Source organism: Felis catus, chromosome B3 (genome assembly GCF_018350175.1).
Source record: "Felis catus isolate Fca126 chromosome B3, F.catus_Fca126_mat1.0, whole genome shotgun sequence".
In the NCBI taxonomy this organism is placed as follows: Eukaryota; Metazoa; Chordata; class Mammalia; order Carnivora; family Felidae; genus Felis; species Felis catus.
The window spans coordinates 65,051,537-65,628,252 of record NC_058373.1 but is presented as its reverse complement, the minus strand read 5'-3'; the positions used below and the strand labels follow the sequence as shown (position 1 = coordinate 65,628,252).

The 576,716-nt window shown below is 36.8% G+C and overlaps 2 protein-coding genes and 3 long non-coding RNA genes across 17 annotated transcripts in view; 1 reads left to right on the top strand and 4 right to left on the bottom strand.

Annotated features, from left to right (window-relative positions):
- Window positions 1-22,487, bottom strand: part of MEIS2 (Meis homeobox 2) — a 209,921-nt gene extending 187,434 nt beyond the window's left edge. For 3 of the 8 annotated variants that reach the window (XM_023255513.2, XM_023255516.2, XM_023255518.2), the window contains exons 1-7: window positions 21,661-21,819; window positions 20,777-21,009; window positions 19,074-19,215; window positions 18,312-18,362; window positions 17,294-17,344; window positions 16,327-16,476; window positions 6,371-6,485 (exon numbers count right to left, since the gene is read on the bottom strand). In XM_023255513.2, coding sequence (XP_023111281.2) covers window positions 6,371-6,485; window positions 16,327-16,476; window positions 17,294-17,344; window positions 18,312-18,362; window positions 19,074-19,215; window positions 20,777-21,009; window positions 21,661-21,669 — 751 coding nt within the window. In that variant the 5' untranslated portion in view covers window positions 21,670-21,819. Of the gene's footprint in view, window positions 1-6,370; window positions 6,486-16,326; window positions 16,477-17,293; window positions 17,345-18,311; window positions 18,363-19,073; window positions 19,216-20,776; window positions 21,010-21,660; window positions 21,820-22,223 lie in introns of those variants that run through there. The other 5 variants (XM_023255512.2, XM_023255514.2, XM_023255515.2 and 2 more) reach the window with 4 other exon arrangements.
- LOC105260630 lies at window positions 21,835-32,467 on the top strand. Of its 2 annotated transcripts, none has more exons than XR_002742975.2 (3): window positions 21,835-22,198; window positions 25,610-25,676; window positions 31,642-32,467. It is a non-coding gene; the product is annotated as an uncharacterized LOC105260630 (long non-coding RNA). The 2 variants fall into 2 exon arrangements; XR_006599345.1 differs by lacking the exon at window positions 21,835-22,198 and adding an exon at window positions 22,555-23,022.
- Window positions 32,468-54,971: 22,504 nt separating this feature from the next.
- On the bottom strand, window positions 54,972-112,133 carry LOC123386240. Its single transcript, XM_045060655.1, has 5 exons — window positions 112,029-112,133; window positions 104,568-105,216; window positions 97,739-97,858; window positions 59,467-59,516; window positions 54,972-58,243 (listed from the first exon to the last, which is right to left on the bottom strand). The coding sequence occupies exons 1-3, from the start codon at window positions 112,131-112,133 to the stop codon at window positions 97,830-97,832; spliced, it is 783 nt and encodes a 260-aa protein (XP_044916590.1). The 3' UTR covers window positions 54,972-58,243; window positions 59,467-59,516; window positions 97,739-97,829.
- A 31,606-nt stretch (window positions 112,134-143,739) lies between these two features.
- On the bottom strand, window positions 143,740-232,504 carry LOC111560836. The gene is made up of 7 exons (XR_006599340.1): window positions 229,544-232,504; window positions 224,775-224,957; window positions 168,067-168,288; window positions 166,934-167,897; window positions 149,285-149,406; window positions 149,008-149,152; window positions 143,740-148,828 (listed from the first exon to the last, which is right to left on the bottom strand). It is a non-coding gene; the product is annotated as an uncharacterized LOC111560836 (long non-coding RNA).
- Window positions 232,505-232,558: 54 nt separating this feature from the next.
- On the bottom strand, window positions 232,559-567,354 carry LOC111560835. 5 transcript variants are annotated; one of them, XR_006599337.1, is made up of 5 exons: window positions 562,215-567,354; window positions 469,723-469,773; window positions 358,993-359,114; window positions 302,559-302,647; window positions 232,559-234,471 (listed from the first exon to the last, which is right to left on the bottom strand). It is a non-coding gene; the product is annotated as an uncharacterized LOC111560835 (long non-coding RNA). The 5 variants fall into 5 exon arrangements; XR_006599336.1 differs by lacking the exon at window positions 562,215-567,354 and adding an exon at window positions 559,427-562,208; XR_006599338.1 differs by lacking the exon at window positions 562,215-567,354 and adding an exon at window positions 526,894-528,185.
- Between the last annotated feature and the right edge of the window lie 9,362 nt (window positions 567,355-576,716).

The window sequence follows — 576,716 nt, the reverse complement described above, 5'->3', positions numbered from 1 at the left end:
CATTTCCACAAGCTCCCCCAAATCCCCCACCCAATCCATTTTGTTTAGTTACAAAGGGTTGTGCACTACTTTCAGAGAATGACAGTTTTTCATGCTGATTTTCTCCAGTTTCAAGAAAAATTAATCAGCTGCACAAGCCAGTTGTCAGATTTCACTTCCCTCATGGCAGAAAGCACACATAGTCATTGTCTGCTATAAGAATAAATTTTAGTAATTTTTTCCCCATGTCAATATGAATATTAGACTGACCCAATTAATATGAAATGCTTCTTTGCTGCTGGAACAGACAGTGCTACAGAAAGAGCCATTTGCACAACCTGTTCATGATTATGGGCCATAAGGACACAAAGATGGCACACACATTTGTGGACCATCTGAATTCTTATACGGAAAGGGGAGGGGGAGGGGGGAGCGGCATGACGTTAGCGTGACTGTCGTGGGTCATGTTTTTTAATCCGTAGTATCGGACATGTAACACAGCAACAAGAGCTGATCATTTTGTTTAATCACCTTCTGGATCTTTGCCAGATGGTCTCTATTGAGAGCGCTGCAAACAGAGAGAGATGAACTGCATCTAACACGCCACCAGAGCTTTCCCGTAAATGTCTGAGAACTGATTCCAACAAGAATTTAGTCTCAGAGCAGAAAGGGATACATTTAAAAACTATGTGCATTAACTATACTTTTCCCCATAGAATCCTCACTTGGCATGAATAATTTACCCACTCTTATGCTAATGGGATCATGAAAGTATCCCTGTGTCTTTAGTGCAGCTATTCTCAGCTTTCAGTAATTACCCCACCCAGTGAAAATAACATGGCTTCTGCATTGAACGGCAGACTAGTACCTGACAATTAGAAAGATCATGGCTGACAGTGGAAGGGTCCAAAACTGGACAGAGAAACCCTTGTGGCCCAAGGAAGAGTGTAGACATAAAGTCTACAAGGCTGGCCATGGGGGAGGCATGCGGGGGGGGGGGGGGGGGGGGAGGGGAGGGGGCGGGGATGGGGAGGAAGGGTGAGAAGAAACATTTTCCATTGTCAAGCTTTGCGTTCTCTGACTTATTATCAAGATTTTACTTAAATAAAAATGTGTTTCTCTTTATATCACTAAGTGTAAAAGGCATTCGTGACAAGTTTTGAAGAAAAAAAGAAACTATCCAAGAAGAAGAGCTAGAGTTATCTTTAAAGCACATCTGCATTAAGTATTTATTTGATCAGAATTGTTTAAAATCTAAATAGTGAAAAATCCTCTGCATTTTGCTTTTCAGAGGGAAAAAGGATTGTCCAAAAAAAAAAAAAAAAAAAGGAGAAGAAGAAGAAGAAGGGGAAGAAGAAGAAGAAAGAAAGAAAGAGAGAAAGAGAGAAAGAAAGAAAGAAAACTCATTTTCGACCTCTGTCCACAAAACTCCATGTTAGGTAGTTCACTGTGTAAAAATTATCAGGCTAAAACATCTGGGAAAGAAAGCTATGAAACAGCAGGGAACGTGGCTGGTTTATTGTTTATCTTTTGTTTATGAGGCAGTATTCAAGTTTAATTACTACTCTAAATTAAACTCTAACTGGCATCAGGAGACATCCCTTTACATGACTAAGTTAAAAAAAAAATCTAGAAATCCCAACTCTGGGTTTTTCAAGTAAGTTGATACATATAGGAAGAAATTACTCAAAATTAACAGCAATTATAGAAAGCTTTTAAGCATTTATGGGCACTATTACATGCTCCTAGAGCATTTATTTATTAGAAGAATTTCATTTCATTTCTATGGGGGGGGGAAACAATAAAAATGCAACATAAATGTTCCATATACAATAGTTTTTTCTGTGGGAATGTTCAATTATCAATTATATTCTCAGAGAATTTTTTGATACAATTAGGAAGACAGGAAGGAAAAGAAATGTCATATATGTAGCATAACAGTGAGTGACCAGTTTTGGATGAACTTAGCTCTAGGAAAAATAAAAGTTAAAAGCAACTAGAAAAAGATTATGCCAGATGGCATCTGTCATATTGTATTTAGGGTTATTTTAAAGAAATTGCCGCCACTATGAAAACATTCCATTGACGGAGTTTTCCTAGACTGAATAAGAAATCCCAGTAGAACATATTCAGGATCCACTGTAGGTTGGTTTGAGGTTTTGCTCCTTCCTTTAAATGTATAACTGGAATATTTGGGTGGGGAAGAAATCTATTTCATAAGTGTAGTACGCATTACAAACTCAAAAGTGTAATTAATACTATTTTAGAAGCTTGCTTACCTATAAACACATCCAATATAAAGGGGGTATTTTTTAGGTTTCGACACCATGATTGGTAAAGAACTGCATAATAAATAAACAAATACCTAGCTATGAAATAATAGTCTTATTGCCTGGATCATAGTTGGAGACATCAATGGGAAGGGTTTGATAGGTGGCAGGCAGAGTCGAGGGGAATTATGCTGGCTTGCACAGCCCTGTGTCCTGAAAGATTAAAGAAATATAGATGCTAGTATGCTAATGTATTTAGGTTAAACTGGGTCTGGCAACAGTATGGTTAACGTGCGTGTGGTGTGCAGTGTGAGCTCAGCAGTTACTGGGCCAACTGCCTCGGTATTTCTGGGAATCCTGCCTATTCACAGTGCAGGGATTGTTCAATTGCTGCAAAATGTACAAAATGAATTTTACAAAAATGAATTGTAAGGAAGGCCCCATTACAACGATTTTACAGCAAAGATGTCAACATCAATTTTTCTTTCATGCATAGCTAATGATTAAAACAGCATATTCCATTTGCCTAAGACAATTTATTTCATATTGGCACATCAAAATATTGAAATACAAAGTTATCTTTACTCTACCCTTTTTATTCATTGCTGCTGAACCCATACCATTGTTCAAACCAGGACAAATAAAACAAACTTGGCACGAAATACTTAAAACAAAGGCTCATCAATATTCTCCAATTTGTCAACATCTCAATTACAGCACTGGAAAAAATGTAAATTTCATGTGCTCTAAACACTGAGGGGTCTATTCTCTTGCCAATTCACATGCGTAACTCCCATCAGCGTTAATGGGAGTTACACAAACCCATCAATAATAATAATACTTTGTACATATATTGTGCCTTTCATCTAAGGCTCTCAAAGTGCTCTATGAACAAGGAGGCTGCTTCCTAGTCTTTACTCTGGCGAAATACACAATGAAATACAAAGCAGCTTTTGACTCAGCAGGTACAGAATTAGGGACCCCAAGCCTTATTATCAAGCCCCATTTTACTGATGGGAAGCCAGACACAAAGAGGGCCAGTTACTTCCGCAGAGTCCCCAGTCTGTACCCTAATTCTACCCCTGAAAAACCAGATTTCTTTCTTCATTCTAATGTGACTAACAAGACAAACTCCCTCCCTTTGGCTGCTTTTAGCAAAAGAAATCAGAGTGAATGAAAATCTGGTTCATATTTATATAGTTTACTGCTAGGCATGTGCTGTTTGAAAGATATAGTAAAGTCGGGTTTTATATTTTACCAAGTTTGTTTCTTACAATATTTTTAAAATTTGATTTTTTTCCCCCATTTGGTTTGTGGCACAAACACTAGAGAGTAAAAGATGACCTGTGTAGCTCTTTCACTATCAAGTCATAAAATGAGGTATTTTTAGGTTCCAAAGCAAAGATGTGTATGAATCATTTTAGTAAAAATATTCACGAAAAATAGAAAGCAACATAAATGCATGTATTGTTTTATAGCATATGGCTATTAAAGTTTAATTTAAAATGTGTATGAAAACATTGTATTTAGTACAATTCATCCCTATTTTTCCTGTTTATCATAATTTGTTTTGAAACTGAGTCGTTTTACAGTTTTCCATATGCCTGTTGTGCTAATAAATTCTGAATAAGCAAGAAAACTCTTTTCTAACCTACAAACTTGGTTTCCAATGGAACATTATAATATATTTAATGCTAAGAACATAAATTTCTCTTCTAGCTTTTCCATTATACATCAACCCTAAGATTTAACCTAGGATAAGCATATGTGATTTCAGTCAATATCTCTGTTGACTTTGCCCTGAAGCAGATAATTAATCTTTCCCACAGAAAGCTACTATGGACAATTCAGTGGGCCAAATTTCACAGCACCTTAAATACATGTTTGAAAGACTCATATGGGCATGAGTATGACAAAATGCATCCGAGCCTGGCCTTCAACATGCGGTCTGCCGTAACAAACAGTGTACCCTTAAACATGTGTTTGGGAACCACTGATGTGGTAAGCCAGGTAGGAAATTCTCCACGTCAAAGCGTTCCCTGTGTCATAGGAATCGTAAGTTGTTTTGTCCCTCACACTTTAATACAGTAAAATGACTGGCTTCCTAGTTCTCGTACACATAAGCTACCATGTCCATTCTTTAATCCCACAGAGATATGATAAAAGGAACAAAATCCTACAGGGATCAAATCCTTCAGCATGGGATAAGTGGGTGCAGCTACCCACAACATAGAGGTTTGTGTGTATCGCTTTTACTCAGTGTGTCAGTCTCAGAACTCTTCCCTTTTCTGACCAAAAACAACAACAAAACAAACTAACCGAAATGATAAAACTCCATGCCTTGCTTGCTGCTGCAACTGTTCCCAGCTCCAAACCCCAGGGTCTTCTCTCTCCCCCTCCCCTTCTCTCTGGTCCTTTCCTGCTATCTCCCTTGCCATAACTCAACCAACCCAACAGAACCAGTCAGTTTTAAATTTCAGTTGGGACCTTCGTGACCTGTTAATGAATCTACAGAGAGGAGAAAAACTCACAGTGTTGAGTTATGCCTGGTGTTGCTAGCTGACTTGGAGTCAGAAATGCTTGAAGCGTTAACGTAATTGCAAGAATGTGAAAAATGAAGCGCTGGGCTCCTGAGCAAAGTGAAAGGTCAAAGCGAGCCTCACACACAACAAGTCTTTGGAAGATAGCCTCATTAGACCATTAAGTCTGCTTCTCTTTCCCCCCTCTTCTGCACAATGTTTAGGGCGTTTTGTTTTTATTAATAGATACATTTCACCCTTTGTGTGATAGCAGTTTGGGGTGGTGGGGAAAGGTGGGAGTCATTCAAAGCTTTCCAGCTTTAACCCTGCCGAGAAGTCCATCACCAGGATATGGAACCACAGTTAAGGCATCGCACTGCAGATCCACAGAATTTATGTTCGTGCCATCTCCAAAATGCCTTCCGGTTTGGTTTTCTTAGGTGCAATCTAACTGGTCTCATAAAGACAGTATATAAGCCTAAATAAATACAATTCGCAAGTTCTTCCGCAATTTACCATCTCGTAGTGTTCATTTCTGTATCAGTTTCAAATTTGTTAAACCTAGATTCTAATTTGGACCTAGTCACAGTTAATGGCATCCTAGGAGAAACGATGTTTCTACACTCTTCTAGAATACTAGTCATCCAAAATCTGTGGCCAGAAACCTGGAGGAGTGAAGGCACTCACCCTACATCAACCACCCTCTTTTAAATGGCATATAAGACTACAGCTCAAGCTGTTAAACTGTCCTCCACCTGGAAGACTGTCTAATGCTTAAATATTGTGGCCATAAACACAGTCATAATAGAGATGAAATAGACCTAGGAGATCAGACACTATCTAACGTAAAATATTAAAAAGTAAAATCTATACACTTTCCTGGCCCACATTCAATAACGCATCTTCCTTTCAATTATCATTTTTGCTACAGAACACTCATCCCTACCAATGTATAATTGCTCTCTGTGCAGTAGGTGAGTTTTCCATGGTAAAATTTATTCTAGAGTACACTAGGCTTCCTTGTCATCTGCAGTTGATGCCCCCCTTGTCCTGCGATTATTCTAATCTTTAGGATTTCTGACAAAAGTCACCATGTCAGCTGAATGAAAATGGGGACAAATAGGCTAAGAATTTCAAAATCCATCTTCCCAAGATAAACTTCCATATAGAAGCCACATCGTTCTCTGAGAGCTCATGAGCACAGATTTGGGCATTTTATGTACTTTAGAGGCATCACTGCTTGATTACAGAGAACTCCTAATGGTGATATGACAAACAAAATAACCTGGTCATTCTATTTACTCAGTAACAAAATAAGCCAGGTCATTCTATTTACTCACACACCGAAGTTAAAGTGTAGATAACCAAATCCGCAAAAGAATTGGCAGAACTACTCAATTGTTTTTGTAATGTCTACTTAAAGATGAGACAGTTCACTTCGATTTTTTTTAAAGTAATGTAAGTTGAGAGGAAATACTAATATAGCAGCTCTCTAACCTGCCACTCTCCTATCTTACAGGGAGGTAGTAGTGATATCATAAAATACTGAAGCTAGTTCAGTTATGTCTACTTTGCACAAGGGAAATGCTTGACCTTTTTTACCTTGCTCACTGCTGTTGTCTCCACTCTGGGAAGCGTGGCCCCCACTGGAGGGCCCCGGGGTGCCTGCTGAGTGGGTGGACGTTGCATCGTCGTGATCTCGCCAAGATGCAGGATTCTGATGTCAGGATGCCAAGAAATGTTCCCACAGTTACCATTTCAGCCATACATGAGGAACCAATAGGAAAGGTGCAGAGAAAGACAAAAATGTGTACATATTAGTATTTGTGGACCTAGGCATACACAGACCCCACACTATAGTATGTTGTCTTTTCAGCGATGGGTACCAAAAAGAAGAAAAGATGCTCTAGCATCTTGATGAGGTGATGGTTACATCTGTGTCTACATGTGTTTAAACTAATGGAAACAGACACATAAAAGGGGTGCGTTTTATGATACGCAAATTATACCTCGATAAAGTTAATTTTTAAAGTTAGGGAAAAAAAGCTTTTTAAAAATTTAGAAGTCATTTTTACTCTTGCTGCCTTAATTGGGACACACTCTTCCAAGAAAGAGGCCCAATACTCTTGGATACTAAATTCCAGAACATCTACAAAACTCACGACTCCCTTAAAAACAAAAACAAAAACAAAAACAAAAACAAAAACAAAAAACCCCCACAGATCCAAGAACATAGGGGGCAGCTCTTTGCATCTTTCAGATGCATTGCCCTACACCAACCTGAATGAACTCTGAACATTATCAACTGATTACACAACCAACAGATACAGTGATACTAACGAACAGAATGAAACAACTATGAACTGCTAGCCGAGTGATAAACTGGACAGAACTTTCACGTGAGCTCCATGGAAGCTTAAAATTCACAGGGCAGTGCTTTTTTCCTGGAAGCATGACTTGTTTCAAAGGACATGCAAGGCACACTGAGAAATTATAGCTCATGCTACTTTGCCGAGTGTATTCTTCTCCTGTTCCTCCTCCCCTTTCCTGATCATTCCCAATCCCCTGCTGTTGCTTAAAGGAAAACAGGAATTCTAATGTACAGGAAGGACTTTATCAGCACCACATGAAGGCAGGCAAGAGATGGAATTTCCTCTGGCAGAAACGGAGAGGAGGAACAGCACATGAAACAGACCAGCCTTAAGGCCAGACTGTACACTTGTCACCTGCATGTGATGACTTCAACTAAGACCAAAGATCTCCTGGCAAGCAAATTCTTATGGGGGTGGGGGGCAGGGAGATTCTTTGGGGGCAAAATAAAACAAAAACATCAATCTCTCAAAGTGCACGGTTTCTTCTTACAAGAATTGGTAAATAAGGATTCAGACAGACCGACATGCCTATAGGCAACAAGCAAACACCTTGACCATCTGAAAACAATCTTGCCATGTTGTCATTATATATAGTTTATCCAGAGGAAAAGAAATTAGTCTATCACTTTCTTCTACATCAACTCTGTAATGTGTATATAGAATATAAAGTTGTACTAAAATAAAATCAAGAAGCCATGGGGAGACAAAATGGGGACTATTCTTATTTGGAACAACAACAAAAAACCATTCTCTTCCCCTCTACAGGTCTGCTATAAACTGAGTGCAAATTAATAGTTGGCATCTGTGAAAGATGACGAAATGACCCAAAGCTCTATAGATCAGTAATATCTGTATCAAAACAAGGCTACTGGCAATGCCATCAGGCAAGCAACTGATTCCAAGTGGAAACCCCAAGCAGAAATTTTGTGATTATAAATACAGCACAGGTTTAGATCTCTGAAGATATGTTTTAGAAAGTAGATTAGGGAACAAAGTTGAGTAGAAAGAACTGAAAATCAAGGTTCTGTGCTGCCTGTACTAAGACAAAGTCATGCCTGTGACTTCTCTTTTTATCAGAGTTAGAAACCACTTCAACAGTTTCCAGCTAAAGGCAAAGAGAATACAGGGGCTCTTCAAGCTTTTCAGCCTCTTCGAGTCAGCTGTTTGCTGGATGGTAATCAGATAAAGAGCTAGAAGAATTGCACAGGGGGTTGGGGGGGGAGGTTAGGAAACAATGGCGTGGCATTGGTTTAGTCCTACAACCACACTGGTGAGAGCCTTCTTTCAGAAATAACTGTAACACATTCACCTAGGCTAAACTTTTCAGTGTATACAGCAAGTGATGTTAATTTTATGCACTGCAGTCTTTTTATTAAGCAGGCTGCTAGAAAAGCTCCTCACCCCTCATGAAAATTGCAATAATTAGCCACTAACATCTCAACTATGTTTTAAGGTAAATGTCATCCGACAACGATTATATCATCATTCAAACGAAGCTGGAGCAAGTTGTTCTGTCTGGGCACTAGAGTGGTTTGAACTAACTGCTCAGAAGGACTTCCAGCAACTGAAAATACTGGTTTGTCCTTATCATTCAAACCTGTGCTGAGTTTTTAAAGACAGACCTCATTAATTTACAATTGAGTATACTTCTTCCAGTGGTTTTCTGAGGAGGAGGAGGTGTTTTCTAAAGTAAAGGAGTGAAAAATAAGCCACATCAGCAAACATTACTTTAGAAGCAGCTGGCTCCTCCAAGGGGGTTGGATCTCCGGTTTTCAGCCCATTCCTAGAATTTGCTCATGTTCACCATTTCACGTGCCATGCTCCTGTCTTTTTCTCTCTTTTCTCCTTCACGTCCTCAAAAATGCTGTCCCCAACAAGTGTCATAAGATGTTGGGTTTCCATATGGAATGTCTCAAGTATTATGACCTCGTTTGGGAGTCTGATCAAAACTAAGGAATACCCACCCTGGCATTCATTTAAGTTGAAAGTAGGAAAAACAGGTGTATCTCTCCAGGGCTTCAGGGCTGAGAAGCTCCACAAAGTTGTTCACATTCAGCTACACCAGGGTGACTCGATCACCCAGGGGGACTTCTCTTGAGAGAAGAGACAGGGAGGGGCAAGGCGTGTGAAATGGCAAACATGACAAATACTGATAATCTGGTCCATAAAAAATTGCTACCTTCCTGGTCATAAAAAATTACAACCTATGTGGACAGATAAAGTGTAATCCTTTACCCATAACACTTTTTTTTTCCTTAGACTGAAATATTTGTTTGTATCACAACTTCTTTCTTCTTCTTTTTTTTTTCCCTCCCTAGATAGTTTCCAAGTTTACATCCTTCAAGAATAAACTGCCTGGCTTTCTGCCAAATTATATGCAGAAGTTTAGTGAATCTTGAAACCGAAGTGGCATACGAAAGCATGTAAAACACATGATGTATGTGGAAAAGAAAGAGAAATGCTCTCTGAGTGCATGTGTGGGGGTGAGCACTCAGGTATATGCATTCCGCTGTGTATGTCCTGTTCTTCAGCCAAAGTATCACGAAGACACCCGAGGGCAAGGAGTGAACATGTTTCTATTCCCAGTGGCTTTAATAATTGGGAGTCAAATACGGTACTTTTCTTGCTCTTACGTAATTGCGTTAAAGAGCAGTGTTAGCAGGAGAAAAGCAGTGAATACTGAGTGGAGCACAATAGAAGGAGATGGAAAATAGATACAAGAAGCTAGGTCTCCAGGGGCAGTATTTTCTATTTGCTGGGCTACAGACTCACAGCTGATAATGCAAGTTGTAATTAATATAAAAGCATGAGACAAGATGGGGAGAGCTTGTAGTAGCGGGGCCACAGGAGATCACTCTGCTGCTCTCCTCTGTTTCTCATTTACACACAGCTTTCCCTAGAAAACACAATTCTGCCAGTGTTTTCTCCCTTGAAATTAAAAAAAAAATGATTTAGCACCATCATTGAATTCTGCTAAATCTGGGAAAGAGCACAGAGAGCACAGGAGTCTCCGGGCATAGGAAGCAAAACATATGCACGCCTTTTTTGTTGAAGTTGCAGATATGGTGGAAATTGTAACATTTTACACCATTATGGCATTTCTGTGGGGACCTGCCCATAGGAAAATACTTAATCAGTCCTGGTGAATTGGTAGGATTGCCCTGTTTAAATGATTCCACAAAGCTCGTGATTCTCACATTGCAAAAAGAATGGAACAAAATGTATGAGCGTTTCTAAATAAATACAAAACTGAATGAGGAAGTAAAATGTATTAGGATTCGAGGGGCGGGGGGGGGGGGGGAAGCCATACTACACACACATTCTTTCTAAAATAATCTGGAACTCATCTTAGACCCCAAACGAGAAGATGAATCAATGGATGTGGTATAGGGGAGAAAGCATTAGATTCGAATTAAGTCACTAGGGTGCCACCCCTAACTGGTCATGTGGCCTTAAGCAAGTGATGCACTTCATTTCCCTGGGACTTGTTTCCTTTATCTCTTTAAAATTAAGAAGTTAGGCGAGATAATCCCTAAGGTCACTCCTACTTCTTATTTCTATTATTAAAAAATACTTACAATAAGCATTTGATTTTCTAGAACCTATACAACTAAAACACGATCTATAATACCAAGCCAAAAATTATACGTGAACTTGGACAATACGGTAAAGTAATTCAGAATATGCGCTTGTAGGTGGAAAGCAAGAGCAAACCTATATAAAGACATTTTCACCAGCAAACGAAGCACGCAAAACTAATTTGGCTCAATATGTTTAAACAACAGAGGCAAGATACGCTTGCATCGGTATACACAATTAATATGTTACATATTTCCTATGACTTTATGACATTGTAGCTCCTAATTAACATTATGCAAAAATTGCTATTTTTTTAAAATCAGATGAAGACTCCTGTCATCAGGTATGCAAACCTACAGAAGTTAAAATGTTAATTGTACGGTTTGAAAAAATGTTGGAATTTCAACTTCATTATTCTAAAGTTGACACAAGAACTCAGGAGAAGCACGCATGCTTTCAGAACATGGACTCAGTCTTTAAAAATGTAAATAGAGCTGGGGTCTTTCCCTCAGCTCCTTGCTTCCACCCTCCACTGAGCTTTGGGAATTAATAGGTGAGTAACTGTCAAAGTAGTAGCAAGTGCTCTTTGCAAATTCCAAAAACAAATTCCAAAAATTAAACAAACAAAAAAAAATGGATTCCTCCATCAAGTGGATCAACTTTTAGAAAAGAGAGAAATTTCTTATTTTGTTGATATGCCATCATATTATAACATGTCTCCTATAATTTTGAATGGCGTTGGAATATTCCATAAAGCATTCAGTGTGAAAAAAATACAAAATCAATTTTTAAAATATCCAAATTTTAATCTGATCGTGAATGTCAGTGGTTGTCAAGGGCACCTTTGTTTGATTTCATCTCATCACAGTTACACTGAAAACATACTTCAGCTGCTCAACCAAAGGGATTTAAATAACATAATTATTTTTGATGGAAATTGACATAGGAACTATCAACCTTCAGAAGCTATACAACAATAACAACAGAAAACCCATGACCCCAGCCATGGTGAGTTGGTGGACAGAACTTGGAGGGAGAACTTTTCCGGAATGGGTCCCTAGAGGCCTCGGGTAACACACAGGAAGGTCTAATCCTATACTAGAACTTAAGAAACTATCTGACAAAATAAATCATTTGTATTATTAATATTATTATCAAATCCCATTATTTCCCCTTTGATATCCTATAGGCCAATCACTTAAACCTATCCCTTTCCTCACCGCCTAATCCCTGCTAGATTTCCAGGTACTAATAGCATTTACGTCTGGACACTTGCCCGCATTCTGTCAGGGACAAGGTTCTGGGGAGACTCCCCTCTAACTTAGCCCATTTAAAAGAACTGTATACACAGAAAAAAATAACTTGACAGATTCAGAGATGCAAAAGAAAAAAAAAACAGCATATCTTCAGTTAAGTTACAGCTTTCAACATAGAAATTAAAATGTTTTTCTTTTATGTATCATATTATCAGAGCCAGTCAATTTTAAGGCGCCTGTCACTAACTGTTATGTTAACAGCTACAGTTGTATTTTCTTCCCTATACTTAATTCACCTAAACAAATAATAATAAATAAGTAAAATGTAGTTCCTCATGAACATTAATTAGGAATAATAATATGCACTTCAGGCAAATGGACCTTGGCCCAGAGAATGTATTTCAAACAGACATGTTTCATTTATCTAATGCTGATCTACAGATACGTAATATCTTTCAACGTAAACTTAAAGAAAGATTTTATTAGCCTGCACTGGATCTAAAGACTTGATCTAAAATTATGTAAAGTAGAAAATGTGGAGATCACCTATTATTTAGAAACACTACAGACCAGGAAAAGCATGAATTTTCCATAACAGTTTGCAAGTTGAAAGTTTTGTCTTTTTTTAAAAGAATTGGTTTCTTGATATGTTTATTTTAAACATAATAAATTTGGATGCCTGGGAAACTTAACATGAATTGCAGCTGAAATATAGAGTTCCATTTCCTTTCACTATCTTATTTCCTTCTTCCCATTATTCCAAAGAATACTGTAACAGTTGTTCCCTACCTATAATAATTACTCTTACGTTTAATAAGAAAATAAGATAAACTATACTAGAATATAAAAACGCAAGCCTTCATTACGAATTTATTAAAAACAACAAAACAGGAGCCAATGTTGCAAATTTTATCCTCTGTTTAATTCCAAATTTCCTTTTATCATTATGCCCATCATGTACGCCTCGATAATAAATGAACGAATTCAGTATCTTTAACGGATGTAATGTACAAAAGGTTAAGACATTATGCTTGTCTTTTTATCAACGTTACATCAGATTATTCACATAAAATTACAGAATGTGAGACCAGCATGACAACAGCCTGATACACTGTGGAATCGTATATAAAACCCATTCCTAAAAGTCTGCCAAAAATACTTGCTTTCAAGGTATTTGTAGCAAGTACTTTCATTCAGTTTTATTTTCAAATTTTTTAATAAGAAAATAGAAGTCTAGGTTGGCACCTAATATTTTGTTCCTGACGCTTGTCCCTCTGCTTTCTACTACACAGAATTACACACTTATTCTTTCTTTTCTCTCTTTCACTCTCTCTCTCCTTGCCCGATCCTTCCTTAAACACACACACACACACACACACACACACACACACACACACACACAATGCAGCTTGATACCGCTTAATAAGTATAGAGGTGTATGTGTTTTGGGGTGTCAAACAGCTGTCACAAACTGTCACCTCCACAAGAGAAACCTTGGCACACAACAAATTAAACTACACTTCTTTTTTAGCTGTCATTATTCATAGCCAATAAGTTGAAATGCTCTCGGCATTTCATGTGCAAATAAAACCATGAGGAAGCGCAGTAGATCAGAATAGTGGGCCAACAGATAAAACAGAGAAAACAACACGCTGTCTCAGTCCTTCTGAAGTGGCTCATCATCACCCCTGCACCAGCATGCACCAAATGAGATCCAGCCTGGGGCAATGTATTAAATATGCATATCAAAGCAAATGAAAAAGTAAACCTGGAGATTCAAATTGGACACATTTACATGCTGAAAATGTTCCCCTCATACCACTTCTCAGGTAGTAGTTCTACGGTATGGTATTTTCCCTTTTCTTGCTGCTGGGGGGTTAAGGGAGAGCGCGCTGGCAGGAGAGGCAGAAACTAAGAGAATTCACTTTGTAGGCGGATGCCTGCTAATGAATACAATCAATATACCTATGGCACAAAAATATCAAAAAATGGTGAAAACTCTCCAAGGTTTTCTCTCACCTCCCGCATAAAATTCCAGTCGGTAGCAAACCTCGCCATTTCCCACTCGGTGTGCTGGTGGAACAAATTATTGCTTCCTTTCAAAACAAATAGCAGGGGGCTAAAGTAAAAATGTTATAGTTCAGATCTCTAGGAAATAGAAGGCTTTAAATTATGATGCCCAATGAGGTGGCAAGCCCTCGTGGGTTCAAAATAAATCAGTTGTCATCTTTATTTGATTGGGGGCCTGAAAGAGGAGCAACAAATGTTACAGTTGACTCTTTTATCCAAAGATGATGATTGTTAAATTATTAAAGCCCTATCCTCTTAGGTACCACCGACTACTTGAGTATAATTTAAATATTACAATAGTTTCATAAACTGGCACTGTCGATCAGCCAATCCTCTAAACAGCCTAGTTTATCTTATCTCTTCTGTGTAAACATCAGCATGTTCTAGTTCCATACAACGAAAACAGTTGCCAAGAAGCTATTCTAGAGAATCAAGTAGTCGAGACCCCCAGAAATGTCACGAGAGAAACGTTTTGGGATGCAGATAACTGTGAACCTCTCATTCTACAAATCAGGTAACTACATCCTTCTCATTCCCCCAATACTGCAGAATGCATATGAATTGAGACAGAGGAAGCTATGAAAATAAACAAATGACGACAACAACAAATATTTCTAAGGTGGTGTCTCACCTTATAGACAACAGCCACACGTCATAATGCCACATATCAGCATGTAAACTTTCCGTAGCTGCTTGCTGCACCCTTTTGATTTTCGTTAATATACTCAAATACAAAAGAGCCCCCCAAAGTTCCCCCATTGTGATGGGAAAAGCCAAGAGTAAAGACAGGCACAGGAACTTTCAATGCCATAGCATTTATTCTGTCTCAGAACTAGACAACCAGGACTGAGGTTTTCTTTTTCTTTCTTCTTTCTTTCTTTCTTTCTTTCTTTCTTTCTTTCTTTCTTTCTTTCTTTCTTTCTTTCTTTCTAACTTTTGTTCTTAGGCTAGATTTCCATACAGTACAAAGGCTAATAATTAAAATGTATGCCTGTATATTTTCAAAACTTTTTGGGGGGAGGTAGGGGAAAGGTAAAGAATCTCACAGAAGGTTTATTCTCCGGGCCTCTCAACCCATTCCTCTTAATAACCAAGAATGGGGTGGGGGTAGGGGGGGTGGACAGTTGTGGTAATGGTACAAACTGCCTTCAAGCCTCAAAGCTGTTTAACTCCACAACATGCTAAATTAGTATTTCAGCCAGCCAGTTATTAGACTATAGCCTATATCACTTAGGTTGTAAGCTCAATTGAATATAATCTATAGACACCCTGTCCCCCACCCCAGGCTTGAGTTCCTATAAATAAACTGCTGTTCACACCCACTCTTTAACCTCGCCACTCTTGCCTTTCCTACCAGCTGCAATCTTTCTTCTCTTTGCTTCTTTTTCAAATTTTCAGTCTCACTACATATGCTTTTTTTTTCCTTTTTTTTTTTTTTTTAAAGCATCAGGCTCCCTAGATTGGTTCCAAAATAGGATTAAAAACAGAGAATAGAAAGAAATCTCCCCTCCTAGACTGACATACACAGTCACTCCTTACTATACTCTGTCTTCATTCACCAACTGTTTAAGTGTTAAAATTCAACCACTAACCTATGGTTACTCAATCGCAATTCCCTTCAGCTTTCTGTAATACATTGTTAATAACTGTTTCATCAAAGTTACTGTCTTTTACTATAAAGATGCTTCAGGCACTTGGCAATAAGTCCATATACTGACAATAAGTTTCTACAGAGCAAAAGCTCAGAGAATTGTAATGTGTTCACTCCTTTCCTTTCTAATGCAATGCAAGATTGTCAATAATTCTCAGGATTGTCATCTCTGTGAGGGACTGGGAAGTTGGCCCTCCCTCCCCAATTGTCTCTTGTCCTTCAGTGCTCTCTCCCCCACCCTGTCCATCTAGCTGACTTGCCTCTGGGTCCCTGCCGCACTGATTACACAGAGTTGGGAAGCAGAAAAGGCAGCAGTCACCATATCAAACAGACAATTTGCTAACACTCAAGTCACCAAATCCAGGAAACTTTACACATTAAGAGCACAAATCACTCTATCAACTCCCTGGTTTCTTTGCTTCTCCACATAAATAAGGAAGGGGGGCAGCAAAGGGCAAAGGAAGATGAAAGGTGTGGCAGAGGTGGTGAGAAAGGGAGAAAAGACCCCCAAAGAGACCCAATCCCTTAACAAGAAAGCCAAGTTTGAGCTTAGCTAAATGTTACAACAACTTTTTTAAAAATGCTATACCCAGTAGTCTCAAAAGAATGCCAAAGGGCTCTCAGACTTACATGGTCAGCGAGATTTGTAGAGGAGCCTGAAAGTTCTTCGTGATCTGACTTGGAGCTGCCGTCCCTTTCATCAATGACAAGGTCGATGGGCATTTTCCCCTTCAAACAGCTAATGTACCGATGGCAGAAGTTATCACACAGTTCGTGGACCTAAAGGGAGGGTCATGGTGGAAGGTTCAGCTCATGTTGTTGTTGTTATTGTTTTGTTTCATTTTTAAAGGGAAAAAAATCGGGATGCAGGGTTACATTTGGAAAGAGCAACAGTGCAACCTCTTCCAAACTAACTCTAATTAATGGGTGTAATACTTGAAGGCGAGGAAACAATAGAGCAATTGTTGCAACAGATATTATTCTCCGGAGACTTCCCTGAGCAACAAGTTACAATAAAGGGAGTAGAAACAAGACTGGAAATAACTGAGTTCAGACTGGGAGGCCGGAGGTGGGGTTGGGGGGTGGGGGGATCCAATCTGATGATAACATCAAAATGTTAGAACGCTGGAACTGGGAACAGCATTGGCATTTGCGATTCAACAAGCTAAGAGTTTCATATGTTTCCAGGGGAAAGTGACTGAGCTGGAGAGCAATGTGAAGACAGCCCATCGAGGATGATTTCCCCCTGCGTGTACCTAATGCGCGCTCTGGTCTGAGGGTGAGCTAAGCTAATAGAGACGCAAGCAGGCTGAATGTCCAGTAACACAAATGGTTTGCTGCATTTCAAAATAATCCTGAATGCCTAGGGAAAAAGACAGGGCGGGGGGGGGGGGGTGGCGCACAGCAGAGCTGTCCTAATTCACCCATCCTCTGAGCCCTTGGGTTGAGGAGCAGTTTGAAGGAAGGACATAGTAACAAGTTGTTCAAAACCTCCAGGTGCTCAGTGCCTCAGCCTGGAGATTGGCAGAAGACATCCAGACTCAACGGAGAGAGGGAAGTGGCTAAATCAAAGTAGGGAGTGTCATTCCCTGCTTACCTTTTCTAACTCCAAGAGATGAAACCTTAGTACTTGTATTGCTTGGATCATCTGAAAGAAAAGTTTGGAGTGTGGAGTTAGGGCTCTGTGACTCAAAGCCCTGAGTGGGGGGTGGTGGGGGAATTGAGCTGGGGAGAAGAAACAGGCAAGTGGCCAGGCAAAACCCACACATCAAGAAATCATCAGAAAAACCAAGTGATTACTGATCATCTCTGCCTCATTGGCCACGGGGTAGGAATCTGACTCAACCTGAGCCGAGGCGTCTAATATCTTTGCCCCCTGTGTTCACTGAGCTATTTGGAAGGACTGCTTTCCTAGGGCCAGGCCTTCCTTCTCCGCCTGAGTCTTTAACCGTCCCCTCTTTCGACCTCAGGCCAAATTAAAAAAAAAAAAAAAAAAGCTTCGGAGAGAGAAAGCTTTTTACAGCACACCCAGCAAAACCCGTCCTTACTAAAGAAGGAAATACTCAAGATGAATGGTGAGGCAGGGCCTTTGAAAGCGGATTTAAGTACTTTTAATATTGAAATTGTGCAAATTAGCAAAAGAATCGCACCTAAAAGTGGCCTGCGCGGGCCTGCCCCAGGACCCCCCCCCCCCCCAACACACACACCTCCCAACTCCCCGCCCGCCCTCCGCTGGGCCAGCGGTTACTTCCTTCGGGTTAGCTGCTGGGGGCTCGGCTGCCTACCCTGGCAAAGAGAGGAAATAACTCACTTCTCGAAGCCTCACTCCCGGGCCGAGACCCGGGACTCATCCACTGCTCACACTCGGGGCGCTGTGTCCCCGCCTGCTGCTCGCTGGCCTCTGCTCTCCCCTACAACCACCCCTCACCCCTTACCTCCCCTCTTCCTTTCAGGGGCTCAAAACTGTTCCCTTCCCCCCCCACCCCCCACCCCCGTAGCTTTGGAGCCTCAAAACAGGGTTCTGCTCCAACTCCCCGGAGCTCCAGGGGAAAGTGGGTGCTTCCAGGCAAGGAAAGGGGCCCAGGCTGGGAAAGGGAAGAAACAGTGAGCCTTACCAAATTGTCCAGCTCTGGGTTTGAGGAAAAAAGTGGCTTTTCCGCACGAACCTGGAAGAAGCAGGGAAAGTCAACATGAATTACCAGCCCAACTTGAAAGAAGGAAATCCCTGTCACGGACTAAATTGCATGAGTGGGGAAGGTGGAGAGTCAGCGGCCGCCAAGAGGAGAGAGGCTTTGGTAAAACACAGGACACCAACTAGTGCCTTAAAATAGTGCGGTTGCTTGAAAAAGTACTGGGCCTCCTGCTCCTAGCCCCATTAAGGGGTACCCGGAAATGCTGAGCTGCAGCTGGAAATTCAGGGCCCTGCTCCAGGCCCGAGTACCCTCTCATTCAGCCCTCTAAGGGACAGTGGCTCTCAGCCTTCCTCACCTTACTGCCCGCGCTGACCGCCCCACCAGGCGCCCGGCTTCCTCCCCTCTCCAGGCACTCTCGGGTTCCTCACCACCCCTATCCCCAATTCTTGTTCTAGTAGCTGCAGGCGGGGAAAAGGCCAAGCCCCAGATTAGGAGCAGGTCAACTTTAATTCGAGGGTCGAGCCCCTGTATTCCTGGCTGGGGGGAAAAACAAACACCCATATTTATCTCCGCTTCCAGTTCGCCTCCAGGCTCAGGGATGGGGAGGAGGCGTAGCGCTCGGACTGGGCCAGAGGAACAGATCGGGTGTCCCTGCCTTTTCCTCCTCTTTCATGTAAAGCTCTGAGGAAAGGGGAGGGGGTGGTGAGGGTCTGCAGGAGGGTGAGTGGGTCAAGAAGGCTGGACCTGCTTGGCGAAGACCGCGATGTCCTCGTTGAAGGAGTCGGAGGAGCAGACGTCTCCGCCGGCCACTCCGGGTTCCCGGGGAGTGCAGGTCGCCAGCTCGCACTTCTCAAAGACCAGAGCTAACAGAGGAAACAACGGGTGCCTAACGGGCAGCGCCACGCAGAGACACACACACGGAGACGGGGTGCAGAGGGGAAGGAGCGAGAACTGTAATCAACAAGTTTGGAGGGTTCGGATTCCTTCTTTCATAAAACAAGCACGCATCACACGTTACAAGCCTTCCTCAGTCAGCCGAGCCTGGGCCAGAAACAGAAAGGAAAAACGGCCTGGCCCTTTCCCTCAGCTCAGGAGTCCCTCAGGTCTGGTGGGAGAAGCCCCTGGCCACTGCAGCCCGCCGAGTAAGAAGAGCCTCAGTGGGAAATAATGAAACATCCGAGCAGCTCAGGCAGTCTGGAGCCCGGAGCTGATCCAGACCCAATCCCCATACTACAGAGGCCGCAGAACCAACCCCATACCCAGCCCTGACCTCTCAAGAATGGAACACTACGGGTTTGTTTTTTTTTTTAATTGCTTTAGCTCTGCACATTAATGGTCATTTCGAAGGAGGCCGAAGGCTTCACCCACATAGACGCCCGAAGTGGCATTTCCTAAATCTAAATCGGAGAGGGTCCTCTTCTAACCTCTCTACCCCCTTGCCTTATAAACTTGTTTGCTCTACTTCTAGTAAAGCCCGGGCGTGGGGGCCAAAATAATAGGAATGTTAAACGCCGAGGAGCTTCCTTCCAAAGACCACATTTCTCCAGCAGGCAAAAACAAATAAATCGAGTGTTAAAACTTGGAAGTGTGCGTGCGCGTCTGCCCTTTGTGTTCCTCCGGGCGGTTTAGCTCCACTTCGGGATGCTTGCGGCCTCTGGCTTCAGGCTCCGTGGCCGTTGACCAGCCGTCTCCTCCCCTCGGCAAACCGCCGCCTTCCCCACCTACTCTCAACTGGGAGAGCCCGAGCGGTACCCTTTTGGACCGGGCACCGCCATCCCTGTCCGAATTCTCTCAGGATATAAAACGCGGAATTTCCAGCCATCTCCCTCACTCCTCCTACGAGCAGCTCTGTGCAAGCAGCAGTCCCTTCCACCCCGCTGCACTTCAAGGTCTACCCCCTTTATTTGCAGAGAATTAAGAAGTGGGTGATTAGGACTTCCTGGCCGACAGAAGCAGCCCTGATCCCAGCTCAAGCTGCATTTAGTGACTCCCAGACTCTCGGTAGGAAACAGAAGTGGGGGGGAAAAAACAACAAAGTTGCTCCTCATCGGCAGGAAACTTTCTCCTTCGTCAAGGCCTCTGTTAGGGGGCCTGGAAGGACCAGCTCTGCGTCCTTTGGCCAGGAATCCCGTCCTTGGGGAGAAGGCCCTGGCAAGATTCTCAGGACTCAGTCACTCTGGGTTGTGGGGTCCTGAGTGACTGGGCTATGGGGGTGGAAGAGGCTTTATCTTTCGGGGATTTACACTTCAGGCGAAGAAGAGCAGGCCCCCTTCTCTGTCCTTTCTGAAGGCAAGCGGTTCCCCCCCCCGCCCCCAAAGCTCCCCCCCCCCCCCGCAGAAACAACTCCCCACTTAGCCGACCATCCCCTCAACCCCCACAGAGACGAACACACACTCGCACTCACAAACAGTATGCTGGGTCGGGAGGGGGGGGGGCGGTTGGTTTACCCATAGATCGCGTCCTTGTCCCGCTTCAAGGCGTCGTTGACAGCGGATCCCATGCTGGCCGGCATGACATTGGGGTGCGGGGCGTGCGCGCCGTAGTGCTGCGTGGCGTGGAGCGGCGGCCCGTGGTTCAGGTGGTGAACCGGAGGGATCGGCCGCGGCGCGTGAGGGTCTCCGTACATGGAAGCAGGCACCCCTACTCCGTCCATCCCGCCGTAATGGGGCAGCTCATCGTACTGTCGGAACCCGGCAAAGGGGAGGGGGGCGCAGGAGGTGAGGGAGAGCCAAGGGGGAATAGAAAAAGAAGATGGGAGAAGAGAGCCGGGAGAGGAGTGGGGAAGGAATAGAGGAAGGGTGGAGGGAGAAAGGCGAAGGGCAGCGGGGGCAGGCAGGAGAGAAAGAAAGAGAGAGAGAGAGAGAAATAAAAACAAAGTCAGAAAGGAGAAAAGTACCGAGCACGAGTTGAACACACAGAAACCAAACCAGCCGAAACAACGAGTTGAAAGTTGCGGGGGGAAATGTTTTTAAATTTTAAAATGAAAAAGTATGAACCAAGAGCAGCGTTTAGAGCAGGGAGAGGGGGCAGTGAGGCCAGGGACCGAGGGGGCGCCGGGAGGTCCCGCTCGGGCCAGAGGCAGCAGAACCATAGCGAGCCAACCGAGGGAGAAGTGGAGTTAGTGTGAGAAGGAAGCCCCGGATCCCACCCCTAACCCCCCTTCGCCTCCTCCCGAGGATCCAATAAATCAAAAGGCGAAATGAAACAAAATAAAGAGAAGAAAAACGCTAATAATCAGGAGGAGAACGCCGAGGACGAGGGAAGACTGGGGCCAGTGCCTCCCCGGGGGCAGGGAGCGGAGGGGAGGGGGGGGGAATAACGTGAAAGTTACCAGAAACATTATTTAGCAGCGGATTCCCTGCGTCCTTGTCAATTTCAGAGACAAAACAAGCAGCCCAGGCTAGTCTAGGCGGCGGCGCAGCGGCTGCGGCAGCGCGGCCCCAGCGGCGGCCCCGGCGGCGGCGGCGGCTCCTACGCAGCCCGTGCCCGCCCCGAGCCGCGGGAGCAGCGGCGGCAGCGGCGCAGCAGCGGCAGCGGCGGCAGCAGGAGAACCGGGGGAATCGCGCTGCTGGGGTAAAAGCTGGAGCGAGGCGAAAGCGTGTAACAATTGCACACGCACACACACCACTCACACGCACTCGCCGCCCGCCCGCTCGCACAGCGCTGGAACACGCGCGCCCAGACACGCACACACGCACGCACACACACTCGCACACACGCAGAGGCACGGGGGGGAAAAGCCGATGAATAATTTTGCTGCTATTTTTTTAAATACTGGCCGCCATCATCAAGCAGCGAGCAGCAGCAGCAGCGTTGAAGGGAGAGGAGGCATCGGGACAGGCCCCTCTTAAGAGAGGATTTATATCTAGGTAAGTGTTGGAGATTTAAACCTACCCTTTGCGCCATCAGTCTGCGCTCCAATAAACTCCTGGATGTGTCGTATATTTAATATCCCAGTCCGGATAAGAAAGTGATCTAGGCTGAAGATTCCTTTTTTTTTTTTTTTTTTTCCAAACCAAAAAGACTTCTCCCAATTCTCCAATATGTTATTTTTAGGGGGGGAAAAAAAAGCCCAGGCAAGACAACGAAGAGTTTTTTTTTTTTTCTGTGATATTTCTTCTTTTTCTCTTTTTTTCCTCTTCTTCCTCCTCCTCCTGATCTTCCTCCTCCTCCTCCTCCTCCACCTCCTCCTCCTCCCCCCTCCCCTCCTCCTCCTCTTCGGTCCTCCTTTCCCCCTCTTTCTCTTCTCTTCCCCTCAGTTGAAAAAAAAAAAAAAAGAAAGAAAAGAAAAAGAAGAAAAAGAAGAAAAAAAAATTGTCAAGCCCCCGAACTGAAGGTTACGAGCGGCCCGTCAGCAGCCCACATGTAACCGAACTGTCGTGTTTCATGGCTTTTTGCCACTCCAGCTGTCAATCAAAGCCCGGAATGTCAAGGTAGTGAATGAATGATGGTTGATGATGATGAAGAGGAGGAATCTTTCAGACCCGTTTTTTTTCTTCCAGTAAAACTCCGCGAGGGGTTTCTGCTTCTTGAATTTTTTCCTCCCCCCTCCCCCCCTCTTTTAGCTTGGCCCCCGCGGTATCTATGATATGATCCTCTCTCTTTAAAGTATCGTTCAAAGAAAGCAGAGGGGAAAAATCAAGAAAAAAATTGAATAGTTTGCAAAAATTGGACTTCCTCCCCCCCTTTCCTGGTAGGTATTTTGTCTCTCCCTCTCTCTCTTTCTCGCTCGCTCGCTCTCACTCGCGCTCGCTCTCTCGCGCTCGCTCTCTCGCGCTCTCTTTCTCTCTCTGGGAGATGAGTGAGTGTCAGTAGGTGTTGGCAGGTTGGCTGCTGCCTGGCTTATAGAAGAGCCTCAGTTTGGCGGCGCGGGTCGGCGGCGGGAGAACGAAATGACGGAACCCGGAAGTCGTGGTGGCCATAGCCCGTCGTACGGCGGAGACACATCCCGGGAGTGGGGAGCGGGAGCGAGGAGGAGCGCGCCGCGCCGAGCCTCTGATATGCAGCGAGTGCGATCGGACGGCCCCGGCTGGGGGGGCGGGGGAGGCGGGGGGTGGGGGGGAGGGGAGGCAGGAGCCTCGCGGACCCGAGCAAATCAGCGAGCCTGGTTCTCCGCGGGGACGGCCGGGAGGGGGGGCGGGGGGGGGGCGAGCCGGAGGAAGAGGACTGTGTGTGTGTGTGTGTGTGTGTGTGTGTGTGTGTGTGCGTGCGAGAGAGAGAGAGAGAGAGAGAGAGAGAGAGAGAGAGAGACAGAGAGAGAGACAGAGAGAGAGACAGAGAGAGAGAGAGGGCGCGCGCATGCGGGCGGGCGCGCGCGAGCGAGGAAAGAGGGAGAGAATGAAGAGGACAGGGAGAGCGCAGAGAGGAAAACTGCAGAAAACCACAGGGAAAGTACGGTACAGCCTCAGATCTTCTAAAATTTTTTTTTTTCAAACTTACTTCTAGTTCGTTTTCCCATCACACCAGGCTCAAGCCTAACGGGGTCGTGTTGGGGACGATTGGAATGGCGATCTTGCTTTTGTTCCTTTTAATTCCGCGGGCCCCTATGCCTCTGCCAGCCGATTACTGCGCCCCTGAGGGCTTTCTGCTAACATCCAGGGGCAGCTGGCTGTGCAAATCGTACCACTGCCGGCCTAGAGGTTTTTTTGTTTGTTTGTTTTTGTTTTTGTTATTTTTAAGTGGTATTTTCTTCCCTGTGCACATCCAGCGCCCTTGTCAACATTTATTTTTTTCAGGACAAGAAGAGATCAGCTTAACTCCGCACTGTCTCCAAGCGGTGCGGACAAGGGCCACCCTGGAGAGTCTCTGGGGGCCGCGATGGAATTGGGAGGGAGGAAGTGGGGAGGAGTCGTTTGGGTGTTTGATGTTGTCTGATGTCGCCAGGAGGGAGTGTGTGTGTGTGTGTGTGTGTGTGTGTATGCGCGCGCGCGCGCGCGCGCGCCACTAGTGTGCGCTTCCGAAGTGGATCTCACTTAGAGCTGGGAAGCACTGGATAGAGAGGGAGGGAGAAAGATGCCATTCAAGGAGAATTGGCCGGTACTCCCTCCCAGCTTTGTTGTGGTCGCCCAGGGCGCAGAGGCCGGAGAGCGGTATCGCCAGCTAAAGGTTGTGTTAATTATACCGTACAATTTCGCGGGATCGGGAAGACCGGCCGACTACGAGCGAACTTTTCCAAAAAGGAAAAGGACGAGAGTTGGGGGCAGGGGGAGGAAGGTAACTATCCTACACTGTTTTGTGTAAAAAGTTAGTTCTGGCGGGTGTCTCACCCAATCCCGGGCAGGAGCTGCACCCACCCTCACCTCGACGCCGCCGGTTTCACGGTGGCGGTGCGTCAATCACTCCGAGCCTCGAGCTGGGGGCGGAGTTATGGTCACCCTGCGCGCTCTGCGCAGCTGCCCCCTCCGCCCCCCCCTGCTCCCGCCAGCCGTGCAGTCCGGCCCTGGTTGCTCCGAGCGCACCCTCTACCCAGCAACTCGCTCTTGTCCGGTTCATGGTCCCTGGCTCAGGGAATCGAAAACAGACTGTTCCTCAACAGCCGACTCCCTCTCCAACTTTGAATTCATTCTGGATAGTAGAAAGTAGCATATTTTCCGCGCGCAATTTTGACCCGACTTCCCGGGGGATGGGAAGCACAGAGAAAAATAAAGCAGTGTGTGTGTGTGTGTGTGTGTGTGTGTGTGAGAGAGAGAGAGAGAGAGACAGAGAGAGAGACAGAGAGAGAGAGAGAGGCGCGCGGATGGGGTTGGGGGGGGGGCTTTACATCTTCTCTGCTTCACTGTAAGCTTTCAGGCAACACTCAACTGAGCTTAGATCGCAGCCTGCAGAGACTCCAAGCTAAGTCGGAGAAATTTGGCCCCGTTTTAATAGGGCTGGGGAATGAGCTCCGGAGGTCAATAAAGCCCTCCAAAAATGATGAATGATTGAGCACCTGTGATGATGATAGTGATTACCAGAGCAATTAAACAGTTTGATTAAATGAGCCATCATAACAATGATGTCTGCGGGAAATCGGCCCTCACATATAAAAATAGTGCGGCGGGGCTGTCAGAGGCGAGGGTAGCGCCTCCTCAGGGAGCGGGGCTGTGGACCTCGGGTTACTTGCCGGGGTGACCACAGCAGGGGCCGGCCCGGCGCTCGGAGCTTCGGAGAAGAGAGTCTAGACCAGATTTTCAGCCACTTTTACGCCGGGCTTCAAGCCTGTGTGATCCAACGGGTATGAGATCTGCAGGTTGTGGGGAGGGTCCGTCCCCCTCCACCTTTTCATTTTTTTTTTTCCCTAGAAGAGCTCCAAGATTAAAAGCATCCTCCTTATTTGTTGCTGAGTTGCTCGTCGACATTTAAGAAAAGGTGAGTAGAAAAGGAAAGAAGACAAAAAGAAAAAAAAAAAGTTGTCTTGCAGAATTTTGTTTCAAGCGGCAGTTATGAGAATTCAGTTTAGCCGGGGCGGGAAGGCTGAGAGAAAAATAACAATCTGGTCTCCGCCTGCGGAGGGTTTTCTACTAGAGATCTTGAAATTGCTGTTTCCGAGTTCCCCGTGCAGCGCCGCTGAGAAGTTCATAGTGATTTTTAGTTATTCTTCCAGTTGTTCGTATTTTCAATATTGTGTCCGTATTGTCGCCAATAGGGTTATTGTTGTTTTAAACAGCCTGTGTAGTAAGGCTTCTCTTTTTAAAAAGGAACTCAATTTCCTTGATAAACGCTCCTTTTATAAAGACCAACTTGGAAACAAATCTCTACATTGCCGAGTTTAAACACTGAAGGTTTCTACCTTATGCTGCCTTTACCACCACTTTTTTTTTTTTCATAATGATACTGTGAAGTGAGTTAACATCCCCCACAGCCTTTATTTTGAAAAACTTCACGAGTATTAAGAAATATATAAAGTTCATACTTGGCAATGCATTCGGGTAAAAAACAATTCAGAGCGATTGATGATTTCTGTATTTTCAAACAGTTGGTAGGCTAATAATGGGTTGATTATTCCGTGATGATCTTGGGTTTTACAAAAGAAAGAAGGCTGAAACTCGATTTTTCTTGTGTTTTAATCCTTTGGGCAAGGCAGAAGTCATTTTAACCCGAACTCCTTTCTTCCTTACTTTCTAATATTCTGTAACTTCTTTTGCATTGTATTGCATACATTAAAGCAAACTACAGGGATAATCTGGTTGATGTAGGAGGGAGATAGAAATAGGACATTTTAAGATAGAGTCAGAGGGAAAAAAACAAAAACAAAAAACCACAATCATCTTTAACTCCGAAGACTTCAGTTTAGAAGTGCGAGTGTTAAAAATGAAGCCCGAATGGAGGAAAGTCTGCATGATTTTAAAATTCACTGATTGCCTAAGGAGAGAATCCCGACTTTCATGCGACTAAAGAGATTTCACTTACCTAGTTGCATTCATTTATGAAACTGTACGTGTAAAATAGCATCGCAGGGCAATAGATTACACACAAGATCAAGTTGGAGGTGATTCAGGGTGTCCGTTCTTGGTCATTCTGATGAATTCAGACTATTACTTTTAATCACCAACTTGCTGATGTTTTATTAACAGAGCTAAAAAGCATTTAAGAACTTCCTGATATCCCCCTACCTCCTTCAGTGTTGCCGGTCCGATAGAAGCGATTCCAAAGCAGTGGGGTACACACACTTTCTGATTTCTAGCCTGATAATTATGCTGCTGATGCTCCAGTCTCACTCAGCCTCTGCACCCCCACCCAGGCGGAGAGGCTCATCTGTTCTTCCACATTTGGGGTGAAGGGAAAGTAGGTGGGGCAGGCCCCGGAGACAGGCGCGAGATGGGGGTCGCAGGAGGCGGCGCACACCTCCGTCAACAGTCAGCTCCCTTTGCCCAGGCTGGAAATGGTTTTAACAGGCGGTAAAATTTCATCTTGCGGTGTCAAATTGGGGTCATTTTGGGGTTAGAGTTCTCAGTGTCCGAGAGGAGCTGTCCAGCTGCGTGGGGACTCATTAACTGCAAAAGATCTGTTTCAGTAAAAACAATTCAAAGACAATCAGAAGGCTAAAGACCCTCTACAAATCGCATTTTACAAGTGCCCCAGAACAAATATGGATGCTGAAACCTATTTCTTCAGAATCCCAAATCTGCTACTTAGCTCTGGAGTGGGGGTGGGGCACTGCATAAAAAAGAGGTGAAAGGGAGGGGACCTGATCTGGTGGTGGTGGGGGGTGAATGGGAGGGGGGATGGGCCTCTCAAATTTAAGAGTCTAGTCTGTTTTTAATCACTTCTTTCTTATTGAAGCATCCCTAAGACTTCTGAGAACTCCTTCTTTTCTATTTTTCCTCTTCTTTTTTGACTCAACATGGAATGCTATTATAGGTAACATTTAAGATTTAAAAAGAATATTTGAATCCCAATACAGTTACTCAATTTAAAGGGCACTAGCTTTATGGAGAGTACTTAATTTGAAATGAGCATTTATGAACCTAGACTCTATTTTAGGTGAATTGGCCCACCTTCCTTAAGAAGTCTGTGCTCCTGTTTGATCTTTTTTTTTTTCTTCCAGAAAGTTATAGGTCCTCAGCACAGATAACTTCAAATTCCTCAGAACTGTGAGGTCCGAAGTGTTAATCTGTGTATTAAAATCACTGGGTTTAAATCCTTTTTGTCTTCCTACAATAGTTAGAATAATTGACGGCTTGCTAGAGGAGCAAATAAATCCAACCTTAATCTTATTTGTAACTTTAGTTAATGTTTTGAATTGGGAGTATTTTGGGTTAAGCAGGTGTGTGTGTGTGTGTGTGTGTGTGTGTGTGTGTGTGTGTGTAGGTTCTGTTTTTCTGTTTGCTGGTATGGAAAAAAGATATCATTCCTTTGATTTTAAAAATGTTTCAGTTAGAAGGAAAGTGCAGTTTTAAAGGAGAAGCTAGATGTGTGCGATGCTAGAGTTTTTAGAATAAAACAAAATCGATACTTTGAAGTATTATTTGAAAGAAGTTTTCTTTCCTTCATTACTGACCTGAGCAAGTAAAGAGGATCATAGTATTTCATTCTTTGTCACTCTCTCTTTGGACTTCACCTCTGTCACTAGGTCTTCTCTCTCCATCTGTTTCACTGTTCTTTGAGGTCTGAACGCGACAGTGAATTTTTGTAGTCTAATTCTTTCTCCAAGCTTACCAAAGTCTTTATAAATTGTTATTCAGGATGTTTGATTGCAGCCCTGCAGAGGCAGCCTTGAGCCCAGCATCACTGGGACAAAGGCAGAGGGACTCTCTTCTGCTCCAGACCTGCTGGCTGACAGTTGGAATTTTTGATACATATTTTATTTGGCGGTTCCAATAATGTGTTTGCTTCTCCCTCCCCCATTCCCTTGCAGCCATCTATTACGTTAAAAATATCTCTTCTCTATAAACCTCAGCTCATCCTTGTGAACTGTTCTTGACCTTCCCAGCCATGTGCCAGCATCTCTGGAAGTTGGACTAGGAAGAATTACACTTCCTTACTTACCTGTTAACTTTGCTCACTCTCTTCCTAGTTGGGATCAAGAGATAGAAGGGGACCTTTTTTGTTTGTTTTTTGGTCTTTTCCTCACTTCGGCTTTCTACCATGTATTCCCCCACCCCCATTAATAACAAGAAAGTACTCCATAATTTATTGTCTTAACTAAGATATTGTAGAATCATTGTGCTTTCTTTCCTTTTACTCTATCTTATGTCTTATTTCTCCCAATTTTAGCTGCTTCACCATCTCGCAGAAGTAAAGTATTTCAATAAATAGCCCTCTAGCGCTATCTGGCGGGGCTCCAAACACGACGTGCGCTCGCTCGCTCTCGCAGTCTCTGGCTCCTTCCCGCGCTCTCTTCCTTCCTCCCTTCTTCTTTCTCTTTCTCTAGTTTCTTTGGCTTGCTATCTTGATCCTTTTCCTCTTCTTTCCTCCTGCTGCCCTTCTTCTAGCTCCAACCCCTACTCCCAGCGCAGATGGCTTGGAAAGATCCGGTCAGAGGCTGATACCCTCAGAACCAGGTGATGCTCCGGCAAAGGAGCTCTTACAGGGCTCCCACCTTCACCCAGTGTGGGTCACCCGCCACCTTTGTCTTTGATTAGCATGCGGGTGTTGCTGAAAATGTTGCTTGTGTCCCAGCGTCTCAGCTGGTAGTGGTTTGGAGGGGATTAAAACTGCATTTGTGAAGTTTGGAGGAAAGAAATCAGACACTGGAATCCTGACTAGTGGAGACCAGCTAAGTTTTAGGTCGGGAGGCCTAGGCTCAGTGTGAGTTTAAAGAAAGGGTCCCAGAACTTCTCAGGGAAGGGGTTGGGGAGCAAGCAGCAGCTCTCGCCTGGACTTCGGAAGAACACTGGGCACTCATTCTTCACCCCCATCCCCAACACTTTCTCCTGCCTTCGGGATGCCTATGTCATATAATGCGCTGCTCAAGTTTGTATCCTGGGCCTGTCCAAGATTTCTTTTTCAAAATGAGCTAGCTTTTCCAGCCCCCACCCCATGACCACACCAAATTTAAAGAGCAGTGGGAAAGAAAAGTGGGATGGAGAGAGAGCTCACTGGCGAGCCCACCGGGCAGAGAAGAGAAAGCCAACACAGAAACTGCAGGAACTCACGCTTGAGGATGCAGTACTCACCAACGTCCTCCCGCCTTTCTCGAAGAGATTTGTCTTATTTCTTATTGTGGTTTTTGTTATTTTTTTTTTAAACAGTAGCCTATAAACCCTCAGCGGGGTGTGGAAAGCAATCAGAGGGGATAGAGGAGAAAGGAGAGATCCAACTTCAGCTGGATGCTTTAGATACTCTCTTTAAAATTCTTATTCTCCACCCCCCACCCCCAGACACACACCACATTCTAAGCCTTAGAAAAATCTTCAGTTCTCCCTTTGAGCAAATCTCCCATGAAACTGAGGAAAGGATATGGGGCCTGGGGAAGATTTAGACTCACTCAACTTTCTTGCATTTTCTGAAATTTAGTTTTGACCTTGCAAAGTAAAAGTGAAAACCATATTCCACCCAGCGGCTGCTTGAAATGAGGGGACCTCAGCCTGCAGTGTATGTGATCACCAAAGACCCCTTCCTAATTCCGAAATTCTGCCCCCTCCCCATAATCTCAAAAAATGGAATAGAAAGTAGGGTGTGTGTGTGACACAATCGTAGGTTTTGTTTCTCAAGATTTGCCTCCCCTCCAAGCCCCCCAACACCACAGGAAGAAACTGGTGTAATTAATTGAGGACTGTTATGAGGTCATCATTAGCTAAGGCGCAAATAATTGCAGCCCATTTTTACTTAAAATTGACCAGCCCCAGAGTGATAGATCGATTTGGAGTATAAAAATGATGTATCAAAACATCAATGTCGATTATTTGAAATATTGTAGTCGAATTTTTGTATTGCTTCATTGGTTAAGTGTCTGAAAGTGCAGTGTTCAAACATATATTTATGTTGTCAATACTGTCAGAACTGTCACTTTCACTATCCTGGATTTGTACTACATTTCGAATTTACTCATTTACATAAAATGCCCACCCTAGGATTCTCCCACCCCCATTCCATCTCTCTCTTTCCTCCCATCTCTGGAAAATCCGTGTCAGTTTCTTCAAAGGACTCAGTAATCTTTGCCTAAGCTAAAGTGTGCACTGCCTCTTTTACTCAATTTTCCACATCGGATTACATGTCTTTTTCACCATTTCTAACTTTCAAAGGGAGCCTTCCTCTTTCTTCCCAATTCTGCCTACTCCAGCTTTTTCTCCGAAATAGTATGTAGCATTTGGAAAGCTTCTGGTTTAAATATCCACATCTCAGCTCCAAATAAACCAGTTAGGTAGAAAAATGGAAAAACCGGACTTCAACGTACCTCCGCAGCGCACTCGTGTAAACCGGGCTGTTGCCGGGCACACGTCCTCCCACGTGTCAGAGTCCATCATCAAATTACCTGGAAGACTGAAACCTTCCAGGGAAAATGAATTTGAAAACATAAATACGTTTTCTTTTACTTAGAAGCTGTGATAGGAGAAAAAGAAATAATACATATAAATGATCGGCACGCTTTACCTTTAAAAGCTTTTGAACTCAATCAAAAGACACAAGTTGGAAGCAGAATTGACAGTTTTAATTCTACCCATTTTCACCTGGCACGTCAGATCAGAGGCAATCATTTATTTTAGGGGGGGCGGGTGTATGGGAAAGCCTGATGGAAAGCTCGAATCCACTGAAGTCTCTATCCTAAAAATCACAGAGAAATTAAGACACTTACTGAAACGCAAACATTCCATTGCTCCACACTTAGTCTAAACTAATTGAAATTTATAAATTCACATTCTGCCTAATTTTATGCTTTTTTATTTTCTAGGAGTCCCTCCAAGTCTGATAGGAAAGACAGGGCCACTTCTGGGTGAGCTGTAAGGATGCGTTTTCATTTCCACAACATTGAAGCACTTTTTATAAACCTTGTACTTAAATAAATCTATCTGGACATTAAGAGACGTGACTCATACAACGATAGCTTGGCTTTGTGCTGTCAATCCTAGCATTAAAAAAAAAAAAATCCAGAATCCTTCTGAGAAGCTTTTCCATAGCCACTCATTTCTCAAAACAAACAAACAAACAAACAACTAAAAACAAGAAAAACTAGAAAAGCAAAAGAAAGTTGACTGTATGCATCTGGGTGTCTTCTCGCGCATTTATAAATGTCTCCCAGCCCCGCTTGCTGTGTTGCCTCCCTCCTGCCACACACTCTAAGGCAGAGGCATCGAGGGATCGCCCCCAGAGAGTTGTGTTTACTTAGGTTTTTTTAATCTCTCCACCATGTATGACAAGTGTTACTTCAAGAAATTCATCAGCCTTCTACAGATACTTCCAGGTTTTGCTGTAATGATCTGCAGAAGAGAACTGCCATCACTTTCTCACATCCCAAGGTGTTGCAGGAACTCAGAGAAAGGGGAGAGTGGCTGAAACGCTTAATTACAGTGGGGGAGGGAGGAGCGCAAGGCGGGGACGGAGGGAGGAGGGAAAGGAGGAAGATCCTTTACCTAGCCTGTACCTGGAGAGAGCTCTGAATCCTCTCAGTGGAAATTTGGGAAAGGTATTGTTGCCTTTTTTTTTTTTTAATGCCTTTGGGGAGAAGTGATACCCTTGTGTAACAATTAGCTCAGACAATAAAAATAATTGGAAAATCAGTTGGAATTTCTGAGTTTTTAATTACGTTTAATTTTGTGCTAAGCCGTAAAATTACGAATGCCCCTCAATTAAACACTCTCCTCTTGTAAAGCGTTTAACAACAATTATTCCTTAATCAGTCTGAATGTGAGTCACAAATGATGCTTTTCCACATCAAAGGGACGTCCTTCGACGTTACCTTTTAGTCATAAGTAAGAGGATTAATTCCTATAATTAGAGGGATAAATATGTGCATAAATACATCTCTCACTCTCCTTAAATACACACACACACACACACACTTTCACTCTGTGTGAGACGTGGCCGGCTCTGGTAGGGTAAGGGTTTTTAATTGTCCTTCTTTGCCTGACATCCCTTTGCTGGCCGGCGAAAGCAACCAAGGAGACCTGGGAGCGAAGGACAGACCTCCACAGAGGTACGCATACACAGGTCAGGCAGGAGGTGCAAAGCGAGGGGGTCCCAAGGCCCCCACCAATTCCAACATGACCCTCCCAAGACAATAATCCACTCCGCACCCGTGCCCCTGCCCAACGCGGCAAGAGTTCTCTTCCTGTCGGTCCACTCGCCCAGAAGACCGGGGTCCCTGCCCTAAGCCGCACACCAGGTTGATTCTTCAGGCTACAAATAAAAATTGAGCATGACCTTTTAAAACTCCTGTGTGAATATCTCATTTACCTAATGACTTTATGTCACCTAGGAAGAAGGTCAATTTCCTCTTAACCTTTCCCCTGCTGCTGCAGTAAGCATTCTTCCCTAATCAATGGTGGCTGGAATAATCAATTCCCATTTTATGATCGCTGACAAACTCAATCTCTGGGCAGGGTGTGAGCACTGGGGCCGGGACAGAGGTCTCTCTGGGTACGCCCAGCTCCGCCCGGCGCCAAGGGAAGCCGCTCTCTCTTCCGTGGAGTTCAGAGACCTTGGCAAACCTCCCTCCCCCAACCGCCTTCGTGACTTCTGAGTTGTCACTAATCCGAACCTGATATTCACCAGAGCTCCTTCGGTCACCGACAACGCTCCCCGCTGCTGCTGGGCCTCCCACCTACCCCTCCTCAGCGTGTTTTCATTTCAAAGTCCGCTGGCTGGGATTGCCCTCGCCCAAACGGGGTGTGTGCGTGTTTCATTTATATTTAAAAAATTATTTTTGCCTTCATCAGCGTCGATCTCTCAGCCTTCACTCTTAGCCCCGTAACTTTGCATAAACAAAGCAACAACAGAAGCTCAGAGTGGGTGGATTCGTGTGGAAATGAAGTCAACTGGCAGAATGCTCTCTCTTTCTTTCTTACCTCCTTTCTTTTTTTTCCCTTCCTTCTCTCCTCTCATTTTTCCTCCTCTCCTCTTACCTCCTTCCTTCTCCACCTCCCCTTCCCCCCACAACACCCATTTATCCTAAAAGATTCGTTTATTAGATGCGGCTTTACCTCTATCCCGATTTCCCCAGTCTGGGGAAACTACCAGGAAATTTACGGTATCAAAGTTAATTTAAAAGAGAATTTAGGGTAAGTTCACAGTTACTTATCTTTAAAAGGCCTACATAGGAGCCTAGTTCACCTCCCAATCTCTAATAAAGTAGAAGCTGACTTTGCCACACACAGGGCTTGTTTGAAAAGAGGGATCTCATAGCACTGGTTCAGCATATGACTCACTGGAATCTTTTCCCCTCATTCTGTCCCAACCAGATTTTCGCTGACTACCAAGTCCTGATGAAGCTGCTGCTGATTATCTGACAGTCTAAACACCTGCATAGCTAGGGTTCAAGTGGCAGAAAAATCACTTTTCTTAGAAAAGATGGCCACCACCAGGTTTTTTTGAGATTTCTTATGACTACTCAGCTAGTTAAAACTGAGATCCAAACTGAACTTTTTCTCCTGAGAGTGTTCTCTCAAGGCCAGGTGATGGCCTCTGAAAAGGTAACTAAAATGCCCCTTCTCTTAACTCATAGCACCTCATGACTTCTGGGCAGTCTGCTAAAATTGGGAAGTTTGTCAAGCGGCCAAAACAAAATGTAACTATTCTACTTTAAAAAGTGGAATAAAGGATAGATCACCTACTCTGGTGTAAAAAAAAAAAAAAAAAAAAAATAGAAAAGAAAAGAAAAAGACATTTGAGTTCAAGGTGAGGCGTATCCAGGCCAAAACACTGTTTACTCAATCAAGAACAGCTTTCTCATGTCTGGTTAGCAGGACTGACCAATCTCGCTCTCCAGCCTGCGTGAAACTGAAACTTCCACTCCTGCCTGGGGCTGAAGGTGCCAGAGTTCTGACCTCTGAGAGACCGTGAGGACCGGCCAGCTACAGGACTTGACCTGGGATGCAGCCAGGCCAGGTTCCCAATAGTTCACTTCCCTTCTTGCTTCATACCAGGAAGTACATTTGCAAAGCTAGTTGAGTTAGATTCCGGGTTTAAATGGGTGTTGAGGACCGGTCAAGCCCTGAGTCACACTTGATAATAGTCTGGCTGTTAGATTTGTTTCATATTCCCAACGACTGAACTACTGACTTTTTGGGAACATAACCTGTTTGTAGGTCAAGAAATGCTTGTACAGGAAGAGTTCCCCATTACTATGAGTCCTAAGTGGGACTTTTATTTCTATTTGACAAGGGAGTAGACAGATTGGGGATGGGTCCCCTGACCTCAGATAATTACTACAGTCTTCCCCCATAAGCAAAAATTTTTTTAAAGTTTATTTATTTTGAGAGAGAGAGAGCAAGCAGGGGAGGGGCAGAGATAGAGTGAAACAGAATCCTAAGCAGGATTCTGCCAAGAGTGCAGATGCAGGGCTTGAACCCAGAAACTATAAGATCATGACCTAAAACAAAATCAAGAGTTGGATGCTTAACTGACTGAACTACCCAGGTGCTGCTCATCTTAAGCAAATTTAATTTTCATGCAAGGATTAACTAACAATCTCTGATCATTCACTGTATGAGAATTTCCCTTCTTTTTCTTTTTTCTTTTTAATGTTTATTTTTCAGGGAGAGACAGAGTGAGAGCAGGGGATGGGGCAGAGAGAGGGGGAGACACAGAATCCGAAACAGGCTCCAGGCTCCGAGCTGTGAGCACAGAGCCGACTCTGGGCTCAAACCCACTGACCATAAGATCATGACCTGAGCCAAAGTCAGACGCTTAAAGGACTGAGCCACCCAGGCGACCCCTCTCTTGTTTCTTATCTTAAGGGCCCTCACAGGGATATTGAAGAATATGCTTAATACTAGTTTTTGGTTTCACTTCATTTAAACATCTTCCATTCTGCTCACTTTTTCTATAGTCTACTGGAACACTTTGCATAGTTTTGGGCTTTGATCTAATTCCAGCATGAGAAATAGGAAAATCCAATCAGCAGTTTACTTCCCACTATACACTCAATTACTCTTGGGAAAAGGACAATCCTTTTTTTTTTTTTTTTTTTTTAATGTTTGTTTATTTATGAAAGAGAGACAGCATGAGCAGGGGAGGGGCAGAGAGGGAGGGAGAGAGAGAGAATCCCAAGCAGGCTCTGGACTGTCAGCATAGAGCCTGATGCAGGGCTGGAATTCACAAAATGTGAGATCATGACCTGAGCAGAAATCAAGGGTTGTGTGCTTAACCAACTGAGCCACCCAGGAACCCCAAAAGGAAAATCCTTTAATTATGCTTAATTTGACAGTATGTCAGAAGAAAGAAATTTTATATATATATATATACATATATATATATATAGGAATGCCATTTTCTTCATCTAACAACTTTATCCTTACCAGTGTCTCACTCAGGGTTCTAAATCAAAATCACATGTCAGAATATAAATGATAAGTATAAGAACAGGAAGAAGGACTACACAGACTACTAGCTTTTCATAGGTGCCTAAGGTCTCTGCAGTGCTCAGATCCTAAATGGAAAGACATCTCTTTCAGGCATCTCTCAGGGAGATGGTTGAATTAGATCATTTCTTTATTGTGTTTTAAATTTTTTTTAACGTTTATTTTTGAGACAGAGAGAGACAGAGCATGAACGGGGGAGGGGCAGAGAGAGGGAGACACAGAATCTGAAGCAGGCTCCAGGCTCTGAGCCATCAGCCCAGAGCCCGACGCGGGGCTCGAACTCACCGACCGTGAGATCGTGACCTGAGCTGAAGTCGGACGCTTAACCGACTGAGCCACCCAGGCGCCCCTGAATTAGATAATTTCTGCAGCTGTTTCTAACCCTGGAGGTATATAAAAGGGACTCCAAGGCTGAGGAGTAGTAAGGAGTCCAGGCTCTGGAGTCTGACAGAAAGGGATTGAATCTTGGTTTTGTACTAAGACAACTCTGTAACTTTATGTAAGTCACTACCCTCATAGACCTTCAGTAATCTCATGCATAAATCAGAATAACTACACTGAATATTACTGGGTATCTTTTGTTTGGTCCCTCCAGATCCATTCTTCACTTTACATCCATTCCATCCTATTCTGTGGTCCTGAAGTGAGGTATGGACAGGGCCACCTTGGCCCTTGATTCCTGTTGGGTTTGCCCAGAATGGGTAGAGTCAGGTCTGAGTGTAGATTCCACAGTCCCTGTGGGCTGGCTGCAACCCAGCCATAGCTCAATCAGCCTTCTCTACAGAGATCTCTCTCTGGGTTCAGGTAGCCACTTTCCTCTCTGTAACTAGCCTTGGGCACTGCACCATCCCTTGTGGTTTCTTAACACCCTGCTCACACCTTTTTAATATAGTTCCTTTATGAAGCACTCCTCAAATTACTCAATTTGATATGTACCATCTGTTTCCTGCTGGACCCTGACTGATACACCTTATAAACTTGTTTGCAGGATTAAAATTAAATGAGATAATGTATATAAAGCACAAAGCATATTTCCTTGTATATGGTAAAAGCTTAATAAAACATTGAGTGATTTTTTTAATAAGTATCATCTGTTGCAACCCCCTCATTTTATACACGAGGAAATGGGGGCCCAAAGCAGTGAAGGTACAAATTCAAAGTCTAATTAACTCAAGATAGCAACAACCCTGGGGCCAAGTCTCTGGACTAGCAGTTCTCAGTTTACTTCTCTTTCTATAGCAGCTTGTTGAGCAAAACAGACGGGGGAGTGAGGAAATCCTCTTGTAGATGTTGGAAAAAGGTCCAGATGAGTGAGAGGCAGAGGTGCAGGAGATAATAAGCATCTTTCCATAAAGCAGTGGATTTGTCTCCGTTAAATTATTGCTGAAATAAAGCGTGCCTTTGTGATTTGGAATCCAGTGATTTCACTAAGAACAAAATAGGTATGATACAAGAAGAGGAATGTATGCTTGACAGGTTAAAAACAAATTTATGAACACATAATTGGAAGTTTTACCAGGAGGCATTCATAATGTTTCTAAGACATACAGGGTATACCTGAATTAATTTTCAAATAAAGGCTGGCTTTTGGATTAGCAGTGCAGATTAAATAAGAACTTTATAATTTTTTAGAATATAATACTGTGCCATGGACTCATGTAGAACCGGAACAACAAATTCTAGCCTATGCAAATTCTGCATTTTGATAATATTAACAACATGATGGAAATCATTCAATCATTAATTCCTATTTTCATCCAATCACTCAAACAAATATTCACTGAGCTTGTAATATTCTGCAGAAATTCTTATGGGTGCTAGCATATAAAAATAATTAAATATTGGGGTCCCTGGCTGGCTCAGTTGGTTAAACAACCAACTTTGGCTCAGGTCATGATGTCATGGTCTGTGAGTTCAAGCCTGTGCTGACAGCTCAGAGCCTGGAGCCTGCTTCGGATTCTGTGTCTCCCTCTCTCTCTGCCCCTCCCCTGCTCATGCTCTGTCTCTCTCAAAAATATATAAACATGTAAAAAATTTTAAAATAGATTAAATATATTGTCTGCTTCAATGGTTTCACAGAATGACATAGAAGTACGTGTATGAAAAGATTTTGGTATGAACAGAGGTAGAAATGTGGCTAGGCTACTATGGCAGTCTATCCATTTTCTGTGGTTACTCCTTCCTTGGACAGTAACTGTCTCCTCTAATCCCCTCTTTTTCTTCCCTTCCTTTTTCTTCCCTTTCCTCCTTTTCTTCTTTCTCTACAAACCACTCAGAAGCCTCTACCTACACTCAATCCTCTCACTTTCAGTTGGCCTCACTTTCTCCTTTACTGACCCAAGGATTTCTGGCATGGGCTTCCTGATGTTCTCTTTTTTTTTCTGTTATTCCCTTCTCTCAGTCATAACATTACTCTATTTTTTTAAAAAAAATTTTAACATTTATTTATTTTTGAGACAGAGAGAGAGCATGAACAGGGAGGGTCAGAGAAGGACGGAGACACAGAATCCGAAACAGGCTCCAGTCTCTGAGCTGTCAGCACAGAGCCTGACGCGGGGCTCGAACCCACGGACCATAAGATCATGACCTGAGCCGAAGTCGGACGCTTAACCGACTGAGCCACCACCCAGGCGCCCCAACATTACTCTATTTTTAAGAATGCCCACTTATTATCTTCTTACTTATGTATAGTAACATGTTTATTACATACAAAGGCATATATGTAATATATTTGGCTGTTGCAAAGTATAATGATAAAAGGAACATTTGTGAACTAGCCATCCAACTTAAGAAAGGGAACACTGCATACACCCATGTGTTCCTTCGTTTTTCATCTTTCTGCTTCTTCTTGCATGGGTAATTGCCATCCTGATTTTTTTAAAATACTTTTTTATATATATGTACTCCTGAACAATGTATATACACAAATTATAAACTATATAAGCCATATATAACAATATAACCTATATTGTTAATATGTATTAATATATATGATCTTCTCTTTACAAACTAAAAATTTGTATTTTATGTGTGTGTGTGTGTTCTTAAACAATACAGTTTCATTTTGCCTTTTTTAAAAATAAAAATGGTATTACACTCAATGTAGCTTTTCTAGATTTTTTTTTTTCCCAACGTTTATTTATTTTTGGGACAGAGAGAGACAGAGCACGAATGGGGGAGGGGCAGAGAGAGAGGGAGACACAGAATCGGAAACAGGCTCCAGGCTCTGAGCCATCAGCCCAGAGCCCCACGCGGGGCTCGAACTCACGGACCGCGAGATCGTGACCTGGTTGAAGTCGGACGCTTAACCGACTGCGCCACCCAGGCGCCCCTCTAGATCCTTTTTTCACTCAACATTGCATTTTTAAGATTAATATTGTTGTGTGTAGCAACAGTTCATTCCTTTTTATTTCTGCTTGATATTCCATTGTAAATATTAACACAATTTATTTATCTTTTCCTTTTTGAGTTGTTACCATATTTATTGTCGTTGCTATTGTAAAGAGTAAAGAGTTCTGCTGTAACTATTCTGGGATGTGTCTCTTGATGTTTATGTGCAAAGAATTTTCTAGATTTAGAGTCTAAACCTAGGAGTGAATTGTCAAATTTTTTTCGTATTCAAATGTTCAGGACTCCAAGATAACATGAATTATTTTCCAGTGATTGTTTTAATTTACCCTCCTGCTGGCTGTATATAAAGTATCCTATTGATCTACAATTTTTCTAACAGTTGGCAATTTTGTTACCATCTTTCTTCTTCTTTCTTCTTCTTCTTCTTCTTCTTTTCTTCTTCTTCTTCTTCTCCTCCTCCTCCTCCTCCTCCTCCTCCTCCTCATTCTTCCTCTTCATCTACCTCCTTCCTCCTCCTCTTCCTTCTCCTTCTTCTTTCCAATCTGATGAATGTAAAAAGGGATCTCACTATAGTCTTTAACATACATTTTCTGAATCACTAATGAGGCTGAGCATCTTATATGCTTATTCTTTACTCATATTTCCTCTTGTGTGAAATACTTGTGAATGTAGTTTCCCCATTTTTCTATGGAGGTTTTTTTTTTTTTGCCTTTTTATTACTGATTTTATGAGTTCTATATTGGAAATGTCTTTTCCAATTTGTGGCTTGTTTTTTTCATTTTATTTGAGATATGTTTTGGTGAACAGAAGTTTTAAACTTTACCGCAGTTTCATCGATCAATATTTTCTTTTATAACTTGTGCTTCTTTTGTCTGGTATAAGAGATTCTTTCATATCCCAAAGATGTAAAATGTTTTTCGGTAGAATGATTTAATAAATTTGATTTTTTTACATACTTAATTCTTTAAACAACAGGGAATGGATTTTTGTGTGTAGAAGTGAGGTAAGAATCCATTTTCATTTTCGCTGTTTGGATAACTTTCATCCCAACTCAATCGCTTCCCTAGTGGTCTTCAGTCCATCTCTCCATCAACTGTCTATAGATTCTTTGGGCCTTCAGTGTGGATAATAATATAGTCTTCAGAAAATGACACTTTTATTTCTTCCTTTCCTGTCCTATAACTTTAATTCTTTCTTTTCTTTCCCTTTTTCTCTTCCTCCCTCCCTTCTTTTTTCCTCCTCCTCCTCTACTGTTTTCTTCTTCTTTTGATCATCCTGCCTTTTCTGGCATTAGATCTTCAGGACAATGTTGAAAAGAAACATTCCTAAATAGTGTTAGGCATTGTTATCTCATTCCTAATTTAAACAAGTGTTTGCAGCATTTCTCCATTAAGAATGCTGTAAACTATAGTGAATTGATACTCTTCATCAGATTAAGAAAGTTTCTCTGCCTCCATGCCTAGTCTTTTAGTTTTTTTTTCTTTAAACAAATGTTACATTTTGTTCAATAAACACAAGTTAAGTGATATTTGTTTTGTTTGTTTGTTTATTTAAGCAATCTGTATACCAAACATTGGGCTCGAACTCACAATCCCAAGATCAAGAGTCACATGGTCTTCTGACTGGGCCAGCCAGGCACCCGAAAATTATGTTTTTACATTTAATAAAATGATCATTTCCCCCCTTTTACTCTGTTATGTGGGAAATTTCATTTATAGTTTTCCTAATATTAAACTACTATTGTGTTTCTGGATTATACTCAAGTTGATTGTGATTCTATACTGTACACAGGTAGGTTTAGAGTAATATTTACTTAGGAATGGCCATTTATTTCCCTTTTTTTTCCTTTTTCCTCTAGGTTTATCATCTTTGCCTCTACTTGGTAACTAAATTATACTGGCCTCATAAAATGAATTAAAATTAGGGAGGGTTTCCTCATTTTTATTTTCTAGATATATTGACATATAATTGAAATTATCTGCTTTAAAAAATTCTGGATCAGTTAACTCTAAAATAATATTGGCTTTCTTTTTAAAAAATAGTCTTAACTACTGATTATATTTCTTTAATAATTATTATGCAATAATTCAGATCTACTCCTTTCTGAGTCAGATTTGGTTAGTTATAATCTCATGTGAATTTACATCATCTTAGTTTTCAAATTTACTGCATAATGATGTGTTTTAGTCTTTTCATATTATATTTTTATTGTGTTTTATAGATGTATACCTGTTCACTTTTTTATTGCTAATATTTTGGGACTATCAGAGTTCTGTTGTACTTTTCCACATTTCTTAAACCGGATGCTTGGATGGTCCTAATGATGATCAGTACAGAGAGATGGTGTCACGCAAAGGTTATCTGGATACAATCTCACCCTGTTGCTTTGTTGCTGATCACTAATCTCAGGCATTTTAGATGTTCCTTCATTTATGATTGATTTATGGCTGGTTTTGAAATATTTCTAAAAAAAAAGAAATCTAATAATTCTCTTTAGGGATTCCATTTCAACTTTGAATTAAACAAAAACTTTTAAACTAGAGACACTTACCAAACTGAAAAAAATCAGAATTTTTTCTTTGAATTGCTTGATTTCTAAATACCATTTAAAATATTATGTGCTGGCTCTCAACAATAGCCAAATTATGGAAAGAGCCTAAATGTCCATCAACTGATGAATGGATAAAGAAATTGTGGTTTATATACACAATGGAATACTATGTGGCAATGAGAAAGAATGAAATATGGCCTTTCGTAGCAACGTGGATGGAACTGGAGAGTGTGATGCTAAGTGAAATAAGCCATACAGAGAAAGACAGATACCATATGGTTTCACTCTTATGTGGATCCTAAGAAACTTAACAGAAACCCATGGGGGAAGGGAAGGAAAAAAAAAAGAGGTTAGAGTGGGAGAGAGCCAAAACATAAGTGACTGTTAAAAATTGAGAACAAACTGAGGGTTGAGGGGGGGTGGGAGGGAGAGGAGGGTGGGTGATGGGTGTTGAGGAGGGCACCTTTTGGGATGAGCACTGGGTGTTGTATGGAAACCAATTTGACAATAAATTACATATATTTAAAAAATAAAATAAAATAAAATAAAATAAAATAAAATAAAATAAAATAAAATAAAATATTATGTGCTGGGGTGCTTGGGTGGCTCAGCCAGTTAAGCATCTGACTTTTGATTTTGGCTCAGGTCATGATCTCATGGTTTGTGAGTTCAAGCCCATGTCAGGCTCTGTGCTGGCAGTACAGAGCCTAGTTGGGATTCTCTCTCCCTCTCTTTGCCCCTCCCCACTCATGCTGTCTCTGTCTCTCTCAAAATAAATAAAAACTTAAAAAAAATAGAAATAAAAAACTACAAGCATGTGTAATTATTTTGTCACAATCATTTATGAAATTCACATATGTATGTAATATCAACAAAAATGAATCTATGAAAGTGTGTGTTTTATGGTCTTGTTAGTTCTTGCATGAATACTTGCAAATATATGACCTATATATATAACTATTCTCATTTCAGAGTTAGGTAAATGGAGACTTTGAAAAATAATTTTTAAGGTACCTCAACAAATTAATGAACTTACTGAATGAATTTACTGAAGTGTTCCTAATCTAGAGTTTTGAAAATCTTCTATAAATCTTCATATGTTTATAACTAGCCAAGATGTCTCCACTGTTGGTTTCTAGGATTGATATTTGTCATATGGACAAAGGAGCTTCTCACTGAGGGTTACTAGTACACTCATGTGACTAGGGGAAAGTGCATAGTCACAATGGCCAATGTCAGTTGATCAAGTCCCAGCCTAGGAGGACCAATAAGAAAATCACATTTAAAAACATGTATCTTTAGTGACTTCCAGGGAAGATGACAGAGTAGAATCATCCTAAACTCACTTTGTCCCACACATGCAAGTAGATAATACCCATATCTGTGTAAATAATTCTAAAAATGACCTGAAGAGTGGCGAAACAGACTCTCCATAACTAACATGGAGATGAGGCCACAACAACAACAGTAGGAAGGGCAAAGATGCAGGCAGGAACCAAGCTAAACTGTGAGACTATCTGAGGGACAGAGGGCCACTGCAAGCATGAAGAAGACCACATATCAGGCACCTCAGGTATAGGGAACCCACACAGGGAAGATGAATCCCTGCAACACTTGGTTTTGAAAACCAGAGGGTCTTAACTTCTTAAGTTCTTAGAATCAGTGGGGCTTAAATACCTGGAACTTTAAAAATCAGTGGCTTTGCTCTTAAAGAACCAGAGGAAATGGAGTACCTGCCCTTAAGGAGACAGCACAACAAATAGTCCTGCTGAGATATAGGGATAGCAACAGTAGTTTGCAAAATGCCTGGTATATGGGAAAGAGATTTGTTTGCTAATCTCAGAACATGTGCTGAAGGGTCAGGGATCTTTGGGATACCTCTCCAAGAACAGAAGAGCTAGTAGATGCCATTTCTCTCCCTTAACTCCCAGCCTAGATATATGGACACCTGCAGGAAACAGCAGCATGGTTGCTCTCTACCTCACTTCTTAACAGTGTGCCACACCCCCACGTTCTCCTATGGACTCACCCCCTCTATCCTTGCCTGAGCAGGAGTACACCCAAGTGATGCCACGAGCATGGCATTATTCAAGAAGCCCCAACAGGGCCAGCACCAATCCAAAGAGACTCTTGCTCCAGGAGAGGGGAAGAATGTTCACCTGCAGCCCTGGCCGTGGGCTGGGGCAGACATACAAGTTCACCTGCAGCCCTGGCCGTGGGCTGAGGCAGACATCTGGTTTGACCACAGTCCCCAACCACCAATGAAAGACTCTCAAGGGATAATACAGGGTGGTTCCCTGCAGTTTGATGCAATGGCAGCTCTGGCAAAAGCCTAGTCTGACACAACTGAAGCCCGAGGTGGCTCCAAACTGGCCCATTGATGACATAGGGACCAAACCTTGCCCACAACAGGCAAAGGGAGCCATTGCAGATGACCGTGCTGAAGGAAAATGCAGCTAAGCCACAATATCAGGGCACATGCAACACACATTGGAGACACCCCTGAGGTGCCATGTTCTGGTGGACAGAGGGCACTACACTATAGGGCACCACAGGACTTCTTCTTTATCAGGCAACTACTTTCAAAAGCAGGAGATGTAGCTGACTTTCCTAACACATAGAAACAGATACAGAGTTAGATAAAATAAGGAGACAGATTAATATGCCCCAAAATGAAAGAAGAGGACAAAATCACAGCAAGAGATCTAAATGAAATGGAGATAATTAATATGTCTGATAGAGAATTTAAAGTAATGGTCATAAAGATACTCACCAGACTTGAGAAAAGAGTGTAAGACCTTAGTGAGACTCTTCAACAAAGAAATGAAAAAGGGCCACTAAGAGATGAGGAACTCAATAACTGAAATTAAAAATATACCAGAGGGAATAATAGTAGATTACAGAAAGCAGAAGAATGGATCAATGACCTGAAGATCAGGGTAATGGAAAAGAGCCAAGCTGGATGAGGAGAGAAAAAAACATAATAATACAAAATGAAAACAGACTTTGGGAACTCAGGAACACCATCAAGTGTAAAAAGATTCACATTATAGGGATCCCAGAAGGAGAAGCAAGAGAAAAGGAAACAGAAAATTTATTTGAATAAATAATGGCTGAAAGCTTCCTTAACCTGGGGAAGGAAAACAGAAATACAAATCGAGAGGTGACAGAGGGCCCCCTAGAAAATCAACCCAAGGAGGTCCACACCAAGACACATAGTAATTAAAATGGCAAAAAGTAGTGATAATGTGAGAATTTTATTTTATAAAGTTTATTCATATATTTTTTTAAGAGAGTGAGCAAGGAGGAAAGGGGCAGAGAGGGAAAAAGAGAATCCCAACGGGGTTCCACACCCAGCATAGAGTCCAATGCAGGGCTCGATCCCATGGCTGCAAGATCACGACCTCAGCCAATATCACGAGTCAGATGCTTAACCTATTGAGCAATTCAGGCACCTCTAAAGTGAGAATTTTAAAAGCAGCAAGAGAAAGGAAAACAATTACATACAAGGAAAACCCCATAAGGCTATCAGCTCATTTTTCAGCAGAAACTTTGCAGGCCAGAAAGGAGTAGCAAGATCTATTCAGACTGCTGACAGAAAAAAACCTACAACCAAGAGTAGTCTATCCAGCAAGGCTATTACTCACAACAGAAGGGTAGCTAAAGAGCTCCCAGAGAAACAAAAGTTAAATAAATTCATGACCACTAAAGTAGCCATATAGTAAATGATAAAGGGGACTCTGTGAGTGGAAAAGAAAGACCGTAAGTAGGAGTAAGGAAAGTAGTAAGCATAAAAGCAGTAAAAATAAGTATATGTATAAAATCAGTCAACAGATTCACAAAATAAAAGAATGCGAAGTATGACATTATATACCTAAAACATGGAAGGGAGGAGTGAAATTTTAGTGTTTTTAGAATGAGTTTATACTTCGGGAACCATCAACTTCATAAAGATTATATGCACAAGATGTTATATATAAACTTAATGGTAACCACAAGTCAATAAACTGGTAATAGACAACCAAAAAATAAAGAGAAAGGAATCTAAGTATGTCACTACAGAAAGACTGCAAGAGACGAAAGCAAGAGAAGAAAGGAATAGAGAAGAACTACAAAAACAAACATAAAACAGGAAACAAAATGGCAATAAGTACATACCTAAAAATGATTACTTTGAATGTAAATGGACTAAATCCTCCAATAAAAAGAGAAAGGGTGACAGAATGAATAAAAAACAAGACCCATCTATATGGTGCTTATAAGAGACTCATTTCAGACCTAAAGACACATGTAGATTGAAAGTGAACTGATGAAAAAACATTTATTATGCAAATAGAAGTGGAAAAGGAAGCTGGTGTTGCAATACTTGTATCAGACAAAACAGACTTCAAAACAAAGACTGTAATAGGACTCAAAGAAGGACACTATATAATCACAAAGGCAACAACCCAACAAGAAGATATAAAAATAGTAAATATTTATGAACCCAATAGGAAAGCACCCAAATATATAAAGCACCTATCAACAAAGGAAGTAACTGATAGTAATGCAATAATAGTAGGGAATTTTAATATTCCACTTACATCAATGGAAAGATCATCCAAACAGACAATCAACAAGGAAACAGTGGCTTTGAATGTCACAATGGGCAAGATGGATCTAACATATATATTCAGAACATTCCATCCTAAAACAGTAGAATACAAATTCTTTTCAAGTGTACATGAAACATTCTCCAGAAGAGATCACATGTTAGGCCACAAAACAAGTCTCAACAAATTCAAAAAGGTGAAAGTCATACCATGCATCTTTTCCAACCACAACACTATGAAACTAGAAATCAACCACAAGACAAAAATCTGGAAAGATCACAAACACATGGAGGTTATGGTACTCCTGAGTGGCTCAGTTGGTTAAGCGACCAACTCTTGATTTTGGCTCAGGTCATGATCTTGCAGTCATGAGATTGGGCCCACATCACGCTCTGCACTGAACATGGAACCTGCTTTAAGATTCTCATTCTCATTCCCTCTCTCTCTCTCTCTCTCCCCATCCCTCCCTCCCCCTTTGTCCCTCTACCCACCCTGCTCATTTTCTCTCTCTCAAAAAAAAATAAAGTAAAATAAAAATAAATAAAAATACCTATGCCCAAGTGCTACCCCAATCAAAACACACACACACACACACACACACACACACACACACACACAGAGGTTACACTTGATCTTAGCCAAAAGGCCAAGAAGCAATACAAACTCATGGATGTTAAATACTATCCTATTAAACAATGAATGGTTCAACCAAGAAATCCAAGAGGAAATCAAAAAATACATGGAAACAAAGGAAAATGAAAACACAATGGTTTAAAATCTTTGGGATGAGGCAAAAACTGTTCTATAGCAATACAGACCTACCCAAGAAGCAAGAAAAATCTCAAATAAACAACCTAACCTTACACCTAAAGGAGCTAGAAAAAGAACAAACAAAACTTAAAACCAGTAGGAGGAAGGAAATAATAAAGATTAGAGCAGAAATAGAACCTAAAAAAATAATAGAAAAGATCAATGAAACCAGGAGATGGTTCTTTGAAAAAAATTAACAAAATTGATAAACCACTAGCCAGACTTAAAAGAAAAAAAAAGGAAAAGAAAAGGAGAGGGGGCTGAAATAAACACAATCAGAAATTAAAGAGGAGAAACAACAACTGACACCTCAGAAACACAAAGGATTATGAAAAAATATTAGGAAAAATCATATGTCCCAAAATTGCTCAACCCAGAAGAAATGAATAAATTCTTAAAATACATAACCTCCTAAAATTAAATCAGGAAGAAATAGAAAATTTGAACAATGAAATTGAGTCAATAATAAAAACTTTGAACAAACAAAAGTCCAGCACCAGATGGTTTCACAGCTGAATTCTACCAAACATTTATTAATTTTAAAGAATGTTTATTTATTTTGAGAGAGAGAACATAAGCAGGGGAGGGGCAGAGAGAGAGAGAGAGAGAGAGAATCCCAAGCAAGGTCCATGCTCAGTGCAGAGCCCATTGTGGGGCTTGATCTCATGGTCATGAGATCATGACCTGAGCTGAGAAGTCAAGAGTCAGATGTTTAACTGACTGAGCCAACCAGGCACCTCTCTACTAAACATTCAAAGAAGAATTAATACCTAAAAAATAGAAAAATAAAGAAGAGTTAATATCTGTTCTTCTCAAACTATTCCAAAAACAGAAGAGGAAGGAAATCTTCAAATTCTATGACACCAGCATTACCCTAATACCAAACCAAGATAAAGACCCTACCAAAAAAAAAAAAAAAAAAAAAAAAAGCAAGAGAGAACTACAGGCTAAGATCTTTTTTTTTTTTAATTTTTTTTCAACGTTTATTTATTTTTTTGGGACAGAGAGAGACAGAGCATGAATGGGGGAGGGGCAGAGAGAGAGGGAGACACAGAATCAGAAACAGGCTCCAGGCTCTGAGCCATCAGCCCAGAGCCCGACGCGGGGCTCGAACTCACGGACCGCGAGATCGTGACCTGGCTGAAGTCGGACGCTTAACCGACTGCGCCACCCAGGCGCCCCCAGGCTAAGATCTCTTATGAACATAGATGCAAAAATACTCAACAAAATATTAGCAAACAAAATCCAACAAAATATTTAAAACATCACTCACCACAATTAAGTGGTAATTTATTCTTGGATGCAAGGATGGTTCAATATTGACCAATCAGTCAATGTGACATATCAATCAACAAGATACAGGATAAAACAATATATGATCATTTCAATACATGCAAAAAATGCATTTGACAACATCCATTCATGATAAAAACCCTCAACAAAGTAGGTTTAGAGGGGACATATCTCAACATAGTAAAGGCCATATATGAAAAACCCACAGGTAACATCCTATTCAATGGTTAAAAATTGAAAACTTTCCCCCTAAAATCAATAACAAGACAAAGAGGTCCTCTCTCATCCACTTTTATTCAACATAGTACTGGAGTACCACAGAAATCAGACAGGAAAAAAGAAAAACAGGCATCCCAATCAGTAAGGAAGTAGTAAAACTTTCACTATTTACAGATGACATGATATATATACATGATATATATATATATGTATATATATATACATGACATAATATATGTACTATTTACAGATGACATGATGATATATAATAGAAACCCTAAAGCCTCCATCAAAAAATCCAAAAACTGATATATGAATTAAGTCATGTCACAGGATACAAAATAAATATACAGAAATCTATTGTATTTCCATAGGCTAATAATGAAGCAGCAGAAAGAGAAATCAAGAAAAAAATCCCATTTACAATTACACCAAAAACAATAAAACACCTAGGAATAAACTTGGCCAAGGAGATGAAAGACCTGTGCTCTGAAAACTATAAAACACTGATGAAAGAAATTGAAGATGACACAAACGGAATGATATTCCATGCTCATGGATTGGGAGAATATTGTTAGAATGTCCATACTACCCAAAGCAATCTACACATTTAATGCAACCCCTACCAAAGTACCAACATTATTTTTCAAAGAACTAGAACAAATAATCCTAAAATTTGTATGGAACCACAAAAGACCCCAAACAGCCAAAGCAATACTGAAAAAGAAGAACAGGGGTACCTGGGGGGCTCAGTCGGTTTAAGCGGCTGACTCTTGATTTCAGCTCAGATCATGACTTCACAGTTCGTGGGATCAAGCCCTGTGTTGGGCTTGTGTAGAGAGTGCAGAGCCTGCTTGGAATTCTCTCTCTCTCTCCCCCCGCTCTCTCTACCCCTCACCCACTCATGCTCTCTCCAAATAAATACATAAACTTTAAAAAAAAAGAAAAAAGGAAAAGAAGAACAAAACTGGAGGTGTCATAATCCCAGATTTCAAGATATACTACAAAGCAGTAATAATCAAAACAGTAGGGTACTGACACTAAAATAGACACATATATCAATGGAACAGAATAGAAAGCCCAAAATAAACCCAAGATTATATGGCCAATTAATCTACAATAAAGGAAGCAAGAATATGCAATAGGAAAGAGATAGTGTCTTCAAAATATGGGGTTGGGAAAACTGGACAGCTACATACAAAAGAACAAAACTGGACCACTGTTGTATACCATACATAAAAATAAACTCAAAATGGATTAAAGACCTATATGTGAGACCTGAAACCATAAAAATCCTAGTAAAGAACACAGGCAGTAATTTCTCTGACACCAGTTGCATCAGCATTTTTCTAAATAGGTCTCCTGAGGCAAGGGAAACAAAAGCAAAAATAAACTACTGGGACTACATCAAAATAAAAAAAAGCTTGTCCACAGCAAAGGAAACAATCAACAAAACTAAAAGACAACCTACTAAATGGGAGATGATATTTGCAAATGATAGATCTCTTAAGGGTTAATATGCAAATTGTATAAAGAATTTACAATTCAGCACCAAAAAACTCCCCAAACAATCCAATTTAAAAATGGGCAGAAGATGTGAACATACATTTCTCCAGTGAAGACATCCAGATGGCCAACAGACAAATGAAAAGATTCTCAACATCACTCATCATCAGGGGCATGAAAATCAAAACCACAATGAGATATCACCTTACACCTGTCAGAATGGCTAAAATCAAAATCACAAGTAAGAACAAGTATTGACGAGGACGTGCACTGTTGGTTGGAATGCAAACTAGTGTTACCACTGTGGAAAACAGTCTGGAGTCTCTCAGAATATTAAAAATAGAATTGCCATAGGAGTCAGTAATTCTAGTACTGAGTATTTACCCAAATAACACGAAAACATCAATTCGAAAAGATACATGTGCCCCTGTATTTATTGCAGCATTATTTACAATAGCCAAACTGTAGAAGCAGCCTAAGTATGATAAATGAGTGGATAAAGAAGAGGTGGTTTATATATATACACACACACACATATACACACACAATGGAATATTATTCAGCCATAAAAAATGACATCTTGCCATTTGCAACAAGATGTATGGATCTTGAGGGCGTAATGCTAAGTGAAACCAGTCAGTCAGAGAAAGACAAATAGCATATGATTTCATTTATATGTGGAATTTAAAAAACAAGACAAATGATCAAAGAAAAAAAAGAGACAAACTAAAAAACAACTCTTGGGGCGCCTGGGTGGCTCAGTCGGTTAAGTGTCCGACTTCAGCTCAGGTCCCGATCTCACGGTCCGTGAGTTCGAGCCCCGCGTCGGACTCTGGGCTGATGATGGCCCAGAGCCTGGAGCCTGCTTCCGATTCTGTGTCTCCCTCTCTCTCTGACCCTCCCCTGTTCATGCTCTGTCTCTGTCTCAAAAATAAAAACGTTAAAAAAAATTTTTTTTAAAAACAACTCTTAACTACAAAGATCAACTTTGTGGTTACCAGAGAGGAAGTGGGTGGCAGGATGGGTGAAAGAGGTGAAGGGGATTCAGAGAACACTTACTGTGATGAGCACTGGGTCATGGATAGAATTGCTGAGTCACTATACTGTACAACTGAAACTAATGTAACACTGCACATTAATCACACTGCAATTAAAAAAATAAATTTTAAAACGTATCTTTACTACTTCTAGTTTTCAGGAATACAAAAAATGACATTTTCTTATATGCTATAAAGAAACCTACAGCAAGATAGGCCAGAGGTTTGAGCTTCTGTATTTTAAAATACCGAAAGTAGTATTTTAAAATAACCATAAAGATATGCTATACTTAGATGTCAGGGAGAGAAATTAAGCAACAAAGGGCTGCTCCACAGATTAAAATTAGTGGTGTATTCACTCATACATCTTTTAAAAGCCACTTTATGTGAGAGGCACAGTGGGGTTGATGGAAATGATGCTGGCCTGAGAGTCAAAAGACCTGCTTCCAGCATCATGACCCTCAGCACGTCTCTGACATGATCGGTGGCTGACCCTTCAGATAATATCTCAAGATGTCTCCAGACCTATGGTTCCATATAATCTAGGGCAACAGAGACTTACCTGACTTCTCTTCTCACTGCCTATTCAAATGGGTACTGGAAGTAGCATCCTGAGAGCTTCTGATAAGATCAAATCATGGGTAGCTTGGGGCAGAGGGGGTAGGGAGGGGTGTGGAGGAAGACTGAAGTGATGTGGTACCACAGATCAGTGCACTGCTTGATTTTAAGTCAGGAATTAATCATTTTGATCATATGACTCATGATCTGGTTTCCCTACAGCTCAAGCAAACTGGAATTACCCTTGTGGTAAAGGTGCAAAAATTAAAGGCATGGGACTTACTTTTAGGTCACATACACCAGGTTAAATTGGTCAGCTTGAAATGGAACATAAACCCATATAACAAATCATAAAATAATTTTCACTTAGGTTTCACGCCATTGGATTAGATGTACGTGGTGCCATTCTACAGGGTTGTGGTGCCATTCTACAGGGTTGTGATTCCTAGCAGGCAAAGAATGGCGAATTCAGGGCACATGTCTGAGCGCTAAAATGGCACCATGTGTGGGTCTGAGATGAGGTCACAGCAGCAAGCCAAAGGTGGCACTCTTACCTTGAATCTTACCCTTATAAGAGCAGAAAGAACACTTTGTGGGTGCTGCGGGTTCTTTAGGAGATTGGAGAGATCTTGGAAGATTCACTCTGAATCTTTTTTTCTGTTTTCAGAGAGACAGACACGTTGTGGAGATGTGGCTGGGATGCTGACTTAGAAAAGGCATGAAGGATTACAACATGTTTATATGCTTGTGTAAACTCAGGCACTGGACTGCTCTGCTCCTGTGAATGAATGTTGTGCTACGAGTTAATATGTAAAAAACATTGTTTTTGGCTGCCTCTCTGAATCAGTTAGAATGTTCTTGGCTGCAAGTAACAGAAAACCCAATTCATACTGGCTTAAGCAATAAGGGAATAAAGCTATGCCATTGGCAAGAGGTGGGGCATCTCTCTTTCCCTTCAATTTTCTTGGCTCTGCCCTCTTATGTGCATCAACTTTATCCTCAGGCTGGTAGCCAGATGTCCTCAGCAGTTCTGAGTCTCCTATCTTCCCACAACAACACAGAGGAAGAGAGCCTGTTTCTCTTTCTTTGGATATTGTTGTGGGAAGACATGTGCAAAAAATAATTTGAGAAGGCTCCAGCAAACTTCCCCTCACATCCCATTTGTATGTCTTTGTGGAAGGCTTAACCAGGAGTCCTGAAATAACCACTGGTTAAAAGAGGACACAGCCCTGGAGTTAGGAGCAAACACTTTGACTGTGTTACTGATACAAAACAGTGGAAGTATGGAATAGATTGAGAACACAACCTCTTCTCAGTTTAAAATACAACTGACTAGAAACTTGGTTCAACTGCTGGCAAATACTGGGCTTTAGAAATAGCTGTTCCATAATAAGCAGTGACAAGGGTGCTAAGCATTGCATTGAATACTCTCATTTTATTCTCATACAACCTAAGGTAGGTGCTATGATTGCCCTCATTCCCCAGATGAAGAGATACAGCATTTCAGAGATTAGGCAACTTGCTCTAATTTACACAGTTAGTAGTATAATAAAAAAAAAAGCATAATGCTAGAACCCTTGTTCTTAACAACTTTCTATATCTCAGAGTTTGCCCAGAGCTAAGACCTCTGCTTCATGGGTCAGAGATCAGAATGTAATAAACCATTTAGTTATACAGACAACAACAGCATTATGTTGAGGGGTTTCCTTCAAAGACAGCTTTGGGTAGCATATTGGGTCCAGGGAATCTGTGATGTTTGGTTTTCAGAATGGAGGGAATAATAGTGATATCAGTATCGTAAATTGATAACGTTGGGAAAACATTATGAACGCTTTTAGATAAAGGACATTTGTTTCAACATGCATAAGCAACAAAATGTCATGGCAGCAAACTCTTTCCCCAGTAATTAAAAAATTGATTTCTAAGTGAAAAAAAAAAGACTACAAAAGAGATTAATTATCAATTTAGTAGCTTTTGGAAGGAGATCATAGTACCTAAGGGAATATGTACAATTGAGGGATAATGAGAAGTTTGTAAAGAGGCAAATGTGTTGTTGGCTGGATGATATGCACTGAGACCTACATCCATTCTTTGTGCGGCATCATTTGGAGAATGTGATTTTGTGATGGAGACTTCCAAAGATTTCTTTATAGCTTAAAAGGTAGTTTAGAAATTGAACATGGTGCAAATTAAGAAAATACACAGCTACTGCATTGTAAATGCTATTAACCATTTTTCTATTTTAGCTCCTGGCATGAAAACATAAATATTCGAATTTTTTTTCCTTTTTTTTTTTTTTTTGGCAAAGTAGGGCATTTAATTATTTGAGTGTTCTTAGAAATCACAGTTGAGTCCAGAAACTAATTACAAAAGAGATATTCTTGACTCCATTTTTTTTTTCATATGACACTCACTGTTTGTCCCTGAACAGGTTTTACAAGCAGAAACTCTGACCATTCCGTAGGCAGGTGGCTCCTTGTGCTATTTTGGACCTTCAATCACTAGTGACACGCCTGCAATCTACAAAGTCTTGTCTCTTTTAGCTATCATCATTTGAAAGACATCTAAAAGGGCTTTTTAGTGCTTGAGAGCATTAGATTTCATTTCTTACATTCCACAATGTAAGTGGAAAAGTTGATCCACACTGACATGAATGGCTCAATTCTGCATGAACTTTTTGTTTTTCTACCAGAAATAAGCCATCCATCCTTCCATCCTGCCATCCTTCCTTCCTTCCTTCTTTCCTTCCTTCCTCCCTCTCTCCCTCCTTCCCTTCCTCCCTCTCTCCCTCCTTTCCTTCCTCCCTCTCTCCCACCTTCCCTCTGTCCCTCCCCTTCCTCCTTCCCTCCTTTTTGGGTAAGGCTCAAGTTCATCTAAAAATTGTTGACTCTTTCCAGGAGACACACAGCCCAGCAAAACTAACCCCGTATCACTGAAAATGGCATCAACCAGCAAAAGCATGGCTATTTTAATACTAGAGACACGTTTGCAGAATGACTAAACTTGCTAAGTAGCAAAATGTACAGTGTACAGAGATCAAGAAGAGTCGATCATCAACCACTCCTATTGTTTTTAAATGGACTTACTATGCTTTTAAAGGAGTATTATTTCAATAAAACAATCCACAAATAAATGCAAAACAAAAGGGCAAATGTAGAGACATATTGCAAGTAAGCTTGCATACCAAAAAGGTAAGTGCAAATTAGATTTGAATATTCATGAGTCACAAATCATTGACAGTTTGAAATAATGCAAAACAGCTTTATAAATGAGGTTAAGGCAAGGGACATCAAAGAAATGCATTGCTAAATCAATAGCAATTTGATTGTGCATATATACTTGTAAATTGTGGTTACAGTTTTTGTGACATGGGAGAAAAAATACTGTGTATCGGATGAAGAAGGAAGATACATAAATATTCCTTTTGTATGTTACATTTTTCTAATTCGTCATATAGTTGGATACCAGCCAGGTAGAAAGTGGTTGGACATTATCTCTTTCCATGACAAAGTTTCCTCTTCAAAGTTTTGGCTCTGTCTGAAGTGTCCTTGCTAAACAGAATTCAATACACAACAATTCCTTTAGAGTTGCTTCATAAAATAAAGGTTATCATCTAGCATACAGGACTGCAGCATGACTCAATTCTTAAATCCCTTCATGACAAAATAACTTCCACTGAGGAACAAATACTTTTAATGAATACTTTTCTATTTAGAAGGAAGCAAATGAATTCAAAGCATAAGAACACTTTGTAAGAAAACTTTGAAATAATTTGAGATGTAAGATATAGACAACCTTGTAATTTAAATAAACAGTTTTCACTTTGTTCAGCAAGTAACCAGTCATTAATTTGTTATTGGTTCTTTTGTACCAGTCGCTTTTGGTGTGTGTGCGTGTGCACGCATGTGCATATGTATGGAGAGGTATTTGAAATTGTAGGACTTACAATTAAAGACTTGTTTAGGGACTGACTTAAAGCAGAAATGGTTCCAATTAATTTTTGTCAGATGTGTCTATTTGGATTACTATCTGGAAGTTATGAAGTATTCCTCCAATATGCTCTCCTCTGCCAGCCTCTTTATTGTGTTCTGTCTGCTTCCTAGAATGATTGATGAAGTTAGTGACATCACGTGAAAGTAGTTGCACACAATAGCACTAATTTTGGAAGAGGCTGGGGGATTGCAGTCTGTTGAGAATATTAATCTATATTTTCTTGAGGGGCCATGCTTTAAGGCAGACATTTAGATTTGGGAGGGGACATCCAGATGTGGAATAATTAGAGAGAATTTTGCATTGTCTCCAATTCCCTGCTCGGTTAGGAAAGAAGTTAAGATGACTTCTGTGCTATTAATAATAAAGAATATCCATAACTTCCCAAAGCAATGGCCTCGGTAATTTTTAAGGTTTTTATATGAAGTCTGCAGTTATAATTTGTCAGTATCGATTCAGCTCAAGTTTAGCATTATATTATTTGTAACCATGTCTTATTTTGGTCCTATAGCTAAAAATTTCTTGACTCTCAAATGTTATTAACTCATTTGATCTTAATAAGCAAGTATTTCTGTTACTCCTTTCAGCAAGTGTTTTGTCATGATATAGTATGAGCCTATTTAAATGATCCAATTTCTTTTAAACTGTTTAGCTCTAATATTTGACCTAATGATTGCCAGCAGCAGTGGTCTACATAGACAAATACCATTTTTTTCTTTATTGTAGTTCCATTTATTGGTTCTTCTGTTTAGTCCCAACATTATTTTGGTTCCATTTGGCAATAGTTACTAAACTTTCTTGACAAGGAGGATAATTTATAATACCTACATATTTGATTATCTTAAGTCCTTCTTTCATATGTGTGTGTATATACAGTTTTAAAAATCGCTTAATCTCTAAATTAAAACATAATATGTTGGACTAGCCAAGGGAATTTAGACATTTTGTTCTCCTTCCTCACAATCTGAGACAAGAGGAAAATCATTTGTTTTTGTTTTTTTATTCTGCCTTTTTAAACTGGGGGGGATAATATGTGAATTTTTATTTCTATAACACGAAAGTGTCTGACTAGCCAATGCCATCACCAAGATGAATTTCTTTAACCATCTCCTTTGTCTAGCATCAAGAAGCTAGAGAGCCTGGTGGCTGTCATTTCTAGTAATTCAATATCAAAATGAAGGAAAGATAGAATAAGAGACTTAGCATCGATTGTGAATTACTTAACACAGACTTACTGAATTCCAATGAAGTCTTGTCTTATCATGAAAAAGAAACAGTCTCTCTGCATCCCAAATGTCAGTGTGGGAGACCCTTGGACCTCATGCTCATTTTGCTATGTAAATAGAATTAATTTTATCTCGAAAAAGTGGCAGTTAAGGCACTTCTGTTTCCTGTTCTGCCATTAACTGCTGCTAGGAACTTACGTAGGGTACTTCAAGTTCTTTGGATCTCTGTTTCCTCAATTATAGAAGAAGAGGTGGGTCTAGAAGCAGCAATTTTCAAACAGTGCTTCTGAATCCTTAGAGCCATGAGAAACCAGCAAGTCTTGATGGGGGAGGAAAGACCACCTGATGGAACTCTGGGCAAAGACTATCACTTGTTTTCTAGTTTACATACTGATCTTAGCAAAATTTAATTTGAGGAAAGGAACTCAAAAAGTTTTTAAACACTGAATTTAAAAGATAATGATTGCTAAGACTTCTTATGGTTTGCTAATTCTTTTTTTTTTATAAGTTTATTTATTTATTTTGAGAGAGCAAGTGTCAGCGGGGGAGGGGCATAGAGGGAGAGAAAGAATCCCAAGCAGGCTCTGTACTGTCAACACAGAGCCCAAAGTGGGGTTCAAACTCATGAACCGTGAGATCATGACCTGAGCCAAAATCAAGAATCAGATCCCAGCCAACTGAGCCACCCAGGCGCCCTGGTTTGCTAATTCTGATCTGCAACTTGTTTTGTTCTAAAACTATTCCAGTGAATATTGTGGTGGCAAGAATTGTCATGCTCTTGGCTTCTCCTCAAAAATAGAGGTTGTAAAAAACAAATTCCTAAAACTTTATGGAAGGGAGACCTAGAAAAGACAAAACAGAAGGTTGAATGTTAGTAAAATTTTAAATAAACTTATACCTTATGTCAAGACAACTACTTAACATGGCATTCACACCTCTCGGCTGGGTCTGCTCCTTCCCTGGGCCACGTTGCTGCACACCGTCAGGGGGCAGCAATAGATTGTAGTTTAACTGAATGATGCCCTTGAAGTTGCGCAATGCAGCACCTACATGGCTATTCTGGGGTTAGCTTCCTCATCTATCCAATAGCTGCTTCTCTCTTAGGGTCTACTTCAAGGTCTTAAGGTGGTCCACACTCTGTTACCACCTCCTGTCTTCAAGAATTAACTGCTCTGTGCTTTCAGGTCACTTTGTTTCTAACCTTTTCTGGGATACTTATAGCACTGTATTCTAGTTAATTGTATTTGGGTATCCATCTTATTTATTAGATCTTGAGCTTTTAGAAGGCAGGGGCTGGATATTAATTGTATTGGAATTCTCAATCCAGCACTACTCTTGGGATTTTGAAATACTCAAAATTGAGTGTATTTTGGAAATGTAAAGAATAGTAAACTTACAACAAATAATTCATATAATTACATTCAAATAATTTTCTTTTATATATATATAAAATATATATATAATATATATTTTTATATATTTATATATATATTTATATATTTATATATATTTATATATATTTGGAGCTATATATATATTTATTTATATATATTTATATATATATATTTGGAGATATATATATATTTGGAATATTTATATATATTTATTTTATATAAATTATATATATAATTTATGTATATATTTTATATATATAATTTATATATATAATTTATGTATATAATTTATATATATAATTTATATATACATAAAATATATATAATATATATTATAATATATAAATTATAATATTATTTATTATAATTATGAGCATTTAATTAATTAATTAATTAATGAGATGGTACATGCTGTATTATGAGCATGACCAAAGTACTTTGGAAGCTCTAAGGATTTGGGATTAATTGAAGGATTGTACACAGAATCAGTACTGGGGTTTGGGAGAGCAGTAGGATTTCAGACAAAAACACAGAATGGGACAAGGGCAAGGAAGAATACTGTAGGTGAAGGGGATTTTATGGTATGTGGCAATGATTACAAATTAGATACCAAAGTTATACAGATTCTGTAGTACTTATGGAGAAGCTGGAAAATCAGGTAGAAGACTTACTGAAATACCATACTAAGGGGTTTCAAGTTATTTCCTTGGAGAAATCGGATCTAAAGAGAACAAAAGCAGAAAAACTCTGGTTTACAAAGCTTAGTTTGGTAGTGCCATGTAAAATGATTTGAAGTGCAAACTTTGAAGACACAGAAAAGAGTTCACGCAAAAGAGAGCCTGGGGACTTTGCAAGGTGGCTTTGGGGGGATGGGGGAGGGAAGGAAGTAAGATAAACTAAAGGATAAGAAAGTTAAAATAATTTTCAAATATATTGAATAGATATGTAAGTGGCATTGTGACAAAGATCATTATACAAGCCTCCAATCTACTAATATTAGTTTTCAACATCTTTCATGCCTTCAAAATTATTGAAAATATTAGAGAAATTAATCATTAGTAATATTCATGTTTATTTTTTACTGAGGTGGCAATGCTATTCCTCAATCTGTTGTCACACTTGTCACACTTGCCATTAAGTAATCAATCCATCAAGGGTCTTACAAATCTAACAACGGATGCCTTCAATGTCTCCTTCTCCTATTTTAGTGTTCAGGCCTCGAAAACTTCTTAACAACTTGAAACACAAGTCAAAAATATCCATGCTGATAACATATACAAATTTAGGATACTCTAACTTTAGCACAAAACTAAAGTCGCCTAAAGTTTTCTTTAATAATAAGCTTGGGGCACCTGGGTGGCTCAGTCGGTTGGGCATCCGACTTTGGCTCAGGTCGTGATCTCACAGTTTGTGGGTTCAAGCCCCGTGTCGGGCTCTGTGCTGACAGCTCAGAGCCTGGAGCCTGCTTCAGATTCTGTGTCTCTTGCTCTCTCTGCCCCTCCCATGCTCATGCTCTGTCTCACTCTGTCTCTCAATAATAAAATAAATGTAAAAAAAAATTTTTTTTTAAATAGTAACAAGCTATACCTCGGTAGAGAATTTTGACTTAGCCTCTCCTTTTTTTTTTTTTTTTTTTAAATTTTTTTTTCAACTTTTATTTATTTTTGGCACAGAGAGAGACAGAGCATGAACGGGGGAGGGGCAAAGAGAGAGGGAGACACAGAATCGGAAACAGGCTCCAGGCTCTGAGCCATCAGCCCAGAGCCTGACGCGGGGCTCGAACTCCCGGACCGCGAGATCGTGACCTGGCTGAAGTCGGTCGCTTAACCGACTGCGCCACCCAGGCGCCCCATTGACTTAGCCTCTCCTAAATGTTAAATGGATGTCTCATCTAAGTTGTAAAGAGATAAGAGTCAGTGGCTTTGACAGGAGATCCTAATATGGGATGTGCCCATGTGCCTGGGGGAGATGGTCTGGAAAGAAAAAAGCAGCAGGAATATACTTGGAATTACTGTGCTACTGAGTAACAACAGAGTTGGGTTCTGCTATATACTGGTGGTAAACTGGGCTTGGAGCCCACTTAGGAAGGCAGGAGAAAAGGAAGATGACAGGGCAGGATGCCTCAGGGATCCTCTGGTCTCATCCTCTCTGTTATTTTCCAGTCCCTCCTCCACTCCCCCTTTAGGACTTGCTCATCTTCAGATCTCCAGACGAGGCTGGTGGGATGGCCAAACAATTTGAGGAATCTTTTCCTTACTACTATACTCAGACACTTAAAAATCAGTCTATCTAGACTCTGATCATATCTTTGGGTTGGGAAACCATACAAACCTTGTGGGTAAAAACAAAATTTTTTAAGCCTCCACAAAAGGATATATATAACACATTTCCTTAGAAATCCTTCCTAGGATCCAAAGTCTTTTACTATACGTTTGAAAGCATCATTTATTTTTATTTATTTGAAAGCATCATTTATTAAAGGTGCAATTTATGCGCAGAGCACTGTATACTATTTTAGTGATTATGCAGGTAAATTATTACACTCCATAAAATTTTGGTATTTTGTAATTGAATGCTAATAATACAGGCCATCTTGGTTGAATAAACATTTTTAACTGATCAAAATTGCTTATATGCATCAACTTTCTCAAACATTTTACTGTTTTTCTAAATAAATAGTCAATAATCAAATCTCTATGAAGCATTTATTTTTAAAAAGAGAGAGAAAAACAAGAGGCTGATTAACACAAAATTCAAGATGTGATTTATAGGGAAAGTGAGGGAAAGGAAGAGGTTGGAGAGAGGCTTAAGATTCCAAAGGTACTGGTACATTTCATTTCCTAAGTTCGGTACAGAACTCACGTGTCCATTCTATTTACTTAGTTATTTGTATATTTTGCATGTATGCTATAGATATTATTTTGAATTCACTTATTATTTGATAAATTATTTAAAGGAGAGAATTATAAGACATGATTCAAACAATGGTAATGAAATCATTATTTTTTAAAATGTTAGGGCTGTGGAATTAAGCAATGGACTATTTCTCTGAGTTCTCTGTTCCAATCTATCAAGTAAATAGGGTATTAAGTACTACAGGGAAAAAGGAAGGATAAAAAGACCTAAGTATGGTGCCAAGGAATTCCAGCTCTTCCAAAGACTTCTTCTAAGTGATACTGGCTGTGCAAACAGCCTATGTGAAGCACTGACTCTGTTTTACACAGGAAAAGACTACTGAAGCCTGGCAGTGAGGGTGTGGGTTTTGCACAGCCCTTCCTGGAGTTCAAATCAAAGCACAGTAATTCGGCCACATGATATCAACCAGTTGTCTTCATTTTCAAGATGGTTAATTACCACAGCATCATTTCCTTTCCAAATTCCAGATTAATATTTATTGATCAATACTAGCAAAAGACTGAGAACAGTGGAAAGCTGATATCATTCTTGACAATACTCAGCAGAGACATCAGCAGGGTCTATTTCCTCGGGAATTCACCTTAGTCGTTACTAGGCGTCTTTTTTTGTATTCTTCCTGTTCAATCTTTACTTTTCTTTTGGCAACCATATTCTCTCTGAATCATTGCAAAAAAATGCCCTAGGCTTTATGATGAAATGGGATCCTAATTCAGGCCGAATTAAAAGTAAACTCCAAGGCCTCGGTACATTCAGGATTTAGATCTCCTCATCCTGAAATGGAGTTGAATCAGTAGCCTAAAGGTGAAAGCCTCTAAAATCCTTTTACTACTCAAAGCCTATAATCACTTTGTTTTAACCAAGTACACAAGAATGGTAGAATTTCCCAGTTAACATGTCAAGAAATCTCTACCTCAGATAAGAATCGAGCTCTTTGGGTTTACTCCCCGCACAAAATACTTAACACCCAAAGGGACTGTTTTGGATGTTGTTTATTTTGATGACCAGATAGATTCCTTTGTTTTGTAAAATCCACATGCCCATTTTGCCTTCTTAGGAAATTTTTGTTCTAGTACCCTATCATTATTTGCTACCAAACTTCATATCTTTTGTTTGAAGCATCTAAAAATAAAAGTAGTTGTTTAACTAATTTTCTCTGGAGCTTAATTTGGCAATTATCAAATCACATTTGTCAATACAACAACGAAATCAGATGTGACCCAGACATCAACATTTTAAAAAGCCTCTGCAGCCTTTCCTATTATTTCAAGTTATAGTAGCTACAAGCAAAATCTTGCTTCGATCAATAAGAAACAAAAATGTACACTCCTCTGTCATTTCAAAGTCATCTATTAAAACAACTCAAATATAAAATTCAACTGTGCTGAAATACAAATAGAACAGCATAATGAGGCTTATGTTTAGAAATGCAAAGAGCATTTTGGAAGTATTTTAGGAAGAATTAATTTAATTCTAACTATTAATATTCTTCCATCATTTGATTTTCATTCTTGTACATGTGGATGCCATAAAAATGCTATTTTTAAGGTTTGTAATTGTTTTTCTCTTTTCCTTTCCTTTCCTTTCCTTTTCTTCCTCTCTCTCTATTGCACTCTCTCTCTCTCTCTCTCTCTCTCTCTCCTTCCAGGGCTGATATCTCTTGCTATATATATACTGAAACACTTTGGAGAACTAAAAATTTTTTTCTAGGACATATGAAGGCCGATGTGAATATCAAAATGATGTAGAGGACACAGGAAGAAAAACTCTTGAAATCATAATAGGTCATGTGAACTCATATTTAATTAGATTCTTGGTAAGTATGTAGCATATTATTAATGACTGCTTATTTACTCAGGAACCATGTTTGTTTTTGGCAAATTAATTTTATGCTGTGATGTGGAATAATGCTTAGCTTTCGTTAACTGTTGAAAATGCACTAACATTACTGCATCATGTGCTATGTATGCTTAATGGCCATCGCTAAGACTAGATGGAAATATGGCAAGACAGTTAATTAATAGCATTCATTTTGCCTTTAGTATTCCTTAAGTTTCCTAACACTAGAAAATACCAATAAAAGACTAAAAAATTGTTACATGTGGCTGGAACCCAAAGTTATTTTTTACATCATTGTAAGGAATACTGTGCATCTTATATATCTTGATATCCTATGTACAGAAAGTGACATCTACTGGAGAAAGCAGAAGTGAATATTTACTTTCCAAACTATTTTCCTGGTAAACTTCCAGGCAAGTTGCACTATCCTCGAGATTATCCCAAACTTCTAGAACAAAGAAAGGTTTTATTTAGCTTAGTATGGCATAAAGGCTGGCTTGTTTTGGTTATCATTTTGTCAAAGATGCCTTTCGGAGAAAAGTGGTTATGAGGGCCACACAAATGATCTCATAAGAAACACCACTGAAGACTTCTGGAAAATACAACTCCAGCACATTCCCTTAAGGGTAAAATTGGGGTTCTAAATAACTATAAACCATCAAGCAGTGGATTTGAAAAGAACTCTGTTGTAACAAATAGTCTGAAAATATGTTTGGAAAATGTGTAACTTCCTTAAATGGTCTGGAACAGGAGTTGTAAAACGAAGTATGGGATTGGAATACATAATTTCTCTCTGATGAAAAGGCATCCCCATGCTACTCTAAAACCTAATCATTTTTATTTATTCATGTTAAAAAATGTGTCTAACCCCCATGATCGAATCAAACCCCTGTTCTCACCGCATTAGGGTATATGACCAAGGTGTTTTTCACTCATGGTCAGAACTAAGAAGTGACTCAGAGTTCTGATAGAACAGACACCAGCTTCTTTCTTGTGACAATAATTCCCCAATATGTAAGTAATAATTCTTTTCTAAGGAAAACAAAAGCCTTTCCTATCTTTTTTTTAGCAACCATATAGAATATATTTATTTATTTTTAATATATGAAATTTATTGTCAAATTGGTTTCCATACAACACCCAGTGCTCATCCCAAAAGATGCCCTCTTCAATGCCCATCACCTACCCTTCCCTCCCTCCCACCCTCCCATCAACCCTCAGTTTGTTCTCAGTTTTTGAGAGTCTCTCATGCTTTGGCTCTCTCCCAATCTAACCTCATTTTTTTTTCTTCCCCTCCCCCATGGGTTTCTGTTAAGTTTCTCAGGATCCACATAAGAGTGAAAACATATGGTATCTGTTCTTTCTCTGTATAAGCCTTTCCCATCTTAATAGAAGCTACTGTAGCAGCCATTTTCAAGACTGAAAGAGTGAGGCACAGCTTTATTCAGGAGCTCACAAATACAAGACTATGACAGTGACTAGCAGCCTGTCTCTTTGGTTCTAGCATGTTACCTATATGATGGTACCAATGCTGCTTCTATATTTAGATTCCGTCATATGATACTCTGTAGTTTAATGTCAGATTTTCTACTTCTAATTATCACTGTCATTATTTTATTTTTTTTTATTTTATTTTGTTTTTGTAACAATGCTCTTGCACTCCCTCTGCTGGCCTTGCTAATTAACAAAACTAGGGCCAAAGTAGTCCTGGTGTGTATCTGTGATACCAGTCGATGGGCTGGTAAAACCGACACTGTTTTTTGTTGGAACCCAAAAAGTCAGTCATGTTGCCTGCCCTTCATCTGAAACAAAGAGGGCAAAAGAACGTTTATTTGTAGATGATGAAAACAAAACAGGGTTATTTTTATACATTTAACAGAGAATCTAATGAAATGGAATAAATGTACAAACCTTAAAAATGTGTCAACCTTTGCTAATTAAAAAAAAAAGTTACCCTTTTTCTATTAAAATGTATATGTACTTGGTAAAGGGTGTATTTTACTACGAGGTGTATCAATTTTGTATCTCTGTGTTTACACACTGGACAATTAAATGAAAGGCTGCCTGGCTCTGTTGGTAAGACTCTGAACCCCGATTAGATATATAGCTGTTCAATGGATCTGCTTCCCACATCCTAGAGTTCCATTATGGAGTTACAAAGAGAATGACAGCACTTGGCAAATCCCAGGCCTAATCATAGCACAGAGAGTGACTTTTGGAAGGTACATTACCAAGCAATTAGGACCCATTTAATAAATTACCCCTTATGGAACACTTTGAACCCTAGTGGTCTGAAGAGGTTAATGCACCTCTCATAACTGAATGTTACTCACTTTCCAGGGGTAACTTCAAGGCCACAGTTAATCCAAACCTTCTTCTCATCAATGGCCTCTTACTCTTGAGCCACTACTGTAGTCTGGCATCAGTAAGCCCATATACTTGCATTGCCCCCTGTGCATTTCACATGCTCCATTTTCTTACAGCTGAATCCAATGGGCAGGGTGTTCACGAGGCCAAATGACTTTGTGCTGCACATTAACTTCCTTTGGCTTTCATGCTCCTTATTTGAAGTCTTTCTGTTTTTCTTATTTATAGAGAGTTTTAACTTCTGGGTTTAGTTTAAATGTGACGTCTGATGTAATTTACTTTCCTCCAAAATTGTTGAGTAGCAACCACATTTTAAATGAATCCAATACACAAAATTAGGTTTCAGGATATTATTAAATTTGGAAAAAACCCACAGTAGATATGTATTTGTAAACTGGAATCTTAACTATGGCTAGACACTAAAAACACTAAAAAACACTTAAAATATAACTGTAAGGGAGAAAAAGCTTTGATGCTAGAATATAATTAGACTTTTAAAGTTTTTATTTCAATTTTTAAAAATACATTCAACTTGGGTTTTTGGAAAGAAAATGCTGATGAAACACTAGGCACATTTATTTAAAAAGATGGTCAAGGAATGGAATTGGAATATAAAAATGTGACTGTGCATTCATAATGGCTGACATTGCTATAACATGTCATTGGTCTTCTGTAACATTCCCGTAAATCATGATCAAAATTATCATGATTTCGAGCACACTTACTGAATGTTTCTTCTATCCAAGGCCCTCCTGAGAGCTACAGATGAATAAGACACAGCCTATGACTTCAAGAAACTTATAACTGTATCATAGAGCTCAGGTATAGGCATGTTGAAAAAGAACCATAATGAATAGAAGATTATGGTAAATACCAAGTTTGTGTCCATACAGAACTTGCTCAGGGAATTTAGAGAAAGAAGAAGTATCTCTGATCAGCAGAAAGGAATGATGAAGAAAATAAAATCTGCTCAAAACTTTTGTTGGAATTTTGGCAGGAAAGCTGAAAATTAGAAAATTAAAGGAAATGCTCCAACATAGAGAATTAAAAGTTGTCTTTAGTTGCGTCTGTGGACATATTTTGTGAGATATGTTTGAGAAGCAGCTTTTCTTTTTTTTTTTTTTAATTTTTTTTCAACGTTTATTTATTTGTGGGACAGAGAGAGACAGAGCATGAACGGGGGAGGGGCAGAGAGAGAGGGAGACACAGAATCGGAAACAGGCTCCAGGCTCCGAGCCATCAGCCCAGAGCCTGACGCGGGGCTCGAACCCACGGACCGCGAGATCGTGACCTGGCTGGTGTCGGACGCTTAACCGACTGCGCCACCCAGGCGCCCCGAGAAGCAGCTTTTCAACATGAAAGTGGATGTAAATTCTTTGCAGTGTTCTACTCTGCTTTACCTTTGTTGTATACAGAAAAAGACATGAGAAAACACATTTTCAGTCAAATAATGTAATATAACATGGAAAGTGCTGATTGCTGTCAACTTAATGATCAGGACATATTTTAAGGATATATTTTAAGTTTTTGTTTGTTGCTCTTCTTTTAGATAATATGACAAAATGCCCTTTTCCAGGATTTTAAGTGACTCTACGAGTCATACATTTTAAAATCTCTGCTCCTTTCGTTGTAACTTGGAATGGCTTTCCATATTATAAACTGTTTTCTTGTATCCCTATAAGAAACAGAGACTATGGTTGGAAATGTAGCTTCTATCTGAATCTATAGTGTTACTGAAATGTGAGTTTATATGGTCTTGAAGTCTTCTGTATTTGTGCTGTATAATTTGATTCTTATCTATTTTTTTTTTTAAATGCCCAGGCCAGAAATGTGACAAATTCTCTACCAGGTCATAGTGTCAAAGGTCTGCGGAAAGAGCTGAGTATCACATAGTACAGTAGATGTGGTATGCCATTGGTTGTTTCTTGAAAGCAGCCTCTACTTCAACAGCAGAGTTGCAAATCAAAAGCGAACTACTATTTTTTGATCATTGGGAAGTAAACATTTAAAAACCTGGAGCCCTACTTTTACGTGTGGTGGTGAGATTATATTGCTCTTCATTCATACCTAGAAGCACTTTAATCTATTTATTCCATAAGAAAAGTATTACCACATGCAATATTCCCTCTTGTTTTTGCCTCTTGCATTATTTACACTAGTGCCAGAGCAGATTTATTAATACCTGTCTTCAAATGGCATTATTCCACACACTCTGAGAATTTACATCCTGGGATAAACAACACAGAGTGATGAAAGTAGTACAAATGGAAAGAAATCGCATTGTCTGTTGCATTTTCCCTTCTAGGATTTCTAAATGCATCCAAACCGTTCAGCGGCAAACCTTTACTCAATGACCACTGTGTTTGGTCACTGCAACCCGGAGATACAGAACTCGAAGGTTCTTCAAAGAGCCTACCAACTAGCTGCGAAAGGACTGATACCTAGGAAACACCAGCAAACATACTGACACTCCGTAATTATATATAAAACAGTATGGTGCAAACTATTCACACTATACACATATGTTATCCAATATGGCAGCTACTAGATAGCTGTGGCTATCAGGTACTTGGAACTGTGGCTACTGTGAACACAAAATGCTATGAACTGAAAATACACACTGGATTTTGAAGACATAATATGAAAAAGAGAATGTAATATCATTAATAATTTTAAAATATTAATTACATGTTGAAGTACTATTTTGGATATGTTGGGTTAGGTAAAAATATTATCAAAATGAATTTCACCTGGTTTTAATAATTTTAGTTTTTTTAGCCTAGCCACATAAAGCTCAAAATTGCAGGTGCCGCCCACCTTATATTTCTATTGGACAGTGCTGCGATAACCTTCAAAGAATAAACTCAACAGCAAGTGCTGAAAAATCTGAAAAACTGGAAAGAACAGGTAACATCTCAGCTGCCTCGGGAAAGATACATAGGCTTTGGATTAGAACGTGAGAGAAAGATAAGCATGTTCTTGGATAGGAGAATAAATAAACAGATGTAGGATGACAGCTGCTGGAAACTTAAGGTTTATTGTAGGCAATAGTGCAGAGGTTATCTTGTAAGGGGTGACAAATTCTGAACATTGAATCTAGTGAAAAGATGTGTTATTGAATTAACATAGCTACCAATTATTGAGTTCTTAGAATATGAAACTTATGTACATAAATTTACATTTAAACATAACAGTCATAGAAGGCAAGTTTTGTCATATCCATTTCCAGGTGAGGACACTGAGGCTTAGATTGGCTCAGGGACTTGGCGAATGTCACACAACCAGAAAGGGACTGAAACCTTGGTGTAAGTCTGACCCCAAATCTTTTTCTTTTCACCATTGTACTGGAGGCAGATTCACCATGAAGTCAATGAAGCTTCCCACTTCCAGCTCCTACACATATGTGGACTCCTTCCATGGAAGGTGCTCAAGTGATGTGTTCCCATGGTCATATGCTTCTGGAAAATTTGCCAAATTAAATGATTTTAATTGTAATCAGTTATGACTGCTCTCTGTTTCCATTCTGACTCCCCCCAAGTCACACCTTCCTTCATGTCAGGTGGTGTTAGATTAGCATTTTGGTGGATCTGGCTAAAAAGAAATTTCAGATTGTTATACACTTGGTTTCGGTTTAGGTGGTTAGTTTTGTATTTCAAAGTTGTTTTCACATATAGTTTTTTTTTCTAGTTATCCTAGGGTAAGAATGGCTACCCTGAGTACTGTAAAGAGCCAGAACTAGTTTGTGGGATATTCTTCCAATTCTCAGATGTGTAAAATAATAAGTGCAGAATTCAATTCTCATTGAAACCTGGTCAAAACAGACTACACTTGATTAAGCAGCTTATACAATTATAAAATAAGGCATATTTGTTTTCTATGATGATATGAATTATGCAAAAGACAATTTATACTCTAGACATAAGCCTGTGATAAGACTCTGAACAATGAGGTTGACCGTGTGAAGTCACCTGTTTCTGCATCCTAATGTATGGGGTTTTGTTTTAGCTTGCTCAACATGCCTTCTCCTGGTGGAGTCTGGTGGTTCAAGATGATGCAACACATCAAAATTTCCACTGACAGAGAAAAATGGACCAAAGCTTTACTAAACTAAGAAAAAAACATTTTTGATAACCATGCTATATGAAAGAATGCATTATCTTTCTCTTCTATTATGAAATTATTGTCATATGGAGAAGTCTGCAGCCAAAAAGTGGCACTGCAGAGGAGATGTCAGACAGTTAATGAGTAGAAACATTATATTATTTTTCTGGACTTTGTGGGGTTTGTGGTACTTGTCATCCTTTAAGCTTTGTAATTTGTCATGATTTCCTTCTTATCCTGCAGATACATTCACTGTTGGACCTAAGTTAGCATTGGCAAGTTTTTCTTACATACAACTTCCTAAACTGTATATACAATAGGTATTATATGATGTGAACTTACCCTTGAGCTGTATTGTATACTTTCATAGGCCTTATTGTGGATTCTGAGGAAGCATATATTTATTTAATATATGAAATATTTAAAGGTCACAAAACCCCAAAGAATATGAAGAGGGAAAAGCCTTACTATCATGCTATTGATTCTTGCAACTTCCCTTTGCAAACAGTGGATCAGACAATGAACAACTAGAGAAAGTGGAGCCCAGATGCTACATGTATCCCAAATTCCACAGCTGAGGCTGATAATGATCACATCCATTGCCATAACCAGGAGATTAGACTGCCTCCTATAATGTAGTGATGCAGAAACAAGATGATGGCTAGCAAGGGAGAGAAAGACTGAATGAAGGAGGGTGGGAACAGATGAAGGAAATAAATGAACATTTTATTGAGGGCCTGACTCTGTGTCAGGTCTTGTGTTATTCACTCTCACATGATCATCTTAGTTAATGAATCTTCAAAAGTCTATAATATATAAAGAAGTATCTCTGATGCATTACATCTTACTGCCTGATTTTATGACTTCCTTGGATCTGTCTAGGCTGTTCATATTACAACAGAGAATGAGGGTAAAGAAAGAAGACTTTGGAGTCACACTGAGAAGGTTCAGATAGATGGATCATGAAAAAAAAAAAAACACCTTGCACTGAATGACACTGTAGAGATACTTTTCTTAAGAGTATAAATACTTTCTACTCCGGGGAAATATAACCCACCAAGCCCAAGACCTGTAGTCAACCACTACATTGCAAGATGCATGATCGAGGTTTGCGCAAAGCAATCCGTTTTCTATTAATTTAAGAAAGTAACTTAACTTAGACTTAGAGATATGTATTTTACTAATCATGATGTTGTGAAGCAATAGTTCTGGTCCATATTTTTAGTATTTTTTCATGTGTTCCTGAATTTAATATTGAACACTGGGAGATACATAACATTTTTATTTTATTTTTTTAATTTTTAATGTTTTATTTACTTTTGAGAGGGAGTGAGAGGCAGAGTACGAGCGGGGGAGGGGCAGAGAGAGGGGGACACACAGAATCCGAAGCAGGCTCCAGGTTCTAAGCTGTCAGCATAGAGCCCGATGTGGGGCTTGAACCCACGAGCTGTGAGATCATGACCTGAGCTGAAGTCAGATGCTTAACTGACTGAGCCACCCAGGTGCCCCAGATACATAACATTTTTAAACTAGATTTCTTAGGATTCAAGAAAACATGTCTTCGAGGGACTGCCCATAGTCATATTTGTACACTGGATCATCACTTTTTTTGTGTGACCTTTACATCCAGTGGCTGACTGGCATATATCAATATGTCTGTTCAGTGTCATCTTGAGTGTGAAGGAGCTCCTAACAAAAGTTTGAGGAGATATACCTAATTCTACAAGTGTGTTTTGCATGTGTTTTTATTTTGTATCTACACAGTATAACAGTATATAACAATTTGCATAACAGGAGATGTGAATTATATTACCCCCTGCCCACACTCCATGCCACTACTTCCTAATGTGGCTTTCTTTGGAACAGATCTTGAAACTGTATTTTTTATATTGTGGGCTACTTTCAAATATAGTTTGATGACCTCATTTTAGCATTCTCTTTCTTTTTGGAAATTAGCTTCAAGTATTATCAAAGGCTCTCATGTCACACTATTCTTTGAAATAGTAGAGGGAACAATGTAAATGACAGGTATGTACACAGAATCATAGGTGAGCCCCACAGTGCAAACTATTTTTAATGACTAAACTTACAAATAGGTGAGAAATGTTTAAAGATGAAGAATCTGCAACCCACAGATGCTTGGCTGTGGTCACTTTTTTTTATTTGGAGGCTTCTGTTTCCTTCAGTGTAAGGAGTCTATTGTACATGGAGTAGAGACACAATATCAGCAGGACAATGATGTGACATTGTCACTGCTTCAACTGGGGGTGCCATCGTCATAGCATTTTCTCAGATAGTGCCTGAAACAGAATTGGCACCTGGAGACTATCACCTCAAGGTATACTAACTGTCCTCAAAAGCAAGCAAACTGCCACACCAAAATATTTATCTTGAAATAAATGGCATATATCTATCTCAACAGCACAGTATATTTCTGACATTACAATGGAATTTAAAGAAGAAAGTAATTTCTGGAAACCTATTGATAAGCACATTTTCTGCAAGGCTCTCTTTTTCTAACTGAGGGGTATCTCCGCAAAATTAGAACTAACTCTCTGGATAGGAACATTTAACCCAGACATTCACACAGTTTGATAGCCAGAAGCATTATCCAGGAATAATTACAATTACAACTGAGATACCAAGAATTTGGGCTGAGCTGGATCAATGAAAATTGTCCAAGAGTCCAGTTTCACTGCAGTAAACAGATGACATCCAAAACAATGTCACTATTGCACCATCTTCAACTTCTTAAAATTAAAGTCATTTTTTGCCCATGAAAATTCTGAGAAATTGGATATTGGTAAATTTTGTTCACTGACATCAGAAAGAGGGCCAGTATTAGAGAGTAATTAAATATTGTTAACAGGGAGCCTGGGTGGCTCAGTCAGTTAAGCATCCGACTCTTGAGTTCAGCTCAGGTCATGGTCTCGTGGTCATGAGATGGAGCGCCACGTCAGGCTCCATGCTGAATGTGGAACCTATTTGGGATTCTTTCTCTCTTCCTCTTTCTGTCTGCCCTTCCCCTACTCATGGTGTCTCTTTCCCCCTCTTTCCCTCTCTGTCTCTCTCTCCCAAAATAAATAAACACTAAAAAATTAAATAACATTATCCAGTTTTTCATGAAAATTTCAAACGATACATTTTAGCCCCAGTACTTTTTGGAGCTCTGAACAATGGAGAAAAATAATTATTTATCATTAACTTACATAAGTGTATTATGTAAAAATGTAAATATTCCCATTTTTTTCATCATCTAAATTTTGTACCAAGAATGAAAACTTTAAATAAGTACAGCTAGGAATTGTTAAACCTTGTTCCATGACAGCTTGTTCTATGGATTATTCACTGATTAAAGCTCTTTGCCCTATAGTGCTGATCCCCCTTCTGTGTGCTTCAAGAATCACTCACTGCAATCTTGGCTTAGAGACATGGCTCTTCTCCATTCTGGGGAGTTTCATACTTAGTCACAGAATTCTATAGCAATTCTATGCATTTCTATTAATGCATAGAAAGAAGAGAAAATCTTAAAAACCTATTTGGTTTACATAGTCATAATTACTATATAATAAAAATAAACTGAAATTTGGCAAGTGGATCATTTTTAAGAATATACTAACTTAATTTATAAGTTTATTGAATTAGCTACTGTTCAATTTTCATGTTTGGACCTCCACCTTGGGCAGAATCCAAGGCCATGCTGGCATAATAACCAGTAAATGGCTCTGTGGGCAAGGAGGAAAGAAATGGGCTTGTTGGCACATGTCTTCATGGCATGGTGCTAAAGTTTAATTTTCATTTTTTTTTCAAAATTGCAAAATAATCAGATCAAATTTTCTTAATTTTAATTTGACTGCGTTACGATTATTGAGCATCTTTTGTGAGCTGTGTGTACTGGATTTTTTTTTTTAAAGCAATACCAACTGCCTCCAAGTTTACAATTGTGCATTTGCCATTTATTTGTGATTGATACTACCAGAGCTGAAACCAGTCTCCTCTCTCTTGGAACCAGTTTACTGCTCTTTGCTTTCTGTTTTGAAGTGGAGGAATTTAAGTGCGATGGGTCTGTTTGGACTTTTGCAAGAGTTGATCTTATCAACCTTTAGGATCATTTGTTCTGAACTCCAGGCATCAAATAAAGGTGGAACTACTGATCAGATGGTTTGAAGTCATGGATGTGAACACCAGTCATTTATTTTAACAAACCAGTGAACACGAAACAACAATAGTTTGGAACTAAAATTTATAGTTCGTTTTAAAATAGTAAAATTCTGGAGAAATGGTTTTAACTCAAAATATTTCCCCAGTGATTTGTTCATTGTTAATGCTCAGAAAATATTAACCACTACACTCAATCCTTTTTCTACTTTACTGGTCTTTTAAGAGAATTTTGCTTGTTATTACTCAAATGGGAATTACTTTCCCATGAGCAACTTATTATAGATTTATCTAAATTAAATCTCATTCCATTTAAAATTTTCCACCTAAGATCTTCCAATGTGCTTGCACTTCTTTCAATTTTGGTATGGTATGCTCACAGCTATTTACTTTTCCCATCAGGGCATTAATTTGGACATTTCATTTAGTACTGGTCCCAAACCTATCCCTACAGAACCCCACTGTCCCCAATCTAATGATGCATTACTAATAGTTGCTTATTATTTATAGTCCATCCGTCAATTTGAGAATAATCCTAATGTGCCAGAATCTTACCAATGTCTCTATTCATTCTTATTTGTTTCCAACAGAAATCCTGGGAACTTGAAGAAGCTGCTTCTAGCAATCTATTAAATAGTCTTCATGGTATGTTTGGAAAGAAGATGGCATATTTGTGCCATTTTGATTTGCTTAATGTAAAATTACACTACTTAGCATGAAGTTTGCAAGACAAAGAATCATCTAGTGCAGAGGAGGGGAGGATTGGGCCATCCTATTTTACAGAACCTGGTGCCATCTTTATTACCTTAAACTTTTTCCTGCTTTAGCCGCCTTCAGGCTGCCTTACCTCCTGTCCAACTTTGTAGAAATTGGGGAAAAACAGTAATCCAACTCTACGACATAGTGAGAATATGAAATAACAGCTATAAATGAGTTTGGAAAATCAAAACCACTTACATGTAATCCTTTCACAGAAATAAGACTTTGCTGATGTGCCCTTTGAGGAATATGCATTATATGGGGCACAGATACCTTTATCCTATTTTGCCTGCTTCTTACAATATTAATGACATATATGTACATGGAGTATGTGGCATGTGCCTGTTTCATTTCTAAGATAAAAATATCTGAAATAAATGTTTTAATATAAAATTCATTGCTATCAATGTTATACGTTAAGGTTCAGAGCACAGAGTTCCAAGAAATCTTAAGAAAGTTACTGGAGCAAAGATAGGCTCTTCAAGAAAGGAGTGCAGGTCTCCTCAGGCTCTGCAGGCACTTGGTCCCTCATTTACCCTCTAGCTGTTTAGTACCATCTATCTTCCCTCTTTCTCTGTCTCAGTTTGTATGATACTCTAACAAATAAAGGCTTTCTCTATGTTGCTAAAGCAGTGACTTGACTCTCCTGTTTGCAATATTTACATTTTTGAATATCTGATCTGGAACTACCTTTACTCATTATTTTTCTGCACCTTTTATCTGTTTTCTAGTTTTTACCATTCTTCTGAAACAGCTCTCATACAAACCCCCTATAACCTGTGTGGATGGAGTATGAGGAGGTAAATATGATGGAGCTGGAATGGTGCGCTCTTTTAGGATTGGGCTGTCAGTACGGAGGGTTCGTTTTCTTAGAAGAAAGGTGCAGCTGCTCAAAAAGACATCAGATGCCACACAATCTCCAGAGCCTGAAATTACCCAAGACCATCCAGTGTATAGATTCATACATTCATATACAGAAGACTGTTAAGACCCTGAGTTGCAATATACATACACTTCCTGATACGAAAGCCAAAAATTTCACCAAGTTCGGTGGATCAGCAGTAAATGGACAGTTTTCCCTCTGAATTCTAAGCGGAAGGTTCCCAACTCCAAGAGAAAGATGGAGGAAACCAAAGAAACCCTTCGGCTATGTGAATTTACATTGCCACTGTCTTTCTATTCCTAGTGTAACAGAGGTTATTCCCTACCCCCCACTTTGTGTGAATGAGAGAAATATCAAATAAAAGCTTTAAATTACTCAAAACATGAAGACAATTCACTTATACAACCTTTGCAGCAAAAAAAGCGGGGTTGTTTTGTTTTTTGGGTTTTTTTTTTTGAGATCTGTGAGAAAGTGAGAAAGGGGTTGAGAAAATGCAAGCGTTTATTAAAAGAAAAGAATGAGGGGCGACTGGGTGGCGCAGTCGGTTAAGCGTCCGACTTCGGCCAAGTCACGATCTCGCGGTCCGTGAGTTCGAGCCCCGCGTGGGGCTCTGGGCTGATGGCTCAGAGCCTGGAGCCTGTATCCGATTCTGTGTCTCCCTCTCTCTCTGCCCCTCCCCCATTCATGCTCTGTCTCTCTCTGTCCCAAAAATAAATAAACGTTGAAAAAAAAATTAAAAAAAAAAAGAATGAAATAAATTTCTAAGTACTATGGATATTTATACTGCATGAACCAGAAAAACCAGAAAAGCCAGAAAAACCCAGAGAAATAGAAAGTAGTTTGATGGAAATCTTTAGCTTCTTGAAGGCTAGAGTGAAATCTGCCAAGTAATAGGCGAATGGGAGGTCACACTGTGAAATTAATAACCAGTAAATTTAGAACAAATAAAGCAGAAATGCTTTTGCACAGCATTTAAGCAGCCTGTGGCACTGACAACTGCAGGAGGTCAGGGAGTTAAATGCTGCCGAACCAGAATTAAAGAAGTGCAGAGTAACATTGTCATTCTTACCATCATCATTTGCCGTTAGTTGGATGATGATTCGGGTGACTTCATCCTTTGCTTTAGAATTTAATTATGATTGCACTTTGTGGAAAGCTAATAAGGATGTAAGACAAACAGCAAGAGTGGAAGTAGATAAGGGCCCCTTTCTGTGAGCCTACAAACATACTGAGCACAAGACAACTATCAGATGATCCAGACAACTGCCGTGTTTCAAAATCCTGCAGATCTGTAGGTAGTCTGAATCTGGAGAAGTTTTCATTCAAACTTCCCATCTTTGGCCATGGCAACATACAGTAATTCTTGGGAAATGTCTTTTCAATTTACAAGATCCCCTTGAAGAAGATTTTTTATTTGCTCACTTCACCAAATTTACTATTCAGTATATCATTGTTTTCTTCTGATCTGTTAATCCCAGCTGGAACCCCACAACGTCTTTTGGTGAATATTGGGTTTGATGATGATGCTACGGTCAACAATACCCTGTTGTTTCCAGTTGCACAGGAGCGGCAGCCTCCCCGGGGGATGAAAGATGCTCTGCCTGAGATCATCAGTACATGAAGTACAGGCAGCAGCCAGGCCTAGTCCCGGTTCTAAAAATGGACTATTTTACAAAATGACTCTTAACTGTATCTTTTACTTTTATTGCAAACTGTAATCAATGCTTAGCCATTGATTATCACCATTCTTTTTATGCCTACAAAGATCTGTGGGTCCCCCTCCTTACTTTTTCACCCTAACATATTATTGTCAGCTTGAGTTAACGTTCAACTAGGAATTACTTGGTGTGATGGGGAGGTAAAAAGATAGGGGCATTTACTTTTTCATTAATCTCTTCCTTGCCATAATTAGCAAAGGTGTAAATAGTAACACCTCTGATCCATATAGGAGTTGAAACTCGGTGCCACAGAGGCCACATTCTTCAAAAACAATGACACCTGATCATTTCACCCAGTGTCTTAATTTGTTCATATTTTGGCTGCTAAGCCTTCTGTTTTTTCTGTGACTGTAATATAAACAACTGAGCTCCATTAGTTTGTATTATTTTTCATTTACTTTAGAATTGCTAGGCTGAAATTGAACAATGTATTTTTCGGTGGTTCTTTCTCTCTCTTTTTTTCTCTTTAAATGCAGTTGGCCTTTTTTCCCTTCCTTAAATAATTTTTTTTATTTCAGTATTTTCATTGTAATCATGGTTATAATTGACAGCTTTATAATACCGGGGGGCACAGTTGAGGTCTCTTTCTCTTTTCAAACACTCTTCTCCATCCACAGCAAGGGCTGTTTTTCTTTGTTTCTTTGCTGTCTGAGAAGAGGCAGAAGATCAGAGAGAGTTTCTGGCGGTCGTAGAATATTACATTCCATTGTAACTAGTAGTTTACATAGACTGTGCAACTAAATATTCTGTGAAAACAACTGAAAATGACTTTTCCCTTTCCTGTGCAAATCCAATGTTTTCATAAATCTGGAGGAAAACCTTGCAGTTTTGAAAACCTGAAATATTTGTATCCACTTTTTAATTGTTGATGTGCTGATGTCAAACCACCACGCTGGATATTTTTAGTGCCTATCCCCATGACTGATAGCGTGTGTAGAAATCAGAAGTAAGGGTATCACTCCTGGCAGAATTGGAGTGAATTAGAAATTCTGTTTTCAAGACATTTTAAAATATTCACTTTTTAACCTCCTTTTAAAGCTACCTCTTGCTGTATTTTGCAAGGGTGGGGATTTAATGCATGATGCCTACACATGTGTACATAATATTCTCTACCTTTTGTCTTTAATATTCCTTGGTTTTTAATTATTAAAGATAAGTATTTGAATTATAAATATTCTAGTTATACAGGAATAGGCAAAGCAGGCATATACCCTCAGGCAAAATTCTTCCATTATCCATAATCCTTCTGCCTCCTGCCTCCATTTCTCTGCTTCCTATCTTTATGTCGCCTCAAAAAACACACAGACGCATTCTTTTAAACCCACCTTCTCCTCCCCACTTAAACCATAGAAATCCCTTCTCAATATGTATAGGGGCCTCTTCCTTGAAGTGGGATGTCATACTTGTCCTAAATATAATAAAGTGCTATCTTCAAGGCATTTCTGCATCCAAAACACTCCCCAGAAACCTGCCGAGCCCTCCCATCTAACCAGTCTGAATGTCACAAATCATAGCCCAGAAACTGCTTTATAGTGAATCATTAACATTGTCAGGAATGACTTGGCAGAGAAAAAAAAAGGCTTTCCATTAGAGAACTGAGGGAGAATATACAAATGACAGCATTGTCATTCCACTCCTATTGTTTTATAAAGCTCTGAACTGATTAGTAAGAGTTTATTACAGAGGAATAGGACTGTGAATTTCATGCGTTGTGCTAGGTATTTTCATATCTTCCTCTTACATTTTAGAGCTTCGTGGTTTATTTTAAATGTTTTGTTTTTAAAATTCTGCTTGCAGTGCTGAATAAAGTTTTACAGGATGAATAAAAGTGTTAAGAAAAAAAATATGCAGATATATGCAAAGTAGCTGACCAGAGTATTTGTTAAGTAAAAAGCCATTTTCCTGCCTATTTGTCTGGGATCCTAGTCCTCCTCACTCACTTGCCCAGCAGGGATGTGACTAAAAACGACCAGGATGCCGCATCAAGGATGGACAAGACCAAGTTTGGGTGAGTGTTCTCTGTCTTTCGTGGTGGGTCTTGTATCACTTTCTGAAGTTGGAGGCCAAGTAGGGTTTAGAATCCTTTGTTGCTCTGTATTTATCTGAGTTTACATTTTGTACATTAGAACAGCTGACCAAGAGTTGATTACCTAATACTCCTCCGCCTCCTTTACCCCGTGTTGACACATGTAGTGGATGTGGTTAACTTACCAGATCCTCACTGAGACAGAAGCACTCATTCGTTCCCCAGGGATCAGAGTGTTCCTTGCCACTGTTTACAGTCAAGCACTTCCTTTGAAATTGCTGCTGGCCCAAGGAGATTATCTTCCCCAAAGTTTCAACCCTCCCCAGGTCCAGCCTGAATCCAATGACAAAACCATGCCTCAACTGGAGAGATTTCTGATGGACCAGCCCAGCTTCAGGGTACCACATGGTTGAAGCTGAGGCCTCCGTTGTGACTGTATCACAGTTCAACATCTCTACCAAGTCTTACACATATCATAACTGAGACCATACCCCAATAAACCACCTGTATACAAACTTCGGGCTTAGAGTTTCTTTTTTTGTAGGAAATCCAACCTATGACAGTTGATACCGGGATGATCCTAGAAGGCAGGCTCTGACATGGGATTTTGGAGTTGAATTATCTCCTGGCTGGCTGGTAATTAGGACTCCATCACTGGTGGTAGATATGGTATCAATAGCTGTGGTATGTAGCAATGGTGCAATTGTTAAAACTTTTCCTGATGTTGAATTGTGATGGGAGATCCACAGAAGAGAAGGCATTGCAAAGTGTAACATCTTAGGTGCTTGAGAGTTTCAGAGTAAATAGTAATTAAGGGACTACAGAATTGGATAGCTTTTACTGCAAGCTATCCATGCACTGGAGAAGACATGAAAGGCTGAGCGTGATTAATCACCAAATTAAGGTGAAGTATAAAAGCCAGAGGGCCCCCTTGGCAGCATATAAAGAGACTCCCGTCTCCTGCAGCTGGAAAGTGAAAAAGCTGAGGATCTGACTCAGGACTTAACAATGTAAGTAGATCATCTCCAGAGAAGGTTGAATTTTTAACTCCAAGTTGTCTCTGCCAAGGTAGGGTCCTCACCGGGAAGGAGAGGGACGTTGGGTCAATACCCTTCAAAATACTGAATTCCCCAACTTCCCTGACTCTCTGAACCTGCAGAAGTGGCCCACTTTTCCCTGTCAAAAGCCAATGCTCTTCCCTTATTTGAAGACATGCAGGGGCCCCTGACCAGTAAGACAGCAGGTGCCCCTTCCCTCAGAACCTATTTTCACCTCCCCTCCTGGTTACCAAAACAATCATGAGGATTAAGGCACAGCACATTCCAGCTAGTGAAGGGTTGGACCAGAGGTTTTGTAAGATCCAGCCTATATGTATATGAGACCCAGGAAAGTAGGTATGGAAACTGGATCCAAAAGATGTTGAATTAAGGGGGCAGAACATAAAGTTGGAAAGAAGAATTTTTTGATAAGGGAACACTGTTTCGTGATAAAGATGTATCCCTCTGTCAAGACTCCAAGAGAAGAAGCTAATATGCTACTATAATGGTACTTTGAAGTTTAAAGGAAGTGAGGGCCCACAGCACGTGAAGTAAAAAGTGCCATGGATGATGGTAGAAGGGATCAAAAGATCCAGTGAAGTGGGAGTCCTATAGCAGATATACGTAAGGCCAAAACCCGCCACCTGAATGTGTTCCAAGGGAAGGCCTAAATAAGGTGTGAGTTGGTGAAGGGGACAAGAGTAACACTAAAACGCTTAATGGCTATCTACTTTAAACCAGGGCTCATGGTAGGAGATTCTGTTATAGACACAGTTTGCTTGATAATAATAGGGATAAGATACAGATATAACAGAGGCCAGATAGTGGCATTTTATCAGCAGCAGCAAGGTATGTGCAATTATCATGCTGAAAGACAAATGTGGTGTAGCAGCCAGAGAACCCTCCCTGGCAGAGAGCTACAGAGATGGTAAGAGAATCCACATCACTAAGGGCAAGATAGGTAGTTAACAAGGGAATTCTCAGTCTATAAAATCAGAGGGATACAGGAGTGGATAACCATAATGATGAGAACAACTCCAATAGTAAGTCATGAGCTCTTGCCGAGTTTCTGGACTGAGCCAGTTTTCAGACCCCAAATTCCTGAGGGAGGACCCTGCAGTACCATAAGAAGTGCATACAGTAATGATTCTCTTATTCCTTTCCCAAAGGGGCTCCAGGCTCATTTACTTGAGTAGCTGTTCACTGGAGAAAGCTAATACCCAGATATTTTGAGGGCTGTTGACCCAGACTCAAAGTATCATTTATGGCCCCCTTACCATGAAGGTATCTAAGGCTAGGAAATACAAAAAGTTCTGGCTCAGATACCAGCTCAAAATTGGTGCACTGTGTCCAATTTTCTCAGTTCAGCATATATACTTGCAATAGATATTTCTTCCTTTTTGGTAGAATCCCCACATCTGTTCCTTGATCTGTGAGATTAGAATCATCATAACAGAGAAGGTCAAGTGGAAGCCTTTCAAATGGCCTTTTCTCCCTGACAAATAAAACCAAATAAATACCAAATAAAACAATTATATACCAGAGTGAATGGCAAAAATCAGTGCCACCATGGAAGACCTAAAGGACAAGGGGTGGTGGGCCCTATCATACCCTTATTTAATTCAGCGTTCTAACCATTACAAATACCAGACTGATCCTGGAGGATGACATCGGACTAATGCAAATTCATCCAACTAGAAGTGATTGCAATGCTGTACCAATTGTGGTATCTTTGCTAGATCAGATTTACCTGGCCTCTAGTACAGGGTATGTACCTATTACTCTGGTGAATGTGTTTTAATTCCTATCTGGAAGATGCAATAGAGCAGTTGCATTCCTATGGGCTGGACAGCAATGTACATTTATAATCTTTCCCCAGAGCCACATTGGTCCCATGTCATAATATAGTCCAAAGGGACCTGCACTGTCAGAGAATGATGCAGAGCAACACATTGGCCCACTACATCAATGACATTATATTAATCTAAACCAGATAAACAAGAAATGGCAAGTATGTTGGAAGACTTGCAAAGACACATGTGCTCCAGAGGATGGAAGATAGACAGTTTGTGAAGATTTTGGGGTCCACCATTTCAGAAAAGATTTTAGGGGTCCAATGGTCTAGAGATGTCAGGACATTTCCTTCAAAGCAAATGGAAAATTATATATTGCATATCTCACAATTCCTAGTAGGTCCTTTTGGGTTCTGGAGGCGACATGCTCCATACATGTGAGTACTGCTCTAACCCACTTACCAGCTTACACTGAAGATGTCCAGGTAGGAATAAGACTCTGAATAGGAATGGGCTCCACAGCAGGTCTAGGCTGCAGTGCAACTAGCCCTTCTTTTTGGGCTTTATGGTATGGCAGACTTTCTGGTATTAGAATTATCAGTGGTGGAAAAAGTTGTGTGGAGTTTAAGGCAAATCACAACAGGAAAATCATAATATCAAACTCATGAGTTCTGAAAGCACTATATGTTCTGCAGCAGAAAATTTCACACCACTTGAAAAATTGCTTTTTGCATTCTACCAGACCTGATACTGACCCTTGGACACCACATGACTAAGTGGCCAGCAATGCCTGCCCATCATGATCTGAGCCTAAAACAATCCAGTGTAGAATGGAAGTACTACATTTTTGGTCAAGAACTGGCAGAGCCAAAGTATGACCAAGGGTCTTGAGCAGATGAATCATTCCCATGAATCCACCCACCACTGTTTTATCAGTGCATCTTCCTTAGCTTACATGGAAGCCTACATAGGAATGACACTTTTCATTAGCTGACCAAGAAGAAAGAGGACCTGTCTGGTTCAGAGCTCAATATGTGAGGGCATGCTAAAAATAGACGGCTGCTGTACTAGAGTCCACTTGGGGGCTGCCCTTAAAGCCTGTAATAAGAGGAAATGTTCCTAATAGAAATTCAAATGATGTATCTAGTCATTCACTTTGTGTAGAAAGAAGTCCTAGTTTGGAATATATATGGATTCATGGACAGTGGCAAAATGCTTGAATGTTTGGTCAAGGTCCTAAAAGGGGAAGGATTAGAATGGCGGGCTCAAGAAGTTTGGGAGAGGAGGCATTTTATGAACTTATGAATACGGCCACACAGAGTGAAGGTCTTTATATCGCATGTTGATTCTTACCAGAGAGCATCCACCATGGAGGATGTACTAACTGGCCAAATGGTTGGCATAACAAAGCCAGTGAACATCCACCAACCTCTTTTATTAGTAACCCAAGTGCTGGCACAATGGTTATGTCAAAAGAATAGCCATGGTGTTGGGAATTCGAACTATGCATGGGCCCAGCAGCATTGTCCGCATTCATCAAGGCTGATATAGGAACTATACTGCCAAATGTCAAATCTGCAAACAACAGAGACCAAAACTAAACCCTCAAAGTAGAACCGTTTCTTGAGATCAACTATCCACTTGTTAGCAAGTTGATTACAATAGATCTCTTCTACCCTAGAAGAGCAACAATTCATCCTGACTAGAATAAACAGTGTTTCAGATTTGGATACGCCGTTTTTTTTGCTTTTTTGGTTTTTTTTTTGTCCACAGGGCCTGTATTAGTTTTCTAAATTGCACTGCAAATTACCACAAATTTCGTGGCTTAAAATAACACACATTTGTTATCTCAGTTTCTATAGGTAAGAAGTCTGGGAATACATTACTGGGGTTTCCAGCTTCAATGTCATACCAGCAATGCAAATAACCAGGGCTCTGGTCTTCTTGGTGGCTTAATGAGGGAAGGATCCATTTACAGTCAGTGCCGCTATCTGAAGCTCTACAGAGTACTTACTGTTCTGACACAGGATTCCACATCACACTGTATCAGATCATAGTTATGTGCGGTGGACACATAACCACGGGATTCAGTGGTCCTATTCCATACCATCCAGAAAATGCTGGCCCATAAAGCAATGCAACAGCTTTTGGAAGATATGTCTAAGGCATCAGCTTGTAGATGGTACCCTGAGAAGAGGAGTCACCATCCTTCATGACACAGTATAAGGCAATTTCCCTAATCAATGGCCATTTTATGATGCAAGGCCAAACAGTAAAACCTGGGATCATGAGTAACTTGTTCTGTGAGTGTTCCACAAGATGAGCAAACATTTCTAATAAATTTTAACTTGATAAATGAGTAATGTCTTGTGATATAAGTAGTATGTGACACTGAAGTCACATGATCACAACTGAGCCAATGGTTCTTCTCTCTCTTTCTTTCTATCTCTTGCTGTGGGATTTGGCAGAAATAAGTGATTTCTCAGAAGGTTGGAAGGTGCCCCAAAGTGGCACTATGTATTTTTTGTCACTTCAAAGCACCTATGGACAGTTCTTTGCTTTTCTATACAAGAGTAAGCTTAGGAATGCTTTGCTTCATTCTAGGTCAGGCTGCCTGTAGATATAGACCCTTTGCTGTGCTGCCTTATTGCCAGTTACATTAAATATAGTGTATGACAAGAGTTTATTAATACTGTACTGTAGTCAACATCCATGAGAGCATATTCAATGGCCTCCACGCAGAAAAAGATTCCATGGAGCCAACAGATAGCAGTGATTCCGTTAGTGACAGTGAAAGTCGTCCTACACAGTAACCTCCTCTCTCTTGTCTCCCTCACACCAGCCACGAAGGTTTTCAAAGGTAAGTGAAGGCTATTTTTCTTTATATTTTATGTTTTCTTTATTATTTTATATAATATTACAGTATTTTAATCATTTTTACATGAATATTTTTGGGTCGTGGAATGAATCATCTGCGTTTCCATTATTTCTTATGGGAAAATTCACTTTGACATACAAGTGCTTTGGTTACAGGCATGTTTCCAGAACGAATTATGCTTGCAAACCAAGGTTTACTGTATACTCAAAAGATAGAATACCATAGGCCTGGAAACCAAGAATAGAAGTTGGAGTAGTCTTTATATTTTTACCATCAGTGCAGTGACCCACTTTCAAATTTGTGCTTCCTGTCCCCCAAACCCTGCAAGTCTTGAGGTCCTGATTCACAAAAGGCAAATGGTAAACGTCCCATTAAACTTTAAATTATGATTCCACCTGGTCATTTCACAATCTTTGTGCCAGGAGAACAGAATCAAAACAAGGAGTCACTATCCTGGCAGGGGTAAGTGACCCTTATTATTAGGAGGAGGTAAGGCTGCCATTATACAATTACAGGAAATTCCTGAAATGCTCTTACAGGAAACATACATTCAGCACTCCCTTTGGTACTCTCCTGTCCAATGTTAATGATAAACCTTGACAAGTGCATCAGCCTGGGAAGGGGATAGTGATCAGTGGCTCAAAGATGGGGATCTGCTGTAGGCAAAGAAAACACGAACTCAAAAAGATACCTGCACCCCCATGTCCACAGCAGCATTATTTACAGTAGGCAAGTCATGGAAGCAACCTAAGTGTCTAGCCACAGATAATGGCTAAAGAAGTTGTGGTATATACCCACAATGCAATACTATTCAGTCATAAAAATGGGGAAATCCTGCCATTTGCAGCAATGAGGAGGGCAACCTTGAGGGCATTATGCTGAGGTAAGTCAGACAGGGAAAGGCAAATACTGCAGAATCTTACTTATATGTGGAATCTAAAAAAGAAAAGAAAACCCCAAACTCATAGAAAAAAGAGATCAGATGTGTGGTTACCAGAGATGGGGGTGAGGAGAGGGAACAGGAGGAAGGTGGTTAAAAGGCACAAACTTCCAGTTATAAGATAAATAAGTACTAGGGATGCAACGCACAACATAATGACTACGGCTAAATCTGTAGGATTTATCCTACGGCTGTAGGATATACAGGAAAGGTGTTAAGAGAGCAAATCCTAAGAGTTCTCATCACAAGGAGAATTCTTTTTTCTTTTTTTCCCCATCTCTTTTTATTGTATCTATATAAGAAGATGGATATTAACTAAACTTATTGTGGTTATCACTTCACAATACAGGTTAAGTCAACCTTTAGGCTATATACCAGAAACTCATATGGTGATGAATGTCTATATCTCAATAAAACTGGAAAAAAATTATACAAGCATTCATATGCTAATAAATATATTCATAATTGACAATCATGAGAAGGAATGAATTTATAGCAATAATTGTAATAAATTCGGGGTGCCTGGGTGGCTCAGTCGCTTAAGTATCTGACCTGGTTTCTGCTCAGGTCATGATCTCACGGTTCGTGAGTTCGAGCCCCACATTGGGCTCTGTGCTGGCAGTGTGGGGCCTGCTTGGGATTCTCTCTCTCTCTCTCTCTCTCTCTCTCTCTCTCTCTGCCCCTCCCCCACTCGCTCTCTGTTTCTCAAAATAAATAAATAACACTTCAAAAAAATTTTTAAAAATGATAATAAATTCAACACGCAATTTTTCCTGCTTTCCACTCCCCTGACAAATGGGGATCTAAGCTGGGTCACTCTCTCCCCCATCCCCACTGGTAAACCAGCCACTGGTAGGGATGATAACTGCGGGTGAGGCAAGTCTAGAATGGGTAACAAAGGAAGGAGATGGTGAATATTAATTGTGACCATGAGACTAGCTGTAGAGTAGGCTGTAGCTCATCTCACAAACTTCCGAAGAACAGTTTCTTTAGGAAAAAAAATGAACCAGAATCCTAGAGGAACTATTGCCAGAGGTGGTAAGCTTAGTGTCCAAAGCAAGTGAATCTGAGTGGTGAAAGAGGTTGACTGTAGTGGATGTTGGTGTGTGCTGCCCAGATTTCTCCTTTAGGACAAAAGACACGCATTCCCTGGCTTCCAGGTGTGGTGCCTGATGACTCACAGCTGATTTCAATCAAGGATTTGTTTTCTTCCAAAGGCAACCATCTTATCCCAGGTACTACTCTTTGTCTGGGGGCAGCTCCCATGCAATGGCAAGTCAGGGCAGGGGTACAAAGGCCTGGACCTTTTGCCTCAAGCTGGGACATCTTTGAAGGGCTATCCCAGATTCGGAGCTCTGGTGGGCCTCTATGATAGTCTAATCAGAATTCACATCTCCCTCTTCTCCCTTCACTCCCTTACAGGTACTGTACAGGAGAGCGATTCCTAATAGACACCTGCCTCTATTTTGGGTCTGCTTCTAAGGAATATGATCTGCAAAATCATGGGACTCTTCCCAGAGTGAACATTTCAATAGAGTGAAATGGACTGTTTAGTAAAACACACTGCTTAGCCATTCACTTCTCTTCACTGGTTAATGTTCTGGGAGGACACCTCTTGGGCATAAACAACTCTATGAGAATACTGTCATAAGTTACCAAAGATATTTTAAGGACCATTCTAAAATGCAGAATATTATTAAATGTTATTCTTTCATTTTGTTTGAGTGAGACAACATGTCAATGCTAAGAAATGTATTCTCTCTGCATGTTAAGGATAATAAAGGAAGCTGGTTTGATCAATATGGTTTTTTGCAAACATGTGTATTACATATATGCTATAAATTAAATTTACCACCTCTATAAAAGGCAATTGAACCAAATTTTGCATAGTTAGCTGTCCGTGAAGATAAAAATATACTGAACCACAAGTGGTTAAACACAATAAAAGAATGCCATCCTGTGTAACATTCAGTAAGAAAGACCAACGCAGACAGAACTAATCTGATTTGACACCACTGAGCCTCACTTCACCATCTTGCTCTTGGCAGAATTCCCACTGAAGTTCCTATGTGCTTTGCTACAGCAAGGACCATAGGATGGAGTTCAAGGATTTCCTCCAGTGGAAACGTGTAAGTGAGCCTTTATTCCTTTAGGTTTCTTCACATTCTAGCATAAGATTTTCATATGAAGCTTTAGTTAAACGTAGGCAGAGGCTGGGAGAAAATGGAAGAGGATGAAAAGTATCACACAGACATCATTCTCTGCTGGTAATCAGTAGGGTTGCATTACCACATTTTTGACATGGTTCTCCAATGTGATAGAGAGAAAGACTATGTAGAAAATTATCACCCGGATTCACTCAACCTAAAAACATTAGAGAACTGGCTCTTTAACATTCTGATTTCTTAGTGGAGAATAAAATGAAGTGATTTACTCCTCCTAATATTTCTAAAAATATTTTAAATTGGTCATCATACTTAGAACCCTAACACCCTTGCAAAACTACAAAAAAGTTAAGTGTTCATCATTATTACATCTAAGAGCAAGGCCAGCTTTTTATTTGAATACAAAGCCACTTGCAGGATATTTCATCTTTTTTTAAAGGTTTTATTTCCAGCTATAAAAATTATATATGCCCATGGTGTAGATAATTAGGAAAATACAATGCAGCCACTAAATGGATTTTATGATCTTTGAGTTATGTTGGGAAATTCCTGTGTTATAATAGTAACTTGGAAAAAAGGACAGAAAATTGTATATGTTATATATACAACATACACTGTAATTTACCTATTTCTCTACTATGACACATATAGGTGCTTTCTAATTATTCATGAATTAAAACACTACTGTGATGAACATTTTTGTGCATAACATTTCCCCACATTTTGGATTACGTTTGAAGGATGTGATGAACAATCAGGTCTAAGGTAAGGGTACTTTAGTGTTTTACCATTTTGATAATTGTTGTTTCACGTATTGTTTCTAGCTGTGTATGAAAGTATTCATTTCATTTTTTACTTGGAACTGAGAGTCTGAGGGGTAAAATATATGTGAGTCTAGCTTTATTGGTACTGATTCAAAAGTTTTTCTGAAATAGCAAACTTATGCTTGACAGAATACATCTCAGGGCACCTGAGTGGTCAGTGCATTAAACATCCAACTCGTGATTTTGGCTCAGGCCATGATCTCATGGTTCATGTGTTTGAGCCCCATGTCGGGTTCTGTGCTGGCAGTGAGGAGCCTGCTTGTGGTTCTCTCTTTCTCTCCCTCTCCATCTGCCCCTCCCCTGCTCTCTCTCTCTCAAAATACAGAAAAACCTTGGTTTGCAAGCATAATTAATTCTGGAAACATGCTTGTAATCCAAAGCACTTGTATACCGAAGGGAATTTCAAGTACCATTGGTTCAGTTGTGATCATGTGACATTCAGTGTCACATACTACTCATATTGCAAGACACCGCTCGTTTATCAAGTTAAAATTAGTAGAAATGTTTGCTTATCTTGTGGAACACTCGCAGAACAAGTTACTTGCAATCCAAGTTTTACTGTAAAAAAGAGAATACATCTCTAAACTTTACCTTTTTAAAAAAATTTTTCTTTTTTTAATATATAATGGACATATATCACTAAGTTAAGATGTACAACAGGTTAATCTGATACATTTATGTATTTCAATATGATTATCACCATAGCCTTAGCTAACATCTCTGTCATGTCGTATAATTATTGTTTCTTTTTTTGGTGAGAACAATTAAGATCTACTCTCTTGGCAACTTTGAAATTTATACTACAGTATTAATGACTATACTCACTGTGCTGTGGATTAGATCTCTAGGACTTATTTATCTACTAGTTGCAAGTTTGTACCCTTAAACAACATCTCCCCAGTTCCTGCCCCAGCTACCAGTACCTGTTAATCCCCATCTATTCTCTGTTTTCACGAGTTCAGCCTTTTTGGATTCCACATGTTAGTCTTTCTCTGACTCATCTCACTTATCATAAAGTTCTCAAGGTCCATTCATGTTATCACAAATAGCAGGATTTCCTTCTTTCTCATGGATGCATAATATTCCATGATATACCAAATTTCTTTATCCGTTCATCTGTTGATGGACATTTAAAATATTTCCATATCTTGACTACTGTAAATAATGATGTAATAAGCATGGGAGTGCAGATGTCTCTTTGATATCCCATTTTTCTTTCCTTTTTGCCTTCCTTTTTATCAGCAGAAATCTGTCTCAATTTCATAGACTATACCATATATATTTTATACCAGTTTGAGAAGATAATGCTTTGTACTACAAATCATGAAATATAATATATTAAAAAGAATACAATGAGGGGTGCCTGTGGAGCTGTCAGTTGAGCGTCTGACTGACCCCTGATTTCAGCTCAGGTTATGATGTCACAGTTCATGGGACCAAGCTCAGCAGTGACTGGTCTCTGCGCTGAAGGCATGGAGTCTGCTTGGGTATATCTCCCTCTCTCCCTCTCTGCCCCTACCCTGATTGCATGCTCTCTCTCAAAATAAATAAATAAATAACTTAAAAAAAGCTAAAAGAGAATAAAATAATAAAAAATAAGGTCTCAAAAAAACACGGTTTGGTTACAAAATCCTCAATTTCTACAAACCACTTACTTCCCTTTAATCAATCAAAATGTACTTTATTTCTAATGAAGGTAATGCAAGGTAGGTGGGGGAATGAAGATAAGAACTGATGATAGAAAGTATGCTTTTAATTTGATGCTTCAATTTCAATTTCATATGCTTCAATATGATGGGGAAAAAATAAAGGGGGGCAGAGGAACAGAAAAATAAAGTTCTTTCAGTACTGATCAAGAAGATGTAATTTGCTGTGCTCTTTTTGGTTTACTGTACACAAGCATTAATTCCTTTCTCCTTTTGTCCCCTTGCAAAATATCCTGCTAATTTCTAGATCTGGACAGTCTTCCTCTTACGGAGTATATATCAAGGGACCAAAGCAATCTAGCAAACAAGGATACATATCTTTCCCTATAGAAAGATATTTACAAGGTCTTCTCTAATTACAAACTCATTTGAACTACCAATCCTCAAGCAAATCAATGCTTTGCTGTACCCTGGCTGTGCTTTCAGCAGATTGTTGGGTTTATGTGTATTTGATTCACACTATATATTGATCCGATAATTCCAACATTTAAATAATAACATGCTGGAATGAAGTGAATACAGAACTTTCAAATTCTACAGGTATGATCTCGGTGCAGCATACATTGTGTCATACTCTGCAGTGATTTTTGATGAGGAATTCTATTAGTGGGGTTCTAGGTAAAACTGAACAATTGGTCAACTCTTTTTGGCCCCCATATACACCTACAAACTTCTACTCACAGCTCATTTTCAGTTTATATTCAGTCATTCACTTTTTTTGATAGTCGATCATATATTTTATTTTATCATCTGAACTAGAAAACATTTCTGGGGTTGAAGGGAAGATGGCATAACATAACTACCACAGATAATTGGCATAACCATGATTATCCAGAGCAAATGGGGACATATTGTTACCCTATTTATAGGTTACAAGGGGAATTACAACCATGGCTGGCTACATGATTTGTGGGGTCCAGTGAAAATGAAAATTCAGGATTCCTTGTTCAACACATATGAAGAATTTCAAAATGGTGACAGCATAGCATTAAACCAAGCCTGTTCTGCATATGGGATCTTTTGTGACTGCCCAGGTGATGTGCATATGAAGCTGGCTATGATCATCACCAAAGCTAAAATACTTAGGTTCCCAAACTTTTTTCTCCTCACCAAGTAAATGTCAAAACATATCTTTGTCTTGTTCCATTTTTTTTAAATTAAAGGAATGTATGATCACTTTGCTAATTTAAAGTGTATGATTAAAAAATTTAAATAAACTTTATGACATATAAAGAAAAATGTAGTAGTCTTGGGCTCTCTGTCTAAAATCCTGTCATTCTAACATGACCGTAAAGAGTGGAGGACTAAAGAAGAATGAAATTCCAGGAAGTTTATATTTAAGGAACTGAAGGGTTTTAGTGTTTGTGTTCCTCGCTAGCAAGTGTTAACGTTACTGATGTAATTTTTTACTCTATATAAGAGAATCCTCTCTATGTAGACAGAAGGTGTCAGTTTAAGAAAGAAACATAAATATCTGAGTTAAATACCAACTAGGAAAACACACAGTAAAGAATGTTGCACAACCATCTGGAAAATGCAAAGAAAATCACAATTAATGTGCAGAGAAAAGGAGAGGGTAAAAGGGATGAAATAAACCTAGTATTTATCAAGAAGCAGCCATAAACATGGAATTCTGATAAAGTATCTGAGTGACAAGTAGCTATCATCAGGTGCTACTTCTTATGAGAAGGTCACAGAAATTAGGAGAAATCCCCCAGCATCTGAAACCCCGCCTATAAGTAGAATGGCTCCAAACAGGGCACCTGAACTAAAGTCAATGAATCCTCCTCTCTCTTAAAAGGAATCTGTATTTACAAACTAGCTCTAAAGCAAACAAACATGAAGCCTAGGGAGCATGGATGAAGGAAGACAGAATCATGGCATCTATGATACATTCTCACTAATGAACATGGCTCATATCTCTCAGATTGATATTGATTTTCACACTAGATTATTTTTCACAATGCTATATGCTGGAAGAGAAGCTTTATTCAGAGGTACACAGATTGCCACCCTCATATAGTATGATTTCTGTGACAATGGGTAGGCTTGTCAACATCCAAAATTTTAATTCCTCCTGTTGGTTAAATCTGGAATTCTGCAATAAAACTAGAGCTAGTCATGTTCTAGACTTGCAGGTGCTGCAGTATTAATATCCAGCTCAAGGAAAGGGAATATCTGTCTTGTTTATCCTTTCTACTAGTCTGATTAAAATCTATTTTTTTATGTTTATTCGCTTAGAGAGCGAGAGAGAGTGATAGAGAATAAGGGAGAGTGACAGAGAGCGCAAGAGAGAGCATAAGAAAGAAAGCAAGGCAGAGAGCAAGAGCAAGAGAGAGAGCAAGAGAGAGAGCGCACACAAGTGGGGGAGTGGCAGAGAGAGAGAGGGAGAGAGAATACCAAGCAGGCTTTGCAACATCAGCTCAAAGCCTGAGGTAGGGCTCAGATTCACGAACTGTGAGATCATGACCTGAGCCAAAGCTGCACGCTTAACTGAGCCACCGAGGCTCCCCAAAATCTAACTTTTTAGTTCAGAACTATAGTTGATTCTTTCTCTAACTTCAGATGTGTGGACACAGAGACACAGGGTATAGATAAAGCTATGCATCCTTAAGGCCTGACAAAAAAGAAAAAGGAGGCTCCTGATCAGAGGTGGATAACCACTTTTTCCACCACTACAGGAAGATTTCGGAGAAAGGGAAGAGGGCTGTCATCCTACAATCCTCAAAAAGATGGATCAGTTTTTGTTAAGTCAGAGAAAGGAGAGCACTGCCTTCAGGAGGGTCAAAGCAGATCATCAGGGACTGCACAGGTTGGGTGTGAGTCCTGTTTCCATGGAGCTTCCCTTATACGGAGCAGCCACATGGGGCAACAGTCAGCAACCCAATCATAACAGCCCACTGGAATATATCAAAGGTTAGTCAGGGATTCAGAAGCAGGGCCAAAATAACTGTCCAAACCTTATAAAATATATTGCTAATAACCAAACACACACTCATATTTCAAATACTGTTTTGGTACCTACATTCAAACTGCTATATTTAATCAAGTTGTACCAACCACCTCTGTATCTATAGCCTGCAGGTTTCAAACACTTTATGAAGCAGTATGATACCAAAACAACTGGGGTGACAAAGTGATATTTGCTTAGACAGTCCTAGATTCCAGAAAAGGAAGCTTCTGTGGATTGAATTTGAGACTTGCCTAGTGAAAATCCTTTAGACTGCTTCATTTCTTCCTCTTTTTTTTTTTTTATAGTTTACTTACTTTGAGAGACAGAGTGCGCATGTGCACACACGCACACAAGTGGGGGAGGGACATAGAGAGAGAGCAGAGAGAGAATCCTAAGCAGGCTCTTCACTGTCAGCACAGAGTCCCCACATGGGGCTTGATCTCATGAATGCTGAGATCATGACCTGAGCCAAAATCAAGAGTCAGAGGCTCAGGGGAGGCCCAGGCGGCAGAGCCTCCGGGACGGCGAACAATAATCCAGTGAAGAAATGGGCAGAAGACATGAATAGATACTTCTCTAAAGAAGACATCCAGATGGCCAACAGGCACATGAAAAGATGCTCAACATCACTCCTCATCAGGGAAATACAAATCAAAACCATACTCAGATATCACCTCATGCCAGTCAGAGTGGCTAAAATGAGTAAATCAGGAGACTATAGATGCTGGAGAGGATGTGGAGAAATGGGAACCCTCTTGCACTGTTGGTGGGAATGCAAACTGGTGCAGCTGCTCTGGAAAACAGTGTGGAGGTTCCTCAAAAAATTAAAAATGACCCAGCAATAGCACTGCTGGGAATTTACCCAAGGGATACAGGAATGCTGATGCATAGGGGCACTTGTACCCTAATGTTTATTGCAGCACTTTCAACAATAGCCAAATTATGGAAAGAGCCTAAATGTCCATCAACTGATGAATGCATAAAGAAGTTGTGGTTTATATATACAATGGAATACTACCTGGCAATGAGAAGGAATGAAGTATGGCCTTTTGTAGCAACGTGGATGGAACTGGAGGGTATTATGCTAAGTGAAATAAGTCATACAAAGAAAGACAGATACCATATGTTTTCACTCTTATGTGGATCCTGAGAAACTTGACAGAAGACCATGGGGGAGGGGAAGGGGAAAAAAGTCAGAGAGGGAGGGAGGCAAACCATAAGAGACTCTTAGACACTGAGAATAAACTGAGGGTTTATGGGGTGTAGGAGGGAGGGGAAATTGGGTGATGGGCATTGAGGAGGGCACCTGTTGGGATGAGCACTGGGTGTTGTATGGAAACCAGTTTGACAATAAATTTCATATTAAAAAAAAAGGGTCAGAGGCTCAACCAACTGAGCCACCCAGGCACCCTTAGACTATTTCACTTCTGACTTGATCATAGGAGCTCCTTGGAGAAGGTGGGACTTCACAGAGCAAAGCAAGGACAGAGATCCATGTATGGATGTGACCAGGAGCCTTGGAGTCCCATGCAGATAAAGTATGTGTAGATTTCTAAGCTGTTGAGGTTGGAAATTGTGCCATAAATTTTAACTTCTATAAAATAGTTTGCACAGTTTTAAATTGCGTTAATCTCAATAATAAAGATCTGATTTTAAAACATATTCCTGTGAAAAGATCCCCACTCTGCCTTCCTGGTAAGAATCTTTTAAGTTAAGATTCTGTCTCTTATAGAAACGTATCGACAAACCTATTGTCAATAAAGATGCAACAATTCACTCATTAAAGGATAAAGTTGTTACCACTGCTTACTCCAATCTTTTGAGCAGTGAGTTACTTCAACTTCAATTCTGGTACTCTTTAACACAAAAATGAAATAAAAACTAAAGGGATGTTAAGTATTTTTTAAAGAGGAATTCACCACAGTAAACCTCATGTGTTACTATTCTAGCATATTATGGCTACTAAATAAATCTTAAATCAACGGAATGCTAAGGATTTGGACATCACTTAGAAACACAGGTTACAGACTTAACACTAAAGCCAAATACAATTTTAAATTGGAATTATTTTTACATATTGAAATGTTCATACAAATAGAGTGTCCTGCTTAAAGATAAGGATTTTTTTCTTTTTTGACAGAAGGTCCTATATAAGAAGTTTAATTTATCATAAATTTTCAAGGAAACTTTATCCAGCTAAGAAACTTATATTTGTTAGCGGGAAGGCATCATTCTTTAGATTTCTACTATAGTCCATACATATTAGGTGGTTTTTTTTTGCTTATTTTGTCAGAGGCATTTTAACTTGTAAAAAAAAAATACATTATCCTATATCTAAAAAGTAAACACACATTCCAAGCATGTTGGGGCAAGCCACTAACCACTGATTTAAAACAAATCTTCCCATTTGATTTTCAGAGCAAAAATGGAAACTGTCTGTTTTGATTTAAATCTGTCCCAGAGCAGTTTCCATGAGTTAACACAGTTGAATTGTAAACCCAGGAACAAATAAACAAATGAATACTCAAGTGGCTTTGAACAACTGCACCAGTGCTTGGTTTCCAGTGGGTGCATCCTTCTCCTCAAGCCTGCATTATAATTAAGAGGTTACAATGGGAAGAAACCTGGGACAATGGCATGGGGAGAGAATGCTAAAATCCTAATGAGAGGAAAAACCCAGGACAATCTGTTTAATAACCTCATAGCCATTGTTCACATCAGAGTGACAAACAGTATAATATGGCAGAGCTCTTGTGTCCTCTGGCTGTTCAGCACTGCCTCCACACTTCTTTACTGTGCCAGAACTACTTAGCTTCTTTTTACAGCCCTCACACACATCAAGTCGACAAGGGACGGAGAAAGCCTGCCATGGCAGCATAGGAAAAAGAGGAGAGTGAGGAGGAATTGGGTCAGACCGGTCAGGGGATGAACATACATCCCGATTGAATGTATAAGGGGTAAGATGCATAAGGGATATAAAGCCAAGATATTTCAGCGTTTAGCAATAATCAATGTCCTGAATTCTCACCAACCACCCCCCTCCCCCCGGCAAAGCCATGCCCTGGCTACAATTATTACTTTTTTAATCTCCTAATTGAATTCAAAGGCTCATTACAATAGTAAGGGCATTTGAATCAATAGGAATATAATGAAAATACATTTTGCTGGAAAGGGACTTTGAGAGATTTTAGGATACATCTTTTGGTGGATGTGAAAGTTTTACTGAGGAATGTTAAAAGGTCCAAAGAGCAGAGTGCTTGGCACTGTCCTATGGAGAGATACATAATGCCAACTCAGCACTCATTCACCACATGGCTCCAAAAGACCAGTGATCAACAATCTAAATGCCTTTAGGGTACAGGGATAATACATAAATGCATATATTTGGCCAGGAATGTGTGAAAGGAATGGCAGGGATTTTTGCTTGTGTCCATGATATTCTAGCTCTTCCACAGAATATAAAAATTAAATTTAAAAAACATAACACAAACAGAGAACAACCCTTCGAAGGCATCAAAGCATCCAGAAAAAAGGGAAACATTAGATAAGCCATGCCATACCCGCTTTTATTCTATTTCTAAAGATTAGTGTTCAAGTTGTTTAGGGTTAGGGAGTCTAATTCCAAGCATAATGCATAAAGGCTGAACTGAAACTTGCATCAGTTTCAGTGGGTTGGGCAGTTGAAAGTTGGGAGTTTAGGGTTACCAGGGTAGCCAGGATTTGGGGCCAAGATCCTGGATAAAAGGAACTGCAAAGAAGGAAGCCAAATGAACTACATGGAATTTCCCTTTGAGACATATGTAACTCCTAAACTGTACTGAGTGAAGCTAAAGATAAGAGATTAGGAAACTAAGTAGAAAGCCACTGCTAAGAGCTAACTCACCAAGCAAAGACTTAGCAGTCTAAGGATTCTGGAGAGACACAATCTGGTTTCAGGCCAACTATGGAGGACGAGCTGGGACATCCTCAGGGCTTCAGTTGAGACCTCCTGAAGGCCTATGCCCTAGGAATGAAAGTAAACAGAAATTATACAGCCTTGAGTGGGTCAGAGTAATCTTTCCATATTCTATCTGCCAGAAGAAAACTAAATTTTTTGTAGAGGATAATAGCATCCAGATTCTTTGTAACTTTTCCCAGATAATGTTTGATATTCAATCAAAATTATCGGGGGGCACCTGGGTGGCTCAGTCAGTTGAGCATCTGACTTTGGCTCAAGTCATGATCTTGCGGTTCGTGGGTTTGAGCTCCACGTCGGGCTCTGTGCTGACAGCTCGGAGCCTGGAGCCTGCTTTGGATTCTGTGTCTACCTCTCTCTCTGCCCCTCCCTGGCTTATACTCTGTCTCTCTCTCTGTCAAAAATAAATAAACATTAAAAAAAATTTTTTTTAAATTATCAGGCATCCTAGGAAATAAGGTCACATGACGAAAAATAAAAAATAAAGACAGACAACAGAACCAGAGCAATAGAATATAAAGAAATTGGAGTTGTCAGATCGAAATTAAAGTAACCATGATTAACGTGTTCATGAAAATAAATGAAAGCTGGTAAATTTACCAGAGAATTTGAATTAAAAACAAAAGAGAGAGACAGAGGTGGGGGGGGGGGGGATCAAGAGGAAATTCTAGTACTGAAAAATACAATAATTAAGATTAGAAACTCAATCCTTGGATTTAACAGATTATAGCGAGGGAAGAGGAAATTTCAAATAGTAGAAAATACCCAGACTGAAGCATGAAATGCAAGAGGGATAAAAAAATAGAAAAAGTAAGAGACATATGAGATATAGTGAAGAAAGCCCTAATGCATATGTAATTGGAGTCTCAAAATGAGATAAAATATGGAGCAAGATATTTGAACACATATATGCTCAAATTTTCCAGAAGTGCTGGATCTATTGAGCTATAAATTTAAGAAGTTCTGCAACCCCCCAATAGGATAATACAAAGAAAGTTATATATAGATGCATGATAGTAAAAATGCTGAAAACTAGAAACAAAAATATAATTTTAAAAGCAGGTCCCTCCTCCCAAAGACTCATAACCTTCAAAGAAGCAACAGCTACCTTTTGAAGAGAAATCAAGAAACCCAGAAAAGAAAGTATCTTCAAGGTGCTGAAAGAAAATAATTACCAATCTCAAATGCTATAGCCAGAGAAAAAAATTTTTTTTAATTTTTTAAATGTTTACTTTTGAGAGAGAGACAGATTATGAGCGGGGAGGGGGAAAGAGAGAAGCAGACACAGAATCTGAAGCAGCCTCCAGGCTCTGAGCTGTCAGTACAGAACCTGATGCAGGGTTCAAACCCACTAATGGTGAGATCATGACATGAGCCGAAGTCGGACACTCAACCGAATGAACCACCCAGGCACCCCCAGAGAAAATATTCTTCAAAAATTAAAGCAAAATAAAGATATTTTCACACAAACAAGAATGGAAATAATTCATAGCCAGGAAGTCTGCACTTAAAAGACATGCTATAGGGGCTTTCTGGGTAAGGAAAAGGATAACAGAAAAATGAATGGAAATGCAAGAAGAAATGAAGATCACCAGAAAAGATAAACAACTGTATGTATATATATATATATATATATATATATATATATATATATATATATATATATTGACTTTTATAAGCAATAAAATGATGTCTTTAAAATAGTCTTTAAAATGTAGGTAGAGTCACAATAAACAATAGCATAAAAAGGACGGAGAGTCAGTAGAGTTACAGTGTTAATGCAGAATAATGAGAATACTTGAATAACTGAAAGACAGTAAGAAAAAAAAGATGAGATAATGGAAAATGGATTTGGTAACTTAGTATCAGTAATTACATTAAAAAAACCCAGACTACATACTTTTAATAGACTACATTAGCTTAAAAAAAGACTATGATTGCCAGGCTAGATTAAACAAATAAAAAACAACTACAACCTGCTCCAGAAGGCATATATTAAACCTAAGACCAGAGAAAGGTTAAAAGTAGAAGGGGGGTACCTGGGTGGCTCAGTCGGTTAAGTGTTCGGCTTCGGATCAGGTCATGATCTCATGGTGGCTCAAGTCATGATCTCATGGTCTGTAATCTCGAGCCCTGCATTGGGCTCTGTGCTGACAGCTCAGAGCTTGGAGCCTGCTTTGGATTCTGTTTCTTCTCTCTCTGCCCTGCCCCTGCCCTCTCTCTCTCTCTCTCTCTCTCTCTCTCAAAAATAAACATTAAAAAAAATTTTTTTAAGTAGAAAATGGGTTTACCAAGTACTAACCAAAACAAAGTTGATATAGTAGTTCTTCCAAGATCAGATAAAGTAGACATAGTTAAATTTGTGTTATTAATTTCTAGATTTATTGCACTCTAGTCAGAACACATAGTACATTATCCCTGTCCTTTGAAATATATTGAGAATTGCTTTATGATCCAGTATGTTTTTTATGTATATGTGTTTGATAATCTTGTTCAATTCTTCTTTCTTTACAGAGAGATCTATTAAAAGTCCAGCTATAATTATGGATCTTCTGTTTCTCCTTTTGGCTCTATCACACATTTTGCTTTATGTATTTTTGAACTACATTTTAAGCTGCATATACATTTAGGACTATTATACCTTCCAGTTGAATTGACCATTCTATATTATAAAATGTTCTTTATTTCTGGTAAATGTGCTTGCCTTCCACAGAGAAAATTATAAATTATTACTGGGAGAAATTTTCTTTGGATGGGGGATAAGTTTTTAAAAAATAAACAAATACATATATTCATAGGTTGGAAAACTACCGAAAAGTTGTCAATCTTTTCCAATGTGTGTGTATGGTTGTGTGTTGTGTGTTTAAAAAAATGCAATCTCAATAAAAATTCTAGGGGTGTGTGAGTTAGCAAATAAAAAGGCCGATGTTAAAATTTTTTTTTAAAATTTTTTTTTTCAACGTTTATTTATTTTTGGGACAGAGAGAGAGACAGAGCATGAACGGGGGAGGGGCGGAGAGAGAGGGAGACACAGAATTGGAAACGGGCTCCAGGCTCCGAGCCATCAGCCCAGAGCCTGACGCGGGGCTCGAACCCACGGACCGCGAGATCGTGACCTGGCTGAAGTCGGACGCTTAACCGACTGCGCCACCCAGGCGCCCCAGCCGATGTTAAAATTTATATAGAAATGCAAAGGGTCAAGGAGAGCAAATAATATTTGAAAAAGAAGATCAAAATTGTTAACTTTACCTACACATATAATCACTTGATAATGACAAGGATATTTCTCTAACACATTAGAAAAAGAGTGTCTTGGGGCACCTGGGTGGCTTGGTCGGTTAAGCGTCCGACTTCGGCTCAGGTTATGATCTCATGGTCCATGAGTTCAAGCCCCACGTTGGGTTCTGTGCTGAAAGCTCAGAGCCTGGAGCCTGTTTGAGATTCTGTGTCTCCCTCTCTCTCTGCTCCTCCCTTGTTCATGCTCTGTCTCTCTCTGTCTCAAAAATAAATAAACGTTAAAAAAAAAAGAGTGTCTTTACAATTAGGGATACAGGTCTACTGAATGAGCATATCTAAAAAATGACTGTTTCCTTATTTCATATCACACACACACACACACACACACACAAAACAATTCCGACAGATTGTGAATGCAACTGTGCAAAGTTAAACAATAAAACTTCTAGAGGATAACACAGAACATGGGTCAGCACATCTAGCCTGCCACCTATTTTTGTAAATAAACTTTTATTTGAATACAGCCATACCCATTCATTTACATATGGTCTCTGACTGCTTTTGTGCTACAACAGAAATATTTACTATTTGGTCCTTTACAGAAATAATGTCAGTCCTGGACATGGAAGAATACAGTCATGTCCTTGTGAGAGATAAAATTTCTTAAATAAAAAAGTACAAATCAAAGAAAATTATTAAATTGTACTTCATTATTACTAAGAATTTTTGTTTACTGGAAGACATTACTAAGGAAGAGTGGGAAGTTTTTGTGATATACTTCCAACTGTGGTACACTGTATTATTTGTTCCCTGTTTCTATCTCTGTTTTCCCTGGTCTCCTTAATCCTCCCTTTTAGGGAGAGGGTACTTCCTTGCCCCAGTGACTTCGGGCTTGATCTTGTGACTTGTTTTGGTCAATGGTGTATAAATGAACATGTTTTTCCTGACTGAATAGTTGCTTTCAGAGGCATTAATAGCTTCTGCCAGCCCCACCTCTTGCTCTAACCTTCAATCATGAGAACAGGATATCTCACATAGTAGGTCCAATCACCACTCATTTTTTAGAATGAAAATACAGATGAAGGCAAGCCAAGCTAAGAAAAGTTGAGCCCAGCCTAACCTAGCACAGTCCAGAAGAACTGAAAAAATCTGCAATCAATAGGTAAAGTAAATATGAAATATATATTTGTTGTTCTAAGCCACTGAGATTTTGAGGATGTTTACTGACATAACCTCATGAAAGCTAATCCATGGACAAAGGATATGTATTCAGAAAAAAAATCCTGCAAATCAGTGAGAAAAATAAACATCCAATTAAAAAGGTGCAAGGAGAGGGGCGCCTGGGTAACTCAACCAGTTGGACATCCAACTTCAACCCCGGTCATGATCTCACGGTTCATGGGTTTGAGCCCCACATTGGGCTCTGTGCTGACAGCTCAGAGCCTGAAGCCTGCTTCAGATTCTCTGTCTCCCTCTCTCTCTGCCCCTCCCCTGCTTGCACTGTCTCTCTCAAAAATAAATAAACATTAAAAAAATAAAAAATGTGCAAGGAGGACGACCAAAATGGCCAATAAGCATATAACAAGTTGCTCAAAATGCAACAAATTCAAATTAAAACTAAGAAGAGATCTCAGTACCTTTCTACTGGAATGGCTAAAATAAAGAACAAAACACCCACAATATTAGGTGTTGACAATGATGTGGAACAAGTCTAACATATGATGCTGGTTGGAGAGTAGTTTGGCATAATCATTTTCAAAAATAACTTAGTAGTATCTACATGAATATATGCACAACCCTACAATCCAACAGATATACTCCTTGATATATACCCAATAGAAATGAGTATAGATGTTTAACAAAAAACATTTATAAGAATATTAATGGTAGCATTATTTGTAATAACCCCAAACTGGAAACAACCCAAATACCCAATCAACAGGAGAATGGATGTTGTGGTATGTTTATTCAAGGAAATAGTACATGGCAAAAAAGAAGAAGAAGAAGAAGAAGAAGAAGAAGAAGAAGAAGAAGAAGAAGAAGAAGAAGAAGAAGAAGAAGAAGAGACCACTGTCAAGCACAGCACATCAACATAGATGGATCTCAGAAATGTAATTCTCAGCAAGACAAGTCAGACGCAAATGAGTATATCCTGTATTTCACATTCTATAATTTGCAACAATAGGCAAATTGAGTTTTGGGGATGGAAGTCAGATTAGTTCTTACCTTTGGAGTCAGTAAGCCCTGGGAGGGAACGTAAAAGAGTTTTCTAGGGTGCTTGTAATATTCTAGATCTTAATCTAGATGATGGTTAGTTACATGGATGTGTTTACCTTGTAAAAATTCCATAAGCTGTACACTTAACATTTGTGCACTTTACTATATGTTATACTTTGATAACATGTTTACTAAAAAGGAACAGTACAGCCTATTAACTGAAAGTTAATGCTCACATTATGCTCACAAAATGTTCACACACACTCTCCCTCTCTCTCTCTCTCTCTCTCTCTCTCTCACACACACACACACACACACACACACACACACACATACACACACACACTTGAAGGAATTCAATGAAGCAAAACAAAACAAACATATTTTGAGGGATAAAGTCAGCTTAGATGTCTTCTGCTTAAGGAAATTTATTTCATTCTGTACCAACTAAAACTTGATGATTTTTTTCTTCATGTAAAAACTGTATTAGGCATAAAAGTAAGATAATATATAAATAATTTATAATGCCTTCTATTTTACTTTCAAATCTTACAGTCTAAGAAAAATATTCCATAGTAATAGGTCCCTGGTGATACAACAATTGAGTGTGAACAATTATTCTTGAACTGTGTTTCTATTAAATGCAGAGTTAGAAGATAAAATCCACTCTTAAATATAGAGGGCTAGAAGATTGTCGAGGGCAGGTATCTAATGGCATACACTGCTCTATACCACATTCCTAGAAAATTTGCCTTGTTTGTGGTAATAGTCAATAAATACTTACTGAATTAACATAAAATTAGATAATTTCTGCATTCAACATTAATAACCTAAATAATATAGTTTCACTGTGTCTTTATATCCCTTGCTCAAGGCTCCGGTTCAAGATGGCTACATAAAAGGATTTTAATCTCATCTCCTCCCACAAATGCACTGAACTACAGGTACATATGGAACAATTTCATCTGAAAAAAAACAAAAAACCCTGAAAACTGGCATCAGGACCAATGAGCGAAGGCACACACTGAAGCAATTAGGCGAGGCTGGGACACAATTTCACCATGAACCCCACCCCCACCCTGTGCAGCGACCCCCAGTTGAGAGGGAACCCAAACCCTCAGCTTCTCTTGGAGGAGCAAGGGAGTTGAACCCCAAGAAGTCGCCACAACTTGAAGACCTGCACCTGAGAGACAAGCCCCCAAAACATGTAGTTTGGAAAACCAACGTGGCTCGCTTCCACGAGACCCACAGGCTCTCAGCGTCTGAAAAAGAGCTCTCAAAGAGCTCTCACTCTCGGACTTACCCGCCTCAGGGCCCAGCACGAAGGGACTCGGGGCTTTGCGTGGGAAAGGCTCACTTGCTTTCTGCTTGTCCTGGGGCCTCGGCCTCAGGGGCAGGCTTCTGAATCCAAACGCCTTTGCGGGCCTGCCAGTTGTCTTCCATGATAGAGACGGGCGGGCGCCGGCTTCACCCTCTCCCTCTGCCTGGCTCCTAGGGGCCAGTAGGCCCTGAAGGGAAGCTTCTGTACGCCCAAGGGATGGCCAGGGGCGCTTGTGTTCCTGGGACCCACGGAACTGTAACATTTGGAGAAACTGTTCTTGGCAGGCTGCCACCTCCAGGGCGCGCACGGACAACCAAGTGACGCGGCCCAGTGTTTCTGTGGAAAAGCCGTATTTGCTTGTCCTGGAGCCTGGGCACCCCTGGGGGCCGGCCAGGGCGCTCTCCTGGAAGGACACTGGCAGGCGCCGTCTTGACACGCTCCCTCTGCCGCGCTTGGGCGGATAGGTGCGGCCATCACGCTCTCCGTCTGCCAGGCTCCTGAGCGCCGGTATGTCCCGAAGGGGAGATTTTATACGCGTCACAAGCCCAGTCTTGGTGCGTGCTGCCAAGCGGATGGCCTCGTCATCTGGCGCTGGTGGCCTGGGGGGCTTGCGTTCCTGGGTTCCACGGGACTAACATTCGTAGGAATAGTTTGTGGCAGGCTGCCACCCCCAGACCACTGCTCAAGCGGCCCACTGACATCCCTCCCTCCCGTCTTCCTGTGAAGAAGGTCTATTTGCTTGCCTTGGAGCTTGAGCCTGAGGGGCGGACTTCAGGCCTTCTGATGGAGGAGCTCTCCTGCTCTTGTGTGCTCAGGCAATGTGGACAGGTGCTTACGGTCTTGGCACCCTCCTCACTAGAGCTCTCTAGTATCTCACACACAGGCACTTACTCATTTGTCTGGAGCCCTGGTATTTGTGACTGCTGCCCAAGGGATACCTGTAAATCACCTGGCGCTGGTGACCATGGGAGTTTTTGCTTGCCCATAGGACTGTATATTTTTACACTCTTTAAAAGCTGCTGTCTGAGGGTCTAGCTTCCAATCAGCCTAAATCTAGGTACTGACTTGAGATTCTCCCCTTTGAGACCCTGACAGCCTTGGCACACTCTCAACTCCTGGGAGTCATTAAAAATAAAATAGGCTACCTGGACAATCGCACAATTTTGAGAGATAACCAAGAACCAAGGCACGATTGAATGAAAAGGTTCATCTTTACAGGAGGCCCCTCCTTCAAGACTAGGAGAGACAGTTGTTTTATCAAACCCATAGAAAGGAACACAGGGTTAAGCAAATGAAGAAATAGAGGAATAAGTTCTAAACAAAAGAATAAACTAAAACCTTAGAAGAAGGCCTTCACGGAACACAGATAAGTAATTTACCTGATAAAGAGTTCAAAGCAATGGCCATAACAATGATCACTGAACTCAGCAGAAGAATGGATGAAGAGTGAGGACGTCAAAGAAGAGATCGAAAATATAAGAAGTACCAAAGAGCTGAAGAATACAATAAATAAATTGAAAAATATCCCATGCTCTTTAAGTTTCCAGTTATAAGAATGACTTACAAGGTCATTTGCTAGTGAAAAATTTTAATGTTTCTAAACATATTGCCATTTTTTTGGATCTCACATTTTCATTATTGTTTGGTGTCTGAAAAACTTAGCTTAAATCAATCCAACAATATTTTTCTAAGTACCAAAAGTAAGAGTAATCCTGAATAGGGACTGTATGAGACAGGTTTTGTTTTTGTTTTTGGTGTGTGTGTGTGTGTGTGTGTGTGTGTGTGTGTGTGTGTGAACACAACTATTTCATGAAACTAGTAGATATGAAACAGAGAGTCTGTAATAATATGGTATATGAGTATGTGCCAGTATGTCTGGTAAAGGCAGTGAGTGCTGAAGTCAGGCCACAGAATAAAGTCAATGTTTTTGAATTCTTCATCACAGAAAAAGTTGACCGAGAGATGGGCCCTGTGGGTACATGCAACCTGATGTTTATAGCAGCATTACCATCAATAGCCAAACTATGGAAAGAGCCCAAATGTCCATTGACTGAAGAATAGATAAAGATGTAGTACATATATACAATGGAATATTCCTCGTTCACCAAAAAGAATGAAATCTTGCCATTTGCAATGATGTGCATGGAGCTAGAGTGTATTATGCTAAGTGAAATAAGTCCGTTAGAGAAAGGCAAATACCATATTATTTCACTCATATGTGGAATTTAAGACAAAAAACAGATGAACTTAGGGGGAAAAAAGAGAGAGAGAGAGAGAGAAACAAACCATAGGAGATTCTTAATGATAGAGAACAAACTGAAGGTTGATGGAGGGAGGTGGGTGGGGAGATGGGCTACAGGAGTGATGGTTATTAAGGAGGGCACTTGTTATGATGAGCACTGGGTATTGTATGTAAGTGATGAACCACTGAATTCTACTCCTGAAATAAATATTGCACTGTATGTTAACTACCTAGAATTTAAACAAATTTTTTTAAAAAAAGAGACGGGTCTTGAGTAACTAGTAAAATCTGGACATTCATAGAAAAGGAGCAAAAATGCTGATTTTATTAAGCAATGTCAGACAGCATGTGGAAAAAGTACAAAATGAGTAAGACTACCGAGATGAGTTTGCTGGTATTAAAAGCATAGTGAAGATTAGAGGGAAAGTGGAACAAGCAAAATGGCGCTAGCAAAATGTGCTCCAGCTCTGTGCTTTTCTAGTACAGAGTGCTCATGCACCATCTCATTAAAATTTGGATTGTGATTTAGCAGGCTTGGTGTGGGCCTGAGATACTGCATTTCCAGCAAGCTCCTAGGTGACATCAGTGCTGCTGGTTTGCAGGTTCACTTTGAGTAGCAAGGGTCTAGAATGCATAAAAAGATTTCAAATTTGATATGATGGACAACAAAGTTTGGAAGACCAGAGAGGGGAAAATGCAGGCAGATCATGAAACTAACGAAAACAACAACAACCATAATCACCACCTATCGAATTTTTACATAAATCATCTCCAATTCATTTACTAGTCAGTTAACAGAAGCAACCACAAAGGAGTCAAGAATATCAATGTAAAAAACAGGGTTGAAGAGAGAGAGACAAGGACTTTATTAAGGCAAGATAAGTCAGAGAGGACCAAGAAAGTAATGAAGACGCAACACACAGTGGCATGCTCTGGGGTTTGCTTTGGAATACCATATCGATATTAAAGTGTGGATGGCACGAGGTTGCCTTGATGGTCTGGAGTGGCTTGCAAGCAATCAAACAGACCTCCACCTGAGTTTGCAATGTCTTCCTTTATATACGTTTTTTTTAAAAACCAAAAACATGTTGGATTCATAAAGAAAAGTGCTGAGGTTATGTTCTTCTCTTTTGGTTGTTTGCCTGCCTTAGCCTCCCTTTCCTAGTGACTCGTTTGCTGCTGGTTTGTAATTACCTGGTATAGCAGTCTGAGTTCACATAGAGACCAGAGACTGTAAAGAATATCGTGGGATGTACATTTGTTACCTGCAGACTGAGCACTGGAATTTCAGGTTCTTGCTTTCAAAGGCAGACTACTTTGGAGTTTGTAGATAGTATAAGAAATGTGTAGAAATTTGAATAGTAAAAATGAGGAAAAACCTCTCCTAGGTCTGGTTTTGATGAGTAACTTAGCAGCTCCTTAGAAGGTTAAGAGGGTGGAGCTGGCCACCCTACTCTTTATGAAGTCAAGGAAAATGCCAGTAGTAGAGCCATCTCAGGACAGATGGATGACCTCGCTGTCAACGCTATTCAGAGGTCAGTATCCTTAGGGAAGAGGACCTAAGGCCAGATGCCTGTAGAATATGCTCTCTGCCTCTGCTTAGCTTTCTATTGCCAAAGTATGAATTTTCAATATGTGTTTATACAGCTGCTCAAATCAAGCTTCTAGAAAATAGACACTCTAGGTAGGAAAACTCGCCTTTCAAAATTAGGAAAATATTCAGAAGTTAGCCACAGCATGTATGTTCTGCTCATCCTTAAACACTGTCCATGTCAGATGCCTAAAACTTTCAGATAAAGAGGTATGTAGGACAATGAGAAATGTATTTATCTTTTTATTTGTGTTTAAACAATTAGAAATAATTTTTACGCATTGTTATCACAAAGTTATATTATCACCTTAGAAACTATAAAATACCAATAAGTAGAAGAGGAAGTTACCACCCATAGTACCACAACTTAGTTGACAGTTTGGTGTGTGTTTTTTTCAATCTCTCTTCTGTGCATATTTTATTTGTTGTTTGACATAGTCCATATTAATTGGAATCCTGCTTTTGAAAGTTAACATTATACCAATTCTTCACGTAACAGAAGAAGCCTTCTCGGGGCTTTTCTGATGTTGAAATTATCAAGCAGTTCATCCTTGGAAGGTTAAGAGGATTAAAATAAATGGATAGTTCTATTAAATAGAATGCACATCTAGAAAACAGCTTTTTCTTTATTGTTAAGAGTGTGTAAATGTAGTCTAAAAACTTTATAGCATTAATCTCTACTATTATAAGACCTTTAAAAAGGGGTTGTATTGTGAGGAGGTAAGATTTTTTTTTCTTACTGAATATCAGAATTTGTTTAGGAACCCATCTACAAAATTCCAGTTAATCATGTTAAGTCCAGGGTTTGGTGCAGATAAAAGGACCCGGGGTGATTTCTTTTTCCTCACTGACTGCCACCATGACCTTAAATTTTCTTTTTAAATTTGAACTATGCCTTATTAAAGTGAACTTTACATAAAATAAAATGCACTCACTTTATACATACAGCTTGATGAATTTTGACAAATTTCTACACTCACATAACCACTACCACAATCAAGATTTAGAACAGTACCATCCCTCCAAAAAGATCTCTTGTGCTGCTTTCCAGCCCTTCTCTTCCCACCCCCAGCCCTAGGCACCCCCCCAGTCTATTTGCTAATCTGTAGATTAGATTTGACTGTTCCAGAATTTTATATCAATGGAATCATATAGTAAATGTTCCATTGCATTTCTTTTGCTCAGTAAAATATTTTCGAGATCCATTTGTGTTGCTGTATGTATCAATGTATTCTATTTCTAAGTAGTGTTCCCTTGTTTATGGGTGTTTCACAGTTTGTTTATCCATTCACGGGTTTGGGGACATTTAGATTGTTTCCAGAAACATTCATATATAGCTTTTTGTAAGAATGCAAGCTTCCGTTTCTCTTGGATTTCTCTTAGGAACAGAACTGCTGTGTCTTATGATAAGTATGTTTAGCTTTGCAGGAAACTGCCAAACTGTTTTCCAAAGCAGCTGTATTATTTTGCATTTCCAGCAACAATGTATCAGAGTTCCAGTTGTTCTGATTTTTCATCACCACTCAGTGCTGTCAGACACCTTAAGGGAGTGAAGTGACATCTCAATGTAGTTTTAACTTGCATTTCCCTAATGACTGGTGATGTTGAGCACCTTCTCATCTTTTGTTTGACCATTTATATATTTTCATTGGGGAAGTGTCTTTTCAAATATTTTGCTCATTTTTTAAAAAATAGGCTGTTTGCTCGCCAGAGCTTCTTAAAAATAGCTTTACTGAGGTGTAATTAGCCTAAATAACTGCCCGTACTTAAGGGTATAGATTGGCAAGTTTTGAAATATGTATACAAATGAAACAATCACTACCGTCAAAATAGTGAAAATACCCATCACTCTATTACTTCATGCTTTCTTGCTTCAACTCCATGACCCCACCTCTGCCCCTTAACCACTGGGATCCCCAACCAACCACTGATATGCTTTCTAAATTTCAAGAACTCTTCCTTTTGTTATTTTCGTGGTTGCTTTTGTTTATAATATGTATCTTTAATCACAGCCTACCTTCAAGTGGCATCCTACTACACAGAGTAGATGAGCTTTTTGATAGTGTACTTCTATTTCTTCTCTCCCTTGACATTATGCTATAGCCACAAGTTTTACCTGTATGATGGGTTACAAACTCCACAATATAACGCTATGATTTTTGTTTAAAAATCAATTATATTTTATTTATACCCCTTTGAATTTTTAGTGGGTTTTTAATATTCATCTTTAATTAGTAACTGTCTACCTTCAAATGTTCTATTACTTCCTGTGTAGTAAAAGAAACTTACAACTGTATACTCCAAATGCTTCTTGCTCCTATCTTCTGTTCTAATTTTTCATCTCTCACATTTTTGATATGATGCATTTTATCATTTTTGGAAAATTCTTGGCCATTGTATGTTCAAATATGTCGTCTAATTTTTTCTTTCTTCTCTAGGATTCAATAATACAAACTTTGGTCATTCTTGGATACTCTTTCTGTTCTGTTTTGATTTCACTCCTTTTTGTTTGTGTGCTTCGATTTATGAAATTTCTCTTGTCCTATTTTATTTTTTTTAATGTTTATTTATTTTGAGAGGGAGAGCGTGTGCATGGGTGGGGGAGGGGCAGAGAGTGAGGGAGAGGGAGAATCCCAAACAGATTCCAGACTGCGAGGCCAGAGCCCAATGCGAGGCCCCATCTCACAAAACGTGAGATTATTGATATAAATAACTGCACACCTTTATGGGTATAATCGGTAAATTTTGAAATATGTATACAAATGAAACTATCACTGCAAAATAGCGAACATATCCATTCCTCTACCACTTCATGATTTTTTTGCCTGAACTCCATGCCCTGAACTAAAATCCAGAGTTAGATGCTTAAATGACTGAGCCACCCAGGCACCTCTCTATTATCCTCTTTTCAAGTTTACTGATTCTTTCCTTAGTTGTGTTGAGTCTACTTATGATCCTGTCAACGGTATTCATCTTGTTACCATGCTTTTTATTTCTAGTATTTCATTATATTTTTCCATCTATTGGCTAAAATTCTCCTAATACATTTTGTCCATCTTTTAAACTAGACCTACTGACATATTAAGAGCACTTTATTTTTTTATTTTTTTTTTTTATTTTTGGGACAGAGAGAGACAGAGCATGAACGGGGGAGGGGCAGAGAGAGAGGGAGACACAGAATTGGAAACAGGCTCCAGGCTCTGAGCCATCAGCCCAGAGCCCGACGCGGGGCTCGAACTCACGGACCGCGAGATCGTGACCTGGCTGAAGTCGGACGCTTAACCGACTGCGCCACCCAGGCGCCCCAAGAGCACTTATTTTTAATTCCTTTTCTGATAGTTTTGATATCTGGTTCATCTTGGGTCTGGTTATGATTATTCCTTTGTCTCTTAACAGGAGATTTTTTTTTCTTATAAATGTTCACATTTATGTACAACAGTAAAGACTGAAGGAAACAGAAGTTATGTCCAGAAATGGGCAAGGTTTTTCTCCTAGGTCATAAATGTTGGAGTGTGTACCCAAGTAGTCAGGAGTAAGCTGTTTTGTATTTGTGTGTTGTCGCTATGATCACCTTCTGTGCACAACCCACTGCAAATCTTTCTAGAATTACCTTATGTATATGGTATGGCTGGGTTGCTGGAGAGTTTTCATAACATCTCTTCTCCATTTTCTGCTCTTGTCCTTCTTTGTGCCTCAGAGGCAGTTTTGTCTCCATTTTCTTGGCTTTCTTACAATGGAAAACTGTGAGTGCTTCCAACTCAGTGTTTCTTGGCCTAGAGGTCGGAGCAAAGGCGATTCTGTGCACCCTAGCCCAGCTTTAGTTTTAGGCATGCCATCTGTGTTTGGATCTCAGTGGGGAGATTTCTCAGTGACCCTGCTTCTTCTCCATGTGGCAGCCAAATTTTGCCATGGTGGGTGTTATGTGTGAGAATTTCCAGCCTCTCCCCAGCAATCGGGGATCACTCGTGGTCTGGGTTTTCTCTCCCTTCTCCAGGAATATAGGAATTTTTCTATGCATCTGTGCCCTAAAAGCAAGAGGTGTTTTTTTTCTTTTGTTCTTTTTTTTTTTTTTAAAGCAGTCTCCATTCCCAGTGCATGGCCCAACATGAATCTTGAACTCACGACCCTGAGATCAAGACCTGAGCTGAGATCAAGAGTCAGACAGATGCTTAACCAAATGAGCCACCCAGGTTCCCCTGGAAGCACCAGGCTTTCTGCCCTTTGCCCATTGGACTAAGAGTTTTATTCCAGAGAGAGAAGGCTCTGGTGGGGCTTTGGGATTTTTCCATAGCAGTGCCTATACTACTGAGGAAGGATTTCTCTGGTCTCTTGTCCTGCCCAGTCATTTTCCTTGGTGAGCTGTGAATGTTGGTAGAAAAGAACCTGCAAGAGGAACCCCCTTGAGTCAGCAGTTCTTAGGGATTTTATGTGCTCTTGCTACTTTACAGTGAGCCCTTAAAATTTGTTAAAAATTTTAGATGAAATCTTACTTACATGGTGCTCAGCATCTCTTCCCCACATATTCTCTTAGAACTGAGCCAGAGATCACTTCCTTTCTCTTTGGAGGGGCCTGTCTCTTCTTATATTTCAGGTTACTTGGTTGCTTTGTGATGTTAGTTCTCTGCTGGATACAAGAAAAGTGATTATTTTTTGGCTTATATGGCTTTGTTATTATTGCTGGGTGTGAACGACACTTTCAAAACCCTCTTAATACACTCCCATAGATATATGACTTTAAAATATTAGTAAAATATTTTGTGTTTGGGATACACTTGATATATTTTTCCTTTTCCTTTAGAAATAAAATATTTGATATGCATAGATAGTCCCCTGGTTTTATCCTCTGAGCTCCTCTGAAGCTTCTTTTTGAAAAAAAAAAAAAAGGCTATGACATTCTAAAATATTTACTGTATGCATGATTTGGAAATGAGGAGACTTTTACTAGCCTGTATTCAACTAGCTATGGCAAGCTGGAAACATCTGGGAAATTACTAGAAGAGTAATTTATAGGCACAGAAACAATAGACTTTTGAGCCTACTAGTATTTTTTGCCTGCAAAAGTCTGAGCATTGAAATCCTGCTTTAAAATATAATACAAATTGTGTCTTTGTGAATGCAGTGGCAATGTTATACACACAAACACACACAAATATATATATATATATATGTATATATATATATACATACACACACACACACACACATATATATATCTTAAGCTACCCTTGCAAACAAAGATGTTTACCAATGACTTTAGTGAGGTAAATCCTATGTAAATAGTTCAAGAAATAAAATTACTATGATGAATGACTTACACTTAAGAAGTAGCCATGGTAGATATGCTATATATTAACTTTTTAGTAAGTGGGATTGCTCTGAACAGTTTAAATTTGTTAGTCCTCTGATGGTGATGTGCTTGGAAAGCGATTTTCTCTAATATTAGCAATTTATTCTGTTACATTATATAAGAAGTATTTTTATTATTTTTAACTACAGTAGGCCAACAGGATATTGTATAAATTATTTAATAAGATTATCTGGCAGATCTTTAGCATAATATGACCAATGTACATTTATCCTCCCTTTGCAGAAAAATAATGGGTTGATTAGTTTTGACAGTTTGACTTCTCATGTGAAGTTTTGAAGATGAAGCATTACATACATTATTTTAATCCTTTTCTAGAAGTTTATCATTGATGTAGAATAATACAAGATGATGCAAATCACAGGGGAAATAAGATATGAGTTAATATAAATACATGTGTGATGGAAATATTAACTTCCAGGAATTGAAAGGGTATTCTTATTGGCATGAGAACACTTCATTTTTCCATTTTGTGGCTTTTAAACCATGAGGAACTCATAGTAAGGGAATTACCAATTTAAAAATTGGTTTGTAAAAAATAAAAAATAAAAATTGGTTTGTAGATTTTATTAATCTTGCTCTTTTTGAGGCTGCAATTAATTATTGTTAAATATTTGAATAAATTGTATTTATCATAAATTAGACTCAAGGCCTAATTATGCATTCCCATGAAGGATGCAATTAAAAATGTGAAAGGAAACAAAAACAACAGCTTAATAAAATCAGCAGAACTAATTTGCATTTCTGAGTGGATAAATAGACATTAGAAAAGGGAAAATTTTCTTTGTGATCAGATCAAAGTGAAAAAAATCAAAATTCCCTTTACAAGTGCAAAAAAGTATAATTTTCACTTAGGGCATTTCTGCAGAATTCAGAGTCTATATATCAGACATGTGTCTATAGCCACAATTCTTATCTGGGAGTGGACTGTGATATGATTCAATGGGCAAAATATTTATAGAATAACAAAAATGAAGTTGTCTCCTGTGTATCAAATGTCAGCAGTATCCCCTAATCATTGTGATAACCAAAAACAAGCAAACAAACAAAAAAAACATTCCACAAATTTGCAACATACCCCTTGGAAGCAATACTGCTCGCTGAGATCCATAGGCTTACCGTCACAAGGCCAAAGAACTGGCAATGGCCAATATCTTCACATTTTTGAACTTGAAAAATAGATATACTAGTAGTGACTGACTTAGCAGAACTTGGAAAGCTGACCTGAAGCTGGCAGGCAGAAAAACTGATAAATCATTACATAAACAATAAATATAAAGACACAAGAATTTGTAACCATATGTCAATGTAGGGCTGAAAGCAAGATGATACACACATCTGTTTTAAGACTGGAGGCGCTGACTGAAAAACATAAGTGAGTATCTCCACCTGAACAAGACATCTCATTTCTAACTCTTGATTCCATTTGGTTTCCAAAATCCTAGCAGCCGGTACTGTACCCTCTGGTCAATGACTTATAGGATTCTTCTCAGGGACTCTCAATAGCCTACAAAGAGCTAAAGCTAATGGGGTTTACCTGGTAAAGCAAATCAGTCAGATGATGATTCAGTAAAACTCTGCTTCAGTCTTACAAGCAAACACTGTTCTGAAGCTCAGATCTTCAAATCAATTTATACAGCCCCATGCTTAGAGATGAGTGTGAAATCAAGCACCACGAGACATTTGAGGAAAGTCTTCCATGCCAAAGCTGGAGACTCAAATAAACAAACTAAAAAAAGCAACCTGGGAGAGGGGGGAAGAGAACTAAACTGGGGTAAGAAGACTCTAAAGAATGATCACTCGTATCCCTTATAAAATAAAATACTGCATTCCTCAAGTACATAACAGGTTGCTATAGAAAGGAAGACCAGAGACAAAAAGAGTTAATGAAAAGTAATAAAGTAAGAAGATAAGTTAAAAAGTTAGAAGAGTTTTTTAGGAAGAGGGAAGATGGCGGCATAGGAGGATGCTAGGCTTACCGCTTCCTGCTGACCACTTAGATTCCACCCACATCTGCCTAAATAACCCAGAAAACCACCACAAGACTAGCAGAATGGACTCTCTGGAGCCAAGCATAGACAAGAGGCCCACGGAAGAGGGTAGGAAGGGTGGAGAGGTGGTGCGAACTACACGGACTGGCGGGAGGGAGCCAGGGTGGTGGAGGGGCAGCCCGCCCAGCAAGGCAGAGCCCCCGAGTCTGGCTTGCAAAAGCGGAGGGGCTGGTTGGAGTGAGTTCTGACAGCCAGCGGGACTTAACATCTGGAATATTATAAGTCAACAGCTCTGCTCGGAGAGCGGGAGGGCTAGAGGACAATGGAAGGGAGAGGTGTTGAGCCCTGGAGGACAGAGCTCAGCTTGACGGGGAACAAAGGCGCTGGGAAGCGCCATCTCCCTCTCCCATCCCCCAGCCAAAATCCCAAAGGGAACCATTTCCCCTCACGGAACTTGCTTGCACCAAAGCTTTGCTTCTGTGGATCCATCCCTCTGACGGGTCTGCCTCCCTCCTGGTGCCAGTGCTGCAGGGCCCCACCCAAAGCAGACCACCAAAGGCAAAGCAAACTGAGTCTGCCCCTCCCGCCCCTGTGCACCTTGCAGATCCACCCGGACTAATATGCCAGATCTCATCGAAGCGGCACCACAAGCCTGGCAGTATGTAAGTAGCCCAGACAGGGGCCACATCACTCCACAGTGAGTCCTGCCCCTGGGAGAGGGGAAGATAAGGCACACACCAGTCTGACTGTGGCCCCAGCGGTGGGCTGGGGGCAGACATCAGGTCTGACTGCGGCCCTGCCCACCAACGCAAGTTACTCCAGACAGCACAAAGGAAGAGTCCTGCAGTTCTGCGCCACTCCAGGGACTATCCAAAATGATGAAACGGAAGAATTCTCCTCAAAAGAAACTCCAAGAAGTAGCGACAGCTAATAAATTGATCAAAAACGATTTAAGCAATATAACAGAAAATGAATTTAAAATAATAGTCATAAAATTAATCGCTGGGCTTGAAAAAAGTATACAGAACAGAGAATCTATTGCTACAGAGATCAAGGGACTAAGAAACAGAGAAGGAGCTAAAAAATGCTGTAAATGAGCTGCAAAATAAAATGGAGGTGACCAAAGCTCAGATTGATGAGGCAGAGGAGAGAATAGGTGAATTAGAAGATAAAATTATGGAAAAAGAGGAAGCTGAGAAAAAGAGAGATAAAAAAATCCAGGAGTATGAGGGGAGAATTAGAGAACTAAGTGACACAATTAAATGTAATAATATATGCATAATTGGGATTCCAGAGGAGGAAGAGAGAGAGAAAGGTGCTGAAGGTGTACTTGAAGAAATCATAGCTGAGAACTTCCCTGATCTGGGGAAGGAAAAAGGCATTGAAATCCAAGAGGCACAGAGAACTTCTTTCAGACGTAACTTGAATCGATCTGCACGACATATCAGGGTGAAGCAAAATACAAGGATAAAGAGAAAATTTGAAAGCAGCTAGGGATAAACATGATATAACATATAAAGGGAGACCGATAAGACTAGTGACAGATCTCTCTACTGAAACTTGGCAGGCCAGAAAGGAATGGCAGGAAATCTTCAATGAGATGAACAGAAAAATTATGCAGCCGAGAATCCTTTATCCAGCAAGTCTGTCATTTAGAATAGAAGGAGAGATAAAGGTCTTCCCGAACAAAAACTGAAGGAATTCATCACCACTAAACCAGCCCTACAAGAGATCCTAAGGGGGATCCTGTGAGACAAAGTACCAGAGACATCACTACAAGCATGAAACCTACAGACATCACAATGACTCTAAACCCATATCTTTCTATAATAACACTGAATGTAAATGAACTAAATGCTCCAATAAAAAGACATAGGGTATCAGAATGGATAAAAAACCAAGACCCATATATTTGCTGTCTACAAGAGACTCATTTTAGACCTGAGGACACCTTCAGATTGAAAGTGAGGGGATGGAGAGCTATTTATCATGCTACTGGAAGTCAAAAGAAAGCTGGAGTAGCCATACCTGTATCAGACAAACTAGACTTTAAAGGCTGTAACAAGAGATGAAGAAGAGCATTATATAATAATTACAGGGTCTATCCATCAGGAAGAGCTAACAATTATAAATGTCTATGCGCCCAATACAGGAGCCCCCAAATATATAAAACAATCACAAACATAAGCAACCTTATTGATAAAAATGTGGCAATTGCAGGGGACTTCAATACTCCACTTACAACATTGGATAGATCATCTAGACACAGGATCAATAAAGAAACAAGGGCACTGAATGATACACTGGATCAGATGGACTTGACGGATATATTTAGAACTCTGCATCCCAAAGCAACAGAATATACTTTCTTCTCGAGAGCACATGGAACCTTCTCCAAGATAGATCACCTACTGGGTCACAAAACAGCCCTTCATAAGTATATAAGAATTGAGATCATACCATGCATACTTTCAGAACACAATGCTATGAAGCTTGAAATCAACCACAGGAAAAAGTCTGGAAAACCTCCAAAAGCATGGAGGTTAAAGAACACCCCATTAAAGAATGAATGGGTCAACCAGGCAATTAGAGAAGAAATTAAGAAATATATGGAAACAAATGAAAATGAAAATACAACAATCCAAATGCTTTGGGATGCAGCGAAGGCAGTCCTGAGAGGAAAATAAATTGCAATCCAGGCCTATCTCAAGAAACAAGAAAACTCCCAAATACAAAATCTAACAGCACCTAAAGGAAACAGAAGCAGAACAGCAAAGACACCCCAAACCCAGCAGAAGAAGAGAAATAATAAAGATCAGAGCAGAAATAAACAATATAGAATCTAAAAAAACTGTAGAGCACATCAATGAAACTAAGAGCTGGTTTTTTGAAAAAATAAACAAAATTGATAAACCTCTAGCCAGGCTTCTCAAAAAGGAAAGGGAGATGACCCAAATAGATAAAATCATGAATGAAAATGGAATTATTACAACCAATCCTTCAGAAATACAAGCAATTATCAGGGAATACTATGAAAAATTATATGCCAACAAACTGGACAACCTGGAAGAAATGGACAAATTCCTAAACACCCACACACTTCCCAAACTCAAACAGGAAGAAATAGAAAGCTTGAAAAGACCCATAACCAGCAAAGAAATTGAATCACTTATCAAAAATCTCCCAACAAATAAGAGTTTCATCCAGGACCAGATGGCTTCCCAGGGGTATTCTACCAGACATTTAAAGCAAAGATAACACCTATCCTTCTCAAGCTATTCCAAAAAATAGAAAGGGAAGGAAAACTACCAGACTCATTCTATGAAGCCAGCATTACTTTGATTCCCAAACCAGACAGAGACCCAGTAAAAAAAAAACTACAGGCCAATGTCCCTGATGAATATGGATGCAAAAATTCTCAAGAAGATACTAGCAAATCGAATTCAACAGCATATAAAAAGAATTATTCACCATGATCAAGTGGGATTCATTCCTGGGCTGCAGGGCTGGCTCAACATTCGCAAATCAATCAATATGATACATCACATTAATAAAAGAAAAGATAAGAACCACATGATCCTGTCAATCGATGCAGAAAAAGAATTTGACAAAATTCAGCATCATTTCTTAATAAAAACCCTCGAGAAAGTCAGGATAGAAGGAACATACTTAAACATCATAAAAGCCATTTATGAAAAGCCCACAGCTAATATCATCCTCAATGGGGAAAAACTGAGAGCTTCTCCCTGAGATCAGGAACATGACAGGGATGTCTACTCTCAACGCTGTTGTTTCACATAGTGTTGGAAGAGCTAGCATCAGCAATCAGACAACAAAAGGAAATCAAAGGCATCAAAATTGGCAAAGATGAAGTTAAGCTTTCACTTTTTGCAGATGACATGATATTATACATGGAAAATCCGATAGACTCCACCAAAAGTCTGCTACAACTGATACATGAATTCAGCAAAGTCGCAGGATACAAAATCAATGTGCATCAATCAGTTGCATTCTTATACACTAACAATGAAGCAACAGAAAGACAAATAAAGAAACTGATCCCATTCACAATTGCACCAAGAGGCATAAAATGCCTTGGAATAAACCTAACCAAAGATGTAAAAGATCTGTATACTGAAAACTATAGAAAGCTTATGAAGGAAATTGAAAAAAGATATAAAGAAATGGAAAAACATTCTGTGCTCATGGATTGGAAAAATAAATATTGTTAAAATGTCAACACTACCCAGAGCTATCTACACATTCAATGCAATCCCAATCAAAATTGCCCCAGCATTCTTCTGGAAGCTAGAACAAGCAATCCTAAAATTTGTATGGAACTACAAAAGGCCCCAAATAGCCAAAGTAATTTTGAAGAAGACCAAAGCAGGAGGCATCACAATCCCAGACTTTAGCCTCTACTACAAAGCTGTCATCATCAAGACAGCATGATATTGGCACAAAAACAGACACATAGACCAATGGAATAGAATAGAAACCCCAGAACTAGACCCAAAAATGTATGGCCAACTAATCTTTGACAAAGCAGAAAAGAATATCCAATGGAAAAAAGACAGTCTCTTTAACAAATGGTGCTGGGAGAACTGGACAGCAATATGCAGAAGGATGAAACTAGACCACTTTCTTACACCATTCACAAAAACAAACTCAAAATGGATAAAGGACCTGAATGTGAGACAGGAAGCCATCAAAACCCTAGAGGGGAAAGCAGGAAAAAACCTCTCTGACCTCAGCTGCAGCAATTTCTTATTTGACACATCCCCAAAGGCAAGGGAATTAAAAGCAAAAATGAACTATTGGGACCTCATGAAGATAAAAACCTTCTGCACAGCAAAGGAAACAACCAACAAAACTAAAAGGCAACCAACAGAATGGGAAAAGATATTTGAAAATGACCTATCAGACAAAGGGCTAGTATCCAAAATCTATAAAGAGCTCACCAAACTCCACACCCGAAAAACAAATAATCCAGTGAAGAAATGGGCAGAAAACATGAATAGACATTTCTCTAAAGAAGACATCCAGATGGCCAATAGGCACATGAAAAGATGCTCAACGTCGGTCCTCATCAAGGAAATACAAATCAAAACCACACTCAGAATTCACCTTACACCAGTCAGAGTGGCTAAAATGAACAAATTAGGAGACTATAGATGCTGGCGAGGATGTGGAGAAACCTCAAAAAATTAAAAATAGACCTACCCTATGACCCAGAAATAGCACTGCTGGGAATTTACCCAAGGGATACAGGAGTGCTGATGCATAGGGGCACTTGTACCCTAATGTTTATAGCAGCACTTTCAACAATAGTCAAATTATGGAAAGAGTCTAAATGTCCATCAACTGATGAATGTTTAAAGAAATTGTGGTTTATATACACAATGGAATACTACGTGGCAATGAGAAAGAATGAAGTATGGCCTTTTGTAGCAAAGTGGATGGAACTGGAGAGTGTTATGCTAAGTGAAATAAGTCATACAGAGAAAGACAGATACCATATGGCTTCACTCTTATGTGGATCCTGAGAAACTTAACAGAAGTTCATGGGGAGGGGAAGAAAAAAAAAAGAGGTTAGAGAGGGAGAGCCAAAGCATAAGAGACTCTTAAAAACTGAGAACAAACTGAGGGTTTATGGGCGGTGGGTGATGGGCATTGAGGAGGGTACCTTTTTGGATGAGCACTGGGTGTTGTATGGAAACCAATTTGACAATAAATTTCATTAAAAAAAGTTAGAAGATAAAGTGAAGAAGTCACCAAAAAAGAGACCTAAAATGCAAAGGGAAAAACAATCTCCCTGAAAAGATGAGAGACTTCCATCTCTTCAGCAGTTTCAGGAAGTAAGAAAGAAATGGAGAAACGAAAACAGTCCGGTAAACCATTCGAGAAGACTAGCCTGGGAGCCCTGGGGTGGCTTAGCCAGTTAAGTGTCCAACTCTTGGGTTTGGCTCAGGTCATGATCTCACGGTTCGTGAGTTCAAACCCTGCATTGGACTCTGCGCTGACAGTGTAGAGCATGCTTGGGATTCTCTCCCTTTCCCTTTCTCTCTACCCCTTTCTCTCTCTCTCTCTCTCTCTCAATCTCTCTCTCAAAATAAATAAATAAACTTAAAAATAAAAAAGGAGACTAGCCTGAAAAGCCTTTCCTGGATTATTCTGTTGCTCTCCAGGGGAGAGCTGGGTCTCCATGGTTCCCTTTGGGCGCCTTTATTCCAGTGATGTTGCCAAGAACAAGTTAGAGGAAGTCAGTGCAACATCCAGTCCCCATTTACTGGAGAGTTTGACAAAGAGAAGATTGTCCCTTTGAAGCCTGAAGGACCAACCCAGAAGGTTTGTGGCCATTCTGATCTGCTCAGAATCAAGCTCGGTGTGGAACAACCTTCAGAAGACAGTTAGTAAATGGCTACTGACTTGAACTATTCCATGTTAATCCTACACTGTGTCTGCCTGAAGTGGGTCTCAAGGGGTTGTTGTCTCTGGATAGTCCTTTCTGAGACTTTATCTTAAACAGAAAGAGATTTAGATTTAACATACATTTTAGGCATGGTGATAGTATTTTTCTAAATAAAAAAAGAAATTCTTCTACTTGTGGATAATTTTGTTTTCTGAATTGTAAATTTACTATATGAAAAGTTTTACAAAGGTATACAAATTAAGTGACATTTAATTTGTTAAAAAGAATAAAATTAGATTGAATTGGATATGCTCCAGAAATTGTAGGGTACCTGCAGTAGCCTTAGGTTACAAGTGCAAATACATTTCATTATAATTTTGTTCTACAATCAGTGCAGCGTACATAAATAAACTGAGTAAAGCTAGATTGTGTGATAAATATCACTTTCAATCAGTGGCACCTGAGGTCCTGTATCCTTTTGGAATCTTTTAGATGGTTGAACTTTTTAGAGATGGCTTAATCGTTTGGCATCTGCCTGTGAAGATTTAGGTCTTAAGTATAAACTTCCATAACATTGGACAAGGACAGGCTACACAGTCTCTTTCAGATACACTGAGAAAGGACCATTTGTAATCATGAATAATGGGGAAAATGATTTCTTTTGGGGGAAATCTAAAAATTGAATACTTGTAAGACTATTGCTTAGAATAAAAGGTTTTCATTTTGTAATCTAATTATAAAAATGTGAATAAATTGGATAACTACAAGGCCACAATCTGTCAATTTAGAGCACTCTGACAGAACTGTATCTCAACTTGGTTTCTGACTTTCCTTTTTCTATTTGAATGTATACATCACAATTTATCAGCCTGGGTCTTTCCCCACCTTTATTTCATGTGGCAGTGTTTATTTGCATTCTTGGATGTGAACTAGACTTGGGAAATTGAATCCAGTTTGGGCTATGGAGCCAAGCAGACCATATCTGCCTTGACTTTTGAGATTGTAACTTTTGCCATTTCAGATGATTCTGTAGCTCAGAACCCTCGGCAATTTTTCATTCCTATGGCATCTTGGAGCTTTGGAAAGGAATCAAATGTTAGTATTTTCCCAATGAAATAGGATTTACTCCATTTTTCCTGTTCTACTTGTAGGTATAACTATAGTTGATTAGGCATGCCAATGCTGTTGTGAATGCAGAATTAGGTACACATTTTTTCAGCAAAAATTTGAGTGTCTGATTGCCATCCAGGTAGCTTTAAGTTTCTTAAAGTGACCCAGACTTCTGGCCTATCATCTCTTCCAAATCTCTCTACTTGCGCTTCCTGGCTTACCCTTTCATTTTAGATTCATTCTCTGTTTCTTTGGTGCTTGGGGAATCCTCCAACAATGGTAGCACCAACTGCTGAAGAGTGAAATGTTGTTTAACCATGGGATTTTATTTTGTTTAATACCAAATTACTTACTGAAGATGGCGTGGTAAGTGAAATGTAGTAAGGGTAGAAGAAACTACTATCTTCGCTAATAAACACAACTCATATTTAGGGGCGCCTGGGTGGCTGAGTCATTAAAGTGTCAGACTTCAGCTCAGGTCATGATCTCGTGGTTCATGAGTTCTAGCCCCGCATCAGGCTCTGTGCTGACAGCTCAGAGCCTGGAGCCTGCTTCGGATTCTGTCTCCCTCTCTCCCTGCCCCTCTTCCACTCGTGCTCTGTCTCTCTGTCTCTGTCAAAAATAAATAAAAACATTAAAAAAATTTTTAAACACAACTCATATTTAATTACTTTTAAAACACATGCTTTTCTGCAATCTTATACTGGCTTGCATTCTCTGAAGAGAATCTAATCATCCAATATGATGTATTTCCCTGATTTCTGTGGTAAATAAATACATTTTATTTAAAATGCTACCTAATGTTTCTTATCCACTTAAAATGCCATTTTTTCCCCTTTATTTCTCCTCCTGAACTATTTTAAGACCTTACTATATGTAAACAACTAACTGGCACAATTTTTATCCTTGAGGAACTTACAAGGGAGTGTGAGAAACAGAGATGAATGAAAATAACTACATGACAATACAAACTGCTAACATTTATGGAGATCTTACTATGTCCTGGACATTATATGAGGATCGCAGGGAATTTCATTTAATTCTCTGAATAACATTGCAGGCTAGCTTAATGTTGCTTTCACTATAACAGATGAGGAAATAGGTCCAGAGACTTTGGATTTTTGGCCTAGGTTGAAGAAACTACGTTTTCTGATTTCAAAGCAGAGGGATTTTTACACGATGACTCACAATCTCTCCAAAGACAGAAATGTGGACCCAAGATAATATATATCCTAAAAGTGATGCAGATCAAATGCACTGGGATGCAGAGAAGGGATATGGCAGGTGGGGAATGTGGGATCAGAATGGATTTGTGGAGTACCTTGGAATTAAACTGAGTCTTGAATGACATCAGGGTGTTGGGATAGGGTGTGTGGGGCGTGTGTGTGTGTGTGTGTGTGTGTGCGCGCGCGTCTGTGTCTGTGTGCATCTTGATTTGTAATTAACCTTCCTTAAAAATGGAAGCACATAATCAATGTGTGACTAACATTTCCAAAGAAAGTATTAACCACCAAATATTTCAGTGTAAAAACAATTCAGTATATTTCACATTTTTTTAAAAAACTTGGAAAAGAGGTCCTTTGAGGTAATAATGAAAGATCTGAAGAGGGAGTCTTTACCTTGGTGAATAAAAGGTTAAGATTTGTTAACGTGTCAAGTTTAAATTGTCATCGTAACGGGAAAAGACAGTCTACCTCTCTACTTTTAGCTCTGTACACGTTCAGTAATAAATTTAAAAATGCATACTGGAGCTCAGAAGTTGATGTTAGCAAAAATCAATTTCATTCACTTTATGCAATTTTTTGAAAAATCAAAAAATTTTGGAAAAAAGATCCAGTTTACTTAAGTCCATAAGGCTTCATAAAGATTGGGTTTACTGTTTTGCTTTTGGAGGAAGAAAAGGGAAAGTATCTGGTTATAAGATACACATATAAAATAAAATATAATATATAAATATATAGTGTTAATTATAATAATTATTAACAGTAAAATAATTTTAATAATAGAAAATTATATAACATAATTATAATATAATGTTAATTATAATAATATAAAATATACCTGAAAATTCATTTAATGATGTACTATAGAAAATAATAAAAAGGTTAATTTACTAACTAGGATATTTGCTTTAAGTAACTCATTAGTGTTGTTTAATGACTTAAAAAGATCAGTACAACACAAAAGTCAAAAAACAGCGAATGATTTATATGTAATTTGGAAGCTTATGAATAATAAGAACTTGAGTAATAACCAGCTGTATCTTTTGCCAGAAGAGTAACCTGTGGTAAATTTTTAGTGTTGTATATTACCAGTATACACGAAATATAATACAATAAAATAGTATAAAGAATTATATGTCCCCATCACCCAGTAATCGTTAACCTCGTTGCCAACCTTGTTTCATTTACCCCACCCCTTTCATTTTTATTTTTGATAGAATCTTTTAAAAGAAATTTCAGACATCATGTTATTTCTAAATACTTAACATCATGTTATTTCTCTCTAAATGATATCAACTGAGATATAACTTTTTTTAATGTTCATTTATTTTTGAGAGAGAGAGAGAGAAAGAGAGAGACACCCCTAGTGGGGGAGGGGCACCGAGAGGGAGACAGAGAATCCAAAGTAGGCTCTGCATTGCATTATCAGTGCAAAGCCTGATGTGGGGCTTGAACTCATGAATCATGAGATCATGACCTAGCTAAAGTCAGATGCTCAACCAACTGAGCCACCCAGTCACCCCTCAAATAACTTCTTTACCTTCTACTTTCCACAAATGGTAGTAATATGTTTAGTTATATTCAGGTAATTCAGTAATACGTTTATATTCAGGATAAGATGACTCATTTTAAAATTTCTTAGAAATGGCTTGCAATTGTCAGTATGTTATAGAATTATTTAGTGTCTCAGGTAAGTGAGTCTATAATTTTTACATACAGTAAAAATGAGGTATGTTTTAATATATAATAAAGTGGACAGATCCCAAGTATTCAAATTGGATGAGTTTTGACAATTCTACACTCTCATTTACCCATTATCCAAAACAAGACGTAGCACATTTTTGCCACCCCAAAAGTTTCCTTTATGCCCTTACCCAGTCATCTTCCCTTCCAGAGGCAACCATTCTCTGATTTTATTCAGCACACATTAGTTTTACCTGTTCTTGGATTTTATATAAATGGCTTCTTTTTCTCAAGAAAACATTTTTAGGACTCATCCATATTTTCGCATGAACCAGTAATTCTTACCTTTTTTTTTTTTCTGAATAGCATTCAGTTCTATAACTGTGCCTCAATTTTTTATCAATTCTGCTGAGGAACACCTGGATTGTGTACAGTTTTTGGCTACTATGAATATAGCTTCTCTAAAAATTCTTTTCTTTCAGCCTCATTGAAGGATAATTAACAAATGAAATTGTAATATATTTAAAGTGTACAAATGTGATAATTTGATATACATTTATTTACATTGTGAAAGAATGCCCACTGTTGCATTAATTAGCACATTCATCACTTTATTCATTCATTCATTCATTCATTCATTCATTCATTCATACATTCATTCATTCATTCAGTGAGAACGCTTAAGTTCTAGTCTCTTAGCTAATTTTAATTATACAATATAGTAAACATTCTTTTTGTGGGTATATACTTTCATCTCTCTTGAGTTAAAACCAACGTATGATCTCTAAGATATCCTTCTGGAACTTGAGAAAATTTTGCCTACTCTAAGATTGCAAAGATATTCTTCTGGAAGGTTTAAAGTTCTAGCTTTTATGTTTAGGTCGATAATCCATTTTGAATTAATTTTGGGATATGATGTGAAGGGTCCAGGGTCTTTTTTCTTCCAGATACTTGTACAGTCTTTCCAGCACCATTTGTTGAAAAAATACTGCTTTCCCCAGAGAATCTTGTGCCTTTGTTGAAAAATCAATTCTTATTTTCATGTAAATCTATTTATATCTCCTTCTAATAATAAACTGTCATGATTAGGTTAGGTTTAGAGCAAGTCTTGAATTCAGAAGGTGGAAATTCTTCAACTTAGTCTTTTCAAGTTTGTTTTAACTAATTTGCATTCCCAAATAAGTTTTAGAATCACTGTGTCAATTCCTTCAAAAAGTGTTGCTGGTACTTTGTTACCCTTGTGGGACTATAGATCAATTTGGGGATAATAAATATTTAATAATATGAAGTCTCCCAATCAAGAATATAGTGTCTCTTTCCACTTATTAAGATCTTTAAATTTATTAGCAATGCTTTACAGTTTTTAAGACAGAAATAATAAATATATTTGGATAAACGTATTCCAAGGAATTTGAATTTTATGCCTTTATAAATGGTGTATATTTTTTAAAATTTTGGTTTTCATTTTTTTTGGCTAGTATAAAGAAATAAAATTGCTTTTTATATTTCAACCTTATGTCTTGCAATGCATTAAATTTACTCATTAGTTCTAATAGGATCCCCCTCCCTGCCATGAATTTCTTAGGGTTTTCTATGTATTTAACCATATCATCTTGGGGGAAAAAGAACTGTTTTCTTTTTATTATCTTTCTAATATCTATGCCTTTTGTTTATTTTTCTTGTTTTATTGCACTGACTAGAACTTTCAGTAAGAACAATATTAAAATAATGAGAATAGACATTGGGGAGAAAGTGGTCAATTTATTGCCATTAAATTTGATGATAATATATGTTTTTAATAGATGTCCTTTATTATATTGAGAAAATTCTCTTATTTTTAGTTTTCTGAGAATTTCATCATAAATAAGCATTAAATTTTGTTAAATGCTTTTTATGCACCTAAATGATTTCCCATCTTATTATGTTAATGTGATAAATTCTATTGGTTTTTGAGTATTAAATCAACTTTGCATTCCTGGTATATATGCCATTAATTATGGAATATATAACCCATTTTATATATCACTGGGTTTGGTTTATTAATGTTTTCGTTGAGGATTTTTATGTACATCCAAAAGTGATTTTTATCTGCAATTTTATTTCCTTAAAAATTTTTTTTGTGATTTCCTGGTCAAGTTTGTAATTTGAGCTATTTTGGCCCCCATAAAATGAGTTGGGAAATGTTTCTTTCCTTCTCCTCTATTTTGTGAATAGTTTTGTGTAAGTTTGGCATTATTTCTTCTGAAATGTTTAGTAGAATTCGCCAGTTAGACCATATAGCCCTCAAATTTGTGTATGTGTGTGTGTGTGTGTGTGTGTGTGTGTGTGGTGTGTATAAAATTTTAATTCCGATTACTTCTCCTGTTTTATATAGGGCTTTTCAGATTTTCTATTTTTGTGTGTGTCAGTTTTCGTAAGTTGTATTTCTCAATGTATTTCCATTTCATCAAAATTCAAAATATTGGCATATAATTGCTTAAGTATCCTCTTCTTTTTCTTTTAATGATATAGACCATGTAGCACTATTGCCTCTTTCATTCTGGACACTAGCAATTTGCGTTTTTACTCTCTCTTTTTTTCTTGGCCCATCTTGCTAGGATTTTATAAAATGTATTAATCTCTTCAAAGAACTGACATTTAAGTTGTTTAGTTGGTATGTTGTTTTATGTGTCCTATTTCATTAATTTCTGCTTTCTATTTTTTTTAAATAGAGGGAAGAAAATAAAAGCAGAGATTAATGAAATAGAAAACATAAAACAACACACCAACTAAACAACTTAAATGTTAGTTCAAATTAATTTGCTGTACTTTGCCCACCTTTCTGAAATAAAAGCTGAGATCATTTATTTTAAAGATTTCTTCTTTTTCTTTTTAACATTTCTTCTTTAATCAGGAGTTCAAATCAATAAATTTCTCCCAAGCACTGACTTAGCTGCATCTTATAAATTTTTATCTATTTTATTTTCATAATTATTCAGTTTGAAATACTTTAATTTTTTTTTCTAGTGGTTTATTCTTTATCTCATGGGTTATTTAGACATGCGTACATTATTTTCCAAATAAGTTAAGATTTCCTACATATGATTTCTAATTTAATAATGTTGTAGTCAGAGAAATATTCTGTGTGATTTCATTTTCTTGACAGTTTTTAGATTTCTTTTATGACCCTGCATATGATATGTTTTGGTTATCTCATGTGCATTTCCAACAAATTAGTTTCTCAGAGTTGTTGGATGGAATGTTCTATAAATGTTAATTTGTTCAGTTTCGTTGGTCGTATTGTTCAGAATTTCTATATTTTTACTTACTTTTCAATGTAGTTGTTTCTATTGGCCTAGCAATTATTGACAGATGGGTGTTAAAATCTCTAATTATCATTGTGGATTTGTGTACTTATCTTTTTGGTACTGTTCAATTTTTGGTCGATGTATTTTGAAGCTTTATCATTAAGTGCATATGTATCTAAAATTCTTATAGCTTTTTAATGAATTGGCCCTTTTATCATTTGAAAATATTTCTAAACTTGTCAATATCTATTTTTTCTGATAGCTACAACAGCTTTTTCCACTATTTCAGTGTATATCTGTGCCTTTATTTATTTCCTCATTATACTTACACTGTGTATCTTAATGATAAGTAGTTGGGCCCTACTTTTTTTTTTTTAATAAAGTTAGTTCTGTTTCATTTGTTTTTGTTTTTTGAGTTTTTAAATTAATTTTGAGGGAGAGAGAAAGAGAGCACACTTGTGTGTGGATGAGAGCAGAGGAAAAACAGAGAGAGAGAGGGAGAAAGACAATACCAAGCAGCAGAATTCTATTTAATCTCCCTCCTATTCTCTGTGATTTTATATGTTTTCTTATGTCTTATCTTAAATACATGGTTATTATTTTTGCTTTAAATTTTCAATAGTCTTAGGTTAAATATAAACACATATGTATATGCACATATCATATTTAAGTATACTGCATATTATAAATATAAGAGAATTTTATATATAAAATATATTTAAATATATACTATATAAAAATATAATATGTATTATATAATGTATTTATATGAAACAATATATAGTAATGGATATAATTAATTATAGATAATAGAGCAATAGATACAAGATTCATTTCCCCTTCTAATATATATTATATATAATAATATATAATATGTATTTACACATATATGTAAAAATCTCTTAGATTTACCCACATAGTTACCCTTTTTGGTGATTTTTATTTTTTTCCTTGTAGGTATAGGCTTCTATTTTGTATCATTTTCTTTAATGCTAAAAGTTTTCCTTTAGCATTTTGCATAGATTGCATTTATCAATATAAAACCTCTTGACCTTGTCTATTTGAAATATCTATTTTGCTTTTATTTCTGAGGAATGTATTTGCTATATACAGCATTCTATTTCGACTTTCAGGACTTCAAAGATGTTATTCCATTGCCTTCTGCCTTTTTTTCCTGATGAGAAGTCAGCCATTATTCTTATTATCTGTTCTCTTGCATATAAGTTGTCTTTTTTTTTTTTCTGGCTATTTTTAAGATTTTCTCCTTTTAGAGTAGTTTGACTATGTTATGCAGAGAATATATGGGTTGATATATTTCATTAATTTCAAAAAACTAGCAGCCATTATCTCTTTGAAATAATTCTTTGCCCCATTCTCTCTCTCTCTCTCTCTCTCTCTCTCTCTCTCTGTTCTGTTTCTGGAACTTAAATGACACATATATTAGATGATTTCAAATCATTCAATAAATCTGTGACTCCCTGTTCAGTTTAGATTTTTTTTTTTATTTTCCTATTTCTGTTTTATTTCTGTTGCTGTTTTCCAATTCAGTGATCTTTTCTTCTGCTGTGTCCGGTATGCTCTTATGTCCAGTAAGTGCATTTTAAACTTCTTATATTGTTATAGCATTTGTAATTAGATTTTAAAGATAGTTTTATATATCTTCTGAAAATTTCAATCTCTTCCTTCATCAACTTTCACTAGATATTATAACACATTTACCAGAATTATTTTAAAGTTCAGGACAGCTAAAGTCAATATCTGGGTTATCTGTCAGCTTGTTTCTGTCTTTTTCTTATTGGTCTCATTTTTCTACTTCTTCACATTTAAAAATTTTTATCCTATTTTAATCTATGCCAGTCTTTCGTGTCAATAACATTAGAAACTACCAGCAAAGGGCTTTCCCCTTCTTCTGTCAGGATGCTACGATCAGTGCTGAGTCAGTCTAATCTGCAGTTGAGCTGAACACAGGCTTTGTGATAGATTTAGTTAGATCCAATTTGCCACTGGCTTCAAATACTTGGAAGTAAGTATCAGCATTTTATTTTCAGTAGGGCTTGCGAGATGAGCACTGGTAATTGTCTAGAGATACTTCTGAGTTTAAAAACTCAATTCCTAACTTTTTGAGTTACTGGGAGTCGTTTTTGGTCACTGATCAGGGACGTGGTTGTTGAGGTTTGGGGTGGCTGTGGCAATTTCTTAAAGTAAAACAACAATGAATTTGCTGCATCAATTGACTCTTCCTTTCGTGAACGATTTTCTGTGATGCTGTTTGATAGCATTTTACACACAGTAGAACTTCTTTCAAAATTAAACTCAATCCTTTCCAAACTTGCCACTCCTTCATAAACAAAGTTTATGTAATATTCTAAGCCTTTTGCTGTCATTTCAATAATCTTCACAGCATCTCCACCAGAAATAGACTTATCTCAAGAAACCACTTTCTTTGCTCATCCATAAGAAGCAACTCCTCATCCATTACAATTTTATCATGAGGTTGCAGCCATTCAGTCACATCTTCAGGTTCTACTTCTGATTTTGGTTCTCTTGCTCTTTCCACCATATCTACACGTATTTCCTCCAGTCTTGAACTCCCCAAAGTCATCCATGACAGTTGGGAATCAACCTCTAAACTCTTGTTCACATTGATATTTTGCCCTCTTCTCGTGAATCACAAATGTTCTTAATGGCATCTAGAATGGTGAATACTTTCCAGGAGGTTTTCAATTTACTTTGCCCAATCCATCAGAGGAATCACTATCTATGGCAGATAGATATATGTATGTAGATAAATATATTTCTTAAATAACAAGACTTGAAGATAAAACTTGCTCCTTGATCCATGGGCTGCAGAATGGATATTGTGTTACCAGGCATGAGAATAACATTAATCTCACTGTGCATCTCCATCAGACCTCTTGAATGATCAGGTGCAGTGTCAACGAACAGTGATATCTTGAAAGCAATTTTTTTTCTTCTGAGCAATTATGCTCAACAGTGAGCTTAAAATATTCAGTAAACCATGTTGTAAACAGATGTGCTGCCATCCAGGCTTTGTTGTTGCATTTCTAGAGCACAGGCGGAATAGATATGACATAATCCTTAAGGATTACGAGTTTTGGAATAGTAAATGAACATTGGCTTCCATTTAAAGTCACCAGCTGCATTAGCCTCTAAAGAGAGTCAGCCTGTCCTTTGAAACTTTGAGGCCAAAATAAGGCTGTTTTGTCTCTATTGAAAAGCTGTTGTTTAGGGTAGCTACTTCCATTAATGACCTTAGCTAGCTGGCTCTTCTGGATAACTTGCTGCAGCTTCTACATCAGCACTTGCTGCTCTACCTTGCACTTTGTGTTACAGAGGTGGCTAACTCAACCTGTGAACCAACCTCTGCTTCCAACTTTTGTTCTGCCACTTCCCTACCTTTCTCAGCCTTCACAGACCTGAAGAGAGTTAGGGCCTTGCTCACGATTAGGCTTTGGCTTAAGGGAATGGCTTGATCTTCTATCCAGACCACTAAAACTCAAGTGAAAATCTGGCCATTTGGAGTACTCAGGCCCACCACAAGCCTGTATTGTTAACTTATCTTTGATTTTATGATGGCTCGAATGGTGATTGTTATCTTTCACAGATTCATTGTGATTATTGGGTTCAACGCCATAGAGAAGTCCTGATTAAGAATAACATGGCAGGGGGGAATGTGGGTGGCTCATCGGTTAAGTGACCTATTTCAGCTCAGGTCATGATTTCATGGTTTGTGGGTTCGAGCCCTGCGCTGGGCTCTGCGCTGACAGCTTGGAGTCCGGAACCTGCTTCAGAGTCTGTGTCTCCCTGTCTGCCCCTTCTCCACTCGTGCTATCTCTCTCAAAAATAAATAAATGTTAAAAAAATTTTTTAAAAAAGAATAGCATGGCAGGAACTCAATAAATAAATTGTTCATTCAACTTCATTTTTTCTTCATTGTATCAAATTAGAAGAATGAGATCAGAAAATTAGAACTGTAAACGTACGATGTCAACAGTGTCAAAGTTGAGAGTTTCCTTTTGAAGCACTTGCCAACTATTGTTTGTGGCCTTTACCTTGATGGAACTGAGGTTTATCTTACAGATACTCAACCATGTGAAAGTTCCCAGAGTTATATGCTGTATGATCGGCTTCCTGTTGTTTTGTCTACTCTCCTGAAAATTCTTGCATCCTGGTTCAGACCTAACATCCCAACATGGTGGAACTATGTCTAAGGCTACATTTCTCTAACCTCTACTTTTTTCCATGGTAATTGGCCCCAGAAGAAATAAGATCTTGTGTTATCGTCAGAGTAACTTTGCAATGGCTGACAGAGTGATATCAGAACTCCATAGACAAATCTTCCCTTCGTGGGCAGTTTTACCCCTAATGAGTATCTACTCAGTACAATTAGTCATTTCAGTACCCTATATTTTAGAACTATTCATATGTTGGTTTATAAATAGCTGGCATAGAAAAGTGGTTTGGGTTTAATAATGCCCTCTATTTTTGATGACACTAAGTACCCTGTTATTCCTAGGAAAATAAATAATAATATACCTCTTACAAAATGCTAATCCCAGTCCATTATTATTAGTTCATTCAATGGGATAGGGTTGAGACAACGTGACACTTAAGTAAAAGCATGAGTGGTAATTATACTTTAAGATGTCCCATAATTAAAATAAAACCTTTATAAAAGAGAACATTTTCCATAGTTAGTTTACAACGTCTCTTGCAAGTTTTTCACTATGTCCATTTTTGCATCTCAAGTAATAAAAGCTATGGGACAATATTGTGTATCATCAATGCCTAACCACAATTACAATTGACATGTTGCTTTTGCTTTCCTTCTTTATATAAAAAAGTCCATGTACGGGAGCACAGCACTTGGGGCTACTGATACATCGTGATGGGCGGGCTGCAGAACACAGATATGGCAATCTGCTTGGCTGACTTTTGCTACACACTGGGGATCATGGACTAGGTCTCAGCAGGTTGAGAGCTGTGCATCCATGCACTGCAGAGTGCTCTGATTACAGCAGGTAGGTGGCTTGAGTGACGGAGAACTTCAGAGAGGTGGGAGTCCAACATAAAGTGATGTGTGATTTACTGGAGTTTGTGGGGACACACGCTATAATTGTATGCTTGGTATAACGTCTGATTGTTGTGTCTTTCATACCCTTGGGAGGTCAGTCCCCCATGTAAGTGATAACCCACTGGAGCTTTTGTTGTGAGCGCAATTGAAACATCTGAAATGAATAGCAACTGATTAATTGAAGCCGGTTACATTTTTGGAAAACAAATCAAAGTGATTTGCATGAATCACAATTTGTTACATAATACATTTTGAGGGCACAAATTACCTTTTTAAAGCCTAAGACACATATATACCCACTGGCACGAACAGAAATATAATAAACTGGGCTATAACCACATAATTCACATTGAATACTGGATGCCAAACCTTATGTGAAACAAATGATTTTCCAATAAACTACTCAGGCAGAGCCATATCTGTTCTAAAATTTCAATTGACTATTATTTATACTACCAATAATTCTTCACAATTGTTAACCATGGGACGATGGAACAATTTGTTTTACATATTAGTTTGGGGGGTTTGTGTATTCCCAAGTTGGGAACTGATTTGTAGTCATGTCCCAGAAGATATGGTAAATAAATAGGAAGTCGGAGAGAAGTACTTGGATGGAGGAAACTTCTAGAGTGAAATCATTTCCTTTTTCTAGTTTCAAATAAAAACTGTAGTAAAAATAGTGTTGTCAGCATTAAAGGCAAATATCATTATAATATGTTTTCCTGAATTTAATATTTGCAGTATATTGTAAGAACAGTTTTCTTTAATATCTTTCTTAGACTTATCTGTGTCATTCACATTATTAAAAGCTAGACTATGCAAATATTAATAAAAATAAAAACTGAATTTCAACCCTTATCAGTAACCACTTTTATTTAGCATATATGTGTCTGTGTGTATATATGTACACACAGCACACACATATATACACATATACACATACATATGAAATATTCTTAGGAAAATATATAAAATACACAAAAACATATACAAAATGGGACTGTACCATATATGTCACTTTATAATCTGCTTTTAAAAAAATTTTTATTTTAGAGAGAGAGAGAGAGAGCACACGGAGCAGGGAGAAAGGCAGAGGCAGAGACAGAATCTTAAGTAGTCTCCACACTCAGCACAGAGCTCAACACAGGGCTTGATCCCATGACCCTGGGATCAAGACCTAAGCTGAAATCAAGAGTTAGACACTCAACTGACTGAGCGACCCAGGCACCCCAATCTGCTTTTTTTATACAATAAAGACACCAAACATTTTTCTGTCAATAAATCTATATCTATACCATCATGGAATATAATTTACTTAACCAAACACTTAACATCATAAATTTGTTTTACTATAATAAGCAAAATATCAAAGAACATCCAGATACTTAAATCTAAATACACTTGTTTGATGATTTTGTTGACATCAATTCCTAGATGTGGAATTATGGAATCAGAATGTTATGTAGATTTTGAATGCTTTGGCTCATATTGTAAAATCACCTCTCAATAAACTTGTATTAGAAGTTGCGGTATACACACACACACACACACACACACACACACACACACACACACTGGTATAGTATTCAGCCATAAAAAACAATACAGTTTTGCCATTTGCAACAACAACATGGATGGAACGAGAGAGTATAATGCTAAGTGAAATAAACCAGAGAAAGACCTATACCATATGATTTCACTCATGTGGAATTTAAGAAACAAAACAGATGAACATAGAGGGAAAAAAGAGAGAGGCCAACCAAGAAACAGACTCTTAACTACAGAGAACAAACCGAGGGCTGCTGGAGGGGAAGTGGGTGAGGGTATGAGTTAAATGGCTGATGGGTATTAAGGAGGGCACTTGTGATAAGCACTGGGTGTTGTATGTCAGTGATTAATCACTAAACCCTACACCTGGAACTAATATTACACTGTATGTTAACTAACTCAATTTTATTTTATTTTATTTTTTTTTCAACGTTTATTTATTTTTTGGGACAGAGAGAGACAGAGCATGAACGGGGGAGGGGCAGAGAGAGAGGGAGACACAGAATCGGAAACAGGCTCCAGGCTCTGAGCCATCAGCCCAGAGCCCGACGCGGGGCTCGAACTCACGGACCGCGAGATTGTGACCTGGCTGAAGTCGGACGCTTAACCGACTGCGCCACCCAGGCGCCCCTAACTAACTCAATTTTAAATAAAAACTTGGAAGAAAAAAAAAGAAATGATTCTTCGGTTTTCTTGTCTAATGACTCCTAACTACAAATGTAAATATCCTTTAACATACGTCGGTCCCTTTCTAACTTTTCTCCCCCCACCTCTTTTTTTCCTTTCATTTATCCATTTCTTTAGAAAAATGAAGAGCAAAGCATCTTTTTGTTTTTCTTAAGTGCAAAAGCTTCCTTCATTTAACAGACATTTACTAAATTTAATGATAAATTTAAATAATTTCTAACCTTTGCATTAATCCACCTCCAGAAGAAAGGACCACTCACCTTCAGAATTTTGGGATTCCATGTTGTCATTTCTATGCCTGTCATTTTGCTCCTGTTAGTGTCCATTAAGAACATTTTCCTAGGGAAAGTCAATGGATAGGCTGTAAATGATATTTCATTTTTTTCAGAAGGAAATGCATTTACTGTAAACATCCCAAATCTAGTTTTTGTCTACAGAGGCCACCAATTACTAATAAGTTGAGAACAGAATGATCCATAGTCTTGTCCTCAATTCACTAGTTCTTATTAATTATAGGTGCATCACGAGAACAGCAGCATGTATTCAAAAAGATATGTGTTTGACCATCACTCAAACTTTTAATCTCTATTTTTAAATGCATTTGATCCATTTTTGACAAAGATATACATTTTTAAATTTACTGAATTAAGAGATTTGAAAGGAAACCAAAATATTCCAACAAAAATACTTTTCTTAAGTGAAAGTTAGAATTTGGGGAATTTCTGACTAATAAAAATATTAGAAAGTCAGAGATATCCCCCCTCAAAAGTGGCTACATAATATGAGCTAGAAAAAGCCCATTGATAAGTTCCTGTCTTTTTCCTTCTTTCTTGATTATTTTTTAATTTTAATTTTAGTTTCTATACATTATTATAGTTTCAGGTGTACAATATAGTGATTCAAAATTTCCATACAACACTCAGTGCTCATCGCAACAAGTACACTCTTTAATCCCTATCACCTCTTTCATCCATTCCCCCCACCCACCTCTCCTCTGGTAATCATTAGTTTGTCCTGTATAATTAAGAGTCTGTTTCTTGGTTTCTCTCTCTCTCTCTTTTCCCCTTAGCTCATTTGGTTTGTTTCTTAAATTCCACATATTAGTGAAATCATATGGTATTTGCCTTTCTCTGACTGACTTATTTCACTATTATACTCTAGCTCCAACTATGTTGTTGCACATGACAAGACTTCATTCTTTTTTTTATGGCTGAATACTCTTCCATTGTATACACATACTGCGTCTTCTTTATCCATTCACCAATCTATGGAGACTTGGGCTGCTTTCATATCCTGGCTAGTGTAAATAACGATGCTATAAATATAAGTGTGCATGTATCCTTTTGAATTAGTGTTTTTGTGTTTTCTTTAGTTATTTTAATACCATGATATTTCATGATAGGCATAGTAGCATCGATGATTTTTTTTGGCATTGATGCTTTTTAATGAGGATTTAAAGGTTTTTATGCATGTAATTCTAATATATAATCATTATCATTGGTAATATTTTTTCTAGCCAAATGTCTTTCCAATGTAATGATGTAAACACCATTAGGTATATGTAATGTGTAAACACATTAGGAAAGTAAGTTTCATTGAATTAAGGTAACTCAAAGCAAAATTGTGAACTAAGTGGGATTTATCCTAAGTATTTTTTCTTTCTTTCTTTCTTTCTTTCTTTCTTTCTTTCTTTCTTTCTTTCTTTTTCTTTCTTTCTCTTTCTTTCTTTCTTTCTTTCTTTCTTTCTTTCTTTCTTTCTTTCTTTTTTCCCTCTTTATTTCCTTTTTTTTAAACAAAAAAAGAGAGAAAGAGAAAGAGAATGAGCAGGGGAGGGGCAGAGAAAGAGGGAGAGAGAGAATCTTAAGCAAACTCCATGCCCAGTGTGGATGCTGCCACGGGGCTCGATCTCACCACTGTGAGATCATGAACTGAGCTGAAATCAAGAGTTGGATGCTTAACCAACTGAGCCACCCAGGTGCCCCTATCCTAGGTATTTTCTTAACTCCAATTTTTCTCATTTGAAAAATTGTTGAACGTACATAATATTCTAATCATTGTGATAGGAGTAAAAGAATAAGGTATTTCTCTAATCTTAAACAGTTCTCAGTTACCCAGGAAAAGTGAAAGAAAAGTGGCCTGGGTTAAAGAGACCTCTGTAAGGACAGAACTTGTGCAGAGATGGAATGCAGGGAAGAAAATGAATTTCAAGGATTCTGTTGGAATTCTTTATTCTTTTCACTGAATCCACTAACTCCAGGGACACAAGTCCATGTAGGTTCCCCTTTCATGGTGGATGAGGATCAGGACCTTACCATTTTCTTCTCCCTCTTCACAAGAAGTCTCTCCATTGTGGAAGGACACTAACACCTTTGTGTGAATATTTGACATTGGCTTAGAAGATACTGTACACGCTATCTTTCCTCTTCCCAAAGAGGCAGTGCCCAATGGAACAAATCTTTAATGGCAGAATTTCAGGCAACAGCAGCAACAACTTGTTCTGGAGATGTTTTGGGATCTTTCAAACTGTTCAGCATAGACAGCCATTTATTCTGGCCACAAATAAGCCTCACTGTAATTTCTAAATGAAATCATCTTAATAGAAAGCTTTTCTGAAGGAAAAAAAAGATAATATCCAATTGTGAGTGATAACTATGCCATGTGCAAGAATTTATTGTAATATTATTTGGAAATCTCAGTACAACTATAGCCCTCCACTAGTTGTTTACCTTGCTAAGTACAGATAAAAACCACTGACTTTGGTGATTCTCTGGGTAATATATATCCTGAGACACACTTGTGACAGTCAAGACAATAGGCTGGAGTGATTTAAGGCTGGAGTTCCTGACCCATGAACTGTGGGCTGGCTGGCATGTGTCTTTCTTAACACACCTATAAGTTAAGATGCTTCCTGTTGTAGGTCATAGGGTCTGGTGCCAACAGATCTCCTGGTCCTGGCTTAGGCTTGTTTTACACATTATTGGGAATTAAACTTGTTGGTACCAGTTCCATCTTTTCCATTAGATGCTCATTAATAAAACTCTAGATGCTCATTATTCATCACATCATAACATACTGGATGACAGTTAATTCACCTAAAGTTTTCACATTTGATAACTTCTTCATTCATGCTAATTGGGTTACTTGGAATTTTCCATCAATCATGGCATCTCATGTTTTGGCTCTTCTGAAAGAACCCATTTGTGAGACATATATTATACCCCAGACATACGCAAGCAAAATTAAGTGTAGCATCTAATTTCAACTATAATTCATGTCTGCTTTGATTGAGTGGAGGGCACAACTTAGCCCCTCGACAGATTCTTTCTCAAAAGAGGAAAATAAGGCTAAGAGGCATTGCCTTTACCTCAGCCCACTTTACTCAAAACTCCATGGATTCATAGCGGCATGGGAAAAGATTTACATTCAAGGAGACTTTGAAGGAATATTTGCTGCAGGGAGCAGTGTGGGGAAAATGCTGAAGGTTCTGAGCATTTGGGGAACTGAGGTCTGATGTGTTGCTTTAGGTAGCATTACGATTTTGTTCCTTGTGTTCCTCGTCTATAAGCCCCAACAGGTACAACTGATGTTCTCTTTGGATCACTCCAGCTCTTTTATATGATCAAAGTCTGTGGGTGGGAATTCTTGAGGTCTGAGGAAATGTGATGTTGATTTTCTCTACCTTGCTACAAATAGTTCCCCTTTCCATTCACCCACACTCTCCCTTTTAGAGAAACGCTTTGCTCTTTTATTCAAAGCAACTGATTTCTCATTCTCACTTTCATCTGAAATTCATGCTCTGTGTCTTTTCTTGTGACGTTATTGAAAAAACAAAACACGGTAGGCTTGAAAAAAGTAAGAATGTTGGTGGTGTACATTTTGCTTTTCTTCTATTTGCTATTATCAGCAATGCTTACAACTTTGATACAGCATATTCCAATAAAAGAGAAACTCAGCAGAGGACATAGGCTCAGGCCGTCTTTGTCCACGACGCATGGTGAGTCATCTTAGCACAATGTGATTGGCTTACAACTACAGCAGTGTCTGCTCACTGGGCCGAATCAGCAGTCATCCAACTGGTTCGGGTATCTTCAAGGTCAAGTAAATAAGCCATTCCTACAGCTCCAAATTTCTCCTTATGCCAACATGCTGCCAGGAGACTAAGTAGGTCACAATCGGACCAGATAATAATTCATTTCAGGTTTCCAGGTTGCTAAGAGCCCCAGCGGCTTTCCTATGTATGGCCCACATTCTCTTCAATCTTGCTCAGCTATTTCCCTTCTGAGGTCTTGCTCTCAGATCTGCATATATTTACATGTTTTAGCCTGTAAGCTTTTTAGCTACAAATTATATAAAATAGAGGTCAGCCCTCTGCCAATATAATTTTTTCCCCCATTTGCTTACTCTAAAAAATAAATAAAAACATGAATGGGAAGAATAAAGAAGTGAAGTCTTTCTATAGAGGTCTTTTAACTCTGACAGTCAAGACCACTGTTGTTTTAATAAATACTACTATCCAGAGTGCTGCATTTTATCTCCGACTTCCAAGGTGCTTTGCTCCAAGCTGATGTTTTACCTACTGTAAATAGAGGGGAAATGGTACTCCTCAAAAGTTAAAAGACTTATGATCCCTCCCAGTGAGGCTGGATCTTAAAACAATTTATAGACTTGGAAAAAATCTTCCGGACAGTCTTAATTAAGTCACCAGTAGTATGTACCGGAATTTGGCCGTTCTCGGCTTAGTTTTGTTCGTAAAGTTGCGATCACTGGGTCAGGCCTTTCCGCTTTGCAAGGTCATTGTGGTTCTTCACCCTGAAATCATATTTCTAGAATGAGTTTTTCTTTTGAACTTATGTTTACTTTCATATTTTAATCTGTTTCTTAAGGGTTACTGCTATTTAATTTTCAATCTCCTTCAACATTTCTCAAACTTTCCAAGCACTTTTGGTTTTGTTTCCTTTTTAAAGCATACTATCAAAATATTGTTCATGGGTTTGGGAATAAAGAAGAAATACTACTAATTTATAAATTTGGCAATATTCCATCTTTTATACTTATGTGCTGCTGGCCTAAATGACACATTCGTGTACATTAGAAGAAGCTCTTCTTTCCTCAAAACATTTTCTTATTTGTCAGAACATGAGTTCTCATAAGTAAAGGAATCTACAGTGACTATGAATGGTTCTCCCTGGAGGTGGTCAACGCACAGTCTGTACCACTGTATGCAGGAGACATGAAGAGTCTTTAACTTTACCTGAACATTGTTGCCCTAATCATTGCTGTATATTTTCACTGAGGGAATACCATCTTTATAGATAGACTCGGACTGCTGAAACTTGAAGCTGAACTGGAAGTTCAATGGAGATAGTGTTGCACCAATGATTAAAATGGTTGTTAGCTGGAGTAAGAAAAATGGCTCCTTCTCTTAGGATTGTAATGCAAAGCTCCTTTATCCACCGAACAACACCAGAGGCATGAAACCAATCTTTTCTGAAGAGATTGCCTCCAGAAAAAACAAAACTCTGATGTTAAACAGAGAAGTCTGTAACATAAATCATGCACTGTAGTGCATGATTATTGGGCACATTATAATCTGCGTATGTACAGTATTTTAAAATACATCTGATGATTAATAAATCATCTACGCGTAATGACATATGGATATCAGAAAAATGGTTCTCTGAGTGCTGTTAAAAACTGCAGAGTAGAATATTGGCGTGTTTCCAAGACTCGATTCACATGCTCTTTCCAAAATCTAAACAACAATGGATCAAATGTTTACCTGGATTAATGGTTTAAGGTAATTATTCTATTAATTCTCAGAAGACCATAATGCAAGTTAAAGATTATGATCTACATTTAATGCCATTTTAGCGATAGCCTATTAAATGTTCATCTTTTACTTTCTGAACAAAGTATACAAATGGAACCCCATTGCCTAGACTAGAGGGTAAAGTCCAAACTCTTTTGCAAGGCATGCAACAGAAGTTCCCTGACCAAGTTTACTGTCTAGGCTTTTGTTGGTGTACGTGGATGGGTGAGGGGCTTGGATTCTTTCTTGAGTAGGGGCCTTCAGCATCTGTCCCATGATCATGGGTAAAAGGACAAAAGGGAGCTAACATTTGTGTCTCAGATGAAGGTGTGCTCCGGGATAGATGCAGTGCTTCGGAACTGGATCTGAAGGGAAATGTCTGCCATGGAGATGAGGTTAAATGAAGAGTGTGGTGCTGGGGGTAACACCTGAAGAAATTTCTGAAGAATGAAACAGTTTGTGGGTAGCGTGCATTTATGTTTTTGGACCCTTAGCTTTCTTCAGCTCTTTCTTCAATAATTCAAACATTCACTACATTCCAGTTGTAACAATGATTACTTTTCCCTCTACTTTGAAAGTTTTTCCCATACCTTCCACCTTTTGAATATGTTCTTTAAAAACCAACTCAAGCCTCTACTTCTTTTTCTTTCTCTGGACCTCATGCAAACTTTGATAGCATGTATCCTAAGACATTGTGATTATTTATTTGAAGCCTATTTCTTCTTACAGACTATTAGCTCACTGAGGTCAGGGCAGTATTTTCTTTAATTTTTCTCTCCATGGATGGAAACTAAGGTACTTTCAGTAGAGTTTGTGGAATAAAGAAAGAAAAATTATTACTGAGATTTATATCCTGCTCTTACACATACAAAATAGTCCCCTTCACATCATCAAGCCCCAGGTATTTATAAGCACTTTTCAGGTGCCAACGACTCATATTTGTAGGTGTTCTGGGGGGGGGGGGGGTGGTGGGATTCAATGGCTTGTATATGAGACAAAGGCTTTATTATTGATGAATTTACAATGCAGTTTGAGAATCAAGATATATATATATATATATATATATATATATATATATATATATATATATATACACTTATGAAATCAGCAGGAAAAATACAAGGTAGAGTAAAACATATGCTGGCTTCTTTGTTACAGACCAAGCTCATCATGAGTAAATACCTCAAATGAGGAATATATGTATGGTTTGAAATAACTCCTTCTAGGAGCTCCCTTACTATTAAAGCCTTTCTCGTGGAGTAGACAAAGAAATGAAAGATCCTCGTCATGAAAGAAGAACTTTGTCATGTTAACGCTGGAATGAGGGTTTGAGTACTTGACAAGATGGAAGTTGAAGTCACTTACAACCCTGAGATTCCTCATCACTATGCAGCAATAACCCCATTGGGATGAATGGAGACATTGCTTCAGGAAGAGGGAGAGTACGATAACGTCTGTCTGAGAAAATGTTTCAGTCACCAGGATCTGGGGCTCCTGAAGAACAAGCTACTGGACAGTGGGACTGCCTTCTGATTTCCTCTCCTTTCATTTTGTTTGGGACAGCAGTGTTAGAAAACTTTCTAACTAAGATGAAGTTTTCCAAACATACTCTTTTCTTCTTAATGTTCATGATAGCCTCGGGGCTATTTTCATTCTTCCTCTTCTCAAATGGATTGTGTAAACAAACATTCCACTCGTTCTTACCAGGAAGGCTAAATTGCTAACCAGAAATCTCACAGCCTTCAGCGAGCCGTTGCTAAGCGGTGTCACTAGGACAGAGCGCTTTAGTCATTATTTTGTAGCTAATGTAAACCCATATGAAAATCAGTTTGTTTCTATAACCACCTAGAGATGTGCTAACTTAGCCCAATAGTGGGTTTTTGTTTTGTTTTGCTCACGGATACTTTCCAAGAAGGTTAGCCTAAAAGGCTGGGAGTGGGGGTGGGAGAGCATTATGCAGTCATAGCATTGGGATACCTATCATTTTCTTTTGACTTCTATTTCACAGAAATAAGGGCTGAGAAAGCCAGCACATGTCGAAAGAGCACTTTCTAAGGCAAACATTTTAGTTCAGCATCATATGGCATCACTCAGATCCAATGCTATTTGCTGAAATGGTGTGTGTACTTACAGTTCTTCCTAAGTATGGTAATTAAAGAGGGAAGAGCCATTTACTTCTTTCCTTTGATTTTTAAAGTTGAATTTTTATTGTGTGAGTAGAAAAATGAGAAAATATATGAGCAAAATTTTTTTTTCCCCTTCTTTCCTTTTGTACTCTCTCCAGTATTTAGCCCAGCCATTTACTTCATTTCCAGATTATCAGCACATATATAAACCCATTAAGGAAATATGCCTGAAGCAAACACATACCATACAGACTTAAACAAAGATGCAAATGCAGTTTAGAGACTTGGTTAGCTAATAAATTACAACCTGTTTTGACAAAGAAATTTATGGTTTTGTTAAAATACCCTTATATATATCCTTATATACACTCTGACTCTTGTTGATGGATATTTCTCCAGAATGTCATTTTCTGTCAAAGCTCTCTTTAGCCAGTAATTATTGCTGACAACAATCTAGGCCCTGGCACTGTTTGCGGTCACCTCTGGCTGCTAAGAGGAGCAATCTAGACCCCAGCGCACTACAGTTAAATTAAATTATCATAGAGATGCAATATATGCTGCCACACTACCCTAGCCGTGCACCCCGAATTGAAAAAAGATTGATAGACTACAGGAATGAATCAACAAATAACTACGTGGGTGGTACCCTAAGATATTTACTTCTGCAAACATTGATATAGATAAATGGAATGTGGCTTAAAGATCGTGTTCTCCTGAAAAAGAAAGGGTAGTTTGTTTGTTTTCCACTATAACTATCAGCTATCAAGTGATAATGACAATGTGTTCATGTTTCCCATATATGGGTCCATATATTTGGTGTAAGACTCCCCTCCATGTAACTAACATTAAGTCCTATGTAATGTTGTATGTCAACTATCTTTCAATAATAACTAAAAAATCATCATAGGATAAGGTCATAGGCTCTGTGTGTTTGAGACTGACTGTCTCACTTTGGGAAAATGCTGCAGAAATGACCTATTGGGAAGGTGACCAAATAATACAAGCCTTTGCTTTACCCTGGAATATGGATCTGCATCTATGCAAAAGAAAGGACACAGTTGTAAAATACACTGGGATGTGTCTATAATTATAGCCACTATTTAATGTAATGAATTGTAAGAAGTAATTCCATGATGGCACTGATACTTTAGTGTTGGGTAGATAAAACATAAAAATAACTTTAGTTTGGGAGACCAAAAACCAAATTAAAGAAGCTGCTTAGTTATTTAACATTTAACTCTTCACAGGCATATGTAGTTTTCATGCAAGACTCAAAAGCAACGGGGTGTATAAGAAACAATCATTTCTTTTAAGAAGATCCAGAAGATGAGGCTGGCAAATGAAGCAATCAGAGAAAAATATAAAACAGGAAACTTTAGCCATATAAATCTCTGAAATATATGGACAACTATTTTGTGTTTATATTTGAGATTATTTCTAAGTCCTCAGATGATAAGGACATTTTAAGACACAGTAGAGTATGATATACATACTGTTTTCAAGAAATTCATCCAGATGGTAAAAGATGATAGGTAATGATAACCATAAAACTGGACAGCAAAAGTTCTTAAAAGCTTGGATAAATGAATTAAATCACACCATCCTGAAATAGGTGTGTATCTTGTAGAGGCAGTAAGAGAAGTATACATGTAAAGAGAATAAAGTGAGACATGCATAGATTTTCATTATGTGTTAGTCTTAACAGTGTGTTTCTCTATCTTTTCTATTAAAAACTATAAGACCTGATATGATGATAAATTATAAAATGCTATGTATCGCCTCATCTCTATTTACATCCCTATTAGCATATAAATTTTTTGCTGTGGACAAATAAATCAAACACTAACAGCAGATTTGTGTCAAAACAGCTTTATAAAAAGGGTGCTGGTACTTTTGGCTAATAAAAATAGCCACAGTTAACATTACCTCCAAAAGATATGACATCTTCATGCTCAACAATATCAGTTATTAATCGCTTTTATCATTGGGAAAGAAAATCTTTTCAAGTGGAAAAATATATTGGAATAGAGCAGATTCGATATGAATGCCCTAAATTACTGGTAACCAACTCGTATACTTAATACAATTGAACTAAAAAGGGCTTCACCATTATCCAATCTAATTCCTTCATCTTACAGTTAAGAAAAATGAAGCCCATTCATTCACTCAACAAATATTTATTGAGCGTCCACCAAGTGCTAGTCATGTTCTGGGTGTTGGGGGATGGAGCTACGAACAAGACGCATGAGGGCCTTTCTCCAAGGAGGATGCAGGGCTGATTGGAAAGTCTTCTTTGAAGATATGGTATTTAAGCTGATAGATGAATGATAAGAAGAAGCCAGTTGGCAAAGATGGAGAAGAGCATTCTAGGCAGAGGTACTAATTAATGAAAAGTTGTAGTGCCTTAACAAGCCATGAATGAATGACAAACAGGGGAGGGGAAAAAGCTCATTGTGGCTTGTGCATAATGAAAAGAGGACCATAAAAGAAGAGAGAGAGATAGGCAGGGACAGGCGTCATGCAAGCTTTGCAAGCCAGTGTAGAAAATTTGGATTTTTTTTTCTGATGCTAACTATTGGAAAGTTTTTAAATGGGAGGGTGATGTGGTATGATTATACAGTGAAAGGATAGGATGACTGTGGTGTGGAGAATGTATGAAGGAAGAAAAGAACAGAAGGAAAGTGACCGGATAGAATGCCACGGCAAGGCAGGCACGGTGGTTTAGGCCATGCTGGTAATAGTGGAGAAAGAATTGTTTACGTGTGAAATTTGTTTTGGAGCAGAATCATCAAGGCTAGATGAAAAATTGGATGCTGAGGGTAAACAAAATGTAGAAATCAAGGACGACACCTAGAATTTTAGCCTGAGTTGCTGAGGAGATGGTGGTGTCACTTATTGAATTGGGAAAGACAGAGGGAAGAGAGTCTTGGGCTTACTTTTGGTTCGGGGGTCATAGGTTTGATATGGCTAATAGATACCCATGTGGAAATGTCAGATAGGCAGTAAGATGTTAAAAGTCTAGCTTATGGATGCTGTTTAAATCCATGTGACTGAGTGAATTCAATAAGCAGAAAGCATGTGTATACACAGAAGAAGTGAGGGCCTAAGGTATGGTAGAGGATGAATACATAGATAGTAAAGCGGTCTGAAAAGGAGAATTAGTGTCCCACTGGGAAAAGTAGGAGATCATGATATTATGGAAGCCAGAAAAAAATGTTTCAAGAAGATGGAAATTATTACTATGATAAATACTGCAGATAATCAAGGAACATATGACCAGAAAGGTAAGAAGTGTCTTTGGCTACAAAGACAAATGTTGGTTTGTCCAAGACCACCCAGACAGAAAGTGCACAAAATTATTTGTGGTTTTCTGTTCCCCTCCACAAAAAGTAGAAGGCTGTGTCTTAACATTTGAGGACTTCTACATGTTAGCTGTATATTACGACTGCCCCCATATCATTGGGATATTGAGTGAATAAGGTTTTATATTAGCTTACCTTTGATACTTTTATCAATTGAAGTTTTACATTGCACGCTCTCACAATTCAATATATGTTTCCTTCAAAGTATGAAAAGAACCCAAATGCCCACATCTGCTTTAAAGATGGGAATAATTGAAGCAAAGTAACAGTGGTAAGAATCTTCCATTGGTAGTTGTTATATACTAAGTAACTAATGAGATCTCAAAATATAAATTATGATTCAGGGATTCTATTACCTCCTTTGGATTCAGGCAGAACAATTCTCTCAAAAAACATGTACTTCTGGAGCTCTCAGAGATAAGTTGGGTATCTTTCGAAGGCAAAGAGGAGGCACACATGGGCTTGTTGTTTCCTGGAAGACTGCCAGAATCACTGAAGCCTAAAGAAGAGAGGATCTTACCTGCAACTTTCCTGTTCTATGCTAGTCAAAAATGATGAAAAACTGTCAGTGCTAAAAACATCAAAATGATTCAGAAAATCTCCATGTTAATTCTTATACTAAGGACAAGAGAAAAGTGAATATACTGTAGTTACTTTGTCAAAAATGCAGCTTCATCCGGAGATCTGAAAACACATCCGATTCTGGTGACACCTAGGAGAACCATCGCATATGCTTTAGGCTCCAAAACCTTAATATCTGTAATCTGATTTACGATAAATTTAGTTTTCTTGCAAAGACTTTTAAATTACTTATTTATTTTTAAAATATTGTATTCACTGCAGGTGTACAACATTGTGATCCAACAATCATCTGCATTAACAAGCACTCACCACGAGAAGTGTATTTAGTTTCAGATAGAACTAAGTAACTCTCGGTCCCCATGGAAGTTTCTTCATTACTTTATCCTTAAAATGGTTTACGATCCTTCAAATGGATTTAGATGAGGGTACGTATGTAAAGGTCGTTCTCCAACATCTGGTATACGGTAAATGTGAAATAAATGGTAACTATTATTTTTAAACTTTTTATATTCTTATGGGAAGGCAGTCTCACTCAAGGTAAATTTCACATCACTAGAGAACAGGCGTAAACACAGATGGTCATTACCTCTGATGTTGTAGAGAGGAATTCATGCACTGGGTGGATGGTTTCTAAATCCCCTCCATTCAAATGTACAGTGATGTTATGACTTTGTCTTCTACTCAGTATCGTCACCACTGTCCTGTGAACTTGAGGAGAAGACAGAAAATTGAAGGCATGATTTGAAAACAATTCCTGAATCTCCCTTATTTAATAAAGCGTGGGTTTGAAAACAGGAACAAAGTAACAGGTCCCATGTGCAGTGTCATTATCTACATACTCATAGAAGTCCCTCGCTAGTTATTTTCTTCTATGTGTTTTCAAACTTTTCTTCCTGGGCAACACTCTGTGATTATGATCCAGATACCAGATGTTTGAATCCGTGTTTCCTGTCTCCATTTTACATCTGGACAGACAGAGGGATGAGTCCATGGGCTGACACAGAGGGAGAAGGGCAGATGAGGGAAAAGGAGAGATGTCGTAAGTAAGAGCCGGAAGAGAAAAAATGGAAGTGAGGTCAAACTCGTGAAATAAGCTACTTCCAGAATTAGAATTAGCATGCATGGACCTCTAGTTGCATAGCTCCAAACTACCCTGGCTACTTTCTACATTTCAAAATACTAATTTACATTTCTCAAATTTAATTTACATTTGCGTGACATTTAATGGGCGACTTGTACCAAATGACCATTTGACTGTGCAAGCACTTAGGACTCATTCATACGTATATTGAGGTACAGTTTCAAAGTTTTGAATAACACAAAGGATTTTCTGGAGGGTTGCCTACGGAGGTGAGAATAACAGACAGAGAACTAGCTTCGCCCTGGCAGGAAAGCAGCAATTCTAACCCAGTTGGTAAATGGCAAAATTGTAGCCTTCTGGGGGAGACCTGTTAGAAGATGCAGGTTCTCATCACCCTCATTTAGAAGCCTCTTGCTGCTGATGAATCAATAGGTACATGACAGAGAACGAGGCCCTGTGATGGGGAAAAAGGGTGATAATTTTTTCATATTTGTTTTGCAAGAGATAAAATGAAAGCCCGGAAAATGAGGGATTTGTGATCACTGAAGGCTAAAGTTGTTTGTTATCCTGAGATTAGACAGACATTTAAATATTAGCTTTCATACTCAGTATACCCAGATCCTTGAACTGGAAACCCTGGTTATATTTAGAGAGGAAGGGGTCATTTTCTCAGCATCTTTCACTGAATTCTTTGGAACAATAACAGAATGAGCCCCACTTTTGCCAGGTAGATGACTATTTGTTTGGCTTTGTATGCTGGTAAAACAAACGTATGTGATTTAGAATACCAGCAGCCATCTGATCAGAACAATGTGGACCATGCACCAACCAGATTCTTTCCAGAAGGAATTTGGGGCAAATCTAATAAAATACCTATAATTCAGGGTCAACAGCCTTTTTTTGGGTTCTTCCTCCTCCCTTTCATCTTTGAGAAAAGAATGATGTACAGGCTGCCTGATAGGTACAAAGAGATACAAAGCAGGATGTTGTGATTGAAATGGTAAACTATATTATAATAACTTGCAATAATGCATTATGCAGATTTGAAAAAATATATGTAATTTAAACCAAACATGTATGGTCAAAAATTGTATTGCTTGATAAAAACAGACTTTTCCCTTAAGTAATGAGTCTAGAGGATGTATTTACAGGGCTATCAAAACAATCAGCAACATCATAAGGCATAACATTTGTTTGCCTTCTCAGGAAAGTAACTGTGCAGGCTTATGGATCATCTAAATTAGACTTTACTATTTTGATGTCCTTGCCATTTGTTCTTTTAAATTTCCAGCCTAAGGGGTATATTCTCCTATCAATGTGCATGTGTAAGTCCCATTAAGGCTAATAGGAATTTGGTGCCTGAATCCAAAGAAAAATCTACCTCTAGGATGGCATTTTGCACATGTAACACACAAGAAAAATAACTTTAAAAAATCCATTTCTCTTTACCCAAAGTGCATAAAACAATTATATTAATTATAAGTACAACATAAAGTACTTGCTTGTGGAATTTTAGATCCATTTAATAAATTTGCAATTTTATGCAATTCTCTCACTCAAAATTGCTTTCCTCAGATAAGCTTTACGTTGTCTCAGGCTTTGAAGAACCTCGTGACGGATAGAAACCAAGAGATATAGGAGAGGTGGGAGTACATTTCTCAACACGGTCTTCATTTATTTATATTCTGCGGCACACGCACTCATGATGTTTCAAACTTATTTCCACCAGATTCAGAATAAAACCTGGAACACAAAACAGCTTGCCCATATTTTCTTGTTTAAGGCTCTATCTCCTGAGCTTTCCTTTGTATCTCAGTTTCTAACCACGTAAGAAATTTTCAGGCAAGAGTAGGTATTCAAATGAGATGTTAATTTAAAAAATGGTTACCTCCTTCTGTTTATTTTGGTAGAAAGGAAATATTGGTTCTTGGAGTTGCATTAAAACCCAGATAAAAACCAGGTTTTATCTTTATACATCTTTCGGGAAAGAAAATTCTACCTCAAGAAATTTCTTTAACAAAGAGAACATTATTTCAGACTCTAACATTTCTGTCTGCCGATTATCATTAGTCATAAGCTAAGCCCTGCACTAAATGTCTAGTGAGCACAGATAATGTTCATTTTGTCTGGAAGACAGGTTGCCGCCTGTCAAGGAGCGATGGAATAAATGACAGGTTTTGACTCTGTGCCTTGCAGGCATATTAGGCTAAGAAATCGCCAACATGATGAAAAATTATTTTGTCAAAAATTTGTAGGTCACCCATCATTGTCTAATGTATTCTGTGATTAATTGCTAGCATAGATCAGCATTATGTCTTTCCAGTGAATCGCTTAATTGTTGCCTGCTTCATGCTCTTAATGTAATGATGAGGCATCTGCTCCTTTCGCATGTGCTTTTAAATGCCAGCTTTTGCATCCAGGTTACGGGGTTGGTAATACTCAACTTAAAGAACTAGTTCAAATTAAAACTTCGGGTCCGCCATCTCTTCTTGCTTTTTATGGGAGCGTGCGCGAAAGGCTGAGTGTTAGTGTTAATGTATGTAGATTTTATTTCTGATGAGTGATTATTTGACTGCTCATTTTACGAAGATTTATGGTGTGCTTTCTATCTCCTGACTGCAGTGCTACTCTTATCTTTAATAAAGGAGATGAGGACATTAATCAGCCATTGTCAGGGCTCCTGACTAAGACATTAAATGTACTGTATGGGATAGGTAAACACGCTCCAGATCCTTCTCTACTCCACTAGATCAGGCAAAAAAACACTCATTATATTTATCATAATTTCACATCTGCTGTTTTTGAAGCAATGTACCATGAGGCCATAAACTGTATTACAACTGTGCATAAATTCAACTGATTTGTGGCTGGAGTAACTAATTCCTAAAGTACATTTTAGAAAAACAAGCAGTGAGCCCTGAAATTGCAATTCCATAAAGGCACTAAATTACTGACTGCAGAATCAAAAATTTGCTTGATGTGATTCTGCAGTGACCATTTTATAAAAAGTGACAGTACGCCTGTGATTGAGTCAATAAAATAAGGACGAGTGAGCTGTACACTCACACAAGATTAAAGAGAAAGGGAATGACAGAGGACAGACTCATGGTGTACAAATAGGGAAAGCAGAATGTCTCCCCCAAAATGGCTTGAGGATGCAACTATTAATAGCAGCAGTATTGATTTGTCAGTAATCTTTTCATTATTTTGGAAGCGAAAGAAAAAAATTCAACGTCTCTCTTTTATTCATTTCACAGCATAATTGGGAACGTACACAATATTTAATGAAATGGACTTAGGAATAATTTTTAATTGTGGCATTAGTTATTGATTTAGGCACACCAAAATATTTTCCAAAATTACAATGGAAAATTATTTATGGGTTATTTGTCTTCTTGTTTTCTAGAGTGTGTATCCAAGCAATCTCTTTGTTAGGGCTTCCAGCCATGTTTGGATAGAAAATGTGTGTGTGTGTGTGTGTGTGTGTGTGTGTGTGTGTGTGTGTTTACAGAAGGAGGAATGGAGTGTATATTTCCATGTGTGTTTTTACCTTTATGGGTGTATTCAACTTCGTTTTTTTTTTTACAAACTTCCTCTGTACCTGAACTTGCTATAATGTCTTCTCCAAAAGAGAAAGGAGAATAGGGACTGATCTTTCATACAGGACAAGTAAAACCAGAAACACCATTGTTTTGGAAGGCAGAATACACTTGACATTTGTTAACATGCAAACCAAAGGCAGGCCTGACACTTGGAATCCTGAATAGAGGTGTGAGCCCACACATGAAACTTGCTAAGGGCGGCAACCATGTATATTCTACCGAATGTAGGATGTGATTATGTGATTATTTATTGACTGGAAAAAGCAATTTAAGAGAAAAATAAATGGAAATGGGCTTTCAATGCTTGGGTTTCTCAAGATATCCATCGCCTTCCACCAATTATTTCATGCATTTCTTCTGCTGCTGAGGCTAGAAGTGCCACAGAGGTGCTTTCCTTTCATTTGACTATGATACATACACATTCTTTGTTTAATATTATGTGTCTGAAAGCTCTCTCTGGTCAATTGTGGGCAATTACTTGCTACCTAGGGCAAATTGTGGAGGGCATTTATACAGGACATATTTTAGGGTAATATAATCCCAATTGATTTTATTTGCAGAAGAATATATATGCCATATTTTGTCCCTTTCCATGACCACTCTTCGGGTCAACTTTTATAACCACAAATCTGAAGCTGGCACATGGAATACTGCTCGATTCTTTACTCATAATATCAAGTCAAAAATGGTTGTGTTCATAAGGCATTGCATAGTTTCTATCTAATGGTATCAATCTGTGCATCACAGAGCGTTTCTTTTCCTGACATTATTACTTTACTGAAATTAAGCTTGAAACAATCTGATGTCAGATACTGTATATCTACTTTTATTGCCAGCCTTTCTGAGCCCACCATATTGCCAGGACTGCATCTCATTTTAGATGGGTTTAACCAGATATATATTCTCAAGTTTATTGAGAGTTGGATAGATTACATTTCCCATTCTCAAAGAGCAGGCTGGTCCTTTCAGTGCATTTTATAGAACAAATGTAAATTCCCAGGCTGCAGTTGACAAAAATTCATGGTTCTTTTCTTAGTGTCAAAAATAAATCCAGCATAGCATTGGAGATGAGTAAGTGTGGTAGAGTGGGGCAGGCTTCAGTTCACCCTTTCTGATTTAGCAGCAGTTCCGATGTACTTGAGAAATCTGTAAAAGTTCAATTATTATGGTCTAGGCAAAGAGATTTGCTCGCACAACAGAGCTACTGTACTTGAGAATGAATTGTAAGGACTCAATGAAATGAAAAGCACTTTCTGAGCACAGCAAACCCCTTCACTTCCCATCTCCTCTCCCTGCCTTCCTTTCCCCATCTACTTGTATCTTTTGCATGAAGCTTTTCTGAAGGCTTTCACTGTAATTAAAATAAAACACAAGCATAAAAGATTGCCGAATCGCTCCATTAAAATGCAATAAAAATTAGTCTTTTATTACTTTTGGGAATTTAGATATTTAGGAGGTTCGGGATAAGCAAAGAATAGCTATCAAATAAATTTATTAGCAGCTTGACTTGATCAGTTTGTCAAGATGGCTTACATATGTATGTCTTAGAAGGAAAGGCAGATTTGTATGAAAAGGTGTTTTATAGCTAAGGGTAAACCAAACATACTGAATCATGGAAAAAAATGCTCTCTCAAATTCCATGTACTTTATCAACACAACACACAGCTCAGATTGCAGACTGTCTGCTTAAATGCCAAGAGCATGTCCTTCTAAACAAACAGCATCTCTTTCCGTGTTTACATTCATTGATTTGATTCTTTTCTGGTCAAAGCGAGGAGTTGCCCCTAACTATCCATCAAAAATTGGTGTTGCTTTTAGGGGAAAAAAAATGAAGAAAAAAAAATGAAGAGAATTCTGTGGAAAGAATGTAGCCTGACTACTACAAGAGTCAGTCCAGGTATGTCTGCTCTTAACATTCTTCTTTTGTCATGTCCTTTTGCTGTTCCAAGGCTTGAGCAATTAGGGGATTGGTGCAACCAGGAGGAGTTAAGACCTACATAATTCCCAGCAGGGGGTATGTGACCAGTGTTTCTTAAGGAGGAAGGTCTGGTTCCTTATAGTCCCATTTACTCTCATGTTTTTCCTAATTAGCAGATCATAAATAAGGTGGGATCTTGTGGAACCACTGGGTGTCAGTGAGGTAAGGACAGCCTTTGGCTACCAGGGGAAGACACATCTGGATACACACACACACACACACACACACGCACGCGCGTGCAAAACACATAAAACAATTATACAGATATGGTGTATTGTTATTACTTTATAATCACCCACCTATCATATTCACAGTGTGATTGTAAAATAAATTAAAAATATAAAAGGAAAAATTATCTCAAGTTCATAAATTTGAATGAGAGGTAACCTTCTCAGTAGTGCAAAATAAAATTACAGATCCTAGTCACAAGACATTGTTGTGTCTTGTGAAAATTAATCATCGATGAACATATATTTGCCCTAATTGAGGACCGTATCTTACATTCTCAAGGAAATTCAGATGATAAATATTTTTGGAGTATTCACTGTATACCAGGAACAATCCAAAGCACCATGAACTTGTCAAATCCCACCCGTGATCACACTACCCAAGGTGAAAATATTAAAATCCAGGGTGAAATTGTTCTGTTTTAAAGCTATATATAAAAGAAGCTGTTATGACAGCACAATCAACAGAACTTTAAATTATACTAGTGTGGAAAGAAGCTATGAAATTAGTAGCAATACTTAAATATGCCATGGTTACATCCATTTGTTTATTCATTTACTCATTGAACAAATCTGTGTGAAACACTGATTATGTCCATCACTGGATTAGGCTCTGAAGCAGCAACAGTGACCCAGACTAAACCCATGCCCCTCCATTGCTCACAGGGAGGCTGGAATAAATATGCACCCAACCGATCATTTATGAGGGCAACTAAGCTGGGCCTGATGAGTCAGAGAAGGCCTCCTAGAGGAAATGACTCACGTCATGAACAAAGAACAGTTGGCCAAGTGAAGAATGGGGCCCAGAGACAGAGAGAGAGAGAGAGAGAGGTCCCTGAAAGAGGGTTTCCAGTTGAGGTAACAGGGTGTATGAAATCCAGGATGTGAGGGAGAGCATGGTCTACCCTAGGAAGTAGGAGTTCAGTCTCCCAGAAATGCAGGTTGAAGTTGGGAGGAGAGAGCAAACAGGTCATTCAGGGTCTCAAGAGCCAAGAATCTGGATATATTCCATAGGGCAATCAGAAACTTTCAAAGGACTTTATTTTATTTTTTATTTTTTTTAATGTTTATTTATTTTTGAGACAGAGACAGAGTGTGAGCAGAGGAGGGGAAGAGAGAGAGAGGGAGACACAGAATCTGAAACAGGCTCCAGGCTCTGAGCTGTCGGCACAGAGCCCGGTACGGGGCTTGAACCCACGAACTGTGAGATCATGACCTGAGCTGAAGTCGGACGCTCAACTGACCAAGCCACCCAGGCGCCCCTCAAAGGACTTTAAATAAGCAAGGAGATATAGTAAGATATTTATTTTAGAAAAACTACTTTATGGGATGCCTGGGTGGCTCGGTCAGTTAAGCATTTGACTTCTGCTCAGGTCATGATCTCACGGTTGGTGAGTTAGAACCCCGCGTAGGGCTCTGCATTGACAGCTCAGAGCCTGGAGCCTGCTTCAGATTCTGTGTCTCCCTCTCTCTCTGCCCCTCCCCTGCTCATACTCTGTCTCTCTCTTTCTCAACAATAAATACACATTTAAAAAATGTAATAAAAAGAAAAATTATTTTGGTTGTAGTTGAGAGGAGGAGTCCCCAAATTCTTTTATCCTACACCCCATCAGTAAAGCTTTTTGGAGAACTTATTTCTAACATATGATACGAATATTTATTTCTTTATTTATAAATAATACACAGTTCCCACTGTGCTATTACATTTATTTTTAAAACATGCAAAATGAAAGATTTAATGGAATGAACTAATTTTGAAGTGCATTTTTAAAAGTTTTAAATCAATATTTCCTTTTTGAATCTCACCAGTGCCTCTGCTTTATTTTTTTTTTAATTTTTTTAAATGTTTATTTATTTTTGACAGAAAGAGAGACAGAGCATGAGTAGGGGAGGGGCAGAGAGAGGGAGACACAGAATCTGAAGCAGGCTCCAGGCTCCAAGCTGTCAGCACAGAGCCCGATGCAGGGCTCAAACTCACAGACTGAGAGATCATGACCTGAGCCGAAGTAGGACGCTCAATCGATTGAGCCACCCAGGCGCCCCAACCAGTGCCCCTGCTTTAAAACCGTAGACGTTTGTTTTCATGCACTGGGTGTTTAGTTTTGATATGTGTCACTGGTCATCACTGTAAGATTTTTATCATGTATCATTATTGCAGTAAGACCCCTGATAATCTTATTTAAAATTATAAGCCCTTCCTTGGCATTCCCCGTCTCCTTTCCCTGCTTCTTTTGTCTCACGTTACCTTTGAATACTCTACATAATTTGCTTCTTTAGGTTATTATACACCTTCCCTTCTTTCCATGAGTGCAAGAATTTGTCTTTTTGTTCACCACCATCTCCTGGACCTAGAATAGTGCTCGACCCACTGGAGGTGCTCGGGAAATATTTGTCACGTGAACAGGGTGAAGGTCATTATTAATAATTGTGAATGTGTATCTAAATCTCAAATAGTCTTCCTGATAATTTAAAAACTTTTTTGCCTGAATTTTTGTAGACCAATTTAGGCCATCATTATTTTTGTAGCATGAACAGTGAAGCACTCAATCAGGAGTAAGTGAAGGAGTTGCATGAGCTTACACGACCAGCTCTTCTGCAGGAATCTTTCCAAATCATGCGGCCATCCTTTGAGGATCTGTTTAGTGAAAATGAGACAACGTGATCTGGAAGCCCATCTAACTGGGGAGATACAAAGGATATGTACTGGGATAGGCTGGACCAGGCGAACGCACAAGGGATTGTGCATTGTTACCTCGCTCAGTCTATTCTTGTGCTGCAACTCATGTCTGAATGAGGTTGTCAGGGTCAAATTCTATATTGTTTCAATGATGATGAATTTTCTCATTTTTAGATAAAAATAAATATAAGTAGACTTTCTCATGTGTTCTCTCAGCTCAGTGCCTCACCCTAAACACTTTGAAGACATCTAGGAAAGGGAATGAATTCCAGAGGGCCTGGCTGAGTGTAGCAGAGTGGTTAGGCAGTGATCCTGGCTTCCTTCCAGTCATCCAGCTTCACCTGAGGAAGTCCATGTGGACAGGCTCTGAGGTTTTCAGCTTGGAAAGATTCAACTGTTTTGGGGAAATATATTTTCTGCTATGCCTATTTTTTTTAATTTTTTTGAATGTCAATTTATTTTTGAGAGAAAGAGAGACAAAGCATGAGCAGGGGAGGGGCAGAGAGAGAAGAAGACAGAGAATCTGAAGCAGGCTCCAGGCTCTGAGCTGTCGGCACAGAGCCCAACACGGGGCTCAAACTCAGGAACTGCAAGATCATGACCCAAGCTGAAGTCCAACACTTAAATGACTGAGTCACCCAGGCGCCTCTGCTATGCCTATTTTTCAAAAAAATTGAACAAACTGAGGCCAACTCCTCCCCTCCCATATTATACCATATTATCAATGGGTGAAAAACCAAGATATGAAATGATAGTAATATGATATGATAGATATGATAGTAATCATTTTTAGGATTGCCTGTTGTTAACTGTCTCTGCTTAACTGAAAACAGAACCCAAATAAGTAGACTGAAGCTATAGTTAGGGCCCAGTTATGTGTATGGGGATTTACTGATAGTGAATATTTTAAAGTTAGAATGTGGGTGTTGTTTTAAGTTGATTTATTTTGAGAGAGAGAGAGATGAGGAGCAGCGAGAGAGGGAGAGAAAGAACCCCAAGCAGGCTCCACCCTGTCAGTGCAGAGCCGGATGCGGGACTCAAACTCACGAACCAAGAGATCACGACCTGAGCCGAAATCAAGAGCCAGATGCTTAACCAACTGAGCCACCCAAGTGCCCCTAGAATGTGTTTTTAATAATTCCCATGCCCATATTTGTGATCTGTGAAGAATGATACCTGGCGTCCTGCTTAGCACAGCATTTCGTCGGGTCCTTTCAGGAATTTGAGTCAAGGAGAAACTGATTTTGTCGTATTAAAAGTTGTACCGAGCCTCGTGTCTTAATTCACTTCAACTGCTTAAAGTACAATTGATAGTCTAAAGTGGTTGATACTCCTTTTTTAAATTGCTTGTATTACCTATTTTTTTTTAAACCACAATTTATTGCTGCTATTGGGACTGATCCTATAGCATTCATTCCAAGTAAACAGTAAACAGCCTAATTTCAGCTGATGTGGACCATGCTCAACAGAAAAAACAGTGCTGGGAAGGAATATTTCTAAAATTGTGACTTAATATTAAATGTTTTAATATTTTAATAATTCAGCAGGAATTGACCAATTTGTAGCTTACCTCTTATATGGGTTGTATATGAAAGCCAGAGTTAGCCGCCCTGTATTTCTTGAAATAACGTTCTTGTGTCCTTAGAGACTGATGCCAGGTCCCTGAACAGACTTGCTGTTGGTTCCTTAATCCAACTCCACACAGAAGGATAGTTTTAATGGCTTGTTAAAGTCCCTTGTCGCCTTGAGACTCAATTACTCAACTTTAGGGACTATAATCTAATTAAATCATTTCAATAAGAAATCATGATTTTCATCTAAATTTTAATTTAATCTACTCTAATGAATTATACTGAGGTGATTATAGTATCCTTTCAACTTCACCAGTAAAGGCATCTCTGCGTTCACAAAGCGGGGCAAGATCCTTATATGCGGCTTGGTTCTTTCAAGGTTGAAGGCACTCTCTTGCCTAGTCTTCTCTCTCCAAGTGCCTTTCCACGCTATGTTTGTCCATTTTGTAAGTTAATGGCGCCCATATATGCATAAAATGGGACTAGTACACTGAACTTTGTACAAAGTGAATATGAGATGGTATCTCAAGTATGTGCCAAGGGATCTGGACAGCACAGAGCCAAAGCACCCATTTTGGCCATTTTGGCTATCAATACTGACCACCCCAGCTGTATGCAGACGTCTGGAGTCTGAAGAACAAACTGCCTCAGGATTCCATTTATATCATTCAGATAGGTACGATCTTGGGCAACATTTAACATGAATTTGGTTCTAAAAACTTCCGATATAGTGTTGTAAATCACAAAGCCAAAAGGCAAAGGAGACAGAAACAAAGAAGCAAAAACCTGAGGTTCCTAATTTCCCAAACAAGGTATAATCCTGTATGGTTTTGTGATTTCTAACATCTTCCTCTTGTGAGAAGAGCTACTTTTAGAACTTGCACCTAAATTTCAGAAAGAAAAAAAATCCATTAATCAAATGCTAATTAGCATGTATCATTAAATGTTATAGAGTGAGACAGAAAGCCCACCTCCTTATAAATGGCTCATTCCGTTTTTCCTAAACTGTCAGGTAGTTGGCCATTTCTCTCTCTCTCTGATTCAGTTCTTTGCTGTGCAGACTGCAAAATATAATAACTTCTAAGCAGTGTGTAAAACAAAGTGCTCAATTCACTTTATTAAAATATCCAATAATAATTGATTTAAAGGCAATAAAATGTGTTCATTAGAGGGTTTATATTCAAGAAATATTGAAAGTATACCTAAAACTGTCACTTTTATTGTGAATGAACAGGATAATATAATTTGAAAAGAGTGTGATCATACTAAAGATTTGTCCTGCAGCATTATCTGATAGCTCGTAAAGTGCTGAAATTTAATATGATGCTTTCAGTCAGTTTAATTGAAATTTAATTGCCACTTTGGGCAGAAGGTTTAGATCTGATCAATAAAATATTAAAGATTTTGTGCTTTCGCTTGGAACAGCTCCTTTAGCGATGCATCAAGAGGACCCTATATTTTCGGAAATATTTGTTTGTTATAGTTCACACAGCACTCAATATCACTTTCTAATCTGAAAGTTTTAATATGCTGTGCAGACAAATAGTGGAAATAATAAAGCAATAGTTGATCCATTTAATTACAACACGATGAAAGAAATAACGGTCACCTTCAGATTCATGAGAAAGGCATTAATGTAAAAGAGCAATAAATATTTTGAAATGTCAAACCTCAGAAAGACAGAGTCCAACTTGAGCTGGGTTGTAAATCAGACTGAGGGAAGGACCTTGAAAAAAAGATGGTTCTTTGGTATTTTAGAAATAATTACTAATACAAAAAGGGTAATGATGAAACTATAAATTACATTAAAAAGGGCCATTAGAGGAGGATTAGTTTATAAAGCTGAGAGATGGTTCTTAAAATTGTCCTGCTGGTTATTTCTACTTTTCATTTTATTCAGGAACCCCCTGCTCAATTATCTGATTATTAATAAACTAATTGATCACTACTTTGCAGTTCAAATACTAAAGTTAAGTTACCTTTCTCCTTTTGGGGACTCCCATGGGACTTTCACATTATTTTTATTTTAGGTAGGGGGAAAGTTGGAGATATTGTAAGATATACGAACAGTGAACTGGAGACTGACTTTAAGCTAAGCAACATTCCTATTAATGTGTCTTAAAATTAAAAGTTCTTTCAGATCATTATATTCCAAAGATGACCCTGATATTTGTGTCATTATATTCTTTTCTTAATGTCCTCTTTTTACCTACAGAACACTTCAAAAGCTCCATGTTCAAGCACCTATATTTCTTTCTTTCTTTCTTTCTTTCTTTCTTTCTTTCTTTCTTTCTTTCTTTCTTTCTTTCTTTCTTTCTTTCTTTCTTTCTTTCTTTCTCTCTCCCTCTCTCTTTCTCTTTCTTTCTTTCTTTCTTTCTTTCTTGCTTGCTTGCTTGCTTGCTTGCTTTTTTTATTCTCAAGTTAGCTAACACACTGTAGTCTTGGCTTCAGGAGTAGATAACAATGATTCATCACTTACATATTACACCCAGCGCTCATCCCAACAAGAGGCACATATATTTCTTTACTCACCAGTCTTCTATGAGAGTCAAAGTTTAATATCACAGCAAATTGTTTTATTAGGTTCAGTACATCTCTAAAGAAATAAGTATATTTTCTGTTTACAAGAATATTGAAACAAGACTAATTATCTCCAACAACCATAACCACTCTTCTTTTTCTTCTCCAGCCATCTCTGTCCCAGATTTCCCTTGGTTAACTGCATGCTATGTCCATAGTTTTTAGTCTTACAATCTTATTTAAATAGATAACTTATTTTCTTCTGAAGAGGACATATTTTTTTTCCCCGTGACCAGTCAAAAATTGTTATTTTGTGACATCTAGATACTGGACATATTCTAGGGCCTGCAAACACAGAAATGCCTATAAAAAACATTCCTAGCTTCAAGAAACTTATGTTCTACTGGGGGAAAAGACAATAAACACACACACAAAATAAAATAATTTCAAATCCTGGCAAATACTATGAGGAAGATAATATAGGTTAACATGAGAGAGGTAAGTAGTGTGTGTGTGTGTGTGTGTGTGTGTGTGTGTGTGTGTACATGAGCAGCTTTAGCTCCTTCTCTGAGGAGGTGACATCTAGGTTAACAGTGAATGATGATACGGACTCAGCCTTTTAAACATTTAGTGGAACACTTTCCAGTCAAAGGAAAGATAGGCATGAGGCTGATTTCAGGGTATATAAAGAATACCAGTGTGGCACCCCTGCAGTAACCAAGGGAGAGATTAAAAGAAAATCAGAGAGGCAGTCAGGGACCTGGTCGTACGGGTCACATAGAGTCTTGCAGGCCATAGTGATAAGTTTTTATTTTTACTTAAATATAATGGAAAGGCGTGGGAAGGATTTAAGACAAGGCAAGCAGGTAGTGATGGAGTATGTATATGTGTGTGTAGGGGCTGGAGTTGAGTGACATAAAATGAATTATGCTTTGAATAGCTCACTCACGGCTTTGTGGAGGCTGGATCATAGAGTTAACAGTGGTGGTGGAGGCATAAAATCACAGGCTATCACAGCATCCAGGCAAGGTAGCTTGGACCAGTTGTAACGATGGACGTGTTGAGAGGTGGTCAAGTTTTAAGTGAATTTTAGAAGGCAGAACAAAGGACTTACCGATACTTTGAACATAAGTGTGCTGAGGGTAAAAAAGAATTCAAGATTGACGTCCAGGTATCAAGCCTGAGCAATTGTGCAAAGGGCTGAGTACTGAAATAGAAAAGACCCAGGAGAAGTTTTGTTTTGTTTTGTTTTGTTCTGTTTTTTTTTTTGTTGTTGTTTTTGGAATACCAAATAGTTCTGTGTGGCCTTTGTTAAGTTTGAGATGCCTATTGGAGAGCCAAGTGAGATGTCAAATAGGCAGTTGGATCAGAGTTCAAGGAGAAGTATTGACATGGGACATAAACTAAGTTTTATTAACATATAGATGGTATTTGAACTGAATGAATCATCTGAGAGATTGTAGTTAGAGAAAAGAGAGCCAAAGATAGAACTTTGATACTCTATCATGACAGATATGGCAGAACAAGGGAAGCTGGCAAAGCAGATTGGGAAGGAGTGATCAGTGAAGGTGGAGGAAAATTAGTCATGTGTGCAATCACTAAATTCTAGATAAGGCAACATTTAACATAGTTTACTCCTGATCACTGAAGACAAGATTCCTTCAATGGAGCAACAGGAAAGATTTAGTATCTTCAAGAGATATTAGGAGGTTAAAAATTGGACTTGGGGAATACAGACAGTTAAAAAATATAAATTTATTGCAATAGGGAGCAAAGAAATGGAGCAAAGTCTGGAGAAATAAACAGGCTCAAGAAAGATCTTTATTTTTTGTAAAAAGAAAGTTAATATTAAGGAGTATTTTTATGTCTGTGGGAGTGATCAGTTAGAGAAGGAAACTGAATGATGCGGTAGAGAAGAGTAACGGATATGAAGTGAAAGGAAAGGAGCTTGGCTGCATAGCACAGGTAGAACAGTTGGTCTCAGAGAAGAGTGGAGACATTGCTTACATTTGTGCAGAAGGGAAGACAGACTATGTGATTACAGATGCAGGTAGGTTATTGGACTTAGCAGTGGAAATATGCAGTGATTCTGATCGCATCTATTTTGTCCATAAAACATGGAGCAAAAGCATCATCTAAGAGTGAAGGAATAGAGGAACATTAGTGGAGGATTTGAGGAGAGTGAAAGGATGAAATAGACATTTTGAAGAGGAAAAAATTGAATTTAATAGGCAAACAACTAGCATCTTGTATTTCTGAGCGCCAAGTTGAGATTTGTAGCCAATAATTTGAACGGAATCCAGCAAAAATGCATACATGATTTTCTGTAGTAATGTTTACCTGTTTGTTTGCTAGGTTACTTATCCCCCTTTCTTACCTACTTCTTAAGTCAAGTCACCCAGGAAAAACATATGACAAAGCACAAATCAATTCAGGTTTAGCAATGGATGGCCATCTGATTCATAACTTCATGGTAGCCATTAAGACACATACCAACAAGGGGCGCCTAGATGGCTCAATCAGTTGAGTGTCTGACTTTGGCTCGGGTCATGATCTCACAGTTTGTGAGTTTGAGCCCCGTGTCGGGCTCTGTGCTGACAGCTCAGAGCCTGGAGCCTGATTCAGATTCTGTGTCTCCCTCTCTCTGCCCCTTCCCTGTTCATGCTGTCTCTCTCTGTCTCTCAAAAATGAATAAATGTTAAAAAAAATTTTTTTTTTAAAAAAAGACACACACCAATAAAAGTGAGGAAGAGACATTATCCCGACTGTAAGAAGTTAATACTCTTAAGTGGTGGAAGCCACAGTCTTTCCGCTCACTTTCTAGGAGGCATGCTGGACTTCTACAATTTAAATTTGAAGCTCTTCATAAGTTTTGCCTCCAAAATTTGTATATTCTCTTGAGAGTGTAATTTGGGGCCCTCCCATATTATAGTTCTTAATTATTGATCTGTTGTTTTTTCAAGAATTAAAAAAATTACAAAAGATATACTATTGTTAACTAAATGTTGGAAAATATAGAAAACCAGAAATATGAAGAAACTTTTTCTGACTATACCACAGAAAAACAGTCACCACTAAAATTTGATGCCTTTACCATTTCATTGTTTTGGGTTGGGGGTGTGTGTGTATGTGTGTGTTTGTTCATGGATGTTTTGGTAATCATTTTCCTTTGTTTAAATTGTACTCTGAGTACCTTATTCATTGCTGTGTTATTGTAAATCTGTTCATCACGTGGAGAAAAGGTGCAATGGCTAAGAAGGCTCACTATGGAGTGAGACTGTCCTTTTCAACCCTGGCTTCTCAACTTGCTTAGTGTGTTTGATCTTGCACAAGTTATTCAGCCATTCGGTGGCTCAGTTTTCTCATTTTTAAAATGGGGATAATACTTTCCACCTCACTGAGTGATTAGAAAGATTAAGTAAGTTATTGCATATAAAATACGTAGAACATGCCTGTCACATAGAAAATGCACAATTGAGTTTTAACCATTATTAATTAGAAGTGTTAATGTATATTCGAAAGGTTATTTTCCTGGAAGTTTATATATCTAAATTTTTATTGCAGAAGTCACATAGGTTTTTGTTAAAATGTAGAAATAAAGAGGACAAATACAATGCAGAAATGAAGGAAACCAGTAATTGTGACTGGCAGTGAAAACACTCCAGGATAACTACTATTAATGGTTTCATGTATATCCCTCTGAAAGTATACCTTATACATGTGCCAGGATAGTTCAGGGAACCCTGGGCATGGCCCAGCTAACAGATATAATTATTCTGGGTCTACAATTAATATGCTTCATTCTGCTGGTGATGGGAAGTGAATCAGACAGGTAACAAGTCACTGAGACAGGCTTGATTCTAGTTAGGAATTTTAACATGTTAGTGACAATTTTAGGGTCAAGTTAAAGTGTTTTGATAAATACCAGCAGCCAAGTTATTTACAGAGCCTAATTGTAGATGGCAAACATCTTCATAATGCTTTTTGTGTATTTTCTTTAAAATATTAGATACTCAACATGGTATTCGTTGCGTATAGATTGTGTGCTAGGAATCCTGGGGCTGGGGACATAGTTCTCTGATCTTATAGCGGTAAAATAATAATGTATTTTATAATTTTGGCATTCAGCGAACATCCCTTTTGTGGCATTATGTTGTGGCCTAAGTCACATTTTGGAAATACATTAATAAATACAAACATTTGGTTAGTTTTGGAAGATTCTGGCCTGTATCTGGGCAACAACAGCCCATCGAATCGCAACAGTAAACTTTCTTACTTTTTGCGAAGAGTATGGCAAATGGAATTTACATACTGGGACGTTACCTCAACTTTTCACCAGAAGAGTCTACATGGTGTAGAAAAACACAGAGGCACCATCTCATAGAAAATGACGTCATTTGGATTTTATAGATGTGGGTATAAAACCAAACGCCGCCATTTACGGTGTGGACTGGGGCACATTATTTAGTTCTTTGTGCCTTAGTTTTTTCATGTATATGATAATGATGATAATACCTACCTTGTGAGGTTTTCCATGATAATTAAATGAGACATTGTATGTTATGAAGCATGCACTTACATTGTGGTCCTTGCTGCTCGTTTTCAGGAAGAGGGGATCTCTGTGAGCCCTTGACAGGATGATAAAGCAGGCCAGGAGCTTTGTTACCACCATGGCTCTGAGGACACTACCAGCTTCTTCAGTTTGCAGTGAGGGGCCTGCTGGCTTGAGGCCACCTGGCCGCAGGCTGCAGAGGGGTGGGAGAGAGGCGAGGTAGGAAATACTCTCTTCTAATGTGAACAATGGGAGGCATGGATAAGTTTTAAATGATCGGTTTTAGCATCAGCATGATTTCAGCCTGAATTTTCCTTTTGATAACTGCTGGCAAAGAATGAAAAGCTTCAAATATTTTCAACTCCTCCTTTCCATCACCAGACAATAATGTACTCTTTCTTGTCTATCACTTTATTCACTAAATTAGTCCATGTTCTTATCCATCTCTACCAGTGCCCTCTTCCTCAGAAGCTACAGACTGATATTATCCCTGAAACCCAAATGCAGCTCCTCTTTGATATAGATTTGGTCAAAGAGAAAGCTCGAGCCTTTTCTTGGGGCCTGAAAAACTTAAATCACTCAATCCTAAATTTATGAAGGGATAATGGGGACTAGCGAATCAGGGTAAGCAGGGGAAAGTCCTTCTCCCCCCACTTCTGCTGATTTGATTCAGGACTAAACCTTAGTTTCCCCATCTGTAAGACAAAGATGCTTTTCCACCTTGTTATCCCTGAGGAATGTGAAGAATCTGAATGGTGAATGGTTTGATCCTAGTAGCGAGAAAAGAATAAATTGCTCACTTAATAAATTGTCAGGCCACTTGGGTACTATTTAGTAGATTACCTTTTCCAGAGCGCTAAATGATAGTAAATGGCAAATGGCAGTAACTGGAAGAGTTAATGCAGCTTTGATCTCTTGAACTAAAAGACTCTATAGTTTCCTTAGAATGAGAAGGAATTACTTCTTCCCTTTTATCTGCAGCCCAGTAAACCTTCGAAAAAGGAAGACATTATTACTTTTTCCCATCTTGCATGACCGTTAAATAAAAGGGACATCATAGCTCTACACGCAGATACACACACACCAAAAGTGGCTATTACGATCTCAAAAAGAATTCCTTAGAAGTATCATTTATCATTCAATTAATCAAAAATACTTACCGAGTACTCACTGTGTGCAAGCGTTTGTGCGAGGAGGAGCACATGTGAATGAGGGAGCCTCTTCCTTTTAGATGCCCAACACGAGGAGAAAATATTTTCTCCAGGTTCTTAATCTCACATTCCTTTCAAAGAGCTGGCACTTCATATACCACTTTGCATTCTAATCCCCACTGCTGGTAACATAGATGGTGGCACATATGGACCACAGGAGAAGGCCAGGACCTAGGGGAAATATATGTTAAATTATATTTTAAATACTTCTCCAATTTCTCCAGTCAGGGACCGATTATGACCAGAAACAACACAAAAGGTATCTGTCTTACTTGGTGGAACCTTCCAGAACTGTTCCTGGGAGCAAGTACAAGGCACAGGGCAAACTGTCCTCTGTGTATTACTGCAAGGTGTAGTCACCGTAGCTGACAGTTACACTGTTAGTGCTATGCTGGATGACCTTGCCATAGCCAAGGGGCAGATTTAGTCTGGAAGGAAAGGGTGCACTTCTTGGGACAAGACTATGGTTCTATTTCCTAAAAAGATTTTGTGAGATATTCTCAAGTCATGGTTGTTAAAGAGAACCAAATTTCAGGAACTGGCAATGCAGATAGGCTAACACAAGAGGGAATGCCCTGATTTCAACTTAATTCTGGTAGATGTCTTATTGATTCTGAGCTGCTTCCACACAGTATGGGTAGTCTGAGTGGCAAACGCTGTCTTCTTAATTTGAAAAGTAGTATATGCACATGGTAGAACAAATAGAAACCCCAAAATATACCCACAAATATACAGAGTTAAAAAAATCTAAAACTCGGTTCTACTACCCAGAGATAACTGTTCTTAACATTTGGTATATTTTTCCTTTGTATTTTCTAAATTGGAATCATATTGTATATTCAGTTTTGCAGCCTGCTTTTATTCATTTAGGAACATATTGAACACATTTTCCCATGTAATTAAATATTCTTTGAAAACATTATTTTAAATTACTGCCCGGTTCCCCTCTTATTGGGCATTAAGATTGTTTCCTAGTTTCCCCTCTACAGAAATAAGACTTCATTGAATATTCTTATTCGTAATATCCGTTGCCTATTACTTCTTTAGATTCTTAGAAGTGACATTACTGGCTCAAAGCGTATAATTTTTCAAGGCTTTTGATATATTTTGTCAGATTGTTTTCTGGGAAGATTGTACTATTTTATACTCCCATCTATCTGTAGGCCTTTTAGGGTACTGTTTGATGACTAACGCTGGGTTCAAGAGCTCTGAGCCCAGACAAAAAAATCACACGATTCACTAAAACTTGGGTTGTTCTGGTTTTTAGTATAGACAGAGCTCTTTCCTTTTTCAGAATGAATTGGACTTTACAATGTTGTGTAGAAGAGAGTTTTGACTCTCATGGTCCCAATTGTATGGATAATTGTACATTTTGTATTTCTACTACCAGTTAGAAGTGATAAACATGTAAAATTTTAAACACACACACACACACACATGCATATTTTAAGCAGAAAAGTTTTACATCTAAAGATATATTCTTTGTATGTTTTTCTTAGTCTGAGTAGGATGAAAATACCTTCTATACATCCACACTCACTACTTCTGTATGTATTTGTTGATATATATTAAAACTTGGCATAAAGCTCATTCATATATTATGGATGAGCCACCATACTAATATTTTGTACCTGTTTTCAACTTAACATATTAAGAATGTTCTTCTAATTTTGACAAGTTCTTTTTTAACGAATTTTTAATGACTGCATAGTATGTTGCTTGAGATCATGCCAAAATCTATTCAAATAACCACCAATGTGGTTTGAGAGTCTATTCTCAATTGTAGGCCATTATTGAAGATTTCATCTATTCTCAATTTTAGGATATTATAAACACACTTGTAAATAATCATTCCATACACCTTTAGTTATTTTATTAAATTCCCAGAAGCACAATTTCTAGGTCAAAGATCATTTATAGTTTAAACTTTTTGAGAACTATTAAAAGACAACCAGAAACAAATAGAAAGTTTATACCAAACTATCTTTCTGTGGGCAATGATAAGAGTACATAAAAAATTTGTAATATAGAATTTTAAAATTTATTTCTTGTTTTATCTTTTTGTAGCTTGTCTCTATTAGTTTTCTATTGCTACTCTAACAAATTATTATAAATATAAGGGCTTTGGACAATACATATTTATTATCTTAGGTCAGAAGTCTCATGTGGGTCTTACTGGGCTAAAACCAAGGTGTCTGCAGGCTATATTCTTTTCTGTAGGCTCTCCATTTCCTTGCCCTTTTCACCTTCTGGAGGTCACCTGCATTCCTTGGCTCGTGGCCCCTTTCCTCTATCCTTAAAGTTTGCAAAGGCAAGTCAAGTCCTTCCATTGCATCACTCTGATCTTTTCTGTCTCCCTTTTTACTTTAAGGACGCTTGTGATTACTTTGGACCCAGCTGAGTAATCCAAGATACTCTCCCCAGTTCAACATGTGGAACTTAATCGCATCTCTGAAGTCCTTTTTGCCATGTAAGGTAACAAATTCCCAGTTAGGGGGAGGAGGGTGTGGACGTTTTGGGGAACCATTATTTTGTTAACCATGTTGTCCTTGTTCCTTTTATTACTCATATTCCTGATGGAACTTCAATTTCTTTTTCCTTGTAGATTCTAATGTGGATCCAAATATAGACATCTTGCTTCAGATACTAGTATTTATTAATTTAGGTATCAACCCTTAATGTGGTTCTCCCTTGATCATTTGCTAAGCAGCATGGTATTTTAAGATGGACAAAGACCATTATTTTATTTGTTCCTTAACTTTCAAGCTTCTTCCCTCCAAGGGTACATTTTTCATTCCAAAGCCACAGGAACTGGTGTCACTTTTTCTCTGTACTGATAACACAGGATTAAAATTGTTGCACCAAATAGTCTTTTATTTTTCCCTCTCCTTCTAATTTATCACAAGCAGATATTCTACCAGAAGTTGGGAAAAAAGATTTCCAGCTGATGGGCAGCACCTCTACCTTGTGGAAGATTCATTGCTCTGCACATTTTGAATCTGCTGACAAGAAACTTGGAGCAGAAGTAATCAGAGCCCTCGCAAGATTGATTTTTGTCCCCTGCTGGCATATGGCATAGAGGGTGGAAAGGCGCTCATCTCTCAAACTAATCTTAACTATTTAGAAGCCATTATTGCAGGATTACAAATCATCAGAATACCCCCTTTTTTTCGAACAACGTTATTTATTAGCAAGACCTTCAAATTAGTCTTGTGTCTTGGCTTTACACTACTCTTAAAATCAACCCTGATGTAAGTTTTGTCTAAAAAGCATTGCACTTAGCACTATCACTTTAATTGCACACACGTTAAACCAAATTCCATTTCCAGTTCACATTTTAAAAATAATTCAAACCAAAATGCAAATTGATTCTTGTCTTCAGTTTGTAAGAAATGCTTAAAGTCAACTTGTCATGAAGGAGAAATTGAATCTATTACCTGTACTCTTCCAGGAAGGAAGATGTATGGAAAGGAGAATAGTGAGATTTATCTGATGTTTGGCTGATATATGGGTATATAAAATCTTAAGTAATACTGATAATGTCACACAATATTGCAACATATATTTTCAGTTGAACATTATAAGACAATAAGGCATAAATGGAAATTAAAGGGAAAAATCTGAATGGTTGTCAGGGAACACTTTTTCATTCAGAGAATCATAAACATATGGAATGGTGTGTCAGGCAAAGTTTCCAAGATGAGAATATTAGAGTAATTACAAAATGGATTTATATTCTGAGGATTGAAGTGCACACAATGAGAAAGAGCTTTGAGTCAAATGATTTTTAACCACCACTCCCCCCAAAAGCACTTCATGAAAATGCATTCACAAGTATTATTTAAAACTATGAGCTATCAGAAAGACAGAAGTGTTTAATGCCTTAAGAAATATCTATTTCAAAAAACAAAAAGAAAAAGAAGGTAAGAAAAAAGAAAGGAGAGATAAAACAAAGATTGGAAGGGGAAGAACCAAGTGGTGTGAGGGAAGACTTAATGGAAATCTATTTAAATGAAATGGATGTATTAATTCAACTTCACAAATCCTGATTAAAGACTAGAAACTTGGTCAAAGTCACCTTAAAGATTTTTTGAGACTTGGCGGGTGATATATTTTTTTTTTTTTAGCATAGTTGCCTTAGGTGTTCCACAAGTCTTGTACCAAGAATTATTATTCTTTATATCTGAATCCATTCATCCCCATCTTCTGCCTCCTTATTCAAAACAAATATTCTATGATCACAAAACACTAGACTTTTATAAACATATCACAGACTGCTCCCTCTTCAACTTATTGCTATGGATCCACTAAGCAGAGATTCTGTATTTAATGTTGCAGCCAGGGGCTCTAAGAGTTTTGTTGGTTGGATGAAACATAGGTGCCTCAGAGTAACTAAGCCGAAAATGCTGACCTGCCTGGGTTTGCTGTGGAGGAAAGAATTCAAAAGACTTAGGGAGAAACCTTAGAGAGGATTTGTCATTTAAGACCAACATATCTGCCCTGGGAAGAATAAAAGACACACCTTCTACCACAGCTGGGAGAAATAAATTTGTAAGGGGAGTACCAGTATCCTTTTTTTTTAATGTTTATTTATTTTTGAGAGAGAGTGAGAGAGAAAGCACAAGTGAAGGAAGGGCAGACAGAGTGGGGAACAGAGGATCTGAAGCAGGCTCTGTGCTGACAGCAGTGAGCCCCATGCAGGGCTCAAACTCATGAACCCAGAGATCATGACCTGAGCTGAAGTCCAAAGCTCAACCAACTGAGCCACCCAAGCACCCCATATCCTTAAAGAGCTCTGTGATCACTCTTCTTTGTAGGCCATACCTTACAGTGGGAGCTATGGCCACTGACTGGGAAACGTAAACGCAATAAGAGTGATTGCAGCTGCTGTTCAAAATGTGATGTCACTGTTTGAGTAAATCAACATACCCTTTGATACCTAGCTAGTATGCAGCTGTTGACCTGGCCATTGTTCCCTCCCCTTCCCCAGTACCTGTTGGTAAAGGCTGCCAGAAACTGTTTTCTTTCAGCTGGCAAGTCCAACAATACTCCTTCACTGTCCTACCTCAAGCATAAAACGTCTCCAGCCCTCTGTCACAATTTAGTCTACAGGCATCCTGATCACCTCTCCCTTCTGTGGTCCATTATATTGATGACGTTATGCTGATTAGACCTAGTGAGCAAGAAGTAGCAACTACTCTAGACTTGTCAGGCATTTGTGTGTCAGAGGGTGAGGAATAAATCCAACAAGAATTCAGGGACCTTCTAGATTCCACATATAAGGGATTCTACCATGATGTGCCCTTTAGATATCTTACAATTTTATTTGCCAATTATACCTCAATAAAGCTGAACAACAACAACAACAACAAACCGCAAGAGCCCTCTACCTGAATTTCTAGAGGTCCAGTGGTATGGGCTATGTTGAGATATCTCCTCTAAGGTGAAGGATAAATTGTTGCATCTGGCTCCTCCCACAACCAAAGAAGAGGCACAATGCCTAGTGGGCCTGTTTGGATTTTGGAGGCAATATATCCCTCCTAAGGATGCGCTACTCTGACCATTTATGGGTGAGTGATATGAAAAACTACTTGTGTTGAGTACAGCCGAGAGCAAGAGAAGGCTCTGCAACAGGTCTAGGCTGTTGTGCAAGCTGCTCTTCCACTTGTGTCTTATGGTCCAGCAGATCCAATGGTGCTTGAAGTGGCAGTGGCAGACAGGGTGAGGTGAATTTCTGTAAGTGCAGGCTTTTAGGATTTTGAAGCAAACCTCTGAGAGTCTCTGTAGGAAACTACTCTTCTTTTGAGAGACAAAATGTTTCACCATAGCCACCACGTTATGCTGTTCATCACGACTTATTTGATGCACCAGGCCACCAAGTTGAGCATGCACAGTGGCACCCCATCATCAAATGGAAGTGGCAGATAAACATTGGGCCTGAGCAGATCCTAGATAAATAACAAGTCATTTACATGATGGAGCTTAAATGGCTATGCCCACTCCTGCCACACCACCTTCTTTCTCCCAGTACGCACCTATAGCTTCATAGAGAGTTCTGTATGACAGTTGACAGAGGAAGAGAAGACTCAAGCCTGGTTTATAGATGGTTCTACATGAAATGCAGGCAACATTTGGAAGTAAACAGTTGCAGCACTACAGCAGTGGGACATGTCCTTCTGGGACATCCCTGAAGGACAGTGGTGAAGGGAAATCTTCCCAGTGGGAGGAAGAACTTCAAGCAGTGCCCTGGTTGTTCACTTTGTTTGGAAGGAGAAATGTCCAGATACACAATTATGTACTAATTCATAGGCTGTGACTAATGGTTCAACTGGATGGTCGGGCACTTAAAAGAAACATATTGTAAAATTGGTGACAAGGATGCCTGTGTAAGAGGTATGTGGATAAACTTCTCTGAATTGGAGAAAAAACTGAATACACCTGTGAATGCTGAACAAAGAGTAAACATCTAAATAATAAAGTGGATGGAATGACTTATCATGTGGAGAGAAGTCAGGCCCTTTCCCCAGTCACCCCTATCATCACCCAGTAGGCACATAAACAAAGTGGCCATGGTGGCACAGATGGAGTCAGACATGGACTCAGCAACATAGACTTCCACTCACCTGGGCTGACCTGACTATTGCTACTACTGAGTGCCCAATCTTCCAGCAACACCAGACCAACACAAAGTCCCTAATATGGTACTATTCCCCTGGGTGATCAGCCAGCTACCTGTGACGGATTGATTATATTGGACTACTTCCATCATGGAAGAGGCAGAATTTTGTTCTTACTGGAACACTTTGGATGTAGCTCTGTCTTCCCAGCACGCACTACTTCTGCCATCTGTGGATTTGCTATATGTCTTACCTACCACCACAGTATTACACACAGCATTGCTTCTGATCAAGAAATTCACTTCATAGCAAAATAAGAACATGAATGGGCCTATGCTTGTGGAATTCACTTGTCTTTCCATGTTTCCTCACAATGCTGAAGCAGCTGGTTTGATAGAGTGGTGGAATCGCCTTTTGAAGACTTAGTTACAGTTCCAGCTACAGTTCATGGCAGTAGCCTTGCAGGACAGAGGTAAGGTACTCCAGAAGGCTATATATGCCCTGAATCAGTATCAAATATATCGTGTTATTTCTCTAACAGCCAGGATTCATGGGTCTAGGACCCAAGGCATGGAAATCAGAGTGGCATTACTCACTATTACCTCTCGTGATCCACTAGCAGAATTTTTGCTTCCTATATCTGCAACCTTACACTTTGTTGGTTTTCAGGTCTTAGTTCCAAAGGGAGAACAGTTTCCCCTAGAAGACACAACAATGATTCCATTGAACTGGAAGTTAAGATTGTTATCTAACTATTCTGGATTCCTCATGACTCCAGATCAACAGGCAAAGAAGGGAGATATGGTGTTGACCAACTGGGCTGATTGATACTGACTACCAATGGGAAATTGGACTGGTACTCCACAATGGAGGTAAGGAATAACATGTCTAGAATATAGAGATCCCTTACAGCATTTCATAGGATTACCATGCTCTGTGATGGAAAGCCAATAGAAAACTACAACAATCCAGTTCAGGAAGGAGAACTAATGAGACCCTTCAGGGGTCTCATTACCCCTCATTACCTCATTACCCCAACTCATTTACCTGTTGGCCCACTCCAACAGGTAAAACAAAAACAAAAACAAAAAACATAACACATGACCATTTGAGATTCTTGTTTCAGGCAAAGGTAATATGGAATGGGTAGTGGAAGATAGTTATGAACACCAGCTCAGACCATATGACTAGTTACAGAAATGAGGACTGTAACTGTCATTTTGTTATGAATGTTTGTCTTTGTGTTTGTATGTGTATATATCATTGTTTTCTTCCCTTTCTTATCCCTTTATCATGTAACATAAGATGTATTTTCTTTATAACAAAGAATTTAAGGATTGTTAACTTTACATCATGGTGTTTAAGTTGTGAGATATCAAGGAGAAGAGTAAACATCAATTCAAACCTTTGCATCCTTTAATGGCAAAAGGTTAGTGTGTTTTCAGTTGTATATGGAACAGTTGTAGCATTTTAGGCAGTTATTTTCTTTATTAGGAGATTAAGTATGGTTAAAAGAGCTGTATGGGTGTCAAATCGATAAAGGGTGGGCTTGTGATGGTTAATTTTATGTGTCAACTGGGAGGGTATTTTTGGATGAGATTAACATTTAAATTGGTGAACCGTGAGTAAAGCAGATTTTTCCCATAATGTGGGTGAGACTCATTCAATCAGTTGAAATTCTGAATAGAATAAAAAGACTGACCTTCCTGAGTAAGAGGTAGTACTCCAGGAGACTGCCTTTAGACTTCATCTACACCACTGGGAGATGAATGGGTAACTCTATCTGGCAAAAGAGACTTTTCATATATATATATTTCAATATATATATATAACTTATTGTCAAATTGGTTTCCATACAACACCCAGTGCTCATTCCAACAAGTGCCCTCCTCAATGCCCATCACCCACTTTCCCCCTCTCCCCCACCCCCCATCAACCCAAAAGATACTTTTCATATGTGGTTACAAAACATGAGAAGATTATCTTGAATTATCTACTAAATCTAATGTAATGTAAAGGGATCATACAAAAAGGAGGAAGGTAAGTCAGTCTCCAGCCTGTTGGCCTTCAGACTGGATCATATCATCAGCTTTCCTGGGTTTCTACCATGACAGCCCAAACTGCAGAGTCTGGACTTGGCAGCTTCAATAATCACATGAATCAACTCCTTACAATAAAATTCTTTCTAAATATGTACACATACGTTGGTTTTGTTTCTCTGGAGAACCGTGACTAATACATATTCTAATATTTTACTTCATTTTTGATTTGAGTACTTGTAATAAAAATAATTGTCTTCTGACACAATGGTTTCATTTTGTATTCATTATATTTTTAAAAAGTGAGATGAAAATGCTTAAAGAATTCCTGTAGAATTAAAGCATTATTTTAAAGAAATTATATCACCTTGTGATTGATTGAGTGAAGGAATTTACATACTTTCTAGAATGGAGAGTTTCTATTAAAAGTTTTGTTTTTTAATGTTGAATGGAAATATGTAAAGATAAATACAAGCCTATTTAGGAGACTTATGTGATAGAAATGGTTTCAAGATAATCAAAAGCAGAACCAAACCCATAAATACAGAGAACAAACTGATGGTTGCCAGAAGGGAGGGGATAGGGGAGTGGGAAAAACGGATGAAGGAGAGTGGGGAATCCAGGCTTCCATTTATGGAATGAGTAAGTCATGAGAATAAAAGGCACAGCATAAGTTGTATAGTAAAAAGTATTATAATAATGGTGGATGGGGCAGATGGTAACTACACTTGTGGTGAGCACAGCATAATGTATAAACTTGTCGAATCGTTATGCTGTACACCTGAAACTAAGGTAACATTGTATGTTAACTATACTGAAATTTAAAAAAAAATTAATTAAGCAAAACTAGTTTTATGAACCAGGAAAATAATTGCTTACTTTTTAAGGGTGAATATTTTATAGCTCTTTGTATTTGGTACTGTGTTAATCATATTTCACAAAAGCATTGGGGTCTTTGAGCTGTTCTTTTTTTTTTAAATTTTTTTAAGATCTTCATTTATTTTTGAGAGAGAGAGCATGAGCAGGGGAGGAGCAGAGAGAGAGGGAGACACAGAATCTGAAGCAGGCTCTAGGCTCTGAGCTGTCAGCACAGAGCCCGACGTGGGGATTGAATCCACAAACCGTGAGATCGTGACCTGAGCTGAAGTTGGACGCTCAACCGACTGAGCCACCCAGGAGCCCCTGAGTTGTTCTTTAATAAAATAACTTTATGTGTGAGTTTAGCAGTTCTACCAACAACACTGTAAGCTTTGGAGAGGTAGAGAACTTAGCCCTCATAGCAACAAAAATAGTGGAATATTATGGTAAATATAGCATAGCATAGCATTGGCTATGTAGTGTAATACATAAATATAACAAGTGCTCACCAAATACTCTACTTGTGGTTTTACTATTGACCACTATGTCTTGCCTTTCCGGATCAATCACCTGGATAAACTGACTTAACTAAAGTAAGATTAAAAATAAAAAACCAAAATGAGCCTATGGAAAGGGATTATTGCTAGAGATAATTATTGCTAGAGATTATTGCTAGAGAGATCAACAACATAAATATAAATTGTATTCATTTTCTATAGTTGCTGTAACAAGTTACCAAATACTCAGTGGTTTAAAACAACATCAGTGATCTTATTCTGTAGGTCAGAAGTCTGAAAATGGGTCTTACAGGGCTAAAATCAAGGTATTGGCAGCGTTGTATTACTTCTGGAGCCTCTAGGGGAACATCCCTTCTTTGTCTTTCTCTGCTTCTGTAGCCTTGCTCCGTTTCTGCATTCACTGGCTGGTGGCTCCTTTCCAACACTGGCATTTCTCTCACTTTTGTTTCCATTGTCACTTCTACTTCTCTGATTCCCTGCCTCCCTCTTATAAGGACCTTTTTGACTACCTTAGAGTCACCGAGATCATTTAGGACAATTTTCCCAGTTAAGAGCCTTAACTTACATATGAAAGGTCTCCTTTGGGGTGCCTCGGTGGTTCAGTGAGTTAAACATGGCTCAGGTCATGATCTCACAGTTTGTGGGACTGAGCCCTACATTGGGCTTTGTACTGACTACATGGAGCCTGCTTGAAATTCTCTCTTTCCTTCTCTCTCCCTAAAATAAATAAATAAGCTTTAAAAAAGAGAAAAGTCCCTATTGCCATGTAAGGTAACATATTCAGATTTTTAGAGATTAAAACATCGACATTGTCTACCACATAAGTCAATATTTACTAAAAGAGTTTCACACTCCTTTTCTTAATAATATGAAGTATGTATGTCTTTTCATTTTGCCAAATAAACTTAAAATCTAAGAAATTTGGATTAAGTATGTGTGGAGGATTCTACAATGAAATGTGTTTTGATGTTTCAACAGCAGATGTATCACCCAGGGACACTCTCCTTAGGAAACAGCAGGAATCTCCTGCCTACTCTCTCTTCTGGCTTGGAATTCATCTCTTTGCCAGCTGCCAACTTTAAACTGTAGTGAGCCTCTCAGTTTATGGTCCTTTCAAGCTAAAATCTGTTACACTGGTAGGGAAATCGTAATGTTTACATAAATCAATAATTGCAAAGTATATGATTCCATAAATTCATAGTCTACCCGAGTGTTATTAGCTGCATTTGCGTTTAGCATGCTTAGCCTATCAAACAACACATACAATTGAACTCATTTACATACCTACCTAGGTTTATAAAAATACAACTTTTGATTCAGGAATTTTTTTTTAATTAGGATAATTCTATATTCAAATAATTCAAATTGTGCTGTAAATACCCTGGGAGATTCTTTAGGTTTTCAACATGGTGACACTTTTGAGTGAGGCTGGAAAGCTCTTACTAGAAATTTACTCCCCTCTCCATCACAGATATGAATACAAGTTCTAATTAGAAACTGGAAGTGGACTCAAGGCTGCCAGCTCCAGGTGAATCTAGGTTCTAGATTTAGAAATTTTATTTTCTTTCCTAATTTTAGTGCCCATTTCTATGTTAGTTTTAAAAGTTAACCACACTACTGTATTCTCTATACACCATCTAAGGTTTGCATGAGAAGAGTCCTTCATTCACTTATCAAGTAATTTCTAAGCACCTGTCAACTTGGGCCTGTGTGAGAAACTGGAGAGTCACGGTGATTGAGAGAGACGTGGTATGTGTTCCTGCTAAACCCATAGTCTACTGGTGGAGCAGTCATTAACAATCACACAAAAACATCAATATGAATACATTTAAGTGCTGCTGCAGGAAAGTACAGATAGAACATACAGGCAATAGATTTAGCCTAGGTTAGGGGATTAAAAAATGCCCTTAAGGAACTACTTTTAGGCTGAAGTGGGGGCAAACACATTCTATTTGAGGATACACTCTTCAATTAGGCATTTTTTTCTACTACAGCTATACGATTAAACTTTTGACTTGGATCTTTTTTCCATTTTATTTTTTTGCAGAAATATAATTTTCAATGGCTGTAATGAAACAAAGACTGCTGCCACTCCCTGACTTCAAGAAAGTTCTGTAGCATTCATTGTTTCTCCAGGGCCTTTGTTCCTCTTGGCCTTGGAAGTGCAGTTAGAGCTTGATGGGATATTTATATTTAGACAATTTATTGTAATTTGACAATTTGCCTTCATTATCTTCATTTATCTTTCTTGAATAAATTTAAGATCAGTTTCATATGCTTGGTTTTCAAGTGAGGCTTAACTGCATCTCTCTTTTTAGCCAAATAACAGATTTTGTGGCAGTGCATCCTGACATGGTGTGTCTGCACCGTTCCATTGGAAGATGCATTTCCAGGAGGCAGGGAGGAGAAGCAACCCAATCTATTTTCAGGCTTAAATGTGGCTTCGCTCCCTTTACTGGGATTATCTCGCTCAAGTTACTGATCAGAACTTGATAACCCTACTCCCGATGTTATGTATAAATTTCTCAGGACTATTTCAAGTAACCAAATGCATCTCCCCATAATCAAAATTGGTAAGCATTTCACTAGAAACTGCTGAGATGTGTGCTGCCATTGTATAAAGATTTAAATGGATAGACTCATGGTCAATTCTGATGTTGCCTATAAATCTCCAGAAAAATGTTATTTTTGCTATACTTGGGTATATTTGTGACATGATGGAAGAGAAAGCTTCAGCCTTCATTGTGAAAGGGCATTCCCCTTCTCTTAATATTGGAAGATACTGTTATTGCCTTGACACACTCTAGAGCAATATCTAGTTCAATTTCGCAATCATTTGGAGAGGCATTATGCTTACTGCTTCAGAGCTCTGGCTGGAAAGTTAGCGAGCCTGGACCCGAATCGTGACCCTGCAGTTAACATTGGCAAAACTGCTCAGCCATTCTAAGGCTCTCTCTGTTTTCTCATGTGAGAAAAATGACTTACCTATGGGTTTGTTGTGGCAATTAATTAGGTAATGCATTGAATAGTGTCTGGTACATTGTAAAACACTCAATGCTGACAATTGTTTTTATTACTGAACTTTATACTGTATGCTAAATAGTGTTGTAGATACTAGCTGTCACAAATGGGGTGGTGATGGTGCTGGAGAAGTGACATATAGTACCAAACAGCGGCATTCATTGTATGGGGTAGGGGAGAGGTCTGGAAATGGCAAAATCTACCTGGGATGAGAAAGTGAGCAGAAGGGGGTGGAAATGCTTCTCACATCAAGTGACTTCTGAGAAAATTCTCCAGAATAAAATGAATAAAAAAGTATTTTTCTTGTGAAACAGAAGGGGAAGAGTTTGGAGGCAGGAAGATTATTTTAAAAAAGGTGGAAATCACCTGGGTAACCAGGGAATGGGATGGAGCATAATGGACTTGTGCAATGAAGACAGAATAGGGAAGATGCAGCCAAGGTAAATTGGGGACAAAGTATATACATACACGGTGAAAACCTTGTTCAGCACTCAAATCCAACCACATGAAATATTGCTGAGAAGGGATTTGAGCTAGTTCAAGTAGTTCAGTGACAGCATATATCACAAGGGGTAAGTCTATATATTACCATTTGTCAGAGCCATCAAGCTATCAAAATAGTCTCATTCTTAGCTATGGTAGTTTGCATACATTATTCAGTGTACCAAGGTGCAATTTTTACATGTTTTCTGAGGGTCTTAGACCAGGCATATTCTCCAAAATGTGCAGCCTTCAAACTGAAAGTAATCTCAATATATGCTGCCAAAATCATGTGAAATACTATCCCATTTTGTCAGCTGTAACAAAACTGTGAGGAAGGTCAAATTTTTCTTCCATCTTCTCATTCCTTATCAATTCATCCCAGTTTACACACTTATATTTAAAATATATCTTAGGGACGCCTGGGTGGCGCAGTCGGTTAAGCGTCCGACTTCAGCCAGGTCACGATCTCGCGGTCCGTGAGTTCGAGCCCGCGTCAGGCTCTGGGCTGATGGCTCAGAGCCTGGAGCCTGTTTCCGATTCTGTGTCTCCCTCTCTCTTTGCCCCTGCCCCGTTCATGCTCTGTCTCTCTCTGTTCCAAAAATAAATAAACATTGAAAAAAAAATTAAAAAAAAAAAAGAAAAAAAAAAGAAAATAAAATATATCTTAAATCTTATCATTTCTCACCATGTCCATAGCTGTCACTCTAGTCAAAATCACTAGGAGATTTAGAATATATTTTGAACCTAATGAAAATGAATTGCAGCATTTGAAAATTTGTGGGATATAGTTAGGTCAGTGTTTATAAGAAAAACTAAAGTAGTAAGTTCTTATATTAAAAAAAAAGAAAGTAGTAAGTTCTTATATTAAAAAAAAAGAAAGACTGGATGGTATTGGCATAAAAACAGACACATATATCAATGAAACAGAATAGAGTCCAGAAATAGATCCACATATATGTGGTCAATTAACTTACTACAAAGGAGGCAAGATTAGACAATGGAGAAATGAAAATCTCTCCAATAAATGGTGTTGGGAAAACTGGACAGCTACATGAAAAGAGTAAAACTGGACCATACACAAAAATGAACTCAAAATGGATTAAAGACTTGAATGTAAGATCTGAAACCATAAAACTCTTAGAAGAAAACAGGTGATAACTTCCTCAACATTGGTCTTAGCAATGTTTTTTAAAATTTATTTTATTAATGATTATTATTTTTTGATCTGACTCTAAATGTAAGGGTAACAAAAGCAAAAATAAACAAATGATACTACATCAAACTAAAAAGCTTGCACAGCGAATGAAACCTCAAACAAAACAAAACAAAACAAAACGAAAATGCAACCTACTGAAAGGCAGAATACATCTGAAAGAGGCTAATATCTAAAATATATAGAGAACTCACTCAATAACAACAACAACAACAACAACAACAACAGACCCCAAACAATGTGATTGAAAAATGGGGAGAGATTCTGAATGGACATTTCCCCAGAAGACACACAGATGGCTAACAGACACATAAAAATATGTTCAACATCACTAATCCTCAGGGAAATGCAAATCAAAATTACAGTGAGATGTCACATCATACCCGTTACAATGGCTGATAACAAAAAGACAAGAAATAACAAGTGTTGGTGAGGAGGTAGAGAAAAGGGAACCCTTGCACACTGTTGGTGGGAATATAAATTGGAGCAGCCACTATGGAAAACAGTTTGGAGTTTCCTCAAAAAATTAAAAATAGAACTACCATATGATCCAACAATTCTACTCCTGAGTATCTATTCAAAGAAAGTGAAAGCACTAATTCAAAAACATATATGCACCCTTATGTTCATTGCAGCACTATTTACAATAGCCAAGATAGGGAAACAACCTAAGTGTCCATCAAGAGATGAGTGGATCAAGATGTGTTATATGTACACAATGGAACACTACTCGGTCATAAAAAGGAAGGAATCTTGGCATTTATGATAACATGGATAGACCTTGAGGGTATAATGTTAAGTGAAATAAGTCAGAGAAAGACAAGTACTATATAATTTCACTTATAAGTGGAAACTAAAAAATAAAACAAGCAAACAAAACAAAACAAAACAAAACAAGACTCAGAATCATAGATACAGAGAAATGAGATGTGATTCCAGAGGAGTATATGGTTGGGGAGGGAGGGAAAATGGATAAAGGTGATCAAGAGATATAAACTCCCAGCTATAAAATAAATAAATCAAGCGGATGTTATGTACAGCATGGGGAATACAGTCAATAATATTGTATTAACTATGTATTGTGAGAAATGATAACTAGACTCACTGGGGTAATCAGTTTCCAATGTATACAAATGTTCAATCACTATGCCATATACATGAAATGAATAGAATATTGTATGTGAATTATAACTCAATAAAAATAAGGAAGGTCTTCAATCAATGAGCTAAAATATTAAAAAAAATTTTTAAACTAGAAAAAGAACGCAGGAAGAAGAAATAATATAGAAGCTAAAATCAGGTAAATAGAAAAACAAAAATAATAGAGATCATTGAAATAAAACCTATTTCTTTGGAAAGATCAATAGAATTGATAAATCTCTAGTGGATTGATCAGGATAAAAGAAAGACACAACTTGTCAAGATCAGGAATGAAAAAAGGGTGTTATTATAGATCCTTCAAACACAAGTATACTAAGAGTATATCATGAGTAACTTTATGTCAATAAATTATACAACTTATGTGAAATGAGCAAATCCTCGAAAGATAGAAGCTACCAAAGCTCACTCAAGAATTACCTGAACAATCTTAGGTCTATTTAAACAATTAGTTTGTAGTTAAAATCTCCTCACAAAGAAAATTCCAAACCCAAGCAGTTTCATTGGTAGAGTCTGACTAACACTTAAAGATGAAATTGTACAAAAACTCCTCCGTAAAACAAAAAAAGGAAAAAGATTTTTCAATTCTGAGTCTAGCATTACCCTGACAGCAAACCAGACAAAAACATTATGAGACAAGAAAACCAGAGATCAGAATTTAGCATGAACATAGATGAAAAAAAGATGTAATAAAATGTTAGCAAATCAAATCCAATAGTATAAAAAAAGGATGATTAATAATGCCCAAGTGAGGTTTATCCCAAGAATGCACGGTGACTTAATATTCAAAAATGAATAGGAGCTGGGTAGCTCAGTCAGTTAAGTGTTCGAGTTTGACTTAGGTCATGATCCCATGGTTTGTGAGTTCAAGCCCCACATTGGGCTCTCTGCAATCTGCACAGAGCCCACTTCAGATCCTCTGTCTTCTTCTCTCTCACTGCCCCTTTCCCACTCATGCACAAACACACACACACACACACACACACACATTCTCTCTCTCTCAAAAACAAATAAACACTAAAACAGTGAATCAATGTAATTCACCATAATAACAGATGAAAAAAAAAAAAGGAACCCACATGATCATCTCCACAGATGTAGAGCATTTAACAAGATCCAAAATCCATTTTTTGATGAAGACTCTGAAGGATATTAGGAAGTGGAGGGAATATTCTCCATCTGGCTAAAGGCAACTATGAGGAAAAAAATCCATGGCCATCTTTGTATTCAATGGTAAAATTCTTAATTCCTTCCTCCTAAAATAGGGAACAAAGCAAAGACGTCTTTTGTCAGCAATGTTATTCATTTTACTGGAATTCCTAGCCAGTGCTATAAGGAAGTGAAAAGAAATAAAATGCGTTTCAGATTGGAAAGAAAAAAATAAAATTGTCTATATTTACAGACCATATGATCATATATATAGAAAGTATGAAGAATCTACCGAAGTCTGAAGTTAACAGGGTTGCACGGTACAAGGTTAATGCACAAAAATCAATTTTGTGTGTGTATATTAACAACAAACAACTGAAAGTCAAAAGTAAAGGAACAGCACTATTCAAAATATCATCCTAATACTATTGAAAATATTAAATAATTGGGGATAAATTTAACAAAAGTGATGTAAGCCATGTATACTGAAAACTACACAATAAAAAGACCAAAACAAATGAAGAGAAATACCATGATTATAGGCCATTACCATTCTATTACCATTAGAAGATGCAATATTAAGATGTCAGTTCCCCTTGACTTGGTCAACAAATCTAGCTTGATTCCAATAAAATCACATTTTCCTATATAATGAAAGAATCTAGAATGGCCAAAAACAATTTTGAAAAAGGGGAGCAAAGTACAAGATTTACACTACCTGATTTCAAGTACTAATATCAAGACCCAGCATTCCAGTCAGCCGTGGACTGGCATAAAAATAGAAATACAGATCAGTGGAACAGAATAGAAGCCCACAAATTGATTTTTCAAGCTGGGTGCCAAGATAATTTAATGGGGAAATGATTATCTTAACTACAGATGGTATTGGAACAACAGGGTATCCATGTCCTGAGAGAGACAGAGACAGAGGCAGAGAGACAGAGAGAAAGAAAATATGTCATTGCCTCAAACTATATTCGCAACTTAACCTGAAGTAGATCATAAACTTAACCAGAAGACCTAAATCTATAAAACAGTAAGTGTAAGAATGTGGAACAATTAGGGGCGCCTCGGTGGCTCAGTCAGTTGAGTGACCAACTTCGGCTCAGGTCATGATCTCACGGTTTGCGAGTTCGAGCCCCATGTCGGGCTCTGTGCTGACAGCTCAGAGCCTGGAGCCTGCTTCAGATTCCGTGTCTCCCTCTCTCCCTGCCTCTTCCCCTCTCATGCTCTGTCTCTCTCTGTCTCAGAAATAAATAAACATTAAAGAAATTTTTTAAAAAAGAATGTGGAACAATTGAAATTCTCATATATTGATTGCTGGTGAGAATACAAAATAGCACAGCCACTTTCAAAAACAGTTTGACAGTTTCTCATAAAGTTAAACATATTCTTACCATATGATCCATAAATTCCATTCCTTGGTGATAACCCCAAAGGAATGACATTTATTTGTATATAAATACTTGTGTTTGAATGTTCATAACAACTCTATTTATAATAGCCCCAAACTAGAAACAACTCAAATGTCCATCAAGCAGTACATGCACAGACAATACATGGTATATTCATAAAATGGAATGCCATCCAGTAGTAATATTACTACTATCAGTAGTAATAAACTACTGATACGCATAATAACATAGATGACTCTACTATGCTAAATTAAAAAACAAAACAAAACAAAATATACCCCATAGAGAGCAGATGAGTGTTTGCCAAGGGCTTCAGGGATGGGTGTCTAAGGGGCAAAGGAAAGCTTTTTGGTGTCGTGGTAATGTTCTACATCGTGATTGTGGTAGTGATCATATGAATATATACAGTGGTCAAAACTCACTGAATTAAAACTTATCACTTAAAATTGGTATTAAAAATTATTTTTCTAATGTTTATTTATTTTTGAGAGAGACAGTGAGACAGAGCACGAGCGGGGGAGGAGCAGAGAGAGAAGGAGACACAGAATCCGAAGTAGGCTCCAGGCTCCCAGCTGTCAGCACAGAACACGACGCAGTGTTCCAACCACGAACCGTGAGAACATGACCTGAGCTGAAGTCAGACACCCAACCAACTGAGCCACCCAGGCGCCCCTAAAATTGATGTTTTTTAAATGTTTATTTTTGAAAGAGAGCAAGCATGCTTGAGTCGGGGGAGAGGCAGAGGGTGAGAGGGACAGAGGATCTGAAGTGGGCTCTGTTCTGACAGGAGTGAGCCCAATGCGGGTCTCGAACTCATGAACCATGGGATCATGACCTGAGCCAAATCAGAGGTTCAACCGACTGAGCCACCCAGGCACCCCTTAAAATTGGTATTTTTTATTGCATGCAAATTATACTTGATAAAGCTGACAAAAATAATAAGAAAGAAAAAAAGCCAAAATAAAAAGTCAGTACAAGGACATATTCAAGAAGCTCACTCAGACTTGAATAAAGAAACTAAATTAGCTTAGGGAGAGTAACCTGGGAGTCAATGGCTGTATCTCTAGGTTACCATAAGCATGTTATTTTCTTTCTTTTCTTTTGTTTTATTTTCTTTTCTCTTTTCTTTTCTTTTTTCTCTTTTCTTTTCTTTTCTTTTCTTTTCTTTTCTTTTCTTTTCTTTTCTTTTCTTTTCTCTTTTCTTTCCCTTCCCTTCCCTTCCCTTCCCTTCCCTTCCCTTCCCTTCCCTTCCCTTCCCTCCCTTTCCTTTCCTAAGTTTATTTATTTTGAGAGAGAGAGAGAGAGAGAGAGAGAGAGAGAGAGAGAGAGAGAGCGCACAAGTGGGGTAGGGGCAGAGAGAGATGGAGAGCAAGAATCCCAAGCAGTTCTACCCTGCAGTGCAGAGCCCAATTCAGTGCTCAGTCTCATGAACCATGAGATCATGACCTGAGCTGAAATTCAGGGTCAGACACTTAACAGACTGAGCCACCCAGGCGGCCCTACCATAAGCATGTTTGAAAATACCCATTATTGCTTTTCTTACGATCTTAGCACTTAGGACACCACAGTGTTTCAACAACATTTGTTCAGTAAATGTTAGGTGATAGGTAGGAAAGTAAAGAATCCCAGAACTATTAGAGAAAGTACTTTCACTCTTGAGTGAAAATTCAAAAATGAAGGAGAGATTGTTGACATTTTGTTCTGTTCTTTTTTAGCTCTCATTCACCTGGCGCTTTCCTTTTCTGTGTAAGCAAATAAACCAATCAAAATGATTCCTCCCTGCTACCAGTTTAGTTTACATGAACAAACATTTAAATTAGTCAGTGTGGGCCAGCAAGACAAATGGGTGGGCTTCACCCTGATTCTGTCACAAGTTTTGTTAAATGCCCAGTCTTACCAGGCTTTCCCAGAGCCATAACTTAAGCATAGCTGACTCTATTGTTTTTGACAGCATAAAATGTGTACAAATTGAGAGTTCATGAAGAAATATGGACTCTGGAACCTGTTTTGTTATTGAGATTTTTTTACTAGTTACTTTTTGGGAAATATATATCTTTTTGTTATGTGGTACAAATCAAATGAGGTATCAGCAAAGGTGTCTTAAAAGATTCTAAAAACTTCTTTTTTATCTACTAAATTCATGAAGTTGCATTCTTATTATTTTTCGTAATCTGGCAAGTTTCTTTTCTAGACTAAGGCTTGCGTTTTCAGAATGTCATATTACAATGTTAAGTTTAAGATTATTTTTGTCAATTGAAATTAAAGAATAGAAGGTTAAAGTATTTACTTATTATTAAATGGTGACTTTTTACACAGATAAGTATTTATTATACAAAATTTGAATAAAATTCATATGCTCTACCAGTAGGCATCTGTGGTACACATGTGCTACTCTTGTTTGCCCAGAAGTGATTCCCTATTCTTCTGGTAATAGCACCCTCATTCACTTTGGGCAACTACATCTCTTTCCTGTGTGCATTCTTCATATCATTTAAGGCTCCCTGCCCTTTACTAGCCAAGATGCACATGATTGGAAGTAGGCTAGTCTTATTTTTTTTTTCAGGGAATTGTGAGTTTTGAGGAAGGATAACATGTGGGGCTGAGTTACTTCTAGAATGGACTTTTCTTCCAGACAAGACTATCAGTCCCAGTTACTGAGAACCCTGAAGCCATTCTGGTTTCTATTCTTCCAGAGGAAAATGTCTTCAGTTTCTTCTGTAGACCTGTAAACTACTCTATATATCCTTATATTACATTCCTCCTTTTTGCTTATGTCACCAGGGTCATTGAATCAGTTAATTTACCAGGTTGTTGCTTGCAACTGAAGAACCCCAAGCATTAAAATCCCATGATTATCCTGAGTGACTTCTTGTCTAAATGAAAGGTGATTCAATATATTGCTTGTCAGACTCATGACCTCTACAACTCCAAGGACCTTTGTCTCTACTCCACCTCGGCAATCTATTTCCATTGGTACACCTGGATCTTAGCATTACCAGTATTTCCTCTTACTCCACAATTATTACTTCACGGTTTTTCTCTGCTTTCAGTTTACTTGTTTCGCTACTTCTATAGTCTTCTCTTTTAGGATGTGGAGTTTTCCATAATTCTCTGTTTTAAGAATGACACCCCACTCAGCCAGGACACATGCCTATTATCACCAAGTCCAGATCAATTCTGTTTTAGAATCTCTAGTCTTCTGTTGACAGAGGGTCAGCGAGGGAATCAGGGGGACCTAGCTAGTCTCTACAATCTTCCATCTACATTTTTATGTCTTAAGCCTCACCATGTGCTACCTTCAAGAGGTACTTAGAGCCTCAAATTCCCAAGCCTTTCAAAGGCCTATAATAAGAATTGACTTTTTTCTGGTTCTCCTCCTTTCAACCATCCTTGACTTGTAGATTTAGGCTTCCAAGCCAGCTAGGGCAGTTACCACTATCTAGTCTTCAATATTTTACCATCTCTACTGTCATATTTCCTTCCTTTTTCATTTTTTTTTTCAATTTTTTTTTCAACGTTTTTTTTTTTATTTATTTATTTTTGGGACAGAGAGAGACAGAGCATGAACGGGGGAGGGGCAGAGAGAGAGGGAGACACAGAATTGGAAACAGGCTCCAGGCTCTGAGCCATCAGCCCAGAGCCTGACGCGGGGCTCGAACTCACGGACCGCGAGATCGTGACCTGGCTGAAGTCGGACGCTTAACCGACTGCGCCACCCAGGCGTCCCCCTTTTTCATTTTTAAATTCACATTTTAAAAATATTTTCCTGCAATTTTAGTGGAATTTCAAAAGAAAGGAGAGATAAATAAGTATATAACTTGCCATATTTAACAAATCTGTTATCCCTTTATAGACTTTCCAAGCTAGAAAACATCTTGGTGCACCTAGACCAAGTTAGCACCTACAGTTCCCTTCTTTTGTGCTTCCATCTATAAAATGAATATACTATCTGCAACGTTTACTACATAGGATTACTTAAATGTTAAAAAGGTGAAGTGCTTAAAGTATTGTGCAAAAATAAAATATTTTTATAAACTTTATGCAAATAAAGTCTTACACAATTATGAAATATTATTTTACTTATTATTTATCATTCCATCCCTAAATTGTTACTGAGAATCTGATAGTAACATATACAACAGTTTATAGATAGTCAGCTCCTACCATCTGCTAGATACTGTGCTAAAGCCAGGAGTCTGAAGATAAGGAATAAAAAAATGGCCTCTATGCTCAGATATATCACACTGAGGTAGAGAAATAAGCACATGCCATTCTTTATATTTGCTATAATATTTATTATATTTTAATAGTTTATGATATATAATATATAACTCTACATTATATTATCATTTAGTATAGATAACAATAGTATCATAATATGTTACATACATTCTAATAGACTTATAATTTAGACAAGAGTAATATGCATGAAAGAAAAAGAAAGTGTCGAGTCAGAGAGAGGGTCTCACAAAGTTGGTCATATTTGATCTATGTCTTGGAAGAATAAAAAACTATGCATAGCTGGAAAACTTACATAGCTACTGTATTACTCAGGGTTCCAGAACAAATAGGCTTATGTGTATGTGTGTGTGTATGTATATATATATATATATATATGTATATATATGTACATACACACACACACATATATAATATATGCTTATTATGTATATGTTTGTATATATACATATATATATTATATATACATTATATATTATATATATACATATATATATATATATATATACACATTTATTAGGAAACATTAACTTACATGATTATAGAGGCTTAGAAGTTCCACGATCTGCCGTCTGCAAGCTGAAGGCCCAAGAAATCTGGTGGTGTAGTTCTAGTCCAAACCTAAAGATCTGAGAACCAGGGAAGCCAAGGGTATGAATCTGAGTCTGAAGGGCTGTGAACCAGGAATTTGGATGTTTGAAGGCAAAAGAAGATAGATGCCCCAGTTTTGAGCAGAGAGAGCAAATTAGTTCTTTCTCCACTTTTTTGTTCTATTTGAGCTCTCAACAGATTGGATGATGGTCATTCACACTGGCAATCTTCACTCTATTGATTCAAATGCTAACCTCTTCCAGAAACAGCTTCACAGACACTCCCAGAAATAATGCTTTACCAGCTCTCTGGACATCCCTTAGCCCAGTCAAGTTTATAGATAAAAGGAATCATCCTAGCTACATTGTAGAGTATGTGAGAAAGGTGGCAGGGAGTAAGGATCCAAAAAATGAGTGTAAGAGCCCACACTGTGAAGTATTTATATGTCTGTGACAGATAAGAGGCAATCTTCTTTTATAAAATCCTCTAAGAATTTGAGATTTGTTTCACATTTAATGACATTTGAAATTTGCTTCTTAAATGTAACATGAGAATTATCTAAAGTTGTTCTGAGTTCAACATTTGTTCTATCTTTAGTGGACAGTTGATCCTTGGCCTCATTTAGCACAAAGAGCAAGGAGAAAAAGAAACCTCTGCAATACCAAAATGTAGCTTACAAATTATTACATAGAAAAAAAGTCAATATTCCCTTCGTTACTCTGTTAACGGCTTTAATACTTAATCTGTTACCCTCAATGTGAATTATGATTGCCACTATCTTCTGACGCTTCCTAATGTTCCACATTCCCATTGCTCGAGGAAATCCAGAGACTAACAAAGATCCACACAAGGACCTGATGGTTAGAACACGATTAGAATGACAAATATGGAATTAAACAGATACTTCTTGGTCATAATCAAAATAATATCGAGAGTGTTATGAAATGCATTAGTCTTTGGGCTGTAGTTTTTTCAAGATACACTAAATGAATTCTTAGGTATTTACCAGCTGTAACATGCTAGAATGTAATATGTATTATATTATTTAAAATCTGCAGATAGTTTGTGAGATCAAGCCCTATGTAGGGCTCTGTGCTATCAGCACAGGCTCTGTGCTGCCTAGGATTCTCTCTCTCTCTCTCTCTCTCTCTCTCTCTGCACCCTCCCCCCAATAAATAAATAAACATTTAAAAAATCTGCAGATAATTACTGAATGGGAGAAGATATTTGCAAATTATATATCCAAAAAAGATTAATATTCAAAATATATAAAAAACTTATACAATTCAATAGCAACAATAAAAAAATCCTATTAAAAAATAGGCAGAGGACCTGAATAGACATCTTTCCGAAGAAGACATACCGACGGCCAAGTGACATATGAAAAGATGCTCAACTCCACTCATCATTGGGGAAAGGAAAATCAAAATCACAATGAGATATCACCTCACACCTGTCAGAAAGGCCAGTATCAAAAAGACAAGAAATATGAAGTGTGGCGAGGATGTGGAGAAAAAGGAACCCTCATGCACTGTTGGGAATGTAAATTGATGCAGCCACTGTGGAAAATAGTACGGGGATTTCTCACAAAATTGAAAATAGAAATACCATATAATCCAATAATTCTATTACTGGATATTTACCCAAAGAAAACAAAAATACTAATTCAGAAGGATATATGCACCCCTATGTTTATTGCAGCATTATTTACAATAGCCAAAATATGGAAGCAAACAAGTATCCATTGACACATGAAAGGATAAAGAAGATATGATATACATATATATGGAATTATATTCATATATTATATATATAATTCCACATGATCTCATATTTATGTGCATATATAAGCATATAATGTATGCATATATATAATATATATAATATTAAATATTATATAATAGAATATATATGCTATTATAAAATTATATAACAGAATACTACACGGCCATAATAAAGGATGGGATTTTTGCCATTTGTGATGATATGGATGGACCTAGAGGGTATTATCTGAAGTGAAATAAGTCAGAGAAAGACAAATAGCACATGATTTCACTTACATGTGGAAACTAAAAAAACAAAACAAATAAATAAACAAGAGCAGAAACAGATCCATAAATATAGAGAACAAACTGATGATTGCCAGAGAGGAGGAGGATGAAGAGAGAGACAAAATGGGTGAAGGGGAGTGGGAGGTACAGGCTTCCAGTTATGGAAGAATAAGTCACAGAGGTAAAAGGTATACCATAGGGAATACCTTTTATAAATGGTATTATAATAGTGTTTTCTGGTGACAGATGGTAGCTACACTTGTGAGCACAGCATAATGTACTGAGTTGTTGAATCACTGTATTGTACACCTGAAACCAATGTAACATTGTGTGTCGACTATAATTCAATTTTTAAAAATCTGCAGATAACTAACAGGTGAATAATTTAATTCCACCAAAATTGAATTATGTCTAGAGACCAGTGTTCCTAACATAACACATTCATATTTTCATAAGGAGAGATTTGAGTAAAGAATAAGACATTTCACCAGTGTACCCTGAGAAGACACAACACATAAAATGTTAATAATAAATATTTATCTACCATAAATTTAATGGTTTACCCTGGAGATTTTTAATTAGCTATAGTAGTTCATAGGTTAGAATGCCATTTCTTCTAAAGTGCATTAGGACTTTGTGATTATAATGGCTTCTATCATATTAGGTCACTTCCTCTGAGGCCCTGTAAAGAGCCAGATGTTCTCCTTTTCACCAAGATGACTGTTTTCTTGTGTGTAAATTCTCTGGAACCGATATACAGCCATCAACATAAAATGCTATTATCTGGATTTCCTCACTAGTCTATGACAAATATAAACCATTTGGAAATGCTGTTACAACATCACATTTCAGGAGCATGTTACATGCCAAATTAAAAGGATAATCTTTGCTCCACCATAAAAGTAGACCACACTTGATTTCCCTAGAATTTGATAGCTACTGTTTACATGGCAATTTATCAAGTATTTTTCCTACCGGGCAAGATATGGTGATACTGACAAATAGTATATTTGATATTCTATTTTGAAATGACAAAAAAGATCCATTTTGGAATATTTTGATGTATGGATTACGATTTATACTCAAATCCCAGAAGACAAATGAAATAATTAAATATACCCATTCTATGTAATTGATACTATACAGGACTTGATCATTTCATATCAAAACTATATTTTAGTAATAGTCTTAAGCAATACACATATTACGGATATTATTCCTCACACAGCATCTAAATTCTCATAATAATACTCTGTTCTGGCAATTTCTATTATCAAAAGAATCAGGATGCTGGGGTGGAGGGGAATGGTCATTCTTTACAATAAATGATAAAAGATATTGTGGTATTTTTAATCCAAATATAAACATCTACTTTAAAAAAAACTGGGAGCTTGAACTCCATGATACCACAAATTTGTATTCCAGAAGACTGAGAGAGACAATGGATTACTTCTGTTTCCAGAGCATGGAAGATAATCAACACTTATTGATATGGAGATCTGACTAATAATCTGATACAGCAGTGAGCTGATGTGACATTAAAACCATGGAAGGCTAAACTTGTTTAAGATTTAATGTGAGGCATAGCTGGCCTAAGAAGGATTTTACCACAAAATCTTACATAGTAAACTTGTTCCCAGAGTGTTCTGAACACTAGTAGCAACAACAAAAATTCCTAATTTAGAAGAAACATAATCTTAATCCACATACTTTACCAAAAATGCAAATATTAAATCAGAAATCAGAAAGACAGTTGATAAACCAATCCTCCTCTCCTATTTGGCTTTCCCACCTACTTCAGTAAACTAGATGAGGAATTTATAGTGAGCCTGCAGGGAGAATAAATGACTTGCTTAAATAAGACAGAATGGTTTGTGGCAAAGAACATGGCTGGCTGGATTCAAATCCTAGCTTCATCATTGGCTAGCTATGCAACTTTGAATCAATCCCTTAACCTTTTTGTGCCTCAGGTGGCTCCTCTGAAAAATGGGAATAATATTAGCACCTGCTCATAACACTGTTTTGTTGTTTAAGTTTGCTAATGTGTGTAATGCATTTAGCACAGTGCTTGGCGTTTGGTAAGTGCTCAATAGGTGTTAGTTATTCTAAATTCTAGCTTTGCAATAAATTAGTGGTGTGCCCTTAGACACTTTTGTGACATATCATGATTTGTACTTCACAGTTATTTATTGTCTGTAGTCTAGTTTCTCCACTGGACATAACAATGCAGGATTTCAGGAAATAAATCTGTTTTAATAATGATGATTAAACAGTTATTAATCAATTAATACATTAATTAATAATTAATATGTGGCATCTGGCATCTCTTAGGTGCTACTAATGTTTTTTCTTATAACAGAGTGTGGGAATTATTATAATTACAGTTCCTGATAGGGTTGTTAAGAGGATTAGATGAGAGAATGAAAGTAAAGCACTTAGCATCATGTTGTGAACTGAAAACAGCAAGTACTTAAATGTTTGTGTTTGTTATTGTTGCTATCACCATAAGACTAAAACCTAGACAGTGGGAGAATTGCAACTGAACTAAGGTTTCCTAGCTCCCCACTGAGTACCTTGTCAAGGATACTCATATATGCATACATATATATTGCATATATATGTGTATATATATATATGCATACATGAGTCACAAAAACTCATTCTTAATATTAGGAAGTCTATGTCACTAGGCTCTTCTGCAATTGAAGAGTTACCTGGCAACAAAGTGTGAGGAAGAGATTGTAAACTAAGGGATGGAGGGCTAATCAAATCCTTCCCAGGTGGGCTTTGCTTGATCTGGTTAGCATTATAATAACCACACAAACAAACTGACTAGGTGACCAACGTTTTAAGTAAGGAGATTTTACAAAAGAGGTCTGAATTTTTTTAATACTTAGGAGATAGGCACTCAAGGCTGGAACCCCCACCTGATACCGATGCAATGGGAGCTCAGAGGTAAGCTCCCACTTTCTATGGGACACTTGTCCTTCAATTTACATATAGCCCCTAGAGGCACTGGAGTTTGGAATCCTGATTGGGGATTAATGTGATTTAGGGCATCTGGATGTCTTTGTAGTAATCATTTTGACCTACGTAAGCAATACCTTCTTTTTTCTTGCAGAAAAGACTTATTTCTAGAAATAGTTACCTTTTTCATCATTCCTCACCTTGCTCATGTTTTATACAGCATCTGATAGCGAGTGTCAAGAGAAATTTAAAATTATAGTTCATTTACTCTGGTTAAACATAAGGAAGGAAAAGCAATTACCAGAATAAAATGATGGAATTAAAGATTCTTCTTGCAACCTAGTTAGGTATTTAGTGTTTGATGAGTGCTGGAAAAGATAAATACATTTTTCAAGGAGGACTGTATCAATCTGCAATCATGAATGAAAGACTCTGAACATGATTTAGATATCAAACATATGGTTTGCAAACAAAATCAATCTTTCTCTAGGCGGTAAGAGTTAGTTGACAATATACCGTACCTCTTTTTTGTTTCTAAATTGGAAAATGCTTTTTTAGTGGTGAATAAATTTCCTGTACCGACAACAGATTTTTTTTTTTTTTGCTAAGGAATATGCTACAAGATAGATTGTGCTTTAGAAGAGACCATGCAGATGGTCTGTAGAAAATCTTACAAATACAATCCCATACAAACAGATAAATGCATTCTTCACATGAGGATAAGATGTTAATTAGTTTAGTTTAATTACAGATTTGCTACATGCTAGAAGTGTAAATTTAATGGATTGGTGATTCAATTTGATAGATTATAAAAAATAAGAGCATGTTATTGGCTGTTTTGCTGACTAACTTAACATGGATGTCCCGTGCATCTGTTATTCTACTCTGGTTAAAAATTTGCCTCATTCATAAAGGGGTCTATCTAATGATCAAACATATCAAACTCATGCTAACATACACTATGTACATCAATCTTTCTCTAAAACTAATCATATAGCCATTTCACAATTCACCCATAAGAAGTAGTTTCAAAGCAAGAAAGGGTTTTCTCTGCAACAATATGAAACTCAGGAATGTTGCTGTAATTTTGTCCTCAAAAAAAAAGGAAAGGATATGATTTTAGGAGTGGATTGTGGTTGTTCTGCATTTCGGGTGCAGGCAGAAAAACAGGGAACAGATACTCATCACTTTAGGAAGAGACTGAAAAGGAAACTTCTGAATCAAGAACATCTTAAGGTATTGAAATGTGTTACTTAGGACACTGTAGAAACTCTAAGATTATGAAAGATACTAGTGTGGAGATTAGAGCAGACTAGATTTAGGGTTATATTTCAAAGTGATTATAGCTCAAAAGTTCTGTCTACCCTACTGAGTTTTCATGGTTGAAATTCACACTAATCAATGCTGACTTCCTCCTGGTCTACTTACTTCTCTCTGATTCTAACAAGCATGCCTAACAATTCCACCTCAACAAAGATTTCACCCATTATAAAAACAAATAGAAAAGTGAGCAAGTTCAGTGCTGATAAATTATTTGTGTTACTTTATTTAGTCAAGTCCCATTTTCATGGCTAGTCACTCATAATTTTATGAAAGTCTGTTATTGAATTATTTTATGAAAGAAAACTAAAAACTTATGATTAAAAGAAATAACATTACCTTAGATAGACACGAGTGCATTTTTCATCTGTATTAACTGAGAAAGTTATCAGCTGTATTAATTATTCACCTGTATTAACACAAGAGCAAAGTGGATCAAAACTATTTCTGAAAGCAAAAGCTAAGAAAACCTGATGACCTTACTTCAATTTTTATGAAAGCTTTTACCAGTGTGTGTCCTTGAACTATAAAAGAGATTTATGTTTATTATTGGTGACTGTGAATGGGAAAGACTTATTTTAGTTAAGTTTAAATTATTTGCCATTGAAGAATTTTATATTTGTCAAAACATCACATGAATAGAAGAACCCAACCCTATTGCCCTACATTCTTCTTTTGCTTGATGTAGATCAATTTTGTAAGATTACTTAATTTTATTAGCCTGCTGATAAGCAATAACTGGGTTCCCCTCTTGTCACTTGTGAAACTTCATTCATACCATGTTAAAATATCATTAAATTTTTTTCTAAACATCACTGATGTTTTACATGTGGAGATATATATATATATATATATATATATATATATATATATATATATATGTATATATTTGAGTGGGGGAAGGGGCAGAGGGAGAGAGAGAATCTTTAGCAGGCTTCACACTCAGCACAGAGCCTGACACAGGGCTTGGTCCCACAACCCTGGGATCATGACCTGAGCTGAAATCAAGAGTTGGACACTCAGCCAACTGAGCCACCCAGGTGCCCATGTGCAGATATATTTTGAAAAGACTTATGGATGTCCGTGTTCTTTAAACAGTAATTTTAAAATTTTCTTTGAATACATAAATCTAAGGAGGTTGTGTCTTTAGTTTTCGTTTATGACAGAAAATATCTGATATTTCCAATGATTAAAAAGCTAATAATAATAAAAAAAATCAAGTAAACACACTCACAAAATCCACCCTTCTTGCATTTAACAGAAGTATATAGCAAACTTAGCCAAGTTAGAATGATATATTTTAAAATATTTTTTTCATAAATATTCCAGGATGTATACCAGTGGTCTAGCAAAATAAATATTATCTATAGAGTAGGGGGGATTCATAAAATCTTTTAGAGATCAACTAAAATCCAATGTGAAAGCATATGAGAATAGTGCCTTTTCTACTCAAAGCCTGAAGGAAATGAGGCAGATATAAATATGAACTACTAGGCATAAAAGGATTTTGTTAAGGAAGACAAACATGGGTGCCAGATGCTGAACTTACATTATTCATTTCCTCATCACAACAATCTGATATAGGAGGTATTATGTTGCAAATTTTTTAAAATTGGCGGATATTGACATACAACATTGTATTGGTTTCAGGTGTACAACATAATGATTCGACATTTGTAAACACAGCAAAAGGACCACCACAATAAGTCCAGTCACCATCCATCATCATAACAAAATTACAAAATATTTTTTTCTTGTGATGAGAACTTTCAAGACCTGTTCTCCCAGCAAATATGCACTACAATATCATTAGCTGTAGTCACGTGCTGCACGCCATATCCCTATGACTTATTCATTTCACAAGTGGAGGTTTGTACCTCCTGACCCCCTTCACCCATTTCTCCTACCCCAGCCATCTCCCTGCTGGCAACCAACTGTGTTCTCTGTATCCATGAGTTTTGTTTTGTTATGTTTGTTTGTTTGGCTTTTCAGATTCCACATATAGGTGAGATTATATAATACTTGTCTTTCTCTGAGTTATTTCACTTAGCACAAAACCCTCAAATCCATCCATGTTGTCACAAATCTAAGATTTCGTTATTTTTCGTGTCTGAGTAGTACTCCATTGTAAATATATACACCACATCATGTTTATCCATTTATCTATTAATTGACACTTAGGTTGTTTCTGTATCTTGGCTATTGTAAATAATGCTACAATGAACATAGAGATGCATATATCTTTTCGAATTAGTGTTTTTATTTTCTTCAGATAAATACCCAGTAGTATGATTACTGGATCACATGGTAGTTCTATTTTTAATTTTTTTGAAGAACCTCTGTATTGTATTCCACTGTGGCTGCACCAATTTACATTCCACCAACTGTGCATGAGGGTTCCTTTTCCTCCACATCCTCATCAACACTTGTTATTTCCTGTCTTTTTGATACTAGCCATTCTGACAGGTGTGAGGTGATACCTCATTGTGGTTAACTTTCCTTTTCCTGATAATTAGTGATGTTGAGCATCTTTTCATATGCCTATTGGCCATTCTGGAAAAATGTCTATTCAGATCTTCTGCCAGTTTTTTAATCACATTGCTTTTTTCCTTGTTATTGAATTGTATGAGTTCTTTACATATGTTGGACATTAACCCCTTATTGGATATATGATTTGCAAATATTTTCTCCCATTTGGCAGGTTGCCTTTTCATTTTTTATTTTTTTAAAGTAATTAATTATTAAAATTTTTAATTCTAGTATAGTTAACATACAGTGTTACATTAGTTTCGGTTTAGAAAGTCTCCTCATTTCCTACACTTCTTGCTTATATTCAGATATTTTGGAATTGGTCTAGTGAAAAAGCTTGTACAGTGACATAATTTACTAGTATTCATTTATGCATGTAGTTCCCGTGTTGTTTCGCTCCCTTAGCAAATTCTCTCACCCTTACCATCAAAAAGGAGATAGGCTAGTCTCTTAGTTTCCTTAGCTAGAGGATTTCTATACAGGCCCAGGATGAAAGAGGTTTCTGGGTCTCTTGAAGTCTCTGGAAGCCAAATGAGCCTGGGAAACAAAAGGCTGACTGTCGGAACCAGCTGAGAGATCACACGTTAGACCAGTTCCTGCCTTTAGCTCTGAAAAAAGGCTTTTATACCCTTCACTCCACTGTCGTGAATTCAGAAAAACCACGCTTCTTTCCGTATACCCAGTCACCATTTTGGATATATTTACTGAGAGGGAAAGTAAAAAGAGGGACAGAGTATGAATTATTTTTTTTTATCACTCCCATAACAAGTTACCATAAATGTAGCAATTTAAAACAACACAAATGTATTATCTCATGGCTCTAAAGTGAAAGATCTGACACAAAGCTCACTGGACTTAAGCTAGTGTCGTCAGAGGTATGTTCCTTTTCTGGAGGCTCTAGGGAGTACCCATTTTCTTGCTCATTCAAGTTACAAGCAAAATTCAGTGTTTTGCATTTGTAGGACTGAGGTCTCCATTTCCTTTCTGGCTATAAGCTGAGAGTTGTTCCGAGATTCTAGATGCTGACAACATTCCTTGGCTTGTGGGCCCTTCCTCCATCTCCAAAACTTCAACGGCTGGTTGAGTCTGTGTCATGTTTTAAATCTTTCTTCCCTCTTTTTTCATCATATCTCTTCCTCTTCTTACTTACTTACAAGGGCCTACTTTTAAGGGCCTATATTATTACCTTTGACTCATCTGGATATTAGAGTTTAATCTTCCTTCCTCAAGATCTGTAACCCTGATTTTGTCTGGGAATGTTCCTTTTACCATATAACATAACATAGTTACGGGCTCCGAAAATTAGGGCATGGACAACTTTGAGAACTATTATTCTGCCTATGACCAGGGTATTTACCTTAACATAGCTTAAATTATTGCACAGGAGTATGGTTATTACATTCTAGTAAGTTGCTTTTTCCTTATGTTGGAGGAGGGTGGTGATGAGGAAAATTAATTATCTCTGACAAATACAAAATGATAAAGTCCACTTTCTCTGTGTATTTGAATGTACATCTAAATTGTTATTCCATTACTTAAAACACAGAAATAGTTTTTAAACAGATTTTTCTTGCCGACTATGGGCCTCCTAATTCTATGCTCTATTTACTACTGCTGAAAAACAATTCTAATTGAAAAGGTTGACTTTAAAAATAAGTACATAATATAAATTATTACTTTTCATAGTACCATATATATAGGCATTATTATTCTATAAATATTATTACTATGAGACCAATCCATGCCCCTCCTGCCTTAAGCAAGACAGGGGTCTTTCAGAAGTTCTGGACAATGTTTTGAAAAATGCTACTATAGACTGATACGTAACATAGCAAATCCTGAAGGGACACTTTTTATATGATGGTGGTAATTTCAAGTCTTCCAAAGCTGGATGAGGTTCTAGGGTGGTTCTGTTGATTGCCGGCCAGAAGAATAGTTGGCTCCATAGAATTCCCTTTGACCCTGACATTTCGTATTAGTCATCAATATTCTGTCACTTAACATCTGTTTGAACATTTCAAACAATGCAGTTTCCAGACTAAGGGATCCTGTCTTGTATTCTTTAGACTAAATCCAAGAGTATTGTCATATCTTACTAAGACTTGATCATAATATCCCATTTCAAATTAAAAGAAATAAGTTCATTAGTGATGTGATGGATGGAGATCACTTCAATGACAAGTATCCAATAGGCTCAGAAAATGAGACCTAGTTTGAACATCCACCCAATAACCAGGAATTAATGGGTAAGTGATATTAGTAGAAGCCTGGGGAATCTTAATCGGTGAAGATTTTTTCATCTGGGCATCACAGTTCTTTCTCTGTGTGTACTTCTGCTTTGGGCTCATTTCACTTTCCTTATTGTTGTTTTACAATTGTGTGCTATATAGGAAACTGGTCAGAATTTATAAACATTATTGGGGATGTTTATCTGGGTGGGCTCAGTTTGTTAAGCATCTGACTCTTTTTATTTATTTATTTTTTAATTTTTAAAATAAGCTTGGGTTTTAAATGATTGAACAAAGCAATATGCCTTCATTTTTTAAGCTTTGGTAGAACAAAGGTCATTCTCTTTTTAATAATCTATTTTGTACATGATGAGAGCAAGGAAGTTATTATTATATTAATATAAGCTGGCTAATTATGGCAAATTCCAGTTAAAATGGTCTTTCTTCTTCTAATTAAAAACCTGTAAAATCAAGCCCAAATATTTTTGTTTTATTAAACAAAACAAGTTAAACTAAAAACTTTTAAATTATATTTATTTATTTTTTAATATAATTTATTGTCAAATTGGTTTCCATACAACACCCAGTGCTCATCTCAATAAATGCCCTCCTCAATGGCCATCACCCACTTTCCCCTACCCCTGACCCCCATCAACCCTCAGTTTGTTCTCAGTGTCCAAGAGTCTCTTATGGTTTGCCTCCCTCCCTCTCTGTAAATTTTTTCCCCTTCCCCTCCCACATGGTCTTCTGTTAAGTTTTTCAAGATCCACCTATGAGTGAGAACATACGGTATCTGTCTTTCTCTGACTGACTTATTTCATTTAGCATAATACCATCTGGTTCCATCCATGTTGCTGCAAATGGCCAGATTTCATTCTTTCTCCTTGCCAAGTAGTATTTCATTGTATATATAAACCACGTCTTCTTTATCCATTCATCAGTTGATGGAAATTTAGACTCTTTCCATAATTTGGCTATTGTTGAAAGTGCCACTATAAACATTGGGGTACATGTGCCCCTATGCATCAGCAGTCCTGTATCCCTTGGGTAAATTCCTAACAGTGCTATGATTGGGTCATAGGGTAGTTCTATTTTTAATTTTTTGGAGGAACCTCCACACTGTTTTCTAGAGCAGCTGCACAAGTTCATTCCCATCAGCAGTGCAAGAGGGTTCCCATTTCTCCTCACCAGCATCTATAGTCTCCTGAGTTGTTCATTTTAGCCACTCTGACCAGCATGAGGTGGTATCTCAGCGTGGTTTTGATTTGTATTTCCCTGACAAGGACTGATGTTGAACATCTTTTCATGTGTCTGTTGGCCATCGGGATGTCTTCTTTGGAAAAGTGTCTATTCATGTCTTCTGCCCATTTCTTCACTGGATTATTTGCTTTTCAGGTATGGAGTTTGGTGAGTTCTTTATAGGTTTTGGATACGAGCCCTTTATCCAATATGTCATTTGCAAATATCTTTTCCCAATTCCACCGTTTGCCTTTTAGTTTTGTTGATTGTTTCCTTTGCAGTGCAGAAGCTTTTTATCTTGATGAGGTCCCAATAGTTCATTTTTGCTTTTACTTTTGGAGATGTGTCAAGCAAGAAATTGCTGCGGCTGAGGTCAAAGAGGTTTTTCCTTTCTTTCTCCTCTAGGGTTTTGATGGTTTCCTGTCTCACATTCAGGTCCTTTATCCATTTTGAGTTTATTTTTGTGTATGGTGTAAGAAAGTGGTCTAGCTTCATTCTTCAAGCATCTGACTCTTGATTTCAGCTCAGGTCATGATCTCATGGTTTTTAGGATCCAGCCCCGAGTTGGGCTCTGAGCTGACAGCCCACAACTTGCTTGGAATTCTCTCTCTCTTTCTCCCCCTCTCTCTCTGCCCTTCCCCCACATGTTCTCTCTCTCAAAAAAAAAACACATTTAAAAAAGAATTTATAAACATTATTAAACACTGTACTTATTTTTCTATTTTTATCTCTTTTTTAGAAATTTTAAACTTCCAGTTAGTTGAAGTACAGTGTAAATATTAATTTAAGGTGTAAAATACAGTCATTCAACACTTCTGTACAATACCTGGTGCTCATCACAGCAAGTGCACTCCTTAATCTCCGTTGCCTATTTTGCCCATCCCCTCACCTACCTCCCCTCTGCTAACCATTAATTTGTTCTCTGTATTTAACAGTCTGTTTCTTGGTTTGCCTCCCTCTCTGTTTTTGTTTTGTTTCCTTTGCTTGTTTGTTTTGTTTCTTAAATTCCACATATGAGTAAAATCATATGGTATTTGTCTTTCTCTGACTAACATATTTTGCTTAACATAATACTCTCTAGCTCCATCCATGTCATTGCAAATGGCAAGATTTCATTATTTTTTATGGTTAAGTAATATTCCATTGCATAGATATACCACAACTTCATCATTTGCAAATATTTTCTCCCATTCTATATGTTGCCTTTTAGTTTGTTGATTATTTCCTTTGCTATGCTGAAGCTTTTTATTTTAATGAAGTCCCAATAGTTCATTTTTGCTTTTACTTCCCTTGCTTCAGGGGACATATCTAGGAAGAAGTTGCTACAGCTGATGTCAAAGAAGTTACTGCCTGTGTTCTCCTCTAGGATTTGGTATACAGCAAAAGTGGTCCTAAGAGGGAAGTATATGGCAATTCAGGCTTACCTCAAGAAGCAGGAAAAATCTCAAATAAACAACCTAACTTTACTCTTAAAGGGGCTAGGGAAAGAAAAACAAATGAAGCCTAAAGCCAGCAGAAGGAAGGAAATAGTAATTATTAGAGCAGAAATAAACAATATAGAAACTAAATAAAACAAACTAACAAACAAAGTAATAGAACAGATCAATGAAACCAGGAGCTGGTTCTTTGAGGAAAAAAAAAATTGATAAGCCTCTAACCAGACTTATCACAAAGAGAAAGAACTCAAATAAACAAAATCATAAATGAGAAATGAGAAAAAAACAACCAACACCACAGAAATACAATTACAAGAAAATTTTATGAAAAACTATATACCAACAAATTGGACAACCTGGAAGAAATGAATAAATTCCTACAAACATATAAATTACCAAAACTGAAACAGGAATAAGCAGAGAACCTGAACAGACTGATAACCAGCAAATAAATTGAATCAGTAATCAAAAAACTCCCCAAAAGCAAAAGTCCAGGGTCAGATGGCTTCAGAAGCGATTTCCACCAAACATTTTAAGAAGAGTTAATACCTATTCTTCTCAAACTATTCCAAAAAATAGAAAAAGAAGGAAAACTTCCAAATTCATTCTATGAGACCAGCATTACCCTGATACCAAAACCAGATAAAGATTCCACTAAAAAGAGAACTATAGGCCAATCCTTGATGAACATGCATGCAAAAATTCTCAATAAAATATTATCAAACTGAGTCCACCAATACATTAAAAAAATCACTCACTAAAATCAACTGGGATTTATTCCTGGCTTCCAAGGGTGGTTCAATATTCACAAATCAAGCAATGTGTTATACCACATTAATATAGGAAAGGATAAGAACCTTGATCATATGATCATCGTTTCAGTAGATGCAGAAAAAGCATTTTACAAAGTACAATATCCATTCATGATAAAAATCCTCAACAAATAGGTTTAGAAGGAACATACCTCAACATAATAAAGGCCATATATAAAAAACCCACAGCTTACCATCATCTACAATGGGGAAAAACTGAGAGCTTTTCCTCTATGGTCAGGAAGAAGACAGGGATGTCCATTCTTACCAGTTATTGAACATTTTGTATGCTTTTATGTGTCAGAATCATATTTAAATTTCTCTGCAAAGAAAATAGATTGAACTCAGTTAAGGGAAGAGGGTAAGGTAGGAGGAAGTATTCAGGGTAAATAGCCAACCTCTGAAATAACCAAACTCTGAATAACCAAAACTCTGAAAGCTTTAATTACAAGCATTTTGAGAACAATGGAGCTGAAACCATGAACTTGAGTTTATAAACCAACTCTGTTATATAAATGAGGGGCATGACCTGGTGAGTATGAGCAAAGGTGAGGCAAAGGGGGAGTGGTGGTGGCTAAGAGCCAGAAGAAACCTTCTCACCTCAGTCAAATACCCCCAGGTTCAGAGATTTTCTTCACCCTTACAATACAGCTCTCAGAATGGGAAACACTGCCTTAATTCACAATTTCAATAACACAGGAGGTCATTATACAAATTTTCCTATAGGGTCAATACCTCAGAGGTTGACTTCAAACTATAAAGCATTTTAAACTCCTTTTGCAGGCTTAAAGTGCTCTATACCTACATATGTTATGTTATATATACTTGACTACACAGGCACAATTTGTATATAATTCCATTCCCAAAAGGCATATAGGAGGCCATGCATCTTATACTCAATTGCCACCAAAGAGCACAAAGATGAACGTTTAAGCCCAGACACTGAAACATCCCCCTAAAATTTCAAAGCATGACTTGTGGTCTCAGCCCCCTGACTCCCATTCTCTGTAATGGAAGTCAGGTGGCAAAACCCTAATGCAAACTCTTTGGAAATCCAGAAGACAGTATAATGATGTTCTTTGTTTTTGCTATGGAAACATTTATATGGGACACAGGTTCAACTGTCCATGAAATGATGCACTAATCTCCAGAGTTCACATTGTAATTTGGAGTATATTTTCTTCTCCATGTGCATGCAATTGTGAAGGTAATTGCCACCCTGAAGGTAAAGAATGCCGACTGTCCCCCCACATAACACACAGCTACATTCTAAACTGTCTCAGAGCCAGATATTCCCTTTGTGCGTCCAAAGAAAAAGTCCAGGGAACTAGTTTGCATCTTCACTTTTTGTATGTGATCTTTCTAGAGAACCCCTGTTCTTTTCCTGATAAGCTTTGTAGGTTTGCATAAACTAGTTTGTTGTGAATAAACAATTCAGTTTCTGGCCTGAACAGTAGCATTGATTTAATATGATAAACTGAGAAACAGGTGTCGTACTTCTCAAATTTATAAATTCTATAGGGATAAATTCCTTATAAATTCTACATGGATTCCATCTTAAAAATAAAAGGGTAGGCTTGAGATGCACTAGAGATTTACCAAATACAATGCCAGCCCCACAATTGTTCTTAGATTAGACTGAGACCACAGGTCAAAGGGCCCTACATTACATTTAGGAAGTAAAAGCACTATCTTAATTTGTGTTAACTATTTTTAGAAACTAAAATTATTTAATTTTGGGTAATGTAATGGGAAAAAAAGAGCTACCTATGTTTTCAATGACACCATCATATGATTACATTACTTAATTGTAACAAAAAAACCCTCTAATAATAATTTTTTTAATAATTTTATCTAATTAGCACATGAGAAATCCACTTAACTGTTTTGTACAACCTCACACTTAGGAACACATAGTTTTATGTCTATTTTATGTTGTAAAACATCACTCATTCCCTCTTCTGAACTTGACTAGGTCCTCCTTGAGGGATATAAAAGAAGTACAAGAAATAATTCTCTTCTCTTATAGCATCCAGCAGAGTGTAGTTCATTATAGGAGCTCAGTGAAGCCTTGTACATGTATTGATTGATTGCCAGCATTCTGTTTTGTGACTCTTTTTAATATTTTAGATGCTGAAAGGTCATTATCATAATCATCACAAACATCATTTATCTCTTCATGACACAATTCTGGGTGCTACTTAAAATTTAGCAGTGAGTTCTAAAAGTGCAAGAATAAGGAATGGACATTGACTGACATACTCATCAAGAAAGATGGCACATGGTGTTGAAGGATTCACCTGGACATTTTAAATTAATTTTGTTGAATTTATATATAACTCAGTTCTTTCCAAAAATAATTTGAAGCATTGGGTAGTATAGACATTTAAACCAGAGAAAGAGACAAACCATAAGAGACTCTTAAATACAGAGAACAAACTGAAGGCTGCTGGAGGGGAGATGGGCAGAGGGACAGGCTAAATGGGTGAAGGGCATTAAGGAGGGCACTTGCCTGGATGAGCACTGGGTGTTCTGTGTTAGTGATGAATCACTGGGTTCTACTCCTGAAACCAATACTACACTGTATGTTCAACTAAGCTGAATTTAAATAAATAAATTAAAAAATAATTTGAAGGATTTTTATGGCAAAAGGATGATAAGGTTATAATATAAAAATAAGATATCTGAACTAATGTAAGAAGTGGTAACGTGACAAGAGAGTGGAAGTTTGGCTGTAAGTTTCTCTGAAGTCCAGGCAAGAAGAGAGATACTCTAGGCCAGCAATTTTTCAACCTCACTTTGATGTTCTGGACTGAACAATATTATGTTGTAGGGGACTGTGCTATAAATTTCTGGATGTCTCTTATCCACTAGATGCCTGTAGTAACTCCCTCCTGCCCCTTTTTTGACAACAAAAATGTCTTCAGATATTGCCCCCCATTTGAGAGTCACTACCCTAGGTGACTTAGCTTTCTTGGTAAGGACGGAGAAGTCATAGCCCAGTCCTTTGGATGTTGGAGTATAAGAAAGAGACACTGCTATTTCCTGGCAATAATTTCTAAAGCTAATTTTAATAAAGTTGGGTGATTTGATCTACAGTGTTCTCAATAACAAGAGCTAATATTGTTACTATGAGCCAGCTGCTGAAATAGACACCATACCATACGCACATGACCTCAGTTACTCCTATGAGATAAGTAAGTATTGTGATCCTCACTTTATAGCTAAATAAACAGGCTCAGAGAGATGAAGCAATTCACCCAAGGTCATAAAGTAAGTGGCAGAGCTAGGACCCAAACTCAAGCTGTCTGATTTTAGAGCTACCACTCCAAGTTATCAATGACAGTCTTATAGAAAGGTGAAGCAACGTTACATCACGGATGTTTGCCTAGCTTTTCTGTAAAAGTAAAGGACATGAAATCAAAGCACAAACTAGGAAAAATGATTAACAACTCCTCCAGAGGCTATGAAGCATCCACGGTCTGCAGAAGCAGCACAGTGACAGCTGTCTGTGTTGTATATTGGTCACAATTGTTGATGACGTTGAGTCAGAGTAACAGGAAGATTGCTATGTGAACCTTCACATGATGTCTGAGTAGTGATGGGACTTCTTACTTGAAATATCCTGGCACTTAATTTTCCTTTCTTCATAGAGTTCACTAATATGTTGTATCAGACAGCAGAACGAGAGGGAAGTTGGAAAAAAACTTGGAATTATATGATCCAGGGTGAATTGTAATGCTGCAACCTACAGCTGTATTACTTTGAACAACTAGTTAACCTCTCTAATCCTTATCTGAAAATGAGTGTTGAGTATTATAAACATCATATATATAGTAAAGATGTATGGTATTTATTTATTTGTAGGAATGTTATGAGAGTTGCACACTTAGGTAATTATAAAATACTTATTAAAATGTTAACTTGTGAAAATGCCTGTAACAGTACTAACATTCTTTTTTATAAATGTTATTTGCTATATTTGCTCTGGGAAACATTGGCAACTTAATATAATGAAAAAGGAAGCATTGTAATACTGGAGAATTCCAGTGTCATTTCCCCCCCAAGAAAACATATATCACCCAATACTCTAGTTCCTCAGGTAGAAACAAGCTTTTGAGTTTTGTTGATTTATTAAATATCATCCCTGGTAGCAAATTTCCTTTGGCACTACTTTGTCAGATTATGAACTCTTCTCCCAACAGACCCACAAGATATACTTTCTCTCTTTTTGTTCTTAATTATTAGGCTCTTGAACAGAATCAAACTATGACTCAATGATTAGAAAGATTTATGCTGTCTTGCAGAATTCCAAATACATGTCTAATTTTTGACTGATTGGTAAGTAGTTCCCTTCCTTAGCAATTAATTTTTTTTGTAATTTAGTGGATTATAAAATCCATTCAAAGGATCTTATCAAGCCTTCAGTTCTAAACTGAATCAAGCATAAACATATATATTTTGGAGCATATTTTAAAAATACATATCTGTAATTTCACAATGGTAAGTATTTAACCCAGATCAGGAAGTATTTATTAGTACCTACATAAGCAATGTAGGAATGTAAGATATACATAAAACTCAACTTAGCGGAACAAACAATTGCTAGGGTGGACAAGATACATGTGACAGGCTTGGAACATGCCATAGGAATTCAGAGACAGGGAGCAAGAATAAATACTGTGAGAGACAGAGTTGGTAATAAATATACATTTTCACAAATTTTAAGCAGTACACATACATGCACAATTATGCAATATTTGTACCACACATACAACACACATGTGCTCAATCTTATATATTTTTCTTGTTCTTTTATCAAAAAATGAGACTATTTTATACATTTATTTTTCATGGGTATACTTTTATACCAGTGTATCTAGATCTTTTTCATTATTTTCAAAATGTGAATGATACTATATAACATGGACATGCCATATTTTAAATATTCTCCATTGATGCCCATTTAAATGGGTTTTCAAATTTCCTCTCCTATGAAGAATGCTGCAGAGAACATTCCTGCTTTCTTATGCAAGCAATTCTGTAGGACACAGTTCTGAAGTGGAATCCCTGGGTCAAATGGTATGCATATTTAAAAACCATTCCTGCATTTACCAAACTCATCTCTTACAAGCTTCCCCCATTTATAGTCTTAAGGAGATGGAGTTCTTTCCCCCCACACTTGGGTTATATCAGTCTTTTTAATTTTTTGCCAATCTAATAGGTAAAAATGATACCTATTTAAAGAATGAGATTTTTAAACTTTGAATGACAGGTAAGAAATTAAAGCCAGAAAAATTCCTTTAGGAAACTATTATTCTAATATGACAAAGTTAATCAAGACAGTGAGGAGATAGACTATTTTGAAGCAGAGCATTCAAAATAGACTTGATACAAGTTAGGAATAAGAGTGTGAGAGAATGACATGCCCATGAAAATAAAGCAAAAACTTGCCAATGTTTGAACAGAAAAGCACTCTTAAAAATTAATCTCCCTGAAAAAGGGATTCATAGGTCTTTTGCCCAATCTTGTCCTTCTCCTTAGGGTTTTCCCTGTTCTGATTCCTACTTTTACCATCATACTTTTTCTTTAGGGAGATACTTTGCATTTGGGGCTCAAAGGTTATACCCAAATAGAATTACCATCAGTTGGTCAAGTTAGGAGGGGATAGGAACAGTTCATTTGAGAGGAAATGCAGAGCTGAATTAAGAGATTCTGAGTGGGAATGAAGAGGAGGGGAGGGACCCTAGAAGCCTCTGAGGATGTGTAATAAAAATGACTTGTTGGCTATTGAGTATGCTAGGAATTCCATCTTAGCAAAGGTTGCTAGACTAAGTGGCCAGAACAGTCTTACTGAGATGAAAAATACAGTAGGAAGAGGGTGTCTTTAAAGGAAGATAATTCGATTTGAGGCATGTTCAGTTTGAGATGCTGCTAGTGCTGGAACATCCACAAGATGATATTTTGGAAATTCTGGTCTACATTTCAGGAATTCAATCATACTGAGGTAATGTCTGAAGTTATTTACCTGGATATAGACATCAAGAGGAAGAGAACGTGGCTAAGGAAGTATCTCCCATTAATCAGTAGGCAGAGAAGGAAGAGCATAGTGAGAAAGATCATCAGGTGAAGGGAGTCCCAGGAAAAGCAAGAAGATGAATTCTTTTTTTCTCAGCTTTATTGGGATATCATTGATAACTAAATATTGTCTGTATTTCAGGTACATAACTTAATGCTTTTTTAATTGAAATATAGTTGACATACAATATTATATTAGTTTTAGGTATACAACATGGTGATTCAACAATTATATACATTATGAAATGCTCATAATGATATACAACTTAATGTTTTGATATGTGCATACCTTTTGAAATGATTACTACAGCTAAGCTAATTAACATATCCATCACCTCACAGTTACTATGTAACTATGTTTCTTTCGGGTGTGTGTGTGTGTGTGTGTGTGTGTGTGTGATGAATCCGGCAAGGTACGAGGGCTCCAATTTGTCCACATTCTTGCTTAGTATACTTTATTATCTATATTTTTATTATATTTTTATTTTTTATATTTTTATTATAATATACTTTATTATATTTTATTTTTATTATTTATATTTTTATTATATTTTATTATTTATATTTTTATTTTATATTATCTATATTTTTATTATAGCTATCTTAATGGGTGTGAGGTAGTATCTCATCGTTTGTTTGATTTACTAGTTTTTTTTTTCCTTTGTAGAAAGGCCAATTAAAATTGCCTATTAAAATTCTTTGTCCACTTCTAAATTGGATTATGATTTTATTGTTGAGTTGTAAGTATTCTTTATATATTCTAGATGGAAGTCCCTCATCAGATAAATGATTTGTGAATATTTTCTCCCATCCTGTGGATTGTTTTTCACTTTCTTCATGATGTCTTTCGAAGAACAAAAGTTTTTAATTTTTTTAATTTTATAAAGTCTATTTTATCTATTTTTCTTTTTTCCTTTGGTTTTTGTTTTGTTTTGTTTTCATATCTAAGGGGCTGTTGCCAAATCTAAAGTTGTGAATATTGACTCCATTATTTTCTTCTTAGAGTTTTATAGTTTTTAGCTTTTACATTTAGATATATGATCTACTTTAAGTTAATTTAATTTTTTTGTTAAAAATTTTTTTATGTTTATTTATTTTTGAGAGATGAGAGACAGAGCATGAGTTGGGGAGGGGCAGAGACAGAGAGGGAGACACAGAATCTGAAACAGGTTCCAGGCCCTAAGGTGTCAGCACAGAGTCCGACACAGGACTCGAACTTGGGAATGGTGAGCTGAAGCCTGACGCTTAACTGACTGAGCCTCCCAGACACCCCAAGTTAATTTCTGAGTATGGCCTGAGTAAGAAGTCCAACTTCATTGTCTATAGATACTCAAATGTCCCAGCACCATCTGTTGAAAAGAGTATTTTACCCCATTGTCTTGGCTCCCAATTAGGTTTTGATATTCTATGTATTTTTTTCCAGCCTATTTTTCTGTTCATTTAGTTATGGTGTCATTTCTGAATAGAAACAATATGTATGGGGCGCCTGGGTGGCTCAGTTGGCTGAGTGTCCAAGTTTGGCTCAGGTCATGATCTCACAGTTCATGAGTTTGAGCACCACATTGGGCTCTGTGCTATTGGCACAGAGCCTGCTTTGGATCCTCTGTCCCCCTCTCTCCACACCTTGCTGTCTCTCTCTCTCTCTGAAAAAATGAATAAACATCAAAAAAAGAGAAATCTTTGAAGGAAATGTTTCTTTTAAGAAAAAAAGAAACTAGGGGTGCTTGGGTGGCTCAGTCGCTTAGGCATCTGACTCTTGATTTTAGCTCAGGTCATGATCTCACAGTTTGTGGGATGGAGCCCCTCATCAGGCTCTGCACTGACATCACTGAGCCCTCTTAGGATTCTCTCTCTCCCTCTCTCTTTGCCCTTTCCCCACTTGCTGTCTCTCTCTAAAAATAAATAAATATTAAAAAATTAAAAAAAGAAACTTAGTATTTATGTTATCAACACCATTAATATTCTACTTTATGATATCTGTTTGCTTAAGAAGTTCTTCCCATTTTCCAGTTTCCAAATATATGTTTCTATAACTTCACCTGTTAGCTTTATAATTTTATTTTTCACATTAGGTCTTTATTCAATCTGAAATATGCCTTATGGGTGGTGTAAGTTATATATCCACCATTATTTTCTCCATGTGGCAAGATGACTTTTCTTGTTCTGAGACTCAGACCAAGAGATATGACTTTTCTTGTTCAAATTTCTAATCAAAAGCTGGGTAAATTTAGAAACTTGTGCCAAATTCAAGTAATAGAGAGCACATAGATTTGTCAGGAAAAGGTAGATAAACGAACTCTTACAATGGTGATTCACTGAGAAAGTTTTCTTATAAAGGATGCTTAGTTAAGAGAAATAGTTTAGATCAAAGATAGTTTGGACACTGGTGTTCCTTTTCTTGAATTACCAAGTATTACTATAATGATTGAATACTAATTTGCCCAATATTATTGAAGGCGTCCCTCAAGCCCATAGTTCCTGGCCTTTAGAGGAGCATAGAATAGTCCCAGGTCTTTTTATTATGTTTTATTTTGCCACAGATTTTCCCCACCATGCACTAGACGGGCTATGCTGATGTCATGCCACACACCCAGCAAGGTAATTACAATCCACAGAAGGAACTTAAAAGTACATCGATGTGTCTTTAGTGTATACTTTGGAACCATTACAGTCTATCTTATTAAGTACTTAAAAAATTTTAAGATAATACATCATAATCTATTAGATATATTTAGATCTGGTTTAATCTTCTGGACACTTGATAATTCTTCAAAATAAAAACTGTAACAAAAATACAACTCTGAAATCCTTAAAATTTAGCAGTAAGAAATACTTTCATGGACAACTAATTTTGATAGCAAAATATTTCTTGTATCTACATGTAATTGTTTCAGGTGTAGATGAAATAGCATCTTTAAACAAGTGAGTTAAAAGGAGAAAGAATTTAATTGCTTAGGTTGTTAAATTTACAAGACAGGAAAAACTTTCCAGAACTGTGTAAAAAATAGAGCCATGAGAAAATCTTGCTTAAGAAAAAATGTGCTAATTCCTTAAGCTCCCAGTTTGATGACACTAATATAAACTCTAATATAAAACTTTTTATTAGGGTAACAGAATAGCCAGCATGTTTCAACTTCTTAGAGATTTAATCATGTGGATTTTCACCCTCAAGAATCCAGATTGTGTAAGGTTTTCCAATGTATGGAACATCACTTATATTTTTTCTCTTTGTAATTTTTAGATACTTCCTGTGTAGTGTGTAGTTTCCGTTACTTTTTTTTGAACAACATCAGTTTTTAACACTGAAGACTCAGACCAAGGAGACTATACTGCAGAGGATTTAAGTGAATCCTTTTAAGTGTATCTTTGAATGAATCCTACGAATCTTACAAATTGACAGAATAATGGCAGGTGGATGGATCTTTGAACTTACAAACCTAAACAGTATGCATAAAATAAAGGAGTCTTGGTAATGAGCCATCACAAACAATTCCCAAGTGTACATATCTCAATGTTATCTATGGCCAAGGGCTAAAATACTTTGCCTATCTGTACGAAACTCACTAAAGACAAAAATGAAAACTTTGTTAGAGTCGTCTATTTTTCTCACCTTGAATTTGGTGTGAGTTTTAGATGAATCAAGAAAAAATAATTACTATTAGGAAAAAGGACTAAAGTAAAAGAAATAATGGATATGAGTATGAAGAATATTAGGAATCTTCATCTTAAAAAGTAAAAGTTAACTATCATCCTGATTTAAGTCTATAAAGTGTGAATATTATCATTAAAGGTCATGGACATAGTTGCCAAGTTTCATATTATTAGAATTAAACACTTTGTGGAGCTTGTGTCAGAAAAATTTACGACAAGGTTCAGAAGAACTACTTACACAGCAGCAATAAAGATAGGATACTCAGTACTCCAAGGATCTGTATACTTAACTAACAGAAAATTATTTAGCATAGTTTAAAGATGTCAGAAAAGATGCCAGTAAGAGTAAAGTAATCCAGCCATTTGGCCAGCATGACTTTCTTGGCCCCTTCTCCTCCTTGCATAAGGTTGGCATTTATGTTTGATGCTAACAGAGAGCCTCAGATATAAAGCACTTGGCAAGTAAATGACTCCTGTACTCTTCTTTAAAGTCTACTCCAAGAGACATTTCAAATGACAGGGATATTTCAAGATGCAAAACTCAGTAATGGGAAAAATGCACTGTTCAAAAGGAAAAAAAACTGTCAATGAATATTAAAGCCATGAAATAATAAAATTTAGACTAAATATCTCATAAGACGATTATGATGAAATTAGTGAAATTTCTAATTATTACTTTAAAGAGAAGTATAAGGTAAACCAATAATAAGGAACTAGATAAAATAAATCTGGGAAATGCCAAAATCACCACAGAATGAGAAGGTAGAAGGAAAAAACAACTTATACCAATATTGTTAATGTCTTTAGTGGCCCAAAGAGAGAGCTAATGGAAATTGCTCAACTCTTTAATAATGCGAAAAGGGGCGCCTGGGTGACTCAGTCAGTTAAGCGTCCAACTTTGGCTCAGGTCATGATCTCATGGGTTTGTAGGTTTGAACCCTGCATCAGGCTCTGGGCTGACAGCTCAGAGCCTAGAGTCTGTTTCAGATTTTGTGTCTCCCTCTCTTTTGGCCCTCCCTTATTCATGCTCTGGCTCTGTCTGTCTCTCTCTCTATAAAAAATAAACAAACATTAAAAAATAATAATTAGAATTAAACAGCTTAAAGTGTGGCTTAGAAAATCAAAAGATTTGGAGGATAAAAATCAATGAAAATACAATTTATATAGTGCACAATAAAAACCAAAAGAAGCACTTTTATAATGTCAGGAAACATGACCAAAAAAAGATAAACATAGACTTATTGCAGTAAAATAAACAGGTAAAACGCTATCTAAAAAAGTTCAACTGTGTACATCCTATAAGAGGTTTCCTTTACACACAATGACTAAAGAGACTAAAAAAGAAAGCTGGTTGTAATATCAGAAAAGTGGAATTCAAGACAGAAAGTAAGGGGAAAAAGGGTCAATATTTAATGATAAGCGATATGCACAATGTATGCCATGAAACATTATGTGAAAAATAAATGTATAAAGTGTAATTTTTAAAAGAAATACATAAGATTGACAGGAGCATACTAGCTCTAGAGAATTTTCAAAAGTTGATTATGACTAACCCTAAGAAAACTTTCATTAAATCTCACAGGGCAAAAAATTTAGAAGGAACATTTCTGTAGCAAAGCAATACAACTACATGATATAACTTTAGAACATCACATTAAAATCAGTTAAAAATTTAAAAACAAAAACATTTTACTAAATAATTCTACTACCAAATAGGAAAGGCGAGCTAACTATAATTATGGAATATTGAAAAACCATAGCAAGATTACAAATTAGACAAACATGATATATAGTTAAAGCTGTACTCAGAGTCAAATTCATAGCTTCACACATCTTAATTTTTCCAGCTTTATTAACATATGCTCGACAAATAAAAAAATTGTATATATGTAAGTATACAATGCAGTGCTTTGATAAAAGTATACCTTGTGAAATGATTACCACATTTAAGCTAATTAACATATCCATAATCTCATGACACATTAAAAAAATCATTTTATTTTATTTTCACATTGATAAGTGCACTCTTTAATCCCCATCTCCTATTTTACCCATCTACCCATCCACCTCCCCTCTGATAACCATCAGTTTATTCTCTATAGTTAAGAGTCTATTTCTTGGTTTGTCTCTCTTTTCCTTTGTTTTTTTTTTTAATTTAATTTTTTTAATGTACATCCAAATTAGTTAGCATATAGTGCAACATGATTTCAGGAGTAGATTCCTTAATGTCCCTTACCTATTTAGCCCATCCCCATTCCAAACCTCTCCCATAACCCTCAGTTTGTTCTCCATATTTATGAAGCTCTTCTGTTTTGTCCCCCTCCCTGTTTTTATATTATTTTTGTTTCCCTTCCCTTATGTTCATCTGTTTTGTCTCTTAAAGTCCTCATATGAGTGAAGTCATATGATATTTATCTTTCTCTGACTAATTTCACTTAGCATAATACCCTCCAGTTCCACCCATGTAGTTGCAAATGGCAAGATTTCATTCTTTTTGATTGCCGAGTAATACTCCATTGTATATATATCCCACATCTTCTTTACCCATTCATCCATCTATGGACATTTGGGCTCTTTCCATACTTAGGTTATTGTTGAAAGTGCTGCTATAAACATTGGGGTGCATATGTCCCTTCAAAACAGCACACCTGTATCCCTTGGATAAATACCTAGTAGTGCAATTCCTGGCCTGCAGAGTACTTGTATTTTTAATTTTTTGAGGAACCTCCATACTGTTTTCCAGAGTGGCTGCACCAGCTTGCCTTCCCACCAACAATGCAAAAGAGATCCTCTTTCTCTGCATCCTCGCCAACATCTGTTGTTGCCTGAGTTGTTAATGTTAGTCATTTTGACAGGTGTAAGGTGGTATCTCATTGTGGTTTTGATTTGTATTTCCCCAATGAGGAGTGATATTGAGCATCTTTTCATGTGTCGGTTGGCCATCTGGATGCTTCTTTGGAGACGTGTCTATTCATGTCTTTTGCCCATTTCTTCACTGAATTATTTGTTTTTTGGGTATTGAGTTTGATAAGTTCTTTATAGATTTTGGACACTAACCCTTTATCTGATATGTCCTTTGCAAATATCTTCTCCCATTCCATTGATTGCCTTTTAGTTTTGCAGATTGTTTCCTTTGCTGTGCAGAAGCTTTTTTTTTTTTTTGATGAGGTCCCAATAGTTCATTTTTGCTTTTGTTCATTTTGCTTTTATTCACCTCTTGATACAGTATTTATTTCATAGTCTAGATTGTCTAAGTATGGCTACTCCAGTTTTCTTTTGTTGACCATTAGCATGATAGATGGTTCTCCATCCCCTTACTTTCAATCTGAAAGTGGGTCTCATGTAAACAGCATTAAGGATGGATCCTGTCTTCTTATCCATTCTGTTACCCTATGTCTTTTGATTGGACCATTGAGTCCAATGACATTTACAGTGAGTACTGAAAGATATGAATTTATTGCCATTATGATGCTTGTAGAGTTGGAATTTCTGGTGGTGTTCTCTGGTCCTTTCTAATCTTTGTTGCTTTTCATAAATATATATATAAATATATATAAATATATATATATACATATATATAGATATAGATATATACACACACACACATATATATGTATTTATAAATTTATATTTATTTTTATAAATTTTATAAAGAAATAAAGAAATAAATATATATATATTCCCTCCCCCCATCTTTTCTCCCCTCAGAGAGTCTCTCTTAAAATTTCTTACAGGGTTGGTTTAGTGGTCACAAACTCCTTTAATTTTTGTTTTTCTGGGAAACTTTTTATCTCTCCTTCTATTTTGAATGACAGCCTTGCTGGATAAAGAATTCTTGGCTGCATATTTTTCTGATTCAGCACATTGACTATATCCCACCACTCTTTTCTGGCCTGCCAAGTTTCTGTGGATAGGTTTGCTGCAAACCTGATCTGTCTTCCCTTGTAGGTTAGGGACTTTTTTTTCCCTTGCTGCTTTCATGATTCTCTCCTTGCCTGAGTGTTTTGTGAATTTGACTATGATATGCCTTGTTGATGGTCTGTTTTTGTTGAATCTAATAGGGATCCTCTGTGCTTCCTGGATTTTGATGTCTGTGTCTTTCCCCAGGTTAGGAAAGTTTTCCACTATGATTTGCTCACATAACCCTTCTACCCCTATTTCTCTCTCTTCCTCTTCTGGGACCCCTATGATTCTGATATTGTTCCTTTTTAATGAGTCACTGATTTCTCTAATCTTAAATCGTGCTCTTTTGCCTTAATCTCCCTCTTTTTTTCTGCTTCATTATTCCCCATAATTTTGTCCTCTGTATCGCTGATTCTCTGTTCTGCCTCATCCATCCTTGCTGCCATGGAATCCATTTGAGATTGCAGCTCAGTTATAGCATTTTTTATTTCATCCTGACTACCTTTTACTTATTTTATCTCCACAGAAAGGGATTCTAATCTATTTTCAACTCCAGCTAGTATTCTTATTATCATGATTCTAAATTCTGATTCAGATATCTTGCTTGTATCTGTGTTGGTTAAGTCTCTGGCTGCTGTGTCTTCCTGCTCTTTCTTTTGGCGTGAATTCCTTTGTTTTGTCATTTTGAAGAGAGAAAAGGAATTAGTGGGGTAGAAAAAATTAAAATTAAGAAATATTAAAACTAAAAAATATTAAAAAAATAATTAGAAACAAACACACACAACATAAAATCAAATAAATTATGCTATATCCTAGGTGTGTTTTAGTCTGGGTGTTGAAAGTGGCTTGATAGATTAGAGGAAAAAAGGGGAAAAAAGAAAGAAAAGGAAATCGTTTGAAAATTTGAAGAAATGAATACACTGATGTAGACTAAAATGAAATGATGGGAGTAAAATAGAATTTGAAAAAATTTACACAAAGTAAAAAATGTAGTAGGAAAAAAGAAAAATGTTTTTAATAAAAATTGAAAATAAAAGTGAATTTTTTTCTTTCTGTATTGAAGAAAAAGAAAAGAAATGAAAAAAGAGAGAAAGAAAAGAAAGAAAGAAAGAAAGAAAGAAAGAAAGAAAGAAAGAAAGAAAGAAAGAAAGGAAATTGAATGGTTGGACTGGCTAACAGACAGAAATATGACTGAAATTACTTCATTTTCCTCTAGAAGTCAAACTAGGAAGTGCTTTATAGTCCATTAACTATACAGGTGGTGAGACTTGTGTTCTTGAAGAGTGAAGTGGGCCCACTTGGGCAGGGCTTAGTGTAACTGCTCCATCCTCCACTAGATGGCGCTGCTATCCTACTGGGGTAGATTGTTGTGGCACTTGTAGGTGCCTATGTGCATGCACAGGAGCGGTGAAAATGCTGTTACCCAGCTACCCAGTCTCTAGTATCAGAACTCTGTTCTCCCTGATCAGCAATCACACACCAGTCCTTTCTCTTCAGCTTCCATCCACTCCCCACTTCCACACTGTCTGCGACCAAGCCCCAGGCAGCACCTCCCTTCTGAGTTTTGTCTCAGATGCAGCTGCCTTCCCCAGCCCCCCACTTCTGAGGGACTGTGGCTTTGACCCACTCCGCCCCTTTGTGGAGGGTCTCACCGAGCAATGGCTGGGTGCCAACCACCCCCAGGAACACTTGTGGGACCATGCTGCTGCCAATGCCCAGAGACTGCGGCCAGGTGTCAGCCCCTCCCCAGCAAAAGTTCACGACACAGTGTAGCAGCAGCACCTCAGGGATTATAGAAAATCACAGCACACATCTGGCACCAGGCTTCACCCCCAAGGACTTTGTTCCAGCACCAGTGAATGTGGCCATTCTCTGGGGTCTGCTGGGCCCCAGTGGCCTCACAGCCTCTACCAAATGTCTTTCCAGCAGTGGGACCGCTTCTCCCTGTGTGGCCCGAGAACCTCCCAGACCCCACTCTGGTCCTGGGGATTCACCCTTCCCACCAGAGCACCACCAGGTATCGAGCTACGGAGTTTCAGACTTTGCGCTCCCCCTGTTTACAGTCTTAATGGAATTTAAACCCTCTCCTTTCTCCTTTTTCCCTTTTTAGTTCAGTCCCTGCAGCTGTTTACAATTTTCCATTTTCTCTCCAGCTGCTTTTGGGGAGGGGTACTTTTCCCATATTCTCCCCCCCATCTCCATCCTCTCTCTGCCCACAAAAGCAGCTCCCTGCCCTCCATGGCTTCTCTCTCCTCAAGTTCACCTTTCCACGCTGTGTACCTGCTGAATTCTGTGGTTCAGGTTGTACAGATTGTTGTGTTAATCCTCAGATCAGTTTTCTAGGTGTGCAGGATGGTTTAATGTTGGTCTGGCTCTATTTCTTGGACGCGGAACACAGAAAAACTTACATGCTGTTCTGCCATCTTGGCTCTTCCCCCTTTGTTTTGTTTCTTAAATTCCACATATGAGTGAGATTATATGGTATTCATCTTTCTCTGACTTATTTCACTTAGCATTACACTCTCTAGCTGTATCCATGTCAGTGAAAATGCAAGATTTCATTCTTTTTAAAGGCCAAATAATATTCCATTGTATCTATATATATGTATACACACACATATATGTATGTGTATACTGCATCTTCTTTTTTTAAAAATTTTTCTTAATGTTTATTTTTCAGAGAGAGAGAGACAGATCATGAGCAGGGGAGGGGCAGAGAGAGGGAGACACAGAATCCAAAGCAGGCTCCAGGCTCCAAGCTGTCAGCACAAAGCCTGATGTGGGGCTCAAACCCATGAACTGCGAGATCATGACCTGAGCCAAAGTTAGGCACTTAACCAACTGAGCCACCCAGGTGCCCCTATACTGCATCTTCTTTATCCATTCATTAGTAAATGGATATTTGGGCTCTTTCCATAATTTGGCTATTGTTGATATTGCTGCTATAAACTTTGGGATGCATGTATCCCTTTGAATTGATGTTTCTGTGTTTTATGGGTTTATACCTAGTAAAGTGATTCTTGGATCATAATGAAGCTCTATTTTTAATTTTTTGAGGAACCTCCATGCTATTTTCCACAGTGGCTACATCAGTTTGCATTCCCACCAACAGTGCAAGAGGGTTCCTTTTTCTGCGCATTCTTGCCAATACCTATTGTTTCTTATGTTGTTTATTTTAGCCATGCTGACTGGTGAAGTGATATTGAGGTTTTGATTTACATTTACTTAACGATGGGTGATGTACAGCATCTTTTTATGTGTCTATTGGCCATCTGTATGTCTTCTTTATAAAAATGTCTATTCATGTCTTTTATTTTTTAATTTGATTATTTATTTTTGGAGTATCGAGAGTTGTCAGTATGCTTTATTAAGTGAGAAAAGTTAAAAATTGAGCAAATTTTGCAATTCAAGATGTTTGAAAAATAAATGTAAAGTAAAACTAAGGAAATTGAAGTCAAAAAATGTGAAGACAAAACCAAATGCAATGTGTTAGAACAAAGATATTTGCATTGAGAGGTGATTTTTTTTGAATGAAGTACTTTAATTAGACAAACCTCTAGAACCATGCTTTTTGAATGGTGCTTTGAAAAAATAAGGAGTTACTCATCAAAAAGCTTTCCAAATGCTGCATCTAGATTTACAATGTAAATCAACATTAAAGAAACCTAGGAGTTAAAAACCTCTAACTTGTTTAATTCTCCATTTCACCCCTCTCTGACCATAGATCTTTTCCCTAATTTTTTTATATCTGATTCTCACTATTCCATGGAACCTACTTTGGGAAATACTTCTCTGTATAACCTAACCAAGTAGGAGGAGGATACATACAAATAGAGATTAGAAATTTAAAAATACTGATTTCGCTGGGGCGCCTGGGTGGCTCAGTCGGTTGAGCATCCAGCTTCAGTTCAGGTCATGATCTCGCAGTCTGTGGGTTTGAACCTTTCATCAGGCTCTGTGCTGAGAGCTCAGAGCCTGGAGCCTGCTTCTGATTCTGTGTCTTCCTCTCTCTGCATCTCCCTTGCTCTCATTCTGTCTTTCTCTCTCTCTTCCAAAAATAAGTAAACATTAGAAAATTTTTTAAAATACAGATTTTGCTGAAATTTAAAAAATGTGTTATTCTTTGAAATAATATATGTGAGTCAGTCTTAAAACCTGCCACACATACAGCTGAAAATCATAATTAAATGAGCTATTTAAAGAAAGCAAATAGTATTAAAAGTGATTAATGGAAAATCTTGTAAAGTTGCCAGTCATCATGGAAGAAAATGAACATATGTTGTGAAAATATTAACTGATAGAAGCACAAATCCAGTTCCACAAGTGAGTTCACTGAAACTTTCAAAAAACAGATATTCCTATGCCATATAAAATATTTTCGCAATAGGTAATGTGAAACAAAGGGAAAAAATAGTGTCAATTTATTGTTTTAAAAACTAATTTAACCCTGAAAACAAAGTCTGACAAAAATTTCTAGATCAGCCACTATGACATGAATATGGATTCAGAAATTTAATTTTTTCAAAAAATTTTTTATAGTTTTTATTTATTTTTGAGAGAGACAGAGTGTGAGTAGGGGAGGGGCAGAAAGAGAGGGAGACACAGAATCCAAAGCAGTCTACAGGCTCTGAGCTGTCAGCACAGAGCCTGACACAGGGCTTGAACTCACATGCCAGGAGATCATGACCTGAGCTGAAGTCATACACCCAACCAATTGACCCATCCCTGGATTCAGAAATTAAAATACAAGAGGACTTTTCAAAAGAACACACTACTTCTGTAATATTAATAAGAGTTCCATGAAAGATCTGTAAATACTAGGTTAGAGAATACCACATAGTAATGTAAAATTATTGATAATTTTAAAATGCTAAAATTCAGTGTGAACCTTAAAGTGGAGAAAGCAGTTTGCATTGTAAATGAATCTACTTGACTGTGCATTTTTTTTTTTTTTTGGATAGACACACTGTAGGACCAATAACTGAAGAAATATCAGTGCCGGAAGTCCTGCTCTAGAGGCTTTACCATTAATGACAGGTCTAAGCCAAGAATACCCATAAACACCACTTACAAAAATATATTTTAGAAGATTAAAAAATGTAAGAAAAAAGGGGGGAAAGCATAGCTTTTGCAGAAACTCACTTCTTCCTGATCCTCAAGTGTCTGTTCATAAACACTGTTTTTAACCACCAGTATAGTATGGAATCATCATACTCATCATAATCCTCATTGTTAATTCCTTCATCATAATCATCATTGTTGTCGTTTTCGTCATCATCATCATCATCATCATCATCAAAGTATAATACACAATATTATCACTTCCTAGGAAACAAATGAATAAACTGAGGAACTATTAGAAATAGTAAGAGAGTTCAGTAAACAGCACAATTATAAAATGAATAGAAATTATAGATTTTCTACATACCATAAATAAAATATGATAAGCAAAAATCCCATTCATAATAGCACAAAAATGTAAACAACTGAGAATAAAGTTAATAATAATCAGAAACTGCATAAATAAGGCTTCAAATTTTCAATAAATAATGTAAAAAAATGAATAAATGCATAATGAGACTGAAAATTATATAGATGTCAATTTTTCTCAAAATACTATGTACACTTAATGCTTCCCCAATACAATATACATGTAATGCTTCCCCATGCTTCCCAGTGTCACACTGTAATTAATTTTGCAAGTTGACAAAGAGTATTAAATTGAATGTGAAAAAATAACACAGTACTTGAAGTCCTAGCCAGAGCAATTAGGTAAGAAAAAGAAATTAAAGGCATCCAAATCAGAAAGATAAAGAAAAACCGTTTCTATTTGCAGATGATATGATATTATATATAGAAAACTCTAAAGACGCCAAAAAAACTGTTAAAAACTAACAAATGAATTCCACAAAGTTGCATAATACAAAATAAATATACAAAAACTAGTTGCATTTCCATACACTAGCAAAGAACTATCAGAAAGAGAAATTTTTTTAAAAATCCCATTTACCATTGGATCAAAAAGAATAAAATACTTAGGAAAAAAATTAACAAAAAGGTGAAAGATTTGTACACTGAAAAATGTAAGACATTGGTGAAAGAAACTGAAAAAGACACAATAAATGGAAATACATTCTGTGCTCATGGATTGGAAAAATTAATATTTTTTAAATGTTCATACTATCCAAAGTGATCTACAGATTCAATGCAATACCTATCAAAATTCCAACGGCATTTTTCACAGAACTGGAAAAATTTCTTAAAATTTGCATGGAACCACAAAAGATCATACTTAGCAATCTTACGAAAGAAGAACAGAGCTGGAAGCATCACACTTTCTAATTTGAAACTCTATTATAGAGCTACAGTAATTAAATGGAACAATGGATTCATGGAACATAAGAGAGCCCAGAATAAACACAGGCATGTTTGGTGAATTAATCTATGAAAAAAGAGCCAAGAATATATGATGGGGAAAGGACAGCCTCTTCAATAAATGGTGCTGGAAAAGCTGGGCAGTCTTGTGCAAAAATATGAAACATGACATCTATTTTATACCTTATAAAAATGAACTCCAAATGGATTAAAGACTTGTATGTAAGACCTGAAACCATAAAGCTCCTGGAAGAAAACATAGGGAGTGAGTTCCTTGACATTGGTCTTCGTGAAGATTTTTTTGGATTTAACATCATAAGCTTGGGCAACAAATGCAAAAATAAACAAATGTGACTACATCAAACTAAGGACCCTCAGTACAGCAAAGGATACCACCCACAAAATGAAAAGGCATTCCACAGAATGGGAGAAAATATTTGCAAATCCCATAGCTAACAAGGATTAATATGGGGATGCTTGGGCGGTTCAGCAGGTTAAGCGTCTGAGTTCGACTCAGGTCATGATCTCACAGCTCGTGAGTTTGAGCCCCCCATTGGGCTCTGCGCTAACAGCTCAGAGCCTTGGACCTGCTTCAGATTCTGTGTCTGGGGCTCTTTCTACTCCTCCCTGCTCATGCTCTGTCTCTCTCTCTCAAAAATAAACATTAAAAAAAGGATTAATAAGCAAAATATATAATAAAATCATAAACTCAATACTAAAAATAAAACAACAACAACAAGAAAAACCCAACCAAACAAAAAACGTAAGTAACCTAATTTAAAAATAGGCAAAGGACCTGAATAGACATTTTTCCAAAGAAAACATACAATAGCTAACAGGTACATGAAAAGATGCTCAACATCACTAATCGTAAAGAAAATGCAAATCAAAACTATAAGGAGATAGCACCTCAAATATGTTATCAAAAAAGCAAGAATTAAGTACTCACGAGGATGTGGAGAAAGGTAAACTCTTGGACACTACTGATGGGAATGTAAACTGGTATAGCAACTATGGAAAACAATATGGAGGCTACTCAAAAAAATAAAAAGTAGAACTACCACTTGACCCAGCAATCCCACTTTTAGGTATACATCCTAATGAAACAAACCATTATCTTGAAGAGATACCTGCACCTCCATGTTCACTGCAGCATTATTCATAATAGGCAAGGTATGGAAACAACCTAAGGGTGCATGGATGGCTGACTGGATATAGAGAATGTGGTATATGTGTACAGTGGAATATCACTCAACTTAAACAAGAAGGAAATCCTATCACTTGTGTCAAAACATATAAACCTAGAGGGCATTATGCTAAATGAAATAAGTCAGAGAAAGACAAATATTACATGAGATCACTTATACATGGTATCTGAAAAAAAGTTAAACACATAGAAACAGTAAAAAACTAGTTGCCAGGGGCTAGGGAGTGGGATAGCTAGGAATAGGGATTGGTGATTAAAGGATACAGACTTTCAATTATATGATGAATGAGATCTGAAGATCTAATGTATAACATGGTGACTATAAATGATGACACTGTTCTGTGTAGCTGATCTGCGAAGAGTGTAGAACTTAAATGTTCTCACAAAAGAGGTAAATATGTGAGGTGATAGCTGTATGTTAATTAACTTGATGGGGAGAATCCTTCCATCATGTTGTACACTTTACCTATCTTACAACTTTGTCAGTTATACCTTAATAAAGCTGTAAAAGAGAAGACATACAAATGGCAAGCAACACATGAAGAGATGCTCAACATCAACTGTCATTAAAGAAATGCTAATCAAAACAGTGTGATACCACTACACATCTTTTATAATGGTTAAAATCCAACACAACACAACACAACACAACACAACAAAAACAATGTGACAACACCCATTGCTGGTAAAGAGGTGGAGAAAGAAAAACTCTTATTCACTGCTGGTGAAAATGCAAAATGACACAGTCCCTTTGGAAAACAGTTCAGCAGTTAATTATGAAGTTAAATGCTGTCTTACTATATGACTCGGTAACCACATTCTTAGATATTTACTCAGTTGATTTGCAAACTTATATTCCCACAAAAACCTGCACAGGAATGTTTACAGAAGCTTTATTCATAAACGCCCCAAACTGGAAGCAACTGAGATGGTTGGGTAATTAATAGATTGGTTAATAGATTGGTTGGGTAAAAGAACTGAAGTACATCCATAAAATGGGATACTATTCAATGATAAAAAGGTATGAAATATCAAGTCTCACCAAAAAAACTTGTGAATCTTAGTCAACCCTGGTTGACTCAGTTGATTTAAGCACCCAACTCCTGATTTTGGTTCAGGTCATGATCTCACGGTTCATGAATTCAAGTGCCTCATCAGTCTCTGCGCTAACAGCAAGGAGCCAGCTTAGGATTCTCTTTCCCTCTCTCTCTGCCCCTTCCCAACTTGCGTGTGCTCTCTGTCTCTCTCTCAAGATAAACATTAAAAAACCCAAAACTTAATGAATCTTAAATGCTAAATGAAAGAAGCCAGTCTGAAAATCTAAATACTGTATTACAATGTTGTATTGTATACAATGTATACAATGTTGTATTGTATTTATATGACATTCTCAACAAGACAAAATTGTAGAGAGAATAACCTATGGTTGCTCAAGGTTTAGGGAAGGGGGAGTACTGAATAGGTAAAGCACAGATTTTGGGGGGGCAGTGCTGAAACTAATTTGTATGATACTGTCATGGTGGATACATGAACTATGCACTTGTTGAAGCTCATAGAGCTTTACAGTACAAAGAGTGAACTTTACAGTTCAAGGTATGCAAATTTTTAAAAAATTGTTTAAGAGATCAGAGAATGCCAGAATGAAATGTAGAATGTGATAAAAGAATCTAACGGTATCACATGTGTGGAATAACTTCACTGACAAGGGATGAGGAAAAATATACTAATTTATATAACATAACAAATCTTGAGTTAATGAAGTTTTATTATGATTAATAAGCTTTCATTGATCAATAATAGGACACAAACGCCCAAATTTTAAATGTTTACTTATTTAGTTTTGAGAAAGGGGGAAAGAGAGAGCATGGTGGGGAGAGGCAGAGAGACAGGAAGAGGGAGACAGAATCCCAAGCAGACTCCTTGCTGTCAGCACAGAACAGGATGTGGGCCTTGGACCCACAAACCGTGAGATCATGACCTGAGCCGAAATCAAGAGTCAGACACTTAACTGACTGAGCCACCCAGGTTCCCCACAAATGCCCATATTTTTAGAAAGCAGAATACATAAACTTCTGTCCAATAAAAAAATTGCTAATTAATTTGCTTAAAGCAATTCAAAATTACATATTAAAAAAAGAAGTAAAAGTTAAAATGAAAATGTTCTCTCCACCTTTCCTTTTCAAACTGACAATGAGAATGTCCAGTACTCAAATTGAACGCCCACCTTGAAACAGAATTTCTAACCATTTTGTTCTCTATCGTTACTCCAGCTCAGACCAACAATTCAGTACACTTAAAAAAGGGCAATTTATTTAAAATTGTTGCTTACCATCACTCAGAAAGGTAATGCTATCTGTAACGTGCAGAGAGGGGTTGAGAAGCAAATGCAAAGCTGATCTTTTTGTCTCTGTTCAATTGTGTACAGTGTAGATTCACTTCTTTATGTGGGAGATTCTAAATATTCAGAAAGTCAGAGACACCCATATTTAAATACAAGTTCTAAATTTCATCACCCTAACAAATAGAATAATGCTTACAATTTCTTGTGGGTTTTTTTTTCTGCTGTAAGTCTCCATCAGGGTAAACAATCCTGAGTAGAACTAATATATCTTTTTAACTCGGTTGAATTTATTAAATGACTTTAAATATAGTTTCGGTTTTTTTCTTAAAAGAAGGAAAAAGATGATGACTTTTTAGTCAAAGACATAAAGCAGCAATGATCTGACAGAACACTAAGATAGATTTTTTCCCACTGATATTAAGAGAAAAGAAAAAAAAAACTATCAGTATAATGACACATTACACTTTGAACTGGGCTTCTCAGGGGCATGACTAATTGTCCTTTGGGACGATAAAAATAAGAGTCAAGAAAATTCAAAGGGGAGCAGTGTTTTGTAAGTAAAACAAAACAAGATAAGACACAACACCATGCAGATCTATCTAAACTGGTCCTGTGGGAAGGGAGAATCTGGAAGAAACTCTTAAATAATTATCATTATTTACCCACCTGATTCAAGAAGCAATACACACACACACACACACACACACACACACACACACACACACCCCAACAGATTTTCATCACCAGCATGCCTCTATTCTTGTACATATTTACTAGCTCTTAGAAATAAAATGTTACTCTATTTGCTCTCCAGTTCTTTCATTTCTATCCTGTTTATTGCCATTTTAATGTATTACAGTCTATGATACTCACCAGTCACCTTACTCCATGCAGATGGGTGGTAGATACATACCCTGGGTAGTAGTGAATTCTCTGGGACATCTTAGACTGGAGAGGCAACTTGCAAATATTTATGAAAGCAAGAGGAAAACTGGAGAATCTACTTATGTTTTAAGTCAGATTAAACACATTTTTATTGGACTGCTGCTTATTATAGTTTTAAAAACTGATTTTGTAAGTGCTCTCAGACTATGCAAAATAAGCCATGTAAGAGCATTTGCATGGAATGTCCTGTAAGAATAATTATAACACCAAATTATAAAGATATTGTCAATGCACAATATTAAAGTGGAAAATCCCAGATCTTCATTTTTTTCCTGAGTTATTTCATTTAGAGTATAAAACAGAAAAATTAAATTATCTATCTAAATATGCAAACAATAGCATTCCCTTCGAAATCATGGTTATTAAAGCCACACACCACTCCCTAGAGGGTTACAATTTAGCAACTGCACACAAATTAGGCCTGCCTGTAGGACTCACATCTAGGATGTGACTAGATTCTTTGAGACAATATCCACAATGCTGCCCAATTCCCTACCCTCACAGAGCTTTCATTCTAGCAGTGGGGGATCAACAAGCAGTCAATAAGCAATTACCTAAGGGGAGGATCAAGTGTTAGGAGAAAAATGAACCAAGGTTAAGGGATAGTACTCCTTATCCCCAATCACTTCCAACACTGAGCAATTTCCTTCTACATGACTCAGTCCCAAATGTAAAAGTCTTTCCTATTTTTGATAAACTCAACAGCTTTTCCCAGACACTATGTTTAGAAATGAATGTGTAATACCATTTACCAAGCACAAACTCCTTCTTGTATAACATCAAAGAGCATCAATGTGTGATAGATAAAGAATATTTTTGCAAGTGGTGGGAAGGGAGATCAAATTAATCACTGTGAAGTTCTTTTGCTAAAGTAGTTTTAGCTACTAGGATTGAAGGGCTTGGGGGGTAACTTGGTGAAGCAGAGTTGGCAAAATGTCTTGCCCACCTGGCTTATCCTTCTAGGAGAAACAGAAAATAAGACTGTTTTCTCATTTAGCAATCAGTGCTCTGAGATCATTGATCATGTTATAATTTCTACCTAAGTTCTACTCTGTACTAATTATGTCATTCAAATGAAAATAATTTTGTGTACAGCAGGAAAGGTGTAGAAGATAAAGACTTGGGTTTCAACTTGACTTCATGATTCCATATAGACATACCATGAACCTTTGCAGTTATTCATAATAGGAAAACAATCCCCATAGTCCCACAGTATATATAAGTCATCAGATGGAAAAATTAGTGTCTATCTAAACAGATGCTTCTCTTTCTAGCCAATGTGACAAAGCAAAACAAGACCTGTATGGTTCACATATGCTGTGTGTTTGAAATAAATGAAGAGTCTACAGTACATTGTAACTTCTCTCTCCCTTTCTTAAATTAAAAATAATAAATAAATTCAATAACCTTATTAAGGGGCACTTTAAGTTTCTTTGACTCTGCCATTCCATACCCTGTTCTCATTTGGTGAAGGGACTAGGTGGAATTAATTCTTCCTTTGTACATTTGTGGCTTTCCAGTTTTGCTCACAGAGTTTGAGTTCTTAATTATATTTGAATTATAACTAAATCCTCTTGGCTGAAACTTCCCTTTAAACAGTCTTTTTCATTTCATTCCAACCTCTGCACAAGTGAGATGGCATTTGAAAAATACCATTTTTTTTTTGTCATGAGGCCCTTTTCTCTAACACCTAGAAAGGCTTCTGCTTCTTGGAATACAAACCTACCTACAATATCTGTCTAAGATTCTTGTCCCACCTGTCCAAACTTTTCTACCATAATCATGTAATATGAGCATGTATTCCAGTCTGGGCAGTTAGCTCCTCATGCAATAATCATGCAACTCTCATTTTTAGCTATGTGAATTTGTTTAAGATACTGATAGTGCTGGGGCGCCTGGGTGGCTCAGTCGGTTAAGTGTCTGACTTCAGCTCAGGTCATGATATCGCAGTTCGTGAGTTCAAGCCCCTTGTCGGGCTCTGTGATGACAGCTCAGAGCCTGGAGCCTGCTTCAGATTCTGTGTCTCCCTCTCTCTCTGCCCTCCCCCACTCACACTCTGTCTTTCTCTCTCTCTCTCAAAAATAAATAAACATTAAAGAAATTAAAAAAAAAGATATTCATAGTGCTTGGAATGCCTTTTCCTTTTCTTCAATCCATCATCTAATTCGTACCCATATTTGAAGACCTTAAATTTCATTCATTGTCTCCCATGGATGTAAGGAAGTGACACCCAAATTGGCTGTCAGTTGAATCTTGAAAAAGAATCCAATTGAACCAGCACAGAGACATTCCTATGGCAAAATGCTTTTTCCAGGTCCTTGATAAAGAGGAAGTAGAAATTCCTAAGAGAACTCCATTTTATGCTATTTGTAGTTTGTTGTGTGTAAGTAAAAGAAAGTTAATTGCCTAGAAATAAGGTTGTAGCTCTTATTCCAGAGTGTAGATTCAGATTCAGCCATTTTCAAATCATTCTTTGGTTTTCTCCATGAAATCATCAGTTGAAGAACCCTTCTGGGTATTTTGATAGATAAATATCCAGATCGGGTGTACTTTATTACCTGACCCTACAACTAAGATTCAGGTGTCCAGTGGATAAGCAGTAATACTAGTATACCGCTGCATTAACAAGCCTAATTTATGGTGGGGTATGCCACAAATTAAAACTGGACACAATAATGATGGCCTATGAGCAAAGGAGCACTGATACAAGACTGCACTACGACCCAGGAATGTAACGGGAGAGAAGCAATCTCTCTCCCTCTCCATTTCTCTCCCTCTTGCTCTTTCTCTACCTCTCATTTTGATGTGCATTTCCACTACATGTTTTACAAGCATTACTTTAGATCTGGGGAAGACAACTCATAATATCATATTATTTCATTATAGTAATATTGTGGCACTACACATACATCACACTAATAAAATGAATACTAAAAACATGAAATTTGACTTGAAATTCATGACACAATGGAATAGCTTGGGAGCAATTCAAAAACAATGACAGTAACTTCTGTCTTCTTTTCCTATATGCTATTATTTTTGGTAAGTGGAATCCATATTCCCACACAAACTAGAATTGCTAAACTCTTAATAGCATCCCCATGGTTTTTCTTCTTACCACGATGCCTTCACTGATTTCATCATAGTTCAAGCATAATAAGGAATCATCATTTGTCCTCAGGAGCATGAACTGATTGAGGCTATTTCTACATTCACAGCAGCCTGGCTCTGAAATAACTCTTCTGTCAATCTACCTACCAGCTTTCTGCCGGCAGCACAACTGCTATACATAAACTCTCCCTATGCTGGATAATTACCACAAAGCATCCAATTCTTTTCCTAATAAACTTTAAATTCCATAATTCTATTAATTTGTTACTCAAAAAAAGCTGTTTTCTGCTTCTAAAACACATTTAGCCCTAGGTAACATTTTGCAGAAGATTATTCTAGATGTTGCTCATCTATAATCCATGAATTTTTTTTTCTGATTTAATGAGGTACTATATATCTGTATGAATTCATTTTTTTTTCAGTTACAGGTAACACAAACCTCCAAATAATCAAGGCTGAAACCAAAGGACTTATTCTTCTTTTTCCAGCTCTTGATAAAGAGAAAGTAGAAATTACCAAGAGAACTCCATTTTATGCTATTTGTAATTTGTTGTGTGTAAGTAAAAGAAAGTTAATTGAGGTAGGTAGACCAGAGGTGCTATGATGACTCTATATTTTTATCTGCCATTTAGCACGTGGTTTGTATAATGAAGTCTACCTTAGGGATCAAGATGGCTGGTGCCTGGAGAATTTCAGGCAGCAAGAAAAAGGAATAAGGAGCCTGAAGAAGTACATCTTCCACCTGAGTTAGCCTTCCCGGCATTTCTCTACATTACTTCGCTTGCTTCTCACTGGCAAGGGACAAAGGGAAGTGCAGTCTTCGAGCTGTTTGCCTCACTCCTCTGAAAATAATGAGGGATCTGTTAACAAAAAAGAGGAGAACAGATATAGAATAGGCAACCATTAATTTCTCTCATAACATTTTTACCTTTTTAAGTTCCTGCCAGTTGAGACTGCATATTATAATGGAATGATCACAGCCTTTGGAGTCAGAGGATTTTGCTTCAAGTCTTGTTTGTACCTGCCTTTTATGAGGTGCATCACCTTTGGCATGTCACTATCTCTGAATGTCTTATCTCTAAAATGGAGATTATAATAATATTTATTATTTCACAAGATTAACATGAAAGAGAATATGATGTGTATGATGATGCTTTACAAATAGTTCATTTTACATGGGTTATAATTATGTTGCTAATTTTTATGTATGACTTTGTAAGTATTTGTTTTAGCTAAGAGAACTATGAAAGGAAAAAAAAATCAATACAATTATTCTCTACTCCTGTGGTCTCTAAGGTTGCTTATGCTTATTTCAGAGAATGCAGGAAGAAAATATGCATGCTTTGGTGCATACTGAGTAAAAATAAAAACTTATCTAGAGTAGTGAGGCACAGAAAGTTGTTAGTTTAGCAGAGTAGGCAGGGAGTGTGAGGGCCTGAATGCCAACTTTCTCCACTTGACAACCTTATGTGAAACCGGTACTAATGAATAAGTAGGTTCATGCATAGCTCTTATAGCAGAGACTGCTGATTGCCTACCCAACATTAATCTCCCTAATTCATCTTCCTAAAAACCTTGATTTTATTCCAGTATTGTCTTCTGATGATACAATTGAATAACTATATTTATTAGAATATGGAGACTTATTCATATTTCTCATCAACTGGTTACATTTGCCAAATATTTTCTCCACCTATTTTTTTAAAAAAGGCAAATAGTTAAGGAAATTTTCTGGTATAATTAGTATGATAAAATGATACATTGCCAAATAGTGGTTTATCTTCCCAAGAGGAGCCACTAAAAATTAATGCCTGTGCATATAATTCATTTGATTTAATTTATAGGACCATGAAGTTCAGAGAACTATATACTTTTGAAATGGAAAAAAGTTATTTTCTTAAAAAATTTCCTTCAGTATCTTCCGTCTCAGTTTGTTAAATAAGTACCCATATTATATTGACTTATGTGACCTGCTATACCTCTTCCCTAAAATGCTTTCTGTCACAGACAAAATGCTAATACCCATAATATGTAAAACTTATAGAAATCCATAATAAAAATAGCAAAGGCCTAAATAGATAAAAAGATGAAGAAGATAGGCAGATATAGGTATATAGGTTAAAAGTATTTCAAGAAAAAGGGAATAGTCAATCATATTTCAAATTCTGCTGAGATGTCACATGACATGTGGAGTGAAAAAGAGCCACTGAACTAGAAGCACGGACACTGTTACTCTCTTGGATGAGTGTGATTTTGGTGGAAATATGAGGCAGCAGTCTTCCTGAGACAGGAAGCTGAGGTAGCTGAGGAAATACAGACTAGGAAGATAGATAATGCTTCTAAAAACGTCTGTGAATGGGGTGCCTAGCTCAGGTCATGATCTAATGACTTGTGAGTTCTAGTCCTTCATTGGGCTCTTTGTTGTCAGTGCAGAACTCGCTTCAGATCCTCTGTCTCCCTCTGTCACTACCTGTCTCCCGCTCCTACTCTATCTCAAAAATAAACCAAACATGAAAAAAAAAAAGGTCTGTGAAGATGGCAGAAGAGAAACATCAACACGCGAGAGACACTCGCTCCAGAGCACAAGTTTAGAGTTGTACCTTACATAATGGAATGGAATGGAGATTTCATAAAATTAATAGCTGTGATGTAGAAAGAATGGCTTCAGATACACGTACATTTTTATATTGGGTAGTGGGAAACTAATTTGAGGGAAAAATTCACTTTAGGGACTGTGAAAACAAAAGTGAAGAGGAGATACCACTGAGTACTAAAATATTAGTTTTTAGGAAACCAAGGAAAATATTTAAACTTTTCTTCCATTCTCAATATGATTAAAGATTATTTGGCCCCTACAAAACAGAAACAGAACATCCTACGGAGAGAAGAATCCGATACACACAGCAACAGGATAAAATAAGAAGTGAGAAAAGGGAAAGCCTAAGGAGACTAAAACATACAATAGAAAAATTCAAGTCTGTTCCAGAGTTAATAAAGAGCCGATTAGAATTATTGCTGTGGAAGCTCATACAGCAATGTGGGGGAAAAAAGAAAGAAAATGCTGACATTCTTTCCCAAAATATAGAAGAAAAGAACAAAGGGATGAAAATAGTAAGGAAGAAAAGAATGCACATGAGAGATGGTCAGAGGGGAAGTCAGCACTCAGGTGTTCCTGAAGAGGAAGCATAAGGATTCGAATAACAATAATCAAAGATTATGATTGAAAACACTTTCCTGTGCTTAGAATATTTGAATATATTGTTTACATAGGCATATATAAACAACTAACATCTCAGAAATAATCAACGGAATTATATATTTAAATAGAAATATATGTATTGAAAAATATTTGAACACAAACATTAGAAAAAATCCATGCAAGTATTTTGCAGGCAGAATAAATAAATTTCCTACCAAAATATACAAGTCTGACTAGTATCAGATTTCTACCTTGCAAAGTAAAGCTGCAGATTTGAGCGGGAAATATTATATCCTAAGGATTTTGTCCAGCCAGATTTTCCATTTATGTGTGCTAGTATATAGAAAACAACAACAACAACAACAACAAATTCTCAAATACATGAGCCTAAGAAAACATAGTATCCTTATACTCTTGGGGGAAAAAGTAGTAACTTCTAAAGGAATAACAATCAAACTAGCACCAGACTTCTCATCAGCAACACTGAAATGCAGAAGATAATTCCGCACTGCATTCAGAGTTCTGAAGGAAAATGATTTCATACCTAGAATTCCATAGTTAGCTGAAGTATCAATCAAATATGAGGGCAAGAACTCAGAAAATTGACATCAATTTTCTTGTGAAAGAAGAAATGTAAGAAAGAGGGAAACTAACATAGGAAACTCAGGGGTAACCAAATTCCAGTTCAAAAAAAGCAGTAAGCTGATAATGAAAATATGCAAAAGGGTAGTTTAGCTTTCCATGGGGAGTTGGTATAGTAAGAAGCTGAGGAAAAGAGAATTTCCAGAAAGCCAACAACAACAACAGTTCAAGGAAAGCCATTAGAAAGATAATTTTTTTAATGTCCTTTAGACTTTTCACTCAGAAATTTGTTGGTTATTTTACATTTTGGTATCCTGAACAAATACATGTCAGTGGAGAACAGGTTGTAGACTGAAAATATGTCTTGTATGTAAATCCAACAATTTGTTCATCAATCCCTATGAGCCTTTCTAGCACTGAAAAAAAAAAGGTTAAAATGGAATTATTTATTACTAAGGAACATGTTTCCTTTCTGAAATAATTTAACTAACTTACCTAAGAATAACAGTATCTCTAAGTTCTGATTTCTTGACATTTCAATTTCAGATGCCTCAGAATTCTGCTCCCTCGGTGTGGCAAGCACACTTGTAAAATATCCTGCTCCTACTAAAAAGATGTTTGGTTTCAACTATCTGAGTGGCCAAATTTAACAACTTCTCTGTAGACCTAGGAAAGTCAGAGGCACAGAAAATCCAAGGAGGAGCCAGAAGACTCACTAAAACTTTGATTTCACCTTCTGATTTGTGCATGAAATATACATATGCAAATATTGCCAAAAGTAGTGTTTATGAGCAAGTGTCCTGTGATATCTATTAGCTGTAAATAGGTGATATTTCCAAATAAAGAGGGTAGAAGTTGGAATATTTGGCCAGGAGAAAAAACACTTTAGAATTTGAACATGAGCATGCAGGTATATGCATACACATGCACACACACATAAGTACACACACAAAAAAATCAGTGCTATTTTGTATCTCAGCTGACTCTCATAATATTAGAACCTGACAATCATATTGAAAAATCATTAACCTAATGTTTCTTTTCTTTTCAGCAACAAAACAAGTGGCACAATTCCATAATGACTTTATTTTCCGATTTACTAGGTCATGCATGTTATTTGAAAGAAGTACAATGAAAAAAATTTTAACACCACGAGATTGAATCTCATTTGAAAATCTTGTATGGCTAAAATGAAAATGTTGTTTCAAGCAGGATGTAGGGAGAAGATAAAAAGGTACGCAGAAAATAAGTATGATATTTAGTTATCCTTCAAATACTAAGACTTTGCTGCTTTATGCTATTCATACGAAGCACTTTATACATAGAAAGCTAATTGCATGATTTTAATTATCCTCTGATATTGGTTATTGGCTGTCTTGTGAATAGAGTTCATAAAGTAAATCCATAAATAAAGCTTCCTTTCTCTGCCCCCTACCCTTTACTTTTCTGTTGTCCTTTATCAGAGCACCCACTTCACATTAAACACACACACACACACACACACACACACACACACACACACACACTCAGAAGAATCAAAAGCAGTACAACCCAAACGCTCCTCGATCCATCCCAACCGGGTCAGATTTTAACTTCATTAAATTGCTGTCATATGGTAGCTGCTGACATACATCAGGCTTGGAGAGCTTCACTCATCAGGTATTCTCTAAGATTGTTAATAAGAACAGCAACTCTCATTAGGGGTTCCCCAAAAGCAGCTAATTAAGGGACAAAGGTTGCTCAGATTGTGACAATTACACCTGTAAGGTCCCTGTAGAAACACCCAAATCTCTAACAAACCTATGTTTGGTTGCTTAGTACAAGAAATAAAGAGCTCGTCCATTAAAAAAAAAAATGAGAGGCAGAAACTGTCAACCATTTGAAAAGCTTTACGAAAATGATCATCCAATTAGTGGCTATGATCAAATCAGGCATGAACTCTCTCTGGATGGCTCCATAATTTTCCTTCTTGCATGGTGTAATTTCATATAGCTCAAATGAACTCGTGAGAGGTAATTCAGTTCCAAACAGTTTTCTCATCACTGCTAATTATACTAATACATTGAAATGCCTCCTACAAAATGCATGAGCCCTTTAAGCCACCTCATTAATGTGATATAATTTTTGCCAGAATATATATCAAACCTATTATCACCACAGGTTTTCTTCGGCATTTTTTTTTTTCAAAATGTCTATCAAAAGCTTAAAAAGTAGATTTCTTTGGGCTGGTCGTCTCATAATTAACTGTTTCTTTGAACTACCGTTGTCTATTGTAGTATTTTTCAACGGCACTAACAATCTTCAGTATGATACCCCCAGACCCACCAGTTTCTTTTTCCTCTCGGAGTATTTGATTCCTTAAATCTTTTTCCCCGTTGTAGCTGATTCTTTAAATGGCAAATGGTGCATGCAATAATGTGCAAAAATGAGTTATACAAACTGAAAGCAGGGGTGTAAAAAGAAGCATCATCTGAAACTAAAATAAAGACAGATTTTATGGTATTTATGTCAGTTAATTTAACTGCTGGTAGGGGCTTTTGTTGAAACATGAGTTAGTTCCAGTGTTTAACCTTGCAGTATTAATTTATGCTTTATGGCCTGAGTACTTTATCATTCCCTCCTTGGGAAGACAGTTATCTCATTAGCCAGAATTTAATGAAATGCAAGGATACACTTCTTAATTTCAAAGATTACTATAACACAAATCAGGTGTAAATCTCAGACTGACTGCCCCCTTCCCTTGCCTGTTTAAAAAAAGAGAGAGAGAGAGGTTCATTTTGCAATCATATCACAGAAATTCATCTGGTGGAATACATTTCATCACAGCTATTCGAAAGGCATCTCTCATCTGTAAAAGTTGGTTTAACTTTGCATCCGGCAATATTGATGGCCCTTTAGCTACTATAAAGTTTTCAGGGTTGACAATTCATTATTCATCATCACAATTAAAAAATAAAATGTTGATAAGATTACCAATTCCCTAGACTTATTCAAGCATGGGCATGAACTCTTAACCACATTTTGACAAAACTCAATTTCATAGATAGTACCAATGTATTTTGTTACAACTGATTTTTCCAAATTAGCAGACATTTTCCTTAAGAAGGTAAACATGTCCTGAGATTTTGAATTGTTAAATAAACAAATACGTATCAGTTTAAAATATGAGACAGGTTATCAGCCCTAAAGAAGCAAAAATACTTAGGTTATAAAACTGTCTGCAATGACCTTTGTTTTCTAAGAGTTCTACAACATCTGAACATTTAAATAATCTACCAGTTAGTTGCTGATTCCGGCACAGATTCTCCACTTTTGTGTTTCTGGGCTTTTCTTCATGCTGTCTCCTTTGCTGACATGCCTCTTCTGGTCTGTTAAATCATCTATAGCACAATCCTGGGTCTGTAACATCACCTGAATCACCTATGATGATGATTAAATTTGAGAACACTGGGTGGTATTTAGGTTTGTTTAGAAATGGATGAATGAATGAAGGAATGAATGAATGAATGGTATATAGATATAATGAATTTTTATTAATTTTGAACATATCTTTCCTAAACAATGAGAGAATAGGAGAGTTTATATATTATTTGACTGTCCAAACAATACGTTACTGAGCAGAACCTGGCAAATGAGTGACTCCCTCTGGTTTGCTATGTTAATTGGGGAAAAAATAATACTAACAATAACTTAAAATCATACATTTAGGTAGCTATTCTCTTATGCAAGTGGGTATGTGTGTGTTCTCTGTAAGGATATGTGGGTGTGTCCATTTATGTTTAAATACCTGCAGAAAACACATATTTATTATCACAGGTATAGGCTTTATTTTAAGGAAGTGACCAGTAAACTCTTGAACAGAGATGCATGACATTTGGTTAAACAGCTACTGGAATTCTTTTTCTAATGTTTTTATATACTTCCTAGTGCTAAAAATGTGAAAAAAATAAAACATGATATAAGATGTTGTAAACGACACTTCCTTGATCCAGAACAAGATTCCCTGGTCAGAGTGTGCGGGGCTTTGGATTTAGGCAGATGTATGTTCAAAAAAGATTTTTTTTAAAAAGTTCCATTTCTGTTTATTCAGAGCATTAACATAAATACACCTTAAATATTACAAATATTTATATACAGGAATGACCACTCCCCAAGATTGAAAAAATGGCCCAGAAAAAAAGACCCCCCAAAATATAGTCTCCCAACTTTTTGAAAAAGTCCTGGATGATTCACAAAGACAGAACCAAGCTCTCGATGCATTTTCTTTTTTTTAAAAAAAAAATTTTTTTTAAATGTTTTATTTATTTTTGAGACAGAGAGAGACAGAGCACAAGCAGGGGAGGGGCAGAGAGAGAGGGAGACACAGAATCCGAAGCAGGCTCCAGGCTCCGAGCCGTCAGCACAGAGCCCGACGCGGGGCTTGAACCCACAAACTGTGAGGTCATGACCTGAGCCGAAGTTGGACGCTTAACCAGCTGAGCCACCCAGGCGCCCCTTGATGCATTTGCTTCAACACAGTTAACAAACACTGCACCTAGATCACTTTGGTCAATGCTAGAGGAAAGAAAATGATGTGGAAAATTCCTATCCAGCTTTGGTGCTGAGCACCCAGGCTTGACCTGTGTGGCCCTGTGGACATCATTTCCTGAATCGCTTGAAGAGTGGGTGCACGTGCTTCGTGGGTCTTGCCCCATGAAGAGCAGTGTTCCATGTACACGGGGTGGTCGGTCCCAGATACAGAGCTCATTGTGCCAAAGTGCCGAGATACCTGGCTGGATTTGGAACCAAATTCTCCTGCCACCACCTCTTCCTCAGCATCCAGGTCAGTGGCTGCCAGGACTTTCTGTAAGAGCCGCTGTTGCTTTTCTCTCGTGGAAAATGCCAACTCTTCGTCCTGCATGCCAGCAAGCGGAAATTAATGTCTTACTAGCTATGTAATGTTAGAGAAATCACTTAAATTTTCCTCGTTTGTAAAATGAGATTAATAAAACGTACATTTTTTAGAATGGAATTTATTTAGAACAGTTTTATATTTATAGAGAAATTACAAAGATAGTACAGAATTCCCTTATAATCTAAACCTAATTTCCCCTATTATTAACATCTTACATTTGTATGGTACGTTTGTTACAATTAATGAACCACTACTGGTATGTTATTACTAACTAGAGTCCACACTTTATTCGGATTTCCTTAGTTTGAAACCAATGACCTTCTTCTGTCCCAGGATCCCATCCAGGATACCACATTACATCTAGTCTACGTGTTTCCTTATGTTTCATTTGACCGCAACAGTTTCTCAGCATTTCCTTGTTTGTTATAACCTTGACAAGTTTTGAGGTACACCGGTCAGATATTTTGTAGGATGCCTCTCTATTGAAATTTATCTGATGGCCTTATAACTGTGGTTTTTGTTTTGTTTTGTTTTTAGAAAAACTGGGATGCCCGGGTGGCTCAGTTGGTTAAGCGTCTGACTTCGGCTCAGATCATGATCTCATGGTTCGTGAGTTCGAGCCCCCCCCATCAGGTTCTGCACTGCTGGTGAAGAGCCTGCGTGGGATTCTCTCACTTTCCCTCTCTCTCTCTGCCCCTTCCCCCCTTGCACGCACCCTCTCTCTCTCTCAAAATAAAAATAAACTTAAAAAAAAGAGGGCAGTGGTAAAGTGTGCCATTCTCATGACATCATTTCAAAGTCATGACTTATCACTCTGGCTGAGAAACGCACCTTTTAAACAAGATTAAGGCAAGTAATACACGTGAAAGCATACCCACACATCACCTGGAGCATAGGAGGGGCTCAGTGATCCTTGATTTCTTCTTTGCTCTTCCATCTTAACATTTGTATTAAGTTGTTATGACATTTTTTGTTCAGTTAATATAATTTGAGTTTTCTACAACAAAGTACACTACAATGAAGTTTTCAGGATGAACTGGGTTTCCATTTAGAGTGTTTAATTTAAATGAAGTGCTAAATAGACATTGTTAGAAGAGAGTCTAACTTTCTACAAGGGCAGTTCAAGGGCGCTGAATATTACAACAATGTCTAATATAATGTGATTAATTATCTACTTTGAAAGTAGACATCACCCATGAGCTACATGATAAACAGATATCTCATTCTTTATTTCCACCCACCAGTTTATCAAATGTTTGGGAGCTACAACCTACTGGACAAAACTATCAGACAAAGAATTTAAATTTCTAGGTTCTCTTTTTAGTTCTTTCAATACATTTCTGCTTGGCCTTAAAAAAAAAAAAGGTTTGGGGCACCTGGGTGGCTCACTCAGTTAAATGTCAGACTTTTGGTTTGAGCTCAGGTCATGATCTCACAGTTTGTGAGATCAAGCCCTGCATTGGGTTCTGTGCTGACAGCGCAGAGCCTGCCTGGGATTCTTTTGCTCTCTTTCTTCTCCTTCCCAGGTCTCTCTCTCTCTCTCTATCAAAAATAAATAAATTAAATTAAAAAAAAAATAACAGGGTTGGGGTACCTGGGTGGCTCACTCAGTTAAGCGTCCGACTCTTGGGTTTGGCTTAGGTCAGATCTCACGGTTCACGGAATCCAGCCCTGAGCTGACAGCACAAAGCCTGCTTGGGATTCTCTCTCCCCTCTCTCTCTGCTCCTCCTCCTCTCTCTCAAAATAAATAAGTAAACATTAAATTTAAAAAAAAAAACGGGTTTTTACCTTCACCTAGCCTTATCATTTATTTATGACCTGAATCTGAGAAGCTACCATAAGCTGATTTTTCACCTTCCGTTAGCTTGTTCTCCAGCCACATAGATGGGCCCATGTACTCTGGACCTCTGGTCACAACCATCATCATGCCTACGATTACTTGTATAATGTCTATTTGCTCAACTAAACCATGAGTTCCTTAGAAGGAGGAACCAACACTTGTTTATGATGTATCCCCAGCACCTAGCACATGGCTGGCACACATTAGTACTATGATACTTTTTGAAGAGATAAATGAATTAACTTTACTAATTCACTAATAATTTACAAATGCCTTCATATTTATTTTTCACTTAATTTCTCAGAACTATAAGATGAGTAAGCAGGCTCATGGAGGTTAAATGATTTGCCCAAATTTATACCAGTGTGGCTTGGTGCCAGGACTCAATACGGCTTCTTTTGATTTTGTATCCCGTGTCTTTATCACTAGAAAAAGATGCTTCTAATCAAGGCATTATTCCAGGTAATGTGAGGTATATGAAGAAATATAATCAAATCTACTTCCTATGGGTCAAAGGATGAATTAATGTATTTTGAACATATTATTTAAAAGAGGTGTTATGGAAGCATAAGGTATATTAGTACTGAGTGCTAGAAAGGCATTATTGATTTAAAGGAAATAAATACATATATATATTTTAAAAAGAGTCCTCAGCCAACATGTCTTAAAGGGTATTATAGGTAATGTATGAAAAGTGCTTGGAGATTTACAGTTAGAACCCAGGCCTGGTTTGTGAGCTGGGAGCTGACTGCCTTTCCATGGAGCTCCCTGGGTGAGTTCCTCTGATGTCCTTCCAGCCCCAGTGCAGCTGGCTTTGAAAAAAGTCCAGGAATTTTCTAATACAGCAATAGGAAGTTGGACAATTCACTGTGATTTACTTCATTCGAAGGACTTTAATTATTTTAAAATTTTAAGTGAGTATTTGGAATAATATATGCTGATGCTCACAGGTTATTACATAGGCATGAGTTACATAGATGAAAAATAATAATACAACCTTGACTCTACATTGTTCTCTTCCCAATTCTGACAACTCCCATGCTTTTTTTTTCTCTCAAGGGCATTACTCCATGAATATCCAACAAATACCTCACACTTTATTCCGATTTCCTTAGTTTGAAACCAATGTCCTTCTTCTGTCCCAGGATCCCATTCAGGATACTAGTGGGTCCTTTGCTTCTTTCCTCAAGTTAGGGTTATCCTGGGCTCAGGAGACAGGCTGGGTCCAGCTCTTCAGGCTGTATTAAATGTAAAATTACCAGGTCAGCCTGGTTTGGAGACATCAATGTTGTCTCCCTTCAGTTACCTCTCAATTCACTGTAGTTCTCCGGCTACCTTTGATCTGGCCAGTTACATAACCTGGATATGTTTGTTAATGGCAGTAAACACTTCAGCTATGGATGCCTGAGTGGGATCACAGTTTAGAACTCATCATATTAACTGCTTAAAGAAGTCCACTACTGGTTTTGAGACGCTTCTTTAAAATTGGTAGTATGTCCTTTGTTATTCCACATATTAAATTTGTCAGTTTCAGGAATGGATTTAAAGATCAAAATGAAAATGGAAAATAAGAGACTATTTTTCATTCTATCTGAATGAATGATTGGTAGTTTTGGGTTATCTATAGATCATTTTCATCTATTGGAAGTTCTAAAAAGATTGATCAAATGGTTGTTAGGAAACATTTTGCAAAGAGATGTAAAAATATGTATGATTTTTTTAAAATTAAAAAGTATCTTTTGGCACCTGGAAAGGTCATAGTTCGGTCCCAATTATGGTGAATTACTTGGGAAAGCCATTTCTTGTGAAATGCAAGCTGCCATTTATCATAGAAACAATACTTACGACGCAGTTACCTTTCTGGAACCCTGTGCTGCATTGTTATCTGTATGCACTGCACTTCAGGAAGTGGACAAACATTTATTATCCTAGATAAAAATCCCAACAGATAAATAATTTAGCTGTTTGCCTCTACTAAACAGTTTTAATTCAATCAATGGGTTATGTGAGTTTGCCAAGTAATTAGAAAACCTCTCGATTTTCTTTATATGCTTTGGAAAGTATTTCGATAGATGATGAATTTACTCTTCTGACTTTCAATTTGTCTTAGGTATTTCCTATTATAAATATTTTATTTAACTGATATTCCATGACTTCATATGGATCATTTTTGAAGTGGAGACTGTAAAGTTTAAACAGAGAAAAGATGCTAGGGCAAGATGGTACCTTTTACTAGGAGCAGAAAGACGGCCCATAAAGGTCTAATCTTGACACTAATTCTGCATCACACAATTTGACCATTAGCTCTAAAAGATCTCACTCTATATAAACAAGATGGAATTTATTTCACATAATCTCACCCCTAGTTGCATTAAGTTTAAAATGTTGATTTATTTGGTCGGGCTACTGACAAGTGTAGAGTGGGCTGACCATAAAACTATATTTAGATCTAATTCTTTGAGGGGTCAAAGGGTGACAATTTATCCACTTAGTCTTGTAGGAATTAATTTTTCGATTTGACTATTCATAGCATCATTAATGAAGAAAAGCTGCAAGAGAAAACAGACCATTTTCAGGAATGTGATTCAGAACATTAACACCTTAATTTACATAAAATTAGTTACATACTGCTGCGGTAATTTAATTTGTTTGACCAGTACTTTGCAACTGTGAAAAATAGATTCAGAAAGGCCAGACAACCGAGTTCTACATATTTTCTCCAAATGACTAGTCTCAGAATCATATGAAACAGAGAGAATTAATTACAAGACAATTCAGAATACCGTAGTGGCAGCTTTGAAACGCACGGATTAGAAATACATTCTTCTTTTTTTTTCCCCTCCTTCAAAAATCTTCATAAAATGCCTGCTTCATGCCTGAAATAACTTCCATATTCTTCCCAGGTTTCATTACAGTTGCATAAGTAAAAATAATAAAACTAAAATTGTATGATATGCATGGTTGCCAGATAAAAACCTGAATCAATCTGGGTTTACCAACAGTAATGTTACTTAGTGTAACCACAGGCATAAGCAAGGCCCCAAATAGATAAACTAATGTCATAGGTGTTAACCTGTTAACATCCAAAACTTAACCATTCACACTTCTTTCAGAAGCCAAGTATAATTATTTGAACTTTAAATAATTAAGTGATTTCCCTTAAAATTAGTGTGGACATAACAAAGCATTTCATTTTCCTGTATTTGTGTTTTTCTTACTTTCTTGCCTGTCAAATAAGTTTTGAGCTTCAAAATATCTACTTATAATTCACAACTTTTTTTTACTATCATTTTCACCGAAGGCTGCACTCAACACTTCCTTCCTCCTAACATACCTTCCACATAGGTCCTACTCATGATTCTGCAAGTAGGATATTCTTAAATTGCTGCTTTATCTTAAGTATCTACTTAACAGCCACGTTTAATTAACTAGGGTAATCATTTCCTTCATATTTTTTCCCCTACCAGCTTATGGGTTCGAAGATAAACGATTTGGTTTCAACTCTGTTTTATATTTTCTATGTAATTAGGAAAATAATTTGGTTGTCTGGTCTATCATCAAATGCCTGGTCTGTGCCATGATAGTATTGACATGGTCAAAAGGAGCCTAGGTTAATGTAGAAGGTAATTGCTATCCAAAGTTTGCTACTAACAAAAGCATTTATTTTTTTAAATACATTTTGAATGGTCTAATTGAATTGATTTTTTTAAATATATAGGATAATTCTTAGATTATTATTGATACTCTGTCAGTTTATAAATCATTTGCAACGCAGGAAAGGAAATTCAGTCTTATCATTCCTCTGTCTCTATGACAGAAGGGTGAGGATAAACCAGAAAAAAAGTATAAAACTACAAATATTTTTTTCTTTTCCAATACATCTTTTTCTAAGTTCTAACTAGATCTAGATTGTAAATCAAACAATGACTTTCAGTAATCCTCTTATTGTCATGCAGATATCTCTTCCTGGTGACTTTCCAGAATGGAATGTAACATGGTGAACTGTTAGATTTGAGCTTGATTTTGCTATTAGCTAGCTCAGTGACCTTGGGTAAGTTCACTAATAATTTCTGAGTCCTGGTTTCCTCATGGGTGAAATGAAGGTTTTACACTTGATGGTCTGTAGGATCTCTTCTGGTTCACTAAATTCAGCAACTGATACAGTACTTTTATTTGTCTGTTTGTTTGGAACATTTAATTTTTCCTAAAGGATGGCAAAGTTGAATATCGACATGATTGTGGACATAGTTGAGGTGGAAGGGCAGTATCATTATAAAAGGTAGATTCCGAAACGTGAGGCAGAGTTAAGAATGGACATACAGACAAACTGTCAGGTGCCTTTGCCCTATTTTTTCCCATTAATCTTTGACTTTGGTCTTCTTTCCAATGGAATCCCAAGATAAGAATAGGGCTATGGCAGATGGTTATTTAGTATCAAAATCCACTTTATCTAGACTATGTTTTGCTAGTGTAGAGTTGCTCCAGGATTATAGGAGTAAGGCAAATCATTCACTGTCTTTTGAGTTCAGTGGCCTTGTACTTTCATGCCTCTTCTAAAGTAATAATATTAATAATGGCCATGATAATCATAAAACATTGGATTCCTAAAATATAACTATAATGACTGTTTCTGTTAATGTACTAATATCATCACATTGTTTTTCTATTAAAAGGCTCCTTTCCAGAAATAGTATGTACTCCCAAATAACGTTTGCTTCAAAATAAACCAAATTTCAAGAGAATCAAAATCAATGAAGATAATTTAAAAAGAAGAAGATAGTTTCCACAAATCAGCTCTCTGGTCTGGTCGGCAATATTCCACAAGCCCTGGAAAGCTTCCTAAGCTAGTCATTTGTCAGTGTGCAGGTCAAATGATTTGCTGAATCTAACTTGCGTCGATCAGATGCCGTTTTAGGGAGCATGCGCTGAACATTCCTGATAAAATGATAAGACTCTACTTGAATAATACATAGTTTCTAGCCCAAGCTCTAACACACATACTCTCTCTCTCTCTTTCTCTCTGAGAGCTTGTCAAACCTATAATGGAGTAGATAACTGAATAAAAGAGCAAACTTTCATCGTAGCACAAGAGAGTAACATGAAGAAACTAAACTGTTAAATCAAATCCGTGAAATTCATTTTCTTTGTACAACATTAAAATATATTCCATAAAATGGCAGAGCAATCCAATAAAAGAACAGACTCTGAAAAGAGTAATTTGTGTGCAACAAGGTTATACATTTAATAGAGTTCTCCTGTAGTTTTGATCACATTTAGAATTCTATTGCTTTTTGTTAAATTTTCTCAGATTTTTTTTCAAACTTTTCATCATTTCTTTGAAATATATGAACCTTTTAATGTATAGATAATTTATTCAGCACCTACATTTAAATGTTCCGTAGGCGTAATTTTTCTATTAAGTTTTCTTCTACAGCTGCTTTCACTTTGTCTCAAATAGATTACTCATTGTCAACAAATTATAACAGGACTGATCTGTTAGAGTATCAATTCTTAGGTTCATTTCAATATTTTAACTATTTGCATAATAATTTTGCAGGAAGTGAAGCGTCTGTGACTCATTGTTTCAGGAAAATTGTCGGAATATGTTTAATGTTATTAATTGTTACATCCGCCATAAAGCAGAAAATAATTTCTTACAATATGACCTTATGAATATGAACATGAGGCTGTTTACGCTCCTGTATTGTTATTTTTCACAGAAAATATTCCAACAAATTAAGGGTAATTAAGTATGAATAAAGATAGTTCTGTTATTTTTCAAAATGAAACAGTCTTTCAGATTGTTCTAAAAGCACAAGCAATTTTATTTTTCCAATCCTTTTTTCCTATATTTACTAATATTATCAATTAGAAGATTAATTTCACTGGGAATAATATTTTGCTTACAAAAATCCACAAATATGTTTAATACTGTGTTATAAAATATCATCTTATCTTAATATGAACTACATGAAAAGTTGTTCTTCCTTAAGCCTACAGTAAATTGTTATTTGATAAAAAAAAATATTGATCTATGTAAGGATATAATGCCTATTACAGGAAGAAGTAAGGTCTTTTTAAACATGCGAATTTGGCTGAACACTGCAAAGAGAGAGAATATTTTTCTCTTGCATGTTTTCTGCATTCTTTTTCTTCTTTTAGGTGTATATTGGGCTGTTTCCAATTAAGTTAAAATGTGGCATGGAAGTTATCAATCAAATGTAATTATTTTGTGCAAAACAATACCACACGCAAAATTAACATGTGCAACAGGGGAAAGTGTCAGAATGTATTAGTTATTCCTAGGACAGCTCATCTCTTATTGAAGCGATAAAACTCTGGAAACATTGCTCTGGGCTTTCTGGCATCATTCTCTTTTGCCCTTTCTCCTCAGGTTTGCTTACTCAATGACTACTTTTAAATGTTTCTACAGGATGCAGAAATGGAATCAGAACAAAACTGCCTGTGACATCAATGGTACCTTCCTTCATGATACTACCAGGAATCTTTCATTTCATTTTAGGTGGCACAAACTGATATTCTATGAGTACAACTTTGGCAGATGGTGATGCAGAAGGCAAAGCATGATTCTGAAGTTTCCTGCATACCATTTCGTCATCCCTCATCCTTCTCAACCTCACACCCCCTATGTGTGACAAGACTGTGGCTGCCCAGGCTTCTGCTGTGACATCAAGTGGAGATCTGGGTTTTCCCCTAGTCACAGAGGTCCACCCTGTCTTTCATTCTTTGAAAGCCTTTTCTCCTGCAGAATTTAACTATGCAAGTAAAAAGTAAAAACAAAATAAATAAAAATACCCATGCAGAAAAAAACTGACTAAAACCTACATTTCATGCATTCAGGGATAACAATGTCACACACCAGACTAAGCAGTGAGTTAAAGCAAAGAAGGCAAATCTATAGTACTCTCCGTCCCTACCCATCTAAACATGGGGACTGATCTTACCATTCCTTTTATTAAGTTTGATGCCAATTTCAAACAACATTCCAAGAAGCTTCTTCCAAATTATTTGAATTGACTCACAAATTGAAACCAATATGTCTGAGTTACCGTCTATTGCATCAATGTGTTATGTTTACACTTCAGCAAGAGGCTTCTGATGGCAATGATTAAATCCAAATTAATCAAAGGAACGCTAAGCACCAAGACAAACCAATGTTCCCAGAAGAGGACTTTATGGAGAGCTTCTTAGTCAAGCTATGCCAATCATATGAAATCCTAAAATAATTCTTCTATATAAGATTTTATAAGTAAACAATACAAATAATACAAGTAGTCCTTCTACTGTGCTCTTATGCAATATGCATTCCTCTGGGATACCATTTTTTATACCGTGTTATAGCTACCTGCTCTCATCTTCTTTTCTTTTTCCTCAATGGATTCCAGGCACCTTGGAAATAGACTCTGGGTTACCACCTTGCCATACCAGTTTTGGTATCCCCAACACAGGACTTGGCATATTATAGTTGATTACGTAGTGTTGAATTGAGTTAAATAATGTAGCCTTATGGAATGTAGTGGCTGGAGGGGATCTCACATATCGTCCAACCTCACTATCTCACTTGACTGTTGATAGGAATTGAAAGCCTCACAAAAGTGGCTTTATGTCCACGCTTTCCGACAGCCTGAATATAAACTTTTCAGTAAGGACTTCGTGATTTGATTCCATTTAGTTCTGCCATATCACTTGCCTCCCATCCCATCCCAGTCCCATTCACCTTGACCCTGCTCACACTGGCTTTATCTCTGTTTCTAACACATGCCAACCTATTTCCCAGTACTGAGTCTTTGGGGGTTTTGTGTCTTCCTAGAAAGCTTTTTGCCTGTATCAATCCTACTAGCCCCTAAGGTTTCAGCTTAACATTCATTTCCTCCACGTGGCCTTCCTCTGAAGCCTCAGTCCAAATTTGGTTTCCCAATGAATCCTTCAAGTTAATCTTTCTTTAAAACACCCCGTTCTTATTCTTTGTAATTCTCATTTTTCAACTATATATGAAATGTCTATTGCCATGATTAGATTATATGTTACATAAAGTCAGGGATATTTCTTTTCCACCACTGTATCCTCAGCATTTATTTCAGTGCCTGATGTTTAATAGGCACTCATTACATTTTCCTGAAAAATTAGAATAGCAAGTTAATGTCAGAACTATAGCTTGAAACTAAGATATCTATTCTTACTCATTCTTACTCCATGATGATGGCCTTCTTTGAAAACCTATTAATGTAAGCTGCACTAAAGAGTTCCATCGAGAAGGAATGGTAGTTCTTAGTTTCACTACCCTATAGCCTACAATTTGTTTCAGATTTTTAATCTTGGATTTAATGACTAAAATAGTCCTTTTTGATAAACCCCTGGGAGTTTATTTTATAAGAATTTCTATCAGGACTTAAGATTTGGCAAGTACTAATCTTCTCTTACCCGAACAGTATGAAAAGTCCTCCTTGACTACAATAGTAGTAAGCCCACACTACACATAGCATGGAAGCATGTTTTAAAGTTAATAGAGAAGTCTTAGCTTCATGACTTCCTTGCCTTCTGATGCTGGATAAGTTTCTTAAATACTTCTGAGGCTCAATTCTCTTATGTGTAAAACAGAGGCTGATGATAGTCCTTACCCTTATGTAGCTCCTGTCTGTTCTATTCATTCCTCGATGCTACCTGAAACCTAGAACCAGATTTGTCTCACTAAGCATGTATTAATGAATAAATAACTTAGCATAGTGGATATAAAATAGGAAATGCTCAATGCATTCTGGCTGCTATTTCTGTTATTATTATTTTGAATATATCTCAACCATCTGTACATCAAGCTGATTACAGTGTCTAATACAAAGTAGGCCCCCACTAAATGGTGGTATGATGCACTAGAATACTTTTCTAATTCAAATGCCTCATGGAAGTTCAGTGCATTTTCTTTAATAAACACAACTCCACAGTGTAAACAACTGGATGCCCCAACTATGGAGGCTGACTCTGACACAGTGTACTTGAAGACTGCTGGTAATTCTCTTAAATTTTCTTAATTCTACTCTCATACAGTATTATAAGAAACAAAACAGATGAACATGGTTGGCGGGAGGGGAAGAGAGAGAAAGGCAAACCAAGAAACAGACTCTTAACCATAGAGAACAAACTGAGGGTTGCTGGAGGAGAAGTGGGTGGGGGATGGGCACTGGTTGCATCCGTACATGATGAATCGCTAAATTCTACACCTGAAACTAATATGACGTTGTACCTTAACTCACCGTAATTTACACAAAAACTGGAAGAAAAAAAATAAACGAATGGAAGAGAGTTTGTATTAAAGATTTTCTGAAAAAAAATTTAAAAGCAATCTGATCCATGTATCAGCATAGCATAGTTCAGTGCTGATGGGATTCCAGGCAGGCCACCCCAAAATATGCCACTTGGGCATATTGATTATTTTGAATTAAAGTTACTTAAGAAATAGCCAGTGCAAGAGGAGTACTCTGACCTTTCTCCGTCCACTCAAATTTCGGAAATAAGTTCCTCATAGGAAGGGTGCCCTCCCCACACATGGAGGGTAGAAGGAATCCTTATTACCACAGATAGGGAAGTTGAGAAGTCAGGGCAGAGAAGTTGTATAAAGAAACCTTGTTACTTCATTAATTTTCTACAGCAAGCCCGAACTTCTTTGTTTTGTCAACTCCTCACAAATGGTTTCTTTGTCTAAAGTTCTAAAAGCTGCCTGCTTTGGTCAGTTCTTTGAATTTTATATCTCTATGAGCACATACAAAAGTAAAATTTGCTTTTTTTTCCCTCCTACTAAAAAATAAAAATAAAAACAATAGGATATAATCAATAAATCTCTTTCACAGTATGTTTCGAAATATGGACAAACACACACTCGAATAAATAAGAATTGTATGAATGTGTGTTGGTCATATACACAAAAAATAAAAGTTGGGAATTTTTAAACATTATACATAAAACTGACAAAAGGAGACCATTTTGTACTTTGCAAGGTGTTTTCAAGGGATTTCTCCATCCCTGGAACCCTATTTTTATCACTATGGATGCATCTGATTTCTAATTTTTAAAAAAAAATTTTTCAGTTTGTTTATTTTGACAGAGAGAGAGAGACAGACAGACAGACAGAGTGGAGGGGGGCAGAGAAAGAATCCCAAGCAGGTTCCACGCTGCCAGCACAGAGACCAATTGTGGGGCTTGAAGCCACGAACTCTGAGATCATGACTTGAGCTGAGATCAAGAGTCCGATGCTTTACTGACTGAGACACCCAGATGCTTCTGTTACCTTCTTATTTTAAGATTTATTATAGCCTCTTGGCAGAGGGTTTGTTATGATTTCGTCAGGGTATCAACATACAAGTTCCTAGGTGTTAAGTTTTGCCATATTCCAAAGTTATCTATAAATTATAAAAATTTGAAGCTCTTAAATATTAAACATTACCTATTTTGGTTGTCATTATCAAAAGATCATAATTGTATTTTATATTGTGGAAGCTTTATGATGCTCATTCTTGTTAGGTAAACATAATGAATCTGCAAAAACATGAATGTGGCATAAACACATCAATTTCACAGAGGATAGGTGGTGTTACTAAGTTGTTAACAGCACAGACATCAAAACTCTGTTTCCTCATCTGCAAAATGGAGTTAATTAATAGTAACCATTTGACAGAATTGATGTGAGGATTCAATGAAAGAATGCATGTAAAGCATTTAGCATATTGCTTGGCTTATTTTAACACAAAGTAAATGTTAACTTCACAATCCGGCATGGGGAAGTGAGGGGGTGTGAAATTTTGTGGTATAAAGTATAATGAGTGCTGTAAAATCCAAGAGCAGAGACATGAGGAGGAGCCATCACTTCTTTCCAAATCCATCTGTGAATATCTGTGTAAGAGAAAAGATTCTCAGGTAAGGGAGTGGGTCTAGAAAGGTCAGGAGGCTCAAAACCTGGCAGAAGGTTGAAATAGGGATCGGGAGGGAAGACTGCACATTATAAAAAAAAACGTGCCATGGGATTTGATGCCTGTGAAGTGAAAATACTCCTTGTTATAAGTTATCAGTGGCTGCTGTTGATTTGAAATTTAGTGACAAGCCAAGATGTTGCTACAGTCAGATGTTGATCTACAGAGGCAATGGGTCCAACTTCTGGAAAATGTTTTTTTTCCTATCTGGCAGTAATTTAAGCAGTGTGAAAAACTGTGCAAATGCTCTTTTGGGTCATTATACTTCCGTGCATCATCGATAATATATTTGGAGCTGGTAACACATTATCCCTGGTAAATTTATTTGTTTTTCACAAATCATTTTTGAAAATGTCCACACTTTATCAAGGCGGCTCCTTAAATCTAACATATTTATCATATGGAATTTTATTTATTAAATTTTATTTGCTGTCAAGAGAGGCAGACATGAATACAATGTTTAAAAAGATGTCTATTGATGTGAGAAAAAAATGTAAGTCCTGGGGTGGAAGCTCAGTGAGTTGGAGAAATGTAAGCGTCCCCCACATTTAATCTTCACATGACAAAATGCATTACGGTCAAAACAGGATCGTCTCTAAATCAAAGCGTTCCAACATTCTAAAACCTGCATCATGTAAGCCTATGCTTTTAGTTAGGCTTTTTTTTTTCCCCCTGTGAGCAACCATTTTGTCATAAATGCTACTAGGTCATTGTAAGCCTCTTCTTTCTTACAACACTCTCTTATACGTGGTTATTTCAGATACATTAAAGCCAATTATAATTACCTTGGCTATCTAAAACAACACCTCCTTATGCAAGGGGGATGTGATATACGGGGTGCAACATATACTGGTGTCAAAAGCAAGTTATTTTCATCAGACAATTATAGTTGTCTTTGACATCAGGCCTACATTTCCCACCAATTAGTACAAACTGCAGGGTGCAAAGCTAGAATTCTGCAGTGCTAGCAGCTAGTGGTACTAAGTGGAATTTAGGACATTTAAATACTGTGAGGTCCCATAAATATTCTGCTTTAACTTCAGTTGGCTCAAATCAATAGTCTGTGTTGTCTGCGCATCATTTTTCCTCAGCAAGAAAGTACATATGGATTTTATTTTTTGTTGGGGTATTAATTCTTCTTGTCAATAAAGTGCTTAATTTTCATTTTCACTCTGTGTCTCTCCTGCATACTGCTGAACTATTTACCAGGCCGAACTTACAACTGCTAGTGGGGTCATGGGTGGAGGTCAGTGGAAGTCTTGCGTAGGAAAGAGGTGTTCGGGAGTGAAAAATAAAACTGGTGGCGGCTTCTTCTTCTTCTTCTTCTTCTTCTTCTTCTTCTTCTTCTTCTTCTTCTTTTCCTTTGGCATCCTGGGTAATTGTACAATTGTTTGCTATTCTCTAATATTATTCAATTGCTGAAGTAAAACAGTGTAAATAAACTAAAAGGGTGTTGGTAGAACTTTTAAGGACTTTATCTCTCATTTGAGAAATAAAGAAATAGGTGAAAATATATGTGGCTCTATGATGCCAGGGCCAAGGGATAAAATGTGGATGTTTAGAAGATTAACCAGTTAGGGGCGCCTGGGTGGCGCAGTCGGTTAAGCATCTGACTTCAGCCAGGTCACGATCTCGCCGTCAGTGAGTTCGAGCCCCACGTCGGGCTCTGGGCTGAAGGCTCAGAGCCTGGAGCCTGTTTCCGATTCTGTGTCTCCCTCTCTCTCTGCCCCTCGCCCGTTCATGCTCTGTCTCTCTCTGTCCCAAAAATAAATAAACGTTGAAAAAAAATTTTTTTTTAAAAAAGAAGATTAACCAGTTATTTTTCCTACCTGGCACCTAGAAGCTAGGCTATATCACTTTTATTTAAGAAGTTGACTAAATGGATCAGCCAGTGTGCTGATCACTAAAATAATATTTGCGCCCCATCAATTTCCAGCCCAATGTCAGAGATTATAACAGGAACAGCATATGACAGGTCTTCAAGTAGCTTACTCTCAAATGCAGTTGTCTTGGTTTAAGTCACTTAGGAGACCCAAGTAATTTTTTTTTTAACTTTCAGGATTTTAATGGCTTGTTATATAGTCAGCTATTTTATTTTAGAATTTCTTTCTAGAGTTCAAGTATTGTCATTTAAGCTAAGTCTCTTTCTTAAAATAGTATGCAGAAGAAAGAGTTAAAGCCATTTGCCTCTTTACGAGTTGGACCTAATTCCCCTCCTCAAGTACTAAGTGTATGAGGCTAGCCAAAATTATTCTTTCTAAAAAATGAATGTGATTTAAAAGCTCAATAGGAGAGAATACCAATGCCCAATGGGTGGCATTTTAACGTATGAACACTGGGATCTGTTACAGTCATCAGATTATAGGTGGAGCACAGAGCTCACGTGGAGAGTGAGGGAGAATGGTTCTGCAGAACTATCCAATGAGTAAGAGCCCAGTGCAGACTGAGACAGTTCATATCCACTTCTCAAAGACTCAGAAGTGACCCTCAGACTTCCTGAACTCCTTCTGTTCTTTATCCTCAAAGAAGTTTATATGTATTCTGGAAAGAATGCCATAGGAATACAGCATTGGGCATGCGCTAAAAATGAGAGATGGAAAGATACAGTGGGACAGAGATGGGTACTAGTGATTTGTCCATATATTTATTCAACATTTATTGAGAAGCTACTGTGAGTTTGACAACTCACAGTACGATAAATCAGAAATGGATCAGGGCATCTGAGATAAGCACATAGATAATAGCAATACACTATGTGATTAGTGCTGCAAGAAAGCCACAGAGGAAATACTACAAGAGTCTTCAGAAGGAGAATACTTGAATGGACAGTCATATAATTGGTAATTCTACTCCTCTGAGTGGCTTTTGATCTCTAGCCTCTTGGTGTTTCAGTTTTTCTAAACTGCAAAATTAGGGAAAGATACCTATTTTAAATAGAAATACTATACAGGAATAACTGTGAGTTTCTCTGCATTGGAATCTTTAGGTATTGTATTTTGCTAGTAAATGGACCACTTTCAGTAGTTGCAAAATGTAACTATCTAAGGGGAATGCAGCTATAGTGTTGCATACTATGAGTCTGGAGTTCTCTCTTGTCCAGCAGAAAAGAAGATGCAGAATTGAGTATGAGAGAGGAATAGACAAGAGCCCTGAACAGGGTTTTCATCTCTGTATTTACTGAGCTCCAAAGATATCACCCACGTGGCGTATGTGAAGAAAACAAGATCTTGCATACGTGAACATGGAGGAAACAATCAGACAGTAATCATTAACTTGTGTGTGAAAGAAGCAAAGGGTGGGGGGGGGGGCAAGTTGAGTTTGTGATCAAGGTACATTGGCCCCAGATGGAAAGTAGTATGCTGCAGGTGATATAACAAGTTACTCATGATCCCATTACAACATCTCGCTAGCTAACCTTGGGCATTTTCACCCCATGGTGGTGGCTTTCTGCCCTAAGCTTTTTTCTAACCCATTTATGTAAGTAGAACCTATTTCCCCACACTATAGTAACTGCTCAGGAATAGTTCTTACTAGTCCACTTTGGGTGAAGTCAACCCAGGCAAGAGGGCATCATTCCTCCAATTTGTCACATAAAATGCTTAATAAAAACTCCTAGCAGACTAACCTCAGAGACAAAGGCCCAAAACCCATTTTATTTAAGCAGGCCAGAAGAACTGCCTCTCTTCTCTTGGAGGTTGGTGTATACATTCAGCTATTTTTTTCTCCCTAGAGTAACAGGAAGCAAATGCTATCATGTGATTCAGACATTACTTGTTACAGTTACTTCCAGCATCACTCAATTCCCCAACCTACCTGAGCAACTAACCAAGCATGGCACTTAAGAATTAAAAGCATCATAAAATGCAGCTTCTGAGTCTGAATATTACAGCCACACTTCACCATGACCCATGGTCAAAAAGGCCTATCCTAGTGACAGCTGCCCCCCACACAGCCCCTCTGCATGGGAAGAATGCCCTGTCTTCATGAAGCAAACTATGACTGCAACATTACTATCATTGTCCTCAAATTTCCCTTCCCCAGAATACTCATAGAATTTTCGTCAGTGCAACAGCTTCTTGTCGAGTGGCACTGAGTGTATCTTTCCAATGGTGCATGGAGGATATAAGCTCATAACACCCATTAGCATTAATGGGAGTTATCCGTGTAAATCCCCTCACATCGATTAGAGAATAGGCCCCTTTTGATTTTAGAAATCTTTCCTGTGAGGATTTCCCCTGTGTCTAGTATGGGCATATAAATGGCCATTTTATTGTATTAAATATGTATCACATCCATCATTTTTAATGCTGTGCTGTGATGAAGGCTTCTCAGTTCTGGGATCAGTTCAGAAAATATTTAAACTTGGCAAGCTAAACAAGCCTCAGCTAAGAAAGCCTAAGGGCCCCATTCAGAGGAACATTATCTACCATTTATGCTTGATTTAAAAAAAAAAAACAACAACTGAAATTACTCAGGAAAAAAAGTGTGGACAACATTGTTTTTGACTAAATTACAGGCTTTTAATATTCATTAGCGCTGGCTTTTCCATTATTGAACCAAGAAAATCAGTACACAAACCAACAGCAAGAAAGACACTGCTGCCTGAAATTCACCAACAACTACTGGTGTTTGTTAACAACGAAACAGTAACAACTATAAGAAGTCGACTCAGGTTCTGATCTATGGTTGCTGTGTTGAGCGACCGCTACCAAATCATCTCTTTCCTTGATCATGATATTCATGTAGAGATGCATTAAGTCCACATTTTCCCCGATTGGTGTTAGATAGGTTGTAACTCTGCTACTAGAAAGTGGCTATTTGCCAAGACTCCTAAAGCAGAGGCAGTATAACCTGTTGCGGACTGCAGGCAAAAGTGACCCACAGAAGTATTTTTATGTAACCCTTAGATGATATACTGTCCTAAGTTAACCTCACTCTCTACCACTCCCTATTGTTTATGCATCCCTCTCCTCACACATTTCTCTAATTTGCATAGTAAGTAGCCTTGTCCATTTGCGTCTGATCCCAGCACTGTCCACACAAGACATTTGACCCTACATAAGCTACTTAGACTCTGAACCTCAATTTCATTCCCTACAAAATGGGAAAATAATACATGCATTGGAAGATGGTGGTCAGGCTAACATGAGATAATGTTAATGAAGCCCCAGTTCACATTCTCACAGAGTGGTCATTCAGTATATGGTAGACACTGTCACAGACTGGCTATGGGACTGTCATGAAAAGTGTGTGAGAGCAAGTTTGAGAATCTTCAAGTCCCTGGTTCAGTCAATACCGTGGGTGGGATTTCTGGCCCTACTGCCTGCTACGTGGAGGATGTCAGCGAGTGTCGCCCACATATAAAACATCACAGGTGTGATGCACGTTCAAGTGCACACTTACACTTTACACAGTACAGAAAGGAATGGAAATACCATCTCCTCAGCACATGTCTCTGACTACGTACTTGGTAGAGATACATGTCCTTATTTAGTATGCCCTTACAATACAGCTGCTGCCTCCTTGAGGATTTGACAGTAGGAGAAACACAACCTTGGTTCTGCAAGAAGAGGACTGGAATGCGGACATGCATGTCTGGCCACAACTTCCTCTGGTGGGGAGACACCCAGTATGGCCAACAACTGCTGCCTGCATTTACCAGAGAGCACTTCATACGATAAGTAGCAGTATGGCTGGACGTCAGCGTATTCACTCAAGAGGTTAATGTGTGATTATAGATATTTGAAGTTTGTGTTTCTTAAATAGGTCTTAGTTTGTGCATCTTTTCTTTTCCATGCTTATATTTTCTTCATGCTTAGGGTTCCCTTGGGTGTTTAAGAGAAAGTTGACTTACTGATTCTTCTTCCAGACTCCTCCCAGTATTGCCTGACCCCTCGCTGAGTTAATTGACTCCATTTTTAATAAGCTGGTCAAGAAGATATCTTCTTCATTCTTTTTCTTTTCTTTACTTTTTTTTTATTTGGAGACGTATATTCAATTCACACTTAAACATATTGCAAGCTCTAGCATCATCATGTACTTTAAAATTTTCCCTTGCCCTTTTCAGACCTTTAGTCCCTTCAAAGCTTTTACAATGAAAGGAAACTTCCCACCATGTCCAGCAAGTCATACCAGACGGCATTACGTAGTGGAAATTGGTGACATTTACAGAAAAGGAATATTAAGAGGACACTCATGGGCTTATTTGTTAAGATTAATGGGATAGGATTATTAAAGATCTGGTTCTTCGTATGTATACATGTGGGTATGTAAAGATGGGGGGCTGTGGGTGGAGGGAGAGAGGTGGGATTTAAGAAGACAAAGGCCTAAGGCAATTTATGTTAGGGTTTACAATGGTTTTGCTGCAAGCATGCAGAACTAACTGGGTTTAGATTAAGGCAGTCTAATTAGTGTCATGTCAAACTGGCAGTGATCATAAGACAAGAGAGAGGTCACTCTTGTCATCTTCTTGGTCTTTTGCCCTTAAATATAGAGCTGCATAAAGTACAATCTCCTTCTTGTTAATGGAAGCAGAATATGTATAATCTGCACATGAAATGAAAAGAAAATGTGTAAGGAAATTTCTTTTTCCCATTTCCTCGTCAGGAGCTGTGAATTTTCGTGCGAATTAAAGTAAGGCTAATTCTGCAGTCATCTCCTGACCTGTCAGGGTAGCTGTCACCCTCACGTCTCTCAATGCAGGTCTTTAGCTTCTTCTTGCTGAGTGCAGCCTTTGCCGACTGACAGAAAAATACCGACCATGACAAGAAAAAAGAACATAATGTCCTTTTCACCCATCACTACTCAAAATTGCTCAATCTTTACTGACATATTATTATACATTGTTTCTCTGAAAAAGCACTTGCTTTCTTTGCTCTATAAGAAGTACAAAACTTTCAAGAGACAAGAAACTGTTCTTTAGAAAAGATTAAAGCCTGTAATTATTTTAAATTGTCTATTAATATGCAATATGTTGCCCTTTAATATGAATAAGGTGTAGTGAGGCGCTTGAGTCATTACAGGGCGCCCACTCGTGCCTCTGTAGTTAAGGATCTATCGCTTCTTTTATTATGGACCCAAAGGCGCCATGGTGGGCTCGGCTGCTGTGTTTTGAGACCACTGTCCCAAGCTTGGAAAAATCTTTAAAAATTTATTGAAGACTCAGTGGAAAACCTCCCAGTTTCTAGTGAACCCAGTCAATGAAAAGAGGGGTTTGGAAGGAGTATTTGAAGATTACCCTTGATCCTTTATTTTTCCCTTCTAATGGGAAAAAAAGGAGGGCACTCCATTCTAAAATTTGCTATTGGCATCCGGGAAGGGCACAATAAAAATACTACACGTAGTAATTCTATAGTGCACATATGTAGTGTAGATACAGTATACATATAGAAAGAGAGGAAATTAAAGCATCGAGGGTGCTGTGGATATATGAGAAGAGAATGTCTACATACACAGCAGCAACGAATCCTCCAAATGCAGATTAAAAAAATATCTGTGTGCAGGCTCACACCCCATTAATGACAACAACTCTATGCCATCTCATGTTTTGAACAACGGCGAGTTTGGATATACTATATCTAGGTGCAGTGGAGGTTGGTTCAAGTTGAGGTTTCTGTTGTGGCTGTCAGTTCCTCTTCTTTTGATGAATCCTGGATTCTCAATAATTCTGGACAATTACCTTAGGTCCTGGTAGACTCTTGTTTTGAGAACAATAGAGAGACTAAGTACTTACTATAAATAATTAACCAATAGACACAGGAAACACTTAGAAACACTGGTGTTTATTTCAAGAGGCATAAATCTGAGCTACATAAATACACTTAACAGCTGAGTACTCATTTTCCTAATTCGCTATGGTTTTTTGGATTATTATCACTATTATTTTTACTTTCTTTAACCGAGGGAGTATGTATTATTTTATCACATGACATTTCTTTGAAAAATCTTTCTTGTCTAGATGTGGACCTTAATGCATTATGCAAAACCCAGGGATTTAGATTTTTGACATTGCATACACTCACAATATATTCTAAGGGGAGACATTATATGCTAACTTCTTGTGAAATCCTGTAGCAGCTGCTTGGTTAATATAATATGTTGAAAAATATTTATGTAGTTTGTTTTCTTTTCTGTCAACCTTGGTATCTTATGAAATTTTTTTTTCAAATGGCCAGTAGCTAAAGTAGTGACTTTAGTTCGACTTAATATTATGCCACATTGACAGATGAAAACTCCTTCTAAAAATGTCATTTGAGTGCTCAACTAATTTGCATTTAGCTCGAAAGCTTTTAGTGCTTTGCACATTCACATTATAAACATTTGGGTGAACATTAATACCCCCGCTAAACAAAAATGCTATTCACTCCAACCATTTCTTCCACTACATAAAAACTATAAACGATTCTCCCACCAAAAAAAAAAAAAAAAGAAAAAAGAAAAAAGAAAAAAAGAAAAAGAAAAAAAAAAGAATGCAACCCGAAAATCAATTATAGTAACTATTTAGAAATGTAAAGGAAAGGCAGTAAAAAAGTGACAAAAAATCTTTAATTGTAGGGAAAATGTGCATCTTTTTTTTCCCCCAACATGTGAATAAAATGCATTTCCTTCTTTAACAATCACGGCTACAATAGATCCATGCATCTCACAGGAAAAAATTGACAATTTGATTATGACTTGTACTTTTTGCCGGGGCCATGAAAGTGGTTTATGTTTGAAATGTATCAGCTGGAAAGTACTTATTACTCATAAACGCTCTGCTATTTCACTTTCTGCAAAGTGAGCTGTTAACAGATACAATTTGAGCAGAATAGCCAGAGGAGGCCTTTTGATATGCAGAAGAGCTGACCCGCGTGCTGAGCCTTTAATTGGGTTTTTAATTTTCCAGGCCATCTGACAATATCAAACATGATCCCAGTGCTTGAAATGTTGATTGGAGGCTAAGAAGGATGTACTACAACATGGCATTATGGAGAGAAAAAGGGAAGAACGCAGGTAGAGAGGAAGACACTGAGAGGCAAATCATCCGCCTTGCGATTTTTGCTGGCTTTAGAGAATATTTCCAAACAGTTTAGCATTTCATTTTAAATGATGAACATCTGATTATTTTGTAGTTATGGTGAAGATGTTTGAAAATATTTCTAAATCATACGTCTTAAGCCACTTAGCTAAACGGATCTGCTCAAGTGAGTCGGAATTGGAAAAAAGCATTTTGCAATTTAGCATGTTTTCTTAGGCAAACCTACCAAAAGTAAGAAAGCGGTTGTTGAGAAAATATTCAATTAATTTGCTATCATTAGATGTTTTCTTTGAAAAGTGGCTAAGATACGATGCTTCTTTTCCAATTATGAAGTTCTCACTTTTATAAAGATTTATAAGGCTAAAATGTTCATTTTATTCAATGTCAAGTAGGTGCTCATTTATAGCTATCAAAATGCTTGAAAAAGAGAAGCATAAGATTTATTTTGGCTTTGGACAGCTTATTCAGTAAACATTTTTTTATTTGCTCATTTGTAAGGATAAGGCGAAGAATAAAATCTAATTTATTATTTTATTGGAAGTCGGTATCAGGGTGATGCAGGACTGTGGATTTAAGAAATCTGTAAATCTCTTTAATAAAGGCCTGGGGAATTATTAGTAAGGACAAATGTAAAATGCCTGACAGTTACATTTCTAAAAGAAAAACACAATAATCTCATTAAAGAAATTACTGACAGCGGCTCACAGATGTTAATGGTTGAAGTAACAAAGGACATACAATATCAGAGAGTAGATTATCTTTTTCCTTTTTTAGAATTTTGCTATCGATATAAGTTATTAAGCATAACAAAATAACAAGGTGCAGTTTTCCACTTAACAATCCTCTTTTGCACTACTACTGGGCAATTTAGAATAAAGAATATTTTTTTTATTTAATAAATAAACTATAATTTAAATACAAAGAATTGTTAAACCCATTAAAGGAAGAGGTTTATGTGAAAATGATACTGAATTATGTAACATAAAAACTATAAGGAAGATTTCTCTGAAGCCAACCAACTAATAGTTACAGTCTGGGAGATAAATATATATATATACATACATACATATAATTTTTATATACTTGTATTTAAAATATTTTGCCCTTTGAAGGGTATATAGGAAGTTATTTAGATATACGTAGTAAATTCACAGTCTCAAAAATTAGAATTATTTTTTTCTTTTTCATGCTCACTTCCTCTTATTATCTTTAACAAGGAATGAGTGAATTATTCAAGGTCAAGAACAGTCCAATAAACAAGAAAGAGGGTTTTGTTTTAAAGAAGAAGAAGGCAGTTACAAAATATTACCTATACTATCTTCCTAATAATCTTGCATACCAACAGAGTAGGCGATTGGGTTCAGTTTAGGTCCATCTAGTGCTTTTTGAGATACTTTGTTCAACATGCCAAATTGTGCTATGCAACCTGCTGTATCACGTCACACTGAATATTACCCATTCAGATCAAAATTAAGACAGGTGTGTACACTTTAATTCTTTAATTTTTCACCTGAGCCTCTTAAATGTTTCAGCGTTCTGAAAGCTGCACACTTCTCTAAGATGCAGTAAATATTCAATTATGTCCATTTTCTACTTGAGAAAATGAAGGCACTTACACACTACTGATCAGAATAATGTTTTCAAATGTGTTAACGCAGCTAAGGAATCTTAAAGCCTGGGCTGAGACTCCCTGGGCACACTGCCCGACAAAGACCTAAGCAGTAAGAAACCTGAATCCCAGCACACTGGGAATTTAGACAAACCTCGGATTAGCACCCTTTCTGCGTTTCTCTACATCAAAACTCAACATGAAGCAGTTTAAATTTTAGGTGCAACTTCTATGATGGAGGAGAATATAAAGTTAGGAATACCTTTGCCGGTTTAGGAAGAGACATCTTATGCCTTAATACTATAAGAATTTAAAATCTAAGATGCAGATAAAAATACTACTCCACATCACAAGTCTGGGGTATTTTAGATAGCGCTGAAACTATGTAGTGAATTTTGCCTAGGATTCTTACTTGCCAAAGTAAAATTTTACTTAAAAGTCTATCTGATTTATACACTAAAATCTGTCATATAACTTGGGAAAACAACAAGATTTTCATTTTTCATATCTTCACCTATATTTTAAAAAGTCAAATGTTTAATTACTTAATCTCTGAGTTGTAAAGTGTTGGTACAATAAAAGAGAGGCTGTAAAGTGCAGTAAGAAGAAACACTTTTCTAAAGAACCAAGCCAGGAAGAGAGAGAGAGAGAGAGAGAGAGAGAGAGAGAGAGAGAGAGAGAGAGAGAGATTCTTCCTATTTCAGGCATATGAATCCATTTGAACAGCTTGTACTTATATCTGCATTGTATTGGTAAAAAGAAATATTTCTTAGAAATACTTTTATCTTCTTCCTAGTTTTAAAATATTTTTAATGTAACAAAGTTTATTGCAAGAAGTGAAAATGAATTTACATGGGAAATTACTGATACATGGGTTTGGTTTCTGAGGCTATTTGGGAGTGGGGAGGATCTGGACCAAAAGAACCCTAATAGGTTCCAACAAAAATTATTCTACGTGTGGCAGAAACTATGTCATAGGCATAATTAAAATAATCTTAAACTATAAGCATTTTTACTCCTGACAACCTACCAATGAAAATATGGGGATGGTTCACATTTTCCACAGAACTCTCTGGTGGATTAGAAAGAGGGAAAAGATATAGAAGGATATGGATAATAGTTTGTCCATGTGTCCACAGTGTTCAGAAGAGAAGAGGTAACACCTATAGAGATTCTTCCTATTCCAGGCATATGATTCCATTTGAATTTTTAAAGTCCATTTGATTAAAAAAAAAACAGGCTTTATTTTTAGGACAGTTTTAAATTCACAGAAGAACTGAGAAATAGTACAGAGGGTTCTCATATACCCCGAACCCGATTTCTCCCATTACTATCAACATCTATATTACTACGGGACATTTGTTACCATTACTGAACCAAAATCAATCCACTGTTTCTAACTAAAGTTCCTACTTTACTCAGATTTCCTTAGTTTTTACCCCATGCCCATTTTCAGTTCCAGGTTCCCATCCAGGAGAACACTTTACATTTACCTGTCAGTTTTCCTTAGGCTTCTCTTGGCTATGACAGTTTCTCAGTCTTTCCTTGTTTTTTGATGACCTTGACAGTTTTGAGGAATGTACAGGTCAGGTATTTTGTAGAAATCTCATCTATTGGAATTTTTCTGATGTTTTTCTATTGATTAGATTGGACTGCCTTATTGGTTTTAATCATAGTGCTACTGGGTGGGTATTTTGCAAATGAGGAAACTAAAGGGAACAGAGTTGAAGTAAATTAACCACAGGTCTGCAGTAACAAGGTTATCTGTATGATGCCCCTGTCTCTGTGTGTTCAGCCACACTCTATTGTTTTTCCAGCGATTATATTCTTATATTTAACTTGTGTTCTCTATGTGTTTATTTCATTTATTTCTATAGGGCTTAATTTGTTGTCTTATGTGAGAGGGGTCTAATTGCCTATTTTGCCAAAGGGAAAATGAACAAAGGTAAATAAAAGCACAAGGGAATACAAAATCAGGAGGTTTCAATAAAGAAAACAGCTGGGTTCATGATTCTTTGGATATTAAAATAGTATCCTTCAGCAGACTCCACCACAGTGTTTTTTGGGGTCAAGTTAAAATACTTAAAACTATTTTACCATTTTCCCCTCTATTGCTCCCAGTTCAAGGGTAGATAAAGCCTCAGGGTAAAGCATTATAGATAAAAAGCTGTTTTAGAACCAGGGTATTCCCTTAGGTCTGACAATTGATTTGGAGTTCTTAGGCGAATCAACAATTCCTAGCTGGTTCACACAAACCATTCAACCCAGGCGTGTGGTGGAAAGATTCGCTTCATTTTGGGAACTGCCTTTGCCACTTCCCCTGCTCTTGTCCTGAAATATCCACTGATGTGGCTACCGATCAGACAATGGGTTACAAATGGAGATAAAAAATGAATCAAATCTGTCCTCCAAGAGACCTCTTCTAAGTCACTGCTTCTGTATAGACGTGGTGTTGGGGATGTAACTTGCCCAGGAAAGGACAATTGGTAGCTATGTTATGACAATAGAACTGTTGGGAAAACTTAACTTGGGAGCTTTTAAAATTCACTGATACCTCGGTTCCACTGTAACTTAATTCACCTTCACATCAGTATTCTAGATTAAGAACTACTGATCCATACCCATCAGAAAACATTGCAAATTATACACTTTGCCAAAAAAAAATCATTTTTTAAAATAATGTTTATTTATTTATTTTGAGAGGGAGAGAGAGAGCACAAGTAGGGGAAGGGCAGAGAGAGAGAGAGAGGGAAAGAGAGAATCCCGAGCAGGCTCCACTTTGCCAGTGCAGAGCCCCATGTGGGGCTCAATCCCACGAACCGTGAGATTATGACCTGAGCTGAAATCAAAGAGTCGGACACCCAACTGACTGAGCCATCCAGGCACCCCCCAAAAAATCTTTTATCAATGCATATTTAATTGAGGACATGTCAGTTTCCATGTGTCCAAAAAGGAATAACAAAAAGTATCTGTTGTCAAGGAGAGAAGAGTGTGGTAGGAATGGAGGATAGAGCAGTGATCAAACTACAATGTAACAGAGCAAATAATCAAGGCAGCTACAAGACGCCATGGGAATGCTCTTGGATAAGTATTCCTGAAAGCATGATGGAAGCAAACAGCCAATGGAACTGGAGGTACCCTCTTGCTGTAAAATATGGGGAAAATAACATGACCTCCTTGAGCTTGGCTTTTCATTTTAAAAAAAGGTTAGACTAGGGACGCCTGGGTGGCTCAGTCAGTTGAGCATCTGACTTTGTCTCATGTCATGATCTCACAGTTCCTGAGTTCGAGCCCTGTGTCGGGCTCTGTGCTGACAGCTCGGAGCCTGGAGCCTGCTTTGGATTCTGTGTCTCCCTCTCTCTCTGCACCTCCCCTGTTCATGCTCTGTCTCTCTCTGTCTCAAAAATAAAAAAACGTTAAAAAAATTTTTAAAAAGGTTAGACTACATTATATTTAAAGTTTATTAAATATGTATTTGTAGGAAAGTGCTGCTGTGTCCTAATTGTTCAAGTCCTCTAGAGCACTATCAGACACATGGTTAAATTTTCAAGTTGGACAAAGTTTGGAACCTATGCAATAAAAAGCTTTCTAATAAGCAAAATGTTTTACACACACAGATGTGCACAAATTGGTCACTTTTTTCCAAAAACTATTACTTCACAAACAACCACCACAAAACTTGGTGGATTAAAACAACGATATTGATTTTGATCACAAATCTGTCATTTGGGCAGGGATTAGTAGTAACACCCGGCCTCAGGTTGGGGCTTGGGACTAGAGGCTGGAATCAACTAAGATTCATTCATTCATTCTGGTGATTGATGTTTAAGCAGGGGCTTAAACAGCCGAGAGGCTAGAACAGCCTGGGGTCCTTGGGCACCTTCTGTCTCTATGTGGTCTTTCCACAGGGTCTTCAGCATGGAGGCCCAGGGCTCAAGGCAGGTGTGTATCCTAAGAGAGCCAGGGTAACTACATAACTTTTTTCATTCTCAGTCTCAGAAGTCATGCAGTGTTGTCACCACCACATTCCACCAACAGAAGTAAGTCGCTAAAGCCAACCTCCACTCAAGAGCAGAGGAATTCGACTCCACTTTTTTTTTTATAGGAGAAATGAAAATATTTGCGGACCACCATGATCACCAAACAGTAGAACCTTCTGCATGACACCATTCAGTTTTGAACACAGGGTTTCTTTGGCCCTTTAGGTTATACAATCAACCATTTATAGTAGATGCAGAAGTCAGTCAATACACAGTTAATATTGGGGCACCTGGGTGGCTCAGTCGGTTGAGTGTCTGACTTCAGCTCAGGTCATGATCTCACAGTTCATGGGTTTGAGCCCCACGTCCAGCTCTGTACTGACACCTGAGAGCCTGGAGCCTGCTTTGGATTCTGTGTGTCCCCCTCTGTCTTGTCCCTCCCCCTGCTTGTGCTCTCTTTCTCTCTCAAAAATAAATAAATATTTAAAAAATTAAAAAAACATAATATTAAGGACTATTCAAAAGAAATAATAGCTGCTTTCCTATGATATTAATTCCTAGAAAATTTAAAAGCCAGTGAAGCATCACTTATATTTACATAGTATCTATCTACATAGATTACCATGCAGCCACTATCACCCTTTGTATACTTTATATCATTTAATCCTTCCAAATGTATAAGGTATCATAAGTATTGTATTATTCCCATAATAGAGATTCTTGTATAGGTGAAAAAATTTTCCAAGTTCAAAAAGCTAGCAAAAGGAAGACCACAGGTTTTCATCCATTAGTTCTCACTCCAGAGACCAAGGTCTTAATAGTCATACTAACCTATAAAAATCACAGTTGCCTAGATATTCTGGATGACTAGCTTGTTCACATTATTTAAAAAACTTCTTCCTTCCAAAGGGCACGGAATTTGAACCAAACTTATCCTAATTCTTGTTTTTCCTCTCAAATTTTTATTCATATTTTGTATTGTGATGCAATGCTGTTCGTTTGCATATTTAGGAGCTCGGCAGAAACTGAATCAAGTAAAACTTATACTCAACCTTGACTTCCAAGGTTAAAAATCCATCATATATTACTAGCAGTCTCTCTTAAAGGCCCAATACACTTAAATAATCATGGATTCCCTGTGTCTTCTGACAGTCGTAAACCAACAAATCTTGTTGTTTGCTAGACATGAGCCATACTTGTCCTCTGAGTGGACAGTGGGAAATCTATAAAGAACACATGAAACTTGGTTTGAAATGAGTATATTCCCTTGAAATATATTCTTTTGTCTGCTCTGTCTGCATGGTGCTTGTCAAAAATGTCCGAGTCATTTCACATCTCATTTTTGCAGATCCTTATCTGTCTGATGAAAGCAGATACGATGTAAGCAATGAAGAGGGAAAAACTTTCCAGGAAATGCACTCCCCCACACCCCACTTTCCCACCTCCCAACATAGTGTCAACCATGTTAGCCACAAGATGCCTTTCCATCCAGGACTGCTGCAGTCTCCATCCAGGGGAGGGAACTGGGTGTTTCCAGAGACTCCCACGGTGAGACAATGCCAGTGGCAGTGCTGTGTGCTCAGCTGCCTCATTAGGTCATGGGACAGCCTAGGCAAGGAAGAAACAAGGTGCCAGGTGAGGTGGAGATAAGGTAATCAGTCTGGAGCATGGGACAACAGTGGCAGAGAAGAGGTGAATAAAGGGGGCTACAAGGTGGGGATGGAGAAGCAGAGTTCTAGAAATGAAAACCATTTGAATAAAAGAACATACAAATATCCAGGTCTTCTTTCTATCTCTTTGCATAGAGCTAGATGCCTTTCTAGGCATAAATTTTATTTCAAAAATACATTTTGGCCCAAACTATATCCTTGCCATGTCATTTTAGAAACTGGAAAACCAGTGGGTTAGACATAGTCTTTACTTATTATGTCCCTGCATCATAGAATCAAATAATCTATGATTATTATTGATGATGAAGAAGCTCAAAACATTCATTCAGTAAACTATATGGGGTCCGTAAAATAAGCAAGGTTCTAGGGACATGGAGATGACTACAATTTGGCTTTTGGCTTCTGAGCAGAACAAATACAGTAAGAGCCTGGACTGGGAGTAACTTCTTCTGTGAATGCTCCACAAGATGAACAAACATTTCTAATAAATTTTAACTTGATAAACGGGTGATGTCTTGCAATACAAGTAGTACATGATGCTGAATGTCACATGATCACAACTGAGCCAATGGTTCTTGAAATTCATTTTGATATACAAATGCTTTGGATTACAAGCATGTTTCCAGAACAAAACCAAGGTTTTACTGTATATCAAATATTAGTACAATGTGACAAATGTTACAATAGATGCCCACACAATAATAGATGGGAAAGTTGCACACTGGGGCTATTCAGAAGTGAACGGGGTTGTGGAGGATTGAGCAAGCGTTCTCTGGGAGAAAAGGATTCTGTGACAGAAGGCTCAGTTTGTGGAACAACACGGTGAACAGAGTGCTTTTGGGGTATGGTGAATAGTTTCTGGAATTAAAGGTCTGGGGCATGGGAGATAGGCTGGTAGGAGTGTCCAAGCTAAGGATCTTGCATGCTTTGGAGTGTTTGTTTAGCTGGTATTTGCTAGCTCCCACTGCTTATGATAATGAGGAGAGACACTGCATACATCTAAAACTTATCTTCTCAGTTTTCTCATCTGCAAAAGAGGGATCCTTATTTTGATTTTCATTCCTACTGTTAATACCTAATTCATAATTTCATTATTGCTTATCTATACTATTGCAATGATCTTCAGACTTGCTCCCCAGACTTCAATCTCCTCTTCTAAGGCTCATCCTTGTGCCATTACTAGATTAAACGCAGAAACAGACCAAATATACTACTACTACTACTACTACTAATAATAATCATCATCCACCTTTAAAACACTCCATGGCCCAAAGAATAAAGTCCAAACTTCTGGAAAAGGTAGTTAAGACTTTACACCAACTGACTCCAGCCTAATTTTATTTTATATCCTGATATATCCCATACTCTTGCTTTTGTGGACTGTGTGACTTACTATATTCTTTGTTTGATATGCCCCCCACCCCCATCTGGGTTATTCTCATGTCTGCCAACATCTTCTTATTTAAATAGCTTTCAGGACCCAGCAAAATGCCACTTATCATAGTCAGAAATATCTTCACTTTTGAGTTCTGAAATAGCCATCACGCAGTGTGGAAAGACCTCAGCCAGAACCCTCACTCTGCTGGTGCCAGATGTGAGGTTTTAGCAAGACATTAACTTCTCTAAGCCCCAGTTTTATTACCCACAAAATAGGTAAAATATGGGTGACAATACCTTCTTCACTGGGTAGTTGCATAATTTAAATGAAAAAAGAACACGAAAAATCTCTGCAATCATATGTTAATATGAGCAACAGCGTGGCACTTTCAAAAGTAGCATGAGAAGTAAAGACAACCACCACAAACGTGACGGAAGCTCCCACAAGACCCTATATCCAATGTGTGATTGTGGACACGGCTTGAATCGAACCACAGTGTTATCTACAGAATTGGAGTAACATGAATAATCTCGACCTCACGGAGCTGTGAGATGGTTCAAAGAGAAAATACATGTGAAAGCAATGTGCAAAGTAGAACATTCTATGACTACACAGATGTTAGTTATTATTTGTTTCTCAAGTCACCATGACCCCCCTCTATCCTAAACAGAATTATGTATGTGCACTTCTTTTTTTTTTTTTTAGTTTTTATTTTATTTATATCCAAATTAGTTAACATATAGTGCAGTTTGGTTTCAGGAGTAGAATTTAGTGATTCATCACTTACATACAATACCCAGTGGTCATCCCAAAAAGTGCCCTCCTTAATGCCCACACCCATTTAGCCCATCCTCCCACCCACCTCACCTCCTGCAACCCTGAGTTTGTTCTCTGTATTTAAGAGTGTCTTATGGTTTGCTTCCCTCTGTTTTTATTTTTCTTTCCCTTCCCCTACGTTCATCTATTTTGTTTCTTAAATTCCTGCACGTGCCCTTCCTATAACACATATTGTAAGAAATTTGAGAGTAAGATGAAGTTTTAATCACATTTATTCTCCCACAGAACAGATAAGTGAAGCTCATAAGATCAATGTATTTCTTAGCAAAGCCACACTGCTCAGGTGTGCGGGTGCGAGCGGTCTGCTCCCGCAAGGCTGTTGTTTCATACTCACAGCTGCCTTCTGTGCCTGGGCATTGCGACCTAGGTGGTGGCGAGGGTGAAAGACTAGCTTATATCGTATGAATATTGTAGTCTCAAACATCTGAATCACTAGGAGAAAATTCCCCTGCCCTTACTCATCCTTGTCGTTACAGCTTTTCCTCTGATTTTTATAATCACAGTTCCCACGTTGCTATAGCTACAGCTCTCATCCTCACCCGACATCCGTCCTCCACCGCCCTGTGACGTGACAGTGTTTCCTTTTGCATTATAACTTACTGGAAAAACTCAATTTTCACATCTGTCTGGTGGATTCTAAGACTCTGCTCTCCCTACGTCAATATTCCTGGGAATTCCATGGGTGTAGAGCCTGAATGGTGCAGAATGAAAACTTGAACTTTAACCTTAAACTTTGCTCTATCTAACAGAAGGAGCTTCTTTTTTTTTAACTGGACAATTGTTTTTGGAAGCTTTCCCTATCACTCAACACTTTTTTCTTGTTTGCACCGACAATGAGCAATTATTGCTTATGTGGATGTACTTCTGGGTCATCCTTAATTGGCTAATGTTATACACTGAATGGACAATTAGTTTTAGTCAGTTTTTTTTCCATCAAAAGTTTTTATCCAAGACTTAAAAATTAATGACAAAGCTGGCATTGAGTCTAATCTGAACACTTTTTTTTTCAATTTGAAAAATAAGAATCATGTAAATGCCAAGGAAAAAACTGGAATGAGGTCTTTGAACACAACTGGTATCATCACAACTAATAGGATTACAGAAGCCTCTTGGTAATTTATGTTGTGAAAGTCATAATAAATATTAGGAACAACAGTTTTGCACCTCTTGTCACAGTGGAGGGTGAGGTGGCTAGAAACAGGCTTTTCCAAGTTGATAAACTTTTGGTCACTTAAAAATAAATTTTTTTTAAATGTGTATTTATTTCTGAGAAAGAGAGAGAGACAGAGCACAAGTGGTGGAGGGGCCAAGAGAAAGAGGGAAACATAGAATCAGAAGCAGGCTCCAGGCTCTGTGATGTCAGCACAGAGTCCAACTCTGGGCTCGAACTCACGAACTGTGAGATCATGACCTGAGTCGAAGTGAGATGCTCAACCGACTGAGCCACCCAGGAACCCCAAGTGACTTTTTTTTTTTAAAACAAAGAAAATCAATTGCCTTTGGACACTTAAATGTTTGTTATTGTTTAACATTCGAGTTACCTACAAAATACTAAACCAAGACTCTTATCTGACAAAGTCCACAAGGCCTGGTAAGCTGAATGTTGGACCTTTGAGGGTAGATTTCAAATGCGGGCAACATCAAGGCAGGAGTAGAGGGAAAAATGAACCCTGACTGAACATCTAGTATGTGCTCCTGTGCAGAGGGATTCCCTCCCCCACGCCCCCCATTATTCCAGTTCTCTTCTGAAAACTGAGCAGATGGTATTATTTCCACTTTACAGATGAGTACATTGACATTCAGACTTCAGATGTCAGACTCCAAAGCTCAAGCTCTTTTTACTTCATAAAATGGATAAAGCTGATGAGTTTTTTTCCTACACAACTTGGAATCAGAGAACTTTTCCTATAAAAAAGGTTTTATGCAGTCTTGACAATGTTTCCAGTCTTCACCATACATATTAATAATCTCTTGAACTCTGAAATCAAAATCTCTCCAATTAATAATATTGCAATATACAAATGTAGTATGTTGAGTGAAGAATATTAACGCAGGGTCCTGATTTTTTCAAAAAATTATTAGATTAATAATGTCATTATTCCCAAGAAAAACTGGATTCCCTTTACACCAAATGTATGCAAACAAATGATATTCATAGAACAAGTATTAAATATATGCCTGTGGTAGAGAAAGTATCAAGAAGATGGTAACAGAAATAAGATATGAGCATTGGATGTCAGAGGGTGGGCAGTGTAAGAAGAACAAACCACAAAAATAAACAAAACCTAAACAGAAAGTGTAAGAGGACTCTATATTATTATTTCCACCAGCTATTTATTAGCAGATGAAGATACTAAGCCCAGAGGTTTGCAGCTAAATCACTTCTCACAGTAGGCTGGGTTCAGGGTTGGGTTTGGAGTTAAAACTTATTTTTACTGAAGTTTGTTTGTTTATTTGTTTAGAAAGGGCAGGGGAGGGGCAGAGAGAGGGAGAGAGAGAATGCCAAGCAGGCTCCAAGCTGTCAGCGCAGAACACAACGCTTTGTGGAGCTCCATCTAATGATCCGTGCGTGAGATCATGACCTGAGCTGAAATCATGTGTTGAACACTTAACCGACTGAGCCACCCAGGTGCTCCCAAACTCCTATTATGGAGGAAGACACAATTGACATTTGCTGGTTTGAAACACCCCACGATGTTATGCCAGCAGAGGGTTCTATTGCAGATTTGTGTGTGGGGTTCAGGCCAGAATAGGATCTTTGGGGTTTGAAGTTATCACAAAGATGATGGTTCTAGATTAAAGTAGACCAATTCCACATGGAGAGTCAAGTTTCTGTGGGCATTTAAAAGGATACTAGTACTGTTACTGTTACTATGACTACTATTTCTTATAGGTAATATACAGTTCTTTGGAATTTACAATCTGTCATGTTATCTGATCTTCATAAGCCTGTATCATATTACAGAAGAAGAGAATATCCATGAAATAATGTTTCTGTTCTATTAAAATTTCAAGTTGCAGTCTTTGCTTCTCAACTGTCTATATTTTTTTCAGTACTTTATTATTTTTTTAAGTTTTTTTTAAACATCTATTTATTATTGAGAGACAGAGAGAGACAGAGCATGAGCACGGAGGGACAGAGAGAGGGAGAGACACAATCTGAAGCAGGCTCCAGGCTCTGAGCTGACAGCACAGAGCCTGACGGGGGGCTCAAACTCACAAACCATGAGATCATGACCTGAGCTGAAGCTGGACACTTAACTGACTGAGCCACCCAGGCACCCCATCCTTTTCAGTACTTTAAAATAATGTCAGTTTTCTTATTTATGTAGTGAAGGTGCTAATATCTTCCCTGTCACCAGGGCCACTGAAGAAATCAAATGAAACACTATTGTTAAAATGCTCAGGGAACTGCAAAGCTCTATTTGCTTACTATTGTTAGGGTATACTTATTTCACGGAAGCTCCTGTAGGTACATGTGATGTCCACCTTGTCTGTCTTGAGAAGGGCATGATATAGTGATTAGAACAGAGACTCTAGACTTAGACTGCATTAGATGATTTCCAGCTAGGCCAGTTACTAGCTGTGTGGCCTTGGGCAAGTTACTTAACCTCTCTGTGTTTTAGTTTCCTCATTTGCAAATTAGGTATCATAGAATTGATGCAAAGATACATGAAATGTTTTGATAGTGTCTGACACATACTGAGTTCTGTTTAAGTGTTAGCTCTTCTTATTAGATATTATTGTCAGCTCTGTGGTCTGAAATATTATACATGATCAATACATTTTTGGAATAAATAATTAAAGTAATAAACACAGAGTAGGTAGGACAGTACTGTAATCTAATACTATAGGAAAGGAACAGAAATTGTAGAAACAATTTGCCCTACTGTCTAGTAAACTAATGGATGCTCATGACAACTTCGAGTCACTCATAAAAGTCACAAATCAGTTCAGAAGCCTATATGCCAGACAGGTAACCGTAAGATTGTTCTGTAGGTCTTGGACAAAATACTCCTGAATGTATTTTAATGTAATTATTACAATAAACCAGTGATGTTTATCATACATCAGTCTAATGGAAAGAGAAGAAAACCTGATACTCAGAGAGGTTCATTGAAGATATGTGGACAGAGGAATCCAGATTTTCTGGTGCATTTTCTAGCACTCCAGACTCCACTCAAAGCTGAGTCTTTACCGGTCAGACATGGTACTGTGATACCACATCACTGACCTCATTTGTCTTTCAGTTCAGCTGGCAGTCACCTCCATAACCAATTAACCAAGAAAAGGAGTGGCAGGAAATCAGAGTAGGAAGAGAACAAACATTCTGTGAGCACTTAATCAGGATCAGGCACTGGGAATGGCATCCTATTTACTCTTTCCACCCCTTAGTTTTACTGAGGTATAATTGACAAAATTGTATATATTTAAGGTGCACAACATGATGATTTGATACATTGTGAAATGATTACCACAACCAAGTTAATTAACACATCCATCACCTCACATAGTTAACATTTTCTTGTGTGGTGAGAACACAAGAGTTATTCTCTTTGCAAATTTCAGGGATACAATACGATATTATTAACTATAATTAGCATGCTGTACATTAGAACCTCAGAAATTATTCATCTTATAACTGAAATCTTATGCCCTTTGAGCAACATCTGCTCATTTTCCCACTCCCACCCCCCTGCAGCAACCACCATGCTACTGTTTCTATGAGTTTGACTCATAGATTCCACATTTAAGTTCGACCATACAGTATTTGTCTTTCTCAGTTTGGCTTATTTCATTCAGCATACTGGCCTCTAAGTATACATATAACAGACTGTGTGTGTGTGTGTGTATGTATATGTATATGTGTGTATGTGTATGTATATATATGTATATGTGTATATACACACATATATACATGTATTTATATATATATATATATATATATATATATATATATATATATAACGTATATCCATTGTGTGTGTGTATTGATGGACACTTAGGTTGTTTCCATATTTTGGCTGTTATGAATAAAGGGGCAATCAACAGAGGATGAAAATCTCTCTTATATATCCTGATTTCAATTATTTTGGATACATATCCAGAAGTGGGATTGCTGGATCATACCACAGTTCTGTTTTTTTATTTTTTGAGGAAACTCCATACTGTTTTCCATAGCAGCTGCACCAATTTTCATTCCCACCAACGGTGTGGCCTCCCTTTTCCCCACATTCTCACCAACATTTGTTATCTCTTGTCTTTTGGATAACAGCCATTCTAGCAGGTGTAAGGTGATATCCATTGTGATTTTGATTTGCATTTCCCTTAAGATGAGTGATGTTGAGTACCTTTTCATATGCCAGCTGGCCATTTGTATGTCATATTTGGAAAAAAGTCTATTCAGGTCCTTAGCCCATTTTTAATTAGGATTTTTTTTGCTATTGAATTCTGTGAGTTCTTATATGAATGATATGTGTTTTGGATATTAGCCCCTTGTCAGATAGGTGGTTTGCAAATATTTTTTCCCATTCCATAGGCTGCCATTTCATTTTGTTGATGGCTTCCTTTGGGGTGCAGCAGCATTTTTATTTGATGTAGTTATGCTTATTTATTTTTACTTTTGTTGCTTGTGCTTTTGGTGTCATATACAAAAAAGTCATTGCCAAGATCGATGTCAAGGAGATTTCCTGGAATTTTATGGTTTCAGGTCTTATGTTTAAGTCTTTAATCCATTTCAAGTTAATTTTTGTGTATAAGGACCCATTTAACTCTTTTGCATATAGGTATCCAGTTTTCCCAGCACCATGTATTAAGAAGACTATTATTTCCCCATTGTGTATTCTTGGCTTCATTGTCGAATATTAGTTGGCTATATGTGCGGATTTATTTCTGGGCTCTAGATTCTGGTCTATGTATCTATATTTTATGCCGATACCATACTATCTTGATTACTATAGCTTTGGACAGTTTGAAATCAGGAAGTGGGTTCCTCCAGCTTTCAAGATTGAATTTGGGGTCTTCTGTGGTTCCATATGAACTTTATGTCTGCTTGTTTCATTTCTTTCAAAAAATGCCATTGGAATTTTGATAGAGATTACATTGAATATTAGACAGCTTGGGGGAGTACGGATGTTTTGACAATATTAATTCTTCTAATCAGTAAAAATGGGATACATTCCATTTATTTATGTCTTCAATTTCTTTCATCAATCTCTTACAGTTTTCAGTGTACAGATCTTTCATCTCCTTAGTTAAATCAATTCTTAAAAATTTTGTTGTTTTGATACTATTGTACATGGGATTTCCTAATTTTATTTCAGATAGTTTACTGTTAGTGTATAGAAACACAACTGTTTTTTTGCATGTTGATTTTGCATTCTGCAACTTTACTGAGTTCCTTTATTAGTTCTAATAGTTTTTTGGTGAAGTTTTCAGAGTTTCACTCTTTCCTGGAATACTGTAGATCAGGTAAATCAGCTAGGGTTGAGTGAGTTAGCCAGAATTGCACAGCTGGCAGGTGGCTGAGAAGAATCTATGCCACAATGCCATTCCAAAGCCACGTTCTTTCTGCCTGCTAGGACAACCGCCTCGTGTAGCCTATCTCCACAGTGGGAGCTGGCACGACTCCATGTGAATGAAGCACCTCTGCACATACAGAGCGGCTCTCGGAGAAATCTCTGGGTCACGCAGTGATCATTGACCTTTCAGCAGAGTATACTGCCTTTGCCAGGATAGTGCCACACCTGGCATTTGATGCTTTAGTTTAGCATTTCTCAAAATGTGGAATGTGAGCTACCTACTCTTATAAAAATTCTAATAGTTGCATATTTATTTTAATGTTTTCAAAAACATAAACGAAGTTATAGCAAGAGAAAGAGAAATGTCTCTGTAAAGAGGTCATTGAGTAAAACGTGTTGGTAAAAGAAAACACTATGTAAATTAAAAAAAGGGTTCTCTGGACATGGCAAAAAATCATGGAAGGAAATAGGAGGAAACCAATTATATTGAAGTATAGTTATCAAGACATTAAAAAAATAAACTATAGTAATATATGTGTTTCTTGAAGACATTAAATAACTAGTTTTAGAGGCGGGTCTAATAACATTTGCAATTTTGAAGTAACAATGAGCATAAATGCTCTTTTTTAAAGTTTATTTTTGAAAGAGCGAGGGGCAGGGGAAGAGAGAGAATGAGCCAGAGAACCTAAAGCAGGCTCCATGCTCTCAGTGCAGAGCCAGATGTGGGACTCGAACTCACAAACTGTAAGATCATGACCTGAGCCGATATCAAGAGTCAGATGCTTAACTGACTGAGCCACCCTGGCGCCCGGCATACATGCTTTTTTGAAAGATCTGCAGTAACCATCATGAGACAGGAATATATCTGCTTTCTCTGTGCCAAAGTCAAAGGTGTTCTCCCATAGTATTGTGCTTTGTTGCCTGCATTCATAACTGAAAGAAGTATATATTTCAGTTGGAAGTTAGTGAAATTCAGATATAATACTTTCCCTTTAAATGCTCTTTAAATTAAGAACCTATGGTCAAGTGTCCAAATGAACAGATTTAAATCCCACTGTTTACATATAACAGTCGTGTAACCTTAGCAGAAAATTCAGGCTCTTTAAGGTCCTAAAGGGGGAGAAAGATAATGAGAACTTATGGAGTATGTGTGTTTGTAGTACTGACATTATGCACATAAAGTACTTGGTCCAGTGCTTGGCACAATGTAGGGACTCACTAAATGTTATACTTGCTCTTAGTGTTCCAACAACAGTGGGAGGGGCTGATCATTCAGCCAGAGGGCTCCAATTATCAGAGACCTACTCAATTCCTTAATTTCCCCAGAGGGCTCAAATGAAAGCTTTCCATTTTTCTGCAGGAAATTTCATGATCACACTAAATGACTTTGCTTTTATTTTAACTTGCATATTGTGACTAAGGAAAAATGATTTCACTGAGGTCAGAAAAGAGTAGAATAATGGATGAAAATGTGGATACTAAACATTCCTTGTATTTTTAGGGTACACGATAATGGGGAAAGATGATACATGCAGTGACATTGTCTAAAGCAGTGAGCATTAAAAGCCGTGACCTTACAAAGGTGAACAGAACTTACCAAGGTATGTTGTGAGTAGATAAAGGATCAGAATTTTCTCTTTCTAAAGTACTTTACTGTGCTGTTGTACAGGTTGGATCTACTCTATGAAATAGTTCCCTATTATGGGTTAGAGAGATGCAAACTCCCTCATGATCTGCTCCACTTTAATGCTTTTAAAGTGAGTGAGTTTAATATTAAAAATGAAAAATGTGCAGGCAGATTTTACCTAATGGGAATTTGTCCACTTTGCTTCTTGGTAAAATCCCTGCATCAGGAATGCGATTTGGAAAGAGGTGAGATAAAAGAGTTTGAAAATAGTTATCGATGAGATGTGATACTTAGTGTTAAGTAGAAACCATGAAAGATCACCCCCAGTTCACCTGAATGGGAAGTTAACAGTGCACATTGCTCTTGTAAAGGGGCTGATACGCAAGTCTTTGGAGAGGATGATATATGTGAAGAGAAGTCCATGGAGAGGACATTATGATATCAAGACAATGACAAAACAAATTTCAATGCAAATCTATAGAGACCATATTACAATGTCAAGGCGATGGCAAAATGTAAGTCTAGAGAGACCATTTTACAATGTCAAGACAATGGTAAAACAATGTCGCTGAAAGATTATTGAGACCACATTGCCATGTTAAATTGCAATGTCAAAACATTATCGTTGTAAGTCTTTAGAGATCATGTACCTTTTTAGAGATAACAGCAAAACAATGGGACTTGAAATAGCAAACAATGAAACAAAGAGATTTTATGTAAGTCCCTGTTACTATCAAGAGAAAGGTGGTAAAAATAGAGAGACAAGTCAAAAGGTTGTTAAACAAGCAATGACAAGGCTATAAGATTGTGCAGTACATCCACTTAGCATTCAACTTATTCTTGCTTTTAAGAGAGTAAAGTTCTCAGGTAGTGATGCTCTAAACTTCAGAATTAAAGTGGCAAGCAAGTTTACCTAAAGGCTGATAAAAAGTCAGGGATGAAAGATGATGAGGTATTAGATCCATGTAAACAGTTGACTGATAGAACTATAATCTTACTCCTGGTCCCTAAATAACTAGTTTATTGTTGTAATTATTCAGGTGAGCTGTCTTCATGCCACGAATTTCACAAATCCTTGGTTTCTCAGTCCTGCTCTGTCTGCGACATTTGTTTGGGATTGTGGCGTCCATTGTTCATATTTAACTTAGATTCAGCTAACAGTTCTTGCTATGCGTCAATCATTGTGCTAGGCACTGTGGGTAAAATGAATTTTCCCTCTTTCTTAGGCAGCTGGGGGGACAAAATAAACTATCCATACAAGGTGGTGTCAACAAATGAGGTGTAAAAAGACGGCTTTCTAACTGCAGACCCGCTGCCCCCTTGCTCTGTGAATTTGGGCATATTCAGTATGTGAACACACCAAGCTATGTTCAGGGTTCTCTGTAGATAAAATAAGGAGCATACACATGTGGTGGTACTTACATTCTAGAAACTAGACTTGGAATAGAAGGTTGTGCACCTTCGAACCAGTTGCTTAGCTTGTCTGGATTAATTCATCTGTACAATGTATGTGTTGACTATGATCACACAGACCACTCTCTAGTTCTACATTTGGTGTTTAGAAGTAACTAAAATGTTTATGGTAGGTATGAACAATTAACTGTCAAAACTATCATTTAACCCTTCCCACCACACACTAAAAATAGATGCCATTCTGTATAGGATTTAACCTATGTTAAGATTTTTGTAAATGAATTAGCTACAGACGTTTAAATTAAAACAAGAGCTGTAAATACTTACTGACATGATCATGTATATATAATCCATCAGCCATTTTGACCTCTCCCCTTTGATAGGTTCATCCTTCTTCAGTCTGCTCTATAATTATCAGTCTTCTCCAAAAGCTTGAAATGTCTACTATTCAACAGACCATGTAAGTCTCTGCTCACACCAATCCCTCAAAATTATTCCATCGATCCTTATTAAGGTGAATTCTTTACCCAGCTCCAAGCTTCAACTCCTTGAATCTGTTCTTCATTTGTAGGTTGGAATGAACTTACTAAAATAAAAATACAGTGGTTCTTTCTTTAAAATCCTTTGATGACCCCTCCTTGTCTACAGCATGAACACGCGCACACACACACACACACACACACACACCCCTAAAATAATACCTGTTCATGGCACGTAAACCCTTAGGACTGGTCTTCTGCAGAGGACTTTAGTCTCACCTAGCTCTTCTGTGCCTGATTCCAGTTTTCTAGCCATTCTGAACGGGTGCCAGTCTTGCTCGTTTAACTTCTTTAGTTCTATACCTAGTGTTTAATCTAACAAATCTGTTTTCTCTGCATGTTACAAAATTTGTTACATTTACTTTGTTTCTCTTTTTGTATTCATATAAAAATATAAACTCAAATTTAGAAAAATGAATCTATGACAAATTAGTGTTGAAGAGATTATAGTTCATCCTACATAGAAGCATGGATCCAGAGAGTTCTGTGTTTGCAGTAATGAATAGCTGTGAACTCTTTTATATACCTTTTCGTCTTTCCTCCAATAATCTTTCCTTCGATATCTAGTTGTTACGTTATTTTGGAAGTAAGGCCCATGATTGAAAGGATTATATCATGATTAGTACTAGCAACACGAGTTCCTCAATAATCATCGATTTACTCACGCATCCTAGAGAATTTAACATACCTCTACAACAAGCACATGCATTTGGAATACATTATTTCAAAATACTAAAAACTTCAAAACTTACTCTCCTGACAACTGTGTCATTCTCAGGAGTAGAGGTATTACTTTTATTTTCTTCAAGGCCATAAGTACCTTGCTGCCCCAATTTGGTTGCCTCCCGTTTCCTCCAGTTTACCCATCTGTAAAATGGGGATTAAAAATACCTATTTCTTGAATTATCTGGGGATTAGATGAATTAATACCCCAAAGCTCTGGACACAATGCCTGGTATTGAATAAAAACTTAGTAAAGATGGAATGATTACTGTTTTTCTCTCACCTAATTAGATGAGAAATCAAAGTTTTCAAAGAAGAAATGATCAATATTTAAATAATATTCTCTGTTGAGGATCTCTTTCCTATCATGGTTAACTCTAACAATAGGATTTGTTATTAGTTATTTATTCACTGATATGATCTACAGACATTGTGTATCTCTTTCTTATTTCATGATAATTATGAAATGAGAATCTCTTTCTTTGTAAAGCCATTCAGTTATCAGCAATCATAACAGGAAGATTTTGAAAGAAAAGTCTTCCTGAAGAACTCATGAAAATGCTTCATTCCATTACCACAGAAGGATCCTGTGGTTACTGCAAACCAACTTGTTTCCCACCCACTGGTACCTGCTGGGGGAAACTTCATATTTTAAGCTACTTCCTGTAACTTTGTATTTCTTATACTGGGATTGGAGAGCTAAGAAAAGACATAGGGGACTATGTTCTCTCTCCTCCCCTTTCCCAGTCTATATATATATCTTGATTTAATGTCTTAGGAATATATGAAATACTAAGTATAGAAATGACTTTTGTTATAAAGTTTTCCTAGCAGGTGTCAAGAAATAGTCAATGGATGAACCATTGTTCTCACTACAAGACTGATGGAGTCATCCTGTAAGGACATACATCTGACATAAATCACAAGAATATTATTCATCAAATAACTGATTGATTCTATCTCCAATATGTCTCCCAAAACTCCAAGAAACAAATGCTCTATGAGGTAAAAGTTCTAACTTGCTCCTTTTTCTCAAGAATTTTTGCTTGCCAGTTTAAGACTCCTTATTTGCTTGTTACAATGATAACTGGAACATGAAACTGAGGGTATTTCTTTTGAAGGAGCTCAGTACTCTGCTTGAAAATAATTTTCTACTCCCTTGAAATATCTTCTTACTTCTTGCTATTCATTATAGTAGAAACTTATGAATGAACAAAGACCAAGAATAAAATTGGGAAGTTATAAATTGAATTTAGGACATCAAATCCAAGATTTAGTCAGAAGTACTAAGTTATTCTGATACAACTACAGAGTAAAATAAAAAAAGTGATGGAGGGATTTTCTACAACTTATTTTAACAGCAACACAGATGTTTTCAGTTGGATCTTGTAGAAGTAAAATTCATTTTCCTCCATAATATTCATATTCTTCATTTCAATTTTCTAACTCTAGGAACTATTTTATTTTGATACTTCTCTTTTTAACTTTATTTTGAAATAATTTTGAATTTTTTTTTTTAACGTTTATTTATTTTGGAGACAGAGAGAGACAGAGAATGAATGGGGGAGGGGCAGAGAGAGAGGGAGACACAGAATCAGAAGCAGGCTCCAGGCTCTGAGCCATCAGCCCAGAGCCCAACGCGGGGCTCGAACTCATGGACCGCGAGATCATGACCTGGCTGAAGTCGGACGCTTAACCGACTGCGCCACCCAGGCGCCCCGTAATAATTTTGAATGTACAGAAATGTTGCAAAAAGAGTACAGAGAGCTTTGGTATACGTTTCATCCAGCTTCTCCTACTTGTGATACATAACCATAGTGCAAATATCAAAACCAGGAACTTCACGTTGGTATAATGCTACTAATTAAACTTGAGACTTAATTTGAATCTAATTGTTCTAGTAAAATTCTTTTCCAGGTGCAGGATCTAATCCAGTACTTCACATTGCATTTAGTTGTCGTGTCTCCTTAGTCTCCCCCAGTCTGTAACAGTTTCTTAGCCATTCCTTGTCTTCCATAATCCTGAGACTTTTCAAGAGTATTAGACAATTCTTTGGTAAATGTTTCTCAATTTGGGTTTGTTTCATAACTTAGATTGAGGCTATGTATTTTTGTCAAGAAAACCAGCCACAATGATGTAGTACTCTTATCAATGCATCATATCAGGGTATTTAATGTCAGTATGTCTTATTACTGATAATGTAATCTTGATCACTTGGTTAGGTGGTATTTGCCAGGTTTCTCTACTACAAAGTTACAATTTTTCTTGCTGTGGTTAACAAATATCTTGGTACAGGTACTTTGAGACTATTCAAATGTATTGTTTCTCCTCAAATTTACTTCTACTAATGTTAGCATTCATTGATGGGTCTTGCCTGCTTAATGATGGTTTTTGCATTTCCTCATTCCATTCACATGCATTAATTAGGATTCTTCTTCACAGATGAGTTGTCTCTTCTCCTCATTTATTTATACAATTATTTAATTATATCAGTATAGACTCATAGGTATTTATTTTATTCTATCTATTCTATATTCATACTCCAGTATGATCATTACTTTTTTTTTTTTTTTTTTTTTTGCTCAAATTGTTCCAGCTTTGGACATTAGGGCATCCACTTTCAAGTATTTCTTTATTTCCTATCACCAAAGCCATTCCAGGATAATGTTGTACCTCTCTGTTCAGTGTACTTCTCCTAGGAGACTGTGTTCCCTTTACTGAAGAAGGTGTTTAGAAACCAAGATCTGGGTGTTAGGTGTGCTTGTTGGCCATGAGTATCATTGCTTCTAGGACCTCTCAAGGGACAGAGCTAGGGAATAGATTATAGATATAGATATAGATATATAGATATATAAACATATACATATATACTATATATGTATATACAAGCTTGGATACACATCTATATTTATTTCTATATCTTTTTGGGTACATAGAGCAAAAACATGAGTTCATACTTATATCTCTGTCTTAAATCCAAAACCACAGGGTTCATTCTAGTTTTCTTCTTTCCTTATCTGTAACTTTTTCTCTACCTATGAGAAACCTGACTCTCATTATTTATATAATACTTATCTATTTGTTTATTTTTAGCATACACATGAGGCACTTTCAGAAATATGTATCCCTGTAAGAAACACATCTAGTGATGTGAGTACAGTGTTTGTATACAGTTCTTTTGGTCTTTAGCCTTAGACTATTCAACAAGACACTACTTCCTTAGTTATGTAGGTTAGTTCTTTTCTTCCTTTTCAGTGTGGTTATGTTATTCATTTGAAAAACAGTTATACAGTTTATTTGCTATCGCTTGCATTCCACTTTGGGTTCCCTATGTCCTGATAAATTCTAACTAATTATCTCTTTGGAATGTGAACTAATACTATCGTTCTTAAAGTCAGAGCTATACAAAGTGGTATTCTCAGCAAAGTGTCAGACCCTCTTCACTTCTACTCATTCCTACTCCACCTTTCTTCTGCCACTTTTTTACCCAGTCCTTCAACAGAACCAATCTTTAGTTTCTAGTTCACTTTTCTCTCTTTTCCAGAAATGTATAGATATGTGTATAGTTTCTTACATCCCCTTCTTTCTTACTAATCCTGACACTTTTTATTTATTTTTATTTATTTATTTTTTAGTTTCACATTTCTATTTAACTTCCAGTTAGTTAACATACAGTAGAACACTGGTATCAGGTGTAGAATTTAGCGATTCATCACTTCCATACGACACCCGTGCTCATCATAACAAGCATTTCTATCTTTGATATACATTCTTTTCCCATAAGGTTTGAAAGTTCCCTGAAGATTTCATAAACTATCTGCCAGACCATTATCATCAGTACTTCAAGTGGCCAATGACCCTGTCAGACAATGTCTCATTATTTCAGATTGATTTTTGTTAGCCCTAACTTTACTAAAGCTTTGTTATTATTATTTATTTTATGAGAGCTTTTGTGTCTCTGTGTGTGCATTTGATTTCCTTTTCAGAGGCTGTTTACCACCCCTGAGAAACATCACAAAAACACCGTTTTCACTAAAAACAATTAGAAATATCAGGTTTCATTCAGCTCCAGAATTCAACTTCTTGGAAAGGGGCAGGTAGCACATGTGTTTTCTGTCCTCGACCACAACTAATCTAGTCCTTAGCATCCATGGCATGCAGCTTCTCCACTTTTACATGGCTATGGGAACAGATTCTCCACAAAGAAAGCAGCAGGCACACCATCAAATGACATTTCATTCTTTCTTTAATGATCCATTTCTTTGCTCTTGGAACAAGTCTGTAAAGATTACAAGTGTGTCTCAGGGGAAAAAAATAAAAGTATAGTAGAGCCAAAACTTGAGCAAGTTCACAAAGAATCATAAGGGGGTGGACGAGGTATTAGAATATAAATAGAAAGTACAGTATTAGCTCCAAACAAATGCTTTCAAAGTCTTTGTGTGCACTGACAGCTTCAGATATTTGATGTAAATGAATTTTTCCCTAGAAACAATGGAATCTGTAGCTTGTGGTGGCAGTGTTTCTTTTCTAAACCTTGCTTTTCTTTTCTTTTCTTTCTTTCTTTTTTTTTCTTTTTTGTTCCTGAGGTGAAAGCAGAGCTAACTTAGGTATGTATTTGCATCAGAAAGACTCCCCAGCAGCATCTATACTAGTCAGTGATCATTTTTTCATTATTTTAGGTACCTACTTGTTTGCAGTTTTTCTTTTTAAGCACCCCCCCTTCTCCTCTCCACAAAGCACAAACACAGTTACTGTCATACACAGATGCATAGACACACTCAAATGATGATGGCAATTGGCATTGCCACTTTCATTGAATATTACAAGGTGAAGCCTGTGTCCACACTATCTGTGTTTTACGCTTGTTGAAATCCCATCAGTTTGTGAAAATCTACTCATCTCCATTAATGGCACCTCCAGTTATGTAGGCACTTATGCCCGAAATGTAAGAGCAATTCCTGACACCCCCTCTGGCCCACAGAACACCCACCCCAATCAATCCATCATGAAGTCTTCCGAAATCTCTTTATAAAATATATCTTGAATCTGTCCTCTTTTCTTGTTGCTGCCATTCTAGTCCAAGCTTTCTCTTGCCTGCATATCTGTTTTCCCCTGCCCCTGCTGTAATTCCACCTCCACAAGAACCAGAATGATTTCTTGAAATTTAAATACCACGCCATTTTACTTATTAAAATGTCCCCTTCCCATCCCCCACTGCTCATGGCTTTTTACAAGTACTTAGGATAGATTCTGAAATCTCCACAAGACATACAGGAAGTTGCAGGCTGTGCCCACTGCTAGCCCCTCCAGTTTCTTTCACTCTACTTTTCTCTGGCTCTTTGGGTTATAGCTGCCCTCCTTGTCTATCAGTTCCTAGACAAATAATCAAGCTTTTTTCACATCTCAGCACCTGAAAAGTTCTTGTCTCCCTCTTTGCATCCAATTCCTACCAGTCCTCCAGGATGCTTCCTCAAAGAGTTTCTTTCTAACTCCCAATGCCAATCTCAATTCCTTGGTATTTTTCTGACTATGCTGTATCTTCCTTTAGAACAACAATTGCAACTTCAAATTACTTATTTGGGTGCTTGGTTTTGTATCTTCTCGTTCACTGTATATTCCAGAACTGGCACAGTGCCCAGCATATGGTAAATGCTCAATAAATATTTGTCAAATAAATTATGTTAATTGTATGCACAACCTCAGACCATTAACTGCACTGTTCAGGAAAAATCATAAAAACTGGTGAATTATATATTATTTTCTCTCACAGCAGATACGTTGGTTTTCAAATGAATGTCTAACAACCTGCCCTCATTACCATCACCATGAAGTGCCTCCTACTGAACTGGCCCACCTACCTCTCTCTTCCTTCTTGATACCTTGTGAATAAGCAGTGGCAGTACCCACTTTGGAGGGTGATTTGAAGGATGCCTGGAAACATGGCCAGTTTTACTTCCACTAGCAATACTATGAGGTCCTCAATTTTTGGCTTATGGCATTAAAAACTCCCTGCAGCAAAACCGTTATTTGGAGAAATAATATGTTAGCCATTATTGGCGATTATTGTCACATCCCAAGACAGAATGGTCAGCCAGCCAGAGACCAGATGTTCAAGGGAAAGAAACATAATATGGGTACGTTTTGATTGAGATGAAGAACTATAAATGCCAACAAACATTAAGATATTCACTTGAGGTGGGTGTAATGAGGAATTTGAAGAGCATTACTTCCCAGAGAACCTTAGGGGTGGGTTGCTAGGTGCCCTGCAGAAAGCTGGATCATGGAAGAGAAGTTGAAAACAGTGGAGATGGACATATATGGGGACAAGAGTTTAGAAGAAGCATTAATAAATTAAACTTCTCTCTTTAGCCTGACTTTGCCTGTCAAACTTCATCCTCACACAGAATGTTAGGTATTTTTTTTTTCTTGAGGAAAACTGGCAGGCTGGATCTGAAAGACACGAAGGCAGTAAGCATGCAGTTATGGTTCCCCAGGTTGTCTGTGCTGGATGGTGAGCTCAAACTTTCACACCTGTCTGCTTCCACCACCGTGCCTGTGGTTAGTGCTTCTGTATTGGCCCGTAACTCCTGGGTTCCAGACCCGAGATAGCCTCATTTGTCCTGAGCAGGGACCGACATTTCTGTGTGTCTGCTTCCCCAGGCTGCTTCTCAGACTCTAACTTTGGACTGAATATTTTCCTGTGAGGGCTTGCTTTGAGTGTTCCTCTCCCAGGACTCTATATTGACTTCTCAGAGTTTCTCAGTATAATGAGTCTGTTCTTCTTCCTACCACCTAGCCTTTGTAGAACTTATAAAATACTTTCAAAACTATTTTCTCATTTAATCATTATAGCAAGCCTGTGAAACAGAAATGCATTTTTAAAAAATGTTTATTTATTTATTTTGAAAGAGAGAAAGAACAAATGTGTGCAAATGGGGAAGGGGCAGAGAGAGAAACAGAGAGAGAGAGAAAAGGGAGAGAGAGAATCTCAAGCAGGCTCCTTGCTGTCAGCGCAGAGCCTGACACAGGGCACAAACCATGAAATCATGCCATGAGCTGAAATCAAGAGTTAAAGATGCTTAACCTACTGAGCCACCCAAATGCCTCAGAAACACATTTTATAGATGAGGAAACTGGGTCCCTTTCACTTTAGGTTGACTTCTCTTTTCTCTTTGCCCAGACTTAATTATTGTTAATAGAATACTAACTGACTCTGATGATGCAGATAATGGCTCCTTGGGCCAGCTGCCAATTTAAAATGACTCAAATGGAAAATGACTAAAATAAGACTGGAATGTTCTAGAATACTCACAAACCACAAATCTGTAGTCGTTAAAGCCACAGAAAGCTGGCCTATGTTGAGAAGGATTTAGCAGGGTATCATGATGGTGGAATAAAAGATGGTTAACAGTGGGCACTCAAATGATATTGAGGAATTTTTCTCTAGAACATTCAAAGAATAGGGATGTGTCTTGAGTTGGCATTCTGGTCAAAGAGAGTTTGGTTTCAGTGAACTGTCATCTAAAGCTGAAATTAGCTTCCGTTATTTGCCAGGGTTTTAAATTCAGTCCAGCAAGTGACTCCAGGCTGTTTTGGCCAACATTACAAACTTACCACTCTTCCTCCATTGGGCTGAGGGCAGGAAGCAAGTGTGAAGCCAGCCTTTCTCTATCTGCTGGTTTTTGCATAAATGGGGATTGCAGCAATGATACAGAAAAAGACCAGGCATAGAAAGCCAGAGCAAAAATAGTACACTTAAAAAACTTAGTGGGTATTTTCTTGGTGATTTCACCTTTGAATCTAATTAAGTTCTCTCTAGGCTTTTAGGCAAACATAGCATTTTCTAAAATTACTCCAAAATTGCCATATTCATCAGCATTCTTCTCAAGTAAGTTGTATATATAGTATACATACATATACAAAATTATTTTATATACTGAAAAGTCCACATGTAACCATGTTTCCTGGTAAAGATTCTCCATGTGCTCTTTTGAGATTCCTTTTATACAAATACAATATCTTCCTTTTAATATTTGCCTGCAATTGCAGAGGGGATTGGATTTTTTTTTTTTTTTTTGAAAATACGATGCTGGGATTTCCCTGTACTTACGCTTCCTTTGCATCTGAAGAGCACTTAATATCTTTCAGACTGTAATATATTTACATTGTTCTTGGCATTGCCATCCATTTGCTGGTTTGAGGCACAGAGGTCAAATTCATCTGAATTCCTTCACTATAAAATGGGATAATTAAAATTCAGAAAAATTAGGTGCTCTGAAGCATAATGAATCAGCAGCAAAGAGGAAGAGAGTTCATTTATTTAGGGCTTGCCATATACCAGATATAAGGGCTTTCTTACGTTATCTCATTCAGTCCTTACCACAACCCTGTGAGATAGGTATTATTCCTGCTTAACAGACAAGGGAACTGAGGCTCAAAGGGATTAAGTGATTTACTCAAGATCACACAGTTAAGTGGCAGAGCTGAATTATAATCTAAATCTATCCGTGTGAGAGCCCTCGTTTCTGCCACCATGCACGTGGCCTCTTAGATCTGAATCAGGACTCTACCAAGATCAAGTGTTTTCCTCAAGCTGTCCTTTGGAATACACAATCCTTTAAGGCAACTCTCACAAATGATGTTCAACAGCAACCATGCTGTTGTCTGTTCCCTGGTGGTGTGTGCTAACTTTAATCTGGTTTTCCAAGTTATGTGTTCCTTGCTTTTCTCTAGATTTACTCCAGAAATTGTGTAGAGGGAGCAATGGGAGCTGCGATTTGCTAGGTCATTAATATCAAATCAGTGAGAAGTACTTTAATTTGTAATAGAGATACTAAGTGCTCTCCTGAAAGTGCACGGCTTTAGATTCCAGAGATAACTGTTATCTCTGGTACATCTAGGTGGTAGTGCTTTCTGTGCCCTAACCCTTTCCTAGGACAACAGTCCCAGGGAGGAATTCTGGTTTCCAGAGCAATGCAATTTGGGTAACAATACAAGGGAAAGCAGTGAAACAGAAGCTTGTTTTGTTCACTTGGAGTTGGACAGATTTTGAATCTGTATTTTCCCCAAATGGCCACAACTGTTTCTCCCACCCCTCACAACTCTTCTTAGGATGTGACACTAACAATCCCTCCCATTGAGAGGTGGGCTTTACAGTCACCCTCTGGAATCTAGACTGACTGCTGGCTATGGCAGAAGGGTGCTCTGTGGCGTCCACACTTAGATCATTAAAAGTGATCGTTTCCGCCTGGTTCTTATGGAATGCCCATCCTTGGAAACAAGTCCCCATGCTGCAATGAAGTACAAGCAACTCGTGGAGAAGCCCACATGGACAGTTCCAGGTGGAGAGGAACTACTTCACTTCCTCAGCTCTGGCTGAGCTTCCAGCTGACAGCTAATGTCAACTTGCCAGGCAGGTGAGTGAGCCAACTCAGAAGCAGATGCCTAAAACCCTCAGGTGAGCCACCTCAGCTGATCCGGAGAAATACAAGCCTTCCCACAGTACCCTGCCCAACATGTAGATGAATGAGTTAAATAAATGATTGGTTTTTGTTGTAAGCCACTAGATTTGGGGGATGTTTGCAACTGGAGCAGAAAGCAAGGCATAGACATCAAAAATAATGGAACATCATTAAAAAGATTCAGTATACAAACAGCTTTGATAGGTAAAGGCATACTCAGGTCTCATAAATTCCTACCATTAAACACAGAAGGAATTTTGAGTTAGTTCCCTGCCTTTAAAGATGAAATTTATACAGTTGTGTGTTTGGTACAAAATGTCCAGTAATCATGTCTAGTCAGAGAGTTTATTCCTTTGAAAAGTGCAACATATACTGAATAGGCCATGGGCTCCGGAGAAAGAGAATTCTAAGAAGATAGAAGAAAAGGAAAACGTTGATAATATGGCATGAGATTTGCATGTGCATAAATGCAACAGTAATGAGAATGTCATTTGGGGATTATATCATTCTGTCTTTTTAAAAACTCAAAGATATTACACAAGTTGTTTAGTACAGCAACATTAGCAACATTAGAAACTAAGTTTTTGTTGTTGTTGTTGTTGTTGTTATTGTTTTGTTTTGTTTTTATTACATTACCAGCAACCCTGTGGTAACTTTTCATAGTTAGAAGTTGTTGCTCCAAAACGTTGTTCTATTTTGGCCCATTCCTTTTTGCCTTTCCTCAAATGGATCCTTTCACTTCCACTTCTCCATCCTTCCTGGTTTCCAAGACTCTAGTCAATTTTTATTACATTACAGCTAAAATAATCCTCAAGTCATTCCAACCACTGTGTTGATACTATTCATTGATTTCCTGTGAATTGTCCTCACCATTTCTCACATTTATTGTAATAATAATAAGTATTTACTGAAGGCTTACTATGGCCCACGTATCTTGAGTGGTCTTCCAGGTTCTTATTCCTCTCTGCTTCTCTGTTTTTATCACCTAAACTTCAATTCCTTATTTTGTAACCTACATTCTTCTCTTGTAACCAGTCTTCTCTTACATCACCCAGTGGTTTTCCTTTTAACCCCCAAGTGTATTTTTAAAATGCTGTTTTAAATTGAATCCTATTTTTCTAGGGCTTAGAGCCCTCCCTGGTAGCCATCTCAGACTTACTAGCCCCCTTTATTCAATCCTCTAGCATAGTTCTTCCTGTTTGCTTCTTTCCTACATAGTCTGGCAATTACTGGAATCATGCAGTAATTCATCTTGTTTGTCTTGTCTCTCCAAGAAGAATTTAAATTTAAATTATATTTCCTCAAAAAGAGTCTATTGGTTTATATTCTTCTCATTTGTTCTGTAATGTGGTCAATGACAAAAGCATGCGACAAATACTTAACAAAATGGAAAAACAAATGTCTTTATGATTAATACGTTGAATTTGCAAGTGAGGGCTATTCTACATACAAGAAAATAGATTATGGATATTAGAAATGGGTGTGATATAAATGCATTCATTTTAACACATCTTATTTCTTATTAACATATTTAAGTGTGGGTTGTTCTGAACGCTTCAATATTGTAAGGCATCTGGAGAAGAAGGGATCTATAAAAACCCTTTAAAAGGTAGATCAATAGAAGATGCGGTACTTAAATGTTTAAATTCTAGAATAGTTACCAATCTCTTTAGACTTTCTCATCAATAAAATATGCAGATTTACATGAATACGTTATTTGGAAATCAACAGTAATAAGATACTGCAGAACTATGAGCTCATGGAGGTTATAAACCGGTTATTTTCCATCACTTATAGATGTGGCTCACATAATTATCCTTCCTCACGTTGCACCTTATGTATTCTCATATATTAGAGGGCTTCCCAACAATCTTCCTGTTTCCTTCTCATTATGTAGAGTTGCTTTTCTGTGTTGCTGAAAATGGAGTTGAAAAGAGGACAAGCATTGTCAGCTGGTGATGTTAATTGCCTCCCACAGCTGGAAAAATGAGGCAGAGATGGGTGCTCAGCATATGCTTAATGCTAAACCCCTCCTCCTTCATCCAAATGGGTTACAGAATTCCTGCTAATGGTCAACACCCCAACTTGGAAAACCATATGAGTCAAAACTCATCTATTGCTTGTTATCTAGTGAAAGGGGCACTTTGAGAGCAGAACCAAAAATAAAGGACGTTGAACTAGCTGTGTTCTTTAATTTCTTGCATAACTGAGACAACTGGTTTCTTTTGTTGTGGCACAAAGGGAAGCCCAGATTTCACAGTAGCTTTTCTTAGGATGGGTCCCTCTGCTATGAGAGTGGAGAACTGTGTGAGACCCAGGTCAGCTTTTGTCAGGTGGCTTTCTACTGTGGCCAGAGTAACACTACTGTAGCTCATCGGGTAGCTCATCTGGAGGCAGAGGCAAGAGATTCCAAGTCAGTGTAATCTGCCTTGGACCAGGAATTGTAGTATTGATATGATATCAGGGGAGGACTAGATGTAATAAAGGCTGATTGATTGACACTTTGTCCTTATGCCACATCATAATTCATGTAAGTTTAGTTAGTTCTGATGGGTACCTAAGCATAATCATTTAAAACTCCACTGTCCGATATGGTAACTACTAGCCAGCTGTGCTACTACTGAGCAGTTGAAATGTAGCAAGTTTAAAATGAAATGTGCTGGGACAGCCGGGTGGCTCAGTTGGTTAAGCGTATGACTTCAGCTGAGGTCATGAACTCATGGTTTGTGAGATGGAGCCCTGGGACGGGCTCTGTGCTGACAGCTCAGAGTCTGGAGCCTGCTTCAGATTCTGTGTTTCCCTCTCTCTCTGCCCATCCCCCATCGTGCTCTGTCTCTCAAAATTAAATAAACATTCAAAAATATATAAATAAAATGAGATGTGCTATAAGCAATGACTTAGTTCAAAGAATGGATGTGATATAATTTTTAATAATGAATGAGTGTTGAAATAATATTTTAGATATACTGAAGTAAATAACAGGTATCAGGAGAATTAAATATTCACCTGTTTCTTTTTTGCACTTTTAAAGTGTGGCTACTAGAAAATTGAAAGTAATATATGTAGTTCACATTTTATTTAATGGGCAATGCTGGTTTGGAGATTTCTAGTAAGGCAGACCTGGCTTTCACTCCTGGCTTTGATCCACTGAAGTTACTTGATTTCTCTAAGTCATAGATTCCTTCTTGCATAATAATAGTACTTAGCAGGGGTGCCTGGGTGGCTCAATTGGGTGAGTGTCTGACTTGGGCTCAGCTCATGATCTTATGGTTTTTGGGTTCGAGCCCCATGTTGGGCTTGCTGCTGACAGCACAGAGCTCCCTTCAGATCCTCTGTCCCCTCTCTCTCTGCCCCTCCCCCACTCAAGCTCAGGCTCTCTCTCAAAAAATAAATAAAGTTTAAAAAAAATAATCACCATACTGTTTTTGTGAAGATTAATTGAGATAATGTTAGTAAGGCACTTGGCAAATTAACTGGTACAACATAAATAATTAATAAATTTTAAATAAGAGCCTAAGGCTAATATTCCAGAAATCTAGATTCTCTTTTGATCACTAACCATTCATGTGTCATTGAAGGAGTCACTTATTCTCTCTGGCTCTCAATTTACTTATGTATAGAATTATAGGTTTCTATAAAATACTTTAAATTGATTCATTCAAAATATTTTGTCTCTCACAGTTCCAAGAACTAAGTTCATCTGTGTGTTGGCTAAGATGTGTGTTGCTTAAAGGAAGACCAAACAATGAACAAGATATTGTACTAGAATTCCAGTTCTGTCTGCTCAGTTTGCTCAGTTCCCCTTTCTGTAGACTTCTTTCTCTGCCATGCCCTTATAGTCAGAGCACCATGTTGATATAACAGGTCTGTCCCCTGGTCACAGTTGATTGGTAGAGGAGTGGGCATCTGTCTTTCCTGGGAACTGTATTTGAGACAAGGAAATTCTAAATCGATGTGGCTTATTCTTGAGTGGAGGTGATGTTAACTGGAGAGTTATCAGTAATGTCCATTTCTAATTCTGTGAACTGGGAAATAGAGTTAGTCTATGGTATCAGCAAAGAATGAAGCAGATGCACAGAGAAGCAGAAACAAGAGGTAAAAAAAAAAAAAGGACCTCTTGGTTTGTTATGATGTTCCAGTCCTGCACTCAACCCATTCCTGAAAATGGGCTGCATCCATTCCTTATATAGTGGGAGCTATGCCCAGGCACTTAAAACAAAACAAAACAAAACAAAACAAAACAAAACAAAACAAAACAAAAGTCTCTTTGCTGATGTTATTTCAAATAGATTCCTTTATTGACAACCTAAAAAGTTTTAACTCACTTGGACGTGGTCCTTATTATCTAAGCTCATGGTCTAATGGGGGAAACAGGCTCACAAACCAGTCACTTAATACACTGCAAGATGTTACAAGAGACCACAGTGAGAAAACAAGATGACTGGTGGACCTGGGGAAGGGGTCACACCAAAAGTAGTATTTTAGGTGAGTCTTAGGAGAATGAAGGGGCTTTTCCAGAAGCAGAAGGAAGGGAGGACATTTCCAGGCAAAAGCAAATATAGAAACATGAAAAAGACTGTTCCATTGAGGAGATAACAAGGAGATTGATTACTGGATAAAAGGATCTATTGGGATCTTTCAGGAACTCAATTTACTTTTAATTCTAAGAATTCCTTAGGAATATATAGGACAAAAAGGTAGGGGGGACAAACAGTGACCTTGGAGTAAGGACACTTGGCACTTGTCCCAGCCCTGACATGGATTCACTGTATCGCTTTGGGTAATTTGTATCACATCTTTAGGAACGGTTTTCCTCATTTAGAAAATGAAAAGATGGATACATTATCTCAGTGGTCCCTTTTAGCTCAAAATTCTGTGATGCTGTAAAAAATCAAATACAAAACTTTGTCACTGCTGACAAAGCATTTCTACTGGATTTGACTGGGGCAGTGATTTAATTTAGATATGTTTCCTTTCCTGTCAAAACAGTGCGATACGATATATGCCACATCAAAGAAGTCTTGGCCCAAAGACTTATTTCATAAACTAGGGAATTATGAAAGTGAATTTCAATAACTAGCCTCATCCCTGAGCCTAACATAGTTTTCACACTTTACTTTGTCCACCTGTGCAATGGGCCCAAAGACATTTATCATATATCTGGGTATTACCAAGACAATGAATGGTTGAGTTCCTTAGAAGAAAAAAAAATGACTCCTATTTGACTATGAAAAACAAAAAGTATTTCCCATGAGGATGTCTCCAAGAATGCTTTTATAAAAATTATAGTTATTTAAAACTACCATACAAGATGGTAATAGGAATGGCAGACATGCAAAAAATCACATGCTTCCAAGTACAGTGTATTTCTTTTGTGTGTATCCTTTATATTCCCTTCTACTTGTCTGTGGATATCACTAAAGGGAATTCTTATTCTTTTTTTTCACTACACACCTGGATGGTCTTTTGACAGCTTAGTCTTTGAGGCTTCCTCTGTTTACAGCCAAGGACAAATACTCCACGGGAACAAGCAATACACATGCTCTTTGCTGGACACAATTATTATCAGGCATGGGTGTAGTTGCTATGTGGACTGGGTTCCTAGCCAAGAGAATGGGGATTACAGGCATAGGCGAGGTTGAATAATAATTACAATCACGGCCATGAGTAGGAGGAAGAGTAGAAAAGGGAAGCAGCACATATCTGTGACTATTATATGTCTAGCTCTATGTTTACTACGTTCTTGTGAGATCTCTCTCAAAATATATAGACGCTGAAGTATGGGTTTCACTGTTGGTAAAGTACTATGTTTCTTGATTATCATAACCAAGAAATCAACTAGAATCTGATGGTTTATGGTGAAATTTCCTGGTACACAAATCCTATTCTTATCAGCAGTGTCCCCAAGTTGTAAGGTGATGTGTCCATGTACATTGTTTCATCTTCTGATAACTGAAATGTTAAGTTTGCCATAATGTCCTGTCCCCACGATGCCAGGTAATTGAGCCACAAGTGTGAAAGCTTCCCAGCCTGTCATACTTTAAGCTTTTTCAAAGCGTATTTTCATGTTATTACGTATTACAATTTATTATTTTTATCAGAGTGAATCTTACCAGACAAATCTTTTGGTTAATGTTAATAGTAGAGATGATCTATAAGTATAACTAGCTTTGATAATATGGACAAAAACTAGGAAAGCATTTGAGAATTTAAGAGACTAAATTTAGAGACTAAATTTAGAGACCAAATACATACAAGTATGACTAACTGGTAAGTAGCATACTTCACAAATGTGGTTTTTACCAGGGTTATCAAAGTATGGAAAGATACAAAATCTGAAGCAAAGTTTAGATAAACAGTGGGCAATATTCACAGAAGAGAAACACTTCTAGATGTGTTAGAAGCAAAATACAAGGCCTGATTGAAGAAAACAATTGTTACGTTTCCATTTGTGTTATGATGTGATCTGTAGATAACAAATACTCTTAGCCACCTGTGCGTGGTTGATACAAACAGCACTTTGAACATCTGTATGAAAGATTTAGATATTTGTTTTAGATGGCTTTAGTTGGTTTTAGTTTCCTAAAGGTGAACTACTGATGTTATAAGTTTGGAAAGGTTTCTGGGAAGATGTTAAAAGTTGACAGTCCTTCAATTGGTAAGGAAGGAAATCTATACTGTGCCAGAGAATACACTGTACATTTTCAATATATATTAGTTTGTTAAGTTCAGATTGGTTAAGTTGCCAAACAATTATCCAGTCAGTAAGCAACAGAATCAAAATTCTGAATCCACATCCAGCTGACTTTCCTTATATTTGGGAGGGGAAGGCAATTCTTATTGAAGGATTTCTAAAATCAGTAGCCATAGTTATTCTACTATATCATAATGAATTTTTAAAATATGCCTTTTAAGGTTGCTGATATACATGTTTATGAATTTCTAATTACTCTCCTGTCTCCCACCATTCCTAATACTCCACCCAAAACTATCAGGGTTCTCAAAGCATGGGATAGGAGCCAATCAATGTTCATTATCCACTTCATGCAGCCGATGGCACACAGAAAAAACAAAGTGTAGACAGTAGAACTAGGACAGCAAGTAAGCTTACTGTAAGGAGAAACTGCTTAAAAAAAAAAAAACCCGAAGGAACTTTAACAATCTGTTGCCACTGGAGATATAATATTCTCTTTGCTGAAAAGAAACTGTCAGGAAAACAAGAGAAGGGACTCTTGTATTGGTAGAAGTTTGGCTTAATGGCATCTAACACATTTGCTAACTCAGTGAATTAGGGAAAGAGATTCATCACTATGAAAGATTATAAAAGCACAACACTTTACAATTTTGAGCCTCCTCATCCACCATTTTCCCTACTGGTCACCCTACTGCCCATCCAAAGTCATAAGTGAACAACTGCTGAGTAGCACTGAACTTAAGACATGAGAGGTCTGCAGACCACAGGGGACTACTGATTTTTTTGAATATCACAAACAATATCCAAGTATCACAAACTTTATTCACAATAATTATGATGCCTCAGGCATTGATATAAATGCTGGGTGAAACAAAAATGAGCCTTCCAGTGTTCATGATCTAGTAAGGAAGACAGACATGAATCACCAATGGAAAGAAAGCATGTTTTTACAGGGCTCAAGTGGAGAAGGCAGTAAAATCTTAATTCTCAGACTATATCTACAAAACTTCTTAATTCCAGGAATGCCAGGAGCACTAAGCCTCAGTTTTTTTCTCTGTGCAATGCTCATGGTGATGATGGCTTTTTTTGCCAAATTACTGTGTTGTAAAATACAACCATATTATTTAATATAGTACTTTCTGTAGTCTTTATCAAGAGTAAAGAATTTGGTCTCAGGTGAAAAAAATGGAAGAGAAGGAAACTATCAAACAAAGTTTTAGAAATAATCATTCAAATACTTCCTAAATAGTTTTTCAATATTCAATTTAAAATGTAAAGTCCTTATTGATAATTTTAGAACTACAAGTATATTCGTTAAACCCCTTTGTTGCACAGATGATAGAGACCCAGAAAAATCAAGAGAATTGCTAAAGGCCACCCAGCTAATGAGTGGCTGAGCCAGGCTTGGTTGGATTCAGACCTGACGCTTGTCGCAGTGTCCAGATGTCTGATTTCCTGTCTCAGGGTACTAGGATTGACTTGCTTTGCCAGATTCAAAATGGAAAAATGAGTATGGCAACAAATGTTTACATCGGTATTTTTGTGTTCTCTTAGTTTCTTTTTAAATTTCATTTTTTTCATGCAACACATTGACAGCTGAGTAAAGTGTGATGCATCTAGAAAATAATCACTAGGTGTTACTATATATAAGCACATCTCTATAGAATTTTGTTAGTGAATGTGTGATCAGGTACCAGTTGTTAGCAAAATAAGGAAAAAATATTAACTGAATCCTATATTATATAATATCTTTGAGGTTATCCAGATTTATTTCTGTCACTATAAATATATTCATATAGATTATCATGTATTCTTAAATTGGATTTCCTTAGTCTTTGCAGGTGGAGGTCAATAAAGGAGTAAATTTAAATCTAAATCATGACATTTCTAGACAATATAATATAATGAATCATATATTGAATAAATATACATATAATATTCCTACCTTCATCTCTTATTTTGATTGGTTTGTTCTTGACCATACCTGAATGAATTTACTGTTTCCCCAAATCCAAGTAGAAAATTTCTTATTCTGGGTCCATCTTCCTCGAGCAGCTGTGGTAAACCTTTCTCCTGATGCAGAAAACACACATAAGACAACATTAATAATAGTGACGCACTCCCAATAAGCAAATTCCCCAAAGGTTAGGTGAAACTCTACCACTGTTTTCTCATGTTCAAGAAAGAATTATCTGCATGAAAGTTATATTTTTTAAACATTTCTTTTTTAAGTGTATTTATTTTTGAGAGACAGAGAGAGCAAGAGAGAGAGTGTGTGCATGGGGGTGGGAGAGAGAGAGAATCCCAAGCAGTCTCTGCACTGTCAGCATGGAGCCTGATGGTGGGGCTCAAACTCTTGAACTATGAGATCATGACCGGAGCCAAAGTCGGATGCTTAACTGACTGAGCCACCCAGGTGCCCTAAGGTTGTATTTTTAAGTGGGAAATTAAACTCTATTATCTATCTATCATCAATCAATCAATCAATCAATTATCATCTATCGTTAAATTCAGAACAAATGGAGAGCAGGCTTGAATATTCCCTGAATAGACAAAACCGGTTTAATCATACAAAGCTTAATCTAGCTTATTTTTCAAGGCCAGCTTGACCTGTGTCATTTCTTGCTTATGCCTCTGAAAATCATACACAAAACTTAAACTTTTTTCCAAGGTTGATATGAGATAACCACTGATAAATTCCCTATCATTTAAGAAAACTCTGCTATAATAACCAATCACTGTAAAGAATAAACAGTCATTGCTTCCTTGCCATACAAGTGGCTTTGTGACAATGTTGTAGGATTTTTTTTACCCTAATATCCAGGGTTCTTTTTCTCGTTACTTGGAAGAATGAAGAGGTGGACACAAATTAAAATGAGCAGCAGGCAAAGTTTATTAGAGTATAAGGTTAGAAAGTAAGAATAGTATGAAAGCTCTCTTTACAAAGAGGGGCCATTCGAAAGTGAATACCCAAGACTATAGGCAAGTGTCCTTGTTTTATAAGGTTCTGGCCAGCACGCCTTTCCTTCCCCCTTGATCCTTCTTAGGTTCTACACTTACTGGCTGGATAACTCTAGGTGCTAGGTCATCATACCTGATTGGCTTGACTCCACTGTGTGAGAAGTCAGACTGGTCATACTGTCCCTCGTATGACATAAATTTTATGGTTTTTACTTTTTTTAGTTAGGTATTTTAATTGTCAAATTCCTGAGGGGCTCCTGAGAGGGAGTAGGTGGTATCTGTTACATTCTTAAGAGGAACCTTACCCCCAAGGGGGTTTGCTTTAGTCAACACTCCCAGCATTGTTCCAAAATATGTGTTTTTCGCCACCCAGAGACCTCAGGTCCTAACCTTTCCCTCTCTGCCTATTTTATCCTACCTTTTCCCTACCATAACAATATACTCCTGAATATCATTGCATATTTTGGTTTGAGTGCTCCGTTTTGCAAACCATCATTTTGGTGTGTAAATGATTAACTTTTACTAATCACTACTTCAGTAATTTATTGGTTTTACATCTGCTATTTGCAAACTTCTATCATCTTCTTTCTTTCTTTCTAATCTGAACATCCATTCATCCATCCATCCATCCATCCATCCATCCATCCATCCATCCACTCACCCATCCATCTCTCTCTATCATTTTCAAACATTAGCATATGAGCTACTCTCAGTAACTTGCTTCAGAAGTGATTAACTACCTCAAGCTATCAAGACAGCATTGTTTAGGATTACTTCATTTTTTTAAATATAATTTATTGTTAAATTTGTTTTCATACAACACGCAGTGCTCATCCTGGGATTACTTCAATCTCAGGGGGAGGGAATACAGATATACATGAAGTACAATGGATTAGCCACTGAAGTGACCATGTGACCTTCTGATGGCCAGCTCTACCAAGAACATTTGTATTATCTGGCATTTCCTGGACTAGAGATCACAGACCATGTGAAGATATTTGACAAACCATCATTTTTTGGCCTGTATTTTAAAATTTATATGTATGGATCAATATTCAAAACTTTTTAGGGTCACATTTCTACGAATTAATCTAGTGTGTATGTGTGTGTGCGTGTCTGTGGTGGGAGTAATGACAAATATCATCATTTCATTTATTTTCTGGTTGATTCAGAGTCTTTAGTCCCTGGGTATGCTGCAGATCACACTAAAGCACACCTGTATACAATTAGGGGGACCACCTATGTCATTAGCTAGACTTGGTAGAGGTCCAACTTGGCCACCTCCCAGCAGCGTAACTTGTTATCTACTTCCTTATTAGGAAAATGAGGACGAGTATTATGAGGACTGAAAGAAATGATGTGTTTGAAGTACTCCCCAAATTCCTGGCACACAGTATGCACTTTATAACAATAATAACAACAACAAATTATATTCTATTAACTCATACCAGGATGCAGTCATCAAGGCTACCAAACAATGGTTTTAGATTTTTCCCTATTTTCTTCTCCACAAAAAGTGAGAAGTTCAAAGTGCAGGGTGCCACAGGCAAGTGTTGCTGTCTCCTGCCTGACTAAAGAGACTGTCGTGTAAATTCCAAAAGAAATTTCAAGGGATGTTCTTCTAAAAGCAAACTAGCTTCTGTGGGCCCCATCTGAGGAAGTCATGGACACACAAAATTCCCCTTTCTATGATACTGCTTTGCTATATTGATTGCTTTTACTAGCTTAAGCTTTTTGAGTCTGTTACTCTTTCATAAATGTTGTTAGTGTTTGGTGTACTAGATGTTAAATGGATAGTACAGTATATTGATTCTGAATCTAATTTTGGTTTCCAGGGTATTGAGGATAACTGAATCTGGCATTTAGAGCATTCTGATGCTGCATGAGAATTTTCAAAAATATTTTTGTCTGGAAAAAAAGACATTATAAGCACATTTAAATAGTGCCTAGTAAAATTAAGTCTATGCAATTTTTTTGTTATTGGAGATATCATTAGGCAGCATTGAAGAACTAAATTTATTCTGATAATCATTACAATGATGAAAAAATTCCTTGCTTCAATAATTGATTTATGCTTCATTTAAATGGACAGAGTAGTTCCAATATAATTTCTTATTAACTCTAATGACGAATTTTAAAGTAGCATGACTCTGAAATAAAGATGAAAATTCTCCATACAACTTATTGCATTTAAATGGATTTAATATTTAATATTTAAAAAATCATTTGATGTAAATAGCCATCATGAATCACTGCAAATATACTAAGATGTAATTAAATGCTTTCTTCTTTTTAAATGCATCTACTTGTTTCATTATAAATTATTTTTGTTCTCTTTCTTCTTTTAAGCTGCGGCATTACTTTCGAAATTATTCTTAATTATGAAATCACATCAATGCTAAAATTTAGCACATTTCTAAAAATATGTCCTCTTAGGCAAATTCAAAATAATTGAATTATTGCTTAACATTTGCCTTTATCCTGAAATTGTTTAAACCATGTTAGTAAACACTCAAATTTCTAAGACAGAAATCTGCTTTTTCCTCTTCAGAGGGGGCCAAGATCCTGTGCTTACAAAGCTTTCAGTGGATAAATTGTGCACACAGAGAAACTACTCTGTGACCTTGCTCTGTACTTGAAACTTTCCAGTGTGACAGTATATGTCATCAACTGGAAGTACAGACAAGATTAATATAGTTCCTATTGGCTACATCCAGAAATCAGGCCCTTAGGAGCTCAGTGGTTGGAGCAGCTTCCTAGCAGTTCTAGGGTCTGTTCTGAAATACCGTGGAATTAGGAGGTCATATAGAATTATTTCAGGTGTGGTCCCCATCAGAAGTGTGGGTAGTGTGGGCTGTTAGCAGATTCCCTTTGGCCCTTAAGAATGTGACCAATCACACACACACACACACCACAAACACCAACTAATCAGAATAAATTAGAATCGTGAGGCATTATCTAATCCATACTCCATAAAAAAATAAATGTATTTTGAATATGCTATAAGGTGTCAGCGGAGAAGCATACCTGCCTGATTTCACCCTGAAGCATCGAGGACTAGGTAAAGTCCTGAAAAAGGAGCCAAAAGACCTAGTTTAAGTTCAGTAACTTGAGAGGGAGTCACCTTTTCTTCCGTTTTCTTATCTGTTACAAAAGAGTGCTCATAGAATGGCCATATAACCTAACGCGGGTTAAAATTAGGATGGTTATATTTTTTTAATCATGTAAACCAGGACACTTTGAGACTGAAGGAGGGACATACTGATAAATATACTGAGATAATATGCAGGACTATCTTGACAAACAGAGGATACATTCATTCTAGGTACAGAAATTTTAAAACTAGAAAGCACTGTTCAACTAATATGATATGATAATATAATGGTAGTGGTGATGGGATCTGAAGTCCACCTTCCAAACCCAATTTGACAAGTATACTAAGCTTTTCGGTGACATCATGGGAGGAAAATTCATTGAAGTTTACAATGGTTTACGAAGGAATATATGTATTCACCAAGTAGGTATTTGGAAGTAGGTATTTCCGAAAAAGAATTTCTTGACCAAACTTTTAAGAAATTTATGTCTCAAAGTCGTATAGAATAGTTTTTGTTTTAAAGATTGATCTATACTATTTCTAAAGTAATAATAAACAAAGTTCCTTTCTCAATTTTTCCTTTCTTTAAACCAGCCTTTGAAATCAGAAATGATGGATGAGGATATCTTTGTACTTTCCCAGTTTAATAGAGCTCATAGAAAAAAAAATTTGTATGCTATTTTTCAAGGTTATTATCATAGTTATTATTAATTTTGGCCAAGAAAATGAATCTATTGAGTTGAATAATCTTGATGTTTACTTAGAGAAAATAATTTTTCATTACCAAACTATCTTTCTTCTGTGTCTCTGTTGTGCTTGGAGAAGAGAGAATAAAGAGGATAAAAATGCTATATTTTTGCAATTGTTCGATATACTTCCAAAAATAAAATTTTTTAATATAATTCGAGAAATGGAAAGTATTATTTACTGCAGTTTGTAGTATTTAATCAACATTGTGCAATGTGAAAAATTCAGATCAGCTACAGTGAAGTTGGCTTTTTATTTTTCAACAAAGCTACTATAAAAGAAGATTTTTATTCTTTTGCGACATTATAGTATTAAATTAAAATGTTAGAATCAGTGGTATCAGGAAATTTTACTGGCTAACTTGTTATAGGACCTATGCTCCTAAGAATCCATAGGTGGCCTAAATTTAGGATTATCTATTTGACATAAGGAACATACTAGTTTCTTATCACATAGTGCAGGATGATGTCAATAGGAAAATTGCCTTAGCATATACTGAGTAAAGACTAGCAAGAATAAATTACATTACCAAATACAAGAGAGATGACATTCATCTTCTTGATTCTAAACCACAAATTTAATAACAGTTTTGGCATTGCAGATTCCTTTTTACTATAAAAATTAAAAATCATTTAAAGTAATATACAAAAGAAAGACTAAGTTTATTTATTAAAAAAATTTTTTTAACATTTAATCATTTTTGAGAGACAGAGTATGAGATGCAGAGGGGCAGAGAGAGAGGGAGACACAGAATCTGAAGCAGGCTCCAGGTTCTGAGCTCTCAGCACAGAGGTGGATGTAAGGCTTGAACTCAGAACCACAAGATCATGACCTGAGCTGAAGTCAGATGTTTAACCCACTGAGCCACCCAGGTCCCCTAGAAAGACTAAGTTTAGAATTCAAGAAACTCTTTCTGTTAACTTCTAGGACTCGATTTTTCTTTTGAAAAAGCCATATCTAAAAACATGGCTACAGCTATTAAGAGTTGTCACCTGAATTGTGTAAACACTGTTATTGGTCAATCTAGAAAAGGCACCATCATTGATATTTGAAATTGGATTAGAAATTCCACACTTTTAAAAAGGAGGTGGTTTGGGGCGCCTGGGTGGCGCAGTCGGTTAAGCGTCCGACTTCAGCCAGGTCACGATCTCGCGGTCCGTGAGTTCGAGCCCCGCGTCAGGCTCTGGGCTGATGGCTCAGAGCCTGGAGCCTGTTTCCGATTCTGTGTCTCCCTCTCTCTCTGCCCCTCCCCCATTCATGCTCTGTCTCTCTCTGTCCCAAAAATAAATAAAAAACGTTCAAAAAAAATTAAAAAAAAAAAATAAATAAAAAGGAGGTGGTTATAGTAAACCATATATTTTATAAGTAGGTATCATTTTGTAATTAGGGTACCCTGGGTAACTAAAAAATGGCTTATACTTTTTGAAACTTGTTCTCCAAAATAAATCACATACCATATATATTAGAACTTATCATCTCATGTTGTTTTTGAAAAAAGAATAAAGCATCTGCATTTTAAAGTATGTTTAAGTTATAAAGGATAGAGGATACAGGCATAGTTTTGTGACTTCAGTAACCCTTGAAGATTTTGTTTACATTCAGAAGAAGTCATAAAAAAGGTGGATTTTACAATTTTTTCCCTAACTACAGCTTCGTTTTGCCATCCATTCATATACACAGTGATACGTATCTTATAATTTTTTCACATAACTATAAATTTTGATACAGAAACACAGCACATATTTAGAATAGGTTTTATTCACAGATTGTATTTTTCATATTTTTCTGCTCTTAATTTTTTTCTGTTCTTAATTTTAAAAGCAGAAAGGTTCAACATCTCATAGTTGGAATACTAATAACACTAAGATAATATTAAATTTGCTTTCTATAGGGAGCCCTTCATTTAAAAAAAATGTGAAAGTTGTGAGGAAAAATGTAAATTGTTGGACAGCAGTGAATACAGATTCACAGCCTTCTCCACAAACCATTACATACCAGCTAGCATTTATTGAGTGCTTACCAATTCCTGGCACTCTGTTCACTGTTTTCTCAGTAAGGATCCAGTTGTTTCTTGCCCAACTTTATAAGGTTGATCCAACTATTATTCTTTTTTAAATTTCTTTTAACATTTATTCATTCTTGAGAGACAGAGAGAGACAGAGTGCAAGCTGGGGAGGGGGCAGAGAGAGGGAGAGACAGAATCCTAAGCAGGCTCCAGGCTCTGAGCTGTCGGCACAGAGCCTGACTCAGGGCTTGAACTCACAAACCGTGAGACCAAAGTTGGATGCTTAACCAAGTGAGCCACCCAGGCACCCCCGACTATTATTCTTTAACAGATTTAGACATTAAGACTCAGAGAGGTTAAATAACTTGCTCAAGCCCCACATGCATTAAATGTTGCAGCTTGTACTAATTCTAATGCCTGAGCATTTGACTACAGTAGAAGCCATCTTATGAAACCGAATTAGGGCCAGGAAGCAATCAATTAAAAGAAAACATTTTAGAAGAAGAATCATACATAGAAAGTTACAGACATATATGCATAAGTTCCTCTAACCCATACTGTATTGTTCACATTTTTGAGTTTCAGTACCTTTAAGTGGTACAAAAACACTTGTAAAAGAAATATAAATAAATTTCTATTCTAGACTTTTACAAATTCTGTTTCTAATGTTTTATAGTTGTCTCATCCACACTTAAATGCACAGCAATTACCTTTTGTAAAAACCAATTCATCTTTATCCAGTTTAACACATTCATTGTTTTGATTTTGAGAATGACTTTCTTTACATAGTTGTATTTAATTATTTCATGTATTTATTTAGTTATGAAACTACAATAACCACTATGGCTTAAATAGGATTAGAGATGAAAATAATATGCCTTATGAATTATACAACTCAACTGGCATTCAACACATGGACATTAGTTTGTATGTTTTTAAAAAATAATGAAGACTTTCCATTTTCTTTCTGGCTGCAGTTGGGCTGTGCAAGCCCTTGTTCTTTATGTAGTATTCTTAGAATACCTCTGAATGAAAGAAGTTGTATAAATGCAAAGTAGGAAAAAGGCAATCTCAAGATTACAAGCTGCCCCAGTGTGATAATACATAATCTAAGTATTGTGATTATGAATAACATGTGCTCTTTAAAATGTATGTATATATAACTGTATATATACATATACATGTGTCTCTGTATATATATGTACTTTCATGCTTAGATTTTAAATATTTGGGGCAATTTTTATGTGCTTTTATACTTTCCTAAAAGTCTTCTATTCAAGCATTAAAAGCATGTTGCAAAAGCATTAAGGGCTAAAAAACATAATCAAGTGAATTATGTTTCTTCATTCTAACCATGAAATTCTTGAACATAAAAATATTTAGCAGCCTAATACAGAGCAATCTTTGTCATATATTACATTAAAATGACGTGATAGTTAAAACACATTTTAACAAAGGTATATATTTTTGAATTGATAAAATAATTTGAAATATGTCAACTCAAAACACATAATGCTGATTACGTTAGTGAAATAAAACAAAGACACATTTATTTTAATAAGAGAATGCCAGGCCTGAAGTCACACCTTCCCGTGCATCTAACAGTATTCTCATTTTATCATATTTTAAAAATCCACACCTCATATTCTTCTGTTACCTTATATGGATGGTGCTAATGACACACGTAGTAAACCTTCTCTTAGCTTTGTAGTTGAATAGGATTTGTTTAATTTCAGCTGTCAAATAATGTGAAGAAAAAAAAAACTGACACTGTGGTAACCCTAGGAGTTAAAATATGTTAGGATTATGAAAGTAAATGTTTCACAAACAGCAATAATTTATTGATCACATTCTCGGCCAGCATAAAATTAAAAGTGCAGAGTGTGCTGATTTGGGAAGCCTGATGACTACACTTTTTGAGTGCTTAAAACAAAACTTTAAAAAGTGTCTTTTTAAAGCAGGTGAAAGGAACTAAAGGGTTGGGAATGGTGCCTATTTTTCTGACTATATGTCAACAGGGATCATTGTCTATGATGTTTCACAAAATCCTTTTTCAGTGAATTATTTTTTACAATTATTTTTAAATTTTATTTATTTATTTTGAGAGAGAGAGAGAATGTGTGAGAGAGCAGGGGAGGGGCAGAGAGAGAGGGAGAGAGAGAACCCCAAGAGAGAAAACCCACTATCAGCACAGAACCCTACTCAGGGCTCTGTCTCCTGAACCGTGAAATCGGGACCTGAAACAAAATAGAGTCTGATGCTTAACCAATGGAGCCACACAGGAGCCCCCTTTTCAGTGATTTAAATGACAACAGAAACCTCTATGTTTAATCATGGAAACAATAAAGGTGTGAATAAAGTAAAACACTCTCCCTTGCCCTTTCTTTTTAGTTCCAGTCCCTTGAATATACAGTATAAATGATTTGCTGTGCTTATCAACTGATGAGTGTTCCAAGTTGTGTCCTCCATTGGAAACTACCTCACCCAAGTTTGCACCTCTTCCCAGGGTTTGGCTAATCATTGACTCATGTGAGGATACAAAATCCCCTCTGCCTCAATTTTGGACAACTCTGAAGGTTTCCTTGGAGCGCAAGGATTTTCTCATGAGTTTGATGAGGCCTCAAGGGCAAGTTCATTTTGGTCAGCTTGTCCCTCTGCCCACTGCTGCATCCCTCACTTCCTTAGGACTGGATCTCAGAAGGGTATCTACCAGGAGCTCACCCCAATGAACCTTCTGCTTGCAACATCTTGCTCAGAGAGCTCAAGCTAAAACAACATGAATGTTTATGTGAACTGGCATGTTAATAAGTGCAGAGAAAAAGGTACCAAAAAAGATACAGAGCAAAACGTTTATACTACATAATCAAGGGTATATAGGAGCAGAAAAGTCTCTGGCAGAATGTGTACCAGACTGCAGATGATAGCAGCTACCTATAGGGCATGGATTTGGACCAAGGGGAGAGAAAGAGTTTCATTCCTTACTCTTTACATTTTGAAAAAGACTGAGAAAAAGTAATGATGGAGCTATAAGTGATTTTTCTATTCTATTTTTGGCTTTTCTATGTTTTCCAAAATTTCCACAATGGACATGTATTAATTATATTTCATAACCAGAAGGCAAAATTTAAGGATCTCAAGAGTCTATCACTAAGTGGAATAGTTTTGAGGATCTCTTTAAAGTGTAGGTGCACTTTTTATGCCTGTAGATTGTTACAGACTTGCACAGTCCCCAAAAATGTTGCTCTGGAGCAAGGTGCAAGAGATCACCAACTTCTGCCTCAGTGTTGGTTTGCAGGAAAGGTCCTGGCAACAAGTATTTTTATATCTGAGTCAGGCTCTCCCATTAGGGCTTCCTACCTACATTTATGTTTGTAATACATCTAAAGTTTTTTTTTAATGTTTATTTACTTCTGAGAGAGAGAGACAGAGAGTGAGTGGAGGAGGGACAGAGAAAGAGAGAGAGACCCAGAATCCGAAGCAGACTCAGAGCTGTCAGCACAGAGGCCAATGCAGGGCTTGAACCTACAAACCGTGAGATCATGACCTGAGCTGACATCAGACGCTTAACTGACTGAGCCACCCAGGGGCCCCTGTGATACATCTAAAGTTAATCCTGTTTATGGCTAGAGGTACAAATCTACCTTCACCTTCTTTTCTCAGCTTAAGTTTATTGAGGTACAATTTGCATTCAATAAAATTTACAGTATGATGAGTTTGACAAATGTACACTGTGTCATAACTACCACCAAAATAAACACAATATTTAGCTCATCTCAGAAAGTTCCCTCATGATCTTTGTGGTTAATTCCCTCCCTTATAATCCCAGCCCTGGATGACAACTGATCTGATACAGTTTTACCTTCTACAGAAGTCATTCAAATAGGATATTACCTTGCCTTTTGAGTCACCTTTTGAGTCTGGCTTCTTTCACTTAGTGAAATTCTTTTGAGATTAGTCCATACTGTTTTGTGTATATCAATAATTTGTTCTTTTAAATTGCCCAGTAGTTTTCCGTTGTACAGATGTGTCTGATTTGTTTCTCATTCACCAGCTGAAGGACATAGCGTAGTTTCCAGTTTGGGGCAATTATGGAAAAAAAAACTATTGTAACAAATATTTGCATACAGAGCTTTGTTTGGAAATATGTTTTCATTCTCTTAGGTGAATACCAGGAGTAAGAGCACAATTTCTTTTAATGAATAGTCAGGTATCACAATCCCATTTTTTAGATAATCCATTTTTTCACTATTAATTGGAATGTTGTCTTAATCAAATATTAGTTCCCCCTCTTACTATTTTTTTCTAAGATTTTCTTAACAAATCTTATACATTTTTTCTTTCATTTGAACTTTTGTACAATTTAATTATGTTCCAAAAAACAAACCAACAAATACATCCTGTTGTAATTCTGATAGGAATATATAAGATGTAAAATACATATATTAACTTTTACAATCTAACAGTCTTCCCATTCAAGGGCATAGTATGTCTCTCCATTCATCAAGTTTTATGTTTTTTAATTATGTTTTTTTTAAAGATTTTTATCTTTAAGTAATCTCTACATCCAATGTGGGGCTCAAACTTAAAACCCCCAAGACCAAGAGGTGCATGCTTACTGACTGACAAGTCAGGTGCCCTACCTTAATGAAGTTTTGTAATTTTCTTAGATATTTTGTACCATTGTTGTTAAATTTATTTTTTGGTACTTTATATATTTTTGGTTGTTATTATTAATTGCTTATTTTTTAATTTTTATTTCTAACTAGCTATGACTGATGTTTATTCAGTCATTCACTTATTCAAATATGTACTGAAACCATACTTTTTATCAGGCACAGTTCTGGGCAATAAAATAGTAGGTAAGATAGAGAAGTTTCTTGCAATTGTACAGGTTATATTCAAGTGGTGAGAGATAGAAAATAAATACATATACATGTATAAGATGGTTATAAGTGCTATGCCAATAATTTATTTTCAATTGGTTTCCTCATGCAACCACCTGGGGAAGAGTACATAGCTATATAATAGGACTTAATTCCTGAGTCTTGAAGCACTCCAACACTGGGAGTCAGGACAAAGGACAACAGGCCATTAGCATGCACAAATAAGTATTGAGATAGGCAGGAAATTAACATGTTTAGTTCCATTAAAGCCAAGTGAAGAGAGTGTTTACAGGAAAAAGGAGCAGTCAACTTTGTCTAATGCTACTGAGAAGTCAAATAAGATGGTAATAGAAAATGGAATATTTGAATATTAAGTATGTAGAATAGATGGCTGGTGCTTTGACAAGCATTGTTTCAGTAGCCTAGTAGGAAGTCTGATTTGAGAAATACACACACACACACACACACACACACACACACACACACACTCAACTAAGATACATAGTCTGATTGGGATATATATTGTATGTTAACCATCATAATAGCAATAATAAGAACAAGAGACCATATTCATAGAGCCAGGCATTCTAAGCACACTACACCTATATTGTCTCATTTAATCCTCACAATAACCCAGTGAGTTAGGTATTTTTGTTTCCCCATTTTTCAGATTAGAAAACTGGAGCAAAGGAAGTTTAGGAAACTAGCACAAGTGTAAGTGATTCCATGACAGGCATTCAACTAAATATCAATATTATTTCAAAACATTTCAGTTGATCCTCTAAATTTTCTAAAATATGGCTATTTAATCTACAAATAGTGGTAATGTTTTTTCTTTTAGGATGCTTCTATAGTATGTATATCATACTGCATTTGATTGCACCTTGAAAACAATATAGGGGTACCTAGGTGGCTGAGTTGGTTAAGCATCTGACTTCAAATCAGGTCGTGATCTCATTGGTCATGGGTTTGAGCCCCATATTGGGCTCAGTGCTGACAGCTCAGAGCCTGGAGCCTGCTTTGGATTCTGTCTCCCTCTATCCTCTGCTCCTCCCTGGCTCACAATGTGTCTGAAGCTCTGTCTCTCTTGCTCTTTCTCTCAAAAATAAATAAAACATTAAAAATTAAAAAAAACACTACTAGTGACAGTAAGTATCCTTGCCTTGTTACTAAAGATAAATAAAAAGCTACTATCATTTCTTCATTTCATTTGATGCTTATTCTTGGCTTCTGGTAAAGGCTGTTTAACTTACATAGAAATGGGTCTTCAAATTCTTACCTCAGTTTTTTTTTAAATCAGTTATAGCAAACAATTTTGTCAAACATCTTGTTAGCATCTAGTAATATAATCTTTTTTCCTCTTTTAAATTACTTATGTTAATAAACTTTATTGTTAAGCCATGTTTGCATTCCTAGAGTAAATCTACTTGGCAGAAATGATTATTTAAAATGATATTCCTGGAGTGGGGTGGGGAGATGGATAAAATATGTGATGGGGATTAAGGAGTGCACTTGTGATGTACACTGGGTGGGTACAGAATTGTTGAATCACTATATCGTACACCTGAAACTAATATAACATTGCATGTTAACTAACTGGAATTAAAATAAAAACTTTAAAAAATTATATTCCTGGATTTGTTTTGCTAATACTTAAACATTTTACTTTTACATACTGGATCTGTCATAGTACTCTGTAATCATATTAGTATTTCTGCAGAAGAATGTGTGAATATTCACACTAAGTGGGACAAGACTTGAGAGGTCAGATTTTTCTACCAAATAAATTTTTTTTTAAAAAAGCTTTCAGTATTGGATATAAGCACTGTGGATAAAGATACGGCACCTGCAAAAGAACTGTACGCTCCTTTAAAGTTACATTTGCAGCTGATCCTCTGCCTTTTCAAATAGTGAGACTATAATTGATAGGTGTAAAATTTATTTTTTTCTTAGGTCAACATTTAGCAGTTATATTTTATTGGGAATGTATCCATTTTCCTGAATTCAAATTTATTGCAAAGAGAAGAGGGTAGAGACGAGAAATTAGTCAAGCACTGGAGTTTGAAAGATGTTTAGGATTCAGGAGGAGAAGGAACACCAAGGTAGAAATCAGAAAAGGAATTGACAAAAAGCTGCAGGGAAATTTGTGTTAGTATAGAATCATATGTAGACAATTTTGTTAGTGTTAAAGGAAAGACAATTTCATGATGAATTAATCTGGTCCTAGACACTAATTTAAATAAAGATTTGTGTGCACTTCATCTGGGGTTTATTCAAACTGGACTGTGCCTACTTTGGGTGTCTTATAGGCAGTGTGTCAAATATAGAGACTCATAATACCCAATTAATGGGGCGCCTGGGTGGTGCAGTCGGTTAAGCGTCCGACTTCAGCCAGGTCACGATCTCGCGGTCCGTGAGTTCGAGCCCCGCGTCGGGCTCTGGGCTGATGGCTCAGAGCCTGGAGCCTGTTTCCAATTCTGTGTCTCCCTCTCTCTCTGCCCCTCCCCCGTTCATGCTCTCTCTCTGTCCCAAAAATAAATAAACGTTGAAAAAAAAATTAAAAAAAAAATACCCAATTAATGTTACCAGTATCCTTGAATATATAGTCACATGTATTCAGTATGTGCTACTAGATACTGAGGAGCAAAGGGACTTAAGTAGATTTCAGGAATGAGAGAGAATAACCTCTGTTTTAGGAAAAAGCAAGCAAATCCTACAATTCTTTCCCCATTTTAGTCTTCTTAGTGCTTCCATTTATCTTGCTGAGTCAACACTCTTCACATCAGTGGACCCAAAATGAGTGTATTCAGATGCAGTCTATCAACTGCATTGTTGATATTTCACTTTCAAGATAAAGGCTGGAAGATTTTGAGTTTTTGCACGTTTCTAAAGAACAATCTTGAGAAAGTCAGTCAATTGTCATGATTACAGACCCTTGGAAACTGTAAAACTAGTTGTCGGAATTTATAATAATGCCCTTTATATATATTTAACTTAATGTTTAAGTTCATATCCTCTTAATCATCTTTTTCAGACCAAAGTTGTTTACTAAGAGAAATCGGTTAGAGGAAGGGAAACATCGAATTAACTTAAACCTCTCATGGAGCAGCAAGTTGTAAAAAGTTTGGTTAATAATCTTGAAGCTTTTAAATTTATAATTTGGTGGGAAGGATTACATAAAATGCTATATGTTGTAATCTTTATTGTGAGAATTATATTTGGCCTCTTATCTGTTTCTACTAGTCTTCTAAATTGTGTACAGTATTTTAGACAAAACGGATTTCTATGATTCTGTATAAGGTTTCTATAGTTATTTTAAAATCTAACTTATTTGAATATACTTTTGATTTGGATAGCTCTCTTTCTAACTCCCCAGTTTAGAATTTGAATTGTTTTTCGCTGGTAGATTTTTTTTTTCTTGCTGACAATGAACCAGATCAATACAGATTGACTTTAAGAAGTTTACATAAACTTCTGGTTCCAGAAAAACAAAGGGGTCTTTGTAGTTGAAATAAAGATATGTTTACATTTCCTTCTCTTAATCTGCCTATCGGAACACATTCACCATACAGATGTTTCCAGGCAAAAAGCATCAGTTAGTGGTATTTACCACTTCATTCAAAGGCTTCACAAAAAGAACATTTTTCAATCAAAGACTGCTCTTTTCCTTGGCAATCACATCTAGCCAAAGTTGAAAGACTCTGTTAGAAGATCACACAGTGATCTTTAATTTGTAATCAACTATACCATTTTTAAAGATGTCTGCACTAGTCAAAATGTAATGTCAGTAGAAGAAATCTGATGAGGTTGTCTTTGTTTGTATTTGCTGTTTTCAGTCTGTCTCAGTTATCATTCCTCTCTATGTAGTCTCTTCGATGTAGTACTGACTGAATGAGATTCCCGACTGCATAAAACATGGAAACACTTTGAATTTCATGGCAAAATTCCTGGTATTTGGCAGTAGATCTTTGAGATGACATTTGGGACAACAAACTTTCAGAAAGAGACAGGGAATGTAATCAAGAATAAATGAAAGAAACACTGGGAAACAACACTGGGAAAAATGATTCGGGGTAAAATAGAGAATGTTTATAATGTGCGAAATGAAATGGCCCTTTTGGAATTGTCTGAAAATTTTATATTTCATTATGGAGTAATTTCCTTAGTAAATTTCAGAACTTTTTCCTTTTTTCCATCATTAATAACAAATTCTGTTTTTAATTTTTTTTGAGGTACTGCGTAATTTTTTTTAAATGAAATTTATTGTCAAATTGGTTTCTATACAACACGCAGGGCTCATCCCAACAGGTGCCCCCTTCAATGTCCATCACCCACCTGCCCCTCCCTCCCACCCCCCCCACCCCCGTTAACCCTCAGTTTATTCTCAGTTTTTAAGAGTCTCTTATGGTTTGCCTCCCTCCCTCTCTAACTTTTTTTTTCTTCCCTTCCCCTCCCCCATGGTCCTCTGTTAAGTTTCTCAGAGGTACTGCATAATTTTAACTTAGAATGAGCTTAGGATATTTGGACAGCCTCAAAGTAGTGGCTGTGAAGTTTGTCTTCACAGGAAAAACTCTCTTCCGTGGCTTTGCTCCCTTGATGCATTTCATAATCACCTAAATGGAATTGATCCTGCCTATACGGTCTCAGAACAATTATTTTAAACAACCACCTGTATTTGGTATGTGTTTCTAAACAATGTATGTATTTTTATGCATATGTGACTTGTCCTCTCTCTCTGACTACATTGAGGTACCAAGCAACTTGGGATCAGTCCTATTTCAAAAAGGCAGGGGACAAGTAAGTAAATTAGTAAATAAACTAATATACCTATGGTAATTGACTAGATCTTGCTCAACTATGTATGACTTGTAGCACCAATGGCAACAACAAAGCTCAACAGACGTACTTATATGGCACCCTAACCCACTCTCAATCTATCATTCCTCTTGTGTAATTCCTGAGTTACTGTTCTGATAAATAAATCTAATATTGTCCTCCGACTTAAAATTATTTAATAGTTATTCATATATTTATAAAGCTCTAACTCAGCTGAAGGAAAAAAGCTTTTCTTGCTGTGGGTCTACCAGATCTCTGGCCCTATCCCTAGCTAACATTCTGGTACACACCTTTCACTCCAGGTATATAAAACGTATTACAATGTCCTCAAATGCTCTCTTCAGATTCTTCACTACCCTGAGCCATCCCACATGGTCTTCCCTTGGCATAGAATATCTTTCTCCTCTTTTGTATTCTTCAAAACTCATTTTACTTCACTGTAAGTTTTTTCAAGTTGACCTACCTTGCCTATTGAATTTTGCTACCCTTTGCTACCCAGTATAACCTTCCCCTAGGATATCTTTTGCATGTATTTTTTCAGTCAAAATTTTGTAATATATTGTAATTGCTGGTTTCTTTGACTGTTTCTCCTAGCAGACTACAGAATTCTTGAAGATTATATGCAGGCTTGTGCTTGCAGATTATAGTCACATAATGGGTTCTTAATAAATAACATTGAATACTATCTTTTGCATAAATCAAAAAGAGTTATTCCAAAACAGAAGATTTAAAAAAATCAATGAACAACTCAGAAAAAAACAGATATAACACTGATAAGAGTATGGGGAATCCTTATAAACAGATAATTATAGTAATCAATTGATTAGGTCATGAGGGTGGAACCCTCACGAATGAGATTAGTGCCCTTATTAAAGAGATTCAGAAAGCCTCCTCACCCCTTCTGCCATGTGAGGACACAGCAAAAAAAAAATGGCCATTCAAGAAGGAGGAATATGGACCTCACCAGATGCTAAACCTGCCTAATTTTCAGACTTCCTCGGACTTCCTGACTTTCAGAATCATGAGCAATAGACTTCTGTTCTATATTAACCAGCCAGTCTATGGCAAACTGTTATAGCAGCCCAAAGGGACTCAGACACCCAGACTGACTTTATCTCTTTGAACCTCTCCTATAAACAGCCTATTTTGTCAAGCTGGTTTGCCCATGAATAAAGTACTTAAGAACTGTTTAGCTGCTGATTGTTCATATAAAAATGGGAAATAAGTACTGTTTAGATTGTCAGATTGTTAATATTAAAATTGAAAAATAAGATGTCATTTTTAACAAGAGCAGATGTTTGTGGCACATTTTTTTCAGTGCATCTGTTTATTAATGAAGGGTTAGCTGGAGCTTTGTGAACATGGCGGCTTTATTTATTTAAAAAAGTATTCCATTGGCTTTCAATTTACATCATAACAAAAGTGTGTATAATGTGGCAGAACTGTTTTATGTGATTAAGAACTGTTTATTCTGGATTTGTAATTAATTTAATTGTAACATCTAGAGGACTGCAATTTTGAAAAACTTTCAATCCTGATTGCCTATTATTCACATGACAACACTGAAATAAAGTGACACTATGATAAATGGAAGCATAGCAAGCAGTTGTCCTGATTTAATAACATTTTGAAAGAAAAATCTGCAAAATTTTTATATAAGCCATATATACATAATATATAAAAAGAAATTTCTGCTTGCCTTCAAATTTTGCATCAGAACTTGAAAGTTCACAATTTAATAAACATCTTACAAAGGCGCTTTCATCTTTTAAAGCCAGCATGAGAGATTTCATATCTTGATAAAAATAGAGTAAGGAAAAGAACTAAATTCAGTTGCTTCATCAAATGATTTCCTTAAACCCAGGGCCCATTTGAGGTCAGTGACACACCTTCATTTGTTTGAACTATGGTTTTTACCAAATTCGATCAAACATTAAAAGGAAGTACTTAATTAGGTATGCTGCACTAACAAAGAAAAATTATTACACCTTACTAATCTATGTTATGGCAAAATCCTGACCCCACAAAACTGATTGGTGCTATTAAAGAGATTGATTGAAATTCATAAGAATTATAATTCAAATAATCAGTGAAGGGAATGTCACCAGATTCAGGGTGCATGATTTTTCTATTCAGATGCTACACTAAGATTCCACATAAACTTGTTTCCAAAGCCAAATTGCACTGTGTAAAGTGTTAGTAAAATGGATATGAAATAAAAGTGTGATTTCTACTTCTATTTAGTTAAATTCATTTCGAATGAATTATTAGCCATTAAGTCATTTGTAATTCAAAACAGTGCAAACACAAAATCTTTACCACCTGAAACACTTACATAGAAAGTTTTGAAACGAAATCTGTTTATTGTTTAAAAAGAGGAGATTCTGCTCCCTTAATTCCCATCAAATGCCCAAATCCCAGATTTTAGTGTAATTTCTCTCAGATTATTATAGGAAAATATGAAAATAGGGAAAAGTAAAAAAGGAGAAAAACATCACCCACAATTAACTATTATTCAAATTCTTATATTTACTTCCAATCATTTTGCTTCTCTCAGAAATATACTATTATGAGGTTTTGTATGAAATATCTGAAAGGACTTGGTCTTTGTTACCTAAAAACACATTTGAGACCCTAATATTTGTATATTGGCTCATAATTACAGAAATTGGAAATTTCCTTCAAAATAAGTAATATACATACCATGTGTCTATTTTTGACTAATTATTTGTTATTTCTCTCTAAACTAACTGGTAGCTTTACAAATGAATTCTAGTGGCGAAGTGACCACACATTACGTTATAGATCCTCTTCCAGGGCCAGACAGTTCACAGAGGGTCAAAAAAAGTAGAATAAAATATTTTGTTTTGTTTTGTTTTTTACCTGGGATAAATGATGAAAATATTTCTAAGGCTTAAGTAGATTTTGAACACATAGGATTAAATATTATTTTATACAGGAAGTCTATGAATTAAATATGCAACATATTCTGAAAATCAGCACAAGAAAACCTAACACATGAGGTAAACAATAAACCAATGTATTATACACCAATGGGGGAAGGAAAGTTTCTAAGAGAGCTAACACTATAGCACCCTGAATTATGCTGACCTTTTAGGCACAATCTTCGATGATGTATTTATAGGATTTCACACATGATCATAAACATTGATCTTTTCTTTTACAGTTGAAATCAACTGGCTCAAGTCCAGGGAAAATATGAATGAGGCTACACGCACATAGTGTTAAGCCTACTGGTAGTTTCAAATTTTGATCAATTTTAATTTTTTGAGGCCTTCCTTATAACTAGGATGCAGTCTTAGCATTTCTATGATTTAGCTGCAATTAAGGATGACAGAATACATTAAAATATTCAAATAGTTGTATAAATTCTGCTGCTTTAAAGTGGCAACAAGTCATTTGATAAGGGCAAACATCACCCTTTGATAGGTCAAAATATTCACTTAATAACTGAATTTCAAAAATATAAATTGTGCTTATGCTTTAGAGATGGCACATAAAATGTATGGAATTCTGAGTTGTTCGAAATTCATCATACGAGTCAAAATATGACATCGGGATTTCAAAATCCACTGGATGAAAGTCAGGACCCTTTGCATTGGTAGAAGTGTGTTACTGGGAGGGAGAAAGTATAGCTTGATAATCCAGTGTGGATTTAGTAGCTTGTCTGCTTGGGATTAGAAGTTGCTTTTCCACTTTATGACCATATGAACTCGGGCAAATTGCTTAATTCCTCTAATTCTCAGTATCCTCATCTGTAAAATGGGAATAAAACAGAATTTATCTCCTAAGAAGGTTGTAAAGAATAAATGATACACGGAAAACACTTAGAACAGTGCTGAGCACATGGTAAGCACACAGTAAGTACTAGCTTATTATTATAAGTGGTGAAAACATCATCGCTTCTCAGCCTTTTGGCTAAGATCAAGTGAAGTGGTGAAAACATCATTAGTCTTGTCAAATTTCAGACATTTATTTGTTACTTTGCCTATGTTACTTTGAGCTATTCCTTGTCCTTTGTATAAATGCCTGATTTCATATATACTCACATAAACCTGTATGTATATGTGTGTATATATAAAATAAATTCCACGTTGGGGCGCCTGGGTGGCTCAGTTGGTTGAGAGTCCGACTTCGGCTCAGGTCATGATCTCACAGTTTGTGAGTTCGAGCCCCGCATCAGGCTCTGTGCTGACCGCTTGCTCAGAGCCTGGAGCCTGCTTCAGATTCTGTGTCTCCTTCTCTCTCTGCCCCTCCCCCGCTCATGCTTTGTCTCACTCTGTTTCTCAAAAATAAATCAATGTAAAAAAAAAAAATTAAATCTCTATAAAATAAATTCCATGAGAAGAGAGATAAGACATTTACCCATTTTACCTATTTCTGTCCTTAATACTGTCACCTATTAGGCATATAAACATTTTTGCTGATTACTATGGTGACATATTCAAGTCTAGTGTTTTCCTTTGTGAAAACTCAGAAAATACCCATCTTGCAATAGAAAAACTAAAATGAATCCCATTTCTGGAAAAAAAAAAGTCACTCTTTACCTTTGTAAGAGCTTCCTAAACAACGATGTATCATGACAATAATTAGGATAGTATTTTAAAAATAAAACCAAATAAGGATCATGTCTCTTTAACATTACTAAAATTCTGGGGTGCCTGGATGGCTCAGTCAGTTAAGTGTCCAACTTTGACTCTGGTCATGATCTCACAGTTTGTGCGTTGAAGCCTCGCATTCAACTCTCTGCTGTTAATGTAGAGCTGACTTCAGATCCTCTGTCTCCCTTCCTTTCTGCCCTTACCCCACTCGTGCTCTCTCTCAAAAATAAAATTAACATTTAAAAAATAATAAAATAACTAAAATTCCTGTTGACAGGATGTTACTTTAAGCTTCCTGTTACTAGAGAAGCCTACTTATTTATTTTCCTGTTTATTCCCTTTACTCACATAACACTTTACATAAGAGGCATATAATAGGTGCCTAATAAATGAAAGTAATTCTAAAGCCCACATGCTTTACAACTTTGCTAAAATGAAAAGTAATACAAAGAACTGAATCTTCCTTTACCCTTAAAAATAAAGGATACAGATGATTCTCTTAGAGAATTTTCTGGAATTCCTACAGTGCTTACTGGAATTGGAGGGAATTAAGTCTGTGAGGACTGTAAGCCCATCACTGCTTACCTTCCTGCTAAAATATGTAAACTGATATCTGTAGCATGTAACCTTTACCAAAGTGTTCATCTTGCAGTAATTTGGACATGTAGCGCTCCATATAGAGTCATTCATTGTCCAGTACGTTAGTGGATGATGTATATTTTGTAGTTAATGGAGTTGAATAGATCTTCACATTTCACAGCTCAGTGAATATGTACTCCATTTTCTTCCTGGCTTCTGCTGCTAGTTTCTTTTTTTTTTTTTTAAAGAAAGCAGTTTTATACATTAAAGATAAATTCATGACTTTGAGAAGCTAGTAAAATCTGCTTAGAAATGATCGGAGCAGACTGGAAAGGTACAATTAGAATCTTATAATTATTTATGCTAACATAACCACTGGACCAAATTCCTTGACATTTTGAATCATTTAATTATTTTTTAGTATGAAATGGTATAAGAAGTGAGAATCCACTGCCTGCAGTTGTGCTCACTATGACGAACTCTTGAGTCCCTGACCAAGGATACATGGAGATAAGAGTAGTATAAAAGAAGTCAAAGATGCCCTCAGTAGTTGTACAATATAAGTTGAGCATGTGTTTTGTCCACTGTGATATGATCACATTTGAAAAACTCATCCGAGATGTTATCATTATTTTTCATTATATTCAAACTTCCCATTTCCAAGACCAGTAGCTTAAGAACTTTGAATAATATCACAGATCCAATGACCACCAAAATAATCCCTATGCTTGCTTCACACAGCACTTCATAAGTGATAAAAAATTTTCACATAGAGTGATTTCATCCTCACACAAGAGATGGTAAAGGCATATTATTATCACTTCACAAATAAGAAAACCAAGGCTAAGCACTCATATGAATAAAAATAGAAGATTAACATACTTTAAGTGCATGGAATTAGAATTATATTTGTCTCAGATCTGAAAAGCTAATATTAACATGGTTGGAAGTAACACTGGAAAAGAAGACCCAAAGATTGGCAACCTATCACCCAAAATTCAATTCTCCACCTGTTTTTGTAAACATAGTATTCCTGGAATACAGTCATGTCCATTCCTTTACATACTGCCGATACCTGCTTTTGTTGTCCAATGGCAAAACTGAGTAGCTGCAACAGAAGCCATATGGTTCACAAAGCTGAAAATATTTACTCTATATCCCTTTGTAGAAAGAGCTTACCAACTCTTGTTCTAAATCAAAGAGATTGTCAATAAATGAAAGTTACCTGGGGAAGAATCTAGAGACCATGAGAAAACTCTGAACATCAAATATATGCATAGAACCATGTTGAAGTGGATGTATGACTGGCCAAAATATCTTTCAGTGGACAGTAATCAAGCAGAACCATCTACTTTAGTACCTTTGCTTCCTTAGATAGATTAACTCACTTTCTTTCTTTCTTACCAGGCCAGACATTTTCTAGGCAAGGGAAGAATCAGACACAGCTGCTTTGCAAAATGGCTGCTGAGTCTGTATACCAGTATTTCAAAGAAGCTACAGCCCAAAACAGAAAGTCTTAGGGGTAAGAACAAGTGACTTAACATATTAGACAATTTATACATTTTCTTAGCCAGATCGTAACCTTATGATGGACCTGAAAGAAAAATAAGTAGCTGGCAGACGGGAAGAATTATTGATAATCTCAGAAATGTATTCACATTTGTTCATTCTTTCATTAAAAAAAATTGTTTTGGGGGCGCCTGAGTGGCACAGTCAGTTAAGCATCCAACTCTTGATTTTGGCTCAGGTCATGATCCCATGGTTTGTGGGTTAGAGCCCTGGGTCAGGATCTGTGCTGACAGTGTGGAGTCTGCTTGGAATTCTCTCTCTACCCCGCCCTCTCTACTCTTCCCACCACTCACAGGCTCTCTCTCTCTTTCAGAGTAAATAAATAAAATGCTTTCTAAAAATTTTGTTTTTAACACCTACCCTGTTAATGGTGCTTCTTTGGCATTATGGAGAAAGAGACATCTATGCCTGCAAGAATAACAAAATGTAATAAGAGAGAAGACAGACACCTATATGAATAAGTATACTATCATCATCTGTATTACTACTGGAAATTATGAAGGGACTGAACATAAAGGCAGAAGAAACAAATCATCATAGCCTCCATGTGTAACCGACACTGTCCGCATTCAAGGCACCATGTCCAAACGGCAGGATGTAAAAATTATTGGTGTAGTATAGCCAGTGTGAGAGAGAGCATTTTAGAAATACATTCAACATAGCTCAATGAAGAATGTTCAGTCAAAAGATTCAACTTTAATTAGTGAAACGGTAATATTAGAACCATTGAAATCAAAGAAGGACTCATGCATAATTGTTTTGGAGCCCAAAATTAGAGTCTCTGGTTTCTTCCTCTGTTCTTCAATCCCAGAGTTTTGCATTAAATTGTATTCTCTTCATTGATTTACATCAGATAAAAATTCTGTCCCCTTTTTGAAGGCAGCAGCTGGGACAGAAATTCAAGGAGCCGAGCTTTTGTGGCACTCTCTGCTAGGCTTAACTGTCGGGGCACTGTGTTAGGGCTATAGTCTTGCTCTCATGAATCCATTAATATGTGACACAAGTCGCCTTTATGTTCTTCATTAGTACACACAATGAAATGTACATAATATATAAAAGACTATTTTTTAAGTACCTATCTCATACTTTTCCCCGTTTGAATTTATATTGACTATCCTGTCCTCAGTTTTTCTGTAAGATAATTACTTTGGATGAGATGGCCTGTAAAGTCCCTCTTAGCTCTACAAACATATGCTTTTATATAATGTCCCTAAACAAACAAGTCTCCAATGAATGGAACTGTGACCTAATTGACTGCTTCACGACTCACGGTTTCCAATCCTAGAGGGGTAGTGACCCTGCTCATATAAATGGATAGTTTGCTTTTATTAATTCGTTTCATTTATATTAATTTTATGTCCAATAATATTTGATGATGATAATTGTGACAGTTAGCCAAGGAGGATCTAATATTTAAAACAACTTGGAAATTCTTCCACTCACTATTTCCTGAAATGGCAATATTTTCCTAGCTTTCATTAATGGAGTGTGTTAAAGTATTAAGGAAATAGTCTTATCTGAAATGTGATATCTTTAAGAGAAATATGATTTGCCTGTCCCTTAATGATCATTAATTAATTTAAATCAATTTCTTTTGATAGTGATATTGGAGTTAACTGTTAGCTCAAAATATATGTTTAATCAATGCAGTTAAAAATTATCTGAAATTTCATTTTAGAGGAACAGAAAACTCTACAATGTCTATCTTATATTTCATAGCCTTCAGTAAATCAGACCACTGACATCAGTGTCATGGCAAGTTCAGTTAGGAAATAAAAATGTGCAGAGCACTGTATAGCACTCAATTAGTTTCAATGAAACAATTCACCAGGGTTTACATACCAAGGTAAACTGAGGCAATGACCATTTAAGAAGAGGGCTCAGGCTAGCTCTTAAATCAGCAGAGCTCAAATTATTATTTCATTTGTTGACCCCAAATGAGTCTTCACTAAAAAAATGTAATGTATCAAAATACTTTGCAAATTTAATTTTCCCTTCACCAACACACAGAGCATTTACAAACTGAAGACTTGCATTTTAAATAGATGGAAATGAATTAGTGTAAAAAAACAGAAAAAGCTAAGCTGCTAAAATGTACACTTATATGTTCGTTTTCACAATCTCTTAACAAAATGAACATTTTAAATGTACCTTTTGTCTTTGAGTGGGAAAAAGAGAAAGACAAGGAAATTAATATTTTTGTAATATAGATGTCATCTTATATTTCATGCCTGACTCATTTGAAAATGTAGATTAATTTGCAAACAATTTAGAAAGCTGAACTATTGAATTGGGTCCTCTAAGATTTAGGATTTGTCATCTTTTAAAGTTGACACCCAGCGAGAGCTTGTCAATTACAAAGAAGTGAAATGAAGTGAAAATAAGTCTCATCTTCATCTTCTTGTTATATGCTTGGTTGGTTATAGAGAGACACCATTTACAAGCTCAAAATAATTATTCAGAAAGTTACGCTTCACTTTAAAACCAAATTTAAGCAAGAGAAAAGTGCTATTGTGTGATGGTTATTTTATTCATTGGGTGGGGAGGTTGGGTGGAGAGTGGGAAATGCTATATTGCCCCTTAAGACCAGTGGCTACAATGTCTGCCCTGTCTTTCTACTTCTTCTCATATTGGTAATAAATAGAGACAACTTCAGGTTATTGCTTTAAAAACAAGCAAGTCTACTTGTTACGCTACTCTCTTACTGTTCAATGAAAGTGAGGATTTGCGAGAGATAATTATAATGTTATTTACACATTTTATCAACATGTGAATTCTACTCCCTCCCTGAACTTGCCTTTTAAGTGCTTTTCATTCTACCCATAACCACAAGAGGCACAATGTTTTAACATCTTGTTAGATTCAAACAAAAATGAATTATTTGTTGTAGTCAAATAAATAGGTAAGTTTAGAGAGGCATACTCCAGTGAAACTAGGAGCCATCTAACTCTTAGCTTTGATCTCAAGATTTATTGCTAATGAGCAAGGTCACTTACCCTGACAAATGGAACAGTATTTAATAAACATATCTCCCCAATAAATTCATTCCCGATTTGTGCTCAGCTAAGAGATGCTAAGCAGACTTTGAATACGTGGGAGAATGAGTGGGAGAGATTAATAGAACCCAAGTATCATGTGAAGTCAGACAGCAGAAAGAAGCATATTCTAATAGCAGTTTCTTCCTCCTGCACCTTCATGGGAACACGTCATACCACATGCTTTTCCTTCCCTGAGTAGAGGAGAGGAGAGTCTAGATGGCCAGAAGAGATATGTGGTAAAAAGTAAATTTTTAGGATGAAGCATTGAGACATTTTTGCTGTTCCTCTATCTCACCTACAGGCCCCAGGCCAACCCTATCTCCATCACATTGAGAGGATAAAAGTCTCAAGTGGATTATTTGATACTTAAGCACCAGTTCCTTCTTTTAAAAAAACGACATATGATGTTTGACATCAGTTTACACACCTGATTTGGCAAAATTAGCATTCTACCTATCTAAATTCTGTTCATTTTCCAAGGCCATGCTCAAGTCCCCTGTATGAAACCATCCCTGGGACTGTGACAACAATGATCATTTCTTGCCTTGTCTCAAAGTCTGTGGTACTTTTGGTCAGCCCTTCTGTACTGTTGAATATCTTAACTAAATGAATTACAAAAGTAATAAAATAACATTAAAGTGTTTGGACAATAGAGAAAACATCATCATAATTCAATGTCCTAACTCAATAACTGATTAATTATATATATTCTTCTAATTTTCATAACCCTATACTATACATTTACAAAAGTATTGTTCATATAGTTTTTACACTGAGTTTCTATTGAATATTGTCATAAATATTTCTCCACATCACAAGAGTCTATAAAAACTATTGGCTATCTATTCAGTGGATATATCAAGATTTATTTAACTATACACTATTGCAATGTCAGTAAATTATTTACAGTATTGTTGTTATATTCTATGCCAATTCAAATACCTGTATGATTAGGGCTTTTTAAATAATGAGATTATTTTTTAAAAATGTTTATTTATTTATGAGAGAGAATGGGGAAGGGGCAGAGAGAGAGAATCCCAAGCAGGTTTTGCACTGTCTGTGCGGAGTCCAACGTGCGGCTCTATCTCACAAACCATGAGATCATGACCTGAGCCAAAAGTGTTGCTCACTTAACCAACCAAGCCACCCAGGACTCCTAGACTATTTTTAAAACACGTTCTCAGAAGGGAAATTTACTACCTCAAAAAGTGTGAAAATTAATAATGTAATTGAAAGAATATAAGCTTTAGAATCATAGATCTGGATGCAAATTTCAAATCAACCATTTTTGTGGCCTCAAGGATATAATTTAGTATCTTGTAGACTCAGTTTCTCATTGTATAACTGGATAATACCACCTAGTATGTAGCCTTTTTGGAAATATTAAGAATAATATGTTAAAACAACACACAATAAAGCTTAAAAAACAGTGGTCATTATTTGTCTTTCATTATTATTTATCTTTCAATTTAGAATGAATTTGAGCTGTATACAAGAATACCAGTTTTGTCATAGACTTGTTATATTTAGATATTGTGTTTAATTAAACTGGCTGGGATACACAAAATGATAACGTATTGTTTTAATTTTTACGCCTTTGATTGCTAGGAAGATTCTACACTTAGTGAGTTCCCTTTGTGAATCACATGTTGATGACTCTTATTTATTTTGGATTCAAAGTTTCATTGTTTAGATCTTTACAACTTTTTTGTATGTTTTTGTGATAATGCTCTAGACACCCCTATAATGTAACTGTTTATGCATATGTGTATTTACAACATACACACACACACACACACACACACACAAATATACTGGTTTGAGATCTGGTGCAGTGTCATTTGCCTTTATTTTTTCATCATTTAAAATAACTTGCAGAGTAACCTGCATGTAATAGGTACACAAAAATGTGTGTATTAAATAGGTATCAGGTATCATTCTGTTCTTTGAAGATTATATGAACTTCACTATGTATACCCAATGATCTTCCCAAGACCGCAGAAATTTCAAGAACCTAAGTTGTCATAGAAATTTCACTTCACAGGTCCCTGTTTCTACTGAATTCTAGATCTCATTGCCATGTTCCCTAACATGTTCATTCTCTTTCCTCTACTCCATGTCCACCAAATGTCAAATCACTTCCTTTTTCACTCAAGACATTCATGTTTAAAAGACACTCTGGTAAATGTCTGTAAGTTTTACATTGTCATAACAACTTAACATTGAATATTAGAAGTCCCTGATCCAGCAAGACATCATGTTAATATGACACCATTTTCTGGTAGGAGAGAGACATCCATCCTTCAAAATTTTCTGCTTCTTAATTCTAGTATTTTATTATCCAGAAATGTATAGCTCATGCATATATAATATTCATATATATGAATATATATAGGAAACATATATGTATGAATGCATATATGATAGATAACCATTAATTGATACAGCAATTTCCTATTATGTTTCATTAAATCCAAAATTTAATCAATTGTACATTATACCATTATTTTATGTACCACTCTGAAAGGAGTTCAGTAGAAGACGAAAAATAACAGAAAAAAAAAACAGCAAAATAAGAGGATGAAATGTAACCATATAAATAATTACAGTAAATATAAATTATCTAATATTTAATCATAAGGCAGACATTGTCAGATTGGATAATAAAGCAAGAACCAATTATATGTCACGTACAAGAAACTCAGTTTATCTATAGAGACAGACATAGGCTAAAATTAAAAGATATAAAAAGGTAAACCTAGCTAATCCTGACTAACACTATTAAGGAGAAGCTGGGCTGGCTGTGTTAATATGAGATGATTAGATAAAGTATTCATAACAAATAATATTAATAAGGTACTACAAAGATAAACAGACAAATCCACAATCATAGTTAGAGCTTTCAATAACCCCCTCTCAGTAACTGCTTGGAAGAGTTGATAGAATAATTGATACAACATTAATATGAAACATTTGAACAACCACTTTGACCTAACTGACATTTATAGAACAATCAACCACAGCAAAATAAACATTATTTTCAAGTACACATTAAAACTCACCAAAACACTGTATTATAGGCCACAAAATGAGTCTTAATAAACTTAAAGGGGTCATAGACTGTTTTATGACCACAATGGAATGAAATTTAGAAACCAATTACAGAAATAATCAAAAAACTTCCCATTATTCAGAAACTAAATAGCATGACTTCTAAGTGATCTCTGGATAAAAATAAATTACAGTGAAATGAAAAACTATTTTTAAGTTGATTAGTAAGAAAACACAACATTTCAGGATTTGTGGAAAAACTCTAAAGTGATACTTAGAGAAAAACATACAGTAGTAGATAGCTGTAATGCCAAAGAAGAGAGGTCTTGAATAGACATGTCTGCTTCCATATTAAGAAACTTGAAAAGAACACATTAAACTCAAACCAAGCTGAAGAAAAAATATAATAGTGAACACATGAGAAGTTAGTGAAATACAGAATCAGTAGAGGAAATCAGTGAAAGCAAATCATGCTTCTTTGAAAAGACTAACATAATCAATAAGCCTCTAACCAGACTGATTGGGAAATAAAAAACAAACAAAAGAAAATAACACCAGACAGAGGAGACACAAATTAGCAACATCAGGAATAAGAGAGCTGATATCACTACAGATTTTACAGATGCTTAAATGGAAATTAAGGAATGTTATGAACAATCTTGTGCCAATAAATTTAAAAACATACATGAAATGGACATTTTTTGAAAGACACAAACTATCAAAGCTCACTGAAGAACAAATAGATAATCTGCATAGTCACATATCAATTAAAGCAAAACTTCCCAAAGTTGGCACTATTGATATTTTGGGCTAGCTAGTTTTTTGTTATGGGCGCTCCTATACACTGTAGGATGTTTAGCAGGATTCCTGGCCTGTCTGTACTCACTAGATGCCTATAGTAATGCCCCTACTCCCAGCTGTGACAACAACAACAACAAAAAACAAAAAATAAAAACCAAAAAAGGTCTATAGATATTGCAAAATGTTGCTTTCATGGAGGGAGAGGCTCAAAATTGCCCTGGTTTAGACACATTATTATTATTATTATTATTATTATTATTATTTTACTTTTTTGGTTTCAAGTTTTTATTTAAATTCTAGTTAGTTAATATATAGTGTAATGTTGGTTTCAGTAGCATAATTTAATGATTCATCACTTACATATAACACCCAGTGCTCATAATAACAAGTGGCCTCCTTAATACCCATTGCCCATTTAGCCCATTCCCCAACCACTTTCCCTCCAGCAACCCTCAGTTTGTTCTCTATAGTTAAAGGTCCCTTATGGTTTGCATCCCTCTCTCTTTTTTATCCCCATCCTCTATGTTCATCTGTTTTGTTTCTTAAATTCCACATATGATTGAGATCATATGGTATTTGTCTTTCTCTGGCTGATTTATTTCACTTTGCATAATACATTCTAGTTCTATCCACATCACTGCAAATGGCAAGATGTAATTCTTTTTGATGGCTGAGTAATATTCTGTGTGTGTGTGTGTGTGTGTGTGTGTGTGTGTGTGTGTGTGTGTGTATACAGACACACATACAACATATGACATCTTCTTTATCCATCAGTTGGTGGCACAGACATTTGGGCTCTTTCCATATTTTGGCTACTGCTGATAATGCTTCCATAAACATCAGGGTGCATGTGCCCTCCAAATCAGTATTTTTGTTTCCTTTGGGTAAATACCTAGTAGTGCAATTGTGGGGTTGTATGGTAGTTCTATTTTCAATTTTTTGAGGAGCCTCCATACTAGAGTGGCTGCAACAGTTTGCATTCCCACCAACAGTGTAACGGGGTTCCCCTTTCTCTGCATCCTTGCCAACATCTGTTGTTACCTGTGTTGTTAATTTTAACCATTCTGACAGGTATGAGGTGGTACCTCATTGTAGTTTTTTTTTAAATTTTTTTAATGTTTCATTTATTTTTGAGAGAGAGAGAAAGAGAGAGACAGAATATAAGCGGGGCAGGGGCAGAGAGGGAGACACAGAATCTGAAGCAGACTCCAAGCTCTGAGCTGTCAGTACAGAGCCCAACACAGGACTCGAACTCATGAACCACAAGATCATAACCTGAGCCGAAATCAGGCGCTCAACCAACTAAGCCACCCAGGTGCCCCTCTCATTGTAGTTTTTATTTGTATTTCCCTGAGGATGATTTTGTTGAGCATCTTTTCATGTGTTTGTTGGCCATTAGTATGTTTTCTTTTGAAAAATGTCTATTCATGTCTTCTGCCTATTTTTTAACTAGATTATTTGTTTTTGTTTTTTAGGTGTTGAGTTTGATAAGTTCTTCACAGATTTTTGAAACTAACCCTTTTTCAGATATGTCACTGGCAAATATCTTTCCCCATTCTGTATGTTGCCTTTTAGTTTTATTGATTGCTTCCTTTGCTGGGCAGAAGCTTTTTATATCAATGAAGTTCCAATAGTTCATTTTTGCTTTTGTGTCCCTTGTCTCCAGAGGCATGTCTAGTAAGAAGTTGCTATGGCTGATTAGACACATTAAAGAAATTGAAATTATATGCAAAAACTTTCCCTTAAAGCTACAGATCCAAATAGCTTTGCTGGTGATTTCTACCAAACATTCAAGGAAAAAATCATACCATTTCTATAAAAACTCTTTCAGAAAACTGAAAAGAGATTTTCAACTAATTCAATTAATCTCATGAGGCCAGAATTACCTTGATAATCACAATCATAAAAAGACATTACAAGAAATGAACACCAGAGATCAATATCTCTCATGAGCATACACACAAAAATTCTAAACAAAATTTTTTAGCAAATTGAATCCAACACTATGCAAAAGAAATATTATCATAATCAAGTGGGGTTAATTTTAGGAATGCAAGGTTGGTTTAACCTTTGAAAATTAATGCATGTAATTCACTGTATTAACAAATTTTAAAAAAGAAAAAATTATCTGATAATCTCAACCTCAGAAAAGCATTTTACAAAATCTAACATCTATGGCCAATAAAATCTGTCAGAAAACTAAGAATAAAATGGAACATCCTCAATCTAATATAATGCATCTATGAAAAACCTATAGCTAGCACACATTTAATGGTGAAAGAATGAATACTTTCCCCTAAGATCAAAAACAAGACAAGTATTTCAGTTGTCACTACATCTATTCACTGTTATATTAAAATGTTTAGCCAATGCATTAAGGTAATAAAAATGAATGAACAGTATCCAGATTGAAAAGTAAGAAGCAATACTCTCTTTATGCATAGATGGCATCACATTTATGTAGAAAATCTGACAGAATTTCAAAAAAGTACTAGAACTAATGAATGTGTTTAATAAGGTGACAGACATAAAATCAGTGTACAAAAATCAGCTGTATTTCCATTTGCTAGCAGTGAACAATTAGAAAAGGAAATTTAAAAATATTGACACGAAAAAAAATATGAAATAGTACACTAAGTATTGTAAGTGTTAAATCTGATAGAAGATGTGAAAGTAAACTGTACACTGTAAATGACAAAACACTGCTCAGAGAAATTTTTAAAAACCAAACCATAAGAGACTCTTAAACACTGAGAATAAACTGAGGGTTGATGGGGGAGTGGGAGGGAGGGGAAAGTGGGTGATGGGCACTGAGGAGGGCACCTGTTGGGACGAGCACTGGGTGTTGTATGGAAACCAATTTGACAATAAATTTCATATTAAAAAAATAAAGAGAAAACAAAAAAATTAATATATAGATATACATACTTTATTTATGGGTTGGAGGACTCTATAGGTAGTCATCATCCACATGATAGGGAGATGTTCCTTCTGAGTTGGAGTCTAAGAGGGGAGAGGGCAGGGAAAAAAACCTATCTTCTCTTGGCTCTCCAGCCCTCCTCCCACACTAAAAAATCAAAGGACCAGGCTGTACAGGTATAGGTCAATTTCAAAACTAAGATGTGGACCCAGCTCACCAGGGGACAATGGAAGGCACTTCGAAACATAATATTCACAAAATCAGGGTACTCCAAATGCTTCTCCCCTTCTAACCTGGTTCACCTCCCTCAGATTCTCAGGAAGGTCTGCAGGAACCCCCTTTTCTAAGCTTCTCCAACCCTAGGGTAATTTCTACCATCTGTCTCAAGAAAACATTTTATTTCTTGGATCCTCTCAATCTATGTGGCATTCTTGGTGATTTTCTTTTAATATTTGACTTCAGAAGGTAGGTTCTATTTCAAATGTAAAAGAAATGCAGAAATAGTAGAGTCAAAATTCATATTGAAGAAAAAGTGATTTTACCCATTATCAAACAGGCATCATTGCCCTTCGAGTCAATGGGTCCCTATTATCTTCTGAGGATCATTTGATTTCTTTCTTGCTCCACAAGGGAGCTTACACCATGAGAAGCAAAAACTGCTCTAGCTTGTAATGGCTGCTTTCTCTGTCATCTTTGGGAATGTGCCAATCATGATTCTTACATTCTTTCTATTTACTGTGTTCTCCACCCCCACTCCATGAAGGGGCATGTGGTTGCCAATTCTTCCTATTACCTTTTCTATTAACAATACCTTGTCTGTTACATTACATACCTAAATACATTGTGTTCACCAACTCAGAATTTTAACAGAAATATTTAACTTGAAGTCTGGAAAGAGACCTATATGTGCTTGAATCTACATAGACTCAGGCATACTGGCATGCAACAACAATTCCACATGGGGTCCTATCATCTTCAGTTTCTTCTCATCCTGTGTCAGTGGGACCCCTCCATCCCACACTTCTCCAGGAACTCTCCTGGTTCTCTTGAAACTCCACTATATGTTGCACAGGAATGCATACTAGTGTGCTGGGTGTGCTATTTCAACCTCCTTATTTCTGAGTTCTGATATCTACCATCACTCTAAATTCATTCTAAGCGAGGTCATCTCCTTCCTCCAGCATGGCTTTTGGAAGGCCATCAACTGCTCCACTGTGAGCTTCAGGAGTGTTCCTCTAAACCTGAGATCTCTATGTTTCTCTTGTTGTTTCATGCTCTGTTTGCCATTGGTATCTTTCCAGGGTCTCTCTATGCATTTGAAAGTAAATATAAGTATGTTATTTATCCTAACCCTTTAATCCTTTAATACATAAGGAGCACACAATACACAAACTCTGAACCTTGCTTTTCTCCTCTAAGAATACATCTTGGAGACAGAAATGCCACTTTCTGCTCGGAAAATGAATTGGGGGGAAAAATCTCCATTTTTGCAGAGCTAGAGCTCTGGGTAAATAAACGCTGTGAAATACTGTTCCCATTTACTTTACTTTCAATCACCATGTGCCTCCTATAATTTGAGTTATAATTATTTTAAATTAAATTTGTGAAACAACTTTTAACTGATTTAAACAGAATATAACAAAGTTTAAAAACAGAAATATCAAGTCATACTGTTAAAGTGGAAATAGGTTCAAGGGAATTTCAAATTAAGTCTTCCTCTTCTACTGCTACTGAAAATTAAAATCTGAAATTCAAAATCTTAATTTGCTAGGCTTTCTTTCTTTTTTTCTTTGCAGAAGTAATCAGTTTGCTAGAATAGACATGTACTAATTTGCTTGTAAGAGAGAAAAGCAATGTGGTTCAGAATATGGAACACCTGTTTTTATTAGATATGTATGCTGGTTATAAACTGGAAATATTAGTCCATTCTTTCCCTTGAAAAATCATGATATTAGCTTGTTTTCCTAATCAGGAAAATTTTGGTCCCCACTAGCCTTATAACAAAACCCTTTGTTGGAGTAGAAAACTAGTATAAGAAGGCTCATGTTAATCTATTAAAATTCTTATATATGGGCATCACAAAAAGATAGTAAAAGATGTAAAGTTAACATCAACAACTTGTATATATCTTACACACCAAATAATACTAAACTGTTCAGTTTATTTTCATTTAGAATCTCATGCCTGCTATAAGCATTTCAGAAACTTGTTTTCCTGATTTTAACAAAATACCTGAAAGTGTTCTAGTGGAAAGAAAATACTCGCTAAGAGGATTGTTTTATTTCGTTTCCCATGACTTTCTGATTTTATGACATAACGCTATTATCTCCTGCCTTAGGAACCTACCTGGTCCCAGACACAAAAGCCCTTTAATTGTTGGAAAGCCTTGGGAAACTGTATTTTAAGCTGCGAGATATAATTGAGTAGATAATTTTCAAAACTCCTTTCTCTATACACAATCTAAGGTTGGGTGGGTGTCATACAATGCATGGTACCTTGTTGCTAAGCCACTAGCCATCTGCCCTGCTGACACAGGCCCCAGACCTTTTCTCCTGACAGAATCAGACACTGGGGCTCCTAGCCTGTTAGCTCCCAGAGGCTTCTATGGCAACAAACAGCAACAACAACATTTATACTTCCCCTGCTTTCTTTCCTATTAGAATAAAACTGGAAACAAAAGACAAATTGAAATTAACTAGGATTTGGGGAAAGAAAAACTCTCATTGAGGAAGGCATCACTATATATAATCTATGTACAAAACATGTTCCTCCATTTTACCTTGCATGGAGTAGGGAAGTTCATTGTCTTTCAAATGTTTCAAGCAATTCAAAAGAATAGCATTACAAATGCACAATCGTCCATGAATACTGTGTCTGTATTTGAGCACAATAGAGAATTATGAATCATTTCTACTCAGTGTTGTAAATTTAATTTTCAAAAATATTATAAAATGAAGTAACTACTATTATAAAGATGCTTTTAGATGACATTTAATTACAATGCAAGGTAATTTATTTTACCAGCTGGAGTATCTGAGGCTAATTGCATTTATTTATGTTTTATGCTTGTGCCGTCCTAACAACCAAACTGTCCTATATGTTCATTTTACCTTTTTCTTTTAAATCTTATGAGATATTTTGGATTTTCTTTTCCTCTAAAATTTGGTAGTGTTTCTTAATTGTAAGGAGAATATTTCTTTGCCCTTACACCTCCTGTGTGGAAGAATGCTTTGATCTCTCTAGAAGTTTAATTGCATTTCATGGAATGGTTCTTCTTTGCAATTAGATCTAGGCTTGGATGCTGAGTGTGCTTTCTTTCATGTTTCTATTCAATCATTTCTGTGGTAAATTTTTTGTCTCACCAATATGTGCTTTCATCCCAGCCTCTGGTTACAGTAACTTCTGAGTAGCCACATTTTTTCATCTGCTAAAGATAGGCTCTCTGATCACCCTTGAAGTGTTTTGGCAAGTTTGCCTTTGATTATTTTAATTATTCTTCCCTTTGACGGATAGTTATTGGATAATGCTAGTTAAGATAATGTCATATCTCTTGTTGGATTTACTCTATGAGGAAGTTGGTCATCATTATAGGGTAAATACAGTCTTAAATCAATCTGCTCATTAAATGAAATGTTATTTAAATTTTAGCGGAATTACTTGGGTTCACTTCTCTGAAAACAGACAGTATTTTAACACAGTAAGTGGCAGTGATCTGTCCACATTTCTGCCCAAAGACTGAATAGTGAAGTTTTATCCAAATGACAACCTGCTTCTTGGTTGTCTTTCTAAAATTTTTATTCTGTAGTCCTCAAAGGACTCAGTTAACATTAGCACCATAGTTCTCGAAGATAGAAAGGATAGCAAAAGACTATGTATATGTGCATGTGTGTGTATATATACATATATATCTTTGAGAAAGAAGGGGGGGGGGGAGAAAGAAAGAAAGAAAGAAAGAAAGAAAGAAAGAAAGAAAGAAAGAAAGAAAGAGGAAACCAAATAGAGTCCCGTGCACACTGTTTTGCTCTCTTACACAAGTAAATTGGTTCTATTCAGGAAGTGTGGCCAATTGGCTGGAGGTGAGCCAAGAGTTTCATTAACAATTCTGAATAAAGATTTAATGGTCTTGGATAGAAGATACCAGTAATGTTGGGCAATCAATCTGTATCTCAATTTCTTCCTCTGTAGAAACAAAAAAGCAAAAAAGAAACCCAGCAATATCCAGTTACCTTAACAATGTATAAATTGGACAAGGGCTCAGGTATGTGTACAAAAAGGACCTTACAACTGCCTGAAATTAGTAGGTTTTTAAGCCAAATAAATGCTCAGCCAGTAAAATGTTTAACTGTAGCAAATTTATTCAATTAGTCTTTTAATTATCTACTCATCTATAAAAGAATATTTGTTGCACACCATGTCTAAGGAGATAGTGCCAAATATTGTATAAAGCACTGTCAATCCAGCAGGGGACAAGAGTCTGTGCTCTAGTGTCAGAAAAAAACTTTAAAATGGTAATTGATGGGGGCAGGCAATTCTGTCCAGAGTGAGTGGTCAGGGAAGTTCTCTCTGAGAGGGTAATATTTGGGTTCAGTTGAAGTAACAAAGAGTTCTCCAGGTAAAAGAACATGTATTTGATGTCCATTGGGGAGGGAAAAAGTTTATTCAGTTAAAATACAGAAAGAAGACCAAGGTGGTTGGAGCATAGCAAGTGTGATAGAGGATGGTACGAGAGGAGGTTTAGAGGTGGAAAGGGAGGTAGCAGGTGCATATTACAGAACATAGTAAAGACTTCAAAATTATTCTAAATACAACAGGATGCCTTTGGAAAGCTCAGCAGGGATGTATCGTGATCTGATTTTATTCTTACTGGGGAGACAATGAATTATAAAGACTCCAAATGGAAGCAAAGAGAACAGGGAGAAGACTCCCAAAGTCGCCTAAATGAGCAGTGATGGTAGCAGTGGAACTTGTTAACAAGTGGTAGATTTAGAGTATATATGAAATAAAGCTTAAAAGACTTACAGTGTGTCCATTTGGGGCACAGGTGCAAAAGACAGACAAATCAAGATGACTGCCATGTTTTCTGGTTTCAACAACGGGTAGTGGATGGTGGCATTTACTCAGAGTGAAAATACAGTTAGGAAGAGGAATATGGCAGTGTGTCAAGAGTATGGTTTTAACTCTGTTAACTAAAAGTTGCCTTTTAGACCTCTAAATGTTGGTGTCAAGTAGATAGTTCTCCATATGAATGTGTCACTCAAGCCAAGTCTGGAAATAGACATTTAGTGGTAATAACTACATAGATGGAATTCAAAGTGCAGAAATGGTCAAGCAATAGGGAAAAAGAAATGCCTAGAACAGAGTTCTGGAGCTTTTCAATATTTAGAGGCTAAGCATAAAGAAGGTAGGGAACCATCTAGGAAACTCAAGGTAGGGGGAAGCATGAGACTACAGATGATACAGAATCCATGGGAATATAACTATTTTCAATGCTTCTGAGAGATGAGGAAGATGAGAATTTTCCAAGATGGGCATTATTATTGGTCTTGATGGAGCAGGTTTGGAGGCAGAAACTGGGATGAAAATCTAAGGAAATAATGAGTAGTAGCTAAGAGAAACAAGAGCATGTAGGCCAAAAAGGAAAAGGCAGGGGCACATTTTTATGCAGCTCTGTCTCCATACATCACCAATGAAGCTAATAATCAACTTAAGGATTAATTTGTAGTCTCAGGATTTTTATTTATTTTAATTGGTTTGGGGAGGCTTTGGCTTATCAAATATTTATTCAGCTCCTTTTCACGTGCAGGCACTGTCTTAGGCTTTTGGAATTTTTATTAATGAACAAGGCAAGCAAAGATCCTTATCTTCATGTAGCTTAGTTTCTAATGGGAGAGACAGACAACAAACAACAGAAATAGTAAATATCACATAGTAGGCTAGAAGGAGATAGGTACTTTAGATAAAATTAGAAGTACAGTAATAGGGACCCAAACTACTGGGGTGCCATTTAAATAGGGTGGTCAGAGTAGTACTTGTTAAGATGATGGCTTCTTTGCAAAAAGTGAAGAAGGTGAGAGTTTAGTTAGATGGTTACCTGGAGAAAGAGCATTCCAGGCAGAGAGAACCACTAGTGCAAAGACCCTGAGACAGAGATAAACAAGGGATGACAGAATGACTCCAAAGTGAAGTACGAGGATCAATGCAGGAAAGGAGGTGAAAACAGGGGTCGATCACTTTAGGATTGTTTTCTTTATTCTGAATGAAACAGAGAGCAATGAACTGTAGAGTTCTGAGAAGGGAGTGATGTGATCTGTCTCACCTGACAGTAATTCAGCTAAGAGATGATGGTGCCTTGGATCAGGGTAGGAGCAGAAGTGGTGAGAAATTATGGAGTTCTGGAACTATAGGATTCCTTCCAGCATTAGGTGTTGGGTACAAGAGAAAGAGAAGTCCAGGATAACTACAAGGTTACTGAACTAAAATTTGAGAGGATATAGTTGCTAACAGCTGTGATGGATAAAGTGGCAGATGAAATGAGTTTAGGGATAAACGTTCATACTGTTTGAGATGAGACCTTCAGGTAGATATGTCAAGTAGGCATTGGATATACGACCCTGGAGTCTGGTACCTTACACAGTAACTGTTAAGAGCTTTCAGAACCACAGTAAATCTACTGACTATACTTCACAGCTCCACTTAGAGCCTATTCAGGTAAGTTCCATAAACATAACAGATCAAGTACTTTGGGGATGTCAGAGCAGACAAAGGAGTAAAACACTGACAAATCTGTTTATAGACCAAGGGCACAACATGGGTGATGCTAATGGGCTAACCAGGTATATGTTATAATTTCATTAACCAGCACTAAATATTATACAACTTTAAACCTCTTACTCTGGGTCCACAGGGTGGTCAACACTCAACTGAGGTTTTTGTTTGTTTTTTTCTCTATAATTCCTACATCAGGCTCATCATATTAAGTAAAATGGCAGCAAGACGGAGGGTGATCAACAAATAATACCACATCGTTAAACACTGGACACTGTATACCATAACTTTGCAATCCAAAGAAAGATGCCCTTGACCCATTTTATCTTTGGCAAATGTCTCTGTGTATATGTGTCTCTTATAAAATATGACAAGGGCAAAGAGATAATAACAGCCACAGTCAATCCCTCAGAAAACTGCAAGTTTTACAAAACAAAAAGGAAAATGGGTAATGACTATACCTTTGATTTGAAATACCCGATGCAATTAATGATTGTCATTACATGTTCCCTATTAGCCTGACTTGCATAAGCACAAGGGAAAGTTCAGGGTCTAAGAGCTAATCAGGAAAAATATCACTAAGCTTTGGGGTCAGTTAATTAACAGTAAAGTCATATTTTTCACAGATTAAGTCAGGCTCTTCCTTTTGACCTCATTTAATTGCTGCTTTTAAAGACCACTGGAATAATACTCTCACATACAAAAATATACTGAAATTCAGCATTCTCTTGAGGTGTGATCAGACCAGAACTTAGAAACACTGGAGTGTAAGTTTAAATTGGCACAATCTTCATGGAAATCAATAGATGCTGTGCACTGTGAGGCAACATATATTATTGTGTAACAATATGGATGTGACAATACATAGTAAGGGGCAGAGAAACATTCATACTTTTGCCTTATTCATAAGGGTTTTCCTACAGAAATGTGGATAATGATAAACCCATAGAGGTATTTATCACAGCATTATTTATAACAGTAAAAACTTGAGGCCCTAAATGTCTCAAATTAAAGTATTCAATCAATTACAACAAGTCTTTGGCATATTATATAACGTTAAAAAGTTAAACTACAATGGTGAGTGACATAGGACAATTTAGAGGGGTTTTAGAGTTCAGATTTATTAAAATAGTACATAAAATGGTATATATGAATCATGTAAAAATACTTATGTGTACTTTTTATATGTACAGAAATGAAACATTTTAATAGGAATTATCTCTGCATTGTAGACCATGGATTCTGTTTTTTTTTTTTTATCTTTTCTTGGCTTTCCATGTTTTTTAAAAAATAATCAGCATGTAATTCTTTATAATCAGAAAAAGAATTTGACCAGTCTTAGAAAATAAAGTTGTAAGCCTTTTGGCTTAGTTTTCTACATGCTCAATTTTGAGTCAGTTTAGAGACACTTGTTAAATATGGTTGTAATTTCTGTTTTCTTCTTAACCTAATATTCATGAACAAAATTAAGTTTTGTTCTTATGAATACATTTGATGGTAATTCTTTTTTTTCACTTTCCAAGTTTTTATTTAAATTTCAGTTAGTTAACATACATACACTTGATGGTAATTCTAGAGCTAGATGTTGTTAGACTTATGGTCCATTCCAGGTGTGAGTTCAGATACTAAGAACTGTGAATGTTTTGTTCTAGTCTTCTTTGGCAAATAGAGATTGTCCCATTTTTACCCAGAGAAGGTATAAAATAAATACTCTTAACTACTCATATTAAATATAAATTATTTAATTTAGTATATAATATTTTGTGTATTTAGTATATAATACAGTTTAGATACAAATATATATTTTTTATAATTTTTTTAGTGTCCATTCATCTTAGAGAGACAGAGAGAGAGAGAGAGAGACATAGTGAGAGCAGAGGAGGGGCATAGAGAGAGGGAGACAGAATCTGAAGCAGGTTCCAGGCTCTGAGCTTTCAGCACAGAGCCTGACGTGGGGCTCCCACCATAAGTCATGAGATCCTGACCTTAGCCCAAGTCGGATGCTAAAACAACTGAGCCACCCAGACGCCCCAAGACACAAATATATTTTAATTTTCATTACTTTTTATGTGAACAATACGGATAGTAATTTTCTATAATAGAGAAATGTAGAATTTCTCTTTTTGGTGTCAGTATTCAGTTACTAGGATTGTCTCCACTATGAGACATATAATTTCTCAACAAACATGATGACTCAAAGGCTACTACAACTTAAATTTTCAAGTAAAGGGAGGTACAACCAGGTTCAGCTATGAGGCTTTAAAATATACCTGCAGCTTCCCAGTTTTGCTCAGAGGAACAATATCAAATTATCAGAGCCTGTCACCAATGCTGCCTAGAAGCCAATGCTTAAAACTACCTGTTGACAGATGGAGATGGGCTGATAAAATCTATCACATAGATATTTCTGCATAATATATTTGAAGATAAACGATGTTGCTATTTTTAGTAGGGAATGGGGTAATTTTTCATTTCAAACAATAAGAGCATTTCTTTAATAATGTAAATCAAGGAATATGTTAGCAAATACAAAATAGACTCCTGAGAGGACTAATTTATATTTAGAAAAAGTACCTGTATTCTTTTCTACTTTTCACAGTTAACACTTAAAAAGAAACAAGCATTTTTCATGACCAATGACTGTAATGTTTTTGTATTAAACATTTTCATTGCTCTTTCTAAAATGCAAATTATTTATTGATTTTTTAAGGTGCCTGAGTTAGACAGTACAGTATTTTAAAATATTAAAAGCATCAGTTAATCAAATCCTGCCTGTACAAGGAACTAACACTTATTAACTGATTTGACCTTAAGCTTATCAGCATTGCTGGCAATAATTAATCCATCTATAAAGGTAGCAATCCCCTACACCTATATAGATAATTCTGATGGATGCTAATCCAGATAGAGACACATTCCCCTAAGCGTAATCTTCAAGATCACCTGAGAGAGTCTGAATGCTTTCAGATCCCACATCAGACCTACTGAATTTGAATCTCTGGGAGTAAAGCTCTGGAAATCAATATATATCATGCACCTCGGGTAATATTTATACACATTAAACTGAGCAAAAGATAGTGGATCAATACTTGGATCAGCTTTTAAAGATAAATAATCTTTAATAATTAATTTAATATTTATATTATTATACATAATATAAATATATATTATTTATATATATTTATATTATTTATATATATTATTTATATATATTTATATATTTATTTATATATTATTTATATATATTTATATTATTTATATATATTATTATATATAATATATTATATAAATTTAATAATTAATAATTTAATAAATTAAAATAAATAATTTTTAAATGATGGTGAATTATTTTATATATATTTAGTAATTTAGTATATATATATATGTACACTTATATATAGTATATATATATAATATGTACATAAGAAACATATCTTTGTAGTGAATCACCCATAGTAACTTCATATATAAATAAGTGTATATATAATACATATACTTTTATTTTGACTATTTCTAAAATCTATAGACAAAATATTTTCTGTAATAATGATAATAATTACAACTATCTATTAATATGTTTTCACATGCCTTAAGATACATGAACACAATATTCCTCCTCCCATGGGCAGATGCATCCTCAAAAGAAACTGGGCTGGAGACAAGATGCTCTTCATGGTTCTGAGACCACCTGCCAAGGAACTCCTGGACCACAGACTCAGCCTGGTCCCAGGCATGTCAGCGGTGCTGAAAACACTTTTTTCTGGCATAATCTCTGCATCTGTGTCTCAAGTGTCATATCCATTAAAGTTACAAGATGTTAGAAATTAGAAGAAGGAAGGCCTAAAGAAACAAGGATACATTTCCTCTTCCATGGATATGAAAGATTTCCTGGGTATTCAGTCTCCCTACTCATTTTCCTATTCCCTCAAGATTATGCCAATTCAAGTAAACAAAAGTAAAGGGAAAGAAAACCTGCCTCAAACAAGGCAAAATTAAGAAAGAAAATCATTTTGAGTGTGGTAAGAAAGCAAACATTTTAGAAAATCTATAAATCTGTACATTTGCATTCTTGTGGCCTATCTTAATTTAAAAGCTCCAATATGGCAGGGGCAATTCTCATTGGTATGGTGTTCAATTCTAACCACCCAAAGGCAGGCATTTAATAAATTCTTTCAGACAAGAAAACCACAAAGGACTATTTCTTACTATGGCTTAACATCTCTTATAGCTCAAAACCACTATTTTTCTACAGGAACTTGGGAAATCGCACATCTCTACCTTCATAAAGTACATAATTGGTTTCTTCTTGCACCCCACTCTTCAATTTTCCTTTGGAAAATCTGATGCCCATATTTTCATGCAAGCATTATTTACTTTTTGATTGAAAACACAAAGTCATTTCTATTTATGAACACTTTCTTGTAATAAAACCTGGCATTTCTCATCACTACCATTTGCAGTCTACTTTTATAAAATTTAATGCATGTCAAAAATGTGCATGGTCTGGAAAATCAAGAGACAAAGAAGAAACCTTCAGTGTATCGGTAAATGTCATAGAATGGGCTTATCAAGGAAAGAATTCCCATGATCTAGACCTGGTCTGCCAAATACGGTAGCCATTAGCCACGTGTAGCTACTGAGCACTTGAAACATCCAAATTCTGATGTGACAGAAGTATAAAAAAACACATTGGATGTTGAAGATGTGCAAAAATATGTAAACTGTCACACTAACAATGTTTTATCTTGATTGCATGTTGAAACGATAATATTTTCACCTAATGGGTTAAATAAAATATGTGAAAGTCAATTTTACCTTTTCTTTTTTTACTTTCTTATAATGTGGCTACTAGAAAATTTAAAATTACATACGTGGCCCACAATATATTTCTATTGGACACACTGATTTAGATTAAGAAGTGCACTGCCATTGTTCATGTAGCAATTAGATTTGGCAATATTGGAACATATTTTCATATTGTTACAAGTAGTGGTTGGGTTTTGATAGAAACTCTTCTATCCACTGAGTTTAGATGGATTAACTGGCCTAATTAGATCTAAGCTGTTAAAAGGGCCCCAGAGGAGGGAGGGAGAAAGAAATATGGACTCAAACAAGCTTTCCAAGTCCTCAAGTCACACACTCCTGGTTGACTGGTTTGCTTAGCCAAGCTGAAACCGGTCTTATTGTCATGTTGGGTGCATTAATTGGAGAGCAGACTAATTTGCAAGAATGCGTTAGTGCCCTTTAAAAGGTGATTTAAAATTCAAAATGATGGAAATGGCATAAAAGCATGCTTGTCTGATCACTCCCCAGAATCCATCTTGAAATCCCTTCCATTTTTCTATTTCCATTGTTAGAATTCAAGTACACAGTAAAACATGTAAGATTCCCAAACATCACACTCTACACTCTGGCATAAATAATTATCTTTCTGCTAAAGACAGACGGGGAGTTCCTATCATCAGACACAGGGGGGTTATAAGTGAAAATACAGTCTGTAGGTTTAATCAGGGTTCCACATATAGGAATGAAACATAAATATCACAGCACCGTCACAAGACATATTTGTGACCGAATGGAGGAAATTTTGCCTTTAATCCATGAGAAGATTACAAGGAATTTGAGGAAGCACCTCCACCTTTAATATAGCTGCTAAAAGACTAGTAATAACCCATATTTATACCCACTTTATAGTTATGAATAATTTTACATCCATTATCACATTTAATCCTCACAAACAAGAATGACATTATCGCCTCCATTTTGAAGACAAGGAAGCAAATGCTTGGAAAAATGTAATGAGCTATCCAGACTCTTGAAGTTGAACCTTTTGACTTCTTTTTCATTATATTGCAGGTAGGAAATAAACACCGTATTGCCAGCTCAATGTCCAAACCTGGGGCTTTTAAGCAAGCATGTTACTCTTGGTTACTATGAAGAGAAAAAGTGAGCATGACAAATGCCACTGGAAACATTGAATTCAAAAAATATGACCTTAATTTTGGAATTTGCAGAAGATAAATCTGAAGCCATGTCCACTTTGTTATGCATGCAAAGACTTTCCCATTACACAGTGTAACAAAAAATAATGTACTATTATTTGCTAAAGAAACCCGTGTCATTGTTAATTCAATAACTCCACATTTGTGGTCCAAAGCAGGTAATACCATGAGAGCAGAAGCTCCAAGTAGTTATCTTCTCAATTATTAATTTATCAGGAATTCTCACACAAAATACACTCAACAGCACAATCTTAGAAAAGGCTCAATAATCCTGAATAAAAAGGAATTGTGTGAGCTAAAACAAGTAATTAACTATGGAATTTGTTTTGTTGAAGAGATGTAGGTTTCTTATAGACATACTGAGTTCCATGAAGACACAGGAAAGAAAAAACCTTTAGCAGTAAGTGGGAGTTTTATAAAAATGAAAGTTGGCCACAAGTTTCAATTTATCAATGCTAATTAACACCCATCTGGGAAACTATTCTTACCATAGCTTTAAGAAATCAAATTAAGTGTGCTGCCTGGGTGGCTCAGTTGGTTGAGCTTCCTTCCGAGCTTTGGCTCAGGTCATGATCTCACAGTGTGTGAGTTCGAGCCCTGCGTCGGGCTCTGTGCTGACAGCTCAGGGCCTAGAGCCTGCTTCAGATTCTGTGTCCCCCTCTCTCTCTGCCCCTCGCCTCAACTCATTCTGACTCTTTCTCAAAATAAATAAAAAACATTAAAAATTTTTTTAAAAATCAAATTAAGTACCACCTCATATCTACTATGTTTAATAAAAACAAAAATTTGAAAATCAACCAAAGCCAAGTTATAAATAACTCAAATAAGTTCACACACTCAAAATATGTGCTGCCCTCAACATGCTGGGTTCAAATCCAACAAGAATGGCTGTGTCATTAGTCACCCAAGTAGTAATATATTCTGTAAATGGTGGATATTCAGTTAAAGCTTACTGAATGAGTGACTGGAAAGTACCCTGGCAAACTCTATACTTGCATTTGTTTTTCCAGATGACACCAATGGTTGCTGGGCTCCAACCGCACATCTTTGGGGACCCTCCGGTGTGACAAGATACTGGCACTCAGAAAGTGGTACAGGGTAGGGTTTTCTTCTATGCCAAACTGGGTTGTTGTATCAAATATAAAACTCAGTTTTGGCTTCATCAGTACCTTTGGTCTAAACAGATTAGGAATATTAATCTCCCACAGTAGAAAACCATCAATGTCAGTGAGGAAATGAGCCCTCAAAGTCCCAAGAAATAACATTGGTCTTAATAACGGTTCATTCTTCTAGCCTTATATTTAGCCAACACGCTTTTTTGCCAGTTTGTGGGACATATTACCATAACGCAGTGGCCTTGGACTTGTAAATACCTGGCGATATAACTCAGAAGTGGAGAAAAACAGCTGGTTTGATTTCATATATATTTAATATTTTTACTAAGTATTGTGTATATACCAAAAATATTTATAAAATATATTTAACAATTTATAAAATTCACATTTGGGCATGCTAGATGATGAAGACAAAGTAAAAATGTTCTTCTTTTGGAGCCATAAGGTAAAAGGATTGAACAGAATGAAAGGACAATACCTGGAAAATTATGGGTCAAGTGCTGGCTAAGTTTCACCGAACATAGGAAAAAGAGCAAACTGAATCAGAAAGTGGCCTTAATTTTATGAAGAGTAAGGTTCAGGACAAACGGTTTAGAAAGCTGACTGCCATCATCTTTTCTTACTTGTTTCATTCAACATGTGGATTTTAGGGTTGGTAGCTTCATGGGGTTCTGCACTGCACTTGGTGCCCAGAGGTCTGTTCCTTCCCAATCCTTTCCCCTCTATTTCCAGCAGGAAAAGGGCTTATAGTGTGTAGGGAGAGTGGTATAGAGTCACCTAGTAAGTAAGTGACTTGTGTATTCTTTTCTACAGAATCTGATCTATTAATAATTTCCTACATCAAAGGATTTCAGGCTAACAGTGTGTTTCTTCAAGTTTCATTTATGGACAAGTTTTCACTTTTAGAAAAATAAATAAACCTTTTTTTAAGCAAAATTGGTGGCTTCATGCCTCTATTTATCATGCATATTAAATGCACTCAATGCTTACTAGCCTTTAGGCACATTAACACATATCCTAGAAAGAAAGACAGACTCTGCCATCATAGTTCACACATTGGAAGTCAATACAAAAACAAATTACAGTCATAGACCTCTCCTAGCAATTTTCCTTATTTCTTTCTGTCCATGGTTATGTAAATTTCTATACTTATATTAACTCCATAATATTACCAGCAAATTGTGATTCCCTGAGAAGTGCCCTATTGTTCCTCCAGGTAGAGGTGAAGAGACAAAGTCCCTTTCTGGAATGTAAATACAGAAGCAAAGGCAGTAGTGGCTCCAGGACCCAGGACACACAGAGCCTAGCCCTGCATGGTATATACTAGATGTAAAAACACATACAAGTTTAGTCAGTTTTGCTGTTGAGGGCCAACTTTGAGCAAAATGTACTTCCTCAGAGAAGACTCTCTTGGCTCTATAATAAGTTCTTGAGGCAAGGATACCATCAATTAAAAAATGCTCTACCAAATTAAAAACAGATAAAAGACAAATTTCTTAATATTAAAAACTATAAATCCAAGTTTTGGAGTTACATGTCTAGTCCTTCATGTTATATTCTGTAAGAAGTCAATAATTTTACATATCATTACCTTTTAGTATTTCTGAGTATTTCTATTTAGTATTTAGTATTTCTTAGTATTGTCTTTACTAAGACACCCAATAAAGATGATCTACATAAATCCATATAAGTTTCACGTTACCTCCAACTTTAGACAGGGCAAAAGAATTTCATCTCTTAATAATACTTCAACAGTGCTACCTGATTTAAAACAACAAAGAAAATAACATTCAGTCATCAACCAGAGGTTTTGTGTGTGTGTGTGTGTGTGTGTGTGTGTGTGTGTGTGTGTGTGTGTGATTGTGTTGGGTACTGAAGAAGGAGAAACTTTTACATAACAGTTAAAAACACGTAGAGAGGGGTGCCTGGGTGGCTCAGTCAGTTAAGCAGCCAACTGCAGCTCAGGTCATGATGTCATGGTTGTAAGTTCGAGTCCCACATTGGGCTCTCTGCTCTCAGTACAGAGCGGCTTCAGATCCTCTCCCTCCCTCCCTTCCCCTTCCCCACTTGAGCTCGCTCTCGCTCTCTCTCTTTCTCTCTCTCTCCATAAAAAATAAACATTAAACACACACACACACACACACACACACACACACACACACACACACACGAGAAAAAAAATGCCAGACTAGATTACTAGATAGTGGCAGATGCCTGGTTATTCTTTCTCATATTCTTCTTCTTTTGTGACTGGGTACACCCCCACAGGCTCATCCCAGGTTCCCTCATTGCAATCAGTCCTGTTCTTAGGGGAGTCAAATCTCTAGTTCCATTCTCAAGGAATTCAATTCAAGTTCTCAAGCCAGCTTACTGACTGATGTTCCTCAGATCTTATCTCACAGTTTTATTAATTGGATTTTTGCCTTCTTATTAACATCCCTTTTGTCTCTGTTCCCATCTTATCTCTCCAAGTCCCAGTCTTTAATAATATATACAGAGCAATTCAGTTGTCCAAACTTGGGATCCTGTTTTTCCCTGGTCTATCTTCCCAGGGACTAGAGATCTTCCACCTAAGCCTCCTGACTGAAGCCCTCTTTTGCCATATTCCTAATCCAGGGTTTATTCAAACATTACTGCTCCTGAGAATTCTTCCTGGACTCCTCTGGGCAAAATTATGTATTCCCATTGAAATCTGTATTTCCTACCCTTCATTCCAGCTGAACACCTGCTCCAAGGGTTGGTTCCTCTTCTACCTCTCAGACTCAAGACACCAGCTAACCAGCAAGCCCTTCTATGGAGCTCCTGCCTTAATATTCTGTAGGTTGTAGCCATGATCTGCCTCCAGGAATCTGAAGGTCAGCGCAAGTTTGTTTTCTGTGTGATTAGGGGATATTGTGAGTGTAATGTTAATAGGTTTATTTCCTCACAGCACTATTAGGAAGCCAATGCTTAAGTGGGTGACCTCTGAACTATCTGGATTCAATTACTAACTCCAAACCTTACCAGTTCAGATAAGTCACATTATCATTAGGAGTTTCATTTTCTTCATCTGAAAATTGATAATTATTGTACTGATTTCATGTGATTTCTAAAAAGCTTGAATGGAATAGAGCATGCAAACTGTTTAGCAGAGAGTCTGACACAGAAGAATCAATACAGTTTATTGTCATTACTATTGTTTTTATTCTGATTAGTTTGGGTCTCCATAATGGAGAAACTATGTCTTTCTATATTTGGATCCCTAAGCTGTATTTAACTTTGTGGCATCCCCAAATCTCAACACTCAGAGTCCCCAGTCATAAATTAGCATAGCATCTTGATTTTTCTGAAAGTGTTTTCCTCCATTTCTGAGAATCCCATAAGTGTCACATGTTTAACATGATTGTCCCCATCCAGTTGCGGCTCCTGAGAAAAGACTAGCATCCCGTTAGAGACCCTGGCAAGGAAGGGGATGGCTGTAGGTGTGTATGGGCAGAGGGCAGATATTCCAGATACAATTTAAAGCCCCTGCCTGAGGCTCTGAAGTCCTCTGAGAGTTCACAGTTACTGTTGCTGCCCTAAGGCTGTTGTTTTCTATTTGCTGACCTTCTTGGGGAAACCTCATTCCTCTGGACTGGCAAATCTCTCCTGAGCCTCTGCTTCTTTTAAGACCAGCTCTTTCAGAGGAGGATTCCGAACAGCCCGTTCTTCTTCTCCTTCTCCTTCTCCTCCTTCTACTCTTCCTCCTCCTCCTTCCTTCTTTCTTCTCCTTCTTTTTTTTTATGGGTGTTCAGTTTTGCTTTACCCCTCTGAATATATTTATTATTCTTATTTTCATACTTTTTCCTCTTTGTTCCATTAATTCTTTTTGTTCTAATCTAAGCATGTGTATTTACTGACCCTACTGTTTTGTATTTGAGCTCTTGGTTTTTCTCAGTACTTGGCGATTCTTGATTGCATGTGTCCATCCTTGAGACTGTGACTTCCTGTCAAACAATGTCAATAGGAGTCTAAGACCTGCTAAGGGGAGGGATAGGAGAGTCTGGCAAGAAGCTATTCTGGCCAGTTCTCACTGAGCTTTGACAAGGAGCGGGACATGCTTCCTGGTGACGCACCTGTGTGGTTAGTCTTCTGGGGACAGATGATTTCCATTTCTCCCAGCCATCGCCAGCACCCTGGGTGTGGCCATGTCTCTCCTACCCAAGCTCACACATCCCTGACACTACGTGGAGCAAAAAATCCCTGTCATAGCTGCATGGTCCAGATGGTGACACTGTCAGTTCACCTGGCTGTTCTTGCTGAGGTAACCCAACCAGCTTTCCCATTTTTTTTTCTCCTAGGCCACCTCCATTTCTAGTATTCAACAAATCCTATCTACTTGCCATCCTCTGGGATTTCTCAGAGTTTTTTTTTATTTGTGTATTCCCTTTTCTTTTTGAATACATTACTTTACAGTTACCTTAATTTTACAATTACTTTAATTGTTTACCAATATCTGCCATTTTTTAGAGATTTTTTGCAGAAGAGGACAACTTAGCTCATGCTCAGCTCACTATATTGATGAGAAGGGTATCTGTTAGACATGCAAGTAGAGATGTTTGTAGGCACAGTGCATGTACGGACCTGAGGATGGGGTCAGAGAGCTCTGGCCTGGAGGTTTCTCTGTTTAGATGAGGGAGCCTGGGGCGCCTGGATGGCTCAGTCGGTTGAGCAGCATTTGACTTTGGCTCAGGTCATGATCTCACAGTTCGTTAGTTTGAGCCCTGCATCAGACTCCCTGCTGTCAGCTCAGAGCCTGCTTCAGATCCTGTCTCCCTCTCTCTCTGGCCCTCCCCAACTCATACGCACTCTCTCTCTCAAAAATAAAAATAAACATTAAGAAAAAATGGATGAAGGAGCCAGCAGCACACGGAGAGTATCAAAGCTGTGAGGCTAGATGAAGCACTGAAGAAAAGAGTGTAGCTAGAAAAAAGTGGGCCTAGAAGTGAGAGAGTACAAGAGTTAAAAACTAGGATATATATTGATACATATTGACCAATGTCTCCATTTCCTTCAATGATATCAAGCGAAGCAGTAATGTAAACAGGAGAGTTCTTGAGTTAGGGATAACTAGGAAATGAGAATATCTTACTAAATAATTTTCCTAACTCTATCTATTAGAGTTAGAGGATTTTACCCTGCCTTTTGGCTGCAGCTAGAGGACCAAGTATCTGGAATTCTGCTGGCTACTTGGTACAGAGACAAGAACGTACGCTGAAGGCATGAAGCATTCGTTTTCCTCAGAACCAACAAGCAGTGAATCCTAACCTGCTGGTGATATTTCTCTGATTCTTTTACTCCGTTAACCAGTAGTATTTCCTATGCTAAACATCTCAGAAAGAAACCACCTGAGAAAGAAAAATAGACATTTGCCCGCACTACATTTGGGGAAAGGGTGTCGTGCTCTCCCATGATTTTAAATCCTGAAGTTATTCCTGCTCCAGGCAACCTGAACTTCCCTTTCCCACAAGCTTCAAACATGCTCCGTCTGTCTCACTTTTATATGGTTTACCTATTCAAGAAAACTGCTTACCATGGCAACCCTTGTCTGCATGACAGGCAGTTATAATTTGCTTGGAAAAACTGCAACAAAGTGTCATTTTTTTACACTCCCTTATACCAAAATATTTTCTTTCTCAGTGTTTTCCAGTGACTTTGTTGTGGTCACATGGCCCTTGCCAAAAAATCATTTATAGGTGAAAAACATTTTTAAAGAAACTCATACACTTGCTCATTAGTGATGGGTGGTATTGGGATTGTTATAGGCCCTCAAAAGAGGAAAATAATTTACTTTCTGATGATCTTCGGTGCTACAGACGCAATATTCAATTAACACTTACCGGAACCAAGAAGTTCTATATTTTATAAAAAATAGGGTTTGGGTGAAAGTGCTGTGAGTTATGAGGAGAACAGAGAACGAAAACTAAATGCAACCCAGCTTGAGCCCTTCTCTGTCCCCCTGGGTCTGTGTTCCATTCAGAAAAATTCAAAGGTAGTTCCAAACTCCTGCTATAGCATCGTGTGGCTGGTGCTAACAGCAGTCAAGAGATTTTGTGTGATCACGAACAATTATTCGCATGAATACGTTCACAGATTCACTGAATTGCCTGCCAAAAGGCAGGGAATGTCGGACCATACTGCCATATTTTAAATTCAAATATTGGTATCTCTGTGATATTTATTTGTGGCACAAACATGCTTTTGGATCAATATGCTCCTTGTCGCTGGGTTTGTAATGCAGGCACCCCAAAAGCAGTAACACCTGCAACTTTGCAAAACAATTGTTCACTATTCTTCAAATCAGATTATTAATCTACACTCGGCATCCAGTGAGTGCTAAATGTATTATGCAAATGAGCTTGGTGCTCCAGGCCCGGAGCATGAATGGAATTAGTTTTTAGGCTCGAGAGGAATCTGACCATGAGTAAATGATGGGAGAATATATGACCCAGAGGATTAATCATTCTCACAGTTTATGATAGATGCTTCTTTCAGATGTTTATCTCCAGCTTCATCCCTCTGTATAAAAGACTGGTGAAAAAAATCTCTTAAAGAGATGTGGGAAAAGCAAGCTTTTTGATACTTTTCATTTTACATTTTGGAAACATTTGAGATTTTCTTTGTTGTCATGTGTTTTTTGTTTTTGTTTTTGTTTTTTAAGCTCAAGCCATCATTTTAGTAACCCTGAAAGGGTGATGTAAATTTAGATGACTAATTCTTAGTATGTGAGGCACAGTATAATAATTTTGTCACTTGTACATTTTGTCGGAACTTTAAAATGGTGCAGATGCAAATGTTGGGGGGGGGCCCTTCTAAACCTATATTTTTAGGGAAAAATACCTGTAAGCTTACTTGATGAAATTTTGCATCATCCTGTGTCCCAGAGCAAAAAATGATTGAGTATGGATTTGAGAACCAGGAAGGTCATATAATTCTGCCACATATACGGGGATACATTTTTGAAAAGACCAAAAGAGTAGCCGGGGTTTAAATGCTTTGAAATCCAAACATGTCAGGAATAATGTTTTCTGCTTATAAACATTACTGCTTATAACTTAGGTACAAAGCAGAACCCATGAGCAAAAATGAATTTCAGTGGATTAAAAAAAAAAACAACGGTAAATAGGGGCCCCTGAGTGGCTCAACAGGTTGAGCATGGGACTCTTAATTTTGACTCAGGTCATGATTCCAGGATCATGGGATTGTGAGCCCTGTGCTGGGCTCTGCACTGAGCATGCAGCCTACTTAGGATTCTCTCTCTCTCTCTCTCTCTCTCTCTCTCTCTCTCTCTCCCCCACCCTCTGTTCCTATCCCCCACTGCTTATGCTCTTTCTCTCTCTAAAATCAGTAAAATAAAATAAAATAAAATAAAGTAACAAAAATGGTAAATAGTACTACATAAGTCATTGAATACTGTAGATAAAGAAGTAGGGTAAAAGTCCAGGCTGGGGTGTTCTTATTTAAGAAGGATTGTAAAAAACATGGGGGCCTAGGTGGCTCAGTCAGTTAAGCGTCCAACTTTGGCTCCTCAGGTCATGATCTCGTGGTCCCTGAGTTCGAGCCCCACATTGGACTCTGTGCTGACAGCTCAGAGCCTGAAGCCTGCTTCAGATTCTGCATCTCCCTCTCACTTCCCTCCTGTGTTCACACCCTGCCTCTCTCTCCAAAAAAAAAAAAGAAGAAACATTTAAAAATTTTTTAAAAGAAGGACTGTGAAAACCCAAACAGAATAAAACTGGAGGCACAGCTGGACAAAGACAAAAAGAAAAAGCCCTGGTAAGAACACAGGGCTGACTCAGGATGAACTGAATCAATAACAGACCATATGTCTGAAGAACTGCTATGGCAGTTAAAACCTGTTTGAGGCAGGACAAGACCCAAGAAGGTAGTTACAACTAATGAAGGAAACAAGCTAATCAATTAGGTTACAATGGATGAGACAGAGGAATTACAGAACGGGATTTCATTTTGCAGCAAGAGCTGAGTCAGAATTGTGAATTTGGCTGTGTCTTCAGGTGCTGGGTGTAAAAAAAGTTGCCTCAAACTTGACTATTCTTGCATGGAGTGTGTTGAGAGGTGGAGTCAAAGCAAAACAGCAAACTGAATGTATGCGGTATCTTTCTCTTAGGATTCTCAACTATGTCGCTGTACCAATGTTTAAATGGACTAGATAACTATGTTGAATATTGCTGACAGGTAGAACATAATAAGGATGGGAGGTGCCCTAGTGCCCTCGGCATACTGCTCAAAAGTAGCTTTTTGAGAGGCAGACACCAAGCTGAATTAGAATGAGAGGAGAACAAATACGAAGAGGTGAAGAATTCAAGAAGAACAGTTCGCTGTGAAGGGAAAGCAGAAAAATGGTGTGAGAGATGGGACGTGAGAGATGGGGGGAGATAAGGGGTTCCATGGAGGTTGGTCTGCATGGTTTCAGGGATGAGAAATGGAGAGCAGAATGAAAGCATTTCAGAGAGAGAGAGAGAGAGAGAGAGAGAGAGAGAGAGAGAGAACCCTAATTTGGCTGAGAGGAGCTAGACTAAGCTGGTGAATGATAATGACTCCAATACACTTGTAGAAGAACTTTTCCTGGAAGGAACAGAAACTCTTACCTAGTTGTATTCGTGGAAAAAATGATTTGTAAATGTTTGCAGATTTGGTGGTAGGTAGAGTAAGTGCTACTCTGTTTCTATTTTTAATTTAATTTTAATTTAATTTTTATTTTTATTTTAGAGTGCTAGTAGGAGAGAGGGGCAGGGGGGGGGGCGGGGAGAGAGAGAATATCTTAAGCAGGCTCCACACTCAGCACAGAGCCCAACACAGGGCTCAATCCCATGACCCTGGGATCATGACCTGAGGCAAAATCAAGAGTGGGACATTTAACCAACTGAGCCACTCAGGCACCCCTGTTTCTACTTTTTAAAATTTCTTTTGCTTTTTCTTTTTTTAAAGATGTATTTATTTTTGAGAGAGAGAGAGAGTGCAAGTGGGGAAGAGGTGGGGGTGGCGGGACAGAAGATCTAAAGCCAGCTCTGTGCTGATAGCAGCAAGCCCAGTGTGGGGCCTGAACTCAGGAATTGTGAGACCATGACCTGAGCTGAAGTCGGACGCTCAACCGACTGAGCCACCCAGGTGCCCCGTGGCCTTATTATTATTATTTTTTAAAGCAAGAATGAAGCTGATTGTGAGAGAAATGCTGATACAGAACATTTGAAGAGAGTTGAGAAACTATGAAATTGCCATCATGGAAAGAAAGGGATGAAGCTCGTGACACAAAAGTTGTAACATTCTTGGACCATATGGAGAGCCTATCGGAAATTTGAGATAATGAAATCAATCTGCTGCATTGGGTCATTTTTCTTTAGGGACCTCCCTCAAAAGATGCGTTTGAATCTATTCAAGGCAGTGGACTCACCTCTGCACATCTTGTAAGTGTAGGCTTTGTTTCCATCCTGGATCCAAATTCTGATTCCTCCACTTACATCTGTTAGTCCTCAGAAAGAGTCACTTCATTTGTCATTATCTCCGTTTCCTGATCTGTGAAATGGAAATCACAATAGTGTCTACCTTATTGGGTTGTTAGGGAGATTCAATTATTTCAAGATGCAAAAGGTTTAGGATAGTATCAGGTATCACAAGTGTTCAATTAACGTTAGCTAACAATTCCCATTATATAAAGTATGTGATGTGCTCAGACTTTACAAGTTATGGTGGTTTTTTACCCATTCAAAACAAAATAAGTAGAATTTGAAAAATTATAAACCATAATCCTATGTGACACTCTTGAATTAAAAAATAGATGGTTCTGGGGTGCCTGGGTGGCTCAGTGAGTTGAGCATTCGACTTCAGCACAGGTCATGATCTCACGGTTCCTGACTTCAAGCCCCGCATTGGGCTCTGTGCTGACAGCTCAGAGCCTGGAGCCCACTGCAGATTCTGTGTCTCCTTCTTTCTCTGCCCCTCCCCTGCTCATGCTCTGTCTCTCACTCTCAAAAATAAATAAAAAATAAAGAAAGAAAAATACATGATTCTAGGAGTTACTACTTTGAAGAAAGCCATTCAGAGCTGTAAAATTCTCCAGTTTCTAAAAACTCAACTTTTCACAGATTTTCTAAAATCAATCACAATTTGCACAGATTAATGGTAAGTGATAAATTCAGTTTGGAAATGAGAACTCATTTATGGACAGGCCTCTCAAATTTTAGAGTCCAAAGATTTCAGTCCTGTAATTTTATTCATTTGTACTTTCTCCAAAGATTTTTCTGGGGCCAATAATGTCACTTAGGTACGCAATGTTTTGAAGCCACTCAAGGTAAAACAACAAACTGGTATTACTGAATATTTGTGTAACTTTTCTTTTAAAAAAAATTTTAACGTTTATTTATTACTGAGAGACAGAGAGACACAGAGTGTGAGCAGGGGAGGGGTACAGCGAGGGGGAGACACAGAATCTGAAGCAGGCTCCAGGCTCTGTCAGCACAGAGCCTGACGCGGGGCTCAAACTCACGATCTGTGACATCATGACCTGAGCCGAAGTCAGTCGCCTAACCAACTGAACCACCCAGGCACCCCTTGCATAACTTTTCAAAAATGCTTCCCTTTAAATTCAACAAGTAAATACTTGGTGTTTTCTCTGGTGCAGAGCACCATAAGGTCCACCAGGTAGGAAAGGCAGAATTTCTGGCTCTCCAGTGATTTGATTTCTTAAATTTGATTTACAACATTTCTAAGAAATAAAAGACAACGGCGCCTGGGTGGCTCAGTCGGTTAAGCGGCTGACTTCGGCTCAGGTCATGATCTCGCGGTCCGTGAGTTCGAGCCCCACGTCGGGCTCTGTGCTGACAGCTCAGAGCCTGGAGCCTGTTTCAGATTCTGTGTCTCCCTCTCTTTGACCCTCCCCCATTCATGCTCTGTCTCTCTCTGTCTCAAAGATAAATAAACGTTAAAAAATTTTTTAAAGAAAAGAAATAAAAGACAAGTATGCTTTACTCATTTCATAAACAAGGAGACAAAGGATTTTAAAGCAGAAATACACAGTTTGTGTAAGAGATTATGACTCAATTGCTCAAAATCAGATTCTATCAATCTATCTGCAGAGTTAATAAGAGGTCAACTGTGAAGATTACCTAGGCTCCAGAAGTTGGAAAAACAAACAAAAGCATTGCTAAGGTCATCTTATTTCTACTCCTGGTATTCCTCCTGCTACATATTACTACACCAAAACTGCTGCTACTACTATTTCAGAGCAACATTTTTTACCAAGCACCTTGCAAGTCCTCCACTTAAGTCCAAGAGCCCCCAAAATATATAGAGGAATTAGAAGTTTAAGTGTTTTGATCCTAAAAAATAAAATATTTGTAAATGATACAAGGAAACCAAAAGTCATGTGGAAACCATATAATGTTGCATTAGATCATGTACAAAATACATATATAAAATCATGACCACTCTTATACAAAGAAATCTTTGAGTTTTTGTCCTGCCTTCTTTCCCTCTTTTACAATCATTTTCTCTTTTATTTCTGTTGGTAAAATGAGAAAATTTAGAGATCAACTGTCACCATGAAATATTGCTTGAGAATCTACTAACAAAACAGGGCTAAAGATCTGAGTTCTTCCCCAGTTTTATTGAGGTATAACTGATGTACCAAAAACTGCACATATTTTATGTATGCAATGTGATGGGTTTGGACATATACATGCACTTGTGACTCCATCACCACAATCAAGGTAAACATATGCATCACCTAGAAAGGTTTCCTTGTCTCCTCAATCTTTTTTTTTTTCTTTTTGTAAGAATGATTAACAGGTCTACCCTCTTAATTTTACTTCATGGTACCATATTGTTAACTATAGGCACTGTGTTTTTAGAGATCTCCAGAACTTAATCTTGTATAACATTATACCACCTAAGCAACAACTCTGATTTCCCTCTCCCCACATCTCTTGTCAACTATCATTCTATTATTTGCTTCCCTAAGTTTGACTTTTATTTTATTTTATTTTACTTTTATTTTATTTTATTTTATTTCCTTTCATTTCATTTTATTTTATTTGAGAGAGAGAGAGAGAACAAGCAGGCTTGTGGGGCAGAGGGAAAGAGAGAGAGAAAATCTTAAGTAGGCTCAATCCCACCACCCTGGGATCATGACCTGAGCTGAAATCAAGAGTCAGATGCATTATAACCAACTGAGCAACCCAGGTGCCCCAAGTTTGACTATTTTAGGTATCTCATATAAGTGGACTCATGCACTACTTTCTTTCTGTGACTGGCTTATTTCACTTAGTATAATGTCTTCCAGGTCTATTCATGCCGTACAAATGGTAGGATTTCCTTTTTCTTTAAGGATGAATAACATTCCATTGCATGAATATAGCTATACATCTTTAAAATTTGTTCATCTGTTGATGGACATTTGGATTGTTTCCATATTCTTGGCTATTTTGAATAATACTGTAATGAACATGAGAGTGCAAATATCTGTTGAAGATCCTGATTTCAATTTGGGGGCAGATATATACCCTGAAGAGGGATTGCTGGATCAGTTGCTGAGAGTTCTATTTTTAGTTTTTTTGAGGAACCTGATACGATTTTCCACAGTAGCTACACCAGTTTACATTCACCAGTCTCATACATGGGTCCCAATTTTTGCATATCCTCACCATGCTTATCTTTTGTTAGCCTTCCTTTATATAAAAGAAAACTTTAAGAACAGGACCTATTAGATGCGAAACACGGTTGTCTTCTGGATTTGTTTGGTTAAGATGGAAGAAGAAAGTTTATAAGTATTCCACAGCCAAAGGGCTGTTGTAAATTTGTTAGTTTAAAGCTGAAATATGTAAGCTAGAACTCATAAAACTAGCTTAAGTGAGAACAGATACAGAGTTTAATAGATTTAACCACTGACAATGAAAGGTGAAACCAACATTTGCTTGGTTAGCTCAGAAATACCAACTTCACTGCAAATGGGTTTTGGGGGAGAAAAAAAAACACATTGTAGGACTCCAGTTAAGAAAAATAAAGGGGAGCTCCTAGGTGGCTCAGTTGGTTGAGTGTGTGACACTTGATTTTGGCTCAGATCATAGTCTCATGGTTTATGGGTTTGAGTCCCGCAACAGGCTCTGCACTGACAGTGCTGACCCTGCTTGGGTACTTATCTTTCACCTTCTCTCTCTGCCCCTCCCCCTGTCATTGTCTGTCTGTCTGTCTCTCTCTCTCTCTCTCTCTCAAAAATAAATAAACTTTAAAAAAATTTAAAAAAAGAAAGAAAGAAAAGTAAAGGGAGCCTGAGGGGCTCAGTCAGTTAAGCATCAAACTCTTGATCTCAGCTCAGGTCATGATCTCACTGTTTGTGGGATGAACCCCATGTTGGTCTCTGCAATGACAGCATGGAGCCTGCTTAGGTTTCTCCCCTTCTGACTCTGTCCCTCTCCTGCTTGTACTCTCTGTCTCTCAAAATAAATAAATAAACCTTTAAAATTTTTTTAAAAGAAAAGTAAAAGAATTATAGCTAGATACCAGTTATTCATTGTTTTGTATTCTGTATCACAAGGGTAGGAATGATGCCAATTCTGCGATTGTATTTGTATGAGTTTAGATCTTAGTAGCCATCATAGCTACAGTTTACAGGTCTTTGAATTTTTTACATTTTAAAAGAAAGGCATTTCAGGACTTTACATTGATTTAACCAAGAGCAACTAATTTCAAAATTGTTATTTCTATTTTGAGCACATTCGTCTAAGGAAGATTCCTCACCATTACTTTTCCAAACTGATATTGCATAAAACAAATGATTAATTGAAATAAATGGCCCTGTTTTTAGTCACTCCATTCAGCACTGTTACCTAAGTAATAGCAAATTATAACCTGATTGATATAAGTTTCAAAGTAATGAATGAGCGATGGGATCCCACCAGGCCTCAAGAAAAGTATTCTTTTTCAATAAGTATATTTGGTAATGTAAAAAACAGAATTAAACAAAAATTAACCACATATTACTGACACATGGCAAGGAAAATTCAACCATAATCAGTATCTAAAATGTGAGTTACAAGTAGCTATCGTTTAAAATATAGTAGGTGAGATTTGGGGGAACTTTTTTTTTCTATTGAGATTCAGAGAGCACAAAGAGAGACTCAGGAGCTACCATTTAGAAGGTGAGTACTTCCAAACTAAAAAAAGGGGGAGGATGTTAAACACATACTCAGGGAAACTGCTAATCATTACTACCATTGATGTGGTCAAGAAAGGCTTGTTGGTACTTGATGCTGACACCTGCTTGAAAGATAATGATAGCATTTTAAATTAAGGGCACAATCATAAATGTTTTATTAATATTTATTGAATGATTCTAAGATGTAGTCATATCCTTTAATAACTTTTTATAATGCATGTTATAAAATGCATTGGTAACATATTCTTAATAAATGTTGCTATAATAAGCTCCTATAATGTTGCTATAGCACAGCTGTTGTTAATTAAAACAATGTATGCACCTGCTTCATCCATTAATTTTGATTATTAGTAAAGAAAGTATTTTTAAATGACCACTATAACTTTAAAAATAATCACTATTTGGATGAACCTTTAGCCGCAATGACTTTTCTTCACTCTCACAGACACCTGTAGCCTTTAGGTCTTGAAAACAAATTAAAACAGAAAACTAGGTCATCAAATGTTTGAAGGTGTTTTTAAGTTAATAATGTATGCACATTAGTTGGGTTTTGCTCTGTGTGTGCTGTATCTGCTTCCAGAAAACAGCTCAGAAGGACTTACGAGTTATTTTATGCTCACAATTTTGGTCTTCATCTGCTTTCCTAAGGTTCAAGGAGTACTCAAAAATTGCACACCCAAACATTTTATTTCTTGTTTTTTTTTAATTTCCTTAAGTAATCTCTATGCCAAATGTGGGGCTTGACCTCATGACCCCAAGGTCACAAGTTGCATGCTCTACTGTACTGACTAAGCCAGTCAGGCGCCCTAACGTTTTCCTGATCTCAGAGACTATTACATCATTTTAAGACCTTCTCCCAGAAGACTATCTCCTTGATCAATCTAAAATGGAAGTAGCAGTAATAGGACAATTAAGGTACTATCCCTTGTCTACACAGTGCCATCTATTTTTGGAAACTATCATGCAATAAGTGATGAAGTTTGTAAAAGGAAAAGCTTTAGAATGTGGAAATTTCAACTTTGATCTTACAAAAGTGTGTCCTCTGTTCCTCATTTATTCCCATCAATCATCACAGCCATAGTAATGTTATCAGTGGCATAAAAGCATATCAAGACCAGAATGACATAGCATGATATAGCATGGAAAATAAAAATTTTGGGGGGCGCCTGGATGGCTCAGTCAGTTGAGCATCCGACTTCGGCTCAGGTCATGATCTCGTGGTTCCTGAGTTCAAGCCCCACATCAGGCTGACAGCTCAGAGCCTGGAGCCTGCTTCAGATTCTGTGTCTCCCTCTCTTTAACCCTCCCCTGCTCACACTCTGTGTCGTTCTCTCTGAAAAAATAAATAAACATTAAAAAGTTAAAAAAATTTTTTTCTAATAAAGTCATTAAAAATAATTGTTAATTAGTAAGTTTATTAGTTTGACTAGGCTGCCATAACAAATTACTGTAGATTGAATGACTTAAACAATAGAAATTATTTTCCCATAGTTCTAGAGAGGCTGGGAAGTCCAAGATCAAGTCATTGGCAAATTTAGTTTCTGGGTGGGAGCGCTCTTTCTGGCTTGTAGATAGCCACTTTGTCATCAACATAATGGAAAGAGTAAGTTCTCTGGTGTTTGTTCTTTTAAGTACACTAATGCATTTGGATTAGGGCCTCCACCCTTATGACCTCATTTAACTTAACCACCTCTTAAAAGTCGTACCTCCAAATGTAGTCACATTGGGGATTAGGGCTTCAATGTGTGAATATGGTGGGGTAAGGCACACAATTCAGTTCACAGCAGTAGGGTTAAAACACATAAGCCAATATTTTCTTACTCCAAACATTTTTACATGGACATTTTTACTTCAAAGGGATATTAAAAGCTCATATTCTGAAAAATACACCTTAATTAATCAATACAATATTTTCCTAATTCTATGAGCAATAAGTCCAAAATTCATCAAAAACTATCCCAGTTGATAAGTGAGCTCACACCTCATCACAGACAGATTTAGGTGGCCAGAATACAATGACAAGACAGAAAGGTTCCTGCTGTCATGAAGTTTAATCCCAGAGTGGAGAGATGGTATGTTAACATATAATTACATAAATAAGAAAACATCTGATAGAGATAACAGGTATGAAAAAAGATACTCTTATAGAACTCTTATAGAGACAGTACCATGGGGCTACTGTAGATTGTGTGCTTTAGGGCACCAGAGGAGGTCACAATGTGACGAAGAGAATGAGACTGTGTGAAGAACATCTCAAGTACTAATAACAAATAAATGAAAAAAAATGGGGGGGTGCTTTCACTTATTATCATATTAAAATGATTATTTACAAATAAGAAAAGCTACATCAAGCATTAACACACTTATGTGTAGAATCAGCAATTCAGAAATTTCTCATGATTCTCTGTCACCAATGATACTAAAAATAAATCTTATTTGAAAGAATTATAATTAAGCTATTATTTCTTACCTAACACTATATCTTTTTTTTTAAGTTTTATTTATTTTTGACAGAACGCGGTATGGGAGGGACAGAGAGAGAAGTGGACAGAGGATCCAAAGTGGCTCTGGGCTGACAGCAGCGAGCCTGATGTGGGGCTCAAATTCTAAACTCATGACCTGTGAGATCAAGACCTGACCTGAAGTCGGACGCTCAACGAACTGAGCCACCCAGGTCCCCCTCCACCGCTGCATCTTGTAGTTGGACCAAGAAGATAATTAGTTCCTCTCTGCAATGTACCTGGATTGACATGTATGTAATCAGCATGCCCAGTATAGATATGTACAACTACAGAAATTTGAGGACTGTTTGGAAAACGGTTTAATGCATAGATTCGTTAAAAAAGAGACCATCCATATTCCACAATTTACCTTCCTCTAAACAAACCTGAGATTCCACTCTTGGCTCAATCTCACACCCTCTCCTCTTGGAAGTCTTCAATTAGTGTTTGGCCGTTTTCCTTTAAACATTTCACTTAAAATGTCTAGTAGGGATATTAAATTTCAGGATGGGTTTGTGACAGCAAGTAGGAAATAGAAAACCTTAATAATCAAATCTGGATTTGATTTGTAAGTTAAAACGACTGAATGTTGCATTCCCTTTGGTGAGTGCCTGAGGAGAGCAGAAATCTTGAAAAGGCTCTCCAGATGCCCTGGGCTAAGAACAACCAGGTGATTATGAGTTACATATGTTTCACATTTGCTAATAAAAAGGTGAAAATCACCCTAGTTGGCATTATTCTTATTTGAGACATTTAAAGCACCAATGAAGGATTAAAATTAAGCCATGAGTAAATACAAAAAGACAAGGATTAGAAACATGCCCTATGTTAATGTGAGTCTGCTTGCACATTACAGTGCAAACAGATAGAGACTATTCAAGTACATTCACAGAACAGTCACGTCAGGAAATATATGTGATTAAAATGGCCTGGTCAGGGGTACCTGGCTGGCTCAGAGATTACTTAAAAATAAAATTTAAGGGGTGCCTGGGTGGCTCAGTCAGTTAAACACCTGACTTCGGCTCAGGTCACGATCTCACAGTTTGTGAATTTGAGCCCCGTGTCAGGCTCTGTGCTGACAGCTCAGTGCCTGGAGCCTGCTTTGGACTCTGTGTCTCCCTCTCTGCCCCTCCCCTGCTCATGTTCTGTCTCTCTCGTCTCAAAAATAAATAAAAATTTAAAAAAATAAATAAAATAAAATTTTTAAAAATGGTTTAGAAGATGGCCAGGTCAATATTGAGGCAAAAGAATCCAGATGACCAACTTGTTTTCCTCTCAAAGGCAATAAAAATAAGGACAAATTCATGGTGCCTTTTCCTTTTCTATTTACGTTCTCTGATATCTTCTTCCTCAAGCTCTGTGAGTCTTCAGAATGTTTACAAAATAGGCAAAGCAAAGGCTAGGGTATCATTCTCCTTCATGTAGCACTTCTAATTCAGAAGGACAAAAAGTTTCTACATAGCACCTGCACAATTCTGTTTCTAGAACTATATTTCCCAAATTAGATCCCCATCATCATGCTAAGAGATCATGATTTCAAAACAGCATGACCGAGATAGCTTTCTCCACCATCGAGGCAAGAAAAATGCTCTTGCATATAATCAGTCTCCCCAGTAGGTATTTGGGATAAAATTACCTTCTCACACATTTGCTTCATAACAGAAGTCTGGAGTGGAGAGTGTATTTCAAATAGTGAGTTGGAGTGTTAACATCCAAGGTTGAAATTCACTCAAAAATATAAATCTAGGTGAAATTTATTTAAACTTTCCTTAAGTATTATTTTGAGATGGTTAAAATCACTTTCTATTTCTTAACCTACTGATAGTCATTTTCATCTTAAAATCGCTGTCTGTCTTAAACAATTTTTCCTAAAATCTCATTTTCTACAAAATGAGGTTGCAACTCATGAGCACTGCTTGGTAATTTTGTCTCACAAAATTTTCTAGATTCATCTGCCCCTTGAATCTCAATGGGCTTTTTCCTTTTCTCATCTCTCAGGATGGTGCTACTTGAATTTTTTTAACCATATGTTTTCACACCAATCAATACACCTTTACTCATGTTGCCTTCCTTGTCTGTAATGTTTTTTCTTTCCTTTCTTCTGTCATCCAAAGTGCTTCTCTGACTAAAATTTAAACACTTTTTGACTTCTAAAACCAGATAAAATGTTTCTTCTTCTCTGATATAGGGCTTATTCTCCTAACAGGAAGTAGCTTTTCTAACATGTACCTTTATGACAGCACAGTGTGATTTATGCTAGAGTTACTGAGTTATTTGTGCACATTTTTGTCCTCCCTTGATAAACTACATATTCATCTATGTACCCTCATAGGATCAATGACTATACCTGGCATGAGTAGGTAGCTGATATTTGTGTAATTGAATTGGCTTGGAGAATGTTAATGATTTCTTTGCATCCATCTTGATTGAAAAAGCAACAGTTACCACACAATAGAGACTCAATAGCACGGTTCAGAGAAAGGAAATGTAGACAACAGCCACTCATATTTGTTGTTCAGTAATCACAGATTAGAACAACCTTGTACTGGAGAATCAACATAGAGAAGGTTGAGCTTGGAGCTCTTGAAAATAAGCTCTGAAGACAGAGTATGACCACAATGAAAAGCCTTCATCTATAGAGTAAGCAAGACTGCTTTGCTCAGTCATCAATCAACCACCACAGCTACTTGTTAATTAATGAAACCAAGTTTCTTTCCTGATGGCAACAGCACTTGGTTACACTTGTGAAAGGGAAAGTGATTTTGATTGACTCGGACCCTCTGTTTGCTGTGTCATGAGCACGTAGTTGGATGACTAATTGAATGACTAGCCTCTCACTGGAAAGCTCTGGACCCTTCACCTATGCTTCTTCATTACTCAAGTGCCCATATTGAGAAGACAATCTTGCTCTGAACTGACAGGGCTGTAGCTCTGTTATGATGCAGCATTGTCTAGTAAAAGAACGTTGGTCAGAAAGGTAAGAGATTGGGTTCAGCCCCAGATTAAACTGGGACCCATAAGGGCATGTTATAACAAACTTTGTCTTCACGCACACTTCTTAGATTCTGACTCAGCAGCTTACTAGCTCTTAGACCTTCCTTCTTCAGAGGTGACTTAGTTCTATGAATCTCATTGTTTTCATTTGTAAGATAGGGATAATAAAAATCCTTTGGAAATCAAGGTTTAATTGAGATGCTAACAGGAAAAAGTATGACTTAGTGACCAGGATAATGGCTGGCATTAAAGGCTGATCTAAACAATTAATCAATAGTGGCATCTGGGTGGCTCAGTCCGTTAAGCATCTGACTTTGGCTCAGGTCATGATCTCACAGTTCGTGAGTCTGAGCCCCACATCGGGCTCTGTGTTGACAGCTTAGAGCCTGGAGCCTCCTTCAGATTCTGTGTCTCCCTCTCTCTCTGTCCCTCCCCTGCTCATGCTCTCTCTCTCTCGTTCAAAAATAAATAAAAACATTAAAAAAATAAACAAACGATCAATAAATGTTTATTTCCACCAATATTTTAGTTTCCTCATCCATTCAGATAGGAATAGTACCCTGCCTCTCTCAGTGAACAGGATTGAGCAAGTGGGACTTAAACTAGATAGCTGCATCTTCTTTAGATGGTATGGTTCCTAAATATAATTGGGTTAAAAATTCACAGGCACTGAGAAAAGGACCAGCCATCAACCTGGTCACTTAGGCAGAGGAGCAAACTGTCGGAGAATAAAGTGTCCTAAAAGTGGTTCTTAGCAGGCTTGTTTAATGAGAAGAAAATTAGGAACAGCTTACATAGCAGTGAAGGATTTATATAACAATTTTCCTTACTTATCCACATCTTCAACAATCTACATTTGTTAAGACCACATCAAATTCAGTGAGCTAAAATAGTTCATGTAGTGCAGTTAGTTGATGAACAGAGCTTTCCTCATAGCAAAGAAATCTCCAAAAAGGTCACTGATCACCTCATCCAAAAAGTGGGAATCACTGCTTAACAGATGTTTGCCCACAATGGCCGTTACAATGATTACTGTACATTTTGCAAATACATTAAAAAGTGTTTACAAACAAAATCTCCAGATTTACATTTTAAAGGCTTCAATTCAGTGTGAAGTTTCCCAGTGACTTCCAAATTCCCACATGTGTCTGACATTTGTCAAATATACCCCATTACAGATGAAAATAAATTGTACTAAATTCATAACTGAAAGTTCATCTGCAACTCTATCCTGACAATTAGTATCTACACTAAGCTTCCTAGATTACAAACCAGTTAATTTTACATGACAAGGAAGCTTCGATTCGCAAATTCACGTTCCAAGGCTGACAGTATCTAAAGTTCTTGATGAATTTGGGGAAGACACAGGATACGAACAGAAGCCCTGTGAAACTCTGTAGTTCTAGCAGAGACATTGAGTATTCACTCAATTCTCTACATTCTTTTTTTTTTTCACAAAACATGCAATTTAGCTAACATATGCTGACTATTTTCAGTAATTGTATACTGTGGAAGAGTATCACTCTATCCAGTGTATTAAGTCTCTTAATCACTATCTTGAGCTAGTTTCTGTATTTAAATACTTTGGGAAAAAATTCTTTGGAGGGGAATTTAAACTAACAACCACTGGTTCCATTATCAGCTGATGGCTTAATCACCAATAGCATAGCCACTTAAATTAGCCTCCTGTGGATGATTAGACAATGTAGCCGATGAACCGGTGTGGAGCACCTGTGTAAAATGGGCAGTAAAAGCCATGGAGAGACTCACTCCCAATTAATAAATGAACCAACAAACCAATCACAATCTCATTAGTACTTTGGATGACTGATTTCTCTTTATTGTCAGTGATTAGTTTCTCTCTGGAACAGTTAGTCCTATTTCTCATTGTGGAAAGTGATGGGACAAGGAAGGACAACTAGATTGGTCCATTTCCCCACATCTGTACATTGCTTATAGAAAACAAAACACAAAGCATTTGAAGGAGCCAATGTGTTCTTGCACTGTTTTTCAAACTAACATCTGTCACCCACTGGTGAGCTGTGAAATCCATTTAATGGGTACTATGGTCTGAATTTGTATATTTAGATCCTAACCCCCAAAGATGATAGTATTAGGAGGGTGGAACCCTCATGAATGGGATTAGCGCCTTATAAAAAAGGATCCAGAGAGATTCCTAGACTCTTCTACCATGTAAAGACACAATGAAAAAACCCGGCTATGAATGAGGAAGAGGGCCCTCACTCAACCATGCAGATGCCTTGATTTGAACTTGCCAGCTTCCAGAACTGTGAGAAATAAATTTCTGTTGTTTATGAGCTAACCAGTCTGTGGTATTTTGTTATAGCAGTTCAAATGGACTGAGACAATGGGTCATGACAATCATATATAACATGTATTTCTGCCTGTGAGTTGCATTAAAAATGTTTTTGAAAGCCACAGAGTTATTTGTGTGTTGGATTAAACATTAGTACTAAGGCAGTACTTTTTGGCCAGGTAAATTTCCATCATGCCAGAGTATTACACAATAACTTAAAATTAGTAGGCTCTACTATCATCTACTACGTTAAAAAAAAAAAAAAGACTATATCTGTAACAGCTCCTGAAATGATCAGTTACCTTCTGAGGCAGTCTAATTCTGGTTATACAATTAGCCCTTCCTGCTAGCACCTAGCATTCAGCATGTTCCTAAGTATAAAATGAATGATGTAAAAAAAAACCAAAAAAAAACAAAAACAAAAACAAAAACAAAAACACCAATGGGTAAGCAGGGGGAGAATACAGCTTTTGTGGGAATAAAACTTTTTTACAATTTGGGTGCTCTCTTTAAGGAAAAGAAGGAAATAACAAAAGTGGATATGAATGGGAATATTTATATAGAATAAAAAAAGAAATTGTAACAAATGCCTAGGAACTTGGAGTTTTATGCCTCTTTCTTTTCAGATCTGTGGACAACTTACCAGAAACACTTACAGTGAAATGCTTCTTCTTCTTTTTTTTTTTTTTTTTGTTTATTTATTTTTGAGAGTGTGTGAGCAGGGGAGGGGCAAAGAGAGAGGGAGAGGGGCAAAGAGAGAGGAAGAGAGAGGAGGACAGAGGATCTGAAGTAGGCTCTGAGACTGAGGTGGGGCTTGAACTCAGCAGAGCAGGGAGTCTGATGGGGAGCTTGACCTCAGGAGCCCTGAGATCATGACCTGAGCCGAAGTCTGACACTTAACTGACTGAACTACCCAGGCACCCCAAATGCTTCTTGATTTTAAATGGGTTTCTCTCCTCCTAGAACACTCTGCAATCCCCAACAATCCCCAAGACTTCAAGGAACATTGAAGCTTCATATACATTATGTTAAATACTGCTCTGACATAGTAAGTAAAGACATGGATGTGAAGGGGCATACCAGTGACTCAAAGACCAGGAATTCATAGATGAGGGGATATTACGACTCAGTACTTATAGTAAGACTTTGCATGTTGATACCCTGGGACGGGGCTTGGCTTTGACAGTCACTAACCTGCAAGTTACTTAATCTCTCTATACCTGTTTCCTCATTTGCAAAATGGAGGTACTGATAAAATCTGCCTTAACAAGCTAAAACGGGGCTATGCATGTAAAACTTCTAGAACAATGCTGGACACATAGTATTTGCTTAATGGATGTTTATGACTGTTTTATAGCAACATGTAGCTGGTATCAGAGATAGATGATTTGGATTCTAGGCCCAACTCAATATTTCTGTTTCCTTTTCTGTATGGTAAAATAGTGTCTACTACTAGGGGAAGAAAAAAATATATATGAAGGAAATACTTTATATATAATATATATAAATGAAGGAAATATATATATGAAGGAAATACTTTAAGGTCCTTGGAAGGAAGGTATATGTGTAAGTGTATAAGTGTGTGTGCGTTATTGGATGTAGTGGATGAATATAGGTAAAATAATAGCAATACTGACAACAACTAGATAGAGCATTTTAATAAGATGAGTGTCACATCGTAACTAAATGACCAGTTACATAATTTCCATGTATATTAAAACTGCACTCACTGGGAGAAAATAGAATGGCACAGGACAGTAGGGCACTCTAAATAGTAAATAGTCCATAGTAAGTAGACCTTAGAATAAAAGTCTGCTTTTTGTAAAAAAAAAAAAAATCAGTTTTATTGCACACGAGGAAATAAACTATATAGCATTACTTGCAATTACCATATTGATTACCTGTAAACAAATTAACACCGAGTGGTTTAAGTACTGATCAAATTCCCTGAATGGGATAAGTGTCTTTCCCTTGGAAATATATTTTCAATGATGGTTTTGCTTAGAAAATATTTTTTAATAGATAAAGTGGAGGTTAATTCCTCAAGCCATTTCAAGACCATGAGACACTGCAAATAATAATAGCAGAAATGACATTATCACTCCATGTAATAAAAGATTAAAAAAAAAAACTTTCAACACATCAAGTCCAACTACTCAGTGGCACTCGGTCAATCTCTGCTTGGAAACATGGTTGTGTATGGTCCTCACATATTTATACATTTTCTAATGTTACTAGTACCAACATAAGGATTTCTAGCACTTTAGTCTTCTGTGGAAAAAAGAGAGAAAGACAGGGAGAGAAACAGATTTAAAGAGAGGAAGAAGAGAGTGAGAAAAAGAGAAACAGGGGAGAAGAGAGAGTTTCCATTCTGGATGGAAAGAAAAGGTCTACTTTCACTTATTATACTTTCAACCTTATGTTTTTCTTCCTCTGTTAATCAACCGTAATTCCCTAATTCCTCCTTTGAATTAAAAAAGCATTTAAATTATAATATGAAAGTATCTGTCCTTTATATCTCAATGAGAAAATAAACACTCACATAAAAATCGAAAAAACACATTTTTTCTGACTACCAACCACCACCAGATTGACGTATTTCTCTAAGATATTATTTTCCTAAAATATGTAACAATTAAAATTTCTACAGGGCAAATATGGTCAACTAAGTTCAAACATATATTCCATGAGAGGCTCTTCCCTATAGAAAGAAATATGAAGCTCATCTTTGCAAATCCTTACCAACTTCTCTTGGACCCAGAAAGCCCCATAGGCAGCCTTTGCACTGATGAAGGCCAAGTTCAATAGGAAGAGATTCTGGAAGACTCTCCTCCCAGAATTCCTCTCACTGGGTCTGATTCTAAAATTTCTGTATACAAGGCAGAAAACTTATATTCTAGTTGCAATTTCTGCCATTATAAATGACACTTGAAATTGGTATTATTACAGAGTGTCTAAGAGGTACCTTCCTATTTCAGATGAGAAACAGAGACCCAGCAAACTATGGACTCACTCCCACCTTGTGGCAGAGTGGTCTATAGCCGTGTCCACTGACTTTGGACCTAGGGTATTTCACATCATTTTACCTGGCTTTCCACCTTTTACACTTGGGTTTACTTCTGTGAAAGGCCTTTCCAATGAAATTCCTCTTTACTGGACAAGTAATTGATTAATTGGAGGTAATTCTTATATTCAGAACTTTGAGAGTAAGAGGACAGAAATCAAAGTACAACATATGTATGTGTACGTACCATTTTTGTACAACACGACTTGTGGGTATGAAACAGTTCAACAGCAAATGCCCCACAGCTGCCTCTGGGCAGGGGAGACTAACTTGGAAACACACAGAAAATAAACAGCATCTTTAATGTGTCACTGAGACTCAAGTTTATCTTATCTCCAGCCAACATGTACAGAAATGATAGGGCTACCTATCCACATTGATACTATAAATTTCTTGTGTATAGACCTTGTGCCTCAAGTGACCCAATGCCTTGAGCCTCAGATTTGATTTGCATGGATTAGGGGCAGGAGGAACAGAGGGAAAAGCTGGTATTTATTTGTTTAATTATTTGCTTACTTACTAACTTCTACTGAAAGAAGTCCACACATTTAACTGTGGCTAGCCACATCTCTGTGGAGACAGAAAATCACCATTGTGAAATCTCTTTTAGTTTTAGGAAGAATTACGTAGTAATGAAATCATGTAAACTTAAATCAGTAGACAGTTATTACCCCACAAGGAAAGGTAAAGAATCTTTTGTGACCCAAAGGTTACTTAAGAAGGAAAGAGGTAGGAATGTTGGCATGGGACCCAAGAAACCTTCTGGGAGGGAAATTTATCTGGCTTATTTGATTTCATGGTTCAAATTCTATGATGAGTTGAAATATTCCCAAATGTTTTCCTATTACAAAATAAGTCCCAAGAAAAGGTCCCTTCTTTGAGAGATAGGAAGGTGATAACTGGAGGACCAGAAGCATTTAGGAGTCATCTTCCCTCTCCCAAACTAAGATGGAGACAGAACACTTTCTAGGAGTAGAGGAAATTTAGGAAACCAACATGTGCAGGATTTGGGGGTAATTATTAGTATTATTTTAGCAAGCTTGAAAGATGATGGAGCCAAGTGTGGATGAGGAGGAAGTGTGGCTGATATTTAAAGGCAAATGAGAAACTCACAATTAAAAAAAAAAAAAGCATTCCTTTTATGACTCATAGCAAATCTGAGACAATTTGGTTTAAGGAGATTAAAATGGGACAATTTATCAGACCCAAATATTAAATGGTATTTGTCCCTAATTTCCTTTATGGTTTATGGTTATATTCTGCCTAATGGTCAAAACATAGGCTACAAATAAAATTAGCCATAAACTCCAATATTCTTAAGGTTTGATGAGACTTCAACAGGCATTTTTATTTTCAGATTAATTAGCTGGCAAAAATGGTAATGATGAAAAAGAATTTATTTGTAAGCAACTTTATTATTGCTTAAATTAAAACAATATTCATGGAAGGACACATAATCTTTATCAATTTGTAATTCACACCTCTTTTATAGAACTAACTGAATTATCTTTAGATGCTCCCTTATACTTTTCCAACAAGAGACCTGTCTTGGTTTACTTCATACCAATAAAATCTATTCCTTTATTTTCTTTCATCGTTTAGTACTCCAAGTTTCAAATTCTTCACCAAGTGAGATGTCACTTAAATTAAGAGAGCTCTCAACCTCCTTTTCCAAAGCTATAATAATGATACCTGCTTTCAGTTTAGGAATAAAAGGAAGGTATTAGAATTAATCTATGACTATTTTGTCCTTGTCTTAGAATATGAAATCTTTGACAGCCATGGCTATTGCAAGGTTTGAATTAAATGCAGAATCTCAATATAAGAATGTTTAAATGCTATTTAGAGTTTAATTACATGTAGAAAGTGAATATTGTAAGAAAATCTTTGAGAAGTATAAGACCTGGAAATTTCTTTTAAGGAGGTGTTCTTTTTTAAAATTTTATCATATATAACATAAAGTCACACAAAATTTAAAAAATTACAAAAGGATAAACATAATTTAAAGCAAAACCGGGGCCCCTGGGTGGCTCAGTCGGTTAAGCATCCGACTCGAGCTCAGGTCATGATCTCACAGTCCATGGGTTTGAGCCCCACATCGGGCTCTGTGCTGACAGCTCAGAGCCTGGAGCCTGCTTCAGATTCTGTGTCTCCCTCTCTCTCTGCCCCTCCTCTGCTCATGCTCTGTCTCTCTCTGTCTCAAAAATAAATAAAAACATTAAAATATTTATAAAACAAAATTAATTGTGATAGTTGTGGCTGTTTGGAAAAGACAAAGAAACAAGGGAAATGCTATTCTAAATAGAAATGGAAGCCAAAATTCTACCTTTTATGATTTTATTTATTAAATATGAAGAAAAATAATTATTTAAAGGAACAACAAACTAGGCAATCTCTTACGTGACTCAATGAATTTAGTGAATAATGAAGTTACATAGCAACTGAAATTAATATGTAGTTAACAGCATTCTGCTTGTTGTGCTTTGAGATTGTGCCAATCTTTCATGCTTAATAAATATCAAGGATTTACTGAAAGCAAACTTAAAAAATACTTAAAGTTTCATTTCATTATGTTTACTAATCTTGTGTGAACTTGGACTCCCTTATTATCAGAGTTTATGATAATGCAGTATCAGGATCAAACCTGGATCTGCCTATCCCAATCTCATTTGAACCCATAATCTCTCCTCACATCTGTGGGGTGTCTAGATGATCATATAGACACTCATTTTAATAAAGAAGTTCAATTAAAATATTTATTAGCAAGGACCCCATGGGAGAAGACACATTGTGGAGAGACTTGGCTGAGAGGGGTAAAGAAATTAAGCCAAACTCATTAGCCCTAAAAACTAACACAATATTCTGCAAAACCATCAGAAATCAGCATGAACAGAGACTTAGTAGACAATGCCACATGTTGGGTCAATTTTCTAAATACTCAAAGCATTTGTATCAGGAATTGTGCTACACATATGCTTATATTGTACATGTTACCAATATGACATGCCAATATATTTTCAAGTGCCTAAAATAAGAGTAGTATTAGTTCAGCCTTGAAGTTGGTAACAACAGCTTTGGAATTTATCTATTTTGGGATGGAAAATCAAATGCATATAAAAGAGTTAGAAAATGACATAAAGCAATAATGTCCTTTATGCTATTACAGTTTCGTAGGAGGTAGTATGGTTTAGTAGTTGGAATTAAAATCCCAACTTCACCCATCATTAATTGTTTGACCTTGGGATAAAAGCTCATAAGCCTCAATTTTTCTTATCTGTATAATGACTTTAATACTGGTGTTTAAGAACAAAATGCATTAGACAATGGTAGGTATTTAGTAAATTACCTAGCTTAAACTTTAAACAAAAAATATTTGGTAATAATAATCTTAATAATGATATATTTAAACAGACTCTTGCTACAAACACATATCAAATGATATAGATGAAGTGTCTTGAAGAAAAGCTGCCTTCTGCTTCCAATGAGATGTAATCGGTCAATATTTATGTCCATAACAATTACAAATGCTGACAGCATTACAGGAAAAAAAAATTAAAGCCTCAGAGAACTATGGAAGCAATAAGAACTAGAAGGACTAAATTTCCAGAGAAGGGCCAAAAGCAAGGTAAGCTGGTAATTGTTTTTTTCCCATAGAATCTGCTGAGTGTAGGTACAGGCTAGAGGTTGAGAACTAGAGTGTGGTATAACTTCAGGGCCACTGATGGTAAAAAGAAAAACAAACAAAACTTAGCAATCACAGAGGCAACGGTAGCAAAATTAGAGAGACTTCTGGGGCCTTAAATAAAATGCCATTTCCTTCTATATGAGACATTTTTGAATTCTGATTTTCAATGGAAGACAAAAGAACAAAGTGGAAATCTGTGGGATGGGTAAAATATCCTCTAGTTTCATGGGACCTAGAAAACAAAGATTCATCTGAAGGAGACCTAATTTAAAAAAGAAGAAGGGGAGAAAAAAAAGCAAATAAGAGGAAAACCCCCTAGGAGTTGTGAATTGATAGTAAAGGAAAGCATCTACGGGGTAGTTGGAGGCTAAGTATCTAGGCCTGGACCTGGCAGAAGGCTGCTGCTGAGATATAGAAAAAGCAGCTGATACTTTAGCATTTGTGGGCTATCATGATAAAAGAGACCCAAAGCACTGAATACAAGGTTGGTTTCCCTCTCAAGACCAAACTTTGAAGTTCTATCAAAGTGTGAGACTAAAGAGCTAAGGTTAAGCCTCTGTTGGTCAGATGTCATTCCTGTTGTTTTTTGGAGCTGAAAAGCAAAGATTCATTCATCAGATTCTCACTTGAAATCCTTGGTGGCCATGCCCTAGAAATCAGGATGACCTAAGCACAGATTGAGTGTTACCAAAATTGCAACCCACCCTCAACACAATCTAATCCCTGATTGTACTGAAATGATAAAACTGCCAACCCTACCATACCCTACATTCTAAATTCTTGACAGAAGAAACATTTAATCCTTTCTGTTGGAAAAAAAAATACCATCTAGAGGATATTTGACTTTTAAATATACAATGTTTGTCATATAATAAAATCATAAATAATAAAAGCAGACCTACAAATGATCCACATTTTAAAGTAGCTGAGACATACTTAAAAATAACTACTATTAATATGTCTAAAGACAGGTGAAAAGAATAAAAATAAGTAAAAAGATGAGAAACAAAATAACTGAAGAATTAGAGCCTATATAAAAGAATCAAATAGGTATTCTGGAAATGAAAATAGAATACTTGAATTAAGAATACAGTCAAAGATTTAATTGTAGACTACACATGAGTGAAGGCAGAATTAATGTACTGGAAGACAAGCCAATAGAAAACACTGAACTTAAACTACAGAGAGAAGTAAGGATGAAAGACAAGAAAAATGAGAGGACAGGAGAGGAGAGGAAATAAGAAGGGAAGGAAGAAGCAAAAGGAAAACATAGAACATGCTCAAAGTTTCTATTATGTGTGAAAGTGGATCTCCACAAAGACAGAATAGAGAAAATGGGACAAAAGTAATATACAAAGAGAGAAAGGAGGAGAATTTTCCAGACTGATGGGAGAGATTAATTGACAGATGCATGAAATCTAAACCAGCAGAATAAATACCAAAAATATATATATCCATGCATATTACAATATAATTGCTAAACATACAATACTCAAAGGACAGCCAGAAGAAAGAAGACATTAAGACAATCAGATTATTAGCTAACTTCTCAACAGAAATAGTATATGCCATAAAACAATGGAAAGAAATCTTTAAAGTGCTGAAAAAAATTAATCACCAACCTAAAATTCTGTATCAAACAAAAATATTGTTCAACAGTGAGGATAAAATAAAGATGTCATCAAACAAAGGAAAACTAAAACAACTGGTTTGAAAAAGGCCTTTAGTAATATAATTCAAAACAGTTCTTCAAGCCAAAGAAAAATGATCCCAAATGTAAGCAGTGAAATGTAGGAGGAAAAAGAATACTGGGAAATATAACTATGTGGGTAAATATAAAAAATTTACTTACTGTAAAATAAAGTAATCGTAATGTATATTTAAGTTTCAAATATAGAGAGCTAAAATGCATGACAACAATAGTATTGAAGGTCAGAGGTTGATAAATGGAAATTATATGTTCTAGGCTTCAAGAATTTGAGCCTATGTACTTGAAAGATCCTGATTCTAATCCATACATATTTTTTCTTCCACTAACATTGGTTAGAGTGAATACATATCAGTTGTTCTCAACTCTGGTTTCCCTAGAGGACATTTGGTAACATCTGGAGACACTTTTGGTTGTCTTAACAGGTAAGGGAGTGAGGGGATTTGCTATCTAATGGATAAAGCCCGGGATGTTCCTAAATATTCTACAATACTTAGGACAATTCCCCACAACAAAGAGTTAACCAGTCTAAGACATCAATGAATTCAACAGTGCCAAAGGTGAGAAACTTTGTTGTAGATAATAAATGATACTGTTGCCTACCAACATTGTCTCACTTCTCTATTTCCCAGCATTGTTGACAGAACTTGGTCTAATGCTTGTAGAAAAATACCCCTCTAGTAATGTGAGTAAGCTAAATCAGAACTACATAGAAAATAGGCAAAAGACATGATGAGACATTTCACCAATGTTCAAAATCACTAGCCATCAAGGAAACTCAAATTAAGACCATGATGAGATATCACTAAACAGCTAACAGAACAGCTTCAACAAGCAATAGTGACAGTACGAAAAACTGAAAAAGGTGTACGGAAACTAGATCTCTCATCCTTGCTGGTGAGAATACAGATGGTAAAACTGCCACTCTGGAAAAAAGTTTGGAAGTTTCAAAAGAAAGAAAGAGAGAGAGAGAGAAAGAAAGAAAGAGAAAGAAAGAAGGAAATGAAAGAAGGAAATGAAAGAAAGAAAGAAAGAAAGAAAGAAAGAAAGAAAGAAAGAAAGAAAGGAAGAAAGGAAGGAAGGAAGGAAGAAAGGAAGGAAGAAAGAAAAGGAGAGAGACACAGAGAGAGAGAGAGAGAAAAAGGAAGGAAGGAAGAAACAAACAGGAAGACTTTTACTTCTGTCAAGATAGAGTAGAAATACTTTTCCCTATTCCTCTTACCAGGTGCAAGAAAACACCCTTGATATGATATATAAAACAAACACACAAATTCTCCGAAAGGTGGAAAGAGAAAGGCTAGAATGCTAGAGACCTTGGGATGCAAAAAACAACATGGTGGTGAGTTGTCTGCTTTTTATTTTTCCTTCATATATACCAAACTTGTTGCTGAAGAACCAGGTAATACCAGAAATACCAATGGGCACAAACAGAAAAAGAACTAACAATGCCCAACTTTTCCTCACCAAAGGACCAGGAAAGGGTATTCTTGTAAGAATGAAAATTTTTAGAACATAATTGCTCTGCTGCAGCCAAACACCACAGAAAATATAATGTAGCCCCCATCCTTACCCATACTAGCAAAGGCTAAGTGGGGAGCCTAGACTGTCAATCTAGCTAAGCTAATGAGTTATTCAAACCTGCATACTGTGGTATTGTGAGAGAAGCTCAAGTAGGGGATCATAACTTCCATCCCTGCCAGGTAGCAATGAGCCACTGCCCTTCCCCAGTGTCAGTGGAGATCATGTAGTGGCAATCCTGGATTTCCACCTTTTACCACCATAGTGATGAGGTCCCCCACACACACCCCCAGCCCCTGCTGGAATGATGTCACAGATGGCCTAATGGGGAACCAGGACTTTCATCACAACCCAGTGCTAATGAGGCCACCCACTTCATGATGTGCGTGAAGGCCACTTGGGGAACAGTAAGGAGGTACACCTACCTCTCTGAGCTGTGGAAGCCAATAGAGGCATTGTAGGGAGCCAGAATTCTCACCCTCACTCAAGAATAATAAAAAGCCCCAACCACGGGTATCAACTTAGTCCAAGCAGGGAACCTGAACTTCTACCCCAACCTGGAAGTAACAAGGCAGTGCTTCTCTTTTTCCTGCCAGAGCAGTATTAGAAGAAGCCACCAAAAACAGACATTTCAGTAATATCCAGGATCTTATAACATCATATCCCAAATGCCAAGATTTCAATTGAAAATCATGTGTCATACCCCAAACCAACAAGATTTCAAACTGAATGGGGGAAAAAAAAGAGACAATTAATAGATGATGACAACAAGAAAGAAAATAATTAGCATTACCTGACAAAGATTTTAAAGTGTTTCATCATAAAAGTGCTTCAGTGAACAATTCTGAGCACTCTTGAAACAAGTAAGAAAATAGTTACACCAATAATAGACAATAAAAAAAAGAATGCAAAAAATTTTAGAATTGAAAACTACAATAGAACTAAAAAATGTAATGATTGGACTCTAAAGCAGAATGGAGGCGACAATGGAAAGAATCAGTGAACATGAAGAAGGAACAACAAAAATTATTCAATGTAAACAACATAGAGAAACTAGACTGAAAACCGGGCCAAAACATAATAAAAAAAAAGAACAACAAATCCTCGATGATATTTGTAAATATAACAAAAGATCTAATATCCATGTTTTTAGTGTTTTAGAAGGAATGGAAAAACACAATGCTGAAACAGTATTCAAAGAAATAATGGCTTGAAAACTTTCCAAATTCAACAAAAGCCATAAACTATATATTCAAGAACCATAATAAATTCCAAATAGTATACATCCACAGAAATCCACACCAAGACACATGACAATCAAAATTGTGAAAACTAAAGTAAAAGAAAGTGTTTTAAAGCAGTTAGAGAAAAAAGACACCTTACCCTTCCTATAAAGAAGAAATAATTAGTGTGGTTTCTCATCAGAAAATATAAAGGCCAGAGGAAGTGCCATAACATGTTTCAAGTGCTTAAAAAGAAAAAAAGCTGTTAACACATTATCCTTTACCAATAAGAATATCCTTCAGGAATGAAAGTGAAATCAAGATATGCTCATGTTAAAGAAAACTAAAAGAATTGAAGACAGGAGACCTACCCTAAAAGGATGGCTAAAGGAGTTCTCTGAACAGAAAGGAAAAAATAAAGGCAGGAATCTTGGAATATCTGGAAGAATAAACAGAGCAAGTAAAAATATGGGTAAATACAAGAGGCTTCCCTTCCGCTTTCAAGAATTCTAAATCATGTTTGACAGTTTAAGCAAATGTTGTAACAATGTCTGATGTAGTTCTAAATGCAGGTAGATGAAATATTTAAGATTATATTGTTATAAATGGTGGAAAATAAAGTAATATAAAGGGAGAAATATTTTCTACATTTCAAACTGAGAAAATGATGATACCAGTATACTGAGATAAGATCTATCATCTATCTTTCTACCTATACATACAAATCTATATCTATATATCTATAAATACAGATTTATATATAATTTACATACATTTATATATATTTAGATGTATATATAATATTTACATATATAATTTAACACCCAAAACAACTACTAAAAAAAGCTGTAGAAAGAGATACTAAACAACTACTAAAAAAGCTGTAGAAAGAGTATTAAAAAATACTATAAAAAGGTGAAAATTTAATTTTAAAATATATTCAAATAATTCATAGAAAGGCAGGTAAAATAAAACAAAAAAAAATACAGAGAGCAAACATATAACAAAAAATGTACAAAAATGAACTACTGGAACCTCATCAAAATAAAAAGCTTCTGCACAGAGAAGGAAACAATCAGCAAAACTAAAAGGCAACTGACAGAATGGGAGAAGATATTTGCAAACAACATACCACATGAAGGGTTAGTATCTAAAATCTATCAAGAACTTATCAAATTCAACACCAAAAAACAAATAATCCAGTGAAGAAATGGGCAAAAGACATGAATAGACACTTCTCCAAAGAAGACATCCAGATGGCCAACCGACACATGAAAAAATGCTCAACATCACTCCTCATCAGGGAAATACAAATCAAAACCACAAGGAGATACCACCTCACACCTGTCAGAATGGCTAACATTAACAACTCAGGGAACAACAGATGTTGGCAAGGATGTGGAGAAAGAGGATCTCTTTTGCACCGCTGGTGGGAATGCAAACTGGTGCAGTGTCTGGAAAACAGTATGGAGGTTCCTCAAAAAGTTAAAAATAGAACTACCCTATGACCCAGCAATTGCACTACTAGGTATTTATCCAAGGGATAAGGTGTGATGTTTCAAAGGGGCACATGCACTATTGACAATAGTTTAGAGTAGCCCTATCGACAATAGCCAAAGTATGGAAAGAGCCCAAATGTCCGTCGATGGATGAATGGATAAAGAAGATGTGGTATATATATACAATGGAGTATTACTCGGCAATCAAAAAGAATGAATCTTGCCATTCGCAACTACGTGGATGGAACTAGAGGGTATTATGCTAAACGAAATTAGTCAGAGAAAGACAAAAATCATATGGCTTTACTCATATGAGGACTTTAAGGTACAAAACAGATGAACATAAAGGAAGGGAAGCAAAAATAATAAAAAACAGAGAGGGGGGCAAAAACATAAGAGACTCTTAAATATGTAGAACAAGCAATGAGTTACTGGAGGGGCTGTGGGGGGGATGGGCTAAATGGGTAAGGGGCATTAAGGAATCTACTCCTGAAATCATTGTTGCGCTATGCTAACTAACTTGGATGTAAATTTTTAAAAAAATAAATAAAATGGTAGAAAAAAGAGGTAGATTTACTCCCAAACATAACAATAATTACATTAAACATAAATGATGTAAATATAACCATTAAAAAAGAGACTGGCAGAATGAGTTAAAAAACATGATCACCTATATCTAAACTATCCCAAACCTACTTTGAATACAACACTATAAGCAGGCTAAAAGTAAAAGCATAGCCAAAAATATATCATGCAAACATTAATCAGGAGTCAACAAAAGTGCTGTATAAATGTCAGATATAGTAAACATCAGAACAAGTAAATAACTAGAGACACAAAGAAGCATATAATAATAAAAGTGTTAATTTACTAAGAAGACATAGCAATCCTAAAAGTGTTTACTGTTAACAGAGCTGAAAAATATGTAAACAAAAAACTGATAGAACTAAAAGGAGAGATATATCCAAAAGTATAGTGAGAGATATAAACACTCTCAATAATTGATAGAACCACTAGGCAGAAATCACAAGGATACAGAAGAACTCAACACCACCATCAACCAGTAAGACCTAATCAACATTAATAGAACATTCCACTCCACAACAGCAGCATAGACATTCTTTTCAAGTGTCCACAGAATACATATCAAGAAAGGCCATATCCTGGTACATAAACAAACCTCAGAAACAGAAAATAAATGAAATAATATAGAGGGTGTTCTCTGACCACAATGGAATCAAACTAGACATTAATAACAGAAATATACCAAGAAAATCTTCAAGCAGTTGGAAACTAAACAACACGTTTTAAAATAACCTATAGGTCAAAGAATAAGTTTCAAGGAAATAAAAAATACATTGAATTAAATAAAACTAAAATAACATATCAAAATTTCTGGGACACTGATGAAGTGATACTAAGAGGGGAAATTTATAGCACTAAGTTCATACATTTAAAAAAAAGGGAAAGTCTCAATAATCTTAGTTTCAACCTCAAGAAGTAGAATAATAAGAGTAAAATAAATACAAAGCAAGCAGAAGGAAGGAAATAATAATGATAAGAGCAGAAATCAGTGAACCTGAATGTAGAAAAACAATAGAGAGACCCAATGAAGTAATAAGCTGGTTCTCTGAAAATATCAATAAAGTTAAACAGCTGTATAGCAGTTAACAGAATTTGTAATTTAAAAACTCCCCCAAAAGAAATACTCAGACCCAGATTGTTTATTGAAGATTTCTAATGAACATTCAAAGCATAGACATCATTTCCACACAGCCTTTTCCATAAAAACAGAAGAGGAGGAAACACTTCCCAATTTATTTTACCCTGAGATGAAAACAAGGGAAAGATAGTACAAAAAAAGAAAACCACAGAATATTTCCCATGAATAATGACACAACATCCTTAACAAAATACTAGTAAATAAAATTTAGCAATATATAAAAATAATTGTAATCATGAACAGGTGGAGTATTTGCACAGATGCAAGGGTGGTTCAATATTGAAACAGTGATCTATGTAATCACCATAATAACAAGCTCAGGGGAAATATATATATTATGATCAATTGATGCAAAAAAAGGATTTGACAAAAGCCAACCTCTAATCAGAATTTTTACATCTTAAAAAAATAAGAGTAGAGTTCCTTAATTTGATAAACATCATTTATATGCAATCTATAGCTAACATTGTATTTAATGGTGAAAGAGTGAATGTTTTCTCCCTAAAATTAGGAACAAGGCAAAAAAATTTACTCTCACAACTCGTATTCAAAAGAGTGCTGGAAGTTCTGTCTAGTGCAATATGGCAAGACAAAGGGCATACGAATCACAAAGGAAGAAATAAAACTCTCGCTTTTTCATATGACATAATTTTATACATAGGAAACCCCAAGGAATCTAAAAAACAAAAACAAAAACATCTAGAACTATTAAGTCCATTAATCAAGGTCACAGGATACAAGATAAATGTACAAAATGTCAGTTGTATTTCTACACAGAAACAATGAACACATGAACATTAAAATTAATAATGCAATACCATGTTCATGAATTGGAAAACAAAGAAAAACTCTCAATTCTCCCAAAATGATATATAGGTTTAATATAATTCCTATTAAATTTCCAGCAAGATTTTTTTTGTACTATAGACAAAATTATTCTGAAATTTAAAGGCAAAGGCCAAGAAACTAGAATAGCTAGTACAATCTTGCAAAAGAATAATGTGAGAAGAATCTATTCAAGACTTGTTGTATAGCTACAGTAATCGAGACACATAGATTTATGGAACATAATACAGAACCTAGAAATACAGCTACAGAATTGTACCCAAATAATTTTCAACAAAAGTGCAAATAAATACATTTTAATGGAGAAAAGATAGCCTTTTCAACAAATAGTATTGAAGCATTTGGACACCCAAAAGCCATAAAATGAACAACAGTCTAAGTCTCACACCTGATACAAAAACTAACTCAAAATGGGTCATGGACTTAAATTCAAAATGTAAAACTATAAAACTCTCTCTCTCACTTGCGCGCGCGCACACACACACACACACACACACACAGAGAGAGAGAGAGAGAGAGAGAGAGAGAGAGAGAGAGAGAGAGAGAGAGGGAGGGAGGGAGAGACAAAGAGACAAAGAGAGAGAAAATCTGACAAGATACAGCCTGGAAGTAAATGTTTGTAAACCACATATCCTACCAAGGACTGATATCTAGAATAAATAAAGAACTCTCACAGCTCTACAGTAAACAAACAAACAATCCATCTAGGAGATTGGCAAAAGCCAAAGACGATATACAGCTGGCAAATAAGCAAATGAAAAGGTGTTCAACATCCTTTGCCATTAGGGAAGGGCAAATACAGTTCCTTTCTGCCAGGGTATCCATTTGTCCTGCTTTCTTAGGTCTGCACTTGTATCATATCAGGAACATTAGTTACCAAAGCTAATATCTGAAAATAACTCAATTTTAGAAGAGAAGGTTCTATATATTTGCTATATGTTTAATCCCGTCTGGATTAAATAATATACTAATATAATGACACTAAAATTTTAAAATTATGCCTTAATCTTTGAATGAAAATTTATTCTTTGCATATATCTGAAAATCATGGAGAAAAGAGATTAGCTTCACAGACTTTAAATACAGGTTTTCCTTCATTTATTATGTAAAATCAGTCAAAAGAGGGATGTTAAGTGATTGAATAAAAATTCCTCCATCAAAGTCATCTCTCTTTCAACTCAGTAGTTTATAAAGATTCTTTGCCTAGTGAAACACTCAGAAATAATATTAAATATTTTTTCTTACATGTACATTTGTCTTAAATTTTGGATACATTATTTCTGTTTGACAGTCCAGATTAATACCAACGATTTCTTTGGTTTGCAATGAGCTCTATTATTGTCCTAAAATTACAGAATAAAAATACAAAAAACACAAAATTAGAGCTATAACAATTAAATATTTTCATAATGATGACAGTGAGTAGGCATCAGTGGTCTCCAGAGTTTTACTTTGTGTGTATAAACCTGAATATACATTATCTATATTCACAAATTATTTTGTTTTGTGAAATGAAATTTGGGCTTGACAGCAGTTACAGAAATCTTGGTTGTATTTGGATTTGCCTTTCTCTATTATTACTCCTATTTTAGAAAATTATGAAAAACTGAGTTTTATCCTGGTGAATCTCATTCTGAACTAGCAAATCCATCTGTGTGTGTGTGTGTGTGTGTGTGTGTGTGTGTGTGTGTGTTGTCATCCAGGTTTTTTTTTTTAACAGCTTTATTGAAATGAGATATGACTTACCATTGCCTTCACCCTTTTAAGTATGCAATTCAATGTGTTTTAATATTGTTTATAGAATTGTGCAATCACCACAATCTAAGTTCAGAACAATTTCATCATCCCTAAAAGAAACCTTGTACCCAAAAGCAGTTGCTTCCCATTCCCTCCTTACTCTTCTATAGCCCTAGGCAGTCAGTAATAAATATATTTTCTGTCTGTACAGATTTGCCTATCCTGGACATTTCATATTAATATAATTATTCAATATGTGGTGTTCATGACTGGCTTTTCAATTACATAATGTTTACAAGGTTCATCCATACTGACATATGTATTAGAATTTCATTTTTTTCCCAAATAATATGCCATTGTGTGGATATAACATATTTTGTTATTCATTCACCAGTTGATGGATATTTATTTGAATTGTTAGCAGTTTTTGGCGCTTATGAATAATGTATCTATGAACATTCATGTACAAGTTTTTGTGTACACATGTTTTTGTTCCTTTTGGGTAGGTATCTAAGAGTGGAATTGCTCAGTTACATGGTAACTCTATGTTTAACTTATTGAGGAACTCCCAAATGGTGCTTCCAAGGGGCTTCACCATTGTACATTCCCAACAGCAATGAATGAGCTTCCCAATTCCTCCACATTCTTGCCTTTATTAATGTGGGTCTTTTTTATTATAGCCGTGCTAGTAGATGTGAAGTGATATCTCATTTAGTTTCAATTTGTATTTCCCTAATGACTAATGATGTTGAACATGTGATTATTAGCTATGTGTATATCTTATTTGGAGAAATATATATTCAAATTCCTTGCCCATTTATAAAGTGGGTTATTTTTATTTTTATTATTGAATAGCAAGTGTTCTTTATTTTTTCTGGATACAAACCCTGTATCAAATATATAATTTGCAAACATTTCCTCCCATTTTCTGGGTTATCTTTTTACTCTGTTCATGGTGTTGTCTGCAGCACAAGAACTTTTAATTTTGATAGTGTCCAATTTATCTACTTTTTTCTTTTGTTGCTATACTTTTGGTGTTGGAGTTAAGAAATCACTGTCTAACCACAAATCATAAAGATTGATTCCTACATTTTCTTCTAAGGGGTTCATAGTTTTCACTTTTACATTCAGATCTGTTATCTATTTCGAGTTCATTGTTGTGTATGGTGTAAGTAAGGGGTCTAACCCTGTTCTTTTGCATGTGGACATCAAATTGTTCCATCAGCATTTGCTGAAAAGACTATTCTTTCTCCCACTGAATTGTTCTGGGCAACTTGTCAAAAATTAATTGACCATCAATGTAAAAGTTTATTTCTGGACTCTTGGTTCTATCCCATTGATCTGCATTTCTATCTTTACAGCAGTACCACACTGCCTCGAGACTCTTTCCATTTTTAATAACCATTTTTCTCACAAGAGAAATGTGTGAGTGCATGTGAGAGAAAGAAAATAAGAAGCACCTGATTAAAGCCTTTAAGAGGGGCAAGGAGAGCTTTGTTCCTCTTGAGGAAGAGCATTTCCCTAGAAGCTCTGATATGTCAAGAATATTTGGAAAATGACATATACCATACCCTCTGCTGGGGCCTAGGGTAAGGAATAAACAGTGCACATTAGCTTAAATAAAAGGTTTTGAGAAGTGTTTGGCTTCATTTAGCCAAAGTTTCCTAAACGTATTTGGTCAAGAAAAAAATTTGCTTTCTTTTTTACGTGTAGCATGTAATTCCATAAAAAAAAAACTCGGTAAAATTCTGATACAACCCATGCAGAGTAAGTGTATAGTGAAACCAAGGCAGAATGAATGGTTTGACCTCCAGGAGCTGGAACTTACTGTATTATTTAATGGTGCAGACTTGGATGTCAACACTGAAGAAATGATTCCTCCATGAAGGATTTTTAGGCAGCAGACACAGGGGGAATCATCTTTGCTTCCCCCCCCCCCCCCCCCGTTGTATCTACAAATCCTTTCCAGAAAACTTTTCTTTATTATGTCCAACTTAGGAATCTATTTTCATGAGTATGTACTAGGTATGATGCTTTATGTATCTACTCCCTATAATAACCCAATAATGGAGGTGTTATCTCTGTTTTACAAATGAGGAAATGGAGGCTCAACTAAATTTCCCAAGTTGCACAGTTAGAAATGGTCAGAGTTAGTTTTTTCAGATTCCCAGGTCTGTATTAACAACAGCAAAAAAGAATTGTTTGTTTAGACAGTAGAAGGGCAATTGGTTTTCTATCATCACAGGGCACCCAGGACACTCTCCTTGAACTCAGAGGCAACGAAAAGAATATTACCGCTCTCACCGTTGAGGGAATATATGGACAGCTTAATTCCAGGGACAACATCACTCACTCTGCCACACTCTATCTACAACTGCTACCAACATCAATAGCTTCTACTCTCCCCTCTCTCCCCACCCAAATCCTGCAGTTAATTTCTGTCGTCTTTTCCTCAAGGATATCTTCCCTGACCTCTAGTACCCTGCACTTACTTTTTACCATATCATGATTGGAATTCAGTTATTAATTATATCCTGTATCTACTCAACTACACTATTGCCTCTTTAACTTGCCTTGTTCACTACTGTGGCCTCAACATACAGGGTACTCACTGTCTCAAGAGATGTTGAAATAAATTGTAACTATGTGTGGTGATGGATGTATTAACTGACCTTACTGTGGTAATCATATTGTAGTATATACATATATCAAATCATTACATCGTATATCTTAAACTTACACAACATTATATGCCAATTATAACCGATGAGGCTGGGAGAAAAAAAAGAAAAGTTGAAGTAATTTTTGTTGGATGAATGGAGGTATTCATTTGAATTACACCATCTGCTATAATGTAGAGTTTTATTTATAGCCACTTTTGATTTACTATTTTTGTAGTGGAAAGTGCACATAATCTTAAAAGGCAATAATTATTTGAGCATATTTATAGTTTTATCAAACTTGACTACAGATCTGTATCTTTCTCACCTCTCTCTGCTCCCCTCCCTCTTTCTCTTTTTCTATTTTTTCTCTCTCCATCTCGCTACTACTACTCCTTATAGTTCAGTTGTATTATTGAACACTTGAAAGCTAGTGGGGTGAAGGGAGAGAGGCAATGCCAACTTAATTCTAAAAGTAGATTAATCTACTCTGTAAATAGTTGAGCCATAAATGTGTACTGTATGTTCAAAATTCAGAGCTCACTGAAAATTTGCTCTGGTCTAAGCAGCCATAATAAAGATATATTTTGTGTAATTGTGTAGATAATACAGGAAAATGTCTCTTCTGCACTTTACCTCTGGCCCCCTTTCAAGTCTCCACTCTAGGCTGGAGAGAAGAAAAGACAGATAGAGCAATAGGATCTGATACCGTGTCACTGTTGTGCATAAAAGTCTATCTGAGTATAAGGTATGGGTTTTATTGTCCACAAAGGCTCAACTTTAGTTTTGAGGTTGAGTTCTGTATATCTGAACATGCCATGTATGGATGAGTAGGACTTCTTTTCTAGACCAGCTCACCATGGCTTAATGTGAACCTTAAATCATATCCTGTGGTTCAGGTTGGTTATTTGCAGTATATTACAGACCTGCATTGATTAATTTCATATCTAAGGCTCAGAGTCGACCAGTTCAATCTTACAAACACTGTATAACATGACTACTGCAGCCAGACTTAAAACATGCAATCTTCTTTCCAATTCTAATTTTAATATTTTGTAATAGGCTATATGCATCTCATTTGTATTTATAAATGAGATCTGTGTGAGTTGGAAATGAAACTGCAAGCACATGTTAATCATATATGCAGGACTCCAGCACTGGGCATAAATATATACCCACCTATGTCTGTAAGCCAAAAAGAAGAAAATGGAAGGAAATGGAGGGTCAGAGGTTCAGGCTACTCTCCTTTTTCGTGATTTGAAATGAGATTAAATACACTTAGGATAATTTACAGTAGTAGGTGGCTTCTCAAATTTAAATCACACGAGCAAGTTTTAGCATTAGTAAATAAATCATTTTTAACCCAGGGACAAATATATTTTTATTAAAAAAAAATAAAGACCGCAAATTGTTTCTACTTAACAGGCAAATATATACTCCCTCTTTGGGCTCCCAGGTCACAAAAGGTGGTTATCCTGTCACCATGGCTGATTTCTGAAAAGTGTGACATGCATTTAGTTGTCAGTTCCTATCACCAGCATTCAGGAATCAACATTACATCAGCAGCAAGGCACACCATTTTATGCTCTTTTTGAAGATAATTAGAGTTCCCTTTTGTTGCAAATAAGATGTAAAACAGCTATAACTGCTGGAGAACGTGATTAAAGTAACCTCTATAGAACCCCATTATTCTAGACAGATTCCTTCAGATGCATAATTTTCCCATTTTAAGCAAACATAATGCATGCATATAAAATTCAAATTGTCGAGACACCTCTAACAAAAATTAGTACTCTATTAAGGCATTCTTAGTAGCTGGTTAACATGTAAAACTCTTTAAGAGTATTTTAACATAATCATGAAATAATAGTATGTGTCACAAAAGGTAAACATTTTACAGTGAGAGGATTCTTCAGACAAGATCCATGTATTTAACTTTTTTTTTTTTTACTTACAAAACTTTTGACAGGTAATATGTGAGATCTTATGTCCTAAACATCCCAAATGCATCGAAATATGCATGCAGACTTTCATTGTCATGTGCTTCAACTCTTAAGATAGGTGGTTGTGCACATACATAAACACACATGGATACACATGTACACAAATACACAGGCACGTGCATGCACAGATACACCTTATTTGTTTAGGCACTTCAGTGTCATCTATTTGAAACTCTAATGCTCCATATATCATTTTTAGCAGGTCCTCTATAAAAGTCAAATATATCTAATGCAAATAAAATAGCGGATGTGCACCAATATCATATGTATCACAGGTTTTTCTCCTGATAATTGTACTTAAAAATACAAATTTTTCCAGACCGTGTGGTAAAACATGGCTTTAAAATCGATTTTTAAAACAACTCCCATCTCTACTACTGGTCTGCCCTTTCCAAATACAGCCTGAAACACACACAGCTACCTAAAAGACCCAGTGTCCTGCAAAATAACTCAGTGCCTACTTGTCCACGGGGTGTACCATTTACTTAACAAAATATAAATGCTGCTTGACAAAGACACACAAAGTGGCGATTAGTGAGATTGCCTATACACTGACCGTAACTTTTGCAGAATGGTTATAATTATAAAATCAAATTCTTGGGTGACTCTGCTGGGAACCTCAACATCTAACGAAAATGTTATTAAAGAAGCTTACAAATGAATAATCATTCTCAACAACTCACAGCAGCCTTCACAGCATGAAAGTGGGAAAAATGGAGAAAGTTTTAAGGTGGGGGACTGATTAGGATGACAACAATCTCAGTCAAGAGAATGTATTGTGCAAGGTTTCTCGGGAGAAAAAAATTTTCACCTGAAAAGAGACAGCATTATGAGCACTGTAGAACTGTGGATTGTAGGACACTGATCTTATTAAGAACTAATGCTAATTTGCACACTGTCTCCTGCTGAACTGGAAGCAAGTTTACCACTGGGTTTGTTAATTTACCCAGGACACCATTATCTTTGGTTGGACTTAATGTATCAGAGTAGAGGTCATTAACTGCTGGGCTCATGATTATCCAGCATGAATTACCGACAGGATAACCAAAATAGATTTGTACTCCAACTTCATTTCCTTGGATGCATTTTTTTCAGCTGTTATTTAATTTCTATTTTGAAACACTAATTATTACATTATATGTACATATATGCATATATTCGTGCGCTCTTTTGGAGAACAGAGCACAAGCACAATGTTCACAATGGAGATTACCATTTTGATTCGGTTTGCTAGCATTTCAGAATAGGAATGCAATTACTATGTAAAGGATCCAGCTTTCTCTTGCTGAGTTTGCTAATAAAGAAAGGTACAGCCATGTGGGAATTTTGAATCATAATAAAAATATACAATTCTTATGGGTGCTTTCCAATGTCCACTAGAGTTTACATTGACTTCAATTGCTAAGTATTCAGAATCAAGTCACCCTGAATCTGCTCTCTGTGCTGTTGCAGGCATTTGATTTCAACCATCTATCAAACAAGGCTCTAAAAGTTATGTTCTACCCCAAGTAAACACTTTGTTGAAAAAAAATCTACAAAATCCCACTGCTACATTTATTTTACCTTACAGTTCAATAAAATCACTATGAACATTCATAAAAAGAAATCTTGGAATTAAAAGTTAAATAGAAAAGAGCATTTTAAAAAATATTTGTGGTTTCTGGTTAAATAAACACATTTTCATAAAGCTGCATGTTCAATCTATTTTATATAAATGGAACAAATCAAGCAAAAATTCATTTACAATTTTTATAGTCTGTACGAGCCCATTTCTAATAGCAGGGAACACTTTTGTGTCTCTGCATGATATCTGTAGAAAGAGGTGAATTTTCATTTATTTAATGCAAATATTCATACAAGGTAAACTCTTCAGGCATATATGAAGCATGCTTCATGGCAGCTTTGTGGCAATAGGAAAATAACATGACATAATTGTACAATAAATGGAGTGCTGCCTCCTCAAAATTACCTGCAGCACAGTTCCGTGAATAAAGAGAAGAATAGGAGAAGTCTGAGGTGGTTTTTGCTAGTTTCTAAGCTACTTTGCTTACAAATGATTTAATTCTGATCTTATATAGCTGGACATTTATGACAATCTCATCTTTAGAACTGCAAAATTATTAAGGGGATTTTTTTAAAGCTTTGAATAATGAAAAGTGCATTGTTAGTTGACGCACTAAAGCTTTCAACCATACAATACACATTTAGCTAACAAAGTAAGAAGGTAAGAGGGGTAAAAGATGTTAGTTCCAGACTTACTGCATATTAAGAGTTGAGCTTTTATATCTGTTGCCTGAGGAAGGCATTATCCAGATTCGTACTTTAATCACATTATTTTCCAGGTAAATTTGAGTACCAACCTTTAAAGGAGAAGTATGATTTTATAATTTCCATTAAAAATTAGTGTTGACAAAATGACCCAGAAATCATTCAACAAATAATGATGTATTCTGTCACCTGGTTTTAAGATACCTTTTGATGATACGGTTTGCAGCCTGACAGGGTTTTTTCTCTATTGCAGGAAAGGACATTAAGCAGTTTTACTGATTGAGTATATTTATTAGAAAATTCTCTTTTCAAGTTGGTAGAACAATACGCTTTTATTTTAATCTGGGGTATATTCTATTTACACAAATCCACAGTGGTGGCTGAGAGCCCCAAGTTTAAACCAGCTTTTACATATTCCTTTTCAAACTCAGCTTTTGATATTTTCCAACAAATTCAATTTGGGGCTTCATTGGACAGGAATCCATTCGAAATTTAGGCAGTATCGTATTTACAATATGGTGGAAATAGAGTGTCCCAATCCACAACTAAACCAACTTCTGATATGTACTTCTGGATACTCTCATGTATTAGCAAGAAAAACAAAGTTTGAAATTATTCATTTAAAAGAGCTACCTCTGTTATGCTAACTAGTGGGGAATCCCTAAGAACATATTTTAAAGCACTAATCATTGTCCCAAACTGGATGCATTATTGGTTTTATATATAATTTATATAACGTTGATTAAAAATATTGTTGGAATAATGTTATCAATTGTCCCTTACCATAATATTCTAAAATCCAAGTATAATGTTCTTGAAAATCAAATCTCAACTGAGTATTTTAACAGAAAAGAACATTGTGTTAAATATGTGTTGGTAAGACTATAATTGATCTGGTCACATCCTGATGGGATGAAACTTCAGAAATGAGATTAATTTCTCATTCTATGCCCCTCCCACCCATCCTGTGCCTCTTACACTCTCCACATACAATGTCACTATTAAGAGTACTTTAGTTTAGATGTTCAGATACTGATTACTTCTCAACAAGATGACATCCTCCTAACTGGTCTTTGGTGTCTTTAATTTAAACTTTAAACTGATACTAGATTAATTATTTCAAAACAGAAATTTGATCTCTGGTTTAAAACCCTTCATCAACTCTTCACAGCTTTCAGAATAAAGTTATAACTTTAGAGTTCAACACAAAAACCCATTACCACATGGCCCCTGCAACCTTGTGTACCTCATGCTTTGCTACTACATGTGGTCCCCTGAAACTGCATATTATTTCATAATCCTGATTTTCACAAACTGATTTCATCTGGCCAAGTCTTCCTTGTTCTCAAAACTCCAGTGATATTGCCACCATCTGTTTAAGTATCTTTTTCTCTCTACTAGATATACGCCCTGAAGGGCAGTGACCTTGAATTCCAAGCCTAGGATAGGTCCTAGAACATACCATGTGGTCAATATTTATTTGCTGAATAAATAAGTGAATGAATAATATACAAATATTCTCTACTCTCTCAAGGACATCATACCAAATACATCAGAGGTCTTTTTATCTTACAAAACCAAAATCAGGATTCTTTTGCTAAAGAGAAATGTCAGTTCATCAAGAGACACACAAACAGAGTAAGGCAGTTTTCATGGCTTCCAGCTTGAAGAACTGAATTTACTGACAACTGTGCATTAATCTCAGGGAAGAATCCAGGTTGAAAAACTAATTTTTTCTCACCCCTTTACAGGTGTTTTGCCCTCACATGTTTTGAATCTAATTTTTTAGTGACTGGCTTTGCTGAGTCTTCAAAGCATGCAACTTAGAAATAACAGCTCTCTTCTCTCCGTTCATCAGTTTACATAATATTTAATTAAATTAGGTAATTACAAGAACAAGCACAATTGACATAATCAGATTTGGGAGCAAACACAACTGGCTCTTGGCAAATATACAATTCAACCAGTGGGAGAAGAACTGTGTCAACATACTTGCCACACGAGTTCAGAAGTGGAGGATATTAGTCAGTGAGTTTTGCAAAAGATGTGGAGAGACTCAGTTAGTCCAGACATGATTATGTGGATTTAGGATAAGAGAGCTTCTTCTATAAAAGAATTTTTTAGTTACTTTTTAAGATCCTGCAGAGTTTTGAAGTCAATATTTCTGAACATGAATTTTCAATGTACGGAAACAAAGCTCTAGATGTGACAGGCACAGAAGATTGAGCTGAATTGATTTTGACTCCAGAATATAGCCCGGACATCTCTTCTTTTTAATATCTGATATTTATGAATTCTTTCCACCAAATAGCAGAACACAGAAAAAATAAAGAACTCAGTTTCACTGAATTTTTCCTTTTATTTTCTTCACAGATCCTTCAAGTTGAACAGACTGTAATGATGAAGATTAGTCTGCAAGAACTAACTCCGTTTCTGAAATCCACAGAAAAGCAGAAGAAAACAAAAGGACTCCTGCAGGAATGTTGTTTTCACTTAGGAAAAAATGGGGTTGCCTTTAAAATATTTACGTTAATTGGAACCATTTTTTTAAAGTGTTTATTTATTTATTTATTTTGAGGTGGAGAGAACGCAGGCAAGGGGGGTGGGGCGGTGCAGAGAGAGAGGGAGAGAGACAATCCCAAGCAGGCCCTGCACTGACAGCTGGGGTGGACCTGAGCCCAAATCAAAATCACCAACTGAGCCACCCAGGCACCCCTAATCCGAAACATTGTTAACCAGGATGACCTAATTATAACAAACAAGAGTGATGCAGAAGTCGATGTACAAATTACAATTACAAAACACTGAGAACATCTTTGAGACAGAAAACACATTTTTTTTTGCCATAAGTTTATCTCAAATTCATGAAAAACTAAGCCTCCCAGAAAAATAAGGAGAGGGGTGGGTGTGAGGGATTAGAGGGGCTCAGTGTTCTCACTATAGCAGACGAAATAGTTAAAGGAAGTGGATGTGTGGCAGCCAGATGTTTCTAGTAATTTCAACAATACTTTAGGAAGCAGTTCCCTAAGTAATCTGTACAGATTGATTTAAAAAAAAATTGGTGGACTCCTTTTGAAATAATAAGCCTATGTCTTGTCACTGTCACTCAATCTCAAAGTGGTGGAGTCTTAGACATTTTCTTTTATTGTTGAGCATTCTCTGTGCACAAGTAATAGCTCTCCTGAACTTACTACTTTGGAGATTCATGAAGGGTAAGTCTTGGTTTTGTTTATTTTTCCACAGTGTATATAAATGTGCATATTACAGTACATGAATATATCCATTAACATATCACATCTACTATATTATCTCTCCTATCAGAAAGTATAATTATTCTAAAGTTGCCATCAATATTCTAAAATTAGTTGGAGTTCCTAGTCCACCAGTGCCATCAAACAAATTTATTCTGTTGCACTCTGCTTTGGAATTTGTCACCCATGGCCTAATATCCTCTTTTCTCATGATTCCACAAAACTACTAAATTGAGACTCACTTGTTTCTTGAAACAAATGTCTTCAAATTTTCTTTTTGCCTCTGTCACTCTCTGATGAAGATTACTGTCCTCCCCATGAAGAAAGTGTCTTGCTTACACACTGAACTCTACAATTACAAGAACAGAGTTTGCAGAGAATGGCTCTTAGTTTATTCCCCTGTTGCATGCAGCGAACTGTGGCTGGGTGTTTTTACATAGTTGCTGGCATGCTGAGTGCAGTTTTTCCAACCTCAGCAAGGCATGACATCTGGAGAGAAAACAGTCTTTCTTGACATCGTCATTATTGGTTTCAGTAAGTGTCACACTCAAAAGGTGCTGATGTGCTGTGGACACAGGTACCGAGGCCTCTCACCACTTTCCTCTTCTCTTTGCTTAAAGGTGGATTGTGGTTTCATTAAACCCCACTTTTGACTCAAGGGACCCTCACTGTTTGCCCTTACCCATCATGTTATTCTCAGTCTTACAGTGGGAACACCTGGCAGACATTAGCCTGGTTGTTGACAATAGAGAGGCAGGTCAAGAGCCGATTCCAGATGAGATCAGAAACAAACGTTTGGAGAAAAAGAGTGTGTGCAGAGGACAAAAGACGATATGGGAGGAAGGAAAGGGAACATATGAAGAGCAATGCTGTGTATCCTCCCCCTCCAAACTTCCATGTTTGGTCCATGCTGCACTTTTCTTACCCCTCACCTCCTCCCACTCCCCCCCCCCCCCCATTCTCCATCTCCAAACTATAGGTCTTCCAGAGCAAGTGTAAAGTCATAGTCTCTCAAGCCAGCTCTCTGACAGCCTGCTTCAAGGGCTGGCACTTGGCATCAGAAACAAGAGTGACCATAACCACTAGGATGCAAGACTAAACACCATGTGCATTCCTAGAAACCCACCTATTCTCCAATTACCCACCACAGAAGCAGCTTCATTGGGTAGAGAAAGCAGGAGAAATCTGGTCCCAGCCAGGCACAGTCCTCAAACTACAGGCCAAGACCCCACCACAAGAAGCTAAAATAGACTTCCTAGACCACAAACACAATGATGCATTTGCCACACTGGACAGAACTCCAGTGATGGGTCTGGTAGGGTTGGATTCCAATCTCTTTGTGGTCAATGGCAAGGCACAGTGTCAAGCCAAGTGTACCGTCATTTCTTATAAGCTGCCAATCTGCCCAAATTTGTCTGGCTTTGAGTCACTGACCTGACAAGAATTGGAAATGAGAACCTGACTGTCCTTGCTTTCAAAGAAATGATGTACCCGAGATGTGCATGTAAAGAATGACCAGAAGAAGGGGTACTTTGAAAACTTAAGCCAAAGTAAACAGACAAGACAGAACATTGTGACAGTAGGGGATTAGGAAGGAGAGAGGCATTATTATGAAATCTGTACCAAGTTGGGTAGGCACACTGGGAGTCTCCTGCACTATCTGAGATTTGGCACTAAAAGAGACAGAAACCTTGTCACTGCTCATCACGGACAAATGTCAGAACTCTAGCCAAGCGACGCATCTGTGGCTTGCTGCACATGTCAGTGACAGCACCCCCTCCTGAAGGAGGTGTCCACTACCTGCAGAGGAAGCCCAGGAGCTCAGCAGGATGTTTGTCCAGGAGGACAACAAAGGAGGGCTGGGCTATTTTGAACTTAAGGGAAGGTGAACAGAAAGGAAATCAAATCAACCTTGCCCCAAAACACACACACACACACACACACACACACACACACACACACACACACACAGTTTTTTTGATTTCATTTTTTTCCTGTTGAACTGTTCAATCTTCCCCTTTCCCTCTCCCCACCTTCCACAACCCCTCCCTGGAGAAATTCCAGTGTACACAAACGAGGAGATATTAAACAAACGAATTGGCTCCAGACACCGTCACTAAATTGGGTATAATACCCACTTTTCTGACCCCATTCTACATTTACGTAAGGAAGAACAGGCTTAATTGCCCCAATCCCACGGCTATGTTGACATATTTCCAAATGATTACATAACTTCCCCACATCCTTCGCTGGGAAGGAGTGTTTATCAAAAGCGTGGAAGCTGACAGGATGGCATTATTAGCACGGCTCTGAGCCGATCGCATTGCCGATTTGTTGAGGATGATTTTAACTCTAGTCACTTACAGACGGGATGCTTCCTGACACATTGCCCTCACGAAGGTAGACTACATAATAGAAGCATGCAAATGCAATGATGGAGGGATTACAGACAGGAGCTACCGTGGGGGAGTAGGGACACATTCTGAAATTATTGTAGGGCTAATGATGAAAACATAATTTGGGGTTCACCGCCATTTGGAATTATCTACTTATTTAAGACTTCTATATGAAAATAATGCACCAGGAGACCGAATTCTGACATTTTATCTGGAGGCAGGAAAACTAATTTCAGTGTAACTAAACAGGAATGGGGGAGGGAGAACCAGGTTTTCTATGATTGCCAATCCTGACAGAGTTCAAAGCCCTAGCAGAGCCTGAATCCTTTATAAACATAGGGGTACAAAGCATTTGTGTCCATCTGCAATATTATAGCCTGCATCCCAGCCCAAACATTCCAGTAATGTTGGATCAATGTAAATAGGCATAATCAGAAATGGCTCTCAAAAAAGAACACTAATAAAATAACTTCTTTGCTCAGGTGACTCAAGTAAGACCACATAGAAGGTGTCTTACTTGGCAGGTGAAGTCAGTGTTTCTTTCATTGCTTTCTTAACTACTGGTTTGGCTAAATCTGAAGAGCTTCTTCCTGGCCCCCAACAATGCTTTGGCTAGAGGATTGAGAGTCTGGGGCCAGCAGTGCAGAGTGGGGATGCATTTGAGGCGATATTCTCTCCTCAACCAGACTAACAGATGTATCCTGTCTCTGCATAGCGGGTAACTTGGTTAAGGGATCGGTGCCTGAAAACCAAGACAATTCCCTGCCGCTCACTCTCAGTTATACAGGCTGCAAATAGATTTGTCTGAACTCGCTACAATTATCTAGAGAAGATGCTACAAATCCCACAGCAGTGTTGGCATTTGGGCTAGCGCTTTCCACCACGGACGAGTCTAAGCCAACTTCCCTGCAGGATTGCAACTGCTCCCATTTTCCGTGTTTACTTCTCTTCTGCGTCATCTCCAGCTGCTGATTCCTCTGCTAAAAACTGTGTTTATTGCCCATTTCTTCCTTACCACCTCCTCCCACTTGTTCTATTTCATTTTACCTCCGTAGGAGTAAAAGAAGCAAAAGAGAAAGATTTCCAGCCTCTTAAAGAATGCAAAGGTTCTGAATACAAAGGTTGTGTTGCTATGTAATCCACAGCCACGGAGAGCCTGGAAAGGGACTGGAGGTCTCCAGGGTGCGCTGGGAAAAGGCCAGCTGTGAATAACAATTGTTCTGGTGTTGTCTCTGTCATTTTACATCACATGGTGCTCCTTGCTTCTTCTATTTCAAACTTGCATTAAGATTTCTTCCTAAAGAACCTAAAGCACCTTTAGAAAATATTTTTTAAGATTTTGTCTTAATTATCATTCACTTTAAAAACCACACAATTCTCAAAGAACATGAATAGGCAGTTATAAAAAGAAGTATAAATAGCTCATAAACATAGGAAAGGATGCTTTAGCTTTCACCATAAATTAAAGATATGCAAATTAAAACGGTAATGAGATACTGTTTTCTCATATTGGAATTGTAAATATATATAGCAAAATTAACAGTACACAGAATTGGTGTGAGTGTGGGGAAACTAACACTCCCATACAACGTTAAGGGAAGAATAAATTGGTATAATTTATTGGAGGGCAACGTGGCAATGCAGATCAATACTTTACCGCATATCCCTTTTTTTAATTAATAAACTTTATTTTTAGGGTATTTTTAAGTTCACAGCAAAACTGAACAGAGAGTGCAGAGTTGCCGTAGATCTCCTGCCCCCACCCATGTAGAGTCTCCCTGACAATATCCTGCACCACAAGGGTCTATTTGATACAATCTATGTTCCTACATTGACATGTCATTGTCACCCAAGGTCCACAGTTTACATGAGGGTTTATTCTTAGTGTTGTACATCCTATGGGCTTTTAAAAATGTATAATGACATGTATCCACCATTGCAGTATTTTCAAGAATAGTTTCACTGCCTGAAAAACCCTCTGGGCTCTGCCTATTAATGCCTCACCCACTATCCGCTGGCAACTACTGATCTTTTTACTGTCTCCATAGTTTTGCCTTTTCTGAAAGGTCAGAGAGTTGAAATCACACAATATGTAGCCTTGTTGGTTCCTTTCACTTGCATATTCTCTTCGTGATATGCATTTAAGTTTCCTCCTTGTCTTTTCATTGCTTGACAGCTCATTTCTTTTCAGCCCGGAATAATATTCCATTGTCTGGATGTACCACAGTTTATTCATTCACCTACTGAAGGACATCTCATTTACCTCCAAGTTTGGGCAATTATAAATAAAGCTTCTATCAATACCCATGTGTAGACTTTTTTATGGACATTCTTTCAATTCATTTGAATCAATCCCAAGGCGCACGATTGCTGGATTGTATGGTATTATAAGTGTTACCAGTATTATAAGTATTATCAATGTTATAAGAAAGTGTCTTCCAAAATGGTTTACCATTTTGCATTCCTACCGGCAATGAATGAGAGTCCCTGTTGCTCCACATCCTGACCAGCATTTAGTGTTGTCAGAGATTTGGATTTTGACTGTTCTAGTAGATGTGTAGTAATATCTCATTGTTTTAATTTGCAGCTCCTTAGTGACATATGATACTGAACTAAAGCGCTTTTTACATATATTCATTAATCAAGTGATATCTTTGAATGAAAAAGCAACTCTGGAAATACCATGAGCTAAAAACCAAAATGGACACATTTTGAAATAAACCATCCTCCCAACAGAAATAAAGAGACTGTTAAAATATCCCAAGGAATTTGTCACATACACACTCTGGTGAGTTTTTGTTCAATACTACCCAGATCAGTATTTTTCAAACATTTTGATTATCACTTGCAATGAGAAAAGCATTTTACTTTTTGATCAAATACACCTATGTATACACACACACACCACACAACTGAAACAAAAGCTTCAGAAAGCAATATTCTTCCTATACACACTGCATTCAGTTTTACATTTCATTTTTACTTTTCACTTATTTATTTTGAGAGAGAGAGAGAGTAAGCATGAGTGGACAAGGGGGAGAGAGAGGGAGAGAGAGGGTCCCAAGCAGGCTCCATGCTGTCACGGCAGAGCCTGATGTGGGGCTTGATCTCATAACCGTGAGATCATGATCTGAGCTGAAACCAAGAGTTGGACACTTAACTGACTGAACCACCCAGGTGCCCTTCCATTTTACACTTCAATTCTAAGCCAAGTTAATAAATTCCTATTTATTCTATTTTATTTTTTAAAAATACCGATTACTACAATCCAAATTGATTTCATGACTCATTAATGGTTTGCCACCCAAATGTAAAAATAATCAAATCCAAAGAATCATATTTTTAAATGTATAAATTGATAATTCATAGGATATTTATCTTTAAGGTTGATTATGAGAGTAATCAAAGCACTTGGGGCTACATTTTCAAACTGCTCTTGATCAAGATTTCCCATTTGAACAATTTAAGACATGAAGCCAAAGCTCAGGATGTAATTAGTTTCAAATTATTTATTTTTTATTTTAAAAGGTAACTGAGATGACTGCCCATAGTCGCCTAGCTACACACATCTTCACCAGACTTAAAAAGAAAAATCCACCCATACTACTTTATCATTTTAATACTATTACCATATTCATATTTTAAACTTAACTTCAAAGTCTCTAAAAACAAATTCCCATCTGGAACTTCTTGTTTTTACTGTTTTCTTAAAATGCACATGTATTTTCTACTTTCTGCCCCTGTTCTTTGTCTAATTGCTTATTTCTTTTCCTTCCTTCCTCTTTTCCTTTCTTTCTCCTTCTCTTCCCATTTCTCTGTCTTCTTTCTTTCCTTCCATCCTCTCCTTTCCTCTCTCCCTTCTGCTTTCCTTTTCTTCCTTTTTTCCTTCTCTGACTCTCTCTGTACCTCTCCTTCTCTCTTCCTCCCCTTTCTCTCTGTCTCCATGTCCATACCTTGCCTACAATAGCCATAACTAGTATATTTCTTTCAATTCGCTCCTAAAATTTTCATTCTATTTTAAACGTCTCTTTATCATTCAAGTGTACTTTTCAACTTACATCCCCATGCTCAGGATTGCAAGCGAGGGTCTCTTCCTTTGTTTACACTGTTGAGATGGACAAAAAAAATCTATCCAAGTTTGTGTGTGTGTATGTGAAACGTAACCTAAATTCTTGGAATATCAGAGAATGAAAAAAAAACACGTATTAGAGAACGCTACCAATTTACCTCCTGCAAGTCAGTTTTGACGGGGAGAAAGAGAAGCAAGCATACAGCAATAGAAGGAAGAGGCCTCCAAATGCAAAGAAAACGAGAAGTGAGGATACTATTTCATCTGGGTCTAGCTCTGAGGAGTCATATATATTTTTTATGAAGCACAGCATCCTTATCTGAAACAACCACCATCATGGCAGCAACAGCAGCAACAACTAAGAACAAAGAATACACAGGCAATTATAAGCTGACATTTTATTACAAGCGATCTCTTCAGGAGCCAAGTTCCTTTATGTGTCTCCCTGGAATACCTTTCTAGCCCATCTGGAACCAACGGTCCTGGTTTCCTAGGACCTAAAGATTTCTGAAATAGATTCAAGTGGGATCACTGCTTTCTACTGCAGTATAATTTCTGTCTACTTTGGTTTCACTGTGAGGAACAAGAGACCACATTCAGCTTGTGATGGTAACATTCCAAATTGGAATCAGTCATGTAACTTTCCTCTATTGTAAATTATGGAATGTATCACCTCATCTAACTAGCCCTTGAGGAAGCTGGAGGGTTAAAAGACAAACGTGAGATGCTTTTAAAAAGTTAACACAGCTTTGTAAATAAAAACTTTTTATAAACTGGTGAAAAGACCGTTAGAGAGATACAATCATGTTCTACTTTCCTGGTGTGTTACCCGCCAATAAATTGGGTAGGTAAAAACTTAAGAACTAGAACTATTTCATATGTAAAATCAAAACCTGCAAGTTTTCTGCCTACCACCTGTATCCTACAACGCCCACAGAAGAGATCACTTAGAAAGGAAGGGAAAACATTATCGTTTTAAATTAATTTAGCACCATGAAGGTGCTAAGTGTTGTTCAGAATAATATATTCAAAATGACACATGGAAATAATAAAATCCTGTCTTGCTTATTCCTCCCTGAGGCAAAAGTTTGATTTGGTTTTTTCTTCCTTAGGGTCTGTGCGCCCCACTGTTTACCAGGTATTTGCAGTGTATGATGTGCAGACAACTTTTTTTTTCAATCTTTCTAAATTATGAAAAATTGACACCAAAACATTTTTTAAAGGTGATTTTATTTACCCCTCTAGTATCAGGGATGTGATGCTGTTTTGTTGGGCAGCTGGAGACAAGCTAAAATAGCTCACCAAAGGGAAAGGAAATCATACGACAGAGGGAATGGATTCTGAAGCAGAGAAAACCTCTCTACAAGATAAACATGTGGGGCCAGAGGGGACAGGTAATTTGATCCCCTGTAATAGCTGTATCAGTTACAACACACCTTCTTTTTCATCACAGAAGTACTGACACTTCCCCCAAGTCCAATCAAATCTCTGTGTTACTTTTGGCTTTCAAAACTTAAATCAAAGTTATTAACCAATAAACAAACAAAATATATAATAAGAAAAGGCTCTGAATTCAGTCCTGCTGTAGAATACTGGAAATCAGTCTTAAGATGCAACATCTATTATTTATAAAGGAGGTTACAGGCTGGAGTATGCATGTCACATTTGTACACGAGAGGCAAGTGTGTATAGAGGTCATTCATTTCTCCTTTCCATCTGTCCCCCCCCCCCGCCCCCCTACAAATCTACAATATCAGTTTGTGGCCTGAAAAAAATCACACCTAGAAACTACCTTTAAAGAATACAAGTTCCTCCTGAACTAAAAATATGGATTTCCTTCCTTTTCTCAACCTCCTAACCCTTGCCCTATTCCCCAGTTTCCCAACATGATGTCAAAAAGAGACTAGATTTATCTGTAACATCCTTGAACAAACTCCAACAAAAGCAGTACCTTCCTAAGACACTTAGAGCTCCCCTGACATATAGAATTTTTAGCCTAGAAACATATCCTTACAGGCTGGGTGGCTCAGCCGGTTAAGTGTCTGACTTTGGCTCAGGTCATGATCTCCTAGTTTGTGAGTTTGAGCACCACGTCAGGCTCTGTGCTGACAGCTCAAGAGCTTGGATCCTGATTCAGATTCTGTGTCTCCCTCTCTCTCTGCCCATCCTCCCTCCCTCCCTCCCTGTCTCTCTCAAAAACAAATCAATGTTAAAAAAAATTAAAAATTATATATATCCTTACATTTTTCCGCACAAGAGAAAAATATTTTTAGGTAGAAGCTGAAATGACCACATGCATAATGCACATCTATACCCTTCTTTCCCTGTGAGGGAAATACCAGTTCCAGGCAGCCATTCTATTCTCCACACCTCTGAAAACTTATCTGGAAATGCAATGAGTTACATTAGAAGGGACATGTCAAGTTATACACTGATAATGAAAATTTGGATACATCAGCTTTGTAATTGTACCCAACAGATACCTCTCATTCATCTGCCTTTATTTTCTTCATCCTGAGTGTGTGTGTGTGTGTGTGTGTGTGTGTGTGTGTGTGTGTGTGTAATATTTTTGTTTTGAGTATAATTGCTACAAGAACCCCCGATGCCTTATTCTCACTGGAAGTCTTCATTGTCGTTACATATTCTGTACAAGAGTGATGAGAAGATGGGGTCAGAGGAATAGGAAATAAAATCCCAGACCTTAATTGTTGCTTTGCAAATGGCTTCTTAGCCACCAAATGTTTGGGTGTTCTATCAAATGTGGGTGGTTTTCTGCCTGTCTCCACTAGCTGCTGCAGCGGTGATTTCATATTGTGGACTTCTGTGTTGACAGACAAGTACATGCTGCTATTAGACATTGTGTCTGAGGGTTTTTTTTCCCCACAGAAAAGTAAAGAAAGTACATTAGAAGCACATACAGCTCCTGTACAAAACCAACAACACTTTGGATAATGATACTTGTCATCGGTTTAAAGTAACAACAAGTAATTCAGTTCCTCTTATGTTTATGTAAAATTTCTCATATAATGGACTGTTTCCCGGCCCGAGTTCATTTAACTTCACAAAATGTGGCTACTTCCAACCGGTAGATCTTGAAAACAGCCCCACAACTAATCAAACAAAAAGAGTGAACTTTGCAGGAAGGTGGGGGTTCTGTCTACAGACAACATATAAATGTACATGTACATGTTAATATTTAACTTATTTCCGTTGCATGGCGTCAAATAATGAACGTGGCTATAATTTCAGGTTATGATTTCACCCACTCTGCATGACCCATTCTCTTGTTTAACTTTTAAAGGTCGATTCCAGGCAGCTGAGGTGTTTCCTCCGCATTAACGGAGCCCTGTGTGAAGAGCTTAGGCCACAAGGCAGGATGTAGGAAGCCCCAAAGCCAGGTGGAGCTCTTTCTACAGAGGACCACAGCATGGGAGACAGTGGCTGGATTTCCCTCATATTTGCAAAATGTCTCCTTGCTCCTGAAGAAAGAAAGGAAACAATTGCTTCCCCCTACTTCCTGCTTTCCTGTTAAGTCACTGAGTTGATTTTCATAGGGATATTTCTTGGCAAAGAGATCATGTTCTGTTGATCAAACCAGATGTTTGATGTATCCTTACAAAATAGCAGTTCTGAATTGTAGGATTTTTCCTTTTCTTTGTTAAAGCTCCATTACTTCCCTTTTTTCCAATAGATAAAAATACTACAATATAGGATATGAAGAGGGCTCAGAGATAATCTACAGAGTTTCACTTCTTACTTTGCCAGTGGGGAAACCGAGCCGGAGAGAAGCGATGAGCCCGAGGTCACAGAGTCAACTCCTGACAGAACAACAAGAATGATGGCTAGGTTTCCTAACTCCAGGCTGGATTGGTTTTTCCTGAATGCTGCATCTGGAATGGGTGCCTCACATAGAGCAATCACACAATTACTTTGATTCTCTGGTTCTTTCACGATTTTTTTTTTTTTTATAATTTGAGAAAGAGAGAACGAGCAGGGGAGAGGGAGAGAATCTCAGTCAGACTACATGCTCAGTGCAGAGCCCGACCAACGACTCAATCCCACGACCCTGGGATTATGACCTGAGCATATACGAGGAGTCAGACGTTCAACCAGCTAAGCTGCCCAGGTGCCCCTCTTCGTGATTTGTGAGAGCAAACCCATCTTGCTTTTGATATCATATGTATCTTGAGCAGGGATATATACACCCAGCAGAGATTTTCTAAATGTTTGATGATATGAAGAAATGTCCATTATCCTCTGTGGTTTTCATTATTTTTTTTTTGATATGAAGAGAAAAAATATTCAAGGAAAATATTCAAGAAAAATCTGTCCTCTGTAAAGTAACCCACTCTCTGAGCTCTGACATTGTGAATTTATGGTTGATCTTTCTACCTTCTTGCTTACCCTCTGAGCCTGATACCCTTTCTCTCCACTTAACTCTAGGGTATATAATTTCAGCATCCCACTGGTAGAGGTAGAGGAGTTAAGAATAAACAGTGATCCCTACACTGCAAGCAAGTCACTGTGACCATTGCAAGTGTGGCAGGACAATGCCTCTTTAATCTCCAGAACACACAACCGCTGCAGTTTATAAACATCTGTAGGACCACGGGGTGTTGCTTTTCCTCCATTTACCAATGTTTGATGCAACTGCAAAGCACATCTAATCCTGCTGCTTTTGTGTGAAACTGCGCAGAAACATTGCCTGGTACGTGCGGAATAGAAGACAGATTTTTTTAATACAGCATGGCAGTCAGAAGTGCTCATTTTGTTTAGTCTGTGTGGCATTTGGGGGACATTCCCATCAGGGGGACTGTTTAAGTGCAGATCATAATGCAGTATATTTCCTTGAATTAGGAGCAAATGTTCATCCTACAAAACCATAGGCTTTGGGTCTCTAACGAACTCTAGAGGCTTACTTTTGAAGGTTTTATTTAAGATACACAAGCCTGGAAAAATACTATGTCAATAATCAGAGTGTGAGCACAATTATTTTATTAACATGACTGTTTTCCTAGGCAAATATTGCCATAAAAGTTAAAGCAGTATTTGAGAATTAGGACATTTTTTAAAGCCCCACACAGTTAGAATGTTTTATTTTCCATACTTTTGTTCAAACACCAATTAATTTTTCTTTTTCCTTTTAAGAAATCCCAGTTATTACCAAGTAAGAAATGCAAGGGCACTTAATGACAAACATTTTAACTTCAAAGCCAAAAAAAGTAGACCAAAATAGAAAATAAATTGGGTTCCAATGAATCATTTCACCCACTAATATGAGCTCTGCTGAGGATGCGTCAGGACCTGGCTTGATAAAGGAAAACTTTGAAATAATCAATGTGACTGACACTCAAGGGTAAGAAACCCTTCATTTTTGATATAATTGAGAATTTTTTGATTGTCAAAAGAACACACTTCATGCGTTTCTAAAAATAACATGCAATACCTTAATGTAACATCCAAGAGGCTTATTTCATTTTTATATGCTCTATGTGTTATTAATTATATTATTAATATTAAAATTGCAATAAAACACTAATCAAGGCTCCATTCCCAACAAGTCATAATTAAATAAATGCCACATTCCTGATTGTGCTAAGGCCAATTAAATCTAATTTCTCTTCTGTTTCCATACACGGGCTGCAGCTGTATGTGCTATCCAGGGGTAATTAATTGCCACCAACTGCCTTCCTCTAAAAGAGGGATGTCTGAAATTGGTAGCACAACATGAGCCCCAGAGACCAAACACAGCCTTGTGCTGTTTAGGATGTTCATGCTTCTTTAATGACCCAGAGTACATTTTTTTTCTCTCTACAAACTACTGTCCATTTTGTCTGTCTTGTGTGCAGAGAAGTATTCAGGGTTCTTGGCATCATGAACAAATTCAGACTGTAGAGACAGCCATTGGGAACACAGGAAGTGTTACCTCTTCGTCCCTCACCAATACTGACCACTGCCTTTCAGTGGATATCAGCTCCAGCAGTGGCAACCTCACCTCAGTAAATCTATGCCAGGATATCATAATCCAAAGAGGTCAAGTGTAAATGCATCAATTTCAACTTTATTAGAACATTACCTACCATTCAGAAAAGGTATTTGGGAAAGGAGAGTTACAGTTTTAATATTGTTTAGAATTAAACTTCAAAAGAAGCTCCAGATAGGCCCAATAATTTTTAATACACACTCTCAGTGGAAATATCAGAAACTGCGCAGGGATAGAAACTTGTTCGCACATGGATTCCTAGATTCTTAAAGCTGGAAGGAACCACATGAGGGTTAAAAACCAACCTCTTCTTAACGATAAGTTGGGTGCCTAAGAAATATAGATCAAATCTATATTTTAACATTTTTAAATTTTTTATTTAATAATTTTTTAATGTTTATTTATTTTGAGAGGGGCAGAGAGAGGGAGACACAGAATCCAAAGCAGGCTCTAGGCTCTGAGCTTTCAGCACAGAGCCAGACACGGGGCTTGAACCCACAAACTGTGAGATCATGACCTGAGCTAAAGCAGACACTCAACCAACTAAGCCACCCAGGCACCTCCAAATCTATTTTTTAAGTCTCAGTGATAGCATACACCTCTTATGCTACCTAATGATCCCCTTATTTACAAAAAAAAAAAAAACCACCAAAAAACAAAAAAACAGAACAAAGCAAAACAACATTTAACAACATTTAATCTCAATTCATCCTGCTGGAACAGTTTACTGGGGCAGAAGGAAAACTGTTCTTGTCTCTAGATGAGAATGCTTTAGACCTAAAGACTGTTGTTCAGCCTCACCATTCTGTGATGCAATCTACACCTCTCAATCCCTTAACCTTTCTGTCCAGATGCTCCATACCACTCTTCATTTGCAGCAGCTAGGTTAAAAACAACTCAGAAGCTAACCAGGACAGAACACAAGATAGTTTTATATCCCCTAAGCTAGACTATTTTAATAGTTGCAGCATTTTGCTGGAGTTTTAGATACTCATTCTGTTTTGCTATCAACTGGCTTATTACCCACGAGGAAAGCTTTCTGCCACACCTGCAGATGTTTAGGCACCCTCCATGTCATCTTTGCAAGCTTAGCTTTCTTACTCAAGGGGACCTCCCCCTTCTGAATCCTCTTCTGTTTCTGTCTGACCACGCCTCCCAATTGGCAAAAGTCACCCTTAATTTGGAAGCTAGCTATCCGGGTCATCTTCAAGCTTGGGGTGAGTTTCTCTCTATTCCATCATTTTGGGTTATCTATAAAAGTATTAGAAAATAAAGGTCCATGAGTGGCCCCTGAAGAACTCACTCCCCTAGCATGAAACTGATACACCAATAACCACCCTTCAAATAAATTCTGCATTTAACCTCTTCATGCTGCTATTTTCTATTTCATCTGAATTTTCACATTACATGTACCTATACCCCCGGTGAAACCCTATGAGGATGTGCTCATTAGAAAACACCTATGTGTGTGTGTTTCTCTGTGGGAATATACAGTAAATTAAGATGTCCTTCTGAGATCAGTAAAGCTGTGGCCTGGAATGCTATAGCATTTAACCACAGGTTTGATCCTACTTCCTTTGTAAATCACCCTGGGCATGTGCTTTCTGAAATACGTACGTGAGTTATTGCCTTATTTTCATACTGTGGGTATTGTTTATTATGAAAGGGCCATTAACCCTGTAAGATGCAGATAATCTTCCACTCGCTTGTCTACAGCAGAAGATCATTTACTGTCACACTGATTAAATATATTATGACAGCAAAGCTAGTAATGTGCAAGGTATGAGCACGGGAAGAACATGCTTCATGTACTTTCTCTGCCGGCTCTCTGCAGAACAGTTTCTGTGTCTAATTTGGTACTTTTCAAATAAAGAACATCACATTACCAGGAGCCATTTTACCCTCGTAGGCTCACATACATTGGTCCCCAGAGAAAACCCAGATAACAGATTTCTATAAAAATTGTACTTACAAAGTAACACTCCTGATTAAGTTTATTACTAGTGCCCAGAGTATGTGTACTCTTGATGCCTCCAACACTGAACTCAAGGTTTCCCCTTTAGTACAAGCAATAACGCAAACCTCCAGCTGACCTTCCCTAAGACAAGCACTAAAATAATGGTATTCCTTAACTTACTTTGAAACCTCAGCCTACAATGAAAGCTTGAACCTGACACACAAGGATACACAAGGACGCATCTCACATACACATGTACATAAAGATACATTATAAATTACATTTTCTACATCCTGTCTCTATACACACACATAAGCTGCTATAATTTAGTTATTTACTATGTACGACTAGTGGTGTAAAATGTCATTTTCTAAGAATACATCCGAGGCTTAAGTCAGCATTTTTATGATATCATCTGCACTGGGAAAACATTAAAGGCTCAATATTTAATAAACATAATAAACATCCCCATGAAACAAATTGTTCATAAACTACCTGTTTAATTTTTCAGGGTTCCTGAACCACATATTTTCTTATTAGTTGTGAGCCTGCTGGGTTGGAGGATAGATAGGGCCTGTCAGGGATAGAATATAATGTAGCGGTTTTATGAATTATTTCTGTGAGGAAAAGCCTATTACAGCTGACAAGAGGGTGATGATATTAGCCCATCATCATTCAGATGGCACCGCCCTTCCCCCTTTCATCCGTCAGGTCTCTTGTATGGGGGCTGTGAGCCACACCGTCTTTGCACAGCCAACACAAAGACAAATTCTACTCTTTTTCTGAGTCCATGAAACATTTAGTATTTCATTTTGAATCATGGCAGATGACAGAAACAAATGGCCTAATGAATCTCACTTATTGTCCCTTGCAAATCTGAAGATGAGCTAAAAGTAAAATCTCTGTTTCTTCTCTTTCTTTTTTCTTTTTTGAGCATTTCTTCTCCCTGAGAAGATCTTTCCTGCATTCGAAATGGATGTCGAGAGTACACAATTACTTTCATAAACAGGTTGTTGGATCTGGTGATCAACTGCATGGTTCTTCGACAGCCCCTGTCTCCACCATCTCTCCACAAGCAACCTTTGGGATAATGTGCATTTTCACCCATTTTCCTGCTTTATAAAATGTGAATACAACAGGAAGCAGGAGAAGAAGGAAAAATGAGTGAATACTTAATGTATTGGGGGATTGGCAACAATTCACCAAATGGCAATAAGAATTATACACCTTTTTGTTTTATCTAAAGGAAAACGAAATTAAGTTTGCCCAAATTCTCTGCCACGTGTTTGGTTGAATTTATAAAAGTTTTGTGGTTACCTTTTCTAGGGGAATTTACTCTAAAAACGGCATTGAGGTTTATAAGGGATTTGCTGGGTGGACCTGCTCTGGAAAATAATGGAAAACACTGGGAAACGACTCCACTTTGCCAATGGCATCATTCTCCTATTTCCTGTTTGAAAGGTTCTGGGCAGAATAGAACACAGGGCAGTGCTGCTCTGCTGGCCTGACAAATACCACCTATTAGGAGATTTCCTTCATGCTCTTTGCTGTTCTGTGGAAAGGAAAGTCTTGTCCCCCTTGTTTGCTGGCTCCTTCAGCTGCGTCAGACTGCATCGACTGCCATGTGTTCCCAGTGGCCCGCGGCTCCAGGGCCTTGTGCCCGTATTGTAGATGCATGTTTTCAACAAAACACAAAGGCAGAGGCGTTGAGAAGCATGCATTTAACTTCATAAAAAAGGACAAGAAAAAAAATGCAGTTGGGACTAAAAATAGGGAGAATGGTAGGAGTTAGTAACAGAAAAGGAGAAAAATTCCTTCTCTGGTTCCTTGGCGTGCCTGGCATTTTTTTCTCTCTTTTCTCTGTGACTCTGTAATGGCTTTTTTACAGCCATTAGAATTGTCAAATAAATTTTTCTTAGTTCAAGTATGTACAATTGATTCTGATAGATGTTAATAGCACCCACACTAAGGCAGAGTCTGCAGTCAACATACAGGAATGACAACTTGGTGCTCAAAAAGAAAAAAGAAAGTTTGACAATTGATGCCATAATATAGGCCAGAGGCAGTCCAGGTCAAACTTCCTTAACATTTGGAGTAAAATTTCACCAGTGAGGCTCCTAAGCCACAACATTAATTATATTGTGACTTTATGAAGATTTAGGTTTCAGTAATTTCATAATAACTTTTTTTCCAGAATGTAAATTTGGCAAGCCACTTTTGAAAAAAGTGAAATTTAAATACTTGGTTTTCTTTGATCTTATAATTTTCTTTCAGAAAGAAAGCACTGCATGAAAGTTTGATTTTAATATTAGTGTTGCAAATTTTTCTAATTACTTTCTTTGCTGTTGTCAAGATTGTGACATTAGACTATAACATATGAATGAACTTCTATCACTTTTATTATGCTTTTGAGTTACTGATTTGAAAAAGAATATTTGCTTTTTCCAAAGTAAAGCATTTTCTAACTAACGACCACTTATTCCATAAATATCTGAACATGAAATTTTTACAATCCAAATATACCGTAAATTGAATCAAATGAATAAACTTAGTTGTACAAATAGAAAGTTTGGAAACGTGTTGCTCTAATAGTTTATCACTGTACCCTTCTTCTTCGTTACTTAATTTTGTTGTGTGACTTCTCCATGTCAGTCACTGAGCCAGCCTAAGTATCAGGTAAAATAACAATTTTTTAATCAAAAGAATCAATGACTATCTTATATTTCTTTATACCTCCTGCAGGCCATCAAGCTAAGAAAACACATGGTTGATTAAAGGAAATGTATCCGCATTTACTTTCAACCATAAAACCAACAAAGTCTAAAAAAAGGGAGGTAAAGACAAGAAAAAGAAATGGATTTACCCCCACAGATCTGCATGTTTCTTAAAAGACTAAATATAAAAAGCAATGCTCAATGGTATCATGGTGGAATGACTCTCCCAGGAACTAAGGCAGTATGGTATCTTCTGGTTTCCATCATGGCAAACATGGTTTCTTCTGCCTTTGGTGGACTATTTAGTTAATCAGTTCAGATCAATTTTCTAACATTAGTAAAAGGTATACCTTTATATTTCATTGAAACACAAATGTGTTCAGGAAAATGCTAAAATATTTTTGTTAAAAATCGATGCCATATTGCAAAATTATCTAGCAATGGACATTGTATTGAAGAAAATGAAAAGTGAGACATAATATTTGTGTATACTTATTAAAGAGGAAAGGAAACTTGGCCAGGTAATATTAGGTGGAAACATATGAAACTGCTGTTTTTGTAGGTCAGAAATGATTGAATATCAGCAATTTTATATGGTTCAACCTAATTAGACACAGCATTTTTAACAAGCTTAAGTTGCACATTTCTTTTAGGAAAAAAAAGTACATAAAATTGCTCAATGATATCTTGGAACCTGAGGAGGGGTAGTTATTACTTCCAAAGTCAACATAAAATTTCATTAAAAGAATTAAATACCAAGAGTTTGAGGGAGACCTCCAGGAGTTTATTATATTTCTGGCAGCATTATTTCATCTACTCTATTCCTTAGAGGAAGAACCCTCTTTTCTCTGCCTGTACTTCCCACCCTACCTCCAACCTCATCAAAGTACATACAATTCTTTTCTTCCTGTCTTGTATTCTTGGGTCCACAGAAATTGTCAAGAAAAACTTAAAAATAACAACATGGCAACACTAAACCATGATGGGGCCTCAGTCTTCATTGCATGGGCCTGTGACCAGTGCAAGTATGCAGAGTTCCTTCATCTTGGAGTTTAATGCTATTTAGTCATTGCCATCAAATTACTAATAATCTTAACCTTATTAATAATTTTATTTTTGTATTTCATAAGTGAAGTCTGATGGACTAATAGAGAATACACTCAGAGCTTGGGGAATCACTCAGTTCAGGTGCAAATCCTGCCTCGGGCCACCTCCTGAGACCAAACTGTCCAAACCCTTCCCCGACCTCTCCAACTCCTCCAGGCCAGAGACTACCTCTTTTCCTCACCTCTGACAGGGACCTGGGTGCATACCCTATGTACCCCACATCCTAGGACAGAATCTGCATTTGCTTGTTAGTATAGCTGAGGCTGAGGAAGCACAACATATCTAGCAATAAAACAAAACCACACCAACACCGCCCTCCCAAAGAAAACCCCCAAAACCCAACATGATAGGTCCAGAGAGACCACAGTAGAAAGGAAAAGCCTTTTTCTTCTCTTGCTTGTGAAACAAGGGTTTTCTCATTTTCATTTTCCACTAGGCACTGCAAATGATGCAGTCAGTCCTATTTCAATGCATTTGTAACACAAATGTGAAGAAGTAGAGCTGCCAGAGAAACTTCAAGAAGGTTATCTGCAATCTGGTGTGTGTGTGTGTGTGTGTGTGTGTGTGTGTGTGTGTGTTGAGGGTAAAGGAAGAAGGAAGGAGGAGGAAGAGTGACCAAGGAATCTATTTGAGGGAAAGCTTCCAAATTACAGTGACTAGAACTTACTCTTCTAACCTTTAGTAAATGGATTCAAATACAATTTAAGAAAGAAAACAAAAAGAAGGTGTTAATACAATATTACAGCTCACTTTCTTTTCTACTGAGATTATGAGTCTAGATGCAGATTATTTCAGCAAAACATAGCTAAAAAAAATGTGTCAGTGGTGGTAGAACAGTCTGTAGGTTCCAAAAAAGTTTGGAAAATCTGAGAAAGGCTGAAAAAGCAGTAGGGGACCCTAGAATCTGGAAAAAGAAAATTATGCACAATTTTAGTTTCTTTAAGTGAGAAGAAAGACATTCAGAAGATCGGGTTTTTGCTAATGTTGGAAGATTCCATTCAATATGCAGGTATTGCTAGAACACTTATTTTCTGCTAAACACATTTATTTTCCCATAACCATGAACTGAGAATGATAATTCGGCATTCCAAACATACTTCACGTGATGGCAGATATTTCCCAGAGTGCAGGAGAATGAATATGCAAGTAAAGGTAACTTGGGGTTCTTCTTGGAAGGGTGTTTCTGAAAAGTGGTTCCTGTGTTTATTTGGTGCCAATGTCAAGATTCAGCTCTCTTTGTATATCTGGTGCCTGAATGTACTTCTTTTTAATTTTTTTAACGTTTATTTATTTTTGAGAAACAGAAAGATCATGAGCAGGAGAGGGGCAGAGAGAGAGGAAGAGAGAATCTGAAGTAGGCTCCAGGCTCTGTCCTGTCAGCAGAGAGCCCAATGTGGGAATCAAACCGATGACCTGTGAGATCATGTCCTAGGCTGAAGTCGGACGCTTAATTGACTGAGCCACCCAGGCACCCCTGAATGTACTTCTTAATTTCAAATATATACTGTCTTTTAATTTTAGATTTATTGTTATACACCTTTATTTCATCCCTTAAACTTCTAAATCCTTTGAGGATATAATCTCGTAAGCAGGATGATTTGTTCACAGTAGGCACTTGGTTGAGCTATTAATTGATAAAATAATTAGAATTAAAATCAATATCCAAGAATTCTTTATCTATTATCTAATTTTTAATCTCTAAACAGTCACTGTCACTGTTTGTGTGTGACTTGTTCCATTTATTTATGATGTTCTTTCTGTCCACTTGAAGTCCTTTCAGTTGTCAAGACCCAAATCAAATCAAATCGCCTACATGATACTTTTCCCAATTCCCCTACCCTGGAAATTCATCAATCTCTTGGTGCTCTTCCAGCAGATTGAGCTCTAACAGAGCAGCAATCCCACTGTGCCACGTTTTGTCCTGGTAAATCCAACACTAAAGAAAGCCAGTTATTCAAGCTCTAAACCCAGTTAAACTGCTCCTTCTCTCTCTCTCTCTCTCTCTCTCCCCTTCTTAAATTACAAACTACTTAATTTTCCAATATAGAAACAACAGTTTCATTATTTCCCAGAAGTCAGCATTATAAAATACATGAATAAGATTTACAGCACAGTAGCATTGTTTAGTATATGTTCATTTGTGAACCACTTAAAATTATTCCCAGAGTAGTTAATTACTGTTTCTGTAGGAAACTAAGAAGAATATACCTAAATTCCATAATTAAAACAAACTCAGCAATGGGTGACAATGTCTAGAAAACAAAAACCAAAAGTTCTATGGAGTGAGATAATCAGCAGAATAATAACACCTTGTCAGAACTGAGAACAGCAGTATCATCTTACTTAAGATAGAGTCTGCATTTGGATAGACTTTAGAAAATCCAAAATTTTGAAACAATACTTTTCCCATGACTTCACCTTTATATAAATGGTTCCTTGTATCTAGAATGATTACCACTGGTACTCATACTTAATGACCCAGTTCATTAGTTCCTTTTATATAACACTTTATCTTTTATGCTATAACTATTTACATGCTGATCTTCTTTCCTGAACTATGAGATCCCCAAGAGCAGGGTGCTAATGTTTTTATTTCTGCCCTACTAATGGTGGGTACAGTACCACACATAGAGTAGATGGTCAATTCAATGTTGATGGGCAGCTAATTTTTAAGAGGTTTTAAAATGAAGATTAATAGTATCAGGAGCCAATTTTTATGTTTTGAATTATACAGATAAGAGATGGACTCATATAAATGAGAAACTGGAGAAAAATCAAGCTAAACAGTACCCATTCTAAACAACGAGAAATTTTATAAGGTAAAAAAGAAATGAATGAATATTTTACAAAGTATATCAGATATCCAAAAGACATAACAAGCATTAGAATGTGCACAAATGTACCAAGCTTAAGAAATGTATATGCTTGAATATCTCCATGTAATCCTTTTTTATCCCATTCTACTCTCCCTTGTCCTCCTGAGGAGTCACTAAGTTAAATTTGGTCAATATTTCCATACACATCTTTATATATTCATTACATATTTGCATCCATAAATGACTTTTTGCCCAATTTTTAAAATGTTTTCCAACTTTTTTGATATATATAATTGACATATAACATTATGTAAGTTTAAGGTACACAATGTGAGGATTTGATACACGTGTTTATTGTGAAGTGATAATAAGGCTAGTTAATATACCCATCCCTTCATATAATTACCTTTTTGTGTAGTGATAACATTTAACTTCACTTAGAAATTTTGAAATGAGTAATACAATATTCTTAACTATAGTCACCATGAAGTGCACTAGAGACCTAGCACTTACTCATATTTTCACTAGAGGTCTGTATATTTTGACCAACATGTCTCCAATTCCTTCAAGCCAGTCAACCCCTGGAAGTCACTCTTCTACACTCTTTTTTCATGACTTCAGCTTTTTTAAATTCTACATATGAGATCATACAGGACTTGTCTTTTTTTGATAGACTTATTACATTTAGATTAATGCCCTCAAGTTCCCTCCATGTGATCACAAATGACAAGGTTTCTCTTTTTAATGGCTGAATACTATTCATATATATAATACCTCACATTTTCTTTATGAATCCACCTGTTGATGGACGCTTAGGTTGTGTCTCAGCTATTGTGAACAATTCTGCAATGAACATGGCAGTGCACAGATCTCTGCAAGATACTGATTGCATTTACTTTACGATATGCTCAAAAATGAGATTGCTGAACCATATGGTAGTTATATTTTACATATTTTGAGGGAAAATCACTGTTTTCTATAGTGGCTGCACCAATTTCTATCTCCACCAACAGTGCAAAAGGATTTCCTTTTCACATCTTTCCCAACACTTGTTTTATTTTTTTGATAATAGAAATTCTACCAGGTATAAGGTGATATCTCATTGTGGTTTTGATTTGAATTCCCCTGATGTTAAGTGATGTTGAGCAACTTTTCTTGTAATTCTTGGCCACTTGTATATCTTTGGAAAAATGTCTTTTCAGGTCCTCTGTTCATTCTTTAATCAGACAGTTTTCTTTGAAGTGTATGTGTTCCTTATATATTTTAGACATAACTTCATATCTGATATATGGTTTGCAAATATTTTATCCCATTCCCCAGGTTGATTTTTCATTGTATTGATTGTTTTTCTTACTGTGCAGAATCATGTTACTTTGGTGTAGTCCCACTTGTTTATTTTTGCTTTTGTTGCTTGCGCTTTTGGTGTTATATCCAAAAAACTTGCTGCCACACCAATGTCAAGGAGCTTTTTCCCCATGTTCTCCCAGGAGTTTTACACTTTAAGGTCATACAGAAGACTTCAACCCATCTCAAGCTAATTTTTATGAGGAGTATACACTTCTAGGTTTTAAGTCTCCAATCTATCTCAAGTTATTTTTTGAGTGACATAAAATATGAGTCTAATTTCACTCTTTTGCATGTGAATATCCAGTTTTCCCAGCACCATTTATTGAAGAGACTATCCATTTTTCCCCAATGAGTATTTTGGCTTCCTTGTCAAATATTAGTTGAATATATATATATATATATATATATATATATATATATATATATATATTTCTGGGCTCTTCATTCTGTTCTATTGGTCTATGTGTCTATTTGTATGCCAGTATAATACTGTTTTGATTACTAGAACATTGAAATACAGTATGAAATCAGGAAATATGATGCCTTCAGCTTTGTTCCTCTTTCTTGGGATTATTTAGGCTATTTGGAGTCTTCTGTGATTCCATGGAAATTGTAAGGTTGCTTTTTCTGTTCCTGTGAAAAATGCCATTGGTATTTTGATAGGGATTGCATTGAATCGATAGATGCCTTGGGTAATATGAACATTTTAACAATATTAATTATTCCAATCCATAAACACGGCATATCTTTCCATTTATGTGTGTTCTCAATTTCATCAATGTTTTATACTGTGTAGTATAGAGATCTTTCACCTCCTTGGTGAAATTCATTCCAAAGTATCTTATTTTGATGCTCTTATAAATAGGATTGTTCAGATAGTGCATTGTTAGTGTATGCACTGATTTTTTAATGTTGATTTTGTATCCTGCAACTTTACTGAAGTTTTTACTAATTTGAACAGTTTTTTGGGAAGTCTTTATGATTTTCTATGTATAAGATCATATTATCTGCAAATAGGTAATTTTACTTCTTCCTTTCCAATTTCTATGTCTTTTATGTCTTATTCTTGCCTAACTGCTCTGGCTAGGACTTCCAAGATTATGTCAAATAAAAGTGGTGAGAGTGACACTCTTGTATTGTTCCTGATCAGAGACAGAAAATTTTCAACCTTTCACCATTGGCTACGATATTATCTGTGGGCTTGACATGCATAGCTTCTATTACATGAGGTACATTTCTTCTATACCCAATTAGTTGAGAGTTTTGAATCATAAAACAACGTTGTATTTTGTCAGGTGTTTTTTCTCCATCTATTGAGATGACCATATATTTTTAAACTTTTACAAAAGATAATAAGTTATCCTTTCATCCCAGGGATCAATTACACCTTCCACCAACTTCTAGTATATAATCCTTTCATGAATTGCTAAATTTGGTTTGCTTATATTTTGTTGAGAATTTTTGTACGTATATTCATCAGTGATTTTGACCTGTAGTTTTCTTTTCCTGTAGTGTCTTTCTCTGGCTTTTATATCAGAGTGATGCTAGCCTTGTAAAATGAGTTTGAGGGTGTTCCCTTCTATTTTTTTTTTTTTTTGGAAGAATGTGAGAAGAATTGACATAATTCTTTAAGTTTTTGGTAGAGTTAACCAGTGAAAATACCTGGTTGTTTCTTGGGATATTTTTTATTACTAATTCAATCACCTTACTTATTATTGGTCTGTTCAAATTATCTATTTTTATTATACAGTCTTCATATGTTGTATGTTTCTAGGAATTTATCCATTTTTTTAGGTTATCCAATTTATTCACAGTAGTCTCTGATGAACGTTGTTATTTTTGTGGAATCAGTTGCAATGCCTCCTGTTTCATTTCTGATTTTATTTATTTCAGTCTTCTTTTTTTCTTAACTTAAAAGTTTATAAGGTTTTTTATCTTTTAAAAACCAAATTTTATTGATCTTTTCTGTTGTTTTACTGGTCTCTATTTCATTTATTTCTGCTCTGATATTTGTTATTTCCTTCCTTCTGCTAACTTTGGTCTTAGATTATTCTTTTTCCAGTTTCTTGAGGTCTAAATTTGGGTTGTTTATTTGAGATCTTAATGTAGGTATTCATCACTAAGGATTCCCTCTTAAAATTGTTTTTACTTCATTCAATAAGTTTTGGTATATTGTGTTTCCATTTTAATCTGTCTCAAGATATTTTTTGATTTCCTTTTTTCTTTCTTCTTTGACCTACTGGTTGTTCAGGAGTGTGTTAATTTCCACTATTTCCAAATTTTCCAGTTCTCGTCTTACAATTAATTTCTAGTTTCCTATTATTTTGGTCAGAAAAGATACTCAATATGATTGTAATCTGAAATTTACTAAGGTTTTGTGTGCTTTTAAAATTTTTTAAATGTTTATTTTTTAGAGAGAGAGAGAGAGAGAGAGAGAGAGAGAGTGAGCACAAGTGCAGGAGGGGCAGAGAGAGGGAGACAAAGAATGTGAAGCAGGCTCCAGGCTCTGAGCTGTCATTACAGAGTCCAAAGCAGAACTTGAACTCAAGAACCGTGAGATCATGACTTGAAACAAAGTCAGATGCTTAACCAACTGAGCCACTCAGGGACCCCTACTAAAACTTGTTTTGTGACCTAACATATGATTTATCCTCGAGAATAATCTGTGTACACTTGAAAGGAATGTGTATTCTACTGTCGTTGAATGGAATGTTATACACACACACACACACACACACACACACACACACACACACACACACCTATTAGATCCATTTGTTCTAAAGTAGAGTTGAAGTCCAATGTTGTCTTCTTGGTTTTTCTTTCAGGATGGTCTATACATTATTGAAAATGGGGTATTGAGGTTTCCCACTATTATTGTATTGTCTATTTCTCCCTTCAGATCTGTAATATTTACATAATGTATTTAGATGCTCTGACGCTGGGTGCATATTTATTTACAACTGTTATATCCTCTCATGAATTGATCCCTTTATATTAGATAATGACTTTTTTTCTTTTGTTATAGGTTTGACATAAAATCTATTTTGTCTGATATAAGTATAATTACCCCTGTTTCCTTTGGGTTTCCATTTGCACAGAATATCTTTTTTCCATACCTTCATTTTGAGCCAATGTGTGTCCTTAGAGCTGACATGAGTCTTTAGTAGGCAATATATAGTTAGGCCTTTTTTTTTTTTTTAAATCCATTCACCCACTCTATGCCTTTTGATTGGGGGATTTAATCTATTTTATTAATACACTTAATGCATCTTAGTAATTATTTATAAGCAGGGTCTTACTGACACCATATTATAATAGTTATTTTCTGGCTATTTTGTAGTTTTCCTTTCTCCCTTGCTTGCTATCTTCCTTTATGAATTGATGATTTTTTTTAAATTTACATCTAAGTTAGTTAGCATATAGTGCAATAATAATTTCAGGAGTAGATTCCAGTGATTCATCCCCTGTGTATAACACCCAGTGCTCAATTCAGTATCCACAAAACAATCAACATGATACATCACATCAATAAAAGAAAGGACAAGAACCACATGATCCTCTTAATAGATGCAGAGAAAGCATTTGATAAAACACAGCATCCTTTCTTGACAAAAACCCTCAAGAAAGTAGGGACAGAAGCATCATACTTCATGATCATTAAAGTCATATATAAAAGACTCACCACTAATATCATCCTCAAATGGGGAAAAACTGAGAGCTTTCCCCTATGGTCAGGAAGAGGACAGGAATGTCCACTCTGGCCACCGTTATTCAACACTGTATTGGAAGTCCTAGCATCAACAATCAGACAACACAAAAAAATACAAGGCATCCGAATTGATGGTTTCTCATGGTAAGAGGCTTTGATTCTCTTCTCTTTATCTTTTATGGATCTACTATAGGTTTTTTCTTTGTGTCACCATGAGACTTATGTAAAACAACTTATAATAGCCTATTTTAAACTGATAACAAATTAGCTTCAATCACACACAAAAACTCTACTCTTTTATTCTACTACCCCCACATTTTGTTTTTAATGTATAATTTACATCTTTTTTATGTTGTGCATTTATTAATGAATTATTGAAATTACAGGTTTTTTATACTTTTGTCCTTTAACCTCTATATCAGAGTTAAGTGATTAACACACAAAGATATTTCAGTATTAGAGTATTCTAAATTTGACTTACACTTAACCCTTATCAGCGTGTTTTATATTTTCATGTTTTTATGTGATTAATTAGGATACTTTCATTTCTCTTTGAAAAACTCCTTTCAGCATTTCTTGTAGTGGGTGATGAACTCTTTATCTCATTTTCATTTCTGTGGCACAACATTTCCAGCTGAAGTGTTCTTTTTTGGCACTTTTTTTCCTTTCAGTATTTTGAATATATCATCCCGCTATCTCCTGGCCTGCAAGCTTTCTGCTTAGAAATCCACTATAAGGCTGGAGGGATCCCTGGTACGTGTGGAATATTTTTTCTCTTGCTGATTTAAAAATTCTCCTTTTGTCTTACATTTTAGAGTTTTATACATTGTGTCTTAGAGAATATCTTTTTTTGAGTTGAAATTGTTTAGGGACCTGTGAGCTTCCTGAATGTGGATGTCCAAACACCCCCCTAGATTTGAAAAATTATCAACCATTATTTCTTCAGGTAAGTTTTCTTCCCCTTTCTGTCTTCTCCTTTTGGGACTCCAATTATGCATAAATTCTTTCTTCTAATAATATCCCATAGTCTCCATAGGCTTTCTTCGCTCTTCATTTTTTTTTTTCTTTGCTTCCTCTGACTGGATAATTTCAAGTGACTTGTCTTGTACTTCACAGAGTCTTTCTTGTGCTTGATCAAGTCTGTTTTGGATGCTCTCTACTGCATTTTTCAATTCAATCATTGTTTTCTTCAACTTCAGGGTATCTATTTGGTACTTTTTATGATTTCTATTTTTCTGTTAAACTTCTCATTTTGTTCAGGTATTGTTTTCCTCATCTCACTGAATTGTCTTTCTCTGTTTTCCTGAAGCTCACAAACTTTCCTTAAAACAACTATTTTGAATTTTTTTATCAGGTAAGTTGCAGATTTCCATTTCTTTGAGGTTGGTTCAGAGAAAATGAAAAAACTATTGTGTTCCTTTGGTGGTGTCACATTACCTTGTTTACCTTGTTCTCTAAAGGCCTGCATTGCATTGCATTGCATCTGAAGAAAAAAATCAACCTCTTCCCCCAACTTTGGGAGAGAAATACCTTCCATCAGCCCAGTTAGGAATCTGAGGCTTTCTAAGACTTTTGAAATGGATATCATTGCTCCAAACTTCTTGTTCCCCCTTGAGAGGAAACTCTTAGAATTGTATGTCATCTCTTGATCGTACAAAGCAGTCTCCTATTTGCTCTTCCTATGTGGTACTGAATTTTCAAGTTTGTGTGCTTTCTCCAAATCCTGCAGAGTTAGACCTGCTTTCTGTGAGTGCTCATTACCCATCTGTAAAGACTCATTCTTGTCACCTTCAGGGATGTGCACAGGGAGCAGGTCCCTGTCTTTGCCAGTGGGGGTTGTGTAGGTCAGGTACACAGAGTAATGGGGGTGTCTCTGGGCCAGTTAGGTGTATCTATAGGTAAGATGTCCCCTAAAGCTCATAGATGGTCTTCCTGTTAGAGTCTGCTAAGTGGGGTAGATCCTACCTCCCTTTCATGTTCTCTAAAAGCCCAGGTTGGTATTCTCCCAGCCACCCCCTCTCTGCCTGCTAGTTGCACATCATATCTCAGTATTCTGGATGTGCCAGAAAAAAAAGTAGGTCTCTTTGGCAGCATCCCACGCAGCTGAGGAAGCTGAATGCTCCTTTACATACTTTTATTTTCCCCAGGGGGATAAATCATAGGCTGAGAATGTCTCTCTTGCATTGAGCAGTGCTGCCTTGGGGAAGGGATGGCACAGGTAAAGTATAACTGTTCCAATCTCAGATTTTTTTTTGCCCCAGATGTGTGCTGGAACTGTTTCACTGGTCTCTCAGACTTCCACAAAGGCGCTCTTGTGTATTGCTGATTGAGAAGCTCACATATTTTGAGGTAGGTGGGGAGGAGAAGACAGTAGAAAATTCTTATTCTTCCATTTTTATGCTGTCCTATCTTGGCAAAATTTTAAGTTTAAATTATACTTCTCTACATTATTTATTTTCAATCAGCATTGTATTTGTGAGAGTTATTCATGATACATGCAACACTAGTTCACTTAAACTTATGTATAGTGCTTCATTTTTAATATATTATTTTGTTTTTGAAAGACATTTGGCTGTTTCTTTTGGGGGGTTACATTTTCTTATTATAATCAATGTTGCTTTTAAAATCCTTGCATTTATGTTCATGTTTAAGACTTGTATTGGACATGAACTTAAGGTTTTAAATTTTAATGCCATCAAATTTATTAATTTTTCTGTATAGCTTTTACTTTTTCTGTCTCACTTAAGATACCATTTTCTATAGTTAGGTGAATATATTTGATTATCTTCTACAAGTTTAAAAATGTTCCTTTAATATTTAAGATCTTGAGTCATTTGGGATTGATTTTTATGCATGGCATGAGATAGCAAATAATTTTTCCATATGGAAAATGTTTCCCAGCAACAATTATAAATATATTTTCATCTCTTTATTAATCTCAATACAACTTGTGTCCATGAATACATGTATTGTTTTATTTGTATATGTCTCCCAGCACTGTGTTTTTTCTTCCATTGGTCTATTTTCCATGACACCAAAACTACTACACCTTATTCATAATTTTCCTATAAATTTGTGACATTTAATAGGGCACTTCTTGTTGTCTGACGCTTCTTCTTTGAAATACCTTGGCAATTCTTAGCCTTTTATGTATCCAAATGAGTTTTAGAATGAGTGTTATTTAGACCAGTGAACATTCTGATTGGAAATGAGAGTGCTTTGAATTAATGAATCAGTTTTGGAAGAATTGATATTTTTGTGAAGAGTGAGTGTTCTATTAATGAGCATAGTATATCTCCCCATTTTTATATGTTAAATGTTGTAGTTTTCTCCCTAATAGTTTTATCACATCCTTTTTAGATAGCTTATATTTTTAGTAATTTAAATGGCATTGAGTCAAGAGTAACATTTTTCTAATGGGTTTTTGTTTTATATAAAACTATAATTGACTTTTGTATACTGAACTTATATCTAGCAACTTTGGAGTAACTTTTCTTTTTTTTCATTTTTTTAGTGTTCATTTAACTTTGAGAGCGAGAGAGAGAGCAAGAGTGAGGCAGAGAGAGAGGGAGACACAGAATCCAAAGCAGGATCCAGGCTCTGAACTGCCAGCACAGAGACCAACATAGGGCTAAAACTCACAAACCATGAGATCATGACCTGAGGCGAAGTCAGAAGCTTAACTGACTGAGCCACCCACGCACCCCTTGAATAACTGTTCAATTGTCAAGTGAATGAAGGGCATTCAAGATTTGGCAATAGGGCTAACTTTAATCTGACTAAGTCACCTATTCCCTGCACAACTAAAGTCTGAAAAGTCATACTCTTTGAGACATCTCTGACTCACAAATAGCATAAGTGGTCTCCAAGAATTCCTCTATTCCAAAGCAATAAATACCAAAAATAGAAAAGAAAAACAACAAAAATGTCAAGGCTAACAAAAATTGAGAATGCATTAAAACATTATTGGTGAAGAGATAGAGCAGTGGGAATTTTCATACACTGCCACTTGGAGGGCAAACTGCTAATTTAAATGTTCAAATCACCGTGAAAAAATAATTGGACACTTTCTCACTACTCCACTGAATATCCTACAACCCAGAAATTCCATTTCTGAGGTATATGCCTGTGACAAAATTTTATACATATGTACCAAGAGATATACATGAGTGCTGATAAAAGCATTCTACATAAGAGTAAACAACTGGTAAAAATAAAAATGTTTCATCAAGCTATAGTCACACAATTGGTTGTTATATAGCAGCAAATGAAGATATGCATAAGTAAATAAATAAATAGCAGTAACAATAAATCTTGAAAGCATAAAGAGTAAAAAAATAAGTCTAAGATGATAACATATAGTGCCACTTTATAGACACCCAAAACAGTAAAATGAAACAATATATTCTTAAATAGTCAATATTTATAGAGAACCCCACATTAGAAAAGGCACAGACACAAAATTTAGGATAGTGGTGTTTCTGAGGAGAGAATCATAGGCATAAGACAAGGGAAAAACATATAGGTTGGTACAAATTATTCGTAATTCCTATCTTTTGGGCTGAGTGTGATGTTTATGAATGCTCACTGTATCATTATGCTTTATTAATAACATTTGCATAACATAAATCTCCTTGTGCTGAAACATATTAATATAATAAAAATAAAATGAATAAAGATAGGAAAGAATATAAAACATTTGCCCATTCGTTTAGGAAATAATTATCAAACACCTACTAGTACCAGATACAACTCTATGTACTAGGAATTAAACAATACCAAGTGTCAGTGTTAATCAAAACAGAAAAAAAACAATCCATGCATTTATGGGGCATGCACGCTACTGTATTCAATTAAACTAACTTTATAAAACAGGACTTACCAAATTAAAATACTAATAATGTTCACTGAAGGGAAAATAAAAAATAATGTTTTTACTTTCAACAATAAATAATTTTTCCATCACCAATAATTTGAACAAAGGGAAAATAACTAAAATCCACAAAGATATCTAATCCTTCTAACATATTCATCTTCACCCTGAGAATAGCTTCCGATATGGGCAAAGGTTTTTCAAAATTGAACAAAGTACTGTTTTAGCTGCTTGAAACATCTGTTTTCTATTCAATGATCCACAGAATGTGAAGACCAGCAGAATTTTTCTCCCCTAAAATCCAATATCCATGTGCTAAAGATTTGAAATAACTCTTTCAAATTCAAGTGCAGATATGAGCCAACTACATCTTGGTTATAAATACTGAACTTTTACCTGTCATTTCAGAAACTCTATGTGAGCCTCAAACCAAACAGTCACTTCTTAATATTCAATAAAACACTACCCCACAGTAGAGTATGTGGAGGTTATCACACTCAGGGTGTTAATGAATAAGCACTCTGTCAGCTAAGACTCCAGATAGTTTTCCTCCCAATCAGAAAAATTACTAATGTGGCTATAAAATGTACTACTCTCAGTTTACATTACTAATGAAAATTTCTAGATAGCAAGGCTGTCTTCATATATATATATATATATATATATATATATGTATATATATATATATATATATATGAGTGATCAGAGGAGAAAAGAAAAACATATAATTTAGCATAAAAACTGTGAGTGATCCTTGAGCCTTGAATGTGAAAACAAACAAAAATGAATATTTACTGCCATCTGAGTGAAGATTTATAATTTAACATTGGGCTGAATTTCAGCATTTATTAAGCTAGGCCAAAAAATTTGAAGCACGAATTCCTGGTAGGATGTCTTGTACTAAATTTTCTAAGGTCTGATTAAAAGCCAGAGGACTTCTACTAAAACCAGAAGACACCCTGAAAATGCCAAAATTAACTTTTAAAAATCAGTGGATATGCCAATTTAATGTAATATGGACAAAGTTTAATAAACCAACCATCGGTTATTACCTAAATTAATATGCAAATTATATCATTCTGAGAAGACTCTAAGCAGATTTCTGAAAATAACTGATCTTAGACTAAGGTCAAGATCTTCTGACCAAGAGAGAACAAAATTTCTTTTCATTCATAAAAAGTGATAAAGAAGCAGAATGCAAAGAAATAGAACTAAAACATACAAAAAATTAAAGAAGATGGTTGTTTTGACCAAAAACTTTCAAACTAAAATTTGAGACTGAGACCAAGGCAAAGCTAGTTAGCCATAATGGTAATTAGATCCAAACTGGATGGTTACAAAGAGGAAAGGAACAAATACGGAGTTCAAAAGTAGACTTGAATAAAATACTGTATGTCAAGCATAGTACTTGGTACATAGTAATCACTCAATAAATGGATTTAGTATAGAAGTAGCAGTTTGCTATTGTTACTAGTTAATCTACAACTGATCGTCTTTTAGGTTACCGGCATTCTTTCTGGATGTTTCCCAAATTACCCAACAATATGTAGATTAGATTTGGCCACTGGAACCTGACTTATTACAGTGAGTTCAGAGCTGATTAATTTGAATAACAGAAAAATAATACAAGTGAAACCTACATTTTCACATCATTGTCAAATGAATATTTAAATGAGGAAAAAAGATGTTTTGGTAATACCCTCAGAATTCTGAGGAAAAAACTAAGGGTGAAAGACATGGTAAAGTTTTCTAAAAGTAATCTATCTTTTATAATAAACTCTCTTCAGATACCTAAGAAATCCCATCATACTCCCATATGTTAATATCTTCTTTGAATATAAAATCCAAATTAAAAACTAATTCTTAATAGAAAGCTTTTGTTAAAAGCAACATTTTGAAATGCTGTCAGTAACTATCATAAATATTTGAGAAGTTAATATTTTAATCTTCAACTATAGCACAGAAAACACTTTTAGTGACAGACAGTGCTTCATTAATGGAGTTCTGTGTGTCTAATTGCTTTAGGCACAGTGAGCTGCATTATTTTGACACATGACATGCAATTAGTACATGGTCACACGGCTAACAGGAGATTTTACACCTTTTTTCCTTCTACATTCAGTGAATAATTAGCATATTTTTTCTGCTTAGAATAATAATCAGAGCCTTAGATCCAGAAATTGCCTAATGAGGTAAAATTCCAGTTGTTGACATTAATACTCACGACACATTTTTTTAGTTGTTAAAGTAAACCTTGTGCTACCATACCACTTCATTTACCCTTTCCAAAATGCCCTTATGAGTCAGGAGTTATGTTGTTCTTAGCATAAAATTGTTGAGAAGAAAGGCCTCAATACATGTGTTTTACCATGATTTCAGTGCTCCTCATACAGTAGGTACCAAATCAACACTGTGAACAAATTTTAAAAGGGTACCTTTTGCTATCTCCTGTTATCATGAAACATTTATCAACACTCAAAATAGAAATAAACTATGAAGCCATTATCTATTATTTTGTATAGTTCTCAGAATAAAAAAGTGGGTTATTTTACAATACAAAATTAGATCCAAACTGTTGAAGTTTTACCAAAATGCTCTTAATTTTATTTCAAAACATTTAGCTATAATGAAAAAGTCATCCAATATTTCCCTAGAGCAGAGGCAGATTTCATGTCAAGTTAATAAAGATTAAGTTTCAAGATCAATCAATCAAGTGGCCCCAACCAAGGCAACCATTGTATTCCTAACAATTTTATCTTCATAATTTTGTGTTCCTTTCCTTAAAGTATCTTCCACTCTGGTAGTACATGTTTCAGGCCCCACAAAGCCTGGATCTGCCCCTAGTAAAAATCATCATGCCTCTTAAATATAAGCCTTTGAATCCCTCAAAGAGAATTATTTTCTCCCTTGAAAATACTGTCTTTTTCCTTTCTTTTTGTATGAAAATCACAGTGACTTTGAGAAGTTCTGTGAACAACACTTTATTGTTTGATGCCAGACTTTAAGATTTTCAAGTCCCTACCCCTACAAAATTCAAACAATAAAACTTTACTTGTCCTCTTTAATTATTAGTTAACATGACTCTGTAAGATGATTAATATTCACAAATTAAACTCAACGATCAAAATAATAACTTGATATTATGAAATGTGAAGGGTATTATTACAGAGAAGTAATACTGAAGGCAGAAAGTAGAACAGAGAGAAATGCCATCAACAGGAGAGAAGAAAAAACTAAAGAAGCACTGATCAGACTTCATTTCTTTTTTAAACTAAATCTGTGTAGGCCTAAATGTTTTTAAGACATGTTTAAGGAAATTGAAAGAAATTTCACTGTTAGCTATCAACTGATATCAGTACTGAGAGTCTTGGTTGACCAAGAAAATTATATTTTTAAGGGTTAACTACTGTTATATGAGAGAATATAAGAAGTCACTAATATTTGCGTTACTATGATTATGGCCTGTAGTGAGGGACTCACTATTATTCCCTACCAGGCAAAAACTCCATCATATAATCTACAAATTGTGACTGGTGTTATTCGCTTCCAGATTACTTGCGAAATGTGAAAAGATACACACCAGTCATATCACTATGACTCCAAAGCCAAAGTAATGAAATGACAGTTAAGGTGTATTTTCAATTTGTAAAGTAGCCATAGCAGTGTTTGAATTTTATCCACCTAAAGCCTTGCAGTATCTACTCTTTTTCTACCAAAATGAAAATACCATTATGTCAGAGGGAGGAAGAGGTTAAAGAATGGCCCAGTGTTGGGAAGTTACATAAGAAATATGCAGCTACTGTGTGTTGACAATAAGGAAAGCACATTTTAAAAAATAAATTTTATTTATTTATTTTGAGTGAGAGACACACAGAGAAAGAGGGAGAGAGAAAGAGAGAATCCCAAGCAGACAATGCAATGTCAGCACACAGCCCGATGCAGGGCTAAAACTCACGAACCGTGAAATCATGACCTGAGCCAAAATCAAGAGTCGGACACTTAACCAACTGAGCCACCCAGGTGGCCCTGCAAGCAAATTTTAAAGGAAGGTAGCACACAGATCCTGGAGCCAGTTTTAGATTCTGTGTCTCCCTCTCTCTCTGCCCCTCCCCCACTGGCTCACTAGCTCTCACTCTCTCTCTCTAAAATAAATAAACATTTTTAAAACATTTAAAAAAATAAAAAATAAAGGAAGGTAGCACAAAGCATATGGTTCATTAGTAAAAGTAAATGACAACAAGGTACATACACTCAATATAAGGACACCTATTGGTATCGTGTATAATAATAATGGACATCACAAAATGAGCAGGTATCACAAAATGAGCAGATATCTATACTTTGCATGATTTATCTTTAATATTCATGACAACATGCTACATGCATATTATTAGTCTTATTTTATAGGTAAGGAAACTCTTTGGAACTATATTATTGTATTTTGTATGGGTTTGATGCAGCTAACTGGGGCTACATGTACCAGCATTCCCTGCCCTGTCATTCCAGGTTAGGCATGGCCAGAGGAGGAACTCGCATGACACTTGGAAGACCAAAGTGAAGCAGCAGCTCCTGGGCTTAGAGATGGGTACAGAACACCAGGTGCCCCTGGGGTGACACAAGGGGCTGCTAGCCTGCTGCTTTGCTCTGTGGCTCCTCCAGCTCCCACCGCAGCTGCAACTATCTCATCCTTTGGCTTCTCTGAGTCCTGGCCAGCCACATGTGCGCCTTGTGACAAAGGACACTAACGTCCTCTGCGGGCCACCGATATCACCGAAGTTGGGAGTTAGGAGACACACATGTAGGTTCCACTTGTACTCAGAGGTTCCAGTTTGTCACTGCTTCCCCTTCCTTCACATCCTGCTTTTGTTCCCCACCCCAGCCCTGCCGACCTACAACAGCATTAGGCACCCCCTCTAATGCAGAGAGTGCTTTGTTAGCTCTCACAACTGCACCAACACTATGACAGATCTTGTATTCCATATACTACCGCTCCCCTGACCAAACCATTACTTACCCAGAAACTAAGCTTCAGAAAAAGACACAGGACTCTATGATTTCAAATCTTAAGATTAGGCTACATAACACAGCATGTTTATACATTGAATAAGAAAAACAAAACAAAAAGAGATTTGATGAATGATTACATATCCCACCAATACTACATATAGGCATAAAATGATATACCCTAAGTAACATAAAAATATCTATTTCAACGTGAAGTGAAATACTAGAGATAACTTATAAAAATTGGGATAAAAATTGGAAATGTCTTTAATTACTGCCTTTAATTGTTATTGTCCCAATAGGACTAGTTATTGCAAGTAGAAATGAGAGTTATAAATCTTGATGAAGAGAAAAACACAACTATTTACATCACTTTATTGCATAATGAGAAAGTCTACAGGAACCAAATGAAAAAAATAATAGGTTTATTTTTCTAGTCAAATGGCAAAAAAAAGTCATTATTCTAGTAAGTGACAGAAGACAGTCTAAACAAGGTCTATCAGACTCTACAATGCTCTGCCAACACTAGATTAATTTTAGTAACATATGTGTATGTATATGTGTATGTGACTTACAGAAAGTAAATTATAAAAAAAAAAAGAAAAAAAGAAAGTAAATTATATACATTTTGTATACATTTAAAATATAAAGACATATTTGATAGTGTAAAGAGATACAACGTACTCCATAATGGGAAAGGTAAATAATAAATTCCTGAAAATATCAAATTCTTCCCATATTAATATAGAAGTTCATAGTATTATCAATAAAAATAGTAATGGGGCTTTTGAAACCTGAAAATTGACTTTAATTCTTATTTAAGAAAACAAAGAGGCAAGAGCATTAAAGATACTTTATGACAAATGGCCATGTTAGGTGACTAGCTCGACCAGATGTTAAAATACTTCATTAAACTATAATTAAAACAGTGTGGCTTGGATTAATTATATAAACATATATATAGGCAGATCAATGAAATAAAAATAATCCACTTATAAGCCCTATCACTTTCTCTTTTTCCTTAATAAAAGAAAAAGGAACAGTAGAGTAGGGAGATTTTTTTTAGTAAATATGAAGATAAGTGATTAGGAACATTGAAGAAAGAAATGTATTTGGATTTTACCTTACTTCAAATACCAAAACAAATTAAATCACAAATAAATCACTTTATATAGCTATAAACATATGTAGATTATTAAACTATAAGAAAACAACAAAAATAGAATATAATATTTATAAAACGCCTGTAAGAGAGGGGTCTTGCTAGGCTTAGAAACAAAGAAATTGCAAAGAAAAAAAGTAAAAAATTTCACAATATAAAACATATTCTCCTTATTTGATTTAGTTGAAAAAAAGGGAGTAAAAGGTCTATTAGTGCAATTGTTATAGCAAATATAGCCATACTTTTGCTTTTATTATATGAATCACCCAAATAAATTTTAAGACAATCAAGAACTCATAATTAAATCAACAAAGAATTATGATCAGATTCACAAAAAGTTATAATTAGTAAATAAACATGATGCAAATGTTAATAAATTATGATCTGATTCACACACACAAAAGAATTACAATTAGCAAATAAACATGATGCAAATGTTAATGTTCACTAGCGACTCCATACGTGTCAATTTAAACAATAATGATACATTCCCACTTATCAAATGAGTCATATGTGTGGCTGTGTATTTTAACATTTAGGTAAAATAATACTAATTCTAGAAATATGTCATTAACAAAACCTTAAATAGAATACTCTGTATAAAGACATTCATCTCGGGGTGCCTGGGTGGCTCGGTCGGTTAAGCATCTGACTTCGGCTCAAGTCATGATCTCACGGTCCGTGAGTTCAAGCCCCATGTCGGGCTCTGTGAGGACAGCTCAGAGCCTGGAGCCTGTTTCAGATTCTGTTTCTCCCTCTCCCTCTGCCCCTCCCCTATTCATGCTCTGTCTCTCTCTGTCTCAAAAATAAATAAACATTAAAAAAATAAATTTAAAAAATAAAGACATTCATCTCAGCAATATTTATAATAGTGAAATAAACCTAAATATTCATTTATCATGATACAGTTGATGTATTAGATGCTTTTTGAAATAGTATATAGTTATTGAAAAGGGCAGATATGAAGATTGTAACATCAGATGAAAAATATGTTTTAACCATGTTAATTTTAAACAGCACATTAAAACCTATTATATATAGTAAGATTACAAATGCAATGTAGTTGTTTTTTTTTTTTTTAATTAAAAGACAACATGGGAGAGAAATATATCACAGTATCTACAGAAAGGAAGAAAAAAACAATTAGTGAATTCTAAAGATCTTTGTGTGTCTTAATGTTTGTATCATATATACACTACAGATCTCAGGAATGCTGTAATCTTTTATCAAAATTCTGTTCAGGCTTAGAATTTGATGAGATTAATCTAGCATTTTTCATGGATGGGCCATTCCTTTTTGTGAGTATTTTGTAGACCACTAAGTTCTACATGTTTGACACACGCTTAGCAAGCTGGGCAGCTTGTTTTCTTCTCAAGCGTTCCATTTATAAATCTTAAGATATAACCAAGAGCTCGTTCAAAACTTCCTCTAATATACATTGCAAATCATATTTTGAATTTTATTTACCATACTATTATTTCAGGTGTTCCTATGCAGTATAAAATGTTAGAAATTGGTTAAAATACATACATAATCAGAAAAATTTTAAAAACTGTATAATAGCTATGAATAAAATAATTATTTCTACCTCCTCTCTAGACCATGTTATACAAATACTGGTATTCGTTAATTTAGTGGCTTTCAGGTCTGGTTTTTTGCCTCTCTTACCTTGTTTGCTTACATTACTTGAGATAAATCATTTGACATAATTTAAATACTTGAAATAGAATAATTTCAAAGTTCTTTCATATTTTAATAAATTGTATTCATAATGCAAACCTTCAAAACAATTATCTGAAAGTTTAGATTCTACACATAATTTTGACTACATCAGGACCAACAACTGCCACATTTATAAATTTTGAGTGCATCAGCCTATTCAGAATACAAAAGTTGCTGAATCTCATCTTGTATAATTTAAACTTATTTTTTAATATTATTCTAATATTCTATTTGTTATTCAATGAATATGACCTAAAGATAAACAGTTCTCATATTAAGCCATGCCAGTGAGTATAATTTTCATTGTTTTGAACATCTTTCAAGAAAGGAAAAAAGCTAAAGTTTTAGTTTTTATTCAATGCTCTATTACTTTTACACCAACACACTCAGATTATAATACACACTCAAGGAAAGGGAGGCCATAAAATAATGTTTCATGCATTTTAGACTATCTCCTCTATAAATACCATGTCTCCAAATGAAGTGTTCCAAAAACCCAGTCAATATAGAGAACCCCCCGGGCTCATAAAAGACCTTTTAGTCACCATAAACATGGTGTGCACCCTACCAGGGTCTTTAGTTTATCATTTCTATCTCCTTGAAAGTGCATACTCACTTATTCAACAAATTTTATTGAGTGATCATATACCAGGCACTGTTTTCCTTCTGAATGGAATTCTTCTGGATAGGTTCCAGATAACTATCAACAGCCTGGAAGTACTTTTTTTCTTTATTTTTACTTATTTCTCAATCTTTTTATTTTAAATATAAATGACATAACATTTACTATCTCAATTTTACAGTTCAGTGATACTATTTGCATGCATACTGTTGTGCAACCATCACCACCATCCATCTCCAGAACTCTTATCATCCTGCACAAAGAAAACTTTGTACCCATTAAACAACTCCTCATTCTCCTCTACCCTCACCTCTGCTGTCTCTATGATTTTGACTTTTCTATATACCTCATATAATTATGAGAATCATACAGTATTTGCCTTTTTGTGATTGGTTTATTTCACTTAGCATAATGTCCTCCAGTCTCATCCATGTTGCAACATATGTAAAAATTTCCCTCTTTTTAAAACTGAATAATATTCCATTGTATGTGTAGGTCACATTTTGCTTATCCATTTGTCTATCGATAGAAACTTGCAATGCCTCCACGTTTTAGTTATTCTGAATAGTGTTTCTACGAACATGGTGTATGAATATCTCTATAAGACTCTGCATTCAATTCTTTCAAGTATATACCCAGAAGTGGAATTGCTAGATCATTTAGTTTTGCTTCTTTGGGAATAAACCTAGGGGAGCAATTAGAACATTTCATTCTGTATCCTATCTCCTTCATTTCATGCACACAACTAGCAAAAAGTGCTTCTGATGAACTTGTGTTATGTTTTATAGTTTATCAGTCATGACCTCTGTTGGCTTCTAAGACACCTTGTTATCTATGCTGGGTTTTTTCCCCCGCCAGACTCACTGACTGTTTCCTTTCAGTATTCTTTGTGATTTTTGTTCCTCTGCTCAATCCCTAAATTTTTTAGCATTTTTAAGGTTCTATCCTAAGTTCCCTTCTCTTCTTAACTGCTCATTTTCCCCAGATACATTCATCCCCTTTCTTGGCTTTAAGTGGCTACAGGCCAATGACTCCCTAATCCATATTTTAACCCCCAAACTTGCACCAGAACTCCACACTCATTTATATAACTACATTCACAATGTTTTCACATAATTGGCATTTAGGCATCTTAACATGATAACATTTTCACGGCCAATAAAGAGCTCTTTGGAATTTGGCTCTCCAAAAAACTAGATCCTTCCTCCAGAATCCCCATGTAAGTTGGATGGCAGCCACATCCACCCAACTGTTTTAATCAATATTCTAGGTGGCTTTGATTTCACTCTTTAAGGTATTCAACCTCCTTGCCCACTTCACATCCATCAACAAATATAGTTTACGTACTCAATTCTATCTTTACTGTCAACGCAATGCTATTTCACCTGAACAACTACCATCACCTGATAACTGAACTCACAGTCCCTTACAGTCCATTCCCCAAACAACAGATATTTACCACTTTAGGACTCAAATCACATCATGCTACTCCTGTGCTTAAAATCTTCCACTTGCTTCCTACTGCACACTTAAAATAAAATCCAATCTTCTTACACTAGATTGTAAAGCCCTATATGATAGACTCCCTGTATACTTCATCTTTCTTTACTATCTTTTTCCAATCTCTATGGCAATCTCACAATTTCTTGAGCACATTGGACTGTTTCCTATCTTAGGACCTTTGCATAAGTTGATTCTTCTACCCAGATTGCTCTTAACCATAAACTGTAATGTCTGGCTCCTTCTTGTCATTCAGAGCTTGCCTTAAAAACACCATATCATGGGGCACCTGGGTGGCTCAGTCAGTTAGGCAGCCGACTTCGGCTCAGGTCATGATCTCACGGCCTGTGGGTTTGAGCCCGTCCGACTCTGTGCTAACAGCTCAGAGCCTGGAGCCTGCTTCCGATTCTGTGCCTCCCTCTCTTTCTGCCCCTCCCCTGCTTGCTCCCTGTCTCTTTCTCAAATAATAAACATTTAAAAACAAAAACCCACCATATCAGAGTGTTTTCCTCTTACTAACCACCCAATCTAAAATAGCCAATTAATTTCTAAAATGTTATATTATTTCTCTGAAAAGAATTTATCACTAGATGATCGTTTTCTTGTTTACTTGTTTATTTTATCTGTAACCTGAAGGAGACATTATCTTATGATATGATGAGCACACAATAAGTACTTAACAAATAATTGAATAAACAGGTTGGAGTCTTCCAAAAAATCCTCTGAAATCCCTACATTTGGTTGATTTCTTTGAGTCTTCCACTAGCCTCTTTCACGACCTTCCTTCAAGATGCAATGCAAGTTATTTAAAAAGATAAAGTCTTGCAAAGTTCCATTAACAACATCAAACATGTGTGGGGAAAAAAATAACTAGAATCCAAACAGTATAATTTGGCCAGAAAGAACTGAACCCAATAAACTATTCCAAAGCCACAAGTCACTATCTACTATTAAAGAGGAATCAATGGGGGCACCTGGGTGGCTCAGTCAGTTAAGCATCTGACTTCAGCTCAGGTCATGATCTCGCGGTTCATGAGTTCGAGCCCCACGTCGGGCTCTGGGCTGATGGCTCAGAGCCTGGAGCCTGCTTCCGATTCTGTGTCTCCCTCCCTCTCTCTCTGCCCCTCCCTTGCTCATGCTCTGTCTCTCTCTGTCTCAAAAATAAATAAAAACATTAAAAAATTAAAAAAAAAATAAAGAGGAATCAATGTTTTTAAAAATAGGAATTTTAGCTTTTCAGTAAACAGACTGCTAGTGGTAAGAAGAGCCAGCTAAGGAAAATAAAGAACTGTTTTAGCCCAATGTCTTAATTGTTGTGTAAATTTTATTTTGGTTCTTCATTTTATCTAATTTTGACATCATTAAAATGTGACAAAATAGTTCAAGAAAGAGATGATTGCACTTAATACATAAAATAAAACTATTAGCATATTAGACATAATGAGATAATTTTTGTAAACTACACTAAATTTCTTAGAAGAAGGCTTACAAAATATTGTTCAATTGTGACACATTTACAGCAAAGGATATTAAATGAGACTCTTCTTCAGAGTTTCAGAAAAGACCCAGAGGCCAAAACAATCACATCCTATAGGGAGGAGTAACCATCATTGCACAACTTGGAAATAGGTGGTTCAAATAATTTTCCCAGCATCAGTTCATCACTAACATCTAAGCTTTGAGAGAAGGAGAATGCACAAAGGTAAAAAGTGGAGGATAAAAAACTTCAGTATAACCTTCTATTAATGACAAATAGAAATGAAAACCAAAGCATGAGAAAACAAAATCTACTTGAAAGTTAAAAGAATAACAAGATATTGAAGAATTACAAGGCGAGGTTCTAGGGAAGACAAAAGCTTCTCAAGTAAGAAGTAAGTTTCTCAAGACAATATTATCAGTTTGGGATTACTCAATATCTTTGCTGATTCCTCAAAGTGTACGTAAATGACTAAAAGGCTGAGCCTGACTTTTGATGACTTCCATGCACTATGAAGAAAAAGATCGATGTTCAAGTCCCACAAGTGAGGTACTATCTGGCAACCCAGAAGCAAATAGGTAAACTATAAAGAGAAAAACCGTTATAGGAACAGAAGATAAGTGAATCATCTCAATTGCTAAATTTGGATTATGGTAACCTCATACTGGCTGTGCTACCAGGTGCCTAAAAAAACAAACAAAACTCATCTCTATAGGAAGGTACGCTTTAAATTATTTATCCAGACAGTTCTGCAAACACAAGGTCTAGCATGTTAAAACAACCAAAGAGACACATGAGACAACTCAACATGAATAAAGCCAGCAAAAACACTAACAATAGAAACACATCCAAATAGAATATAAAGTTGGAGTTATCTTGCATAAAATTTATAATAGCTATATTTACTATGTTCAGTGATATAAAAAAAAGATTGAGAATCTCATTAGCTACTTCAAAATATATATAAGAATGACATGGCAATTCTGAAACTATAAAACACAAAAAGGCAATAACCAAAATAAGAACTCAACAAATGGGTTAACACCAGCTAAGACAAAGCTGACAAAACACTTAGGAAACTGGAGCATGGATTAGAAGAAAATTTACAGAATAAAAAAAGAAGTGACAAAAGAGTGGAGATACAGAACATAGTATGTATGACATAGACAATACAATGGAAAGAGCTTACTGAATTCAAGAACAAGAGAAGAAGGTGAGAATAGGAAAGAAACAATAGCTGAAAAGATTATAGCTGAGAACTTTCTAATACTAATGAAAGACTTCACAGATATGAGGAAAGTTATAGGATGAAAAGAGAAACTAGGGGGCGCCTGGGTGGTTCAGTCGGTTGGGCGGCCGACTTCGGCTCAGGTCATGATCTCGCGGTCCGTGAGTTCGAGCCCTGCGTCGGGCTCTGTGCTGACAGCTCGGAGCCTGGAGCCTGCTTCCGATTCTGTGTCTCCCTCTCTCTGACCCTCCCCCATTCATGCTCTGTCTCTCTCTGTCTCAAAAATAAACATTAAAAAAAAAAAAAGGAAAAGAGAAACTAGGTGTATTGTAGTAAAGCTTCTTTTGATAGCTAACGACCATGAAAGGAAATAAAAGAAGTATAATCTGATATTCTTTAGGCAGATGGATAATAACTATAGGTGGAAGCTGAGAGACCCAAGGAAAACCACGAAAAGTATAAAGACATGAGTAAATCTAGGAGCACCTGGGTGGCTCAATCAGTTAAGTGTCTGGCATTGGCTCAGGTCATGATTTCACAGTTCGTGGGTTCAAGCCCCACATGGGGCTCTGTGCTAACAGCTCAGAGCCTGGAGCCTGTTTCAGATTCTGTGTCTCCCTATCTCTCTCTCTGCTCCTCCCCATCTTGTGCTCTGCCTCTCTCTCAAAAGTAAATAAATATTTTTTAAAAATTTAAAAACAATAAAGACATGAGTCCATCTAAAGTAATAGTGATGGCTTAAGGCAAAGGCAATTATGCATATATAACATATATAATAATTATATGTAAAGTTTATATGTGTGTGTACATATATATATATATATATATAATTAAAATATAATAATAGCATACAAGTTAGGACAGAGAAATATGGTAAAGGCATTCCAAAATTCCAAAGTCCTTACATTGTCCTTTCAGATGATAAAAGTGTCAATTAATATTAGATTTTCATAAGTCAATAATTCACACTGTAATATCTAGAAAAGCCACTAACAAAATATTGAATGTGTATCATTTCATGCTAATATAAGGAAAAATTGGATATTTCTTTAGGAAGTTAAATAATCCAAAAACAAACCCGGTGAATGTGGAAAAACTAGAAAATACTTAAGATAACAGAGCTAAACTCAACTCTGCTGGTACATATGCTAAATATAAATATCCTAAGGCTCCAATTAAGAGATAAAGAATCTCAGACTGAATTAAAAATAACTGTATAGATAAATAAGACACATATCTAAAATATACAAGTATAAAAAATGTGATTGTTCTATAGGTTACTAAAAGAGCTTTGTTAGAGTCACTCATATAATTATGAATTTGTCTATTTCATCTTGTAATTCTACTGATTTTTGCTTTATACACTTTCACATTGTATTAGATTCAGACAACTTAGGAATTTTTAATCTTTATGGCACAGTACTTATATCTCTAGTAATGCTTTTGCCTTTAAATCTACTTCATTAGACTTCACTCTTACAGATATATCTTTTGTAAAATTACAGAAAAAGTAGTGATTACTTAAACATTCAAAGAATAGGGGTTTATAATGTAAATCCAAGTTCAAAGCCTTTGTTGTACTCCTTTGGTTAAGCTTCACAAATACACTGTATAACTTCAGTATCTGTGCCAGTTCAAATAGAAAATTAAAGATGTCCTTCTCCAGCTTTCTCCTGCCAGGGTTTTCTACCATACTTCTCAGTTCTCAGGAGCCCTTTTGCCCTCTGGCCAAAAAGATTGGATTCTATCACAGTTTTAACCTCCTCCCTGTTGTGCAGTTCCAAGTAGATGTTGTACAGTGCCAAGGCAAGAAGAAAACAATCATGGGGATTCCCCCCCTCATATTCTCCTATGACGGGACCCCTTTTCCCACTTTCTCTATCCAAGATCTCCTTTCAGGATTTTAAATGCCTGTGCTACAGTACATTTGGAGCTGGTTTTGGGGAAAATCAAGGAGAATAAAAAGAAAATAAAGATGGGGATTCCATAGAGGGATGTCTCACGAATGGAATGTATCAAAAGTCATCAAGGTGTGAATCAATTTTACATTGTCTATTCAAGGTTGGCAATTTATATCAGGAGTAAATGGAACCACTTTAAATTTCTGGTGGCTCTCACAAGTGCATGGGTTCCCATTTTGTCTCCAAGAAGAGTCACCTTCTACTATATTCTTGGAGAGCATGGGCCAATGATAATGAATAAATGATAATGAGGAGGAAAAATCAAAAGATGAGATCTTCAATAAGAACAGAATATCAACACTAATTATATATGTATATTCTAGGTAAATATGTGTAAATAATATGATACTGAGATGCATTAAAAGGCCTGTAGAGTTCCTATTTATTTCTGACATTATTCTTGGTAGTTTAGAGGTATAGCCTAGCAATGTGTTTCAGAAGATGGTTATGAGAAATAAGAAAAACTCACCAAAAAATGGAATAATTTTTGCTTCTGTTTATCAAGAAGATTATCTACATGAGTCAAAGGATCTTCAATTGAAATTCATTCAAGATATACCCATCACTTCCAATAGATTGGAAATTTGTCCATTATAAATATAGGTTCATGAGAGTAATAGAGTTACATTTTCATTTTATAGCTCTATCATTATGGGGTGAGTTGTCTTTAAAGAGGACTTTATTATTTCTATCACCTTCTTAATTGGAATCAAGGTATTATAAGTTTTCAGGAGACCTCAGTGGTCTTTTAAATATTTGAGAGCTGAGCATAGATTTCTTTTGATTATCAAAAACTTCATCTGGGAGCCCTGGGTCCAATTTGTCTATTATTATCAGTAGATAAGGTGATTCTGAGCTATTACACCCTGTAGAAGAATATAATGAAAATCTAATACTTTCAGTTTGTATATCCCTGTCCGTGTGTTTTGGAATTACACGATTCTAGGAAAATGTGAAAGTTCTGATAGGCAAAAGACCTACTTGATAAATTTACAATTGTAACAAGATTGTGATACTGAAATCTGATAGCAAGATACAGTTCTTTAAGCCAAGTTGATAGATTACAAATATGTATCGATTACATTATAATCTATCACCACATTGCTAAACTGTTATCAGGAAGGGAAATACTTAAAAATACTTTAAAAATTAAAAAGAAGAAATTTAACCATACAACCTTGTATATTGGAATGTAAGAGAATGTTTATTGTCATTACTGACTGAGTGTCTTGGGCAGGTGACAATTTTTGCTATTAATTAGAAAGCTGTGACTAAATTTCCTAAAGCCAGCAAAGTTTCAGTGTTCTACAGCTGTGCTATCTAACTACATGTGGCTTTTAAGCCCTTGAAAAGTGACTAATCCAGATTGAGAGATGCTATAAGTTAAAATACATACCATATCTTAAAGATTTAGTTTGAAATAAAGAATACAAAACATCTCATTATAATTTTTAAAAAGGTTATATGTTGAAATGATACTTCTGATGCACTAGGTCAAATAAACTATATATTAAAATTAATTCCATTTTTTTTTTTTACGTTTATTCATTTTTGAGACAGAGAGAGACAGAGCATGAATGGGGGAGGGGCAGAGAGAGAGGGAGACACAGAATCAGAAGCAGGCTCCAGGCTCCGAGCCATCAGCCCAGAGCACGACACGAGGCTCGAACTCAGGGACCACGAGATCATGACCTGAGCCAAAGTCAGACGCTCAACCGACTGAGCCACCCAGGCACCCCTATTTTTACTTTTTTAAATGCAACTACTAGAAAAATTAAAAATACTTGATGACTCACATTTGTGGATCATATTCCATTTCTGTTGGATAGTGCTGTTCTAAACCATAGTAATAGTAACATTAAGACGACTGGATAGAACATTCTACTTCTTGTATTAGAACTCATCTCTCCAAGAAATTTTCTAGTGTGGTGTGCCCAGCAACCCCTCAACAATCGTGCATGGTCCCCTTGGTTTAGTTAAATTTTTTTATTCTTACTTTCTTATGGTATAAGCCTTGTTATATCTGCTATACATGTATGGGTGCTGCAACTTCTTATCTCCATGTCTGTTTCTCTTATTAGACTATGAGCTTCTTTGGGAGAAAGACCTATCAGCACATAGCATATTGCCAATAAAATATAAAGAATAAACTTTAAAAAATAAAGAAATTGATAATTTTATTCATACCATGTCTAGGACGATTCTACATTAGTACGCACTAAATAAATGATGTGGCCTGGCTTGAGTAACTGAGTTAGTTAGGACACTGTTAAACTAATCACAATTGAAGAGGGCCTCCTCATTCCATCTGGAAAGTCTTTTAGAGAATCTCTTTTAAATTAACCAGAGGCAAATACAGATAGTACTACTGGTACTTAAAATGACAGAAATACACTATTTCAAGACTTTTGTATTAATGTATTCAACGTACGTTTACTTAGTTTCTGTTAGGTGTCTGACATGGGGACACAAAGATTAATAAACATTATTCCTGTATTTATGTAGTTCACAGCCCAGATGAGGAGACAGATATCAATGTATTCTGAACTACAACTGAAGAATGTGCAGATTATAAGGATGGAGAAAGTTATCAGTTCTTCCTGGCTTTATAGCAGAATTCAGGATTTAGCTGAAGCTTAAAAGATGAGGAAATGTTTCCACACACAGGTCAGGGGGTAGCATTCTAGGGCAATCTACAAAGAGAAGTAAATAAAAATGGCAGCATTGAGACATAAAGGAGCTAGTAATTCTATATTTTAGAGTTAGGGAATGTAAGTTGGAAGTGGTAATAGGGTCAGTTAATTCATATACTCAATCTATCCAATAATTTGAATATTATTTCTTGGGGAAATGCAGTGTATATCTTAGCAGCTCTAGCTCTAGAGTTAAATTTTCTGAGTTCAAATTTTCTACTACAACCTAATCACGTGATCCTGGGTAAATTGTTCTTAAAACAACTTTAAGCCTCAGTCTGCTTACATGTACATTAAGAAAGGTAATGATAATAGTAATTACAATTTGTAATTACAATTACAATTTGTAGAGTTGTGACAAGAGTTTAACAAAATGATCCACTTAAAGTACTTACCATTGTCAATTCTTTCCAGTCAAAGACTGGAAAAGTATGTTCCATTCAGAACATACTTGTAGTTGAAAAAGCTGGGTTTGCTACTCATTACACAAAAATAGAAAAATATCAATTGGTAACATGGGAGTCTCTGTAAGATGCATTAGAGAAGACCTATTATAAGATTTTGGCTTTGGGTGAGTGATTGGGGAAAATCCAAGAAAACAGGGGTTTGCTCTAGACTAGATGCTGTTGGAACATGGGGGCAATTCTATGATAGGGCATATCAGTAAATTGTGTTCTTTGAGAAGGGCAACTAGAGCAAAGCTTAAGGCTATTATTGTTAAAGAAGCAGCAGCCATTCATATTAGCCAGCAGAGACAAGTGTTTGCTATTTTGGACAGTGATCTTGTTTTCGTCTGTGCTTTAGATAAAGTTATGAAAAGGTCTTGTTCTGTCTCACAGTCTCAGAATGACTTTGTCTGATGTTAGTCAGATAATTTATATACAAAAGAATAAAATGGCCTAGCTATAAGTGTCAGACTAGTTCCTAGATGTCAGGGGCTGCTTTTTTTTTTCTTGGCACTGTGCCTAATACATAGTAAGTGCTCAATAAATATTTGAAGTTACTTTCAAGATGTCCAGTGGAGCTGCAAGTAAATAGAGAGTTTAGGACTATGTTCTGAGAAACTCTATCATTTAATGTCCAGGTATGGGAGAAAAAGGTTGCAATGGAAAATAAAAACAACCAGGAAGATGGAAGGAAAATTATGAGGGTGTTATGTCATGGAAGCAAAAGGAAGGGGACTTTTTAAGGAAAAAAAAAAGTGGTGGAGAGCTAGCTGGTATTGCTAAGTCAAGGAAGATGAGTTCTGAACATGGAATTAGCAATAGGGAATTCGGTGGCAACATGGGTGAGAGAAATTTCAGTGGAGTAATGGAGAAAGTCAGGATTGGCAGAGTGAGAATGAGCAGGTGGCAGACCATTGCTTCCAGAAGGGAATTAAAATTAAGTGTGCAGAACAGTCATGGTAGGTCAAGGAGGATTTAGGTTCTGTTTTTAATATAGAAACTATTTTTAATATTTAAGTGTTGATGATTCCAGTCAAGGAGAAGTTAAATCTACAGGAAAGAGAAAAATTGATAATAAAAGGTTCTAGAAAAAGCTGTAAGGAAGAAGGAAGAGAATCCAAAATAAATGTGAATAATCATAGGACCCATTGTGGGGTGTTTTGTTGCTATTGTCTTTGTTTTTGGCTTTCAAGGTATTAGCCATAATTGTCTAGATAAGGTTAAACTGATGAATGGTTCTAAACTGATAAATAAATAACATATTTATATTTGTATTTTAGAAAGCTAACAGCATAAAATGGAAGCTGCATTCAAGTATTTCAAAACTGGAGGCACAGATAACATTTAGGAGGCTAGTCCAATCATCCTGAAAGGGAAAAAAAAAGGCACAGACATGAATGGCAGCAATAAGAGCTAGAATAGAAAAGAGGTGGAAAGTCAAGCTCTCAAGGATGGGGAACTGTGGGATATCAGTTATACCTCGTTTCATGAAGGTCACCAGGGTAAATGAGATGGGATAAAGTGACTAACTCCTACACTTTAGATTCCAACAACTGGGGAGAAGGTAGTGCCACTCATTTTGTAAGAAATTCAGGAGGAAAAGAAGACTAGGACAGGAAGTCCAAGTCATGGGGAAGATTATGAACTTTCAAAGAACTCATGTATAGTCACTCATACATTAATCAAATCTCTTAAAAATCTATTTTATGTCAGGAAGCATATTAAACTCTGAGGAAACAGTCATGAGCAAGAGAGCTGTATTCCTGTCCTATTAGTGCTTACTTTAGGGTGTGTGTGTGTGTGTGTGTGTGTGTGTGTGTGTGTGTGTGTTGTGTTTTCTTTTTTGAGTTTGAGATACTTCTATGATTTCTAAGTAGATATGTTAAATAAACAATTGAATAAACTAATGTAGGGTACAGAAGAAAGGTCTGGGCTGAAACCTGTGTCTGTGTGTGTGAGTATAAAATACATATTTTTATGTACTTTTATATGCAAATATACATTTTTGTATATATCCACGTGGAATACTTGATTTACCCTTGAGTTTAGACAGAACTGGGGGTGAATTCTAGCTTTGCCCTTCCAGGTGTAAGAACACAAATCATCCAGCATTTACTGAGCACATGCTATGTACCAGCCCAGTGTAAGATACCGAAATACAAGGTTAATAGTCCATTGTGCTTGCCCTGGAGACACTTCTGGATTTGTGCAGCAGGTTGATTTTTATCCTTGCCAATGTGAGAAAAAAAGCATCTTTATCATGGAGTTGTTAGGAGTAAATGGGGCAAATACACAGAATGCTCTATGGCTGACATATATTTCTCTGGATCATGCTATGAAGTCAGCTGAATAGTAGCATCATCTTTTAGGGTCACAATGTCACTGAAAGTACATTCTTCTAAAAATTAGTCACTACTTCTATTTCTGGAATTGTTAGTGTTCCCAATAAAGTGTTATATTTATTAGCTTGCTTTAGGGAATCTTAACAATAGTTGTACTTTGATGAGCTGATTTTACAAGCCAGAGGCAACATTTTCTTGGTAGGATATAGTTACGTCAAAGAATCCATCTTGTGTAAATAATAAATGGCACATCCATCCTGGAGTTCACGTCCCACTGAGTCTTGATGAATTAGCTTTTTACCGAATTTCTGTTTATCTGTCTTATGCAATGCCTTGTCTCTAAAATAAAAGAGACTTATGCAATATCTCTAAAAGTACCAGGATGACTTAGGGAAGTTGTAATTAAGGAAGGAACGCACAAGGAAGGGAATCATAAAAAGGGGGTATCTGCCATACATTTTCACTAGAGTTTGACAATGAATCAAGGTGCTTAACCAAGTTTTGTACATCAATATTTTCCATCAACTGCTTATGAAGTGTCAGCCCTTTAAATTCACATTGAAAAGCTGAAGATCCTTTGCTAGTCATAGAGCGTTAGGGACTATTGACCCAAGTCAACAGTTATACCTGGCAACCGCAAACCACACAGAAGACCTAGAAAGTATTCACTTTCTACTTCTAGTAACAACTATCTTCATGCACCCATGGGTATGCTGCCTGTGAATCCTCTGTGCAATACTGCACAGAATACATTCAGTAATTCTTACCCAGGAGTATATGCAAACCTTCTGGGAGAGCTGATTTCTACAAAAGGTGATTCTCACAAGAAAGCTTTTTTCCCTAACGTGAGCAATGTCTAATACACCTAACTACACCTCTTATAAATATATAGATAAAAGAGAGGAGGGTGAGGGTGGTGCTGTAACTCACCAGTACTAGTAATATTAGCTTTCTTTAAAAAGAAGACATTCTCAAACTTCACTGTGCATTAACAAAGTGATTGACCCTAGGGAATATTCTAGAAGTATTTAGAGCTTTTTATGTTCACATGGAAAAATGGAGAAAATTACATTAAACTTCAATAAAGCATACAGGTATTTTAACCCTTTTCCATCAATCTTTCACCACATCTCTGGAAGTACTATAATCTATTACCACATCAATGGTGCAATGAAACACACATATCTTTAGCATCAGGTTTTATTTCTAGTTATGGATTTAAATCCTTTTAATACCAAATCCCAAGGCTCTAGGACAAATTGCTGCCAGTGAGATTTGACTATACATTAGTCATTTGGGGCTCAGTAGATTTTCATATGGGTTATGCCAACTTTCCCTACTCCATGTGGTTTTCCAACATAGTAAATGAAAGGAAACCACCACAAACTTTAGAATTAGACACAATTCACATAAGTCCTCTGTATTAGTCAGGGTTCTCCAGAGAAACAGAACCAACAGGACATATAGATACATATGTAGGAGGAGACTTATTTTAAGAATTGGCTCGTGTGATTATTGAGGCTGAACACTCCCATAGTCTGCCATTTGCAGGCTAGCAACTAGGAAAACCAGTGGTTTAATTCAGTCTGAGTCAAAAGGTCTGAGAACCAAGAGGGTGGATGGTGAAGGTGTAAGTTTCAGAGTCTGAAGGCCTGAGAACCAAAAGATCCAATGTCCAAGGTCAGCAAAAGATGTCCCAACTCAACAAGAGAGAAAATTTGCCCTTTCTTGTGCTTTTTGTTTTATTCAGGCCCCAATGGATTGGATGATGCTAAGCCACACTGGGGAGGGTGGACCTTCTTTATTTGGTCTATTTAATCAAATGCTAATCTTTTCCAGAAACACCCTCATGCCCACAAATAATGTTTTACCAGCTAGCAGGGCAACCCTTGGCGAAGTCAAGTTGGCATATAAGATTAATCCTCTATTTCTACAATCATGGTGATGCTGAAAAAATAACACACGTTTTGATCTTTGGTTTCCTCATCCATAAAATAGTATTAATGATACATCTGTAGAGTTAAAAAACACCTCTAGTATTAAAAAGCATTAACATGCCTAATACACAGATGTTCAATATGTTGTAACTATTATTTTTAATTATAAATGTAGATTATTATCAACAAAGGCAAACTCTGAGATGCAATGATGGCAGAAAAACAGCAGCATTTCAAGTACACTTCACACTGAAAAAGGAGACTTGAAATCAGCCCTTCCTATATGTCACGAACAAAGAAACAAAAGCATATTGAACAGTGCTATATAATTTCTGTATGACAGAAAAAATGCCTACTAGTTCTACTGGTTTTAACCTTCTCCTCTCAATATGCTCTTTTCCTAAACTACCTGAAATATAGATTATAGGATTAAAATATTTAGATGGCCCCAGGATTTCCACCCCTATGCTATACCCATGATTCAGTTTCCTTATATGACAAGGTTGAAGGAACCTTATTGGTGGTAGTAAAAGGCCCAGATTAGTTGACTAAATTAACCAAAATGGAGATTATCTGGGTGGGCCTAGCTTAATCAGGTGAAGCTTTTAAAAAAAATTATTTATTTAAATTCAAGTTAGTTAACATACAGTAGTGTATCGGTTTCAAAGAGTAGAACCCAATGATTCATACCTTGCATATAACACCCAGTGCTCATCCCAACAAGTGTTCTCCTTGATGCCCATCACACCCACCTCCCCCCTCCAGCAACCCTCAGTTTGTTCTCTGTATTCAAGAATCTCTGAAGGTTTGTCTCCTTCTCTGTGTTTTATCTTATTTTCCTTCCCTTCCCCTATTCTCATCTGTTGTTTCTTAAATTCCACATGAGTGAAATCATATGATATTGGTCTTTCTCTAACTGACTTATTTTGCTTAGCATAATACACTCTAGTTCCATTCATGTTGTTGTAATTTGTTGAGGAACTTCCATACTGTTTTCCAGAGTGACAGCACCAGCTTGCATTCCTACCAGTAGTGTAAAAGTGTTCCCCTTTCTCCACATCCTTGCCAACATCTGTTGTTGCCTGAGTTGTTAATGTTAGCCATTCTGACAGGTGTGAGATAGTATCTCATTGTGGTTTTGATTCGTATTTCTCTGATGAGTGATGTTGAGCATCTTTTCATGTGTCTATTAGCCATCTGGATATCTTCTTTGGAAGAATATCTATTCATGTCTTCTGTCCATTTCTTTACTGGATCATTTGGTTTGGGGTGTTGAGTTTGATAAGTTCTTTATAGATTTTGGATACTAACCCTTTATCCAATGTCATTTGCAAATATCTTCTCCCATTCTGTAGGTTGCCTTTTAGTTTTGTTGATTGTTTCCTTTCCTGTGCAGAAGCTTTTTATCTTGATGAGGTCCCAATAGTTCATTTTTGCTTTTGTTTCCCTTGCCTCCAGAGACCTATCTAGTAAGAAACTTATATGGCTGAAGTCAAAGAGGTTGCTGCCTGGTTTCCTCTAGGATTTTGATGATTTCCTGTCTCACATTTAGGTCTTTCATCCCTTTTGAATTTATTTTTGTATATGGTGTAATAAAATGGTCCAGTTTCATGCTTCTGCAGGTTGCTATCCAGTCTTCCCAGCATCATTTGCTGAAAAAACCGTCTTTCTTTCCATGCATATTCATCCCTGCTTTGTCGAAGAAGAGTTGGCCATTCCTGTGCTCTATTCTGTTTCATTGATCCTATGTGTCTGTTTTTGTGCCAGTACAATAATGTCTTGATGAGTAAAGCTTGGCAATACAGTCTGAAGTTTGGAATTGTGATGCATCCAGTTTTGGTTTTCTTTTTCAAAATTATTTTGGCTATTCGGGGTCTTTCCTTTTTCCATTCAAATTTTAGAATTGTTTGTTGTAGCTCTGTGAAGAATGCTGATGTTATTTTGATAGGGACTGCATTCAACGTGTAGATTGCTTTGGGTAGTATAGACATTTTAATCATATTTGTTCTTCCAATTCATGAGCATGGAATGTTTTTCCATTTCTTATATCTTCTTCAATTTCTTTCATAATTTTTCTACAGTTTTCAACACATAGATCTTTTACCTATATGGTTAGGTTTATTCCTAGGTATCTTGTAGTTTGGGGGGCAATTATAAATGGGATTGATTCCTTGATTTCTCTTTCTGCTGCTTCATAATTGGTGTATAGAAATGCAACCAATTTCTGTGCAGATTTTATATTCTGTGACTTTGCTGAATTCATGTATCAGTTCTAACAGTTTTTTTGGTGAAGTCTTTCAGGTTTCCCATGTAAAGTATCAGTCATCTGTGAAGAGCAATAGTTTGATTTCTCCTTGGCCAGTTTGTATGCTTCTTATTTCTTTTTGTTGTCTGATTTCTGAGGCTAGGACTTCCAGTACTATGTTGAACAGTGGAGAGGGTGGACATATGTTATAGAACTCCTCTGGGAAGCCATGTGGTCCAGGACGCTTGTGTGTTGGGAGATTTTTAATAACTTGCCTAATTTCTTTGCTGACTATGGGTCTTTTCAAATTTTCTATTTATTCTTGTTTCAGTTTTGGTAGTATGTGACTTTCTAGGAATTTGTCCGTTTCAACCAAATTGTCCAGTTTGTTGGCATATAATTTTTCAAAGTATTCTCTTATAGTTTGTATTTCTGTGGTGTTGGTTGTAATCTCTCCTCTTTCATTTGTGATTTTATCTATTTGGATCCTTTCTCTTTTCTTTTTGGTAAGTCTGGCTCAATTTTATTTATTTGAAAGAACCAGCTTTTAGTTTTATTGGTCAATTCTACTGTTTTTTCTTTGTTTTTTTTTCTATATAATTTATTTCTGCTCTAATCTTTATTATTTCCTTTCTTCTGTTGGCTTTCCCCTTTACTCATTTCTCCTTTTCTAGCTCCTTTAGGCGTAAGGTTATACTGTGTATTTGGGATCTTTCTGACTTCTTGAGATAAGCCTGAATTACAATGTTCTTTCCTTTAGAACTGCCTTTGCTGCATCTCAAAGGGTTTGGACTGTCATGTTTTTATTTTCATTTGCTTCCATGTATTTTTTTTATTTCTTCTTTAATTTCATGCTTAACACATTCATTCTATAATAGGATGTTCTTTAACATCCATGTAGAGATTTCCAAAATTTTTCTTATGGTTGATTTCAAGTTTCACAGCATTATGATCTAAACATATGCATGGTATGATCTCAATCTTTTTGTACATGTTGAGGGCAGATTTGTGACCCAGTATGTACTCTATGCTGAAGAATGTTCCATGTGCACTTGAGAAGAATGTGTATTCTGCTGCTTTAGGATGAAATGTTCTGAATATACATTAAATCCATCTGGTCCAGTGTGTCATTCAAAGCGATTGTTTCCTTGTTGATATTCTCAGATGATCTGTCCTTTGTTGTAAGTGGGATATTAAAGTCCCCTACTATTATGGTATTATCATCAAGAAGTTTCTTTATGTTTGTTATTTATATACTTAAGTGCTCCACGTTGGGGTTGTAAATATTTGCAATTTTCAGATCTTCTTCATGAATAGACCCTTTAATTATAATATCCTTCTTCATCTCTTATTACATTCTTTGTTTTAAAATCTAGTTTGGCTGATATAAGTATGGCTACTCTGGCTTAATTTTGACCTCCATTAGCATGATAGATGGTTCTCCATCCCCTCAATTTCAATCTGCAGGTGTGTTTAGTTCTAAAAGGAGTCTCTTGTAGGCAGCATATAGATGGATCTTGGTATTTTATCCATTCTGATACCCTATGTCTTTTGATTGGAGCATTTAGTCCATTTACATTCAGAGTGATTACTGAAAGATATGGATTTAGTGATTATGTCACCCATAGATTTGGTGTTTCTTGTGATGTTCTCTGATCCTCTGTAGTGTTTGTTGCTTTCGTCTTCATTTTTTTCCTCCACTCAAAGAGTCCCCCTTAAAATTTCTTGCAGGGCTGCTTTAATGGTCACAAACTCCTTTACTTTTTATTTGTCTGGGAAACTCTTTATCTCTCCTTTTATTCTGAATGACAGCCTTGTTGGATAAAGAATTCTTGGCTGCATATTTTTCCAATTCAGCACATTGAATATTGCCTGCCACTCTCTTCTGGACTGCCAAGTTTTGGTAGACAGATCCGCTGCTAACCTTATGTAAATTCTAAGTAAGTTTTTATGTAAGTTCCTACCCTTGTAAATTAAGGACCTTTTGTCCTTAGCTGCTTTTGAATTCTCTCTTTACAGCTCTGTATTTTGCAACTTTCACTATGATGTGTTATGGTGTTGACCTGTTTTTGTTGACTTTGAAGGGAGTTCTCTGTGCCTCTTGGACTTAAATGCCTGTTACCTTCCCCATATTAGGGAAGTTCTCAGCTATAATTTGTTCAAATAAACCTTCTGCCCCTTTCCCCCCACTCTTCTTCTTCTGGGATCCCTATGATATGGGTATTGTTTTGTTTTATGGAATCACTAAGTTCTCTAAGTCTTCCCTGGTGATCTAATAGTTTTCTTTCTCTCTTCTTTGTAGCTACATTATTTGCCATAATTTTATCTTCTATATCACCAAATCCCTTCCTTTGCTTCTTCAATTCTGTGACTGTATCAAGTTGGTTTTGCATCTCAGTTATAGCAATTTTTAGGTCTTTGATTTCTAAAGCAAGGGTTTCTCTGGTGTCTTCTATACTTTTTTTCAAGCCCACATAGTAGCCTTATAACTTATGTTCTAAATTCTTGTTCAGATATATTGCTGTATCTGTTTTTAGCAGGTCTCTGGCTGTGATTTCTTCCTGAACTTTCTTTTGGGGAAAATTCATCCATCTTGTCATTTGGACTACATTTATGTCTTTTATGTGTTTTAAAAGCTTGTTATGTGGCGCCTGTGTGGCTCAGTTGGTTAAGCGTCCGACTTTGGCTCAGGTTGCAATTTGTGGGTTTGAACCCCACGTCAGGCTCTGTGCTGACAGCTCAGAGAGCCTGGAGCCTTCTTTGGATTCTGCGTCTTCCCTTCTCTGTCTCTCTCTCTCTCTCACAAATAAAACATTAACAATTTAAAAAAAAATAAAAAATAAAAGCTTGTTATGTTTCCTGCACCTGAGAGTATTGCTATATTAAAAAGGGGTCATGCTCTGTTCAAGGCCTGGAACTCCAGGAAGTGTTTCTGGGGTATGCTGTGTGCACTCTGCTCTGTGGTCTGGCTGCTCTTTCTGACTGGACAGTCCTCTTCAGAGTTTCTTCTTGCTTGAAGTGGGGAGTATTTGCACCTGGAACTAGGTGCGCTTTGACTTGTTTGTTGAAGTAATCCTCACACCTGCTACGCTGTCCCCTTGCAACTGTGGAGCTCCTTCTGCCACTCCACAGATCAATTTCCTGGGTGTTCCAAGTGACCTGACTTCAATACAGCTGTGTTTGAAGGACAAGGAAAGCTTAGGGTCTCCCTACTTCTCTGCCACCTTAACTCCTCTCCAAGTGAAGCCTCTTAAAAGCAAGATTAGGCCTTCTCTAGATTAGAGAGATTCCCCTGCTGGCCTGAAAAGTAACTTTCATGTCGCGAGAGACCTGTGGCAGGGTCACATGCAAAGAACTGGGAATGACCTTTTGGACCTGAGAGTGGCCCCTAGCCAGCAAGAGAAAGAGCTTAATCCTAAAGCTACAAAGAACAGAATTCTGCCAAAAATAATGTGCACCTAAAAGAGACTCCTGCACTTTAGAAAGGGTCTGAGCTTGTTTGATCCCTTGATTGTAGCCCGTGAGACTTCTGACACACAGAAACAGTGAGATAATAAATGCATGTTTTCTGAACCTGCTAAGTTTGCGGATATTTGTTACATAACAGGAAAAAACTAATACAAAATCCACCTTTTTCTAACCTTCCAACAGGTTATTCACATAATGGTTCAGGAGTAGATACTGTCTACTGGTTTAAGAGTCAAAAAAGAATGTGACTGGAATAAAATGATTTCAGCAAGTAAGGCATTTGAACCAGCTCAAACTTTGCAAACATTTAGGCAGAAGTTAGTAGAGTAAGTAGGAGTTAGTTAGAATGCAATGTCAGGGCAGGGAAATATTTTTTTTAAAGGAGAAGAAACTTCATTCCAATTCCATTAACAAACCACTCACCTTTAGCAATAACTAAACCAGTCCAAATTGTAGTGGGTCTTAATTAAAGAGACAGTAACTTGACCACTATCCTAATAAAGCAGTCAAAGTGTTAGGACACAATTTAATTGGAAGAAATGACTGTGTTTACCAGCATAAATAATGTAAACAATCTCAAGGAACTAATTATAAGAGACTGGAAACCCTTCAGAGGGTTAATAATAAATTTAAATGTCAATCCTTGAGTTTGGTTGGCTATATGACTTATTCTAGAGTCAGTCCCAGTCATTTATGGGTTCCAAATATGATATTAGGACTTCATATGTAAATATAAAGAAGTTGTAAACTTTGAAAAAGAGGAAAATTAGCTTGAGAATTACCATAATGGCCTCTTACTTGAAACCTGTATATAATGAAATGAATTAAGTAAAAGTGGCACATAATTACACATTTTTTAGGTGTGAGCCCATGATAAAGAAGAGGAAATCTCTATTTCTTTTTAATACAGAAAGTTAAAACTGTCAACCAGCAAAGCAAAGTTGTACTGCGTTGAATTTCTTATCATCCTTGAAGAAATTTACCTGGACTCACCTACGAAGAAAGGCACGCTAAAGACTAAGACACAAAAATGACTTCCGGAAAACTGCTAAGAAATGTAAAAGTACCAATGAGCCACATACTTTATTCCTTGTGAGCCAAGAACACATTAGTCATTTCAGAGAATTTATGTGAATAGATTTCATTCATGAGGACTTGAAAATTTAAATGTGAATGTCTGTGTCTGTGTGTGTATATTGGTAGATGTGTATTTGAGTATTTTCATGTGAGTGTGTAAATATGAATGGAAAGACAGAAAAGACATAGAAAGAAATTCACCCAAGATCTTTGCCTCTTACCTAAATGGATTAAAAGCTATGTCAACCACATTCTTACCAGCACACACACACACACACACACACACACACACACACACACACACTAAAAAACAAAAACAATTGATTTGTAGTTTTATATGAGTAGATCATTTAGTGTAAAGGTTGTATTTCAAAGTCTCCTAAATGTTCTCCTTTATTCCCAATCCAGGTAAACTTAAAAAAAAAATTCCTAAGGCTATCAACCTTAGCTAGCAAAGATATGAGACTAACAGTAAATACATGAACTCCATTTTCTGACTATCTAAAGTTTGAGCACTGGTCTGATATATCCACAGTGTTGATGGAACAGTGTGGATATCCTTTTTTTTATGTTTGTTTATTTATGTTGAGAGAGAGAGAGAACACAAGAGAGGGCAGAGGGAAAAGGAGAAAGAGAGAGAGAGAGAGAGAGAGAGAGAGAGAGAGAGAGAGAGAGAGAGAGAGGGAGGGAGGGAGGGAGGTAGAGATTTTTAAGCAGGCTCCACACTCAGCACAGAGCCTGACACAGGGCACAATCCCATAAACCATGAAATCATGTCCTGAGCCAAAATCAAGACTTGGATGCTTAACTGACAGAGCCACCCAGGTATCCCTGTGGATATCTTTGATAGCTATTACTCATGAGCCTGTCATCATTCTAAATTTTTGTATTTGGAGGAACATGAAAAAATAATTTCCATCAATGTTGAGCAAATAATATACATGGCTTCTCTGGCTGATCAAATGAAAGTTAAGTTAAATCTCCTCCACCAGGGTAAAATCTAATTTTCCTATTGTAAGGGAATAGTTTTGGGAGTATAAACAGGAGATTAGCACTAGTTTCATCATCATCACTTTTTTCTATTCCACAATAACTAACTTAATTTAAAATTGTTTTATTACTCAAGTATACATGTTCATTGTAGAAAAAAATACAGAAAGTAAAAAGAACAAATTAAAAGCATCCATAGCCTTCTACCTATTTTAGCTTTCTACTACCTATAAAAGTATCTAAAGCCTTCCCTTTATCTAAGCAAAATATGTGTGTGTGTGTGTGTGTGTGTATGTGTGTATATGTATATATGTACGTATATACATGTGTGTATATGTAATATATATGCATATATGTAATTATATATACATGTATATATAATGTGTACCATGTATACATGTATACACATGTATATATAATTACATACACACACATACATACGTATATACATACATGCATAGCCTTTAAAAATACAATAGCTTGGGGTGCCGGGTGGCTCAGTCGGTAAAGCGTCCGACTTCCACTCAGGTCATGATCTCGTGGTTTGTGAGTTCAAGCCCTGCATCAGGCTCTGTGCTTATAACTCGGAGCCTGGAGCCTGCTTCAGATTCTGTGTCTCCCCTTCTCTCTGCCCATCCCATGCTCATGCTGTATGTCTCTGTCTCTCAATAATAAATAAATGTTAAAAAAAATTTAAAAATACAATAGCTAACATAAAACTTAAATGGAAATTCCTCTGGGTAGCTAAATCACTCTGGGTTTTACAGTAACATAAGTTGGAGGGTGTAGCCAAGAGCCCCCCTGGGTCCTCTAAATTGCAGAGGGAAGCCCATGATATAGAGTACAATACGGTGATATTTATCAACAATAATGTCTATATTTTCATAGATCCTAGCAATAAATACTTGTCACATATTTAATAGGTTAAATTTGTATTATAATATACTGATATGATACATATACACCTTGCTTCAGGGTGTAACTGCATTTCAGCATCGAACAGCAAGCTAATAAAAACTGTAGCAAGAAACAGTTTTACAACCCTCCATTGACTTGTGTTTTACATTATGTTATCTTATGGCAGACATCTGAATTAAAGGTTAACACACACTATTTAACGGTGTCTGAATGAGTGTACAGTGCATGAATACATGCTTCTTGAAATTTTTTATCAGTTTTGATACTACACATGCTTTGTGATTTGGGTTAAGACATGACTTTAAGTGGGTGATGGCTCCTGCTTGACTCTTTTGAGTAATAGGAAATAACACATTTTGTTAGGATTCCTTCAATTAAGTGCATATCCACCATTAAAGCGATCTGTCATTATTTTAGCAATGTCATTAACATCTACAATATAATTCACAGGGGCTTTGTTCTTCTTTCAAAATTAGTAGCACATGCATTTATATAGAAAGCTTGAAATACAAAAACAAATTTAAGCAGCTTTCAACTCCAAGCTATACAAATATTTTTAAATGGATTACATAGAAGGTATGACTTTACTAAGAAAGAAAAGCCCACAGAAATTATATATCCATTAACATGGATTAATGATATAAAATATGAATTACTTTTCTTTCTAATGTGACACATCAAGAAATACAGTTTAGTGTACTACTAAACGTACTTGGCCTAATGAAAATAATTTAAATTACTGGGCTACTGAAAGTAAAAATCAGTATATAAAATTTATGATTTTTTTATATAAATATTATCAGTCTTTAGAAATATTTTGGAAAAATTTTAATGCATAACAATAATGTATTAAGTGCTTAATAAAAAAGATAAAATTTTATTAGCAAATTTAGATGGCAACGGTCAACTTTAAATTGCTAAAATAGATCTTATTTACTCCTGTGGATTCAGTAAATAGGTTAAGATTCAATTACAAATAATGCAAGGAGAAAGCTGAAGTTTACAAAACAGAGTAGAGGTTCAGCTACAATAAAAGTATATTTTTCTATAGAATGCCTGCGTGGCTCAGCTGGTTACACATCTGACTCTTGGTTTTGGCTCAGGTCATGATCTCATTGTTCTGTGAGTTTGAGCCCCGTGTCTGGCTCTGCGCTGACAGTGTGGAGCCTGCTTGGAACACTGTCTCACCCATTCTCTCTACCCCTTCCCCACTCATGCTGTTTCTGTTTCTCTCAAAAATCAATAAATAAACTTAAAAAAAGAGTATATTTCTCTACATTCAGAATATATATACATATATACATATGTTCTATATATTTGTATATATAAAAAGTATATACTGTTGTATAAATATGAACTATAAAGTGATATTTATTTCCTGTTACCTAAAATTATTGACATGTATAAAAGCTTTCTTTGACAAAATTTTCATCTCTTGTCCACCTCAATGGGCTGTAGACCTGGGGCGACAAAGGAACTGAGAAAAAGAGACAACAGTATAGTAAGGCACAGGGGACCATGAGATACCGAGGTTTATTGTACATCTTCTTATATACGTTTTCAGGAAAAACAGATAAGCAATGATTAACAACAGAAGCTTAGCAAAGCATGTCAACAATGTACATCTGATTCAGCTATCATAAGTATATTGCCTACGAGAGCAGCCTTACAGATACTTATGCTCCGATAAGAATCTTTACGATAGAAGCAAAGACAAAGAAGGGAGTGGATGCACTGTGCTATATACAGCTGGCTTCCTTTAAGCAAAACATCCCTATCTACATACTAAAGAACAGACCACACTTCCCGAGGGCAATTCACTCAAGTCCTTTCAGGTGATTTTTAACCTTAGGATCTTGAGTTTTCTCAGAGATCTTGGAGCCTGAACGAATATGCGCCTGTGGTCATTGTGGTGTTCTTGTTCCCACAATCACTGATAGTTAGGTTTCAAGTAAAATATCAAATGGAACTTAACTAGAAGCATAGAGACATTATAATCATTTTGTAGACCATAGAAATCTCTGGACTTGACCTGCTCTCTCTTGCAATGGCTCTTAGAATAATCTAGTACACGTTATAGATAGTTGGAGTCATGTCTTTTCTCCCTCAACAGAGTAAAAATTCTTTAAAGTAAGGATTACTATTCTGTGTCTTCCCAAAATTCTCACAGACTTTAGCCCAGCACTTTGCATGTTACAAATATTAAATTAATAAATGTCCTCCAGTTATCTTAAATATGACATCCAAAATAATGCACTGCCTTGACCTCGATAGCTCTTTTTCCTCAAGATTCCTCATCTCAGCAAAATTTCCAACCATCTACCCTCTCAAGCAAAACACAGGGAGTTATCCACAGTTCTCTCTATAGTCTCAAATTCGGTCCAAATCCTGCTTCAAATCCTGTATTTCTCAAACCTGTCTTTTTTTTTTTATGTTTCCACTATCCCATTTCTTGCTAAGCCCTCTTTTTCTTAGCATCCATCCCAACATGGTTATGCAATACCTTTCTGATTTTAACACTTGCAGTATATTTGAGTTCTATTTCCTGGGTGCAAAAACATAATCTTCTGTGATACTGAGGTAAGTTTGGTTCAGTCCATTGAGAATTTGTGAGCATTTCCCAAATTTGTCCCATAGTAACCAAGCTGCAACCTCCTTCAGCTCTCATTTCTCCCCAGAGTTTTGCCTTTTTCGTAATTTTGCCCATCAGGAGTGACTCACCATTTGTTTGTGGTAAAACAAAAATTCTTAATGTTGCTTAAAGGATAAACCCAAGGAGGTGCCCAGATATCTCAGTTGGTTGAGCGCTAACTATGGCTCAGGTCATGATCTTGCAGTTCACGAGTTTGAGCCCCGCCTGGAGCCTCAGAGCCTGGAGCCTCCTTCAGATTCTGTGTCTCCCTCTCTCTCTGTCCCTCCCCTGCTAGTACTCTATTTCTCTCTCAAAAATAAATACAAAACATTGTTTGAAAAAAGGATAAACCCGAGACATTAAACATATACTGTATTAGATTAGGGCCAACAAGCACTTAAATGTGGAAATAAAATGCTACATAGACAGGCAAGGATCAAATTTAAAGGATTACCAAGAGAGATCAAATCTGTGTTTTTTCTTCTTTGGGAGTTTTTAAGATACAGTGATAAATTTCTGGAAAACCGCTTCTCTTAAAAGTTAGTGGTCTAAATTCAAATGAAACTAATTATTTTACTTCATCTTCTGTACCAAATCTTTTTTCCCCTAAAATAACCACCTGAGAGAACAAAAATACTGTCCCAATGGTGAATTCTTATAGTGTACTAAACTGAGTTCATTGCTTCTGAGGCTCTTTCATGTAACATCCACATAATCAACACAAGATAAGTAAGTATATCTCAAATTGCCTCTCTTGTGAAGAAAGATATAGTACAAGGCAAAAGAAATTTTACCCTACAAATCTCATGATAAACAAATTCCCAATTTATTTTTTCATTCAACCAACGCATATTTTCTAAGCCCTTACTGGTGAAAGCCAATGGACCATACATGGCCTACTTCCTCACACTTGATTTTCGATGCCTCATCAGGGTACAGAATTAGGTTCTCAAGCAAGGATAAAGGCAATCAACATATGGTATATAGTAATCATTTTGACATTACACAGGATTCATGTGGAGATACCCAGATAACAAGATAGCTATAATGGAAATATCATACCGTTTGGAATCAGAAGACCACAATCTAAACCATATGTTAGATTCACACTATTTTAACTTTTTAAAATCATCTAAACCATCTGCCCTGAATTTTTTTTTCATTGAGTAAGCACTAAGCATTCCATTGAGGAAGGATTAAGTAAGATAATAGGTAGGTATTTGATACCTGCATGATATTCTGCATAATTGTTGAATTAGTCCTCACAATAATCTTAGAAGGCAGATACTGTTATTTTAATTTTATGGATAGGGAATCAGAAATACAGGGCGGAGAAGGAGGTACCACAGGCCAATTAATTAGTAAACAAGAGAATCTAGATGTAAACCAAGGTGGTGGTTTGACTTTAAAGTTAACACACTTTACTACAAAACATACTGTTTTTATTAGATCATTATGAAGAATAAATAAGATAAATAAAAAACATGTCTTACAAAGCCTAACATACTATGTGAATTTAATGAAAATTGCTTACTGCTATTATTAGTCTATTACTAATCTGTTAAAGTTCTAACGTATTTCAGAGATTGCCACAATCTTGCTTATATTAGCAAACCAGAGAAGCGGGAAAGTTCCTCCCATATCCTTCCTGATTAAATGAAGAAAGAGTAGAAGCAAGAAAGGAAAATCCTATTACTACTCTCAGGCACTTTCACATAATATCTAATTAAACCCGAAAACACTCCCATGACTTAGGCATTCTTACCCCACTATAAGATAAGGAATATATGATCCAGAAAAATAAAAGAAATTTCCTGTTTCCAATACACAGGAGGATGGATTTAAGCTCATATTCACCTGATTTAAGAGCCCAGTTCTTTCTGCCATATCACACTTTCTTACAAGATAGGGGATGAGGTATCTTCACTATCTCTAAGATAATAATAACCCAGCTTGCTATGTTTAGCATTTACTATAAATACATGTTTGAAGAATGTTTTCACTTGCTTAACAAAGAAAATGTCCTTATCTGGAGTTAAATCATGGATCTCTACTTCATTTATAACTTCTAGGAAACAATAGAAATTTGTGCCCCATTAGAATATTCAAATTAAAGTATAAAACCCTTTTCAAATGGCTAAAGGAAAAATTACGATTAATGGAATCATTTCTAAATCTATCAGAAGGCCATATATGTAGCAGACCATATAACTGCATTCTCATACTTTGCTGACTTAAAGATCAGTAATTTTCTTATCTTGAGATTAAAGTTTATGTGTATAAACTAGCTCCATTCACAGTTTTTAAGTTCCACTAAATTGAGAGAATGAGAAATTAAAATAGACATATATTTTTTCACTGTTACAAAACATACATACTTTTTTTTTTTTTTTACTATTACCTATACAGTTTTATTAGGTTCACTGTTTTTGTTAACTCACTGACTTTGAATACAAACCTGTTGGTTGAAAAAAATTTCTACAACTAGCTTTAAATTAAATTTTTCTTTCCACTTATACAGGTAATACCTGCCAATCTGCTTAAGCAGTTATTCACCTATTTACTATATATTCAGTTTTTTCTTATTCATTTGAAAATCGTTTTTGAACATCTGATATGGACTGGCCCCTCAGACTGAGGTACAAGAGATGCAGAAGAATGTAGCAGACTTGATCTCTGCCATCCAAAGTTCACTGTCTAGTCTTGGGAGTTCAACTGAAAGAAGAGGATTATACAAGTCGTATCAACATTATGTAATCAATATTTTCATAGTAGAAGGTACTGGTTGCTATGTGAGTACTTGACAGGGAACCTAACTTAGTCTAAGGAGTCAAGTAAACCTTCTGAAGTTCAAGCGTAACATCTAAGGGCTAAAAAATGAATAGAAGGGTGAGAGAAAATGATGTGGAGTAGGCGGTACTCCAGAGAGAATAACCAAATTGCATATGGTCTGGTTTCCCACAGTGGCCATGATAGATACCATTCATTAGGCCCTATCTTTTAAAGAATAATCTATGCCTGCAGAAAAAGTATTTTGTGGACTTTAGTAGAAATACCATAGTAAGTACAGAAGCCATGTTTGAACAGCATTCTGAACCATGATTCTACAATATATGGTCTTAAACTAGGATTGAGCATAACTGTCAATACCAAGTGATATATTATCACCTTTAGATAATCAGGCATCATGTTCTATTAATTGGCATGCCAAGTACTTGATAGCACCAGATATTATGGTTAATGCAAATGATTATTTTTCCTGTGAGTTTAATTAAGAGTCTCCGTATTGATGTAATTAAAACCGCAGTGGCATTTGAAATGCATCACCTAAATAAAGTACCTTAAGATTTACTCTATTAAGATTTGTAAGAGATCTCAGTAATTGCAATTTGCATTATTTTCTTTCACATATGTATTTCTCTGAAGAAATCAGTCACTGCATATATGTATGGCCATATTATCATCAAGTATTTCATTATTTTCATGGACAAAATTGTTCACTAATAGCACATCAACATTAGATGTAGGAACAAATGTTTTTTCAATATTTAAATTTAGGAGTTCTCATTGCCCATTATCTATCTATTAAGAATTACAAGTTCCAGTTTAACAGAGAATTCCATGTTAATCGCATGCTTTATAATGAGACTGTTTGTTATCCCTAGCCTGCAACACACTTGATTAAAACCTTCAGTGTACTCACCAAGCTGATATTTTTTACCTACTGCCTTCACCTCTGGTACAGTGTAATTTTCAAAAAGCAAAATGAAGAAGAGTATTATTTATTGTTAACTTTTTCTATAGATATCCTGTGTGCTTGTAACTCTCAGACATGTACAGGTATCCCACACAGGACAAAGAAAACATTACCCGTAACAAAGGAGCCATTTATATCTCTGCAATCCAAATCAGATCCTGCCCCAATGGCACCCTAGACTACATGTACACATATGGAAAATTGTCAATTCAGTAATGGCAGGTAATTTCCATTCTATTTAGGAAACTGAGGCTTAAAATGGTTAAACAATGGTGGTGTATGATTTAAACCCAAACAAATGATCCAAAGTCTGCAATAATAATCTACATGCTACTAACTCTCAGGTGTTAAAAAAGAAAAGAATTTCTTTAATTAAACGTTGTTTGATTTTTTCATGGGTAACAAATATAAATAAATAAGCATAGTAAGTCCCCCAAATACGGTCTTGAGTCCTATGAGTTCTAACCATCTCCCACCCATATTTCCAGAAAGGAAAAAGAAAGGAAATCCAAATAGTAACTTTGAAACACTGCATTTTACCTCTTCTTACTAAAACTCTAGCAGTAAAGAAATATTTGCATCATAATATTATGGAAATATAGTAAACATAACATAGGGTCGTTTTACTGGAGAAGCAGTTTTTTCAAAGCAAACAGGGAAGAAAGAACAGATGTATAATAAAATGAAACCACCACATGAAACTTTATTTGTTCCTATTGTGATCGCCCACATGGTGTGGTACAAGAATATGTAACTACTCCCTGTTCTGGTTACTTCTGAGCATATCACTATACAAAATTATTATATCCAGTGGCTATTCGTAATGCAGAAAATGAATATTTTATTCACAGAAAGCAGATGAAGATTTCAGTCCTGAACTTTTAATTTTTTGTTTGTGTGTACCTATGACTACTCAAAAGCTCAATCCTAATTTCTGAGGCACACTTCCAAATCTTTTTCACATCTGTGAAGTACGTTTATCTTCAGGCCTCTGAGAAGTAATTAAGATTACTCCTAATTTACAAAAAGGGAAACAGGGTCATAGGTCAATGTAACTTACTTAAGTGAACAGACTTGCAATAAGATGGTACCTTAAAAATGATTAACTGCCTTCTTTTCAAAACTATCATTGAAATGGCTATCCATGTACAAAAAGAGAGAACCTATATCAGCATTGGATACTGTCCATGGGAACATCATGCATTAGAATTCCTTAGTGGTCTGCTACTGCAGACATTACTAGAATGAAGGACCAGCTCAACCCATTATCACTCTGGAGCATCTAAAAAGTGAGTACACGGAATCCCAGCATAAATCCATAAACACCACCTAATTTGATTGGGTGAGGATAACTAGAGGCCACTGTGAGCAGGGATCACACGACAAGTCTTTTTCTCCTATGGTACCCATCCCAGAATGAAAGCACTGCCACAGCTAAATCCTGCCGAAGACAGCTACGGTGAGTTTAAAACATAGCTCCCCAGGGCACCTGCATGGCTCAGTCGATAAAGCATCCCACTCTTGATTTCTGCTTAGGTCATGATCTCAGAGTTCACGAGATCTTCTGCTTGGGATTCTCTCTTCCTCTCCCTCTTCCCTTCCTCCTGCTCATATATGTGAGGCAAGAATGCTTGTTCAAGGGGACCAAAGACCCTCATGGAACCATGAGGCCAGGGAATAGCACTTTGTCCCCCCATATATACATATCCTAGGCAACATAGATTGAAAAGATCTGTATTTTGCTATGTTTCCTTGGAACTACATAATAGGGGGGAAACTCATACATTCATTCCAGAATAAAACAAACAAAAAACTACATTATCTCTAAAAGGAAAAAAAAATCATGTTGTCTTCAGTTATTTCTCTAACACAAACTTTCCAGGACAAAATGGAGCATGAGCTACAGTTTTGAGAGAGAGAGACTTCTCTCAAACATTTAAAAAAACGAATAAAACATAGCCTCCATAACATTTTGCAATTGTTTTATTTAAATGATGACATATTTTTTTCCCCTTCATATTGATCTACCTTTCAAAACATCAGCATATTTTCATATGCCAAGAGATGTTTCTTGTTTTGTTTTTCCTATTTGTTTCGGGTGCCTCTATGTTTGATAATATCAGGATATTGGGTAAATTTTGTCTGAAAAGTGTGATTCTATGTTTAACTGTGCCTTTGAGGTCCAGAAGGAGAAGTAAGGAGAAAGTTAATAGTTAGCTATAGTTTTACTTTGTCGGATCAGAAATTCCGATAACCCAAAGGGAAACATCTTAGAACTGAATTTGAGTATTGCCCCCATTTTGGGGAGGGAGGGTGTGTTGTTATAGTTACCTTCTGCTAGGTAAGGAAAATAAAAGGCAGATAAAATACACACACACACACACACACACACACACACACACACACACACACACACACACCAAAGCAATCATTGGGATTTTAAATGAAATTTCTAAATTTAAGAGAAACAGAGAGAAAATAGAGGAGAAAATAAGTAAGGAGAAGGAGGAAGAAGATAAATTTTCTGGGCTGAAGAAAGATACACCTGGGGACTGAAGGATACCAAATATATAAATACCAATACCAAATATTTAAGCTTTGGATGGAAGGGACCACAAACAATCACAAAGAAGAAGGAAGAACCGGGTAAGGAGAGATAAAAATATCAGTTGGTTAATAAGTCTGAATGGAGAACCTGACTTAAATCTGAGGCTGCAGCAGCATTCCCAATGGGTTAATCATGAATCAGACAGATACACCCATATAGTCACTAGCACAGCAGTGTGACTGCAGGACTCCAACACAGGGGTTTACACTTACCACAGGGGTGAGAGAACACCGGACATATATCCTCTCTGTAGGCAGGATGTACTAAAAAGAGAGAGAGAGAAATGTTCAGAAGGATCTCACCATCATTTGTCAAACTCACAAATCAAACAAGTAACTCCTTGGAGGGAATGTACAAAATGGGAAGAACGCTGACTTGAGGGGACCAAAGACCCATATGGAACCATGAGGCCAGGGAATAATGCTTCCTTCCCACATATAAACATATCCTAGGCAATACAGACTGAAAAGATACATGTATTTTTTTATATTTTCTTGGAATCACACAATAGGGAGGAATTTCATCCATCCATTCCAGCAAAAAATAAACAAAACACATTAATCTCTAAAAAGAAAAAAAGAATAATCAAGTTGTCCTCAGGTTGTTTTTTTTTCTCCCTGTAACATGAACTTTCCAGGACAAAATGAAGCAATAGCTACAGAGTTTTAAAAAATAAAATGACACTAAGCCAAGAACTAACAGAAATATATTGCCAGGCATATTATAAGAATAAAAGAAATATGTTGCCAAAAACACAGAGCTCAGAAACCTGCCACCCACATTATAGTCTTTAAAAATTATCCAAAGCCATCCTCCAGCTGATGGAGAAGTGGATCTAACACACTTAAAAATATGAGCTATTATATTATAAAGGGGCAGTGGTAATACTCAAAAAATATTATATCACAGCATTGCTTGACTATTTCTTATACATATGTCCATCAAATTTCATGCAAATGTCATAATATTAAATATTGAAAAAGAAAATATATGTTCTAAAAACGAACAATAACCTGAATTTTGAAATTCAGAATTATGCTACAATGAGCCGGAAATTTCAACATGGTAGGTATGTGGGGAGGAAGCAACTAAAGTACAAGTACCTGAATTTTTCATTTTCTTGAAATCACTAGAAATTCCTTCATTTTTAATTTAATAATTAGAAAAATGTATTTAATATATTAAAGAATACTACTAAATATATCTTCCTTCCATATTTCAATGGACCAACAAAATAAGACAAATTAAAATATCTGAATATTAACACTCCTGGGTGGCTCAGTCAAGTGAGCATCCAACTCTTGATTTTGGCTCAGATTATGCTCCCAGGGTCATGGGATCGAGCCCGGCTGAGCATGGAGCCTGCTTGAGATTCTCTCCCTCTCTCTCCCTCTCTCTCAAATAAAATATATATATATAACTGAATATTAAAATAAAAAGAAAACAAATTATGGAGTTGTGAGTTGAAAAAAAAATCAAAGTTTAAATGATAGGCTAGACATAAGTTAATAAAAATTTTAAAGGAGTATGTATAAATTGACTAATTTAGACAAAGATATACTCACCACATACATTTTGTGTTTTTAGTAAAAAAAAAAGTGACTGAAAAGTTAAAGATTAGATGAATAGCTACTAAATAGCAAATGACAATTAAAAATAATATGTAAAATAAACATAAGAAATGATTCTTTCAAAACTGTAAAATGAAAAAAGATCATAAATCTAAAAAATACAGAGCAAAGAAAAATCAAGAATGAGTTTAAATCATAGAATAACACTATATGCAAAATCATGACTCTCTTTTTGAAAAAATTTACTGAGAAGGTCAGTTTTCTGGAAAAACATAAACTATAAAATTGATGCATAAAATAAGTAGATAATGCTTTTATAATAAATTTTTCTATGCTATCAAGGCATTATACTCAAATATGCCTTCATGCATAGATATATTTACAGATTAGGCTTTCCAGAATTTTAAAGAGTAAATGATTCTCATATCATATAAATAATTCTAAAAAGTAGAAATAAATTATTCATAATTCACTTTTATATAGTTAGCATAATGAAAATGTGGGAAAAATATATATTAAAAAAAAACAAAGGCTGACAGCTAAGACCTCTCTGAGTCTTTATTTCAGTCCTTGGTTTAATTTATTTTCTTGTTGGAAATAAGAATTATACTCACAGAAGGTATTACTAAAAAATTTCAGCTAGGGCTTTAATGGGGCTTCAAATGAATTTATTAATTATTAGTGTAAATATTAATATCTTTACATGCCAAGTTGTCCAATACAAGAAGAGGTTATAACTTTGCATTTTCTGAGCTTTAAGCATCTTTAATACAGTTTTAATTATTCCCCAAAGAAATTTCAGGAATTCTTTGTTTAAATATAAAATACTTTATACTTTTTGTTGATAATGCTAAGTAAAATCTTGTATTTTGTTAAATTCTCTGGTTGCTTGTTACTATTGACTTCTCATTAATAACTATCATAAGTCAATCTTACATTTGGAACCAGTCATAACAATAATTCTGAATATATGGTCAGAAAAATTATAGTGGAATATGAAAATAAAATAGACATTTACCAGTTATTGGCTGACAAATATTCTGAAATATTATTAAAATATGCAACTCAAACAGAAGAAGAGTGGATTCAGGAGTAAACAGCAATAATGAACAAACTTTTTTTTACAAAATTCATTATTAGGTCTACATGAGTGGGTTTTTTTAAGTTTATTAATAATAATCTGACAGTAAAATTTCAGATGATACCAACATGGGAAGTTGGGGATACAGATGAAAACATAAATATGCTACTGTTCTTGATTTATATAAAGAGAATATACATAATGACCAGAATATGATAGAAAAATATAAGTTCAACTATGTTTATTAAAAATCTGAAAGTCTCTTTTCTCTTCCTTTGCAGAGACAGAGGAATGAGCCAGCTCTATTGATATATTCAGCATGGCTGGGGCCAAGGAAGCAGCTGAATGTTAGAATTTGGGTTGAATATAGACAGCTTGATTGACTAAATAAATATAATGAAGGTAATGGGAACAACCTTCCTCTTTGTCAAAGAAAGAAATTATAAATATAAAAAGGGGGAGGGCTAGAATAAACCCTGTGATGTTAGCTTGGTATTAAGAGTGTTAATGTGAACACAAAGTTTTTTACATAGAAAGAAAAATATAGAAATAAGCATAGAGATATATGTGGACACGCATGTTTCCTAGCTCTGTCCTAGAAGCAATGACCCCTCAGTAACAATGAGTCACTGAGCCTCCAAATCTTCATTTCCATACTGCTCTTCATTAAAAAGAATTAGAAACCCTTGGACAAATTACTGTGTCAGAAAATAACTCCTCAAAGAATGAAGTGGACAGATAAAAGAACACAAAAGCAATCCGGAAGGGCCAAATCTCAGAAACTCTAAGTATGAACATAAAGAAAAAGATACTAATGGATTATAACCCATTGAATAAAATGGGACTCCATGACTCTACACTAATATTAAAAAAAAAGAGCAATACCTGGGGGAGACTACTTTATTTTACAAAAGAATGCCAAGTAATAAATCTGGGGGAAAAATGGAATTGATAAACCCCTTTGATAATCATCATAATAATTATTTCAGGCAAATATCAGCAATGGACACTAAAGATGGTAGGCAAAATTTTGATGAAAACCAGGATATTTACAAAGTATCCCTCTAAACAATGGCATACCCTAATTCTAATCCTGAAAAAACAAGACGAATCCAAAATGAGGAACATTATACAAAACAAATGGGTCTATATTAAATATGTGTGTGTGTGTGTGTGTGTGTGTGTATCAAGTTGATGAAATTCAAGAAAAGATTAATAGACTGTTCCATATTGAAAAAGACTGTAGACCCATGATGATGATTCTTAAATACAATTTATGACACGTGACTGGATATCGGGCTGGGAAAAAATAGAGGGCATTATTAGAACAGCCAATATATTTTACTGGTGATATTACATCAATGTTAATTTCCTTATAGGATGATTATAATGCGTTATCTAGGAGAGTATCCTTGTTTAAAGAAGTGCACACTGAAATATTAAGAGGCAATGGACCACTTACTCTCAGGAATTTCAGCCAAAAGTATATATGTATGTGTGACTAATGTAGTAAAAATTTATTTTTATGTTTTTAAGTTTGTTTATTTCTTTTGAAACTAGAGCACAGCATAGAGAGAGGGAGAGAGAGAGGGAATCCCAAGCAGGCTCCACACTGTCAGTGCAGAGCCTGATATGGGGTTCAAACTCACAAACCAAGAGATTAGGACCTGAGCCGAAGCCAAGAGTTGGACGCTTAACTGACTGAGCCACCCAGGCATTCCCCCCTCAATTTTTTTTTAAACAGCCAGAATCTGGGTGAAGGGCTTATGGGAGTTCTTTGTATAATTATTACAACCTTTCTGTAACTCAGAAATTATTTACAAATAAGTAAAAGTATTTAAGGGTGGCTAATAGAGAAAGAAATATAATGAACAATTTTCAAACCCAGAGAGAAAAAAAAAAGACAGAAAAATGAAAGAACAAAAAAGGAAGTCTATAAAGTAAAATATATCAAAAAAAGAAAAGATTTTTAAAAAGCCCAAGCATATCAGTAATTAGCATAAATAATTATTCAACCTCACTTTTTTTTAAAAAAAGAGACTAATACAGCTATAAAAAAAAGCAAACTGCCATTATATGGTGTTTATAGAACACACACCTAAAACAAAATGACTCAGGGAAATTGTAAATACATAAAAAGAAAAGTATACACTTTTATAATTTAAAAAGTTAATGTAGCAATATTAATCTCGTTCAACATAAAATTAAAGCAAATTCATTAAAAGAGACTAGCAGTTTATATTTATAAAATAAATAATAAATTGAGAAGATATAGTATCTATAAACCTTTTGTACTTAAAATATACCTTCAAATATGCAAAGTATATTTGCATAGGATAGTACAACAACTATAGATATATAGATATATATAAAGATATATAGATATACAATACATATATAATATTGGTGGGAGACTTCAGAAAATTCTTAGGAATCAGCATGAGGAGAAAGAAACTATAGAGAGATTTGAAAAATATTCAACATATAAAATATTCAACATACATTCTTTGAAAAACATTTGAGGAGAACCTGGGTGGCTCAGTCAGTTAAGCATACAACTTCAGCTCAGGTCATGGTCTCGCGGTTCATGGGTTCAAGCCCTGTGCCAGGCTCTGTGCTGACAGCTCAGTCTGGAGCTTGCTTTGGATTCTGTGTCTCCCTCTCTCTCTGCCCCACCCCCCACTCACACTGGCTCTCTCCGTCAAAAAGCAATAAACATTAAAAAATTAAAAATAAAATTAAATAAATAAATAACATTAGAAACAAATGTAGAAATTGACCAAATTCTAGACAACAGGCAAGATGAATCATGTAGTTTGCTCAATGACTACATTGTAACTAAAAAGCATTTATTTATAGAATGTAACAAAGGAGAATCTAAAAGTGTAAATTAAATGTTAATTCATTATGAAATAAAATTATATAACATCCTAGTTTAACCTGAAAAGAATGCGATTAATGTTAACATTCATTTATAAATGTAAAGATGGCACTTAAACTGGAAACCAAGAGGAATGCCCTTGACTTAATAAAAGGTATGAACCAGGGGCGCCTGGGTGACTCAGTCAGTTAAGCAACTAACTTCAACTCAGGTCATTATCTCACAGCTGTGAGTTTGAGCCCCGCATCGGGCTCTGTGCTGACAGCTTAGAGCCTGGAGCCTGCTTTGGATTCTGTCTCGCTCTCTCTCTCTGCCCCTCTCCCACTCGTTCTCTCTTTCCCAAAAACAAACATTAAAAAACATTTTTTAAAGAATTTAAATGAAAAATAAAATAAATAAAAATAAAAGGTATGAACCAAAACCCATAGCAGTCATTATGCTTAATGGTGAAATATCACACGTCTTCCAATTAAAGTCAGGAATGAAATAAGGATGCTGTCGCTAAGGATACTCTTACTGCATTATAACTTACATAAATAAAACTAGATGATCTGGTCTCCAAGTAACATAAGAAAAAGAAAATTAGATTAAGATATTGGAAAGGAAGAGACAGGTGTCTGTTATGTGTAGATTGTGCAATTACCTAACCTAGAAAACAAAAGACAAATCAAGTATGAACTACTAACACTAGTATTTAGGAAGGTGACTGGATACAAGATTAACATATAAAAACAAATGGCTTGTCTATAGTCTAGTGTGGAAGAAAACAGGTAACCAAACAAATCGGAACCAAAACAAACTGTTTTGTTATGATGGTGGTGGTTAAGTAAGGGATTTCAGAAACCACATTATTAAATTCCATGACAACAGGAACAAAAAAATGACATAGCTCCCAAGACTATAATAACATAGTGAAACTGTAATATTTTTTAAAAATAATTTATCTTTAAGAAAACTCAGTTAACTTACTGTGGAATCATGTACATTAGTTAGTACCCCTTTTGTACCACTGTTAATTTTTGCAGTAATATAATTATCTACAACTGTAGTTTTTAAACTAAGCTACATAAACAGTCTTATGTGAAAAACAAGAATTACTAAAACGTTTATTAAAAATAAAAGAATTTAGGGATACCTGGGTGGCTCAGTCGGTTAAGTGTCCGACTTTGGCTCAGGTCATGATCTCACAGATCGTGGGTTCATGCCCCACGTAGGGCTCTGTGCTGACACCTCAGAGCCTGGAGCCTGCTTCAAATTCTGTGTCTCCCTCTCTCTGCCCCTTCCCCAGCTAACACTGTCTCTCTCTCTCTCTCTCTTTCTCTCTCTCTCAAAAATAAACAATCATTTAAAAAAAAGATTTAAAAAATAAAAATAAGAATTTATATCTTCTACTGCAGTCTAAAACTTAAGGACAAATGGATACTTTTGAAACATTACTTGGCCCTTTGAAAGTGAGCTAGAAATTGAGCTGGAAGTTGATTTCTATTTCTAGAGAAAAAAATGCATATTTCTAATCTTATGTCATTTTTATAATGAGGGGTTTTTGTTATGGACTGAATGTTTGTATCTTACCAAGATTTGTACGCTGAAATCCTAACCCCAAGGAGGTATTTGGAGGTGGGGCCTTTGGGAGGTGATCAGTTCATGAAGGTAGAGACCTCATGCTGGGATTAGTGCCCTTATGAAAGAGACCCCAGAGAGCTCTCTTGCCTTTTCTGCCATGTGAGAACACAGTACGAAGAGGGCTGTCATCTATAAATCAGGAAACAGGCAGGTCCTTAGCAGATAGCAAATCTGCCTATGTCTTGATATTAGACTTCCCAGCCTCCAGAATTGTGAGAAATAAATGTTTGCTGTTGAAGCCCCCCTTGTCTATGATATTTTTGTTAAAGCAGCCTTAACTAAGTTTGCATATCTTTCATCCCAACCAGCAATAATACCAGCAATTTGAACATATGATACAAATCTCATTCATAAGAGTAACAAAAATCATAATGTACCTGGGAATAGTATTAAAACTTTTATACATAAAACTATGTATTTTTACTGAAGGGCATAAAAGAAGACTGACTAAGGAGAAATACCACTTCAACTGACGTGATGATCTCATATTGCAAACCTGTCAGTTTTTTTCTCCAATTCAATCAATAAATTTGATCCATTCAAAACCAAAAATTTTTTTGTGTGTGTGAGAGAGAGAAAGAGAGAAAGAGAGAGAGAGAGGCAGAGAGAGGCAGAGAGAGAGAGAGAGAGAGACATGGAAAAATGGTAACTGTGTAAGGGTTGGAATTTAATATGGTAATTCAGGTGGACTTTAACCTTACCTTTAGCAATTTGTTTTATACACAGAGATGAAGTGTTCAGGAATTAAGTGTGTAATTAACAACTAGTTTTAAAATGACTTGAAAGGTATTTTCTCCATTTTAATGGTGTTGCTGAGTATGTTTATTGCCTATATTCTTTTAATTCATCTCTTTTTTACATTTCTTACAATAAACATGTAATATTTTCAAAATTAGAGAAATATATTAATTTTAAAATAAATACCACATTAAAGAGGAATACCACCTGACCCTTAGTCCAGAACTCTACAAGATTACAACATCTAGATTTATTCCACCAAAAATGTATACACAAGTTTTTTTTTTAATATTTCAATTACAGGGCCCTAAAGGGGAAATACAACTTTAGTGGTCTAGAAATCTATAGTCCAGCTTGATGCCAATAAGTATCATCTTTTCATGAAGGCCTGTGTATATTCTTGTCAGGGACTCATGGGTTACGCCAGGAAGCATTTAAGAAAAATAAGGAGCTATGGCTTTACATTCCTGAGAAGACTATAGTCTAGAAGTTCCCTGAGAAGTAAGCATGTTTATAGAAACTCAGGCTTTAATTAGCCAGGACCTGGAGGTCACTAAGGACAATAATAAACAATCTTAATCATCACTTCAGCACAGTGCTCAGAGATGCATAAGAAACAGAGCAGCCAAACCAACCCTGGCAATTAATACTAAGTTTAAGATCACAGTCAGACATACTTACTACACAGTGGCCAGTAAGGAATACTGGCTGTATCAGATACACCCAGTCGTAACTCTTCCAGTACTGTGGCAAAATTATAATGAACAGATCAAAACCACAACATCTCCAAATCTACTTATGTTAGATGTACTTTTTTTAAAAGCATATTTTTGAGTCATTTGAAAAACTGTTGTGACGATTTTTCAGTGAATCTAATATGGAAATTATGTCCAGGATGTATCAAACATAAAAGATATTAATCATAAAATAGAAACTTCACTCAGACCATTAAAAATATTGAGAAAAAGTTTGAAATGATTCAAAAGAAGAAGTTCTCTTTAGAAAATTCACTTCTGAAGTATACTTAGTTGTTTAAGAAAAATGAAGTTCTACTTTAAGAATGGAGCAAGGACACATTGATGATTTGACCCTCATTTAAAATGCTATTATTTATTACTCTTTGTTACTTCATATACTTTTTTCAGAATTATGGGCATTGATCATGCATCCTCAAAAGATTCATAAAGAAAATCCACTGTAGCAGTAATAACATAAGTACAGTATATAAATATAGAGAGACCTGATTTTCCTCCCCCAACAAAATTAGCATTTTTAATCTAGTAAAAACCAAAGGCAAAATTGTCACTTTAACTGAGGCAATATGTGAAGTTTTCACTAGTACCTACTTCGTCAAATGAGTCTTTGTTTTTTTTTTTTTTTTTTAATCAAGGACAGAGGTGCGTGGGTGTCTCAGTCGGTTAAACGTCCGACCCATGATCATGATCTCACACTTTGTGGGATCAAGCCCCACGCTGGGTTCTGTGCTGACAGCACAGATCCTGCGTGGGACTCTCTCTCTCCCTCTCTGCCCCCCTTCCTCAAAATAAATAAATAAACTTAAACCAAAAAAGCAAAATCAACAATGACGAAACCTGAGAGAATAATATTCTACTCAATATGACATGTTGAGTTACTGGTATCTATCAAAATCTTGACTAGTAATGGAAATTTTTTCAAACTATTTTTTTCTGTCAGCTATAACATTAGTGAGTCAAATGTATTTAAAAGTAGAATGGTCAGCTATTGGCAAAACTATATTTAAGATACACATTTTGTTGTAAAAAAAATAATGCTTAACAGAAATAGAAAGTGAAATTGCATTTGTACAGTGGCTAGTAGTCCTTGAGGCAGACTTTCAAACAACTTTCCACCAGAATGTCTATGAAAACCAAACAATAAACTTCATACTACTGCCCAGTCAAACCCTTGGAGAGAAATTATTGTTAACATACAGAGAAAATTCACCCTACAGATAGGACTGACAAAATAAGGAAAGCCCACTTGATGTGAAAAAAGGGAATGTAGGAAAGTTTCCTTCATCACTACCTTTGGGCTCAGATAATCTGTAACTTCCAGAATCACTGGGCCACTTCCTTTACTAGATCTATGCTGCTTTTGTGAAGACAAAGTAGATGTTCAACTCCCCACATCCAATCCGAGTCCTCCAGTGAAGGATAAAGAAAGCAGTTTGTAATTGTTGAGTAATGGAATGAATTAATCTTTTTGTATTCCTTTAGACCTAGAAACTCACAGAAGTTGGACAAGCATCAATTTTGACAGCAAGTTTCCAGGATGTTTAGCCCTGACCAAAAGAACTTTAGAGCTAAAAAACAGGAGCAGAGAGGACCTGGTACAGATGAGTATTAGAGAGGTGGAATGGGCATCTATTAGAGAGCGTCCTTCTGTACTGGTCCAAGGAGCAACACCAGAGAAACAGACCAGACACTGGAAACTGGGAACTGTGCTCTGAGCTCCTGAATCAATCTGCTTTCCTGCCCTACCTCCAAAGGAGATTTTACCAGCATCCACGTGGACAGTGAGTAGAGCCAAAGAACAGCCCTATACCTTGGGTGTTGACAAATAATGACAATAGAAGGCTTTTTCCTTTCTCATGAATAAGAACAAAGAAAAAGAAAACCAAAAACATGGAGCCCGTGAAAAATACAAACAGGGGAAAGGAAATGCATGCTGAAGACCAGAGTTAAGCCCTCTTGTGAAAATAATCTGGTATAAGAACCAGGACAAACTTGGGGGAAAAAAGCATGTAGCATCTACAATAGCGTGTACAAGCATATGATATAGGAACAGAAAGCCATGAGGAAATAACGAGCTGAGACAAACAAAAGGATGAGATGCAAAGATGATAAATTAGATGACAAGGAAAGGAACTGCCACAATAGAATTATAAACCACAATGGTTATGAATGTGAGACTGGATCAAGACGGTAAACTCTGATCATATGACTCCCTTCCCTCTTGTCACAAATGCTGTGAAATAACACACACACACACACACACACACACACACACACACAGATTGTTTTCAGATAAATGATTTATAACAATGCAGGAAAAGATGTAAGCTAGAAAGGAGATGTTATTGGATTTATAAAAAATTAAAGCTGAAGAAAATTATGGCTCTAAAAATAATATACAGTAATAAGTTATTATGGAGTAAAGGTTGCTAGGGAAGAAGAGGTTTCAAAAGCAACAATTAGTGGATACAAGGAACCCTCAAACTTTCATCATAGAAAGTTGCATATGGAGGAGTTAAATAAATTGAGGCCCATCCTCACTCAAACCATCCTCCAACAACACTCTGTGTATTTATACTCTTATAAGAAAAACACAGCAGAAAATGGAGGCACTAGAGCTGGAGAGGCAGAGCAATGATCCAGGGAGGAAAACACTTCCAGAAGAGATGGGGAACACCTTTGTACTACCAAAAAAACTCTTGCTGGACCACTGCATTCGGTAATATAATCCATGCCACTCTCTGTCATCTGATACAGGCTGCTATAAGCATAATCAGCCAATCATTAAGGGTGCTCACACTCAAAGGTGACAAGGAAAAAAAAAAGATATTTCTAACCATTTGAGAAACACAACACCATGAATAGAAAAGGTCACGCATACACACATTCACACACACACACCCAGGAGAGGTAACATCAAAGCACACACACTCAAAGTTTTTAGAGCAAACAATGTAAATTAGGCATAATTGTCTTTAATAGTCTCTAAGAAATTCACTATTGTATCCATGAAAAATAAAAATGAACTCATCTTTAAAACAAGTTTTATTGTGAAATCATGTATAATTAATTGCCATGTTCCTCTTACCTACCTTCAACAATTAACAGTCCATGGCTGCTCCTATTTCATCTATATTCCTACTTATCACTCCACCTGGGTTATTTTAAAGAAGTCCTACATATACCATTCAACCCAGAAATATTTCAGAGAAATTTTTGTTAACTAACATTTTAATGAGAAAATTAAAAATTCCACAGATGGGCAAAATTACAAAACAGACACAGTCAAAGATAAAATTGAATGATTTGGGAGTCCAAATTTTTCAATTCTCCAGGAACAGAATGCAAAAAGATATAGAGACCATGTGATTCTGTAGAAGCTGAAGAAAAGGATTTTCATGCAGGAAATTTAGTAAGGGAGTGCTCACCAAAAAACCAAAACCAAAAACAAAACAAAACAAACAAACAAAAAAAACAAAAACAACAAAAAAAAACTTTTAAGGGAGGAGGGAAGCAGAAAAGATAAAAGGAAGAAGTCAAATAAGAATGTCACCTCAAAAGATGTCTACCTTCACTCTGTTTCATGGAAAACCCTGGAACAAATTGCACCCAAAGTCTGTCTCACCTTGACTTGGGCTTTTATATCACCACATTAGTAGCCATTGGCTACTGACTGTTCCACAAGCAAAGCAGCTACAAGTGCCCAAGGAAATTTCTCCAAAAGTTATAGGTATGAATCATCGGCATCACTTCAGGTAGCTGCTGAGGTATGTGCTCACGAAACCAGTCAAACTGAACTCGGAATCTGGGTAGGACATCCTCAGTACCAGCCTCTGATAAAAAGTGTGACCAAAAAGTCAAGTGACTAGAAGAATATAGAACCTTCAAAATCTTCTAGCAGAAGTCATTAAAGAAAATGGAAAAAATAAACAAATTATAAATGACATTTCCCCAAATAAAGATGAATTTTTTCAGAGTGAAAAAACCCACCAACTGCGAATGGAATGAATGCAAAAAATACGCATAATTGGACATTTCTGTTCTAAAATCTTAGAATAACATAGAAAATTCTAAGTTTCCCGAGAGGGAAACAGTCTAGCTACTACAGTACAGATTTAATTTTATGATTATGCTCAGTCTAAGACACCAAAAAGGATAGTCTTTCAAAGGCATGAATGAGCAGAATAAATAATAGATTTACCAGTATGAATCTTTTTGAGTTATATGTATGTTGCTGAACTCAATATTGAGTGATATGAAGCTATATATCACTATGTCTCACCCCCAAGGAAAGGATGACAGCTACCAGATTTTTGGTTGATTCCCCAGACTTTCACACTCGATGAAGTATCACTTCTTATAGGCCACTTTGTCTAAGACCTGCTGGCTAGGGCATCCCAGCAGCACTGACAGAAATCAGAGCACCTGCTCTAAGCAAATGCTGGTTGCTCTTATCTTTTCTGAGCTGTGCTGCTACAACTCAGTATCTATGTCCTAAAGCTATATCAACTTTGCATATGGCAATGATTCTAGTATGAATTCTTATTAAGAGCATGCAGTCCACTAACCACAGTAGTACTGATCTCTTACATCTACAAAGAAAAAAAATCCTATCAGTCAGACAACTTATTTATAATATTGGATATTAAATACAATGGAGCGATGACTTCAAAATCATAAAGGGAAATGATTTAACCTCTAATTTATATGTGACAAACCATCATTCAAAAATGAAGTCTAAGTAAAAGTAATTTTACAGCATGCAAAAAATCAAAAAGGGAAGATGTGAGATACAGGGAACAGTGGGGAATATCATAGTTAAGACTCAATAAATGTTCATTCATAAAGTCAAAATGTAATAACAGTCTAATCCCAGGTGATCTTAATAAGAGAAGTTATAGAGGAGATAGGGAAGAGAAAAGGAGAGACACAAAAGTATATGAGGTTTCTCTCTTGGTTTGTGGAAAGCTGTATATACTAGTTCAATTTTGACTTTAATAAAAAAAAACATAAATTTTAATGTATGTTTTAAGATGTAAGAATAACCATTGTAAGAGTAGAAAAATGTATGACTGTCAATCAATAGGAAGAAAGAAAGAAAATAACAAGTTCAATCAACCCAAAAGAAGACAGGAAAGCAAAACAAGGAATAAAAGAGCAGAACAAATAGAAAATGCAATATAAATTGTCAAAGATAAGTACAAACATAATTATCCAAGATAAATAGGATTATTAAATCCCCATATTAAAACAGACAGCATCAAAAAAATAGATATAAGGTGAAAACTTAGAAATATACCAGAGTTAATTTTACATTAATAAAATGTACACTTTACTAAGAACACTCAAACAACAGAGTGCTGAAGTGTATAAAAAGGAAAAGAGATTGAGATTTAAGAAAATATATCGCAAACACACAACATTGTGAGAAGTATGCCTTATCAGTAATCAAGACTAAAAGTTGTCAAGCATCAAATGAAGTCTTCCTTGCCCCTAATTCTTTTTGCTTCTCTTCTCCTCTCCATCCAAATTCTTGGATGAAGTCCAAGATTAGCTATAAAGACACGGCTATAGAAAGAGACTTACAGAACGAGACAGTACATACAGAAAAAGATCATATTATTACAATGATGCAATGGAATTACAATGTGAGAACTAGTCAGTTCTATTAAGAAAAATATTTCTTTCCATTGTAGCTATTTCCTTCTAAAGCCTATGCTGAATGGGAGTTGAAGGTATGACAACTCCTCTATATTCCCCAAATGATGCTTAAATTTTGGAGAATTTTAGACAAATAGCGAGGAAATTATGAAGAAGGAAAGAGAAAGTGGGATCCCAAAGAAATGAGCTCCTAGTTGCCCAGTCACACAAATTCTCACAGTCATAAAGGATGGGTAAAAATGGGCCAATCTGGACATGTAGGAAACACTAATGATATGTTAACTGTAAATTAAAGCAGGCTCTATGCGGTCAGTACTGAGCCCAACCCAGGGCTCAATCCCACAAAGTGTCAGATCATGACCTGAGCCACAATTAAGTGTCAGACACATAACTGAAATAATCAAGACCTGCATAAAGAAAACTACACAACGTGATGCAATAACCTAAAAGAAGGTGCAAACAGATGGAAAGATGCACCATGTTTCTAGATGACAAGATGTAATTTTATAAATATGTCAACTCCTCCCCCAAATTAATTGAATGCTTTTGAAGTTAAAATCCTGACAGCACGTTTTAGAGGACTTATTAAATTTATTCTAGGATTTACATGTCTAGAAATATTCAAAATTTGCCAAGAAGACTTTGAAAAAGAATAATACATTCATTTGAAAATATTTATTAAGTTTTCTCTATTTTCCAGACATTGTTCTGGGTACTACAGATACACTTGTAAATAAAAATTATAATCCATTTTATGTCAAAACATGGCAAAATCAGTTACATAGCAGTTAAGAAAGAGGAGAAAAGGCTGAATATACTTACTATTTTTTCTATTGATTTTGAAGTACTAATTTATATTAAATAGCAGGAACAAAAAAGTGGATGCAGGTAATGAAAAGCCAATTCACCTAAAACTCTAATAATACTTAATACATATTGAACACTTACCTTCTCAGGCACCAAGCTCTGAATATTAATGCTTTTCTCTTAATCCTCACGTCAACTCTATAAAATAGAGGCTGATACTATCACCATTTACATTTGAGTAAACTGAGTTTTAGGCAAGAACTTAAGCTCTGCCCAAGTAAGTGATGAAGTCTGGATTTGAAATGAAATTCAACTATTTTTAGAGCTTAAGAATTTTATCAGTATGTTCTCCAAAACCCATAATGATAACATAATACAGCAATGTTTTTAAATGTTCAGCCCTAACTACTAATTAAAGAAATGACTACTCAAATGGCAGTGACCAACAACCAAGTTGATTACAATTAAAAGGATACAATGTGGACATGTTAATTTTAAGCCTTTCAGGAAAGATTCTGACAAAAGGTTTTAAGAGTCTTTGATACAGTGTTTTCACCCCTAGGAATTTCTCTAGGTGAAGCAATCAGCAAAAATTTTAAACTCATTAAATAGTGAATACTCATTAATAGTGAAAAACATTACAGCATCTTCATAAGATGAATGGCAGTATTAAAAAACAAGTTTAAAAAGAATGTTGAACCACATGGGATGTGGTAATTATACAATATTAAGTAATGAGAACTGGATACAAAATGACGTATAAAATATAAGCTCACTGCCAAATTTTGCATGAAAAATACATTTATATAAAGCTCAGTATATATACAAAATAATTATATATAAATATTATATTTATAATCAGGGATGTATACAAAAGAATTAATAGTTATTTATCTATTTTTTAAATTCCAAAATAATAGGGATTATGAAATCAGTGAAATAATTTGGGGAGAGAGGTATTAATTTTGATCTTGAAATTTTTCTATACTTCCTTAATTTTCTAAAAATGAATATGTATTATTTGGCTAATAAAAACACATAGATACAACTAAATGAAAAATAAAATTGGGTTAGAGTAATAACCATTGTTTTTCACATAGAATCCAATTAAAACTTCTAACTATACTAAGGCAGTGTTGGTAAGACTACATCTGCCTTTCCTAATAGAGGGAAAATGCTAATTAATTTATAGGTAATATTTAAAGTTTATTTTATGTAACATGTCAGCAGATGCAGTTAAAAGAGAAAAGTGTGTTTTATGGTCCTATGGAAGGTAATAAATGTCAGACACATGTAGATACAGTTATAACTTTATGAACACCCAGGGTAATGCACACAAGGAAAACCTTATATGAACACCAAATAAAAAGACATGTTTTCTAAGCACAGTCAGGGGACTGTTTTTAACTCCATGTGTAATATAGGTTAGATAGAGGGTTAAAGACTGCAGTGCAGTGGTCTGACAATGAACCCCCTGCAAGTGTGTGGTTTGATGGGGTGTTAATTGAGTAGCAGGTGAACATAAATAGAAAGCACCAAGGGTGTGTAGGGGGGAGTCTTTTTGTTGATGAGGAACATAAAAATGCTGAGCTCTGTAATAAGAAATCAAGACAATCTGGGGTTTATTTCTCTGACTTCATTCCATCCTCCATAGTATGGGCCTCTCTAGTTTAAAATGATTGCCATGGAATAATAATATGGCTTTTAAAATGTGTGGGTGATTACAGAATAAGCCAGATAGTCCTGAAGGTTATAAAAACCCAGGAATTTGTTTTGTTTGTGGTTATTTAGTTAGATGTGATGTTTAGTATGGTTGTTACTGCGGCTTCCTGGCATTACTGCTTCATACTATCTCAAGACATATACAGTGGCTGGGTCATTCGGTATCTAAGGTGAAATTTCATGAGGATTGCATTAGGATATAGACACCAAAAAAATATAAAACATGAAGAATGGCTCAAGATTTCTAAAGTTCAAGAATTTTTTTTTTAAGAAAGGGGATTTTGCTGTATAGTTCACCTAGACAGTTCATATGAGAATATACAAGTAAATTCCTGAGTAAAATAGGTTTTAAGTTCTAATGCTGGTATTTCACTTTTTCCAAGGAATCACCATAAAATAAATGCACACAAGCACCATACTGAAGATTTACCTCTCTCTGAGAAGTATCTTTGGATGCTTGTACACTAGCATAATCTCCAAGAATGTTGCCAATTTGAAAAGAATGAGGTCTCTGCACACTGTATTGTTACCTCTAACAAGGTATTAAACACATCCAAAATGTTTTTAAAGCTATTGTAAGTTATTTTTAATAATGATAGCTAATATTTATGATATATTTCCTGTGTATTAGGAACTGTGTTGTTTCACAAATATTGTCTCATTTGACCCTTACAAAATCTTAAGAGGTGAGAACTTTTAATTCATGTTTACAAATGACGATACCAATCTATAGAAACATGAAATATCTTCACTGTAGTCACATCACTAATTAGTTGTGAAGCCATATTTGAATGCAAATAAGCTAATTCCACACAAAGCACAGATCCTAAATTACTATTACTATACTCTCTCTTTATATTTTTTTCAAGTTCCCATGGAATATTCAGTAATAAATATAATAGAGAATCTTCCTCTTCTGAGAGAGCTAAGATAGAATCACAAAAAGTTCACTTCCTAACATGGTCTAAAGCAGTGATTCTCAAACTTTAATGTTCAGAAAAATCACCTCAGGATCTTGTTAAAATGCATACATTGCTTCAGATGGAACCTCAAAGTCTGCATTTCTAATAAGTTTCTACGTGATGTCCCGACTGCTTCTGCAGATCATTCTTTGAGAAGCCAGTATAGAGTATTTTATTTCAAATGGGTAGAAACGATAGAAGTAAAGCTCCTTTTGTTTTTCTGTGCCCTTCTTCTCATTCCTTAATTTCTGTGAAGTCACAATGTAGTCTAGAATACCCATCTAAACCTCTTGCCTTTTTATACTTTCTTCTCTCTTCTCAAAGAAGAAAACTAGTATACTAATATAAACATAAATGCTGTAGTCAAATTCTGACAAATAGTTCAGATGTGTATTAAGAAGAAATAATTCTATGTCTTCTTTGTATTAATTGGTAGATTATTGAAAAGTATCAGAACAACTCAGCAAGAATAAGAGCCACGAGAAGTGGAATGAGTATTATCTTAGGAGCCAAGATGTTGTCCAGAAACCTGACTTATCTCAGGCTAGTCTCTCATTGTACCCCATTCCTCCATATTCAATTATTAACCATACCCTACAGATTTAACCTCACAAACAGCATCTCTGTTGCTCTGCCATTGCCTTGGGTTAATTCATCATCACTTCTCACTTTACCATACATAGTTACCTAAAATGGTGAGGGAGGAAGTTTCCTGTCTACCTTCTGGACAACAAGACTATTCTCTACAGTGTTTCCAGAGAAACTTTTCTGAATTATTGATCTAATTCCACTTCCTCGCTTTTCATCCTTCAATATGAACTCTCTATAATATTAAAGTTCTGACTTCCCAGGTTAGCACACATAGCTCCTTGTGATCAAGCTCCATCTGTCTTGGAGGGTTCATACCTTCCATTACCTCACACAAACCCCTTACTAGAAGCATACTGAACACAGAATACAGCTTTGCTATTGCATCATGGTGTTTTATACCTTCATGCCTTCCCACACACTATTTTTATTTGGAAGTCCTTCTTTTTTCTCTTACTCTCTCCCTTGCAGCCCTTTCTCCTACACACCTAGTCAACTTGCCAATATTTAGTTCAAGGAGTATTCCAGAAGATCTGTGACTCCCTGAATCATCCCATTAAAGCAGTCATAGCAATGAGTACAAAAAACAAGACCCCATGGACTACACCTACAATAACACTAGGTTATAAGATAGACACATAAATCCAAAGTACAATTGGGAGAAGCTAAATCAGCAAAATCTATAAGACCCATTTCGTATCAACAACTATGTAGGAGAAATTACAGGAAAGGAAAAGGGACCATCAGGTACTCACTAGAAAGCACAGTGTGCCTTTCTGAGAACAGCAGGAGAAAACAGGATAGGATTTTGAAAGTTCCAAATTAAGAGGTCCAAAGTATCATCTGATGGTCCTAGACAGTTTGGGAGTCTGGGACTTATAAACTGTAAAAACTGACAAACAAAACAGCCCTTACATCACAAAGCTTAATGTTAGGGAGATTATAAACCAAAGTGAGCATGATAGACTTTGTGGACACAGAAAAGAGAAGAGAAAATTTGGAAGAGTACCATAGAAAGAAGACCTAAGAAACATTAATGCGATTTATTTTCTTCATCAAAGAGCAAGATAGGTAGCTATTCTAGTCTATCCCTCTCTTCTAAAAGTATAGGAAAAGCCATTTTGTTTTAGAATGGACAGAAACCAAAGATTACTACATAATGCCACACAAAATAAGTATAAAAAGGAGAGAGAAATAAAGAGTAAAATAAATCCCTCAGATAATGGAAACATACCAAAAAAAAAAGGCCCACAAAACATATAAAGAACCTAATGTCCTAATGTTTCAAAATGAGCTTAAATAAATTCAGAAATGACAGAACCTATAAAGAACAAAATAAATTGGAATTTGAAAGCTCAGAAGAGAGATTAGTAAAAAAGAAAATCTGAAAGAGGGGTAAGAGAATTCAGAAAGAATTAAAAATGAAAGAAAAAGTAACTATCACCAATGTTAAGGAACACAAAAACAAACACAACAGAATATCATCAAGAAAATAATTCAGAATAGAGAAATTTTTATAGATAAAAGAAATTTAAAAGATTTTAAAAGAAATATTTGAGAGTAAGTGATGGATATGGAAGACAGACATAAAAGATCCAATATAAATATAAAAGTAGCCTTTGATGAAGAAAAGCAAAACAATGAATGGAATAAATACTAAAATTATAATTGAGGGAAATTTTCTAAGATAATAAAAAGATTTGAAAATAAACATTGAAAAGACATATCACATAACTGGAAATCAGTCTATAATGGCCAATACTGACACATTCTACTAAATTATTATTATTATTATTATTAAAAGAATAAAAAGGAGGAGGATACACACACACACACACACACACACACACACACACACATATATATATATAAACACACATACAGATATATATACACATATAAAATGACATCCAGATAAAAAGACCAAGTCACTTACAAGGGAAATAAAATCAGATTGTTATCAGACTTTTCAGCAATAAATCTATATAATAGAACATACCAATATAATATCTTTAAGCTACTCAATAAAAGAAAGTATGAGTAAGGATACAAACTGAACTTCATGTAGAAGAACTACAAACTATTATAAACATGCAGGTGCTAAGGAAGCATCATTTCCTTGAACCTTTCTTGAGAATCTATTAAAGAGTGAGTTTCATATATCAAAATTAATTTGAAAGGTTCTGGCATAAGGACTAGAGGTGAGTGTATATTTTTCTACAGAACTAAGGCTAATGGCTGTAGGAAAACAGTGTCCATGTCCCTCAAAATGCAGACATGGTACAGGTATCAAAAACTCAGAAGTTTAATAAACTCACTGATCGTTAAATAGGTATTCATTGGGTCTACAGTGAAATATCAACAATTGCTGGATGAGTGGTAAAAAAAAAAAAAAAAAAAAAAGAGGAATAAAGAGGTCACGAGCTGGTTTCATTAACGCTCATAGTAGGAAACAATAGTCAATAGCCAATAAGTGGGAAAGCTAAATAAGGGTATTAGTACACAGATAATCATTTTTTTAAGTTTATTTATTTTAAGAGAAATAGAGAGAGCAAGGGAGGGCAGAGAGGGAAGGAGAGAAAGAGAACCCAAGCTGGCTCTGCACCATCAGCACGGAGCCCAACATGGGGCTCAAACACACAAACCGTGAGATCATGACCTGAGCTGAAACGAAGAGATGACTGCTTAACCAACAGAGCCATCCAGGCATCCCAAGTACACAGATAATCATTAAAACAAAAATACAAACTTTCCTAAATGCAGAATATATTTTTTTAAGATTTTGAATTTAGTTATGAAGGAAGGGAAGGACTGGAACGATATAATCAGAGATCAAAGTTATGCCTTTCTTCAAAGACATATGCAGGCATTTTCCATAATTATAAAACAAATTTAATTTACCAAAATATAAACTTTATAAGTAATAATACAAGTATGAAAATGATCTGTTTGACCAGTAGGAGGCATAACTACACAGACAGAAATGCCTTCAAGTGATATTTAAACAGAAATTTGACTGTACATTCCTGGTGGGATATGCCCCCAAGGATTAAAAAAACTACAGCAAAATACAAAGAAAAAAACATAAAAACAAAAAATCAAACACCTTGGAAATCACAGTTAGTAGACATGTTGGTATTGTTATTCTAAGATTTCTGTGTTATAAGTACTGGATAAACAAATGAAAATTATTATATTGGTATTGTTAAAAGCAGGGACTTTTCATAGCAAAAAAAAAAAAGGAGACATTACTGTAATATGGACAAGGTTAAGGAAAACTCTGTAGTATTGAATTTGAATTAGAAGTGTCAATATGAACTTCTGATTTCGTTTTAAATATATATGTTTCCTAATTCTATCCTCCAGGTTGTCTAGAAAGACAGCATAGCTGAAATGAGTGCCTGTAGCCATCAGAATGCAGGCTGTAAATAGGATACCTCACAAAAAGAATCAGGGATCCTTGGAAAAATTGCTGATTCTAGGTCTGGGATGGGAAATGTACAAGATGAGCCTGAACTCCTAATGAGTTAATAAGCTAACTGGAGCAGTTCTTAAAGACTGGTTACTGACCAGCAGCACCTGGGAACTTGTTTAGAATGCAAATTCTATGCCTCACCTCAAACCTACTAAATCAAAAACTCTGGGGATTGGGCTCAGCAGTCTGGATTTTAACAAGCCTCCGAGTGATGTTGATCAACACTGAAGTTTGAGAACCACTGGCCTAGGGCCATGATTATCATGGCTCTTAACATCAAAAATGAGAAGCAGCCAGACATAGAAATCCTTCTGATAGAAGTACACATTGCCACCTATGAAGTAATATTTCCTCTCCACCAAAAAATAAAAAAAATAAAAATTGAACCTGAGTCAGATTAAGCTCTAGTTGTAACTATCAAGTTATAGGAAATAGAGAGGAACGTGTTAAATTATAATATAATATAAAATGCAATCAACCAAATTAAGATTGAGGGAAATTCTCTAGGTCAAATAACTTGGTTTTTGCAACAAAGAAATGATAGGGTTGGGAGGGAGAATATATGTATATATTATATAAGTGCAGCATATATATCATATATATATATATTTAAAATATTAAAAATATATTTATAAAAATATAAAAGGGAGAGAATCTATAAAAAGGAAGGGACCAATATTATGAACTTTATTTGATCCCAATTCAAATAAACTAGATAAAAAAGAAAATTTACAGTATACATAAATTTGAACACTAATTGATCATATCGAGGTGTTAATAGTTGATTTTTTGGAGGATGGTGATACTGTGCTTATGTTTGGGAGATAAGAACCAAAATATTCAGAGATGAAATTACATATTGTTCAGAAATTACTTCAAAATAATTCTGGGGACGGAGTGGGGAAGTGGATGAAGTAAATTAAGTTGGCCATTGGGTGATAGAATTGCTGATGGTTGAACCTGAGGGACGTTATTTAAACATTTCATACAATATTCTATTTTTATATATATGTTTGAATTTTTTAATAACAAGTTTCACATCAAGCATCGTCTCTTCTAAAAATTTCTTTCTTTAGGACCACTCTCAGCTTGATTTAGAGAACCTTTTCCTATGCTTTGCATCATTCTATGTGTAACTCTGTCTTAGCTATGAGCAGTTCCTCGAGGGGTAGTCTGGGTTTTGTTTGCCTTACAACCCCAGCGGCTATCACAGTGCCTGAACACAGCATATTTTTCAGTTTGAGGTCCTCACAGGAACCAGAAGGCACACTCAAACAGGGTAATTGTAAAGAATTTTAACAAAAGAATTATTTACAAGGATGTAATTAGGGTTAAGAGAAATAATAATACGCAGGGTGACTGGGTGGCACAGTGGGTAAGCATCCAACTCTTGATTTTGGCTCAGATCATGATCTGACAGTTTGTGAGTTCAAGCACCACATCAGTCTCTGCGCTGATGGTGCAGTGCTTGCTTTGGAATCTGTCTCTCCTTCTCTCTGCCCCTCCCCCACTTGTGCTTGCTCGTTTGCTCTCTCTCAAAATAAATAAACTTAAAAATTTCTAAAAAGAGAGAAACAATAAGGGATGGTCTGGACACTTGGGTCAGGCAACAGCAGGATGCCATTACCGCTTCTCTCCCAGTGTACAAGGGGAAGGAAGATCTACCTGCAACCTAGTGATAACTGTAGCTTTAGGGAAGGGCTTCTGAAAGAAGCCCCAGCCTTTGTTACAGGAACAAACATAGAGCCCTCCAGGGAGGTTGCTGGGGAAAGATATACCTCAAAGTCACTCCACTGTGGTACCTTCCACTGGCTGAATCCAAAGCAAGAGAGCCTGTTAATGCAGTGAGTAGAGAAAAGGGTGGCAAGTGGCTCTGGAAGGTGAGATACAATGTCACAGAGGCAAGAGGCTTCTGATCATCCTTACAGATTTAGGATTCCAAATCATGATTTTCAAACTGTTTGGTAAGTGTGTGCACATGTACATGTATATGCGTGTGTGTGTGTGTGTGTGTGTGTGTGTGTGTGTGTGTGTGTGTGACAGAGAGAGAGAGAGGGAGGGAGGGAGAGAGGGAGGGAGGAGGGGCATTTGATGATACCTTTCTTAGACAGATTCTCTTCCTCTCAGTCCACAGAGCAGATTTAGAAAAAATTCAGAGCAATGTGGCAGATTATTAAAATAGCCACAAATATCTCTTCCATCATTATAAAGAAACATTCTTTGTCTTTTCTGCCAGTGTTTGCTCTCTAGTAAAGACAATTTGGATGCACACTGTATTACCTCCAGTGTATTTTTAAGCAGCATGCTAATATCAGAATATCAGTGTAAATACACCTGCAATTGTCAGTTAACCTCATGCTATTATATTTAGACTGCCTGCGGCAGTGTATCAGTACTGTCAGAAGGAAAAAAATAACACAGAATAAGGCATTTTCACATTCTTTTCATAAGTCAAGGCACAAAATGGGCTCATTATCAACATGTGGTTGCCTACAGTTCAATATGAATATGTCTTTAGCTCTCCAATAACTGCTGCAGAGTTGTGTAATTCAGCAAAATGTAAACATGTGTTCCCCAGAAATGATACGCTGCCAGGCAAATGCGATCTTCCCCCCTTAGTCCTCCCTTGAAAAAAAAAAAACTAATCAAGCTTGAGGCTATCAGGACACAATTCTGTAGGAAAATGTTCTTTCTGAACATCACAATGTTGCTTCTACCCCATCAATTCAAGCTAATGGCCTTATTAAATACACGAGTCCTAAAAACATTTATCTCAGAAGGGATGTTTTTTCTTATCTCAGATTCTCATGGGACTTTTACCTGTTAATATCTACTAACATCTATGGTAACTTACCCTATTCTGGAAAATACAAAACTCTATGCTTTGGATGATATTTACAGCCATATCTCAAAATGCCTCTGCTTACCCTGTGGTAGGGACTTAAATTGTGGGTATTTAGGCTATAGTACTACCTTTGCAAATCCATGTATTGGGGAGAAACACTAAATACCATAATAAAATAATAAAAATATACCATCCTTTATATGCAAAAGATGGTTTAACCCTCTACCAGTAAGATGGAGATCAGACTTTCTTGTTCTAGTAGAGGTGATATGGATTCATATCATACACACAGATACCTTGTTCTTCTTGAAACTGAACAGCATTCAAGTGTATTTTAATTGTCTATGGCTTTCACTCTAAATAGCTACTGAGATACACAAAAATCAAATCTATGACTTCTGCCTAGAGGCTACAAAGCTCCAACCGAGTTCCATATTGCACCTGAGTCAATAGAAATGACTGTTAAGTAGGGTGGTATAATTACTACAGCACACAATCTGCAGCCAGAAACTTGTGGTTTGGGTTCTTTCTGCCACTAATAGGCTGTGTGAATGTGGACAGGGCACTACACATAGGTGAAGCTTAGTTTTCTTATTTTTAAACTATTTATACTTCTTTCTGCCCTACAGAGCTGTTGTGAGAATCAAATAACATAATGCGTGCAAAAGAACTCTATAATGTGCTGAGTACCATATAATGTGGTTCGTTGCCCTCTGATTTAATAGTTTTATCTGATCTATCAACATTAAGATTTGCCAATATCAGATTTTTAGTCCTAGTTCTATTTTCATTCCTTTCTGTCCTTCCACTTACCTTCCCTTTCTAGTCTTTCCATTCTTCTTCTTGATTTAAAATAGTAATTCTCAATAAAAATCTCAAACCAAAGTACTATGGAGAAATATTTTTGCAAAGTTTACTCTCTTTCATTACCCTTAAGGGTCAATCTATGTCTAGCGCAGCATTAAAGACTGAAGCCAGAGAGAGCACAAATATAAAGCCAAACTAACAGACATCCTCCGTACTGGGGACTCAAAGAGGCAGATGAAGTAAAAGCCAGCCCAGAATAGCCCATGCATATAGAGAGTGTCTCAAAGATGTGAGCCAATAGAGTTGGGGGCTGAGACTCCAACATTTTATGAAAAGATATGCCAAAAAGAAGAAAGCAAAGTCATTTTAGAATTTTTTTTCATGTTTTTATTCATTTTTAAGAGACAGAGACGGGATGAGCAGGGGAGGGGCAGAAAGAGAGGGAGACACAGAATCCAAAGAAGGCTCCAGGCTCTGAGCTGTCAGCACAGAGCCCAACGCAGGGCTTGAAACCATGAAACGTGAGTTCATGACTGGAGCCAAAGTTGGACACTTAACCAACTAAGCCACCTAGGTGCCCCTAGAATGTTTTGGTTCACTAGTGATGTCTCTGGCCAGGGGGAGTGTTAAAGAACTGAGTTAGGCTAAATGCTTTATCAGGAAAAGCACTTGACCAAGACTAAGAAGTAGGTTCCACTTTGTTTTGTCCCAAATCAGTTCTGGTTTGAGCAAGTCATTTGACCTGTCTGGACTTCAGATTCTTCAACTGTAAAAACTCTAGATTATTTCTACATTCTCAGCAAGCTCTAAAATACAACAGTAGTTATAAGTAATTTATTTCTATTCTCACTACGCAAAACAAGGTCCACTCACCAGAAATAAATTAATTTAATTAATTTTTTTAAAAAGCTACAATCACCAAAATTTGTGGTTGACATAGTTTTGAAGTCTTCCCATTCATTTGGGGGAAAATCCAAGGCCTCTACATGAAAAGGTTCAGTAAGAGTCAAATTAATATTATTTTTTACCTACCTCAAGATGATGCCTTAACAGGAATCCTAACAAACAATGGCAACTTCTGTCTGTAGCAACCAATCAAATGTATTATCAATGGAACATTTCCATGTAGTCTCATTATCAACAAATCTTTGGCATATGGAACTCTAAACTTTCACGTCTAAAAAAAAATTATAATCCTTGGAATCTGAAAAATTGTAACTAGAAACTCCTACTGTACCGCATTCCACAGTACTTGCTGGTTTCGCCACATTGGCCAAAGAAGATGAAGGCACCAGACTACTACACAAGTGTCCTTCACTTTGCACAAACTCCAGACTTGGCCTGACGCCTTCTCATCTGCACCTCTTTCCCATAGCATCTCTTTGCACCTTTCTTCCTGTTTCTTGTACCCACAAAAAAATCTCTGTCACAGTTTTCATATTTATAAACTATTGCAGAGATAATGGCAGATAAGAGTGCTTTTGCTTTATTTCAATGTTGATGTTTCAATCCAGAAAAACAGGGAGTTGAGTTAGTAAAATGAGGATAATGAAGAGTGGGGTGATGTTAAGCAAATGATTTGTCATGCAGAGGAGGCGTTCATAAATACTTCATGTTGATAAAATTAGGAGCAAGTGAGCTAATACCTTTAAGAATACACTTATTAAGCCACGAAAATACTACATAAATACCATTTTGCTATCATTATTTTAAGCATAGAAAAAAATGGAAAGGAGACTGAAAGATTACTAAAGAAATTCTTGTTAATTGCTGGTGCTGCCCCCTTCCCCGCGAATACGCATTCAGAGCTAGAAGTCAGTCCTCTTGAGTTTCCTGTCTCCTCATGATGTTATAACTCTTGCTTCCTTTTGAGTCTCTTCATCTTCCCTTCCTTCACCTACATTGGATTCATGCCTAGATAATACCAGTCTCAGCTACACAGTTCAATTTTTGGATCCACAGTCCACAGACAGAGCCTTATACATTCACTGAAAGAAGTTCACATTTAATAAGAAACAAGAAGTCATCTAAAGGTACCTTCTTTCAGTGACTGTTAGTACATGGTGTTTTCAGCACAGCATCTCAGGAGGTCTGTCAGAAAGCACAGACTTTAGACTCTCAAGTTCCAGTTCTGACTGTTCTCAGAGGCTAAGATGACAAATGTTAGCCCATCAGTTTCTCTCTGACCCTTGGCCTCAGATTCTTCCACAGCAGTGTTGATGTCTCCTGTGCGTATGTATACTTGGTTTCCAAGACCAAGGCTAAGAGGATGGTAGGGAAGATCCACCATCCAAACTGGATTAGACACAGAAATTCAAAAAGCATTTCCTAGTGATAGAGGTCGAGCAGCATCACCTCCCTATATGCAGGATGATTCATCCATTGCTCAAGGTAAGACAGCAGAATCTTGATATTAGTGCTTTACCCATTTATACAATTTCTGGTATCATTATTACTATAAAAAATAAAAATGTTGAATGTTGGTCCCAGGAAGGCCTTAAAAGAATGCTCCTGCTCTGCTACCAGCCTTCCTGCCATATCTGCAAACAATGGATTAAAGTGGATCACAGAGCCCCAGAAAATCCTTCCTGGCTGTCATGGACCATCTTTAAATGTTAAGAGTAGCTGAATCTTTCTGAAAAACTTGATGCTTCAACAACATAGACATATCGTTCTCAAAGCCCAGGGAGAACACATGCCTGCTGTTGCAAATACTTGCTGCTTTTCCCCAGTTAGAGGGCTATGGGGATCCAGGGAGGTGGTGAGACAAAGGAAAGGAAACCTCTAAGTCACAACAACAAATTTGTGCCCCTTGGAGGAGAGACTGTTCCAACTGCCTGAGTTCACTGCTGGGCTCTGAATAGAATTACCTGCATGTCAGTCAGTCAAGGTAGTTTAAAATACCTGTGCTCCTAAAGCCAGGATGTCATTACAGATTTAGCACTACTAGCAGTGTTCTCTTTGTCACACAATGAAGCAATATGGCTAATTAACGCTCACTAGGGAGCCTGAAATAATGATGCCTCTCTCTTCCTAGAGCCAATTACCCCAAATATTCAGATTACCTACCTACTATTTCACTGAAAGAAGTGTCTGGAATTTTTTTTTTATTTAATTCAGGCATTATGTATCATGTAACGTCACATTATGTGATGTTGTGTCACAGTCTGACAGCTTACAACGAGGGATGTGCTGAATATATTGGGTAGTTAATACCTGCCTGAATTAACAAGACAACCAACTTTCCAAAGAAAGAAAGTCTGAGAAATATCGGCTGTACCTTCTGGGATATCTGGAGGGAGTACATGTCTGATTTACTCAACCAACCACTGTGTGTCACTGTTGCTACTCGTAAAGACACATAAAAGAGTATTTGTCCTCAGAGATGGCACACACATCTACATGTACACTATAGATGGGTTGGTACAGAATCCTTAATGGAGAACTGTTTAAATGATCTCAACCAATTAGGAATTAAGAATCGAGAGGCAGGATAATATAATGGAAAGGCTACCTATGGGCTTGGGATAGAACAAACCACTTGAGCAACTGATACATGACCTTTCTTCATTTGTTCATCGAATTATTCATTCTATTTATTTCTTTTGTCTATTTATTCACACATTTATTACATACCTGTTCTCTACAGGTATTCAGTTAAGAGAAGATGGGATATAAAAAGATCCATTTTCTTTGCTGTTCCCAAACAAGCAGAGCATGACCCTGTCTTGAGCCTGTGCACCAGATGATAGCACTGCCTGGGATGCAATTCCCCAAGAAATCTTCCTAACCTACTCCCTTTACCATCATTAGTATCCAAAATGTTGATACCTTTGGCCAATGTACTTAAAATGAGCCCTTCCCTGGTGAACATACTTAACATCTCATCCCCTCCTTCCCTCCAGCACTCCTGGTCCTATTTTTCTCCCTTGGGAAAAAAAAATGAAACCAGCACTGTCAGAGAAATCCTATTTCAAGAGAGAATCTAAAGAACAGTAAATGATGAGAGGTAGTCAGCTTTGGGAGGAATGGAAAGAAGAGATGGCTCACTCTCCTCCTCAGTAAACCAGGGATAAATGCCAGCTATCCCATATGGGGGAGACTAAATGAGTTGATATATGTAAACTGTCTAGAATGTACTTTCTACATATTCTAATTATCCATTTAATCAAAACCTTCAGTGCCTTCCCATTTTCTTCTGAACAAATTCAAGATCTTGGATCAATACAAGATGTTCCATACCCCATTTCCTGACCAGAGGGTTTCCTTCAAACCTCTTCATTTCATCACCAACTTCCTCAATGTCTACCAACACACGTACCCCCTCTCTCCTTCATTAAACCATATTTATTTAAGTTCTTATAAAACCCCAGAGCCCTGTCCTCTTTTGATTCTCCAGTGGTTTCCCCCACCTGGAAAACATAGTCTTCTCTGAACAAGTCATCCCCGAACAGGCCACCATCCTGTGTGTCCCAAGTACCCTCTACCTTCCTTCATGATGTTATCTACTGTGTAATATTAAATATTGGTACTTTTATGCTCATATCTCGAACTATACCGTAAGATCAATGAGGGTAGAGCTATATTTTTTTATCTATCTTCCTAGCTCGCAATACAGAGCTTGGGATATATTAGACCCAAAATACATTTGAATCAGCAACTGAATCCATCCAATAGATTGTCACTAGATCAATGCTAAACACATAGTTTTTTTCATAGTAAATGTTGGCCATTCCCTTCACTTTGAATGGATTTAAGTAACAATGTGAATATTCAATTTGGATCTCTTAGTTTACATTGCTTATATAAAGCTGTAATTATAGCAAATTACATACTAGTTAATAAAATATTTTGTTTAATGATGCAATAAACATAATTTAAGATTTATTACAAGCAAAAGATGAGATTGTATGAGCAAGAAGTAGGCATAAGGTCATAGATGAGAAATGTAGGATTGTTGTCTTCAATAAGTTCGTAATCTACTAAGGAGGATAGAGATGTGTGAACAGTTAACCAGCTGTAGTTTGAGACAAAATGAATAATCATAATAAGGGCACATATATCAAAACAAGTTGACAGTATTACATAAAAAATGGAAAATAAGAAAAAGGAAAAGATGAACCTTTAAGGGATTGTTATAGGGGTGAGGCTGGAGTGTTAAGCACATTCAATAGGTTCAGAGTCTGGATACATTCAACTATAGAGGTAAAAAGGTAAATGAAGGCTAGGTTGTGGAACAAGGCACAGTAGATTTCACTGGGATATTTATTCCAATATCCCAATCCTAAGGAGTTTGAAGTTTATTTTGTAGGCACATAGAATTTAGTATCAATGTAGTGACTTGGACCTAAGAACATGTAGATAGTTAAAAGTGAGATGGAAAAGAGGTCATGGAAAGGGCTGGAATCCTGAAGGCAGGGAGGCAGTTTAGGAGGTCATTGTAAAAGGCTGGAGAAATATATAGAGAATATATAGGAAAACAGTAAAACAGAACACTAAGGGGAGGAATGGAAAAGTGTAAGTATTGTAAAGGCAGATCTGAGTCCATTTGGCAAGTGACTGGTGGGATCAACGATGAACCCATTATCCTGGAATAGGAAATGCATACAGTATAGTTTAGGGAGCAATGGGCAGGGGCATATTCATTAATAACTATTCATTCTTGAACATCATTGGCTGGAGTGTTATGGGACATTAGGTGCCACGGGGGCATTCAGATAAACGTCAGACAGTGTGGGCAGTTAGTTATGAATCAAGTTAAGATTTAATAAACAGTATTATGTTTTTGTTAATATAAAGTTACAAGAAACATTTACATGAATATAGTTTTTTTCTCTCTCACTTTTGATATATTTCCTAGGACAAGTTTCCACAAACATACCACATGTCTATTACAAGGACCTCTGCCCAATCCTCTTATCCTTTTACTTCAAGCCAGCAAAATCAACTTCATTGCTTCCTTAGAAACCTTGACATTTGTTTTGCTTTCAGTTTTGTTCCAACATCCCAATATGCCACATTCTTTATGACAGTCTTCAGTAATTTACAGCAATCACTTTCATAATTTTATGACACATTCTCAAGACAAAAATCTCAGTGGTTCAGCCAGTACTTTCAGAACAGTTTCTAAGGCACTGTGATAATCTTGTTCCCAAAACCTCATTAACGTAAGCCAACTCTGTCCAAGAGTACCAAGAGTGAAACATAATGAAATACTAGATTTGTTGGAATAAATCCAGAGCACTACTATGCTATTAGCATATAAAGATATAAATTACTAAGAATCAAGCTTAGATGTGGGATTTGCAAGTTTGCATATTTCTGCTGACAGTATAATGTAAGTGTAGAAGCCATAAATAGCATCTTTGCCTTTCACAAATTTTGGTAAATCCAACAAACATTTCTCTGTGTCTTCCCCTAGTTACTGTAAATGCAGCCTCTCATATTCTAAAGGAGTAATCAGTAAGTATATGAAGCAATTTCTATTTTCATTGGCTACAAGGAAAACCAGGGACAGACATATCCATCCTTGGTGCTGACTCTGATAAAGGTTTCAGTTTTAAACACTAATTCAATAAAAATCTCAAGTAATTTCTGCTAAATACCTTACCTCTGCATGTTAAATTGATCTCTTAAGAAATTATATTTCATATATTTCAAGATTTTTATTCTTGGTTCATCAGAATTGTGTTTGACTTATTTTTCTAATGTCTGGTAAAATTTGCTTCTGCAAAGCTTTCAAATTACTCCTTTTAAAAAGATTAAATAGGAAATTATATCTTTCCAAGAATAAATGAAAGGATTTACTTTAGTTCAAAATTCCAAATCAAAAACATTTGAAAGATTTCACAAACTGGCACAGCATGTTCTACTTGGCCTTATAGGAACAAGATGATCCAGGGAGGGAAACAGTTCAGCTCAGATATCACCATAAGTATCACTTGACCATAGAAGGTAATCTATAAAATCATCTAGCCTAGAGAAAGCATTTGACAAAATACAACATCCTTTCCTGATATAAACCCACAAGAAAGTTGGGATAGAAGGATCATACCCTAAGATCATAAAAGCCATAAAAGAAAGAACCCCTGCTAATATCATCCTCAATGGGGAAAACCTGATAGCTTTCCCCCTAAGGTCAAGAACATGACAGGGATGTCTACTGTTATTACAGATGCCACTGTTATTCAACATAGGATTGGAAGTGTTAGCCTCTGCAATCAAACAACACAAAGAAATAAAAGGCATCCAAATCGGCCAGGAGGATGTCAAACTTTCACTCTTCACAAATGACATGATACTCTACATGGAAAACCCAAAAGATTCCACCAAAAAACTAGAGCTGATCCATGAATTCAGCAAAGTTGCAGGATATAAAATCAATGCACAGAAATCGGTTGAATTCCTATATATCAATAATGAAGCAACAGAAAAAAAAAATCAAGGAACTGACCCCATTTAAAATGGTACCAAAATCATAAAATACCTGGGAATAAACCTAACCAAAGAAGTGAAAAAATCTATACACTGAAAACTACAGAAAGCTTAAGAAAGAAATTAAAGAAGACACAAAAAATAGAAAAATATTCCATGCTCCTGGATTGGAAGAACAAATATTGCTAAAATGTCTACCCAAAGCAATGTACATATTCAACGCAATCTCTATCAAAATAACACCAGCATTCTTCACAGAGCTAGAACAAACAATCCCAAAATTTGTATAAAACCAGAAAGATCCTGAATAGCAAAAGCAATCTTGAAAAAGAAAACCAAAGCTGGAAGCATCACAGTCCCAGACGTGAAGATGTATTACAAAGCTGTAATCATCACGACAGTATGGTACTGGCACAAAAACAGACACTCAGCTCATTGGGACAGAATACAGAACCCAGAAATGGACCCACAAATGTCTGGCCAACTAATCTTTGACAAAGCAGGAAAGACTATCCAATGGAATAAAGATTCTTCAGCAAATGGTGCTGGGAAAACTGGGCAGCAACTTGAAAAAAAACAAAAAGAACCTGGACCACTTTCTTACCATGCACAAAAATAAACTCAAAATGTATGAAAGACCTACTCAACACATCTCTGGAGACAAGGGAAACAAAAGCAAAAATGAACTATTGGGACCTCATCAAAATAAAAAGTCTCTGCACAGTGAAGGAAACAATCAGCAAAACTAAAAGTCAACCAACGGAATGGGAGAAGACATTTTTCAAATGACCTATCAGAAAAAGGGTTAGTATCCAAAATCTATAAAGAACTTATCAAACTCAACACCCAAAAAACAAATAATCCAGTGAAGAAATGGGCAAAAGACATGAATAGACACTTCTCTAAAGAGGACATCCAGATGACAAACAGACAGACATGAAAAAAAAATTCTCAACATCATTCATTATCAGGGAAATACAAATTGAAACCACAATGAGATACCACCTCGCACCTGTCAGAATGGTTAGCATTAACAACTCAGGCAACAACAGATGTTGGCAAGGATGTGGAGAAAGAAGATATCTCTTACACAGCTGGTGGATATGCAAACTGGTGTAGCCCCTCTGGAAAACAGTATGGATGTTCCTCAAAAAATTAAAAATAGAACTATCCTATGACCCAGCAATTGCACTACTAGGTATTTATCCAAGGGATAAAGTTGTGCTGTTTCGAAGGGGCACATGAACCCCAATGTTTATAGCAGTGCTACCGACAATAGCTCAAGTATGGAAAGAGCCCAAATGTCCATCAATGGATGAATGGATAAAGAAGATGTGATATGTATATATATACAGTGGAGTATTACTTGGGAATCAAAAAGGATGAAATCTTTCCATGTGCAACTATGTGGATGGAACTAGAGGGTATTATGCTAAGCAAAATTAGACAGAGAAAGACAAATATCATATGACTTCATTCATATGAGGACTTTAAGATACAAAACAGATAAACATAAGGGAAGAGAAGCAAAAATAATATAAAAACAAGGAGGGGGACAAAACATAAGAGATTCTTAAATATGGAGAACAGAGGGTTCCTAGAGGGGTGTGGGAGGGGGCTAAATTGGTAAGGGGCCCTAAGAAATCTAGTCCTTAAATCATTGTTGCACTATATGCTAACTTAGATGTAAATTTAAAAAAATAATTAAAAAAATAAAAAATGAAATTGGGACTGTTGGATTAACATGAAAAAAATGAAATTAAATCATCCTGCCTCACCCCAACAAACTTCTTAGGCCTTTTTGTCATCTCTTGTCTTGCCTATATATGAGAGCGTTTTGAGAGGTTACTCACTGTGTGATAGCCACCATGAGCAATACAGAGAATATAAAATTAAGACACAGGCTACTTCATCAAAGGCTAATAAAACATTTTCCCCATAATGCTAGCCCTCTGGTTTTCTGCCTAACCAGCTTCTTGTCTTCCACCAATACCTCCTCGATGTCACCTCCTCTATGAAGTCTTCTGTGCTTCTCTTCTCTGCCCAAGAGAAGTAGCATCTTCTACCTAACTACTCCATGATTCTATCCATACTTTCATTAACTTATTCTGAATTTTAATATATCTACCTATCTTAATAGAAATCCCACAGGGCAGGGACTGTGCCTTATTTATTAGAGATAAGAAGCACTCAGTAAATGGAAATTGGTGACAGGGTGAGAGGCAATACCCCCTACAGCACAGCAACAGAAAACTCGAACTATATGGTTATACTGCTTGGGTTCAAATCCAATCTATGCAACTTACTAGCTATGTAACATTGATTTAGACATGAAGGAGTTACTTAATTTCTGTGCCTCATTCTGTCATTCATCATGTAAAATGGGGAATATTATAATAATAACCTCATAGACATATTTGGCAAATGAAAAGACACAATTCCATAGAATGAAAGTAGGGGAGAAGCTTGTTTAATTATTCTCTTCTATCTTCTGAAATTAACCATTAATAAAGGTTTCTGCACCTGGGAAAATAAGCTCAATGTACAGTTTTTCTCAAGATTTTGTGAACTATAGATATACCTTTCACAGCATATTAGTAACTCTGTTACTTCTAACAGAGAATTGAACTGCAAAGAAATATTACTTTAAATGACTTTTGTGACTATAAAACCCAACTTGCCAACTGTTTTATATATATATATATATAATATATATATATACTTATATATTTATATATATATTATATATATATATTATATATATATACACACACACACATATATGTATCATATATATCAAAAAATCATATATATATTATAAAATACAGGAAAATAAGAAAACAAACATTATCCATAATTCTTTAACCAAAAGGTTCTTCAAAAACCATTATTAAAATTTTATGACTTTTGGGGCACCTGGGTGGCTCAGTCGATATAAGCATCTGACTCGACCTCAGCTCAGGTCATAATCTCACAGTTTGTGAGTTCAAGCCCTTTGTTGAGCTCTGCACTGACAAAGCGTAGCCTGCTTGGGATTCTCTCTCTCCCTTTCTCTAGGCCCCTCCGTCACTCACCCTTGCTCTGTTTCTAAAATAAATAAATAAACCTAAAATAATTTTTTTTAACTTATGACTATTCTGTTCATCCTTTGGTTCATAACTCAACTTTATTGGATAGATTTTCATATAACATTACTTAATGAAAAATGTCCCAAGATATTAAATGTTCTTTGAAAACATAATTATCTTTCTATATGTATTTAATTATTCCCCATTATTGGATAATTTAGCAATAATGTTTTGACAAGTATCTATGTACTTAACATATTTTCTATACATTAGGTAATGAATTTAAAATTTTTTTTAATGTTTATTTATTTTTGAGACAGAGAGAGACAAAGCATGAATGGGGGAGGGGCAGAGAGAGAGGGAGACACAGAATCGGAAGCAGGCTCCAGGCTCTGAGCCATCAGCCCAGAGCCTGATGCGGGGCTCAAACTCACGAACCGCGAGATCGTGACCTGAGCTGAAGTCGGACGCTCAACTGACTGAGCCACCCAGGCGCCCCAGGTAATGAATTTTATAACATTTTCATATCTTAAACTCACAATAATCCTGGAAAATTGGTCAAATGTTACAATCTTCACACAGGAGAAGAAACAAAAGGATTATGTGTTAAGTGATTTTCTTAGCAAGTGTCTGGTGAAATCAAGACCATAAGCTAAGGCTTCTGATTCAGTTTAGTTTCCTTTCCACTATATGTAGTTTCCTTTCCACTATATGTAGTTTCCTTTCCACTTACTTCATATGTAAAAATGAAGTCACAAACCTTTAATCATTATAAAATGACCATTGGGATGTGTGTGTGTGTGTGTGTGTGTGTGTGTGTGTGTGTGTGTGTGTTAATGGGTATGTGCTAATCTACTCACATTCTGATTTGTGATCAATAGCAAAAATATGTGATATGCTCCTAAGGAACCAGAACCCCCATCTTTTGCTCTAATGACCACTGGGCTCCTATCTGCTGAGCTACTCAGCCAGCTTCCACATGTAGAAATTAAATATATATTGGCAGCATTAAAGCCCCACTGAACAATGGAAGAGGGAAATCTTCAGTGAAAGAGAAGTCAGACAGGGATACCAGGGACTCTGCCTAGAAAAAGATATGACCAGAGGTAGGGATCTATACTGGTTTCTGGTCTGCGGCTGACAGTTTGCATGGATGATCAAGAATTGGAAAGAACAAGATTAGAGCACTGATGATGTAAACACCATAAGGCCAGGATTTTGCTCACTACTATATCCCATATGTTAAGAATAGCTTAACACACCACATACTCTTGAGAAAATATTTGTTGAATGAAGGCATTTAGTAGAAATATGAGGATTACCTCTCAGAATTGGCCCAGAATTTGAGAATATTTGTGTCTTTTATGAATCATCATCTAAAGATATCCACTGCAAAGGAGTAGACACCCTTTAGTGAGAATTTATCAAAACTGTCCCTCTGTCAGCTTTACCCCATTACTACTCAAGGGTTTGTTCAAAACACCCATGAAGAACAAACTGGCCATGGTGGGCAGAGCATAATATTACGTACACAAGTAACCATAAGAATTTACCCTCCTCAAAGCAGTTTTGTAAACAAATGGTTACTCTGTCTTCCAACAGCAGAAATCAGTGGTCAACCTCCAATACGGTACCAGTTCCTACTAATTGAGTACATTGGACCCTTCTTCTAAACAGGGAATGGAAATTACTTTTCACTGAAAGAGAACAGAAAGGATTGGTCTTTTCTCCCTGACCTACATTTCCAAGCCAAGAATCCATATATCACTTTATACCATTTTCATCATCACAATATTCTTTCACTGTAATAAAAGAAGTCACTATACAGGAAAAAAAGAAGTAAAACAAGGGGTTGGCACATTGGGATTCACTGATATTTCCCTATACCTCAGCATTTGGAAGGAGCTGGACTTACAGAGTTGTGGAACTGGCCAAGTGAATACCTATTTGTGGTACCAGGTAGAATATGACAACTTACAAGCGCGGTGCTGGTCTATGTGATGCCTAAATGATTTGGAATATGCCATAAATTTGTGACTATTTATTATTTTTTCGTATAACCAGAATGAATGAACTGAGAACCAAGGGGCAAAAGTAGGTTTGTAATTCCTCTCACTATTGTATCTAATGACCTCCTTGCAAAATTTTTGTTTCCCATCACTGCAACTTTGGGCTCTGCTGGTTCAGAGGTATCAGTTTCTAAGGGAAGAATGCTTCCACCAAGGAAGGCAAATGAAAATGAAATGGATGTTGAGACTGCCATTTTCACTGACCCCCAAGAACAAAGATACTGGGTTAAAAGATAATAGCAACAAAATGTTCAAAGCTACAAAAGGAATAGAGGAGTGGTAAATGACACAGAAGACATTTTAAAAAGCTAAATTCTTAGCCAGAAACAAGGAAACCAAAAAGCAACTTCCTTAGCACTACAGAACTCTCAAAATATTCATAATTCCATCATACAAGGTAGAAAGTGGAGCAAAAAAATGGTAGAATTGATTAAAAATGTGGCTAAGAAAAAAATAAGGTGTCTCAATCTCTTCCATCACCGTGGAGTTGGGCCACTGCCTTGCGTAATCCTGGAAGAGGACAAAACATTTATTTTTTGGATTGAATAGCTGATTATCCCCAACTGGGAATTTCAGGTGTTGAAATTGGGAAGATTAAGACAGTATGTATCCTGAAGGTTGACATTCTCACCTTTTTCAGGTATGAGAATGTGGTCAGGCAGACTACGTGACACATGAGGTTGAAAAAGTCTAAAGCCCAAGAGGAAAGACCTAACAAAACTGAGGTCAGGTGTTATCTAAACAAAGCAGCCCGGCCAAATGATCCTAAACTGAAGATGCAAGGATAAGCCTCACCTATGAGCTCAGACATCCCAGTGAAATTTTGTATTTCTCCTTCTTACATCTGAGTCAACTGCTAACCATTTAAAAAAAAAAAAGGCCTCTACTGGAAAAGCTGGAGACCAAGACAAAAAGAAAAGGGTCATATGTACCAGAAACATGGACGAAAGGAGAACCTCAAAAGTTACCATTAGTATCTTCAGGTAGGTAGGGAAAGATGTTAGTGCTACAAAAGAAGGAAAGGATTCTATTTAAGTGGGAAGTTTAAGAAAAAACGCTTTTTGGAAATTAAAAGCAAGAAAGCAGAAACAGAAAAAAATTCTAAGCATAAAACATTAAGCCACAGGAATGTCCCAGAAAGAATAAGAAAAGGACAAAACACATAAAATAGGTGTGAAAATTAAGAAAATGAGAGGAGCATTCAAAATAACAAAAAGACGCAAGAAAGAAAGAAAATAAGAGGAAGTAGTCAAATACATAATTGCAGCATCTTTCCCAGAACTGATGTACATGGGATTCTAAGCATAAATGGTCTACTGAGAGCAGCAGTGCAGGAAAACAGACCCATGCCAAGGCATATCTTTGTGAAAATTCAAAACAGAAAAGCAAAGAGAAAAGCTTAAAGAGAAAAAAAAGATGGTTTCAAATAACTATATTGGAAGAATAGGAAGGCAGGAAGTGAGTGTCTGAAAAATCAGTATAAGCATGTTATTTAGAGGGAGGTAAATAAAAAGAATCTAAAAGTGTGAATACGTTTGTTTTTTTTTTTCAAGAATCAGGCTAGAAGAAAGAGGGCTAGAGGATTATTGTTTTTCATAAGAAGCTTTGTATAATATTTGCCAGTATGGCTGTGTAGAACTTTGATGAAATTAAAAGCTAAATTAGGGGAGAGACGGGGAGAGAGAGAGAGTGTGCACCAAGAGCAAAATCCTCTTGCACGATATCCCACATGATGCTTTCAGCATTTTGTCCTCTATTTTCCAGCTTTGAACAACTCCCATTTCAAATCCTTTTGCTAACATTTACAGTCACCGAAAATATGATTCCATAGCTTCTTTTCTTCAACCTAAATTTTCTGTTTTAAACTGGTATTATCAACCCTTAAATGTACCAGGATATGTATCTTTCACTCTTTTCTCACTGCAATATGGAGAGCTTTCCCATTTTTCTCCCTCCTACTCACATCCAACACACACTGTTGGTACTCTTCTTTGAATCCCTCTGAATTTATAATTTAATGTGATTTGTTATATTACTTTCTAATTCTCACAAGAATTAGTTCTGCTTATGAATGCCTATAATATTCTGTATGTAAACAGGATTTGAAGCCATAAACACTATAAATTCCAAAGCATTGTTCATGAATCAAGAATTAATGAATGAATATACACCTACATTCAAGAGGCTAATAAACAGTAAGTAAATGTTCAACTTAAATTTCACTTTTAAAAAACATAATATACTTCTTCAGCTTTAAAGAAAGAATATGCTGTCCCCAAATTAATTCTTTCCAGATACATTTCTTTGAACTAAGAAGACATTCTTAAGGATTTCTAAACACATTTTAAGGACTGTATAGGCTTAGGAAATGGGAAATCAACATTTCAGAATCCATCTTATGTCCACAACAATAAACTAGAATCATCTGAGTCCATAACAATGAACCACAAGAATTTTATGAATTTTATGATCATGGATATTCTTTATAACATTCTCTAAATATTTTTTCCTGGAATAAAGATTGCAATTAAGAAATAATTTCAAATGCTGTACTAAGACTCTTTCTAGCTGAGAAAGAAAAATAGATGCATCCACTAATAAGTGAAACAAGAGGCTGGTAATACCCAGTCATTAGAATGGAAACACAAGTGTCTTCTGGAGGGGCACCTTGCCAGAGTGAATAGTTCACTTAGGCTTGGTGACATGCTGGTATCCTTTCCTTCATTATTCTCTTCCTTAGCCAAACCACAAATATCCAGATTCAATCACATCTGCAATCTTCGCCAATGATCATTCTCCTCCACTCACAACACATGTACAAAGAACCTAAATTATCAACCCTTCCTATGCTCTGAAATTAAATAAAACTCTCATCTGTATTTTTCTGTCATCTCTAATTTGCTTTATTTAAATATGAGGGTAAGTATAACTGGGTGGCTCAGTTCAGCTCAGGTCATGATCTCATGGTTCATGAGTTCAAGCCCTGCCTTGGGCTCTGTGCTGACAGCTCAGAGCCCGGAGCCTGCTTCAGATTCTGTGTCTCCCTCTCTCTCTGCGCCTCCCCCACTCATGCTCTGTCTCTCTCTCCTTCAAAATTAAATAAACATTAAAAAAATTATTTCAATGAGGGTAAAAATTAGGCCCTGGTATTTTAACCAACAAAACTTCCTCCAAATAAAACTCAGAGGATTGTTTTGCACGCGCGCGTGTGTGTGTGTGTTTTAACAAGGACGGTAGATTATGAGCCATCAAATTTGACAAAAGCTAGAGTCAGCAGATGTGCAGGACATACGAAGATAACTAGAGCAGAGGTGCTTGAGTGGCTCAGTTGGTTAAGCATCCAACTTCACCTCAGGTCATGATCTCCCAGTTCAGGGTTTGAACCCCGCATAGGGCTCTGCACTGACAGCTCAGAGCCTGGAACCTGCTTCAGATTTTGCATCTCAATCTTTCTCTCTCTGTGTCCCCCCTGTTCTTATGCTCTCTGTCTCTCAAAAATAAATAAATAAACATTAAAAAAATAACTGGAGCAGATTGGTAAGAATGTACAGCAAAATGAGGAAGAGAACATGTCTGAGCCACCCACCTTTGGACTTGGAAACCTCTGTCTAGCACACAATTCAGAAATGTGGTCCCTTGTCAACCACTGTGTCAATATGGAGTCCCTTGTGATAGTTGTACACACCCGAGATTCAACTTTACTGAAAACAGAAATGTGATTCTTAGAAAAGTTAAGAAGTTGTCCCATTTATGCTGTCCACTGTTTATACTAAGAACTTTGCTAAGTGATGAATATTTTATCTTGTCTAATGCTTACAGCAAACCTGTAAGGTTATTCCACTTTGCAAATGAGGAAAATGAGGCTCAGAAAAGTCTAGCCATTTCACCAAATTTACATAAATATTAAGTGGAAGAGTCAGGAATGTTAGTGGGATTACACTCTATGTTATAAATGTAGATAGAAAAATGTGCTTTAAGAAGACTTTTAATACTACATTGTAAATTGTTCTTGAAAACACAAAACAACTTTCAGGATGGGATGAGCAGAATTTCCCTATCTATTTTACTAATACCTCAAAGAGACTGTGATTCACACAAAGGCAATTGATAATTGACATAAAATGATAGCTCACATTATTTAACTTATAGTTAAAAATCAATGCATCAAATGATGCATACAAATGGAAGAATATTCCATGCTTATGGACTGGGAGGAAAATATAAAAAGTCCATACTACCAAAGCAATCTACACATCTAATGCAATCCCTATAAAAATACCAATAGCATTTTTCACAGAACCAGAAGAAACAATCCAAAAATTTGTACAGAACCACAAAAGACCCCAAATAGCCAAAGAAATCTTGAAAAAGAAAAAAAAAACTGCAAGTATCACAATCCCAGATTTCAAGATATATTACAAAGCTATAGTAATAAAAACAGTATGGTTCTGGCATAAAGATACAGAGATCAAGGGAACAGAATAGAGAGCCCATAAATAAACCCACAACTATCTGGTCAATTAATCGTTAACAAGGGAAACAAGAATCTGCAATGGGAAAAAGATAAGACTCTTCAACAGATGATGTTGGGAAACCTAGACAGCAACATGCAAAGGAATGAAACTGGAACACTTTCTTACACTGTACAAAAAATAAACTCAAAAAAAGATTAAAGACCTAAATGTGAGACCCGAAACTGTAAAAATCTTTGAAGAGAGCAAAGGCAGTGATTTATCTGACACCAGCTGTACCAACGTTTTTCTAGATATGCCTCTTAGGCACGGGAAACAAAAGTAAACATAAATTATTAGGACTATATCAATATAAAAAACTTTTACACAACAACAAAAATAACAATCAACAAAACTAAAAGACAATCTGCTAAATGGGAGCAGATATTTGTAAATGGCAAAGCTGATAAAGGATTAGTATCCAAAACATTTAAAGAACTTATAAAACTCAACACCAAAGAAAAACAACAACAAAAACCAAAAAAATAATATTAATAATTCAATTAAAAAGTGGGCAGAAGACATGAACAGGCATTTCTCCAAAGAAGACATCCAGATAGCCAATAGATACATGAAAAGATGCTCAACATCACGCATCATAAGGGAAATCCAAATCAAAACCATAGTAAGATATCACCTCACATCTGTGAGAATGTCTAAAATCAAAACCACAAGAGACAGTGTTGGAGAGGATGTGGTTGTACAGAACCACAAAAGACCCCAAATAGCCAAAGAAATCTTGAAAAAAAAAAAAAGAAAAATGAACCCTGATGCACTGTTGGTGGGAAAACTACTGTAGCCACTGTGAGCATGGAGGTTCCTCAAAAATTAAAAACAGAATTACCATCTGATGCGGTTATTGCACTACTAGGTATCTACCCAAAGACCACACAAACACTAATTTGAAAAGATATATGCACCCCTATGTTTATGACAGCATATTTTATAATACCAAAATTATAAAAGCAACTCAAGTGTCAGCTGACAGATGAATGGATAAAAAAGATGTGGCACATACACACACACACAATGAAATATTACTCAGCCATAAAAAAAGAGTGACATCTTGCCCTCTGCAACAACATGGATGGATCGAGAGGGCATAAAGCTAAGTGAAATAAGTCAGCCAGAGAAAGACAAATAACGTATAATTCCAATCATGTGGAATGTAAGAAACAAAACAAAGAAAAGAGACCAACCAAAAAAAGCAGACACTTAAATATAGAGAACAAAATGATGGTTATGAGAGGGGAGGTGGATGGGGGGATGGGTGAAATAGGTGAAGGGGATTAAGAGTACACTTAACCATGATGAATGCTAGTCATGTACAGAATTGCTGAATCACCATAGTGTACACCTGAAGCTACTGTAACAAGTATGCTAATTACACTGAAACAAAAATCAAATAATGTATTCGGTTGAAGAAAATTCTTAAATAAATGAATAAATAAAATCTTTTTTGGAAAATCATTGCATCAAAAATGTTTACCACCAGAGCATGGAGACGATCTCATTCAACTCTCCATTGCAGATGGGTAAGAAACTAAGGGCCTCAGAGTAGAAAGCACTTCCTCAGAGTCATGAACCAGGACTGGCCTGAACCAATGCCGACTTACTTCCTAGAGGTTCAGTGCTCTCCGCCCTGCAGAGGTCACCGCCGGTCACCATGCACATACACATGCACACGGCTGCACGTGTTTCTGCTCACCCGGATAGTGCTGACATTCAGGGTTTGTTGATTAATGGGAAAATACTTCTCTTTTTAAACTCAAAGTAGGAAATGGCTCTTTTTAATTTTCCACTGTGAACAGCACCAGGGAGAGAATCTGACAGAGACTGACAGTGGCAGCACCAACACCCTGACACGGATCTGTCAAAGGTGAGATCAGAAAAGAGCCCAAGATATAAATATTCGGAATCTGCTGCTTGTAACGGGCCACAGATGAGAGATCCACCCCTTCTGCCAGCCATCGGCCCCTCCCATCTGTCCCTAATACTACTACCGTAGTATATATTTCATTCTGAATTCCCAAAGCAAAAGACACATGCGATGTTTCGTATTTTTGCTGAGCCAACTAGAAAAATAAAGAGTGGAACTTAGAGAAGGAAGAAGAAATGAGGAATTCTTTGTTCATGAAAACAACAATATCACATGCTGCTTACAGCCAATATCACTCTATATTCACAGTCTACATAAGGGATCATGGAATTAGCTTCAGCGCTACAACCCCTGAGGTGAAACTCAGCAGTCCCAACAGCCAAACAGCTCAAAAGTTAACTTTACGTGGGAAAAAAGAAAAAAAATGCTTAAGTCAGCCCAAACTGCCAAAGTAGTGTCACATTAGAACTTCGATGCAGTCAGAGAAAGCATATAGTCTCAGACCCAGAAGAAATTTTAGATAACGAATCCAATCTCCCTGTAACCCACACAGGGAAACTGAGGCTGACAGAGGTTAAATGTTTGGTTCAAAAATCATGCAGAAAGTGTCAGAGCCAAAAATAGAACCCAGATTTCAACATCCCAAAGAACTAACATGTCATATTAAAGGAAACTTGGGAAAAGTTAGGATCCCTAAGGTGGGGGACTGCCATACCTCTGCATGGAGTCTCTAGCTATACTATGAAAACTAGACTCTCTTGAGCTAGGCAGCAGGCCCTTGCTTTAGCAGAAGGTAAGGCTCCTCATTTCCAAAGGTCCTAGGATCACAGGGGCCAGAGGCTACCAGTGTGGCACCTGAACAGGACAGAGAGGAGGCACAACAGCTGACAATATTTCTTGTCTTCTAACGAGATTCCCATAAAATTATGACTTGGTGATGACCACTGCAGCTGCCAGACAAGCTTAGAGAGCTTCTACTAGGAAAGAAAAATGTATACATAAGCCAGGACCCACTCTAGGTACTTTCACATTGTTTCAGCATTGTTTCGAGTTGTTAGAACATAGCTAAAACGTAGGAATAAATATCTCTATTGTAATGGACACACACTGAAGGTTGCCTACAAAATGATACCTTTTTGTTTTCATTTCTCAGTACTCACAAAAATTTTCCCACACTGAAAACTCCAGATCCAAACATTCCAGCAGCAAATCATTTTAATTGTTTACAAATGCTACAACAGAAAAAAATAAAATAAAAAGATACTAACACATTTAAAGAAGCTGGCATAACCCTGATATCAAAGCCTGATACTGACAGAATTAGAAAAGGACAAAGTGTCATAAACAAAGATGCAACAATCCTAAACTAAGTATCAGCAAAACAAATTCAACAAACTATGAAAAGACTCAGAACTAAACCAATTACCACAGGATAAAATAACTCAAATTTTAAGTAAGGTTGGTGTAAGGTTAGAAAACAAATTCATTCATCTATTGAAATTAAAATAAAATAATGAGTTGGGGCACCTGGGTGGCTTAGTTGGTTAAGCATCCAACTTCAGCTCAAGTCATGACTCACAGTTCGTGAGTTCGAGCCGAGCCGTGCATTGGGCTCTGTGCTGACAGCTCAGAGTCGGAGCCTGCTTTGTATTCAGTCTCCCTCTCTCTCTGCCCCTCCCCCACTCGTGCTCTGTCTATCTTTCAAAAATGAATAAATGTTAAAAAAAATTATAAAATAAAATGAGTTATTAAGAAGCATGTAATCTTTATGTTTTTGGTCTTTTTTATATTAAGTTTTTATTTAATTTCTGGTTAGTTAACATATAAGGTAAAATTGGTTTTAGGTGTAGAATTTAGTGATTCATCACTTACATATAACACAAAGTGCTCATAACAAGAGACTTCTTTAATAGCCATCACCCATTTACCCATCCCCTGACCACCTCCCTTCATCAATCCTGTTCATTCTCTATAGTAAGGGTCCCTACCCTACAACCTAGCAATTGCACTACTAGGTACTTACATAAAGAATACAAAAATACAGATTTGAAGGGGCACATGCACCCCACTTAATGTTTAAATAACAGCACTTTCAACAATAGCCAAATTATGGAAAGAGCATAAATGTCCATCAACTTATGAATAATGACGGTAGGGTGTATGTATATGTATGTATGTGTGTGTATGTGTGTGTGTGTGTGTGTATAGGAATATGTATATATATGTAATTATATATTTGTATATATAATTATTTATATATATACATATATAAAGGAATTATGTATATGTAGAGAGAGAGAGCAATTTTATTCAGCAATCAAAAAGAATTACATCTTGCCATTTACAATGATGTGGACAGAGCTAGAACACATCATGTTAAGCAAAATAAGTCAGTCGGAGAAAGTGGAATCTAGGAAGCAAAATAGGGGAAGGGGAAAAAGAGAGAGGGAGACATGTGATTTTTAAATAGAGAAAATGAAAATACTAAATTCAAAACCTATTCTTGATTTAAAATAAAACCATCTTAGCAACTTAGAAACAAAAGAGGATTTCCTTTTTATCTGCAAAAAAAAAGCACATTTAAAATATTAAAATACTGAAATATAATCCCTTGACATTCTAAATAAGGAAATGCTGTTCTTTAGGTCAAAAATGTGAGATCCTGGCCAATATAGATTTGCAAGAAAGGTATAAGAAAAAAATAGATATAATTGTTATAAAAATTACATGATTACCAAAAAAAAATTTTTAAATTATGGCAGAATGTTAGAATATGTGGGAAAATACTTTGTAAATCTGCTAGTTATGAAATCAATATTTGAAAAATCTATGTCACTCCTATACACTAGTCAGAAATAAAAAATCAAAATTTTAAGAAAGCAAATATTTAGAGCACCATCAAAACTATGAAGTACATAGAAATAAATCTAACAAAAGATGCTTAAGATGATTCTGGAGAAAATTATAAAACTTAATGGAAAAACACTTATGTAGCTCTAAATATATGAACAGATATACCACATTCATTAATTGAATGACAATACTGTAGCAATATCAATTTTCACAAAACTGACATATAAATTCAATGTCACAATTGATAATATCACAATACTTTTGGAGCAGTTTAATAATAAGTTACACCTAAATTTTAAATTAAGTATCAGAAAAAGCCAAGACATTCTTGAAGTAAAAGAATAAGGCAGGAGGACCTTCCCTACCTAATATCAGGTCTTACTTACACAAAGCTAAAATATACAGGATGATGTGGTGTTTGCATTGGATAGATCAATGGAACAGTGTGTGTAAAAAGAGCTTCCTAGGTTATGGATATGATATATGACAGAGGTGCTATTTCAAATCTGTGTACAAGAAATAACTCCCCTCCCACACTAAATTGTGCTGCTAATATTCATATAAAAAGGGAGAATACAGAAAGATTCACATATGTATTTTTTTTTATTATTTTATTATGTTTTTTTAGAGAGAGAAAGAGCAAGCAGGGGAGAGGGACAAAGGGAAGGAATCTCAAAGAGGGCCCACGCTCAGTGTGGAGCCTGATGCGAGGCTCTATCCCATGACCCTGGGATCACGACCTGAGCCAAAATCAAGTTGGATGCTCAAACGACTGAGCCACCTAGGTGCTCCTGTATTTTCTTATATTCAAAAAAAAAAATGGGGGCACTTGTGTGGCTCAGTCAGTTAAGCATCCGAATTCAGCTCAGTTCATGATTTCATGGCTCATGGGTTTGAGCCTTGCATCGGGGAATGATTATAACATAAGGAATGATTATCACATAAAATATTCTAGGGGTTTTATTCCTTTGGATCCTCCACCTCCCTCTCTCTCTGCCCCTCCCCTGTTCATGCTCACTCTCTTAAAAATAAACATTAAAAAAAATTAAAGGATAAACTATGAAATAAAACAAAATGTTACCTATAGAAAAGTGAAGGAAAATAGTAAGGAGATAAAGATAGATACTAGACTTATTTGACTTCAGAACCCTCAATATTTTATAAAATTATGAAACCAAACCAAATTATTTTTAAAGTAATTTCTAACAACTAAAAACAGAAAGAAACAAACCTAATGGCATATCTAGTTGGTAGCAAAATCACTGCAAATAAAGAACTAGCTTCACCCAAAGAGAGTTCTGACCTTTACCCTGGGCTATTGGGGGGTGATCTCTAGGCCCAGAAATGTTCTGCATGACAGGAATATCTTTGTTTATCTTTGTGTGGGCTACTGACTTATCAGTTCTGGCCTCCAGGAAGGAAAGCCATAGAGGCAATGTGTGACTGAACCTCAATAAAAACACTGGACACCAAAGGCTCAAGTGACCTTCCATGGCTGGGGACATACTTTGAGTTATTGTCATACACCGTAACCTGGAGGAAGTAATACTGTTAGGACTTCATGGCATGAGGATGACTGGAAACTTCACATTTGGACTTTGCAAGACATCAACTTACGTGTCATTCCCCTTGGCTGGTTGTAATTTTTATCCTTTCATTGTAATTAGACTGTAATTTTAAATACAGCACTGTCCAGAGTCCTATGAATCACTGAACATGAGGGTGGTTCTGGGAATGCTCAAATTTATACCCAGGTGATGGGGAATGAGAGTAGCCCTGGGACCCTTGAACTTGGGTCTGGTGTCAGAAGTGAGGTAAGTCTTGTGTGGGCTCTTACCTCACGCTGTGTAGTTTGGCTGAAAACCTTTGCAACCCAAGGAGGTCAACTATAGCAAGTGACTCTAAAATATAGTAATTATCACTAGCACACAAACAAAAAAATACTTCATCTATATTTAGCTAATTATATTAATGGCTGTAGTGTTGCTATTTTTATTCTGTAGTTGATATGTGTGTTTTAGGGAATAGAAACAATTACACTAGTGCTTTGGAGAACAGGGATTTTAGGTGTACAAAATAGATGCAGAATGGAATTTGAAAACCCTATGGTCCTGAATTTGATTCAGAAACAACTATGCCTTTGTATGTTAAATTAATACATATTTCATAGCTGTATCTGCTGAAAAGTTAGCAACAATGACTAACCTAGAACCAGGGAGCACTCCTAGCCCCTAACACCTATTCTTTTTTAATTACTACTCTTACTAAAGAGGAATCAGGGCTCCTTAGAGAAATGGTTGAATCCAAGTCTGGGTCAGAGAACATACAAACAATACAAGAGTCATGTCAAATAGATTCAGAAGCAAAGTAAAGGGCATGTGTGCATATGGAGTTATGTACATGTTCATTATACCTCTGTTTGTACAGCCAAAACTAGGAAGAAACCCAATGGTTTAATGCTATAATGTTTAAACAGTTTGTGGCAAGTTCAAACAATAAAATATCATTTCACAATGTAAATAAACTAACTGAAGATGCATGTATCAGCACCCTTCGTAAATGTCTTGTTAAGCCAAAGACACAAGGCACACACACAACAATACCTAAATTATGATTCCCCATATATAAATCTGAAAACAGGCAAAACTAAACTGTGTTATTTAGAAATGAAGGCAAAGGTGAGTAAAGAAACACAAAGGAATGATTATCACATAAAATATTCCATGTTGATTCTGTCAGTATTTTTCTAATTTGAACATGACTTACAATGCTTGATGTTTCTCCTTTTCTAATACCTAATAAAAAGATGTATAGTTTCTTTATTCCATCTCATCTCACAAATACTGATATGTAGATTCCTTGTAATGTTCTATATTTCAAAACATCCATGATAATTTAATCTGACACATAAATTATTTAATTTTTTTTATTTCAAATGTATAGAGTTTTCTTCTGTCATTTTGTTAAGAATCTCTAATGTTTTTGTATTTTGATCAGATAACATAAAATGCATGTTATTAGTGCTTTGGTATTTGCTGTATTTAAGACTTGCCTATGTGGCCTACCTATTTGATTCATTTTTGTGAAGTAAATATCCCATGTTTGTGCTTGGAGTAATGCATAGTTATTTCATTGCAGACTAAGCTTGATATTTGTGTAATTCACCTCTTCCATATCCTTAAATTCTTCTGTTTGTTATCCACCAGTTTCTGTTGAGCAATGTGCTATGAACTTCTACTACGATTGAGGGTTTGTCCACATCTCCAGATAGTTATTAATTTTTGATTTCTATATTTTGAGGTCTTATTATTACAGGCATGAATGTTCAAGAATTATTATACCTTCCCACTGATGTCGTTGTAGGGAGAAGTTTTAAGTAATGACTCTCTTTATACTTTTTTGCCTTACTATATAAGATGTCTGACACTGATCTTGCTACATAACAACTTTCTTTAGGTGAGTAATCATATAATTTTTTTCATGTTTTACTTTCAATTTTTCTGTGTTAATCTGTTTTAGGTGTATGTTTCTTGATTTGATGTATTTTTATTCAATACCAGAACCTCTCACTTTTAGGAAGGTGGTTTAATTTACCTACATTTTCAGTATAGACTTTTATTCTTTTTTTTTCTATTTCCTATTTATTGCTTTTCAAATCTTACTTTTTTCTTAGTTTTCATTGAACAAATATACTTTGCTTATTTTTTTCTCTTTCCTTGTTTAAATGCTACTAGTTTCCTTTCTATTTTACGGTTATTATCATTACAACATGCATATTTAATTTACCAATATTGTTCTATACTCTCCTTCCAAATAAATATTTTTTTTAGTTTTTATTTATGTATTTTGAGAGAGAGAGAGAGAGAGAGAGACAGAGACAGAGACAGAGACAGAGAGAGAGAGAGAATCCCAAGCAGGTCCTGCATGCAGCACAGAGTCTGATGTGGGGCTCAATCTCATGAACTGAGAGCCAAAATCGAGTCAGATGGTTAATGGACTGAGCCACCCAGGGGCCCCCAAATAAATCCTAAACCACTTTAACTCCAATCACCACTCTTTCCTCCATATAATTATTTCCCATTATTCAGTGCCACCTATTTTCAACATCTATGAATAATCATCCTATTGATGCTATTTTTATTTTTCCACAATTTGTTAATTTACTCTCACTTTATTTCTTGCATTCTACTCTTTTTTTCTGAAATGAATTTTCTTCTTCCTCATGTATGTCCCTGAAAATCATTTCCTTTCTAAGTCACTGAAAAATAAACCTTTTAGTATTTATATTAAAAATACCTATTTTGCCTTATTCTTGATTGAATTAATTATGGATCTCCAGTTCAAAGATTACTTTTCCATAGCACTCTTAAATTCAGTACATTATTTTCTGTTCTCATTTTTACCTGATATGAAATATATTACTGCTCTTTTACTCTGTTGATGCTTTGTAGGTAATCTCACTTATTATTCTGGAATATATGTGCATATATATGTATCCACATACATTTCCCCTTTGTTTCCTGTTATCTCTACTACCAATTTCTTTTTAATTTTTTTAATGTTTATTTATTTTTGAGAGAGAGAGAGAGAGAGAGAGAGAGAGAGAGAGAGAGAGAGAGAGAGAGAAACAGAGCATAAGCAGGGAGGGGCAGAAAGAGAGGGAGACACAGAATCCAAAGCAGTCTCCAGGCTCTGAGCTGTCAGCACAGAGCCCGACGCCAGGCTTGAAGTTACAACCCGCGAGATCATGACCTGAGCCTAAGTTGGACGCTTAACCAACTGAGCCACCCAGGCACCCCTCCAATTTTTTTTTATTTATCTGACTTGGGCTCCTTTTTGGTTCTTTAACTAGAGAAATCATGTTCTTTTCTGTATCCCATTTTCTCTATTTTCTCCTCTGAATTTCATTAAGAATTTTCATACTTTTTGAAACTGTTCTCAATGTCTCTTAATATCCTTACTTACAATCATTTAATTACAGGCTGCATTCCATAAAATTTTCTTAGATTTTTTTTCAAGTTTATTAATTCTCTCTTTGATTGTATCTAAATTTCTCATGAAACCATCTTTTGAGTTTTTAATCAATATGTGTATATTAAATACTAGAAGGTTTTATTTGAATCTCTTTCAGATCTATCTGATATTTTCTTTTTTCTCTTTTTTAAATATTTTATTTTTCAGTAATCTCTATACCCAACGTGAGGCTCCAACTTACAACCAGGAGATCAAGAGTGACATGTTCTACCAAAAGATCCAACCAGGCACCCCCCTGATCTTTTTCATAGTATCCTTTTTCAATGAAGATTTTTATCCCTTTTTAAATTATTTTAAACATTAATTTTAATAGTCTTTTTCTAGATTGCTCCCTTATCACAAGTTTATAGAACTCCAATTTTTCTGTATGTTTGCTGGATACTATGCTGTATTTCACTTGTGAACTCAGCATCAATGGAGATTACTTTCCTCAGGTGAGTCCTGTGCACTGTGAGTTGTGAAATGATCCTCATGGGAGACAATTTATCTTTGAATTTCCCCCTCATCTCTGGTACATGAAGATTTCATTTTCTTTTGAGCCCGGTTAAGCATTTTAAATATTTCACTGCTGTATTATTTTACCCAGAATTTCTGAATGTTTTGAATGGAATGTGGTACCATGCCTACTCAATCGGCCATGTTGCAGAAAGCCAATAATTTCAGATAAATCTACCCTGTCACTGTTGTGTTACTACCTTTTGGCTACCCATTCCCTGCCAGTTAAACTCCCAACTCATTATCCTGGCTTGTAAGACCTTTTAAGATATGGCTTATTCATACAGGTTATGAGTCTACACCTAAAACCTCACCATGTGCTTCAATATGTAACAATAAATAAAGCTAGCGTGGCTATATCTTAGGAGATAAATTTATATACAAAATAAACCTCATGACATTTATCCAGATGTTTTCATACCAGCAAATTTTAAGAACAATAATGATGATGATAATAATAAATGTGGCTTTGAAGTACTTGGTATGTACCTGGCATTATAGGCTTTACATAGTTTATCAAATTTAACGCTCACCAAAACCCTACATTATTAATCCATTTAACATTGTCTCATTACACCACTATTTACTAATGTCCTTGACCTGACAGTACTTTCTAAAACCCAAAATAACCAAGATTTGTGCCATAGGTCTCAAGCTTCTTAGAAAAGCATTGAACAGTGAATCTAACACATGCCAAGTATCACTACTGTTCTTCTGAAGATTTGTTTCTTCCTGAAAAGTGAAAAAATGAAGAATAGTTTATAAAGAGACATTTAGAGCAGAGTGAATATAGTGCATTCTGATATAATGTTCTCAGTGACTGTACTGTCCTTTTCTTCTCTTTACCTCAGTCACTTGATTTCATGACAGTAAGAAATGGCACAACATGCGAAGCCAGAAATATGGTTTCTCAGCATACTTCCAGAATCAAAGACTGCCTATGCTAAGTGTTTTGGTTTATGAAATATTGCTTTTTCTTTACATAACCTTTATTTTGTTTAGCAGATTATTTCAATGACTTGATCAACAGTGAAAAACAATGTCAGAAATAGTATACAATGCAAATAAGCATAGCTCATCAGGACCTGAGAAGAATATATTGGCTCTTAGACATCACAGTTTAGACTTAACCTTCAAGATTAACCAATCTAAAATGTGCTTTTGCATATATATGTAAATATATATAATCATATGTTATGTAATTATATAAATTATATATAACCTAATCTTACATGTGTATGTATGTATACATATATGTATATATATATATATATATATATATATATATATATGTGTGTGTGTGTATATATATGTATACATGCAGATAAGCTTAGATTATACACATATATATAAATGTAGATTATATATGCTTAGATATTTATTATACATGTTTGGATATATATCTCCAAATTTATATATTATATTTATATATTTATGTATCATATATAATACCCATATATATTATATATTCATATATCTTAGATATATAAATCTACACATGTTTATGTATACCTAGTTGATTCACTGCCCCATTCTTTGGATGAGTTTATTATCTTTTCTCCTTTAAAACCTCAACATCACTCCTCCTCATATTCAGCTAATTAGGTTGTTCCTTATTTCACTGAAAAAATGTAAAGAATGAGAAGAAAATTTTCATGTGCCCCCCACCATCAAATTCAGTTCCCTACCTGAATCTGCCTAAATACCCCACTTAGCCTCCTATTTTAGTAGGTTTGCAGTCTGTGTGCTCCCTCTAATGCCAAGGCCCCACACACAACCACTGTGTAGTAGGTGCCATCCCCTCTCACCTACTCTGGGACCTTTCTCCTGTAATTGTTGTCTCTCTCTCCTGAATTATTATTTTTACCCTTCCCTCATATTTTATTCTCCACATATCAGCTAGATTAATCTTTTAAGAATACTTACTAAATAAATAAATAAATAAATAAATAAATAAATAAAATTTAAAAAAAATAAAAGGGGGGCACCTGGGTGGTTCAGTCGGTCAAGTGTCCGACTTCGGCTCAGGTCATGATCTTGTGGTTCATGAGTTCAAGCCCCGCATCGGGCTCTGTGCTGACAGCTCAGAACCTGGAGCCTGTTTCAGATTCTGTGTCTCCCTCTCTCACTCTGACCCTCCCCCGTTCATGCTCTGTCACTCTCTGTCTCAAAACTAAACGTTAAAAAAAAAGAATACTTAGATTATTTCACCCTGTTCTATGTTTTCTCATACCTAGAATAAAACCCAAAGACCACACCATCTCTATCCCAATTTCCTATCAATTTTCCTTTGGTTATCTTGTTTCTTACACCCCAAGCTAATTTTCACCTTGAGGCTTTGTTGGTCTCCCCCAATTCTTCACAATTCATATTTCACTTCCTTTTTTCCTTCAAGTCATTTTGAAAATGTCACCCCGAATGAGCTTCCTTGACCCTATTCTATAATGCTAAAAGGTAAGCCATTTGAGGATAAGGGACTTTACCTTTTTGTTCACTACTGTATCCACAACCTAGCACAGAACATGCACAGGGCAGGCACTCAATGAATATTTGCTATCATAACAAACACATAAACATAACATATATAATATGATCAAATGTATCATATACATTTGATAACAAGTATATGAATGAAAAAATCCAAGTATTATAAACACTGAGAGAGTTTATAAGCTTTTTCTATTAGAAAGTTTATGTATATACCTTTTCACACAAAAAATAAGGTAAAAAACTCCTATCTTATAAAATTATTTAAAAAATCTCTCATACTATGCTTAGTATTAGGCATAGAGTACCAACTTTAATAAAATAGTTGATGCTAAGAAACAAATATATGTAAAATTATTTACTTTGTTCATGACTACTAATGATCCCCAGTTTATATGCAAATTGTTTACTAAGAATATATACAACCAAAAATGGAAACAGAATATTATTCCTCTTTAGTGTACCACTGACTAGTTTTGTGATGTGTTCAACTAGATGCTGAAGCTCCTTGTACACCACTCTACAACATTCTATAAGAGTACACCATTCTATAAGACTAATTTTTATCACACACTCAAATTATCTGTCATGCAATTATTACTAACAAAAAGGAGAAATGAAATAGTAACCAGGGTGCCTGGGTGGCTCAGTCACTAAAGCCCATGACTCTTGATTTCCGCTTAGATCATGATCTCACGGTTTGTGAGATCAAGCTCCACTTCAGGCTTCATGTTGACAGCATAGAGCTCGCTAGGGATTCTCTCTCCCTCTCTCTGCCCCTCCCCCTTCACAAAAAAATAAATATTTAAATAAATAAATAAATAAATAAATATTGACTTGTTGATTCTTTACCTCTTTGACATACTCAAAATGTTCTAGAAAATCTTACATCAATTTTAGAAGGAAAGAAAAAAAGAGTGGAGGGCTCCATCCAACAGCCAATCAGTATTGACATGATATTTTGTTTATCAAAGGGGTGGATAATATTGTAATTCTGTTATTATTTCAGAAAACTAAGTAAAGCCACATGGGATAATTGTATTTTAAGCTTTATATTATTTCTTTTCTTACTTTCTCTCTATCCCTGTAATCAATGAATATATAACAAATAAGGAAAAAACAAAAAACCACCCTACTATTTTTAATACAAAGTTCTTCATTTTGAATAAGCCAAACAGATGAAGCTTATAATTATTTTTGTTATAATGCAAGAATTTTCATTCAACCAAAAATATTAACAAATGACAATGGCACATGCCACTTATCATGCCAATCGCTTCACTATCTGCATTATTTTCATATCTTTAACAATGAACAACAGACATTTCATGTTTTCATTTTTGATTTAACGTTACTCCAATACTTGCGGGGGGTGGAATCTACTTTCATTTTCCATCCTAGTACACATCAATTCCAAAGATAGTCTTTTCTAGGACAAATGACAATTTTAACTTTAAGTGAATTTACCATTTTTTACCTAGAACAACCAACCTGAAAAAACACACTTGGTCATGTTATGAGCAGTTTAAGGCTACAACATAAACTTCCCATACTGAGAAAGAAGATAACCTGCAAGGTCTCCAGTACTTTCGTGAGCAATGCAGGAGTTTGGAATCCTCCACAGTACTAAGCTGGAAATGGGTTAAATGTGTCCTATGTGCAAAACTTCTCTCATTAGGCATTATGGATGATTCAACCAGAAATTTACTCAAATACTCTAACACTATCTTTGGCCTAGATTACCCCTCTTAAAAATATAAGTTATTTAAATCCTGCCAGTCTTCACCATAACTCCCCCCAATAATGCCAAATTAACACTAAATTTCTGTACTATGTCTTAAAGTAATGTACTTTAAAAATGTTTGATCTTCTTTATATTTTATGAAATAATACTTTTTTTTTTTTTTGGCCCTTCACTGCTTTAGAGGCATCCGGGGGATTTGTTGCTGTGATGCATGAACTTCCCATTAGGAGGCAAATCTTTATCCTGATATTGATGTGGAGAGAGGTCATTGCAATCAGCTGTTAATTCTTTACCTTCTGGTTGCTTGCAATAAATTCCAGCAATCTGTCTAAGTTCTGGCTGTGCATGTCGTGCTCCCTGCAACACCACTTTTCCCAAATTGATGTATGTTTTCTGTATTTAGGCCTTTATGAAAACATATTACATCTTCATGGTCTGATGATAAAAGGTACAAAGGAACTGATCCCAAGTTCTGAGGTTCTACTACCCTATAATAGATACAAATACACATATTTGTCAGAAAAAGAGCACTCTGATTTGAATGTTGACTTGAAACTCATTCAGATCAAGTATGACCAAGGAGCACCAGAATCATATATTCACATAATTTTCCCACCAAATGTTCAAATACCACTATATATAGTTTCCCCACACACACCCTCAGGTAGGAGAAAGAAGAGTTAGAGGTATAAAACACAGTGACTAACCAAAACTTAGAAGTTTCTTTAAGACTGATGTTTTATTTCAAAAATAAATAAATGTGAATTTACACTCTTACCATCATATACATATTATTAACACTTCATAATATAATATTTTTAATTTAGGATATGTTCCTAATTATGAAATTGAGATTTCTGTGGCACATTCCTTTCTACATCAAGAAAATACTTACCAAAGGTCTTTTTTCCAATGAGGAAAAGTACTTGTAACTATGTTCTGTAATTGATGCTAATTCTGAAATTTTCATCAGATCTAAGTGAATTACATCTCATAGAACTCATAGTTGCTACATCAACTTTCTTCATTCAACTCTGATTTTAATGTCTATTTGATTATGTCAAGCAACATGAAATAATTTAGAGTCCTACCATATCTATGCTGATTAAGAGAGTCAGCAAACTAAGTCAATGTGGTGAGCTACTTTTTATCATAAAGGTGAAAAATGCATTCTCTCCAGGTTTTAATCCTTTACTATGATGTCTTATTTTCTCCAGTTTAATACACACACACACACACACACACACACACACACACACACACACAGAAGCTACCTTCTCTAGCACGTTCTCCATGCTAAGCCAATGTAATAAAAAGAATGATAATGGCAGCTAACATTTATGTTATATTTACTATGAGGCAGTGATGTGTAATTGCTTTACGTGGATTATCTACTTAATACATTAAGCAACTCCATTTGGTAGGTATTATAATTACCTTCATTTTATGTTAGAAAAAAAATGAATGTATCACACATAGATACAGAATTCTAACTCAGGCTCTCCAAAGCTCACACTGTAACCATTATGCTATACTACATCCATTTATTGAGAGGAACACACTTTCTTTCTTTTTTATTTTTTTTTTAAAGTTTTTAAATTTATTTTTGAGAGACAGAGCATGAGCAGGGGAGGGGCAAAGAGAGAGGGAGAGGGAGAGGGAGAGGGAGAGAGGAGAGGGAGAGAGGAGAGAGGAGAGAGAGAATCCAAACAGGCTCCAGGCTCTGAGCTGTCAGCGAAGAGCCGACCTGGGGCTTGAACGTATGAACCACGAGATCATGACCTGAGCCACAGCTGGATGCTTAACCAAATGAACTACCCAGGCACCCCTAGAAGAACACACTTTCAAAGTCACTTTTTCAATACAAATTTGAAGGGATAAACGTGTTTTATATATTACTGTTTTTAGTCTTTCTTCTTTCGCTGTTCATTAGTACAATTTCTAAATTTGCTTTACCTCTTTTTACTCCCTTCTGCCCTTGAAGGGATTCCTTATTCCCTAATGGAGAGGAAAGAAGACATGTGTTTCTATGGTGAGTTCTGGAAGGAAACCTCTAGAAATTTGGGGGAGCCAGAAAAAGAAGTATAGTTTATGAGGTAGTATATGAGAAAGAAACAAAAAATACTATATTGCATTCCTTCATTTTGTTCAATAAACACAAGAAATACTCTTTGGAAATTGCTTGCTGTCACTGTGTTCTTTGGACCACAGTAACAGTGAGATCCAACTGTGAGGGCTTATATAACAAATTTTTCAAAAAAGAAAGTCATTCAAGCTCTTGCTTTAAACAAACCTTACCTTTTAATGTATCATTATACACACCTAGAAAATCAAAAGGCCAACCTTTGGCTTGGTGTTCTGATTGAACTGTGATGGCTGTCCTTGGGGAGAGAGCAGCAGGACCTCCAAGGCAAGTTTTTCATATCTTGGATTTTGCCCCATCTGGCTCAGTTGCACTTGGTTTTTCCCAGTCAACACCATGATTGTGAAAATGCTTATTGGCTGAGCACTTTTCCACCACTTGTAACTCTAACACTTTTCTAATTAGCGTATTTTCATACATGCCATCATCATAAAATAGAGCTTAAGGATGAACATTAATATAAGCTTTCTTGGCTCATATTAAAGACCAGATTAACCTCAGTTTTTTAAACAGTTGCTGGGGACTATACTAGGACCACAATGAACTACATCATTTGAGCACTCAGTAAGGCCAACTCTTTCAGTATGCCTGTTTCTTTGTGATCCAAAACACATTTGACCAGATCTACAACATAGAGTATCATAAAATGTTTCCATTATGTGAGTTCCACTTTGAGGAATAATTCTGAAATTGCCTTCGAAAGAGACTTCAAGAAAATTTTTGTTGCTGTTTACTGGGAAAGTAGCTCTAGTAGATGCTGTGGATCCCCTCCCTTGCCCTCTGGGTATTCATCTCTATACACTAAAGACTGCTTACCGGAAACACCTGCAACTCTCTGCCTGAGCTCTTTTTTCTGACTTTAGGAGCACACTCACTGAGGGAGCAAGACCATCTGTAAGTGCCTCTGTCAAACATGACAGATAGAAGTTAGTTAAATATTCTACTTTTTTGGCCTCTCAATTCATGCTGACTCTGAGATGTGATCTATAATGCATTCCAGAATTCCTAGTGGGACAGAGTCCCAGTTTTCCACATTTGATAATTGGCTTGATAATACTCTTTCCCTTTATTAGTTTCCTTCATTTCCTTGACTCACGTCTCCACTTCCTAGCAATGTCTCCAGGATTACCTCCTAACTAAACCACTTACACTCAAATATTTGTCTTCAGGTAGGCTTAAGGAAGAACCTAAATAAGATGATACTCATGCTCACAGTTTTATAAGCAAATATTTGATTGATTGGTGACTGCAATCGCATAAAGAATATGAACAGAATTGTAGGAACCAGTGATGTTTCATGTAATCAGAGTGCTTCTTTAATGCTGCTTTGCAATGGGATTAACTCAGTTTTCACTAATCAAGGAACATATATATAATTAACTGTTTGGATCTCTGTAAGCGTGATGAAAAAATCACATATTTACACTCAAATATGTGTTACTTTGGCAGACAAGCCTTCATGGTATAAGCCAATCACTTCAGCCTAGTCTCTTTCTACCACAGTGTATCATCCTGTTCATGAGGACAATTCTATAACAGTAAAGCACCACAAACCCACAAAACATAGAAGTACCATATATTTATCCACTACATAAATGCTGTCTTCATTGGTTTTCTACTTTTGCATGCATGTAATAAAACTTTTTAAAGAGTTTAAAAAATCAGGACACCTACCTCTGATGTCTAGTAAGACTGCCAATCTAAGGAGATGCATTGTTTTTTGTTTTTTTTTTTTACTATGGCATCTGTTATTCACAAAACATTATTGGGAACTGCATGTATATGGTGGGGGGAGGTGTCATGCACATACAAGCTTGAGAAGCATGCCCTACAACAATCTCGTGGTTCCCCTCAGAAAAGTACCGATCTGTGTGTCCCCGTCATCCTCAAAAAATTAAAGGCTTTTTTAAAAAAAGTTTTTATGTATCTATTTTGAAAGAGAGAAAGACAGAGTCAGTGGGGAAGGGACAGAAAGAGAGGGATAGAGAGAATCCCAAGCAGGCTTCATGCTGTCACCACAGAGCCCAATACGGGGCTCAAACTCATGAACCATGAGATCATGACCTGGGCTGAAGTCAAGAGTCAGATGCTTAACTGACTGAGCCACCCAGGCACCCCAAGCTGAAGGTTTTTTAAAGTCTTACATAGGTAACTTGAAACTATAGTTAGAATTTTTTTCTGTGTGTCAGCCACATTTCTTTGTTTTATTCATGTGGTGAAATACAAAACATCACGCTTAGGCAGCTTCAGTTGAAAATAAAATTAGTAAGCACCTCTTTATTTTTTTTTAATTTTTTTCAACGTTTTTATTTATTTTTGGGACAGAGAGAGACAGAGCATGAACGGGGTAGGGGCAGAGAGAGAGGGAGACGCAGAATCGGAAACAGGCTCCAGGCTCCGAGCCATCAGCCCAGAGCCTGACGCGGGGCTCGAACTCACAGACCGCGAGATCGTGACCTGGCTGAAGTCGGACGCTTAACCGACTGCACCACCCAGGCGCCCCAGTAAGCACCTCTTTATTAATCTTCACCATTCCATATCAACTCTTCTATTCTTGCCTAGACCCACCCTTCCCTGTGTTAAGTTCCACGGCAGGTGTAATTACTTAGATTCTCAACAGGAACATTTGCCAGGGATAAAATCTCCCCCCAGAACCTGGGTCCATATGTGAGAGCATACATCAGACACAACTCTTGTTCATAATCAGGGGCCTTGACAGCTAAGAATGACTACAGTAAACAAAAACTTTAAGAAATTGATAAAGGAACAAGAATCTACTGAAAGTGGCTAATCAGAGAATTTTTCAGGAGATGCATGCGCATTATTTTTTTTATTAACTCTTAAATCCTGCTAATTTTTGAGTTGACTGGATCTGCAAAAAGCGTTGATTAACAACTGCTTTGATCGCAGTTTTATTATGAGGAAATAGGTAGACTAATTCAAGTTAGGAGGATAAAATATTGTCCAAAATAGAATCTTAGGGAGCCACTGATTAACTGCTAAGAATTAGTTGTAATTATGATATTGTTTACTCCATTTGATTGCTGTTCAGTCTGTTAGTTTACAATTGTGAAGAAGAAATAAGGTCAGGATCATACTCTTAATTCTTTGTTTGTTCAGTAAAATTTTGCCTTCCTTCTTTCTCCCTTCAATGCCTTCTAAAATAATGACACTTATGTGACTGAGAATTAAAGGAAATTAAAAGCCCCTCTTCTGGGTTAAACAGTATTCCCCACTCCAAATTCATATGTTGAAGTCCTAACTCCCAGTATCTCAGAATGTGACTTTATTTACAAATGTTTGCAAAGGTAATCAAGTTCAAATAAGGTCATGAAGGTGAGCCCTAATCCAATACGACTGGTGTCCTTATAGAAGAAGAAAATTTGAAGACACACAGAGAACACCAAGGCAGAAGTGGGGTGAAGCATCGATCAGCCAAGGTATGACAAGGATGGCCAGCAAAACACCAGAAGAGGAGGGAGGCATAGAACAGATTCTCCCTCACAGCCCTCAGAAGGAACCAATCCTGGGGACACGAGGACCTCAGACTTCCAGCCTTCAGAACTATGAGACAATACATTTCTTCTGTGTAAGCCACCCAGTTCATGGTACTTTGTCCTGGTAGACCCATGTCACCCCAAATGGGCTGCCTTTGCCACCTCCTCAGAGTGAACAGAGGGGAAGAACTGTACTAGAGTAGGAATCTAGAAACCTGGCTTACGACAGGTACTTGAATATATCATTTAATTGCCCCAAATCTCAGTTTGTCTGAAAACTAAGGGTACCATCACACTCAAAAATTCTAAAGTGCAAAAATCAGCACAGATTTTTTCAAGGGAGAGTATTTGTGTATTTAATTGTACTTCATCTGCTCTAGAGAATACAGACTTTATAAAACAGTTAATGGTTGACTATATGTATTACAAAAGAGGCTCTTAACACAAAAACTAGATTAAATGCAACTTTTCTCTAATGGTGGGTTCCCTGTCTCCTTTAAAGCACAATTCTATTTACTAAGATTTAATTTATACAAACCTTTTTAAAGTATCTCCTATAGTGAAGATACATGCATGTAGCAGTAAAATTTATTCCCATTACTTTTTATAGTCTGTACTTGGGCTGCAGGATTAGCCATGTTATCTATTCTCAAAGAATTTCCTGTTAAGCCCACTGGCCATGATTCCCCAGATGAGTGGCAAGTGGCACTAGGAATTTTTACAAAAAAAAATGTGATGAGGAAATGGTTTCCTCGAAAAAGTTTCCCCATATATAATCATTATAATCTGAGCCTAGGACATGGAGTCAGTACTGACTGAGATACCCTCAGCCATCTTCAAGACAATACGGAATGGGCCAAAACTTTAACTGCTCTAGGGGTTAAATGATTAAGAGAAAAGTATCTAATTTAGTGTAATGTACCTGTCAATGAAATGATCATAAAGAAAAAATTTTTCATCCTTATTCTCAGCATCATTTTCTAAGTAGTCATACATGTATGTGGAGTCGGGATAGTCCTTATTTTCTTTATAAGCTCAAAACCCAGCCTTCATCACAAAGAAGAAGTGATCTTGATGAGTGTGTGGAACTTTTCCTTCTGGGAATCCAGGCCTCTCCCTCAAGAAATAATAACAGACCTATTATTATGCATAGAATTCTCTGATTAAAGTGAGACTGGAACCCCTGGCTATCACAACTGTGCATTAATTCAAACCTCTAAAGGAGGGGGAAAAAATTCAGATGAGTATAACCATGAAGTTCTTCCTAAATGAAGAAGCAAACTCTTGCCTGCTTTCAAGTTGTAAGTGCCTTGTCTGGCTAAGGGCTGCATACATTTGGTTCAGGTAACCACTTCAGTTCACCTGTACCGTTGTTGTTTCAATGTTTGCCCAAATAGCCTTTTATGTTGCAATCAAGTAATAGATACAAGATTGACAAGTAACAAAGAAAAAGAGCTTTCAGTCAACACGGACTAAAATCCATTATTGTGGTGTGTACACTGTGCAGGGGACCTGTAAACACATCTTCATTGATCTTGCAGAAAGATAGAAATATCTCCCCTTGCATGGCTCAATCAAGGCCCTTTTCACAAAGGTAAAGTGCAAACAATATTGAAGAAGCAGAAAGAAACTGACATTACAGTCAAACGGTAAATAATGGGTGAGCTCAGGAAACCTATCTATAACATTTCAAATTCCTGTCAGCTCAAATGAAATGTATAACCTCTCTATTGCAACCTCAGAAAGATCAGAACATGGGGGACTGTGCGTTCCTCTTACTGCCATCCCCCTTTTACCAACTGACCAAATCGATAGGGGAAAAAACATATCATTTACGGTTTTGCATTTTCATATGTATCTCAGCGGAGAAGATTGAAAAAGATCTCATCTGTGAAGGTCAAAAATTCACTCCTTTACGCCTCCCACCACCCCCAGTTGGGATCTGTTGCCATTTATATGAACAAATTTTGTTGATTACAAAATAGGGGGGGAAATTAGCATGCAGCGGGAGTAGAGCTGGGTCTTCCTGCCAATTCGAAATTTTATTAGAATAGCCCACTGCATCAATTCTAAACTTCCACTTTCATTTATGTTTAAATACTTGTAATTAGGAGAAGCTATTTGGGAGCTGTAGACACCAATAAATAGTTTGAATGGATTTCTAAAAAGGTTGGCAGGATGGTCGGAAGCTCAGCATAGTTTATAAACAGATTCATCTGTTATGTAAATCTCCATCCATAATCATTATTTATCCATTATGGCTAATCAGCATTCCAAGAAAGGAAAAGTGAAAAGAATTGGTAATGTCTTAAAAACAATTGCTCTTATACCTGCAGATTCCTTAAATTTAGCCATCAACTGACTAGACATTTAATCTTATGTTCCTTTTTAAAAAAAATGCCTACGATAAATCAATACTGTGCATTTAAAAACAATGTTCTCATTTAGATACAGAATAATCAAATAAGAAACAAATTGCATTACCCTTTTATACCACTTACTATTCTGCCTCTTCCTTTTCCTCCTTCCCTTCCCAAACATAAAATTCCAAAGAAAACAAAGACTCCTTTAACTCAGGATGAGGTTTAAGTTATGCCCAAGTGTAGGGAGCAAACGTGATGTGATAAGCTCAATACCTGAGAGTATTGTATAGAGAGCGTTAACGAGGTGCTAACACAGCTCAGGGCGTGGTCCTTTGATGTAGGCATATAATAAGAGTCCCAAGCAAATACTCAGCATAAAGCAGCACAATTCTATCTTCAGGACTCCAGGCAGAAGTTTATTACAACAAAACAAAACCAGGTCTTAAGTAAACTGAATCCTTGCCCCAATGTTTCATGCTTTACCCTACATTTCAGATGCTTGGGAACTTTATGTTCCTTTAATAAATAGTTGCTTACTGATCTATTATGTTCTGCACTAGGCTGAATACCAGCTTGTATTGGAAAACACGAGCTAGCACACTTGCACAAATTTAAGTCCCTGTCAGGAATGGGAGATGAGTAATTTCTTTTTCAAGATCCAGGACCAATAAAAAGGAGTATGCACATTCCGGAATTTATATAAACTCAGCTAAAATTTGTGGTAAAATTGTGCAAATTAATATTGTATATAATGTACATTTTCTTCTGACTCCCTGACCCCACTCTCTACTATATGAACATGTTCCCAGCCTCTATTCTCCCCAGAACTTTTGGGCTAGCTTTCAAAATCAAACTATCCTCCAAGTCCCAGTGAAATGCTAACCCCATCCATGGTTAGTTTCCATAATTCTTCACTCAGAAACACTCTCTTCATTTGACATTCCATCATGACCTGCCTCTGCCTCCAGTAACCTACTTATCTGTCACTGAACAGGTGTATTTTGGCTCACAATTCACCTTTCCTGCATGGCAGGAGCTGGGTTTTATTTCTTTTTATGCCTACCCACAGCAGTTATAAGCCACCGTAAGCATAGTAGTTGTAAAATAAATACCTACTGAACTGAATCATACATGTGTGTAAATTCAATGCTAAACAAAAAGAAAAGAGACTTCCTCAATTTTAACTAAAGCTCCAAAGCATTAGCTCAAAGGGGAGGGGGGGAGGTAGGATTCTGAAAAGTTATATCAATAACAGTAGTTTTATAAATAGAAATGATTAGCAAAACCACCCCAATTTTTTCTCAGATTTTCTAACCAACGTTTAATTCTGAATAGCCAAATTCTAAAATAACCTGAGTTGAACTCTGATGTCAACCATTTGTGATGGTTTTTATCATGGGTAAGACATAAATAAGACTTTACAGAAATATTTATTGCCAATATGTATTTATGTGTCATGGTTGAGAATACAGCTCTGTTCAAATTGGTCCTGGAGGATAGGATGAGTTTAACTTTCAAGCGAGGCTTAAATGGTCCCAATTTCAGAGAGTAGGAATCCAATAGCCAGAAACTATGCAGACCCTCAAAACGTAAATCTTATTTCATCACATTTCCCCTACATGCAGTCTAAATAAATCTCTCAGCCAACTACTCTCTCATTTCTCTCTTCCACGCCAACTCATATGCCTTGAACAGCATCCCAGGTCTGAAACACACAGCCATGTGCTTTCCCTCAATTTAGAACTATTTTAAAGACCATCTTTAAGAAGCTTATTTCAATGAACTAGATGGCCAACCACTAAAGATGATTTATGGCACCTATTTCCTGGACTAGTAACACTTAAGATCTAAGAATTAAAGAGGATATAAAGAGATGATGGGTTGGCTAACTCTTTCCAGCACATAGTAAAGCAGTGCAGTGATAAACACTGCTTGGCCCTTCAGAGGACAGGGGCACTTTGGTGTCATCCTGTGTTCTAATTACAAATTTGCATTCCCAGGGTAATATTAAATTAAATTAAAAAAAAAAACTGGCTTAAAGTTTTTGGTTTCCTTCCTTCCTTCCTTCCTCCCTTCCTTCCTTCCTTCCTTCCTTTCAATTTCCTACCAAACTTCCATATCTTAAGACATCCAGGAAACAACAGCCCAAAACAATAGAAAACCTTGACATTCATACATTTAGCATTCAAGGTTTCAACTACTGGTAAGCAGCCCCAAAGATATGTGGCATATAGAAATAGTTTTGCCAAAAATTGTAGTGTGAGAATGACTTCCTTGACTAGTGAGTGAGTCTAGCTGACTTCATTCATCATCATGTAGACAGTTATCTCCTCTTGTTATTTGTAAGAGTTTATGGAGTATATTTTATTCTATATTTTTATTGTGATTTGGGGAAATCATTCTACTACATATTAGGGACTCATTTTTCATTTGCATGTTTAACAAAGGTCCTACTAAAATTTATAACCTGGAATAGATAAAGAAGATGTGGTTTATATTTACAATGGAATACTACTTGGCAATGAGAAAGAATGAAATCCTGCCATTTGCAGTAATGTGGATGGAACTGGAGGATATTATGCCAAGTGAAATAAGTCAGTCAGAGAAAGATAGATATCATATGTTTTCACTCATATGTGAAACCTGAAAAACTTAACAAAAGACCATAGGGGAAGGGAAGGAGAAAAAATAGTTACAAACAGACAGGGAGGGAGGCAAACCAAAAGAGACTCTTTAAATACAGAGAACAAACTGAGGGTTGATGGGGGGTGGGAGGGCAGGGGAGAGGGAAAAATGGGTGATGGGCATTGAGGAGGGCACTTGCTGGGATGAGCACTGGGTATTGTATATAAGTGATGAATCATGGGACTCTACCCCTAAAACCAAGAGCACACTGTATCCACTGTATGTTAGCCAACTTGACAATAAATTATACTTAAAATAATAATAATAAATAAAAAATAAAATTACAAATTACAAATCAAAAAAGTAAAAAAATAATAAAATAAAATTTATAATCTGACTAGAAATAAGTGATGTCCCAAAACACCACGATGACAAATGTCCTAAGTTCCCTTATACTCTTAGGATAGAATTCCATGAGCAATACATTCTACCTTTTCTCCTATCTACTATTGTGTCTGTAAACATCCTCTTAGGGACAAAATCCCAACCATTAACTTGTTTCAGACAGTTGGAGGCTGACCCTCCACTCTTAATTTCCTCTACCACCTTTTCTCTGGAGTTAAAAGCTATATCCAGTATTTCTCATATTCACCCAATGATCTATCCCTTAAAAATTTTCATGATGAGAGTGGAGAACTTCAAATTCTCGACACAATGGAGAAACAGACTGCAATAGGGAATAGACTGACCCTCCTATCTGAAACAACAACAGCAAGAAACAAGCAAAATATATAAAATGGTGGTTTTCAGATATTGTGTATCAGGCATTACAGGACAAAAGAGGGCAATTAGATGAGATGAGCCCTAAGACTGCTCTAGTTTATTACTTGGATGAAATTTCCAACCCAGTTACAACAAATGGGAAACCAGAACTACATACTAAGTATTCATGGGTTGAGAAGACAGAACTGGGAGTGTGCAGAATTCAAAGCAACTAGACTACACACGGCAGAGTACCAGAGAAAAGACAGCTATACAGACAGCATGCCAAATCTTCAGAGGATCTCAGGAAATGATCAGTGCATGATATGAAAGCACTAACTACCTAAGGCCAGGAAAAATTCTACCCTTCAAAAACCTGAGAGAACAATCCCCAGAGCTCACACAGGACGAGGAATACTTCATTTTATGACAAGGTAGAGTATTAAAACCTTGTAAATCACCAGGTATCAAGTAGAGCGCTCAGAAATGTATTGTCTGAATAGTAGGATAGTAGGACAAAATTAACCCTAAAATAACGGCTGCTGTGGATGTGGGCTTAAAAACCTTAAAAGCAAGACTCAGGGGACAAAAAAGAATCTAACTATTTCAAGTAATTTAACTACATCCCATAGCAAAGCTTATCAATATTTATAGAAATACAAAAATATCGAACACCCAACAAGTGTAAAACTTACACTGTCTGGCATTCCTTTAAAATTTACCAGGCATGCAAAGAAGCAAGAAACTATAGTTCATAATCAACTACTCAAAGCCTATCCAAAACTGAAACAGATGTCAAAATTAGTAGACAAGGACATTAAAATAGTATTTGATAACAATATTTCATATATTCAAAAAGGGATATACATTTAAAGGAGACACACAAAAGACCAAAATCAAACTTCTAGAAGTGAAAATAACATCTGAAATGAAAACATATACAGCAAATGAAATTAACAACAGATTACAGATTCAACTGTGCAAAATTAAAAAAAAATAGTGAACTTGAAGACAAGGCAAAATATAAACCTTGTAAAATGAAACTTAGAGAAAAAAAAAGACACACACACACACACACACACACACACACATTTAAAGACAGCATCAAGGAGCTATGGAGCAACTTTGTGTAGCCCAATATTTATGTAACTGGAATCAATGACAAGCCAAAGACAGAAAAGATATCTCAGGAAATAATGACCAAAGTATGTTTCTAGTTGCTTTTAAGACTTTTTAAACACTGATTTTAAGAAACTTGATTATGTAAAAGCTCATGTTAAATATCAGCTAGGGTCTTAGGGAAAATGTCTGTAGTAGCAGTGAGAAGAATAAACTTTGAACTCTCCAAGACAAAGCAGGACATGTCAAATGCTGAGTGACCAGCTCCTGGCAAGAGAAAGAATTGCCTTCCTTGGTGTAGCACTTCCTTAGCAACTTACAGCACAACTTTAGTAGGTTAGCCTCGGGGTAAAACATCATTATGAAAAAGATTTAATACTGGTGGTTCATATTCTACATAATTCTGCATAAGTTCAGGTCTCAAAGAATTTTTACTTAAGAAGTTCTGAATTTTCATTTTTTTATATTCTTCCGAGTACCCAAGCTTTGCTCCTCCCTTAAGTTTACCTAGGGGGAAATTTGCTTGAATACAAATAACTGGTTGTGTTTAGACTAACAACGTGAATACAGTTCAGGAGCACTCCAGCCATAGGGGCCTTGGTACTGTTTCTTAAGCATCCCATGCATGCTGCCACATGAGCATGCTGCATATGCCATTCTCTCCGGATCACTGGTTCCTTCACTTAATTCAAGTGAGAAGGCCCATACTTCATTCTTTGTTCAAGAGGAAACTTTTCAAATGTCGTACCTCTTCCCAACCACTGTATCTAAATCACTCTTTATGCATTTATCTAGCTCTATGCATGTTTACTGAACTTATTAGCATCTGATATTATGTCATATATCCAGTTGTTAATTTGTTATTCTAGAGCAGGGATTTTTAAACTAAGGCCCACAAGCCAAACTCAGATCAACAACAACAACAGAGATCCTATGTGGCTTTCAAACCTAAAATATTTACTATATGATCCTTTTAGAAAGTGGTTGCCAACCCCTACACTAGAAGGTAAATTTCATGGAGCAGGAATTTCATCTGCTTTGTTCACTGTTACAGATTGGGAATTTTCTCTCTCCCAAATTCAAATGTTGAAGTTCTACCCCTCCTTAACTCAGAATGGACTGTATTTGGAGATCGGGATTAAAGGGATAAGGGTGGGGCCCTTATCCATAATTGATGTCCTTATAAGAAGAGGAAATCTGTGCATAGACACACAAAGGGAAGAGCATGTGAAGACACAAGAAGACAGCCATCTACAAGCCAAGGAGAGATACCTGAGAAGTATCCAATCCTGCATAACGGAGGCATGCAATATTTATTTCCGAATGAATAAATTTAGTTAAAATTAGAAATCACTTTTCTCACAAAAAAAAAAAACAAGTTCTTTGACTCAATTCAACCAACTTTCTCTTGAGAAATCATTTAAAATTTTTTTAATGTTTATTTATTTTTGAGAGAGACAGAGACAGAGTGTGGGTGGAGGAGGAGCAGAAAGGGAGGGAGACACAGAATCCAAAGCAGGCTCCAGGCTCCAAGCCATCAGCACACAGCCCAACGCGGGACTTGAACCTAATGAACAGTGAGATCATGACCCGAGCCAAAGTCGGATACTTAACTGACTGAGCCACCCAGGCGCCCCGGGAAATCATTTTAGAACTGTAGATGATGCCTACTTTGTAAATTGTGTGGGTTTTTATGACTCCTAAATTTTTGTTGGTGAACTAGCACTGAGTTTAGAGAAAATACATTTTGTTTTGACTCATCACCATCACATTACTCTAAAATCCGTATGAGCTGTCTATTTATAAAAAATAATCTTTTCTCATTTCCTAGTAAAGATAGAGAAAAAAATCTAAAGAGCAATGAGTCTTTTTATGTTCCATGGATTTAAGCAAGTTGAAATAAGTGTAATCAAAATCATGGTGCGTAAGATTTCAAAAATACCAGAATGTAATTTAATGGCAAGACTACGCTGCAAACCTCAGTTTTGTGCACTGTATTCTAGTACTCATACCACCCTGAAGTGCACAGAATCCCCAGTCTCATTATTAAGCACAAGTCCTGTGTGAGCTGCACTCTCAGCATATTCTCACAATTGTTGCAAAACTAGGGAAATGGGTAGTAAAAAGATCAGAGAGCTTCAATGCTAAAATGATGAATGGCTCTGGAAATAATAATATGGAATTACCTTTTAGAAAGTAGATTTGCATGCAAACAAAAGCACAAATATACATATATATGTATATATATATGTATACATATATATATGTGTATATATATACACATATATGTATATGTATATGTATATACATATGTATATACATATGTATATGTATATGTATACACATATACACACATATGTATATACATATGTATATGTATATGTATACACATATACACACATATGTATATACATATGTATATGTATATGTATATATATGTATATATATATGTATATATATATATGTATATATATATACATATATATATACATATATATATACATATATATATGTATATATATGTATATATATATGTATATATATATGTATATATGTATATACATATACACACATATGTATATGTATATGTATACATATATATATACATACACACACACACACACACACACACACATTAGAACTCAACTTGTTTCAAAAAAATAATAAACTCAACTTGGTTAAAAGGAGAAGATCCAATTCATAAAAGTCCATTCAACAAGTGGATGTCACATTACTCTCTGAACTCAGAGAGACCTCTGCCCCCTTAGCTATCAGCCACCTTTTGTTTTTACTTCTTTCTCTTTCAACTTAGAGCCCATGATCCAATACTTTGAGCACTTTCTTTCCATCTTCCTCAAATCTCCTGCCATATCAATGATTTGTCCCACTTACCTGGAAAACCTTCAAACTTGAGTCAACTCAAAGATCACCAACTCATACCTCCAAGTATGACCAAGTAATTGGTAACAATATCAATATCAGGGATTCAACCTCAGTTGGGCCCTCAATGCTGCCCAACAATCCCTGGTCAGCTACTACTGTAGGTAGTAGGTCTACCTACTACTCTCCTAAAATGTCTAACCCCACTGCAGATACCCCTCTCTTTCAGCTGAAGGCCTTATCTCACACAGAAAAGAGAAGTCCTTGAATTTTCAGCAAATTTGCAAATGTGTCTACACCTCTTCCGAGACTCCTTTATTTCCTCCTGGTATAATGGAAAAGGGACTATTTCTCCACCTAATCTCTGAAGCCCATCACTTTCAATCATCTCAGAGACATGGCTCAATTAATAATTCTGTCTCCATCACCTCTATCTTCAAACACTTGAAGGTTTGTCCTCCAGAAGAAAAAATATATGAATCCTTTGCTGTTTCATAGGGCAGAACATGGATCAAAGAATGGAAGTTTCAGGGAGTCAGATTTTTTTTACCTAAAATAAAATGCATAACAAAAATATAACAGATTATACTATTGGAGATAATCTAAGAGAAGATGCATGAAATCAAGAAATAACTGTAACAGTAGTCACTATTTGCTGAGTACCTGTAGCTTATCAGACACTGTGCTAGGCACGTAAATACTTAATGCAACAACTCTATGAAACTGTCATGCTCATTGGGATTTTTATAAAGAAGCTGAGGCTCATGGAAGAAGGTCTCTTGCCTATGGTCACATACTTGGTAAAACGGAGAAGTGGGATTTGAAGCCATGTGTTTCTAACCTTAGATTCCCTAATAGTGCCACAACACCATTCTTTAAGCCCATACTCCACCCCAGGGGGAGGGGAAGTCTAAAGAAATTATTCCTGAAGCTTTTAATTCTAAGAATTTTTAATCCTCAACCCATTACTCTAAGACTGTTAGGGAAATTTAATTATGAATGTCTCACAGAAAGACAGCCTTGTGAGCTTGAAATTGGGAGACTGACAGGTAAATAAGTATCGTGCTCTCTACAGCAAAAATAAAGCCACCAGAATCTAGCATCATAAAACAAATTTCTTGGTAACTTTTAAGAACACTAACAAATGAGACATATTATTTCACATATTTTAATCACTTCTACCCCCTTAGTGTTTCTGTACCCTTTGTTGTCTTGTTGCTTAGAAAAAGTAAATTTTGTTTCAGATTGCTGTATAAAAGAAAGATTACAATTTGAAGAATGGATTAATTGTGAATTTGTGATCTATGTTCAGCCTCTTAAGAGCAGTTTATTGAATTCCAACTGGAATTCACTACAGAAGCGAGATGCTTCACCAGATTCTAAAAAGAGAGGTGAGGGGTGCCTCAGTGGCTTAGTTGGCTGAGCATCTGACTTCGGCTCAGGTCACAATCTCGCAGTTTGTGGGTTTGAGCCCCACGTCGGGCTCTGTGCTAACAAATCAGAGCCAGGAGCCTGCTTCTGATTCTGTGTCTCCCTCTCTCGGCCCCTCCCCCTGGTCACACTCTGTCTCTCTCACTCTCAAGAATAAACTTAAAAAAAAAAAAAAAAAAAAAAAAAAAAAAAAAACTTTAAAAAGCAAGGTGACATTTCCCTGGCATTTGTCATACCTCCGGTAGGTTAGGACTCTCCTACCCAAATAAGCCTGGACTAAGAAAAATTGTTAGTGGAATTCTTGTGTAGAAAGTCTAATCACATGAATATAACCTTATTTTAAAAGAGAGGACAGCCTTCAGACACTTTATTAGCATTTCAGTTACACTTTACATTGACAGAGCTCCCCAGACCCCTCTATAGTTAATGTCTTCAATAACGTATCTCTTTAGTTTACATTCCAACAAGGTGATTTAACCAGTGGGGGGAAAAAGTGTAACTTTTCAACTACATTCTTTTCAATCTCAGACTTTCTTCCATGCCCTGTGTCACCCTCCCAGATCACATTTCTGTACCTTTTAGTTAAGCTTTAATACAAAGTCTAACTTGTCTTGAGTCTCTGATAATACACTGCTGAACTCAATTCCCCCCTGAAACAGTTCTAAGAATCTCCTTTCACCCCCAAAAAGCAAACAAACAACACAAAAAAATAATAAAAAACAAAACAAAAAATCCCACTGCATTTATATGAACTACTAAATATTATCTAAACTTTTAAACAGCAAAAATAAAATTCTAACGTTGATCTAAAAATTACCTTTCTAACTTTCATTTCTGGTAGTCTAGCAGACTAAATATCCCAAATGACCTTCCCAGCTCTAACAATTAAAATGATAAAAATAGTCTTGGGCAGAAATTTATTCCTGAGCTGACATGAAAGAATACTCCAGAAGCTAAAAGCGAAGTGAAAAAGAGGATTCTGGTAGGTAAGCAATTACCCAAGGCTCCATTGGTCAGAGTTTTCCACTGATGCCTAATGATCTTGAGCTCCTCTGTAATGGCCGCACTATGCCTGAGAGGCAATCGATAAAACATGGTCCTCACCCACAGGGGAGGATGGGTAACTGCCGCATATACGTAGGATCCTAAACGTCACTGCACTTAGTGAAAGGATGACAAGAAGTAAACAGGAGAAAGCCAGAAAAAAAATGTTTATAAGGATCCTGGTGAAGTGGAAGGAATGAAATCTGCCTTCTGAAGTACATACATGTAGATTCTTCTCACGGCTTTATAGGTCTGAATTCCTGATACCTTTGTAGTCAAAAAACTTCAAATAAAGTTTTACTTAAAGTGATCTCATGTCGGTAATGCTACCACACAGCTCTCAAGAGCGAAGGGAAATCCATTCTTGAATAACTTATTTCATTTCAGACCTCAAAACTCCCACAGATACAGGTCCAAGGAAATTAGGTACTTATAGTTTAAAACCTAAAAACACGTAACAAATCTTTCTGAGTGAGAGTAAGCTAAAAGAGCAGCTAGCAGAGTCCAGTCTATTAACATTTCAGATGCTGTAATTATCAGATAGGTTATAAGACTCTATGTTTAATATCCCTAAAGAATATTTAAAGCTTGACAGTAGAGTAAGGAATAAGAAACTCTAAAGAGGAACAAAACAGACTTGAAAAAAAAGAAATAGCATTTGTATCAATAAAAATATAACTGAAATCAAATGTTACTTTTCTAATCTTACGTTCCATCAGATTTCTAATTGCTCTCTAAATGTTCCCTGAACCTTCTTGTCTCTGTTCTTTTTTTTTTTTTTTTTAATTGAAGCATAGTTGACACACAATGTTACATTAGTTTCAGGTGTACAGCAGAGTGACTGGACAATTCCATAGTATACTGTGCTCACAAGGGTAGCGGCCATCTGTCACCATACAATGTTATTACAATACCACTGAACATATTCCCTGTGTAGTACCTTTCACCCTTGTGACTTACTCATTCCACAGGGGGAGCCCTGTACCTCCCACACACTATCACTCATTTTGCCCAACCTCTACCCCCAGGCCTCTGTTTCTTGCCTCTGCTCTTTTGCTCCCTTTAATCTCCTCTAAACTGTAGTTTTCTTGCTCTGCATTTTGAACTCACACCCATTGATTAAGGTTCAGTTCCAATGTCAGTGCTTCCATTTATCTGCAATAAACATCTTTTTTACTTTCCCAATTACAAATAAACAACTTGAGGGAAAGGAACCATGATATAAGCAATTCCATCCTAACACACCTGGATGAGTATCTCGCCCACAATAAATGTTCAAACTATTTTGATAGAATTGAATTGGGGTGAAAACATATTTTATTCTTGGTATATAGTTTCATTCTACAGCCATAAAAACTTAGGCAATGAGCAGCAGAGAGACCCACTTGGCCTAAGCCTCATTGTGAATTATGTACAAAAGAGAATGGAAAACTGACTACATCCTTCTGTTGTGCAACTTGGCCAGATTTATGGTAGTGGGAAACACAGCCTCTTTCTTGCATCAAAGTAAGTCCCCATTTTTCTCAATTTATGTGATGATATTATTATGTCAATAATTTAAAAACCTATTTAAGACCAATTCTGTTAAAGGTAAGTAGTGGGTTTTTTAAATCACTAATACAAGTGACTGAATTGAATTTTGTCTGAAAAATATTTTTTGTACTTTTGGGGAGAGATGAAATGATACAAGGTAGATGGGAGGTACAGTGGGGACTAAAAAGAGGATAACTTGGGATGAGACCCTGCTCAGAGAATCTAGAAGACTTTAAAGTGTAGCTTGACTCTGCATCAGACAGTAACAGAGAAGGTATTAAATAGAAAGAAAAGAGTTAAGTGGAAAATACACATAATGGCAAAAAAGAAGAGAGAGGGAGAGGATGAAAAAAGCCACAACGGGGATTAAATATGGTGAATATCTTTTAGAGAAAGGAAAACATTCACTGAAAAAACAATGTGGACGGTCTTATAAACATCAGGTAAATAGTCAACTATTTTTAAATACTCTCTTTCTCTTGGATAACGCCAAAGTGGTTTCAATTTTTAAAAAGGAAATTTGGCATGAAAGGGTTCTGTAACATGGCCTGCCCACTTATGGGGTTTAGGGTAAAAAATGTAAACCAGCTGTGATATTGAGGTTTAAGAATCATCTGTTGTCCATATTCAGTAGCTTTTCCCATGGAATTACAAAAAGAACTGTATGATGGATAGTCTACATCCTAATTATGTAATTACACAGTAGAAAAGAACAGCTGAAGAGGAGCCATTTCATCCTTATGTCCCATGTCTGCATAATCTACGTCTCACATAATGGATAGAGCTCTTACTACTATACAGTAAACCATAATTTTATTATAAAAAAATGAAATGTTGGCTTTCATATGGGATTAGAATATGTATGGTCAAACCAGTAGAGATAAAAGTAGAACTAATCTAAAGCTGCAACCTGAACATCAACCAAATCCAAAAGAGTTACTATTAAGATTTTAATATATTTTTAGGGGGAAAATGTCCTTAACTTAGTTCGTCTGCTCTTTTCAAGTGCAGCCAGTCCCAAAGCAGGAATATGAAAGTGTATCCCAGCAGATAAAGATATTAAGGGCCAATGCCAAAACTTTCCAGGTGTGAACCTAATGGAAGTTTCTGAAATGAATCGAAAATCTAAGTGCTGAGCTCAGCATAGGTAATCAATCATCTATTTTAGCAACTATTTCTGTGCCCTTGATGTCAAGAAAGGTTATATATGCGGTATCTCTCAGAGAAATCTCTTCCTTCCAGGTTACCAGAAAGCAATTCTAAATGTGGAAAATGTTATCACCACTATTAGTTATTCAAGAATGGCAGAATGTAAAGTCAAAGAAATAAAACCATTCACAAGCTCAGCCACCCTGGAAATATGACATAAATGGAAAATATTATTTACAAAGTGTTGGAGGGAGAGTAGATGGGAAAAAATTACAAGGTGGACTGCAGAAGCCTCACTGTGCAAACCAAGTAGCAGGTGACTTTTAAAGACACCTGTAGCAGAAACATTTGCTGACCTTAATTCCTAATCTTTATTAAAACCGCAATGGACTCCAGGGCTATTTGGGTAGGTAGTAAACAGAGAAGGGGAAACTAGCCAAAATAAACAAAAGTGAAATATACGTTGGCAAAGTCTGCTACTTAATCCTTCCAGGGTGAAACCACCCAGGTAAAAAGAAGGACTTCTTTTTCCCTTCTCTGCTCATTTTTCTTCTTTGTGTTTTGGCTTTCTCCAACGTGTGGGGTTTCTGGCCAGCCAGAAAACCTCTCCTCGCACAGCCTATGTCTTTGCTTACTGCAGCAACATGTCTTTCACTGCTACATCATGTGACATGCTTAGGCTTGGAAATGGATTCGGATTTAGTCCCGGGCCACCAGTACAAATTGCAGACAACAGCTTGCTCAAACTCTGGGGGAAAGACGCTGACTTACTGTAATTGATAAGGTCATTCCTGCTGGATGATCCTCTAGTGAAGTAAAGGTAGCTACCGTGCTTAGCAGAGAACTGGGAACATCAGTTCCAGAGAAATGGCTTCACATTTCACAAGACATCTAAGAATTATATCACTCCCTGTAGTCCGCCGTATAATAAGAAGTCTGTAGCTTTCATTCGGTAAAAATTATTAATCATTTGTGGCTGAAAAATGAATCAGTGAAGTTAACCTACATTGTCATGTTTGATTTATCTGGAGGTAAACAACATTCTAAGAGGATTTAGTGGGCTGGTGTTTAGTAAAAGGGTATGTCCAGGTCGTGCCACTACATAGATTGAATGTCCAAACATTTAAAAGCTCCTTCATCATTGAGCTGAATACAAAAATGACAGCCATCATTTTGTGCCCTTAGAATGTCCTGGCTATTTGTAACAGACTTTCAGTAGTGAATCTACCCTCCCATCAGGCTGGGGTTAAATAAATGACAAGTTATTTTTCTAGTTTAAGATTAATATTGAGATGCCCTGTTATAAATATGTTCTTCTGAATAGAACATTAAATTACAATTATTTGGAGAAGTATGAGAGGGAGGAAATAGGTGAATAAATTTTTTTGTTCCTTTCACTTTATTTCATTAGGTTGGTATCTCTATACCCCATCATAATATTTTTCTGTCAATACAGTGATTGCTACAGTAACCACCTGTGCTACACAAGCACCTGCCTTTAAAATGCAATTTTTAGCAAAGATTTAAATTGCAAACTAGAATTCCAAGGCCCCCTGCCAAAACAAACTCACTTTCCTTTTGAAGAGTATGTTGTCTCCCAAGGAAGGTTTTCCTGTACAGTGCTCTGTATTTTGGCTTAATAGTAAATCTCTCTTTTTTTGCTCTCTCATGAAATTATTTTCTCTTATCAACCGCCTCAGGGCAATATCTTCATCAAGATCTCAAAACAGCAAATTGGGAGGCACTTTCCAAATGCTAAAAACAAACTTCTTGGAATCATCATATATTTGAGAGATCACACAGTTCCCTATACCCTCTCATCAAAACGAAGACTGCTCTGAAAAATCTGAGAAGCCCTATTCTCCACCTCATGTCTTGCAGTTCCAACAGTGAGGTGGTGTACATGGAATGAGACCAGACTTGGGAGAGAGACCAGTTTGAATCTCTGCTTGGTCATAAGAAGTATCAACCCACCATGCTACTTATTTTAATATAAACTTGTTAATCTAGGTAGCGCTAAGAGATGAAAATTGAATTCAACTTTTCCTAATATAAATTCATAGAGAAACCCAAAAAATACCTTAAGTGGGGATATTGACTTTCTGTTATCTCATACTGAAATGGTTGTCATAAAATGGATGTTTTATGATTTAAAAAATGATCCACGGAGACCCCAGAAAGTGCTTATGAGAGAGAATACAAATGCAAGTGAGGAGAATTCACTGAATTCAGTTGTTAGACAGGGAGAATTCTTACTGGACACTCCATGGGATTAAAGTCCTTTATCACCATTATATTCTACCATAAGATACACACACCAGTAGGAGCTCAATAAACAGCTGACAATCAGAAACATTTTAAAAGAAAGCAGAGGACTTTGTGTTTAACATGGAACAGGACTAAAATCCCTTGAATTACTGAGCGTTATCATTTGCCACGTTCTGCTTTATGACTATTGCGAGACACTCGTTTGTAGGTCTTTCGTGTACCCACACATCTTGCTGGGTACACCAAGAATGTAAGGCCCTAACTGTGCTTTACTGGGAACATGTCTTAGGGTTGTATCTGCAGCAGTCTTGCAGGGATGAAGTAATATCTCCCCCAGGACAAACAGTGTGTTTGCTTAGTGTTTACTGTACAACATCAGGTCCCACAAGCTCAGTGTCCCTCAGCCACAGAACAAAACTTCTGCATGTGCAGTATCTACCTTGCCACCTCATGCCACCTCCCTAGGACTGGGGGAGACTGGGGTAAAGAGAACTAACACAAACATGCTGCCATTTGCTGTGTAGCATATAAGAAAATCCTTTGTCTCAGAAATCTCATGCATTCTACCAGCATCCATGAAACAGCAACAGACGAAGTTACTAGTTTGTAAGTAGGGTAAAATTAAGTCCCAGACACAACAACAATATATTCTGTGTTTCCTACCTGTAGCTGTAATCTTCTTGAGGACAGTATTTGTGTTGGATTTATTTTTGTACCACCTGAACAAAATGCTTGCATGGAATAATCACTAAGAAATATGCACTGAATAGTTACATGGTTAAATATGAATGAACTTATTCACCAACATTACAACAGCAGTTTTTGTGTTCAGCCTTACATGAAAGAACTTACGACAGACTCTAAAATAGACCTAGAAGAACAAATGTTGTTAAACTGTCCATACTACACAAAGCAATCCACAGATTTAAAGCAATCCCTATCAAAATGCCAAAAGCATTTTTCACAGAAGTGGAACAATCTGAAAATTTGTATGGAACCACAAAATTCCTGTCTTCAAGTTATATTACAAAGCTGTAGTGAACAAAACAGCATGAAACTGACACAAAAATAGACACAAAGATCAAAAGAAAAGAATAGAAAGCTCAGAAGTAAACCCACAATTATATGGTCAATTAATCTTCAACAAAAGAGGCAATAAAGAGCAATGGGAAAAAGACAGTGTCTTCAACAAATGATTCTGGGAAAACTGGACACTCCATGGGATTAAAGAATGAAACAGGACCACTTTCTTACACCATACACAAAAATAAACTCAAAATGGATTAAGGAGCTAAGTGTGAGACCTGAAACTATAAAAATCCTTGAAGAGAACACAGGCAATAATTTTCTCACATTAGCTGTAGCAACATTTTTTCAGATATGTCTCTCAGGCAAGAGAAACTAAAGCAAAAGTAAACTATTGAAATTACATTTAATTTATTAAATGTACAACACATTTCTGCACAACAAAATAACCAACAAAACTAAGAGACAACTTCCTAAACACAAGAAGATATTTGCAAATGACATATCCAATAAAGGGCTAGTATCCAAAATACAATAAAACTTATACACCTCAACACCAAAAAAACCCAAATAATTCAATTAAAAACAGGCAGAAGACATGAGCAGACATTTCTCCAAAGACAACATCCAGATGGATAATGGACACATGAAAAAATGCTCAACACCCCTCATCAGGGAAATGTAAATCAAAACTAAAATGAGATATCACTTCACACTTGTCAGAATGGCTAAAATCAAAAATACAAGAAACAAGTGTTGGTGACGATGTGGAGAAAAAGGAACCCTCGTGCAATGTTGGTGGGAATACAAACTGGTACAGCCATTGTGAAAGAAGACAGTATGATAAACGTTCCTCAAAAAAGGAGAAACAGAATTACCATATGATCCAGTAATCATATTACTGGGTATTTACCCAAAGAATATAAAAACACTAATTTGAAGGGATATATGCACCCCTCTGTTTATTGCAGAATTATTTACAATAGCCATATAATAGAAGCAGCCCAAGTGTCCATGAATAGATGAACGGTTAAAGAAGGGGTGTGTATGGAATATTACTCCACCATAAAAAAGAATGAGATCTTGCTATTGGCAACAACATGGATGGAGCTAGACAGCATAAGGCCAACCGAAATAAGTCAGTCAGAGAAAGACAAATACCATAGGATTTCACTCATATGTGGAAACTAAGAAACAAAAGAAATGAACACAAGGGAAAACAAAGAGAGATAAAACCAAAAACAGACTCTTAACTATAGGGAACAAACTGACAGTTACCAGAGGGGAGGTGAGTGGGGAGATGGGTTAAATATGTGGTGGGGATTAAGAGCACACTTATCCTGATGAGCAGTGAGTAATGTATAGAATTGTAGAATCACTATATTGTACACTGAAACTAATACAACACTGTATGTTAACTACACTGGAATTAATTTTTTAATTAATTAATTAAATAAACCTGGAGTCCATATGAAAGATAAAAAGTGGGGAAAAATGACAAAAATATACAGTGACCCAACTGGATATCAATAAGCTTAATTCTTATACCCAAACAGAAGATAACAATACTTCACATCTGAATAATGATTTATGTCTTCCTAAGCTCTTCCACATTTCTTATTTTGCACTTCAAAACATATAAGTAGGAAAAGCATTATTGTCCCCACATGGATGAGAAAGTGCGTTTGGAAGCCAAACCCAAGATCAATCAGCAGGTAAGAAGCTAAGAAAGTTCTGCAACTTAGGTCTTTACTCCTCAGAGTTAGGGCTCATTCTAAAATGTGACATTACCCACAATATCTTAATTTACCCATACTGCTTCTTCTGAAGGCTTCTACTCATGCACTGATTAAACTTCATAGACATAACCCGAACAGTGTTTTCAGATTTTTTTCTGGTGTGTGGTTGGGAAGGAATATAATTTCATTATCTTAATAGGAAAAACAGGCCTGCAAATCTTCGCAAGTATGCTGTGTTTTGAATATCATATCTTCTCACATATATTGAACTCAATAATTTGAAAACCTACCCAATGAACTCAAGATTTTCTTTTAAAGTTAGGCATAAGTCTCACAGTGTTGCATCTATTAAAAATTATATATCTGATAATAGATTAATTTTTTAATTGTCTTATTTGGGAATGAGGCCAGGATTATACCATGATTAACACAAAGCTTGTTAGTTTTAAATGTCCAAAATTCTTTTTCTAAATGCTCTACACTCATGTGTGAACTCTGAAAGGATTGCTCTTTTGCACTGTTTTCCATCTTTTAAAATCATCTTATTTTATGATAACATATTGTATTGTATGCTAAGTGAAAATAAACTGCCTAACAGGCAAGCAAAATGCACCTAAATGTTATACACATCAGAAGTCATTCACATTTCCACGTTTTTCCCAAAGAAAAACTTTGAAGTATTAGCAGTTAAAACTTTCCTTCAGTGCTGTCTTGCCCTATGCAGTGCTATCTTCTCCAGAGTATTTGGGATTTTTATCTGACATGTGAGAAAAAACAACCAGTTTTTAAATAGTTGAGTAGTTCTGCTTTAGTGACGCAGCTGGCTGCAAAAAATAATCAGCTTGATATATCAATATCATATTTCATAATTCCTAACTTCTATGTAATTGATAAACTCCAACATTTTGGGCTGGGAGAAATAACATATTTTCATGTGATATGGGGCAGGAAAGAGAGAGGAGGAAGATCATGAAAACTCTGTCAACAGAGGCTACCGATGCCCTCAATGGATCCAGTGGGTGACAGAACATCAGTAGGCTATTTAAGGGGCTCATTCAGCTCCCATTTGATTTATGCATTGCCTGTAGAAGGTCATAAATGGACCCTGAGTTCACCTGTTTTTAGAAAAACACTATCCGTACATTAATATGTACAATTGGCCAAGTTTTTGGCTGTACATGTCTTTGTCATATCTAAAATAAAAAATACATAATGAATTTCTTATTTTACCCAACCGCTAGAGAAAAAATACTCTGTAATAATATACAACTGATATATGATAGAGAATTTTCTAGAGAAAGAGAAGAGAAATGGAGAAAGTAAGAGTGCAAATGAATAAACAAGAGATAGAGGAGAGTAAACAAGGAGACAGACAGGAAAACTATCTTTCATGGCTCTCCAGCAAAATGACCTTATGTTCCTAACTATATCACACTCCTGTTTCTGCTTAATTCCAAGTTTATTCCCAAGTTAGTGGCCAGGTACAGACAATTTTTACCTAACATACAACCTCATGGGATTTCATTTCTATTCTTCTCTCAGCTACCACCCAATATGTTGGCAATAAAATCAACCACACAACGGTCCAATTCCAATTTCAGGCTAACCCTGAATGAATGGTGGCCTAGGTATTATCTTCATATTAAAAAAAATAATAACTTAAGTCTGAGAAGACATAATTAATCTTCATAATTACATTAAATCAAACAAAATCCAATGGTAAGATTCCCTTAAGTGAAACATTAAAGCATCGCTTAAAGAGAATCACAGTATCAGCCGGTAGCAATGCACAGAACTCCAGAAAGGTGAAGCGCACCCCCGCAAAAAAAAAAAAAAAAAAACTCTCTTCTTAAAGTCCATTTATTTTCCATTTACAATCAACTTGGAAATCTACTTCTCTATTCCTAAGATTAAAGAGTTCTAGGAATATTGTTACATTGCATAATATATAGCTACTTATCAACAATCTTGTCATGTGATAGCAAAGGAGGGACGAAGAACTAGATGAATGATAATTTTCCTCTTTCTAGGAACACGAACAAACAGCTTCACATATCATCTTTCTTGTGACACTGCAGAATGGAATTGTAACTAAAAAAATTATGACTCCAAAGGAGAGAAAAGAAATTAAAATTAGTTGGTAAATTTGATGTAATTCTGTTGACATCAAAAGTAAGGTAAATTCTGCTATAAACACTGCATCCAGCATATGACATAACTGCCTTTCCTCTGGTGTTGTAAACCCGAGTTGTCACCTTGCAACATGGGGGTTAATCAAGAAAGCAGACTTACGCCACTTGTGACTCCAGCCATGAACTAGATGTTACGGAAAACACAAATGAAACAAACAAAACAAAAACAACAACAACAACAACAACAACAGACCTAGTTTATCAAGGAGCTTAAAATCTGGAAGTGCCAGGCTTTGTCTCCTCTGATTATTCCTCTTTCCTACACAGCCCTGTGAGTGATCTCCTTCTAGGTGAGGAGCCCTCTGTTTCCTCTCTCAGAATTCAAATGGAGTCTGTTATTTCCACCGCTACATCAAGGAAACACACTTATTTTTGTTTTTAAGTAAATAAGGAGGTATTCTCTGATATCTATTACTCTTTCCCAATCATTACAGCAGAAAATCATCCTACAACTTCAGTCTCTGTTTGCTTTTCCCGCGTCTTGCCATTTACTATGCTGATCTTAGGTGAGAAAATTCTCAGGTATTCCGCTTTTCTTCCAGAGGAAAATAAGACATTTGTAGAACAACAGCAGATTCAGAATATATGACGAGTTGCAAGTACAATGCCTTCACGAGACATTTTCCTCCCTGAAAGTGAGTGGGATAACTCTAGTTTTCCTACATGAAAATGCTCATGCAGCATGAGCAAACAAAGCATAATAAGTGCCAAATAAAAATGGAACCAATGAATAAACTCATAGAGTATTTGAATGCCTGTGTGTTCCCTTTTGAGATGTCCAGATCACCCAGCAAACACAATACAAGCTTTTATAGACTTATAATAAAGTGGTTACAAGTAATGGACATTTTTTCAAAAGATATAACAACAGTATTCCAAAAATATTTATTCAAAGTTTTCATTACTGTGTTTCTTTCCAGCACTGCTAAAAATTAAACAGTGCATTAATGACAAATTAAATCAAAGTCCATGACTCCATTTCCTAAATTTCACAATTAATCGGACCAAAAATAACATATTAATTTCTGTAGGATGACGAGAAATAACACATATAAACATTCCACATTATCAATAAATTCATGGTTCATTTTCACAAATGGAGTTTGTTTCAATTCTCAGCTGCTGGATGATGATTTGACTTGGAGCAAAGGCAATGTAATTGAGTAACAGCTGAGATGCGCTTGTGTGAGTGGGGCTGAAAGATCCATTGCAGGATTTCCAAGAGTGTGAATTACAATTCCAATGATATCAGAGGCAACTAATTCTGTTCTTTAGAAGTGCAGACATAAAAGAAGTTTGAGGTTTTCTTTTTTCGGGCTTTAATTGAGGGCTAGGTTGTAATTCATTTTCATCCCTGAGTGAGTGGTAAAAACATACACAGCAGGTAATTCACACCACCTCAAAAACTGTTGGTGCAGTAAGAAGACTAATCAGGGTAAGCTTCCAGTAGCAAATTATCAGCTACAAATTAAAACCTTGCCTCATGCTTGCTAAAAGCAACCTTCCTTTTCACCAACACATACATGTGAATATTAGTAACTGTTGGATTGCAGCAGGATGGGAAGATTAGGGATCCTACCTGCTTGCATTAAACAGAGCCTTGGGAAGGTGTGAAATAAACTAGACTTCAAACAATGGTAAATTTTGGGTTTAAAAATGAAAAGTCACCATAATCCCAGGTGGTGTAGTGTTTATTCTGAGAATGGAAATTTAATGTCACACTCAAAGTAGTAAACTTAGATTCTGAACAGAGTTTGAAACAGGTTTGCAATTTAAGTCCTTCTGGGTAAGCATTCTATTGAACCATATTCCTCAAAATAAATACAAAAGACTGCCGACAACCATAGGAATTAATTAAATTTCTGATGTTAATTAATCTCAAGGAAATAGAAAAGGATGGTAAGTTAAAAATTCTTTGATTTTTCTGGTTCTAAGCCATAAACTCAATGTAATCTTAAAGTGTATTTTTAGCATTTAACTTTCTCTGTGATTCTTACTTAGATGATGCTGAAAATTGTTTCAAGAAAGCTGCAAAGTGGCAATGATAATACATAAAGAGTTCAAAATGGCTGCACATATCTGATAAATATATACGCTCTATACATAATTATGTTATTGGCTTAAATGACCATAATTGCACCTTTTGGACTGAGATCCTGGTTTATTTCCAACTCCCTCTGAACAAAGCTGTTATAAAAGCAACGCAGACATGAGAACACAAATAGTAAAAACAGTGTGCTTTACTAGGGCTCATTTTCTAATACACCAAAATCTTGTCTATTTTAATTCAGTAAAATCAAAGGAAGAGAAAAATACCTTGTTGTGGATTAGCCAAATCAAACTTTCCTTTAAAAAAAACAACACACCCTGTGTGTGGACCTACCACAGCACTTTGTTTTTCAATCAAGCATCTCTATCTTTAAAGGGCACCAAAAGAATCTTTCTGGAAACCCAGATAAATCACTCAAGAGTCGCTGAGCTGATTTCCTGAATGCCAAAATTCAAGCCCGAAGCAAATTTAAACACTACCATTGAAATCTCTGGAGGGGGTGAAGGAGGTAGTGAAAAGAGTTTTAAAAATGGAAATCGTGAAACAGCCTTATGTACCACTGCACCACTCTTAATAGGAAGCTAGTGAGTCACTCACGTCTTTAAACTCAGAGGTGTGATGCATGTTGGACACTGATTGTGAAACATATCTGTATCTATATCATCTATATCTATATCTATATCTATCTATCGTTATTGATAGTCCGGCTTTCATCTGTATGATAAACCATTTCCTAGGATTCCACTTTGAGAATCACTTCCAGACAGGCACAGAGATCCTTCTGACTGCCTGCATCATAGAAATTCAGCCCAGCATGTGTGTGTGTGTGTGTGTGTGTGTGTGTGTGTGTGTGTGTGTGTGTATTCAGCTTAGTTTATCATTATCGCTTCATTTTAGGCAAAATTATCATAAATGAGGAAGGGTCAAGAGCTCTTGGTCCTTTTTCAAGAGATCTCTGTTTACTTTTTAAGACTTAGCTGCTTTGTCCACAGTTATACCTAAAGAAACAAATATCTTCTAAATGCTTCCTCTAAGTAAGTTAATGTGCTCTGACAAGAGGATTTTCTTGGCAAAGTGTATGCTTGTCAGAAGAGTATGTCCAAAATCTTATGATTTGCAATCCCAGTTTGGTTCTCCAAAGAAATGTAAGGCCAACCGAGAGCTCACCATGAGGTATGTGCAGTGGCTGATGGGAAACCACACTCCCTCCAGTACAACCACCTCCGCAGCTGAGCTGGTGCTCTTGGGTTTAGACTCCAGTGCAAGCAGAAAACAAAACCAACCTGGGATGTCCGCCTTTCTCATTTTAAGGGTCCCTGAACATTTCTGGGAAGAGTTAAGTGATACATAAGACTCATTAAATCTACTAAGATAACTATTTGATGTGTTACTCAATAGATGAAAACACAAAACTGTTCTTTAAAAATCAGTTAAATTGCCTGAAGGAACAACAAATTCATAGATCAGCCCATTCTTTATGTACTAAAGTGCAATTTATGGGGCTAAACGAAAGTAAATGTCATACCTTTAATTTCGTAAAAAGTTATGTACAAGTCTATTATTCCACATAATCACATAACAGAGAACTGCTACCTTTATGCTCAGTGGGGTGCCATTTTATAGACTTTAAAATTCGCTAAGTTCAAGCAGCTTTCGTTCTAAATAATACATGTGCTAAATATGTCACATTAAAAGTGCTTTTGGCATGTAAATGATCCGTTTTCTCATAGAAATGCTTTTAAAAGAATCTGAGCTCACTTTTTTTTTTTTTTTTTTTTTTTTTTTTTTTTTTGGAAATTCTAAGTGCATTGAATTTCATTGTCCTACAGAACCATGCAGAGTTGAGCGAAGTGAACTGCAGGGACAAACCAGCCGTTGTCAGCCTGTGTACTTATGTATCATTTGAACTGTCAGAAGTATATAGAGTTCTATTTGCTTCAACATTATTTTCTGTTCCAATGCAGGCAAAATTTTCTCTTTCGCGCTCTCTCTTTTTCCCCCAGAACTCAGCGTTGGCAGGCAGTTCCAGGTCTAAAAAGTTAGACATTTACTGTTAAAACATAAGGCACGTGTATGAACAAGTTTCCTGTGTATTCATTTAATTCTTCAAACTCTTTGCTATTTCTTCTGTTCTTTAATGCTGAGCAATAAAGCTGAGGTTTTAAGGGTGATTTAAGGTGCTTACCCACCAAAAAACTAATTCAAAAGTCTTGTGCATAATATGAATAAACTGAAAGAATAATCTCTCTCTCTTGCAGCTTCATTATACTGCTGCATACGGAGAAGCCTGCCCAGCCGTACACACAACCTACGAAGGGAGAGTCTTTCAGAACTTCTGGATTGATTACTCCTTCTCCCTCTTTTGTAATGCCATGTAGTAGAATTTGATGATATCAGCTATCTTCTGCTTTTAGAGATCTTTGCTCTCAGTTATTAAAATAGAGCAATGTAAATGCAGCTTGATATTCATTATGCAGTTTGTACAAGTTATTTCTCATAGACAATTTAGCTTCAGGGTTCTCCTAGAATTTTAACTTCACCATCCCTTCCCCATATGAAGAAAAAAATGTCTCAAGAAATAACTGAGAAATGATATGTATAAACGGCCTGAGATCAGTTATAAGCAAAGAAGTTGGTTTTATAATTCATAGTGTAATCCTAAAATGTATAAGTAAGAGTTTAAAATAAGAGTAGGGTCACCAGATTTAGTAAATGAAAATATAAGACAGCCCCAGTGAAGTTTGAATTTCAGATAAACAACAAATAAGTGTGTCCCATGCCATATTTAGAACATACTTATAACTAAAAAATAATTCAGTTTCTCTGATAGTCAAATTTAACTGGACATCTTATAAATTATGACAACTCTATGAACTTAGTTAAAAAGTCTACCTTAAAAAATACAAAACTTTTATATGAACAGATCTATTTAAATACTTACATAAGTTAGGCAATCATTTTCTATTATACCTACACAATTTACCCACACTGATACCAGTACATACCTTTTAGCTTTAGAAGTGGATTCCTAAAGAATAGGTTCAAATCTTTTAATTGCATGTGATTAGCCAAGAGTGCAGACAAGCAAATGCAGTAAGAGAAGAGTTCCCTATTATTTGTTCATCTGGAATGTGAAAAATTGCAAGGGTGTCTGTTTTGTGGATATCCAATGATTCCTTCTCTCAACTTCTCCATTTTATCACTTAAATATGTTTGTATGAAAATTCGTTTCCTCTAAATGTACGATTGGATTTCAATTTCCTAGTTAAATCAGACTATTCTATTAATGGGAATTGCTTTGGGGAAGAAGGCTTACATTTAAAGAACACTTCTTATGAGCCATGTACTTCCATTTTCTTCGCTTTATTTAATCATTGCAAGAACCCAAAAAGCTACATACCGATTATTATCCTCATTTACAAAGCTAGCACAAGTTACAGAATAAATATGGGCAGTGGTATGACTGGTAGCCAAGCAAACTGAATGGCAAAGTCCATACTCTTTCCACTATGAAAGGCTGCCTCGGAATAGTGGGCTGAATCTTATTTCCTTCTGTCTCTTACAAGAGAAGATTAGACTTGGGGAAACCAGGACGGTAAAATTAGGATACACGTCTTGCACTAACTCAACACTGTTAGGAGAAACACTTACTTTTCCTATAGCTGTTCTTTTAGCAAACCTAAAGTAGATGAGTTAATGAAAAATTTTCTACAACTAGGACCTTGGAATGAGAACATTTCTTCTTACATTTTTTCTGCCCTTTAGGTTCATTTCCATAGCACAGAGTAGTAAGAATTAGATACCTATGGAGCCCAATGTTAAAAGAAAAGTCTTAAACCACATCTACATTAAGCCTGCAACTTGTGCATAAGCCCCAGAAGCTACTTCTTTGGATCAGTCCCCTCTACAACCACTGGGAATTATTCATTAGCATTCACAGTGCGGAAAAACACATGAGTAACACCACTGCATTTTGTAAAATGCAATTTTTGGCAGGCTGACTAAAATCTTGGCAAGCATTACCATTTTCCCAAAATGTATTTGCATATAGGCTTACTGATTTTTATTACTCTACCTGGACGCTCTCCAAATTCTCCCCGTCCCTAAACTTAAATAAAGCACTTCAGTAAAGGTTTCTTATAAATGAAAAAGCACTATTAGAACAGGTGGAAACATGAAACTAGTACTTTATGTATTATAAAAGAAAAGCCCTAAAATATATTCAGAGGCATTTATTTACTATGTTTTTAAACTACATTTATTCTTGATAAAGTAAAAGTGTTTAACAGGTTACCAGAAAGAAAATCTTCCTAGAGAGTGATTCAAAGCATTCTACGAGGAGGGTACAATTCCTAACAAAGTTGTGTGGGGACAAAGAAGAGACCCTGTAATTTTTGTTCTAATACTACCACCAATCATTGAAAGATTATAATAAGCTAATGCCCACGATTCACAAAACTGATGAATATAGAATATTCATCTCTGAATATAGAAATATCTGATATGTAAATAATATATTATACATATGTCAAATACATATATTATTTTTTTCAGAGTTTGTTATGCCACTAGGCAAGCAGATGTACAAAAGAAACAGTGACAAACAGTACATTTGCTCTTTCTCGACTATATTTACAAAAGCAAACATAACTGAAACAGAATGAGGAGACATTAAAAATACGACTCCCAGTCTTTTGATAGTGTAGAGAGGGATAATGACAGAGTCCACCAGAAGGCCAGTCTTGCTTCTCCCTTCTTGTTGATGCCATCACATCAACAAGCTTTTGAGCAACTTAGAGAATATTTAAGAGGATGAATTGAATTGATGACATCGCTGACCTTACAAAAGGCAGTGTTACAGCTCTCTGATATGTCTAAAGATGTTAACTGCACAAAACAATTCTCTTTTTATATAAAGAGTTTCCAAATCCATTGTGAAATGATGGAAATCTTTTTCTTTGAATAATTTTTCTTACCAAGCAGTTTTACCAGGAGATAACAGTCTGGATTTAAAGGGCTTCAGCATGGTTTTTTGATTAAAATGCTGTGCCACTTTATAATTTGTCTTTTGAAAATATTGTCTAACTTTTTAAAATACAGACTGTGTGGTTTTTTTTCCATAATTCATTTTCTGCATTCAAAGACCGTGAGAGCAGGGTTGTATTTTTTAAGAAAAATAGGTGCAACAATATATTTAGTCTATTTTACAATGCTGATAAGAATTTAAGCACAAGGACTCATGAATTTTCAGAGAGATGGTATTTTCCTTCACACTGCTGAACGGTCAAGTTGCCCTCAAATTGTAAAGTCAATTTTGCCCTTTGAGGAAAGGGTTAAATGTACTCATAAGTAAAGTTATATGCACAGTGTGTGTGTGTGTGTGTGTGTGTGTGTGTGTGTGTGTGTGTGTACACAGACATATATACACATACATATATACACAGACATACACACACAGCCTTTGTGACCAGGAAAAAATTAAGATGACTGTGGCATTTAGAAGTTTGAACACTGATGTAATTTGTTTTTGTACCAAGCTAGAATTAATCTAACGTGTATTATCATGAAGTTTCCCAGACTTCAGCTTTATTACTGCAAAATGGATACTCCTTCATGAACAAGGATGGCATTTGTTAAACCCAAGAATCAATTTAAACTGCAACAAGAAGGTGTCAAGTTAGATCTAAAGGAAAATCTCCTGCCAGTGTGGTTATCAGTAGGTTGCCTAAAGAGTTTATAAAATTTTATCTTTAAGAGAACTTTCTTCGGGTACCACTGCTTGGGCAATCTTACCATTAAGCTAGGAGATGACCCATCTTTCACTGAGGTTCAAGTTCCTTATAAATAAAAAGAATGTTGGAGGTTTTGTTGTTGTTGGTTTTGTTTATAATTACCTGTTTTAAAGAATGAAGAAAATTAAGTAAATATCTGTCCTTTATCTGCAATTTGAAACTTAAAATTTTCAGAAAACCAAGACGGTTGTAACTCATTTGGTAGCAACACAGACCTAAACTGATATGAATATGTACACATTTCACAGCAGAAATATTAATATAGTGATTACAGGCACTGCCCAGATGCCACTAACAGTGTTAGTAAATGTATAAGACATACGCATTGTATACAGTTTCTAAAAGTCAAAAACTGTGATTCTAAAATACATCTGGCCTCAAGGAGTGTAGATACAAAGACTGTGGGCCCATGTGGACATTAACAAACCATTCTTCTTTCCTTGGCCTTTTAGGAAATTAAAATATTTAAATCACAGTTAAGTAGATGGTTAGAATGGCTTGACCTAAAGTCACTTAGTTCATCTGTTGAAGTCTTCATTTCAATGATTATTTATAAAGGTGGGAAAGAATAAAGTTGCTTATAAAAGTATACTTAAAGAGGTCTGAAAGTCAAAACAGTCTAAATAAATTGTTGGGCAATATGCCAAAAAAAATTTCAAGACGTTATTGGAGTCAAGCTGGCAAGTTATTGGAGCACACTGATATGGCTGTCTGCAAAAAATAGAGGGCACGGCTTGTAAAAAACAATCTCACCTAGAACCTGACTACAACAGAATTCGTATTTACTTATTCACTTACAGTCTTTATCCACAAAACAGACCTACTTGCATTGATCATGGATTTTTCTAGCAGAGTGTTGTTAAGGATGAATGAATGTGTTTAAAGAATGGTGTATTAATAGTAGTGATGTCCCTCTCTGTCCAGGCCTGAATAGGTTTTGCTCAACAAGACAATTCCTATTTTTTAGCTAATAAGAATAACACTGCTTGGCGTCAGACGAAACACAAAACAAGGAAGGGTTTAGACACTTGCAGTCCCTGAGGTCTTGTAACAAAGGGCAGGGATTGCATCTCCTGGGTCCTGGCCTCATTCTTACATCAATGATTATGTTCAACCTCCCTAAATCCCTTCAGTGCACTGCTTCATTTCTTATTCTCAACTGTTGTGTCATGAGCACCTGCCAAGTTTCTCTTAAATTCCTCTTGGATGAATTTTCAGGCAGTTTCCAAAGTATCTCCCTTTTGTGATAAGGACTCTGCAATGTATTTCAGGTGAGGCATTTAAAATCCCACTCATAATTGTTTGAAATCTTCCCTCATTCAAGCTGTCAGAGTTTGACAGCCCTGGTTCTGTTGTTATGCACTATTAAATGGGAGCTGCTCTCCAGCCTAGGGGTACCTCTCTTTTCAGTGGTGGGAAAATGGGTGAAGCTTATTGGGGATCCTTGGGGAAGGCAACACAGTACAAATGGGAGTTTCAGCAGGAGGAATAAAAATAAGAAGTCCCTTTCAGAAAGCTCGAACCTACAAAATTTTTAAATGTGTTGACAATGTTGCATTTTGATGCTCCCATTTCTATTTCCGAGTTTCAAAATAACTTTAAAGTGTGCAATTTTATAGGTCAGGATATAAGAGAGGCACACAGTGTGTTTGTGTGTTAAGTTTGGGGCTTTCTTAAAAGCCACAGAACAGTAAATGTTTTGAAGATACTATTTTCTGCATTTAGGTGAGGGTAGAGATAGGGGAAAAGATACAACGGCTTTTTCATCTGATTTCTATTTCCGATAAATACCCTAATGACTTGTGCTGTAAGATTCAGAGGTCATTAGAAAGCAGTATTACTAATCTAGATGGAAACAAATTTCAGTCTGGGACAGTAATATATCTTACAGCTCGTAAACACATTGTATCCAATTACCTTGATATGCTTTACATGATAAGAGCAATTACAAAATATCCGGAAGAATTGATGTGCTGAGGGTAATTATTTTAATTTATTCACACCTAGATACTGAGTTAAGATATGAGGTATACTTCCATCAGCAGTTCCTTCTTCTGGAGATATGCATTCATTTATTCACTCATTCAGTAAACATATCATTAGTGTTTTTCAGATATTGTGCTAAAAAGGTACTATAGAATACACAACAAAGAAGTATACACTCTCTCCTAAAGAGCTTTCATTCTAGGAGAAATGAAGCTGTATACATAAATAACAGTAACAGTACAAAATGGAATAAGTACTGTAAGAGGCGTACAAACTACCCCTATTACAAAAAGCCATGGGAATGAAGAGAGCATTTCTAGCTAGGGAAGCTTCTGGGAAGAGGTAAACTTGAGCTAGATGTGAAATTTGAGTAGCAGGGGGCAGCGGAAGGAGACATACTTGAAAGGAAGAGAGGAATCCAGGCTGAAGGATGATGTGAGCCAAGACAAGAACACTGGGAAGGACAGGGCATACACAGGGAACAACAATTGACAATGTGGTGTGGACCAAAGGTAGAGAAAATAAAGGTGAGTAGAGGGAGAGAAGGCTGAGGAAGCTGGCAGCAAGCCAGGTCATGGGGAAAGCTTGGCAAAGCGCAAAGCTAAGGAGTTTGAACTTTATTAATAAGCACTGGGGAGCCATTAAAGGTTTTTGAGAATAAAGTGACATGAGGATATTAAAAAGATTAATCAGTCAGCAGTGTGATGAATAGACTGGAAAGGTGAAAAAAACCGAGGCAGAAGAAGAGCCAGGCAGCCACCCAGTCGTGCCGAGTGAGGTGAGACCAGGGAGGGAGGACCCAGAGCAGTGGCAGCAAGAGTGGGCGGCCGTGGGTTGGAGAGGCTGAGATCTGAGCGTGTGGGCAGGCTGAGCGGAGAGGAAGGGCTCGGCGGAAAAGGAGAAGTGGAACACACAAAGAATGTGTGGGGAAATGAAGAAGAATGTATGACTCAAGGTGGGGGCAGCCAGCACACAATGGGAGCAAACTGGATTTCCTGAGTGGGAGTGCTGGTACTCGGCCAAGAGTGAGGACACGGGGCACAATCAGAGATTTTACAGAGAAGGAACAAGGTGTAGAACAAACAATGTGAAGAGAAGATTGGAGAAGACTCTAGAAGCCAAACGTGGAGATAGACAAGTTAATATGCCCTACTCAAGGTGATAGTGCATGCAGTTATGTTAGAAGCTGTAAGGGAAATGGGTAGCTAAGAGTGTGGCAAATTAGAAATTCCAACAAAAAAAACCCTCTGTGTCATAAATATAGGCAGCTCCACAGAAAGTGGCAACATCATAAAAGTCAAAAAAAATTAGAAAACTACTTAACAATTTGGTATAAATGAGGTGAAACTGTTTTATATGAACTTTCCCTACGAAATTGGTTGTCACTGTGTATATCATATATATGAGATATGTGTGTACAGTATATATGTAATAGGGCACACCTTACTTTACTATTAAGTGACACATATTAAGTGACTCTAACATGTGATCCACATTTTCTTCCCACATAAAACTCCCTGTTCACTAGAAAGGCTCTCTGTTCACAAGAAAGGTATCACAAGCAAACAGTGTGGTCAGTGGGGAGCAGTGATGATGCCTTTAGGTAACATTCTCTGAAACCTATTGCTCAAAGACAGGTGTGGAAGGCAAAAGTCTTCCTCCTCTTCACAGACTTGATACTTGTCCTCCAGCTGCAGGGGAATAGGTTTATTAATTTAAGCCCTCCTTACCACTGAAACACAGCTGGCCCTCCATTTTTTTCTTTAATTTTCACAACTATGGGTTTCCACTCTAAGTACAAATGCATGATATTAGAAGCAGAAGGAAAGGACTTTGCCTTCTACTGTACATTTTCTAGGAGATGAGCATGACTGTGTTTTCAGAAAGATGTAAATTTCATCAAGCATAATGACCTTAAAGGAGAGGCTATAATGACTATGTATTTGTTTTCTATAAATACACATACTGCATATTATATAATTTGCACTTCACTTTTGGAAGAAGCAGATTTTTTTCAAGCAGCTAATGTACAAATAGCTACCAATTGTAAAATTCTCTACTATACCTACAGGTATATCCTGTATCTTCCCTCTTTCCAGTCCCTGTCATCTCCCGCACACATGCACTCTTTTGATTTCATGGTATACATCAACTGATTTCATTGTTAAAAATAAGGAAAAGAAAAGCTTTATGTTTCTCAGTGTTGACTCTGATAACATATACAATGAAAATAAATTATAAGTTATACATTTAGTGGTACCTTGTACTAGAATACTACACACACACACACACACACACACGTACGCACTGACACACACTGGTGCTTAGCAGTGTCTTGGAATAAGAAACAAAGTAGATTAGCACATGGAGAACTGGCAGCCAAGAAATGTAAAATGAGTTACATTTAAAGAAGAGATTAAAAGGAAAATCCCTATTAGAAAATCCTTCTGCCTCTCTTTGGAAAGTAAACAGTTAACTTAGCATACCTACACTGCTTAAACCCTACCCTTCCTTGATGTAGCTCCTGGGAGAAGAACTCTGGGACTTTGGAGTATCCTGACAAGAGTCTCTTTGTATATCTGAAGCTTAGGGCCATAATAGTTTAGGCTAACAATGGGATTTATGGTGAATGCCTATTTTTGCGTGCCTGGGCTTTGAGCCACACTGTAGCAGTTTGACCTCTAGCAGCCTAGAGACTGAATAGCTAAATTCAGTCAGGATGGTGTTACATGCCTACATAACTAACCCTGCACACCAAGGCTTTGGTGAGCTTCCCTGGTTGAAAAGACTTTCCAAGTTTTACACACTTAGTGCTAGGAAAACTCAGTACAAGCCATGTGACTCCATTGGGATAGGACAACTGGAAGCTGATTCCTGGTTTCTTCTGGACTCTGCCCTAAGCATCTTTTTCCTTTATATTGTAATCTGATGTGTGTTTTGTTGTGACAAAAAGTAACAGTGCATATAACAGCTTTCCAAGTTCTGTGAGTCCTGCTAGATCAACAATGAACCTGACAGTGGTCTTAGGAAGCCCCAAGACAATGTATTTTCTATTCCTCTTCCCTAATGTATTTTTTCATCATGGCGTTTAACACTACCAAAATTATTCAATTACATTTTGCATGGCATTTATACCTTATCATATTATACATATTTTTCATATTATTTCTTTTTTAAAAAATTTTTAATGTCTATTTTTGAGAGAGAGAGAGAGAGAGAGAGAGAAGGAGTGCCAGCTGGAAGCAGCGGGGTGGGGGTGGGGGTGGGGGGAGACACAGAATCCGAAGCCGGCTCCAGACTCTGAGACGTCAGCACACAGCCTGATGCGGAGCTCAAACCCATGAACCATGAGATCATGACCTGAACCAAAGTCAGACGCTTAAACAACTGAGTCCCCCAGGCGCCCCTTTTTCATATTATTTCAATTATACTCTCTCCCCATGCCCCATCCAAACATACAAACACACAATTAAATATAGATTTCTTTGAGGGTAGGTAATTTGTCTTTTTCACTACTAAATCTCTATCACACAGAACAGTAGCTAGCACATACAGGTACTCAGTAAATACCTGTGGACCGACTGAATGAATGAATGAAACAAATACATGGTTATATATGAAAAGGCAAATCACAGTCTAGTTTGCCAAGCACCATCACCATGTATAAACAGACCTTCCCACTGGGAAAAGGTAAATCTCAGTCTCCTAATGACTTTTAGCTTGGCTATTAGCAACTTGGGAAACTTGTCACTTTACTTGCTTTTCCTGTCCCTGCAAAGGAAAGCACACCCAAAGTGCTTAATTAGAATAAGGACTAAATGTGAATTATTCTTATTATTCGGCATAATGGGTGAGCAAAATTCCCCTAATAATTACTTTGCTACATAACTATCATCTTCAGGTAAGCTCAACCCACTGCTCCACGTTTACTACAGGCTTTTGGTTTAAAAAAAAAGACTAATTAAAAATTAATTACAATTAGAGTAAAGACTCTGTTTTGTGTTAAAAGAGTAAGGCAAAAGGTTAATAATCTTTTCTGAAGTCCATATTAATTCTTCCATTTCTTCACCTGCTAAACCTCTAGTTCCTCTTCAAGACCCACAGTGAAACTCACCCCTTCCCACCTCAGTGTGAGGTCTTTTACGGCTCTTACAGAATGTGCCTCCCTCAGTACTACCATAGAGCTCTTCACATCTCACCAGGCCACAGGTCACAATGCTGTGACAAAATATTTGTTTACCTGACTCTCCAATATAGAAGATTGTGAGCTCATCATGGTTAGGATAGTACTTAATTGATGTTTCTGGTTTGCAAGAACTCCCCTATGCCCTGGCACATAGAAGGCACTCACTAACTGCTGGCTACATAAATGAGCTAGTGAATAAATAAGGAAAAGAATAAATGAACACACACTGATCTTAAGCTCAAGCAGAAAACCAAACCAGGTAAGAGAAATTATACACAGTTCTATTTGCAAAGTCTTCTAAACAATTCTTCCTCTTAAGAGAATGGATGAGCAAAGTGCGGGACCAAATTTTATCCATGAAAAGTTTGATGTTTTCCAGGCGATAAACCCTCACTTGTTTGATATTGTGAGGGTGAAGAATAAAACAGATGTTCTATTCACTGGCACATGGAATAATAATAATAAAACACTTGGGGTAACTGTAATTTATAAAGCCATAGTTGTCTTTCTTAAAGATATCTAGATTTCTGAATTAGGTCGTTACACCAGAAAAATCAACAAAATAATAATACCCAAATGTCAAAAAATAAAAATTAACTAATGATATGTGTAGTTTGAATTTTTATTAAAATTGGCAAGAAGTTATTCAATGATACTAATGACAAGAGTCAACTTCAAAATATTCAGGGCCTAGTCTATCAACCATCAAACTTAGGTGCCTTTACTTACTGAAATGATCTTTCTAGGAGGGCTGTTTGGGAGATGCAGTCACTTCTCTCAACCCGTATTTAAAAAGTGTCTATCACAGGAGAGACTTTGTACTAAGCTCTCCATGGGCTACAGAGAAGAAAAAGCCATGGTGACTGCTATCAAGGAATTCTGAATAAAGCAGGTTTTCCTCAGATGCCAAAAAGGGGGCAACACTATTACTATACCAAAGCATATATATAATAAGATATTCTGGAATAGAGACTCACACACTCACTCTTGGCTTAGTTGTAAAAACTATGTTAAAAAGTGTTTTTGTTCTGAGAGTCTCATTTTCATGCTTTGAGCATCAGGAGCTACAAATCATTTCATGAAGTAAACCATGTGCAGATGTCACCTTCCCATTAGTTTCTAACCCCCATTAACCATCAGATGATGGAAGCAGGTTTCAAAAAAGGGTGGTGGGGGAGACACTTTATCATTTGCAACCCAGGTGAGATCGCCTCTGAGTCACACTGAAGCTTTAAAGGAGGACGGGCAGGGAAAAGAAGGTAAATTGGAGGGAGCCGGCTATGGCTAGGAAAACTGAGGCAGCCTCAGAGATGTCCCCTGAAAGGCATGGCCTGTGCACAGAAGTCTCCTCACAGCAGTCCTATCTATCCCATTTGAGTCTGAGACTGTAGCTAGAGGGAAGAGAATCCAACCTCTAGCAGGAAGAGATATGTAATAATAATAACACCTGAAATGCATTAAGTGCTTACTATATGCCAAGAAGTGAAGAAGTACTGAATCTTCAAAACCATGTTCTAAAAAGTGTATTTTATAGTTAATAAAACAGATTTTTAAGAGTTAACTATTTTATCCTCCATCACACAACCAGGAAATGGTACCAACTTCTTTGATTCCAGAACCTGTATTTCTGAAGAAGAAATCTGGCTGAGTGTCAAGGGCAGGACTCCAGTTCCAACTGATTCATAAAGCAGAGGTCTAGTCACAATGGCAAGAATGGAAAAGTCAGAGAAAATCATGTAATTCCCTGGGTACAAATATATAGGACTTGCAAATTTAGGGCAACAAGACCAATTTTAATTCCCCAGAAGTAAATTACAATGAAAATGAAGGGTGGGGGTGGGAAAGGGGGGAAACTGGAATTAAATACAGCATACAACATTTGGGAAATACCTAGCATGAAGAATATTTTCCTTCAGTTGTTCAACACTGGAAATAAATAAGGTCTTTATATCTCCTCTTTTAAACATCTTTAAAAATCAGATTCTCATATGAAATGGTATAAGAAAACTTACATGGGGAAAGAAAACAAACTGGGGAGGCAATTAAGGTATAAATTCTATAAAACAGTAATCATCAATTTGATGACCAGCCAAAGGAGAGACTGAACAGAGACACAGGAAAATTACTAGCTTTCATTGAATATAAAACGCTACCATAAGTCTTCATAAAGAAACTAAATTGATAGGGGCTCCTGGGCAGCTCAGTCAGTTAAGTGCAGTACTCCTGATTTCAGCTCAGGTCATGATCTCACAGTCATATGATCAAGTCCTGAGTGGGGCTCGGGCTCTGCACTTGGGATGGAGCTTCTTTAAGATTCTCTCTCCCCTCCTGTACCCCTCCCACACTTGTGTTTTCTCACTACTCTCTCTCAAAAACAAAACAAAACAAAAACAATACATATATACATATGTATATACGTATGTACTGAATTGGTAAATTGGCCTTGCTTATTATCTTCTTCCTTCTTAGGAAAAAATAAAAGAGTCACAAAAAGCAAATAAAGGATTACATAGCTGAATTTGAGTTCTCAGCCCATTTTAGGCAAGCACTGCACTTCGCAAAATGGCTTCTGCTCCCAGCATGCTCTTCATCCATTACCCCACTGAAATCTAGTGAGAAAGAGCTATCATTCTGCCACTAGATGGCACTGCCACAAACTGGGATGGACAGTACTGCGGGGGCCCCAAACTTATAAATAAAACAATTTTAAGAGAAAGCAATAAAGATTAAATATATACCAAAATGCAATAAACATTAGAGTGATGCAGAGAATAGTGCAACAAACAAACAAAATACACTGAGATGGTATTGTCCCACTGGGACATACATCACTAAAGATTCTGCTTTATGACTAGATTCTCTCTAGATACACGAAGATATAATGTTATTTGTCCAACATATTTTGGTTCTCAATATTTTTCCTTTCAAGCTATTGAAGTTAATATTTAACAAACACATTTTCTGCCAAGTTTTAATGTGATATCATCCTCTGAAGAAACAAAGTCCAGAAATAATTTCTCTTTTTGGCAATATTTATTAGTATTTTGACACAAAACCTGAATTATTATTGAAAGTAAATAGGAAATCAAGGACTCAGATGTCTTGAGTTTTTTTTTCAGGTGCTCTCAAGGTTAACATGTGCTCTGCGGCAATGAAAAGGCAGATAAATAAAGGCTATCCGGTGTCACACAATCTGTAATATTTCCTATAACTGTGACTATTTTTTAAATAAAATTTTCTAGCTGACAAATTTAATTTCCCCTTTTGGTTTTGTTTATACTTTGGACTCCCTGGTGTCACGGAAGTGAACACAAAAGTAGGTGTTCCATGTCTCTCTACTTCCTTTTTGACTCTTTATCTCTCATTTATAGCTATGAACTTCCCATAAAATCTTTTTCTCTTAAAAAAATTATATATATATTTTACATGTATATCTCCAAAAGAGTCTTAATTTTGTGAGGAAAAAGAAAGAGGGGGGATTAACAGAGTCCTATTCAGGAAGTTTCTAAAACACCTACTGGAACAATATGGAAGATAGTAAGTTCCGTCTTCACACAGCTGGCTGTATTTAAAAGAACTAAAGGAAATGAACATACCTCCAATCTGTCAGGCACTCGCAAGTAGCTGCAAGCCCTTGGGGACTGAGGGATCTCATTTGAGATGGCACACCAAAGCTGAAAACTGGCCTTGGCCCAACAGCCTGAGCCTTGAATGAATGTGTGTGTGTGCGCACGCGCGCACATCTAAAAAAAAAAAAAACACATACAGAGAGCCAATAAATGTAATATGAACTCCACAAATACCCTGGTCTAAATCTAAATAGGAAATATAATTAGGTCATTGTTACCTTTCAGTCAGGGCAAAGGTGAAAATCACAATAATTTTGCAAAAACACACTCAAATGAGGAAACAGAAGGGTGTGACAGGGGGTAGACAGTCTACCAAAACAGAAAAACTGTTTATAATAAACATCCCAGGCCCACAGAAAGGCTGTGAAACCCAAAGTAAATTTTTCCATCCTCTAGCTATGTCCTTGCCTTTAATGTGAAGGTCTGGACTTTAATTAGGGCTCTTCTGAGTGGGCAGTGGAGAGATGGTGAAAAGGGCTATTTATGAACATTTGCTTCTGTTCCGAGGGAAAAACATCCCAGCCAGTTGCTGAGAGTTTGACTCCTTCCAGAGCTTTACCATTTCTCTACACTGTTTGTTCTGAGAATACAGATAGACCTAGGAAAATCTAAAACCCCACAGAAGCATTCCTCCACAATGAGCCTCTACACTGAAGCATATGATATTTGACAGCCTTTTGTGAGTAGCAGAGTCCGTGGATTTTTTTTCTCCAGCAGTGATATCCTTTCACCTCATTATAAAATACAACCTGTCATAGCTAAATTGAGGAGTTTTTCAACAGGGCTGGAAAACTCATCTTTAATTACTGTATAGGAGAATGCTTCTGAATTATCAACTATGCAGAAAAAGGCTGAAAGGCAATGTGATCACTGTAAGAAACAGATGCTCCTTGATAAAGAAGCCATGTTGTTGGGTTTTCAGTTTCTCAGGTGATGGTGCTTTGATATGGATGGCTTTGAAATCCATATAAGATGAAAAAGAAAAAGAAACACTTTCATTAGGCTAGTGGTATTATGTATACACTTAACTGTCCATGCACAGATTGGTTTTAAGGATTCTACTGGGTCACCAGTCTGAGATTAAAAATATCTATATGTGCACTCGAAGACAATTTCTAATGGAAGGGTTCTGTATACCTACTTAATGTGTTGGTTACTACAGGAGGTGGTGACAGACCTGGTTCTAAATTCAGGCTCTACCACTAACCAACTGCTGACCTTGGCAATTACAGACTCACTCTGAGCTTTAGTTATCTTACCTGCAAAAGGGAGAGCATCATCATACCTGCATCATATGACTATTGAGAAGATTAATGAGATAATGAAAGTGAAGAATTTAGCAAAGTACATAGTGCATTACAGCTATTCAGTAAATGGTGGCTATTATTATTAGAAGCAATCTGCCTTGAAATTCTCATCATTTTGGATGCAAATGAAAATACATTTTTAAAGCAAGACTGACTATTAGACAGTGTCCCTCTTGTGCAGGGGTCATAGGACAAAATACCTCAGGTGTACACCTCCAGTTGCAGAAACAGGACATAGGTGTAATGGAGTCAAACCAATAGACTCTTGGGCATCTGACACACTGAGTACTATTTTATTTAATGTTCTCTCAAAGTCAGTATTTCTGGAAGCAGATTCTGCAGAAGATCAGTCAGCTATTTCTCAGAGAAAAGAAAATGTTTCCTATGGACAAATGACTCTGGATAATAGTACATGCAACATCTCAGTCTTGGAAATTCACAATGCACATTAGCATATTAAAGGCTTTAAGAAGATCTGCAGTGGAGAAACTATCTTTATTTTGATTGACACAGATTCCCCAAAACCAATCTGAATGCAACTCTTTTTTTCATCCAATGACTACTGATGTACTAATAATTCGTTAGGTACTATTACATGCCAGCCACAGCGTCAAGCATTTTACATGTATTAATTTATTAAATCACAATAACAATACTATGAAATAGGTACCATTATTAATTCTGTTTTACTTCCCAGGATTAGACAGCCAGTAAGTGACAGCAGGATTCAAATCCTACACTCTGGCACTAAAGTCATATTCTGAACCAGCACTTTACATTATCTCTTCACAATGTGAGGCATATCATGTCCAGTCAGAATGTTTTCACTTACAAATCACAGAAACCCCAACCAAAACCAATATAATCAATAAAAGGAGTTCATATTCTCATTTAACTAAAAAAGCAGCATGAGCTTCAGGCACCAAGAGTATAATTCTGGTCCCGGAAATTCACTCATTTCTGTACCCCTCCTTACGCCAGTTTCATCCTTAAGCGGGCTTGCCTAATTGTAGTCACTCCCAGGTAGTCTTTATTTACCAACAAATAGGAGAGAAAGCTTCTTTTCCTCAACCATCAAATAAAATTACTGGCTTCTGATTAAGTCACAGGTCCACCATGGGTCATTTTTGCTATGGCCAATGAAATGTGTTGTGCTGATTATTTTAAGTTTGATTATCCCTCAATTGATGAAGGTGACGTGTATTGGCTGATATCAATCAGGCCCCATTGCTGAAGCTAAGAGTATGGCCAATTCCAAACCACATAACAGGGAAATATGCTCCTTTTGAGAAAGAGGAAGAGTAAATGGAGTCCTATAGATTGTGCTTTGAGTAAGACTTCCAATCAAAGCTGAGACAAGTGTTGTGTGGAATATACTTTCAAAAATACCACTCCATACTTTTCTTATTCTTATACTCTTTGATCTTATACTCTTTATGGCAAAATGGAAAAAAAGGGTAACCAAGGAGGCTGAACTCTCTAAAGAAATACAATATAATCCAAGACTTGACTTTCTCCTGACAATTCTGGATCTGCTTCTACTCATCACTTCTGATGGTAGCTACAACAGAGGTATATTATAGAACTATTTTGTCAATTTTTAGATGAAACACCTGAAGCAGAGGAAGCTAATTAGACTTTTTCCAGACCAAAGGGAAAAGTCTCTCAAATCTATTTATTATTTTTATATAAGAACAGCTAAGTATGTTGTCTATAGCCTACAAAAACTCAAAAGATATGGAAATACAGAGTAAAAGTAAAAATCGCCTGCCTGTTTTTGTATTCTTTCCATTCTCCTTCTCAGATGTCATCAGTTTGGTATATAAACCTCCCAAACTTTGTCTAGCTTTACATATATTTATGTATAAAAATAAATCTTTTGCGACATAAATAGGAACATGTCACTCTTGTTTTCTCTGTCTCCATTCAAATATATATCTGAAGAGCTCTTCATCAGTAAAAAAGATCTTCATTCTATCCTACTGGTGTATAGAGTGTCACAGTAGAGGTGAACCATCACTGTTCTCCCAGTTGTTCACTGACAGAAATTTAAGGGTTTCTAACGTTTTCCTATCTAAAAGAAAGCTCAAATGGCCATTGCTGTATATGCTACTTCATGCCCATGTGGAAGTTTTTCTCTACAAAAGAAAGCCATCAATGAAACTGTTTGGTTAAAGGAGTTTGAGCACTTAAAATTTTGATAGAATTTGCCAAATTGCCCTCCAAAAAGGCTGTTCCAATTTATACTCCCACCAACAGTGTCTAAGAGTACCTGTTTCCCCACTGGATATTAGCAATCTTTTTGCATTCAATTTCAAAGACTAATCAACAGGACTCCAGTTAACTCTGTGATGAAAGTGGCTCCCTAAGAGCTTTAAGAATGTATCATTAGACAGGAAAGAAAACAATTATTTTGTGTGAGCCCACTCTGCGATTGGTATTATAATAATAATAAAGAAAACTCTCTTGATTGAACAGCTATTTACTTTGGACTTACAGACATTAACTACCTGCCTTACACTGTTCTTAAGAGGTCAACAAAGGTCACTTCTCCCCATTTTGCAGATGCAAGTTTTAAAGTAAAAAAAAAAAAAATAAGTACAATTTTCCATCAGGCTGTGTACAATAACAGAAAAAAAGAATCTACTTCTTTTGAGTCCCCACCTCATTTCTTGGTGATGAAGCAGCCTCTCAAACCCAGAAACAAAACTCTGACCTGTATCCCCTTTGAAGCCAGCCAAAATCCAGCTACTTGCATTAGAAGCATATTTCTGCTTTAACTTTCACTTAAAGCTGGATGATAATTTAGAAATACATTGGGGCTTAAGCCAATGAAACTTCAAGTTCAGTTCCCAGCCATGTGGCGGCCTTTGCTCCCTCTGGCAAAGGCTACTAGCGTTCTTTCATCGACTAACGGGTGATCTGAAGGGAAATGAGCAGAAAATAAGGTGCCATCTGCAGAACTCAATATTTACTTCTCTCTGTGTTCCTGGAGAGTCATGGAGAATTCACAGGCTTGCGAACTTGAAATCTCTGTATAGTAGGCGGCAGAAACATTGGCAACTTACTTAGGGCACTTTTGCGATCATCACTTTGAGCGAAACCCTAGATATATGCCCCAGAGGGAAGCCATGTGGGCTTTAATGCACGTCTTGTTCCCTTGCAGAGAAGTCACAACTTACCCAAACATACTCGTTCACAGACAATCTAAATGAAATCTCCAGATTGATGACAGCTGGCCTAGGAAAGGCAAGAACACCCTGAGAGTGAGCTACTTGCACCCTTTGAGATAAATACATTTTTCTGATGACTCAGTTGTTCTTTATATTTCAATCACAGGTCAATGAATTCTAATGGCACCAATACAAATACAAAGTCGTTGGAATGTTTGTGAC

Bases quoted from the DNA above. Each gene is read 5' to 3' on its own strand.
- LOC123386240 (XM_045060655.1), bottom strand. From the start codon at position 112,133: ATGGAGACAAAACTGCCTCTGAGGCACAAAGAAGGACAAGAGCAGAAA. The intron at 105,217-112,028 runs GTAATTCTAGAA...TACGAATGTTAG, and splicing joins AGCCATACCATATACATAAG to TCCCGTGGAACCCAGGAACG. The intron at 97,859-104,567 runs GTAAGTCCGAGA...TTTCATTCCTAG, and splicing joins CGTGCTGGGCCCTGAGGCGG to GGCATAGGCCTTCAGGAGGT.